This window comes from Cotesia glomerata, linkage group LG6 (genome assembly GCF_020080835.1).
Source record: "Cotesia glomerata isolate CgM1 linkage group LG6, MPM_Cglom_v2.3, whole genome shotgun sequence".
NCBI lineage: Eukaryota > Metazoa > Arthropoda > Insecta > Hymenoptera > Braconidae > Cotesia > Cotesia glomerata.
In genome coordinates, this window is record NC_058163.1 from 4,243,019 (window position 1) to 4,819,734 (window position 576,716).

The 576,716-nt window shown below is 30.1% G+C and overlaps 14 protein-coding genes, 4 long non-coding RNA genes and 1 pseudogene across 36 annotated transcripts; 11 read left to right on the forward strand and 8 right to left on the reverse strand.

The window, feature by feature from the left end:
- The first annotated feature begins 6,278 nt into the window (after positions 1-6,278).
- Positions 6,279-40,328, forward strand: LOC123267603 (carbonic anhydrase 2). 4 transcript variants are annotated; one of them, XM_044732321.1, is made up of 8 exons: positions 6,279-6,640; positions 25,577-25,777; positions 28,375-28,496; positions 28,968-29,063; positions 30,433-30,547; positions 32,164-32,253; positions 32,379-32,560; positions 40,129-40,328. In XM_044732321.1, exons 1-8 carry the CDS (start codon positions 6,613-6,615, stop codon positions 40,195-40,197), a joined length of 903 nt encoding a protein of 300 aa, XP_044588256.1. In that variant the 5' UTR covers positions 6,279-6,612; the 3' UTR covers positions 40,198-40,328. The 4 variants fall into 4 exon arrangements, with proteins under 4 accessions (XP_044588256.1, XP_044588257.1, XP_044588259.1 ...); XM_044732322.1 differs by having other exon boundaries at positions 32,382-32,560; XM_044732324.1 differs by lacking the exon at positions 32,164-32,253 and having other exon boundaries at positions 32,382-32,560.
- A 4,744-nt stretch (positions 40,329-45,072) lies between these two features.
- Positions 45,073-56,096, reverse strand: LOC123267602. 2 transcript variants are annotated; one of them, XM_044732319.1, is made up of 7 exons: positions 55,971-56,096; positions 51,007-51,143; positions 50,747-50,871; positions 50,210-50,349; positions 49,045-49,068; positions 48,576-48,820; positions 45,073-45,329 (listed from the first exon to the last, which is right to left on the reverse strand). In XM_044732319.1, exons 1-7 carry the CDS (start codon positions 55,978-55,980, stop codon positions 45,099-45,101), a joined length of 912 nt encoding a protein of 303 aa, XP_044588254.1. In that variant the 5' UTR covers positions 55,981-56,096; the 3' UTR covers positions 45,073-45,098. The 2 variants fall into 2 exon arrangements, with proteins under 2 accessions (XP_044588254.1, XP_044588255.1); XM_044732320.1 differs by lacking the exon at positions 49,045-49,068.
- A 2,303-nt stretch (positions 56,097-58,399) lies between these two features.
- Positions 58,400-78,396, forward strand: LOC123267600 (kinesin-like protein KIF21A). Of its 6 annotated transcripts, XM_044732314.1 has the most exons (11): positions 58,400-59,031; positions 61,197-61,581; positions 63,313-64,803; positions 66,386-67,380; positions 69,793-69,904; positions 69,953-70,008; positions 70,104-70,214; positions 70,532-70,806; positions 72,841-73,395; positions 77,365-77,635; positions 78,004-78,396. In XM_044732314.1, exons 1-11 carry the CDS (start codon positions 58,997-58,999, stop codon positions 78,086-78,088), a joined length of 4,371 nt encoding a protein of 1,456 aa, XP_044588249.1. In that variant the 5' UTR covers positions 58,400-58,996; the 3' UTR covers positions 78,089-78,396. The 6 variants fall into 6 exon arrangements, with proteins under 6 accessions (XP_044588249.1, XP_044588247.1, XP_044588248.1 ...); XM_044732312.1 differs by having other exon boundaries at positions 69,796-70,008; XM_044732313.1 differs by having other exon boundaries at positions 58,402-59,031; positions 69,793-70,008; positions 77,741-78,396.
- A 794-nt stretch (positions 78,397-79,190) lies between these two features.
- Positions 79,191-89,112, reverse strand: LOC123267601 (bifunctional arginine demethylase and lysyl-hydroxylase PSR). The gene is made up of 4 exons (XM_044732318.1): positions 88,728-89,112; positions 88,413-88,618; positions 85,034-85,905; positions 79,191-79,778 (listed from the first exon to the last, which is right to left on the reverse strand). The coding sequence occupies exons 1-4, from the start codon at positions 88,798-88,800 to the stop codon at positions 79,754-79,756; spliced, it is 1,176 nt and encodes a 391-aa protein (XP_044588253.1). The 5' UTR covers positions 88,801-89,112; the 3' UTR covers positions 79,191-79,753.
- Positions 89,113-110,890: 21,778 nt separating this feature from the next.
- LOC123267636 lies at positions 110,891-413,777 on the reverse strand. 4 transcript variants are annotated; one of them, XM_044732362.1, is made up of 20 exons: positions 413,512-413,777; positions 389,168-389,225; positions 380,919-380,993; positions 310,285-310,347; positions 261,210-261,468; positions 236,793-236,930; positions 206,623-206,732; positions 193,673-193,791; positions 188,300-188,606; positions 166,645-166,914; positions 130,430-130,651; positions 127,644-127,758; positions 125,170-125,417; positions 124,843-125,091; positions 122,320-123,817; positions 120,296-120,399; positions 119,814-120,206; positions 116,058-116,144; positions 114,825-114,991; positions 110,891-111,990 (listed from the first exon to the last, which is right to left on the reverse strand). In XM_044732362.1, the coding sequence occupies exons 3-20, from the start codon at positions 380,919-380,921 to the stop codon at positions 111,735-111,737; spliced, it is 4,608 nt and encodes a 1,535-aa protein (XP_044588297.1). In that variant the 5' UTR covers positions 380,922-380,993; positions 389,168-389,225; positions 413,512-413,777; the 3' UTR covers positions 110,891-111,734. The 4 variants fall into 4 exon arrangements, with proteins under 4 accessions (XP_044588297.1, XP_044588296.1, XP_044588299.1 ...); XM_044732361.1 differs by having other exon boundaries at positions 125,170-125,423; positions 413,512-413,776; XM_044732365.1 differs by lacking the exon at positions 114,825-114,991 and having other exon boundaries at positions 111,760-111,990; positions 125,170-125,423.
- LOC123267672 lies at positions 330,533-335,920 on the forward strand. The gene is made up of 3 exons (XR_006510094.1): positions 330,533-330,543; positions 331,187-331,188; positions 335,884-335,920. It is a non-coding gene; the product is annotated as an uncharacterized LOC123267672 (long non-coding RNA).
- LOC123267676 lies at positions 358,811-410,357 on the forward strand. Its single transcript, XR_006510098.1, has 3 exons — positions 358,811-359,154; positions 409,901-409,968; positions 410,045-410,357. It is a non-coding gene; the product is annotated as an uncharacterized LOC123267676 (long non-coding RNA).
- Positions 413,778-415,695: 1,918 nt separating the features above from the next.
- Positions 415,696-430,628, forward strand: LOC123267644 (atlastin). 5 transcript variants are annotated; one of them, XR_006510090.1, is made up of 8 exons: positions 418,099-418,321; positions 418,387-418,482; positions 420,132-420,406; positions 424,241-425,242; positions 427,221-427,435; positions 427,651-427,717; positions 427,845-428,114; positions 429,808-430,015. XR_006510090.1 is itself a non-coding variant. In XM_044732379.1 (7 exons), exons 1-7 carry the CDS (start codon positions 415,749-415,751, stop codon positions 429,931-429,933), a joined length of 1,845 nt encoding a protein of 614 aa, XP_044588314.1. In that variant the 5' UTR covers positions 415,716-415,748; the 3' UTR covers positions 429,934-430,628. The 5 variants fall into 5 exon arrangements, 4 of the variants coding, with proteins under 4 accessions (XP_044588316.1, XP_044588314.1, XP_044588313.1 ...); XM_044732379.1 differs by lacking the exons at positions 418,099-418,321; positions 427,845-428,114 and adding an exon at positions 415,716-415,812 and having other exon boundaries at positions 429,808-430,628; XM_044732378.1 differs by lacking the exon at positions 427,845-428,114 and having other exon boundaries at positions 429,808-430,628.
- A 118-nt stretch (positions 430,629-430,746) lies between these two features.
- LOC123267662 (peptidyl-prolyl cis-trans isomerase FKBP4-like) lies at positions 430,747-434,963 on the reverse strand. 2 transcript variants are annotated; one of them, XM_044732411.1, is made up of 2 exons: positions 434,775-434,963; positions 430,747-432,397 (listed from the first exon to the last, which is right to left on the reverse strand). In XM_044732411.1, the coding sequence occupies exon 2, from the start codon at positions 432,388-432,390 to the stop codon at positions 431,554-431,556; it is 837 nt and encodes a 278-aa protein (XP_044588346.1). In that variant the 5' UTR covers positions 432,391-432,397; positions 434,775-434,963; the 3' UTR covers positions 430,747-431,553. The 2 variants fall into 2 exon arrangements, with proteins under 2 accessions (XP_044588346.1, XP_044588347.1); XM_044732412.1 differs by having other exon boundaries at positions 434,907-434,948.
- A 187-nt stretch (positions 434,964-435,150) lies between these two features.
- Positions 435,151-441,770, reverse strand: LOC123267660 (retinol dehydrogenase 13-like). The gene is made up of 4 exons (XM_044732409.1): positions 441,571-441,770; positions 441,137-441,302; positions 439,259-439,890; positions 435,151-435,301 (listed from the first exon to the last, which is right to left on the reverse strand). Exons 1-4 carry the CDS (start codon positions 441,645-441,647, stop codon positions 435,199-435,201), a joined length of 978 nt encoding a protein of 325 aa, XP_044588344.1. The 5' UTR covers positions 441,648-441,770; the 3' UTR covers positions 435,151-435,198.
- Positions 441,771-442,332: 562 nt separating this feature from the next.
- Positions 442,333-444,882, reverse strand: LOC123267659 (luciferin sulfotransferase). The gene is made up of 5 exons (XM_044732408.1): positions 444,423-444,882; positions 444,257-444,353; positions 444,025-444,181; positions 442,875-442,995; positions 442,333-442,817 (listed from the first exon to the last, which is right to left on the reverse strand). Exons 1-5 carry the CDS (start codon positions 444,616-444,618, stop codon positions 442,381-442,383), a joined length of 1,008 nt encoding a protein of 335 aa, XP_044588343.1. The 5' UTR covers positions 444,619-444,882; the 3' UTR covers positions 442,333-442,380.
- Positions 444,883-446,921: 2,039 nt separating this feature from the next.
- Positions 446,922-461,555, reverse strand: LOC123267639 (vacuolar protein sorting-associated protein 54). Of its 2 annotated transcripts, XM_044732371.1 has the most exons (10): positions 461,429-461,536; positions 461,312-461,354; positions 458,020-458,871; positions 455,110-455,422; positions 454,785-455,039; positions 453,405-453,839; positions 451,363-451,667; positions 451,062-451,279; positions 447,502-447,718; positions 446,922-447,410 (listed from the first exon to the last, which is right to left on the reverse strand). In XM_044732371.1, exons 3-10 carry the CDS (start codon positions 458,730-458,732, stop codon positions 447,149-447,151), a joined length of 2,718 nt encoding a protein of 905 aa, XP_044588306.1. In that variant the 5' UTR covers positions 458,733-458,871; positions 461,312-461,354; positions 461,429-461,536; the 3' UTR covers positions 446,922-447,148. The 2 variants fall into 2 exon arrangements, with proteins under 2 accessions (XP_044588306.1, XP_044588305.1); XM_044732370.1 differs by lacking the exon at positions 461,312-461,354 and having other exon boundaries at positions 461,429-461,555.
- An 8,039-nt stretch (positions 461,556-469,594) lies between these two features.
- LOC123267671 lies at positions 469,595-470,276 on the reverse strand. Its single transcript, XR_006510093.1, has 2 exons — positions 470,040-470,276; positions 469,595-469,943 (listed from the first exon to the last, which is right to left on the reverse strand). It is a non-coding gene; the product is annotated as an uncharacterized LOC123267671 (long non-coding RNA).
- A 3,446-nt stretch (positions 470,277-473,722) lies between these two features.
- On the forward strand, positions 473,723-476,388 carry LOC123267656 (lipase 1-like). The gene is made up of 7 exons (XM_044732395.1): positions 473,723-473,938; positions 474,005-474,185; positions 475,075-475,186; positions 475,247-475,490; positions 475,561-475,722; positions 475,790-476,017; positions 476,115-476,388. The coding sequence occupies exons 1-7, from the start codon at positions 473,792-473,794 to the stop codon at positions 476,265-476,267; spliced, it is 1,227 nt and encodes a 408-aa protein (XP_044588330.1). The 5' UTR covers positions 473,723-473,791; the 3' UTR covers positions 476,268-476,388.
- Positions 476,389-485,919: 9,531 nt separating this feature from the next.
- LOC123267667 lies at positions 485,920-488,459 on the forward strand. Its single transcript, XM_044732416.1, has 4 exons — positions 485,920-486,411; positions 487,799-488,020; positions 488,109-488,259; positions 488,340-488,459. Exons 1-4 carry the CDS (start codon positions 486,226-486,228, stop codon positions 488,420-488,422), a joined length of 642 nt encoding a protein of 213 aa, XP_044588351.1. The 5' UTR covers positions 485,920-486,225; the 3' UTR covers positions 488,423-488,459.
- A 2,610-nt stretch (positions 488,460-491,069) lies between these two features.
- LOC123267641 (neprilysin-2-like) lies at positions 491,070-517,301 on the forward strand. The gene is made up of 7 exons (XM_044732376.1): positions 491,070-491,119; positions 506,784-506,899; positions 506,975-507,223; positions 507,302-507,504; positions 507,615-508,578; positions 511,009-511,255; positions 516,953-517,301. Exons 1-7 carry the CDS (start codon positions 491,085-491,087, stop codon positions 517,284-517,286), a joined length of 2,148 nt encoding a protein of 715 aa, XP_044588311.1. The 5' UTR covers positions 491,070-491,084; the 3' UTR covers positions 517,287-517,301.
- Positions 512,434-512,981, forward strand: LOC123267673. The gene is made up of 3 exons (XR_006510095.1): positions 512,434-512,551; positions 512,620-512,735; positions 512,811-512,981. It is a non-coding gene; the product is annotated as an uncharacterized LOC123267673 (long non-coding RNA).
- Positions 517,302-518,820: 1,519 nt separating the features above from the next.
- Positions 518,821-526,224, forward strand: LOC123267234 (annotated as a pseudogene).
- Positions 526,225-528,883: 2,659 nt separating this feature from the next.
- Positions 528,884-548,241, forward strand: LOC123267646 (neprilysin-2-like). The gene is made up of 6 exons (XM_044732382.1): positions 528,884-529,020; positions 529,120-529,307; positions 530,118-530,148; positions 546,338-547,243; positions 547,559-547,803; positions 547,900-548,241. Exons 1-6 carry the CDS (start codon positions 528,918-528,920, stop codon positions 548,230-548,232), a joined length of 1,806 nt encoding a protein of 601 aa, XP_044588317.1. The 5' UTR covers positions 528,884-528,917; the 3' UTR covers positions 548,233-548,241.
- Positions 548,242-576,716: the final 28,475 nt, after the last annotated feature.

Genomic DNA, 576,716 nt, shown 5'->3' on the forward strand with positions numbered 1-576,716 from the left:
AAAACTCATTTGAAATAATATTGTGTAATATAAAAAGAAAAATTTTCAATTTAAATTAGTAAATAACAAATTTTGAAAACAATAAAAATACACTTGTTTTTCCGGAGTTTTTTTTTATTAGTTTCTGAAGTGGCCGATAGATGTTGAAATGTCGAAAACGCGTTCACTTGTAAAGCGGTAGATTGCGTTATTAAGTTCCTATCAAAATTCAACTACGTGTAATTGTTCATGCTGATTTTATTTGATAAATGTTTACTCCGAAAAGAAATCTAATTAAAAATAATGAAATCCATACAAATTGTCCAAAAATTAGTTAATTTAAATCGCCTTTAATCATCTTGAATTTTTTTAACTTCCAGCTAAAAAAATTGAAAATTTTCAAAAATCAGGAAGTTATTGTTTTCACCCCGTTTTTCGAAAATCGAGTTTTCATCAGATCTCGACGTTTTAAGGTCCTAGGAAGCTTCCCTGACTATTCCCGCGGTGATGTCACCGTGTCTGTATGTGTTTTTTTTTTTTTTTTTTTTTTTTTTCCTTAGGGGGGGAATCCTTTTTACGGATTCTAGGCATAGCTGTTTGGCCTGGATATGTGGTGACTCGACGCGGCGTCATACTAAAACTCGACGCTGACGCCCCTACCCACTAAACCCTAAACCCCTTTCTCCTATCCTCTGATCCCCCATGGTACCGCCGTAAGGCATTTCTTCGCGGGGGGAGGAATTAGCTGCTGCTCTTCCTTCTGGTGGCTAAGATGTTATTTCTTCCTTCTAGACGCGCGCGTGTGTGTGTGTGTGTGTGTGTGTGTGTGTGTGTGTGTGTGTGTGTGTGTGTGTGTGTGTGTGTATGTAAATCTCTCATAACTTTTGAATGCATCATCCAATTCGATTGAAATAAGCGGCGTTCTAAAGAATTCTTTTGCCCTTAGAATTCTGATACTAGTTTACAGAATTTGAGTCGATGAATTTTGAGAAATCTCAAAAATAAAATTTCCAAAAATTCGTTTTTTTGAAATATCTTTTAAACGGCTGAACCGATCGATTCCAAAAACTAGTCAGCTCTTAACCTTAAACAACCACGTCGATCGCCACCAGCCCGGTCAAAATCGGTTGATTCGTTCGTGAGATATCGTTGTCGAAAAAAATTGAAAAAAATATTTTTTTTTTTATTTCTATGAAATTTTTAGTCTGACCAATTTGCGCTTAAAGATTCTTAAAAAAACTCAAAAACTTGCGTTGAATGCCGTAAACCGCGAGAAAATCGGTTAATACATTCAAAAGTTATTGCGGTTTGAAAATTCCAAAAATAGTGTTCTATGAAACTTTCATCAGCCTTTTGAGCTCGAAGAGTTCAAAAGCACAGAACAGCTATTTATTTGAGCTCGGAGAGCTCGAAATAATACAAAAACTATATTTTTGAACTCGAAGAGCTCAAAAAATAAGTGAATTGTTGAGCGCTTAGGTATGGAGGTAGCGGGAAGTTTCAGGATTGGCCTTTAGGGTCAACCGTTTTTCTAATTTTTTTTATTCTTTTGAATTAGATTTCTTAATCAGGTTAAATTTTCTCATAAGAAAAAGTTTTATAATTGATTTTCTTTGGTAAATATCACAAGTTTTTTTTATGACTGAACGGTAATCACTAAAATGAATTATCTATCGGACATTTTTTAATGCCGGCTTCGATTTTCTAAGATTTCGATGGTCAACATTTCTTATTGCTTCAAACTGGATTTGCAGTCAATTTTTCTATGGCTATAAATCTTTCTATTTCTGCTATTGGTGAAAAAAAATTTTTCAAATATATTCAGTATCCCCGCAAGATTCGCTTTTCTAAAGTTTCCATTTGTGTCTAGATTTGTCTATTTTGAGTAATTAAATTTATAAAATTTTAATTTTTTTAATTTTCTTTATTTATTTGAAAAATTTCCACGTGTTTATTGAATTTTATTAAATTTTCTCGGGTGTTAAAATTAAAAATCTTTAAACTTTAAATCTTTTAAATTTTCTCATCTCTACACGGTGAGAAATTTCCATTATTTTTTATTCTGCATGGATTTTAGATATTACAATGGTGCATATTACTAGTGAACCTTATTGACTCAGAATAAAATTTTACAATGGCCCATAGTAATTTCCGAAACAAATGAAATCAGACATAGTAAATGGTAGAAATTGAAATGTACCATAGTAAAATGAAATATGCAATAATTTAAATTTCCGAATGTACTATAGCAAAAAAAATAAGAAAACGTTTGTAAAAAATAAAAAATTTTAGAGTAAAAAATGTTTTTAGCAATCAAAAAAAATATCAAACCAAACAAGATTTTTTTTGTTTGCAATAATTTTTAAAAATATTTTTTTAAAATATAGTTTTTTTTATTTTTTTTTTTTTTATTTTTAACAATGAACGTAGGATTTATTTTGGCAATTAATTTTATTATGAATAATTATAAACACAATATATAACTTTTAAATTATTTTTTATTATTATTAGAAGTGTCGGTTGCAGGTTAACCATCAAATGTTTGTTTTCATTTTAATTTTTCACGGTAAATTATTAAATATTTTATTATTTATGAATCTTACAAATTTTCATTAACTATTCATGTGTTGATGGATTTATAAACTAATATTTATTTAAAACTTAATGTTTATTGCAATTTTCATAACACCGTTAACCACTTCTGATAGCGTCTGTAGACTTATGTTGACAAAACAAAGCAGCTCGAAAAAATGAAAGACTGACGCGCATACGTTTACTATGGGACATTTGAAAATTTCATAGTCACAATTTTAAATTTAAACCGAGTACACGTGACTAAATGTGAAACTTTTTTATAAATTTTTATTGTCGACTGAGCAACAGAAATTTTACTATGGAACTATAATGAAAAGTTTTAAGCACACTAAAAGTTTTTGTTCTGTCAGTTTACGAAAATTTTTTATATGTGTTTATGTAACAGTTGCATGGTCAAATTTACTATGGTCCCTAGTAAATATTGATTGGTACAATATGATATTCTTAAATTTTTATGGTAATATTTTGAATTGAGTCATTAAGGTTCAGTCTTATTATGTATGCATAGTAAATTTCTACAGAAATTTCTCACCGTGTATTTACTATCAATGGAACTATTGTCAAAATACAATTGAATCATCAGTAAGTTAATTATTTTTACCAATAATTCCTACAATTTACTTTAGAATAAATTTGAGATGGCAAATTCAAGAGTTGTTTGCCGCCATTTAATTTAATTATTTATTATTAAAATTTTTGTTTGAATCGATAAGTGAATTTATAAATTTTACAGGCCAAAAATATCCAAACTATTGAATTGCATGGAGTCTAAATCAGTTGTATGAATCACAATTGCGCAGTATTTGAAATCCGTCAACAAAAAACTTCATAAATAAATACCGTAATATTTAAAATCTTCACTCAGTTTGTCATACAAATATTTTTGTTTCTAAAAATACAGCATATAGAAAAATAAAAAAATGTTATTTATTTATATTTACTTTAACAAGACAATGAATTTTACTAGACAGCATTAAGTAGTCCTTATCGTTAATAAATAAAGCGATGTCATACTTGGACGTTCGTTTTATCAGAAATTAACGGCAATCAGCGAATTCGATGTTATCTCGAGTCATATATTTGCCTCACGTGCGTATCACCTAAGTTAAATAAAAGTTAATGTATTCAGAAAATTCTATATAAAGCTAAAAATGTGTAACAGAATAATTAGCAAGTCTAGATCATTAATTTTTAAATAAAAAAACAATTGCCTATTGATACGTTTAGTGACTTTGGAGTGGCCTTGAATTTTTTTGACTAATCTTTTGTTGTTTGAGCTGCGATAAGTGTTTTGCTACTGCACTCAATACATACAACAATGGTGGCGTGTATTATTCTACTGACACATGCACGCAGATAAAAGTCCCCTCTATTTTTAACGTCTGTGTGTTTATGATGCTTGGAATTGATAAATTAATTGAACATCGGGTGATCGAAATTAAGATTGAAATTTAAAAAGTTTTTTTTTAATTCTTTTTATTATGGTCGAAATATTGAAAATGTGGAAAAAGTATAAGAGTACTTTTTTGTGGGAAATTTTATTTTCTAAAAATATTATTGGGGTACTTTTTTTGCATCTTCGATATTTGAGCTAGAATTTTGATTTTTTATACTATTATTTAAAAAATAAATAGTAAATTTATTCGAGAAATTTAAATTAAAATTTTGGACAGAATTTTAAAAATTTTTCAAAAGTGTTTCCGAAATTATTCGGAAATTATTGAGAAAATTTTACCCTCTACAAAAAAAGTACTAAGATATTTTTTGTCCTATTTTTAATTTTTTAGCCAGAATTTCAATTTTTTTTATGCTATTATTTAAAAATTAAAAAGAATACTTACTCGAGGACTTTAAATTAAAATTCTGGCCAAAATATCAAAAATGCAATAGAAAGACAAGAGTAGAAAATTTTCTTGTGGAAAATAAAATTTTCCTTAAAAAAATACTGATATACTTTTTTTGTATCTTCGATATTTGAGCCATAATTTGCATTTGCTTAATGTTATTATTTAAAAAATAAATAGAATACTTATTCGAAAAATTTAAATCAAAATTCTGGCCAAAATATCAATAACTTTTTGAAAAATTTTTCCCTCTATTTTTTTTTATATTTTGGCCAAAATTAAAAATTTTTTATATTTTCTTTCACAAAACAAATTGAATATTTTTTCACAAGCTTTTAATCAAAACTCTGGCCCAAATATCAAAAATACAGTAAAAATACAAGAAACTTTATAGAAAATAAAATTTCCTATAAAAAGTACTGATATATTTTTTTTATATCTTTGATATTTTAGCCAAAATTTCAATTTTTACGTGAAGAGCAAATTTAATACACAGAAAGAAAAATTTCTTGACTGGAGAATAAAATTCTTGTCTCAAGAAAATTTTCGGGTGCCTGAAGAAAGACCGAAATTGTGCTGGCCAAAATAAAAATTCTTCTTGAAATTCTATTCTTGGTAGAAGTAATTTTTTCTTAATTCAAATTATCATAAATACTTGATACAATAAATTTTTATATTTGATCAAGATTTTTAGATACTTTAGGAAAGCAGCGCACCTACTTCAGCTAAGAAAAAAATTTTCTCACCTTGAGAAAATTTTTCTCTTGAATATTTGATACACATTTTATAATATTTTAGCGTGCAATTATACATATTGAATGAAAAAAAATGATTCAATATTATTTGATCTTCCCATTTGACATGTTAATCAATAAAAATATTAATTAAAATTTACTTCTGTCTTTATATTTAATTTTTTGGAGCAAGAGAGAAATTTTCTCAAGACAAGAAAATTTACTTCTATCAAGAACTAAATTTTTTGGAGCAAGAGGCTGAATTTTCTTAAAACCACAAGATTTTTTTGACAAATAAATTTTCTTGGATCAAGATTAGTATTTCTAAAACCAAGAGAATTAATTTTGTTGAAATGAGTGAAATTTCTTGTCAAAGAAAAATTTTTTTTTCGCTCAAGAAAATAATTAAGAAGAAAAATATTTTCTTGGCTCAAGTGAATCTTTTTTTCTGTGTATCTTTGATGTTTTAGCCAGAATTTCAATTTTTTTTAAATTATCATCACAGAGCAAATTTAATATCCTTGACCCTTTAAACAAAAATTACGGAAAAAATATCGCAGATATCACAAAATCATCTCCGTACTTTTTTTTAGAGGATGAAATTTTCTATAAAAAAATATTAAGATACTTTCTTCATATCTGTGTTATAATGTCTAATTTTTAAATTATCGCTTCAAAATAAAACATTTCCAAGATACAGTATATTCAAAAAATTATTACAATAATATTTAGCAAAAAAAAAAAACATAAAATAAATTTTAGCAATAAAAATAAATTTCTAAGCAATTTTTAACTAAAAAAAAAAAAAATTCTTACATAAACATTTATATTTATAGGAGAAATAAACTGTCAGAAGTTGATAATTTCCGATATAGATATACCTCCTTTTAAAAATACATAAACAAGTATATTTACGTCGACGCACGTGGTTGACATAATGAAAGGGAGGTTATTTAAAATTTTCGTGTACCATAGGCTGGGTAGTATGCAATATGGGTGTGCGTTGTGAATATTTATCTGTATGCATATATACAGTGTGCATGTAGTGGAGTACATATAATACATTTACAAACGACACGTCACTATAGTCACGTGATGACGCGATTTATAAAGTGTGTTAGGGACCGGCCGGTCTTACACTGTTGTCCCAGCTTTCGAACGAGCAACGTCTGTGTCGAACGTACTCTTAAATAAATTCTCGAAAAAATTCGCGATTTTTAAAAAAAGTTTTTTAATTTTTCACTAATCACAATCGTGCCTTAATTTCGCGAGTGAAATTTTTTTGGGTTCAAATTTTTGAAAATATTGGCGTGGTACAAAGCGATTAAGATTCTTACGGAGGAATAAGGAGGGACTTTTATTGTGAAAACAAGTTTAAATAAGCGGGCAAGACGACCGGGAGCAGACTATACTCGGATCTTAATTTTGCGGACCTTAATTTCCGATAGAACCCCCCCGCGATGGACAGATGGGATTACAGTCGGCATGGTATGTCAAAAAAAAATTTTTTTTTTTAATTTTGTATTTTTGAAAATTTTTTTAAATTAAAAAAATAATTATTTAAAATAGAAAATTTTAATTTGGAAATTTTTTTTTTAATTTAAAATTTGCAAAAAAAAAATTATTTATTCAATAGAAAAATAAAATATATTTGTATTAGTTGTGTTATTGTTCTTAATTCTGTTAAGTGGGAAAAAATTGGAGCGACTTCATTTAAGTAATTAAAAGTAATAAAAATGAGAAATGACTATTCTTAATTTTATTAATGTGTTTTGTTATTTGAATATTTTTATCAAAATATATTTCTATTTGAAAAAAAGAAAAGATAAATTTAAAGATATCAACCGGGTGAAGTTTTTATTTTTTAATACAAATTAATTTTTATAATCATATTAAGACTTTTTGCTGACGCTTTGAAGTATCATTTTTGTTTGGAAAAAAAATTTGATTCGTAGAATTTTTAACTTCCCGCTAAGAAAATTGAAAATTTTCAAAAATCGGGAAGTTATTGTTTTTACCCCGTTTTTCGAAAATCGAGTTTTCAACGGATGTTGACGTTTTGAGGTCCTAGGAAGCCTCCCCGAATGTTTCCGCGGTGATGTCCGTATGTGTGTGTGTGTGTGTGTGTGTCCGTATGTAAACCTCTCATAACTTTTGAACGGCTCGACCGATTTGATCGCGGTTGGTGTCATTCGAAAGGGCTTGACCAAACTTATATTTTGAATAGAATTTGGACCGATTCGAACTGGTAGATTTTGAGAAATCTTAAAAAAAACTACAAAAAAAAATTTTTTGAAATATGTTTTTTTTTTTAATTACTTTTAAATGGCTTTACTGATCGATTCCATAATCTAATCAGCTCTTAAGATAAAAAAACCACGTCGCCCACCGCAAGCCCGGTCAAAATCGGTTGATTCGTTCGTGAGTTATCGTTGTCGAAAAAAAAACCGAAAAAAGTGTTTTTTCGGATTTACTTCGAAATTACTGGCTCGATAATTTTAAACTTAACGATCCTTCATGGGGCTTTGAAAACGTCAAATGCCGCCAACCGCGTGGAAATCGGTTCATTCATTCAAAAGTTATTGCCGTTTGAATATTCAAAAAATTGTGTTTTATTAAACTGCTATTAAAGTTTTGAGCTCAGAGAGCTCAAAATGACACAAAAATTATATTTTTGAGCTCAAAGAATTCAAAAACGTAATGTGTAACTTTGAGTGCTTAAGTACAAAATGAGCGGGAAGTTGCAGGGATGGCCTCTAGGTCAACCGTCATCCTAATTTTTTTTTATTTTATTTTATTCCAAGCTACTTTTTTTTAATGCACAGAACTTCGCCGAAACAAAATAATTTTGAAAAATTTCTTCGATGCGAATCTAATAGAAAAAATTTTATGATTAAAGAAATTTTTCGGTTAATTTAAGCGCTGAGAAATTTTTCAAAATTATTTTTTTGGTTGAATTTTTTTTTTAATTTTTAAAAATTTACATTTATTATAAATGCAGAAAAACTTCGGAAAGTAAATTTTTATTTCTTTCTAAAATAAAAATGAAAAAATATTTATTTTTCATTTAAAAATTACAAAATGCGTATTTCGAGATTTAAAAAATAAATACGTAAAACTTTTTTTCTTAAGTTTGATATAAAAAATTTAAACATTTAAAAAAAATTACATTAATATTTTTAAAAGTAGCATTTTTCAATAAAATCTCTCTATAATGATTTATTTGTTAAGAAATCATAAAAATTACCAAATGTTAATTAATTTAATAAATATCAAAGCTATTGATTTTATTTAAATATAATGAAGTTGAGAATTTATTAGTTTCTATTTTTTTTACGGCAAAATTAATCAACAAGACATAAAAACAAAATAATTTTTATCAAAATTTGAATTAATGGTCCAGTTGATTGTTTTGAAAAGTATAATTAATATTCACAAACTTTACAATAAAATGAAAAAAAAACAATAATAATAATAATAATAATAATAGTATTTTAAAAATTAAAAATAAAGTTAAAATAAAAATAAAAATTATTATTAATAAACAAAAAATCTAGTTTACTTAATCAAGTTTTAAACGTTGAAGTTTTAATTCAAAATTACGGGTCAAATATTGAAGTTATGGAAAAATTATGTCAAATCTTTTATATAGAAAAATTTCATATTTTACATAAAAGGTCATGACAAATTTTACCCTTATCCTTTATCCAAAATTTGAATTTAAAGTAAAAAAAAATGGTTATAGAACTTATCCGTAGTTTTCAAAAGTTTAAAATGCTGTTTGCGGCATAAATATTGAATATATGAAAAAAAATATGAGACTTTTCTTTATAGAAAATTGAATTTTCTACAAGAAAAATTTTTCTCAATTTTAACATATCTTTTACCGTCGAATAAAAATTTTAAAAAGAAAGATCAAAATTTTCATCGTTTTATATAATTTTTAACTTTTAAAATTATTATTATTATTATTTCAATATAAATAATAAATTAATAACAATAATTATAATAATTTTAATAATAATAATTATTGATATGACATATAATATTACATTTATGATTAAATCGTTAAGTATCGATTTCAAGTCGGTTGAATGCGCTCACGAATTATATATTACATCCACATGTTATACTTAAATATATTTATGTATATATACAACAGAATACAAAAGTAATATGATCTAAATCTAAGATAAAAATAATAAGGTAATTCGTTGTTTTCATAATTACAATAAAGAAGAAATAAAAAATAACAATTACAATAAACTTTAGTGAAACGCATCAAAAGTTAATGACCCTCTAGTACAGAATGAGCGAATATAATAGAAAAACTGAAATAGCCTAGACATAAAAACATTAATATATATAAAGAGTCAATTTACATAACAGTGATTGCGTTAATTTGCTTATTGGAATAAAAAGTTACCGTCGCTGAGTTTTTATCAGACTCAAGCCAGCGTATAAGCTTCGGATTTTAGTTTTATTTAGAAATCTAACAGCGATAGAAGACACGACGGTACCAACCGGAGCAGCATTATTTTATATTATATATGAGACATGTATATATCTATACTGTAACTGGTTGAATCCATGATGTAAATGGGAATCAATACTTTTCTCTTTTGAGGTCGGTCGATGCACTTATTTTAAAAAATAATCCAGTTCTACTTTTTTATCGCTCAGATCTATCGCTATCTTTTCATAATTCACATAGTCGTCACTTTTTATTCATTGGTAATTATTTGGAAGCAAAGATTTATTTTTTTCTAAAAAAAAATTCTTTTTTTGTCAATTTAAAATTTACAAAAATAAAAACTGAATTTGGAATCAAATTGCAACATAATTTCTTAAATAGTTCAAGTAGCACCCGATAGGTGGCGAAATTTAGAAAAGCGCGTTCACTTGTAAAGCGGTATGCTGAGTAGTTAAGTTCCTTCGAAAATTTTATTTAGCTTGATAAATGGAATTACATTCGTTTTAAGAAAAAACAAATTTAATTTAAAAATTTTTTATGTTAAAATAAGTTATTCAATGTAGGGTAAATGTTCCAGTAGTTGACCGGGCACCAGTAGTTGACCGCTTTCATAAAAAAGTCCAAAAATTATTATTAACTGCATTTTTTATGACCCTGAAATTTATTTTTAACTATTGTTGAATTTATAATCATTACAATAAATAGGTATTCCAAATATTATTTAATTTTTAGAACATCGAAAATAATTCATGAAAATTTTTCACCGCATGATCTGACTAAAATCGGTCAATTACTATAGTAGAGTATCCGAGAGGCGACTACATCTTTTAGTTAACAAAAAAGTTTTTATTAGGTTAATCTTGCCAAATTAAATTCTGAAGTAGTCTTTAATAGTTTCTTAACAAATCTTTTAATAAGATTTGACAAAAACAATCAAATAAATACCAATTCAATGACCGGTCAGACACTGGAACAATAAAACACCGTTGTACCATCAATAAATGACTTCGGTCATCTATTAGAACCTGCTATTTTTCAAAATACCAGTAGTTGACCGCATGCACAGTTGTAAGTTTCTAACCTATATAAAATAAAAATATAAATATGTTTACGTTATAATTTCATGTTTACATAAGTATTGTTATTTAAAATAATTTATAATTATTAAATTGTTAGTAATAAAGAAGTATTTATGCTTATTGTTTAATATGTTTCAAATAAGATGATTGTTGAGTCAAGTTTAAATTTGTACACTGATAGAAGAATTTATTAGCTATTAATAATTTAATTTATTTAGGAGAAAAGAGTACATTTATTAATAATGAATATGTATTTATTTATATTTAACCAATATTTATTAACAGTTAATAAATCGTATTTAATAAATAATTTATAAACTGTTAATAAATATTTATTAAACCCTATGATATTAACAAACATCATTAAATATAAACAAATCCTTCTATCAGTGCAACAAGTTTAAATATGAATTTTTTTGCTGATATTAGAAATATATAGACATAAATTTATAGTAATTAATAGTTTATTTTAAATAATAGTGATTATTTAAAATAATTGCATACGTGTGCCTCAAAAAAATGTTTTGCTTTTGTCATTATTAAATCGAAGTTTAATTTACTAATCTGTTACTTTTTTATTATTATTAGTTTTGTTCTAAACTAATAGTATATTACATATCTAGGGCAGTAAAATAAGAAATGTCTCAGATCACATGTAATTGTTGTCCGAGGCGAAGCCGAGGTCAATAAACATGTGATCTGAGGCTTTCTTATTTACTGCCCGTGGTGTGTATACTATTTTTCTCCTCGACGGAGGCGGAAAGCGGCATTTTCGTTTAGCGCAGCGGGAGGAAAATTGACGCTTTCCGCCCGGAGGTGAGAAAACGAATCCATAGATTCGGTAGAATCTGGCGCCAAGTTCCGTTCAAATCTGTTGTCAACGGAGCGCCAGACTACCGACTATGTTTACTGTAAGCAGAACGGTATTTTGAGGTTGCAAAATTTTATTTAATTCTACGGTATTTTTTTTTCCTAAATTGTATATTATAACAGTAATTCATACTTTATTTTACTGTTATTAATTAATTATATTCACTTATAACAATTAATCTGCTTGAAATTACTAAATTTAATCAGCACAAACTATAGCAACGCAAAAATTTCGATCCTGACTTTTTTTCGATGGGCAAAGTGATCTGCCACAGACTAAATAATCCGAGAATGCATAGTAATCCTTCACTAGATGGGAAACTACAGTTAAAAAAAGATATTTCACAGCTTGCATCTACACTCGCCAGGGTGCACTGGAATTATTTTTACATAAATTGTAGCTTCAAGGGGATAGTTTGCTATAAAAAATGCAGCCAACGCGATAGTTAAGTTGGTACCAATTGTAAATTTTTATTATAATTACAAAAAATACTAAAATCCGAACAAAAACAGTTTCACTGTAAAAAAAATCGCGCCAAGTCCACGTTCATAAGACTATTAAGAAAAAAAAAATTTCTTTTTTTCTTTACAAAAAGATATAAAATAAAAAAATTAAAAAATCCAAGAAACCGATATGATTGTTTATGATTTTCGGAAATTAAAAAAAATTTTGTTGTTAATTTAAAAATTAAAAAAAAAGTTTTTGGAATGTACTTGGTGTGCGTCATTGTGTATTTCAATTTTTTTAAAGTCCTAATAAATAGATTTTACGAATTTCATAAAAAGTAAAATATTTTGCAACCACGCACACTAAATACGTTCCAAAATTTTTTTTTTTAATTTTTAAATTAACAACAAAATTTTTTTTAATTTCCGAAAATCATAAACAATCATATCGGTTACTTGGATTTTTTAATTTTTTTATTTTATATCTTTTTGTAAAGAAAAAAAGAAATTTTTTTTTCTTAATAGTCTTATGAACGTGGACTTGGCGCGATTTTTTTTAACGGTGAAACTGTTTTTGTTCGGATTTTGTTTACTAATAATACAAATCTAATTTAAATAAATAAGCATAAAAATATTATACTTTAAACATAAAAAACTAATTAAAATTTACAAAATAACCAATGTTTGATAATCGGTCAACTACTGGAACACTCCGGTCAATTTACTGGATCAAGCCGGTCAACTACTGGTGTTTTCATCTTACCTGCATTTAAATGTGAATTTATATATAATTTTATGAATAATTCGAATAAATTACATCACATATCAAAAACTTGAATATTTAAAGTTTAAATAAACTTAAATTTTTTTTTTTTAGCGTATAATAATTAAATTACGATCAATTGAAATGCCAAAAATCCTTAATCGGTCAACTACTGGTACATTTACCCTAATAAATTATCCTCAATTTTTTTTTATTGTAAAAAATTTCGAAAATTTGAGTTTTGTTGAACTTTATTCTTTTTAATTAATTTATGAAAAAATGTTTCTAAGTAATTTTCTTCAGGTTTCTATACAAAAGTTTTTCTCAATTGTCTGACAGTGAAAAATTAATGATACGATGTGAAGATTTGAGTGATATAATTTTTACTTCTGCCAATTGTACTTTGAAATTTTTCTTTTTTTGACACGCTTTGCAATTGTCAAGCAAAATTAAATTAAATTCAATTATTTTCGATTATTAAAAAACAATAAACTCTATAACCTTCAAGTTTTCCCTAAAGAATTATTCTGGAGGAGGATATATTTGCTTCTATTAAGAGCGGTTTATAGTTGATTTTCAAACGTGCTTTTCTCATGTATGTGATAAAATTTCGAAAAAAAAACGCTTCGCTCTTCGATAGATAATTAAATTATCTATCGAAGAGCGAAGCTTTTTTGGAAAATTTTCATTTATTTATGCATAAAATGCGTTATAAGATTCCATTTGTTGTACAAGTATGACAGAGATACTTTCGTTTGTCCAATAGAGGGCGAGAGAGAGAAAAAATGTAAACCCTTCTTAAAACATGCAAAATTTCACTATAAAAAAAATTTGTTTTGTCAATTTATCATTATCAAGAATAAAAACTGAATTTAGAATTAAGTACAATAGAATCTCTTAAATAGTTCCACTAGCGCCCGATAGGTGACGAAATGTAGATAAGCCGCTTTAATTTTTTGAAAAAATAAATTTAATTAAAAAATTTTTCATGTTAAATTAAATTATTAAATATAATATATTATTTTGATTTCTCCGCTTTTTTTATATCAAAAATTTATTAAAAAGTATAAACAAAGGTCATTTTTAATAATTAATTCTTTTCAATTCATTTTTGAAAAAATTTTTTGAAATTAATTCGTTCTGATGTCTATAAAAAAGTTTTTCTCAATTGTCTGACGATGAAAAATGATTGATTCCCCATTGAAATTTTGTTCTAAGCTTTAGATATCAGCCGATTTTATCAATATAATTTTCACTTCTGCCAAGTGTACTTTTAAATTTGTCCTTTGTGTTACGCGTTGCAATTGTCAAGCAAAATTTAGTTAAATTATTTTTCGATCGTTGAAAAATAAAAAATTCTATATCCTCCAAGTTATCTCTCATTTTAAATGGTGTGGAATATGCGCGCCTGAATTAATGCCACATACATCTATCTAATTTTCTTTTAGGATACTAAATATAAACGAATTTATTCTCACAATTTTCCTTTACATCTGTTAGCACTATTTAAAATTGAGCGTAAAGGTTTTTAAATTAAATTTATCACAAAATTTTTTTACTACCTAATTATTAAACAAATTATATTGCTTTAAACTTTTAATATGTTTTTATCATCAATAAGAATAAAAATTGAATTTAGAATCAAATTGCAACAAAATCTCTTAAATAGTTTAAGTAGCGCCCGATAGGTGGCGAAATGTAGATAAGCGCGTTCACTTGTAAAGCGGTAGGCTGAGTATTTAAGCTCCTTCAGAAATTATATTAAGCGTAATTATTGGTACCATTTTCATTTTATGAAATAATAATTTTAGTGTTAAAATTTTTTATGTTAACTTAAATTATTAGCCAAAATAAATTTTTTTTGCATGACGGGCAGAAAGCGTCAACTTTCTGCCTGCTGCGCTAAACGAAAGTGCCGCTTCCCGCCTTCGTCGTACAAAAAAATAGTATACACTCTACGTGAAGTAAATAAGAAAGCCTCTCTCGGCTTCGCCTCGGCCAACAATTACATGTGATCTGAGATATTTCTTACTTTACTTCCCTAGGTGTGTAATATACTATTCTTCGATTTTTTTTTAATATTAAAAATTTATTCAAATGATAATACATTAAAAAATTTTAATTCACGAAGTTTTTTCTTTAGCTGTCTTTATAAAAGTTTTTTTCTCAATAGTCGAATAATGAAAAATCATTTGCTATCAATGCAGAAATTCAAGTCCTGAATTTTTAAAATCTGATAATTTTTATAATGTTTTTTTGGTAAATGTCGTATTTGGAATTTTTTTCTTTTTTGTCACGCTTTGCAATTGGCAAGCAAAAGCTTAATATAAATTGGCTTTTGATTTGTGAAAAATAATAAATTCTATAATCGTCAAGTTTTTTTCTCATTTTTATTTTAAATCTGAGCGACTGTATTCTTACAATCTTCATTTGTTCCTATTTCCGAAATTTAAAATTGAGCGTAAAGATTTTTAAGTTAAATTTATCGCAAGATTTTTTACTACCTAATAATTAAAGAAATCGTATCATTTTTTATGTATAATTCCTAAATTTTCCTTCTAGAGTTTTCGTACCCTTATCTAATAAATACAAAATTTAATTTCAACAAATTTGTCACTTTTAATTTGCAAAAATCTATACAGCTAACTTAAATAAAAAATTCCCATTGAAATTTTGTTCTTTTGTCAATTTATCCTTTAATTTTCCAAACTTTTATGTCTCAATAATTTCTCATCGTAGATCCAAAAAAAGTCTCTAAATCACCTAAGTTGTTAGTTTTTTCCAACAAAATCAATGAAAAAAACTGCCCTGATGATAAAAAATTAACGACAAACAAAAAACAGTTTACCGGAAGCGGAATATTAAAAAAGGTCGTTCAAAACATCGGACATTCAAAACATCAATGAATTATTAATAAGTCGTACGATATGCGATGCATGCTTCTATTCTATTCTATTATTTGTACTGTGAGTGGTATTCCTCTTCGATTAATTATTTATCATACAATTGTTATTAATAAATGAACGTCGATTGTCCGCGTCGTTTGTTTTTTCTTACCCACATTGTATCAAACAATTAACGTTCCAAGAATGGAAGTAATCTGGTCTAAGACACCTTGAAACATCCTCAAACTCAAAAATTCATTAATATAAATTTTGAGCTCAAAAATCTAAATTATTTCAAGTAGCGCACTATAAAATATAAACTGCGATATCTTTTGAACGCGTCCTTCGATTTTGATGGCAATCGACGCAGTTCTTCAATCACTAAAAGTATATACATGGTCTTAGAACAATTTTTTGATAAATTTAATCACTGTAGTTGGTTTTCCAAAAAATTAAAAAAATTTTAACATTTTTTAAAAAATCAACTTTGATATCAAATAATTTTTGAAAGAGTAAATTTATCAAAAAATTATGAGACCTTTTTGGTAGAGGCTTTAATTTCCAACAAGAATATCTTCTAATCATACTAGTATGACAATCCGTTGATAAGTTACAAAATTTTAAACTTTGAAAAAAAAATTTTCCGGCTCAAAAATCTTTTAATTGTTTTAGAGTGCGCATTGCAGAATATTTTTAAACATATCTATTGAACGCGTCCTTTAATTTTGATATTTTTGCTACCATTCGACGTTGTTCTTTAAGCTCAAAGAGTTTATACATGGCTTTGAATTGATTCGTTAATAAGTTCAAAAGTTATTTGAAAAAAATGTAAAAGCTTGATAAAAAATTCTTTCTAAATTTAAAATCCGAATAATTTTATAATTTAAAAAAATTTTCAGTTGAAAACAGGTGTCATTAAAACCTGCGGAACAAAATAGAATGACAATTAAATAATAGTTTGACGTCATCAATTTATTTATGAATTGTTCATGATGATGAAAATTAAATCCAATAAAAAATGGATTGTTTATACGGCTGATCGCTTAAACATTTTTCAATGTCAATTCGGTTTTTCATTTTTAAAAATATTTAGTAAAATTCTGGTGTATGTTTTGAGATTGAGGACAAGCTTCAGTTGGTAACAATTAACCTTGTGTAAATAAATTACGAAGCAAATAATGACAATTGTTATAGTATATGTAGCATAATAAAAAACAAAAAAAATTATGAGTTATTGCCATTTAATGTTTAGCAAGGTGACTTAGTTATAAACAATTTAACGGCGTAACTTATCGCAAACGTAATTAATTCCGTTGCAATGAATTTTATTATCAACATTCTTATCTGCTAAAAGAATTTATGATTGAATAATAATAATAATAATAATAATAATAATTATTATGATAACAATAATCATTTTTTATTTAAAGCACGTGTGTTACTCGGCTTTATTTACTCAGTGATTCATTAGTTTTATCGAGTGCTTACGGTGATAATTAATGTGTGCAATAACGTCATTAAACTTGACGCGAAATTTGAATTTTTTTTTTGCGTCAGTCAGAATTTTTTTTATTTCTAAAAATTCAAATCAGAAAAATTTTTAAATTAATAATTTTCAATTAAATTATTTTTTATATTATTACATAAAACAATTTATTCATATTTTGGGTAAATAAGAAAAAAAATAAAACAAGTGCGTCGCGGAAGTAGCTTTAATTAAGTGGCCGGTAGATGGCGAGAGGTAGCTAAATGTGTTCACTTGCAAGGCGGTTGACCGAGCTCTTAAGTTCGAAACTTACTGAGTGTGAATAATTATAAAGATTTCGTTTTATAAATAATTAATTTTAGCTTTTCAATATTGCAAAAATAATCATAATATTGAATAATTGAATTATTACAAATAGAATTTGGTAAAAAAATTCGAGATGTAGAAAATTAAATAAATTATGAAATTATGATTGTAAATTTAAAAAAATATCTTTTTGTTTTATTAAATTTATTAAAAATGATAAAAAAGCACATTAGTAGAAAAAAAAGCATCGCTGAATTTATCAAAATTTTTTTTAAATTGATTAATTGATAATGTAGAATTCTCAAATTTTGATGGAGGGACAAACACGAAAAGATTTCATGATCATTTTTTTATCAATGCAAAAATCTTCGAATTTTGCATAAAAATTAAGATTTCAATGTTTTGTAAGATTAAATCATACCTGATAGTCATATTATACATATAAACGATACAAAAAGCATGTTGATAGATAGAAAAAAGATCGCTAAACTTATCAAAATTTTTTTTCAATCGATTAATTGCCATTTTTTCACGAAAAAGTGGTTTTAGTGACTTATAATATCAATTTTCAAATTTTATATGAAGGGACAAACACGATTACTTTTAAAAAAATGGTTTTTTTAACTCAATTTATTTTTTAATCTCCTCATCTGCCTAATAAGAAGTTAAGGATTGAAAATTGCGGCTTAAAATTGTTTTGTTTAACTATAATTAATTTTTGTTCAGCTGGCAGTTGGAGAAATTTTCTGTCCTTTGAGCAGACATAAAAAAATTTATTTGTAAATAGAGCTTAAGACAGCTGATACTGTATTCAATTATGTTTTTTGGCTGACCAAAAATAATACAGTCTTTAATTGGTCCTTTTTTATGATTCACATCGTAATAAAGAAGGCCTTTAATTCGTATGGTAAAAAATTCTATTCGCGGGAAAATTTAAACAAGTCTCAAAATTGAATTCTAATTAAAATTTCTTGTGATTTATTTACAATTAACTTATTAAAATTATTTTTTAAACATATTCTTGTAGTGTACAGTAGATAATTTTAGCTGAATATTTCCTGTAAAATTACCATTGAAAATTCGAACAACGTACTGCTTAAATTCCACTTAAATAGCAATCAACTTGCAATATAAAAAATAAAAATATCAAGACAAAGAAAGGCATGTTATAAATAATTTAACCAGAGACGTCATTAAATATTTAACCAACTCATAATACAATAGAAGACATTATACCCGTTTATTGATTTGGAGCATCAAATTTATTAACTATCCTAACGACAATAACAGATTCACTCGGTAATAACAGTAGCACGCATTTATTAATAAATAACTTCGTTAATATGAATATAATAAAAAAAATATAATACAAAAGGGAGAATCAGGATATCAAACGCAGGGGCCAGAAAAAATAAAGCGGTCGCGTTTATTAGGGTCATTTAGGTAATGTACATTGTATGTACGCCTTAATGTATATCAACTATAAGTGACGTAATTTATCACGCTATAAATAATCCAATAGTTTATTACCTTTTTGTTCTTTCGCTGGCTCATTTTTTTTTTTCATTAAAATTTCTTCAACAAAATTTGTTTTAATCTAAATAAACAACGAATAGGAAGTAATACGGCCATCGAATTGTAATTTTTCCGCGTAAAAATGGCGGCCAATGTCGCATACTTGTCCTCTGATGTTACCTTGGGGCTAACAATTAAATCTTTCCAATCTATTTTACGCTTGGTGGTTTTAATTGATAGAGGGACTAAAGTTGGGATTTAAAATAGTGAAACTTTATTAGAAATTTTTAGACTCGAAAAAAAAAAATAAACAAAAAATGGTTGATATTGTTGTTCAGGGTCATAGACACCAAACAACGGGTTTATGACTCAGTCGCGATCACGAGCGACCTTGATTGGACGATGTGGTAATTTGTCAAGATGAGAAAATTACATTACTTATTATTGCTGGGAGTAAACTGTTGCACATGACTGTCATTTACAATTGGTATTTTTAATACTATTAAATTTAATAATAATAAAAATAATAATAATAATAACAATAATACTTTAGAAAATAATCTAGCTTATTTATTCAAGTTTTAAACGTTCAAGTTTTAATGCGGAATTACGGCTTAAATATTAAAGCTACGGAAAAATCATACTAAAACTTTTTTTATAGAGAATTTAATTTTCTTTTAATAAATCTATAATTGTTATTTTATAATAATTTAATAAAATCATATGAATTTTTCATAACTTTCAAATTTTTATATATACTCATATTTGAAATAATTTGATTGACGTTACACCCACAATTTTCCTGATAAACAAGCACCCTCAGGATGATCGCTCCATTTTTAGTTAATAAAAAAAAATATTATTATTATTATTTTTATTTTATAATATTCTATTGTAAAATAATTCTAGTCTATTTTTTCCGGGATTCATTTTGCTCTATCTCTCATTTTTTCTCCAAAATTTTAATTTAAAGTTAAAAAATGAAGTTATAGAACTTATTCGTAATTTTCAAAAGTTTAAAGTATTGTTTATGTTCTAGTTAAAGTATTGTTTAGGTTCTTGTCAATTTTACCCGTGAAAAAATTTTCTGATCAGACTATATCAGGCCTGATATAAACCGTCCATATCAGGCCTGATATGGAAATTGGCCATATCAGACTATATATGCCTTGATATAAGTATATCAGACTATGTACCCACCCCGGTAAAAAAAATTATACATCATTATATTACATAATTATAAATGAAAAATGGCCCTACATAATTATGTATAATTATATATAATTATTTCCATAGGAAAAAAAAAAATCGGCGTGAGTGGGAATCGAACCGGGGACCTACCGCTTGAAAGACTAATTCACTACCCGTTTACCTAAGAGACTTACTTGGAGGACAATGTTTATTATAACTACAAGTAATGCGAATCGTATACATGATCGATTCGTAGTGAACAAAATTTTGTATCTAATTTATTAATTATTAACTGTCAATATTTATATAATAATGGTATCTATATGTAGATTTATAAAATTATCTATGTATACATGAAATCGCAAAAATGATTCTACGATATATTGTTCAGGTACTTCGTTGCTTTAAAATTTATAATTTCTTTGAAATTAAAAAAATAATCGAGATAAAATGAGAATTGAAAGCTTAAATTTTAATGGAATTATTTGTTTAGTATATGGAACTATATATTGCTGGAGGGCCTGGCTAACAATTTTTGAACTTGACAAAACTAATAATTTTTGTGAAATTAAATTTTTTTTTTAATTCCTATTATTTCATCCGAAAAATACTATATATTAAAAGATTGTTAATCATTGGAGTAACAGACTCTTAGATAGAAAAAGAAAATGTTTTATGGTAATCACAAAATACTCACTGGAGTAAAAAAAATTATGTAGAATATGCTTCTATATAATTAGATATGAATCATATATAATGATAAATAGTTTTTTTTATTCGGGTATATATGCCTTTATATGAATACATAAGACTACTTATGTGCTGATAAGGGTATGAGTATATCAGACCATATGAATCCATATTAAGTTATATCAACCCTGATCAGGGATTTTTTTTTCAAGTTTATCAAAGTATATATATATTAGCAAAGTATATATAACTTTATAAGGTTATATCAGGGCATATCAGGACCTATTAAAAAATAATGTAAAATTAGATATGAGCATATCAAGCTATATCAAGTCTGATATAGACATATCAAATTGATAAGGCTTGATCAGGCCTGATATGGCCAATTTTCATATCAGGACATCAAAAATTAAATATGGACATATCAGATCATATCAGGCCAGATATGAACATATCAAAAATTTTTATATGGCCTTATCAGCTCATATCAAGCCTGATCAGAATATTTTTTCACGGGTAATGTATCCTTTATCGTCGAATAAAAATTTTGAAAAGAAAGAAAGAAATTTTCAGCTTTCTATACATAACTGTTAACTACTGAAATTATTATTATGATTGTTATTTATTATGATAAACGTGAATAAACCGGCTGAAAATAAATTAATAGCATAAAATTTTTACTACAAACATTGCGACCGTAATACGCTCGAAATAATTTTATTTACCGAAGAGCTCGTTATTTATTTGAATCTATTTATAGAAAAGATTAAGTTTGATGACTTTGAATAGTTATTTTAGCAATTAATTTTCAGCATAGCACTTGTATAAATAAATGCAAAATTTCTTAAACTTTTAAACTAATCTCAATAATTTTCAGAAATGAAACATTGACTTACCTACTTTACACTATAAAAATAAATTTAAAAAAAAATTAGGAAGTTGATTATAAATAAATTACAAGAAATTTTATTTAGAATTCTATTTTAAGTTTTCATACGAATTGAACGCCTTTTTTCGCTCCGATATGAATCATAAAAGAAGATCAATTAAAAATTGTATTACTTTTGGTCAGCTAAAGAACATAATTGAGTATATAGTATCAGCTGTTGTAAAGCTCTATTTACGAATAAATTTTTCTATATGGCTGCTCCAAGTACAGAAAATTTTTCAAACTGCCAGCCGAACAAAAATTAATTATAATTAAACAAAACAACATTAAGGAGATCCAAATATCCTCTTAGTGTAAGGAATGTCTACACTGTAAAAAAAAAACCGGTGTGAGTCCATGCGGTGTACGGTGTTAAAAATTCCGGTGTTAAATTCAACACCGAAATCGGTGTAGCAGTAACACCGGTCGCGGTGTAAATATTTTTTTTCGGTGTTAAATCGGTGTTATAAATTTTCCGGTGTTGATAATATTTTAAGTAACACAATTTTTATAATTAAACTTTTTATGTTTAATAATTAAAGATAAATAATAAAAAAAAAGTTAATATTTAATTTAGAAAGTTTAAAATAATAAAATATAAAGTAGATAAAAGACATTTTTCGGATATTTTTGAGACAATTTTGGAACATTTTTTGGACAGTTTTAGAGTGTTTTTACAACAAATTTGAAACATTTTTAGAACAATTTTACGACAATTTTGAACGTTTTTTAAATGATTTTCATAAAGATAATTTAATTTTACACAGCTGTAGATTTTTCATGTTTAAAACATCCATTATATTATAAGAAACATCATGGTTACGATAAAAATAATTATTATATTGTTCCTAAACATTTAATATTGTAAATACTATTTAACTTGTTGTATAAAATTCATTAAATCGATTTCTGCGTAATTTTATAAATTGAAAATTCTTAAATAAATGTTACTTTTCTCATTTTGATAAATATTGAATATTAATTGTGTTTTATGGATCATGTAATATTCATACTCCGATACGGTGTAAAATTATTCTACGGTTACACCGGTATTACACCGGTTTAACACCGATATTACACCGGTTTAACACCGCAAAAAAGCACCGCTACACCGGTGTTAATACACAGGTGTTACATAGCGGTGTTAAAATGAGTCCATTTTAACACCGCTTTTTTTTACAGTGTATAAAAAAATAATACTTAGAAATACTTTTGTTATGCATCTTAAAATTAATTTTCAAATTAATTAATAACATTTTTGAGGAAATTTCCGAACAATTTACTCATTAAATAATTATTAACATTTAATTGACTAATAAAAAATATAGCACTCTGAATTACCGGTATACACTTGACAACACCGCAAGAGTTTCCTAACCTTGAAATTGATTTATGTTTACTGTCTAACTAAAATGACTAAGTCTTCTAGCATTTAAAAAACCGCTGTTACTTATGCGCCGGGTAACTGCGCAAGCGGTGTTGCCAAGTCAAATACAAGACTTTAAAGAACGGAAGTTCCTTGTGATTTTTCATAAAAAATATAAAATATCTCCGTTATACGTTCGGAAAGCTAATTTTTTATTGTTTTAATCGAAAGCCCGACCAGAAATTTAAGTTCGGCGGTGGTTCGTTTCGAATTAGGCATGCCGAATTTCAAGCTCGCGCTGAACCAGGAAGCCAAAGTTGGCCCACGTCCCGGAAGTAACGCAGTCGCGAGTTTGGGCCTAACTTGGCTTCCGACTTAGGCGGTGGTTTGGAAACCACACTTGCTGGTAACTATCCAAGCCTCATTCGGTCCGAATTTGGCTACCTAACTAGGCAGCAATTCAGAAACTAAATTCTCACGGAAGAATCCAAATTGAATCCTTTCTTTGTTTTTAGCTATTTTTATTATAAAGCAAAAATTAATAATAATGAATGCTTATTTTTTTTAATTTACTTTTTAAATTTTAAATATAAATATCGACTTTAGGACAAAATTTTTTAAATATTAAGTAAATAAAAAAAATTTTTTTTTTTTTATTTAGTATTATTTTTTTTATATTTTCGGTCATTTTTTTCGTTATTTAGGGTTTTTCTTACTATGAAGAAGTTTTTTTTGATTGGTCGATTTTATGGGTTAAGGGGGAAGGAAATGATGGAGTTAGATACATTAGTCACACACAACACTTACATTTACCTCACACTCACCTTAAAAATAATTATAATTAATAATTATTAATTATTAAAACCTTTACATGTCGAACGCGAGACTCGAACACTGTACCCGACGCACGAGAGCCTTATACCATACCGCGACGCTACGCCGATGATGAGCGACCTCTTGCCTCAAGATACTTTTAAGCCAGACACTTCAGCAAACATTCGGTTACCGTTGCAACGGTCGAGTTAGGAATTTCGATATTATACCTAAGTAAGGACTTGCCACAGACTTACCTAGTCAAGTTTCATTTTGATAGACCAAGCTTCAGAATACCTTTAGTTACTGTTCTGTAAGCTTATCTCGTATCAGTTTGGCAATTCATGGCGTATCGAACTTAGGCATTGCCACAGTTTGGCCTAAATGAGCCCGAGCTCGGAGAATCAAACTTCGGTAATCCTTTGGTTACCGTTATTTCATACCAGTTTGGCAATCCATGACATATCGAACTTAGGTATTGCCACAGGTTTGCCTAAATGGGCCCGAGCTTGGTGAATCGAACTTTGGTAAGCCTTTATGGTTGCCGTTATTTCATAACAGTTTGGCAATCCATGACATACCGAACTTAAGCATTTCCACAGTTTTGCCTAAAAAAGCTCGATCGTGGAATGCCAAGTTTCGGTAAACCTTTGGTTACCGTTATTTCATAACAGTTTGGCAACCCATGAAATGTCGAACTTAGGCATTGCCACAGGTTTTCCAAAGTGAGCTCGAACTTGGTGAACCAAACTTCGGTAAGCCTTTGGTTACTGTTATTTCATAACAGTTTGGCAATCCATGATATACCGAACTTAGGTATTTCCACAGGTTTGCCTAAGTAAGCCCGAGCTTGGTGAACCAAACTTCGGTAAGCCTTGGTTACCGTTATTTCGTACTAATTAAGCAATCCATGATATGCCGAACTTAGGCAGTGCCAAACTATTACGAGATTACATCGAATGTGGAATTCTTTTGGCATACCAATGTTCGGCTTGCCTAATTTAAAACAAATAAGATCCGAATTGGGCTAGCCTAAGTTCGGAAAGCTAACTTCGCCCCGAACTGATTTTTCGGCATGCCTCACTAAAATTCTAGTCGGGAGCTTATTATTTTTTCAATCAAATTCAATGAAAATAAAATTTTTTTTAAATCGTTAATTGCATTAAATTCTTAACCAAATACACGGCTGATGGAATCTCCATTTACCTAAATGTAAAAATTACAATTTTTAAACCTAATTATTTTATTAAATATCCTGGAAGCCTACTGTTTTTTAATTTTTTTATTAATTATTAGGCTACGTAGTTTGAATTTAAAAATTTTTAGGAAATTTTAAAAATTTTACTTCTTAGCATGGATCTCTGTAAGCTATAATTTTCAATTCGGAACTTCTCGTTATGCAGATAAAAAGATTAAAAAATAAATTGAGTTGAAAAATTAATTTTTTCAAAAGTTATCGTGTTTGTCCCTCTATAAAAATTCGAAAAATCTACACTGTAAGCCATTAAACCCACTTTTTATGTAAAAACATTTTTTTCTGCAATAATACCCTACTTTTATGTGATAATATATTGTTACCAAGAACATGAACTTGAATAACTTCTGTTGAAGGTCCCAGCACATGGGTGGAAAAATTCCCGATGGCCGCGGGTTCAAGGCAGAGTCCGGTGAACATCGAGACGGACCGTGCAGAATCCGATCACGAGGCACTGAGCAGCAAGCCGCTCCGCTGGAAATATCCGTCAACTGCTTCGAAAAAACTCGTTAATCCTGGTTATTGTTGGAGAGTTGATTGCGACGGAGATGGAACTTGTGAGTTCAAATTAATATTTTATTCAGCAATTTTACAATTTAGCTTTCATGTTTCCACTGAACCCACGACCGATGACTCAGAGTTTAAATTTTTCATAATTGGGGAAGTCTTTTTTGAGATAAAATCTTTTATTTTAAATTTCTAAGCAGTCAATCAAAAAAATTAAAAAATTAAAATAAGGTAAAGTACCCAGTAGTTGAACAGGTTTCAAAGTTAAACGTATTTGACCCTACTTTTAATATATAAAGATGTAATTATTAGTTCAAATTAGTGATTTTCATGAAAATATAAACAATTTTTAGATTGAAGCCAAAATAACAACAAAGATAATTGAATATTTATATTTTGACGTTTTTAAAATAGACTATCAAAGGAGTAGTTGTTGAACAATCAATTCTTTCAAGCCGCAGTAGTTGAACACTCCGGGAGCAGTAGTTGAACTAATAAAATATATGGCAATAGGCACACCAAAAATTTTCAACGTTTTATTGAAATATCAAAAGAATTATAATATAATTATTGATTAATATTAAAAATAATACTGTGAATATTTAATATGTTCACTTAAAAATGAGAAATATTTGTATTTAATTTTTTAATTACATTTTTTATGAATGACAAAGCAAATTTTCAATTATAAATCCAAAAAACTCAATTCAAAACGTTCAATAATTTTTAACTACACTAATTTTTAGCTATAAAACTTATTCAATTTGCAGTAATTAATACAAATCACAATGCTGATCACTAGTCTATAAACCTATTAGAGATTAGTGCTGTTAAAATTATACGGCCCCAGCTTGTTCAAGTTATGGGTACCGCTTTGAAAATTTGGAGGTATAATTAAACGCTAAAATTTAATATAAAAATTATAGTTTATGTCTTTGCAAAAAATATTTTTTATTTAGAAAAGACTATTTTATTGGGTGGTACAATTTTTTTTAGTTAAAATGATGATGTACCGTTTTTTTGCTGATAGTTCGGTTTACGGTTCAGTACCTTTTTTATGAAAAAAATAGCATCTATCGACTATTCTCGACATGTCAACTTTTAAGTTAACAAAAATATTAGCAACCTTGCAGTTACTAAGTTAACCATAAATAAATAAAATTTTGCTACATTAAATAATGACTTTTGTTAAATTTCAGTGTACTTTCTTAATTATTGACGTTTTTAAAGATATAAGCTCATCCCGATGTTACACTCATCAAGAGCTTTCATTTGAGCATCCACATGCATTTTGATATATTTTTCATATATACATATATATAGATATATAGATATATTATTTATTTGACCATGAGATCGTAATCCCTTGTGGCCATACATAAGAGAAAATTACATTTTTTTACATTGGTTTAATACATAGTATTAATTTTAGTACAAATATAGAATATAAATTTAAGTTACATTAAATTAAATTAATTTTAATCCGTTCAGATCAGAAACAACTACATAGTATCTTAATTAATCGATTCTAGACTATGAAAATAGTTGAATGCAGCGCTACGAAATTCATTAAAAGTATCAAGATTTGTAAGATTTGCTGGTAATGTGTTCCAAACGCGTATTGCTGATACTATAAATGACTTATCATAAAAAGCAAGATGGCTAGCTGGAAGCCTTAAATAATCTTGTCGTACATCTCCTCTGCGCAACATCGGTTGCAGAAAAATTAATTCATTACGGAATATCAGTTAGCCAGGTTTCCGAAATTGCAATAACATCAAAGGAATGCGTTCTAAAAAATTTTTTAAATTCGGCAAAGTGGCTATGTAGTGATTGCGCATTAAGGTGGCAAAGATGTAATTCCTTAGAAACTGTGGTAGATGTTGGCAAAACATTAGGCGACGTTGGTGGTGAGGGAGTAATTAATTGTTATTGCACTAAGTCCTGCAGCGGACCTATTCCCACTGAAGGTCTCATTATATAATATATATAAATATAATATAATATATATAAATATATGAAAAATTGATGTGGGTACTCAAATGAAAGGTCTTGATGAGTGTAACATCGGGATGAGCTTATTACTTTAAAAACCTCAATAGTTGACAAGATACAAGGTCATTTCTTAATTATGTATCTGGAAATAGAGCATTTTCGAATGCAGCCTAAATACTTATCATCATAAATCGACTATTGGTAAGAATGATTTGAAACCTGGAAAAGGCACAACTTCAGATCAAGACCCATCTAACGATACCAAATTTCACCATATAAACCCATTTTATCACATAAATACACTGGTTACAAAATTTTTTTTATTCTCTTAATGATATAGATAATTGTTTTGATTTATAATTGAAAAAACTTACAGAAATCAATTACCGTATCATTGAATAATTATAATATGTGCATATTATTCATAATAAATTTACGAATTTTGTATTACAACAATTTGAAAAGTCTGTTCAACTACTGTCCCATTTTTATAAGTGTTCAAGTACTGGGTACTTTATTTTATTAAGAAATTAAAAAATTTTTTATTTGTTTTTTTTTTATAGAAAAAAAAATTTTCATCATTTTTTCATTCATTATTTTTCATATTTTTCAGATATAATAAATATATAAAAAAAATTTTGAAATTTTTAAGTTTTAACGGGAGGACCTTTGATGGACGACGTCTACAAACTGGAGCAATATCATTGCCACTGGGGTTGCAGCGACTCTCGTGGGTCCGAGCACACCGTCGACGGGCAAGCATTTGCTGGCGAGGTAAATAAATTTTCTCTAATTTAAATAATCGACGAGTCTCTTTACTTTGAGCTCAATTACCTCAGAAACTTCTCATTACAAATCTGAAAAAAAAAAAAAAAAATAGATGAAAAAGCACAAGTCTACATTTCTTCAGCGTGTAATTTATTGAAACTCATGACATATAACATGTCGACCCGGTTTTAAATCGCGGTCATATTTTATTCAGCTAGTCACGTTTGTTTATTTAACTTTTACAATTCACACTTGAATATTTACCTCAGAGAAAGAGTTACTTCATTTTTTAAACACGGTTTTGTTTTTGTTCAAATTATTAATAGTACAAGTTGTATTTAATGAGACTGCTGCGCTATGTGGAAGTGGAAAGATAATTATCATATTATGTTCAATTACCGATCGACAACAACTGCGCTTGTATCGCAATTGTAAGTAATTAAGTTATTATGTTTTTTATTTTTTTTTTTTTTTCAGCTGCATTTGGTTCATTGGAATACTACCAAGTATAGAACATTTGATGATGCTGCTAAAGCACCTGATGGTTTGGCTGTGCTTGGTGTTTTTCTCAAGGTTAGAATAAAATTATTTTGTTAATTTTTATTCAAAAAATTATTTTAGAAAATAAATTGTGAAAGAAAAAATAATTAAGATTGTATAAATAGGTTATGGACCCAGACAAAAAAATTTTTTTAAGAATTGAATATTAAATTTTAATATTTTTACGCGGAAAGAAAATTAGAAAATTAATTATTGAAAGAAAAATTATTTAGATGGCATAAACAGGTTATGGGCCCAGACAAAAAAATTTTTTTTAAGATGTTAACATCAAATTTTAACATTTTTATGCAAAAAAAATAATTAAGAAAGTCAATTATTAAGGGATCAAATTATAGATTTAGAAAAAAAATTTTTTTTTTTCAAGAATTAAACATAAAATTTTTAAGAAATAGTGTAAGAAGTTATTTTAATGCATAAAAAAAAATTTTGGAAAATACATTATTGAAGGAAAAGTAATTAAACTTGCATAAAAAGGTTGTGGGCCCAGACAAATTTTTTTTTATAAACTTAACATTGAACTTCAAAAAAATACTTTAAGAAGCTATTTTTATGCAGAAAATAAATTATTCAAGAAAAAAAAGTAATTTTTCAAAAAACAGGTTATGGGCCCAGACAATTTTTTTTTTTCAGTGAAAAGTTGAAGTAAATGTTTTATTTTACAGTCACCAGATTTTTTAAACACTTTAAAAAATGAACTCAATTAGACAGAAAAATTGTTTAACCAAAAAAAAACATTTTAAAGTTCTTTAAAAAATTTTTGAACTAGGAAAAAAAAATTTTTATTTCGTTTAGGAATTTTTCTCTTGAATTAAATAAAATTTTCTTTTTTAATTTTTCACGGTAATAAATCTTAAAATTAACATATTTAAGTTTATGTTATAGCATATAATTTGAATAATTATAAAAATTAAAATGATAATAACTTTGAAAACTTGAATAATAATAGTTGTCTGATTTTTCATTAAAATTTTTCAACGATCAATTATTTGAATACAGCACAAGATTTTTTTAAAACAAATTTTTCTAAAAAATAAAAATGTTATATAATTATTAAAAAATTTATTTGGATTTTCGATAATAATAAATTTAACTCTCATACAAATTTATTAAAACTTTTTTTAAGCACTTGCATGACGTAAAAAAAAAGTTGATTAGATAATACATAAGGAAACACTGAATTGAATAACAAAAATAAAAATGATTACACTATTAGGTAATTTATAGTTAAGTATCGATATGATGCAAATTTATGCAAATATACACAAACATAAATAAATTAAGTAAAGTAACTGCTCAAGCGCTTAACCTATTGCGCAACGCGTAAATTTTAAACAAAATAAAGAAGAAGTTTTATTCAAAAAACATTTGTTGTTGCTTTCAGGTGGGAAAAACTCACGAAGAAATGGACAAAATCGCTCGCATGCTGCCGTACGTCTCGCACAAAGATGAAATTATTGATGTTATTGAGCCCATTGATCCCAGTAAACTTCTTCCTGGTAATTTGCATTCAATTATTGCTTCTTTAATATCAATTAACAAAATCGCTACATTTTTAAGAATTTTCTAATCCGAAAACAAGTTTAAATTTATGATATAATTATTAAAGAGCTTGATAGATCAAAATTTACATGCCTCAAGGGGTTACATGGGTTTCACGGCTTCAAAAAATCGATTTTTTATTGTCTTATTAAATCCTACGAAATCTCTTAAATATTGTCTGTGTCCTAAAGTTTAAAGTCGATCCAAGTAATAGTTTCGGAGATATAATTTTAAAAAGTTGCGCGCTCAAAGCGCTGTTTTATTGTCACTCAAAACTTTAAGGAGATCCAAGTACCCTCCTAGTGTAAAGAATGTCTATAAAAAACTAATACGTAGAAATACTTTTGTTATGCATCTTAAAATTAATTTTTAAATTAATTAATAACATTTTTGAGGAAATTTCCGAAAAATTTACTCATTAAATAATTATTAACATTTAATTGACTAATAAAAAATATAGCACTCTGAATTGCTGGTATACACTTGATAATACAAAAAGAGTTTCCTAACCGTAAAATTTATTTATGTTTACTGTCTAACTAAAATAACTAAGATCTTCTAGCATTTAAAAAACCGCGGTTACTTATGCTTAGGGTAACTGCGCAAGCGGTGTTGCCAAGTCGAATACAAGACTTTAAAGAACGGAAGTTCCTTGTGATTTTTCATAAAAAATATAAAATATCTCCGTAATACGTTCGGAAACCTTCTTTTTTTATTATTTTAATTGAAAGCTTATTATTTTTTCAATCAAATTCAATGAAAATAAATTTTTTTTTAATCGTTAATTGCATTAAATTCTTAACCAAATACACGGCTGGTGGAATCTCCATTACCTACATGTAAAAATTACAATTTTCAAACCTAATTATTTTATTAAATATCCCGGAAACCTACTGTTTTTTAATTTTTTTATTAATTATCAGTCTACGTAAATTGAATTTACAAATTTTCAGGAAGTTTTAAAAATTTTACTACTTCGCGTAGATCTCCTTCGCGTTTTTCTCAAAACTATTTTTTCAAAGACGGTTGTCAAGATTTCTCGAGAACTACTCAACCGATCTTGATGAAATTTTAGACAGATCTCCGAGATACAATTTACAAAGACTTGAACGAAAGATTTTTTTTTTCAATTACAACTATTAAAAAAAAAAAATGTCGCGAAATTTTAACCACAATTTTTATTTTTTCGTTAAAATCTCTGCCAAAAAACCGATATTTATTTATTTTTTTTTTCTTTCGTCCAAGTTCTAATTTAAAGTTTTAATTAAAGCACGAATTTTTTTTTTTACAATGGCAGAGTTTTTAATATTTTTTTTCAAAAATTTCAGTAATCCGTTATTAAATATGTATATTTAAGACAGTAAAAAGTTTAAATAAAATATTTCATTTTTTATATTAAAAAAAAAAAAATTGTTAAAAATAGGCCACTTTTTCCCGGAGGAAACCCATGTAACCCCTTAAGGCAAAAAAAATTCAGAATTGACATAATGTAAATTTAAACTTGATTTTTAAAGGTTCTAATTAAAGAAAATCAGTCATATTTTTTTAAAATACTATCTAATGTTAACAATAGTTCGCGGTGGACGTGCGGGTAGGTGTGTTAATCCGTGCATGAGGTGGGCGGACAAAATCATGCGGCAAGATAATAAGTGTGGCTTTCAAGGTTGGTGGTGGTAGCTTCTTACTAACAATTACAATGATAAATAAATATGGTTTTTATCCTGTAGCAATTGATAATGTTAATGATGGTGATAATGATAATAATTAACGAGTTAAAACATCGTTTAGCAGATGACAACGGTTATTGGACTTACTTGGGCTCACTGACAACCCCTCCGTGCAACGAAAGTGTCACCTGGGTGTTGTTCAAGAAATATATCGAGGTCTCCCATCATCAATTAAACATCTTCCGTAATCTAAGGAAATTTCCACGGGGCGAAGAGTGTCCTTGTCATGAAAACCACGGAGTGGTAAGTGGCTTTTTATAATGATAAATACGATAATGACATAATTGATTTATTTAAAATTCTCGGATTACCAATACTTTTTCATTAAAAAAAACAAAAAAAAAATTCATACCGACAACATTAGCGAAAAAATTGAGTTTTTATTATTGACTATATGAAATTATAATTAGTGAATAAAATTCCATAAATTACTGGAAATAGCTGTATAGCATAAAACATTTTCTGTTGGGAATTTTCTAAGCTACCATTTTGGATTCTTTCAATTTTTTCCTAAAAATGAATATTTTAGGAGTTACAGCCATTTTTTACAGTAACTAGATAATGATTTTTTTTTTTTAACTATATCAGCATTGATTAAGTTACTATATCTCCTAAAATATTGAAAATAGCTCTATAGTATAAGAATATTTTTTGTAGGAAATTTTTTAAACTACAATTTTTGATTCTTATAATTCTTCCTAAAACTGATATTTTAGGAGTTGTAGCCACTTTTATAGTGTCTAATTAATGATTTTTCATTTTTTACTATACACGGTAAAAAATTTTACGTCATTGCGTCAAAAAATTTTGTGTTAAAAATTTTTATGTTAAATATTTAACACTTTTTTGTATTGATTTAACAGAATAAATGTTAAATATACACTCAAAAGTGTTAAATATTTAACACAAAAATTTTTAACACTAAGTTTTTTGACGCAATGACGCAAAATTTTTTACTGTGTATCAGTACTGCTTAAGTTACTATCTCTCCTAAAATATTGAAGGTAGCTTTATAGTATCAAAATACTGTTTGTAGGAAATTTTCTGAACTGCAATTTTGGATTCTTATAATTTTTTCCTAAAATTGATTTTTAGAATTTATAGCCATTTTTAGAGTGCGTAGATAATAAACTTTTTATTTTTTACTATTTCCGTACTAGTTAAGTTGCTCCATCTCCTAAAATATTGAAGATAGCTACATAGTACAAAAACATTTTCTGTAGGAAATTTGCTAAGCTACAATTTTTGGTTCTTATAATTTTACCTAAAATTAATTTTTAGAATTTACAGCCATTTTTAGAGTGCGTAAATAATAATTTTTATTTTTTACTATTTCCGTACTAGTTAAGTTGCTCCATTTCCTAAAATATCGAAGATAGCTATGAAAAGTAAAAATATTTTTTTATAAAATTTCGTAAGCTCGATTTTCGATTCTTATAATGTTTTCTAAAATTGATTTTTCCCAAAGTTATAGCCATTTTTAAAGCGTCTAAATAATAGTTTGTTCATTTCTTCCTATATTAGCACCAATTAAATTACTATATCTCCTAAAATATTGAAGATAGCTATATAATATAAAAACATTTTTAACTTCCCGCTAAGAAAATCGGGAAGTTATTTTTTTACTCCCGTTTTACAAAAATCGAGTTTTCATCAGATCTCAACGTTTGAAGGTCACAGGAAGCTTCCCTGACTATCCCCGCGAGGTTGTCACTATGTCTGTCTGTCTGTGTGTGTGTGTGTGTTTTTTTTTTTTTATATAGAGGAGGTCAAATACATTTACGTATACCAGGACGAGATGTTTGTCCTGGGTATGTCGGACTCGGAAGTCAATATTATTGACAACAATACCGACTAAACATCCTCCTCTCTCTTTCCCCATAGATGTTACGGGGAAGACTGGATCGGGACCGCGTTAGCATTACTTCAATCCAGTCCGTGTTGCGTCTCACGACGGTTGCTCCTAGTTACTAGTCTCTTTCTGCGATTTTTTCCTTTAAAAGACGCTGCGCATAGGCTGCGACAGCTGACCAGTTATTTTCTTTTTTGATCATGCAGGTTACTAAGCTCTCAGGGGAGAGCGTGGTGCCAATAGTTTCATCAGTACTGCTTTTGTAGTCCTTCCACCGGTCACACTCAAAGAACGTGTGCTCGACGTTGTCAATTTTGTCTGGGCAGTATTTGCAGGTTGGTGTGCTGTGCAGTCCCATCTTAAAAAGATAGGCATTGAACTGCCCATGTCCCGTCAATAGCTGGGTCAAGAAAAAGTCCGTTTCTCCGTATTCCCGAGAAAGCCAGACGTTGATGTTTGGGATCAGTCGTGCCGTCCATCTGCCCGTCTCTCCCGATGTCCATCGGTCCTGCCACGCTTGTTGCGTTTCCGCCTTTATCCTCGTTCTTGCGTCCTTCATGTTTTCGTCACTGTTTTTAGCGTCATAGAGTTTCGCTATCTCAAACGCGAGTAGGTCGATGGGTGCGGCTCCCGCAATGACCAATATAGCCGCCTCGGAAACCGTTCGATAGGCGCAGGCAACCCTGAGAGCGCCTCGCCGCTGCACTGCCCCTATTTTTCGTCGGTAGGTCTTCTGTTTCAATATGTCTGCCCATATTTCTGCTCCATAAAGCAGTACCGAGTGGACTACTTCTAGAAGAGCTCTTCTCTTTTTGGTTCTTGGTCCCATAGTGTTGGTCATGATTCTTGCTAGGCTAGACACCGTCTTGCTGGCTTTCTTGCATGCACTGTCAAGGTGTTCGCAGAAAGATAGTTTCTCGTCTATCATTACCCCTAGATAGCGCAGGGCCCTTGTTGACGTCAGTGTTGTTTCTTCCATGTCCACAGCGAATGGTTTTGGGAACCATTTTTGACGTGTCAGAACAACCATCTCGGTTTTATGCTTGGCGAGTTTCAGGTGGTGTTTATCAAGCCAGGTCTCGACGGCGTCAATGGTTTTCCGGATCAGTAATTCGGCCTCTTCTACGCTGTCTACTACTATCGTGGCCGCAACGTCGTCTGCAAAGCCCGTTAGCTCTACTTGCTTTGGTAACGAGATTTCAAAAAGCTCGTCGTAGTCCGCATTCCATAGATCGGGCCCCATTATTGAGCTTTGCGGTACGCCAGCCGTTATGGCGTATTCTTGTGGGCCTTCCGTAGTTTCCGCTATTAGCTTTCTTTCGTCCAGGTAGTTGTCGACTAGTGCCAGATTCTCTGGCTCCGCGTCAAACTTGTGCTCCAGAGCATCTAAAATGTCTCTCCAATTTGCGCTGTTAAATGCGTTTTTGACATCTAGCGTGAGGAGGAGACATACTTTACGAGCTTTGAGGCTACCAGACCATGCTTGTGTTGCTGTCTTTATAACTTTCTCGATCGCTCCGACTGTCGAACGACCTTTCCGGAAGCCATGCTGGTTGGTGGCAAAACCTCCAGCACGGTCGATGTTGTTGCGAAGTCTCCCTTGTATGAGCGTCTCGAGTAGTTTTCCAGCAATGTCTAGCATACAGAGTGGTCTAAACGACGAAGGTGTTACGGGGGTTCCCTTTCCTTTGTCTAAGAGAACCAATCTCTGCCGCTTCCAGACCGCGGGGAACGTGCCAGTTGCCAAGCATGCGTTGTAGGTGTTCAGGAGTATGTCTGGGTGTTCCAGGGCTACAATCTTGATCACTGCTGCCGGGATGCCATCAGGTCCAGGTGCCTTTCCTGTTTTGAGTGACTTGGCCGCGTCTTGTAGTTCCGTAGTTGTGAAGGGTGTTCCTTCGCTGTTTTTAGCGTAGTGTTTCTTCTCCCGCGGCGGGTGTTTGGGGAAAAGCTCCGCTACAATGCTGTCCATTAAGGCAGGAGACTTCGGCGCTTCTGGTGAAGCCTTTCCAAATCGTTTGGTGACAATTTGGTAGGCTTTGTCCCAGATGTCCTTGTCGAGATCATTACAGATCTGTTTCCACAATATCGCTTTTCTTGCTTTAATGGCTCGATTTAGCGTCTTTTTGGCCTGCTTGTACTCTTTTGAATACAAGTCCTCGCTTGAGGAGCGTTTCACGGCTCTCGTTGCGCAGCGACGTAGCTTATGACATCTTTTGCGAAGTTCTGCTATGTCTGTTGACCACCAGTACGCTGGCCTGTGGAAACTCCTATTTATCAGCCGCGGCATAGAGGCGTCACATGCGGCAGCAATCTCCTTCATCATATTTAGCACTGCCTTTTCCGTCTCGCTGCAGGTATTCGGAGTCGGGTTGTTCTGAAGGATAGACCAGCTTCGTGCAAGTGAAGCTCGCAATGTCTCTGGATCAAGCCTTCTGGCATTCCACTTCCGCTTAGAAAGGTCGCGTTGTGAAACCGGAGTAGATGACAATCCAACGTTGAATGTCACAAACTGGTGGTCACTGCCACTGTATTCTTCGGATACAGTCCAGTCTTCGATCATGTTGGCAGTCCTTGGAGTCGCCAACGAAATGTCGAGGATGGACTCTTGGTACCCTGGTCTTCTAAAGGTCGTGGTGCTCCAGGTTTCAGCACTATGAGGTTGAGTCTAGCCGCGTCGTCAGCGACCTCGTTACCTCTGGTATCGGAGAAAGCAGCGCCCCACTCAGCCGATTTAGCGTTGAAGTCTCCGGCTACGATGACTTCGCCGTTGAACTTAGTGAATCCAGACAAAACCTGCTCCACTTCCGCTGTTGTTGACGGTAACGTTCTTTGTGTTCACAATCCAAATTGCTGCCGTGCCAGTTTCGTCTGCGAACCATGTTTTACCTTCGATGTTTAGATATTGCTCGCAGGTAAAGCAGACGCCGATTTTATCTTCAAAGACACGCTGGCGCAGCAGGTTTTGCGCCAAGGCACACCTATTCAGGTTGTCTTGTAGTATGCGTGTCATTTCTGCCCTCTCTTGGCTTCTGCAAGTGCTGTGCGGAATGCCCTACAAGCTCCAGTGCCAGAAATATGGCATAGACCATCCTGGGCATCTTTGTCCGGAGCACAAAGGAAGCATTTTGGCTTCTCCGTGCAGTTTACGGCCTTGTGGTTCTCTCCGCCACATTTGTAGCAGCACCTGCTTCTATTTGGTCCCGCACATTGGCGTGTTTGGTGTCCAAAACTAAGACATTTAAAACAGTGGGTTACTTTTGCAACTGGGCGTATACGACAGTTCACCCAACCGATCATTATATGGGCCTTGTCAAGGGCCTTAATTGCACTGGCCTCGTCTACTTCGCAGAAGGCTGCCCGATTTCCTCGTGGTGTGGGTTTTGTCAAATTTACCCGTTTGACCTCCAGGCTGTCAGTGAATTCACGTTTGAGTGCTTCACGGACTTCGCTCTCGGTAGAGATTTCGTCCAAGTCGAGGATCTCGATCGTTGTTGTTGGTGTTAGCGTCTTGACCGTGCCGATGTTTGCAGTGGCTGACCTTACTGCATCGGTGAAAGCCTTGCTGTCTTCGGTCTTTCGAGCCATTTCAAGGAAAATGCCTCCGTGTTTCGTCTTTTTAATAGACTTTATGTCTACGCCCGTCTCGACAGAGCTTACCTTGGCCTTGATTTCCTTTAGGATATCGGCATAAGTTTGGCCGTCTACTGGTTGGACAAGAACAGCCTTAGTTCTTGTCTTCTTTCTCCTCGGTTTCTTAGAGACACCCTTACTTGGCTGGCTTTGAGCTTTATTAGAGGAAGTCGCTGTTTCATGCTCTTTTTCCTTCTTCTTCCTATTTCGGTCCACTGTAGTCCAGACGTCCTCCCGGGCTGTCTTTTTCTGTGGTGGCTTCTCGATTATTGAAGAAGGCCTGGGCGTGGACAGCTTACTCTTCTTGTTATTGTCCTTTCCTTGCTGTGGTAATTTTTTAGGAGTGACCAAAGATGGCTGTGGTTTTTTGGTCAGACTCGGAGTTGTTGGGTCGTTGAGGCTGACATGCCTGGTGATTTGTTGGCTAACCTATATGCTGTAGTAATAGATGTAACCAATTTTCTAATCTCATGATGGAGATTCTTCTTGTCTTTTATAAACTCGGCTAACTCATCGATCTTGATGCCGAGCCTCTCCATTGGTGACTGTTGGCCTGTAACGGTCGGTACAGAGTTGATTCTTCCTCGGTAGGTTTGATTAGTGACAGGAGCAAAAGGTCCTCCGCTTTTTGGAGGAATGTTGCTCAGCTGTCCGTTCTCTGCCATCTGAGCTGATTTCGTAATCCCTGTAACCTTGCTAGCATTGCTAGACAGTAGAGCCATGAGGTCTACTCCGCTGTTCAAACGGTCGCTTGATAACGACTTCAGGCCCGTTTGCACGCCTTCCCTCGCCGGCACTGAGGTATCCCCCTCTGCACCGTAGACAATGTTTGAAATTGATCTGGCATTTTCATATCATCTTTTGCTAGGTTTTGGTCCACCCCGATTATTCTATTTCCTCGGTACCCGACGCATCTGACGTGCAGATATGCCGGGCATTCCCCTATCCGCCACCTGGGAAGGCACCCGATGCGGGACCCAGCAAGCCCGACACGAGTGTGTGTGTGTGTGTGTGTGTGTGTGTGACTATGTGACTCGCTTATAACTTTTGAACGACTGAACCGATTGGAACGTACTAAACGACGTTCTAAAGAGTTCCCTCAAACTTAGATTTCCTGTGAATTTGAACCGATTCGGACCGATAGATTTTGAGAAATTTTGAAAAATCTCAAAAAAAATGAGAAAAAAATCATTTTTGAAAGTGGTTTTTTTGGAATATCTTTTAAACGACTCTATCGATCAACTTCAAAAACTAATACGCCCTTAAACTTGAAAAACCACGCCGATCGTCGCTAATCCGGTCAAAATCGGTTGATTCGTTCGAGAGATATCGTGAACGAAAGAAAACCGAAAAAAGTGTTTTTTTGACATAACTTCGTCATTTCTTCTCGGATCGTTTTTGATGATATAGAATAATTTGAGAGCTTAAAAAACCGCGTCGATTGCCGCCAACAACGTGGAAATCGGTTGATTGGTTCGAGAGATATCCTCGATAAAATATTTGGAAACAAGTGTTTTTTTAACATAACTCCGACCTTTTTCGGAATAACTTTTAAACGGCTGCACTGATCGATTTCAAAAACTAATCAGCTATTAGCATGAAAAAATTACGTCGATCGCCGTCAAGCCGGTCAAAATTGGTCAATTCGTTCAAGAAATATCATGAACGAAAGAAAACCAAAAAAAGTGTTTTTTTGGAATTACTCCAAATTTCCTAGTTTTATCAATTCGAACTTGAAGATTCGTCATAAAACTAAAAAAATTGCGTCAAATACTGCCAACAGCGTGAAAATCGTTTGATTTATTTAAAAGTTAGTGCGGTTTGAAAATTAAAAAAATATTGTTCTATGATACTTCTATCAGACTTTTAAGCTCGAAGAGCTCAAAAACGTCATTAGTGCAGTTTTATGCACCTAGGTATGGAATTAGCGAGAAGTTGCACGGATGGCCTTCAGGGTCTACCGTTTTTCTAATTTTTTATAGGAAATTTCTTAAGCTACAATTTTGATTTCTTATTTTTCCTAAAAATTGATATTTCAGGAATTATAGCCATTTTTTACAATCACTAGAGGCCGATTTGATATTTAAAAAAAAAATCTTCTTTTGAAATAACAACAATAACAACAACTTCAATTATTGAATAATTCAGAATTGAAAAAAAAATTTTTAAATTTAACAACCAGTTGTCTTAAAAATAATTTTAATCTCAATCAAGATAATTCATCCCTGCAATATTTATTAGCACGAATTCTTACATAAGAACTTATACTCAACTCTATTTAATTTATCCCAACAAATCTCTAATTTGCATCTTTTTATAATTACAGGTAATCAATAACTTCCGTCCTCCACTTCCGCTGGGCAATCGAGTGCTTCGTGAGTGTGGAAGTTTCTAACTCTGGAACATAAATCTTCGGGAATTTGGGCACCTACTGTAATCATTAGCCATCACGGGGGGTTAGTCATAAAAGAAAATAATCATTATTTAGCCATTAATAAAAAAAAAAAAAAAAAAAAATAATATTTACATATATATACAAATTGTTACAATTATTTTATACATTTTAAATCACCGTGTGACCTTGTTTGCATATTTAATATTTTTGATGGAACTTACCGAGTGATTTTAAATAATTATTATTTGTATACTTTGTACAAGCAAGTGTGCTTACATATTGTAGTATTTTATAGCAAGCTTATCAAAAATCTAAATATATACAAATATAAATATAAATAGTTGTGTAGTATGAATTTATGGTTTGATATCACTGTGATTGATATAGAATTGTTAATAAAAATATTTATGACCATAGCTAAGATGTCTTTATTTATTGCTAAAGTGAGGGACATGTGAGGCTGCTGGATGAAGGTTGCATACGTTTTAATGTTCACCGGGGGTCGCGAAACCGGTTAGTAGGCTCCCTACCTACTCACTTTTATTATATATCTAGTATCCGCGGATTGATGCACTGCCTGGGTCACTACACTCTGACGCCTTTCACCTACCATTTATGATTATTATTATAATTATTTATGAACAATAATTTAAAAAATTTTAAAAATTAATAGTCATATGAAACGGTAAAAATAGAGAATTCAATTTTTTATAAAAAAAAAAGTCTTTTAGATTTTTTTTGTATCTTCAATATTTAAACTACAAGCAGTATTTTAAACTTTTGAAAATTACGGATTTATATAACTTCATTTTTTTACTTTGAATTCAAATTTTGGAGAATAGACAAAAAAGAATGAGAAATAGGGCAAAATTGATAAGAACCTTTCTTTTAAAAAATTCATTTTTCTATAAAAAAAGTCTCTTATATTTTTTTTTATCTTCAGTATTTAAACAGCATTTTAAACTTTTGAAGATTACAAATCTTCATCATTCGTCATCGATAATGATGCACTTGAGCTTAAGGAGAACCTGCTACCCGGCTTCACTGATGTTGACTCAAATCGTTAAAATTTGGAGTGATTTGCAGTGCTTTAAAACTAAACTTAGTCCGACACTCATCTTAAAAATTTCTTGCTTACTTTTATTGCACCTCATTTTTTCTGATTGTAAATAGCTGATTACATTTCTCAAATATTTGATTGTTTTCAGTGTTCCATTAGCGAAATTCAATTATTGTTAAAATATCCATGTAGATCTGTTTATACTCTTACATGTACTTTATACTCTTTTATTTTTGTATTTTTGCCATTCGGCCATTGCCTTGGCATTCAAATTAAATAAATAAAATTACAGATTTCTATAACTTCATTTTTTGAATTTTGAATTCAAATTTTGGATAAAGAATTAGAAACAGAGCAAAATTAATAAGAAACTTTTTTATAGAAAATTAAATTTTCTATAAAAAAAAGTCATTTCATTTTTTTTTATTTTCAATATTTTAGCGAAAATTAGCATTTTAAACTTTTGAAAATTACGGATAAGTTCTATAACTTCATTTTTTGAATTTTAAATTCAAATTTTGGATAAAGAATGAGAAATAGAGCAAAATTTTTATTTGTTGATAATGATTTTTTAAATAACTATTGTTATTATTTAATTATTCATGAATTTATTTATTCATTCATTTTGTAGACTTCTATATTCATAAATCTATAATTCTATTATTCTTAATTGTATAATTCTTAGAAATTGCGACTTACGATTTTAAATTAACGATTAAGAGCTCAAGTGCTAATTGATGATCGTTCGGTTAAAAATAGATTTGGTTATACACGTAATTTAATTATCAGAATGTTTAGTACCTGAAAGGCGTGACCGTTAATTAAATGTAAATATCATCGCGTCGTGACTATTAATCAATAGTGGAAGTTTCTTTATTTAATTTTCATTGGGTTAATTTGTAGAAAGTTTTTAGCTTCATTTTAATTCAATGCTGTTGATTATACTGAAATTCGAATTTTATGAGATTTATGAAAAAGTCATAATTAAGTGTAAGTTCAGTTAATAATTAATTAAAAATAATTATTCCAAATAAACTCCGTAAAATATTCTCGATACAATTTTTATTTCAGGACCTTAACACTTAAAACTTAAGTCTCTTATTAAAAGAAAATTTAGCGATCATGCGCCATCTGTTGGAAAAATTTGGCACTAATATTTTTTAAATTCGGACGCATTAAACCTTATATATAAATAATGTATGAAACTTTACAAAATTTTTTTTTTGGTTCAAGAATTTTTCTCTTGATTCAATTGAATTTTTTTTTCTGTGCATCCAAAATTTTTTTTTTCCCAAATCTAAAAATCTTTTTTTCAACAAAAAATTACTATAAGAAAAATATTGGTTTCTTCAGCAAAGAAATAAAATTTTTAACAAATTAATTTATTTTTTAAAAATATTAATTTTTTTTTTCAAATGCAATTTTTTCTCACTATATAATTTGTGACTTTAACAACTAACAGCAAGTTAAAATTTAACCATCGATAAATAACTAGAATTTTCTTATTACCGACAGCGTAACTGCCATTTTTTTTTAATTATAATTATAATTACTTTAATTACTGCTAAAAAAGTTATTTCAGTTACAAACACTTAATGACACTGTTTATTGCATCATTGATGAAATAATCTTTAATCACTAATCAATTAACTCTTTTTATAGAATATTTTTTTTTTTCAATTAAGTTTTGATGTTTTTTATTATTTTAATAAAAAAAAAATACTAAAAAAAGTAAATTTTTGAATTTAATGAAGAAAAAACTTTTTTAAAAATATTTTTATTTTAAACTTGGTTTGAAAATAATTATAACAATAAAAAAAAAAAATTTTTCTTTTACTAAAAACTTTAATAAAAAAGTAGAAATATAGCTTGTGAGTAATTCATATAAAAAAAAAAAAAAAGTAAATAAATAAAATTGAAATGTGAAGAAAACTATTTTTATAAAAACAAAATATAAAAATATTATCTGGGTTTCTTCTTTTTGTCATTCAACAAAACAGTAAAAGTGGGGCGTATAATTTGTGATTAAAGTCGTATAAATACTGAGCGCAAAATTGGTGCTACATCTAAAGAAATATATTTTGTAATTTGGTAAGTACTGATTCAATAAATTCATTTTAAAATATGTTTGATATTTTTTAAATTAACAAAAGTTTTTAGATTCAGCCTGCAAAAAAAATAATGAAGCTAAAATTTGCAATTATCGCCGTGATGTTTATAATTTCAATAGAATTAGCCGTAGGTCAATTCGAATTTCCAAATTGCAAAGCAACACACGTACAAGTAAAAAAATATGGAATTTAATATTTGAAGCTAATTACTTCACTTGTTTATTTTTTGCTGTTCGAATAATTAGTGTGAGGCGGACAACGAATGCTGCTCAGGTAAATGCGTTGGGTGGGCACACAACAGCGGATCGTGTGGAAATAAAGATACGAGAACGCTATATTTTCAGAAAAGATAAAAATTAATCGTATTTAGTAATTAATGATTACTAACAACCTTGCAGTCATTATGTGACTGCCGTGACTTGTGCACTACAAATAAATAAAATTTTGCTTTATTAAATAATGACTTTTGTTAAATTGCACTGTATTTTTTCAACTATTGACGTTTTTAAAGATATAAGCTCATCCTGATGTTATAGTCATCAAGAGCTTTCATTTGAGTACTCACATGCATTTTTATATATTTTTTATATTTACATATATATAATATATATAAATATATGAAAAATTGATGTGGGTACTCAAATGAAAATTCTCGATAAGTGTAACATCGGGATGAGCTTATATATAAGAAATGACCTTGTATTTTGTGAAATATTGACATTTTTAAAGATATATCTTTAAAAATGTCAATATTTCACAAAATACAAGGTAATTTCTTAATTATTGACATTTTTGAAGATCATCCTGATGTTATACTCATCAAAAGCTTTCATTTGAGTACCCACATGCATTTTGATATATTTTTCATATACACATATATGTAATATATTTATAAATATATGAAAAATTGATGTGGGTACTCAAATAAAAGGTCTCGATGAGTGTAATGTCGGGGTGAGCTTATATCTTTAAAAATGTCAATATTTCACAAAATACAAGGTCATTTCTTAATTATTGACATTTTTGAAGATCATCCTGATGTTATACTCATCAAAAGCTTTCATTTGAGTACCCACATGCATTTTTATATATTTTTTATATTTACATATGTATAATTTATATAAATATATGAAAAATTGATGTGGGTACTCAAATAAAAGGTCTCGATGAGTGTAATGTCGGGGTGAGCTTATATCTTTAAAAATGTCAATAGTTCACAAGACTGAAGACAAAATTTTTTTTGATTCTCTTAATAATATAGATTTATTTAAAAAATAATTTTTTTTTTTAATCAAGTCACTTTTTTTTTATTTAATAAAAAAAAATTTTTAATTTTTTTATGTTAGATTATTAATAAAAAAAAAAATAGAATGAAATTAAATATATTTTATTGACTCTAAAATACAACAATTTAAATTTCCAAAAAATATATATATATAAGCCACAACGGTGTTTTATAAAAAACTCTGCAAAATATCAGAAAAATATTGATTGTATATATATATCTATAATAAATGTAAATAGTTAATTAAATAATATAAGCTTAAAGCTTTTCTCTTCTTGGATAAAATTAAGATCAATATAAGAATTAATCTTAAAGATTAATATTAGTTGCAAGTGCGTGGAAGCCAAGCTTAACTTAAATAAATTTATCATCAGATATATGACTGAGATTCAATTTTTAAGCACTTAAATAAGAATTTATTTTTTTTTTGGAGTTAGTTAGTTGTTTATTGGCCAACGAGGATCTCGTATTCAGGGAACGGAATTTCCGCCCCGGCGTAGGCGATGTAGCAAACATTGTGGGAAGCCTGAACCTTCCCGATGGTGACTGTCCCTTCGTGGTTGACGCGACCGACGAACAAGGGCTCGCCGTCTTCTGTTTCGCCAGCGGGCATTGCGTTTGCGGGAATGTTTCCACCGCTTGTTGCTACCCATTGAGGCTTGCATCCACACAAAACCTGTTAGACAAATTTTTTGATTAAAAATTAATAATTACATGTTTTTTTTTTGTAATTTAGGTTTTAGGATAATAATTTTTTTAGAAACTAGATAGTAAGCATTACTTGAGTAGCTTATATCTCCTAAAATATGAAAGATAGCCCTATAGTATGAAAATATTTTTTGTAAGAAGTTTCCTAAGCTAAAATTTTGGATTCTTTTAATTATTCTAAAACTAATATTTCAGGAGTTATAGCCATTTTTATAATGCCTAATTAATAATTTTCCATTTTTTACTCCAGGGGCATTCTACGCGAAATGGTAAAATGACTAAAATTTTAAAATTTCTCTAATTCATTCTAATTTAGTCCTAATTTATTATTCAAAGTTTATATTTTATTGATTTGTAAAGAAAAATTTTTTTAATCAATAAGAAAATCGATTTTTCTCTCCTAGTAACTTTTCAGCCGTACTAACTTGTATCCGGGTCAAATGTTGTTTTAGTAGTTTTAAAAACAAATTCATTTTATGTTTGTTATTAACTAACATATTTATTATTATAGTTTTAAGAACAAATTTTTTTATGTTCGTTATTAATTAACACCTAAGTTTATCAAGATCATGTTGTCAGCATGCTAAATCCTTTATTTGTGTTTTTTAATTATCCTAAATAATTTATAGTTAAATATATAAACAATAATGTTTCTAATGTTGAAATAATATAAAAGTCTTTTTAATAAACAACTTCATGGACACATTTTGTACTTGTCCCACCAGTCACAATAAAAAAAATTAGGAAAACGGTTGACCCTGAAGGCCATCCCTGCAACTTCCCGCTAATTCCATACTTAGGCGCTTAAAATTGCACCAATGACGTTTTTGAGCTCTTCGAGCTCAAAAATACAATTTATGGGTTATTTTGAGCTCTCCGAGCTCAAAGAGATTGCTTTCCTATCCTTTAAAGCTCTTCGAGCTCAAAAGTCTGATAGAGATTTGATAAGACACTATCTTTTGAATTTTTAAACCACAATAACTTTTGAATAAATAAACCGATTTTTACGCGGTTAGAAGCATTCGACGCAGTTTTTCAAGCCTCACAAAGAATCTCAAATTTTGAATTGATCGCGCTAGGAATTTTGGAGTTATTCCGAAAAAACACTTTTTTCGGTTTTCTTTCGTTCACGATATCTCTCGAATGAATCAACCGATTTTGACCGGACTGGTGGCGATCGACGTGGTTTTTTGAGGTTAAGAGCTGATTAGTTTTTTGAATTGAACCTTTAAGCCGTTTAAAAGTTATTCCAAAAAAACCACATTTGAAAAAAAAATTTTTTTCAGTTTTTTTAAGATTTCTCAAAATCTATTGATCTGAATCGGTCCAAATAGTTTTCAAAATCTAAGTTTGGTCAAGCTCTTTCGAATGGCACCAACCGCGATGAAATCGGTCAAGCCGTTCAAAAGTTATAAGCGGTTCACATACTTTCACACACACACACACACACACACACACACACACACACACACACGCACGTACGCACGCACACACACGCACACGCACGCACGCACACACACACGCACGCACGCACGCACGCACACACACACACACACACACACACACACACACACACACACACACACACACACACACACACACACACACACACATACAGACATAGTGACAACCTCGCGGGGATAGTCAGGGAAGCTTCCTATGACCTTCAAACGTCGAGATCTGATGAAAACTCGATTTTTGCAAAACGGGGTGAAAACAATAACTTCCCGATTCTTGAAAATCTTCGATTTTCTTAGTGGGAAGTTAAAAATTAGAAAAACGGTAGACCCTGAAGGCCATCCGTGCAACTTCCCGTTAATTCCATACCTAGGTGCTTAAAATTGCACTAATGATGTTTTTGAGCTCTCCGAGCTCAAAACTACAATTGATGTGTTATTTTAAGGGGGTAGATGCTAATAGCTGATTAGTTTTTAAAATTGATCAGTGCAGCCGTTTAGTAGTTATTCCAAAAAAGGTTGAAGTTGATCGATAAAGCCGTTTAAAAGTTATTAAAAAAAAAACCACTTTCAAAAAAAATTTTTTTCTTATTTTTTTTTGAGATTTTTCAAAATTTCTCAAAATCTATCGGTCCAAATCGGTTCAAATTCACAGGAAATCTAAGTTTGAGGGAACTCTTCAGAACGCCGTTTAGTAGATTCCGATCGATTTAGTCGTTCAAAAGTTATAAGCGAGTCACATAGTCATACACACACACACATACAGACATCGCCGGGATTGGACGGAATCCCTAATATACAGTCAACGCTCTCTGTATTTGACTCACCCGTACAGGACCATTCTCTGTATTTGACTCGTCCTTGTCCATAAGATGCTGTGTAAAATCGTCAAATACAGAGGAAGAATGTGGTCAAATACAGAGAGGTCCAATATGAGAGCGTCGACTGTAGCCTTGAAAACCATCATAAAGGCAGCACCAACATTATTTCTAGACGCTTACAACGCATGCCTCAAGGAGGGGACTTTTCCTCGTAAGTGGAAACAGCAACGGTTAGTACTTTTACCTAAAGGAAAGAAACCGCCAGAAGAACCGTCATCTTACCGACCACTCTGCATGCTAGATACGGCGGGTAAGATATTTGAGCGTATCATCCATCAGCAAATAGATGCAGTAGTCGACCCACTCCTGGCAGACAACCAGTATGGATTCCGGAAAGGACGATCAACCCTGGACGCGATCAACCTGGTTGTTAATACGGCCAAAGAGGCAATCGCAGGAACTAGATGGAAGGGTGGAATGAAGAAGTACTGCCTGGTGGCTGCCTTGGACATCAAAAATGCTTTCAATTCCGCTAATTGGGACTGCGGACACATTGTGAGGTTTTTGACAAAGGGATGTTGTTAATTAGTTATTCTTATATATTATAAGATAAATTTCACTATAGTATAAGTTTCAGTCACATAATTATAACTTATAATTGGTGGAATTTCAGAGTCAAATGTCCCACTAGTCACTATGGAATGCCCCTATATCAATACTACTTAAGTTACTATAGCTCCTAAAATATTTAAAATAGCTCTATAATAGAAAAAAATTTTTAATAGGAAATTTCCTAAGTCCTAATTACAGTCTCTTATCATTTTTCGATAAAATTAATATTTCATAAGTTATATCCTTTTTTATAGTACCCAGATAATGACTATTTATTTATTTCAAAAACCCCTTCTTAATTAATAACAATAATAATAAAATTACCTGATAATCAGATTTTCCATGTTCTTCACCTCCCCAAGCAACATAACAAACCCCATGGCTGGGTTTAACTTTCCCAGGAATCATCGCGCCTTCATGATTGGCACGACCAACAAACAGCGGCTCTCCATCGTGGCCACCCTCGACAGCGCCAGGCGGCATTGAACCTCCTGCGGCATCGCACCAGCAAATACTTCCAGCTGCTACCAATTCTGCAGGTGCTGAAGGCGACACGTTCGCGTTTGGAGCTAATCATTAAATCCAATAGATTAATCAAATTATTCATTTCTTTCCAAATTTTACACTAAATTTTAAAGAACTAGTTCAACTATTTATTAAATTTCTTTAATAATTAATTAATTAATTAATTATTAATAATTAATCATGCCTATTAATTACTAAAAAATATTAGAGGGTCTAGGTTAACTATTTATCATTCATTAAAATAGCTTTTTATTATCTTATTACGTACACCCATAACCGCCGATACACCTCGCTGAAGAAATCCATTAAAAAATAATTTATTATTAATATTAATGTTACTTTTAAAAATTAATTAAAAATTTTTTAATTCCCAAAAATTTATTTTTATACCTTTACCAAAAAATAAAGAAAAAAATTAAATTGATTTAAGAGAAAAATTCTTGAACTAAGAAAAAAATTTTGAAAATTTTTATTGTAAAAAAAAAGTAAAATTTACTCAAATTAAAAAAAAAAAATTTGAAGAATTTTTCTATTTAAATCAAAGCGATTAATTTTTAATATTAGCCGACGTTCAAAAATTTTTTTTAATTAAATTAGAACTGAAAAAATATTTTTAAAAAATTGCACGTATAATTTTTAAATTTTCTACATGTGCAATTTTTCGGTAATTATTTACGAGTAAGGTCAATCCCATTTTGATTGTAACTAGGTGAAAAATTAACATTTATAAATTTTTTCTTGACTGTTTATTTTTACGGCGCATTTACACGGAAAAAATAAAAAAAGAAAAATTACATTATAAATAGTAATAACTAATAAGCATCGCTTCATATAAAAATTTAAAAAAATTGCAGTTCAAAATAACATTTTTATAAATTCAAATTTTGAATGTTAATTTTCAGAGCTTTCAATGTAGCATTTACATTTGACAATTCAATTTTTACAAAATCTGTAATTATTACTATCTGAAACTGTAAATTTTCCAATTTTTTATATGAAGCGCCACGTTACATTATATAATGTGATTTTTCTCTTTTTCTTTCTTCCGTGTATAGTAAAAAATGTCGTGAAAGGAAAAAATAAAAATTTGGATAGCTTTTTTGCCTTTAAAAGTTGGAAAAAATATTGACTTCCATATTTTAGGATAAAATTTCTATTTTATCTTTTTTTGATAAATTTTTTTTCAATACATAAAAAAATGAACAATTTAAAGAAAAAATTGATGAATTTGATAAAAAAAAAAAAAATAAATTTTCTATGACCAAACATAAGGCAAAATGGCGTTGACCCCACTTGTAAGTAATTACCATTTTGTCTTTTAATTCTTTTATAATTTTTTCGATAAAAAAATTATAAAAATTTTTAAATGTCGGCTAATTTAATTTTCATAATTTTAGTATTTTTTACGAATCTAATTAAATTAATTAACTGACCTTCAATTAACCAATCGCCACTTGCTCCCCATCCGGTGCAAACACCGAAGTGATTAATCATAGCGATCTCATGGTCATTACAGGTCATGAAAGGGGAATGTTCACCTTCCTTTCCAACACTCAGGGCTCCGTTGTTCCATCTGAAATTTTATTAATTATAAATTTTAATTAATTAAAGTAAAAAAAATTTCTTCAATATTTTGAACCGGAAAAAATTGGAATTTTTTTTTAATAAATTTTTTACCAAAAAATACTTTGAAAAATTTAATTGCTCTTTTTAAAAATTGAACGATCATAGGATGAAAATTTGATAAAAATTATTAAATTTAAACGTAAAAAGCGAAAAATAATAAATTATTAATTCAAAAAAATTATTGAATTTTTAAAGTTATATTTTTGCCGAAAAATTAATTTCAAAAAAATTTACTAATTAATTTTTCATTATTAAAATAAAATAATTTTTTTTTAATAACATCTTTGTAAATTACTGTTGTGAAAAATTGAAAGTTTTAATAAAAATTTAATTATAAAATTAACCTGATCCAAAATCCACGGAATTCATTAGCGTCCAAAATTGCAGGAGTTTCAGCTTCGGTAACGTCGGGCTTAGAGCGGTTTTTCCTTATAACCGACTTGCTGTTGCTCCAGCCTCCGATGAAAATCTTAAAAATAAAAAAATAAATATTTTCATCTTGACAACTTCATTAATATATTAATAATCAAATTATAATAATACTATTTACTTTAATTTGATTTAAAGTACATCAAATTATGATTAATTAATAAAATAAAATTACCTCAAACATAGGCTCTCCTTCAAAAGGTCCAGCCGTCAAAGCGACGTGGGCATCGTTAGGCGCTTTTATGCGAAATTGCAGTTGCTGGGAAGAAATTGGGTAGAATTTGTACTCCAATTTGTCTTCTGTACTCAATGCTGTGAATTAAAAAAAAAAACATTAGAAATTTTCTATTTTAAAAAGAAAAAAAAATTTTTGCTAAAATTTTTTTCGACTCAAAAATTTCTTTGAAATCATTTTTTTTAAATAATTAAATTAAAGTTGAAATTTAAAATCCTCATGGTGAAGAGTTAATTAAAAAAAAGAGCTTAGATATTATGGCAGTGATTTCATTTGAAATACATTCGTCAATTATATTAACATTGACACATTTACTCGAGAATTTTCGTTGCGTAATTCAAATTACAGATCGTCTTAATAAATTACTCTAATTTTCACATTGTTACGCTAATTTTTATCGCTTTATATCACTTAGTACTTGGAATTTAACAAAATTTTTAATTTTTTTTTTAAATAAAATTAATTAAAAAAAAAAAATATTATTTTTTATTTATTTCTTTTATTTAATCAAGCGAAAAAATCTTTTTGTAAAATAAAATTTTTACAACAAAAAAAAAATAATTATTAATTTTTTAAATATTTTATTCGAATAATTTTTGACAAATAAATATTTTTTTCGTTCTAAATTTAGGATTTAGCAAATAATGATAATAATAATAATAATAATAATAATAATAATAATAATAATAATAATAATAATAATAATAATAATAAAATGGAGAAATGAATGAAGAGCTAAAAGTAGTAATGAAGGAAAAATTTTTGAGTATTGAGTAAGTGAAGTAAGTGATGTATAACTAAGAAATAACAGTGACATCATCGGCTCAATGTCACTTGATTTTATTATGAACATTTGATCATCATTATTATTGTTATTATTACTACTGTAATTATTATTATCATTACTACTATAATTATTATTGTTATATTTTATCCATGGGTTAATGACAAGGTGACCTACTAAGTACTTATATTCTTTATTGATTTATTTTATAAATCAGGTTTATCTCATTATTTGATAGTTGTTATTCATCCGGCTCGAGGTTAACATATGTCAGAAGAATTTTAATCCGAATTTATAAAGGCGAGTTAAAAATTAAGTTTTACTGTAATTTTAAGAACTCTATTAAGCAATAAGTCGACTATTGATTTTTTTTTATCATTATGAAACAAGGATAATAAAATCCTGACCTAGTTTTAACTTTTACGCGTCTGGTTTTTCTAGTTTTATCGGATATTTGAATTAGTTTTTTTAAGTAATAATAATTTTTTTTTTTATTCAATTGTTATTTTAGAAGTTATAGTTATTTTTATGATAAGTATTGTTTAAGTAACAATATCTTCTAAAATATTGAAAATAGTTATATAGTATAAAAACATTTTTTGTAAAAAATTTTCTAAGCAATAATTTTGTATTCTTATTAGGATTTTTTCCTAAAATTTATATTTTAGGAGTTATAGCCATTTTTTTATTGACTAAATCACGAGTGTTCAGTTATGACTATACCAACACTATTTAAATTGCTGTAAGGTAAAAGCCCCAATATATGATCATGTACCAGTACATGATCACTCCATGTATTTGTATACCTATATTTGTGAATATAGATATACAAATACATGGAGTGATCATATACTGGTACATGATCATAGATTGGGGCTTTTACCTTATATCCTAAAATATAATAGCTACACTGAAAAAAAAAAAAATTAATTTGAATTAAGAGAAAAATTCTTGAACCAAGAAAATAATTTTTAAGAATTTCACTGTCTTGAATCAAGACGAAAAAATCTTTAATTAAGTAAAATTTACTTAAATCAAGAAAAATTTTTTAGTTGAAGAATTTTTCTACTCAAATAAAAAAAATGAAATTCTTCAAAATTATTTATTCGTTTCAAGTAAATTTTTAACTTCCCGCTAAGAAAATTGAAAATTTTCAAAAATCGGGAAGTTATTGGTTTTACCCCGTTTTTCGAAAATCGAGTTTTCATCGGATCTTGACGTTTCGAGGTCCTAGGAAGATTTCCTGACTATTTTCACGATGATGTCCGTACGTCTATATATATATATATATAGACATATATATATATATATATGTGTGTGTGTGTGTGTGTGTGTGTGTGTGTGTGTGTGTGTGTGTGTGTGTGTGTGTGTGTGTGTGTGTGTGTGTGTGTAAACCTCTCGTAACTTTTGAACAGCTTGACCGATTTCATCGCGGTTGGTGTCATTCGAAAGGGCTTCGCAAAACTTAGATTTCCTGTAAGTTGGAACCGATTCAGACCAGTAGATTTTGAGAAATTGCAAAAAAAGTGACAAAAAAAGTTGTTTTTTTTCATTTTTTTAAAATATCTCCGAATTGGCTGAACCGATCAACTTCAAAAACCAATTAGCTCTTAACCTTGAAACCCGCATCGATCGCCACATAGAGCGTCAGAATCGGTTGATGCGTTCGTGAGATATCGTGGTCGAAAAAAATCGAAAAAAGTGTTTTTTTTGTAATAACTTCGAAATTTTTTATCAAATCAATTTTTTTGTTCTAAATTTTTTATAGAGCTCAAAAAACCACATCGATTGCCGCCTACTGCGTGAAAATCGGTTGATTTATTAAAAAGTTACAGCTGTTTGAAAATTAGAAAAATCGCGTTTCATCGAATTTTGATAAGACTTTTGAGCTCGAAGAGCTCAAAAGCATAGCAAAGCTATCTGTTTGAGCTCGGAGAGCTCAAAATACCACATAAATTGTATTTTTGATCTCGAAGAGCTCAAAAATGTCATAAGTGCAATTTTAAGTGCCTAGGTATGGAATTAGCGGGAAGTTGCAGGGATGGCCTTCAGGGTCAACCGTTTTTCTAATTTTTTTTTCTATGTACAATTTTGGATTCTTATGATTTTTTTCTAAGATTGATATTTTAGAGTGTCTAAATAACATATGTTTTTTTTTTACTACTTCAGCAATAGATAAGTTACTTTATCTCCTAAAATATTGAAGATAGCTGCATAGTATGAAGATATCTTTTATAGAAAATTTCCTAATCTACAATTTTTTATTTTTATAATATTCCCCAAAAATGGATATTTTAGGAGTTATAGCCATTTTTAAATAATAAATTTTTTATTTTTCACTACATTAGCACTAATTAAGTTACTTTATCTCCTAAAATATTGAAGATAGCCCTGTAGTATAATAAAATTTTGTGAAGGAAATTTTCTAAGCTACAATTTTTGATTCTTATAATTTTTTCCTAAAACTGTTCCTAAAATATTTTAGGAGCTATAAAGTCATTTTTACAGTGTCTAGATAATAAACTTTTAATTTTTTGCTATTTCATTACTAATTAAGATGCTATATCTCCTGAAATATTGAAGATAGTCTTATAGTATGAAAACATTTTCGGTAAGAAATTTTCCAAGCTATAATTGAAATGACATCTGAGATAAAAACTATGAATTATAAGAAGAAACTAATACATAAAAAACTGAAAGAATGGATAAAAATAGATAATTAGTTAAAAAACGTGATATCAATATAATGTTTAGAATAATATTATTTATAAATATCATATAAACTATAAAATTATAAAAACTATTTTAAATAAGGTAAAACCTTGCTCCGTCAAACTTGGTAGGCTGAAACTCTTAAAGCTTGCACTGTATTATGTTTTACTATATTTACTATTTACTCTATTAATTTATTATCGATAAGAAAAATTATATAATTTAAAATGTACTCGTTCTATGCACAGGTGCTATTCGCACCTCTATAGAAATTTTTTTGTAACGAGAAATAAATAAATATAATTTGGTATTTTTATGATTTTTTTCTAAAATTGATATTTTAGAAATTATAGTTATTTTTACAATAATTAGATGATGATTTTTTATCTTTTACTATATATGACTACTTGTTTACAGTCACTATATCTCCTAAAATATTAAAACTAGCCATATAATATAAAACTATTTTCTGTAGGAAATTTTCTAATCAAAAATTGTGATCTCTTATAATTTTTCCCAAAAGTTAATATCTCAAGACCTACAGTTACTTTTATAAAGTAACTAAATAATAATTTGTCATTAAATTAAAAAATTTTCTTTTTAAATAACACTAACAATAATGTTAATACCTTTTAATTAAAAAAATCTCAAGATAAAATAACTAAAATTACATTAATTAAAATTCAACAATTGTCATTGCCAGCAATAACAGTACTAGTAATGAGAAGCGGATATAAAATTCTTTCCGCTAGCTTCTAATGCGGACTTTTTTAACTCTTTAGAATGTCGATGACCTCATAGCAATTGAAATTTTTTTTTTACTATCAAAATATCTAATTAAAAAAACAAACCATCTCTTCCTACTAAATTGTGCGTACTTAAATATTAATAAAATTAAAAAAAAAAAAAAAATACTTAGAAAATTTATAAAAAAAATTAAATTTTCAAATTTAATTCTTTTTTATTCTACAAAAAAATTTATAATAATTAATTTAAAATGAACCGAGTAAATACAGTCAAGGTTTAACTTAAGAATTTATAATTCTGTAAATATCTATCCAGCTATTTATCTATTTATATACATGACTAATTCTTAGACGCCAATACCGATACTGATAAAATAATCCCGAAAAAATTAAAAAAAAAAATGATAAAATTTATTCTTTAATTATTTAATTAAATGAATGCAATAAATTTGAGATTATTTAACCGGTAAATTTTTATAAGTGTGAGTAAATGCGTAGATGTGATTTAATGTGTATTTACGCGACATAATATTCTCTATCCGGCTAAACCGCGCCCGAAGTTATTAAATGTTGATTTATTTAATTTTTTAAATTTAAAATAAAAAGTAAATTAATTTATTGAATTTTTGTGAATAAAAGTAATTGCTCATTTAAGTACTTACAAATAGCCATGATTGCCGGTAAATATATATATAGTACGCAGTAATCACTGTAAGAATAATCGCGTCGCACCGTTACGGGTTCTGATTTCTGAATGTGCTTTGCAGAATTGCGTCTTGATTAAGTCACCGGGAGAAGTTGGGCATGCGCAAGAACGATTTTGCTGCGCAGGCGCGAATATTTAAATTGCGCATTTTTGGGAGAATTTTTGCGCATGTGCGCAAGACTGAGAATTGATCTAGTGCGGTAGTTTTTGTCTGTTTGAAAGTCGTAAATAAAGAGTTTCAAAACAATTACGATTATAAGAGGGGTTAAAAAAAAACAAAAATGTTTTTTTATAGTTTTTTTGTTTAAACTTTAGTCTTGTCTAATGTTTAGCTCAAAAAAAATATTTTTAAGGGTCGCTCGAGATTTTTAAAAATAATTTTTTATTTCGAATTCTGATAAATTAAATAATTATTTAATTTTTCAGCAAGAGATGGTGGATTGAAATTATTTAGATTTTTTTTTTAATTTTCAAAATTATCAAAATTTATTCTTTTATACTTTTTTTTTATGTTACAAAATATTTTAATTGTAAAAATTTTAATATTATGACTATTAAAAATTGAAGATTTTTAAATTATTTGATATCTTAGGAGTAAAATTTAACAAAAATTTCATTTTCATTTTTATTTTAAAAAAATTAAAGGGAGTTCTTAATTTTTTTTTTATTGATGAATAATATTTATTTGTCAGCATCAGCTATTTTAGAATATTTTTAACATTCGATTACAGAAATTTTATTATTTTAACAATAAAAAATAAACTCACATAAATACAAATATAGATTTTTACATGCAAGATAAATTAACGCATTGCTCTATTCAGTCTCATACTTTTCAAACTTAATTAATTAATTCAAAGACAAACTATCACAGGATTTTACATAAATTTTAAGGGCACACTTAAAACTATCAAGTGTTTTTTTTTTCTTTTTATATGTTCGGGTATTTTGTTATACCATTGAAAATCTTGGTATGTTATTGACTTTTTAGCAGTGTGTGTTTTTATATGATTAATATGTAGTTCGGCGCTATTTCTTGTGCGATAATTATGTCTGTCACCAGCTATAATAATATATTGAATAATAATAATAAAATCACGAAATTCGTAATTAAAAATAAAAAATTAATTAAACCTTTTCCTAATTTTAACATAAAAAATTTGTAATATTAAAAAAAAAAATTAAAATATTTTTATTTAATTCTTACAAGTACCTTTTATTGATAAATTATTTCTGTAATAATTTATTTATCAAGAAATTTATAATTTTTGCCTTGTAAATTAATTTCAGCAATATTAAAGTAATTAATTTTATTTAAAACCGAAATGATTTTTATCAAAATTTGTTTAAAAATATAATGTATATTTCAATTTTAAACTTGAGATAAATAGTTCAAAATCTTTGTGAGTAACTTCGAATTTGAAACTTTTTTTAGCTAAATAAAAATTTATATTAGTCCAAAATCTCCCTTCCGATTTGATGACATTAAAGTTACCATTTTAATTTTTTTTAACAAACAAATTTGTTACGAAAAATTATTTTTAAAGAATTGCATTTCTAATTCTTAAAAATTTCTACTTCATTTTTTTTTTCTAAATTTCTTTGCTATTATCTGTGACCAAAATTCTTAAAATTATTAAGGACGTTCATGCGGTACGCTAGAGTCAAATGAGTACTAATTTTTTTTTTATTTACCTGAAATATTTTTTAGGAATCTATTTTAAAAAATCAGTAAATATAAATTAGTCGTTGATTTTACGTCCATCTTTATTGTTTATTAAATTTAACAAATCGTCATTTCTATCCACGTAATTAGCTGTATTCAGGTGGTCGTTTTTAGTACGGTAAAAAATCAACTAAAATAATTTTAATTATACCAAGTAAAATAATAAACAATTAATTTAAACGTTCGTCAACACTATCTTTTGATGCGTTTATAAAAACTGCATAAATCAGTTAATTTTTTCAAATAATAAATATTATAATTTTAAATTAAAAAAAAACGCTGATCTGCCATAAGATTGTATGATAAAAAATCTAATTTTTAATCGTTAAAAAATTTTTTAAATAATCGATAACAAATTTTCAATTTTTTCGGAAAGATTACAATCTAAACTTTTTAAAACTAAAAAATATAATTTTATATTTACTATTAATTCTTACGCATAAACGTCCTTAAATATCTAATAAATTATTTTTCATCCCCATTTTTTAAAAAATACTTCGCAGCATTAAAAGCTTTTGCTAATTTTCTCCCACGAAAATAAAGATATAAATCTCATTATTTTACTTAAAAATAATTACCTTATTTATGAGTTTAACACCTAAACAATAAAAAATCCATTTTTTACCTAGAATTAAAAAAAAACAACATAATTAATCAAACCTGCATAATCCCCGGCTTGACAGACGATAGAAGAGGACTCTGCCTAATTACGATACGTGAGACAATAATTAGCAAATAATTAAGCATGATTCTTAGATTCTTACCGAGAACGTAGCAATCTCCCACTCCATATAAGTACACTAATGCGCAAATCCGAAAAGTGGGGGCTAAGTGAACATTTCCAAGAATTTTACACCCCTGCATCTAATAAGCGCGCTCGCCGCAAGAGGCGCTGCCCAATCGAACGTCACCAGGACGGAAAACGATCTAGACCATGGACCAATCCGGTCTCTTCGGGCGTTTTCGGGTGTTTTCGGCCAGGTGTCTTCTATTCAAGCGTTGAAAAGAGCCCAGTCGGCGGAAACGGAAGTTAGAGACAGTGGACTGTCTCGGCTCTCTCTCTCGGTCAAGTTGCTGAGCTTGTTTTAGTTTCCAGAGCACTTGAGGCTCAGTCATACGCATACGCTGTCTTCAGCTTTTATCTATTGCTTTGAGTTATTATTTTTTATTTTTTCGGTTTTTAAATCTTACCAATGCCAAAATATTCTTTTTTGTTGTTTCGTTATTTTTTTTTAATATTTTAGCTATAATTCATCATGACTGACGATTCTAGTGTAAGAGTTGCTGTGAGGTGAGTTTTCGATTGTGAATTGTTATTATTATTATTTATTATTTTTTTTTTTAATTAATTAAGATTTATTATTTATTTTTAATAAAACAATTTTTATCTTTTTTTTTTTTTAATTAAAATTTTCAGACTAATTTTTTAATTTTGAAAATTAATCAATATTAAGCTGGAAAAATTTGAAAATTTTAAGCCGAATTTTTCAATAATAAAATTATATATATTTTTTTTTCTTAAAAAAATTTTTTGTAAAATTTAGAGCAAACAAAAAATATTCTTGAAGATTAATTTATAAAATTTCTGAGTGATAAAAATATTTTTTATTTTTTAATATTTAGTAAAATTAATTAACTATTGATTCATGTTTCTTTATTATTAAATAAATTTCTAAATACTTATTAATAGAATTTTAATTGGAATTAAATATTCATTTGTCGTAGATATTTTTTAGGGCTAATGAATATTTATTAATAAACCGTTGTTTGGGCCCTTGAATAAAAAGTGACTGTCGAAATTTTATTTTAATTTTTTGTTTATAATGCTTTGAGGTGAATAGATAATTAAAAAAATTTTTTAATTGATTTTTTATAGAAAAAATAAATAATAATAAAAAATTTAGTTTTGAAAGAAAAAATTTTTAAATTAAAAAATAATTAAAAAAAACTTTAATGTCAAATGGAATTAATTAATTAATGAATATTTTTTATTCAAAATAATAAAATTTTTTCTCTTAAATAAAGTTTAGAGTTTAATTTTTTTATTAGAGCACTTAATAAATTAATTTATTTACAATTAATAAATTTAATCTTATAGTGTGTTTAAAATTTTAAACATTAATCAGTGTCCAAAATGAGAAAAAAATAAATTAAAAAAAAAATTATCGGATATCTGGTACTTTTAAAATAATCATTTATGCAGAATAAATTATGATTGAAATTAGCGACCATCTGCTATTAGAAATAATTTTATCGCAATGATAATTTAGATAAAAAAATCTTGAGTGTAAGTTTTTAAAAATCCAGATGTTAAACCCCCTGGAAAAAATTATATTTTAATTTTAAATATAAATAATATGTTTATATTATTTGATTTTTGGGTCATTCAATATTTTTTTTAATATTTTAATTTTTCTATAAATTTTTTTATGGTATTTAAAAAATACATATATTAAAAAATCCAAAAAAAATATTTCGGAGTTCAAAATAAATTTTAATTATATTTATTAAAAAAAATTTGCATAAATTTAGCTTTAAAAAAATTTTTTTTAAATAAAAAAAAATTTTTTTACTGTATTAAAAAATCCAAAAAAATATTCTGTAGTTTAAAATAAATTTTAATTACAGTTAATAAAAAATATATTAAAAAAATTGCCTCTAATTTAACTAAAAAAATTTTTTTTATGGTAAAAATACATATATAAAAAAAATCGTAAAAATTTAGCCTTAAAAATTTTTTTTAAGTATAAAAATTGTTTTATGATATTCAAAAAATACATATATTAAAAAATCAAAAAAAAATATTTCGGAGTTCAAAATAAATTTTAATTATAGTTAATAAAAAAAATTGACATAAATTTAGCTCTAGAAATTTTTTTTTTTAATTGAAAAAATTTTTTTACAGTAATTAAAAAATTTTAAAAAATATTCTGTACATTAAAACAAATTTTAATTACAGTTAATAAAAAAATTGGTTTAAATTTATTGGTTTAAATATTAACAAAATACATTTATAAAAAATTCGTAAAAATTTAGCTGTAAAAAATTTTTCTTAAATAGAAAAATGTTTTTTATACCTACTGAAAAAATAAATAAATAAAAAAATTCATTAAAAACATTTCATATTTTAAAATAAATATTTATAGATATTAATTATAATTAAAAAAAAAAATTAGCAAGAATTTATTAATACAAAATATTTTTTTTATGAATATTTAATATATTTTAAATCTTCAAAATAAATTATTTCCCTAAAAGACCTATAAAATAACATTAACTTATAAATCTAAGATGAAATAAGTAGACCATGCTCTACTAGTAAGACTTTCACTCGCGTGGGTGCAACTGCGTGGTTTCGAAAATTCATAAACTCTACAAACATTACCATAAAATAGCTAACAATGGCTCTTTAATTAAAATAAATAAATAAATATTAATCAATAAATTAAATTGCAGGATAAGGCCTCAAGTAGCTCGCGAGGTGATTGACATGTGTCGAATATGCACACAAGTGCCGGCGGGGGAGCCCCAGGTATTCTTGGGGGCCGACAAAGCCTTCACGTACGACTACGTATTCGACACAGGTGTCGAGCAGAAGAACATATACGACAATTGCGTCGCTAAATTGGTGGAAGGCGCCTTGGACGGGTACAATGCCACTGTCCTGGCCTACGGACAAACCGGCTCCGGAAAAACTTACACCATGGGCACCGGGTTCGACATCGAGATTGGTGATCATGTTGTGGGAATCATTCCCCGGGCGATCAGACATCTTTTTGATGGCATCGCTGCTAAGCAGGCTAGGGCAAGGGAGCGTGGTCACATGCCTCCGGAGTTCAAGGTGAGAGTTTATATTAGTAGAAAAAAAATTGGTAATTATTTACAAGTGGGGTCAACCCCATTTTACCCTATGTTTGGCCATAAAATTTTTTTTTTTCTTTAATCAAATTGATTAATTTTTTTTAAATGTATTTTTCAAAAAAAGATGAAATAGAAAATTTTTATAAGTATTTAAAAAAAAATATATCAAAAACATCAAAAAAAAAGATAAAATAGAAATTTTTTTTTTTTAATCAAATTGATAAATTTTTTTTTGTATTTTTCAAAAAAAAAGATAATATAGAAATTTTTTTTTAATCAAATTGATCAATTTTTTTAAATGTATTTTTCAAAATAATGATAAAATAGAAACTTTTTTTTTTAATCAAATTGATTAATTTTTTTTTTATGTATTTTTCAAAAACAAATATGTCAAAAATATCAAAAAAAAATAAAATAGAAATATTTTTTTAATGTATTTTTCAACAAAAAAATATATCAAATAAAAGATAAAATAGAAATTTTTTTTTTAATTAAATTGATCAATTTTTTTAAGTATTTAAAAAAAATATATCAAAAAAAGATAAAATAGAAATTTCATCCAAAAACATGAAAGCCATTATTATTTCTAACTTTTAAAGGCAAAAAAGTTATCGAAATCTTTATTTTTTCCTTTCACGATATTTTTAATCATAAATGCGCGGTAAAAACAAGCAGAATAAAAAAAAATTTTTTTTAATGTTCATTTTTCACTTAGTCATCCATTATGGCCCAAAATAGGGTAGACCCACCTTGTAAATAATTACCAAACATTTTTGTCAGGTATTTAATTGGTTAAAATTACGAATTTTTTAATTGCAAAATATTTTTTGAAGGAAAAATTATTTTTGAATTTTTTGAAAGAATTTTACTAAAATAATAAAAATTTATTTCTTGATATTTAATTAAATGCTTATACAAAGAAAAGATTAATTATAATTAAAATCATTATTAAAAATTATTCTATTAAAAACTTATTATAAATTAAAAACTTGAAAATGTTTTTATTATCTTGGGACATACTGATAATTAATCCAATTTAATTATGTTCAAAGAGATAAAATATATATATTTTTTTTCGATTTAACAATATAATGAAAAAAATAAAAATTGTGTACATACATATAAAAAATTAATTACGTTAATTTTAAACATTACTAATTTATGTAAGAAAATTGATGATTAGATAGACAAAATTATGAATTTAAAAAAAATGGTAATTAGGAAAAAATACTACTCAATTTTTATAAAATTTATCAACTTTAAAAATCATTATTAATTTTTGTGTGAAGATTAATAATTAGATAAAAAATAATTAATTGTCTAAAAAAATCGGTAATTAAAAAAAAAATTCTTAAATTTTTGTAAGATTTATAAATCATAAAAATATTACCAATTTTCTTTTTTAATATTAATAATTAGTTGAAAAAAAACTTTACTTTTCAAAAATTTATAAGCTAAAAAAATTACTTATCACCTAAAAAAATCTTAAATTTCGTTCTATAACCAACCAAAAATTATGAAAGTCTTTAGCAAATTTTCAATAATTTAAAAATTTTTTGTAACAAATTATAGCAAAAAAAAAATTGACATTAGAAATTTTAAAAAATCAATAATGCAATTTTTAAACAATAATTTTTTGGAACAAATTTGTTTATTAAAAAAAAAATTGTTTAGACTGCTAACTTAAATATCATCAAAAAATTTCTTCCAGGTAACAGCCCAATTCCTCGAACTCTACAATGAAAACCTGAAAGACTTGCTCGAACCCGGCGGGCCAAGCGGAGGTGCCCGAATCCACGAGGACACCTCAGGAAACATCCACCTGACCGGTGTTGAACCTCGAGTAGTAACAAGCCCGGAGCAAGCCCTGGAATACCTTCGCCTAGGCGCCCTGGCGCGAACAACGGGTCCGACTCAAATGAACACGCAATCCTCAAGATCCCACGCAATTTTCACTTTGTTCATCAAGCAGCAGCGTTGCATCCGGGTGGAAGACCCTGACGCGGACGTAGACACAAGCGACCCAATGAACGAATTCGAGACTCTTACCGCCAAGTTCCACTTCGTAGATCTCGCAGGTTCCGAGCGATTAAAGCGTACCGGCGCCACCGGAGACCGCGCTAAGGAAGGAATCTCCATAAATTGCGGACTTCTGGCTTTAGGGAACGTAATTTCTGCATTGGGGGACAAAAGCAAGAAGAGTTTGCACGTGCCTTATCGAGATTCAAAGCTGACTCGTCTCCTGCAAGATTCTCTCGGCGGGAATTCTCAAACTTGCATGATAGCTTGCATTTCTCCCAGCGACAGGGATTTTATGGAGACTCTGAGCACGCTGAAGTACGCGAACCGCGCAAGGAACATCAAGAACAAGGTGACGATCAACCAGGACAAGAGTTCGAGGACAATCGCGTCCCTGCGCCGGGAAATTCAGCAGCTTCAGCTGGAACTTCTGGAATTCAGGCAAGGAAAGCGCGTCGCTGGAGAAGATGGTGTTAATGACGCCTGGCATGAGACCCAGATGCTCAACAGCGAGATGCAGAGTCTCCGGACTCGGGTCAAAGCTTTGTCCGAGACTGTAGAAGCTTTAACAGCGAAAAACGCGCTATTGCTTGCGGAAAAAGCCGCGGGCCAATGGGTCTCTTCGGGAAATGAAGACGCATCCCAATTGGTCTTGGGTTATGTCCAAGAAATTGAAGAGTTGAGGGCCAGGTTGCTTGAAGCGGAAGCTATGTACCAGCAGCTGAAGAAAAGACAGCAAGTGGCGCCACATGCGGAGTATGGGTTTGAAGCGCCGTCCATTTTGGACACCGCGAAGAAAGCGCTGCAGCAGGATATTAATAAACTGGACGCTTTGAAGGAACAGACGGCCAGTAAGGAGGATGAAGAGGATCCTGATGGGGACAATACGGAAAATGGGCAAGAGTCTTTGAGTGAAGATGAGTCTGATGAGGAAGATAGGAAGGAGGAGGATGAAGAAATGGCTATGGGAAGGGAGTTAGAGGCGCTTACTTCGGATATTGATGTGAAGCAGAGGTTGATTCAGGAGCTGGAGATGTCTCATAAGAGGCTCATTTCTATGAAGCAGCACTATGAAGATAAGCTGGCGCAGCTGCAAGCTAGGATTAAGGACACTCAGGAGGAGAGGGATAAGGTCTTGAACTCGCTTCAGCAGCAGGCTTCGCCGCCGACTGAGAAGGTTAAGGTAGGGTTCTTGAGGTGTTTTTTAAAATGGGAATTTTAATGGTGGAATAATTTTTTAATGTAATATTTACTGTTATTTTTCAGTTTTGATTTTTGAGATAGAGAACTTGTGATTTAAGTTTTTTTTTTTTGAAACTTAAATCAAAATTATTGAGAGAATTGAATGGAGAATTTTTTTTTGGTAGTTTTTTAATTAAAAATTTCTTTTTTCTTATATATTCAAATTGATGGTTGATTGAAGTTAGCTTAGTATCAAATAACTCGAAAACATGCACTCTTGTTCTTTACGGGTTCTGGATTAGAGCGCGCAATTTGAATTCCTAGTAGAATCTAAATTCAAACACTAGTGACGTCATTTAATTAAGTAACGCCATCGCGCGGCGAAATTTAAAAATATTTATGTTAGCGTTGTCAGTTTGAAAAAAAATTTTATTAATTTCAAAATAACTATAAAATAAATTATAATCACTTGTATGCTCTAGATAATAGTTATTTTTTAGGTTAGATATTCACTTAGTTATTCTAGTAGATGGCGTTGTGTATACTGAGTATACAGAAAATACAAGTATATTACGTGATTTTCATTGGCTCTCAGTCCTAAAAGATATAATGACTTACAAACAATCATAAGTCGCTTTTTTTACACGGAAAAATGATCTAGTTTTTATGAGTAATTTATAAAAAAATCCAATTTTTTATCAGAAAAAATATTTTAAGATAAAGTAAGAGCCCTAATAGCTGTTCAGGAACCAGTACCTGCTCACTTCATGTATTTGTATATCTGCATTTGTAAATATAGATGTACAAATACATGGAGTGAGAAAGTACTGGGGCTTTTACTTTACTCCAAATTAATTTTTTTATTATTTAAACATAAATTTTTAGTGATATTAAATTAATGCAAGTTTTCTATTAAAGTAATCCCTACACTGATAAAAAAATTAACTTGACTCAAAAGCTAAAATCTTGAACCAAGAATACCATTTTGAAGAAAATGATTTTCTTGAGTCGAGAAAACAAATTTTTGAGATAAAAAAAATGTACTTAAATCAAGAATAATTTCTTGATTCAAGAATTTATCCTCTTGACTCAAGAAAATCATTATCTTCAAAATAGTATTCTTGGTTCAAGATTTTGGCTTTTGAATCAAGTTAATTTTTTTAATAGTGTAGTGTTGAGATTTTCGCCAAAAATTTATAATAACAATTCATAATGCAAGGTTTAAATTTTTGATATTGCAGCGAAAATATTGATCCTATAAAAAATTTTTTAAACAAAAGTTGTTTTAAATTTAATTTTAGAAAAGAATGTTTCCTATAATTTTTCGTGAAAACCAATATTTTCGCTGTAATTAAAAAAAAAAAAATGATTCATAATTATAGAAAAATTTGATCCTTTTATTATGAATCTTAATTTTGGAATTACAGAGAAAATATTTGTTTAAAAAAAAAATCATAAGAAAGATTTTTTTTATAAAATTAAATTTGAACAACTTTTGTTTCAAAAATTTTTATAGGACCAATATTTTCGCCGTAGTATAAAAAATTTTGGCTCTAGTAATCTTATAATATTTTTTTCTCCAGAAACTGAGAGACGAATACGAAAAGAAGCTAACATCGCTGCAGAAAGAAATGAGAATCTTGCAATCAGCAAAGAAAGAGCACGCGCGTTTGTTAAAAAATCAGACACAGAGTCAGATGCGACTGAAGAGCCTGCACAAAGAATTACAGGACATGAAGCACGCGAAGGTAGAACTTTTACGAAAAATGCGATTGGAGAGTCAGCGACACAAAGACAGCGAGCTGCGTCGGAACCGTGAGATCGCCCAGCTCAGAAAAGAAAGCCGTAAGAATGCGAACATGATCCGAACCCTTGAAGCCGACAAGCGGATGAAGGAAGTCGTCCTCCGGCGGAAGCAGGAAGAAGTCACAGCACTCAGAAAGCGCGACAGGGGACTCAGCGAGAAGGTCGCAGGGCGAACTCCCACGAAGCTTGGATCAAAAAGTCTCAAGTCCAGGTGGCAGACCCTCGAGAGGACCATCACCAAGCACACGCTAGTGAAGCAAGCCGCTGCGGAGACAGAGCGCGAGATGGAGAGACTGTTAGCAGAGAGGGAGCAGTTGGGTCATGACCTGGAACAGTTGGAGAAGAACAGAGCCGTCTTCGCGGCTGCTAATGAAGACACGAGCTACTTTGATGATGATATTGATAATGTTAAGAGCAAGATCTCCTACGTTCAGGACAGCATTGCCGAGTGCCAGAGGGACATGGTCGAAGTTGGAGATTGTGATATTGAAGGAGAACCTGGTGTTGAAGCGCTCGTCTCTTCGATTAAGAGCGTTGAAGAAGCGCAGTATCTGATGCAGAAGATGCTAGGGTTCATTGTGGATCAGAGCTGCACTGCTGCTCAGAAACAGCTCGAGTTCAGGGACATGGAGAGCAGGTTGAATCAGGTCACGCAGCAGAGTGATGTTCAGCATCAGTTGCTTGAACATGTTATGCGCGATAGAGAGCTGTTCGCTTTTAATAACGAGGGAAATTACAGCCCTTCCATATCGAGGTCTTCGTCATCAGATATGTGAGTTTTTTAATAGTTTTTTTTTTTTTATTGATAGATAGATAGATAGATATATATTTATTTGTCCTTACAGCCGAAGCTCCCTCAAGGCCATCAATAAGCAATACATTTTTTATATATATATATTAGAGTGGTCCAAAAAAAACATTTTTATTTTTTTTTTCAAGTGCTGCTGTCTCAAAAACTTTTCTTAGGTATGAAAAAAATTCTCTCCAAAGCGCAGCTTGATATCTCAATTCCTAATGAAGCTCAATGAATTGTTATTTTCCCATTTAAATAACACGTAAAAAAATTTTATTTACGTTTTCATCCGGTAAAACTACGAAAAAAATTTTTTTTTGTATTTTTCGTCAATTATCCTTCTAGGAAATTTAATTCTCTAGAAAAAAGTACTGAAGTAGTTTTTTCGTAATCTTAACGAGTAAAAAGTTATTAAGCTTTAAATACTCGCAATAAAAGAAAATTCAATCAGATATGATTTTAGAATCCATGTTGTATCACATTTTCTGTTTCAAAGTATTTGATTATGTAATTTATATTTTTTTCTTAAAAACATGGTATACAGTCTGATATCGGTAATTCAGTCTGGACCAGTGACAACAAATGATAATTTAATATATCGGTTTGTTTATTTGAACCACATGTAAAATGCACTGAAGCAGATTACCAGACTTTGTAAATACTCTAACCACTGCTTAAAAAATTTTAACTAGATAATTTACTTTTAGCACTCTCTTGCGGCCTACATGAAGATATATAGTAAATTAAATTTTTTGTTGACAATCAGTTTTTTACCCTAACCTAGCTGCATTTTAATAATTATGTCTTATAAGTCATATAAACTAAAATAAGAAAAAACCAAAAAATTAAATCAGTCTTAAAGATTATATTGGTTGTAAGTTTATTAGCAATTTCTTTATAGTTAAGCTTGTCTATTTAAATATGTGATGACTCCTGAGATTAGGCAGTTTTACGCACGAACTCTACCTGTTTATTTATCATTTTTTTTTTTAATGATTGAATTCAAAAATAAAAGAATCAATTCACGAAGACTTCTATTTACGTACTCCTGCAAAGTTCCATGATTTTTCATTCGGTCAAAAAATGTCCCAGCATCATGTTCAAAATTTAAATATTCACCTGTCCTACCTGTCCTACATGTTCTTAAATAAAAAAATTTACTTCAGTATACATCCGGAAGTACTAGCTTGCCCTCGATTCAGATTCCGTAATGAAATTCAAGTTCAATTTTGAAAAATCACTGCTCATAGGAAAAAATATCTAAATTGTAATGAGAGAAATTATTCATAATTCACAGTTAATACTTCATCTAAAGACACGTGTTAATTATATTAGAAACAGTCTAATTTGATAAATTTTGAAATCATTACATACAGTTACCAAAAAATTTTTCGAAAAGTTGCTTTGAAACTATCTTCGTTTAAATTTTCTTTTGTGCGAGTATTTAAAGCTCAACAACTTTTTACTCGTTAAGATTACGAAGAAACTACCTCAGTACTTTTTTGTAGAAAATTAAATTTCCTACAAGAATAATTGACGAAAAATACAAAAAAAAATGTATTTCATAGTTTTACCGAATGAAAACGTAAATAAAATTTTTTTACGTATTATTTAAATGGGAAAATAAAAATTCATTGAGCTTCATGAAGAATTGAGATATCAAGCTGCGCTTTGGAGAGAATTTTTTTTTATACCTTAGAGAAGCTTTTAAGATGATAGGCAAAAATCTATTTTTTTTTGGACCACTCTAGTATGTAATCTATTATTTTAACGTATTTTCATAGGTTGCAGTAGATAATTGCTATTTTTACTTAGAAAAATGGTTTAAATGACTTATAGTGTAGGTTTCTCAAATTTTTATGGAGGGACAAACAAGATAACTTTTTAAATAATAAATTTTTCAACTCAATTTATTTTTTAATCTCTTTATCTGCTTAATAGGAAGTTCCGGATTAAAAATTGTAGCTTAATAGTGTTTTGTTTATTTATAATGAATTATTGTTTAACTGGCAGTTGGAGTAATTTTCTGTCTTTTGAGCAACCATATAGAAAAATTTATTTGTAAATAGAGCTTTAAGACTGCTGATACTATTCCCAATTATGTTCTTTGGGTGACCAAAAGTAATACAGTCTTTAATTAGTCCTTTTTTATGATTCACATCGGAGCGAAAGAGGGCGTTCAATTTGTAAGAAAACAATTACTATCTGCGGGAAAATTTAAACTTTAAAATAGAATTTTAAATAAAATTTCTTGTAATTTATTTTTAATTAACTCATTAAAATTATTTTTTAAATTTATTCTGTAGTCCAGTGGACAATAATTTTCTTTTGATATAAAATTATTTTTTGGAAAATAATCAAAGTTCTACATAAAAATTAAATAATTTTTAGCAGTGAAACCTACCGAGAAACCGAGGGCAAGCGCGTAAAGGCTCGCCAACGCAAGCTCCAGCGGAACGACCTTCTTTTCGGTACCACCGACTCCAAAGATCATCAGAACCAGAACCAGAACCAGAACCAGAACCAGAACCAGAACCAGAACCAGAACCAAAACCAAAACCACAACCACCCGCTGACGCGCGTCCCCAGCGCGCCTGGAAGCCTAAAGTACGTTAAAAATTAATTAACCCTTGTAAAAACGAACTTTGAACTCACCCGTGGTCTCCTCGGTCCTCACAATAAATGTTAAATATCGAAAACAGGGGGTTGGTATTAACGCGAGGACAGCATGGCGGATCTCCAACACTCGCTAGGCGGGATAGCACCTCTCCGCGGCCATTGCGTCGGCCGCACCATGGACTGGGCGGTTCCATGTGAGTCGTCTTGTTCCGTGCATTAATTAATATGTTATTATTTATTTGTTAATTGTTACACCTTTTAAGTACATTACTTAAGCATGTCGAGCACGCTAAACCTTGTCTATAATTTTATTCACTAGACGCTGAATCAAAACTACCCTCTAGGCATGTAATTGTATAAATTTTTCTATATTATTACTGTTATTTATAATTTATATTTGTATATTTTATATTTGTTCAATAAATTACAATAATTAAAGTGATTTATTTTATTAAATGTTAGATTAATAAATAATTTTTACTAACACTTAACCTAAAATCTAACAAATTAGGGAACAGGTGGCGCAAATGGAGATTTCTTCGCCACCTGGATCGCCTACCATCTATAGGCGATTCAATAGTCGTGAAGAAAATGTCTTCTCGAGGCTAACTGCCGCTAGACAACCACTGATGACAGATCCGCAACCAAGCAAGGGTATTATATCACCGTACCCTGGGAAAGTTCAACCACGAGCGATGTTACAGTGCAGCCACGTAGCGGAAGGTCACGGTAAAGCTGTTCTGGCTATTGACGTTACACCTAATCTATTATTCAGCGGCTCGAAAGGTATTTATAAAGCGGTTTATTATTCAAGTTCAGGGAATTTATTAACTACTTTTTAACTTTTTAATTGCTAAATTTTTTTTTATTTCTATATATCCAATTTATACAATCGGGTTGAGGTTAAAAGTTCAAAAAAATTTTTTATTGCGTAATTTTAAAATTTGTGGTTGTATTAATTTTATAAAATTTTCAGGATTTCTTTTTAAATTTCAATTTTTTTCAGAATACAATTTAAATCTAGACAGATCTAATTATATTTGGTCAGATCTGATTAAATGTGATTTTATGAAGCTTAGGCAACACTAAATATGATCAGATCTGATCAAATTTAACCAAAAAACTTCAGATCTGGTCAGATTTGGCCATACAATGTTAGATCTGATCAAAAAAACTATATTTGGAGTGAATGCATAAAAAATGATCAGATCTGAACAGATTTGGCTAAATAACAGAAGATCTGATTGGATATAACATTATTTGTAGTTGATTCATCATTAAAGTAAATCAGATCTGATTGTACCTAACTACAGAATACTAGATCTGATCAGATCTAACTATTAAACGTAAGATTTGATCAAATTTGACCATAAAACGTCAGATCTGATCAAATTTGACCATTAAACACCAAATCTGACAAGATATAAACATATTTGTTTTAAATATATCATTAAATATGATCAAATCTACTTGTTTGGCCATTTAACGTCAGATTTGGTCATTTTTTATCACAAAATATCAGATCTGATCGAATATGTCATTTTTATGTCTATAAATATTGAATATTGAATATGTCAATATTTACACTGATTATATTGTTAAAAACGATAAGAATTAATCATTTCAACGCAATTAACGTCAGATCTGATCAAAATTAACTGAATAACGTCAGATTTGATAAGATTTGGCTACTCAATATCAGATCTGATGAAATATAATATTATCTGAAGTAATCGCATTATTAAAAAAGATCAGATCTGATCATTTCTGGTCAAAAACAACTACAGAATACTAGATTTAATCAGATCTAACTATTAAACGTAAGATCTGATCAAATTTTACCATAAAATGTCAGATCTGAAAAGATATAAGCATATCTGCCCTAAATATACAATTAAATATGATCAGACCTAATTGTCTGATTATTTAACGTTAGATTTTATCATTTTCGGTCACAATATCTCAGATCTGATTCAACATGACAATATTTACTCTGAATATATAGTCAAAAACGATCAGATTTGATTATATCAAGGCAGTTAATGTCAAATCTGATTAAAATTGACCAAATAACATCAGATTTGATAAGATTTGGATAATCAATATGAAATCTAATGAAATATTATAATATCTGAAGTAATTGAATTATAAAAAAAGATCAGATCTGATCATTTCTGGTCAAATAACGTCAATCTGATTGAATTTAACATTATTTGTACTCAATACATTATTTAAGTACATCAGATTTGGCTACATCTAACTACAGAATGCTAAATTTGATCAGATCTGACTATTGAACGTAAGATGTGATCAAATTTGACCATATAACATCAGATCTGACAAAATATAAGCATATCTGTCCTAAATATACCATTAAATATTATTAGATCTAATTGTTTGATCATTTAACGTCAGATTTGGCCACAAGATCTTAGATCTGATCGGATATGACAATACTTACACTCAATATGTTGTCAAAAACCATCATATTTAATCATTAATCATATTAACGCAATTCACGTCAGATCTGATCAGATTTTACCAAATAACGTCAGATTTGATAAGATTTAGCTACTAAATATCAGATCTGATGAAATATGATAATCTCTAAAGTAATCGTATTATTAAAAAGGATCAGATCCGATCATTTTTGGTCAAATCATGTCAGATCTGATCATTTTTTATCATATGATCTCTGATCTGAACAAACATAAATATATCTGTTTTAAATTTATAATTAAATATGATCAGGTCTGATTACATTTAATGTAATTTTTTTTTAACAAAAAATGTTAACTCACTATTATATTTTATTTTCAGATCGAACGGTCAAAGTATGGGACCTTGGAACGGGTTTGGAGAACATGACGTTGTCAGGTCACCCAAACAATGTAGTAGCTGTGAAATATTCACGGCTCAATAACTTACTATTCAGTGTCTCAGCGGCTTACGTCAAAGTCTGGGATTTGAGAGCTGCAAATTCGTGTGTAAAAACTCTGTTTTCTTCGGGACAGTCCCAAAATGGGTCACTGTCCCACGCAACCCCTTCAAGAACGCTGCAACTGCCAGTAGGAGAGAATGCAATCAACGATTTGGCACTTAGTCTCGATGAACATGAGCTGTATACTACTTCAAGCGACAAAGTAAAGACCTGGGACCTTCGGAAGTTGACCAACACTGGCAGATTTAATACGCCTCATAATGCTGCAGTAATGTGTCTCGCGGTGGCTAATGACGGCAGGATTATCACTGGTAGTAAAGATCATCTGATTTCGCTGATTGATAAGAACACTTCAATACAAGCAGTTAGTCTTGCTCCGCCACATTATGACGGAGTTGAGTGTCTTGCTCCTAGTGGATCAATACTTTTCTCAGGTAAGCATAATCTTTTTTTATCATATAGGATCATATATGATCATAGGTGACTTTCACATAAGTCATATATAATCGTTAAAAACAATAGAATTATCACATACGATTATATATGATCATATATTACCATCACATACAATTAAATACGATCATAAATAACATAAGTAAAACCATATAAGATCATATAATTATAAATCACATTTACATACAATCATAAATGATCCTAGATTACATATGTTCATATGAACATCAAATACGGTCATATGTGATCAAATCTGTTTCTGTATGGCCATAAAATATGATTATATGTGATTCTAGACCATATATTGTCGTATGTGACCATATGGATCATATTAGACCATATAGGTCATATATGATCATATAGATCATATATGACCATATAAATCATATAGATCATATATGATCATATAGATCATATAAATCATATAGATCATATAGATCATATATGATCATATAGATCATATATAATCATATAGATTAGGGTGGGCCAAAAAAAACTTAATTTTTTTTTCTTTAGCTACCGCGAAAATATCGTCCAAGATGACGAAAAAAAAATTCTGGTAGAGTTTGAGCTCTTAATATCAATATCTATAGGTGTCACATGGTGATTTTTGATTTCTTATTTAAATAACACGGGAATTTTTTTTGTTTTTTTTTTGGAATTTTGATGTATCTCAACGAGTTATGTGTGGTAAAAATAAATAGATATTTTTGTAGGAAATTGAACGGCCTACAAAAAAGGTCTGATATAATTTTTCGCTAAGTCAACTCGGTTAAAAGTTATTCGCAGTTAAAATTCAATTTAAAATAATATACGATGACTTTCACAATTTTTTATACTTTTTAACAATAAAACGGCTTAAAATCATAAAACAACATAGTTTTCGTGATTTTTCTCATTTTTACTTACCAAAATTATTGAGAAAAACTTATGTCATATAGCACACAATTCACATAAAAGCGTTGAAAACTGATTTCAATGTAGTCGGAAGTATTGTAAAGATTTTTGATGCGATTATATCTATTATTTATTAATTTGCTGTTACACGGAGAAAATAAAACAGCAATGATTACTATTCCGTACAAACATTAGAAAAATGCTCATAGTCAGTAGTGAGTGCTGTACGAAACACGACTGCTTAGTGCCAGAACACGACTCAGTAGTGTGCAGACAATAATCAGTATTTTTAATGTAGCGCTCTCTACTGTCCCAAACATTTTAACCTCATTTTCTTCCAAAACAGTACTGAGTACTGCACAAAATAGTAATCAGTGTTGTTTTTTTTTCTCCGTGTACCCGCTTGCTTCGCTGAGCGCTTTGTAGAATTGCATTTTTAGATCTAGACTTGAAATTTAATTGGAGTATTATTTTGATTTGCACAGATTCCAAATGGAGCATTGAAAGTTTAAGTTGAAGTCATTGCAAGTCTCATAAGTGAAGTTGAAATCTAACTAGCTGCAAATGCGAAGAATTTTTCTGTTATTCAAAATTTTTTTAGTGACATCAATTTTTTATATAAAATAAATTTAACATGTTTTTTACAAATTCTATTTAAATAATTAGCCAAATTTATTTTTTATATATCAAATGTTTGGAAAATTCATTCATTTTCATCTGTTACAAACCCGCGATCTCGCAATAAGAAAAATTTATCGGTTATGTGATCAGCAAAAATAACATGTTATTTCCATGCATGTATGTAAAATTCTTAGTCCGTTGACTGAATAACTATTATTAATATTAAGTTTTAAAAACCTTATAATGACTTTTCCCCTGCTGCCAGAGAGACGATTTTTGTAAGGAAATTTTTAGAAAATTTCATTGAAACCCAATAGACTTATCCTAAATTTCATGTCTCAAAAAGTCTTAGTTTATAAACAACAACATTTTTGCTATTCTACACATTTCTCTGAAACAGTCAGCATATGAAGTCAATTATCGCGGAATTTGTTTTTAGCTAATATCTAATTATTAAGGGGTTATACGCAGTTGCAAAGCTAAAAAAACAACATTTTTTGATGAATTTTTTCTAGACACAGTTTTTAATTATCAATTACAAGTGATGGTTATTTAAATAGAGCCTACTTTCAAGAATACAATAGCGCGTCAATCATGTAAAAATATAAATGTGCACCGCTCCTGTAGAAGATGTTCTGAACGACCTCTAAAAAAAAGGCGCTTGGCGGTGATCTCCATTTCGGTGGTTTGGATTATCTGAAATCAAAAAATATGGTGAATTCTTTTACAGGATAGATTAATGCAGGTATTGGACGAAGGAATAAGAAAAATTTTGATTTTTGACAAATGGCGTCTATTTGTAAAAAATTTTTCGTTTTTGTTGAAAAACAATTTTCCAAATTGTTAAAAAAAAAATAGTAATAATTTTTTTGAATCTTATTCCTTCGTCCAATACCTGCATTAATCTATCCTGTAAAAGAATTCACCATATTTTTTGATTTCAGATAATCCAAACCACCGAAATGGAGATCACCGCCAAGCGCCTTTTTTTTAGAGGTCGTTCAGAACATCTTCTACAGGAGCGGTGCACATTTATATTTTTACATGATTGACGCGCTATTGTATTCTTGAAAGTAGGCTCTATTTAAATGACCATCACTTGTAATTGATAATTAAAAACTGTGTCTAGAAAAAATTCATCAAAAAATGTTGTTTTTTTAGCTTTGCAACTGCGTATAACTTCTTAAGAAAAAAAAAATTCAAATCGGTTGACCCTGGAGGCCATTTCTGGAATTTTCTGTTTCTCTTGAGATTCTATCAAATTTTATTTCTGTACACAGAAAAGGAAGTAGAATTTATTGAAATCCGTATTGAGATGATCTCTACATGACCAATAAAAGACTACTACCAAATTAAGTCTGTAGGAACTATAGCTAGTAAATTTAAAATTTTCATTGTTAACACCCACCCCCGCAATCCATATTGGGAGTAGGTTATCATATAACATAAATTTTTTTCAATAAATTTGGGAAGTAAAAACGAGAAAAATCACAAAAAATATGTTGTTTTATGATTTTAAGCCGTTTTATTGTTAAAAAGTATAAAAAATTATGAAAGTCATCGTATATTATTTTAAGTTGAATTTTAACTGCGAATAACTTTTAACCGAGTTGACTTAGCGAAAAATTATATCAGACCTTTTTTGTAGGCCGTTCAATTTCCTACAAAAATATCTATTTATTTTTACCACACAATAACTCGTTAAGATAAATCAAAATTCCAAAAAAAAAAAAAAAAAATTCCCGTGTTATTTAAATGGGAAATCAAAAATCACCATGTGACACCTCTAGATATTGATATTAAGAGCTCAAACTCTACCAGAATTTTTTTTTCGTCATCTTGGACGATATTTTCGCGGTAGCTAAAGAAAAAAAAATTTAAAAGTTTTTTTTGGCCCACCTTAATATAGATCATATATGGTCATATGGATCATATATGGTCATATGGATCATATATGGTTATATGGATCATATATAGTCTTATGGATCATAATGGTCACATGAACCATATGTGACCGTATAGATCATATGTGATCATATGGTTCATATATGACCATATGGGTCACATGTGTCCGAGACTCATTTATGGGTTATATGTGACCCATATGGATCATTTATGGTCATATGGATTATATGTGACCATATGGATCATATATGGTTATATGGATCATTTAGATTATATGTGACCATATAGAACATATGTGACCATATAGATCATATGTGACTATATGGGACATATGTGACCATATAGATCATATACGACCGTGACTCATGTATGGGTCATATGTGACTAAATATGACCATATTTGTGAATCACATATGGTCAATTTGATCATCACATATGATCAGATATGGATTATCTTCTCAAAATAAAATTTCTTTTAAAACTTGACTCATTAAATATCTTCTTGAAAAATTTTTTTTTTATTTTAGGCTCTAGGGATATGTGTATAAAGCGTTGGGACTTGAGCAAAATGGAACTAGTGCAATCTATAAATAACGCCCATAAAGACTGGATCCTGGGTCTCTGTACAATAAACGCCGGTTCTGTAATGATTTCCGGCTGTCGAGGAGGAATTCTTCGGTTCTGGTCAGTATCCCGAGAATCAACGGGTGAATGCAATCTTCTTGGAGAAGTTCGGGCCCACGAATCAGCGATAAACGCGGTGGTGACCAATCAACAGCATATTTTCACCGCCAGCAAGTGAGTACTAGTTTATAGGATTGATTAATTAGACATCATCAATTTATGATCGACAATTTCTATTAGAATAGAGCTTAAAGCTATAAGATACTTTATTGATTGCAGCTCGGGAGAAATTAAGCTCTGGCGAGTCCCAGATCCTTTTCCCTTGATGTCAATGTCCACAATGTCCATCTAGCTCTTGCTGATTTGCCTGACTAATTATTTTGCTTTTTTATCATTGTTATATTCATAATCATTATCATTATCATAAGCTTATTTATTTAATTATTTGCACTCATCAATTCATTATTATTCATGCATCACTTTTTTTTCCTTTTGCATGGGATTTATTATTCCGCTGATGATCAACAACACTCGCCGATCAGTGATGGAACTATAAGACTCTGGAGCTATTTCAATAAACGTGACCAGCCACGTACCTTTCAGCGAAGCAACTCCTTAAAATGCTAACAGTTACCACCAATGGAAACTGTAACTGTCGACAGAATTAGTAATCAAGATAATAATGAGTATTTGATTTAATTACTGGCCTATATTGGGGTTAGTTCATTGCATTTATCCGTTCTGTAACGACTCGAGGATTTTTATTCTTTTATATTTATTTTATTTCTTATTTATATATATGATGTTCCTGGAACGGATCATGTTCCTGAAACGGATCATGTTCCTGGAACTAAACATTTTCTTAGAACTGATTATGTCCCTAGAACAGACCATGTTCCTAGAACTGATCATGTTCTAGGAACTGATCTTGTTCCTAATACTGAATATGTTCCTAGAACTGACCATGTTCTTGGAACTGATAATGTTCGTGGAACTGATCATGTTATTGGGACTGATCATGTTATGAACAATGATAAATGGTCATATTCCTGATCATGTTCTCAGCACTGACCATATTCCTGGCACTAATTATGTTCCCAGCACTAATCATGTTCCGAACCATGATCATGTTCCTAGCACTGATGTGGTTCTAAGCATAAATACTGTTCCAATGATCATGTTCCTAGAACTGATTATGTTCTTCGAACTGACCATGTTCCTACAACAGACCATGTTACTAGAACTGATCATGTTCTAGGAACTGATCTTGTTCCTAATACTGAATATGTTCCTAGAACTGATTTTGTTCTTATAATTGACCATGTTTCTAGAACAGAGGCTGTTCTTAGAACTGATCATGTTGTTGGACTGACAATGTTCTTGGAACTGATCATGTTTTTGGAACCGATCATGTTCCGAACAATGATCAATGGTTATATTCGTTGCACTGATCATGTTCCTAGCACTGAAAATCTTAAAAACAATGACTGTTCCTAGCACTGATCATAGTCCTAAAAATGATCATGTTCCTTGCACTGATTCCGTTCCTAGCAAAAGTACTGTTCCAATGATCATGTTTCTATTACTCATCTAATTCCTTGAACTGATCGTGTTCCAAAAAATAATAATGTCACTATCATTGATCATGTTCCTAAGCATGCTCATGTTGGATTATAATTAATTACCAACATTTATTGATTTTTTTATAAAAGTACTTTTTTTAAATTTAATTATAAAATTAATTCATGCATTTTGATGATTTAAAAAATTTTTATGGATATACAGTCCTCGAGTTGACTAGTCGCAGTAATTTATTGTACTATAGTTATTCCTAATCACTACGTAGCTATTACCAACCAATAAAATAAATAATTAGATAAATGAATGACCAAATGAAGAGATTTAAATGCAGTATTGTTTGCATTTAATTTATTTATGTATAGATTTTTTTTTTACTTTTTTATCGCAAATGGTGGGAATGCAAGAGGTCATTTAAGGTTAGATTTTAAACTAAAACTGAAGAACCGTCGCCTAAATTAGATACTGGGATTATTAAGGTTAAGTATTGTTAAGTAGATATATTGTATTATATTATATTAAATAAAATAAAATTAACAGAAGGCTGTACCGAGGTTTTAATTAAATTTTGGCAATATCTAGCTCTCATTTTATTATGAACAGATAGATTGTTCCAATAGTTATTATAATATTTATTCTCAGTACAAACAATAATAATGAATGATTAATACTGTACAGTTGAACCTTGTTGAGGGCCTCACGTACGTGACATTGTCAGGGTTGATTGTTTAATTTTCTTCTGTAAAAATAAATAAAATATTATTCATTATAAAAATTTTGTTTTGTCTTATTTATTTTTTTTTTATTGTTGGCAGAATTTTAATTTTTAATATTTGTTGAATTAAAATTAGATAAAAAATTGAATATTTTTTCCCTATCTGTGAAATTTTAACCAGAATTTTAAATTAAATTTTAAAATATCAAATTGAAGGAAAAAATTTTTTTTCCAAGTCTCGAAATTACAAAAAATTAAATTCTAACTTAAATAAGGTGAAAGCCCCCATTATTGACACTGTAAGAGTGATCATGAATATTTGAATTTTTTTATCGTATTTCAAATCAATATTGTCAACTTTTTTTTATAGGACACCTTAATCATTGTTTTTACTTACATAATTTAATTAATTAACTTTAATAGCAATAAATTTAATAATTATTATATCAACTTAAAACCAACAGGTCGAATGTATGTATTATTATTGACAGCATAAAAAATTCAAAGAGCCGATTATTGACATACCATTGGCCCCATTATTTACAGATCTTTTATTACAGTTAAATTTATATCAACAATAATCATTTTTACTAACTAATGCAAAACTATCAATAATTTTTATTATTTTAAAATTCGTTTAAGACCTAGCTTTTCTATACTTTTACCAGGTTTTTTTTTAGCAATTTTTTCTAATCTCAAATACTCTGATTCTTATAAAATCACATGATAGTATGTAAACATTAATACGTTGATATGTATGTTAAGGGGGGTTGGGTAACCTTACATCATGGCCTATGTCGTTAATTGACGCAAGTTAATTTTTGTGTCCCCATCATTGACATCCGCTATTTTAAAATTAATTTTTACTCAATATAGTATAAATAAATTATTAAATCTTTATTTAAACTATAAATAATCTAAAATAATTTTAAACAATGCAATTACATAAAAAAAAAAAAACATTGAGAAATCTGGATTTGAAAATAAGGCCTTTCTTAACAATATTGTTAAGAAATTACAAACGTATAAGCAGTTTTGGCCGACTTGAAAAAATGAAATTTTTTTGCGGTAATTAGTTTATACCTTGGAATTAAATTTTTCTATTTTTTAATTTATATAAAATTTTTTATTTATTTTTTAAAAATATATAAAATTGTCATGAAATATCAACAATTGTGATTATTAATAGATTTTAACAATGAAATAATAAAATTAAATAGTGTCAATAGTGGGGGCCTTGTCAATAATAGGGGATTTACCTTATTAAGTTTACAAAAAAAATTAGGAAAACGGTTGACCCTAAAGGCCATCCCTGCAACTTCCCGCTAATTACGTTAATACCTGGCCGCTTTTTTGAGCTCTTCGAGCTCAAAAGTACAATCTGTGTGTTGTTTTAAGCTCTCCGAGCTCAAAAAGATACCTTTTCTATGCTTTTGAGCTCTTTGAGCTCAAAAGTCTGATAGAAGTTTCATAGAACACTATTTTTTGAATGTTCATACCGCAATAACTTTTGAATGAATGAACAGATTTTTACGCGGTTGGCGGCATTCTACGTAGTTTTTTAAGCCTTATAAATAATTTTTTAAGTTTCAATTGGTCAAACTAGAAATTTCGGAGTAACTCTGAGAAAACACTTTTTTCGGTTTTCTTTCGTTCACGATATCTCTCGAACGAATCAACCGATTTTGACCGGATTGGCGGCGATCGACGTGGTTTTTTAAGGTTGAGAGCTGATTAGTTTTTGGAATCGATCGGTTGAGCCGTTTAAAAGTTATCCCAAAAAAACCACTTCAGAAAAAAATTTTTTTCCTACTTTTTTTTAGATTTCTCCAAATTTCTCAAAATCTATCGGTCCGAATCGGTTCAAATTAACAGGAAATTTAAGTTTGGCGAAGCCCTTTCAAATGGCATCAATCGCGATGAAATCGATTCAACCGTTCAAAAGTTATAAGAGGTTTACATACTTACACACACACACACACATACATACAGAAATAGTGACACCCTCGCGGGAATAGTCAGGAAAGCTTCCTAGGACCTCAAAACGTCGAGATCTGATGAAAACTCGATTTTCGAAAAACGGGGTAAAACCAATAACTTCCCGATTTTTTAAAATTTTCAATTTTCTTAGCGGGAAGTTAAAAAATCACCGAATATTTTTTTATAGAAAATACAATTCTCTCCAAAAAAGTACTAAGATATATCGCGTGCCTAAAGGTAAAAGGGCCTATAGCTAACGGTTCCGCGACATTACATCCCGCGATGTTGTATCAGCGTCATAATGTCCACGGCAAATTTGGGAATTGGGTGAATAATAGGGGTGTGCGAATATTGTTCGAATCGAATCGAATCGAATAGTACTATTCGATTCGAAATTCGAATCGAATATTCGAATAGTTCGAATATTCCGAATAATTTAAACAGTCGTTTTCTGTTGATAACCTAACTAATTTTTGTGTAAAAATTACTTTGTTTTATTTTATTTGACCAAATGAAGTCTTCATAATTATTTGATAGTAAAGTCTGCTTATTATTTGTAATAAATATTTCTTGGTGTATTTGGACCCACGCCCCGGGGCACCCCGTCATTTTGACATTTCTCCAGGAAAATTCAGTTTTTTTTTTTTTTTAAATGAGATCTACGACACGATGGATCAGACATTTAAGGAGTGTCAATATAGACTATATTTGGAAATTCTATAAGCTTTATCTCTAGCTAGGATTATATAAATTAATTTATTCTTGTCTTCACTGAATTAATTATTCTACTTGTGTGTTGATTTTATACTGTACTAAAAATTAGTACTATAAAACTGCTATATAAAATTCCTTTATTAAAAAGTTGATGTGACGATTTCATTGTTGTCGCTTTTCGCTGTTATGGCAACCACTTTGGCAACGGTTATCAAGATGAAATCAAGGTAAAATCAAGATGAGCTTACATAGTTGAAAATATCATCAGTGGACAAAATATGTCATATCTTAATTATTGTCATTTTTTAAGATATAAGCTTATCCTACAGTTAAGCTAATCGAGACGTTTCATTTGACTATGCACACGATTTTTTTCATATTTTTTATACATATGATATTTCTCATATTTGTGAAATATATAAAATATGTAAAAAATTCGTGTTGGTATTCAAATGAAAGGTCTCGATAATTGTAACTCTTAGATGAGCTTATATCATTAAAAATATTATCAGTGGACAAAATACGTCATATCTTAATTAATGACATTTTTTCAGATATAAGCTCATCCTGAAGTTACGCTCATTAAGACCTTTCATTTGAGTACCCACACGAATTTTTCTATATATTTTATACATATGATAATTCTCATATTTGTAAAATATATAAAATATATGAAAAATTCGTGTGGGTATTGTAATGAAAGGTCTCGATAAGTGTAACTCCAGGATGGGCTTATATCGTTAAAAAAAGTGTGTGAAAATATTATCGATGGACAAAATACAACGTCATTTCTTAATTATTAACATTTTTCAAGACATAAGCTCATCCTGATGTTACGCTCTTTGCAACCCTTATTTAAGTACGCTTCTGTCAAAATGTTTATTATCAACAATTCAATTAATCAATATTTTTACAAATTTTATTCATTTATATTCAACCGTTGCCATGATAATCGTTGCCAAAGTGGTTGTCATAGCAGTGAAAAGCGACAACAACGAAATCGTTTTCAATGTCTGATCCATCGTGTTGTAGATCTCATTTAAACAATAATCGAATTTTCCCGGAAAAATGTCAAAATGGTGGGGTGCACCGGGACAGGGGGTCCGAATACACCAAGAAATATTCATTACAAATAATAGGTAGACTTTACTAGCAAATAATTATGAAGACTTATTTAGTTAAATCAAATAAAACGAAGTGATTTTTTCAAAAAAATTAGTTACTTTATCAACAGAAAACGACTGTTTGAATTATTCGGAATATTCGAACTATTTGAATTATCCGAATATTCGATTCGAAATTCGAATCGAATTCGAGGCGAATAATTCGTAAGTTCACACCCCTAGTGAATAAGGATAAAGGGGGGAAGGGGGGACCTTTTTTTACTCAGTAGGAATTTTTTTTTTTCGGTAACTGAAAAAATATAATTTGGACAGCCCGGACCGGGACTCGAACCCGGATCGTTCGGTTACGCGCCAAAGGCTCTACCAGTTAAGTTATCCGAAACACTGTCCATAACTACTATTCAGTCACCTATTAAGACCTGACTTGAGTAAACACCACCGTCCATCTTACGGTAAATAAATATTAATTTGTAGTTAAATTTGTCGTATAGACAAGTCAGCGACACAATCAGGGATACAATGTCGCGGGATCAATTGTCGCGGAACCATAGCTAAGGGTTAATAGGGATTTGTGCTGAAAGGGCGTATAAAAAAATTTTTTTTTGCCATTCGGTTTGAAATTATCTGAAACGTAAAAATCTGTGAAAAAAAAGTTGGTATCCTAAAGCTGAAAGGGCGTATCTCAAGACATGCGCCTTTTCAGCTTTAAAAACAGTACAAAAGCAAAAGGGCGTATAAAAAAAATTGTAGTTTTGATACCAAATGTTAAATAATAGTTTCACAAGACAAGTTATACTAAAATAACAGCCTCATATACAAAGTTCGATATAAACAAATAGAAAATAAATCAATCAAAAACAAATTACGTAAAAATTAAGTAATAAAAAAAAATCACAATGACAGATAACATTCAAATATTTTGAAATTTCCCGCTTCAATTGCCCTGTTGAATATAACTACTGTGCCGTTTACACAACAGCTGTTTCATCATGATCAAGAATCCAGAATCCAAATTTTATAATAACTATTCCTTAAAATAAAAAGCGAGAAAATGATCACGCGTAATTTATTGTTTTTTGGATATATTTTCTTTTTTAACTTTAAAAAATTGTATAGTTGAAGTTTTACGTCGCTACTACTACAGAAAGTTTTTTTCTCACATTTTTAAACAGCGAATATGTTCTTTTGTAAACTGACCGAAAAAAAATTCTACGCCCTTTCACCTTTAGATCACCAAAATGTCGAATTCTTAAAAATAAAAGGGCGTATAATTTATGACATACGCCTTTTTACCCTGTAATTTTTTTTTTCAATTCTAAGCGTAGACTGTGTCTACTACTCGATTGGCAAAAAAAAAAAAAATATGGCAAAGGTAAAAGGGCGCATAAATTTTTATAAGCCCTTTTACCTTTAGGCACGCGATATTTTTCTCCAATCTTCAATATTTCCCCTTAAATTTACCTTTTCTTCTTCTTGTGAGCGGACAAAGATTCCTGTCCGCTGTCTTCTTCGCTATCTTCAGACTGGCTGGAGGAGCTGCTGGAGGAAGAGCTGCTGGAAGACCCACTGGAGGAGTCACTGGCAACGCCAGTGTCCTTTTCCACATCAATAGTAGTCGCGAGAGCCGCCAAGTCCGGTTCTTTTTCCGCGAGAACTTTGAGCCACTTCCTAGACAATTTCGGGCGGCCGCGAACAGTTTTGTGCCAGACGACGGGGAAGTTGGTGCGGGAGCAAAAGTTCTGGGTAATGGCTATCGTCTCGTCGAGGTTAAGTACGACGTGCCACCAGCCTCCAGGAACAAAGACGGTATCCCCGGGGCCCTGGAGGATCTCAATTGGCAGACAGTCTTGCGGCCAGGATGGAAGTTTAGTCCGGGGATAAATCACCGAGAACCAGGTTATGGCTTCGTCTCGCTGCTTGCCGCCCTCGGAGCCGGTCACTTTCAAAAGTTCCCTTGGCGTGTGTGTCGGAAAGAGACACCAGCGCTTGTGTCCGGATATCAGGGCGTTCCAGGCACTTGTTCCGAGGGGATCGATGTGGATCCCGGTTCCGGAACGCGCCGGGCCCATCACGAACCACCGGTACGGCGGGCGCCGGTGCTCCCCCGCGTACTGGAACAGGTCATCCCGGAAGTACTTGGGTATCACGTAGTCTTCCAGGAGCTTTTTCCGTCTCGGGTGTTCCCCGAACGAGCTGTCAAAAATATACAGAGGCGAGTCGTCCTCGTTGTTCCGCATGTACTGGACGTAGTACTTCATCTTCATTTTCACGCTGTACCCCTCGTTGTCTTCTCCGCATTTGAATTTTTGGTTACGGTACTTTTTGGCTAATCTCTAAAAATGTTATTTTATTTATTTAAATAAAGATTATTTTTTTAATTTGGCATTTTTTATTAAAATTATATGGAGGATAATAGATTCAAACTTTGAAATTTTATAGGTCGTTCTAGAAGCATTGCACTGAAAATTGTCAAAGAATTTTTTTGTAGGAAATTTAATGGTCTATAATTGTTTCTTATGATTTTTTGAAAAATTCAATTTTTTTAAAGTTATTTGAGGATTAAGGTAGTACTACCGGTAGTACTAACTAACGTAAGTACTAACGTAGTAGATTTCCCTATACTAAATCACGTTGGAGAAAGAGAGACAGAGATAAAATTTTGAATGTTTTTTATTAATAAATATTCTCATATTCTTGGAAACCATACTGATTGTTATTAAATATGTTCTAGATGTTATTTTCTCTCGTTGTCTTGATTTTTATAAGAATCTGAACGTCCAGTTTTGTGAAATAAAATAAAGTCTGTGATTCTCCATAAGGATCAATGGTAAAAGCAAAAATATGTAGATATAATATCTTTTTTTCAGGACTTGCCAGCCTTTCAAAAATTTTACTGCTTAATCATGATATTATAAAGTACCAATATGCCAAATTTCATTAAATTCTGACCGTCAATTCTAAAACCGGTAGTACTACCTTAAGTTTAACGAATCCTAAATTGTCAGAATTTTCTAAATTTGGCGAATTTTGAGATTTTTTTTTTTTTTTTTATTGAAGATTTAAGGTCGCTTCGACCAACGGGTTATGAGCGACCGCTATATCTATATGATTAAGTAACATACACTGATAAAAAAATTAACTTGACTCAAGAGCCAAAATCTTGAACTAAGAATACCGTTTTGAAGAAAATGATTTTCTTTAGTAAAGAGAATAAATTCTTGACTCAAGAAATTATTCTTGATTTAAGTAAATTTTTCTTGTCTTAAGAATTTATTTTCTTGACTCAAGAAAATCATTTTCTTCAAAATGGTATTCTTGGTTCAAAATTTTGGCTCTTGAGTCAAGTTAATTTTTTTATCAGTGTATTTACAATGTCATTATATAAATACTAACAGATTCTAATAATAGAATTTATAACCAATTAGATTTCTTTGATTAGTTTAGTTATTTTAAAAAATTTTTTTACTTTATTGAAATTACTAATATTATTTAGACATTCTTGAATGGATACAGGTAACTTGGACTTTCTCCTTTGATTGTTTAGACTTCTACATTCTACTCCTATTAACCAATGAAATATCGATGCTGGTTCCCTTTGACTGAACTGACATCTTGGTGGTGGTTGTTTTTCAAATAAGTGTTTATATGTAAAGTTTGTGTGTCTGATTTTGAGACGTGTTAATATGCACTGATCTTCTCTATTTATCAAATGGGGTGCTATTTGGAAGATGTTATCTCTGCTTTGAAAATTTGTAACAAATAAATTATGGCAAAAAAATGAGAAAAAAAATTAAATGAGTAAAGTATAGTCAAGTGGGACGAGCTAAGGTCCAATATAGAGAGTAAGAAATCTAAAGATGATCAGCCTTGTAAAAACCGAGGTGTTATTACAAGTAAAGATAATATTAAAAAAAAAAAATTAAATAAACATAATTAATATATTGAAATTTAAAGAAATTAAAAATGCAATTTAAAAAAAAATATTTTTTTTTAAATTCATTAATTTGTCAATTAAAATTAAAAAATATTCAAGTGAAATAATTATTAATATAGTATTAAAGTAGAAATAAAAAATAACTTTTGAAAATTGCATTTATAGTTTATCAAATTTCTTACAAATTAACATTTTCTATGACATTAAATTTAGCTGTCACTTGACAATTTTTTAATTATTTAAAAAAATTGCATTTTTAATTTTTAAAAATTTCTACATGTCAATTTTCTTTTTTAATTTTTTTTGTCACACTTGATAATTTAAAAATTTTTTTTAACAAGCAAATTTGTAAAAAAAAATTATTTTAAAAAAATTGCATTTTTATTTTTTTTTTATTTCTAAGGTAAAAGACCCATTTATTGACACTGAACTAATTATTGACACTTGCAGTTTTATTTTAATTAAATAAAACAGATTGACTCTGATAAATTAATAAATATAATTTTTGAGTTATAAATTTTAAGATATTTGGTTTTTTGAGAACAATTTATTTTTTTAATTAGAATAAAATTGCAAGTGTCAATCAATTAGGCCAGTGTCAATAACTGGGTCTATTACCTTACATGTCAATTTTTTTTTCTCATTATTTTTGCCACAATTTATTTGTGAAAAAAAATTATTAAATATCTGCTAAATTAATTTTCATTACAAAAATTCTGAAAATTGTCAAATATCTGCTAAATTAATTTCCATACAATTTTTTTATTTTTTTATAATAATTTTTTCAATAAAAAAAATCCTAAAAATTTATATATGCCAGCTAGTTTGATTTTCATTCAAGTGACTGCTAATTTTATTATAAATTCTTTATTACAAAAAAAAAAAAAAAAAAAATTAAATAAATACCTCAACAGTCCATTTGTACTGGGCCTTCCATTCCGTCTGAACACCTCGTATTATCACAGGTTTGTAAGGTTTCTCGTATAATTTAATAAATTCATCACAAGAAACTTGTGACTCATCGATGCGGTCAACATTGTCCTCGAATTTCCAAAATTCTGCTAATTTTTTGACGTACTCGTGCTGAGTCCAAGCCGCCTTGTCCGCCAGTTCTAAAAAATGACCGTATTACCCCATCAATATTACAAAACAAAAAAAAAAAAAAAATAACTTTTAAAAACACACAAAATAAATTTATAAGAGAGGTTATAAATGACTTACCTGGCCTGGCTTTTTTTTTAACTTCCTTGATGCGCTTCCGTGCTCGGTGGTCGATTTTCAGTTCTTCGGACATTTTAATTTTTAAATTATTTTATTCGTCTATTAAATCTATTAATTAAATATATTTACAAATTTAACATTTAACATGGAAAATATAAGTTGTGTCACTCTCAAATCTGCTTTAAAAAACTACTATAAGACACTTTTTAGCTAATAAATATTTTTCGACAACTTTATGGTTTATTTAGAATACTCCTCGAGTTTTTTTTATAAAAATATATTTGTTTTTATTTAAATATATGTGTAAAAAATTATATTATAAAATTAATTATTTGGGCAGTTTGTAATTGTTAGAGGCTCTAGTCTGTGTTGGCTACTGAAGTGAGGTTATATTCATTCAAATTGTTAAATATAAGCTTTGAGGTGGTAAAAGTGATAAAAGCGACATCTTTTGTTGGTAAGTTTGGCCGTCGGTAAGTTAAGGACGTATTTTATCGGATTTTTTTAATTTAAATTGCGCGCGCAAAAGCGCGCTTTAATTTAAATGTGGAATTACAGTAGAACCTCGATAAGTTAAAATCCGAACAAAAACAGTTTCACTGTAAAAAAAGTCGCGCCAAGTCCACGTTCATAAGACTATTAGGAAAAAAAAATTTTTTTTTTCTTTACAAAAAGATACAAAATAAAAAAATTAAAAAATCCAAGTAACCGATATGATTGTTTATGATATTCGGAAATTAAAAAAAATTTTATTGTAAATTTAAAAATAAAAAAAAAATTTTAGAACGTATTTAGTGTGCGTGGTTGCAAAATATTTTACTTTTAATGAAATTCGTAAAATTTATTTACTAGGACTTTAAAAAAATTGAAATACACAATGACGCACACCAAGTACGTTCTAAATTTTTTTTTTTAATTTTTAAATTTACAATAAAATTTTTTTTAATTTCCGAAAATCATAAACAATCATATCGGTTACTTGGATTTTTTAATTTTTTTATTTTGTATCTTTTTGTAAAGAAAAAAAAAAAATTTTTTTTTCCTAATCTTTAACTAACAATTATAGGCCTATCTCATTAATATCAAACCTTGCTAAAATTTTCAAAAAAATAATTTACAATAGATTATATGATTTTTGTAATAATAATAGATTAATTTGTAACAACCAATTTGGTTTTATGAGGAATAGATGTACTGATGATGCCTTGTCTATCACCTCAGATTTTATATATAAGAATATTGACAATAATAGACCAACTGTATTAGTATTTTTGGATCTTGCCAAGGCTTTTGATACAGTAAATCATACAATATTGTTAGATAAGCTTTGGAGGCGTGGTGTTAGGGGTATTCCGCACCTATTAATTAAAAATTATTTAAGAAAAAGAGAGCAGTGTGTCAAAGTCAATAACTGCATTAGTGAAACAACGCATGTAAAAGTTGGTGTACCGCAAGGAACAATTCTAGGCCCTCTATTGTTTATTTTGTATATAGATGACATTTTCTATACATTGCCGGAGAATTCTCTCGTTACTTATGCAGACGACACGGCAATTCTATGTACAGGAAATAGCTGGATTGAAATTAGTTCAATCTTGAATAATTGGCTAGAAATACTTGATGTTTGGCTACGAGATAATCAACTCTCACTAAACATAGATAAGTCGACCTATATTACATTTGGTAGTTATAAAGATAGTGTTCCCGTCAATTATACACTAAAAATAAACAATAGAGAGCTTCTTAGAGTAGAATACTGTAAATATCTGGGATTGTTTTTTGATGCTCAAATGAAATGGAATATACATGTGAATGAATTGTCCAAAAAAGTAAGATACTTTGTTTTTCTCTTTTACAAACTTTCCAAATTTGTTAACATTAATGTACTTAAAAGTGTGTACTATGGACTCTTTGAAAGTGTCATAAATTATGGGATAATTGCTTGGGGTGGTGCTTATAATAACGCCATTAAGCCTATTATAAGCATTCAAAACAATATGTTAAAATATTTCGAAGGACAGGGTGTTTTAAATATACCGCTTGATATTAAGAAAACTTTTATTGTAAAAGCCCTAATGCGGTACTATCTAGAGTGTAAAGAGCAATACAATGCTAAAGATACTAGAACTAGATTTAAGTCGATATCTCTCCCTAAAATTAATAAAAGGATTAGCGTAAAGAACGCTTACTATGTTGCAATAAAATATTTTAACCTTTTACCTAATAGTCTCAAGATATTAAAGTGTAGTAAAAAAACACTAAACTGTAGGATAAAAGATTGGATTAAGAATCTGTCATTGTAAATGTACAAAGGATTTTGTGTAATATTAACATTTCTCTAAAAATTTATGTACTTTGAATTATTATATATATTTTTTAAATATTTTGTAAAATTAGGATAATTTATCTAATGTCTAGCTCTATGTACAGATGCCTATGCATCTCTATAGACCTGTATGCTAGAAAAAATAAAATAAATAAAAAAAAATAAAAATAGTCTTATGAACGTGGACTTGGCGCGACTTTTTTACAGTGAAACTGTTTTTGTTCGGATTTTAGTATTTTTTGTAATTATAATGAAAATTTACAATTGATAACAACTTAAATCTCGTGTTGACTGCATTTTTTACTGCAAACTATCCCCTTGAAGCTACAGTTTATGTAGATGTAATTCCAGTGCACCCTGGCGGCCATAGATGCAAGCTATGAATCTCTTTTTAACTTCCCGCTAAGAAAATTGAAAATTTTCAAAAATCGGGAAGTTATTGGTTTTACCCCGTTTTTCGAAAATCGAGTTTTCATCAGATCTCGACGTTTTGAGGTCCTACACTGATAGAAGGATTTATTTATATAAAAAAAATATTTGTTAATAGTTAACAAATCATTTATTAGAGACCATTTTTTGTATCAAACAAATATTTCTTACACGGAAAAAAGTAAACTGTAATATTCACTCGGATTCCGGTTAGTTTTTATAATTTCAAACAGTAAAGCGGACATCGGGGTGGCAAAAATGTAAATATTACAGAACTTAATGTAGAAAGTATAAAAGCCACAGTTTATAATTTAATATCCAAAATAAGTGATTAGTAGTTTTCACTATAGTAAATAACGACTCTTTCATCTTTAAAAATTACAGTTTCAAACAGTAAAAAATGCCATTTCAATAAATAGTCCATATTATGAAAAGAAGGGGAACTTAGATGAAAGAGAAAGGGGTCTCACTCTGGGAGAATTTAACATTTCAAACAGTAAAAATTATACTTTCAAAATATACATTTTACCAGTCTAAGCAAGTCAATAATTACAGTTTGACTTTTAGCGTTGCGTTTAAAATTTACCATTTTACTTTGTAAATATTGACGTTGCTTGTATTAAAAATTTACTAACTTTATTTTATACTTTTTACATATCATAACATCATTTTTTAGGTACGAAATGATAAATATTAAAGTCTGAATTCTTAATTATTATACTTTAACATTTTAGACATTTACCTAGCGAATATTACTGTTTGAAATAGTATTTTCTTCCATGTAAAGAGTAAATTGTAACGTTTAAATTGTAAATATTATAATGTGAATAGTAAAATTACGATTTTACTGTTTGAAATGGTAATTTGTAGCAGTTGATCATTACTTATTATAAATCGACTGTTATTTATTACAGTTTACTTTTTTCCGTGTAGTATTTAAAATGATTTGTTTGTATTTAATAAATCAGATATTCATTTATTAAATATCAATAAATCTTTTTAAATACTAAGAAATATTTGTTAAGGACTAAAAAGTGGTCTCTAATAAATGATTTGTTAAATATTAACAAATATTTTTAACTATAAACAAATCCTTTTATCAGTGTAGGAAGCTTTCCTGACTATTCCCGCGAGGGTGTCACTATGTCTGTATGTGTGTGTGTGTGTGTGTGTGTGTGTGTGTGTGTGTGTGTGTGTGTGTGTGTGTGTGTGTGTGTGTGTGTGTACACTGATAGAAAGATTTGTTTATAGTTAAAAATATTTGTTAATATTTAGCAAATCATTTATTAGAGACCACTTTTTAGTCCTTAACAAATATTTCTTAATATTTAAAAAGATTTATTAATATTTAATAAATGAATATCAAATTGATTAAATATAAAAAAATCACTTTAAATACTAAGAAATATTTGTTTAATATTCAAAAATGATCTCTAACAAATGATTTGTTAGCTATTAACAAATATTTTTTGATATAAATAAATCCTTCTATCAGTGTAAGTATGTAAACCTCTTATAACTTTTGAACGGTTGAACCGATTTCATCGCGGTTAGTGCCATTCGAAAGGGCTTCGCCAAACTTAGATTTCCTGTTAATTTGAACCGATTCGGACCAATAAATTTTGAGAAATTTGGAGAAATCTAAAAAAAAGTAGGAAAAAAAATTTTTTCTGAAGTGGTTTTTTTGGGATAACTTTTAAACGGCTCAACCGATCGATTCCAAAAGCTAATCAGCTCTCAACCTTGAAAAACCACGTCGATCACCGCCAATCCGGTCAAAATCGGTTGATTCGTTCGAGAGATATCGTGAACGAAAGAAAACCGAAAAAAGTGTTTTTTCAGAGTTACTCCGAAATTTCTAGTTTGACCAATTGAAACTTAGAAATTATTTATAAGGCTTAAAAAACTACGTAGAATGCCGCCAACCGCGTAAAAATCGGTTCATTCATTCAAAAGTTATTGCGGTATGAACATTCAAAAAATAGTGTTCTATGAAACTTCTATCAGACTTTTGAGCTCAAAGAGCTCAAAAGCATAGAAAAGGTATCTTTTTGAGCTCGGAGAGCTTAAAATAACACACAGATTGTACTTTTGAGCTCGAAGAGCTCAAAAAAGCGGCCAGGTATTAACGGAATCAGCGGGAAGTTGCAGGGATGGCCTTTAGGGTCAACCGTTTTCTTATTTTTTTTACTGTAGTTGCGTGTCTATAGGAAGGATTACTACACATATTCATTTTATCTAGTCTGTGGCGGTCACCATTCCCCATCAAAAAAAAGTCAGGATCGAAATTTCTGGGCTTACTATAGTTTGTGCTGATAAAATTTAATAATTTTAAGTGAATTAAGTGTTATAATTGATTATAATTAATTAATATCAGTAAAATAAAGTATAAATTATTTTTATAATATATCATTTTGGAAAAAGGAGAACCATATAATTAAATAAAATTTTGCAACCTCGAAATACCGTTCTGCTTACAGTAAACACAGTCGGTAGTCTGGCGCTCCGTTTACAACGGGATTTTTGAACGGAACTTGGCGCCAGATTCTACCGAATCTGTGGATTCAAGGGAAACGTAAAAAAATTTGAGTTATCGAGTTTTTTACTTATCGAGAGTTTAAGTTAGAGAGGTTATAAGTAAAATTTTTAAATTAACGAGGTTTATCGATTGGAAACTTGAGTGTGAAAAAGATACATATAATTCAATAGAAATGACATAGATTTTTATTTATTTATATATTTCTTTGAGTAAATTCAATTTTTCAAGAAAAAGTCAGTAATTTTCTTTTGTTTCATATATTTTCAATTTTCTACATCAATTATTCTTTCAATGTTATGTAAAGAAGAGAAAATTTCGTCGTTAATGTCTTCACAACCCTCAATGAATGCTCGTAAATCGTTGATAGCTTTCTTGGCACTACCGATTGAGATTGGTGGATCTGGTGTTACATTATTCAGAAAATTTCCATTTTCTTCATCCTCAACATCGTCAGTGTTTATAACTGCGTCAATTATTTCTTGCTTCGTCAATGCCCCTGCGGTAGCAACTTCATCATCACATGTAATGTAATCGTCGAAACTTACACGGAAAAAAGTAAACTGTAATAAATAACAGTCGATTTATAATAAGTAATGATCAACTGCTAAAAATTACCATTTCAAACAGTAAAATCGTGATTTTACTATTCACTTTATAATATTTACCATTTAAACGTTACAATTTACTCTTTACATGGAAGAAAATACTATTTCAAACAGTAATATTTGCTATGTAAATGTCTAAAATATTAAAGTATAATAATTAACAATTCAGACTTTGATATTTATCATTTCGTACCTAAAAAATGATCTTATGATATGTAAAAAGTATAAAATAAAGTTAGTAAATTTCTTATACAAGCAACGTCAATATTTACAAAGTAAAATGGTAAATTTTAAACGCAACGCTAAAAGTCAAACTGTAATTATTGACTTGCTTAGACTGGTAAAATGTATATTTTAAAAGTATAATTTTTACTGTTTGAAATGTTAAATTCTCCCAGAGTGAGACTCCCTTCTCTTTTATCTGAGTTCCCCTTCTCCTCATAATATGGACTATATTGAAATGGCAATTTTTACTGTTTGAAACTGTAATTTTTTAAGATAAAAGAGTCGTTATTTACTATAGTGACGGCTACTAATCACTTATTTTGGATATTAAATTTTAAATTGTGGCTTTTATACTTTCTACATTAAGTTCTGTAATATTTATATTTTTGCCACCCCGATGTCCGCTTTACTGTTTGAAACTATAAAAATTAACCGGAATCCGAGTGAATATTACAGTTTACTTTTTTCCGTGTATTTGAGATTCCACAGGCTGGAACTCACTCGTTTATTTATTCCAAACGATATGATTATCTTCATCATCTTCAACGATTTCCTCCAATGATGAAGGGAAACCACAGGACTTAAAGCATATGTTAAAGTATTCAATTTCCGTTTCATTTTATATTTTTTGAACTCGTTTATTAATATTTCTTACGTACAACGATAAGCGATTTAGTGAAAGACTAAAGTGAAAATCAATTAAGCTTTTGGCAAAACTTTTTGTTTGCATACATACTTAATACGATGACTCAATGACGTTACTTTAAGTTATGGAGGTCACCAAAATATTATTTTAAGTTATCGAGGGAGCCAAGAAATTATTCTTGCCCCAAGAAAAATTTCTTGAGTCAAGAATTTATTCTCTTGACTCGAGAAAATCATTTTCTTCAAAATGGAATTCTTGATTCAAGAGTTTGGCTCTTGAGTCAAGTCAATTTTTTTATCAGTGTACTTTAAATAATAGAGGTTTCAAGCTGTGAAGGGAAGGGAATCAAAAAAATTTTTAAGTTACAGAGGTTTTGAACTTATCGAGGTTTGAGTTATCGAGATTCTACTGTGTATATATTTTCATGCTTACGATATATTTGACCAATCACATTGAGGTAAAGTACTCAGTACTTGAACACTTATAAAAATGGAACCAATACTTGAACAGACTTTTCGAATTGTTGTAATACAAAATCCGTATATTTATTATGAGTAATATGCGCATGTTATAATTATTCAATGATACAATAAATGATTTCGGTAAGTTTTTTCAATTATAAATCAAAACAATTATACTTTTGTTAACTTAAAAGTTAACATGTCAAGAATAGCCGATAGATGCTATTTTTTTCATGAAAAAGGTACTAAACCGTAAACCGAAAACTCAGTAAAAAAAACGGTATATCATCATTTTAAATAAATTGGCAACGGTTAAAAACTGATAAATAAAATTGGTAAAAATATTTATTAATTAAATTGTTGATAATAAACATTATGACAGTAGCGTACTCAAATGAAGGGTCGCAATGAGCGTATTATTAGGATGAGCTTATATCTTGAAAAATGTCAATAATTAAGAAATGACGTTGTATTTTGTCTATCAATGATATTTTCAACAATATAAGCTCATCCTAGAGTTACACTCATCGAGACCTTTCATTTGAATACCCACACGAATTTTTTATATATTTTACAAATATGAAAAATATCATATATATATATATATATATATATATATATATATATATAGCATATATATATATATATATATATATATATATACAGAGTGTCCCAGAAGTAACGGACGCCATTGTAGCATCTGATAAACAAAATAATTCTGAGACGAAAAGTCCTTAGCCATTTTTTAATCAAACGCATCGATAATTAATTATTAATTAAAATAACGTCCTTTTATGCGTTAGAGAGAGAGAGAGCACTAGTGTCAAGTCAAGTGCGTTCCAACGAAGACGCTTGCACGTGTTAATGTGTAAGTAAATATGTGTGACTACGTTAGCTATAGAAACTAGTTAGTCATATAGTTAGTTGTGTCTTTGTTTGGCACATACTTGACTGGACACAGGCGCTCTTTCTCTAACAAATAAAGAGACGTTATTTTTAATTAATAATTAATTATCTATGCGGTTAATTGAAAAATGGCTCAGGACTTTTCGTCTCAGAATTATTTTTTTCATCAGATGCTACAATGGCGTCCGTGACTTTTGGGACACCCTGTATATATATATATATATATATATATATATATAATATATGAAAAAAGTCGTGTGCGTACTCAAATGAAAGGTCTCAATGAGCGTAACATCAGGAGGAGCTTATGTCGTCAAAAATGGCAATAATTAAGAAATTACCTTATATTTCGTACACTGATGATATTTTTAATGATATAAGCTCATCCTGGAGTTACACTCATCGAGAGCTTTCATTTGAATACCCACACGAATTTTTTATATATTTTATATATTCCACAAATATGAGGTTGGCAATAGCCTAATCGGCTCGGTACCTGCATTTCGAAAGAGTGGGACCAGGGTTCGATTCCGGCGCGCACCAATATTTTTCAATGATTATAAACTAAGAATATGTGCGTTTCATTGCCAGCCTCTGTACCGGTCGGGTTTTCTGTGGTTTTCCCATATAGTTATGGAGGTAAAATGTCATTATAGAAATACCTCCAATCCTATTTAAGACCGTAATGCAAGTGCAGGTACTGATTATAACGCATAAGTCGGCCACAGTCGCAGCACATGTGTGTCGGGCATGAAAGAAAAAATCCCGACATGCAGGGGGGTGGGGACGAAAAAGTGGTTGAGAGTTATAATGACGGGGTTGAGAGATTATATTGCGGAGAAAAAAGTGGAGAGACAATAATTCCCCACCCTCCCTTGTAAAACACTCTACAGTGATACAAGTAAAACCATCCTCAATTATAACCTCAATTATATTCCACAAATATGAGAAATATCATACATATAAAATATATGGAAAAAATCGTGTGCATACTCAAATGAAAGTTCTCGATGAGAGTAATATCAAGATGAGTTTATAGCTTCAAAAATGGCAATAACTAAGAAATGACGTTGTATTTTGTCTACTGCTGATATTTTTAACAATATAAGCTCATCCTAGAGTTACACTCATCGAGACCTTTCATTTGAATACCCACACGAATTTTTCCACATATTTTATATATATGATATTTCTCATATTTATGGAATATATAAAATATATAAAAAAATTCGTGTAGGTACTCAAATAAAATTTTTTACTATATAAGCTCATCTTGATGTTACACTCTTCAAGACCTTTCATTTGAATACCCATATGGATTTTTTATATATTTTATATATATGATATTTCTCATATTATTGAAATATATGAAATATATATATTCATATTTATGTATAAAAAAACTCGTGTGGGTATTTAAAAGGAAAGTCTCGATGAGCGTAACATCAGGAAAAGCTTATATCTTAAAAAATGTCAAAAAAAAATTATTTGCATACTCAAATGTTTTTTTATCACTACAGATATCACCGAGTATAATCTGTAATGTTATCCGGTGTAATCTTGTTTTTTCCGTCAAGTTAAAAATAAAAATTTTCAGGTAAAATAATAATAAAGTTTACAATTAATCATTTATTCGTTATGCAATAATATCTACAATAAAAATACCACATCGTTTAAAAACAATTTTCGTTACAATTATACAGTAATTTTATATATATATTCATTTATTTATAATAATAATATCATCATTATCATCATCATCATCTTAATCATCATCATCATCATATATCAACACATATTTATATACATACACATACCGGCATTAATATATGGATTAATAAATATGTATACATATATAAATATAGCGTAGTTCGTCTTTCTATAAATAAATAATAATAAAATTAATAATAATTATCATATATATAATATATATTTTCGAAATAAGATGAAGCGTTGAACATTCACTTCGCAGTGAGAGTGAGAAAATACATTATTTTGTTTCTTTCGATTTAAATTCACATTTATTTCATACAGAGATGTTATTGTTTATTATTAATTATTATTAATATTAAAATTATCATTATCATAATTATTATTATTATCATTATCTGCATACATTGCAATAAGAGCTATCGTAGAGTTGTTTGATTTGAGAATCATAACCTACAATTACAATTATTATTCTTCTACAATTATTCTTGATCGGTAATCAATAATCGGTGAATTTAATATTAAATACAACATAAATATATCCATACATATATTTACGGTTACAATATATAGAAAATACATATAACAATTATTTAAATGACTCACAATAAATCACTTGTCAATATATATATATACTTCAATAATTAATTACATGATATTTTTATTATACACTTGTGTTTAAAGAAGATAAGGACTTTACGCTAGCTATCCAATTGATATAATTACATCTTGTACATCTATTTCACGTGCCCAAAGTTCAAAAATCCGATTATAATAATAATAATCTTTATGATTTATTTCTTCTTTAGGTTATCAAGATCTTTTGAGGAACCGGCAAGAGAAAGAAGGTTATGTTTAATATAATAATATTACTTGGCTTTTTAAATGGACTCTCTGCAAACGTCTAAAACTTTAAAGTTGGTAATTTATTTTATATTTATTTTATTTATTTATTTATTAGACTAATAAAACACATTCATTATATAAAAAGCGTTTGGACAGTGACAACAGCGCCAGTGCTTCGTTATCGAAGGCGACGATCCTTCCAATATTGACCAAGTACGTAAGTTATTAATATTACAATTAGTACTGTTTATTTATTAATATTTATTGTTTATTTTTTATTATTTATTATTTATTTATTATTATTATATGACACTTTTATTTTCAATTTTTAAAAATTCTGTTAGAATATCAAAGCAAAGATAAAAAGTTCGATCGACGCGTTGAGTTTTTCAATTTTTATCTACGAAGAAGTCATTTTTTTTTTTTTTACTTTTAAAATCGATCGATTGAGATTATCCGAATTGAGCGGAATATTGCTGTAGAATTTTTAGTAGTTTTTTATTTGATATGTTCAGATTAAATTTAGGTGATTTTTGAGGTTAATACTGACTGGGATTTTTTTGGTTTTTTTTTGTGCGCAATTTTAATTAAAAAAAAAAAAAAAAATACACTAGCCAGGAATCGAACCCTGTCCTTTCCGAGTATAAGTTTTTTTAACCGCGCTCCGCGCTACAGTAAACAGTTTGAGGGTCAACGTAGAGAAAAAATTCAAACGGTTTTAAAAAATTTGGATAAAAATGAACCAAAAAAAGCCCAGTGTATAAAAAAATCTAAAAAATTAAAGACCAGGGCTGGACATTTAACATTTGGCTCGTGCAATTTATCAGCGTGTACACATATTTGGCATAACATCGAATAATAAACATCAATTAGTTCTCTATGGTCGCTTATCATCCACATATATATTAAATATATATTTACTTGCTGCTATGGTGTACCACACAAAAATATTAACATCAATATATATTCACATGAAAAATTTATAAGTAAGAAAATATTGTCCAGCCCTTGAGAAATAAGAGAGAGAGACTATTATTAATTTATTTTTTATAAATATTAATACTTTTATTATTATTGTTGAAGTTCAATCACACGCATAATAATAATTGTTATTATTATTATAATTATTATTGTTACAATTACTTTTTTTAATGAAGCTATGGGCTAATAAAGATTCGCCACTTAAATTACAATAAATATATAGCACCGAGGTACTTTGTTTTATATATTTTGTGTATTTTCGTATTTTGATTGAGAGCTGCAGCCACAAATGTTAGTTTTGTTTAAGAGTAATTAACCAGCTATTTATTTTTATCTATAATTAGATTTTTAGATTTTAATAAATACTTTATTTGATTATTCAAAGGATAAACGATTCGTATAATAATTAATTATAAATCAATCATTTTTATACACTTTATTGCATACTACATGCGTCCGTAATTTTCTCTGGCGGATTTTTAAATTTTGTCTAATGCAAGAAGAGATTACTTCATGGCTTGTTTATTTTACAAAGAAATCAAACTAAATTATAATTAATTATTCAGATCAAAATTAGAATTTCTGCCGATTGCATTAAGGAGAGGCGATGTCGGGAATGACTATCTGCGTTTACCAAGAAGTAATTCTGCTTTCTATGAAAATTCTTTCCTCCGAATATTTTTCGCAGAAAAAAAGAAATATTTGATCGAAATAAAATTTCTTGGTTCAAATACATAAGATATTTGGATATGGCCAAATAAATATTCATTTCTGGTAAATATGTAATATATTTGAGCCATTTAGTTGCGTAAAATAAATAGTTTATTCATGGTAAAGATATGGTTTATTTGTGGTAAATAAATCATAGTTAACGAAAATAATGAGTTTTTAAAATTTATTATAACATTAAAGTCAGCTGTCACTTGATCAATTTTTAATTTTATTTAACAAATAAATTAATTCTAAAAAATTATTTTTTAAAAATTGCATTTTTAATTTTTAAAAATTTCTACATGTCAATTTTTTTTCTTATTTTTTTTTGTCATAATTTATTTATTAACAAAAGTTCTAAAAATTATTAAATATCTGCTAAATTAATTTTATTAATTTTAACCGGTGACGTTAGCCGAGTCGTCTAAGGCGCATGGCCTATAGAGAACTCGGACTAACTTACCGGCCAGGCGTGGGTTCGAATCCCAAGCTGGTCTTAGAAACCAACTTGCTTGATATTCGGCCCTTGCCGCGTAGGTTAAGATTTACACAATCCAAAAAGACCCCAACGTACCACTCCCAACAGTTAAAGTCGGCGATATGACCTCAGCAGTTAAAACCTAAATAATAATTAATAAAAAAAAAAAAAAAAAAAAAATTTATCAATTTTCAGAAATTACAATGGCTTTATATGAAAAAAAAAACAAAAGTTATTTTTTATTCTTTTAGTTGAATAATGAAATATTTTCCGTGTCTTCTATTGAATGAAAGTGTGAATTGTAGCTTAAGGATAATTTAGATTTGTTTTCGTAAAATATAATATTTTAAACACTTTACCATATAGATTAGGTATGACTTTTTCTAATCCTCAATTAATGAATAGTTATTAATTAATATTATTTATACAACTACTATTATGTATGCAAATAAATTATTTTTTGAAACGTTCAAGTTTTGTTTTCAACGTTCAAGTGACGTCATGAGAGCAGAAGTTGAGAGTTTTAGTGCCAAAGATGTCGTTGTTTTGGACAAACTTAGCATCTTTACCACAAACAAATGATATATTTCTGACAAATAATAAAATAATTCGAGTCAACTGTTATATTTACTTATACCAAATGTATATAGTTTTCATAAAGAAATATTTAAAAAAACGACTCAATTAAATTGATTTATTTGAGACAAATAATTCTTTTTTTCTGTTTAAGTTTTGCTAATAACTTCGCCCGGTTTCGGTGCGCGCACTTTGTATCGGCTATAACTCCAAAAGTAATTGATCAATTGAACTGGTTTTTTTTTTTAAACTCATCTTAGTACATTGACCTTTAGATCCTTGCAACAAATTAGGACTTAAATCCTTCACTGATAATAATAATCAAGCTTGAATGGAAATTCTGACTAAAAAATCAAAAACGGAAAAATGATATTTAAGTCAGAATTAAAATTTTAAACTTTGGAAATAACTTGCCGCAAAATCCGCCCGAGGTCGAACAAAAGGATGCTGATGCATGTAATGGATTTCTACCTTAAAGAATAGAAATATAACATATTTCTCTCTCTCTTTCTCTCAACTGATTACTTGATTAATTGTCTTTTGATTCACAGAGATCTCTTAATGTTTGATTGATGATAATTAATATTTAAAATATTAATATCAATTGGCACAAAATAGTTATTGTTTAATTTTTATTGTGCGTGAACATAAGTCGTAATTGCCTTATTATTAATTTAATTAATCAATATTATTTAAAAAATTACCCTTGATTACATTTTTACATTTGATTTTCAGACTGAAGTTCAGAGTAGAAGTTTTACTTTTATGTTTATTATAATTATGCTTTTATTATTATTAATTATTATTATTATTATAATTATTATTATTATTATTATTATTATTATTATTTGTGTATGCAGTTGAGAATTAGTGCGCTTTCAGTCATACATTTATTACATCACTCAGAACGGATTTAGATATTATACATAATACAGTAACGTTAAAACGACGGAGACTTTTTTTGTTGGTAAATTTTTTAATTTTTATTCTAATGATTGATTCATCAGACAATTGATAAAAAAAATTCTATTAGGCCATTACAAATTATATTTTTAATTGAGAAATTTTTATCTCAATTATTCAAGTATTTTTTTTTTTAATTAACAAAAATAATTAATTTTACTAACAAAAAAATTAGTTGCAAATTTTTTAAATAAAAATTAAATTTTTAGTTTTTAATTCTTTTTAAAGAATTAAAATAAAAAAAAATTTTTTTTTTTTGTTAGATTTATGTAAAAAAAATTTTTTTAAATAATTTTTAATCTTAAAATTTATTAACAATTTATTTTATATTTAAAAACCTAAACTTTCGAGAAGAGAGTAACTAAGTAACGAGAAAAATTAGCGACCATGCGCCACCTATCGGAATATTTCCAAACTATCTATTAAAAAAATTAACTGGCCAAATAAAAAAAATTTTTGAAATAAAATTAAAAAAAAACTTAAATCTCAATTATTTAAGGAATTTTTTTTAAATGTTAACAAAAATAATTAATTTTACTTTAAGAAAAAAATTAGTTGCAAATTGTTGAAATAAAAATTGAATTTTTAAATTTTTTTAAAGAATTCAAATTAAAAAAACATTTTTTTTGCTAAATTTTTGTAAAAAAAATGTTTTAAATAATTTTTAATTAAAAATTTCCTAACAATTTATGTTATATTTTTTTTAATTATATATTTTAAAACTGAACTTTCCAGTAGCGAAAAAAATTAGCGACCATGTGCCACCTATTGGAAAATTTCCAAACTATTAAAAAAAATTAAAACTGGCCAAATAAGAAAATTATTTGATAAATTTTTAAAATATAATTTATAAAAAATTTTAATCTCAATTATTAAATGATTTTTTTATAATTAACAAAAATTATTAATTTTATTCTATTAAAAAAAGTAGTTGCAAATTTTTTAAATAAAAATTGAATTAAAAAAAATTTTTTTTTCTTAAATTTTTGTAAAAAAAATTTTTTTAAATAATTTTAAATTTCAAAATTTATCAATAATTTATTATACATTTTTTTTTAATTAAAAAAAAAATAAAATACTTATATTTAAAAAATAAACTCTCTAGAAACGAGAAAAATTAACGACCATGCGCCACCTATCGGAAAATTTCCAAACTATTTTAAAAAAAATTAAAATTGGCCATATAAGAAAATTTTTTCACAAATTTTAAAAATGATAAAAAAAATCTCCGTAGTTTAACAATTAGACTACCTAGTTCTAAATATTTACATCAATTCCTTGTAGAGATAGCTATTACAGTTCGAAAGATACAGACCCGTTATAACTAAAATTCACATACACTTATCACAATCCCAATTAATAATCATAATTTTTTTTTTTATTATTTACAATTACGTCATATAATAAAAACAATAAAGAAAGCATAAACAAAGGTAGGCAGTGAAAAATAAATGGGAAAAAAAGTTAATAATCTTTGGCACGGGATAGATCAGAAATGTTTAGAGTTTTAGTCAATAACTGTTTCTTCATTTTAAAATTATTTATTTATTATTATTATTATTTAATTAAAACTTTCTTATCTACTTTTATTCATTTAAAGTCAACGATTAAGTTACCAGATACAAGGCACTTGGCTTATGTACAAGATTCTAGTCAGTGGCTCATTTAATACTCAAATTTGCTACTCAAATTTATTTGGTAGTCTACTTTTGTTTCTTCATTATATTTTTAAGTAGAAAAAAGACCCTCGTCTTTGTGAATACAATTCATAGAAGAAAATAGTAATAATATAGAATAATATATTCGATACTATTTAAATATATATATATATATATTTATTTTTATAATTATTGTAATTAGTAATATTTATATTTGGTGATTATTGTATGTTCATTTTTGAGTAATCATTTGTGGATTAAACGTCTTTTAGGGTTGATTGACTTTAGTCAGAGTATCCATTTATTATTTAAATAATTAAATAATATTAATGGATTAATTAGTCCGGTAAAATATTGATTAAATAATTAAATTGTCAGTTTTTAAATTTTAATTCAAAGGACTTGAACAGGATTGATATTGTGATCCAGTGCCAGAATTTGTCCGGTTAAGTTTCCAAAATATTTAAATATAATGTTATTAGATATCATAAAACTACTTCGAACCTATAATCACTTATTACAACTCACTCTTACATCAATATAATATTTACAATTTTACTTTATACTGTATTAATATTATTATTATTGTTGTTATTGTTATAATAATAATTATTAATAATTTAAATATCAGTATATACTAGAGAAAATGTGGCCGCAATGTGATAAATAATCGGCGTTAATACTGATTCGTTGATTAAAAGCCGCTTTTTTGGATTCTGATTGTAATTAGCCAGCACATTGCGTCCAAATAAATTTACTGAACGGATCAAGTTACATTATGCATTACAGTTTTTTTTATTAAACACAACAACTTAATTTAATAAAATAAATAGAACTAATTAATAAATGTAATGCATAATTAAGGTACTTTTAAAGAACTAAAACCAGCTGTAGTATTAAAAAAATCTATATGTAATACTAATTAGTATTGCTTATAAACATTTTTTGTTTTTGAGCGATAGTTTTTAGTGTAAGCTTAATTTTGAGCAAATTAGTTCTAAAAACACTAGTTGAGCAGTCAAATAAATAAATAATAAGCTAGCAGTGCCGGGTTTTTATAACTCTGAGAAAATGGCGGAAGCCGTCAAAATGTCGGCCTGCGCGCGCACGCTAACCTACTCGGTGTTTCTAAGGAGGTTCGAGCGAATCTAATGTAAAAAATACTTTCCAACTTTGAGCTTTGAAATTAAGGATACGTGTAAATAGATACGTAATTTATCTAATCCCAAAATTTAAAAAAAATTCACGGTTCAGTTACTTAGATATTAAATTTCAAAAATCACATTTTTTATCTCCTTATACACGGGCTCTTATGGCGGACAAACTTTAGTCGAGACTTTAATTATTTTTTTTCAATATCAACCTCCCAACTTTAAAGAATAAAAACTATACACAAGAAACTTGGATTATTGTAAAATATTAAAAAAATTTAATAATAATACATTACCGATATAATTTTTGAAATATTTAAAGTTTAATTTTATGTTTTTGACTCGTTTATTGTCAGCTATTTATTCGAATAAAGATTTGGCAACGTCGCGTCAACAGCTGAGAAAAAAGAAAAGGATAGAAATATAGTTACAGAGAGAGAAATATTTAACCCATACACTTATGCACGTCTCTGTAATGGGTATAATCAAACGCGCTGTTGCCAAATCTGTTTATTTAATCCGGCAAGCAATAAATACAAAACTCATTTTATTACTTTATTTTACACTGATAGAAGGATTTCTTAACATTTAAGAAGATTTCTTTGTATTTAAGAAATCATTTCTTAAAAAATATTTCTCTGTATTTAAGAAATATTTCTTAAATACTAAGAAATATTTCTTAAATATTAAGAAATATATTTTAAATACTAAAAAATGATGTTTAAGAAATGATTTCTTAAATACAAAGAAATCTTAAATACTAAGAAATCCTATCAGTGTATTAAATGAATAAAAATCATCAATTATTAAATTGTTCAAATTATTTAAAATTATGATAAAGAATTGTGACGAATATTGGGAAGACTGAAAGTTAAAAAAAATTTTAAATTATTTTGACGCGTAAGTTACGCTCGGTCCTCCTTAAGGAGTTTCGAGCGAATCTACTGTGAAAAAAAATTTCCAACTTTGAGCTTTGAAATTAAATATACGTATAAATAAATACGTAATTTATCTAATCCCAAAGTTTAAAAAAGATTCACCGTTTAGTTACTTAGATATTAAACTTCAAAAATCACATTTTTTATCTCCTTATACACGGGCTCTTATGGCGGACAAACTTTAGTCGAGACTTTAATTATTTTTTTTCAATATTAACCTCCCAACTTCAACGAATAAAAAACTATACACAAAAAACTTGGATTATTGTAAAATATCAAAAAAATTTAATAATAATACATTACCGATATAATTTTTGAAATATTTAAAGTTAAATTTTATGTTTTTGACTCGTTTATTGTCAGCTATTTATTCGAATAAAGATTTGGCAACGTCGCGTAAATAGCTGAGAAAAAAGAAAAGGATAGAAATATAGTTACAGAGAGAGAAATATTTAACTCATACACTCATACACGTTTCTGTAATGGGTATAATCAAACGCGCTGTTGCCAAATCTGTTTATTTAATCCGGCAAGTAATAAATACGAAAGTCATTTTATTACTTTATTTTATTAAATAAGTAAAAATCATCAATTAATAAATTGTTCAAATTATTTTAAATTAAGATAAAGAATTTTGACGAATATTGGGAAGACTGAAAGTAAAAAAAAATTTTAACATTATTTTGACTCATACGCCCGAACCTCCTTAATCTGAATTTTGAACTAAAATTTTTATTTTTTCTAACCTCAATAATTCCGGCAGCTAACCTCTCAAAAATCCAAATATTGCATGATTACAAAAGAGTATAATTTATTGCGGAAGCTACAGCTGATTGTTCTTTAGCGATTTAATGTTTTCTTCTTTTAAAAATTCTATTACTTTAATAATAGTAGTAGTTAATGTTAATATTTATTACAACGGAGTAAGAATGATGTATAGATAGACATAGATGGCGATAGATAGACAGATACAATTCAATTAATTAATAATTAATAATTAATTAATTTTGTGAATTAACATTAATTTTAAAACTTCGCTGATAGTACTTTTGTTTCTCATTTACAATATTTTGAGCACATTCCTCAGGTGTATAAACCACGCTACACTTTCTTCATCGAGTCGTGCCTTTTTTAATTTCATTTTTATAAATATTATCATTATTATTATTTTGATTTTAAATTATTCGATAGGTAAATAAATAAATTACTGAGAATACATTTAATTAAAGTGGCACAACTCTTGGTACGGGTCCGTACAAATAATACCTCATACCAGTTAATTACATCACATTTTTTTGCTTTATATATATTTATATATATTTTTTATTTTCATAAGTTATTAGTTTTGTTTTTCTGTGACGTGGAGGGACTCGTTTGTACAATCCATGCAAATCTTCGTTACTGTTTTTTTTTTTTTTTTTTTAATGTTTCATTTTAATCGTAATTTTTTACCAGCCTCCGGTAAATTATAAATTAGCACCTTAGAGACAGGGTTAGTATAAAAAAAAAAAATTACGGCCCCGAGATTCGAACCCTGTTTTTTCTCGCGCGTATTTTGCGCCTTTTTCTCGACGCCACTGTTAATAATTTAAGGGTCAGAATTTTTGAAAAATTTTTTTTTTTCTATAATCTACGAAAGCTTCGCAGTATTTTGAGCGGAAAATTTTAAGAAAATCTATTTGACAAATATTAAATAAATGAATTTTTAAAATTTAACCCTGCTAACCACAAATACAAATAATCTCAGCGCTTATAATTAGTGTAAATATCTAAGTTTAATAGTATTGTCACAACTGATATGTGCTAATTATTCACTATTGACAATATATCAACAAATCTTATTATAATAATAATCTTAGATTTAAAATTACAAGAGGCTGATAAAATAAAAAAACGATTTTTGATAAAATTTATGAGAGCGCGTGGCCGGACCGTTGATAAATTTAATATTCAAAATCTCGAGAGTAGATAGAAGAGTGAAAAAAAGTCTAGCGTGTTGTAAAATAATATTATTTAAATATTTATATTTATATATATATTATAAATATATGTATAGATATTAAATATATGATTGGCACTATAATTGTCAGATGAGTACATCCAAGATGGAAGTTTTTTAGTCTTGCCTAGACTTTTATAAGCCCTTACAATAATTATTTATTTATAAATGTAAATAATAATTATAATTAATAATAATAATGAGAATTTACAGCTCAAGGAAAGTTAGCAACAATAAATAACAGCAAAGATTACGTCTACGGTTGGCAAATCTCTTGAATAACAATTTAGAGTTTCTTTTTTAGAAACTTTATATAAAATTTATTTATAATTATAATTAATAATTAATATTAAATAAATAAACCGTATGATACACAACTTTGCTACTTCTAGCTAATAAGCCGAATTTTTACACAATAGTTTTTTTTTTCTTTTAATTGTAATAAATACAACAACCATTTGGAGAATTATAAGATACATTTATATTTATATACTTAGAGATTGTTTTTGCAAGAGCCTCGCCACGTAGAGTCGCGTAAGGTAGAAAAACTAAATAATCAATTACTTAAATAATTTTCGTATTTATATTAATATAATGTTTATAATATCGACACTGATACTTTTTTATCTAATACTCTATCTAGAAATTTATGGCTAGGTTTTTTTTACATCTATGTAGGAGTATGTACACTTTTCATTACTTTTTACATGCAATTGACAAGTTTGATATTAATAATCATTTTTTTAAGTTGGTTTTTTGATTTCGGTAAATTATTATTTTGATTTGTGGGTTTTTTGCATTGTAAATTAAATTATTTGGGTGTAAATAGCTTTTTTTGGTTTGATTATGGCAATTTGATTTTCTTTTACTCTTTGGTTGTTGACAAGATGGCGGACCGCCGTAAAAATGGCCGCCGGCGGCTTAAGTATGGAAATTAAGTTTATTTTTTTATTTTTTTTTGAGATGATATTAATATTAATGAGTTTTTTTAAATTAATTGCGTTTTTTGTAAAGATTTGATTAGTAATTATTTCAAGTGAATGTTTTGATTAATCTTGTGAGTTATTTGAGAACAAAATGGCGGTAAAAATTAAAATAACCTACAAAAGTGCAGAAAAAAATTTTTTTTTCTCAAATATTAACAAATTGTGGATAAACTTAATTTCAATTAAATAATTATTTTAAAAAATAAAATATAATTTTAGGTTCTGATAATTAAGAATTTTTGTTAATTAATTTTAAAATAGTAAAACAATAAAATAATTTTAGAAAAATTTAGCAAGAATTTTTAAAATTAAATAAAAAACAATATTGTTGAAAAAATTAATTGATTTTCATTCAATCACTTTTTTTTAAGTATGATTTTAGGTTATGATGATTAAAAATTTTCTTTTATTAATTTTGTGACTGTAAAACAGTGAATTACAATTGATAATTTTAGAAAATTAATTAAAAATTAGAAAAATTAAATAAAATGTAATTAAAAATTTTTTGATAAATTTTTTTAGTTCTTAAAAAAATTTTTTATGTAATTTAGACCAAAATGGCGTTAAAGATAAAAATTACCAATAATAATTAATACAAAAAAAAATTTTTTTTGTAAAAATCAACAAATTATTGACAAAATTAATATTAATTAAATAATTTTTTTAAAAATTAAAATATAATAATTAAAAATTTTTGTTAGTTAATTTTGAGATAGTAAAACAATAAAATAACTTTAAAATAGATAATTTTACAAATTTAGCAAGAATTATTACAATTAAATAAAAAATAATATTAATTGAAATTTTTTTCATAATTGTTGAAATTTGAGTCATTAAAAAAAATTTTTTTGATTAGCTTATATTATTTAAGAAAAAAATATTTTTTTTTCAATTTAATATTATAAAATTTTAAATTGAATTAATTTTCATAAAAAAATTAATAAGTATGTAATTTGAGGTTGTATAGTGATTAAAAATATTTTTTAAGTAACCTTGCGGCAGTAAAACAATAAAATACCCTTAAAATTATTAAAAAAAAATAAAACTTGATATTAATATCGTCAGTTTTAAATATTTTGATTATTTATAAATTAATTTTAAAATCGTATTAAAATTAAGAAAATTAAACCTAGACCCAACTAAAAAATCTGATTATTAATACCATTACCATTTCCATAATAACATTTGCCAATAATATCATGCACCCATATATTAACAACAACAAAAGAATGTAAATAAATAAATAAATAATGTAATTTAATTATATTAGTAAAACTGTCTTGAGACAATATTTGGAAACGTTTTTTTTTGTATATTATATATAATATATATATTTTTTTTTATATATATAACGGACAATAATACACTCTTTGTTACTATTTAATAAGTATTCATCATGCACGACTATATATTTATCATAGTATAGTCTGGACGTGATTTGTCTTTCGTATCTGGAAATTAATTAGTGTTTAATAATTAATAATCATCAATATATATTTTTTCATAATATAATATTAATCTTCATTGAGAATGATTATCCGTAGACTTTGATAAATTTATATTATTTGTTCGAGTCGATTTATCTCAATAAAATTCACCCTGTTAAAACACACATTGTACATGTTGCGTTATTAATTTAGACCGTCGCGTTTCATTTGATCGATGATAGTAATATCGACGTTAGGCCATGTCTTGATTGATTTTCTCGTTCCGAGGAATGTCTTTTAATTTTATTACAGTTACATTCTTCATTTTACTCAACAATTCTCCAGATTTTTTTAAATTAACGCACGTTACATACTGAGTACCTATAATTGTCTTTGAGGTTGTATTACCTTCGCTAGGGTACCAGAAGTAGGCGCATTTGTATGTTCTATGGCGGTCTTAATCTTGTGGGGTTGTGCCACAGATGGTTCGCGTTTGGATTCGTCAAGTCACTGTTCTGGAGCTTTTGGTACTCCATTATTTGAGGCGAGTTGTTGGTAATATTGTTGGCATTGTTCGATTGTGCACGAGATTGTTTAGACGTTTGTTGCGAAGCTGGCTTCTTAGAGTCCGTTAAATCTGGCGAGGGCATTGGCCGATGTGATTTCATGTGGGCACTTCTGCTTTTCACTTTGTTGAAAATTCTGCGGAAATTAATAGAGTTCTATTAGGGAAAATTTCGGTGATTTTTCATTTTTTTTAGGTTTAAGCTTGCTTACTAATTTTTGGATGACAATTATTTGTACAGAAAAAAAATTTACTTAAATCAAATAAATAATTTTAAATAACTTTATCTTTTTAATTTGAGTAGAAAAATTCTTAAACTAAAAAATTTTTTTGGTTTAAGTAAATTTTAATTAATCAAAAAATTTTTCGTCTTCATTTAAGACAGTGAAACTTTTCAAAATTATTTTCTTGGTTCAAAAATTTTTCTCTTGATTCAATTAAATTTTTTTTCTGTATGGGTATTTTTGGGAAATTTAGTTTTTTGAGCTAATTTTATGTTAAAATATTTAAAGAATTTAGTAAAATTTATTTTTTACAAAATTTCGAAAATTTAATTAATTGCTAATTTTGGTAACATAACATTTTCTATTCAAAGTATTTTATTAATATACTAAAAAGTCTATTTTTTCAATGCATTTTTACAATATTCAAGAATTTTTTTTTTTAATTTGATAAAATGAAGAAATTTTATATTAATTTCATTGTTTCTAAATTTCTGAGTTATGAAGATGTTAGAATATTTAAAAAACTTAATAAAATTCATTTATTACAAAATTTAATTAATTAATAATTTTGGTAATATACCATTTTTTGATAAAAGTATTTTATTAATGTACTAAAAATTTGAAATTTTTTTTTTTTACAATTTTATAATATTTAAAAATTTTTTTATTTAATTTAAGAAAATAGAGAAATTTTATATAAATATTGATATTAATATCATTGATTCTAAATTTTTTGATCTATTGCAATATTAAAATATTGAAAAAATTTAGTGAAATTCATTTTTTACAAAATTTGGGATATTTATTTAATTGATAATTTTGGAGATATAACATTTTTTGTTAAAAGTATTTTATTCATACATCCAAAATTTTTTTAAAGTTTCTTTTTTTAATGCATTTTTATAATATTCAAGGATTTTTTCAAATGTCTAAAAAAATGGAGAAATTTTATATCAATATTGATATTAATATCATTTTAGCAAAACAATCGAAAATTTAATTTTTGAACTGAAATATATTTAAAAAAAAATAATAACCAAATAAGTAGTGTAAAAATTTAATGGAATTTAATTTTATAAGAATTTTTGATACTAAAAACAGCCAATTTTGGTAATATAACGTTTTATATTCAAAGAGTTTAACTAAAAAATTTTTAAATTAAATATATTTTTTTTTAATTGAATTTTAATATTTTCAAAGAAAGTTTTCAAATAAATCTAAATTGGTGAAAAAATTTTATGAAAATTTTGATATTAATATCATCAAATTTCCAATCTAACTAAAAAATTTATAATTCTTTTAACCCGTTCTTGCCTTTTCGGTCATTATTTTTTTTTTATGCTAGCATAAATCTAATTCAAGTGGATGGTAATATTCCATCCTCACTATCATTTTGGGACAAATCGTCCCAAGAGAAAGTAAGTGGAGAATGACCGGGTAGCTTGTTTAATTTTTCATGGATTTTTTCAAAAGTTGCTCTTTATTCTCAGTGGCTATCCATAGTTAATACTTAAAAATTGAATCGAACAGATACTAGCATTCACCAGCTAACTAGTGTTCAAGTTCGATGGTTACCCATCGACCTAACGCTCCGGGGACTATTTGTCCCAAAATGTTAGTGAAGATGGAATATTACCATCCACTTGAATTAGATTTATACTAGCATAAAAAAAATAATGAACGAAAAGGCAAGAACGGGTTAAAAGAATTGTAATTATCACGGTCGAGAAAAATTAATAAAGTTAAAAAATTTATTTTTAAACTGGAATATATTTAAAAAATAGATGATAATAATCAAATAGTGGAAGAATTTGGTAAAATTTATTTTTTTGAAGATTTTTATGTACTAAAAAATCAAAATTTAGTTAATATATCATTTTATGTAAAAATTACTTTATAATTATATTTATAATTTTGTAAAATAAGCTTCTTTTTAATTATATTTTGATAATTCCGAAGAATTTATCTAAATTTAGCCGAAGAAAGATAGCAAAAATGTGATATTAATATCATCACTTTACCAAAGTAAGTAAAAATTTATTCTCCAAATTGAAATTTCGTTGATAAATTAATAATAATCGCTTATAAAATTGTAATTATCTATAAATAGCAATCTATACGAATAAAATATTAATTTTATTATCCAAAATGGTCATCCGAAAACAATTGAATAGTAACTTAATAAGCGGAGTTTTAATTATAATAAAAAATTGTGTTGATGACAAAAATAGGTCATGCGTAAAACAATGAAGTGATTCATGCTTCAATATGATTAATGAATAAATATATTATTGGATAAAGTTAATTAGCAAGCAAAAATCTGTGACTGTGCAGAGGAAGTAATTGCAAATTAAGCATATTAATGAAAGAGCGATAAAAAAAATGCATACGACTAATATTAATTAATTAATGTATTCGATCGGTGTCGAAGTAACATCAATGTAATTGAAATAATTATTTGCACTAAAAAAATTATTTTTTTTCAGTACAATTATATTCTACGCGCCTATTTGTAATCTGATGTTTTTAATAAAAATACTACAGAGGTCGCTCGAACCGAAGTAACTCATGCGTGAGCGGTTAAATATATATTATATATTATATGATATATATATATATATATATATATATATATATATATATATAACGACTATAACCAAATCGGAGGACAAAATGGCGGCGTTATCTGGCGAAATGGGGATAATTTAGAATTTATAATCGTAATTATTATAAACTATAAAACTTACTTCCCGCAAATCTTGCAGGGGTAGTGAAGAGGGGTGGACACGGGTAGTTGTTGCTCAGAACTAATGTGAGTTTGTGAGTTGGTGTTGACTGTAGCGTGCCCGGTATTGCCGGATACGCCGGTATGGGTGCTTCCGGCCATCGTTACTGTTACACTTCCGCTAAAGCTCTGACAACACAAAGAAAACACAAAGCCAAAATAAACAACACAAACACAAAACTAACAATCGGATAAATATACAAAAATTTCTTTTTTGTATTGGTTAAATTAAAATTGTTATTATGATAAATACTTAATTATAATGACTTTTTTTGAAGTTTTGAACGTTTTCAAAATTTTTGGCTCAAAATGTAAATTTTTGGGTTATTGTTTGTTTTTGTTAATTTAAAAAAAAAAAATCGGACAAAATTTTATTAAATTGCCAAGTGATTTGTAAAAAATTTTATTTTATAATTTTGAAATTTTATAACCTCCAATGTTTTTCAAAATTATTTTGTGAAATTATTTTTTGCCAAAAAAATTTTTTAATAAATATAATTAAAAACTTTTAAATAGTTAATTCTGACAAAATTTTTTTAAGTTAATTATTTTATATTTAATAAAATTTGAGGAAAAAAAATGATTCAAAGTTAAAAAAAAAATGGATTATATTAATTTAATGGCCATAAAAAAAAAATTTTTGACAAAATTTAATTAAATTGCTAAGTGGTTTGTAAAAAATTTTAAATTTTGTAAATTTTTAAATTTATAACCTCAGATTTTTTCAAAATTATTTTGAGAAATTATTTTTTGCTAAAAAAGATAATTGAAAATTTTAATAGTTAATTTCAATAAAAGTTTTTTAAGTAAATTATTTTATTTTTAATAAAATTTTAGGAAAAAAAATATTGAAAATTAAAAAAAATTGATTATATTAATTTAATGGCAATTTTTCACTTTTAAAACAATGAAAATTGTTTTCTTTTGAAAAAAAATTGAGGTTATAATTTTTTTTTGCTCATAATAATTAAGTATCCAAAAAATGATGAATTACTTAAATAATAATAAAAAAAATATTTTGCAGGGGGAGTTTAAGCAGAAAGAGACACAGCGTAACGACATGCGACACTTAAACGTTCACATGTAAGTACAACTTGTAATTTTGACATTATTTTTAGTATTGTATATTAGTATAATTAAATGAAAACAATAAAATTAGGGGTTAAGGGGGTGAAATTTGTTAAAAAATACTCACATCAGGGCAGTCGTAGGCTGCAAATAGCCTGAGTTCCCCTTCGCTGGTTGTCAGAGTAGCAGATGATTCTCTTTCATTCGTCTGTAGCTGAAATTTATATTTTAGGTTAGGAATATATTATATTCTTATACAAAGTATAGAATTGTTGATTAATCATTTCAATGAGCCTTTTTCCTGAAGTACGAAAAATTACTCACTAGCGGCGCTAGTAGTTCGGTAGGGACAAACATTGTCAGAGCTCCATTTAATCACATAGTAAAGTGGACTTATAAAAAAACATGTTTTTGACCGAAGACGACGTTCCGGAAGCAAAATTAAAATTTGCAACAGTAAAAGACAATAATGTTGTCACATTAAAACGTTGGCTTGCGTCCCGTAACTTAAAAGTTACCGGAAAAAAAAATTAGGAAAACGGTTGACCCTAAAGGCCATCCCTGCAACTTCCCGCTAATTCCGTTAATACCTGGCCGCTTTTTTGAGCTCTTCGAGCTCAAAAGTATAATCTGTGTGTTGTTTTAAGCTCTCCGAGCTCAAAAAGATACCTTTTCTATGCTTTTGAGCTCTTTGAGCTCAAAAGTCTGATAGAAGTTTCATAGAACACTATTTTTTGAATGTTCATACCGCAATAACTTTTGAATGAATGAATCGATTTTTACGCGGTTGGCGACATTCTACGCAGTTTTTTAAGCCTCATAAAGAATTTCTAAGTTTCAATTGGTCAAACTAGAAATTTCGGAGTAATTCTGAAAAAACACTTTTTTCGGTTTTCTTTCGTTCACGATATCTCTCGAACGAATCAACCAATTTTGACCGGATTGGCGGCGATCGACGTGGATTTTCAAGGTTAATAGCTGATTAGTTTTTGGAATCGATCGGTTGAGCCGTTTAAAAGTTATCCCAAAAAAACCACTTCAGAAAAAATTTTTTTTCCTACTTTTTTTTAGATTTCTCCAAATTTCTCAAAATCTATCGGTCCAAATCGGTTCAAATTAACAGGAAATCTAAGTTTGGCGAAGCCCTTTCGAATGGCACCAACCGCGATGAAATCGGTTCAACCGTTCAAAAGTTATAAGAGGTTTACATACTTACACACACACATACATACATACATAGTGACACTCTCGCGGGAATAGTCAGGAAAGCTTCCTAGGACCTCAAAACGTCGAGATCTGATGAAAACTCGATTTTCGAAAAACGGGGTAAAACCAATAACTTCCCGATTTTTGAAAATTTTCAATTTTCTTAGCGAAAAGTTAAAAATGAATTAATTGACAGGTTAGTATACAAACTCTAGTAAAACAACTAGCGGTAAATTCAAACTGTAACAAGAGAAATTGAAAATAATTATAAATTTAAGATTTATTTCAGAGTGAAAAATGAATGAAATATAAATGGTAATAAATAAACATTATTATATGTAATAAATGAATACGATTAAGTAACAGACAGAGGTTATATGTCATTTTAATTTATATCCAATAATAACTGCACTAATAGAAGGATTTGTTTCTAGTTAAAAATATTTGTTAATATTTAACAAATCATTTATTAGAGACCACTTTTTAATCCTTAATGAATATTTATTAGTATTTAAAAAGATTTATTAATATTCAATAAATGAATATCAGATTTATTAAATACAAACAAATCATTTTAAATACTAAGAAATATTTGTTTAATACTAAAAAGTGGTCTCTAATAAATGATTTGTTAACTATTAACAAGTATTTTTTGGTACAAATAAATCCTTCTATCAGTGTGTGAAAAAAATTTGCTATTCATTTTTTATTCATTTAATTAATTTCAAAAATAATTTTGAAAACATGTAATTGATGATTCTAAGTAATTAGTTTATCAGTTATTTAGAACTTTATAATTTCGTAATCTTTTATTGGAATCTAACCTCGTCGATATGAGGTTTTACAAATGGTATAAAAAACACATTTTTCTCTGGATAGTGATTATCCGACGTATACTTTGCAAAACTACAATGTTTTGTTAACATAGTGGTTATTAAAAAAATTTTTTTGTGTTTAAATATTATTTTTAAATAATAAAATAATATAGCGTAAATAACACTGTCTTAAATGAAAATATTTTGTCTGTCCCTACTATACTGCCTCTGCACTGCCTCTCGTGGCACGTTCGCTGTACTACTCTCAGGAAAAAGGCTCATTGAAATTAGCAGACATCTGACAATTTTTATTATAAAAAATTTGTGATTTTGGTTTTTAAAAGTTTAGTGAAAGTTATTAGGTATAAAATAAATAAAAATATTTCAATAATTTATTTGGCTAAGCAATTTTAAAATTAAAAATTATTTGAATTTAAATTTTAGCGGGAGAGTGACGTAGTATTATATCCGGTGCGCAACGCTATCTTAGAGCGAATTAAAAAAATATTCTTGTTTATGGTATCTTTTATTTATTTATTGAATAAATAAATAAGGTAAAAGCCCCTATTACTGACAGAGCCATAATTTATAGCTAAATTTGTCATTAAAGACAAATTTGGGAACTGGGAAAATAAAGGATAAAGGGGGGAGGAGGGACCTTACTCAGTAGGAATTTTTCGGTAACCGAAAAAATAATTCAGACAGCCCAGACCGGGACTCGAACCCAGATCATTTGGTTACGCGCCAAAGGCTCTACCAGTTAAGCTATCCGAGACATTGTCCGTAACTACCATTCCGTCACCTAATAAATTTTAATTTATTGTTGCCTACCCCCACTATTGACACCCTATTTAATTTTATTATTTCATTATTAAAATATGTTAATAATCACAATTGTTGATATTTCATGACAATTTTATATATTTTTAAAATTAAAAAATAAAAAAATTCAATTCCAAGGTATAAACTAATTACGGCAAAAAAATTTCATTTTTTCAAGTAGGCCAAAACTGCTTATACGTTTGTAATTTCTTAACAATATTGTTAAGAAAGGCCTTATTTCCAAATCCAGATTTCTCAATGTTTTTTTTATGTAATTGCATTGTTTAAAATTATTTTACATTATTTCTAGTCTAAATAATCATATAATCATTTATTTATACTTTATCGAGTTAAAATTAATTTAAAAATAGCGGATGTCAATGATAGGGACACAAAAATTAACTTGCGTCAACTAACGACATAGGCCATAATGTAAGGTAACCCAACCCCCTCAACATACATATCAACGTATTAATGTTTACATACTGTCATGTGATTTTATAAGAATCAAAGTATTTGAGACTAGAAAAAATTGCTAAAAAAAATCTGGTAAAAAATATAGAAAAGCTAGGTCTTAAATGAATTTTAAAATAATAAAAAATCTTGATAGTTTTGCATTAGTTAGTAAAAATGATTATTGTTAATATAAATTTAACTGTAATAAAAGACCTGTAAATAATAGGGTCAATGGCATGTCAATAATCGGCTCTTTGAATTTTTTGCGCTGTCGATAATACACACATTCGACCTGTTGGTTTTAAGTTGATATAATAATTATTAAATTTATTGCTATTAAAGTTAATTAATGAAATTATATAAGTAAAAACAATGATTAAGGTGTCCTATAAAAAAAAGTTGACAATATTGATTTGATACGCGAAAAAAAAATTCAAATATTCATGATCACTCTTATAGTGTCAATAATGGGGGCTATTACCTTAAATAAATAAAAATTTTATAATTAAAAATTTATTTTTCAAATAAAATAAAAAAAATTGTAAAATGTCTGCAAATTTAAATATAATAATAAAAATACTAACGAGTGTTCGATGAAGAATAGACTTTTCTTCACTGAAATCCATCGAATGGACAGAAGCGATGGCATCCCTGAGCTCTTTAGTATCTTTAGTGTCTTTACAGTGCTTATCAGATTTAACGGGGTTCTTTGGTCTGCCATGGCGGGCTTTAACTCGCCGGTACTCGTCCGGACATAGTTTTTTCCAGAGGTAGTAGAATTGTGTGCACTGTTTCGCGGACTTTGTACATATATCTCTGGCGATCCCGGAAAAGTCTTTGTGGTACTCTAGCAATCCTTGATAGAACGCTTCCATTTCCTGGGACGTCCAGCGGTCGGATTCGCGGCACTCGTAGCTTAGCAGCGGGTGCTGGACCGGTAGTGCTGGAGTCGGTCTCATTAATTTCAGCATCGCCTCCTAGAAGGTCAAAAATTATTAATTTTTTTTTTCATCTTTTCCGTTCTTGATGAAATATTGGAGTCGGAAGGGAAAAAATAATAACTTACGTGGATATTTCCTTTGCACATGTGCAGAAGATGCAGCGCGTACTCTTTGTTTCTACCACCTCCAGGTACACTAGCGCAGCAGGCGAATTGTAGATACATCTCCACTGTAAAATTAATTTTTTTTTATTAAAATCCAGAAATTCTATGAAAATTTTTAAAAAATTTTATTAGAGACAATTTTTTTTTTGTTTATTATTTTGCAAATATATTCTAAGCTAAAAATTGAAAAAAATAATTTTGTAAAAATTTCTGAAAAGAATAAGTGATAATTTTTTTGTCAGAATTAATTTTTTCATAGAGGTTAGTTTTTTTTATTTTTAAATTTTATAAAAAAGGATAATTTTTTTTTGTCTAATTACCAATTTTTTTCTAATTTTATAATATTTTTCTGTCAATTCATTTTTTTTTTCTACATTTTTAAGTATAATTGCAAAAAATATCAAAATGTCTAATACAGGCAATTGAAAACAAAATGGCTGTTGTTTTTTTAAAATGGCCGCCTTGGCGGGATTTTTAAAAATTAAAAATTTTAATTTCACTGAAACTAAGGAGTGATTTTTTTCAATCAAGTATTTTTTTTTTTTTACGTATAATTTCTTCATTAATACAAAAATTTCATAAATATGTTATGACAGAAGTTTTATTTTTAAAATTTAATTTTAGTTAAATACTTAAAACAATAATAAGATTTAAAAAATAATGTTTTTTTGAACCAAATAGTGTTTTTCCAGTGTAAAATTGCAAAAAAATCTAAATATCGAATTAATACAGTTTTAAATCAAAATGGCTAGTTGCTTATAAAATGGCCGCCGTGGCGGGATTTTTAGAAATGAAGTAATGAAATTGCGCAGAAATTAAGATCACATTTTTCTTGGATTAAATAATTTTTTTTAGTATATGATTACAAAAAAATCTGGAAAACGATTGACCCTAAACTTATGACGTTTCTGAGCTCTTCGAGCTCAAAAATACAATTTGTGTGTTATTTTGAGCTCTCCGAGCTCAAAGAAATAGCTTTTGTATGCTTTTGTAGGCTGATAGAAGTTTAATAAAACAATATTTTTTGAATTTTCAAACTGCAATAATTTCTAAATGAATGAATCGATTTTCACGTGGTTGGCAGTATTCTACGCACTTTTTCAGAATCTATGATATACTTTTGAACACAAACTGATCGAACCGAAAATCTTAGAGAAATTTGAAAAATTCACTTTTTCCGAATTTTTTCGACAACGATAACTCACGAACCAATCAACCAATTTTCACGTTCTTGGTGGCAATCGACGTGATTTTTTAAGCTTAAAAGCTGATTAGTTTTTGAAATTGATCGGTAAAGCCATTTAGAAGTTATTCCAAGAAAACGATTTTTTGAAAATTCTATTTTTGAGATTTCTCAAAATCTAGCGAACCGAATCAATTCAAATTTTCACGAAATTAAATGGCAATGATACTCTTTGGATCGCTACCTATTTCGATACGATCGGCAGAGCCGTTCAAAAGTTATAAGAGGTTTACATACATACATACACACACACACACACACACAAACATACATACAGCCGCACGGACACCATCGCGAGGATAGTCAGGGAAGCTTCCTAGGACCTCAAAACGTCGAGATCTGATGAAAACTCGATTTTCGAAAAACGGGGTAAAAAAAATAACTTCCCGATTTTGAAAATTTTCAATTTTCTTAGCGGAAAGTTAAAAACATCAAAATATCTAATCAATACTTTTAAATCAAAATGGCGGGTGTCATATAAAATGGCCGGGCGGGATTTTTGAAAATCAAATATTTAAATTGCGGAGAAATTAAGATCACATTTTTCTTGAATTAAATATTTTTTTTTAGTTTATAATTATAAAGAAAACATCAAAATATCTAATTAATGCATTTTTAAATCAAAATGGATGGTTGCTTATAAAATGGCCGCCGTGGCGGGCTTTTTAAAAATCAAAAATTCGAATCAACTTGTAAAACTTTTTTCAGTGAACTACTAAAATAATCAACCTTAAAAACTTACATTCATTATCAGTAAGCCCATTAATTATGCCAGGATCCCACAAAAGATGATCAGTTTCCCTTCCACCACGACCTCTCTCCTCACAACTAATAGCCGGAATGGCAGCCTGGTACCTGGTTCCAATATTAATCCTTGGAGGGGGACAATCGTTGCTCTGGGACTCATCAGAACTAATCTCCGACTCCTTTTCATACTGATGGAGCCTGGCATAGAGCCCAGAGCCAGGTCTCGAGGGATTGAGTATCGGCGGAGGGGTGTAAGAACTATCCCAGTGCCGATCACAAGCACGCCTTAGTCTCGACGGATACAGGTTCTGGGGGTAGCTATCAACCCTGGGTCTCTTCCTGCTTTGCCTCATTGGACTGTTAGCAGAAACATTTCCAGGACTGAGAAAGATATCATCATCTAGCTCTTCTTTAATCTGTTCAATAGGAATTGGTAGGTTCGCCCCAGGAGCTGGTGAGCCTCTTTGGAGCTTGAGCTTCGCGTGGTTGATGCTCGTCGCCTGGATGAGGAACTTGGCAGGATTTATCGCCTGGACATTGCCCTGGAACTGATTCGTCGAAGCTGATACGCTTCCAGGTTCTACCTTGGGTGTCAGCCGGATTTCCTTTCTGAAGGTCAGAGCAGGACTAGCCTGGACCAGGACGTTGGTTTTCTGGAGTCCGGATGTCTGGATGAGCTTGTACTCTCCGTTGTTGTCAACGACGATGCCCGCTAGGCTTCCGTTCCCCAAGCCGAAGTCCACCAGGTTCTGGTTGGTGATCAGCTTGTACGACTGGAACTCGAATTGCTTCCTCCTGGCGGCCCCGAAGTCTTTGGGACTGGAGGACAGCAAAGGGTCTTCGGAGTTGGGCATCATCTGGTTCTGGAGCGCGTGAGGCGACACCGGGAACCCCGAGGAAGAAAAGGTGACTGGTCCTGGAGAAGAAACGGAAGAAGGAGGCAAGGAAGACAACGGCGAGGGAGCTGGAGTTGCTGATAGTGGACTTGGCAATGGAGAATTGGGATTTGGGGAAGAACTGTAGAGATCCGACCCGCCGCTTCCCTGCCCGTTGTCAGCCTCAGTTTCTTCTGGGAGGACGGCGTTCAATGCTTCTTCCACTGCAGCAGCTGATGATAAGGTCGTTGTGTAGAAGGCTGCTGATAAGGGAGAAGACACTGGTCTGACTGCCTCCGGATCGTCTTCTGGGCTCAGCAGTGGAAGAGTTCCTGACAGGAGGCCTTCCTGGCTGGAGGGCGGGGTTGGGTAAGTGAAGCTTGGGCTGTCATGGCGGGTCAGAGGCGAAGGCAAGGGCGATTGAGTTGGTAGAGTGTGTGGACTCTCGGTGTACTGAGTTCCGTAGGTGCTGAATTCGGCTAGTGAGTCGGGAAGGGGTGAGTTGACGAGAGCTTGCAGATCTGGGTTTACCGTGTGCTGGCTGGTGAAGCGGTCTTCCAGGGTGATGTCTTGGAGTTGGTCTGTTTGTTGATCTTGTAAGAGACTAGATGCCTGGAACTAAATTAGTTGTTTTAGGGGATTATTATCACCATAATCATCATTTCAGTAATCATAATCATCATGGTCAATGATAATTATCATGATCATCATGGTCAATGATAATTATCATGATCATCATGGTCAATGATAATTATCATGATCATCATGGTCAATGATAATTATCATGATCATGATTAATTATCATTATCATCGTGGCCAATAACTATACTCATAATTTTCAACGATCACTATTATCATTTTCATGATCATCAATGATTAAAATAATCATTATGATCTGCATTACCATGATGATCACCAGTAATCAGCATGATCATTATCATGATCAATCATCAGGACCAATTATCATGATCATGGTCAATCATTATGATTATGATTAAGCATTATTATCATGATGAATCATGACTATAACCAATTTCATGATCATGGTAAATCATCATGTATATGACCAATTATCATGATCATGATCAATCATCATGACCATGATCAAGCATTATTGTCATGAAGAATCGATATGGTTATAATCAATCATTATGATCTTAACCAATCATCATGATCATTGATTATGACCAATTATAATTATCATGATCATTGATTATGACCAATTATAATTATCATGATCATTGATTATGACCAATTATGAGGATCGTGATCAATTATCATGATTATGATCAATCATCATGATTATGTTCGATCACAATACCTAATTATGATGATCATGATCAATCATCATGACCAATTATGATGAACATGATCAATCATCATGTTATTGACCAATCATCATGACCAGTTATCATGATCATAATCAAGCATTATTATCATGATGAATCATCATGGTCAATCATCATGATTATGAATAATGACCAATTATCATAATCATGTTTAATCATCATGATTATGAATTATGATCAATCATCATGATTATTGTCGAGCATAACGACCAATTATCATGATCATGATGATTATTGAAGTCAATCATGATCATCATTATCAGTTCAGTGTTAATAAAAAAATTAATTTTTTACCTGTATTGAGTCCAACTGACTCGCCTGCAGAAGAACCGAATCAGGAACAGCAGTGACTTGCTGGAAGACTTCATCCTGAAGACTTGGACTAAAGTATCCTCCATCCTCTGAATAATTAGCTATAGTAAAACCTTCAGAAACCTGTTGGTTTTGTTGGGACTGGTTGCTAGGCAAGTTTGACTGGTAGGTCAGTTGGACCCGCTGCCCTGGGTCCGAAGTCGCTCTCTTTACTGTCATCTTTGTTGTGCTCTGAATAATGCAATTTAAAAAATAAATCAATACTCCGACAAAATAAGTTATCAGAGGAAATCTATCAAACAAACTTACCTTAAGAATCATATCAGCAAGTGCTTGGGCCTGTGCCTGAGTCTGGGCTTCTTGAAGTTGTTTCTGGACAGTAGTGTGTCCGACAGTGATATTGGGCTGTCTGAAATGCTCGCTATCAGAAAGACGCCTTATTTTCTCGCCAGTGACCAGCGGAGGTGGAGCAGGCACGGCGAAATTGGTCTTGCCGATCATGTGATTAGAGACATCGACGTTGTTGAAAACGGCGTTTCTCGCAAGACCGTTGGCCTCTGTTGCTAAAAGATAGCTCCAATTAGCGACTTTATGGCAATTAGTTGGAAACTTAACTCGGTAGTTATCAATCATTATAACTAAACTGGAAACTGAAAATTGGGCTGAATATGAAGTGAAAGGAGCAATGAGATGGAACAAGTCGATGAATTCAAACAAAAGATACCGTTTTTTGCCCATCCCCATCTTCATCGAACGAATTTTATGAGCCGTCTTTATTATTACTCGCTGTCGGGTTTTTGTTTTCGCTACGTTAAGACGAAATAGACGGGAATTAAAAAGGAATGCCTGAAGCTGAAGCTCCAGCTACAGCTTCAAGAGGGGAACGGATGGAACGGTTCGTTAATAATTGCAACTAGACTTTATCCTACTAATGACGGAATGAGGGGCTTTATTCAGGCTCCCTTCTTTGAATTGTTAAATAAATTTTACAGTGAGATAATTTTTACCGAGGAACGAGAAAGTAGTCAGCCGTCAAACTAACCGATTACGGAATTCAATTCCTCTGGCTGTTCTGTTGCTAAAGTGTGAGGCTACGTTTTTGCAAATTGCCAATCATCGATTGTGGTGAGGTTGTCTATACCAAGCTCTAAAGAATCGATATCCAACGTCAACAAGAGATGCTTGTTTGTTTTGGTCGTTACATGGTTGACGTTCCAGTTTTCTTTACTGAAAGCTAACGAATTAACGAAACTGAACAAACAGTTTTTATTTCCCGGAATAAAATGCGGGGATGTCATTTTGCTTACGATAAAATTCACGTAGGGTGTAAAAAAGAAAAAAAATATGGAAATTTTTTTGTATTTTTTTCATGGAAAAATAACTGTTAAGTTGGAAAAATTTTATAAATTTTTCTATGGATATTTTCTCAGTGTCAATATAGGAAAAATTTATATAAACTTTTACTATACCATTACAATTTCTTTTGTGCATACAAAAATTAAATAGCTAAAAATTTTCCATTTTTTAATGAACAAAATATTTTGTATATTTTAGTACCATGTGAATTTTTTCGATGCTAACACAAAAATTTTTCTATATTAACATACGAAATTTTTCCGTGTCAAAATAAAACTTTTTTTTTATCCTTACAAAGGAATTTTTTTTATTGAGAGAAAAAAAAATTACAAAAATTTTTATGTTAGCATAGTAAAAATTTCTATGTAATTATGAGAATTTAAACTATGTCCAAGTGAAAATTTCTCATGGCAAAAATATCGAAGCGTAAAATTTTTTTGAGTGCCAAAGTATTAATTTTTCTTATTTTGACATGGAAAAAATTATTACGTCAATATAGAAAAAATTGTTATGTTAACATATGGAAAATTTATACAGTTCATAGTCAAAATGTATTTGTAATTATGGAATTTTTAACTATGTTTAAATAAGAATTTTTCCATTTTTATTTTTATAAGAAAAATTTTCTATACTCTTAAAGTGGTTCCAATTCTGTATCTATAAATTATAGGTGTTTTTCCGATGCTTTCATGGAAAAAATATCCATGTTAACACGGTATAAATTTTTATTTTAATTTTTTATAGTCGAAAATTTTAATATTCACGGTAAAAATTGCAATATATGAATTTTCTCTCTGCAAAATTATTCTATTTTCTCCATGCAGTGAATCAAAAATTTATCTATATTATTAAGAGAATAAAAAAAAATTTGTCTCCAGGATAGTCATATGATAAAATCGGATTTTTTAGTTAAATTTAGTGTCATTGCAAAGGTCTTGATTTGTATTTGTGCCTTTTCAAGGTTTCATATAATTCTCACCGATAATCAATTTATGATGATAAGTATTTAGGCTGCATTCGAAAATGCTCTGTCTCTAGATATATAATTAAGAAATGACCTTGTATCTTGTGAAATATTGACATTTTTAAAGATATAAGCTCACCCCGACATTATACTCATCAAGACCTTTCATTTGAGTACCCACATCAATTTTTCATATATTTATATATATTAGCTATATGTATACATGAAAAATATATCAAAATGCATGTGGGTACTCAAATGAAAGCTCTTGATGAGAGTAAAATCAAAATGAACTTATATCTTTAAAAAACTCAATATTTAAGAAATTACAGTGCAATTTTTAACAAAAGTCATTATTTATTAAAGCAAAATTTTATTTATTTATATCTCAAAAGTCACGGCAGTCACGTAGTGACTGCAAGGTTGCTAGTTATATATAATTTCGTATCTAAAAATTTCTTACCAGTAGTCCTTTTCTGTATGATCTTCTCCTCAATGAGCGCCCGGACATTGACCGAAGCCGTCTGAAGCGGAGGTCCAGGAGCTTCCTTCTTCTCGTTCTTTTTGTTTTCGCCATCCTGAAAACAATAAATCGTTGAGCAATCCCCGAATTGACAGATAAGATCCGTAAATTATCGCACATGCGTAATTATAATCACTGAGAGAGCTAATAGGGGCATTTCATTATCCCTGATATGGAATCTCTGACATTTCTAGAGACTCAGGGTCAGATTAAGCAACCTTTGCTCGAGAGTCATTATCTTGAAGTGGTACCAACCCCCCGACTATCGATCACTGGTTTGTCCAGCCTCCAACTTGGACACATCACGTTCCAAATAGATCCCGTCTTTGACATGGTCATACATCTGCGGATTCATGAATATTGAACGGACACTAATGCGTTGATTGGGAAATCCCAGTAGCTCGATCTAAATTTCAATGCCGGAGTTCGCGGATTTATCTACTGGAACGTAGTTTAATTGTATGCGTTATCAATGATGCCTCGGAATCAGAACAGAAATCGTTTGCCCGGAAAAAATAATATCGACGAAGAGTACACAGAAACATCTCTGCAGAGCCGTCAGATTGGATCAGCATAATGGGAAAAGCTTGAGACAATGTTTGCTCACTCTTTTTGCTCCCCTTGCTCAGAGGGTGTACGCTTTTCAGGATTGCTGCTCCGAGAACGAAAGAACTTGTTAATGGGTTCATTTCGATTCGATCATCGCCTTATCTTTCTATCTTCCGAACCCGGTCTTAGTCCTTCCCTTCCATCTCTTGTCTTTATCTCTACAACTTTTATCCGAGGCCTTTATCTACGCTATTTCCGAGCCTATTCCGGCTAACTACCATCCTCTATTTAATAAAAGAAAACTTTTAGGGCCGATTCAGATAACCGTTGATGTTTTTAATCAGTTTTGCCATTTTTTAGGGATAACAGGTTATGGGCCCAGTTCCAGGATTTTTTTAATTTAAGATTTGGAGGGTTTAAAATCGAATTTTTTTATTATTATAATTTAGTTCGAGGCGGAATTAGAATGGGAAAAGATTTTGGGGTATTAGAAAAAAAATATAAAATAGAAAGAGTTAAATTTTATGAGAAATATGAAAAAATTGTGATATAAAAATTTAAAATTATTTCCGAAATTTTTGGATAAAATTTTAAAAGGATTGAATAAAACCAGAAATTAAAAAAGTTTAAATTTTGAATTATTGTAATTTTTAAACAAAGAAACCGATTTGAATGATTTTGAAATTTGACTTTAAGAACCACTTGAAGAATAACTAGGTCAAGTTTAATTGAGAGCCGTAAATAATTGTGAGACCTAAGCTGTTTACAAGCGAAATTTTTCAGAAATAAGGATAAATACACTTAAATCCACTAATTTAATAGATTTCATAGAAATCTAACTATTGCATTGGTCCTCATGACGGAACTTTTGAAAAATTTTGCTATGTATCAAATTAGCTCGTCAAGTGGATTCAGAAAATACATATGGTTCAAAAGTTTATATATGTATATACGATATTACCGGCTCTGTATCATCTATAACTTCCTTAATTCTGAACGGATTTCAATGAAACGTAACATACTTATTTTTTGGACGATTTCTGAGGTTAAGTTCTAAGATGATCTAAATCTGTCGATTGGTTTAGAAATGACAGCAATTCAAAAAATTTTTTGAATCGAAAAAATTTTCACTTTTACCGTATTTCCGTGCAATAACAATTGAACGCGATATCCTATTGAATTTCTGTAAATTACATCTGAAAGCTTATTAAATAAACTTTAATTTGCATATCACACCATCAGTCTCGGCCAAAAATTACTGACTCTCTATGACTATTTAATGGAATTTCATTTTTGCATTCATTTTGGAAATGATAATTTTAATAATTGTTGGATTCAGTATGAAATCTACTTCCATTTCGGCTATCGAATGGTCTTTCTTTTATGTTATTAATAATTAAAAAATCCAGGGAGTGAAATTATTATTTTTTTTTACAGAATCACAGTAAAAATGGCAATTTATTACAAAATTTCAAAATGCGTATCTAGAGATTCGAAAATTTTGCACTTAAAACTTATTTCAGCTCAATAAAAGTTTATTTTAAGGACGTTTCGAGAAAAAAACGGGTTTCTTAGAATTTTTTTTAAATTAAATATCAATCATACTTTTCTTAGGATTGTTTTAAAAAACTGAGAATTATTTATTGAAGATATAACAAGTATTTTTAATAAAAAATAACATAAATGAGCGGTATTTATTTTTTTATAAAAAATGTTTGAAGTTAGTGACTTTTGATATTTTACGTGAGTGGAAGTAAGTGAGTGATAGTCTGTAAAGAGAGGCAGCGCTAGTGCGTGAGAAAGAAACCAATACCCATAACCTATTGGTGTCTATTTCTTTTCTAGGAACGTCCTTATTGTAAAATAAATGTTTTTCGAATTAAAATCTAGGTTGACTTCGTATTCCTTTGTTCCAAATTAAGTCTAAAAGTTCTTATTTTCATTTAGTATTTTTTTCGAGAAAAATAACTCTTTCAATACAACTTACGTAAAAATAAGCTTTTTCTCTAATTGCAACTCTTTATCAAATATTTATTTATCATTTAAAAAAAAAAAAAAAAAACTGGACTCGAAGCTTGTGATGTTTAATATTTTCCAAGCAGACCTTTATTTCCTCAATTTATAAAAGAGCAAAAAGTTCCAGGACTTTAATTAACTGCAAAATTAATTACATCTACCTTTTTGAAGTATCCGCCGTGAAGTCTCATGTGACCATTGAGAGCGGGAATATTTTTGAACTGCCTTCTGCAAAGACTGCATTCGACGAGTTTCGATTCAGTTTTTCCTGGAGTTCCTGGTGAGGCGGAACTTGCTGGAGAGGGGCTAGCTTTTCCAGGAGCATTTGGATTTGGTGAATTTGCCTGTGGACTGTGTGATACCTGGTTCTGGGTTTGCTGTTGCTGTAAAAATAAAAATAAAAATAATTATAATAATAACAAATGCAATTAATGAAAGTAACTTGAATTTAATGAAGCTCCGTAGCGCTAATAAGAGACAGGGCTTCATCTCGTCAAAGAGAAGCAATTCCTCTTTCGTGATAATTCTCAACATCGGTCTCGGCATTCCGAGAAATTACCTTACAAGTAAAACCATAGAGGAGCTGGAATTTCCTTTAGAGCTTTCCTTACATACAACTCGAGCTATAACTCAGTCACCCTCGCTCGAACAAAATGACGCAGCCTCGAGAACGAGATCAAGAATACGAGGAATTTATGTTCGAGAAACATAATAGTATTGTAAATTTGGGAGACGTTAATTAACGAATACCTGAATCGGGTTTGGTATTGCAGAGGAAAACTCAAGGTCGCACTACACTAAAAAAAAAATATTTTTCTTCATAGAATATTAAGTATTTTTACTGTAAGATAACTGGTAATATCCCGACAGAAATACCAATTATAATACCCAAAAAATTTCTCCAACAGCCAGCCGAAAAAAAATTAATTACAATTAAACAAAACAATATTAAGCTACAATTTTCAATACGCAATTTTCAATAAGACAAATAAAGAGATTAAAAAATAAATTGAGTTTAAAAATTTATTTTTTAAAAAGTTTTCGTGTTTGTCCCTCCATTAAAATTTGAAAATCTGTATTATAAGCCATTAAAATTACTTTTTTACGAAGAGATAGCAATTATCTACTGTAAACTATGAAAAATAAAATGTAAAAAACTTTTTAATGAGGTAATTACAAATAAATTAGACTGTATTACCTTTGGCCAGCCAATAAACACACTCAAGTACAGTATTAGCTGTCTAAAGCTCTATTAACAAATAAATTTCTCTATATGGCTGCTCAAAGCACTAAATTTCTCCAACTGCCAGCCGAAAATAATTAATTACAATTAAATAAAACAATATTAAGCTGCAATTTTCGATACACAACTTTCTATAAGACAAATAAAGAGATTAAAAAATAAATTGAGTTTAAAAATTTATTTTTTAAAAAGTTTTCGTGTTTGTCCCTCCATTAAAATTTGAAAATCTGCACTATAAGCCATTAAAATCACTTTCAAGGAAAGATAACAGGTTTCTACGGTAAACTAAAAAAATAAATTGAAAAATACTTTTAATGAGGTAATTACAAATAAATTACTAGAAATTTTATTTATAATTTACTTTTCAAACTTGTTTAAATTTTCCCGCGAAAAGTGTTTTTTTTTTCATACGAATAAAACGCCCTCTTTCGTTCCTCTTTTTACAAATAAATTTCTCTATATGGTTGCTCAAAGTACTAAATTTCTCTAACTACCAACCAAACAAATATCAATTTTAATTAAACAAAACAAAATTAAGCTGCAAATTTCAATCCTCAACTTCCTTTCAGGCAGATGAAGAGATTGAAAAATAAATTTAGTAGAAAAATTGATTTTTTCAAAAGTTATCGTATTTGTCCCTTAGTAAATACCCAAAAATATACAGCGCAAGCCATTAAAACCATTTTCTTACATTTTTTATGAGATAACTTTTGAATTTACTGACCTAAGACCATGTATACACTTTTTGGGAGTGAGAAACTGCATCAAATACCGTCAAGAAGATCAAAATCAAAAAACTCTTTCAAAAGATATCGCAGTTTATAAGTTATAATGCACTCTCTGAAACAATTTGAAGATTTTTTATCTTAAAAATCAACTATATGCTAAATTTTCCAGTGATTTGAGCTTGAAAATTCCAAAAAACTTCAGGTGGTCTGGATCAACTATTTTTCCGAAATTTTCTTAAATACATCGAAAATATTTTTGGAAATTTCAATTTTCCATTAAATTAACACGAAAAATTTTCTTTTCAAACTTTGAAATTTTGTAACTCATTAACGGACTGTCATACTAGTACAACCTGGAAACATACTCTTATAGAGAACTGAAAGCTCTGAATAATTTTTGAAGTATTTCACTTTTTTGGTAAATTTACCGAATTTTTTTTGCTGAATTTTGCTTTAAATTGACTTTTATGAAGTTTTTTTCTTCTAAAAGTTTCTTAATCAGATTACACTGGTAGTCTTGTCAAAAAACTTTGTTTTAGATATTTTCTATCAATATAAAAATTCTCAAGAGCTTTTCAAGTTAAAAAATCAATTTTTTTTTAAGATTTCCAAATTAACAAAAATTTTTTTTACTTCGCAAAATTTAACAGCTTCCTTAAAAGTTCAAAAAAAGGAAATAAATCACAAAGAGCTCCAGAATGAATGAATATTTTTGAAAAAGAAGGTGATAGTTGATAGCTCTGAACTTTGATCTAAATAATAATAACCTGAATAATAACAATAATAACAATGATGATGATCACCAAGTTCTGTGTATTCTCGAGAGGTTAAGTCGTGGATAAGGCACCTGTCGGAGCTGGTTAGATCTACATACACCAGGATATCTCGAGTATAATTTGGACAACTAAAGCCAAGTGGTAATTTTGCAGTTGACAATCCCACCGAGACGGGAATAATAACACTAGTCCAACCGGACGGTTGGCAGGTGGCAAAAGGCGTATATTTATGCTCTGCTCTCTACTGCAACAACTACATCGACAACTACCACCATTGTTGGGGTTCAAGCTCGTGTTGGTGAAGTAGTTGGGAATTCTCCCCCTTCTGCCGCCTGCCTGCGAACAAATAACTTCAGACGCCAGTGAACTGGCAACTGAGATGGGGAATAAGAAACCTGGGGTGAGTTTCTTGTTCTCGCTATCCATTTTACCGAGAATATCTCCAGGTGGATTTCCCATTGGATCGAGAACTTTGCGCCTAGACATCAACTAACTAGATTACTTCAGACAGATGAGAAAATTTCTGTTGCCATGACTATTGTTTATTATCTGAGAGATGTAGGAGAGCCAATTCACGCTTGGGACGTCCGCCTTTTCTTTGTTCTTCAGCTATTGATTTTTTTTTACTAAAATTATTTCCAATTTTTGTAATAGTTTCTTATCTAGACTGATTCGTGGAGTTTTCAGCACACTGTGCTACTTTCAGAGATGTACACAGAGAGAAAAATACAGAAATCATTACTATAATTATAATGAAATGTTTTCCTTTACCATTTTAGGAGGGATTACTTAAATTATGGGAATTGTACTCATAATTTTTGGGAAATGTTACTATAATTATGGGGATGGTTCCTATAATTATAGGAACGATACCTATAATTATAACTGTAATATCGGCATGATTCCTATAATATATAGGAATGGTTCCCATAATATATAGGAATAGTTTCTATAATATTATAGAAACCATTCCTATAATATTATAGGAACCATTCCCATAATATTATAGTGATGACGTCTAATAATATTGAGATATTTCTTATTACAACTCAAGTTATCTGTGACTTCGATGATCACTTTGAAGCATTTGAAATTATTAGTAATTTCGATAATCAACAGACTCGATAGAGTCTGGCGCCAAGTTCCGTTCTCAAGCCAGACTACCGAGTGTGTATATACCGTAAGCAGAACGGTTTTTTGAGGTTACAAATTTTTTTTCAAATTTATTTTGATTTTTTTTTTATATGATATTTTATAATAGTAGTTCATGCTTTTTATTACGCTTATTACTTGATTATTATCAATTATCTTTATAATTTCTATTTAAAATTATTAAAAATAATCAGCACAAACTATAGCGACCCAGATTTTTAGATTTTAACTTTTTTCTTATGTAAAAAGCGGACGGCCAGAGACCAAATAATATAAGAATGCATGCTAATCTTATAATAGATGGGAAACTACAGTGAAAAAAATATATTTGACAGCTTGCAATTACACACGCCAGGCGGCGCAAGAATAACTTTTACATGAACTATAGCTTAAAGGGCATAGTTTGCCACCGGAAATGTATTAAATTAAAATTGTCGATTTTTATTATAATTACAAAAAATACTGAAATCCGAGCAAAAACAGTTTCACTGTAAAAAAATCGCGCCAAGTCCACGTTCATAAGACTATTAAGAAAAAAAATTTTATTTCTTTACAAAAAGATATAAAATAAAAAATTAAAAAATCCAAGATACCGATATGGTTGTATATGATTTTCGGAAATTAAAAAAAATTTTTTTGTAAATTTAAAAATTAAAAGAAACCAATTTTGGAACGTACTTGGTGTGCATGATTGTGTACTTTAATTTTTTTTTAAAAGTCCTAGTAGATAGATTTTAGGAATTTCATAAAAAGTGAAATATTTTGTAACCACGCACACTAAATACGTTCCAAAATTGTTTCTTTTAATTTTTAAATTTACAAAAAAATTTTTTTTAATTTCCGAAAATCATATACAACCATATCGGTATCTTGGATTTTTTAATTTTTTATTTTATATCTTTTTGTAAAGAAATAAAATTTTTTTTTCTTAATAGTCTTATGAACGTGGACTTGGCGCGATTTTTTTACAGTGAAACTGTTTTTGCTCGGTTTTACTTGCTTCCCAATAACATCATTTAAAATAAGTAAAATAAGTAATATTGTTCATATAAACAATAAAAGTTATATACGCAATAGTAACTGAGTTGGAATAAACAATTTAAGATTGAGTGCACACGTGAATAGAATTATGAAAAAGAAATTTTTTCACTCTAATGAAAGATCAATTTTTATTTACAAAAAAAAATTTATTAGCAAAAAAATATATAATGATTACTTTATATTTTTGAAGTAATTGCTTCATTATTATGAACATAAATATTTTTCTATTATTATTTGCGTCATTCCCATAATATTATAGGAACAATTCCTTTAATAGTATAGGAACCATTCCTTTAATAATATAGGGACCATTCCTATAATATTATAGGAACCAGTCCCATAATCTATTGAAGCTATTCCATTATTGTATAGGAACGTTTCCAATAAACTATGGGTATGGTTCCCATAATGAGCATAGGATTGATACCTATAATGATCATTTTATTTTAGGAACCATTCCCATAATTTTTGGAAAGGTTCCTCTAAATTTTTTGGAAAGGTCCTATAAATTTCTCTCCGTGTAAACTTTTTTTAGAGTTTTGTAGGACCTGGGTGTTTTTCTTTGAATTGTCCTACTTTCGGCCAGATAGTTGGAAAAAAAGATTAGCTTTTTTAAAGATCCAGGTTACATTTTTTTGAGGAAAATATATTATTTACCCGAAACGTACAAAGATATTAACTTTTAAAATGATAGTGAATTTTAGATTCGCGTATGTGAAAATAGAGGCTAAATTTTTGGCGACGGTGCATAAGCAAGTGCTTTAGTTCATTCAATCCACTCAATACCATCTCTAACGCTTTTAGATTTTTCATTGTATACTGATGGGTGATTGATATAAATTATCGGAAAAATTATTATTTATTAATTATAACGGGATATAATTACACGTTATTAAAAAACAAGTATCAAATTATTTTACGGTAAATAAATTATTTAAATGGAATTTTTTTTAAACAGAGGAAAATTTTTTGTACACATTATTAATTTGAATTTCGTTACAATTATAACAATATTCATTTAAAAGCCTACAAGCTAAATATTAATTATAATAATTATTATCATTATTGTAATGTATAATAATTGTATAATCAGTGAAATTATTATTAGTCATTTTTTTTTGTACGTCAGATAAAGCTTTTTTCGTGATGGATTTTATTTTTTAGCGTATTTAAAAATTCAAACATTTTTATGTTTTATCATTTTACTAATCATTATAGATTAAGGTTAAACTCGGTTAGACTGTCTCGTGTATAAATATAACCAGTAAAACCAAAACGTTGCCAAATAACAGACGAGTTACTATCAGCCGATTCGTATGAGTCAAACACACTTTTGTATTTAATTATTTTCATTATAATTTCTTCTATTTCAACGATAGATGCCTTGCATACTAGTTATCTTTAAATTCTTATTTTTAATTTCTTTTTTAACCTAATTCGTCGAAGGTTAGATCCTACAATCTATTTTACTCAACTAGAGCGGCCGGAGATCCTTATTAAAATCTTCCGAAATGTTACACCTCCTGGGCCATCATCGACTAGTTATTGTAAATTTTTACAAGAAATTCATCAAAGTATCCGCAATATTTGATAAAATTCTCCCTTCAAAAACTAATTGGCTCAACTAAAGCAAACGAAGCTTGTTAAAATTTCCAAAAATGTCACACCTCCTCTGGTGATCTTTGTCTAGTTATTGAAAATATTTACCCGAAATTCATCAAAGTCTCCCAAAAAATTCCTAAAATTTTTACTTTAAAAATGATTTGGTTCAACTCGAGTGAAAGAAATTTCTCATAGAGACCCACATATACCATTTCTTTTCAGGTTCGAACGAATAATTAATGACCTATTGGTATTCCATTGATTCGCAAGAGCTTTCTACTCATTATATCCCAATGTATAACCAAAATGACGATTCTCATGATAACAAACATGTTCTAAAAGTTACAACTCAACAATTTGCCGTAAAATAGCGCAAAATTCATCTACTAATGTCAAACAAAAAGCCTTGACTGATATTGATGGAAAATATGTTGATGCGTAGGAGCGAGATGATGAAATTCCTTAAATCCTTGTACCATAAAATTCAATTAGTTATATCGGAGTTCATATGTAATAATAAAGATTCTTTTTAGGTACAAACGAATAATTAGGAACCTATTAGTGTCCCAATGATTCGCAAAAGTTTTTTTCCTGTTTCATCGAAAACGCGAGGCTAAAAAAGGGAAATAAAGCGGGCTAGAGGGAACTAACATCCTCCGGTTTGCAAAACTGGAACGGGGACTGGCTAATGTAACAAAGGAAAAGCATTGGGGGTGGTGAGCGACGAAACGTAATTACGAGGCTCCCATCCCCTTATATTTTCGAGGAAGGTATACATCCACCATCCACCATCCGCTATATCTACAGGGTTGGTTGTACCTAGCTCGTGAGCACCCGTGCAGTCGTGGCGGAGGGTGAGAGTGGTGGAGGCGAAAAAATAACCGGTTTCTGTTCTCGTTCCGGACTACCCCGAGCGTGTTTTGAGCTCTTTCCGGACGTTTTATGACAGAGTTACCGCCCTACGGGTAAAGCATCCTCGACTAGTGTCGTTACTGCACCGTTAAAAATTATTACGTCCTCTTCCTTTTATTTCGGAAAAACGAAGAACGTAAATGTGAAAAATAGTTTGCAAACCGCGAGTAAATTATTTAGTGATCAATAGTGACTTTTCCTCGACTGGAACTCTCGCTTTCGGGATTTACCGTGAGAGAACACAGAGAACGATTTCCTGCACCTGTGGCCACGCCACACCAATAATTTATCCCCCGTAGCCAGCTTTCAACTAGACTCGAGCTTTCTCACACCTCCCCGTGCCGACCCGAAACGTTCCTACGGCAATTGCCAGTTAATACTCTCTTTTATTGCACGCGATTTTCAGAATTTTCTTACTGAGGCTATTTTGGGAACTCTGTCTTGTGATAGAAGATTGTCTGCAAAAATCGATCTTGTAATGGAGAAAATCGAAGATGAAATGGAAATTTCAGTTTTTTTTTAATAGGGAAAATTTTTGGGAAAATTCTAGGAAAAAATTGAATTTACATTTTTATGAATTAAATAGGAAAAAATTACTTCCACTAAGAATAGAATTTCAAGAAAAATTTTTATTTCGGGCAACACAACTTCAGTCTTCCATCAGGCACCTGAAAATTTTCTTGAGCCAAGAATTTTGTTCTCCAGTCAAGAAATTTTTCTTTCTGTGTAAGATTTTTCTTTGACACATTAGAGGTTTACACTCACATACACACACGCCGACAGATATCCTCGTAGGAATATTAAGAACTAGTTCCTAGGACCTTAAAAATGTGAAGATCAGATTAGAACTTGATTTTTGAAAACTGGCATGGAACCAATGACTCCCCGATTTTTTTTTTTTTTAATCGTTCATTTGTAAAGCGAGAACTTAAAAATTTAAAAAAAGTAATCGTAGACGTGAAAAAAGATTTATTACCATGCACAATGACGATAAAAATTACTGGAAGAAAAGTTAGAAAAAAAAATTTTTTTTTGTTTTTTTAATTAAAAAATTTTTTTTTCTTTTAAATTGTAGTAAATGACGTTAAAATATATTTTAGGAAGCTGAAAGAGCTTTTTGGAAAAAAAAAATTTTCTTACGAAATTTTGGGGGTACCCCATTTTGCCACCCCTACCCCATTTTGCCCCCCCCTCCTCCCCTACATTAAAAAAAGTAAATTTAAGATGTGAAAAAATGGTTAAATTTACACAAATAAAATGTAAATTTATCCTGAAAAAATTTGTAAACTTTACATTTTTAGAAATATAAATTTTGCATTAAAAAATGCAAATTTATAATGTGGAACAACTGTTAAGTTTACATGAAAAAATGTAAATTTAGCATCAGAAAATTTTAAAATTTTAGAAATGTAAATTTTTCATTAAAAAAAGTAAAGTTATGATGTGGAAAAGCTGTTAAGTTTACATGAAAAAAGTATAAATTTAGCATCTAAAATTCGTAAATTTAAAAAATGAGAATTTCACATTATAAAAAATGTAAATTTATAATGTGGAAAAACTGTTAAATTTATATGAAAAAAGTGTTAATTTAGAATTCCAAAATTCGTAAATTTTACGCTATAAAAAAATGTCAATTTATAATGTGGAAAAACTGTAGAGTTTAAATTAAAAAAATGTAAATTTAGCATTAGAAAATTTGCAAATTTAAAAAATGTAAATTTTACTTTCTAAAAAATGTAAATTTATAATGTGGAACAATTGTTAAGGTTGCATAAAAAATATGTAAATTTAGCATTAGAAAATTTGTAAATTTTAGAAATATAAATTTTACATTATAAAAAATGTAAACTTATAATGTAAAAAAACTGTTAAGTTTACATGAAAAAAATGTAAATTTAACTTTAGAAAATTTATAAATTTTACATAAAAAAGTAAAGTTATGATGTAAGAAAACTGTTGAATTTACACGAAAAAAATGTAAATTGATCATTAGAAAATTTATAAATTTTTCATGTTTAGAATTATAAATTTTACATTAAAAAATGTAAATTTATAATGTGAATAAACTGTTAAATTTACACAGAAAAAATGTAAATGTAGCATTTATTAATAAAATTTACATTGGAAAATTTCATAAAAAAAAAAAAATTTGTTTATCTTAAAAGCTCTAAAAATATTAAACAATATAGCTTAACGTAAATTTCCGCTAATTGTAAGAAAAAAAAAATTTTTTTCTTATTTCAAAAATTTTTCTGTCAAAATTACATTGATTAATTATGTAATTTTTACATGTTTACGCCTGTAAATTAAATAGTTTTTGTTTGTAAATATAACATCATTTAAAAATGTAAATTTTGTATCAACATTTAGTTAATTTTATTCCATAAAAAATCAATTAATATAATTCTATATTTATTTAAGACTAAATTAATAAGTTTAATTTGTGTTAAAGAGTCTTACGAGTCTTACCGAAAAGGTTTAGTCTCTATTTAGTTTTGGAGACCGGCTCATCCTGAGTAAACCGCGATTTCCATTAAACTTCTTGGCTCGGGAGTAATTAAAGGAAGACACTGAGTTAGAGATCGAAGATTTGCTCAGAGTTTCTCCAGTTATTCATAGTTTCTGATCGAACATAAACGATATTCCTAAGAGAAACATCTGACAAATAATCAGTGACTGAGTAAATTTCTCAAATTAGTGTCCTGTCTGTTAATTTAAGTAATTAAAATATTACTTATTTGGATCTATGCAACAAAGTTTTGCGTTCTGACAATTCCGACGCAGGAATTCGTGCGGAAATGTGTGTTTTATATCATATAGAACAAACTAAATAGAGAATGGAGAATAGAGAATTGGTAACCGCGAGTCCTTAATTCGTATCAAAGCAATTCAGTCTCCGATGAGCAAGTCGAGCGAACGACTCGAAGACAATGCAATTATTCGCAATTACCGCGTTCGTCCACGATCTCCAGGGAATTATCCCATTCTGTTTCCATTACTCGTACCCGCATCGTGTACTCCATCAGTCGATACACGAGTCTTCACTTCCAACTAGTCATTTTCGTCTATTCTACGAATTAATGGATATCGCTTGATTTGCATTATTTTAAGCCCCCTTCCTTTCTATCATGCAGATAAAACCCCAGACTTTTTAACTTCTCGCTTTAAAAGAGAATAACTTTAAAAAGTAGGAAGTTATTTTGGTCCGATTTAGAAAATAAAAGTTTTAATCAGATCTCCAGGTTTTGAGATCCTAGCAAGTTATTCCGACTATTCTCGGCTGGACGTCCGGCCGTGTGTGTAAATAAAGTTTAGTCGTAGGATATCTTTAGAAGAAATCAAACCGATCAAGATGAGCGACAAGGCCTTCGAAAGTGTTAATTGAGACTTCGATCTGATTAGATTTTAGTTAATTGTACTTTGCTCGAGATAAATATATGGAAAATAAACAAAACAACAACAATATACAATTGTTTTTTAACTTTTGTTCTAAATAACTTTATAAATATTTGACTAATCAACTCTAGACAGACACTTTTTTAGACTTGAAAAACTAAGACGAATGTCTTGAGTAAGTCTAAATCCGAACAAAAACAGTTTCACTGTAAAAAAATCGCACCAAGTCCACGTTCATAAGACTATTAAGAAAAAAAAAATTTGTTTTTTTCTTTACAAAAATATATAAAATAAAAAAATTAAAAAATCCAAGTAACCGATATGATTGTTTATGATTTTCGGAAATTAAAAAAAATTTTGTTATAAATTTAAAAATTAAGAAAAAAGTTTGGAACGTATTTAGTGTGCGCGGTTGCAAAATTAAAAAATTGAAATACACAATGACGCACACCAAGTACGTTCCAAAATTTTTCTTAATTTTAAATTTATAACAAAATTTTTTTAATTTCCGAAAATCATAAACAATCATATCGGTTACTTGATAATTTTTTATTTTATATATATTTTGTAAAGAAAACAAATTTTTTTTTCTTAATAGTCTTATGAACGTGGATTTGCGCGATTTTACAGTGAAACTGTTTTTGTTCGGATTTTAAGATTTTTTGTAATTATAATAAAAATTTACAATTGGTACCAACTTAATTAAATCTCGCGTTGGTTGCATTTTTTATAGCAAACTATCCCCTTGAAACTACAGTTTATGTAAAAATAATTCCAGCGCACCCTGGCGGGCGTAGATGCAAGCTGTGAAATATCTATTTTTAACTGTAGTTTCCCATCTAATGAAGGATTACTATGCATTCTCGAATTATTTAGTCTGTGGCAGATCACTTTGCCCATCGAAAAAAAAGTCAGGATCGAAATTTTTGCGTTGCTATAGTTTGTGCTGATTAAATTTAATAATTTCAAGTAGATTAATTGTTATAAGTGAATATAATTAATTAATAACAGTCAAATAAAGTATGAATTACTGTTATAATATACAATTTAGGAAAAAAAAGTACCGTAGAATTAAACAAAATTTTGCAACCTCAAAATACCGTTCTGCTTACAGTAAACACAGTCGGTAGTCTGGCGCTCCGTTTACAGCAGATTTGAACGGAACTTGGCGCCAGATTCTACCGAATCTGTGGATCGAACGAAAAGTTCAAAAATTCTAGCCATTTTTAAGTTATACTTCTTTAGGCGCGTTATGAAAAAATGATGAGTGAATTTTTATGATGCGCGCGCAGCACCGTCACACGAAAATCTACATGTTGAAGTTGGTCACAGAATAGAATTAAAAGTATATATTTTTTTAAATGACTAGGTTAACTCATATACAGGCTAGTTGCAAAGTATCTAACGAAACGTTGTTATTTCCAAATTCGATAGAAATACCATTTAATATGAAATATATTATTCATATTAATAATCAATTCTAAAAAATGGTCAATTAAATATTTTAGTTTTTATTTAACTAGATAATAATTTTTTTTTAATTAATATTTTTTCAAAAATAATAATAATTTCATGAATTAAAATATTTGAACTAAAATATAAATATTGTAGTACCTTTATAATATTATATTTAGGTATCTTTTCATTGAGTTCATAATTTTTTAATACAGACTTAATCATTTTGTTTACCGAATATAGTAATTCTATCCATATTTTTTTAAATTTATATTATAGACCATTTTAATAATTTGCCGGAATTGTTGGAAGCAAAATCTAGTTTCGTACTACAATATTTGTTTTTTAATTCATGTAATTAATATTATTTTTGAATAAATATTAATTAAAAAGATATTATCACTAGGTTAAATAATAAATAATGAACTATTTTATAAGAAACATATATTTTAAATAAATAATTAATGATACTACAGTTAGCCCACGTTTTTAATTTTTTGATTTTATTTTTAATAATTAAATTAGAACAAAAAAATATTTTTTAAAAATTGCACTTACAGTTTTTGAAGTTTTTTTACAAGTGAAAAATTTTTTTTTGTTTTTTTGAAATCATTTTTTCAATAAAAAAAATTCTAAAAATTTTATGTCAGTTAACTTCATTTTCATAATAATTAAATATTTTATAATTATCGATTGTAAATTATTGATACTTTGCAGCTCCAAAATTAGTTGATTTAGAAAAATCTTAAATAATATTGAATTAAATTCATATGATAATTAATGATTTTATATTTATACGGTATAGCTAAATTTTTACTATAATAAAACCTATTTTTTTTCTTTAAAATTTTTTTTATTATGTGCCAAAGAAGTATAACTTCTAACGCGTGTACATAAGTACACACACCATTTATTTTAATTTCTAAATAATCCTTTTTTTTTGAGATAATTTTTGAATTATTCGAGACATCAACTCAAGAGCTTATAAACTATTTTGTACTTCAAAAATAGCATTAAATGCCGCCAAGCGAATTAAAATTGAACGTTCTAAAGTTATAGCCATTTAAAAATTTCTAAGTAATCGTTTTTTTGGTCTAACTTTTGATTTTTTTGTTTAAAAATCAAATTTTCTCGAAGAAATTGAAAAGTTCCAGAAATTTTCTGCAAGTCAACCGCCTTCGAAATTTTTTCAGAAAAATTGCAAAATAAATTGACCAATAGTGAATAATTGAATGTCCAATTTCATAAAACCAAAAATTTGACTAATTGTCAATTGACTAATTAATCGAGCGATCAATTGTTATAGCTATTTAAAAATTTCTATGTAATCATTTTTTTTATTTAACTTTTGAATTTTTTTCTCAAAAATATTTTTATTAAAATTATTAACTTAAATCAAATTAAACTATATATTATATAAATTAATTAAGTAATTTTTGTTTCATTGATAAATTAAATATGACAATTTTTTAATTTTGTTGAACAAAAAAATTTGTTCTGAAAAATTGTATTTTTAACTTTTTTAAATTTTTACGTCAATTTATTTTTCCATTTTTTTTGCTATAATTTATTAATCACAAACATTCTAAAAATAATCAAACATCTGCTAAATTATTTATAACTTTAATTCATTAATTAGTTATTAAAGACAACTTGATTATCTTTTAATTTTATTTAACAAAAAAATTTGTTCCAAAAAATTGTATTTTAAATTTTTTTTAAATTTCTACATGTCAATTTTTTTTTTTTTTAATTATTTTGCATAATGTTTAAGTCAGCCGAAGTTTTTGATTTTTTTTTTCATTTATTAAATTGGAAATAAAAAATAATTTTCAGAAATAAGACTTAAAATTTTTCAAGTTTTTTACAAAAGAAATTTTTTCTCTTTTTTTTTTTATATCACTTTTGAATGTTTTGCTCAAATATCAACCAATTTTTTTCTTTAAACTAACTCTCCATTATATTTTTACTTTGTACACAATAAACAACGATACTATAATGAGCAATTGTCCTTAACCAAAAAACTTCCTTAAACTCTTTAAAATCCAAGAATTTGTCCCGCGGTCCATCTATTGATCGAGTTGCCCCAGTCTTACGTCCCCAGATAAAACCCGTTGATTCACACCGGAAGGCAGCCTCTAAAAAGCTCGTAGGTCCTCGTTTTGACATGAAATTTTTTATTCCTCCCATAATTGTAATGCAGAAACCCAGTACACGGAGCTTTCATTATAATTTTTTCCTCCCATGCCTCGTTCTCCTCTTGCCCCTCATCCCGGTTCATTGACAAAAGAAGAAATTACGAGATAGAGAAAAATAGCTCGAGGCGGGTTGATAAGAAAATGTACGAGCGGGTTCCTCGGTATTAGATTAAATAAAGCATTCATGCACACACCGAATAAAAATACAACGGTAGTTTCTTGCGTCATCCGAGGTAGGAAGAGAGTAAAAAGTTTTGAACATAAATAAAAAAACATCAGTTAGTCATCCCCACTCCACTTCCTTTCCGTCTCTTCGAAATCACCCCCTCTCTTCCTGACCCGCCATCTTGTCTTCATTTCTGAGCATCGTTTATTCCGTTTCTGTTTTATATTGATACAGGATCAACAATGTATCTCATGTCTTATTCCCAGGACTACTCCTTTGTTTCATCATCGAGGATCGCTAAAAGAAATAATATCAAGGCCGGATGTTTTCTCAGTTTCACAACACGCCAATGTAAACTTTTCTCTCTCTTTTCTTTGTCTCCTAAGCTTTCTTCTAGAAAACGAAGACCTTGGGCGATTGAACGGGAATAAAATAAAACTTTATCTTGCTTGTCTTTCATTTTAACAATTTTTCGAAGTTACACCCTCACCCCCCTTAAGAGTAGGGGGATTCCTGTTTTCTAGTTATCTAAAATCGTAACTAAGCTCGGAATAGAGCCATCGGTTTTATTTTAAACTCTTTGTTTCCATTCACTGGACAGCGTACAATCTTCCGAGTTTTAAGTCTCAGGCTACGAGGACATTAAATGCTCAACCGAAGCTCTTTTCACGCCGGTAACCCAAGTGGTTAATGTAATAGCGACATTATCTCCAGGTGCCGCTTTCCGAGCGTTAGATTTTAGATTTTACACCTCCTGGTACTTACTTTGCTTATAAAACTTTTGTTTCAGTGGATTTTTGGTTGATTGTCATTGTTATTGTTGTGGTTTCGAGATTTATGGGCGGTTTGAGTGTTAACAAAATGGCGGCTTTAGTTGGGAGATATTGTTTTAGGTTATTGGTAACTTTTAAGTATCACTATAAATATTTATGGGTTAGTTCTGGAGATTAGAAGACTATAAAGAGATAAAATGATAGAGAATGCGGAGTTTTGATGGAAAATTTGAGAAAGTTAGTGTTGTTGACAAAATAGAGAAAAGTTACATGAAATGGCGGAAATAGAGAACTTGCATTAATTTTATTTAAAATATGCAAATATTTTCGCTGTAATTTCAGAATTAAAATTTATAATAAAAGGTTCAAGTTTTTTGATAATTATGAAACTTATTTTTGAAATTACAGCGAAAATATTGTTTTTTTTTTTTTTTAAAAAAAAACATTCTTTTTTTTAATTAAATTTACAACTTTTATTTAAAAATTTTTTTATAGGTTTAATATTTTCGCTGTAATAACAAAAATTTTTAACAATTCATTATGAATTGTTATTATAAATTTTTAGCAAAAATCTTAAGATTGACACTAGAGATTACTTTAATACAGAACTTGTATAAATTTAATATCACTAAAAATTTATGTTTAGATAATAGAAAAATTTATCAGGACTTAAAATTTTTGTTCTGATAAAAAATTGGATTTTAAAAAAAATTAATCATAAAACATCGATAATTTTTCCGTGTAAAAAAACTAATTATTAGTTGTAACGTCATTATATCTTTCGAGGCCGAGAGCCAATGAAAATCACGTTATACACTTGTATTTTCAGTATACACATCGCTACCTTAAATAACAACTAAGTGAACACCTAACCTAAAGAATAACTATTATTTAGGACATACAAGTAATTATTATTTATTTTATAGTTATTTTGAAATTAATAGACATTAAAATTTAAATATGTGTGATGAAGGATTAATTATAACCTATATTTACTAAAATGGCTGTAAAATTTTTTTTCAAACTTACAATGACAATGTATTTTTAAATTTCACCGTGGGATGGCGTTACTCAACTAAATGATGTCACTAGCGTTTGAATTTAGATTCTAAAAAAGTTTTAATTCAAAAATTACCCGAAAAACCAATTGTTAAATTGGTCAGTCAGCTCAAAAGTCAAATTAAATTTTTGTATCAGAAAGGACCTGAATTTCTGCCTTTTTACAGTTTTTTAATAGCATATCTTTTCTATAAGTTTATTTCATGAAATTAGTTTATTAAAAAATTGGTTATTTTTTCTATAATATCACTCTTATTTTTAAAATTTATTTAAAAATTACCCGAAAAAACCAATTGTTAAAAAATTGTCCTTTTAATTCTCTCAATAACTTCAATTAAACTTACAAAAAAAATTGAATCACAGAAAATGCTCTCTATTATGCACGGAAAGAAGAAAAAGAGAAAAATTACATTATATAATGTAAAATGGCGCTTCATATAAAAAAACTTGAAAAACTACAGTTTTAGATTGTAATTATTACAGATTTTGTAAGAATTACATTGTAAAATGTAAATATTACATTGAAAGCTCTAAAAATTAACATTCAAAGTTTGAATTTATAAAAATGTTATTTCGAACTGCAATTTTTCTAGTTTTTTATATAAAGCGAGGTTTTTTATAAACGCTTATTACTATTTAAAATATAATTTTTTTTTTTTTTTTTTTTTTTTCCGTATGTGTTAAATGGATACTTTTAGTTGAATTTAATTTTTTTTTTGAATCAGAAAGGACCTGAATTTCTGTCTTTTTACAGTTTTTTAATAGCATGTCCTTCCTGTATTTCATGAAATTAGTCTATTAAAAAATAGGTAATTTTTATTTTTAAAATTTATTTAAAAACTACTCAAGCTATGAATATTATAAAATAAAAAAAAAATATTTTTTTTTTTACGAGTACCCTTGAATAAAATGTAATTTTTTTCAGACGAGCCTATATAACAAGTTATTATCTAGCACAGGTAAAATTACATCGGCATTGCCGTCAGGTTGGTCGTCTACCGTTGACGGACATTTAGGGCTCCCGGGACGACAATATAACGACGCAAATCTCGTGCGGCTTGTTGCGATAAACGTATCACGTCGTGCCGGATACTGATGGGAACGAGTGACGAACGACAAACGGAAATTGCTGTATGGGTGTGTCGCTCGATAATAATTAATAGGGTCCGCATATTGACGAGCTCTGAAACCTACTGCTAAATTTTCCAATCAAGATACTAAACAAAATCTATAACTATATCTCAACCGAAGATTTATCTGGCAGCCACCACTCGACAGCCCGATGTCCGAGTAATTCATCTAGGTGTAATTGTCAGTTTTTAAGACCCTCGACGGTTAGTATCAAGTGCGAAGGAACAAGGAACAGGAACAACGCCGTTAGCTCACCCGGGACATAAATTCACCAGCACATGGCGCCCAGCTTATGAACAATAACGCTCATACGACTTGCTCCACGCTCGCCGGCCGAGTACTCAGTAATTACAGCGCCCCATAAACATTCGGTTCACGGCTCAATCTCGTCCAAGAGCACCCGAGCGAGTTTGAAAAGGGGTTAGAGCTGGTGGCTGCTGGTTGCTGGTTGCTGGTTGCTAGTTGCTGGCAAAAGGCGGCCACCCTCCGCCGCCTCGAATGAAAATGTCAACCACCCACCAACGAAATGTGTCCGGAGCAGAACCAGAACCATCAAACCAACACCCGCAGTCTTTTTGTGTAATCTAATAATCGATATCTCATGCTGATGAATTATCAGACCAGACTCATTCTCTTAACCAATATCAGTCTTCAGACCGCTCCAGATGCCGTCGACGTGTCACTTTAAGTGGATTCTATTTTAGGTTTCTGTCTGTTCAGAAATTACCGAAATTTAAAGTTATATGCACGGAAAGAAAATTGTACGAAAACATCGTAATTTTTAGAATAGGACATTGTAGTGCCGGACCAGAACTCGAACATTATAATTTATACGATGAATCATCGTAAATTTCTATCACTCAAATTAAAAAGAAGTTTAGGTCACCGAAAAAATAATTCTGTGTCACCGAGGAATCAAACCCAGTGTCCTCTCCGCCACAAGCCCAAGGTTTATACCTTTACTCTATCGGAGGGAATATCAAAACTTTCTGCTCAATCACATAATAAGACCCTCCATACAGTAGTTGGTCATCTTTCGGTGGTGGCGTCGCAAACTACTAGACTCTGTCTCTCTTTTAATAAAACATATAGTATGCGTCCTTATTCACTTGCTCTTACGGAAAAAAATTTACAAAATAACATCGTAATTTTCAATAATTCAAATTGTATTCTGTAGACGGCAGCATCGTAAAAATCAAGATACTGAAAGTCTAGTCCTGGATTATGATGTTACTATTGTAATTTTTCATAGGATTTTTTTTCCCGTGTGCGTCTACACGGAGAAAAACAAGATTGAACTGGTTTCCATGTCAGATGGAACCTAGTTCCATCCATAGTGAAAAAATGTACATATGGCAACTACTTCTAAATAGTTTGTAGTAGGGACAATCTACATAGTTATCATCTGTACATTTTTTCACCATAGATAGAACTAGGTTCCATCCGACATGGAAACCAGTTAAATCTTGTTTTTTCCGTGTAAAATTACACTGAAACAAAATATTCTTGACTGAAGTGTAAATTTCCTTGGCTTGAGAAAATATTAAGAAAGATTGAAAATTTCTTGAATAAACTCAAAGTTTCTTGAGCCAGGGAAATTTCTTTTTGCTTCAAAATAACTTTTGTTTTCCTTAAAATTTCTGAAAAAGTTTTTTTTCTGTGTACAAATTCACGATTTTGGCTACATTGAGTACTTTAAGTGGACGCTATTTCTAAACTTATTCATCGACTTTGATAATTTACTAAGATTTATTAAAATCATTATAGAATTGTGGGTGGAATCACCCTCAAAAGTCGCGTTGTTTCACAGTACCTAAAATGGTTAAAAATGACCATCAACCTCCTGAATATCACTAAAAATTATTATAAAATAAGTTCCGTAGGTAAAATCAAACCTATTGTTATCAGCTTCAAGGTATTTTATTCAGAAATAAGCTATTTTTTATCAATCAAAAGTTATCTGCGTCAAAAGTCATGAAATTACCGATTTTGACTATTTTTCAAACTTTAAGTGGACACTATTTGTAAATTAACCTACCGATTCTGTTCATTTTCGAACTCATCTAAGGTGCTTGTCTTAGAAACTAGTATACCAAGTTTCGTCAAGTTCTAGCAAGAATTGTGGGTAGTATCACATCTACAAGTGCCGTTGTGTTTCACAATACCTAAAACTGATGCAAAATGACTATCAAACTTCTGAAATCCGCTAAAAATGATTATAAAGTAAGAATTCCGCAAGTAAAATCGACTTTCATGTCATCAGCTTGAACCTAATGTCTTCAAAAATGAACTACCTGATCTCAATCGAAAGTTATCTACGCCAAAAGTCATGAAATTACTGATTTCAACTATTTTCAAAATTCTGAGTAAGTGCCATTTTTAAATTAACCCACTGATTCTGATCATCTTTAAACTTATCCAAGGTGCTTGTTTTAGGAACTAGTATACCAAGTTTCGTCAAGTTCTAGCAAGAATTGTGGGTGATATCACATCTACAAGTGCCGTTATGTATCACCATACCTAAAACTGATGCAAAATGACTATCAAACTTCTGAAATTCGCTGAAAATTATTATAAAGTAAGAATTCCGCAAGTAAAATCAACTTTCATGTCATCAGCTAGAATATAATGTCTTCAAAAATGAGCTACCTGATCTCAATCGAAAGTTATTTACGCCAAAAGTCATGAAATTACCGATTTCAACTATTTTTAAAATTTTAAGTAGGTGCCATTTTTAAACTAACCCACTAATTTCGCTCATCTTCTTATTCATCAAAGGTATTCATCTGAAGAATAACTTTCATCAAGTTCCTTCAAAAATTATGAGCGCTATATTGACTCAGAACCGCTTTATACAACAAACATCCATAGATTTTTGAACCAATGCTATTTCTAAGCCTTATTGCACGCCTCATAGCGCGAAGCGCGTGAGGTTGTGCTTTATACTCGACTCGTCAAGTTCAAGCAATTTTGTGATCCTTAAATGCCTCTATCACAAAAATACTACACTTATACAATGATATGAGTAGATATACACCGAAAAAACACTTAAATTAAACCATCTTTTACTTCCTGAAATCATTTTAAGTTGCTATTTTGAAAAAAAAAAAACGTTTTGAAAAAAATTTTACGTGGACGTCCGGATGTCACCCCATTTTGGATGTACCAACGATTACTCCCGAACAAATTGATATTTCAAGATCGGACCTTTTTTTATTAGTTTAAGAATTCGATGAACTGGGTCCGTATTTCATATCAGTGGCCTAGTTTACGTATTTTTTTTTTAATTGAATTTTTATTAAAATTCACTACGATACAACCGTACAAAGCCAAACGAACTTTTCTTATTTGTCACGTGAAAACTATGGCGCCACTTGATCAAGCTAGATTTTTTTAGACTGCGTGCGCATATGACAAGAAAAAAGGGCGCCGATGTTTAAAAAAAAAATAAAAAATACTCTGTAAGAAATTACTTAATTATAATTTTTTTTTTTTTTAATCAATTACACAATTAATTGTTTTCTTAAAAAATGAATGAGCGTTATGAGGCGTGTACTTTTGGATTTTCCAAACTTTTTGACAATATAAGAGATATCACAAAATTCTAAATTAATTCCAACATTAGGACCGATGCAATTGATGAAATTCTTTAAAATCTATCTAAAAACACAAATTATCCATAATTAACACACTAAAGCTACTTGAATTAGGAATAAAGAGCGTAGAAAATAGAACATTGTAAAAATCAATACCCAGTACTAAAATTTATCATCTCTCACAGCTGAAATCTCGAATTTTAGAAATCTGGATTTCTGAACTAATGCTATTTCTCAGCCTTATTAGACTAATTAACAAAAATCAAAAAATTTTTCTTAATTTTACCATAATCCCCAATGCAACTCTAAAAACCTAAACTTTCTTCACTCCTCCCTCAAAAGTTTCAAAACTTAAATCATCACCCGCGACGATACAGTAATTGCTTTTCTGCGTTCTACCACTTGAGTTACTCTCTTTGATCTAACTCGTATATAATTCCCAAGTTTCTCAACAATACCAACATACCATCCATGCATCAAACTCCCCCTCAAACGAGTTCACGCGATCGAACATCTCACTTAATAATCGCGAGTCATAAATCCGGTCGAGACACAAAGCGACAGGTCTCACTGCAAACTAATTGCTCCGTCCAAGCAGAGTGAGAGCTGTACTTATCTCTTCCGATAAGACTCCATCAGAATTAGAGAATTAGAACCGTCCCCTTGAAACGAGCCGTCGTTTCATCAACCAGCCGACATTGAAGAGTCATGTAGCTTTTGATGTGATAAGAAGTGCTCTAATAAATTACTTGGCTGATTTACCTGGAGAGATAGCCGGTACAGGTAATCCTGGTGATACGGGTAGCCATTCTGGTTGTACTGGTGCTCCTGCTGTTGATAGTAACTGTTCTGCTGCTGGTAGTAGTAGTAGTCTTGATTTTGATACCAATTGTAATCACCCATCACACTGGAGCTCTGATCAGCTCATCGCGATAACTAAAATCACCTGGAGTGTCTAAAGTGAGGGCAAAAAGGGTCAGCTGAAATTCCGAACAGAATCCACCCTTTTCAGCAACGCACTAATTTTACGGGATTATGGAGGTGAAACGAATTAAATGTCGCGGTGGACCGATATTAAACGTTTGTCGTTAATTTCGCGTGGGAATTGACCGCTTGGAAAGCGACCCGGTTTATTGCCGATAAAAATTCCGCACTGGGACTGCAAGAAATTAATCGCTATTAGTGGTCACTGATACAGATTATAACTGATATAGATACTAAATATGATGATGATGAGAGCGTATTGCACTGATGAAGACTTTCAAGCGACTAACTTCTGCAAATTCGCCGCTGGTGGTCAAGACGGTCTTCAGCATCCAGGAGGGGGTCTCAACCGGTTTCGAGAATTGATGCGTTAGATTAAGGGCGCGACCCCCTGTGAATTCCGGAGTCACTTCCTGTTTTCTTCGAGAGGTAGTGGTAAGGCAAAACTTGTTTTTTATGGAGAAGTTAGAGGTGAGAGAGCCTCTTTGATGGTGATGCTGACGGACCACACTTTGTCGAGGCTCCGGATTTTTTCCAGGATCAAGTAATTTAATTTCCGGGGATTTTAGGTACCTCAGCAGTGTTTTTGGGTCTTTTTGCGACGGCTGATGAGGTGGCGTCGGCGGTTGGTACGCCAGACCGCAAGGGATAGCGGGAGCGTGATGATCCGATTGAAGGCCAGTTTTACCTACAACTTCGGGTTTTCCCACTGGAAAATCGCCGATCGTTAAAATATCGGTTCTCAGCTCGGAAATTTGTTTAACGAAGGATTTTATGGATAAAACTGATAGATTTTTTGACAATTAGTCAAATTTTTGGTTCTATGAGTTTGTACATGACATTATCGATATTATTAAGAGAATAAGAAAAATTTGGTGTCCAGGGTAGTCATATAATAAAATTGGTTTTTTTTTTTTGTAAAATTTAGTGTTATTGTAAAGGTCTTGATTTGAATTTGTGCCTTTTCAAGGTTTCATATCATTCTTACCGATAGTCACTTTATTATGATAAGTATTGCGGCTGCATTCGAAAATGCTCTATCTCTAGATACATAATTAAGAAATGACTTTGTATCTTGTGAAATATTGACATTTTTCAAGATATAAGCTCACCCCGACATTACACTCATCGAGACCTTTCATTTGAGTACTCACACTCTCTAAACATGAATTAGTGAAAATTCACTGGAATAATTGAATATTGACTAATTCTGAGTGCCAATTGCACCACTTTGAAACCAAAGTGGTTCGATTGGAACTTAGAAAAAGTGAATATTCACTTATTCCAGTGAATTTTCACTAATTCATGTTTAGAGAGCATCAATTTTTCATATATTTATATATCTATACTAATAAATGGACAGCCGGATCTTTTGTCCGGTTATACTGCGAAAACTACTGAATCGAACGGAATAATACTTATACCATAAGATGCAGCGTGTTTCGAAGAAGGTTTTAGTATATGATATAATGGTGATTACTTATCCGGAATCTATATTTTTTTGACTTAGAAATAATGAATTTTTATTATGACTCAATTTATTCTGTTCGATTGTCATTTGTTTAAAATAAATTTTTTAATTCTATTGGTTATGTTTATATATTAGGCAGATTTCTTCACTTATGAGACATGCAATTTCTTTAACTGAAACTTTCAATGCTCATTACAAATTTTTTTTTTTTCATATCAATTATTATTCATTTTTGTGAGAAAAACACGGGAATGTTATAATGATTGCACATTGAAAGTTACAATGAATATTAGCTAGAATTATTACATGGATAAAAGGTGCATGCCAATTTGATAGAATTGGGAATCTGTGCAAGTCAAAACAATAATTAAATTTCAAGTCTAGATTTAAAAATACAATTCTATAAAGCGCCCAGCAGAGCGGGCGAGTAACAGCTAGTATTATATATATGTATAAATGAAAAATATATTCAAAAATGCATGTGGGTACTTAAATGAAAGGTTTCGATGAGTGTGACATCAAAATGAGTTTATATCTTAAAAAATGTTAATAATTAAAAAATGACATTGTATCTTGTCAACTAATAATATTTTTAAAAATAGAGGCTCACTCCGATATTACACTCATCGAGACCTTTCATTTGAGTACCCACATCAATTTTTCATATATTTATAGATATTTTTATATTTCACAAATACCATATATATAAAATATATAAAAAATGCCATGTGGGTACTTAAATGAAAGGTTTCGATGAGTGTAACATCGAAATGAGTTTATATCTTTAAAATTGTTAATAATCAAGAAATGATATTGTATCTTGTCAACTAATGACATTTTTAGAGATACAAGCTCACCCCGACATTACACTCATCGAGACCTTTCATTTGAGTACCCACATCAATTTTTCATATATTTATATAATATATATATTAATATATATGAAAAATATATCAAAATGCATGTGGGTACTCGAATGAAAGCTCTTGATGAATGTAACATCGGGATGAGCTTATTTCTTTAAAAACGTCAATATTCAAGAAATTACAGTGCAATTTAACAAAATTCATTACCTAATAAAGCAAAATTTTATTTATTTATAATTCACAAGTCACGGCAGTCACATTGTGACTGCAAGGGTTGTTAGTTCATTGTTGGTCAATTTATTTTGCAATTTTTTTGAAAAAATTTGGGAAAGTATTCATTTTCAAAAGAAAGTTAAAAAGGCACCTGAACAGAGAAAAAAGAGGAGGCAGGGTCCGAGGGGTGGATTCCTCAGATACTAACACAAGTAACACTATGTGCTGTTACTGCCTTGAGGTTGATGGTATCGAATCAATCTAGCCAACCGCCGTCTAGGTGAAGGAATACTCTTGAAAGTCAATACTGGTATCCGATTTCCAGGATCTCGTTGTTCAAAGTACACGAAGCTCGTAGGAAGAAACTAATTGGCAGGTAGCTGTTCAGTAACACGAATAAAAGCGGAATGAACACACACGAAAACTGCTGAGGAATAAAAGACCGATTGAATTGTGAGATTCTTCAGACTGTTCCGACAAAAGCTTCTAACCGGCTTTTATACCGGCTACGCCATCCAGATCATCGATTTTATCTTTTAATACTTTAATGCCGCCCATTAAACGGCAACCCATTAATCACTAGATGATTCTAAAGTTCAGGTATTCAAAGCTTTTTACCGTTATAATGACCCAAAGCAAGAGGATCGACTTTGCTAGGGTATTTTCATCAAAGTGAGATTTCTAGAGTTCAATTTCAGCTGCAAGAGATCATAAATTTTAGTACGGGTATTGATTTTTACAACGTTCTATTTTCTGCGCTCTTTATTCCTAATTCAAGTAGCTTTTTTGTGTTAATTATGGATAATTTCTGTTTTTAGATAGGTTTTAAAGAATTTTATTAATTGCATTGGTCCTCATGTTAGAATTAATTTAGAATTTTGTAATATCTATTCAATTGTTGGACAAGGCTTGGAAATAGAATTGGTTCAAAAATCTATGAATGTTTGCTGTATAAAGCGGTTGCTGAGTCAAGATAGCGCTCACAATTCTTAAAGAAACTTGGTGAAGGTTATTCTTTAGATGATTACATTTGACGAGTGCGTAGATTAGCAAAATTAATGGGTTAGTTTAAAAATGGCACCCACTTAAAGTTTTGAAAACAGTTGAAATCGGTAATTTCATGACTTTCGGCGTAGATAACTTTCAATTGAGATCAGGTAGCTCATTTTTAAAGACATTAGGTTTAAGCTGATGACATAAAACTTGATTTTCCTTGCAAAATTCTTACTTTGTAATAATTTTTAGCGAATTTCAGAAGTGTGATAGTCATTTTGCATCAGTTTTACGTATTGTGAAACACAACGGCACTTATAGATGTGACACCACCCACAATTCTTGCTAGAACTTGACGAAACTTGGTATACTAATTCATAAGACGAGCACATTGGTCGAGTTCGAAGATGAACAGAATTGGTTGGTTAATTTACAAATGGCGCCCACTTAAAGTTTTGAAAATAGTTGAAATAGGTAATTTCATGACTTCTGGCGCAGATATCTTCTGATTGAGATCAGGTAGCTCATTTTTGAAGATATTAGGTTCTAGTTGATGACATGAAAGTTGATTTTACTTGCGGAGTTCTTACTTTATAATAATTTTCAGCGAATTTCAGAAGTTTGATAGTCATTTTGCATCAGTTTTAGGTATTGTGAAACATAACGGCACTTGTAGATGTGATATCACCCACAATTCTTGCTAGAACTTGACAAAACTTGGTATACTAGTTCCTAAGACAAGCACCTTAAATGAGTTCGAAGATGAACAGAATTGGTTGGTTAATTTACAAATGGCGCCCACTTAAAGTTTTGAAAATAGTTGAAATAGGTAATTTCATGACTTCTGGCGCAGATATCTTTTGATTGAGATCAGGTAGCTCATTTTTGAAGATATTAGGTTCTAGTTGATGACATGAAAGTTGATTTTACTTGCGGAGTTCTTACTTTATAATAATTTTCAGCGAATTTCAGAAGTTTGATAGTCATTTTGCATCAGTTTTAGGTATTGTGAAACATAACGGCACTTGTAGATGTGATATCACCCACAATTCTTGCTAGAACTTGACGAAAATTGGTATACTAGTTCCTAAGACGAGCATTTTGGATGAGTTGAAAGATGAACAGAATCACTGGGTTAATTTAAAAATGGCACTGACTTAAAATTTTGAAAATAGTTGAAATCAGTAATTTCATGACTTTCGGCGTAGATAACTTTCAATTGAGATCAGGTAGCTCATTTTTAAAGACATTAGGTTCAAGCTGATGACATAAAAGTTGATTCTCCTTGCGAAATTCTTACTTTGTAATAATTTTCAGCGAATTTCAGAAGTTTGATAGTCATTTTGCATCAGTTTTAGGTATTGTGAAACACAACGGCACTTGTAGATGTGACACCACCCACAATTCTGGCTAGAACTTGACAAAACTTGGTATACTAGTTCCTAAGACAAGCACCTTAAATGAGTTCGAAGATGAACAGAATTGGTGGGTTAATTTACAAATGGCGCCCACTTAAAGTTTTAAAAATAGTCAAAATCGGTAATTTCATGACTTTTGACGCAGATTACTTTAGATTGATAAAAAATAGCTTATTTCCGAAAAAATCCCTTTAAAGCTGATAATAATAGGTTCGATTTTATCTAAGGAACTTATTTTATAATAACTTTTAGCGATATTCAGAAATTTACTGTTCATTTATCCATTTTAGATGCCATGAAACAACGCGACTTTTGAGGATGATTCCACCTATAATTCTATAACTATTTTGATAAAACTTAGTATATTTATTCTTTGGACAGTTACCTTTGATGAGTTCGAAGATGAGCGTAGTCGAAGTCCATAAAATTTTTGAACCGAATCTTTTCTTCCTATTCCTCAATTTCTGCGCATAAGTTATGAAAGTCTAACGGTTTTGTTGACCTTAGTCCCTTTAAAAAAATCAAAATATCCTTCCCTAGAAGTAGGAAGAGGAAGCATTTACTTAAATAACAAGAATTAGAGAGTTAGCAGCTGGTGTAACGTCCACCAAACAAAGACTCGCAAACTTCAGCTTGATCATTGCCGGAAATCTTCGTCCAGTAATGCGACTATATCCCGATTCGCTGGGGGTCCGCCGGTCTTTTTAAATCCGAGGGAAGTTTTACAGGTTTACTGTGAGAAGATACGTTGGCACTTAGCGGCTAGTCTATGAATGAAACCTGTTTCGGACCCCTGCGAAGGGGTCGCCCTTGCCTTTTTTCCCCCTTGATTCACGGTAGGATCAAATAAAACCACTCGTTGAAAGGTTTTAATATTCTGTTCTTCAAATTAGTTTTAATAGTGATTGACGAGAAATAAAAAAGCGCTTAGATTCAAAAATTTTTTAATTATTATAACTGACGGAAGAGAATTAGAAAAAAATTCAAGATATGTAATTATTTTAATCTATTACAAATCACTATCAAAAATCCAATTTTATTTTTTTCAACTATTAATATAGTTTAAATTCAGACCATTAATTAAAAATTTAAAAGAAAAATTTTTATTTTTGTCATAATTTTACACTAAATTAAAAAATAATGAAAAAATTTGAATTGCTTCTATTAAAAATAGGCTTTTTAATTTAAAAATTATCACAAAATTTTTTTTTATATATGTATATATACGATATAACCGGCTCTGTCTCTTCTACAACTCCTTTAATTCTGAACGGATTTCAATGAAACGTTTCATACTCATGTTTTGGACGATTTTTGAAGTTAAGTTCTAAGATGAGCCAAATCTGTCGATCAGTTTAGAAATGACAACAATTCAAAAATTTTTTTAAATCGCAAAAATTTTCAGTTTTACCGTATTTGCATACTTATATATTTTTTTTAATTTAATAGTTTAGGAATGACAGAAATTTGAATTCTTCAAAATCCTTAAAAATTGGCACTTTTACTATTTTTGTGCGAAATGACTAATGAATAAGATAATTTGTAAAATTTTTGTAAATTGCATCTGCAAGCTTATTAAATAAACTTTAATTTGCATACTTATTTATTTTTCTAAATTAAATAATTTAGGAATAACATCAATTCAAAAATTTTTGAAAATCGCAAAAATTTTCACTTTTACCGTATTTTCGTGCAATAACAATTGAACGCGATGATATCTTATCGAATTTCTGAAAATTGCATCTGAAAGCTTATTAAGTAAGCTTTAATTTGCATACTTATATATTTTTTTAAATTAAATAGTTTAGGAATGACAGAAATTTGAATTCTTCGAAATCCTTAAAAATTGGCACTTTTAATGTTTCTGTGCGAAATGACTAATGAATAAGATAATTTGTAAAATTTTTGTAAATTGCATCTGCAAGCTTATTAAATAAACTTAAATTTGCATACCTCACCATTAGTCTAAGCCAAAAATTACTTACTCTATTTGTCTTTTTAATGGAATTTCACTTTTGCATTCATTTTGCAAATGATTATATTAGTACACGGAGAGAAAAATGTGGAAATCATTCCTATAATTTTAATGAAATATTTCCTATACCATTTTAGGAGCGGTTACTTAAATTATTGGAATTATACCCATAAGTTTTGGGAAATGTTACTATAATTATGGGAATGGTTCCTATAATTATAGGAACGATACCTATAATTATAACTGTAATATCGACATGATTACTATAATATATAGGAATGGTTCCTATTATATATAGGAATAGTTTCCACAATATTATAGGAACCATTCCTATAATATTATGGGAACTATTTCTATAATATTATAGTGATGATGCCTAATAATGTTGGAGTAATTTTTTTTTCACACAACTGTGGTATATAATTATTTTTAACTGAATATATTTTTTCTTGATTAAATGATTCTTTTTTTATAATATATAAATTGATAAAAAAGTTATCAATAACAATATTTAGCAAAAAAATATATAATAATTACTTTATATTTTTGAAGTGATTGCTTTATTATTATGAAAATAAATATTTTCTATTATTATGTGCGTCATTCTCATAATATTATAGGAATCATTCCTTTAATAGCATAGGAACCATTTCTATAATATTATAGGAACCATTCCCATAATTTTTGGAAAGATTTCTATAAATTTCTCCGTGTAGTTGTTGGATTCACTATAAAATCTACTTTTATTTCGGCTACCGAATGGTCTTTTTTGTCACTTTTTACACGTAAAATATAGTGTGTAAAAATCTATAATTCGCTAATTGCGTCAAAGGGTAATACACACTTGATGTGTGTTAAAATAACATTTAATTTTATAAGTATATTCTTAGTGAAGGAATAAAATTAACTGACAAAGTTATTCTTCGGAGGCTAGATAAGGAGAAACCCATGCATATTAATGGGATCCACCGAGCGAAAGTGGAAGGGTGAGTTTTGATCTTTTTCTCCTTTAGAAAGGGGAGCTCGTTCCTGATGCGGGAGGTGTAACGGAATTTATCGGGTGATTAATTGTAAAATTAATAAACTAGAAGATTATCTATTGCGGCAGGTAAAGTTATCAAGAAAGAGAACAGTTATATATATGTTTTAGTGCCAGACTCGTCGTATTAGGTTGCCAAGTTTTCATACATATTAATGAGGAATCGATCGATTTCAGCTCGGCGCTCGTTTGCTCGGTTCTTACTAGAGTCTGTTTAGGCATCGGCGTATCGGCACATAAGCTCTTCGTGTGGGCCTCCGGTGGTTATTATGTCATTAGCTTAATGAAGTTACAGGATGAACGAGCACACAAGACCGAATATATACTAGCTAGCCCACTTGGTGTGTTTTCCTCCGTTCTAGGACACGCAGACACTCTAGAGTACTCCGCGAATGATGCTCACCCATTGTTGTTCTTGTCGTTGCATTACATCGCCTTTTAATCCCGAATTTCCCATCTTCCATTAAGTGTTTGTCGTTAATGCAAAGCTAAATTACGGGGGAAAAATTTAATTGAAACGATCGCTATCGGGTTCACTGTTTTTGATATTGATGAGCTTTATTTTAAAAATTATTACACAGAAAAAAGGTTCACTTGAGCCAAGAAAATATTTTTCTTCCTAATTATTTTCTTGAACGAAAAAAAAATTTTTTTTTGATACAAGAAATTTCACTTATTTCAACAAAATTAATTCTCTTGCTTTAAAAAAGACGTATCTTGATCCAAGAAAATTTAATTGTCAAGAAAATCTTCTTGGTTTGAGAAAATTCAGCCTATTGCTCCAAAAAATTTAGTTCTTGATAGAAGTAAATTTTCTTGTTTTGAGAAAATTTCTCTCTTGCTCTAAAAAATTAAATATAAAGATAGAAGTAAATTTTCATTAATATTTTTATTGATTAACATGTCAAATGGGAAGATCAAATAATATTGAATCATTTTTTTTCATTCAATATGTATAATTGTACGCTAAAATAATATAAAATGGGTATCAAATATTCAAGAGAAAAATTTTCTCAAGGTGAGAAAATTTTTTTCTCAACTGAAGTAGGTGGCGCTGCTTCCCTAAAGTATCTAAAAATCTTGATCGAATATAAAAATTTATTGTATCAAGTATTTATAATAATTTGAAATAAAAAAAAATTACTTTCACCAAGAATAGAATTTAAAGAAAAATTTTTACTTCGGTCAACACAACTTCGGTCTTCCTTCAGGCACCCGAAAATTTTCTTGAGCCAAGAATTTTGTTCTCCAGTCAAGAAATTTTTTTCTGTGTAATTTTATAAACTTGTTAAACAAACATTGACATTGTTGGTCAAATTATCTCAATAAAAAATAGAGATTTTTAAATAAAATAATAAAGTTTTATTGTGATCAAGGTAAAATTGAAATGCCAGCGGTAATTATTATCAAGTATTGAAATTATTAGATATTTGAAATAGTTAATAAACAATAGCTACACTTTAACTGTTTTAAATTTTACAAATAACTCTAATAATATTTTTGGTAAAAATAAAATTATTTATATTTTAATTAGTTTTATTTAATGAAAGAGTTGTTAATAAACGGTTATTATTTTTGACAGACTTGATTGTAAAATGATAAATATTTCGAGTGTTCAAGAGTATGTAATTATCTCGAGTTTAAAACTTTTTAAATAATAACAGAAATTTCATAACTAAATAAAGAGTCAATTGCTGGTATTAATTTAAATGTAATAATTCCACCAGTTGTTATTGATTATTTATTTAGTTTAGAGAGTATAATGTTGCAATCTTTTGTCTCCATAAACTCTTTAGTACATTATTAAATAATGAATTTTTAATTTTAAACAAATTCATTTTTCTATATAGTTGCTCAAAAGACAGAAAATTTATTCAACTTGCAGACGAACAAAAATTAATTATAATTAAACAAAAAAATATTAAGTTACAATTTTCAATCGGTAACTTTCCATTAGACAGATGAAGAGATTTAAAAATAAATTGAGTTGAAAAATTTATTTTTTAAAAAGTTATAGTGTTTGTCTCTTTATAAAAATTTGAAAAACTTACGCTATAAGCCATTAAAACCACTTTTTTATAAATAGAAACAATTAATCGACTTAAGGAAATAATTAACCCACTTAAGAAAAAGTTTTATGATTTAGAGATAATAATAGAGCATGCAATACTTGTTTTTAATAAACAATTATAAGTTTTAATCTCAATTTTCAATTTTTTTTTTTTTTTTTTTTTTTTTTTTTCAATAAAATCAATTAATATCCTGGAAATTCCCTAAAGTTTTCGAGCAAAAGGAACACGGTTAGTTTCTAAAGGATTTCATCCTCAGATTAGTTTTTTTTCGATCCTTTGAGCGATATTCCGAGGATTAAAGAAATTGCAAAAACTAGCGTTTCATGAGTAATTAAGCGGGATTTAATTGATGCGGTGCTTGAACCAGGTGGACCGACAGAAAGTTTGAACCATAACTTAATCATTTTTTGCATAGTCTCCACGATAGGAGGAATAGAAAGAAAACAAGAAAGTAAGCAAAAAGAAGAAATAATAAAAGAGCATTAATTCAACTAATAAGAGCGGGCAGATGTAGAACGAGCGCGATTCAGCATCCGAGAAAACTAATCAACCCTGATGAAAGCTTGGACATGAAAGGTCTCAGACTTAAAGGCCTTTAGCTTTTCGCTCCCTCTTTTGCCGAGCTTTCTCAGTGCGATTGCAATTTCTTATTTCTCGGAGAATGCCTTTCTGCCCTTCTTCCTCTCTCCCTTACCCCCGTCCATTCGCTGAACCCTTTCTCCCATTATTTTAAGAGATTAACGTCGTGAATTGTCGCTTGAGTTAGAGTTACAATCGAGATTGATCAACACTGGCTACTGCTTAGTGTTTAGTTAAAGGAAATGTCTATTAATTTGTGTTATTTTTGGCAAAAAGACGTATAAATGTATAAGAATTGAAATAACTTTCTAAATTATTCACGTATATAATAGAAGAAAATATTGAACAGTCAATTGTAATGTATAAGAAAAAAATTTGCTTTAGAACTTGTAATTTTAAAATAAACTCTCTAGTTAGGAGAAGATTTAGCGATCGTGCGCCACCTGTTGGAAATTTTCAACACCAGATTTGATCAAAAATATAATGTAAGAAAATATAGAAAAGTATCATTAATTTTTAATAGTATTTATGTGAAAAATAATTTTCAACTTTGAGCTTTGAAATTAAGTATACGTATAAATAAATATGTCATTTATCTAATCCCAAAATTTTAAAAAGATTCATCGTTTAGTTACTTAGATATTAAATTTCAAAAATCACATTTTTTATCTCCTTATACACGGACTCTTATGGCGGACAAACTTTAGTCGAGACTTTAATTATTTTTTTCAATATTAACCTCCCAACTTTAACAAATAAAAAACTATACACAAGAAACTTGGTTTATTGTAAAATATAAAAAAAATTTAATAATAATATATTATCGATTAAATTTTTGAAATTTTTAAAGTTCAATTTTATGTTTTTAACTCGTTTATCGTCAGCTATTTATTCGAATAAAGATTTGGCAACGTCGCGTCAACAGCTGAGAAAAAAGAAAAGGATAGAAAAATAGTTACAGAGAGAGAAATATTTAACTCATACACTCATGAACGTCTCTGTAATGGGTATAATCAAACGCGCTGTTGCCGAATCTGTTTATTTAATCTGGCAAGTAATAAATACGAAAGTCATTTTATTACTTTATTTTATTTAATAAGTAAAAATTCATCGATTATTAAATTATTCAAATTATTTTAAATTAAGATAAAGAATTTTGACGAATATTGGGAAGACTGAAAGTGAAAAAAAATTTTAACATTATTTCGACCCATAAATTATGCTCGAACCTCCTGAAGGAGATCCAAGTACCCTCCTCGTGTAAAGAATGTCTATAAAAAAATAATTCGTAGAAATAATTTTGTTATGCATTTTAAAATTAATTTTTAAATTAATTAATAACATTTTTGAGGAAATTTTCGAAAAATTCACTCATTAAATAATTATTAACATTTAATTGACTAATAAAAAATATAGTTTAATAAATTTTAATTCAGTCCTAATTTATTATTAAAAGTTTATATTTTACTAATTTGTAAAAAAAATTTTTTTTAATCAATTAGAAAATCGATTTTTCTCTCCTCGTTACTTTTCAGCCATACTAACTTGTATCCGGTTCAAATGTTGTTTTAATAGTTTTAAGAAAAAATTTTTTTATGTTCGTTATTAATTAACACCTAACTTTATCAAGATCGTGTTGTCAGTATGCTAAATCCTTTATTTGTGTTTTTTAATTATCCTAAATAATTGATAGTTAAATATATAAACAATAATGTTTCTAAGGTTGAAATAATATAAAAGTCTTTTTAATAAACAACTTCATATACACATTTTGTACTTGTCCCACCAGTCATAAATGCCTGTCCCACCAGTCACAATAAAAAAAACTTTTTTAATTGTTTCTACGTAGGTAATCAGTCTAATTATTCATAATATTGAATGTTTATAGGATAAATTTTGTATTGAGAGGGAAGTATTTTTTAAAAGTTTAGTGGTCGAACTGAAATTGGACTTTAATTATACCGCGGTAAGAGAGAAGGATTTTTTAATGTCCCACCAATCTCACTCAGTAAAATGATAATTACGAGAAACTTAAAAAGTAATGGAGGTTTTTGACAAAGGGATGTTGTTAATTAGTTATTCTTCTATATTATAAGATAAATTTTACTATAGTAGAAGTTTCAGTCACATAATTATAGCTTATAATTGATGGAATTCCAGAGTCAAATGTCCCACCAGTCACTACACAGAAAGAAAAACTTCTTGATTGGAGAGCAAAATTCTTGACTCAAGAAAATTTTCGGGTGCCTGAAGGAAGACCGAAGTTGTGTTAGTCGAAGGAAAAATTTTTCTTGAAATTCTATTCTTGGTGGAAGTCATTTTTTCTTAATTCAAATTATCATAAATACTTGATACAATAAATTTTTATATTTGATCAAGGTTTTTGGATACTTTAGGGAAGCAGCGCCACCTATTTCAGCTGAGAAAAAAATTTTCTCACCTTGAGAAAATTTTTCTCTTGAATATTTGATTCCTATTTTATATTATTTTAGCGTACAATTATACATATTGAATGAAAAAAAAAGATTCAATATTATTTGATCTTCCCCTTTGACATGTTAATCAATAAAAATTTACTTCTATCTTTATATTTAATTTTTTAGAGCAAGAGAGAAATTTTCTCAAGACAAGAAAATTTACTTCTATCAAGAACTAAATTTTTTGGAGCAAAAGGCTGAATTTTCTCAAAACAACAAGATTTTCTTGACTTAAATAAATTTTCTTGGATCAAGATACGTATTTCTTAAAACAAAAGGATTAATTTTGTTGGAATAAGTGAAATTTCTTGTGTCAAAAAAAAATTTTTTTTTCGCTCAAGTAAATCATTAGGAAGAAAAATATTTTCTTGGTTCAAGTGAATCTTTTTTTTCTGTGAAGGAATCGAATCGATTGAAATGAGCAACACGGCTTTTGAAAATGTTAATTGAGACTTCGATCTGATTAGATTTTATTCAAAAAATACTGTTTTATTAAACTTCTATTAGACTTATGAGCTCGAAGAGCTCAAAAGCTTAAAACGGCTAATTCTTTGAGAAATAACATAAAAATTCTATTTTTGAGCTCGAAGAGCTCAAAAACGTCATAAGTGCAATTTTAAGTGCTTAGATATGGAATTAGCAGGAAGTTGCAGGGATGGTCTTTAGGGTCAACCGTTTTCCAGATTTTTTCAATCAAATTCAATGAAAATAAAATTTTTTTAAAATTGTTAATTGCATTAAATTCTTAATCAAGTACACGGTTAATGGAATCTCCATTTACCTACATGTAAAAATTACAATTTTCAAACCTAATTATTTAATTAAATATCCCGGAAACCTATTATTTTTTAGTTTTTTCATTAATTATTAGGCTACTTAGATTGAAATTACAAATTTTCAGGAAGTTTTAAAAAGTTGACTACTTTGCGTGGATTTCCTTAAGTTTACTTTATTTTAATTTAGGAATTTTGGTAAGATTGAAAGCAAGTTTTGGTAGAGTTAAAATAGCTATTGCTTTTTTAAAAATACATATTTTTCAATTTACGCCTATTATAACTCACCTGTGCTTGACTCCAGACCTTAGGCTTGGGACTGGAACTAGCGCTAGCATTTCCGCCGGCAGAATTGACACCGGTGGCAGAATTGTTGGCAGCTGTAACAACCTTAGCCGGCTTAACACTCTTGGAAGTTTGCGTAACAGATGAAGATGCTGGCGAGCTACTCAGTGGTTGTTGTGAATTTGAGGGCTGCTGCTGTTGAGTTTGCTGCATTATTTGCTGGATCAGCTCGATCTGTTGCTTCGTTAGCCCGTCGTTGTTCGAGGATGAATTCTGGAATAAACAATCACAAAGTTTCTGGAGAATTAATCTGAAAGTTTCAACGAACTGGTAGTTTGTTCTGTCTGTAAATAATTATTTTGTGCATCATCAGTTAATGGTTGATGTTACACTCCGCCGGCGAAAGCGAGATAAAATGAATTTTAGTAGAGCTCTAAATTAGATTTGTTAATTATCGATGTCGGAAAATGGTATTCGCGGTGGTGGAACTGGTTGAGTAGGTTCATACCTTATTAAACCTTCATTTTGTAACTCTCTAACTATAATTTTATGGTGAAAACAATGTTCGGTGGATGTGGATTCCATTAATTTATTATACTCAAACCGCTAAAGTTACAATGAATGATACTGGTGAATATTGCTCGTTAATTCTCTCATTAACTTACTTTCCAATTATAATTACTTTTTTTACTTCATTTAATTTATTCAACTGCTACTATCAAACTACTACTATAATTTTAAATTATTAAACGAAAAATTTTCATTCAATATATTTCTGGAGTTACAATTATAATTAGGGATATAATTACTGGGTATTATTAAAATGCTATTATGTTGATAGCTATTGTGTCGAATTGTGGAAGTCAACCTCTTTATGAAAATATTTGTTGTTAATCTGTTTTTGGGTTTAATGTGTTATTATTTATCGAATATTAATTTTATTGACACTTATTTTCGATACTGTATTGATGGCAAAATATATATTGAAATTTAATAGTTACATTTTGAAAATTTATAAAGGATACAACAAATAATTAGTTAATTTTTAGTTGAATTAGTAGCTTTTATTAATTAGAAAGAAAAATTTCAAAAATTTTTAATATTTTGATAAAAAAAATCATTAATATTAATTGAGAAAATCAATAATTAATTTAAAATTAATAAATTATTAATTATTATAAATAAATTATTAATAATTTTTGGAAACAACTACAAGAAAATGTTCAATTTTTTAATAATCTATATTATTAAGAGAATAAGAATATTTTTTCCAGGATAGTCATATGATAAAATCGGTTTTTTTTAGTGAAATTTAGTGTCATTGCAAAGGTTTTGACTTGAATTTGTGCCTTTTCAAGGTTTTATATAATTATCACCGATGGTTAATTTATTATGATAAGTATTTAGGCGGCATTCGAAAATACTCCATCTCTAGATACATTAAGAAGTACTCTTGTATCTCGTAAACTATTGACATTTTTAAAGATATGTTCATCCTGATGTTACACTCATCGAGACCTTTCATTTGAGTATCCTCATCAACTTTTTGTATGTTTCATATAATTCATAAATCTATATATATATAGGAGATCCCATTTTTGAACTCATTCATCACGAAATCTCAGAAACTATTAGGTCGATTGACTTGAAATTTGGTAGGAATATTCCTTTTGCCGAGTAGAGGTCAGCTAAGAACGGATTTTACGAAATTCCACCCACAAGGGGTCTTGCGGGGGAGTTAACAATAGAAAATTCCCATTTTTTTAATTAATTTATGTGTGTAGTCATTTGTTTTTTGTTTCCGTCAATAAAACAAAAGACGATTGTTTTTTCGTCATTCTTTTTTTTTCTAGCTTATAAAGAAGTCGGAAAAATGTATAACATCAACTCTACGCTTTCAATGCTTCTCTATCCACACCATCCCACGCATCCACCCACGCACTCCCACACATCCACCCACGCATCCATTTATGTACTCCTACGCATCCACCCACGCACTCTAACGCATCCACTCACGCACTCTAACGCATCCACTCACGCACTCCTACGCATCCATCCATGCACTCACTCACATCTATATATATATATATATATATATATATATATATAAGATTTCCACGTATATAGTCACTCATCACGATATCTCTGGAACCATAAGACCTAGAGACTTGAAATTTGGTAGGAATATTCTTTTTACCGAGTAAAAGTCAGCTAAGAACGGATTTAACGAAATTCCACCCACAAAGGGGGTTGCGGGGGCGTTAACAATCAAAAATTCCCATTTTTAAACTATAGCTCCTATCGACTCCAAATTTAGTAAGAATCTTCTGTAAGAGATCTAGAAATAATCTATGAACGAACTTTACGATATTACACCCCACAGAGGGTTGCGGGGGTGGGTATTAACAATGAAAATTTTTAATTTTCAAGCTATAGCTCCTACAGACTCCAAATTTGGTAGGAATTTTCTATAAGTAATGTAAAAATAATTTATGAACGAATTTTATGATATCCCACCCCACAGAGGGTAGCGGAGGTGGGTATTAACAATGAAAATTTGTAATTTTCAAGCTATAGCTCCTACAGATTCCAAATTTTATAGGAAATTTCTGTACGTGATGTAAAAATAATTTATGAACGAATTTTACGATATCCTACCCCAAAGAGGATTGCGGGGGCGTTAAAAATAAAAAATTCCCGTTTTCAAACTATAGCTCCAATAGACTCCAAACTGGGTAGGAATTTTCTGTAAGAGATGTAGAAATAATATAGGAACGAATTTTACGATAGCTCACCCCACAGGGGTTTGCGGGGGTGGGTATTTACAATTAAAATTTTTAATTTCAAAGCTATAGCTCCTATAGACTTCAAATTTGATAGGAGTCTTCTATATGTGATATAGAAATGATCTAAGAACGGATTTTACAACGAATCACCTCCAATAAGGATCGCGGGAGTGGGTGTTGACAATAAAAAATGTTCATTTCCAAAATATAGCTTCTGAAAACTCTAAATTTGGTAGAAATCTTTTATTTCTCCTGTAGACATCATCTCAAAATGGATTTCAATAAAGTTTACTTCCGATAGGAAGTAGAATAATGACTGTATTATAGCCAACGAACACAATTAAGTTTAGTATCATCAGCTGTCTTAGCGCTCTATTTACAAATAAATTTCTCTATATGGTTGCTCAAAGCACTAAATATGTCCAACTGCCAGCCGAGCAAATATTAATTATAATTAAACAAAACAAAATTAAGCTGCAATAATCAATCCGTAACTTCCTTTGAGGCGGATGAAGCGATTGAAAAATAATTTGAGTTGAAAAAAATTTTTTTTTCAAAGTTATCGTGTTTGTCCCTTCATAAAAATTAAAAAAATCTACACTATAAGCTATTAAAACCACTTTTTTATTAAAAAATAGTAATTATCTATTATAAACTATAAAAATAAGTTGAAAAATACTTTTAATGAGGTAATTACTAGTAAATTACAAAAAATTCAATTTATAATTCAATTTTTAAGCTTGTTTAAATTTTTCCTGCAGATAGAATTTGTTTTCATACAAATTGAACGCCCTCTTTCGTTCCAAAATGAATTATAAAAAAGGACCAATTAAAGACTGTATTACATTTTGTTAGCCAAAGAATACGATTGATGGTAATATCAGCTCTTTTAAAGCTCTATTTACAAATAAATTTCTCTACACGGAAAAAAGTAAACTGTAATAAATAACAGTCGATTTATAATAAGTCATGATCAACTGATCAAAATTACCATTTCAAACAGTAAAATCGTGATTTTACTATTCACTATATAATATTTACCATTTAAACGTTACAATTTACTCTTTACATGGAAAAAAATACTATTTCAAACAGTAATAATCGCTATGTAAATGTCTAAAATTTTAAAGTATAATAATTAAGAATTCAGACTTTAATATTTATCATTTCGTACCTAAAAAATGATTTGCGACTAAACATTTTTAATTAATTTATTTATTTACACTGACTGCAAAAAGTTAAACATGGTTAAGGTCATATTGTGCAAATAAAAATGTAAACAACCGAAATAAAGCGTTGCCAAATCACAGATAGGTTACTAACAGCTGATTTACAAGAGTCAAATTAATTTTTGTATTTAACTATTTTTTTTTTTTAATTTTTAAAATTTCAACGATTAATGCCTCATATTCTATTTATTTTCTAATTTTAGAAATTTTCATGGGTTTTTTATTTTAATTTATCGAATATTGACTACTACAGTTGTTGTGACAACTGGAGCGAAAGAACTTCCTTAATAATAAATTAGGACTAAATTAGAATGAATTAGAGAAATTTTTAAATTTTAGTCATTTTCCCATTTTGCATGCACGGAAAAAAGTAAACTGTAATAAATAACAGTCGATTTATAATAAGTAATGATCAACTCCTAAAAATTACCATTTCTAACAGTAAAATCTTGATTTTACTATTCACTTTATAATATTTACCATTTCAACGTTACAATTTACTCTTTATATGGAAGAAAATACTATTTCAAATAGTAATATTTGCTATGTAAATGTCTAAAATGTTAAAGTATAATAATTAAGAATTCAGACTTTGATATTTATCATTTTGTACCTAAAAAATGATCTTATGATATGTAAAAAGTATAAAATAAAGTAAGTAAATTTCTAATACAAGCAACGTCAATATTTACAAAGTAAAATGCTAAATTTTAAACGCAACGCTAAAAATCAAACTGTAATTATTGACTTGCTTGGACTGGTAAAATGTATATTTTAAAAGTAAAATTTTTACTGTTTCAAATGTTAAATTCTCCCAGAGTAAGACCCCCTTCTCTTTCATCTGAGTTCCCCTTCTCCTCATAATATCGACTATATAATGAAATGGCAATTTTTACTGTTTGAAACTGTAATTTTTTAAGATGAAACAGTCGTTATTTACTATAGTGACAGCTACCAATCACTTATTTTGGATATTAAATTATAAATTGTAGCTTTTATACTCTCTACATTAAGTTCTGTAATATTTATATTTTTTCCACCCCGATGTCCGCTTTACTGTTTGAAACTATAAAAATTAACCGGAATCCGAGTGAATATTACAGTTTACTTTTTTCCGTGTATATGGTTGCTCAAAGCACTAAATTTTTCCGACTGCCGGCCAAATAAATATTAATTATAATTAAACAAAACAATGTTAATCTGCAATTTTCAATCCTTCATTTTCCATTAGGCAGATGAAAAGATTAAAAAATCAATTGAATTGAAAAATTTATTTTTTCAAAAGCTATTCCGTTAATCTTTTCATAAAAATTTTAAAAATCTACGCCATAAGCCATTAAAACCACTTTGTATGTAAAAGTGGCTATTAATCGATTGAAAAAATTTTTGATGGGTTCAGCAATGATTTTTTTTTATTCATATCTGCAATATGATGATTTAATGCATCTATTTCAAACGTTAATAGCCCGTCCCTTCGCGCCCGCGCTTAAGGCCTGCAATATTGAGTGGGTAATAATAACAGCTCTAGCAATAACGAAATTACCAGAGTTCACATTATCCGAAATTTAGATAGTTAATCCCTTATATATTTGTTAATTAGCATTTATAAATTAATTAAAATCCCTGATACAAGGTGAGAGGCTCTTATGAACTAGAATGAAATTAATTAAGTTAGTTTTGAGGGAGAAGAGTTAAGAAGGAAGAACAAAGGTTAAAAAAAGTGAAAAGTTTAATAGACGAAGGCTCGGCAGAGGGTATAGGTGAACTTTTTACTTTTACTCCCTTACTGGGTGTTGGTCCATAGTTCTAAGGAGCGCTCTCATACTTTTAATTCGCTTAGGCGCGACTCTAGCTCTTAGGGATGGCGACGGAGGAGCTTATTACGGAGGCCAGGTGTCGAGATCTCTCGACTTATTTTTTTCCCGCATATTTCCGAGGAGCACGTCAATTTTCATTTTAAACTTTCCGTCCCTTTTTCACTTTGGAGCCGCGTGTCTTCCCTTTGTATAATGTTACCCTCCTGGTGCCGTCAGACCTTCACCACCGATAAGAACTAAGAAGCTTCCCGTAGGTACGTTTCACAATAACTTTTTTCTTCATTCCATCTTCGCCCTCTGTACTACTTTCTACGCTCCACATCTCCGTTATCTTTTTTTTTTTGTTATTTTATTTAATGTTTTTTTATATATTTTTCCTTTTTTTATTCTCACTTTGCCCTCCGATTCACTTTCGTCCATTTTCACTCAACGCCTAGTACCGCTGAGCAGTTGGCTTTTCACTTTAACTGCAAGCAAAATGCGTTTTCCATTCACTAAAAAATACTCTGAGTGCTTTTGACATTCGTATTTCTCCAGGGAAAACGAGTGACACAAAAAATTACCTTTTTTTTCATTTTACTCTTTTTTTTTAGATTTTATTCCAATCTTTTTTTTTTTTACCCTCACAGCGCTCGCTATACTACTTTTTTTCGGTAACTTTTTAATTCAATTGTTATGAAACTGGACACTGCGTGTGTGAAAAAAAATTTAATCAGAATCACATTTTTTTTTTGCTTTATCTAAATCGCTAGTTGTTTTTTTTTTTTTGTTCTTTCGACTAACCATTTTTTAAACTAATCCGTTTTTCACAATTTTTTAATATAGTTTACAGAATATGACAGAAAAATTTTCTTTTCGATTTAAAGTGGCTCAAACAAAATTTTTTGCATTAAGCATCAACGTAATGTCTTTAGAATACTCTAAAATAACTCTAGAACATCAAAATTAAGCAAAAAATTGGTAAATTTACCAAAAAAGTGAAAAACTTCAAAAATTCTTGTAAGCTTATTTTAGACATCAAACAACTTTCAAAGGAGTTAATTTATCAAAAAATTACAAGATAGCTTTTTTGTAGAGCCTTCAATTTTCTACAAGAGTATGTCCAGGTTGTACTAGTATGACAGTCCGTTAATGAGTTACAAAATTCCAAAGTTTGAAAAGAAAATTGTTTGTGTTAATTTAGTAGAAAATTGAAATTTCCAAAAATATTTTCGATGTATTTAAAAAAATTTTAGAAAAATAGTTGATTCAGACCACCTGAAGTTTTTTGGAATTTTCAAGCTCAAAACGCTGGAAGATTTACCAAATAGTTGATTTTTAAGATAAAAAATCTTCAAATTGGTTCAGAGAGCGCATTATAATTTATAAACTGAGATATCTTTTGAAAGAGTTCTTTGATTTTGATCTTCTTGACGATATTTAACGCAGTTTCTCACGCCCAACAAGTGTATACATGGTATTAGGTCAGTAAATTCAAAAGTTATCTCATAAAAAATGCAACAAAATAGTTTTAATGGCTTGCGCTGTATTTTTTTGGGTATTTATCAAGGGACAAACACGATAACTTTTAAAAAAATCAATTTTTCTACTAAATTTATTTTTTGATCTTTTCATCTGCCTCAAAGGAAGTTTCGGATTGAAATTTGCAGCTTAATATTGTTTTGTTGAATTATAAATAATATTTATTTGGCTGGCAGTTGGTGAAATTTAGTGCTTTGAAGCCCAAAAAGTATATATATGGTCTTAGGTCAATAAATTCAAAAGTTATCTCATTAAAAATGTATCAAAATGGTTGTAATGGTTTGCGCTGTATATTTTTGGATATTTATCAAGGGACAAACACGATAACTTTTGAAAAAATCAATTTTTCTACTAAATTTATTTCTGAATCTCTTCATCTAGCCTCAAAAGAAGTTACGGATTAAAATTTACAGCTTAATTTTATTTTTCTTTAATTATAATTAATATTTGTTCCCTGGCAGTTGGAGAAATTTAGTGCTTTGAAACTCAAAAAGTGTATACTTGCACAAAAAGAAAAATTTCTTGACTGAAGAACAAAATTCTTAGCTCAAGAAAATTTTCGGGTGCCTGAAGGAAGACCGAAGTTGTGTCGAAGTAAAAATTTTTCTTGAAGTTCTATTCTTGGTGAAAGTAATTTTTTCTTAATTAAAATTATCATAAATACTTGTTACAATAAATTTTTATATTTGATCAAAATTTTTAGATATTTTAGGGAAGCAGCGCCATCTACTTCAGCTGAGAAAAAAATTTTCTCACCTTGAGAAAATTTTTCTCGAGAATATTTGATACCCATTTTATATTATTTTAGCGTACAATTATACATATTGAATGAAAAAAAATGATTCAATATTATTTGATCTTTCCATTTGATATGTTAATCAATAAAAATATTAATGAAAATTTACTTCTATCGAGATATTTATTTTTTTGGAGCAAGAGACAAATTTTCTCAAGACAAGAAAATTTACTTCTATCAAGAGCTAAATTTTTTGGAGCAAGAGGCTGAATTTTCTCAAAACAATAAGATTTTCTTGGCTTAAATAAATTTTCTTGGATCCAGATACGTATCTCTTGAAGCAAGAGAGTTAATTTTGTTGGAGTAAGTGAAATTTCTTGTGTCAAAAAAAAATTTTTTTTCGCTCAAGAAAATAATTAGGAAGAAAAATATTTTCTTGGCTCAAGTGAATCATTTTTTGTGTGTGGTTTCTATTTCAAACGCTATCTTAAAAAAAACCAAAAAAAAAAACATCGATTTTTTACATATATCTTTAAAACTTTCCGATTTACTCCAAATTTTAATCAATTCGTTCCAAGAGTTCAAATTCCTTTTTGAAGTCTCAAAAATTTGCTGTCTTCCACAAATTTCTTTTTTTTCAAACGACTTTCCAAATTTTGATAATTTTCAACTTTAAAAAGTAGAAAAGAAACAAGTTATCTAGAAAATATCACGCTTTGTCAGAAAAACGAGAATCTAGCCCTCCTCTAGGGTGAACTTCCCTATAGCAGTTACCTAGGAGTGTTGTCTGTTGGCGTCTTGTTCAATTGTAGTGATCTAAATTGCCCAAATTAGGCTACAAGGCGTATCTGAAATAGTTTGAACTCAGGTAGGAGCGAGGATTGTATTGTCTGAGGGTAACAGGCTCCATCTAATTGCAATATCGAACTACCCTTATAGTAAGCGTTTCGTATCTCAAAGCGAATGATTTAGCAATTATTGTTATTATCATATTCTCTTTGCTGTAAGTTATTATTCTGGAATATTGCGAGCTCCCTTCATCGCTATCTCCCCTATTGTGAATGCTAAAATGACATTGAAAGTTTTTAAAATTTGTTAGCAATTTATATAATTCATAAAAAAATTTTTCTCGCATGGAGAATTTTTAGACGGAGAGATTCATATTCGCTTTCAATTCAAACATTCATCCGGCTTCCAATTATTTCGCTTGAAAATTTTGCACTTTCATTCTCGCTATTTCCAGGCAGTCCGACGTCTCTTATTTCGCGTATCCTTGTCAATTATCGCGTCGACATAAAATAAAGATGTCAAGCGTATAAAACAAGAATAAAAATGATAAAAAGTTTCAGGAATAAAATAACGAAAAAAAAAAGGTAATATTATGTCCATTTGTTGCGAGCATGGATGGGATTTTATTCCTTTCTATTGTACACGCTTCTATAACTATAACTATAACTAGTCCACTCTCGGTGGACAAGAGAAAATCCCGGGAAGTGAGACGGAAAGATGGAAAATATAAAACATCATCATATCCAATGGAAATGGTCACTGCGAGATTGCTAAATCGAACAGGGAACTTGTCTATAACGCTCAAATAGAACCACGGTCTTGGACCCCTTCCATCTCTAACACAGACTCCGCATTTCTCGTAACGAACTTTCATACCACCATCGAATTCACCCTCCGGCGGCGCTTTATTAACCCCGAACGCCGAGAAATTCCCGGCTAGCTATGAAATTCAGAGAAACAACTTTTGTTTTTTAATCATTTTTTTTTTAACAAGCGATGCCTGCAAATAGGATCCAAATTCACTTGTGTGGATTTTTACATTTGATGAAAAAATAAACTCGGATGGAATTCTCGATTTTGGCTATACTGGATACTTTATATATGTGCTGTTTTTAAAGTAATCCTTCGATTTTGCTCATCTTCAAACTCATCCAAGGTAACTGTCCAAAGAATAAGTATACTAAGTTTTATCAAGATAATTATAAAATTGTGGGTGGAATCACCCCGAAAAGTCACGTTGTTTCACAGTACCTAAAGTGGTTAAAAGTGTCCATCAACCTGCTGAATATCGCTAAAAATTATTATTAAATAAGTTTCGTAGGTGAAATCAAACCTATTGTTATCAGCTTCAAGGTAATTTTTTCTGAAATAAGCTATTTTTTCTCAATCAAAAGTTATTTACGACATAAGTCATGAAATTACCGATTTTGACTATTTTCAAAACTTTAAGTGGGTGCCATTTTTAAATTAACCCACTGATTCTGATCATCTTTAAACTTATCCAAGGTGCTTGCCTTAGGAACGAGTATACCAAGTTTTTTTAAGTTCTAGCAAGAATTGTGGGTTGTATCACATCTACAAGTACCGTTGTGTTTCACAATACCTAAAACTGATGCAAAATAACTATCGAACTTCTGAAACTCGCTAAAAATGATTATAAAGTAAGAATTCCGCAAGTGAAATCAACTTCCATGTCATCAGCTTGAACCTAATATCTTCAAAAACAAGGTACCTTATCTTAATCGATAGTTATTTACGCCAAAAGTCATGAAATTACCGACTTTGACTATTTTTAAAACATTAAGTGGGCGCCATTTGTAAATTAACCCACCAATTCTGTTCATCTTCGTACTCATCTAAGGTGCTCGTCTTAGGAATTAGTATACCAAGTTTCGTCAAGTTCTAGCAAGAATTGTGGGTGGTATCACATCTACAAGTGCCGTTGTGTTTCACAATACCTAAAACTGATGCAAAATGACTATCAAACTTCTGAAACTCGCTAAAAATTATTATAAAGTAAGAATTACGCAAGTAAAATCAACTTTAATGTCATCAACTTGAACCTAATGTCTTCAAAACTGAGCTTTCGATCTCAATCGAAAATTATCTGCGCCAAAAGTCATGAAATTACCGATTTAAACTATTTCCAAACCTTTACGTGGGTGCCATTTTTGAACTAACCCACTAATTTCGCTTATCTTCGCATTCATCAAAGATAATCATCTGAAGAATACCTTCATTAAGTTCCTTCAAAAATTGTGAGCGCTATCTTGACTCAGGAACCGCTTTATATACCCAAAATCCATAAATTTTTGAACCAATGCTATTTCCAAGCCTTACCCGACAATTCAATAGATAATACAAAATTCTAAGTTAATTCTATCATAAGGACCAATGCAAGAATTGCCGTTCATGAACTACCAGCGAAACCGATACCTTACTCCATTAATGCTGACAAAAAAGCTCATATATACATTTGAGAGCCAATGGAATATATTCAGCGAAGTAGGAGATCGATAAATCGCGAACGTGAAAGGGCCACGCTTGAATGCACTTTTCAGAGGGCATAGTGGACAATGGGAACGAGGCTCGAACGGCCTAGTACCATAGCTTGGAGTGTCCCATACTCCTGCAGCGGAGCGGACGACGGGTGTATTTTATGCGAACGAATGGGATCGAACCAGCGATGCCATCTCTCATGCGACATACACACATTCAATGTTCCGTGTCCGTTTTATGTCCAGTTACTATATTTGCGAACACCAGCGACGCAGAAACGGCGGTGATGGTGGTAGTGCTGGTGCTGATGCTGGTGCTGGTAGTAGTTGTTCGGAGAGCATGAGCAGTAAGCCGTTTATAGAATGGCACCGGTGGATGTTGTTATTGCTGGTGTGTAGCGCATTCAGATTCAGATCTCTAATTAGCTGTATATCAAATGAACGCGTTGAATCGAGTGGTAGGTGCGAGACGATGCTGTGTGTGAGCATCCAATCGTTTACGTTAGATTGCTTCTCTCTCGTTTAAACCTACTCGATGATGCACTTTCGAAATGCCATTTGTGTGCTTTCTATTCTCATCCTACCGATTCCTGCACCCAATATATTTTATGTATATATCGAAGACATATATCACCATTTATAGCGTTCAGCTTCAATGAATTCGCCACTCATAACCAGATATTTTTACTCTGTGATTAACGAGCCTGTTTTTGGATTATCAACCAAAGGATAATAAGCCTGGGATTTATTAATCCAGTTTTTTTTTCTTTTTTTTTGATAAAATTATCTTTGACTAGCTTATACTATTTTAATTAGTTTCATTTTTAACGCGTAAAGGTGCAAAAAGAGAACAAAGACAGAAGAAGGAATATAACAATAGACAGAGTCAGCTACAGAAAGAAGGAACTCAACAATAGAAGGAACAACAGAACCAAAAAAATCAACAACAACAATAAGAAAAACAGTATACTAAACGTGAAAAAGAAAATTAATGAAAATTTTCTAGAAAATAATATTTATTTTTAGTATAATCTAAATTATTAAGAGAATAAGAAAAATTTTGTTTCTAAGATCGTCATATGATAAAATCGGGTTTTTCAGTGAAATTTAGTATCACTGCAAAGGTATTAACTTGAATTTGTACCTTTTCAAGGTTTTATATCATTCTCACCGATAGTCAATTTATTATGTATTTAGACTCCATTCGAAAATACTCTATCTCTAGATATATAATTAAGATATGACCTCGTATCTTGTGAAATATCTGCATTTTTAAAGATATAAGCTCACCCCGACATTACACTCATCGATACCTTTCATTTGAGTACCAACATCAATTTTTTCATATCTATACTAATAAATGGAGAGCTGATTTTTTTGTCCGGTTATACTGCGAAAACTACTGAACCGATCGGAATAATACTTATACTATAAAATGCAGCGTGTTTCGGAGAAGGTTTTAGTATATGATATGGTGGTGATTACTTATCCGGAACCTATATTTTTTTGACTTAGAAATAATTAATTTTTATTGTAACTAAATTTATTCTATTCGATTGTCATTTGTTTAAAATAAATTTTTTAATTCTACTGATTATGTTTATATTCTAGGCAGATTTCTTCACTTATGAGACTTGCAATTTCTTTAACTGAAACTTTCAATGCTCATTACAATTTTTTTTTTTCATATCAATTATTATTCATTTTTGTAAGAAAAACACGGGAATGTTATAATGATTGTACATTGAAAGTTACAATGAATATTAGCTAGAATAATTACATGAATAAAAGGTACATACCAATTCGATAGAATTGGGAATCTGTGCAAGTTAAAACAATACTCTAATTAAATTTCAAGTCTAGATCTAAAAATGCAATTCTATAAAGCGCCCAGCGGAGCGGGCGAGTAACAGCTAGTATTTATATCTACACTGAAAAAAAATTAGGAAAACGGTTGACCCTGAAGGCCATCCTTGCAACTTCCCGCTAATTCCATACTTAGGCGCTTAAAATTGCACCAATGACGTTTTTGAGCTCTTCGAGCTCAAAAATACAATGCATGGGTTATTTTGAGCTCTCCAAGCTCAAAGAGATTGCTTTCCTATGCTTTTGAGATCTTCGAGCTCAAAAGTCTGATAAGGATTTGATGACACTAATTTTGAATTTTTAAACCGCAATAACTTTTGAATTAATAAACCGATTTTCACGCAGTTGGCATCATTCGACGCAGTTTTTCTTTCTATCACGGTATCTCTCGAACGAATCAACCGATTTTGACCGGACTGATGGCGATTGACGTGGTTTTTTGAGTTTAAGAGCTGGTTAGTTTTTGGAATTGAACCATCAAGCCGTTTAAAAGTTATTCCAAAAAAACCACATTTGAAAAAATTTTTTTTTTCAGTTTTTTGAAGATTTCTCAAAATTTATTAAACTGAATTTGTTCAAATAGTTTTCAAAATCTAAGTTTGGCCAAGTCCTTTCAAATGGCACCAACCGCGATGAAATCGGTCAAGCCGTTCAAAGGTTATAAGCGGTTCACATACTTTCACACAGACACACACACACATACATACAGACACCGTGACAACCTCGCGGGGATAGTCAGGGAAGCTTCGTGTGACCTTCAAACGTCGAGATTTGATGAAAACTCGGTTTTTGCAAAACGGGGTGAAAACAATAACTTCCCGATTTTTGAAAATCTTCGATTTTCGTAGCGGGAAGTTAAAAGTTTTCTACGCTTCACTATCCGTTGTATCGTGAATGGCATATCGTAACGTGCGTATAGTGACAGTAGTGATACTGTATCCTGAAGCGTAGAAAACTTTTTTTTCAGTGTATGTATAAGGATGATTCTCTGTAAGGATGTTTTTTGCTGTCCCAAGCATTTTTTTATTAGAAAAATTGTTATTTTGTTACTAAAAAAAATTTATCACGAAAGTAAAAAAACATTTATATTTGGAGCATTGAAAACTAAAATGAAATAAATTTTGGTTTTTGTGCTATAAATTCGTAAACCACCGAAAAAACAGTCCCCTGGGCTGTCCCTTTCCCAAAATTGAAACTTTAAGATTAAATTTTAAATTATTCGTCCATAATATATAATTTTGTCCATAATGTTTATAAACAATTAATTAACTAACAATCTTCTTCAATAAAAAGTACCGAAAATTAATTTGTTTCATTAAATTCATTAAACCAAAGTTTGTCCCAGGCGTTTTAAGAACAGTCCCCTGCCAGAAGTTCAAAGTAAAAAAAAAATCCAGCGTGCTATTTTAAGTTTTGTAAGGTTTATAAGAATCTAACTAGCCTTGAGTTAATAACTATAGGGCTGTTAGCGCTTTATCGCTATTTTATTTAGTGTCAAAACACCGTTTGTGCTGGAAACATGTGTCTGGACCACCAGATACTCAGTCCCCTGGCAACTATTTTTATTTATAAAATTGGATCCATAAGTCTTAATATTATTCTAATTAATGTAAATATTTATTGAGAACTTGAAAAGTCGAATGCATTGAAATAGTTTGCTTAATTTTTCTCAATTTGATAAAAAAAAAACAGTCCCCTGACAAACAGTCCCCTGTCATGTTATATGGCAAAAGATACACAAATATCAAAAAAACAAAAATTAAATTGGCTGGTTATTTATTATCATTAAGCTGATAGTTTTGTAGCCCTTGTTAATTTTTTTTCTAATAAAATCAAAAATAATTGGGACGGATAATTGTACAGTTTTTAGACGTCCTTACAGAGAATCACCCATAGATGAAAAATATATAAAAGTTAATGTGGGTACTCAAATGAAAGCTCTTGATGAGAGTAACATCGGGATGAGCTTATATCTTTGAAAACATCAATAGTTAAGAAAATACAGTGCAATTTAATAAAATTAATTATTTAATAAAACGAAATTTTATTTATTTATAGTTTACAAGTCACAGCAGTCACATAGTAACTGCAAGGTTACTAGTTAGTCCTTAAATATATAAAAGTCATAGAACAAAACTAATTTATTTTTATAACTTCATTAAATTGATCATGAATTGTACATAATTACAAAATTTTCCGGTATTCGGATGAAAAGCATTCGGAAAATGACCGAATGGTGAAAAAAGGTTGAGGTTGAGGTCTAGGGAGCCGTAAGTAGTTGAGAAAAGAAAAAGTTGGTGTGATTAATTTATTTTTCTGATGGTAACTTGGCGAGAGTGGTGTAAAGTTTTAATTTAACGCTCACGCGGGGAAACTTTTCAAATTAGCGCCAAGCCAGTTAGCTCCGTTCTGATTCCAAGGATTTCCCCCTACTTTTTAATATCAAATAATTAATTGTAATAATTACGGGAATAATAATCAATCTCGAGTGTCAAGCATCCCATATTTGCTAATGTAGACAAACATGGGGCGCGTCCGAGGGATTATTCGATCCGCCGAAAAATGTATACACTCGGGATTATTTTCGACAGCTGAGTACACTAGAAAATCCATTTTCCGCGTGTAAACGAGCTTCAACAAGCTCCATCCCATACATTATTGGTAACGCAATGAATTCTCCGCTAGCGCAAACAACTGTTGTTGTATTATCATTATTTTTGGTGTTATTCGGCTCCAATTAATACCCTTAACTCTTTTTATCCTTTGCCGAGCTGAATTTTACGTAAATTGGTAGATGGTTAGTTAGTTATTCGCCATATGTAAAATCGGTTCAGCGCAAACGAACCATTAATACATTATCCACATCGATACAAACCGTAAATAAGGTTCGACAGTGGTTGATTTATAACGATCCTGGGATCTTTTCCGAGACTGGTTCTCTTTATTTTGGTGGAATTAACCTTATTATGTGAGTTTCCGTGATTTAGAAGCTTGAATTATTGAAACTGTTTTTTTATAGACCTCAATAATTCACATGTATCTGAGTTTAACAGAAACAATGAAAAAATATTTTTCCTCCCAGAATAAGAAGTATTATTGAACGAGTGTCCTTACAGTCAAAATACGTATTCTAAAATAATAATTATCTACAGTAAACTACAAAAACAAAGTTAAAAAATAATTTTAATAAGTTAATTACAAATAAATTACAAGAATTTGCATTTATCCCGTGAAAAAAAAATATGAAAAAAATATATGTCGAAATACATAAAAAATATATTTTAAATATATTAAAAATCTATAAAAAATATATAAATATATATAAATTATTTATAGTAAATATATTTTTAATAAATAACTTTTGGCCAATTTTTATATATATTTTTTATATTTTTAGCTATGTATATTTCATGTATTTTAAGATATATCTTAAATATATCTAAAATATATTTAAAATATATATGAAAATCGGTCAAAAGTTAGTTATTAAGAATATATTTACAATACATATTTTTTATATATTTATATATTTTTAGTAGATTTCATAGAAATCTAACTATTGCATTGGTCCTCATGACGGAACTTTTGAAAAATTTTGCTATATTTCGACTCAGCTCATCAAGCGGATCCAGAAAATGCATATCGTTCAAAAGTTTATATATATATATATATATATATATATATATATATATATATATATATATATATATATATATAAATATATATATTAGGGTGTGCCAAAATGTAACTTCCGTGGAGAACCTTTTAAAATTGGAATTTTGAGTTCCGCTTTTAACAGGGGCTGCGTTTGGGCGTTTCCTGAGATATTTTGGTGTGAGACGATGTATTTGATTTTCATAGAATTTTTTAACAGGAGATTTAATTGGGTACTTCCGGTCAAATTTTGAATTTTCACCGGAAATGCCCAAATTAAGCTTCTGTTAAAAAATTCTATGAAAATCAAATACATCGTCTCACACCAAAATATCTCAGGAAATGCCCAAACGCAGCCCCTGTTAAAAGCGGAACTCAAAATTCCAATTTTAAAAGGTTCTCCACGGAAGTTACATTTTGGCACACCCTAATATCTATATATATATATACGATATAATCGGCATTGTCTCTTCTCTAACTTTCGTAATTCTATACGGATCTCAATAAAACGTAACATACTTATTCGTAGAACAATTTCCGAGGTTAAATTCTAAGATGAGCCAAATCTGTCGATTAGTTTAAAAATGAGAGCAATTCAAAAATTTTCAAAAATCGCAAAAAATTTTCACTTTTACCTTATTTCCGTGCAGTAACAATGGAACGCGACATCTTATCAGATTTCTGTAAATTGCATTTGAAAACTTATTTAATAAGCTTCAATTCGTGTACTTATTTATTTCTCCAAATTAAATATTTTAGGAATAATAGCAATTCACAAATTTTCAAAAATCGCAAAAATTTTCACTTTTACCGTATTTTCGTGCAATTACAATTGAACGCGATATCTTATCAAAATTCTATAAATGGCATCTGAAAGCTATTAAATAAGCTTTAATTTGTGTATCTTACTATCAGTCTAGGCCAAAAATCACCTTCTTTCTCAGACAGATTTAATGAAATTTTACTTTTGCATTCGTTTTGACGTCATTGTTGTTTAATTAAACAGAAATTTATTTTTTTTTTTTTTTCGTATGCAACCCTAGTAGTATTTTTATTATTCATCATGAAATCTACTTCCATTTCGGCTGCCAAATGGCCTTTTTTATATTTATAAATATATTAGTATCAGTTGTTTTAAAGCTCTATTTATAAATAAATTTTTCTATATGGCTGCTTAAAGCACTAAATTTCTCCAACTGCCAGCTGAATAAAAATTAATTATAATTTAAAGAATCAATATTAAGCTGCGATTTTTAATCCGTAACTCTACATAAGGCAGATGAAGAGATTAAAAAATAAATTGAGTTGAAAAATTGATTTTTTCAAAAGTTATCGTGTTTGTCTCTCTATAAAAATTTAAAAAATCTAAACTATGAGCTATTAAAACCACTTTTCTATTAAAAAATAGTAATTATCTACGATTAACTAAAAGAATAATTTAAGAAATAATTTAACAAGTTAATTACAAGAAAATTTCTCCAACTTCCAGCCGAAAAAAATTCGATTATACTTGAAAGAAATAATGTTAAGCGAAAATTTTCAATCCGTCACTTCTCGTAAGGAAGATGAAGAGATTTAATAATAAATCAAGATGAAAAATTTATTTTTACAAAAGTTATCGTGTTTGACTCTCCATAAAATTTTTAAAAATCTGCACTATAAGCCATTCAAACGACTTTTTTTTTTTATGTAAAAATAGCAATTATCTACTGTAAACTATAAAGATAAGTTAAAAAATAATTTTAATAAGTTAATTACAAATAAATTACATGAATTAGCATTTACAATTCAATTTCAAAGCTTATTTAAATTTTCCCGTGGATAGTATTTGTTTTTATACAAATTGAACGACTTCTTCCTTTCCCATGTGAATCATAAGGACTAATTAAAGACTGTATTACCTTAGGTCATTCTAAGAACACAATTGAATATAGTATCAATTGTTTTGAAGCTCTATTTATAAATAAATTTTTCTCTATGGCTGCTTAAAGCATTAAATTTTTCCAACTGCCAGCCGAACAAAAATTAATTATAATTAAACAAAACAATATTAAGCTGCAATTTTCAATCCTTTATTTCCCATAAAGCAGATGAAGAAATTAAAAAATAAATTGAGTCGAAAAATTTATTTTTTCAAAAGTTATTGTGTTTGTCCCTCCATAAAAATTAAAAAAATCTACACTATAAGCCATTAAAACCATTTTTTTTATAAATTGAACAAAAAATACCTTACTGAGACACAACCCGTCTTAAATCGAGCTCAGCAATCTAATTTTCCAATTCCTAATACCAGAACTATGAAATACTATGAAATATTGGTGATTAATGACGTGGCAAAGGGTCGGCTGGTGGGATGCTCAAGGATAACGAGAGGTTTTTCATCCGGAAAAAAGCTCAGGAGCCAGGTGTGACTATGGTTAAAGTTGGATCGTTGGATTGGTTTTCAGAATGCTCCTAAGATTATCCCTCCTCAGGAACATTCAGCGTCCCGTCCTTCACCCTTACTTTCCTCCCTCCTCCCTTAGGGTCCTCTTCCTTTTCCCCGTCCTTCCCTTGTGCTAACTCTATCCCTAGCTCCTATCTAGCCCCGTCGGTGGTTCTCCGGCCTCATTTCATCCCGTCTGCGCTCCTACCCTATCTCAGTACTATGTACTATATACATCGACTATATATATTGACTCCCGCTCCATCTATTTCTTTTTATCATCCTCACCAAAGGTCACGTGCGCGTTTTACTCTTGCTTCCGCGCGCGTAAAAGACCTCTGAGACTTATATTGAATCACGATAAATCTCTCCAAGCCATTCCAATATAAATTCCACCCAGAAATCAATTTTTATAAACCCTGATAGAAAAAAATACGTGCTTTACTAATATTTTCTTTGCTCCAGTCATATTCGCTACCGCTCCAAACTAACTAGTTGAATTTTATGGTATAAGGATTTGAGGAATTTCATCATCTCGCTTCTACGGTTCATCAACATATTTTCCATCAACATCAGTCAAGTCTTTTTGCTCGGCATTAGTAGATGAATTTTGCGCTATTTTACGGCAAATTGTTGAGTTGTAACTTTTAGAACATGTTTATTATCATGAGACTCGTCATTTTGATTATGCATTGGGATATAATGAGAAGAAAGCTCTTGCGAATCATTGGAATACCAATAGGTCATTAATTATTCGTTCGAACCTGGAAAGAAAGGGCACATGTAGGTCCCTATGAGAAATTTCTTTCACTTGAGTTGAACCAATTCATTTTTAAAGGGAAAATTTTATTAATTTTTAGAAAGGCTTTGATGAATTTCTGGTAAATATTTCCAATAACTAGATAAAGATCACCAGATGAGGTGTGACATTTCTGGAAATTTTAACAAGCTTCTTTTGCTTCAGTTGAGCCAATTAGTTTTTTAAGGGAGTATTTTATCAAATATTGTGGATACTTTGATGAATTTCTTGTAAAAATTTACAATAACTAGTCGATGATGGTCCGGGAGGTGTAACATTTCGAAAGATTTTAATAAGGATCTCCGGCCGCTCTAGTTGAGTAAAATAGATTGTAGGATCTAACCCTCGACGAATTAGGTTTAAAAAGAGATTAAAAATAAGAATTTAAAGATAACTAGTATGCAAGGCACCAATCGTTGAAATAGAATAAATTATAATGAAAATAATTAAACACAAAAGTGTGTTTGACTCATACGAATCGGCTGATAGTAACTCGTCTGTTATTTGGCAACGTTGTGGTTTTACTGGTTATATTTATACACGAGACAGTCTAACTAAGTTTAACCTTAATCTATAATGATTAGTAAAATAATAAAACATAAAAATATTTGAATTTCTAAATACGTTGAAAAATAAAATCCATCACAAAAAAAGCTTTAATCTGACATACAAAAAAATGACTAACAATAATTTCACTGATTATACAATTATTATACATTACAATAATGATAATGATTATTATATTTAATATTAAGCTTGTAGACTTTTAAATGAATATTGTTATAATTATAACGAAATTCAAATTAATAATGTGTACAAAAAATTTTCCACTGATTAAAAAAATTTCCATTTAATTAATTTATTTACCGTAAGATAATTTGATACTTGTTTTTTAATAACGTGTAATTATATCCCGTTATAATTAATAAATAATAATTTTTCCAATAATTTATATTAATCACCCATCAGTATACAATGAAAAATCTAAAAGCGTAGAGTTGGTATTGAGTGGATCGAATGATCGAAAGAACTTGCTTATGCAGCGTCGCCAAAAATTTAGCCTCTATTTTCACATACGCGAATCTAAAATCACTATCATTTTAAAAGTTAATATCTTTGTACCTTCCGGGTAAATAATATATTTTCCTCAAAAAAATGTGACCTAGATCCTTAAAAAAAGAAAAATACCTTATATTTAGCCATATTATAGCCATATTAAAGCAAATTTTAAGGGAGTTGGGAAAGAACGGATAGGGGAAAGGGGGGGACCTACTCAGTGGGAATTTTTCCGTAATTGAAAAAATAATCAGACAGCCCAGACTGGGAATCGAACCCAGATCTCTCGGTTACGCGCCAAGGGCTCTACCAGTTAAGCTATCCGAGACAAGTACTGACTACTTTATTCAGTCACGTATATAAGACCCACCGAGCAAACAACGCCACCGTCCATCTTACGGTAAAGAAAAATACCCAGGTCCTATAAAACTCTATGTCGAAACCACAGTGTGATCAAAACAATAAGACTAAAAAAGACCAACCTTGTGCAGCTGAGTCTGTCCAGCAGGTTCACTAGCCAGAAGCTGCTTGAGGGCGGTGTGTCCATGGCCATTCTGGGTGGTAGGAGCTCCTGGTGTGCTCGGTGTGCTGGGGTTACTGCCCGGGGTGTTGGGAGTGTGGGGCCCTGTTGTTGGACTGCTCGGACTGACGCTTTCATTAACCTTGCTGCCAGCATGATGATTCTCGGTGTGCCGACGGAGGCTCCGTGCATCGCAGTAGGATTTTCCGCACCCTTCAGCTTTGCACTCAAACGGCTTTTTGTTTCTGTGTGTCAGCATGTGCCCGTTTCTGTAATCACAAAGCACAAATTATCTTTGTGTGTGATAAAACATTCCTAATTATGATAATAGCGGACACTTAAAGCAAAGCTGGAGTCCGATGTGAAGCCTAAAGCTCTTCTGGGGTAATTATGATTGTGATTCAAATTCAAAAGAACGGCAATCAGTATCGAGAATCTATTCAAGAGAGGTAAACTGTTCCGGTATCTCCAGAGACATCTAAAAGCCTCGGGCGCACCAGTCTCATCTCAGATGGAACCAATACTACCCATCCCAATACTGAGGGTGGGCTGGAGCCGTTATCTGAGCGAATGTGCTTTTAACTCGCTCTTAGGGGAGCCCAAGAGGACTCTGGATCCGATTGAAGGGGTTAATAATAAATGTAAGATCATGGGCGGCAAAGTATTTTTCCGGCGGGTTCATGCGTGTAAATTGGGTCAGAGAGCAACAAGTAGGCAGAGCTTCTGCCCCTCCCAGTTTGCTTTATAAGAACCAAGTTACCTCGGTTATTGCATTAATTTCCCAGCAGAATTGCTAAGACGAGACCCTCTTCGTAATTTCGTTCGAGGATTAACTTGAGATACCAATGACAGTCTCCGTAATTATAGTGCTCTGATAATTTCCTTAACCGCTTCCGGATCTTTCGAGACATCTTTAGATGTTAAGAAAGATTGATAAAGGCCAAAAAAAAAGTATATTTTTCCTCCCAGAGTACAAAGTCAGAGTGAATATTGTTACAGTAAAGGGACATATTCTCAATCCGAGGAAACTGTTATAATCTCTACTAATAACGCTGCACGGAAAGAAATTTTTTGTAAAATTTAGCGTTAAATTCATTGTAATCGTGGGACATAATGCGGCCTTTTTATTTATTATCATTTTTGTAATAAAAATTACAAAACATTCATTTATTTTAGGATATACTACATAAAATTTACCAAAAATCTAATAAAATTTACAAATTATTAGATCGTGCCATTTGTCCCACGATTACCGTGAATTTAACGGTAATTTTTAAAGAAAATTTATTTCACTAGTCTAATAATAATTTGATTTTTCTCCAATAACAAATTTTTTCACAGAAATGAGTATTGTTTTTTCTTGATATCTCAAAAATTTTTTCTTGATATATAATTATACATAATTATATATGATTAGGTATGATTATATTTGGTCATTTTTTTTATATATAATTATATATAACCAATTTATATATAAATATATATAATTATATATAAATATTTTTTCTCGGGTATATTTATGGGGATGCACAAATCTTTATATAAGGTATAATTAAAAATTGACAATTGCGTACTGAATATAAAATTAGGTTACTAAATTTTTTAAAATTAAATTTTTATGCTGCCTGATCAATATTTGGTTTTTATATCTTAATTTAAAAATTTGAAATTTTCTAAAAAAACTTGTATTGACTGTATAAACATGAATAGTTTTTGAATTCACTGTAAGATGGTGTTGCGCAACCGGATATAATACGACGTCACTTTCCCGCTAAAATTCAAATTCAAATAGTTTTTAATTTAAAAACTACTGCATATATTTATGTGGATGCGCAAATTTTTGTTTAAAGTGTAATTCAAAATTGATAATTACTAAATGAATACAAAATTAAATTACTAAAATTTTTGTAACTAAAAGTTTTAATATTGCCTGGTCAATAATTGGTTTTTTCATCCAAGTCAATTTATTAGATGAAATTTTAATAGTCTGTTTTTTAAAATTTGCCCGTCAAGTAATTTGAAATTGTTATTGTAAAATCACTATAATTTATAAAATTAATTGCAAACCTACCTAAGCTGTGAGTATTATACAATAGAAAAGAAAAATACTTTTTTTACAGTATAAAGTAACTATTTTCCTGAGAAATTAAGATTCCTAAATGTTGGAGATTGTTTAAAGATAACAAGCAATTTTATAGTGTGCTTCTTGATGCCCCAAGTCAATATTTAGCCTAAAATTCTTAATTTTTCTATCAGACCGGATCAAAAATTTGATATGGACATTGGACATATCAAAGCATATAAAATATTTCACAGGTAAATTATATCACCAACACTATCGACAGAAGGTATGAGAGTCCTTGATCCCCCGGAAAGTACATCCGAGGACAGCTCAAGGTAAATTCAAAGGTTGAGCCGGAAAAGAAGAGAGTTTTATAGCTGATAGGACTCCCTCCGGCTAATCCGAGGCATTCCTGCCATGGAAATGGGTTTAATTTGTAGAAGCTAAATTGCTCGACTTTTTAGCGCGTACGGTTGATACAGGAGAGCATTAACCTTTTACAATTCCTTAGGAAGGTTTCAAAGGACAGAGTTTATTTTCTTGAAGCTAATTAGCAAAGAGCTTATTGATTTCTGAAGAAGGAGCAATAGGTAGGTCATAAATCGGTACGTGATATTGATCGATCGGTCTCTGATAAAGTTTGTCCAGTAAGTGTATCGACATTGTTCCTAGATGCAGCATCAGCTGATGTGTTGTTAGAATGTCTTGCGAGATAGCTTTATACTCTTGAGTTGAGCAAAGGAAGTAAATAAAAAAGGAGGATTGAAATAAGAAAAATGCTGTCCAAGCAGGATAAACTGGAATTGTGAAAGCGTAGTGCACCCGGTGGACACAACCGGGTGGAAGGAGGATTTAGAGATTCGTCTTTGAAGAAAAATACTACATAGAGCTAACTTCAGCCACTGTCTATCGATTTTCCTTTATTTCCTTTTCCCATTCGCTCAAGAATTGAATCCTCTGTTGAGCCACGGTCTCTTGCATTTGCCACCTGCTGTTTCCTCTTTGGCTTATCCTTCCCCTTTCGTCTGCCCTCTCAATCATATCACGGTCAACTTGTCAAACTTTAATAAAATTATTTATATAATTAAGAGAATAAGGAAAATTTTCGTTTCCGGCGTATTTATATCATCAAATTAGTTATTTAAATTAAATTTAGCATCATTGGAAAGGTCTTGACCTGAATTTGTGTCGTTTCAATGTTTTATATGATTTTCAGCAATAGTTAATTTATTATGATAAGTTTTCGAAGTAGTTATAAATGGCTCAGAATTTTGCGATAAATAAAATTTGTTTATTTATTTTGTTCTATACATGTCAATTTAATTATATGTCAAAAATTAATTTATATCCTGACCAGAAATTTAAGTTCGGCGGTGGTTCGTTTCGAATTAGGCATGCCGAATTCCAAGCTCGCGCCGAACCAGGAAGCCAAAGTTGGTCCACGTTCCGGAAGTAACGCAGTCGCGAGTTTGGGTCTAACTTGGCTTCCGACTTAGGCGGTGGTTTGGAAACCACACTTGCTGGTGATTATCCAAGCCTCATTCGGTCCAAATTTGGCTACTTAACTAGGCATCAATTCAGAAACTAAATTCGCTATTTTTATATGCTATTTTTTTCATTAAAAAGGTACTAAATCGTAAACCGAACAATCAGTAAAAAAAAAAGGTGTATCATCATTGTCAGTAAAAAAAATTGTACCACCCAATGAAATAGTCTTTTCTAAATAATACATGTTTTTTGCAAAGACATGAACTATAATTTTTATATCAAATTTTAGCGGCTAACTATACCTCCAAATTTTCAAAGCGGTACCCAGAATTTGAACAAGCTGGAGCCGTATAACATTAACAGCACTCTAATCTCTAATAGATTTATAGACTAGTGATCAGCATTGTGATTTGTATTAATTACTGCAAATTAAATAAGTTTTATAGCTGAAAATTAGTGTAGTTAAAAATTATTGAACGTTTTGAATTGAGTTTTTTTTTATTTATAATTGAAAATTTGCTTTGTCATTCATAAAAAATGTAATTAAAAAATTAAATACAAATATTTCTCATTTTTAAATGAACACATTAAATATTCATTGTATTATTTTTAATATTAATCAATAATATGTTATAATTCTTTTGATATTTCAATGAAACGTTGAAAATTTTTGGTGTGCCTATTGCCATATATTTTATTAGTTCAACTACTGCTCCCGGAGTGTTCAACTACTGCGGCTTGAAAGAATTGATTGTTCAACAACTACTCCTTTGATAGTCTATCTTAAAAACGTTGTCAAAATATAAATATTCAATTATCTTTGTTGTTATTTTGGCTTCAATCTAAAAATTGTTTATATTTTCATGAAAATCACTAATTTGAACTAATAATTACATCTTTATATATTTAAAGTATAGTCAAATACGTTTGACCTTGAAACCTGTTCGACTACTCGGTACTTTACCTTATTATCCAAGTGGTTCTTAAAGTCAAGTTTCAAAATTATTCAAATCGATTATTTTGTTTAAAAACTACAATTAAAAATTAATTGTTTTTAACTATAAAATTAAATATTAACAATATTTTTTTTTCCGTGTACTATTATTTTTAAAGGAATTTTTATAGTTCAATTTATTATTATCAGAAAGGTCTTGATAAGAATTATTGCCTTTTAGTTCTATATATTTTTCAGAAGTCAATTTTTTAAATCAAATTTTTGATGGAGTTTTTAATAGGTTATTGGTTCTATAAATTTGTTCCGTCACATTTATCCATTAAATTATTTGTAATTGATCCTCTGATAGCACTATTATTTTCAAAATTTATTTCAAAAGTCCCTAAACTATGTTTATACAGTAAAAAATTTTTCGTCATTGTGTAAAGTCTAAAAATGTTTGTGTAGAATTTAACATTTTAATGTGTAGAATTTAACAGTTTAGTATGTTGATTCAACACAATAGAGTGTTGATTCAACACAGATTGTGTAAAAAAAGTCATCAACACAAATTTTTGTGTTAAATTTGACGAAAAATTTTTTACTGTGTAGCATCATAAGTATCAAAAAATCATTAAACCAAAATTTTCTTATTTATAATCCATAAATCTCGGCAGTCGCAAAGCGACTGCAGTTTGCTAGTTATTGAAAACAGAATTCTAAAATCCGATGGGAGTTTTTGGAGTCTAGGAAATGAAAGAGGAGCTAGTCCTCTTTTGAGGAAGGTACCCACACAAATTCTGTCGGAGCAGCATGCAGTAATTATAGAGAGAAGTTAAAGATAAACTCACAAGTGGTCTTGGCGCTTGAATGCTTTCCCGCACATTGTACAGACGTATTTCCGCTCGTCGCTGTGCGTCAGCTTGTGCTTCGTCAAAGCCGAGGCGTTGTTGAACACTTTGCCGCATACCTGTAACAGAAAGAGACACCATCATGTTACCATTTAATATCCTGTGTAGATCTAACACAAATTATCTTATTCTCCAACAACAATACACATCACCGTGCTCTTTGAGTTACACGCCCCCCCCCTCCCTTTGAAAACTGCCAGTGCAAACGGACCCGAATCGAAATTAATTTCCAATACACCTGCGTCGTCTAGAAATGGGAAAATCCACGAACGTAGCTCCATTATCGGAAAAGTCTCTTCAGTTTTGTCCAGAGTATTTCCATTCGGAATGTCGGCACTCGAAATCGAAATCGAAATCGATTTTGTCGTTGAGTGTCACGTTAGCACCTTTTGGATTCCGGGTTGAAGAACTGCAATTTTCTCAATCACAGTCTCGGAAGGTAGAAAGCTTGGAAAAAAAAGTTCATCATTTGATTTAGTTTTTTTATAATCGTCTTTATTCCGTTGAGGATTAAGCAACTGGAGTTTAGTATCTGTAATAGTATAACCAGAAAAGGGAAACTGGTAAAGATGAGCCGGAGTAGATGACAGAGGAAGAGAGTTAGAGGTTCCAGTCAAAGTATAAGCCGAGAAACTTGATGCAACCAACAGAAGCTCTTTGGAAGTAGATGTGGATGTTACAGCGCACGCGGGAGTAAAGCTATCTCAGTTTCGGGTCGTCTCTCTTTTAAGCAGAAAATCTAATTTGCGTAGCTTAACTCGTAAGGAGCTCCAGATGCACAAACGTTGACGCACTGGGGTTTCAATTTACGAGAGACAAGATGAGGTGGTGAAGGGAACCCCAGTATCTACACCCCCGCCTCGTCTTACTCTCCCTGCTGGAACTGTCATGGTTTTGCTAGCAAAAGCCGGATCGTCGAGTCCTTTTGCTATCCTACTCGATGTATTCATCCTCTTGGCAACTGCTGGTGGGTTGATCCTCAGTTGAGAGCTAAATAAACATCATTACTCGAGCCCGAGCACTTCTCATCACTCTCAGAACTTGAGACTCTGCTCCAGAATCTTGGAATAAGACTTAAGCCTTTCCAATGTACACCAACATTCAATGAATACCTGATTTTATCTGATCGATCCTTCGTTAAGAGCGGTTGATAGTTGATTTTCAAACGTGTTTTTCTCATGTATGTGATAAAATTTCGAAAAAAAACGCTTCGCTCTTCGATAGATAATTAAATTATTTATCGAAGAGCGAAGCGCTTTTTTGGAAAATTTTCATTTATTTATGCATAAAATGCGTTTTAAGATTCCATTTGTTGTACAAGTATGACAGAGATACTTTCATTTGTCCAATAGAGGGCGAGAGAGAGAAAAAATGTAAACCCTTCTTAACAGAAATAACAGCAATTGATTTGAATCTTTTATTTGAGAAACCCCATAAGGGGCATTCCACACGGAAAAAAGTAAACTGTAATATTCACTCGGATTCCGGTTAATTTTTATAGTTTCAAACAGTAAAGCGGACATCGAGGTGGCAAAAATATGAATATTACAGAACGTACTGTAGAAAGTATAAAAGCCACAATTTATAATTTGATATCCAAAATAATTGATTAGTAGCTGTGACTATAGTAAATAACGACTCTTGCATCTTAAAAAATTACAGTTTCAAACAGTAAAAATTGCCATTTCAATATATAGTCGATATTATGAGGAGAAAGGGAACTCAGATGAAAGAGAAGGGGGTCTCACTCTGGGAGAATTTTACATTTGAAACAGTAAAAATTATACTTTTAAAATATAAATTTTACCAGTCTAAGCAAGTCAATAATTACAGTTTGATTTTTAGCGTTGCGTTTAAAATTTAGTAAGTACTTTGTAAATATTGACGTTGCTTGTATTAGAAATTTACTAACTTTATTTTATACTTTTTACCTATCATAAGATCATTTTTTAGGTACGAAATAATAAATATCAAAGTCTGAATTATTAATTATTATACTTTAACATTTTAGACATTTACACAGCGAATATTACTATTTGAAATAGTATTTTCTTCCATGTAAAGGGTAAATTGTAACGTTGAAATGGTAAATATTATAAAGTGAATAGTAAAATCAAGATTTTACTGTTTGAAATGGTAATTTTTAGCAGTTGATCATTACTTATTATAAATCGACTGTTATTTATTACAGTTTACTTTTTTCCGTGCATGCAAAATGGGAAAATGACTAAAATTTAAAAATTTCTCTAATTCATTCTAATTTAGTCCTAATTTATTATTAAGGAAGTTCTTTCGCTCCAGTTGTCACAACAACTGTAGTAGTCAATATTCGAGAAATTAAAATAAAAAACCCATGAAAATTTCTAAAATTAAAAAATAAATAGAACATGAGGCATTAATCGTTGAAATTTTAAAAATTAAAAAAAAAAAAATAGTTAAATACAAAAATTAATTTGACTCTTGTAAATCAGCTGTTAGTAACCTATCCGTGATTTGGCAACGCTTTATTTCGGTTGTTTACATTTTTATTTGCACAATATAACCTTAACCATGTTTAACTTTTTGCAGTCAGTGTAAATAAATAAATTAATTAAAAATGTTTAGTCACAAAACCATAACATTCTAATGTCTCGTGGCAGGAATGCTATTATTTTTTAATTATTGTTTAATTTTTCAATTATGAAATATGGAAATTTGTTAACAATAAATTAACTAATAAGTATGTATGAAAAATATAAGCGCGTTAAAGTTTAGTTTGAATTTATTGAATGGTCTGAAGCTCGCGCGCTACACAACGTTGCCAAATGTTCTGACACCATTTTAATGTAGGTTACTTAAAAATTTTCTGTGATTTTATAATTATAATTTCTCCATAAGTTCCACGGCAACCTATATATTTTATTGCAAAAAATGAAACCTGAATATTTCGAAAACCATATTTTGAATTTTTTTTCACCCCATCTAATCAGTGGTTAATGCCATAATTCAAGAAAGTTGTTAAGGTTTGACTTTCTGGTAAAACTTTGGAAAAATACTAACATTCTTAGAAATTTTTTTTTCAAAAATTTGTATGGTGAAGAATAAATTAAACTCCACTAGTAGATATATCTAATATTTTTTACTTAACATTGATGGCGAAAGGACTTCCTTAAAAGTTTATATTTTACTAATTTGTAAAGAAAATTTTTTTTAATCAATAAGAAAATCGATTTTTCTCTCCTAGTAACTTTTCAGCGATTACTAACTTGTATCCGGATTAAATGTTGTTTTAATAGTTTTAAGAACAAATTCATTTTATGTTTGTTATTAACTAACATATTTATTATTATAGTTTTAAGAACAAATTTTTTTATGTTCGTTATTAATTAAAAGCTAAGTTTATCAAGATCGTGTTGTCATCATGCTAAATCCTTTATTTGTGTTTTTTAATTAGTTTTTTCTTAATTATCCTAAATAATTTATAGTTAAATATATAAACAATAATGTTTCTAAGGTTGAAATAATATAAAAGTCTTTTTAATAAACAACTTGATGTAGACATTTTGTACTTGTCCCACTACTCACAAATGCCTGTCCCACCAGTCACAATAAAAAAAATTTTTTTGATTGTTTCTACGTAGGTAATCAGTCTAATTCTTCATAATATTGAATGTTTGTAGGATAAATTTTGTATTGAGAGGGAAGTATTTTTTAAAAGTTTAGTGGTCGAACTGAAATTGGACTTTAAGTATACCTTTGGTAAGAGAGAAGGATTTTTCGATGTCCCACCAGTCACACTCAGTCAAATGATAATTACGAGAATCTTAAAAAGTAATGGAGGTTTTTGACAAAGGGATGTTGTTAATTAGTTATTCTTCTATATTATAAGATAAATTTTACTATAGTATAGGTTTCAGTCACATAATTATAGCTTATAATTGATGGAATTCCAGAGTAAAATGTTCCACCAGTCACTATGGAATGCTCCATAAGTCATATTTTTTTCGAAATCGGGTTTATTGCATTTTTTGGTTCTTTGAATTTCTCCTCACTTATACCAACACCAAAAAATATCAAATCCGTGTTCAAGACCTAACCAATCGGTCGATATAAATCTCGTTTAGTTGAGAAACCCCATAAGTCAGTGACTTATAGAGTTTTTCGAATAAACATTCAATTTCAAAATTCCAAAAGTAAATTTCTTGTTTTTTTTTTTTTCAAAAAAACTTCTTTTGAGAAGAAAAATTCAGTTCAATGCAAAATACTAAAATTTTAATCATTTTCGCAGTATGGGTTTAAAAAAATTAAATTAAATTATTGTTTTATTGTTTGATGTAATTTCACTGACTTTAATTTTAAAACGATTGATTATTAGATAATTAAAAACTAAATTTACTGTTAAATACTTGAATTTTAATGAGTTTTACTATATTCGCTTAATTGATTAAAATTAAAAATATGTTGCTTTACTGTTGTCTCTGATTTAACTGATTTAAATTCTAAAATTAATGATAATCAAATAAAAATATATTATATTTACTGTTAAATACTTTGATTTCAATAATTTTTGCAATTTTAGTTTTATAAAGTTAGATTGTGATAAATAAAAATGTTGTTTTATTGTTGACTCTCAGTTCACTAATTTTAAATTAAAAATAGATGATTTATTATAATTTCCATTAATTGTAGTTCCAATAAATATTTATTTTTTATTTATATACGGATTTCTAGTGTACAGGCGTAATAACGCCCTTTTACACCCTAAGCCTTATCATTCTGCTTAGTTAACTCTGCCTTATCATTGCGGCTGTGGACCGACTTATGCCTTCTGTACCGCATTTGCCCTGATCCTCATCACTCGGCTATTGGAACAGTAACATGGGAAAACCACAGAGAAAACCCATGTTAGTACAGTCGGAGCAGGGTTAAGTCTACAGTGATTGATAAGAAACTCTTCTTTATCGACCACTGGAGCATTAGGCCCCTCTCCTGGTATGCAGAGATCCCTCGCGCTAGCCAACGCTGACTAGAGTGGTCACCCATTTAAGTTGTTACTTAAAATGTGTGATCGCCCAAGTCAGACATGTGCCGCCCGGCTATCTCTGCCACTTCCAGAGGCTGGCAACGTAACGTAAGTTCCAATAAATATTTTGTACTTTATTTTATAAATATAATAAATGATTCACGGAGAAAAATTAATATATTAATGATTTTATTACTATTTTATTCGTTTTGGTGAGAAACCCCATAAATCAATCAACTTCAAATCGTTATTATGAATAGTAATAATTAACAATTAAATTTTTTCATGCTCGAATATTTTTTCGGGATACTAACATTATTATTATTCATCATTGGTTCATGATGTTAATGCAAACTTAACCGAAAAAAATGTTTTCTGCTTCTCCTGAAAAATTTAGTATTGCACGCCTCATAGCGCGAAGCGCGTGAGGTTGTGCTTTATACTCGACTCGTCAAGATCAAGTAATTTCGTGATCTTTAAATGCCTTTATCACAACCATATTACACTTAAACAATGATATAAGTAGATGTATACCAAAAAAACACTTAAATTAAACCATCTTTTACTTTCTAAAATCATTTCATGTTGCTATTTTGAAAAAAAAAAAAAACGTTTTGAAAAAAATTTTACGTGGACGTCCGGATGTCACCCCATTTTGGATGTAACAACGATTACTCTCGAACAAATTGATATTTCAAAACCGGACCTTTTTTATTAGTTTAAGAATTCGATTAACTGGGTCCGTATTTCATATCAGTGGCCTAGTTTACGTATTTTTTTTTAAATTGAATTTATATTAAAATTCACTACGATACAACCGTACAACGCCAAACGAACTTTTCTTATTCGTCATGTGAAAACTATGGCGCCACTTGATCAAGCTAGATTTTTAGGTAGATTTCATCGAAATCAATCTTTTGCATTGGTCCTCATGTCGGAATTTACTCGGAATTTTTTCGTAACATCTCTTAACTAGTCGAAGAAAGGTAAAAAATAACGTTAGTTGAAAAATTTATATATGTATGTATGTATATATGTATGTATGTATGTATATATATATATATATATATATATATATATATATATATATACATATATATATTGAGACACTGCAAAATGTCCCGATTTTATCAGCCTGGCGAACTACCATCCGAAATTTCCGTTACCGACACTAGCTAAATTAATGTGTAGCCCCCGTGACGTCACAAGACGATACGAGGAGGAGAAAATCAGCTACGAGCCTCAAAACCTGAGCATTGATCGACACTTCGATCTATCCCCCGGTGTCAACCACCACGTTTGATATTTCTTAGTCAATTTACTACTATACCACTATTAGGTGATTACTCACCAAAATTTATAAAACTTATTACTAAAACCTACTAAAATTCTATTAATAGTTTAATACTAATTATCAGAAATATTTTATATTACTTCTATTAATTTTATTATTTTTGCATTAGGTGATTATTCACCACAATTATTACTATTGTTCAATTATTCATAACATTAAGTTTAATTATTCTATCCCTATAAATATTTTGTTAAATTACGTTACCGAAATACCACAAGTTTATATTAAAAGTGCTTATTTTGTGTAATAAAGTTAAGTTTATTGTTATCACCGCTATACACTATTACTAAACTACCACTATTCACCTATCTATTTACTACGACTATCTATATTCAACCAGCAAGAGGGTCAATCAAGGACGAAGGGTCATCGTTACGGAAGCCGGGTTGGCTCATTGGTGACTGGTAGACTAGTGGCACCACACACGGGCACTTCCAACATGTGCACCCATGCACGCGTGAACATGTGTTCGTGTGCGGGATAAATGCAGATTTCTACCTTATCCTGGAATGGTCATTAAGCTACGTATACTTTTCATCTCTGTCTTTGAATTGTCAAATTCTGTGAGCAGCGTTACTTTATGCATTAAGGTTAGGTGTAGCTGAAGTTTTGTTTACAGCGAAATGAGAAAGTAATAAAAGAATTTCAAAGTAAAAATTAGAAATGAGTTTCGTTAAAATTAAAAATGAAAATGTTCATCACAGGTAATTTTACGGTAACATTTTAATTTTTAATTTTAACGAAACTCATTTCTAATTTTTACTTTGAAATTCTTTTATTACTTTCTCATTTCGATACAAACAAAACTTCAGCTACGCCTAACCTTAATGCGCAAAGTAACGCTGCTCACAGAATTTGACAATTAAAAGACAGAGATGAAAAGTATACGTAGCTTAATAACCATTCCAGGATAAGGTAGAAATCTGCATTTATCCCACACACGGACACATGTGCACGCGTGCACGTGTTGGAAGTGCCCGTGTGCGGTGCCACTAGTCTACCAGTCACCAATGAGCCAACCCGGCTTCCGTGTATCGTTGCAGTTAAAATTTGTAAGTAACTAAGACAAGTTAACTGGCACGCGGGAGAACTTTTGTCTAAGTTAATAAAATCATTCAAAGACAAAGACATTCATTGGTTCACGGGAGCGGAATATCCCAGAGCAGCGAATCTCAATTTTTAGAAGTTTAGGCGATTATTTTCTTATCCGCGAGGTCTAATTGCCTAAATAATTAAATTTTTAAATTAAGCAAAAACTTAGTGTTTCAATGTATATATATATAACGTATATGTAATATAACGCGGGATGTTGCCGCGATAGTGTCTACAATTCTTGACGGATCTAGATGAAATTTATTACACTGTAACGTCCACGTTTTCAAATAAAATAATCTAATTAATCCCCAGCTCGAAATTTGCTCGCCGGAGTCCAGGGTCTTAAACGGGGATCACATTATAAATAATAAAATATAAACAAAACACTTCATTTTAAATAAATCAAAGAAAAAGTAAACCTCTTTATTGGCCTGATCATGTTAATAAACGATATAAACAATATAAGCAAATTAAACAATATAAGCAATATACACTAATACAATAGAAACTTTCTATCCAAACATACACGACGGTATTCACGGTTCAAACTCAAAAACGCGGTCTACAAAAATACTAACTAGTTTCCCAATAACACCCCCCCCCCTCAGGGCGACTAGTCGTCATCCCTGAGGGTCCTAAACTCTACCCTGAGAGCAAGTGGAGAGTATCCTCCTCGCTCCCACCTACACGGCTTATGATCACCTACCGTACATCAGCTGAAGGCCTCGGCACGGGGAGTCGCACTTTCATCCGGTCGGTCTCCGATATTTACCTGGGCCTTGTTCAGACTCCAGGTAGAGTATCATCCTCTAGAATTACTTGGTGAAGAGTATTCACTCGAGTAATTCTCCCGAGAAAGAATTGTTTGTCAAAATTATTTTCAAAACGAAACTTATTTTTGAATCATCACTACAAATGAAACATCTTCGCCATCTATCGAGGCTCGCGCAAGCTCAACGATCGTCAAAATAATTCTAAGTTTTTATTCTACAAATATTTTTTTACAAAATTATTTTCTATTTTAATCGCCTTTTCTTTCATTATCCATCCATTCGTTTCGTCAAATTCACAATTCTTTATTATTTTAATCGTAATTTCTTTCATTCTCTATCCATTCATCGATTTCCCATACTAAATCTTGCTTGGGACTTATAAAATTTTCGCTTACCTAAATTATTTCTCACAAAATAATAATCGTCATGTCTTTCATTATATATCCATTCGTCGCTTTCCTATACTAAATCTTGTTCGGAACTTAGAATAATTTTCCCAGTCTTTTAATTTCTTTTACAATTAATTTCTTTTGCTCGCTTAATTCGCTCGGCTTCATAATAATTTCTCACACGCTTCATTTCTTAATTTAATCATACCTTCAGTAACAATAATATAATATTATTAACTAAATAAATACAATAATTAAATAATAATCGCCACACTAATAACAATAATTGTTTCTATTAATTTTTAAGTAATTAATAAAAATAAAACTAAAATACTCAAATACAAAAAGTAAAATCTTGGTCATAACACATATTCTTTGGATAATAACCTTGAAATTTTCAGAAAATGTGTAGTACAACCGACTTATGAATGTTATTCTGTCGAGAATTCTCAATAGATCCTTATGAAATTTAGTATATAGATTCTTAGGGCAATTAGCTTGCATGAGCCCTAAAATCAGCGAAATACCTCGATTAGTTCAGAAATAGTAGCTCTTTAAAATGATCAAAATAGTAAAAATTACGTTTTTGACGACTTCATTTATGTATAACTTTTAATCGCAAAAAAATAGCTGATTTTTGATAAATTTATGTGAAAGCTTATGAAATTCCTTCTAATTTGAGGTATAAAACGTTAAATTTTTGACATTTATTAGTTATTTTATCGAAATTAAAAGTTCAATTGAACCATTTTCAGGCAATGTGTAATACAACCTACTTATATATATATGTTAAAATAAATTTCATTCCATGTCAAATGAAAGTTATTGAGACAAGATGATGATTCACTCTATGAAATCTACCTTCCATTTCGGGTGTGGCCGAATGGCGTCTTTTTTTAGACTGCGTGCGCATATGACAAGAAAAAAGGGCGCCGATATTTAAAAAAAAAATAAAAAATACTCTGTAAGAAATTACTTAATTATAATTTTTTTTTTCTTTAATCAATTACACAATTAATTTTTTTCTTAAAAAATGCATGAGCGTTATGAGCACTTTTGGATTTTCCAAACCTTTTTTGACTAATGGGGTTTCTCAAATAAACGATTCATTTATAATTCCAGGTGATTTTTAAATCTTCGTGTTCCGAAGTTATGGTCCGTAGCTATGGATGATTGATTTGCTCTTTGATAGCAACTTGCTTCGAAGATATCGAATAATTAAACAAGAGAAACGGTGGTGTACGTCAAAGCGCTGTTCGATCAATTAATTAACTTAACGAGCTGCTCGTCGCCGTGCTCCAAGCGACACTGAAACACTAACAGAGATTAGATGAGCAGATAGATGCGTCGGCATATCTAGTTTAGCTCCGCTCGAGTCGAACCCATCATATTGACAAAGGAGGTTGATTTGAATCAAAGCTGCTTGCGATAGTAATCGATTTACAATGTAATCATGTGTTCGTTCGCTTGGGAAAGGGAATATTCAATTCTATTGTGCTCCGAGGCAAGACTAAGAACGAGGCCTTATTACAGTCTTCTCTTTTTTCACCACAATTATGATTACCATCATCATCGTAATCTGCTCTATCAATATGAGCCATAATGAGGTATTGACAAAGTTGTTTGTTAGCGTGTCCCAAGAGTTTAATCCACTTGTACTTTGATACATCGCCGTAGCTTGTCAACAAGTCGTCCAGGACGTCATTTAATTACGTGACGAGGCTAAGGATGCTTCCTTACAAGTCCGAGGGTTTCTCAGATCCACGTTAGAGAAGCTTCTTAGATCTTGAGTGAGGTTCAGTGTCTATAGGTATATCTAACCTCACAACTGGCAAGCTGTAACACACCCGAGACCAGTTAGTGGGTTCTAAACATCGTTGAGGCAACATAGTTCCCTTCCCGACGACATTAGGGATGTCGTGTTCGCTCAACGCTCAAGGGGTCTTGCCCTGAATATTAAACGACACACGTGTCTGGTTCCCAAGGTCCATCCTTAGTTCAAGCCAGAACATTGTTTGCAACCAGGAATAACCTAGACTCCTTAAACAATATCGTCATTTTCATTCCAGCATCATCTTCGATTGCTTCTGGCGCTTCACTAGGAAGCAGAAGGCAAATGAATCGTTTATTTGAGAAACCCTACAAGTCATATTTTTTTCGAAATCGGGTATATTGCATTTTTCGGTTCTTTGAATTTCCCCTCACTTATACCAGCACCAAAAAAAAGTTTGGAAAATCCAAAAGTGCACGCCTCATAAAGCTCATTCATTTTTTAAGAAAACAATTAATTGTGTAATTGATTAAAAAAAAAAAAAAATTATAATTAAGTAATTTCTTACAGAGTATTTTTTATTTTTTTTTTTAAACATCGGCGCCCTTTTTTCTTGTCATATGCGCACGCAGTCAAAAAAAAAATCTAGCTTGATCAAGTGGCGCCATAGTTTTCACGTGACAAATAAGAAAAGTTCGTTTGGCTTTGTACGGTTGTATCGTAGTGAATTTTAATAAAAATTCAATTTAAAAAAAAATACGTAAACTTGGCCACTGATATGAAATACGGACCCAGTTCATCGAATTCTTAAACTAATAAAAAAGGTCCGGTTTTGAAATATCAATTTGTTCGGGAGTAATCGTTGTTACATCCAAAATGGGGTGACATCCGGACGTCCACGTAAAATTTTTTTCAAAACGTTTTTTTTTTTTTCAAAATAGCAACTTAAAATGATTTTAGAAAGTAAAAGATGGTTTAATTTAAGTGTTTTTTTCGGTGTACATCTACTTATATCATTGTATAAGTGTAGTATGCTTGTGATAGAGGCATTTAAAGATCACAAAATTGCTTAAACTTGACGAGTCGAGTATAAAGCACAACCTCACGCGCTTCGCGCTATGAGGAGTGCAATATTAAATCCGTATTCAAGATCTAACCAATCGGTCGATATAAATCTCGTTTAGTTGAGAAACCCCAAAAGTCAGTGACTTATGGGGTTTTTCGAATAAACATTCAATTTCAAAATTCCAAAAATAAATTTCTTTTTTTTTTCAAAAAAAAATTCTTTTGAAAAAAAAAAATTTAGTTTAATGCAAAATATTTAAATTTTAATAATTTTCGCAGTATGGGTTTAAAAAAATTAAATTGAATTATTGTTTTATTGTTCGAAGTAATTTCATTGACTTTAATTTTAAAATGATTGATTATTAGATAATTAGAAACTAAATTTACTGTTAAATACTTGAATTTTAATAAGTTTTACAATATTCTCTTGATGGATTAAAAGTAAAAATATATTGTTTTATTGTTGACTCTGATTTAACTGATTTAAATTCTGAAATTAATAATAACCAAATAAAAATTTATTATATTTACTGTTAAATACTTTGATTTCAATAATTTTTGCAATTTTAGTTTTATAAAGTTAGATTATGATAAATTAAAATGTTGTTTTATTGTTGACTCTCAGTTCACTAATATGAAATTAAAAATAGATGATTTATTATAATTTTCGTTAATTGTAGTTCCAATAAATATTTTGTACTTTATTTCATAAATATAATAAATGATTCACGGAGAAAAATTAATATATCAATGATTTTGTTACTATTTTATTCGTTTTGGTGAGAAAGCCTATAAGTCAATCAACTTCAAATCATTATTATGAATAGTAGTAATTGACAATTAAATTTTTTCATGCTCGAATATTTTTTCAGGATACTAACATTATTATTATTCATCATTGGATCATGATGTTAATGCAAACTTAACCGAAAAAAATGTTTTTTGCTTCTCCTGAAAAATTTAGTATTTTTGACTTATGGGGTTTCTCAAATAAACGATTCAAATCAGTGGACAAATAGATGAAAAAGTATGAAAAGCCATTCCTATTTTTGACGCCATTCGCACAGCATGGGAAGTTCTATTTTATCAGCATCGTTAATTGCACTGGTGCCCAGTATACAGTCGATAAAAGCTGCACTCGGCTCTGTTGGAAATGTATGCTCGCTTTGTGTGTGTAAGAGAGGGGAGCAAGCACTGTAATGTACTTGACGCATCTACGTCTGCGTGCTCGGCCAACTGGGTCATTCTTGTTAGCGTTCATTTCCACTATCCTGATGCTGCTCCAGGCTTTAGACTCCATAAGCATTAGGATGTGCTAAATTCTACTTTTGCTGATTCTCGGAACGAGAATTTATTATTTTTATCACTGGGATGTTAACGGGGAAGGAGAGGGAGCTCTTTGATTTTTTTTTGGGTGAGAATATTAATGAAAGAAACTTACCTGACACTGCTGGGGTCCCTGGCGGTTTGGAGACGAAGGTTTAGGTCTTGGTTTCTTGACTCCAAGTTTTCCGGGGTCACCCGTGCCTGGTCTCGACTCTTCGCTGCTTCCTAAAATCATTTTTAAAGAAAAGTTTTGTTAGAGAAGAAAATTTTTTTGTCAATATTTTATTTGATGAAAAATTGGAAATGGATGGTCTTAAAAAGTATAAAGTTATTTAGGTCCGATTTTAAAAATAAGAGTTTTAATCAGATCTCCAGGTTTTAAGATCGAAGAAGTTATTCCGATTATTCCCGGCTGAACGTCCGGCTGTATGAGTGTAGGTAAATAAAATCTAGTCGTAGGATATTTTAAGAAGGAATCGAACCGATTGAGATGAGCGATACGGCCTTCGAAAGTGTCAATTGAGACTTCGATCTGATTAGATCTTAGTCAATCGTACAATGCCCGAAAAAAAGATATGAAAAACAAATAAAACACCAACAATATATAATTATATGCTAATTTTTGTTCTAAATAACTTTATAAATATTTGACTAATCAACTCCGGACAGAAACACTTTTTGGACTTGAAAAACTAAGACGAATGCCTCGAGCAAGTCTAAATCAAACGATTAGTTCAAAAATTCTAGCCATTTTTTAATTTCTAAATAATTCTTTTTAACTTTCCGCTAAGAAAATTGAAAATTTTCAAAAATCGGGAAGTCACTGTTTTCACCCCGTTTTCTGAAAATCGAGTTTTCATCAGATCTTGACGTTTTGAGGTCCTAGGAAGCTTCCCTGACTATTCCCGCGATGGTGTCTGTATGTCTGTATGTATGTATGTATGTATGGATGTGATTTTATTCAAAATCACATCCATACAACCATAATCACAGAGATTATATTCAAACTTAGATTTTGAATATAATTTAGACCGATTCGGACAGGTAGATTTTGAGAAATCGCAAAAAAACTAAAAAAAAATTTTTTTTCAAAAGTGGTTTTTTTTTGGAATAATTTTTAAACGGCTTTACCGATCAATTTCAAAAACTAATCAGCTCTCAACTTAAAAAAACCAAGTCGATCGCCACCAGTCCGGTTAAAATCGGTTGATTCGTTCGTGAGTTATCGTTAACGAAAGAAAACCGAAAAAAGTGTTTTTTTTGGAATTACTCCGAAGTTTTTCGTTCTATCAATTTAAACTTGAAAATTCTTCATGAAGCTTAAAAAACTGCGTCGAATGCCACCAACCGCGTGAAAATCGGTTCATTCATTCAAAAGTTATTGCGATTTGAAAATTCAAAAAATAGTGTTTTATCAAATTCCTATCAAACTTTTGAGCTCGAAGAGCTCAAAAGCATACAAAAGCTATTTTTTTGAGCTCGGAGAGCTCAAAATAAAACACAAATTGTATTTATGAGCTCGAAGAGCTCAAAAACGTCATAAGTGCAATTTCAAGCGTTTAGGTATAGAATTGGCGGGAAGTTGCAGGGATGGCCTTCAGGGTCAACCGTTTTCCTAATTTTTTTGAGATAACTTTTAAATTTTTTGATCCATCGACTTAAAGAAGTTCTTTCCCAGCCTATACACGGAGAGAAAAATGTGGAAATCATTACTATAATTTTAAAATGAAATGTTTTCCTATATCATTTTAAGAGCGATTACTTAGATTATGGGAATTATACCCATAATTTTTGGGAAATGTTACTATAATTATGGGAATGGTTCCTATAATTATAGGAACGATACCTATAATTATAACTGTAATATCGGCATGAATTCCCATAATATATAGGAATCGTTCCCATAATATAGAGGAATAATTTCTATAATATTACAGGAACCATTCCTATAATATTATAGGAACCATTCTCATAATATTATAGTGATGATGCCTAAAATATTGAAATAATTTTTTTTTCACACAACTGTGGTATATAATCAATTATTTTTTAACAATGAATTTCCATATCTATTTTGCTCTTCTAATTGTATAGTGAGAAAATATCCCTTTTATTAGAAAATCTTAAGAATTGCTACAATATTTTTTAATATTATCTAACACAATAATAACTGAGTTGAAATAAACAATTTAAGATTAAGTACACACGTGAATAAAAATTATGAAAAAGAAATTTTTTCACTCTAGTGAAAAATCAATTTTTATTTACAAAAAAAAATTTATTAGCAAAAAAATATATAATAATTACTTTATATTTTTGAAGTGATTGCTTCATTATTATGAAAATAAACATTTTTCTATTATTATGTGCGTCATTCCCATAATATTATAGGAACCATTCCTTTAATAGTATAGGGACCATTCCTATAATATTATAGAAACCATTCCCATAAAAAATTGAAGCTATTCCATTATTGTATAAGAACGTTTCCAATAAACTATGGGTATGGTTCCCCTAATGTGCATAGGATTGATACCTATAATGATCATTTTATTGTAGGAACCATGCCCATAATTTTTGGAAAGGTTTCTATAAATTTCTCTCCGTGTAGTTTATACTACTGCTGTCTTTTTCATTCGCTAATTCGCCTCTCTTACGGGCTGTTGCTCACTTACTTCCACGCATGACTTTATTTGATTACTTTGCTAGTTTATCAATGATTTCTCAAAAACTATGTGGTAGGAAATTCCGAATTTTTCAGGGTAATTATACATGTATTAATCTAAGCAATATTAGTTTTTCGTGAAATTCTTAAAATTTCTTCAATACAAAAATAATAAAACTTCGCGGTTTTCTCTCTCTTTTCCCATACCGCCTGTACAAAAATGTCATTTTAAATTGAAATTATCTTCGGTTAGACGTGGTAAACCATCTCCAAATTATAACAACATCTTCATTATGGATTTAATTACTTATATTATAAATTTGGAAGGTTTCTTGAAATTTTGCTCGCATGACCCAACTACCTTAAGAGCGTATAAACATTTTTTGTAATTAAAAAATTGCATTGAATGCCGCGGAGCAAATAAAAATTGAACATTAAAAAGTTATAGATATTTAAAAATTTCTGAATGATCATTTTTTTGATATAACTTTCAAATTTTTTGCACAAAAATCAACCATACTTTTCCCGAAAAAAATTATGGAAAGCAAATAAAACACTAACAAAATACATTTGTCTTGTAACTTTTGTTCTAAATAACTTTATAAATATTTAACTAATCAACTCCAGACTGAGACACATTTTAAACTTGAAAAACTAAGAGGAATACTTTAAGTGAGTCTAAATCGAACGACAAGTTAAAAAATTCTAGCCATTTTTTATTTTTTAAATAATTCTATTTGTACTTGAAAAATTGCGTTAAATGCCACCGACCAATTCAAAACTGAACATTTAAAATTTATATTCATTTGAAAAATTTCTAAATAATCAATTTTTTAATATAATTTTTTATTTTATTAGCTCATAAATCAATCAATTAAAAAATTATTTCAAAAAATGTGAAAAGTTATAGGAATGGCTTGCATGTCGATCGTTTTGAGATTTTTTAATAAACAAAAAATGGGTATTTTCACAGAATAAAGCTTAGTTTCTGATTGGCTGGTCATCGTTGGGTAAATTAATAATTAATATTCTATTGAAAAATAATAAAACTTCAAAGGATTCCTGCTAGCAGGAATTTAATATAGCTTTATTAAATTATTGAAAAATCCGTGAATTATATTGATGTAATTAAATATTGTTTAATTTACTGTTTGTAAACTTTATTAAATTAAAATTATAAAGCATTCAAATATTTCATGGAATTATTTTCAGGTATTCCAATCATCCCTTTGATTTTGATTCCATGTCGGTTGAATAGTTGTTCAATAGAATGCGGGGAAAATTCGATGTATATTTTTTATAACCCTGGTGCTTTTTATTCTACGATGGAAAAATAACTCCAGATTTTTAATAAATTCTCTACTTCAGTCCATTTATAATTTAAACAAAAAAATACACTCGTAAACATCTGTTAAAAAAATATCGTGCTTTTTCAGTTGAATTAAAATTAAAAAATTGATTTTTATTTTTTTTGTGAACATCCATCGAAAAATATGTTTATACTGTAAAATTAAACGGGTATATGATGATAAAATAAATGGATACGGTTTTGCATCACCGAAAAAATAAAAATCAGTAATGAAATAAATAAAAAAACATATGACTGAATGAGTCCCAGGTGTTACGCGACTGACTGCGATTTACCCTGACAAAGACGAACGATATAAGCTCCCAACTATGTACAGAATAGAAAAAGCAAAAAATATAATAAATTTATCCCGTTGAATTTATTTTTCGACTTATCACAAGTCGGGCATTTTGTTACCGGATTCAACTTTCTATGACTGACACTGGGATTATTTTACTACTTTTCAAAGGAAACTTTAGGTAAGGAATGAAAATCGCTACTGTTAGTTTTGAAAGATCCGTCAGTGTGTTGACGATATCTGCAGAAAAATCTGAAAAGCGGTTGACCTGCAGAAGATACTTAACTTTCCGCTTTCTTCGAAAAAATCTTCCGATTAGTATATTTTCGGAAAAACAATTCTAATGTTATGGAAATAAAATAAAAAAAAAAAAAAAAAAAAAAAAAAAAAATTATACACTGATAGAAGGATTTATTTATTTGTATCAAAAAATATTTGTTAATAGTAAACAAAGTTTGTATTTAATAAATCTGATATTCATTTATTAAATATTAATAAATCTTTTTAAATACTAAGAAATATTTGTTAAGGACTAAAAAGTGGTCTCTAATAAATGATTTGTTTAATATTAACAAGTATTTTTAACTATAAACAAATCCTTCTATTACACCGGTCAATGTATAATGTAATGAAGCGCTTCATATAAATAACTGAAAAAATTACAGTTTCATGCCATTTGTAAAGATTTTGTAAGAATTGCATTATAAAATCTAAATATTACATTTAAAGCGATTAACCTTCAAAAATTGTATTTTAAATTTAAAGCGATACTACACAGTAAAAAATTTTGCGTCAAAAAACTTAATGTTACAAAAATTTTTGTGTTAAATATTTAACACTTTTATGTGTAAATTTAACATTTTTTTAGTTAAATCAACACGAAATAGTGTTAAATATTTAACATAAAAATTTTTTGACGTAATGACAAAATTTTTTACTGTGTAATTAGTATTTACAATTTAATCTACCCCTTCTTTTTTTTTCCATGTATAACTTTTTGACGCTCGATTTTGATTTGCTTGACGGGATTCGACTTATTTTAGAAATACAAAATTTCATGTTAAAACGAGGATCAACAAGCTCTTTAGAGAGTGCCTTCCAGTGTAAATCAACGGATTTTATCTGTGGAGATAAGACTGGGGCAATCCGATCAATAGGAGGACGGCGGGACAAATTCTTGGATTTTAAAGAGTCCAAACTTTTGGTTATGGAAAATTGATTTCTTAACTATAATTATTTATTGTGTATACAAAGAAAAAATATGTGTAGAGCTAGTTTGAAGAAAACAAATTGATTAATTTTTTTAACAAAAAATTTAAAAGTTATCTCAAAAGAAGAATGATTTAAAAATTAAAAAATGGATGTTAAATAAATAAATTTGTATAAATTTATTAAAAAAATAAATAAAATAACTTCGAAACGCTCGATTTTGAATTGGTTGGTGGCATTTAACGCAATTTTTTAAGTATAAATAGGATTATTTAAAAAATAAAAAATAGCTAGAATTATTTAACTTGTCGTTCGATTTAGACTCGCTTAAGGCATTTGACTTAGTTTTTCAAGTCCAAAAAAGTGACTCATTCTGGAGTTGATAAGCTAAATATTCATAAAGTTATTTAGAACAAAAGTTAAAAAACAATTGTATTTTGTTGGTGTTTTATTTGCTTTCTATAATTTTTTTTGGGAAAAGTATAATTGATTTTTGAGCTAAAATTCGAAAGTTATATATATATATATATATATATATATATATATATATATATATATATATATATATATATATATATATATATATAAACGATGAATATAAAAACGATGCTCCGCAGCATTCAATGCAATTTTTAAGTACAAAAAATGTTTATACGCTCTCAAGTCGATGAATCGAAGAATTTAAAACTTATCTCAAAAAAAGGATTATTTAGAAATTAAATAATGGTTAGAATTTTTGAATTTGTCCTTTGATTTAGACTCCCAAGCGTCACATAAAAAACTGTTGACTTTTTGGTAAATTTTATTTAACAAGAAGTTAAAAATTAATAATTGTCAACTTAAATTCAACAAAATATTACCAAAAAAATTTTTGTGCCGCTTAGGCTTGCTCGAGGCATTCGTCTTAGTTTTTCAAGTTCAAAAAAGTGTCCCAGTCTGGAGTTGATTAGTCAAATATTTATAAAGTTATTTCGAACAAAAGTTAAAAAACAATTGTATTTTGTTGGTGTTTTATTTGTTTTTCATATCTTTTTCTCGGCCAAAGTACGATTGACTTTAAAATCTAATCAGATCGAAGTCTCAATTAACACCTTCGAAGGCTGTGTCGCTCATCTCGATCGGTTCGATTTCTTCTAAAGATATCCTACGACTAAATTTTATTTACCTATACTCATACGGCCGGGCGTCCAGCCGGGAATAGTCGGAACAACTTTCTAAGATCTCCAAATGTGGAGATCTGATTTAAATTCTTATTTTTAAGATTGGACCTAAATAACTTACTATTTTTTAAGATTATTCATTTTCATAGTGAGAAAATAAAATAAGTCAAGTAAAAATGAGAAATAAAAATATTCATGGAAATTTTGATTTGTTTGCGAAACATTTAATGCTGACAGAATTAATACGTTTTAAAGTTTAAAATCTGAAAAGTTCTGACTGTCAATAGCAGCAGTAAATAACTTCGGTAAGAGAAATAAAATAAAGATTAAAAGAAATGAAACTATAATTTATAGACAAAGTTATTTAAACAGAGCTGTAATTTACTTTCAGAGTATGATTTATTAATTTTTTATTAACTTTCATTTAAATTCACTGCGGGAAATAAATTAATCTCGGACAAATAATTTATTTTTCTTAAGTTCTGTTGCTTTTTACTCGAGAACATCTCAGCGACTTTTTTTTTGTCATGATTTGTGAGAAAAATTAATTAAAACTCCAGATTCTGAGATACAAATGTTGTATTTTGATGGCCATGTTGGTTTAAGCGTGAAAAAAGCTCAGAGTTGTGTGATAAAAGTTGACTCGTGAAATATCGATTTTCATACCTCACGCTTGATGAAACTATAATGCGAAAATAGAAGTTTAAACGTGTAGAGGAACCGAAAAAATATAATTAAATTTTTTTTTCCAATCGATTCATTGTTGTTTCAACATAAAAAGTAGCTTTGATAATATATTGTGAATTTTACAAGCATTTATTGCGAGACAAACACGATAACTTTTAAAAAAATAAATTTTTCAACTCAATTTATTCTTTAATCTCTTCATCTGCTTTATGGAAAGTTACGAATTGAAAATTGTAGCTTAATATTGATTCATTCAATTATAATTAATTTTTGTTCCGCTGACAGTTAGTAAATTTTATGTCCTTTGAGCGGCCGTATAGAGAAACTTATTTGTAAATAAAGCTTTAAGACAGCTGATACTATACTCAATTGTTTTCTTTGGCTGAACAAAAGTAATACAGTCTTTAATTAGTCCTCATGATTCACTTCGGAACCACGAATGACGTTCAATTCTTAGGAAAACAAATACTATCCGCAGGAAAATTTAAACACGCTTTGAAATTAAATTATAAATAGAATTTCTAGTAATTTATTCATTATTAACTCATTAAAATTATTTTTTAACTTATTCTTACAGAGAAAGAAAAGTTTCTTGACTGGAGAACAAAATTCTTGACTCAAGAAAATTTTCGGGTGTCTGAAGGAAGACCGAAGTTGTGTTGGCCGAAGTAAAAATTTTTCTTTAAATTCTATTCTTGGTGGAAGTAATTTATTCTTAATTCAAATTATCATAAATACTTGATACAATAAATTTTTATATTTGATCAAGATTTTCAGATATTTTAAGAAAGCAGCGCCACCTACTTCAGCTGAGAAAAAAATTTTCTCACCTTAAGAAAATTTTTCTCTTGAATATTTGAAACCCATTTTATATTATTTTAGCGTGCAATTATACATATTGAATGGAAAAAAATGATGAAATATTATTTGATCTTCCCATTTGACATGTTAATCAATAAAAATATTAATGAAAATTTACTTCTATCGAGATATTTAATTTTTTGGAGCAAGAGAGAAACTTTTTCTAGACAAGAAAATTTACTTCTATCAAGAACTAAATTTTTTAGAGCAAGAGGCTAAATTTTCTCAAAACAATAAGATTTTCTTGACTTAAATAAATTTTCTTGGATCAAGATACGTATTTCTTAAAGCAAGAGAATTAATTTTGTTGGAATAAGTGAAATTTCTTGGGTTAAAAAATTTTTTTTTTCGCTCAAGAAAATAATTCGGACGAAAAATATTTTCTTGGCTCAAGCGAACTTTTTTTTCTGTGTTGGCTTAAGAATATTTCTCGGGTGCCTGAAGAAAGACCGAAGTTGTGTTGGCCGAAGTAAAAATTTTTCTTTAAATTATATTCTTGGTGGAAGTCATTTATTCTTAATTCAAATTATCATAAATGCTTGATACAATAAATTTTTATATTTGATCAAGATTTTTAGATACTTTAAGGAAGTAGCGCCACCTACTTCAGCTGAGAAAAAAATTTTCTCACCTTGAGAAAATTTTTCTCTTGAATATTTGATACCCAATTTATATTATTTAAGCGTTCAATTATATATATTGAATGAAAAAAAATGATTCAATATTATTTGATATTCCTATTTGACATGTTAACCAATAAAAATATTAATAAAAATTTACTTCTATCTTTATATTTAATTTTTTGGAGCAAGAGAGAAATTTTCTCAAGACAAGAAAATTTACTTCTATCAAGAACTAAATTTTTTGGAGCAAGAGGCTGAATTTTCTCAAAACAACAAGATTTTTTTGGCTTAAATAAATTTTTTTGGATCAAGATACGTATTTCTTAAAGCAAGAGAATTAATTTTGTTGGAATAAGTGAAATTTCTTGGGTAAAAAACAAAATGTTTTTTTCGCTCAAGAAAATAATTAGGCAGAAAAATATTCTCTTGGCTCAAGTAAACCCTTTTTTCTGTGTATATTTAACAGTAGATTGCCATTAAAAAAGTGGTTTGATTGGCTTATAGTGTAGATTTTCAAATTTTTATGAAGGGACAAACACAATAACTTTTGAAAAAATACATTTTTCAACTCAATATATTTTTTAATCTCTTCATCTGCCTATTAGGAAGTGAAGTATTGAAAATTGCTGCTTAACATTGATACGTTTAATTATAATTAATTTTCATTTTACTTCAACTTTCACAGCTTTATTGTGTTCTTTGGCTGACCAAGCGTAATATAATCTTTAAATGGTTCTTTTTTATGATTCACATCGAAACGAAAAAGTGCGTTTAATTCGTATAAAGACAAATTCTATCTGCAGGAAAATTTAAACAAGCTTTAAAATTGAATTTTAAATAAAATTTCTTGTGATTTATTTCTAATCTTGTTTTTAAAATTATTTTTGTAGTGAGTAGATAATCATTTTTTATCAAAATTTGATATAAAATTATTAAAAAATTGAAAATAATATTTAAGTTATTAGTAAATACTTTTTTTGATATTAAAACAAATCAAATTCTATTAAAACGCCACACCTCTTCACTCAGTTGAATGCTTGTCCCGAGGACAAAAAATAAGAAGCATCGTGCCTAGGAAATTGATTTTCCATCTGGTTGTCATCAGCGTCTCAACGTCGGATGTCATGAGATTTTTCCAATTTTTCACCGGTCGATCAACTATTTCCGTCCCCCTTTTTCCTATTATTTATTTTCAGTTTTTGAGCCTGATGGGTGAATTCCATCCGACATTCTCAGCGCATATCTCGGGTGTATAGGAGCGATTTCTCCGAGTAGAACCACTACGTCGAGCTGAAGACTCGATCCAGGAGTGACACCCACGACAACTTCTTAATTAAACCATTATGCGTTATGACTCGTGGGTTTATTGTCGGCATCTCGGTGTAGTTGGAATAATACGACATCTACGAGTGAAGGTTTAAGATGAAGAAGAGAATGAGCTACAGTTTTGATGAGCGCGATCCCCAGGCCCCTGAAGACAGTCTAGGGGCACCTCACACTCGACCCGGGATGTAAATTCGCGATAATGGAACTGGATCCACCTTAACAACCCCTAACTCGGGTTTATGACTTAATAACTCCGGTTATCGGCGAATTTACTCTCGAATCTCACACCAGTAGCGAGAAAGTCCAGACAGTCAAAAGCAATGGCAATATCTGAGGGTTTTTTACCGATATTACGGACGGGTATGTCCATAAGTCACCCTGCGGATTTAGGGTGGCATTCGGTGCATACGCGACCACCAAATTCCATTATCGGGGCTGCCGATAAATATTATAAATTGCTACGCCACCCGGTCATTTTTGTGTACCTTCGATTATACATTTTTTCTGGCATTCCGGGTGTTGATCCGCTTCTGCTGTTTATCTTGTTAGTCTGCTGAACCTTTATTTATTAACAAATGAAGCTCTAATTACTTAATAGAGGCGATATTTTCATGGTAATGTTGGTTTTAACTTGATGATACTATGATTTTAGTGAATAAATTCAAGTTTTGTGGCATCGATTTTTAGATTTAGTGTTTGATAAAACTATAATGCAAAAATATAATTGAAAACAGGTTAGGGATCCAAAAATATTGGTTCCAAGCTTATTAGCGATGGTAGAAGAATGACTAGTGACATTAGCAATAGATGAGTGTCTAAGGATTGCTCCATGAAATTTAGATAAGATTACCTATCTTAAGAATGCCATTTGATACAGAAATTCAGATGTTTGGGAATTTTCAAGAAAATTGGTAAAATTTGAGTTTTAATACTTTTTTAGATGATAGTAAGTCTCAGAATGGGTTGAAGTATAAAATTAATTATTTTTTTCCTCTATAATTTATTAAAATTTTTATAATTTGAAGGTTTATGCGCTATAGTTTGGAAAAACTCATCAATAATACTTTGATTTTAATGAAAAAATTCAAGTTTTGTGGCATCGATTTTTAGATTGAGTGTTTGATAAAACTATAATGAAAAAATATAATTGAAAACAGGTTAGAGACCCAAAAATACTGGTTGCAAGCTTATCAGCGATGGTTGAAAAATGACTAAGGATATTAGCAATTGATGAGTGTGCAAGGATTGCTGCATAAAATTTAGATTAGATTACCTAGCTTAAGATGTCATTCGATACCAAAATTCAGACGTTCATAAATTTTCAAAAAAAATTGGTAAAATTTGAGTTTTGTTACTTTTATAGATGATAATAAGCCTCAGAATGGATTAAAGTAAAAACTTTTAATAGAGTTTTATGCACTATTCTCGATGAATAGCAACATATAATCCCACGTTATCTTATTAATGGTTGATAACACTTTTTCGAGTTAATTACTCTGTCTTAATGATCGAGCTTGATCCATATAATGCACCGAAACACTATCAAATCAGCTTTCCCATCTCTGAACATTAAAACATGATAGTCTTGACAAAATATCTTGGGTCGGCAAAAGCGAGTAAACACACAAGTTATCTTGCCAGAAATGAGATATCCTTGCGGATCCGGATGATTGTGTTAACGTCAAAGACACGCACGAGCATTATATAATCTCACCGCTATAAGATCGCAACATAACAGTGAACATGACGACGAAGTCAATGCAATTTCACGAACTCGGGTAACAAGACCGTGTCGAGCATAAAGACCAACCAGAAATTCATAACCCGCCAAAATTAATAAAGATTTAATCTCTAGATCCTGCTTTTCTTATCCAGATCTTTAATTCGCATTTCAACTCTACTCAGAATAGTTACTCCGAATTAATCTAAATCTATCTTCACAGTCTCGTCACGTTATCTGATTAATATATTAAACTCGGTGCAATTTAATGTTCTCCAGTCTTTCTCTCATATATATGATGCGCAGACACTTACACAACAGTTATATTGTACTTTTTTTATTTAAACGAATTAAATTTATTGATGCACCGTTGAGCATGCATTTGAGATCGAGCACTGTGAAAAATCCGATTGATCACGCCTCGATCAACGTTTTTTTCTCTCATGCTGTACTAAACCCATCGCGGATTTATTTCTGACTGACTGCTTATTTTATATGCTAGTTTAAACATTTTTTAATATTTTTTCTACCGTGGATTAATAGACGAAACATTTTTTACATTTTTTTCAAGATTTTTCAAAACCCGCAATCCATCGACCGAACGGTCCTTCAATCCAAGTAATTTAATCCAGTTTTTTTGGAGCAATCTTCGAACAATCATCAATAGCTAATGTATCTGGGTGATTCTCTGTAAGGACGTCTTAAATCTGTACAAAATTGTCCGAGCAAATTATTTTTGATTTTATTAGAAAAATAATTAACAAGGATTGCAAAACTATCAGCTTAATTAATGATAATAAATACACAGCCAATTGAATTTTTTTTTTTTCGATATTTGTGTATCTTTTGCCATATAACATGACAGGGAACTGTTTGCCAGGGGACTGTTTTTTTTTATCAAATTGAGAAAAATCAAGCAAATTATTTCAATGCATTCAACTTTTCAAGTTCTCAATTAATATTTACATTAATTAGAATAATATTAAGACTTATGGATCCAATTTTATAAATAAAAATAGTTGCCAGGGGACTGAGTATCTCGCGGCCCAGACACATGTTTCCAGCACAAACGGTGTTTTGACACTAAATAAAATGGCGATAAAGCGCTAACAGCCCTATGGTTATTAACTCAAAGCTAGTTAGATCCTTATAAACCTTACAGAACATGAAATAGCAGGCTGGATTTTTTTTGGCTTTCAACTTCTGGCAGGGGACTGTTCTTAAAACGCCTGGAACAAACTTTGGTTTAATGAATTTAATGAAACAAATTAACTTTCGGTACTTTTTATTGAAGAAGATTGTTAGTTAACTAATTAAGTTTATAAACATTATGGACAAAATTATATATTATGGACGGATAACTTAAAATTTAATCTTAAAGTATCAATTTTTGGAAAGGGACAGCCCAGGGGACTGTTATTTCGGTGGTTTACGAATTTATAGCAAAAATTTTTTTTAGTAACAAAATAACAATTTTTTTAATAATAAAAATCATCTAAAAAAAGTAACAAAACTTAAATTTTATCATTTTTTTTAAATTTCCAAAATGTGAATTTTGGTATTAAATGGCATCTCAAGCTAGTTAATCTAATCTTAATTTTATGCACCAATCCTTAGACACTTATTAATTACTAATGTTCCTAGTCTTTCTTCAATCATCACTGATAAGCTTGCAACCAATATTTTTTGGTTCCTAATTTCTTTTCACTTATATTTTTGCGTTATAATTTCATCAAGCATAAAGTATGAAAATTGACGTTATCAGAGCTTAGCTTGATAAAATTTTGAATTTTTTCCCATTTTAAGGCTTATTATCATCCAAAAAAGTAACATGATTTAAATTTTGTGTTGTTTTTCCTACACATGATATAAAATTAATTTTCTTTCCAGATCAACAATACTTCTCTTGAACCACTGAGTATCTTTCAATTTCCAGACCTTCTTCTGCTCCCCCTTCTCATCTCCAACCAATCACTCACATGCCCATTTGCCAGCACAGCAGGCATATTAACCAAAAAATGAGGGGAATAATTCACTGAGACTATCTATTTTCAATGACACTCAAAGCGAATATTATATTTCTTCCTTTCGGCAACTTGTCGACAATCCCGGTCTTTTCTCAAGCCCTCTCCTCTCCCCTATAACTCTTTGGATTTTATAGATGGATTACAGAAGTTTACGCTCTACGAAGCTCGGGAGATAGGATTTTTATGGCCCCCTCATCTTCTCCTTTTCCGTCCTCGCTCTGCCTTACTCCGATCGATTTTCCGCAGGTCAGCAGCAAGACAATCATCTGGCTGATAAAATTCTTGTTTGCTGTTCCGCCAAGCTATTTCTCGCACTCGCCAAAATTAATCATTCCGTCTCCAGGACTTCGGATCAACTTTGTCCAACAAATAGTTGAGATCTCGTTGATACAACGCCTAGCAGACGCTAATTCAAATACTCGATGACGTCAACAAGTGATTACTCGATTCTGACTTACAATATGATTATTATTATAATGATCGGTGTAAACGCTTCACTCACAAGTATTTTGTTCAAGTGGGGAGATATCAAGGTAAGAGCTAGGACACTCATCTTGAGAGATTGTTAGCATAGGAATAGCATAGTTCTTCTCGAGTAGAGTAGACCATCGTTGGGTCAGCCGCTCGTGCAAGTGGCGTTGATATATGGAGTGTCTTTCTACCAGCAAGACATTAATATATATATATATATATATATATATATATATATATATATATATATATATATATATATATATATATAGTGATCTATATATCAGTAAGTATATAGATATAGAGGTATATAGTGACGACGGGGCGTCGAGAGAATAAATAGTTGCTTTCCGCGAGTGGAATTGAAAGCGGGATGTTTTTATGTCTATTGAGATTAAATTTTTAGTCAATTGATAAGTCGACCTACTTCCGCGATTCCTGACTTTGATGGACGCTTGGTATCAGTGTTAGGTAGTAATAGTATTTTTAATTTCACGCTTTGGAAATGGATAATTTTTAAAAGTACACGGAAAGAACGAGATAGTACTGGATATCGTCCCAAATTATACTTAGTGATATTTGTGGTGACAAAAAATTTCAGATTGTAGCTAAAAAAATCCAGATTATACTACGTTATATCTAGATTATACTCATTGTAATCTGGATTATACTAGCTACTATCTAAAAATTTTTTTCACTCAGTATAATCTGGGATGATATCCAGTGTCATCTTGTTCTTTCCGTGTAGTAAGTTGTTTTGGTTCGATTTTGAGAATAAGAATTTCATCAATGGAAAAATTCATTAATCCATTAAAATTGTATTATAAATGAAAAACTTCAATAAGCCATTAACATTTCATGATTGACAGAAAGTTTAATTAGTCTACTAAAATTCAATCACTAATAGAATGTTCTATTAATCCATTAGTCTAAGTTATATTATCAATGGAATATTTTATCAGTTACTGTGAATTTAAAAAAAATCCATTGATCTATTGAAATTCTATTATTAAAAATTAAATCACATTGATCCATTGAAATTCCATTAGTAATGGAAAATTTTATCAATCTACTGAAATTTAACTAAAAGTGGGCCATTCTATTAATCTAATTAAATTCGATTATTCATTGAATATTTCGAGTCCATTAAAATTCTATTATTAATGGAAGAATTCACTAAAACGATGAAAATCTACTTTTAATAAAAACATCTAATGGAAAAATCCATTTACCCAATGAAATTGTATTATAAACGAAAAACTTCAATAATCCATTAATAATCTATTCAATATTCCATTAATCTACTGAAATTCAATTAATAATGGAACATTCGATTAAAATTCCACTAGCAACGAAAAAAAATCCGTTGATCTATTAAAATTATACTATGTATCGAAAGTGTTAGTAATCTACTAATATTCTATTACTAATGGAATGTTCTATTAATCAATCTAAGTTCTATTACTAATGGACCATTGAATCAGTTATTGTAAATTCTTACAAAATTCCATTTATCCATTGAAATTTCATTAGTAGTGGAAAATTTTATCAGTCTACTAAAATTTGACTAAAAGTGGAATATTCTATTAATCTAATTAAATTCTATTATTAATTAATTGTTTTATGAGTCCATTAAAATTCTATTATTAATAGAAAAATTTACTAAAACGATTAAAATCTACTTTTAATAAAAACGTCTATAAATCTAATATAATTCAATACATTTATTGAAATTCCATTAATCCACAACAATTCTATTATTAATGGAAAAAATCCATAATTTTTCCATTGATACAATTTCAATTCTCGATTCCGAAAACATTGTAACCAAATATTTTAATTAGTCTATTAAAAATCATATCTTAAAAAAAGAAATTATTCTGAAAGAATGATTCGACCCATTGAAAGCATTCAATTTCCTTTTAATCTTTGAAGGGACTAAAAATAGCTTTTTAACCGGGAGTATTCATTGTACAACCTTGAATACTTTTTCTTTTTCTAAAATGTATAAATAAATAAGTATTATAGTCGTAATAAAGGGACGCAGGTGCAAAATGCGAATGGGAAGTAGTATTTATACCGTTGCCGGGTCGCTTATGTCGATTTGCTCGGTCGTTCGGGTAAACTCCTGGGGCTCTTATCGTCTGAGTGCGAACGTGCCGGCGCATTACATACCAACTGTGTCTCGCACAACAGAATATGTCCAAGGGAGAAAAACAAACGGGTAAACATTGTACGTCAAAGCAAAAATGAAAACCGATCGATACACCATAGACGGCTCATCTTTTACTGACAGACCACCCATCGATCCATAAACAACCTACCGTATTACATATCCGTCAAAGGGCCAGTCAGAGATCGAATTAAAACCTTCCCCTAGCTCTACTTATTTAACCGTATGATACTACAGGGTATAATCCATATTTATTATATGACTTATACTAATCTCTTAGTCTCTTAGTCTATCACTCCGAATACTTTTCAATGATTGTTAATTCTAATTACAAAATACAGTTCATCTGCATTATCTTGGAAAAAAATTTTTTTTTTATTTTTAAATTAAAAATTTTTTTTAAAAATGTTCTAATTGATTTTTGATCTAAAAAATTCAAAAGTGACATCAAAAAAATGATTATCTAGAAATTTTTAAATAGCTGTAACTTTTTAACGTTCGATTTTGATTTTTTTAGCGGCATTTAACGCAATTTTTTTAGTACAAAAATAGTTTATAAGCTCTTGAGTCGATGTCTCGAAAAATTTAAAAGTTATCTCAAAAAAAGGATTGTTGAAAAATTAAATAATGACTAGAACTTTTGAACTTGTCGTTCGATTTAGGCTTGCGAAAGGCTTTCGACTTAGTTTTTCAAGTCCACAAAAGTGTCTCTGTCTGAAGTTGATGTCTGAGTTCTATTAATAATAGAAATTTAATCAATCAATAGATTTTGCTATTATTGATCAATTTTAAATAAATTTTTGGATTTTTTTATTAATAATGGAATTTAATAGACGAAAAAACAAACTAATGGTAGTATTCAGTATAATAACGAATTATAAAATGATAACAAAATTTTAATGGATTAATAGAATTTTCCATAAATAATCGACTTTTAATAGATTAATGGAACGTCCCATCAGTAATGGAATTTCAATAGACTAATTAAACTTTCTGTCAATCGTAAAATATTAATGGATTATTGAAGTTTTTGGTTTTAATAGAATTTTAATGGATTAGCGGATTTTGCCATTAATAATGGAATTTTAATGGGCTCATGGAACATTCCAGTAATTTTTAAATTCTAATAAGTTAATGGAGCATACTATTAATAATAGAAATCCAATGGACAAATAGAATTTTCTATCATTAATATAAATTTAATGGATCAATGGATTTTGCTATTGATTAATTTTAAATAAATTAATAGAATCTTCTATTAATAATGGAATTTAATAGACTTGAAAAAACAATTCAATAGTAGAATTTCAGTATAATAACAAATTATAAATTGATAACAAAATTTTAATGGATTAATAATGGGCTTTTAATAGATTAATAGAACGTTCCACCAACAATGGAATTTCAGTAGAATAATTAAACTTTCTGTCAATCATAAAATGTTAATGTAGTATTGGCGTTTTTTGTTTATCATAAATTTTTAATGGACTTTGCCATTGATAATGGAATTTTAATGGATTTATAGAACATTCCATTAATTTTAAAGTATCAACGAGTTAATGGAGCATACTATTAATAGTAGAATTCCAATTGACAAATTGAATTTTCTATTAATAATAGAAATTTGGTGGATCAATAAATTTTGCTATCAATCATGAATTTTGAATAGATTAATAGATTTTTCTATTAATAATAGGATTTAATAGACTTGAAAAAACAATCCAAACATAGTATTTAGTATAATAATAAATTATATATTGATAGCAAAATTTTATTGAATTATTAGAATTTTTCATTAATAATGGACTTTCAATGAACTAATGGAATTTTTTAATTTTTCAGGAAGCAGTGAATTTTTTCCATCAATTCTTAGCTCGAAAAAACCAACCACCATTTTTACGATAAAATGAATAATATATCATCGTTTTAGTTAAATTCTTATACATTTAACATGAAGAGCGGAATGTTTTTCATTAAAACAAAAGGAAAGTAAAGGGGAAAAATAAATAAAGATAGAGGAACTAGCAAGAGCGATTGCATTAATGTTTTGTTCTTTATGTTATTTTTAGCAAAGTAGAGACCACAATTTATTATTTCTGTCTCCTGTAGGGCTTACAAGACACACCTGGATAACGATACTTAGCTTTTTTTAAAAAGATTTACGACATTATATAATTTAACTGTGTCGCTGTGTGCTTTCTTGATCTTCTTTACCCAGTAAATAAATTAGATAAAATGAAATTTAAAAGAAATGTTAAATTGTAATCATAAAATAAAAATAAAAATAATTATTATGATAAACATAATAATAATAATAATAATAATAATAAAAGTGAGGACAATAACAACAGTAATGCTTAGCAACCGGTATACAAAATGAGATGTTTTATATTTTTTTTGTGTTTTATTTTTTTATAGTTACAGCAGAAACTCAAGGTATATAGATGCTTAAAGCAGTCGAATGCTCATTGTTCCAGCAAAAACTGTATAATTCCCTTTCTCGGTGTTTCCTGGGCAGTAATAACGAATGAGCGGGCGAACAAGGAGAGAACGGTAGTAACTGCGAGAACAGAGCACTGGAGCATTCGCTTTCATCTGTTGCCTCAAAGTCGCGTTCACTTTTTATTTGCTCGACTCACCGTGCCAACCTTCGTGAAAAGCTCGGGAAGAACATCACGCAAAATAAAAAAATTAAAAATGTCTACATTCAACAAAATTATATCCTATCTGTGTCAGCTCCGGTTTTTATTAACTAACTTCGATTGCTCAAGCTTTAGTTTTTTTTTTTTTTTTTTTTTTTTGGAACTAAAATTCACGGGATGAAATTTTTTATGTAAATTAAATCGTGAGACATTCTGTAATTTTTGACCTAATTACATTTTTTTTTAATAATTATTTACATACATAATGGAAGAAAATATTGAACAGTCAATTGTAATCTATAAGGAAAAAATTTGCTTTGAAACTTATAATTTTAAAATAAACTCTCTAGTAAGAAGAAGATTTAGCGATCGTGCGCCATCTGTTGGAAATTTTTAACACTAGATTTGATCATGAATATAATGTAAGAAAATATAGAAAAGTACCATTAATTTTTACAAGTATTAATGTGAAAAATAATTTCCAACTTTGAGCTTTGAAATTAAGTATACGTATAAATAAATACGTAATTTATCTAATCCCAAAATTTTAAAAAGATCCACCGTTTAGTTACTTAGATATTAAATTTCAAAAATTGCATTTTTTATCTTCTTATACAAGGGCTCTTATGGCGGACAAACTTTAGTCGAGACTTTAATTATTTTTTTCAATATTAACCTCCCAACTTAAACGAATAAAAAACTATACACAAGAAGCTTGGATTATTGTAAAATATAAAAAAAATTTAATAATAATACACTATCGATATAATTTTTGAAATATTTAAAGTTAAATTTTATGTTTTTAACTCGTTTATCGTCAGCTATTTATTCGAATAAAGATTTGGCAACGTCGCGTCAACAGCTGAGAAAAAAAAAGGATAGAAATATAGTTACAGAGAGAGAAATAATTAACTCATACACTCATGCACGTCTCTGTAATGGGTATAATCAAACGCGCTGTTGCCAAATCTGTTTATTTAATTCGGCAAGTAATAAATACGAAAATCATTTTATTACTTTATTTTATTAAATATTTTTTTTTATTTTTTATTTTTTTATTTTAACCCCGCTTTTCAGACTTCTGTCTCGATGGGGGTCCGGCCGAGACCGGAAGGGGACTCCAGGCTGATCGGTACATTAAGTTTGGCAGAATAAGTTTGGCGGTATTACCTACTTTTTCAGCCTGGAGAGTAATGCGGCGATGGGCCGACTTTGGGGAAACTGCACGCATTTGCTTGTGCCCCACCGGTAGCACAGGGCTTGGGGAAACCATCGAAAAACCCAAACCTGTACAGCCCGGCGTGAGTTACGAGCACCGATGTTCACTGAAAATTAAATTTCAGCTCACACCGGGATTCGAACCCACGCCTCACCAGTCCCAAGCAAGCATGACAAGCGTTATACCGCTTAGCCATGGGACTGGCTTTATTTTATTAAATAAGTAAAAATCATCAATTATTAAATAGTTCAAATTATTTTAAATTAAGATAAATAATTTTGACTCATAAGTTACGCTCGAACCTCTTTGAGGTTAAAAATAACAAACATGAAAAATTAAGATTAACAATTGTTTTTTAAAAAAGTGTAGTACAATAAAGTTACTTTATATACCGACTTTAAGGCGGCGCTGCAATTGCTCTTGATTTATGAGCTGTATAAAAAATTACACATTTTGATAATCAGTTGTTGCTAAATTTAAGTTAATTCTAATAAAAATTTTATTTAACTACATGGAAAAAATGAAACCCGACTGGAATTTTGTATCATCACAATTAAATTTCATGCTATTAGTTGGTCTGAAACTCAAAAATAAATTAAACATTCAATCTTATCAAACTAAAATCTTTCAAAAAATATAAAACCTATACAATTAATAATAACATACTAGCAACTTTGCAGTCATTATATGACTGCCAAGACTTGTGAACAATAAATAAATAAAATTTTGCTTTATTAAATAATGACTTTTGTTAAATTGCACTGTACTTTCTTAACTATTGAAGTTTTTAAAGATATAAGCTCATCCCGATGTTACACTCATCAAGAGCTTTTATATGAGTACCCACATGCATTTTGATATATTTTTCATATATACATCTATATAATATAAATAATAAATATATAAAAATTGATGTGGGTACTCAAATGAAACGTCTCGATAAGTATAATGTCGGGGTGAGCTTATATTTTTAAAAATGTCGATAGTTCACAAGATTATACAAGGTCATTTCTTAATTAAAATTTATGTACATATATGTAATACATATTTTACAGATATAAGCTCTTCCCGATGTTACACTCATCGAGACCTTTCATTTAAGTACCCACATGCATTTTTGATATATTTTTCATAAATATATCAAAAATTGTTGATTTCAGAAAATTTTTCTTGATTTAAGGAAATTTTACTTAATTCATGAATTTTTCGTCTTGATTCAAGACAATTACCCTTTTCAAAATTATATTCTTGGTTCAAAAATTTTTCTCTCGAATCAAGTTAATTTTTTTATCTGTTTAATGATACTAAATTTCACTAAAAAAACCGATTTTATCATATTACTATTCTGGAGACAAAATTATTCTTATTCTTTTAATAATATAGATTAATAATTAATAAATCCAATAATATTCTGCGTGCGATAATTCGCATTAAATTTTTTAATTTTAAACTTATAAAAAGTATTGTTATTAATCAACGTTAAAGCAGCGCCCTAGATAATAATCCAGTCCAGTAATTTTTTCCCCGAATTTAAAAGTAAATTTCTTCCCCGTGTAGGTCGCCAAGAGGGTTTCTCGGTGAAACACGTCTCGAAATCGCTTGAATATCTATTCAGTCGTAAAAGGGAGTGAGAATTATTCGTATAGGAGCAATTGTAGGATGTGCCCGAGGGATCCGTACCAGTACTGGGATGCTGATGTTCTCCCATCACGTGGGAAGCGCTCGACACATAGACATGTAGGATAAACCATCGAGCTATCCAGACATATAGACATGTCGACTTGGTACATGTTCATGTGAAGTAGGTATAATCGGCGACGGCGAATGTTACCATAGAAATTTAATCCACGGGCATTGGAACGGGATAACGCTTACCGATTAGGACGCCGTAGTAGTTGCAGTTGTAGTTGTAGTTGTGAGGGTAGCTGTAGTTGTAGCCGAGTGAGAATGGGCAAATAAAAATGTCGGAATGGCAATTTACTCGTCGACGTTCCCAAAGCTCGTAACCATGCGGTTTAAACGGTATATACCTGTTTTTTACCGGCATTAGGCAACACCCCCTAGGTTCCACGGTAACCTAATGGGAAATCATTTTCCCCAGCCACTCTCATCGGCAACCCTTCCCCCTAAGGATCAATGCAACTAAATCCTGTCATTTTCGAGCTACGATTTATAGATATAAATATTTTGATTTATTTATTTATGGAAATATTGTTAGAAGCCTGGATTCGTAAGCAGTTTAATTAGCGATGTAAATTTATCGTTAATTGCAAGTCGCGTGATTGGACGGTAAGCTGTTACTTGCGCTGAGATACGTTGAAGGACTGGTGATTATCGTAACGCGAGTAATAGCGGAACATGCATAAAGTTTATTAGTTTGGTTGTCACCTGGTGCGAGGTAATAATAGTAAGGAGTAAGACTGTTAAATCTTTACACTGATAGAAGCATTTCTTAGCATTTAAGAAGATTTCTTTGTATTTAAAAAATATTTCTTAGTATTTAAGAAATATTTCTTTGTATTTAAGAAATATTTCTTAGTATTTATATTTCTTAATATTTAAGGAATATTTCTTTGTGTTTAAGAAATATTTTTTAAATATTAAAAAATGATGTTTAAGAAATGATTTCTTAAATAAAAAGAAATCTTTTTAAATAGTAAGAAATCCTTCTATCAGTGTAGAGAAAAAATTCATGGGAATTATTATTGTTATGTAAATTCTGGTATTAATAGAGAATTCTATTGATTCATTGAAATTGAGTTATTAATAGAAAATTTCATGAGTCTATTAATTTCTCATTATTGAAAAAAACTCCGTTGATCTATTAAAATTCTACTATTGATAAAAATTCTATTAATATATTGAAATTCTATTATGAATAGAAAATTTTATTGATTTATTGAAATTGTGTTACTAATAGAAAATTCCATAAGTATTAATTTCTTATTATTGACGAAAATTCCATTGATCTATTAAAATTCTATTATTGATAAAAAATTCTATTGATCTATTGAAATTCTATAACTAATAGAAAATTCTATCGATCTAGTAAAATCGTGTTACTAATAGAAAATTCCATAAGTATTAATTTCTTATTATTGACGAAAATTCCATTGATCTATTAAAATTCTATTATTGATAAAAAATTCTATTGATCTATTGAAATTCTATAACTAATAGAAAATTCTATCGATCTAGTAAAATCGTGTTACTAATAGAAAATTCCATAAGTATTAATTTCTTATTATTGACGAAAATTCCATTGATCTATTAAAATTCTATTATTGATAAAAAATTCTATTGATCTATTGAAATTCTATAACTAATAGAAAATTCTATCGATCTAGTAAAATCGTGTTACTAATAGAAAATTCCATAAGTATTAATTTCTTATTATTGACAAAAATTCCATTGATCTATTAAAATTCTATTATTGATAAAAAATTCTATTGATCTATTGAAATTCTATAACTAATAGAAAATTCTATCGATCTAGTAAAATCGTGTTACTAATAGAAAATTCCATAAGTATTAATTTCTTATTATTGACGAAAATTCCATTGATCTATTAAAATTCTATTATTAATCAAAAATTCTATTGATCTATTGAAATTCTATAACTAATAGAAAATTCTATCGATCTAGTAAAATCGTGTTATTAATAGAAAATTCCCTAAGTATTAATTTCTTATTATTGACGAAAATTCCATTGATCTATTAAAATTCTATTATTGATAAAAAATTCTATTGATCCATTGAAATTCTATAACTAATAGAAAATTCTATCGATCTAGTAAAATCGTGTTGCTAATAGAAAATTTAATAAGTATTAATTTCTCATTATTGACAAAAATTCCATTGATCTGTTGAAATTCTATTATTAATAAAAAATTCCATTGATCTATTGAAATTCTCTTGTTTATAGAAAATTTTATTGATTCATTGAAATTGTGTTATTATTAGAAAATTCAATAAGTATTAATTTCTCATTATTGACGAAAATTCCATTGATCTATTGAAATTCTATTATTAATAGAAAATTCAACCAATTCAATGAAATCGTGTTACTAATAGAAAATTTCATAAATATTCATTTCTCATTATTGACAGAAAATTCCATTGATCTATTGAAATTCTATAATTAATAGAAAATTTTATCGATCCAGTAAAATCGTGTTGCTAATAGAAAATTTAATAAGTATTAATTTCTCATTATTGACAAAAATTCCATTGATCTGTTGAAATTCTATTATTAATAAAAAATTCCATTGATCTATTGAAATTCTCTTGTTTATAGAAAATTTTATTGATCCATTGAAATTGTGTTACTAATAAAAAATTCTATAAGTCTATTAATTTCTCATTATTGAAGAAAATTCCATTAATCTATTAAAATTTTATTATTAATAAAAAATTCCATTGATCTATTGAAATTCTATTATTAATAGAAAATTCCATGAGTATTCATTTCTCAATGTTAAAAAAAATTCTATTAATCTACTAAAATACTACTATTGATAAAAAATTCCATTGATCCATTGAAATTCTTTAATTAATAGAAAATTCAATTGGACTATTGAAATTCTACTGTTACTGGGAAATTATATGAGTCCAGTAAAGTTCCATTATTAATAGAAAATTCCATTGATCCATTGAAATTATGTACTTGATGGAAAATTCCATTACTCTATTAAGCCATAAGTCTTTCAGTCCATTATAATTTAATTTTTTAATTGAATGTTCCATTAGTCTACCATTAATAGAAAATTCTATGGATCAATTAAAATTCTAAAATTAATAGAAAGTTATAGTTGTCTATTAGATTCCAATATTCATGGTAAATTTCAATAGTCCATTCCAATTATATTATTGGAATATTTTATTACAATTCTATTAGTAATTCTATTAATAGAAACTTTAATTGAATAGTTTAAATTTTATTAATGACAAAGCATTCCATTAATCCATTATTCATAGAAAATTCCATTGTTCCATTAGAATTCTGTAATTAGCAGAAATTTCGATTAGTCTCTTAAAATTTTATCATTAATAGAAAATTCTATCACAAAAAAAATTGCATCAAATCATTGAAAGATTCTATTATTAATAGAAAATTCCATTGTTTCATTAGAATTCCATTATAAATAGAAACATTCATAACTTTTATAGAATTGTGATTATCACAAGAATTTTTTTTATATTATGATGATAAGAAGGGGTAGGTAAATCGAAATGCCTACACCAACAATTTAGAGGAGAAGGCGTGGGAGGATGATTGAAATGATGACACGGATGAACAAATCGACACGTCGCGGCTCAATTACTGCCATGAACGAACCTGTAAAGAGAACAAGTCACGAGACAGTGCATCGATTGTAATAAGAGCGCCAAAGGGAATCGGTGAAACGCGATCGCGTGATCGACATACTGATCTATCGTTGTTGCCAACTCATCATCACGTGCTATCGATAACTTCCATTCAGTATAGTGTTATATATTGTATAGTGTACAGTGTATACATTACATAAAGTTGTGCTTCCACTCCTATTACTTTCTCCATGAACTCAAACTCGAAACGGAGGAAAAACGAACAAGGACAAAAATTTTCTTTGAAAATTCTCATAAAAATTATTGTTTTTAATCTATATTATTAAGAGAATAAGAATAATTTTGTTTCCAGGATAGTCATATGATAGAATCGATTTTTTTAGTGAAATTTAGTGCCATAGCAAAGTGCAGAGTGTTAAAATTTGTGTGTTGAATATTACACTCTAGTGTATAGAATTTAACATTCTAGTGTGTTAAATCATTAAACCAACACATGAGAGTGTTAAATTCCACACACTAGAGTGTAATATTCAACATACAAATTTTAACACTCTGCACGATGACGAAAAATTTTTTACTGAGTATAAGCTCATCCCGACATTACACTCATCGAAATCTTTCATTTGAGTACCCACATCAATTTTTCATATATTTATATATATTATATATATATGTATATATGAAAAATATGTCAAAATGCATGTGAGTACTCAATTGAAAGCTCTTGATAAGTATAACATCTAGATGACCTTATATCTTTAAAAACGTCAATAGTTAAGAAAGTACAGTGCAATTTAACAAAAGTCATTATTTAATAAAGCAAAGTAATGCTTTGCAAAGTTGCTAGTAATTATTAAAAATAATTAACCAAAACAATATTGAGCTGCAATTTTCAATTCTTAACTTCCTATAAAGTAGATGAAGATATAAAAAAATAAATTTAGTTGAAAAATGTATTTTTTTAAAAGTTATCGTGTTTGTCCCTCCATAAACAAATCTAGGTTAGAAGTAATTAAAACTACTTTTTTTATGTAAAAATAGCAATTGCGGAATAAAATTGAGACTTAGCAGACCACTTGAAAAAGCTGGACCACTCCGCCCGAGATTGAGTCTAACGCTAAAGAACAAAACCTAACATCCGAGTAAGGACACAAGGATATTGCATTCTTGACTCAAAGCAATTACCGGGGTGTTATCGTCACCTTCCACTTAAGTCTCAGAATCAATAGACACTAAAAACACACTCATCTCCTTTTCCCGTCTGGCATCTATTTTTGTAAAACTTTTCCACCGTAGCATCCCTCCCGGAGAAGAATCCCAAGTCCTATCGCTGGCGTAGGCAAAGGCTCTTCCAACCTCGTCGGCTCTAATGCCGGCTATTCAGCCGCTACAATGCGATCTAGTAATACGATTTTCCGTACTTGTACAGCTCCTTCTCTCCGTCTCTTTTCATCTGTCTATTCTATCCTCTCCTGCTGCTTCTCCACAGAGTGTGTACTAGTTGTACTACCAACACACCAACAATTCGTGTCTGACGAATGCCTAGGACACCTGCGCAGTGGGATTCCACGTATGGCTTCCTTGTGTTCTCTGGAGGATTCACCCTCAAGCGAACCTTTTTGCTCCATCCCCCAATACTACGCCACTGTACTACACACTAGATCCTGATCATTCTTTGGCTTTAGAATTCGCCTTTTCTGGAGAAATCAATTAGATAAATAGCCATTGACCTCAACAGGGTGCCTTAAGCCTTTTCACAAAGTCCTTTTTCCAACCCTAATGTTGAATCAGTCAGGTTAACTTTCAAAGGTGTCAGAAGTTTGGTGCTAATTAAAAGTTTAGTAGTAAGTCTCAATTTTATTTTACGAGTGATAATTTTATATCAAAAAGGGTATGGATGGCTTATAGTGTAGAATTTTTTAATTTTTATGAAGAGACAAACACGATAACTTTTTTAAAAATCAATTTTTCAACTCAATTTATTTTTTAATCTCTTCATCTGCCTAAAGGGAAGTTAAGGATTGAAAATTGTAGCTTAATATTGTTTTGTTTAATTATAATTATTGTTCGGCTGGCAATTGGAGAAATTTTCTGTCCTTTAAACAGCCATATAGAAAAATTTATTTGCAAATAGAGCTTTAAGACAGCTGATACTATCCTCAATTGTGTTCTTTTGCTGCCAAAAGATAATGCAGTCGTTAAGTGGTCCTTTTTTATGATAGAAGGTGTTCAATCAGTATGAAAAATGCTTTCGGCGGGAAAATTTAAACAAGCTTAAAAATTGAATTATAAACTAAATTTCTTGTAATTTATTAGGAATTACCTTATTAAAAATGTTTTTTAACTTATTTTTATAGTTTAGAGTAGATAATTACTATTTTGTGATAAAAAAAAAGGTTTTAATGGCTTATAGCGTAGATTTTTAAAATTATTATGGAGGGACAAGCACGATAACTTTTTTTAAAATTAATTTTTCAACTCAATTTATTTTTTAATCTCTTCATCTGCCTAAAGGGAAGTTAAGCATTGAAAATTGCAGCTTAATATTGTTTTGTTTAATTATAATTAATTTTTATCTGACTTGCAGTTGGAGAAATTTTCTGTCCTTTGAGCAGCAATATAAAAAAAATTTATTTGTATATAAATAGAACTTTAAGACAGCTGATACTATACTAAATAGTGTTCCTTGGCTAACCAAAAGTAATACCGTCTTTAATTGGTCTTTTTTTATGATTCCCATTGGAACGAAAGAGAGCGTTCAATTCGTATGAAAACAAATACTACCTGCGGGAAAATTTAAAATTGAATTAATTTTGCATGCCTCAAGCGCAATCGCGCGAAGGCATAGTTCTATTGGGGCCTAAAAATCAAATTTTCTTTCGTTAAGAAAAATTGTATTTTTAACCCATAATTCTCGTACAAATGTTCAAAAAAATACACTGGTGGCAAGAAGAACGATTAACAAACTAATGAAAAACACTGCTTCGTAAATTAATTATCAATTTCAGTGAAAAAAACCTGTTTTTAAAAACTTAGAGTGGAAGAATCGTCAAAATATTGTCGTGTAGTCAAGATAACTAAAAATATATACAAATTTAGGACTCATTTTTTTTTTTAGCCCTGTCATTAAACTTTAATGAAGAATCCTATTCAATATCAAAGCTTGATATTACTTCGTTCAGTTGTAATTAAAAAATTTTGATTGGCATTCACACCGAGTTTTCCTATTTTGGTCGTCCATATGTTTATTTTTTTAGTAAACAGAGTTTTCACAGTGACTCTGCGACCAAGACAACGTATGTATGCGTATCGACTTGTAAGTAATTATTCAATTAAGAAATTAAAAATAAATAAACAAATATTAATTAATTTTTTTTGAGCGCTTGAAGCATTCACATTTGGTTTTACCTAATTTTTTTAAATTTATTCTTGTAGTAGATAGTGAATAATTACTGTTTATTGTCGTTTGATAAAAAATTATTAAAAAGTTGAAAATAGTATTTTTAATTCTTAAAACCAGGAAGTCAAAAAGCGATTAGCTCCAACCTACTATCTCTGAAACGAGAACTGTTGAGTAAGTTTGCTTTGGTCGTTGATCGATCCAGCGGCCTAAGTGTAGGGTGACGATAACACGCCGGTAATTGCTTTGACTCAAGAATGCAATATCCTCGTGTCCTTACACGAATGTCACTTTTTTGTCTTCATCTCATCAGCCCTGTCTCAATTCTCGAGGAGTTTCTACTCTAGCACAGGCTTTGTCACAAAAATTCTGCAGAAAAATGTCAGAAAATTATCACAAGGTGAAAAAATTCCAAGGGACTTCCACAACCATTTCCAACATCGTTTGATCATCACAAAGAGTCGCAATCAATGTTTTTAATTGTTTTCGACTCACCCAACACTTGGAATCTTTCGGAGCGGTAGGTCTATGTTGGAGCCACGGGATAAATTCAATCGATTTACTTTTATCCTTATCATTTGAATCCACCCACGTTGAGTTTAATCCTCGCCTATGTATAGACATAGATATTGAAAGTTGAAATAGTAGGTTAAATGCTTGAGTTGCAAAATCCCTGGCCATAAGATTCTGATAGACTGGAATAAGCATTGACGATGGGATTCGGGAGATTTAGTAAGAACTGAGGGAATCGGAAAACAATTCCACTGAATTCAGTGGAAGTTCTCGTGACTGAAAGTAATATTGGATAAAAGTGTGTTCATCTGTGTTGGAGAGTTAGTCTGTAAGCTCGTGTGAGTATAAACTGACAGGAGTCGCGTTGAAATGGTATAAAACGTGTACGTTTTTGGCATGGACAGTGATCTCCTGGCTAACGTATTTTATATACTTTTTATAGTGTCTCTTTTTATCCCCTACAAGACACAAGTTTACCGAGTTGAGCGCATCTCTACAAACAACTGACAAAGAAATGTCTGACTGACATATATAGAGGAGAATGGGACAATAGGAGAAAATAAAGTATGAGCTGTGTTGTTTGAGGTGAAAAAAATATAAGTCAAAAGAACTTACCCATGTCGTTGTCACCGGGCACCCCCAGGCTGTCGCTATTGTCGTTGATAAAGGCTTCCGCCGTTGACGTGAATGTCTGAGGTGATAGGGTCAGGTCCGGTCCACTCTCGCTGTCGAATAGCTCCAAATTGCTGTTTCCTTAAATTTAAACACCGTTTGTTTATTTATTGAGCTGGATATCTCACCTGACGGTTCTTTTATTTGTTATAGGAAAAATTATACTGCACAGAAAGAAAAATTCCTTGATTGGAGAACAAAATTCTTGGCTCAAGAAAATTTTCGAGTGCCTGAAGGAAGACCGAAGTTGTGTTGGCCGAAATAAAAATTCTTCTTTAAATTCTATTCTTAGTATAAGTAATTTTTTCTTAATTCAAATTATTATAAATACTTGATACAATAAATTTTTATATTTGATCAAGATTTTTAGATACTTTAGAGAAGCAGCGCCACCTACTTCAGCTGAGAAAAAAATTTTCTCACCTTGAGAAAATTTTTCTCTTGAATATTTGATACCCAATTTATATTATTTTAGCGTGCAATTATACATATTGAATGAAAAAAATGATGAAATATTATTTGATCTTCCCATTTGACATGTTAATCAATAAAAATTTATTTTTATCTTTATATTTAATTTTTTGAAGCAAGAGAGAAATTTTCTCAAGACAAGAAAATTTAATGGCCGATTGTGATCGTTGTTTGTGCTGAACAAAGTAACAAGGGTACTGCAAATACTGCGAGATAATTATTATGGTACTTTGTGTGATAGAAATTTTTTTGCAATAAGTATATTCAAAATTGCTGATTGCTTGAATTTAAAAACAGTTTATTGAGCTGGATTTCTCACCTGAGGTTCTTTTATTTGTTAGAGGAAAAACTATACTGGGTCCTGGGGAGAAAGATGGTTGGGAGGAAAGGTGGTAGATCCTAGGGTGCCACTTAGATAGAATTCAAGGAAAAATTGTGTTATGGTTCTAAGTCATATATAGACAGTTCAAAGCTATAAATCGAAGCTTGAAAACGGACACGTTCGAGGCTTCATTAGACAGAAACGGCTTGTTCGACGAAAATTTTTAATCAAACCTTCTGTAGAGCATTCAATTTACTTTGGAAATATAGGTTGATCAAATTTTCCCGCTAGATTGTTTCGAAGTTTCAAGGAGAAAATGGACTTGGAAAAAGAAAATCAAAAATTTCGATGATCGATCTTTTGATATTAATATTAAAGACTCAAACTTTTACAATAATTTTTTTACTCTGAATAACAGTTTTAGTATATTTTTGAAAAAAGAAAAAAAGATTTTTATGGTCCAGTTTGATTGACATGAAAGAATGTTTTGTAATTTTATTGTTTTTCAAAAGTTTACTGAAAGTTATCACGACAAAATAAATAAAAAATATTTTAATAATTTATTTGGCTAAGTAATTTTAAAATTAAAAATTATTTTTTAAATTTAAATTTAAGCGGCAGTGACATAGTATTACATCCCGTGTGCAATGCCATCTTACAGCGAGTTTTAAAAAGATTCATGTTTATATTGTCGTTTAAAATAATAAAATAAACGGGTATTTCATAGTATAGGTTATATTTTATGTGAAGTAAGTTATTAAATGTTAAAAAAATTTGTAACGAAGAATAAAAAATTATTTGTGAAAAATAATAATAATTAAAAAGCGCGCAGATGACTACTGGCGATATTAAACAAAATACTTGACCAAACCCGTTAAATTATAAATATTGTTTTATAAAGCCTTTATCAGATACACTTAAAATTAATTCGAGATTATTTTGTATTGATTAAAAAAAATAATTATCTTTTTTATTATTTAACAATATTAATTTTTTAGGTTAAATTCTACTGTTTTATGATATGTGATCTAAATATAGCAAATAAAAGTATAGCTTAATTTTTATTGGCTCTCAGCTTTGACGGCCATAGTGATGTCACAACTAATAATGTTTATACACCAAAATTTATTTAATTTTTTTTATTTTACAAAAATTAATGCAGGATTTTCTACCCTAACGTCCAGGTCAAGAAATGCATAGCCGTCCGATAACTAAAAGAGTTTTAAATTTATCGGGTTAAAAAAAAAAAGATCTCCAATGTAGCCAATGGAGAACTTAGTACCTCTAACTATAGACGTCTAAAAGAGGCGAGGGGTCGGGATCGCCGGCAGGCGGGTCTTATACCCTCGTCCCGAGTTTATTCAGCGCGCGAACCCGAGATATTAATTTTCCCGATGTATATGGATGAGTCCGGACTAGGCCAACGGCGTCGTCGAGGGAGTCTACAACGTAGTTACGTTTCGTGAACGTCGAAGTAAAAAGGGACAGATATACCGAATGGGCAGATATACCTTATAAGGGTCGAGTTCCCCAGCCACCATTCCTATTCGGCTAGTTAAATTGATATCGATCGTCGACTAGAGAATATCGTTAGCCTTATCTCCATTCCGCCACGCAAATAACATTTTAAAACGTAACATTCTTATACGTTGTTCCCCCTTTAGCCTTCCCCTAACCCTAACCCTTATATTAAATTTATACTCGGGTGGATTACACCGTAAAAGTTTATCATCCAACATCTATAGGATCTGGAAAGTTGTTTGTGGCTAATCAACTTCTGGGGAGGAGAAAACTCAACACTTGTTGTTTTTATGTTTAGATTTTTTTAGGACATTCAGCTGTAAGTATACTTTATTAAAGTACCAAAAGAATTACCAGAGTTAACCTTATACACGGATGTTCATTCAGGTACAAGGAGCTGCTTGGAGAGTAGCTGACGATATGCAAATTATACGACGTCCGTAGTATCTTTTGTATCGTAGTTTCCTGGGAGTGGCATTATGAAACTTAAGCCGTAGAGCACAAGTGTCGCGTTACGAGTCCGACCTCATCCTCTTGGTACTTGGTACTTGTCTTCCTTACTTTTTATTCTTCGAAGCTGTTTTATCCGTTGCGACCATAAGCTCAAGCACCTTTACTTAGCAGCGATACTTGTCTTGGGAAATTTTCTTTTCAGTCGAACCAACTTTCAATGTCAATTGGACTTGAATATTTGTCTGTTTATACTCGGGATAAAATGAGAATATAAAATATCTGATAGGTGCATATTTGGTCTGATAAGATCTTATAGGTTATTTTTTCTGTATTTAAAAATGTTTCAATATAAGCTAAGAGTATGTGATAGGCAAATTAGCGATATTAGGTTAATCTTAGATACATCCAAAATATCGTGCTTTATATGGCTTACAATATCAATATTAAGCTTTAAATTGCTGGATATGTCAATATTTACCATGATATGGTTTAATATATCAATATTATGCTTCGTATCACTTGATATCTTAATATTGAGTAGCTCGATATGGCTTGACATGTTCTTATGAAGCTTGATATGTCCATATAAAACTTGATAAGTCCACATGGAGCTTAACATGACATGATATGTCCGTATAGAGCTTGATGGATCCATATTAAGCTTGATATGGCTCAATATGTCAATATTAAGCTTGGTGTATTTAAATAAAGCTTGATATGGCTTGTCTTGTCAAGGTTGAGCTCAATAAAACTTGGCATGTCCTTATAAAGCTTGATAAGTCCATAGTAAGCTCAACATAACATACTATGTTCGTACAAAACTTGATATCGCTTATCCTGCCAATGTTAAGTTCGATATGGCTTGACATGTCTTTATAAAGCTTAATAAGTCCATAGTACTCTCAACATGACATATTACGTCCTTATAAAGCTTGGTATTGCTTATTCTGTAAATGTAAGCTTGATATGGCTTGACATGTCCTTATAAAGCTTGATATGTTCACTTTAAGCTTAACATGGCTTGATATGTCCCTGGCATGTTTAACGTGACTAGACATGTCTGTATAAAGCTTAATGAACCCATTTTAAGCTTGATATAACTTGATATGTCTGTATAAGGCTCGATATGGCTTTTCATGTCAAGATTGAGCTTAATAAAACTTGACATGCCCTTATAAAGCTTGATAAGTTCATAGTAAGCTCAACATAGCATACTATGTCCGTACATAGCTTGATATCGCTTATCCTGTCAATGTTAAGCTCGATATGGTTTGACATGTCCTTATAAAGCTTAATAAGTCCATAGTACTCTCAACATGACATATTACGTCCTTATAAAGCTTGGTATTGCTTATTCTGTAAATGAAAGCTTGATATGGCTTGACATGTCCTTATAAAACTTGATATGACTTTACATGTCCTTACAAAGCTTGATATGTTCACTTTAAGCTTATCATGGCTTGATATGTCCCTGGCATGTTTAATATGACTAGACATATCAGTATAAAGCTTGATAGATCCATTTTAAACTAGATCTGTCTGTATAAGCCTCGATATGGCTTGTCATGTCAATATTAAGCTTCATATGGGTTGACATGTCCATAAAAAGCTTTAAATTCTCATATCAAGCTTGATGAGCCCTTATTAAGCTTGCTATGTTTTAATATGTCAATACTGAGCTTGATATGGCTTGAAATGTTCATATCAAGCTTTATATGGCTTGATGTGTCAATATTAGGCTTTTATGATTTAATATGCCAGAATTAAGTTCGACATGACTTAAAAGCTGCGTGTATAATTTTTGTATGACCTAATATAAAAATTTCTTTTATTAAGCTCGATCAAAAACTTTTCAACAGTTATCTCCAAAAATCTAAAATATCTATGTGTAATCTAAGTATAATTATGATATAATAAACAATGTATTTACTAAATCAAGTGCGCACAGTAGATCAGTTGGAATTAGGGTGAGCGAGAATATCACCGATTAATTTAATACTCCTTTAGGAAGTAGCGTCAACGTGCCTCGCACATTACCAAACAAGATAATCCAATCGCTCCGGCATGCTCGGTTATCAATTCTCAGGCGTAGTAATCATGGCATTGTAATTAATGTGCCCCAATTAAGGTGATCAGGAGTTCCATACCAGTGGAAATACCGAGATTGCTCACTGATGCCTGGAAGCCAAATCTAATGTTACTTTTTTGATAATTTCGTCCTTCCAATATCTTGCTTTTTCATCTTGTTCGTCGTGGAAGTTAGAAACTTTGAAAAGGGGCAGCATATTTCCATGTTACGTCCCGAGCCAATTTTCGTAATCGCGGAACCGTGAAATGCATTCGAATCGTGACGCTTCCGACATGTTGACATATCGATGGCAACCCAACCGTGCGTGAGGTTGCCTCTGCCTTGTTCCTCGAATTAATACTTTGTCTCTTTGTAGTTCTATACCATAAGACATTATAGTTTGGTAATGTATTCAATTCATTCGAATTCATGCCCCGAAAGCACTTGGCATAACCATCAACCAGAGTATTACCCAGTATCAGAAGCTTAGAAATGACCACATGCATGCTAAACACCGACTATAAAACGGAGTAATGTCACCATCGACGTTACTATCATCCGCAAAATGAAAGATCGAGGACAAGTGGTTCACTGTTAACTGTTCAGAGAAGCTCAGAGGAAGTTATCAAAGAAAATGTTCTGTTTATACTTATTATTCTATCCATCAATTTGATTAGCTCCCACTCAGCTCGGAAAACAACCAGCTTTTATTTTATCTCAGTGTTTTAAATTTCATTTTCCCAGAGTAAGTACCGCCCACCTCTTTTGCTTATCCGACGGCTTTTAATCAACCCTCAGTACCACGGTAATTGCTTAATACCTCGCCGAGCTTTGTTCCCACCAGCCTCGTCAGGGTACGAGGGGGCTAATTCGAATTTAAAATTCCGGACTGTGCTTTGCGTCCCGGCCCCATACCAGGATCCTACCGGCGTCATCAGGATTGCTCTGTCGCTTCTCATACTCCTGGCTCATATGTGTTGGGATGGCCCTCCAGTTACTGCTGCTTTATTCATGCCTTGTTCGTACTATCACAAAGAGCTGCATCATAATTCTTCAGCCATTATCATACGCGGCGACTCTCGATCGTGTAAAGAGGGGAGAGTGTTTGCTCCTTGATTCGATCATGATAACAAGAATACATGGAAAAAAAATTTTTTTTTTATTACAGGAATTAAGGGACATTCTGCCATTTTTTATTTAATCTATATTATTAAGAGAATTAGAATAATTTTGCGTCCAGGATAGTCATGGGATAAATCGGTTTTTTATAGTGAAATTTAGTGTCATTGCAAAGCTCTTGATTTAAATTCGTGCCTTTTCAAGGTCTCATATCATTCTCACCGATAGTCAATTTATTATGATAAGTATTGAGGCTGCATTCGAAAATGCTCTATCTCTAGATACATGATTAAGAAATGACCTTGTATCTTGTGTAATATTGATATTTTTAAAGATATAAGCTCACCCTGATGTTGCACTCATCAAGACCTTTCATTTGAGTACCCACATCAACTTTTCATATATTTTTATATATTACATATATGTATATATAAAAAATATATCAAAATGCATGTGGGTACTCAAATGAAAGCTCTTGATGAGTGTAACATCGGGATGAGCTTATATCTTTAAAAACTTCAATAGTTAAGAAAGTCCAGAGCAATTTAACAAAAGTCACTATTTAATAAAGCAAAATTTTATTTATTTATAGTTCACAAGTCTCGGCAGTCACATAGTGACTGCGAGGTTGCTTGTTACAATTATTTTAATAATTATGCATGCAATAAAATAAAATATTGAAAAGTACCGATAATTTTTAGTATATTATTAACTTAAATAATAACAAGCTGTAATAATTAAAAAGATTAATCATTAATTTTTGTTATTTTGAGATCTTCATGTATGAGAAATTTTAAATTGCCATTTATAAGGAAAAATTAGGTTGGTAGTTGGATGAAAAATTGCTTTTTGCTTTAAAACTTATAATTAAAAAATGAACTCTCTAGTAAGAAGAAGCTTAAGTCATCATGCGCCACCTATCGGAAATTTTTTACACCAGATTTAATAATAAGTAAAATAAAATAAAATATAGACAATTACTATTGATTTTTTTTTTTAATAGATTGAAAATTAGATAAATTTTGTTTGTAAAAATGTACTTTAATGACATTAGTATTTTTTTTTTTTTTTTTTTAGCTATTATTAACTTCCCGCTAAGAAAATCGAAGATTTTCAAAAATTGGGAAGTTATTGTTTTCACCCCGTTTTGCAAAAATCGAGTTTTCATCAGATCTCGACGTTTAAAGATCACTGGAAGCTTCCCTGACTATCCCCGCGAGGTTGTCACGGTGTCTGTATGTGTGTGTGTGTGTGTGTGTGTGTGTGTGTGTGTGTGTGTGTGTGTGTGTGTGTGTGTGTGTGTGTGTGTGTGTGAAAGTATGTGAACCGCTTATAACTTTTGAACGGCTTGACCGATTTCATCGCGGTTGGTGCCATTCGAAAGGACTTAACTAAACTTAGATTTTGAAAACTATTTGGACCGATTCAGATCAATAGATTTTGAGAAATCTTCAAAAAACTGAAAAAAAAAATTTTTTTCAAATGTGGTTTTTTTGGAATAACTTTTAAACGGCTTAATGGTTCAATTCCAAAAACTAATCAGCTCTTAACCTCAAAAAACTACGTCGATCATTACCAGTCCGGTCAAAATCGGTTGATTCGTTCGAGAGATATCGTGAACGAAAGAAAACCGAAAAAAGTTTTTTTTCGGAATAACTCCGAAATTTCTTGCGCGATCAATTCAAAATTTAAGATTCTTTGTGAGGCTTGAAAAACTGCGTCGAATGCTGCCAACCGTGTGAAAATCGGTTTATTCATTCAAAAGTTATTGAGGTTTAAAAATTCAAAAAATAGTGTCTTATCAAATCTCTATCAGACTTTTGAGCTCGAAGAGCTCAAAAGCATAGGAAAGCAATTTCTTTGAGCTCGGAGAGCTCAAAATAACCCTTAAATTGTATTTTTAAGCTCGAAGAGCTTAAAAACGTCATTGGTGCAATTTTAAGCGCCTAAGTATAGAATTAGCGGGAAGTTGCAGGGATGGCATTCAGGGTCAACCGTTTTTCTAATTTTTTTATTTATATTTTTCAGTAAAATATCTTTGATAAATAAATTAAATCTAAATTAATTAAACATTCAATTTTATCAAATTAAAATTTTTTTCAAAATATAAAGCCTATAAAATTAATAATAATATTCCATCGTAAAAATTTATGAAAAATGATTTTAATCGGAACATATTTGAGATGGGAATTTTTATAATTTTTTACAATATAAATTATTATCAACAGAATTTATTAAAAGAGCTCGTAGAAATAAAAAAAAAAAAATTAGGAAAACGGTAGACCTTGAAGGCCATCCCTTCAACTTCTCACCAATTCTGTACCTAAACGCTTGAAATTGCACTTATGATGTTTTAGAGCTCTTCGAGCTCATAAATACAATTTGTGTATTATTTTGAGCTCTCCGAGCTCAAAAAATAGCTTTTGTATGCTTATGAGGTCTTCGGGCTCAAAAGTTTGTTAGAAGTTTGATAAAACACTATTTTTTGAATTTTCAAATCGCAATAACTTTTGAATGAATGAATCAATTTTCACACTGTTGATGGCATTCGACGCAGTTTTTTAAGCTTCATGAAAAATCTTTAAGTTTATATTGATAGAGCGGAAAACTTCGGAGTAATTCCGAAAAAAAACTTTTTTCGATTTTCTTTCGTCAACGATAACTCACGAACGAATCAACTGATTTTGACCGGACTGGCGGCAATCAACGTGGTTTTTTGATGTTAAGAGCTGATTAGTTTTTTAATCTGATCAGTAAAGCCGTTTAAAAGTTATTCCAAAAAAACCACTTTTGAAAAAAATTTTTTTTGTAGTTTTTTGCGATTTCTCCAAGTCTACCGGTCCTAATCGTTCTAAAGTATATACAAAATCTAAGTTTGGCCAAGTCCTTTCGAATGTTACCAACCGCGATCAAATCAGTCAAGCCGTTCATAAATTATAAGAGGTTTACATACATCCACACACACACACACACACACACACACACATATACATACAGACATACAGACACCATCGCGGGAATAGTCAGGGAAGCTTCCTAAGACCTCGAAACGTCGAGATTTGATGAAAACTCGATTTTCGTAAAACGGGGTGAAAACAATAACTTCCCGCTTTTAGAAAATCTTTGATTTTCTTAGCGGAAAGTTAAAAATATTGATGCAATTTTTTGTAAATAAAAATTTCTATTCAATGAAAAAATGAATAATCCACTTGAAGAAATTTTTTTCAATTTATTTCAGAGTAAATTTCACTTCTGATGCACTCAATCAATCAATAATCATGCACCCCACAAATTTTTCATATTGTATGGCTACAAACCCTCAAAAAAGGGTAAAATTTTAAAAACAAAAATTTAAAGTAAATAGTAGCTTAAAGCAATTAGCTAACAAGCAAATGGAACTGAGTACGTTCAATATTGAAGTAGGACTAGAATTCATCGGAAGTGAATTCAGGTATTTCATCATGTAGCCGAAAGCTCAATATTGACTTGACACGAGTAATATTAAACTGCTATACACATCGATATCTACATTCGGAAACTCAACTCCAACACTAGAATCCATTTGCGGATTACGGGTGACATCGATAAGTCGCTCCGACTGGAGGTTTTGGTGATCGGTCGTTGTCATTGTAGTTGTTGAGTCGAGTCATTGACAATTCCACGGACTCGGCCTGGAGGTTCCGGAGGCCGGCTCCAGTAAATTCAGATCCGACGACAGTCCATTTCGTGTCCAGTCAAACGAAACTCAATGGTCAATGCAAGTACTTGGTAATCAGACGGCGAACTCGTTCGCGCGTGACGTCCATTGTCGTCCGAAATGCTCTACGGCGGAGACCTACATCCTTTTGCTCTCAAAAGTCAATTGCTGTTTTATGCCAGTCGACCTCTTTGGTACGGCAATGACTGGCCTCACCCTCAACCTCACTTTCATGTGAAACAACACAATTTCTTCAAAGGAAGAACTTGAATTTCCCTTTAAAGGATCAAACTCTAAAGAGCATCACTATCTTATCCCCGGGTTAGATTTTCCATAAAAGCTTTATCGTCGGTCATTCTTTTATGGTATGCTGGAAAACCCCCGATTCTTCTTTGGCGACCGCTACAAAGGCACACTCAAGGTGAGGCTTAACTCAAGAAGCTTTAGGGTCGGAGTCATAGTTAGAGTCATTGCTTTTGGCTGAGCTTCTGGGTGGAAGCAAATTTTTTAGAAAAATGACCGAATTGACAGGAATTGTAAGACATTCTGCAAGTCCTGATCTAATTACAATTTTTTTAACAATTAGCCACAAAATATTACAGATATAATGGATAAAAAAAATGTAGTAAGTCAATTGTCATTTATTATAAGAAGAAAATTGAGATAGTTAGGATTAAAAACTGATTTTTTTGCTTTAAAACTTATAATTTGAAAATTAACTGTCTAGTAAGGAGAAGATTTGGCGATCATGCGCCATCTGTCGGAGATATTTTAAACTAAATCATAAGTAAAATGTAGAAAAATGTAGACTGAAAAAAAAATTTAACTTTAATCAAGATGAAAATTCTTGAACCAAGAAAATAATTTTGAAGAGTTTCATTGTCTTAAATCAAGACAAAAAATTATTGACTCACGTAAAATTTACTTAAGCCATAAAAAATTTCTTAGTTTGAATCTTCCTATTCAAATCAAGAAGATAAAGTTCTTCAAAATTATTAACTTGATTCGAGCAAATTTTTTTTTCTGTGTAGAAAAGTACTATCATTTTTACTGTAAGTAGTGGATTAAAAATAACAAACGTGAAGAATTAAAATTAATAACTTTTTTTTTAAATTACAGTAACATGAAATATCTTTACTGAAATTACTAAAAAATTAATCAGGCCCGACAGTATAAATTAATTAAAGTACCAGAACTATCCACTGACTTTGAGGCAGCGCTGTAATCGCTCTTGACTACCAGCTGTATAAAAAATTACACATTTTGATGATTAGTTGTTGCTTAATTACAGCTAATTCTATAAAACTTTTATACAATTATCATTAAAATTCAATTCTATCCAATTAGTCAAATATTAATAGTAAAAATGTACTTTAATGACCTTCATTATTTTTTTTATTACTAGCTATTATTCTATACATATTTTTAAGTTAAATAACATAAAAAAATAAATTAAATCTCAAAAATTAGTTAAACATTTAATCTTATCAAACTAAAATCTCTAAAATATAAAACCTATAAAATTAATAATAATTCTTAATAACTTGAACAGACACCACAAAAGCTTTCAGCTTCACTAATATTCAAGTTCGATAGATCCTCATCGAAATTGTGTAAAGAGAGAATATGTCTCTCGACTAATAACGAAGATGGAATGTCCATCCGTTGGCTTGAATTCAGATTTACTGGTCACTTGACCGCTAGGCGATAAAACTTGAATTTATATATACAATTCGGTCGAAAAAATAATAATTGACAATTGAGGAGCTGATTTTCGAAAGGGTATCTTTTCATATTTAAAAAAACCAGTTTTCTGAACTTTTAAGTACTAATTACTTCGAGAATTATAAAGATTTATAAATGAAAATCGAATTGCGACCTCATAATCGATAGCACTTTATAGCTAAATTAAAAAAGTTTAATACAAATATTTATAACTGAAGATAACCAATTTTTTTGTCTCGATTTATCAAAAATGAAAAGATACCCTTTTGAAAATCAGCTCTTTAATTAATAATAATATTCAATTGATCCGTCCAAAAATAATTCTGAATGTAGTAATCTGCATTAAGTTGCCTATTTTCGTCGGATAAATTTTGCTTAGAAACTTTAATAAATATCTTTTCTAATAAAGGATAAATCAACTCCTTAGATTACATTTCAGTCCTATAATTTTGATCATTCATCTATCAGTAAATTCTAAACAAAATATCTTTCCGTAAAGCTTCTGGCACAACGTCCAGGCTACTAGTTTAATGACGTGAAGGGAATTCCCTCTACCCCGTTTATCTTGGCAATATAACGATAATCCATAAGTAAATATCAGGCAGGATGACAGGAAGGACATCTCACCTGTTTTGTGTCGGCTGTTGCTCTAGGAGAGCCTGAGGGATCTTCTGTTTGGTAAATATCATTTTCGTTGTCCTACGAGAGCACACTGGTGGTGTTGCTAAACATCGGGTGTTGCTCTATGCATTATACACTTGTGGATTCGGGAAATAATTACTGGAGTATACACAGGGAGCTTGCTGGAAGATACGCCCTGAAGTTATTGTAAAAACTATCAGGCTTACGTCTATCCTGGAGATATTTTTCTCAGGACAAATCCTCCGGGCGAGGTTTACGGCAGCTCGTTATTTCTGGATTAAACTTATCTGGAGGTACTTTTGTCTGACGTTGCACCGATGTCGATGCTCCACGGCAATTTCCAGGAAATCCCCAGCCCATTAAGAAGCTTTTTGCTCCTTTATTTGTTGCGCAACATAATCGAATATCGAATTTCCTGTTTTTTGCAAAGTTTATTTTGTAAAACGCTAAGGATTTTCGTAATAAATATTTCGGAATTCTCGACGGCCATCACCAATCAGAGAAACTTTATCAGAGTCTTAGCGCTATCTGTTAGTGCAACTGGTTCGCAGTACTGGGAATCGGCTTAGCCAGGAACTTACCCAACAAGCTAGAGGCTGAGTAACTAACCGACTTACAGGTTTCGACTTTAATTGTTCTTTAATCTTATTTATTATCTTGCAAACTAACTTGTATTGCATTTAACCAATTATTATTATTGTTCGGATTATAACAATACCAGACTTGAATAGTAATGTAAATTAAGCTTCCAGGACTTGCTGAAGCCGCTTTCTGTAAAGAAATTTAAGTGGCTAAGAATTTCTATGACTACTTGAGAAAATTTTCATCAGTTTCAATGTAGTTCCGGAAAAATACAAAAAATTTAATGCAAATTACCCTACATGAAAGTGGATTCTTATTGGACGTATTATCAATATCATTATTAATTTTATTAGCTTTATATTTTGGAAATGATTTTAGTTTGATTAAATGTTCAATTAATTTTTGAGACTTAATTTATTTTTTAAGGTTATTTTACTTGGAAATATATATAGAATAATAGCTTATGGTAAAAAAAAAAAGAATGAATATCATTAAAGTACATTTTTATAAATAATATTTAACTAATTGCATAAAATTTCATTATAATGATAGTTGAATGAAAGTTTTGCTGGAATTATTTGTAATTGAGCAACAACTGATCACAAAAATGTGTAATTTTTTATACAGTTGATAAGTCGAAAGTGATTACAATGCCGCCTCAAAGTGGATGGATAATCCCGGCACTTAGATTAATTTCAACTATCAAATCTGGTTAATTTTTAAGAAATTTGATTTTACTCTAAGTTTTAAAAAAATAATTATTAATCTTAATTTTTTACGTTTATTATTTTTAACCCACTCCAGAAAAAATTAACAGTAAGGTAAAAGCCCCAATATATGATCATGTACCAGTATATGATCACTCCATGTATTTGTATACCTATATTTGTGAATATGGATATACAAATACATGGAGTGATCATATACTGGTACATGATCATATATTGGGGCTTTTACCTTACTTGTCTATATTTTTTTTCATTTTAATTATTATCAAATCTAATATAAAACAATTCCGACAGGTGGCGCATGGTGACTTAATCTTCTCCTTACTGGAGAGTTCATTTTTTAATTATAAGTTCTAAAGCAAAAATCAATTTTTCGAATTTAAAAATACACAGAAAGAAAAATTTCTTGACTGGAGAACGAAATTCTTAGCTCAAGACAATTTTCGGCTGCCTAATGGAAGACTTAAGTTGTGTTGGCCAAAGTAAAAATTTTTCTTGAAATTCTATTCTTGGTGGAAGTTATTTTTTCTTAATTCAAATTATCATAAATACTTGATACAATAAATTTTTATATTCGATCAAGATGTTTAGATACTTTAGGGAAGCAGCGCCACCTACTTCAGCTGAGAAAAAAATTTTCTCACCTTGAGAATATTTTTCTCTTGAATATTTGATATGCATTTTATATTATTTTAGCGCGCAATTATACATATTGGAAGAAAAAAAATGATTCAATATTATTCAATATTTTTTGGAGCAAGAGAGAAATTTTCTCAAGACAAGAAAATTTACTTCTATCAAGAACTAAATTTTTTTGAGCAAGAGGCTGAATTTTCTCAAAACAATAAGATTTTCTTAACTTAAACAAATTTTCTTGGATCAAGATACGTATTTCTTAAATCAAGAGAATTAATTTTGTTGGAATAATTTAAATTTCTTGTGTCAAAAAAAAAATTTTTTTTCGCTTAAGAAAATAATTAGGAAGAAAAATATTTTCTTGGCTTTTTTTTGTGTATCAATCTTAATTTTTTACGTTGATTATTTTTAACCCACTTCAGAAAAAATTAATAGTACTTATCTTCATTTTCTTCCATTTTATTTATTATCAAATCTAGTGTAAAAAAATTCCGACAGGTGGCGCCTGATGACTTAATCTTCTCTTTACTAGAGAGTTCATTTTTTAATTATAAGTTTTTAAGCAAAAATCAATTTTTTGACTTTAAAAATATTAGTATTTATTTTTCCAATTCTTTTCTTATTGATATATGATAAAAAATTGCAATAAAAATCTATTTTTACCGTCAGACTTGATCATATATTACCAAATCAACTTATATTAGAAACTATTATTATTATCCTAGAAATGGAAGTAAAAGTCGTTGGCATTCCCATAAAAATATCAGTTTCAGATTAAGAATAATATGTTATCGTAACAAAAGGTGCGGAAAACGAATGGAGCAAAGTAGTGAGTGGGAAGCGCATCGTACTATGAAAATTTATTCTCCGTAGATCAGAGACTAGTGGGGAGGCCAAAGGGTGTGTAGTTGGCATAAAGTCAAACGGCATTAATAATTTACGTAGTTTTCGTCTGTGGTCGCAACACACACCCACCCACCCGCACATTCATATACATATAGCCGAACTAAAACCGCACCCCTTCGCTCCAACTCTTCTAGTCACAATAATTTCTCTCGTTGCGATATGCACCGAGTGAACCCGATTGTGCATACTTGAATGTTGGTAGTAGTGTTGCCGATTTTCGATTTTCTCATCATGTACACACAGATTTTTAGTCTACCTCGGCCTCTACCCCCGAGAGTGTTAACCGAAATCCCGCGCCAAGCTCCCACATACAGAATGTATGAATTGAAGCCCCTGGATACCCACCCGCCACCGGCGTTCGGAAAACACGAGGATTTATAGCGAGCTAGAGGGCCAACGGTGCATTTCGTTAATTATTTCCCGACCTACGTGCACCGTTTCTCCTGTTGTAGCTCCCTCATTTCGCTTCCCGTTATACACAAACGACCTATATATTTATCCCGAATCAAATCTGCCTGCCAGATATTTATCTCCGTCCCCGAAAGAATACCCGTCAATGTGGATTCTATCCGGCTAAAATAATTGGTAATTTTATCTTCCTTTGAAGTGTCAGTTAGTTATTGTTTTCCGTGAAAAAATTTTCTTATTAAGAACATGTAGGACAGAGAATATTCAAATTTTGGACAAAATACTGAGACGCTTTTTGACCAAGTAATTTTTTAATAAAAAATCATTAAACTTGGCAGGAGTATGTTAATAATACTCTTTCGTATATTGATTCTTTTATTTTTAAATTTAATCATTGAAAAAAAATAACAAAATGATAAATAAATAGGTAGAGTTCGCGCGTAAAACTGCCTTATCTCCGGGCCCATCACATATTCAAGTAAATAAACTTTACTATAAGGAAATTACTAATAAACTTACAACCAATATAATCTTCGAGATTGATTTATTTTTTTGGTTAATCTTTACTTTAGTTTAGATTACTTATAAGACAGAATTATTGAAATGCAGCTAGGTTTGGATAGAAAACTAATTATCAACAAAAAATTTCATTTACTATAGTAAATAAACTATAGTTTAATTTTTTTGAACAGTGTTTGGAGTATTGACAGTCAGCCTGATAACCTTCAGTACATTTTTATGTGTTTCAAATAAACAATCCGATATATTCAATTGGAATTTTTATCACTAGTCCAGACTGAATTACCGACAACAGACTATACTACATGCTCTTAAGCCATATGTAATCCATATATATATAGCGATAAAAAGTATTTTTTTCCGTGCATAAAAGATGGTTTTAATGGCTTAATTTCGATTTTTTTAATTTTTATAGTGGGACAAACATGATAACTTTTGAAAAAATAAATTGTTCAGCTCTATTTATTTTTTAATATCTTTATTTGCCTTAAGGGAAGTCAAGAATTGAAAATTGCAACTTAATATTGTTTTGTTTAATTATAATTAATTTTTGTTCGGCTGGCTGTTGGAGAAATTTTGTTCTTTAAGCAGCCATAGAAAAAAATTTATTTGTAAACAGAGCTTTAAGACAACTGATACTATACTCAATTGCGTTTAATTGGTCTTTTTTTATGATTCTCTTCGGAACGAAAGAGGCTGTTCAATTCGTATGAAACCAGATACTATCCACGGGAAAATTTAAACAAACTTACAATTGAATTGTAAATGCAATTTCTTGTTAATTATTTGTAATTAACTTATTAAAATTATTTTTTAACTTATTCTTATAGTTTACAGTAAATAATTGCTATTTTTTCATTAAAAAAACAGTGGTTTTTATTGCCTATAGTGTAGGTTTTTCAAATTTTTATGGAGGGACAAACACGATAACTTTTGAAAAATTCTATTTTTCAACCCAATTTATTTTTTAACCCCCTCATCTGCTTTAAGGGAAGTTACGGATTGAAAATTGCTGCTTAATATTTTTTTGTTGAATTATAATTAATTTTTGTTTGGAAAAATTTTCTGTCCTATGAGCAGCTATATAGAAAAATTTGTTTGTAAATAGAGCGTTAGGACAGCTGATACTAAACTCAATTGTATTTTTTGGCTGACCAAAGGTAATATCGAGGATTTTCAAACGCAACCACGTATCTCGATTTTTGAAGATGAAAGGGTTCTACTGAAAAATTAATAATTAATTATAAACGCGTTACTGAAAAAAAAAAAAAAAAAATATAAACCAGATTAATAATAAATACGATAGTATTTTTAGAAAATACAAGTGATAAATATTGTTCTTAGATGAATATTAATTTTTTATAAGCCATTTTTTACTTCATCTCTAAAATTGTCATTTTGGAGATACGAGGTTGCGTTAGAAAACCATCGATATAGTCTTTAATTGGTCCTTTTTTTTTTTTTTTTTATTCACTTCAGAACAAAAGATAGCGTTCTATTCGTATGAAAATCAATACATCCGCGGGAAAATTTAAACAAGTTTTAAAATTGAGTTGTAAATAAAATTTTTTGTAATTGATTTGTTATTAACTTGTTAAAATTATTTTTTTAATTAATTCTTATAGTTTAGAGTAAATAAGTGCTATTTTTACATGAAAAAAGTAGTTTCAATGGTTTATAGTGTAGATTTTCAAATTTTTATGGAGAGACAAACACGATAACTTTTGAAAAAATAAATTTTTTAACTCAATTTATTTTTTAGTCTCTTCATCTGCCTATAGGGAAGTTAGGCATTGAAAATTGCAACTTAATATTGTTTTGCTTAAATATAATTAATTTTTTCTCACCTCCGGGCGGAAAGCGTCAATTTTCCTCCCGCTGCGCTAAACGAAAATGCCGCTTTTCGCCTCCGTCGAGGAGAAAAATAGTATACACACGACGGGCAGTAAATAAGAAAGCCTCAGATCACATGTTTATTGACCTCGGCTTCGACTCGGACAACAATTACATGTGATCTGAGACATTTCTTATTTTACTGCCCTAGATGTGTAATATACTATTATTTGGCTGGCGGAGAAATTTTCTCTATTTTGAGCAGCTAAATAAGAAACTTATTCATAAATAGAGCTTTAAAACAGCTAATATTATACTCAATTGTATTCTTTAGATGACCAAAAGTAATACAGTCCTTAATTAGTCTTTTTTTATGATTCACATCGGAACAAGAGAGTACGTTCAATTCGTATGAAAACAAATACTATCCCCGGGAAAGTTTAAACAAGCTTTAAAATTGAATTATTATTTTTTTTTTTTTTATTAGTTATTATTTAGAGTCGGTTTTAACTGCTGTGGTCATATCATCGACTTTAACTGTTGGGAGTGGTACGTTGGGGTCTTTTTGGGTTGTGTAAATCTTAACTTACGCGGCAAGGGCCGAATATCAACCAAGTTGGTTTCTAAGACCAGCTTGGGATTCGAACCCACGCCTGGCCGGTAAGTTAGTCCGGGTCCTCTATAGGCCGTGCACCTTAGACGACTCAGCTAACGTCACCGGTTTAAAATTGAATTGTAAATAAAATTTCTTGTAATTAACTTATTAAAATGATTTTTTCAATTTATTTTTGTACTATATAGTAGATAATTATTTTTTTTTCTTGTAAAGTTTGATGTAAAATTAAAAAAAATAAAAATAAGATTAGTTATTAGTGAAAACGTTGGGAATTTTTTACCGCATTGGATTACATATGGATAATTTTAATGTCAAGCCATATCAGAAACTCTCTTAACGATATTTTTCTTTTGCAGAATCTGTAAAATTAATTTATATCTTCTATTTCCAGCGAATCCCTTGAAAGAGGGAAGCCGACAATAATTTTCTGGTTTTACGGGCAGTTTCGTTAGCAGCTTCGAAGCATCTTCTAGGAATAGGGAGGTCAAGGCTTGAAAAAACAGAGGAGAGTAAGAACAGAGGAGTTGATCCTTGTGTAGTTGGATCAGAGTTAAAATTGAATCGGGTTTAACGAAGCAGAAGCAACCTTAGGAAGAAGAGAAGGAGCGCAGAGAAGCTTGATTTTTTTCAGGTTGAACTTTATTTATTTTTCTTTTTTCACAAAGTTGGCTTTCCTTATTTCTTTGTCGTACAGGAGCTAACATAACATACCATGCCATACCGACGGCACACGTTCCTCGACAGCCATTCACGTTCGTACTTTCTTCTGGGGAACTTGTGCACGTACACTTCCCCTGACTACGTGTCCTTTAACTGAGTCTTAAATACGTGACGCCAGGATAATGGGGAAGATTTCACAGCCGAGATCCACCGTAAACCGTACGTACCAACTACCAACAGTGTGCTACCCTACCAGCGGCTCGGCAACTCTCTCAGCTTTCACGTGAATTCGATTCTCCCAAGAGTTACTTTAACTTTTACTGACAATCTTTGACTGTCACGAGAAATACAAAAATGTCATTTTATGTCTGAGTGGTAAAGTAGTCAACAGACTTGCCCGAAAGATTTTGTAATAAAAAAATTTTTTTCTTTAATTAAATTCATAGGAAAAATTACCCTAGATCATAATTTATTAGTTACAGTACTTATTGAAGTTAATAGAAATTAAATTTACCAGACGAAAAAAAAAATTTATTGTTATCGGATACATAGAATTATTATCTAACATATTATCGATAGAACATTATCATTAATTTGCTAGGTTTTATATTTAACAAAAAATTTTAGTTTAAGAAAATTAAATTTTTAACTAATTTTTGTGATTTAATTTATTTTTTAAGGTTATTTCACTTAAAAATATGTATAGAATAATAGGTAATAGTAAAACAAATAACGAATATCATGGAAGTACATTTTTACAAACAAAATTTAACTTACTGCATAAAATTCAATTATAACTGATGATCAAAATGTGTAATTTTTTATACGGCTGAAACTTAAATCAATTTTTCCTTTATTGTATTTATAATCAAATCTAGTGTTAAAAATCTCCAACAGGTGGCGTACGATTGCTGAATTTTCTCCCTACAAGAGACTTAATTTTTAAAATATGTTTCAAAGCAAAAATCAGTTTTGAATCAAATCATGTAATTTGTTGTACAACTGATAAGTCGAAAGTGATTGTGGCGCCGCCTCAAAGTTTGTGGATAGTTCTGGTACTTATTGTCAAACCTAGTTAATTTTTTAGTAATTTGACTTTACTGTAATTTTAAAAGAAAATAATTATTAATCTTAATTTTTTACGTTTATTATTTTTAACCCACTTCAGAAAAAATAATAGTATTTGTTCATATTTTCTTTCATTTTATTTATTATGGAATTTAATGTCAAAAATTTCCGACAAGTGGCGCATGATGACTTAATCTTCTCCTTACTAGAGAGTTCATTTTTTAATAATGTTTTAATGCAAAAGTCAATTTCTTATTTAACTACCAACCCAATTTTTCCTTATACAACATGGCAATTTAAAATTTCCATACATGAAAATCTCAAAATAACAAAAATTAATGATGAATCTTCTTAATTATTACTGCTTGTTATTTTTTAAGTTAATAATACAATATTCATAGTATTTTTCAATATTTTATTTCATTGCATGCATAATTATTAAAATAATTGTAACTAGCAACCTTGCAGTCACTCTGTGACTGCCGTTACTTGTGAACTATAAAAGAATAAAATTTTGCTTTATTAAATAATGAATTTTATTAAATTTTACTGTATTTTTTTAAATATTAACGTTTTTAAATATATAAGTTCATCCCGATGTTACACTTATCAAGAGCTTTTATTTAAGTACCCACATACATTTTGATATATTTTTCATATATACATATATATAATATATATAAATATATGAAAAATTGATGTGGGTACTCAAATGAAAACTCTTGATGAGTGTAACATCGAGGTGAGCTTATATCTTTAAAAATTTCAATAGTACACAAGGTCATTTCTTAATTGTGCATCTAGAGATATAGCATTTTTGAATGCGGCCTAAATACTATCAACCCAATTTTTTCCTCATTTATGACAATTTAAAATTTCTCATCCATGAAAATCTAAAAATAACAAAAATTAATAATTAATCTTCTTAATTATTCCAATTTGTTATTTTTTAATAAAATAAAACACAAAAAATTGATATTATTTCTCAATATTTTATTTTAAGAGATGCATAATTATCAAAAGATTTGTAATTAGATCAAGAATTATCAAAATGTCCCACAATTCCTGTAATTGCTACGTCAATATCCCCGTACATGATTATTATTCGAAAAAACTTTTAAATCACCAGCGCCTGCTTACTTCTTTTTATTAGTTCCCATAATACAACTTGTTGTTCTTTTTCTTATTATATTTCTCTGCTTACTCCCTAGCATCCTCTTCTTTTTGCTATCCGGTACGTCTAAATCGAGACTGTGATTGTTTTCTTGACTGCAGAAACGCCTCGATTTTACGTTCCCATTCCTTTTCGAGCAGTTTAAGTTTTTTCCGGTCCCTTTTCCAGCTCGAGCCCCTGAGCGTCCAACTTATAACGAGAATAGCTCTTGGAGAATAAAACTTTTCGCTAACTTTCGCATATTCCTTTCGGCGGGAGCGTACTCGTGTGTAAGCGTCGTACCGGCTCGCTGGTACAATTTTTCCCATTTCCTGTAAATTTTTTCAGGAAGCGAAGCTTTTTTCTCCAACCTAAGTGTTATCGACTCTGACTCTGGACTGCAAATGTCCGCCCGGCTCTCATGTAATTTTTAAGTATTGAGAATCGATGCATTTGCATGTTAAATTTAACAAAGCCACCCGTATCATAATTTGTCGAGTTAAAATGATGGGAAGAATAGCAAACAGGGCGCCTCTTTCCGCTTTATTTTTCCCACATATTCACTTGGAAAAGCTGCCGGGGATAATGTGCATCGAGTTACTATCTCTTCTCTCTGGTGATGCCGGTCTTTTGTGAATACTAACGATGCCGCGGCTTCTATTAAATAATAATAACAGTAATAACGACGATAATACGATGGTAGTACGTATGTTATATGTGGTGTATTTTGTTGGTACGTGTACGCTGATCCCTCTCATAATTGGAAAATTTCAATGACCGAGCGTCATGGTTATTCAAAAATTCATCCTCAGTGAATTTGAATGCATTGAATTTAATACGTTCCCGCGTTTGACAGATTTCAATTTATAAATTCGCGAGCTATTTGCCTATCCGAGCTATGAAATTTCAATCTCTGGAAAATTAAAGTTCTTTACAGGAAACTTTTCCCCGGGGTGGATAATTTGGGGACGTGAAATAGCTTGTTTTTGAGCTATACTGAAAAAAAAAAAAAATATGATCGCTCCCAAAATAAAAAAATAGTTGTAAAAATAACTTAGTTAAAAATATATTACAAAAAAATGGATTTTATTTGTAATTCAATTTTAAAGCTCGTTTAAATTTTCGCGCGGATAGTATTGATTTTCATACGCCCTCTTTCGTTCCCATGTGAATCATAAAAAGAACCAATTAAAGACTGTATTACCTTTGGTCAGCCAAAGAACACAATTGAATATAGTATTAGCTGTCTTAAAGCTCTATTTACAAATGAATTTTTCTATATGGCTGCTCAAAGGACAGAAAATTTCTCCAACTGCCAGCCGAATAAAAATTAATTACAATTAAACAAAACAATATTAAGCTACAATTTTCAATCCGTAACTTCCATTAAAGCAGATGCGGGGGTTAAAAAATAAATTGAGTTAAAAAATTAAATTTTTTAAAAGTTATCGTGCTTGTCCCTCCATACAAATTTGAAAAATCTACACTATAAGCCATTAAAACAACTTCTTTATGTAAAAATAGCAATTATTTACTATAAACTATAAAAATCAATCAAGAAAATAGTTTTAGTAACTTAATAACAAATTAGTTACAAAAAATTTTATTTACAACTCAATTTTAAAGCATGTTTAAATTTTCCCACGGATAGTATTGATTTTCATATGAATTAAACGCCTTCTTTAGTCCCGATGTGAATCATAAAAAAGGACTAATTAGAAACTGTACTTTTGGTCAGCCAAATAACTTAATTAAGTTATCTTTATAGTATGAGCTATCTTGAAGCTCTATTTATTTAACAAAATTTAATTATAATTAAACAAAACAATATCAAGCTGCAATTTTCAATTCTTAACTTCCCTTTAGGCAAATGAAGAGATTAAAAAATAAATTGAGATGAAACAATTATTTTTTCAAAAGTTATCGTGTTTGTCCCTCCGTAAAAATTTTCAAATCTACACTATAAGCCATTAAAATTACTTTTTTATGTAAAAATAGCAATTATTTATTCTAAATTATCAGAATGAATTAAAAAAATAATTTCAATAAGTTAATAACAAATCAATAACAAGAAATTGCTTTTACAATTCAATTTTAAAGCTTGTTTAAATTTTCCCGCGGATAGTCTTTATTTTTATACGAATTGAATGCCCTCTTTCGTTTCGATGGGAATCATAAAAAAAGACTAATTAAAGTTTGTATTACCTTTGGTCAGCCAAATAACACAATTGAGTATAGTATCAGCTGCCTTAAAAGCTCTATTTACAAATCAATTTTTCTATATAGCTGCTCAAAGGACAGAAAATTTCCCCAACTACCAGCCGAATAAAAATTAATTATAATTAAACAAAACAATATTACGCTTCAATTTTCAATCCTTAATTTCCCATTAGAGATATAAGAAGATGAAAAAAAAGTTTGGAAAATCCAAAAGTGCACGCCTCATAACGCTCATTCATTTTTTAAGAAAAAAATTAATTGTGTAATTGATTAAACAAAAAAAAAAACAATTATAACTAAGTAATTTCTTACAGAGTATTTTTTATTTTTTTTTTTTAAATATCGGCGTCCTTTTTTCTTGTCACATGCGCACGCAGTCTAAAAAAATCTAGCTTGATCAAGTGGCGCCATAGTTTTCACGTGACAAATCAGAAAAGTTTGTTTGGCTTTGTACGGTTGTATCGTAGTGAATTTTAATAAAAATTCAATTAAAAAAAAAAATACGTAAACTTGGCCACTGATATGAAATACGGACCTAGTTCATCGAATTCTTAAACTAATAATAAAGGTCCGGTCTTGAAATATCAATTTGTTCGGGAGTAATCGTTGGTACATCCAAAATGGGGTGACATCCGGACGTCCACGTAAAATTTTTTTCAAAACGTTTTTTTTTTTTTTCAAAATAGCAACATGAAATGATTTTAGAAAGTAAAAAATGGTTTAATTTAAGTGTTTTTTCGGTGTACATCTACTTATATCATTGTATAAGTGTAATATGGTTGTGATAGAGGCATTTAAAGATCACAAAATTGCTTGACCTTGACGAGTCGAGTATAAAGCACAACCTCACGCGCTTCGCGCTATGAGGCGTGCAATAAATTGAGATGAGAAATTCATTTTTTCAAAAGTTATCGTGTTTGTCTCTCTATAAAAATTAAAAAATCCGTATTATAAGCTATTAAAACCATTTTTTTTGCGCAAAAATATATTTTTCTTTTCATTAAAGGACTTACCTGTAGTGGCCGAACCTAGCCTAAGAACAGCGTCGCCTTGAAGAGAAATAGATAGTGTAGCCGTGTCTTCAAGCCTCGCCAGGACCTCTTCAGGTATGTCTTCCGGTTCGCGGAGGCGGAGGGTGACTTCACCTCCGCCTCCGCCACCTTGACCGGCAGTCCCTCCAGGACTCGTCGAGGCCGAGTACATGAAAACTGACCCGTAGCCATGCAACGACTGCAAGGGCAATCTTACACCTCCTACTTCTCCGACCGGGCCCTGGAAATAAATAAAACACAGAAAAATTAAAATTTTTAATTAAAACCATAAAAAGGAGAAGTATTAAAAATACAGAAAATGTTATATTTTACGATGATAAGCGCCGTTATTTATTGATCGAGTAATACAACATGTTTATTTAATAACGGACGTAGGAGAGACCGAAAATAGCGTAATGATACTGCCGGACCAGGGATGCAAGTGGATGTTTGTAAATGCATTTGGATAGGTAATGTAAACGGCGAGCGCAGAAGGGAGCCATTATTTACGTAAATTGATTCGTCGAGCTGAGTATTTCCTCGTCACACACCGTATTTACAGACATCAGGCTAGCTAGCTGACTGGGTGGTTCCAGCTTTGGTTCTGCGAGTCCTGGAAAGGGCTGCTGGATAGACTGGATTCGTCGCTCGCCGCACCAGTCGGGAATGAGAGTAATTTATTTTAATGGTCATTTTCGTAATGGTCCTTTGAATATTGCACACGACCACACTCAATTGTCGGTACTGGGCCAAAAGTAAATTTTATTCGTATGCCAATGTGTTTATTTTAATTTCATCGCTGGCCGTTGAAAAATTTATGGTGAATCCTGACGTGGTCTGATAAGTTAAGCTCTCGAAAATCATGAAAAAAAGTCTCTAATAGAAAACGCATTAATTTTATATCACTAAAAATTTATGATTAAATGATAGAAAAATTTATTCGGAGTACATTCTTTTAATGTCACTTGACCCAAGAAAATATTTTTCTTCCTAATTATTTTCTTGAGCGAAAAAAAAATTTATTTTGATAAAAAATTTCACTGATTCCAACAAAATTAATTCTCTTGCTTTAAGAAATACGTATCTTGATCCAAGAAAATTTTTTTAAGTCAAGAAAATCTTGTTGTTTTGAGAAAATTCAGCCTCTTGCTACAAAAAATTTAGTTCTTGATAGAAGTAAATTTTCTTGTCTTGAGAAAATTTCACTCTTGCTCCAAAAAATTAAATATCTCGATAGAAGTAAATTTTCATTAATATTTTTATTGATTAATATGTCAAATGAGAAGATCAAATAATATTGAATCATTTTTTTTCATTCAATATGTATAATTGCACGCTAAAATAATATAAAATGGGTATCAAATATTCAAGAGAAAAATTTTCTCAATGTGAGAAAATTTTTTTCTCAGCTGAAGTAGGTGGCGCTGTTTCCCTGAAGTATCTAAAAATCTTGATCAAATATAAAAATTTATTGTATCAAGTATTTATGATAATTTGAATTAAAAGAAAAAATGACTTCTACCAAGAATAGAATTTCAAGAAAAATTTTTACTTCGGCCAACACAACTTCGGTCTTCCTTTAAGCACCCGAAAATTTTCTTGAGCCAAGAATTTTGTTTTCTAGTTAAGAAATTTTTCTTTCTGCGCACAGAAAAAAAAGTTCACTTGAGCCAAGAAAATATTTTCTTCCTAATTATTTTCTTAAGTGAAAGAAAAAAATTTTTTTTGACACAAGAAATTTCACTTATTCCAACAAAATTAATTCTCTTACTTTAAGAAATACGTATCTTGATCCAAGAAAATTTATTTAAGTCAAAAAAATCTTCTTGTTTTGAGAAAATTCAGCTTCTTGCTCCAAAAAATTAAATAGCTCGATAGAAGTAAATTTTCATTAATATTTTTATTGATTAACATGTCAAATGGGAAGATCAAATCGATGTTCTAATTAGCAAATTGTCTAACTCTATTTTAGAAAATCTTCCATTTGTTCGAAAAAACAATTAGTAAAAAATTTATTATCACTTTAAAAAACCATTTAATATCTAATAGAGCTATAATATTTTAGTTTGAATCATTCAAATAATTTATAATTGGACTATTGCTACATCAAAATGTTAAAAAATCACCTTCTGCAAAATAAGAAGTCAGACCAATTGCTAATTAGACCATCGAAATAATATTGAATCATTTTTTTTCATTCAATGTGTATAATTGCACGCTAAAATAATATAAAATAGGTATCAAATATTCAAGAGAAAAATTTTCTCAAGGTGAGAAAATTTTTTTCTCAGCTGAAATAGGTGGCGCTGCTTCCCTAAAGTATCCAAAAACCTTGATCAAATATAAAAATTTATTGTATCAAGTATTTATGATAATTTGAATTAAGAAAAAATGACTTCCACCAAGAATAAAATTTTAAGAAAAAATTTTACTTCAGCCAACACAACTTTAATATAAATTTAATATAAAAAATTATATTTTTTTTATTAGTCATATCATGCCAGGTATGGACTGACATAATTTCTTCCTCATAATTCTTTCCAATTGAAGTTTTCAAATAAATCAAAAGAGCAACTTTGAGACTCCTAGTATCAGAACAATTGAAGGTCACAACAAAAGTATCCTCGAATTGTTATATCTTGTGTACTTCCTGTTGTTTGTCGTTTCAGCCGTAGCCCGGACGAAAGTTCCTCGCCACTATAGAAATATTCGGCGCCAGTAAAAAGTGAGCTTAGCTGTCACACCGATCGTATTTTACAGTAAACTTTATTATCCAGAGTCAGTGATTCAATGTGGTGGTCTTTTCCGTCAAAGGAAGCGTCGTAAAACGAAATGACATCTTATTGCACATTACGCTAACGTAAATATAGAAGACGTAATGACGAGGATGATAATGATAGCGATGTTGGATGAAGGGGACGCAATAAAAATAAGTAATTTATTGATTGTCGGTAGGATATGAATAGAGTAAATAAGTAGTGCATTTCCTTGAAATCTTGCTCGTAAAAATAAGCAACTTCCTCTCTCTCATGAGACCTTTCGTCTTCTCGGGTTACATCGTGTTTATGGTATCCTCTGGGACGATCCTCCTGGATAGAAGCTCAAAACACGATATTCGATAAAGAGGAGGAACGAGAAATAGCAGACGAGCTACTGCTACTGGTATGGTGGTTCTTCTCTGTGTCACGTTCGTAAATCGATCGTTCCACTTACGACGTTTACTCCGAGTCAACCCACGTCCCTCAGATCCAACAAAATTACTCGGGGAATTTATAGTCATAAAATAAAACGAGACATAAATATATATGTTTAAATAGACATCTTTCCCTATAACTATGCGACATCCATGATGATAATACTCTTCAATCGATAGTTCTTCCTCTTCCTATTCTTCTTTCTTCTTTCTCTGTTCTGGGTTTGAATAGATGGGCTTTAAAGGCTAGGGCTTCTTATTTTGAGAGGACGATTAGGGAATGGCGCCCAGTAGTCATTTGAATTTCAGAACTGTTTGACAATAATTGCTACTATTAAGATTGAGAGCATTGATGATATGAGGTACAGATAGAAGCCATCGGAAAAATAGTTGGTATAAATTTACAAAAATTTCTGATGACAGACTTTTTAAAATCTGTATTATAAAGAAAATAAGCAAAAATTTGTGGTCAGGGTATTTATATAATAAAATGGGTTTTTATGTTAAATTTGATTTCTTGACCTGGATTTGTGCCTTTACATGGTTTTATATCATTTTCATCAATAGTCAATTTATGATGATAAGTATTTAGACTGCATTCAAAACTGCTCTATCTTTAGATACATAATTAAGAAATGACCTTGCATCTTATGATCTATTGATATTTTTTAAGATATAAGCTCATCCCGAAGTTACACTTATCGAGACCTTTCATTTAAGTACCCACATCAATTTTTCATATATTTTATATATTTATATATTTCATAAATACCGTATATATAAAATATATAAAAAATGCCATATGGGTACTTAAATGAAAGGTCTCGATGAGTGGAACATTGAAATGAGTTTATATCCTAAAAAATGTCAATAATTAAGAAATTACATTGTATCTTGTCAACTAATGACATTTTTAAAGATATAAGCTCATCCCGATATTACACTCATCAAGACCTTTCATTTGAGTACCCACATCAATTTTTCATATATTTATGTATATTGTAAATATGTATATATGAAAAATATATCAAAATATATATGGGTACTCAAATAAAAGCTCTTGATGAGCGTAAAATCGGGATGAGCTTATATTTTTAAAATAGGTCAATAGTTAAAAAAGTACAGTGCAATTTAACAAAAGTCATTTAATAGAGCAAAATTTTATTTATCTATAGTTCACAAGTCACATAGTGACTGCAAGGTTGCTAGTTAATATTGAAGGTTCAAATTTTTACAAAGAAGTTTTCTTTCGTCATCTTGAATAACATTTTCAGTTAATTTTCGAAAAAAAACCTTATATGACAATATAGATTTTTCTGACATACAAAAATTTGCCATAAATGAGCATATATGGTCATCTATAGGTAGATATGGCTTGACATATCCTTATGTGATTTGATAAATCCATATATAGTTTTTTTTAAGCGTATATATTCATAAATAATTAAAAATATGTTCTGGTATTGCCTAAAATGTCCGTATATGATTTTTTAATATGGAAATTAGTCATATTGGGCCACATCTGGCTTTATATGTCCATATGACTTAAAAAACTCATCCATATGACTTAATAAACTCATATATAATTTTTTGATAAATGTTAGTATTTAAAATATCCAATAGGTGGCGCATTGTCGCTAAATCGTCTTACTATAAAAGAGTTTAGATTGAGGAGCTAAGTATTAAAATAAAAAAAATTATTTGACTCTTTTGAGATGCTTATTCGACATTAATTTCTACTAAAATGTACTACATAATAAAAAAATTATTTTGAAGAGCTTTTTTAGCTTGAGTAAATTTTACATGAAATCTCTATTAAATTTTCCAATAAAAGATGGCCGTTGAGTGATATGAAACAAAGCTACAATTAAGCGGAGCGATAGTTGTTAAAGAAAACACTTGTTTCCAATAGAATTCATCTGGCATAAGACAAAGATGAGGACAGAGACATAGCAGATAGAAGCTCGTCAATAAAAACAAACCAGGAATGTTTGAAAACAGGTGAAACAGGATAAAAAAAGCGACTCGCTCTCAGGGGAAGCTCGCGACGCCTGTAAACAATGTATTCTGCAGGATTTGTGTGGTCAGGCGTATACGTCGACTCGGCTGTGTTTTTAAACAATAATTCATCACCGGACATTCCGCTTCGGTCATCCCGGCTGACTATATCTCCCATTTTTCTGTATCCGATCGTGGATCGTCGATGTATTTTTTATTCCTATAGCAAAAAATGCTTTATTGCTACAGACCGATCCATTGGACGAGTTCTCGGGTTCGTCTTATGAAAGCTCGCCGTTAAACTGGACCGGTGTTTTATTGCTTCTATTTCATCTCAGCTCCGCAGTCGAGCGGCAAAAAGGAATTAAATTTTTTGAGAAATAGAAAATGAAACAGTGTAATTGCTCTGCAGAAGGCAGTAATGGAATCTTTTGCTGCTAATAATGCTGGTAATTGTTAGATTTTTATCTAATAACCAATTTTTTCACAAAAATAAGTATTGTTTTTTCTCATTGAGAAATTTTACAAAAATTGTACTAAATCATCAACCGAACACTCAGTAAAAAAAACTGTAAATCATGTTTTTAAGTAAAAAAAATTGTATTATCCAATGGAATAGTCTTTGCTAAATAATACATATTTTTTTGCAAAGACATAAACTATAATTATTATATTAAATTTTAGCGTCTAACTATACCTCCAAATTTTTAAAGCGGTACGCAGAACTTGAACAAGCTGGGGCCGTATAATTTTAACAGAACTCTAATCTCTAATAGGTTTATAGACTAGTGATCAGCATTGTGATTTGTATTAATTACTGAAAATTAAATAAGTTTTATAGCTAAAAATTAGAGTAGTTAAAAATAATTGAACGTTTTGGATTGAGTCTTTTTGATTTATAATTGAGAATTTGCTTTGTCATTCATAAAAAATGTAATTAAAAAATTAAATACAGATATTTCTTATTTTTAAATGGACATATTAAATATTCATAGTATTATTTTTAATATTAATCAATAATATGTTATAATTCTTTTGATATTTTAATTAAACGTTGAAAATTTTTGGTGTGCCTATTGCCATATATTTTATTAGTTCAACTACTGCTACCGGACTGTTCAACTACTGCGGCTTGTCAGAATTGATTGTTCAACTACTACTCCTTTCATAGTCTATCTTAAAAACGTTATCAAAATATAATTATTCAATTATCATTGTTATTTTGGGCTTCAATAAATACAAATATAAATAATGCTGTGAAGCGGGAAAGAATAGGAGTTACGGTAATTATTACGTGAAGCGTTCCACATTCACGTAACAGGATATTGGTAGGAAAGGATTGAGAAAGGAATGTGGAGAGGATCATCTTAATGTGAGTTTATAGAATATGCGAGAAAAAATTATTAGATAGCTCGGACTGGGATCCGAACCCAGAACCTTCCGAAGACATGTCGGCTACTCTACCAATTGTTTATATTTTCATGAAAATCACTAATTTGAACTCACAATTACATCTTTATGTATTAAAAGTAAGGCCAAATCCGTTTTACTTTGAAACCTGTTCAACTACTGGGTACTTTACCTTAGCAAACATTTTTATCTTGCTAATTTTGAAAAAAAATTTTTTATAAAATTGTAATTTTTTTTTTTTTAAATTGAATAAAAAATATCAAATTTTTATTTCTTCTGCCAACACTAGACAAAAGGTCAAGTATAAAGTTAGCGTGTTTTAATTAGCAAAAAAGATGTAAATGTTAAACATGAAACGCGAAGTGTAATACGTAAAATGTGGACTATAAAAGGCAAAACGTAAAATGTAAAATAGACGAGAATGTAAAGAAGACGAAGAAGAGAAAAAGGTTGTTGTAACAGTAACAGGTAAAAAATGTTGAGCGTTTTAACGTGTAAACGTTGGGTAGGTCGTCTTGATATATCGAGTGTTTCACCAGTGCAGTGTATTGCATTGTTTTCACGAGCTTGGTGCATATTATTCTTGAAAGCCTGGGAGTCATTAAAGCGAATGTTTCGGAATAACGAAATAGCCTCTACTCTGAACACCCTCTACAAAATGTTACGGACGGGCGTAACGGTCTACGCCACAAGCGAACCATAAATTTTCAACGAGACAACCAACGCACGACGAGCTTTTCCTTTTTTTTTTAGATAAATAAAATTACTAAAACTAAACCGGGTAAAAAGAACCCACCTGAATAAAAATAATAAAAATGAAAATAAAATAACAAACAAAGAGCACAACTGAGAAAGACACAGCCACAGAGAAATGCAAATGTGTCACCATCTGTCGCTTACACACTTTGCGGAGCTAACTGATTCTTCGAGGGCATTTTTTCCCTTCCGAGGGATAACTAGGCCACCGGAGACCTAGTAACATTACTATGTTTACATTTTACATTTTATTTTATTTACCAATGCTTTTTGTGGCCGATTGTGATCGTTGTTTGTGCTGAACAAAGTAACAAGGTTACTGCAAATACTGCAAGATTATTATTATGCCATTTAGTGAGATAAGAATGTTTTTGCAATAAGTATATTCAAAATTACTGATTGCTTGAATTTAAATACAATTTATTGAGTCGGATTTCTCACCTGAGGTTCTTTTATTTGTTATAGGAAAAACTATACTGGGTCCTGGGGAGAAAGATGGTTGGGAGGAAAGGTGGTAGATCCTAAGGCGCTACTTGGATAGAATTCAGGGAAAAATTGTGTTATGGTACTGTCATATATAGACAGTTCAAACTTATGAATCGAAGCTTGGAAACTGACACGTTCGAAGCTTCATTAGACAGAAACGGCTTATCTGACGAAAATTTTTAATCAAACCTTCTGTAGAGCATTCAATTTACTTTGGAAATATAGGTTGATCAAATTTTCCCGCTAGATTGTTTCAAAGTTTCAAGGAGAAAATGGACTTGGAAAAAGAAAATCAAAAATTTCGATAATCGATCTTTTGATATTAATATTAAAGACTCAAACTTTTACAATAATTTTTTTACTCTGAATAACAGTTTTAGTATATTTTTGAAAAAAGAAAAAAAGATTTTTATGGTCCAGTTTGATTTTCATGAAAAAATGTTTTGTAATTTTATTGTTTTTCAAAAGTTTAGTGAAAGTTATCACGACAAAATAGATAAAAAATATTTTAATAATTTATTTGGCTAAGTAATTTAAAATTAAAAACTTTTTTTAATTTAAATTCAAGCGGCAGTGACGTAATATTACATCCGGTGCGCAACGCCATCTTACAGCGAGTTTTAAAAAGATTCATGTTTATATTGTCGTCTAAAATGAAAAAATAAACGGATATTTTATAGTATAAGTTATATTTTATGTGAAATAAGTTATTAAATGTAAAAAAAAATTTGTTCCGGATAAAAAATTATTTGTGAAAAATAATAATAATTAAAAAGCGCGCAGATGGCTACTGGCGATATTAAACAAAATATTTGACCAAGCCCGTTAAATTATAAGTATTGTTTTGTAAAGTCTTTATCAGATACACTCAAAATTTATTCGAGATTATTTTACATTGATTGAAAAAATAATTACCGTTTGTATTATTTAACAATATAAATTTTTTAGGTTAAATTCGACTGTTTCGTGATATGTGATCTAAATATAGCAAAAAAGAGTATAGCGTAATTTTTATTGGCTCTCAGGTTTGACGGCCGTAATGACGCCACAACCAATCATGTTTATACACCAAAATTTATTTTATTTTTTAAAATTAATTTAAGGTAGTTTGGGTGCCAAATGACTTCAACTTGACCCCATATTTTTTTATATTCATTCGAAAGATTATGATTTAATACATCTATAGAAAAAAACAGATTTTTGTACCACACCGTTTAAGAGATATAATTAATTAAAGTTTTGCAAAAATATACGATCTCTGAGTGTCTATGTTCAATAATTCCGGAAATGGAGGATTTATAAGAAATCGGCTTACTTGACCCCATAAAAAAAAACTTTCTAATAGATAGAACAATGTTTCATACATATTCTATCAAAATTTGATAACGATTTGCCACGTAGTTTTAATTTAATTGATTTTTTAATATCAAAAATTGGTTTCTATCTTTGTTGTTTGTCGAAGACAATATTCCCCCATCTTTATCAGGGGAAAAATGCCGACTTCTCGGTGCGCGGCAAATTTGAAATTGAAATATAATCATAAAGTTTTTTTGCATTAAAATAAATTGTTATTAAACATACATTAAAAGTTCACGTAAATTATAGCAGATTTAAGATATTGAAGTGATATTTGCAAATTTAAACAATAAATGAACACCGTGAGCAACTGTTTTAAGTACCGACCTTACATAACCTATAACAGTAGTTATTGTTTTGTGACAGCCCAGTACTTGTCAGTTGATATTTTAATAGTTATATTATTATAATTATTTAACCATAATTATGAATTGAATTTATTTAACTAAATTCTGATTAGAAATAATTTTATATTTTATGCTATTTTTCGAGTGATCACTTGCAAAAAAGAAAAAAAAAATTTCTATTAATTTGACTTCGGATTGCGACGGCCAAACTACCTTAAAAAAAAATAAAATTGTTTTAAAAAATTCAGTATATATTTTATCTGCTAAAAAACAAATGAAAGCTCTCTATTATTCCTAAAAATATTTTCCCAAAGAACGAGCATTAGCAAATCTTTAGGGGATAAAGCCCATCAATCTTCGGTTGTTATTGTTTTTAACCCAATCGGCTTAACTGATTCACGCCTCGAGATGTATTGATCTAAAGTGTTATCACACTAGCATCCATACACGGGATTATTGTGATTCGAATGAATTTCCAATGCACCCGGGTGTAAAATCTTCCCAGCAATCAGTTAGAAAGCTCCCTATCCCTCTTCAGCGACCCAGTAGGTCACATTTTCAATTTTTATCAATTAAACAAAATCCGTCAGTGCTCTGATATTCAAAAGCGAGCTGAAATATTGAATTTTACAGAAAGCATTCTGTAATAAACGTTGATCAATTTGAAATTAAATAAAGCGTACGTTTGTAAATAATTGATTTCCCGATGAAGCGAGTGTCCATAATGCAGCGGAGATAAACATACATATACGTCCGTTTATTTATAATGTTCAGTAATATTTAATACGTAATATTAATTCTATAAATTATAAAGCCATGGAGCAGGAGCTGGAGCTGGAGCTTTTTACCCAAACCACGCTCCCTAAGCACCCGAGGTATATTTTCGTTTATTATTTTTCTCTCATCCTCCGACTGGGAACTCTAATAGTTTACTATTAGCTTCAGATATTATCAAAGGCAATGCCATAAAAACCTATATCAATAAAATTTGTCATCCGCTTTCTTCTTTGTACACTAAAAAATATATATAAAAGAAAAAAAAAAAAGAAATGAAGATAAAACTAAATAGAGGAAGAGTGCTTTAAAAATACTCTTTTGTGCATATATTGATCATGTCCCGTTCCCGTCGGCTCTATCAACCATTTATTAAATATTTTTATAATTCAAACCGAGCTTTTGTTGAATTAATATTTCACGACAATGCCTGCTTTCAAAGACTAATCACAAGCTCGGCAATGCATCGAATTAAACGCTTTTAAATATATGTATCGAGAGTGCTGGCTGTCTTATTTAATATTTCTGCAAAAGCTTAATCCTTCGTTAAAATTGAAGGAAAAGCATCAACAATTGGTGGTAAAATAGTTGCTAAATTTGTGAGCGAGAGGAATTAAGGTCGGAAAGAGGCTCTGGACTCGAGTGGCAAATATTAGTACGAAAACTGGCGCTGGTAGGGTTCCCATCAAAAGCTGCTTAAGCGCCCTCCTCTTAATGCTTTCACCAAAGCTTGGAGAACAAGAACGAACCCGGCAATACCGTAATTCCACTCGGACCGACGTTAACGTCCTTGCTCGGGTTTTAAGTCCCGATCTAAGGGTGGTCATACGTTCCCAGTTTTAGAACATGTGATATCGTTGCTTTTTGAAAGGTCGAGGGTCAATCGATATAGTGGAATTATAACTGGCTTGATCATAGGTAATATTTGGACGGAATTGCAAGTGAAAGCACCTATATAGTGTGTCGCTAGAGATTTAGCGATTGGAAAGAGCTTAGGGATCAATTTAGACCCAGTTTTATGTCGCTGTAAGGATTGGTGGGGATAGTGATGGAATTTAAGAATTTTGATGGTCAAAGCTGAAGAAATTGATTGGGCTTAAGGATTTTAAGGTGTTTTTTGGGAATAGGATCAATGATTTGGTTAAATGAACAAGTTGAAGCATATATAGAGTGTTTGGCTGATGATTTGGCAATTGAAGGAGATTAAGAGGTCAATTTATAAATAATTTTGGATAATTTTGAAGACTAGTGTAGATTGTGTTGTTAGAATTGACAATATTTAATGCTAAAAGTGGAAAAATTTATTTTGCAGAAAATTTTAAGGTCTTTTCAAAGAAGAGAATCAATAATTTGGTGAAATTAGCATATTGGAGCAATAATATAATGTTTGGATGACGTTTTATCAATTAAAAAAGGTTCAGAGAACAATTTTGACGTGGTCCTCGAAGACATGGAAAATTGGTGTGAATTTTGTTATTGGAATTTAAGAATTTAGGTGATGAAAGTTGAAGAAATTGATTAAAATTAAGGATTTTAACGTGTCTTTTGGGAATAGGGTCAATGATTTGGTTGAATTAAAAATTGGAAGCATATATAGAGTGTTTGGGTAATCGTTTGGCGATTGGAAAGGATCAAGAGGTCAATTTATAACTAATTTTAGATAGTTTTGAAGACTAGTGGAGATTGTGTTGTTAGAATTGATGTTATTTAATGCTAAAAGTGAAAGAAATTGATTTTGCAGAAAATTTTAAGGTCTTCTTAAGGAAGAAAGTCAACTATTTGGTAAAATTAGCTGATTGGAGCAATAGTATAATGTTTGGGTGATGTTTTATCAGTTAAAAAGGTTTTAAAGATCAATTTTGACGTGGTCCTAGACGACTTGGAAAATTAGTGTGAATTTCGCTACTGGAATTGAAGAATTTCAATGGTAAAAGTTGAAGAAATCAACTGGTAATAAGAATTTTGAGGTGTTTTTTGGAAAAAAGATCAATGATTTGGTGAAATTAGCAAGTTGAAGCATTATAATGATGTTTGACTGAAGATTCCTGGATTAAAAAGGGCTTGTGAATGAATTTGGAGCTAGTTATAGGTGATTTCAAAGAATAATGTGGATTTTGTTGTTAGAATTCAAAAATTTCAATGTTAAGAGTGCAAAAAATTGGTTTTGCGACAAAATTTTAAGGTATTTTTTGAAATTATGATCAAGAATTTGGTAAATTTAGTAATTTAAAGCATCAATACAGTGTTTGATTAAAGATTCGTTGATTAGAAATTGCTTAAAGATCAATTTTGACTTAATTCTAGGTGATTTTGAGGAATAGTGTGAATTGTATGCGTAAAATTGACAAATTTTAAAGTTCAAAGTCTAAAAAAATTCGTTTTGCAACAGAATTCTAAGGTATATCTTAAGACTAAGATCAATTATCTAGTTAAAGTAGAAAATGAGAGCAAGATTGCAAAAATATGGTGTCAATTTGAGAATATAGCTGATATATATATCAAAAGTATAGTGACAAGTAACCAAAGCGAGAAAATATAAAGGTTGAATCCTTATCCCTCCCCTTGGCGGGCTTAAAAATAACGTCAATTTCTTATGTATGTACAGCGACGCAGAATAAAAATCCCCTAAGGGACTACAGGTTAGGATATGTCTCCCTGAAAATGGGCTGCCAGTGATAGGATAACAGCGGGAATGGTAAAGGAGACGCTATAATAGTAGGTTTGACGTAAAAAATCTCGGGAAAAACTTTTGAGATAACAATTTAAAGAGAAATACGAGGTGGTATCGATTGAGCGACAGGAAAGTGAGTGGAGGATAAAAATTTGTTTCTGACAACCCTCGAAAAACTTTTTACACATTATGTATATATCCGTGCTGTAGCAATACATTTATTCTAATATTATCAGAAATAGATACTCCTATATATTCCCGCCAATAAATGTACGCACACACGCACACAGACATTTGGTTATTTATTCACGGAAAACTTGGTGGGAAGAAAGAAATTTTATCGGCGAATATTTTGATGCGAGACTCTGGAATCTCGAATATTCGATTTAGTAACCTATACATATTTAGTTTCCTTTTTTTTTTTCATGTACCCAAAGTTTATGGGATATTTCCCTCGCGGCGCTGCAAGTACCCTCGTCCAGGAACGTGAACAAAAAAAGTAAATTCCAATTCCACCAATTGGTAGCCGGTTTCAGTGAACTATAAACATCTAGTAGGATGTAGGTATGTGTGGGTGCAGATATGAGACTTTGTTCCTTAGAGTAGCAATAAAAATTCGCGTTACGTTGCCAACAATGTGCCCGTAGTTGTGCGGAACGAGAATTGCCGAGTTAAACACAAGTGCCAGAGCGATGAATTTATAGCTAAAGTCCACGCTAATATTTATCTTTTTTACCAGACCGGTTATATTTTTAAGACAGCCATCCCATCTCCTTTGCACTTTAGCTAGAAGAAAAATGAAAACGTCAAGCGATGACGGCCGTGACGAAACATAACTTTTTCATTTCCTACCAACTTCCGTCTTATATTTTTATCCATAGAACCATGCTGGTATATGTACGTATACATTCATACACTTGCACAAGTTTGAGTTGACGGTAAAAGTTGGTGTTACAAGCGCCAGAAGAACCGGCAAAGCTTTGGCTCCATTTTATTCTCAGTGAACCGTCATCCTCTGCCCGCTACGTCACGTAACCTACGAATATCTTTTGTACGTGAGGTTCGTGCATAAACACCAAGAAAGGCTCCGGAACTGGCGGTTCCTTAGGATGTTCATTGATTGAAAGCTTCAGGAAGTTAGAATTCGCAGCCACAGGACCGAAGAAACTATTGGAAAACCCACTGTAGCATCAGTCACATCAGTCATCCTGATAAAGGATCACTAGAGAACATTTAGTGGTAAGTTGATTACCTGGAGCACCAGTCGAGTAAACAAAGTAGGTTAGGCATCACCCGGAATTGAAAGAATAAGTCGGTGATGGAGAAAACGTGAAAAAACTGAGTAGCATCGGTTGGCAGCCAGCCAATCGTCGGCTCCTGGCACTGAAAGTTAATTTGCGTAATGGTGTGTGTTCAAATTCTCTCCCTTCCGTGTTGTTGACTGATTCAGAAGTGATGGAATGAGAAGTGGTGATAAAATATGCGGGCATGCCATGTGGTTCCTTCGTTGGGACATTAGGTGGGAATTGATAATTGATATCTTCAATCATTGATATTGCCGGAAGAGATAGCCATTTTCGTTTTGAGATTTAATAACTCGATAGAGGGGAGGGCTGATAAAACGAGCGGGATTATCGGTTGAGTAAACGCTATTTAATGGCCGACAGATTATCAGTAAGAGGAACGTCCAGGTGCAGGGTCGAGCTTTGTGAATCTGTCGGGTGATAAAAAATGGGGGTTGTGTAAATAGTAGTGTGACTCATTGTTGGGATTTTGAGGATCCTATCGAATCAGCCTAGATTCCCACATGATACTATAGAATTTGCAGATGGTTTCCTGGAATTTCATGTAGGAATCCAGCAAGAAAATTTAAATAATAATATATAGTTTTATTTAATTATCCTGCCATAGGCCAGAAAAAAAAACTAGGTACATCAAGGACGCTAACCACGGACTTGGCGCTTGTTAGTTTTCCGCACCACCCAGTAGTCCAAGATCTTTAATTGATACTAGCAAACTTGCAGTCACTATGTGACTGCCGTGACTTGTGAATTGTAAATAAATAAAATTTTGTTTTATTAAAAATAATGACTTTTGTTAAATTGCACTGCACTTTTTTAACTATTGATGTTTTAAAAGATATAAGCTCATCCCGATGTTACACTCATCAAGAGCTTTCATTTGAGTACCCACATGCATTTTTGATATATTTTTCATACATACATGTATATAATATATATAAATATATGAAAAATTGATGTGGGTATTCAAATGAAAGGTCTCGATAAGTGTAACATCGGGATGAGCTTATATCTTTAAAAATAACAATAAGTGACAAGATACAAGGTCATTACTAAATAATGACTTTTGTTAAATTGCACTGTACTTTCTTAACCATTGACATTTTTAAAGATATAAGCTCATCCCAATGTTACACTCATCAAGAGCTTTCATTCGAGTACCCACATTCATTTTGATATATTTTTCATATATACATATATATAATATATATAAATATATGAAAAATTGTTGTGGGTACTTAAATGAAAGGTCTTGATAAGTGTAACATCGGGATGAGCTTATATCTTTAAAAATGTCAATAGTACGCAAGATACAAGGTCATTTCGTAGTTTTGTATCTAGAGATAGAGCATTTTCAAATGCAGTATAAATACTTATCGGGGCGAATGATATAAAGCTTTGAAAAGGCACAATTATTGACATTTTTTAAGATTTTTATATATTTTATATAGGGGAGAAGGGGGTCAATTGAACCAAAAAAAGTTTAGTAATTTTTTACTATTCGAATTAAAACTAAATAATAACTTTTTTTTTCTTGGAATGATAGTTTATTAAGTCTACTATCATTATCAATACATAAATTAGTTAATAAACAACGTGAATTTTTAAAAATTATTAATTTATCCAAACGCGTCGAATGGTTCAATTGACCCCCGCTCGGGGGGCAATTGAACCACTGCTCGGGGTCAATTGAACCAATGACATTTATAACTCAAACCCGAACTTTTAATAAATAACATATTAATTGTTACTTTCTAATATTACTGTTGCACATTTTTAATACACATATATTATATTTAATAAATTAAAAATCGATTTAAAAATAATTTTAATTACAAATTGAGTTTATCAAATTGTTAGGTTATTTCCCTGAGTATTTTTCACGTCGAGTCAAGATGCGCGCGCATGTCCCATGCTTCTCCGTATGGTTCAATCGTCCCCGGACTGCTGGTTCAATTGATCCCATATAATTTTAAAACAATTAATAGTAAATAATAAATAAATAAACCATTCTATCACTATAAACAAAGTTGAGGATTATAAAATATAAGTATATACAACTACTATAATTCAAATTTTATCAATTAATTCAAAAATTTAAATATTATTAAACAATTTGTCACCAGCCGAAAAGAAAGTTTGCATGCCTAAAAATAAGAAAATCTCAATTTTTCAAAATTTATCGATCGCAATGATTTCAAATTTTGATCATATCCAAGTTTAACATATTAGAATCTAATTCTAAGAGCATGAAGCGTTTTTTCAATTTTTTCGATTTTTTAAGTCGAGTGGTTCAATTGCCCCGTGGTTCATTTGACCCCCTTCTCCCCTATATATGGTATTTGTGAAATATATAAAAATATAAAATACAGTGCAATCTTGATAAAACGAAACTCAAAGGAAATAGAAATTATTCGTTGTATCGAGTAATTCGTAATAATGAGGTTTGTTATATAGAGGTTAGATTAAACTCGATTCGTTATAACGAGGTAAGAAAATTTCCACCAATGAATAACAACTCATTCAAATCAAAACACAGAATTATTTATTTGAAAACATTTAAATCAGTTTAAGGTCAAAATAGACATAGAATGAACAAAATAGACATAATAAACATCGAATGTATTAAAGAAAACATAACATGATTGAAGAATAATGGTATTAGCTTAATGATATTGGCTTAATCTTTATTTTTCGTTTCTTTACTCGAAAAAAAGTGTTAGTAATTATATCCAAAGCACAATCGAACTCTTTAAAGGATTTAACTACACCGTCAGATAAACCACTTTTTTTTGAAAAATACATATTTAATTACATCTAGAGCGTTGCGTTCATCTTTTATCGTAAAATCATTTTGATTTATTTTATTCTCTTCTTCCTCTTCGACAGTGATCAAACAGCAATGACTGATTTATGAAGAATTAAACGTGTCATTCATAAACACTCGATAAGACATTAGTTATTGTGGAATTAAGAGAGGATAATTTGTAGAATACGTTATGTAGAGGCTAAAGGCTGGAAAATTCGTTATATAAAGGTCAATAATAGTTTCTATCTATATTTTGCAAAAATTAAACTTTCGATATAGTAAAGCTGTTAAAAAAATATATTCGTAATATAAAGGTATATTTTACATAGACTCTTATGGGCAGTTCTAGGGGATTTTGAAAAATTCGTTAAATAGAGGAATTCGCTATATTGCATGCAGAAAAAAATTTTGTTAAAATAATCTAAGATGTGTTCTGGTAACAAATGCATTTGTTAACATAGGGATAACAAACTATATGTTAAAATAACAAAATTTAGGTTATAGCAAGTTATTGGCTGCGTTCAGATTTACTAAGTTTTGAGCAGGGCTGACTTTATCTACCAAAAAAATTAATTTTAGACACACTTAAATAAATATACCTTGCATTGTTTTATTATAGATTTAAAAAAAAAAATAATATAGTTATTTTAAGTTGTTGCTACAAGATATGCTCAGATCTGCTAAGAACTTAGTAAACTTGAACGCAGCCATTGATATGTTATAACAACAAAACAATTTGGTTACTATAGTAAAATCTTTAAGTAGATTCGACAAAATAATTTAATTAATATAACAAATTTTTTTGTTGAAACAGCAAAATTATTCTATTAAAATGACAAATAAATTTGTTACAGTAAATTTTATAAGAATCCATAATTTAAAAGTATGCTATAATCAGCGATATCTGATTTGGAAAATATTTTAGCAATAAATTAGTTTTGTTATTGCAATGAAATGATTTCGTTAGGAAAACAAATTGATTTTGTGATTTAACAGACTGGTTTGTTAGTACAACTTGAAAAATTTTGTTAATGCTACTAATGGATTTGTTACTATAACTACACTTATTTGTTACCAGAACATATTTTTCAGTTATCCCGTCTTTTGTTATTTCAACAAAATTGTTTTTGTGAGTGTGAGGTTTATTATATTGAGGTTACACTGTGTATGAAAAATTGATGTAGGCACTCAAATGAAAGCTCTTGATGAGTGTAACATCGGGATGAGCTTAAATCTTTAAGAATGTCAATAGTTCACAAGATACAAGGTCATTTCTTAACTATGTATCTAGAGATAGAGCATTTTGAAATACAGCCTAAATACTTATCATCATAAATTGAGTATTGGTGAGACTGATATGAAACCATGAAAAGGCAAAACTCCAGGTCAAGACCTTTCCAACGATACCAAATTTAACCATAAAACCCTTTATTTTATGATATAAATACACTGGCCACAAAATTTTGCTTATTCTCTTAATAATATAGATAATATACTAAAATGACACTCAAGTATCGCTTATCAAAAAACATCCATGAGGAAGTATGGGTTCATTCAAGAGATATGGAATCCATAAGATTCAATGTAAGAATGTATGGATTTATATGGGAATCCATGTGTCCCACAGTTTATTATGTGGATTTCCCATAAGATTATCCATGAACCCATGCGTTCCCTTGAGGATTTCCATATAGTAATCCATGTACCCATACTTTCCCATATAGATTTCCACATGGGAATCCATGTGCTATTTCATGTATAAATTTCTATATAAATCCATGCATTTTTACATTGAATTTTAGGGATTCCTACCTGAATCCATACTTTCCTATATAGATTCCCATATAAATCTACATGGATTTTTTAATGGGGCCATCACCAGTCTAACAGTCCCAATTCTAAAGCTTTCTTTTCTGCTCATCCAAATAAACAAAGTCACCAAAATTACCATTTATAGTGATTCAGCAATCAGGTTTTCCCGGTTCGAAACAAAAACATCTATATCTTGGTGGTTGTCGCGGCTTTGTTGCGGGTTGGTCGGAGACGTATTCCATCCTCAATTCGATTGATGTATTGAATCCGGAGATACAGGAGCAAGGACCCAGTATAGGTATAGTCTAGACGGGATTCCAGACGTCAGAGAAGCGAGAGTAAAATAGGAAAAGTCCTGTAAGGGTAAAATGCAAATTCTTGTTTACCCTCGACTTGGAACTCAAAGAAGTCTGGGTGACGGATGTCGAATCGATCGGCGTCTAGGGGATGTAGGGTAGAAGAAAACGAGGGAAGGGGTGAACTCGTTTCTAATCGACAACACTGGCTGCGATTACGTTTATCTGTTGAAGAAAGAAAAAGTTATCATCTGGCGTTGCAATCTGTCAGAATTATCCGGGTAGTCAATGGTGATCTTTGTTATTTTTATAGTCCACCGAAACGTCAACTCTCTCCTTTCGGAAATACACATGGTCCGACCTCGAACAAAGTATACAATACTAGTGCATTCATTTTGTTCTTTGTTGTTTTTGCTTAACCTGTTTGTTTTGTACGCCTCGGGTTTTTGTTTCTGGGCACTGGTAATGCAGAAAACAAAAGCTTTTCTATTCGCACGGAACAGTGAGTATAAATCGAGAGGAGGAGGATAGAGAACGATGTTACACCCCCAGTGTGTCCGCCCACTTTTAGATACAACTTACAACCGTTATCTCAACCCCGATTGTGAAGAATCTCAGAGCTGGATCCAACTCGCTCAGCTTCACTCTCCACTCGAGTTTATTTTTTTATAATTTCAACAAAACTAAAACCACACTTTTTTACTCTTTCCCTAGATTCTAAGCTCCTTCCTCCCTTGAGCTGCCCTAGTAGGTTTTGCCGAGGCAGCAGTTACCTTCAAGAACCCGCATATCCAACGCATACACCTTTTTCTTATTCTTCTTTTCACCCAGTAGTTAAAACCCATTCCCTTTCTTCATTTTTTTGTTTCAAATCTCCAGCTCTTTTCTTCATTTCTTCCTCAGTCTTTCACTCAAACTCTTGCTCTAACTTTACCCCGGAATGTTAACGACTTTGGCAATATACTACCGGGTACTCTTGACGTTCAAACTTTCCTTCTGTTCCGTTTAGAGATCGTTAATTTTTATTACTCTTGTATATACTCAACCGTAACTACTCTTTTAAATTTTTATTTTCCCTATTCCATCACTCCAACTCTTGTTCTCGATGTTATTGTTCTTATTGTTGCTATTGTTGCTTCTACCATTCTTACAATTCTTCCTGCTATTGCTATTCTTGTTATATACATTCACATTTTCCTCCTACTGACACTGTATTGTCGTCCAAGTGCTAAATCACAAGTGTTACCAGAGATGCTACCACCAATTTTCCGTCTGAGGTCGCTAGGCATTATCCTATCAAAAAAATCGACATAGGTTTGTATGGGAATCCACATAAGAAAGAACTAATTCATATAGGAATCTGTAGAATTCAATGTAGGAATGCATGGATTTATATAGAAATTCATAAGTGAAATGGTACATGGATTCCCGTAAAGAAATCCATATAGGAAAGTGTGGGTACATGGATAATCTTATGGAAAATCTACATAATAAACTATGAGACACATGGATTCCCATATAAATCCATACATTCCTGCATTAAATGTTATGGATTCCATATCTCCTGTATGAACCAATACTTTCTCAGGTAGATTTCCATACAAACCTGCATGGATGTTTTTGATAGGCTATATTTGAGTGTTATGGGTGATTCTCAAGCATGGGTGATTCTCTGTAAGGATGTTTTTTTCTGCCCCAGGAATTTTTTTATTAGAAAAATTGTTATTTTGTTACTAAAAAGAATTTATTACGAAAGTAAAAAAACATTTCTATTTGGAGCATTGAAAACTAAAATGAAATAAATTTTGGTTTTTTTGCTATAAATTCGTAAACCACCGAAATAACAGTCCCTTGGGCTGTCCCTTTCCCGAAATTGAAACTTTAATATTAAATTTTAAGTTATTCGTCCATAATATATTATTTTGTCCACAATGTTTATAAACTTAATTAGTTAACTAACAATCTTCTTCAATAAAAAATACCGAAATTTAATTTGTTTCATTAAATTCATTAAACTATTTGTTTATATGTGCTATTTTATGTTCTGTAAGGTTTATAAGGACCTAACTAGCCTTGAGTTAATAACCATAGGGCTGTTAGCGCTTTATCGCCATTTTATTTAGTGTCAAAACACCGTTTGTGCTGGAAACATGTGTCTGGGCCGCGAGATACTCAGTCCCCTGGCAACTATTTTTATTTATAAAATTGGATCCATAAGTCTTAATATTGTTCTAATTAATGTAAATATTCATTGAGAACTTGAAAAGTTGAATGCATTGTAATAGTTTGCTTGATTTTTCTCAATTTGATAAAAAAAACAGTCCCCTGGCAAACAGTCCCCTGTCATATTATAGGGCAAAAGATACACAAATATCGAAAAAACAAAAATTAAATTGGCTGTTTATTTATTATCTTTAAGCTGATAGTTTTGTAGCCCTTGTTAATTTTTTTTCTAATAAAATCAAAAATAATTTGGTCGGACAATTTTGTACAGATTGAAGACGTCCTTACAGAGAATCACCCATAAAATATCAATTAAAGAAAAGATCTTGGACAATTGGGTGGTGCGGAAGATTAACAAACGCAAAGTTTGCGATTTGCGTCCTCGATATACCTAATTATATAAAACTCCATGTTATTATTTTAATTTTTTTACTGAATTCTTGCACGAAATTACAGGAAAGTTCTATAGAAGAGCATATGGATTTTTTTGATAGGAAGAAATTTATAGCTCGAAACAAAAGACAACATTTTAGTGTGAATTGGGGAACATAACCGAGAATGCATCATACATCAGACTGAGAAGATTAGGTGGGTCTGTCACTCGCATGAATTCCACGTCAAACGATTCTCGAGTATTTCACTAGCTTTCTCTGTACTTGGAGTTGTAAAACGCGACATACCTCCGTCCCTTCCAGCTTTGGAAAACTTATCCTTTCATTCCGTGCATCTTGACTAGCATCGAGAAATTCCGTTCGACGTACTAACATATAGACTCGCAAGTAGCTGCAAAGGAAAATATTCGGAATTCTGTCAAGAGCTGAAGCACTTTCGTCAACTCGAATTTTATACCGACATATTTCGGTCCTTGAAAATGAATCTGAGATATGCGAAGCAATGACACTCCAATGCAGCTGTTGTGCTCGATAGATCGACCTCAACGCTGTTCGACGTACTTCTTTATTTTGGCATCGACAAAAAAAAAGGAAAAAACGTGAGATGGGGATTCTCCGTTCGTACGTGGAATACGGAAAATGGGAAATGAAAAATAAAATTATTGGATATTTAAAATAAAATGCATGATATGCTATATAGTAACTATAACTCTAACTCAAAGTTTGTGAGGGAATAAGTATCAAGAAATAAGCTATCAAATGGGTAAAAGATTCAAGATAGATCGGCTTTGCATAATGCAACGTTCTGATTTATGAAATGAGAGATTCTAACTCACCATTTTACTTTATTTTCTCTCTGGTAACCATCAAATGGAAGCTTTAATTCAAGATGGAAGATCTCAAGAATATAAGGAACACCACGGAGATAACTCTGAAAATTGTCTTCCCGAAATTAGCTGCCCCAACTCGGATGTGTTAATAAAACCGGGATCTACTTTAAAAAAAATAGTAAAATAGTGAATCTTGGAGCATTAATGCTCTGCTGTGGTAAGAGATAAAAGGTTATAGGAAAAAAAATTTTAAATAGAGAATAATAACAAAAGTAAGCTTTGTTTCAGTATTCAAGAACCGTACCAGACTTTATCTTTTCGCGCGATTTGACAAAAAACATCGAGTGCACGTGGCACGTTTGCTAAACAAAAGCTTCTACGTGTTTCGCGTTGTCTATTCCTTTGTGACCTGGGACTTAAAACTTAAATAATTTCCCGCAAGTAAACAATTATTGCAACGTTTAGCTTCTCGTCCAGAGAATCCACTTTAAACCAGGTTAGAATACCAAGACACCACGGATACGTCCCCAATTCCCAATTGTGGCGCCCAATGTCTGTCAACCCTCCTCAGTTTTATCAAGCCACGACCACGATCAAGGTTCTAAGTCGAGAATTGATCAAGCCAAGAAATAATGGAGGGCTGATAAGCCATTCGTTTAAACTTTGAAATTTGGTAGTTTCTCAGTCTGCAAGAAGAAGCAGCGATATCGCACCAGAGGGAGCTGAACTCATTGCAGTTTCGTACCAAAAAAGGGGTAGAAGCTTATACGCGGGTTAAATAAATTCAGTGTACGTGGACGGAATTCGCGGGGTTGGCCCGCGGCCGGATGATTTAACTAGTTTGGTAAGAAGGTTGAAAGGGCTCTACACCTTCCTTTAAATCAAGTGCCTTATACAACTAGTACGTTCTCCAAGTTCTGGCGTACTTTCGATCCAGTCTAGCCAAGTGCAGAGAATAACTTTTGGAGCATGCTGGATTCCTGAAAGCTATATAATAAGAATCGGTACTCCGTATGCCGCAGTGAACATGCACAGACGTTCATGCCAGGAATCCGGAGCAGCTACGAGAAATACCGAATAGTTGTTAGCTGTTGTCCAAAAGCTAAACAGATTTCCGATCTGACCTAATCAACGATCAATCATCAACTTTACGATTAAGCTTGCTCTTGTGGACGTTAATGAAGAAAAAAGCCACGCGAGCGAAAGGTTAAATTATTAATGATTCAGCAAAACAAGGTCTTTCTGGGATTTGGTATCCGTCTTTCGTTCCGTTTCTCGCCCCAGAGGGTTCTCGGGTGTTCACGTCCCTCAGTGGCCATTCGTCAAATATCACGCTGGTGGGATTTCTTAGGGAACTCGATCCATCTTTTTGGTAGATGGCGAAAGATCGATCCTCCTCACGAAACGTTTTCTTCAACCTTTTATTATTCTCATTGCTCCTTCACAAGACTATTTTTCTCTCTGTCACTTTTCTCAACTCTTCTCTTTTTCATACTTAGAAAAATATATCCCGGTTGTACACTGACGGGTGCATTTTCCCGGTGAATTTCAACGACGATATCTCTTGTCTCGGGGGAGGAACCAGAACCGTCAAATTTATTCACGTCACGTTATAATACAAATTCGTTCGGGGTCACGCTTATCGTCTGCTATTTCTTTTCAAGATAAAGATACGATCATTGTTATTTTTTATCACTATTACATCACCAGTTATTCAATTAATTAATTTATCAATACTGTAATTCCAGTCTGACGCAACTGATATTAAAGTCCGGCAAGGAAATAATTGAGGACTGAAGATTTATGTCAATATCAAGTACGGGTGCTTTCACGATGACTAATGACCAAGACCAAACAAAGGATTTCTCAAATGCCCGGAAATTAAATTCACATCAATGATCCCTTACTGCCTGAGTTGACTTCAACCCTCCAACATCCTCCAGATTCAGAATCGAAGGAATTATATTGAATGCATTGATCACTTTTTGTTTGGTTTTAATTTTATGCAGTTTTCTGTACCTAATTTCCATATCTAGCATTAAAACCTGCCATGTCTGTTGTTTAATATTAGTTCGTTAACATTTATAAGGGTGATTCTCTGTAAGGACGTCTTAAATCTGTACAAAATTGTCCGACCAAATTATTTTTGATTTCATCAGAAAAAAAATTAACAAGGGCTACAAAACTATCAGCTTAATGATAATAAATAAACAGCCAATTTAATTTTTGTTTTTTCGATATTTATGTATCTTTTGCCCTATAACATGACAGGGGACTGTTTGCCAGGGGACTGTTTTTTTTATCAAATATTTACATTAATTAGAATAATATTAAGACTTATGGATCCAATTTTATAAATAAAAATAGTTGCCAGGGGACTGAGTATCTCGTGGCCCAAACACATGTTTCCTGCACAAAGGGTGTTGTGACACTAAATAAAATGGCGATAAAGCGCCAACAGCCCTATGGTTATTAACTCAAGGCTAGTCAGGTCCTTATAAACCTTACAGAACATAAAATAGCACGCTGGATTTTTTTTTGGCTTTGAACTTCTGGCAGAGGACTGTTCTTAAAACGCCTGGGACAAACTTTGGTTTAATGAATTTAATGAAACAAATTAAATTTCGGTATTTTTTATTGAAGAAGATTGTTAGTTAACTAATTAACTTTATAAACATTGTGGACAAAATGATATATTATGGACGAATAACTTAAAATTTAATATTAAAGTTTCAATTTCGGGAAAGGGACAGCCCAGGGGACTGTTATTTCGGTGGTTTACGAATTTATAACAAAAAAACCAAAATTTATTTTATTTTAGTTTTCAATGCTCCAAATAGAAATGTTTTTTTACTTTCGTAATAAATTTTTTTTAGTAACGAAATAACAATTTTTATAATAAAAAAATTCCTGGGGCAGAAAAAAACATCCTTACAGAGAATCACCCATAAGCAGATGTCTTGTGCTGTTGGTCAACTGTGGCTCAAGAACCTGATAAACATGCTTTAAGCTCTAGTGGATCATCTTTTGACGATCTGAAAGATGGAAAAGCATTTCAAGCAAATGATGGATTCTTGTATTGGGCTGATCATTATTTAAAGCTGTCAAGTGCAGTTGTGTCGCAGCAAACAATTAAAGCGAAGAAGCAATTAAAATATCATGATGCAATGACAACAAGTAAGACTGTGCCAAGAATTGAGTCATTGAGTCTATTCATTTTCTTTGAGTCTATTCACTCATTGGAGCTTTTATTTCAATGTGAGGAGTAAAAAATGTTGCGTCGAGAGAATTTGTAAGCATATATATGTATATTTATACATGTAGGTTGGTAATGTTATGACGAATGTGAAAAGCACTCGATTCTTTATGCCATCCGCGACAGAGTGCCAAGAAGCAGAAGAAAAATAAAAGCAAAAGACGCTGGTAAAAAAGAATTGGAAACAAGTACGAGAGGAAAAAGTGTCGTAGCCTAAGGAGTCAAGAGGATCGGGGGAATAATTTCAAATGTATGAGATTTTGTGAGAGCTTCAGCTCTTGCTTGGGTTCTACTGAAGCTAGATGCTGAAAAATCGCGAGAATCGAGAAACTGTACATTTTGTGGTGAAAAGTACCCTGTGTTGGAGGTGCCTTCGGGAATACGCAAATGTCCAATGTTCTCATCTCGTTTTCGATGTAAAATAGTATCTCAAAAGTCTATATTCAAGAGGGACTATAGCTTTACGTTTTTGTCACCATTTCTATTTCAATGGATTTTGTTTTATTACCATGTTGGACGTCTTAAACTAAACCGTCTCGAGTTTAAAATACAGATATATAGAGATACTAACTCATATATTGAAGTAAAGAGCGTGGGTGCTCGAAGCAGGAACAGGAGCTAGAGCGGGAGCCAGTTGTGCAGTGGGTGGCTCTCGTTGCCAGGATTATTGAATTTCCTGTCATCTACAGAAGAAATACGGTCTATTTACTTTGGCAGAGAATAAAGGGACGCTCTAAGTCGGTGGAAGGAAATCAAAGAACCTTCGCTAGGAAACTTTTTACGCGACACCTTTTTCATCACAATCAGAATCTTTAATTAAGACTTTGCTGCCTTAACTCTGTTTATGTTTTACGTCTAGTGATTGGAACCAAGACAGTGTTTTTTTTCTCTGTCATTCAAGTTTTTGTTCATAACTGAGAAACTATTGCTCTAATTGAAAATTTGTACTAAATCTTGTAACCATCAAAAAAATATTCATTGTCTTTTTATTCAATATTGATAGTTTTGAAGATATTATCGAAAAACCACTAGCTCAAATCTTTTTTAAAATCAGAAACGAACAAAATTGGCTTAAAGTAGTTTGGTCATCGCAATCCGAGGTCAAATTAGTAGAAATTTTTTTTTCTTTTTTGCAAGCGATCACTCTAAAAATAGCATAAAATATGAAATTATTTCTAATCAGAATTTAATTGAATAAATTCAATTCATAATTATGGTTAAATAATTTTAATAATATAACGAATAAAATATCAACTGACAAGTACTAGGCTGGCACAAAACAATAACAATTGTTATAGGTTATGTAAGGTCGGTACTTAAAACAGTTGCTTACGGTGTTCATTTATTGTTTAAATTTGCAAATATCACTTCAATATGTTAAATCTGCTATAATTTACGTGAAATTTTAATGTATGTTTAATAACAATTTATTTTAATGCAAAAAAACTTTATGATTATATTTCAATTCCAAATTTGCCGCGCACCAAGAAGTCGGCATTTTCCCCCTGATAAAGATGGGGGAGTAATGTCTCCGACAAACAACCAAAGTAGAAACCAATTTTTGATGTTAAAAAATTAATTAAATTAAAACTATGTGGCAAATCGTTATCAAATTTTGATAGAATATGCATGAAACATTGTTCTATCTATTGGAAAGTTTTTTTTATGGGGTCAAGTTAGCCGATTTTTTATAAATCCTCCATTTTCGGAGTTATTGAATAAGGACACTCATAAGAGATCGTGTATTTTTGCAAAACTTTAATTAATTATATCTCTTAAACGGTGTGAACTTGTAAAATAAACAATCAGCCAACGATATGGGGAGCAAAATTCAAATCCTGACCTCCAACAATATCATCGAATGTGGTTAAATAAACTTTGGGATATTTTCTTAATAGGATTGGACTTTAGCGTTTTACAAAATCAAACACTGAGAGCTTGGATCACTAAATTGGGTAGTATTTATAGAAGAAGCGACTGTTATCTGTTAATTAAATGATAAAGTAGTGGTTTAGATGATTTAAACGGAAAACGAGAATCCAGGATTAATATTAATAATAATGAAATAGTGCGTTTTGGATGGCAGACAGTTTTAGAAAAGGGCATGGTAGTTTATCTGTGAGTTTAAATTTGAATTTAAATTCGGAAACGTCGAAAAATAGAGATCGTGGCACGAGCGGGTAACCGTGACACAGCCGAGGACGACCCGGTGCTGCATAAAATCATAAAGTATGCAAAATCCAAATGCAAATGCTCCCCTAGGTATGCATGAAAATGGGGAAAACGTATGAAATATTGGATATGAAATATGCGAACCACCAAAACTAACGCTTTCTAGAGTATACTGCTTTCCAGACGGATATTTTTGTTATACAAAAATATATTATTTAAAAACGCTATTGTTGAAACAATGGACGCAATAATGGAAAATTCATAAATTTTTAACACGCTCCATCCCAATTCAAGTTTCCTTTTCTGGAAATCGATAGTTTTCGTTAAAATTACAGTGAAAAAAAAAAATATCAGTATCAACAATGAAAAAGTTTTACCTAAGCTTGGACTCATTAATTTATGAATAGTAATGAATGCAGGAGCAGTTTTTAAATAAATACAACAAAAAGTAACAAAATAATTAACCTTGAGAATAAATTAGCACCGAAATCGAGAATATTGAAACAGAAACAAAGGATTTAATATGCATTGTAGATTGTAGAGAGTTGATGGCAGAGGAAAGCACCCGGTATTGATTGAAATTAATAATTAAGTATCGCTGATGGCTATTATTGGAATTACTGGTGTTGCTGTGATGAAAGAGCAATACATTTGCAATGTATATAATTATATATTGAACGTGTCGGAGAAGTAGGATAGTAATTGATGGGGAGCGTTAACGTCACCCCTTTTACAATGGGAGGCATTGTTAGCTAAATTCCGGACACGCGGTGACGACCGGACGAGCGGAACGAGTCGAGGGTGACTTATCTCGTCAGACCATCATGCGCAGCCGTGCGTCTCCGATACCGAATTAGAAATCCTCGTTCCGAGAGATTTACTGTGAAAATGACGAATAGAACTCACCGGCAACCAAACTATATCTTTTAGATTTATAAGTGGAACACTTTATTTTCGTCCACTCTATTCATTTTTACGCTTTTACCCCAATTTAACGCACTGGTCACTGTGATTTTGATTTTTGGGTCTTCTAATGACCTTTAAAGGCTGTGCGTAAGCTTGGGATGTTGCTTGCACTCTTTTGGAATGAAGTGAGTGATTTAGAAGTTGCAAAAGTGATTAGAAGCCATGAAGTGGCTTCAGAATCGGAATTCGGATTTTTTCATCAAATGATGCTTAGCAAACTGCCATTTTCTTGCACAGAATCTTTGAAAAGCAATCTTACATTCTGGAAAATGATGCCAGAATACCAGAAATTTAGGTATGTTCAACTTAAGAAGAGTTTAAAACGCAAGCAATGCTCATTTAAGGTAGTTTGGGTGCCAAATGACTTCAACTTGACCCCATATTTTTTTATATTCATTCGAAGGATTATGATTTAATACATCTACAGAAAAAAAATCAGATTTTTTTACCACACCGTTTAAGAGATATAATTAATTAAAGTTTCGCAAAAATACACGATCTCTTATGAGTGTCCTTGTTCAATAACTCCGGAAATGGAGGATTTATAAAAAATCGGCTAACTTGACCCCATAAAAAAAACTTTCTAATAGATAGAACAATGTTTCATACATATTCTATCAAAATTTGCTAACGATTTGCCACGTAGTTTTAATTTAATTAATTTTTTAATATCAAAAATTGGTTTCTACCTTTGTTGTTTGTCGGAGACATTACTCCCTCATTTTTATCAGGGAAAAAATGGCGACTTCTCGGTGCGCGGCAAATTTGAAATTGAAATATAATCATAAAGTTTTTCTGCATTAAAATAAATTGTTATTAAACATACATTAAAAGTTCACGTAAATTGTAGCAGATTTAACATATTGAAGTGATATTTGCAAATTTAAACAGTAAATGAACACCATGAGCAACTATTTTAAGTACCGACCTTACATAACCTATAACAATTGTTATTGTTTTGTGCCAGCCTAGTACTTGTCAGTTGATATTTTATTAGTTATATTATTATAATTATTCAACCATAATTATGAATTGAATTTATTTAATTAAATTCTGATTAGAAATAATTTTATAATTTATGCTATTTTTCGAGTGATCACTTGCGAAAAAGAAAAAAAAAATATCTATCAATTTGACCTCGGATCGCGACGACCAAACTACCTTAAAAGAATTTAAAGATTTTGCAATTGTATTGTTGAGGAAATGGTAGATTAGCACAATTTTTTAGCTTTGAAGAGTTCAATAATGTTAGAATAACATACTCTATTCATTATTTTAGGTCCTCGGCCCATAACAATGATAAAAATCCTCTTTGTCGATCAGATTAAAGCTAAATTCGTAGATTTTCTTCAATCTTCGCCAATAACCCTACAATTTAGTTCTGAAGATTAAAATTTTTGGAAAATGATCTTAGATTCTGGTAAATAATGTTAGAATACTAAAAAATTGGATGTGTTTAATTTCAGACTACTTATAAGGGAAATCAATGCTAATCTAAGAAAATTCGAGGGTTTAGAAGTTATATTTTGAAGCGATTGGTAGATTAGCACAATTTTCTAAGTCTAACAGGTTCGGGGATGTTAGAAGAATACTTTCTGTTCATTAGTTAAAGTATGCGGTCCATAATGGTGATAGAAATTCTCTTCCTCTATTTCGAAGACGCGAAAATCGTAAAATTTGATCATTTGCAGCGATTTGATCTCAGATTTTTAGAGTTTCTGTTGAATATTGATCGGAAACTAGAGCACCGGAGCAGAGACTAAGTGTGTCGGAAGAAGAGTGTCTGACGATTGAAACAACTGACTACTGTGGAGAATGGAACAAAGTGGAAAAGAATAAAAACAAACTGCAGAAGATTGTAAATAGTTATTTGAGAAAAAATGGGGTTTTAATTTGGTGATTTAAAATATTCGGAGCTTACACAGCGATAGGAAACGTGACGCAACGTCGTGTGTAGTGAAGGCTGGCTCGGTTGTTCATGACGCGTGGAAATTTCCGACGTTTTTCATCAGTCAGCTTGCGAACGTGACGTGTGTTCACCACACTGGTAGGTAGAACCGTTGTTCCATGAAAAAACACATTGCATAATGTTATTTTGGAAACGCGTGTTTAAACGCACTGGCGCAGCCGTTGGGAGTCAAAAGTCTCTTCTTGTCCAACAGCCCGTGATTCCATGTTTTCCGACCACAATAAAAATCACATTACGATTCACTAGTTATTTTCGATGCAAACTATGTACAGCAAAATTTGTGTCAAATAACAATAAAACACTTTTACCAAAAACAAGAGCTTGAGAGCTTTTATTTTATTTTATTTTATAAATTCCAACATCAAACGTGAAATGTTAAAATCGGCGATTGACGATACGAAAAAAAAACGTAAAGAGCGAGTGAGTGAGTGAGAGGGCGGGGTTGGTTTACGTTGCCAGTTTTTACGAGCTTCAGCAAAGGGGCTCAGGTTACAGCGCTTGAAAATAAAATAAAATAAAAAAGCATAAAAAGAACGGATACGAAACGGAGGGCATAAAAAGGGAGAAGGGAGGACCAAATGATCGTTAACTCGGAACATAGGGTAAAGCTACAGGGAGGTGCTGAAGGGAAGAGGGTACCGAGCTGCGGAGTCATCTCCCCTCCGTTGAAGAGCGGTATCGCAAACGGGACACATTTCAAGTGAAAAACCCAGGGATGAAAAAAAAAGGATTTTTATTCGGTAATCGGGCAAAATTATGGAGGGGAAAAAAGAGTTGATGAATGAGGAGTGACATGTGGATTAGTGGTTGAATTATTAGTTTGTACAAGAGTTATTATGAAAAAAAAGTCATATATGAACTTTTTTAAACGACCAGAAATAATCTATACTTAAATTGATCACGTATCATCGATATTATCAATATTTCACCCATGACCATGTATGCTTCATGCATGATCACATATGATTCATACATGTCTCATATGATCACATAAGACCATGCTTCATATATGACCATTTCTGCTGCACATATCAACATGTATGTTTCGTCCATGCCACAAATGATCATTCATACTTTGAACATGTTACATATCAACACATATGAGCATATATGATCATTTATGCTTCGAGTATGTTACATACGATCACATGTGCTTCATATATGACTATTTCTGCTTAAAATATTAACATACACGCTTCATAAGTGTTACATATGATCATTAATGCTTCAAACATGTCATATATGATCACAGATGACCAAGTATGCTTCAAATATGCTCACACATGATAGCATATGCATGAAACATGACCACTTATGCTTCATAGATGTTACATAGGATCAAAGATGACTATCGATGCTTCAGACAAGACCATCAATGCTTCAAATGTGATCAAACATGATAATCCATGTTTAACACATGTCACATATGGTCACGGATGACCAACTATGCTTCACACATGATCACATATTCTTCACACACGTCAAAAATGATCATAGATGACCATATATGTTTCATATATGATCATGTCGGCTCCAGACATGGCAATATGTATAGATATATGTTTCACATATCATATTACCATATCAAAGTATGTAGGATTATGATTCACACATATGATCATTTATGCTTCGAGCATGTCACATATGATCACATGTGCTTCATGCAGACTATTTCTGCCTAAAATATTGATATACACGCTTTATAAATGTTACATATGATCATTCAAGCTTCAAACATGTCATATATGATCACAGATGACCAAGTATGCTTCAAACATGCTCAATCATGACAGCAAATGCATGAAACATGACCACTCATGCTTCACCCATGTTATATAGAATCAAAGATGACCATTGATGCTTCAGACATGACCATCAATGCTTCAAATGTGATCAGACATGATAATCCATGTTTAACACTTGTCACATATGGTCACGGATAACCAATTATGCTTCACACATGATCACATATTCTTCACACACATAAAAAATGATCATAGATGACCATCTATGCTTCATATGTGATCATGTCTGCTACAGACATGGCAATATGTTTCACATATCATATTACCTTATAAAAGTATGTAGAATTATGATTCATCTGATAACATTGAGCAAATGGTTGAGAACAATTGGTATAAAAGGTAATGATGGATTTCTATGAGCAATTAGTCGAGTAGGGATGAGGGTTAATTACGAACGCGGAGGCATTGAGTGAAAAAATCCGTCATCACCTGGTGGTCGAGATTGATTTCCTAGCGGGTAGTAGCTGGTAGTTCTGGTGTGGTGGTATTGCGGGCAATGGGCTTCGTTGAGTCATTACGAGGCGAGAGGATTTTTTTCTCTGCATCGGGGTTTATTTCCGTCGAGAGACAAATGGAGGCTGAAAGTAGAGCCAACGGTGTATTGGAAAGGAAGGGGAGCTTGGGAGACAAGGAAGGGAGAAAATAGCGAGAGTAACTCGGCTCGGTGGATTCTCGAGTCGGTATCGGTTTAATATAAAACGATTTTACGAGCCCGAATGAAAAGGCCATTAGTCGCTGTCGATGGAACTGCGCTGCGGGCTAAAAGAAAGAGACTGTGGAAAAATGAAAGACGATGAATATAAAGGGATGGCTCGCGAATCCTCGATTTATTACGAGCGAGTAAGCATCTGCTTGAGTGGAGTCGAGATCGACATCATCGCCGAGAATTATTTCAGTCTTCCGCGTTTTATCGTTTTGATAACGCTCTGATTGATTTTTAATCACAAGTGTTTATCTATTGCGATTGCTTCAAGTTTCTTCTGTGAAGGACTATCTAAATCCAATTTTGTTCTATCGCTTCTCCGGACAATAAAAGTTACGACCTAACCTAGGATGCCTCGTTTCTGATATTTCCGCCCAACGGTTACGTCAAATCATCAATAAATTCCCAGTTTATCACTTTTTCTCGTTTAATTTCATCAAGAATTATCGAACAGATCACTTTTTGGGTTTGGATTGATTCATCATCAAGATTCTACGATTTTTTTAATGTAATTGAATGATTAATTGATTGTATCTTGGAAACCATCAATCTTATCAAAAATTTGTTTCAAATTTTGAGCTCAACAAAAAAGTATTCACTGTATTTTTTTCTAAAAACCCTAGTTTTAAAGATATCGGAGAAAATAAAAAAAATCATAGCGTAACAACAATGAACCAGATTTTTAAAATTATAGACAGAAAAAAAGGTTCACTTAAGCCAAAAAAATATTTTTTTTTCCTAATCATTTTCTTGAGCGAAAAAAAATTTTTTTTGACACAAGAAATTCCACTTATTCCAACAAAATTAATTCTCTTGCTTTAAGAAATACGTATCTTGATCCAAGAAAATTTATTTAAGTCAAGAAAAACTTCTTTTTTTGAGAAAATTCAGTCTCTTGCTCCAAAAAATTTAGTTCTTGATAGAAGTAAATTTTCTTGTCGTGAGAAAATTTCTCTCTTGCTCCAATAAATTAAATATGTCGATAGAAGTAAATTTTCATCAATATTTTTATTGATTAACATGTCAAATGGGAAAATTAAATAATATTGAATCATTTTTTTTCATTCAATATGTATAACTGCACGCTAAAATAATATAGACTGGGTATCAAATATTCAAGAGAAAATTTTCTCAAGGTGAGAAAATTTTTTCTCAGCTGAAGTAGGTGGCGTTGCTTCCCTAAAATATCTAAAAATCTTGATCAATATAAAAATCTATTGTATCAAGTATTTATGATAATTTTAATTAAGAAAAAATGACTTCCACCAAGAATAGAATTTCAAGAAAAATTTTTACTTCGGCCAACACAACTTCGATCCTCCTGTAGGCACTCGAAAGTTTTGTTGAGCCAAGAATTTTGTTCTCCAGTCAAGAAATTTTTCTTTCTGTACACATAAAAAAAGATTCACTTTAGCCAAGAAAATATTTTTCTTCTTAATTATTTTCTTGAGCGAAAAAAAAATTTTTTTTTTGCTCGACGGGCAGAAAGCGTCAACTTTCGGCCCGCTGCGCTAAACGAAGTTGCCCCTTTCTGCCTTCGTCGAGCAAAAAAATAGTATACACTCCACGGGAAGTAAAGTAAGAAAGCCTCAGATCACATGTTTGTTGACCTCGGCTTCGCCTCGGCCAACAATTACATGTGATCTGAGACATTTCTTACTTTACTTCCCTAGGTGTGTAATATACTATTTGACACAAGAAATTTCACTTATTCCAACAAAATTAACTCTCTTGCTTTACGAAATACGTATCTTGATCCAAGAAAATTTATTTAAGTCAAGAAAATTTTGTTGTTTTGAGAAAATTCAGCCTCATGCTCCAAAAAATTTAGTTCTTGATAAAAGTAAATTTTTTTGTCTTGAAAAAATTTCTCTCTTCCTCAAAAAAATTAAATATCTCGATAGGAGTAAATTTTCATTAATATTTTCATTGATTAACATGTCAAATGGGAAGATCAAATAATATTGAATCATTTTTTTTCATTCAATATATATAATTGAACGCTTAAATAATATAAAATGGGTATCAAATATTCAAGAGAAAAATTTTCTCAAGGTGAGAAAATTTTTTTCTCAGCTGAAGTAGGTGGCGCTGCTTCCCTAAAGTATCTAAAAATCTTGATCAAATATAAAAATTTATTGTATCAAGTATTTATGATAATTTAAATTAAGAAAAAATTATTTCCACCAAGAATAGAATTTCAAGAAAAATTTTTACTTCGGCCAACACAACTTCGGTCTTCCTTTAGGCACCCGAAAATTTTCTTGAGCCTAGAATTTTGTTCTCCAGTCAAGAAATTTTTCTTTCTATGTATGAATAATTAATTGATCACCATTGCTCTAATGAAAAATTTGTCAAAATAAATTTTGTTGCAAATTGTATGCTCTGTAAAAAAACATTTCTAGTATTTTGTCGTAAACCGAATATATTCTGAGATATAAAACATAGAGAATGTAAAAATATAAGGAAGAAATTTTGAACACTATGAATATAAATCTGGTCGAATTAAGAAATTTCCTAAAAATATCTTGGATCTTTATAATAACACGGGTATCGCGATGAATTATGAGCTGGGCTATGAGAATACGAGAAATGTCTTAAGTTTCTCAATTTATCTGACCTGAAAGAATAAGAACGGTGATCGCAATCCACTGGATCCTTCCTCAATATTTCGTATCACTTGTTTTATCTCTTATCTATCAGACACTCGATTTCGCAGTTTCCATAAAATATTGAGTAATCCACTATACACTATTTTAGCGATAAAAAGCTCGCTGACATCCGAAATGCGACAAAAGACTTTTCCTCGAAAATAAAATAACGAGGTCTTTTTAGTCTTTTCTTCGGCACAGGAGACTCAAGATTCAAATGGAATTGGGCCAATGGCATGCCAACGAAACGCCGAAGAGACATCTCAACTCCTCTTCATATCCCGGGTTAAATTTCCACGATATTTTATTTTAAAAATAATAAATTGTTACAGTTATTAGAATTTATCCTCGCAGATGAAAGCTCTACTATTTTTTAGCCTATTAATCTTCCTTTAAATGCAATAGAAATTTTCCTGGACATTTATTAGATAAATATTCCTGATTTTTATTATCATTCTCTTTAGAGTCTACTTTGTCTTAATTTTACTCCTCTCAACTCATATCGATTACATTTTTATTCCCTATAAAATGAGCTCTTCAAATTTTTGCTCGCTCTTGATGACCTACTTTGATAAACAAATACCGTAAACAAGCAAATAGATCATTATACTGTTGACAATTTACTGATACTCAACATTTGCTTTGACATAAATAAACATTTTATTTATTGCTTAGCTGAATTACAAGTACTTTAGCATATAAAAACCTTTTTTTAACAAATTCTCATTAAAAGTTTTCACAAAAGTTCGGTTTATTATTGTAACTTTTAAATTGTTACCTTTAAGAGAATATACAATGAATACTTTTTTTATAGATCATACCATTTCCAATTAATTATTTTTTATCAACTTTTGAATCAGAGCGATAGTTTTCAAGATATCATTAATTAATCATTAACGGAGAAAATTAAATAATAGCAGTTACTACCTACTTATGGTGAAAATTTTTACCATCAACCCGATAGTAATGAATACTATCTAGATGATTGTAGAAATCATATTTATAATAATTGTTACAATCTTGTATGTTAACTAGAGTTAATTACTATTATCATTCTAAATGGTTATATTTATAATTTATGATGGTAACAGTTACCATCAGGAATAATAACAGAGACTATCTAAGGTAGTAAGTAGAATTTAAACATCAGCGTTTAAAAATCACGGTCAAAAACGTAAATATATACGGAAAGAAAAATATAGATATTATTCCTGTAAATTTATGGGATTATTTCTTATACTGACTATAGAAACGATTATTATGATTATGGGAATGATTCCTATAATATTAGGAAGTGTTCTTAGAATTTATAAGATCTTTTCCAATAAATATAGAAATAGTTCTCATACAAATTATGGGAGTGCTTCCTATATTTACAAGAATTTCCATAATTTATAGAAATCGTGACTTGTAAACTATAAATAAATAAATTTTGCTTTATTAAATAATGAATTTTGTTAAATTGCACTGCACTTTCTTAAATATTGAAGTTTTAAAAGATATAAGCTCATCCCGATGTTACACTCATCAAGAGCTTTCATTTGAGTACCCACATGCATTTTGATATATTTTTCATATATACATATATATAATATATATAAATATATGAAAAATTCATGTGGGTACTTAAATGAAAGGTCTCGATGAGTGTAACATCGGGATGAGCTTATATCTTTAAAAATGTCAATAGTACGCAAGATACAAGGTCATTTCGTCGTTTTGTATCTAGAGATAGAGCATTTTCAAATGCAGTATAAATACTTATCGGTGAGAATGATATAAAGCTTTGAAAAGGCACAAATTCCAGTCAAGACCTTTGCAGTGACACTAAAAATTAAAAGTTTCCATGCTATTATGAAAATCATTCCAATATTATCATGGAAACTATTTCTATAGCAGTATAGGAAAAATTTTTATACGATTATGAGAACTATTCCCAAAATTACCTATAATTTTCTATAGGAAAAGTACCTATAATTTTCTCTGTGTGTACTGGAGAATTATTGAATTTTCGATCAATTTTCTCATAGAATTCAATAATATTTACTATCTTTGATAGTAAATATTATCATCTTGATAGTAAATATTACCATCCTGATAGTAACTGCTATCATCCTGATTGTAATTAGTACTAAAAAAAGTGGTAGCTGTTATCATAAAAAAATAATAACACTAACCATCTTTGCATTGAAAAATGTTGTAATCATTTTAGCTGATTGGAGTTACAAATTTAGTATAATAAACCCAATCATTTAATTTTCTCCGTGAATAATTTCAAAATTCCGTTCATTTTCATATCTTTGAAACTATTGTTTTTAGAAAAAAATACAATGAATACTTTTTTGTAGTGCACAAAATTTTAAATTAATTTTACTTGAATAAATTTTCAATAAAATCAACATTTTTTGAATTATAATCAATTAACTATCACTACAAATTAAGAAAGGTTGTTCAAAATGAAACGAAACTTGAGAATAATTTTTCCATTTTATAAATATGTTACTCTATTCGAGTAGCAGTACTGGATGGCCTTTTAAAGAAAGTAAATAATTAAGAGGTAGAATAAAAAAATGTAGATAATAGGACAAAAGAACAGGGAAATGACCATCGAATTACGAGATCCATTTTATCTCGGCATTATTGTGTCCGGATCCTTTGAATAATTTAAGAATTAAGACGGAACTTTAGTAAAAGACTTTGGGCTGGGAGACGAGCAAAAGAATATAATGCCCGATATATAATAAAGAGTTTAAAAAATAATAAAGAAAGAATTGAAGAAAGAATAAAACACTGGGAATAGCTTTAAATGCTGAAGCTTACGGCATTCTAAAAGTTTTACCGACTTTGTCGTTCTATTCGCGCAAAAGCTCCATTAATCCCAGAGCTTTCGACTTTGGGAATTCATTTGCAAAACAAAGCCATTAACTATGCAAGGAAATCGTTGAAATCGAATCGACGATACTTTAAAAGCGCTTCTGAAACTCAATGCTATTGAGTTGTTACTACTGTCAAATAGTCTTAGCAACTTTTACCAGATTCGCTCCATTCTCTTCGACGATCACTTCCTAGATTATTATTCCCATGTTTTTAATTTTTATTCAAAATAACTCACTCGAAGAAGCCTCTCGATTTACGCATTTAAGTGGGGTAAGGTAGAAGCCCGTAAATTATCGGATGCTTGTGCTTCTGCTGCAGCAACTTTTTAACTAGTAGATAGAAGATACCGAGCACAAAGAGAAGAGTATGAAGAGGTACAAAATCTTTAGAAGGAGCAGAGACGCATCATGAAACTTGATGCTGCTCTCCGAGCTTTGGGGCTTCAAATATTTAACGAGTTTACACTCTCTCACCCTCGACCCGTAATAACCTCTTCTGAAAGCTAAATATTACGCAAAAATAAAAAAATCTTTTAAATGTCCTAAGGTTTATTTAGTTTTTTAATTACACCTTATCTGGTGTTGGTTTAAACTCAAGGTATCTCGGTGGGTATTTCTATGAATTAAAAATTGTTCAAATAATTTTTGTTGCAAGATTTATGATCTGTAAAAAAGTATTCCTTGCATTTTTTTTTAATATCAATAGTTTTGAAGATATCGACAAAAAGTGAATGGTTTATGTAAAATAATAAAGAACCTAATTTTTAAAGTTATCTTTGTAGTTTTGAGAAAATTCAGCTTATTGCTCCAAAAAATTTAGTTCTTGATAGAAGTAAATTTTCTTGTCTTGAGAAAATTTCTCTCTTGCTCCAAAAAATTAATATCTCGATAGAAGTAAATTTTAATCCGAACAAAAACAGTTTCACTGTAAAAAAAATCGCGCCAAGTCCACGTTCATAAGACTATTAAGAAAAAAAAAATTTTTTTTTTTCTTTACAAAAAGATATAAAATAGAAAAATTAAAAAATCCAAGTAACCGATATGATTGTATATGATTTTCGGAAATTAAAAAAAATTTTGTTGTAAATTTAAAAATTAAGAAAAAAAGTTTGGAACGTATTTAGTGTGCGTGGTTGCAAAATATTTTACTTTTCATGAAATTCGTAAAATCTATTTACTAGGACTTTTAAAAATTGAAATACACAATGCCGCACGCCAAGTACGTTCTAAAATTTTTTTTAATTTTTAAATTTACAATAAAATTTTTTAATTTCCGAAAATCAAAACAATCATATCGGTTACTTGGAATTTTTAATTTTTCTATTTTTTATCTTTTGTAAGGAAAAAGAAATTTTTCTTGATAGTCTTATGAACGTGGACTTGGCGCGATTTTTACAGTGAAACTGTTTTGTTCGATTTCAGTATTTTTGTAATTATAATAAAAATTTGCAATTGGTACCAACTTAAATCTCAAGTTGGCTGCATTTTTATAGCAAACTATCCCCTTGAAGCTACAGTTTATGTAAAAATAATTACAGCGCACCCTGGCGGGTGTAGATGCAAGCTGTGAAATGTATTTTTAACTGTAGTTTCCCATCTATTGGAGGATTACCATGCATTGTCGAATTACTTAGTCTGTGGCATGTCACTTTTTACATCGAAAAAAAGTCAGGATCGAAATTTTTGAGCTTGCTATAGTTTGTGCTGATAAAATTTAATAATTTCAAGTAGATTAATTGTTATAATTGAATATAATTAATTGGTATCAGTAAAATAAAGTATGAATTACTGTTATAATATAAAATTTAGGAACAAGAAGTACCGTAGAATTAAATAAAATTTTGCAACCTCGAAATACCGTTCTGCTTACAGTAAACACACTCGGTAGTCTGGCGCTCCGTTTACAACGGATTTGAACGGAACTTGGCGCCAGATTCTACCGAATCTGTGGATTAATATTTTTATTGATTAACATGTCAAATGAGAAGATCAAATAATATTGAATCATTTTTTTCATTCAATATGTATAATTGCACGCTAAAATAATATAAAATGGGCATTGAATATTCAAGAGAAAAATTTTCTCAAGGTGAGAAAATTTTTTTCTCAGCTGAAGTAGGTGGCGTTGCTTTCCTAAAATATCTAAAAATCTCGATCAAATATAAAAATTAATTTTATCAAGTATTTATAATAATTTGAATCAAGAAACAATGACTTCTACCAAGAATAGAATTTCAAGAAAAATTTTTACTTCGGCCAACACAACTTCAGTCTTTCTTCAGGCATCCGAAAATTTTCTTGAGCCACGAATTTTGTTCTCCAGTCAAGAAATTTTTCTTTCTGTGTAGAAGGATTTAGTAATAAAATTTTTTATTATACCCATCAATATTATTTGTTACAGTTTAATAAATGATTTCTTCACACGGAAAAAAGAAAACTCGAAAAATTACAGTATAAAATGTAAAATCGGTCCCGTCGTAATTAAAATTAGAAAAATTACAGTTTGAAATAACATTTTTCTAAATTCAATTTTTTAATTTAATATTGAGAGCTCTCAGTGTAAATATTACATTCTACAATATAATTCTTATAAAATCTGTAATAATTATAATCTGAAACTGTAATTTTTCCATCACGAAGCGCCACGTTGCATTATATACTGTAATTTTTCGAGTTTTCTTTTTTTCGTGCAGATAAACAAAGCCTTATTACATCGAAATAAATATTTATTTCCACCAAATAATATTTAGTAACAGGTACTAAATATTTCTTTGGTAAGTATTGTCGGTAGATGGATATGCTTTAATTTCAATGTTTATATGATACATAACCAATTCATTGACTTAGATTATTTTATTCAGCTCGATTTTGGGAGATTTATCAAACTTTTGAAAACATACATACTCCCAATAAATGACTTCTATTTATGTTTTTTCTCAGTTGAGTTTAGTTTACATTTTTCAATTTGTCTATTATTGGCATGTTAAAAACTTGTTTAATTTTAAATTTTATAAATGTCTCAAACAAAAAAATATAATTTAATGAAATTCTTTTCTTTATAATACCTTCTATTTTTACTTAAAATTATTTATTTTTATTATTTTAATATATTTAAAGTTAAAAAGCTAGGTTACACGCTAAAATTAGTTAAAAAATTAATTTCTTTGATACCAATAAATGATTTATTGAGTACCAATAAAAATTTGTTAAATACTGCTAAATATTTATTTGGTGGAACTAAATGGGCTTTAATAAATGATTTAGTACCTATTACTAAATATTTGATAATGAAAGGTTTGTTACTAAATCTTATTAAATAGAACTAAATCCTTCTATCAGTGTATTCTTTGTGTTTTTCTCTAAATTTGATACTTTTGAAGATATCATAAGATGAATCAAATTTTTAAACAGTTAATTGTTCATATCTTAGAAACAATTGGTCTGATTAAAAAATATTTCGACTAAAATTTATAGCAAATTTAATGATCTATAAAAAAGTACTCGTTGCATTTTTCTTTAAAATTGATAGTTTCAATGTAACCGACTAAAAATAAAAATACAAAGGCATAATAATAATTTCCGAGAATCGTAAAAATTAGAACAAAGGAAAATGTTTGCACAACCTGAAAGCGAAATAAATGAAATAAGAGTAAGTATTCATAAATTGGCTGTTGATTTAAATGAAAAAATAATACCGGATGAAAGATTAACGAGACAAACGTTTTTAATGGTTGAGTTAATGGTGACATGTTTGCTAAAGTTATGTGCCTATGACGACATGTCGACAGTGTGTTAATGTTAATACAAGAGCAGGAGTTGATACACGGATGTGTGATGTGCGGTTATATTTATCGACGTTTGAGAATTGGAGATGGTTAAAGATGGAAGGAATCACATAGGCGTCAGCGGCTGTGTCGAGACGTCGTGAAAGATGCAGCTGAGTACGAAAGTTGAGACTAAAAGCGCCCAAGAGAACCGAGTTTAAATAAAGCCCGCATATGTGGGTCAGTCGGTGGTGGCAAGGTATTACGCAAGCATCCAAGTCCATCCTAGTACATCTCAGACAACAAGATATACTTGTAAAACTCCGCCGACAAAACTTTTCTCGGTTAACATCATCATCAAATTATTCTTCCATTATTTAACTTTAACTTTTAGTTTTTATTTTACCCGAACTCCTGCGGACTTTTAATGCTTCTGCTTTATTCATTTACTATTTTATTTTCTCTACTTCGTGTTCTAAGTACCCCGCAGTTTTTATAATATGTTATGGTTAATATTTATGTCAGTTTTATTATCAACTCAGATTAAAACCAGATCATTCTTTAATTACTACATATTTTGGACTAAGACTTATTATTTTTCGCCGATAACTCAAAAACTATTGAGTTAAGGAAAAAATTATTCACGAAAAGAAAATTGAAGGAATTTTCACTATTTTACTATTGTAATTTTTATTAAATAAAATAGTAACGGTGGACTATACTTCTCATTTAATAATTTTTACGATCTACTATTGTAAATTTTATCCAACAAACAAGACCAGCAAGAGACTTAAAAAAAGTTTGGAAAATCCAAAAGTGCACGCCTCATAACGCTCATTTATTTTTTAAGAAAAAATAAATTGTGTAACTGATAAAAAAAAAGAAAATTATAATTAAGTAATTTCTTACAGAGTACTTTTTTTTTTTTAAATATCAGCGCCCTTTTTTCTTGTTATATGCGTACGCAGTCTAAAAAAATCTAGCTTTATCAAGTGGCGCCATAGTTTTCACGTGACAAATAAGAAAAATTCGTTTGTCTTTGTACGGTTATATCGTAATCAATTTTAATAAAAATTCAATTTAAAAAAAAAAATACGTAAACTAGGCTACTGATATGAAATACGGACCCAGTTCATCGCATTCGTAAACTAATAAAAAAGGTCCGGTCTTGAAATATCAATTTGTTCGGGAGTAATCATTGGTACATCCAAAATGGGGTGACATCCGGACGTCCGCGTAAAATTTTTTTCAAAACGTTTTTTTTTTCAAAATAGCTACATGAAATGATTTTAGAAAGTAAAAGATGGTTTGATTTAAGTGATTTCTCCGTGTACATCTACTTATATTATTGTATAAGTGTAATATGGTTGTGATAGAAACATTTAAAGATCACAAAATTGCTTGACTTTGACGAGTCGAGTATATAGCGCTTCGCGCTATGAGGCGTGCAAAAGTTGAATACAATAGAGCAAATTATACAAGATGTGTTAGTTAACTTTACAATTCAACTATTGTAAAAATTGACAGGAGAAATCACTGGAGGTTATATCTCTGGAGGAGAAATCACTGGAGGGAAAGAGATAGGAGGTTGGACTAATTGGTACCTTCGCAGTAGCCGAAAAAAGAATTCGGAATTTTCGCCCTATCCGGGAATCGAACCCAGAACTCTAAGTTACTAGCCAGAGACTCTCCCTCTATGCTATCCGAAGTAAACTACTATTAATGACCTTCAGTATTTACATAAACTCGGAGTCTAGCACTGTGCATGGCCATCACTCACACTAATTGAAAAACATTCCAATTCAACTATTATAAAATTTGATATACTTCTATTGGAAAGATACAGAGGCAGCAGTGGAAATTTTAATCTCTTACTTTTTACAATAGGCATATCGTATTTTTTCTAATCGAATTTAATACAATAATTATTGGGTGAAATTACAGTAGTAAGTTGTAAAATTTCATGAATAAATAGTTAATTTTTTTCTTCAATATTTGACCGTTATTAGTAATGAAGGTATAGTTCAGCTTTACAATAGTTGTACCGTAAATTTTCTCAGATATTTTTTTCCGTGTACACGGAAAAAAGTAAACTGTAAAATTCACCAGGATTCCGGTTAATTTTTATAGTTTCAAACAGTACAGCGGAAATCGAGGTGGCACAAATGTAAATATTACACAGTAAAAAATTTTTCGTCATTGTGTAGAGTGTTAAAATTTGTGAGTTGAATATTACACTTTAGTGTGTGGAATTTATGACTTTCATGTGTTGATTTAATGATGTAACACACTAGAATGTTAAATTTTACACACTAGAGTGTAATATTCAACACACAAATTTTAACACTCTACACAATGACGAAAAATTTTTTACTGTGTACAGAACTTAATGTAGAAAGTGTAAAAGTCTAAAAGTGTAAAAGTGTAAAAGTTTCAAACAGTAAAAATTGCCGTTTCAATTTATAGTCTATACTATGTGGAGAAGGGGAAGGTTTCACACTCGGAGAATTTAACATTTGAAACAGTATAAATTCTACTCTTGAAATATATATATTTTACCAGTCCAAGTTAGTCAATAATTATAGTTCGATTTTTAGCGTTGCGTTTCAAATTTACTATTTTACTTTGTAAATATTGACGTTGCTTGTATTGGAAATTTAGTAACTGTGGTTTATATTTTTTACATATCATGCGATCATTTTTTAGGTACGAAATGATAAATATCAAAGTCAAAATTCTTAATTATTATACTTTAACATTTTCGACTTTCACATAGCAAATATTATTGTTTGAAATAGTATTTTCTTCCATGTAAATAATAAATTGTAGCATTTAAATGATAAATATTATAAATTGATTGTGAAAATCACGATTTTTCTCTATGAAATGATAATTTTTACCAGTTGATCATTACTTATTCTTATTATAAATCGACTATTATTTATTACAGTTTACCTTTTTCCGTGTAGAAGACTTTTTCTATATAGCAAGAAATTCGCTACAAAATTTATTGAACCAATTTTTGATCGGAGCAATTGTTTCAAAGATATGACCAATTAAGCATTTATATAAATTTAAAAATGTGGTCTTTTATTATAGTTTCAATTTCATATTTTTTAAAATAACTTAAAAACTATCAACATTAGAAAAAAATGTTAAGACTTTTTTTGTAGAGCAGAAAATTTGCTACAATATTTGTGCAAAAATTTTTTAATCAGAGCAATAGTTTAAAAGATATGATCAACAGAATATTTAAGTAAGTTCAAAAATTTAATCTATCATTATACTTTTAATTTTATGTTTTTTGAAAGTAACTCAAAAAATAATTTTTAACTTCCCGCTAAGAAAATTGAAAATTTTCAAAAATCGGGAAGTTATTGGTTTTACCCCGTTTTTTGAAAATCGAGTTTTCATCAGATCTTGACGTTTTGAGGTCCTAGGAAGCTTTCCTGACTATTCCCGCGAGGGTGTCACTATGTCTGTGTGTGTGTGTGTGTGTGTGTGTGTGTGTGTGTGTGTGTGTGTGTGTGTGTGTGTGTGTGTGTGTGTGTGTGTGTGTGTGTGTGTGTGTGTGTGTGTGTGTGTGTGTGTGTGTGTGTGTGTGTGTGTGTGTGTGTGTGTGTGTGTGTGTGTGTGTGTGTGTGTGTGTGTGTGTGTGTGTGTGTGTGTGTGTGTGTGTGTGTGTGTGTGTGTGTGTGTGTGTGTGTGTGTGTGTGTGTGTGTGTGTGTGTGTGTGTGTGTGTGTGTGTGTGTGTGTGTGTGTGTGTGTGTGTGTGTGTGTGTGTGTGTGTGTGTGTGTGTGTGTGTGTGTGTGTGTGTGTGTGTGTGTGTGTGTGTGTGTGTGTGTGTGTGTGTGTGTGTGTGTGTGTGTGTGTGTGTGTGTGTGTGTGTGTGTGTGTGTGTGTGTGTGTGTGTGTGTGTGTGTGTGTGTGTGTGTGTGTGTGTGTGTGTGTGTGTGTGTGTGTGTGTGTGTGTGTGTGTGTGTGTGTGTGTGTGTGTGTGTGTGTGTGTGTGTGTGTGTGTGTGTGTGTGTGTGTGTGTGTGTGTGTGTGTGTGTGTGTGTGTGTGTGTGTATGTAAACCTCTTATAACTTTTGAACGGTTGAACCGATTTCATCGCGGTCGGTGCTATTCGAAAGGGCTTTGCCAAACTTAAATTTCCTGTTAATTTGAACCTATTTGGACTGATAGATTTTGAGAAATTTGGAGAAATCTAAAAAAAAATAGGAAAAAAAATTTTTTCTGAAGTGGTTTTTTTGGGATAACTTTTAAACGGCTCAACTGATCGATTCTAAAAACAAATTAGCTCTTAACCTCGAAAAACCACGTCGATTGCCGCCAATCCGGTCGAAATCGGTTGATTCGTTCGAGAGATATCGTGAACGAAAGAAAACGGAAAAAAGTGTTTTTTTGGAGTTACTCCGAGATTTCTAGTTCGACCAATTGAAACTTAGAAATTCTTTATGAGTCTTATAAAACTGCGTAGAATGCTGCCAACCGCGTCAAAATCGGTTCATTCATTCTAAAGTTATTGCGGTTTGAAAATTTAAAAATTGTGTTCTATAAAACCTCTATCATAATTTTGAGCTCAAAGAGCTCAAAACATGGAAAAGGTATCTTTTGAGCTGGGAGAGCTCAAAACAACACACAGATTGTATTTTTGAGCTCGGAAAAAGCGCCCAGGTATTAACGGAATTAGCGGGAAGTTGCAGGGATGACCTTTAGGGTCAACCGTTTTTCTAATTTTTAACTTCCCGCTACGAAATTCGAAGATTTTCAAAAATCGGGAAGTTATTGTTTTTACCCCGTTTTGCAAAAACCGAGTTTTCATCAGATCTCGACGTTTGAAGGTCACAGGAAGCTTCCCTGACTATCCCCGCGAGGTTGTCACGGCGTCTGTATGTATGTATGTATGTATGTGTGTGTGTGTGTGTGTGTGTGTGTGTGTGTGTGTGTGTGTGTGTGTGTGTGTGTGTGTGTGTGTGTGTGTGTGTGTGTGTGTGTGTGTGTGTGTGTGTGTGTGTGTGTGTGCGTGCGTGCGTGCGTGCGTGTGTGTGTGTGTGTGTGTGTGTGTGTGTGTGTGTGTGTGTGTGTGTGTGTGAAAGTATGTGAACCGCTTATAACTTTTGAACGGCTTGACCGATTTCATCGCGGTTGCTGCCATTCAAAAGGGCTTGACCAACCTTAGATTTTGAAAACTATTTGGACCGAGTCAGATTAATAGATTTTGAGAAATCTTCAAAAACTGAAAAAAATTTTTTAAATGTGGTTTTTGGAATAACTTTTAAACAGCTTAATAGTTCAATTCCAAAACTAATCAGCTCTTAACCTCAAAAACCACGTCGATCGCCACCAGTCCGGTCAAAATCGGTTGATTCGTTCGAGAGATATCGTGAACGAAAAAACCGAAAAGTGTTTTTCGGAATAACTCCAAAATTCCTAGCGCGATCAATTCAAAATTTGAGATTCTTTGTGAGGCTTAAAAAACTGCGTCGAATGTTTCTAACCGCGTAAAAATCGGTTTATTCATTCAAAAGTTATTGTGGTTTAAAAATTCAAAAAATAGTGTCTTATCAAATCTCTATCAGACTTTTGAGCTCGAAGAGCTCAAAAACGCCATTGGTGCAGTTTTAAGCGCCTAAGTATGGAATTAGCGGGAAGTTGCAGGGATGGCCTTTAGGGTCAACCGTTTTCCTAATTTTTTTTTGAAAAATTCAAAGAAACTTTTTTTTGTAGACTAGAGAATTTGCACTAACAAAACCCGTTTTAAAGCTCGATATCTCTGATACCCGAACAGTAACCATCAATTGAAAATTTTTCCACCCCCGAAAGCTCTGAAAAGCCCAACGGGATTTAAGAACAAAATAAAAAACGAGCTTACGAAAAGTTTAACGTGTTTATTCCCAAAGATTGTAGCAATCGGATAAAGCTTGAGAAAAAAAATGAGTACCGATCGATGTGTGAATTATCGAGGGTTGTTTCTGCGTGAAATGGTGTTTCGTGACCCGACCCTTGACCTTACGTGACCACCGAGATTCTGATTGGTCACGGTGAAAAAAGTCTCGAAAATCTCCAGTGGTTTCTAAAGAACGCAAACAGTTTATTTATATACTAAAATATTTTAGCCCTCAGTGAATTGAGTCGTCTAATATTTCATCGAATTTGTACTCGATGAAATAACGCTTAAATAAATAATTTATTTTTACGATTATTATTACTGTTTTTATAAATTCAATACTTACGGAATTAATGGCTGTCATGCTGCCAAGACGAGCAGGAGCTGTATCCACTAGCCCGCTGTCACTCTGCAATGAAATAAAAATAAATATTATTTATTTTGTTAATTTTAATTATAATTTTTGTAAACAGCTGCTACGTCAATTTTATTTAATTAACTCAATACTTTTATTAACAAGTTCGCTTTACAATTTCATCATGATTTGCGAACTGAGTGAAAATTGAGTTAAAATTAGTTAGAAAATTTTCTACATGTTACACCTCCCACTGGAAAATAGTCAACAGATAAAACTTCCCGCTTTGAAAATGAATGATTGAAGTTATTCTTTTTTTGGCGCGTTTGAATGAAAGTGAAATTTGTGAGCTGCGCCCGCATTATGTCCCAAAAAAGCGACATAGTATCCACAAAGTATCCAACGAAACGTTGTTATTTTCAAGTTCGATAGAAATACGATTTAATATGAAATATATTATTCATATTAATAATCAATTCTAAAAAATGGTCAACTAAATATTTTAGTTTTTATTTAACTTGGTAATAATTTCTTTTAAATTCATATTTTTTTAAAAATAATAATAATTTCGTGAATTAAAATATTTGAACTAAAATATAAATATTGTAGTACCTATTATATTTAGATATTTTTTTTTTTGAGTTCATAATTTTTTAATATAGACTTAACCATTTTGTTTGTCGAATCTAGTATTTCTATCCATATTTTTTTAAATTTATATTATAAACCATTTTAACAATTTTCCGGAATTTTATTGGAAACAAAATCTAGTTTTTTACTACAATATTTGTGAGTCTATTAATTCATGTAATTAATATTATTTTTGAAAAAATATTAATTAAAAAGATCTTATCAATACGTTAAATAATAAATAAAGAAATGAAATAAAGAAACATATATTTTAACTTAATAATTAAAATATTTTATAATTATCAATTATAAACTATTGATACTTTGCAACTCTAAAATTAGTTGATTCACAAAAATCTTAAATATTATTGAAATAAATTTATATAATAATTGATGATGTTATATTTATACGGTATAGCTAAATTTTTACTGTAATTAAACCTTTTTGATTGTTTTTAATATTTTTCTTCTATCATTTTTTGATTTTTTTTCTTCAAAATTTTTTTTCTTGTGCTAAAGAATTATAACTTCTGACTCGTGTATATAAGTACACACACTATTTTTTTTTTTTTTTTTTAAGTAAGAAGTTATTTCGATTCGATTTCAAGAATAAAATTTAATTAACCAATTTAAAATCGAGCGTTTAAAATTTATAGTGATTTAAAAATTTCTAAATAATTGTCTCTAAAATTTTTTTAGTAGCAAAAATTAAATTGTCACTAATAAATCGAAAAAATACATAAAGTGACAACAGTTACAATTAAAATTACGGATAATAAAAAAAAAATAATCGGATTAAAATAATAACTGAAAATTAAATAGCAAGTGATTGTTTGACTGAGGACAAAGCTCGGAGCTTTCTCTGAATTATCAATCGCAGAATTATCTGAAGTTTCAGTCAGATTGTTAATTAAAATTGCACGAGTAAAATGTTCTTATAGGATAAAGCGGTGAGCGGGTTCGTCAAATTAAACCATTAATTATTAGAGACTTCACCGCACGGCACAGGTGGTCTCGGATCGAACTGTCGGATGGTGGTATAGATAAAAATTTGAAATAAAAAACCTGATCCTCTTATATCTATATATAATATCTATTATGTCTGACAATTTATTTATCGGTAGGTGAACTACTAGTTGAATAAATGAAAAAAGTAATGCCGCAAGAAATCCATTAGTGAGGAGGTATTTAATTTTCTCAGTTTTAGGATATATATTACTTCAAGTATTAATGGTATAGTATTAGGTTCTTTTTCATCGTCTATTAAAATTCTATTAATAATAGATAGATCTATTAATAATAACGAAAAATTGTATTGTTAGTTATTACAAAATTTTAGAAATTACAAAATCAAGGAAAATCGCTCTTGATCATCAATACAGGATTTTCACAAAAATGTCAATAATCCATTGAAATTCTATTAGACTATTGAAATTCCATTATTGATGGAAAAATTCTATCAATTATAGAAAATGATACTAATTAATGAGCATAGCATTTTTTTATGAAAATTCTAATCTATTAAAATTCTATTAATCCATTAAAATTCTATTATTAGTAGACTATTCTATTAATATTGGAAAATGTGACTAGTTGATCAATATGACATTTTTAACAAATTTGTAAATGATCTATTAAAGGTCTATTAGTTCTTTATTATTTGAAACATCCTATCCATTAAAATTCTATTATTAATAGAAAATTCGATTATTAATAAAAAATTCTGTTATTAATAGAAAATTTCATTTTTATAGAAAATGATATTTGACAAACATAACTTTTTTTTAGGAAAATTCTAATCTACTAAAATTTCATTAATCCATTAAAATTCCATTATTAATGGAAAATTTAATAGATACAAAAAAAAGTTACTAAATGATAAAAATCAAATTATTTATATAAATTTTAATCCTTTTTGAAATTCTCTCAATCCATTAAAATTCTATCGTTGATAGAAAATTCTGTTTTTAATAGAAAATAATACTTGACTCACATAACTCATTTTTAGGAAAATTCTGATCTACTAAAATTCCATTTATCGATAAAAATTCCATTATTAATGGAAAATCAAATAAATATAAAAAAATGTTACTAATTGATAAAAATCAAATTATTTATATAAATTTGAACCCTTTTTCAAATCGTCTCAATCCATTAAAATTTCATTTTATATAGAAAATGATACTCGATTAAAATAATTTTTTTTTTAATGAAAATTCTAATCTATTAAAATTCTATTAATCCATTAAAATTCCATTATTAATAAACTATTCTATTGATATTGAAAAATGAGACTAATAGATCGATATGACATTTTTAACAAATTTTTCAATTATCTATTAAAAGTATATATTCGTTAAGTATATTATTAGTTTATCATCATTCCAAGCATTCTATCCATTAAAATTCTATTATTGATAGAAAATTCTATTATTAATAAAAAATTCTGTTATTTATAGAAAATTTCATTTTTTATAGAAAAAGATACTTGACCAACATAAATTTTTTTTCAGGAAAATTCTAATCTACTAAAATTCCATTAATCCATTAAAATTCTATTGTTAATAGAAAATTCTGTTTTTAATAGAAAATTTTATTTTTTATAGAAAATAATACTCGACTAACAAAACTTGTTTTAAGAAAAATTCTCATCTACTAAAATTCTATAAATCCATCAAAATTCCATTATTAATGAAAAATTGAATAAACAAAAAAAAATGTCACTATAAATAAAAATAAAATTTTTAATAAAAATCTCAACTTTTTATTGAAATTTTCTCAATCGATTAAAAAAACTCGATAATTTTTCAAACAAAGGAAAAAAAGCTCAGCTAGTAGTTTCGGTCTGTAGCTGCCATAGTTGACTGTGTAAATAAAATAGCTGTTGAAATGTAGACATGTTACAAGCATCTTTCCACACTAACGATCCCAATAAATAATTAGCGATACAATGTAGTCCTCGGAATAATAAAGCCGGCGTACTAAAGCTCAAGCTCAAACTCTCAAGCTCTATATTCCAGCATACTTTTAATTTACAAGTGCACTGAGGAAATAATATTACAAGATTTTAGTTGGGAATGTATCAGCAAAAAAGTTAGCTCTTGAGCTCGAGACTGCTAGAGTAAATCATTAGGATGCTGCAAGAACGAGAGAGCATAGAAATGATATTAAACTTGACAAGACAAAGAAACCTCTTATTTCTTACTTCTTACTGCTTGCTTCTTATTCTTATTTTCTTTACTATTCCCGTTTTACCAGCATCTACTTCTACGAGATATTAACTATTTCGATCTCTCTAAATTAGACTAAACTTTAACACTCACAAAGGCTGTGTAGCGCAATGGTCAATAAAATTTTCATTTAACGACAGACCGCTTGCCAGAGAATCCATCTTGTAGTAAAACGAGGCATTAGTTAACTAAAGACCACTATAAACTAGTCTATGTTCTATATATGTTTTCCTTGTTTCACTTTTCGTTGTGCTTGCAGTTGTAATTGTGCATGTGATTTTCAAGGAAACAAATCTATGCCTGTCTTTTGTTATAATGTACATTTTTAATAATTTAAAATTATGGCTGATCTCATCAAAAATTTTTTTTAAATGATTAATTGCGATTTTAACATAAAAAGTATTTATAATAGCTTTTAATGCAGATTTTTCAAATTTTTCAAATTTTCTTAGAGGGACAAACACGATAACTTTTGAAAAAATAAATTTTTCAACTCAATTTATTTTTTAATCACCTCATCTGCCTTAAAGGAAAATACGGATTGAAAATTGCAGCTTAATGTTGTTTTGTTCCATTATAATTAATTTTTGTTCGGCTGGCAGTTGGAGAAATTTTATTTCCTTTGAGCAGTCATATAGAAAAATTTATTTGTAAATAGAGCTTCAAGACAGCTGATACTGTACTGTAAATAAAATTTTTTATAATTTATTTGTAATTAAGTTATTAAAATTATTTTTTTAATTCATGCTTATAGTTTAAAGCGAATAATTGCTATTTTTACGTAAAAAAGGGGTTTTAATGCACAGAAAAAAAGATTCACTTGAGCCCAGAAAATATTTTTCTTCCTAGTTATTTTCTTGAGCGAAAAAAAAAATGTTTTTTTGACACAAGAAATTTCGCTTATTCCAACAAAATTAACTCTCTTGCTTTAAGAAATACGTATCTTGATTCAAGAAAAATTATTTAAATCAAGAACATCTTGTTGTTTTGTGAAAATTCAGCCTCTTGCTTCAAAAAATTTAGTTCTTGATAAAAGTAAATTTTTTTGTCTTGAGAAAATTTCTCTCTTGCTCCAAAAAATTAAATATAAAGATAGAAGTAAATTTTTATTGACTAACATGTCAAATGGGAAGATCAAATAATATTGAATCATTTTTTTTCATTCAATATGTATAATTGCACGCTAAAATAATATAAAATGGGTGTCAAATATTCAAGAGAAAAATTTTCTCACGGTGAGATAATTTTTTTCTCAGCTGAAGTAGGTGGCGCTGCTTCCCTAAAGTATCTAAAAATCTTGATCAAATATAAAAATTTATTGTATCAAGTATTTATGATAATTTAAATTACGAAAAAATTACTTCCACCAAGAATAGAATTTCAAGAAAAATTTTTACGTCGGCCAATACAACTTCGGTCTTCCTTTAAGCACCCGAAAATTTTCTGGAGCCAAGAATTTTGTTCTCCAGTGAAGTAATTTTTCCTTCTGTATGGCTTGTAGTGTAGATTTTTCAAATTTTTTTAGAGGGACAAACACGATAACTTTTGAAAAAATAAATTTTTCAACTCAATTTATTTTTTAATCCCCTCATCTATCTTAAAGGAAGTTACGGATGAATAATTGCAGCTTAATATTGTTTTGTTTAATTATAAATAATTTTTATTCAGCTGGCGGAGAAATTTTCTGTTTTTGAGTAACCATATAGAAAAATTTATTTGTAAATAGAGCTTTAAAACAGCTGATACTATGCTCATTGTATTTTCTGGCTGAACAAAAGTAAGGTAAAAGCCCCAATTATTGACGCTATAAGAGACGAAGTTATGATTTCATTTTTTTTAAGCAATCAAATACAAATATCGTTGAATTTTGTTTGTGGTAATGTCTTAAGTAATGTTTTAACCAATCAATTTCTTTTTTTAAAATGATAATCAGTAATATTTACTAATTAATTTTAAATAATTAAATAGATGATCTGGATATACCAATTATTGACGGGTTAAAAAACTGATTGATCTAAATATTGACGTACCGTAACCCCAATTATTGACGCCCCTACTGTGCATGCATTGAATCATTTGGTTATATTCTTGTTTATCAAAACTTAATATAAAGTAATCAATATTATTAAAGTTAATTAATAATAATTTCCATGAATGATTAATTATTATTAAAAATATAACAATTTATTCAAAAACTTATTTAACACCAAAACACGCCGAGTTATTCGACAGTTAAAAGCCTTGAATATAATTGCGTAACGTATTTTATACTTAAAAAAAAGGCGTCATAGCGCTGTCGACTGGCTGTCAATATGGGATTCACCATGAAAATTATGAACTAGTTATTGACTCCCATTATTTAAATATTATAAAACATACAATTAATTTCGATTATTTAATTTTATAAATATTTCATATATTGTTAATTAAAAAAAAAAATAGACCATATAATTACATGAAAAAATTAATTTAAACTCGGCAGTTAAAAAAAATCTTTTTGTAACCAAAGTTGTTAAGAAAATAGACGCTCGTAAGCTGATTTGATGAACTGGTGCTAACTTTATTTTTTTTCAATAATTAATATTTAATATTTTGAACTGAAAGTGATTTTTTTCAATTTTTTAATTAATTAGAATTTAATAAAAATTTATTTGATCGTTATTCTTATTACAGATAATTTTATATATTTAAAAATAATTTAGGGTGTCAATATTTAGACCCCCGTCAATAATTGGGGCTTTTACCTTAATACAGTCTTTAATTGATCTTTTTTCATGATTCACATCGGAACAGAAAAGTGTTTTCAATTCGTATGAAAACTAATACTACCCGCGGAAAAAATTTAAACAAGCTTTGAAATTTAATTGTAAATAAAATAAATTCTAATTTATTCATTTTATTCATAATTAACCTAAATTGTTTTTTATTAACGTTTGATAAAAATATTAAAAAATTGAAAATAGTTTTAAAGTTAACACTATATTTAAATTCTACTTTGATCAATTTATTTATGACAGCGCTTTAGGCACGCACTGTATTTACCAAACTTTTCCCATTATTATTATAACTATTCATTAATAACAAAATGTTAATGAATGCTGATTATTCAGTTATATTTCAAAAAGAATCCCATTTTAAAATCTAAATTCAAAACTTTTTATTCAAACTTGATAATACCAAGTTGTTTGAGAGCTTTTACAGCCATCACAAATATACGAGTACAAATTGCGGTAATGTCGAATGGGAAACGTTCTTGGTTAGTCGGAATACGAAATACATACCAGGTATAAAGGATACCTCGCTACATCTACATATATATATATATATATATATATATATATATATATATATATATATATATATATATATATATATATATATACATATTCCTATATGTAGATACAAAATGAGGGAACGAGAAAGATGGGCGATTTAGCCGCGGGCGTACGTCGTAAAGCGAATTATGACTCTCACGTAATTTACGGTCTGGATAGATATAACTACTCGGTCCCTCGTGGATATACGCCGCACCTGTATCAGGTATCTCATACATATATCATCACATACATACGAACAAACTTTAGAGAAAAAATCAATGTGATGTTGTATTGTCGTTCCGAGCATGCAAGTGAGGGGGTGTCACGTTCTTGTGATTTGTTCCAATCGTGACTTTGCTAAAGAACGGCCTTTGTACGTTTCCTTGGTCCACACTTACACATCTATGACCAGTAGAATCTTAATTTTAAACTAGGAAACTGACGTCCTGCAATGACACTGTAGATCGTCAGTAGAAATTTACTGTTAATTTCGTTTTAAAAATTATTTTACTGTATCATAATTATTTTACTGTATCATAATCTAGGGCAATGTTTTATCATTTATTTTTAACAGCAATACTAATTAAAGTTTATTGAAGTAAAATTTACCGGACAAAAAATTAAAAAATTTATGCAGCTTACCGCACACAGAAATATTATTGGACACATTAATTTTGAAGGTTTTATATTTTGGAAAAGATTTTAGATTTGCTTTATTATGCCAAAGCCTAATGGCCGAATGGCAAACATAAAAAATACAGACATAATTAAGGGTACATCATATTTACATACAAAAATACTGAAAAGTATACAATTTGAGTGATAATAAACAATATTGACTAGTATCATTATTATTAATCTTAATAGTATTTGCTATAGTAACTTTAATTTTATATAATCTATTCTAAATTTAAAAATGAATAAGATGAAAAGAAAAAAAAAACATCATCTAAATTTAACCAATTTGCTAAACAGCTTAATAAAATTTAGTAAGTAACATTAAAGTTTAAATAAATGAGTGTTGTTAAATGTCCAGATTGAATAAGGGGTCATACATCTTATTGTAAAAAATCTCCAAGTTCACAGATTTTAGTTTAATAAGATTGAATATTTAATTAATTTTTGAGACTTAATTTATTTTTAAGGTTATTTTACTTGAAAATATATACAGAATAATAGCTAATTGTGAAAAAAACAATGAATTTCATTAAAGTACATATTTACAAATAATATTTAACTAATTGGATAAAATTGAATTATAATGATAATTGTATAAAAGTGTTGTTAGAATTGATAGTAATTGAGCAAAAACTGATCACCGAAACGAGTAATTTTTTGCACCAAGACTTATTTATCTTTCGCCGATAACTCGAAAACCATTGAGTTAAAGAAAAAATGATAAAACCTTTTCTATTGAGCAGAAAATTTGCTACAAAATTTATAAAAGCAATTTTTGATCAGAGCAATTGTTTTAAAGATATGAGTAATTAAGCATTTTATATAAACTCAAAAATTTGGTCCTTTATTATAGTTTCAATTTCATGTTTATTTGAAAATAACTAAAAAACTATTAATTTTATAAACAAATGTCATGACTTTTTTTGTAGAGCAGAAAATTTGCTAAAATGTTTGTTTGAAAAATTTTTTATCACAGCAGTAGTTCGAAAGATATGATCAATAGAATATTCAAGTAAGTTCAAAAATTGAATCCATCATTATTCTTTCAATTTTATGTTTTTCGGAAATAACTCAATAACTATAAATTTTTTATTAATTGTATAAAAGTGTTGTTACAATTAATTGTAATTGAGCAATAACTAATCACCAAAATGTGTAATTTTCTATACAGCTGAGAAGTTGAGAGCGATTGCAGTGCCGCCCTAAAGACGGTGGATAATTCTGGTACTTAGATCAATTTTTACTGGTAAGTCTGATTAATTATTTAGTAACTTTAATAAGAACATTAGCTTTTACTGTAATCTTTTAAAGAATAATTAATAATTTCAATTTTTTACCTTTATTATTTTCAACCTTAATAATACATTAAAAATTAATGGCAGCTTTCTATATTTTTTTCCATTTACTTCCTCGGTAATTTTAAAAGTATATTTCTTGCCATGTAGGTACCATTAGTACTATCACCACCCTCTATCCCTCCTGAGTACGAAAAATAAATGAGTGTAAAAAAGTACGTCGACTTGTAAATGTTTAAAGTTTGATCCAAAGTTTCCAACACAGATGCGCTGATATACATCAGCTTCTCGAAATATAAGAACAGAACAAGAACAAGAAGTAGCTGAAAAAAATATGAGAATTGCTTCAGGGACAAGTTGTCGTAGAGGACGCTGAGAACGGGCTACCGCGTGTTGAACACTTGCCAAATCGGTTATGCTCGAATAAATTTTCGTGTCAAACTCAAAGACGAAAACTACCATCAACTATTCTTTTGAATATCTTGATAATTAATGTCTGCAATGGGCCAATAATGAATAACGACTGATGAATGCAGTGACCATTGGTAGCGAGCTGGAGGGTCAGGTTCCAGCTCCGTCCAGTGTAATAATATTATTTCCGAGCGAAGAAACTTTAAAAGTAGAGTTTCTCTGGTCGAGTATAGCGGTTTGGTTTCTGGGAGCAACCACCATGCAGTGATCGATATTTCCTCCGGCTCTGGCTCTGGCTTAGCATCCACTCGGTCCAGTCGAGTCCAGTTTAGTTGAGAATACACCGAGTAGAATCCCAAACCATCCATGGATCTTTCATAGGGAGCTTGCGCAACTCAAGCCTCTTTGTGATGTAGATCATCAGAGTACTGCTGGTTGGTCCTACTGCTACTGCTACTGCTTAAACTTTTGAGACCGTGGCTTTCCGTTAACGATGTCGAGTTGTCCACAGTAAATTCAACAAAACTTGGATCAATATTCACGCAAACAACTTCTGCTTTTAAATATCCTCTACTATTGCTGCTCTAATAATATATGTAATTAGGGGAGTAAAGAAAATCTTTCCTACTGTTTATTTAGATGATAAAATAAGTTTTTAGTTAGATTTAGTATAATTGGAAGGTCTTGACCTCAATTTGTGCTTTTTAAAGGTTTCATTTGCATTTTAGCGATGGTTGATTTATTACGATTAATTTTCAGAGGAATTTTAGATAGATTATAATTTCAAGCACGATTAAATTTATTTATTTATTTATCTTTGTGCCGTTGTATATCATATACAGTAGCGCTCAAAAGTATTTTGACAAATATATTTAATGGTTGAATTAAAAATAAATATGAAACACAATAATGATTTATTTATTTTTTTAACAGCTTTTGAATAATCTACACAATAGTGTCAAAGTGATCCTTGCTTGTAACAAAAGAAAGTTTAATTTTTTAAATATTAGGAAAATGGTTGCTCAAAAGTATTTGAAAAAAACTGATGTATAATGTTGTCAAAATACTTCTGAGCGCTAATGTAATTAATAATTTTGTCTCCGGTGCATTTATATGATAAAATAAGTTTTGTAAATTAAATTTAGTATCATTGGAAAGGTCTTGTGTGTGTGTGTGTGTGTGTGTGTGTGTGTGTGTGTGTGTGTGTGTGTGTGTGTGTGTGTGTGTGTGTGTGTGTGTGTGTGTGTGTGTGGTCTTGACCTGAATTTGTGCCTTTTCTATGTTTCATATGCTTTTCAGCAATAGTTAATTTATTGTAATAAGTTTTCGAAGTAGTTATAAATAGATTAGAATTTCGCGATAAACAAAATTTGTTTATTTATTTATTTTGTTTTGTACAAGTCAATGTGGTTATATGTCAAAAATTAATTTATCTAATTAAGAGACTAAGAAAAAGTTTTTAACTGGTATATATTTATCGTGAATTAGGTTTGATATTTTTTCAGCGATAGTCATTTATGATTTGAATAATTGAGAGGGTAAGAAAAATCTTGTGACGAGCATATTATTATTTTTAAAGTAATTTTTATAGTTTAATTTGGTATCATCAGAAAGGTCTTGATAAGAATTAGTTCCTTTTGGTTGTGTATATTTTTTAGTAGTCAATATTTTATATCCAGTTTTTGAAGGAGTTTTTATTAGTTTGTTGGTTCTATAAACTTATTTTGTCACGATTGTTTATTAAATTATTTGTGATTCATCCTGGGATTTCACTATTATTTTTAATATTTATTCAAAAAGTTTCAAATGCTTCTTAGCAATAACTAATTCATTATGATTAATTTTCGGAGTAGTTATAAATAGATTCGAATTTCGTGATAAACAAAATTTGTTTGTTTATTTATTTTGTTTTGTACATGTCAATGTGGTTATGTGTCAAAAAATTAATTTATATTATAAAGAAACTAAGAAAAATTTTTTAACGGGTGTATCTTTATCGTAAATTGGGTTTGATATTTTTTCAGCGATAGTAATTTATGATTTAAATATTTGAGAGGGTAAGAAAAATTCTGTGACGAGCATATTATTATTTTTAAAGTAATTTTTATAGTTTTATTTGGTATCATCAGAAAGGTCTTGATAAGAATTAGTGCCTTTTGGTTCTATAAATTTTTTCCGTCAGATTTGTCCATTAAATTATCGGTAATTGATCCTGTGATAGCTCTATTATTTTTAAAATTCATTTAAAAAGATTAAAAAGTACCCAAACTATGTATAGTGTCATACATATCAAAAAATCATCTAGCCAAAATTTTCTTATTCATAATCCGGAAATCTCAGTAGTCGCATAGTAACTGCTGGTTGCTAATAGTTTAGATGATTATAATAATAAGGAAAATTTTGCGACGAACAAATAAAAACTAAATAATGAAAAAGAATTCGAGGCGAAATTATTTATAGAATGATGATAAAAGTAATCTCTCCATTCGTATTTGATATATCAGCCGTTAATTAGACGATGGATTCGGTCGAGGCTGAAATTCATTACTTGTCATCCGGATGACAATGAGACACGTCCAAGTTTCTCGTATTCTGTATAACGGTGTGCTGAGTAGAACGTTATTAACGTCGCGTCTCAGTTTCTCACTTATTATACTACAGTGTACCCCAGATAGCAGTTTCCTTCCGGATATCATTTCACTTCACTCTCACGTCGACGATTCATCCCCTATCCCCTTCATATTCACCACATGTGCCGACAATTCTCTTTAATAATAAATTAACATTTCGCTCCATGTTTCCGTCGTCTACCCAGCGGAAGAAGTAGACTCTTGGTATTACGAATGTCAAAGAATGCTATTGCTAACGTATCAACTATTCACTCTTCACTGTTTACTCTATAAATCATGGATCATGTATCATGATATTGGAGAGTACGGTTGATAGTGATTGATTGTCCATTGTTGGGGTGCCGATGTAAGAACGAGTTTCTCGTTTGGTATTGAAAGACTCTTTGTTGGAATTGAAAAATGTGAAATGGGTTGATCCTAAAGGACCACCTGGAACCTGAAAACGCTCGAAAATTTTCCAATTAGATGATATTTGAGAATTGCTTCAGAAAGCGCATTGGAGACATATTTATAAACTGCGATATCTTTTGAATGCGTCTTTCGATTTTGATCTTCTTGAAGGCATTCGACGCAGTTTTTCAACCACTAAAAGTGTATACATGGTCTTAGAACAGTTGGTTTATAAATTTGATCACTATAGCAGATTTTCTCCAAGAAATTGAAAAATATCAACATTTCTTGAAAGTTCAACTTTGATGTCAAATAATTTTTGAAAGAGTAGGTTTATCAAAAAATAAATAGAGACTTTTTTTTGTAGAGCCTTTAATTCCCTGCAAGAGCATGTTCCGATCGTACTAGGTTGACAATCTGTTAATAAGTTACAGAATTCTAAAGTTTGAAAAAAAAATTTCTGTGTTAATCAAAAGGAAAATAAAAATTTCCAACAATATTTTCGATATATTTGAGTAAAAATTGGAAAAGTGGTTAGCCTTATAGACCTTCTGTACTTTTCCAAAGTTTTTGAGCTTAAAACGCTCGAAAATTCTCCAATTAGACGATTTTTCAGCTCAAAAATCTTTTAATTGTTTCAGAAAGCGCACTATAGAATAAAAACTGCGATATTTTTTGAACGGATACTTCGATTTTGATCTTCTTGACGGCAATCGACGCAGTTTTTCAATCGCTAAAAGTGCATACATGGTCTCAGAACAATTGATTGATAAATTGGATCATTATAGTAGATTTTCCAAAGAAAGTGAAAAAATCTCAACATTTTTTGAAAATTTAACTTTGATGTCAAATAATCGTTAAAGAAGTAGAGTTATCAAAAAATTACTAGACCTTTTTTGTACAGCCATCAATTCTCTATAAAAGTTTGTGCTAGTTGTATGGCAATCCGTCCATAAGTTACAAAGCTCTAAAATTCAGAACAAAATTTTCCGTGTTAATTAAATGGAAAATTTAAATTTCTAACAAATTTTTGATAAATTTGAGAAAAAATTGGAAAAGTGCTTGACTCTGCAGATCTTCTGTAATTTTTCATAGTTTTTGAGCTCAAAAAGCTCGAAAATTTATCAATTAGATGATTTTTCAGCTCAAAAATCTGAGAATTGTTTCAAAGAACGCATTGCAGAATATTTATAAATTGCAATATCTTTTGATTTTGATTTTTTTTTAATCGAATTAAACCCAATAACTTCCCAAAACGGAAAGTTACAATCGTGCGATAATACTTTAGAAAATCCTTAGCACACCTTTGAGTTGACAAATCACAATGCTCTCAATAAAGTTTAATCCATAGAAGCACTAATTAACCTAATTATCGATACACCAATAACTGCTTAAACTTTATCGAAAGTTAGGAGCTATTACTATCGGCGGAAAAGTAACTTGGGATTTAATTAACTGAATTAATTAACCTCCCGGGTTAGGTGTATTAACACAAAGTTATAAATCGAATGGTTATTCTAATGCGATACATAAAGCGACAACTGGGAGGAATTTCCACCCTCCGGAAATGGCCGCCTTTCGACAGGAGTAATAGTAAAGTTAAAGCATTGTCCGAAGTTTACCAGTGACCTGAATGGCTGAAAGGAGCAATGCCATGTATTATTAACAAGGACTAAAAGCCTGAGTCGCTCGAAAAAAGCGCTTTCGTCCCCTCCTTTGCATTCGTCTGAACACCGAGGTGGAAAAGGGTTGGAAGCACTATCGGAAACGGATGCTCCTGCAGGCGCCACCGGAAGTGACCTCGTAATTCTCGTTCTCGGTCCAACCATCAGCCTGAATTATAGGGACGCCCTGTAAACCTTTTGTCCGCTTTTCCTGTCACCGGCAATTCTACTGTCTTTTATGCTCCATTATTTACAGTCTTTGTCTACCAAAAAGTTTATGGCTCTCTTTCTCTGTTTCTCCAACGAGGGTAGCTCCTACTTATCTAAAGAATACTTTGGATCATCTGGAATATTTAATTTACTTTAAAAGCCTCTAGGGAGTTTACCTGCTAACTCCCATACCAGCAATTCCCTCTTCCTCTTCTCCTCTTGCTCCTGGTCTGGTGATTGCATTTAATTACATACGACTCGTGTAAAGCTCCCCAACTTCTGAATATAATACGTTCTGACCTTCCGCAGCCATTGTAACTTGTAACCGCCGTTAGTTTGTTGCTGATGCACTCTAGTGGGTTCATTTAGGTGAGACTGGATTCAGATGAAGGAAGATGTCCTCAGCGATCCATCCGACACTTTGTAACTAAGTACATAGACCACTGAAACCATCAAACGCTAGGTTGAGAATCAATACTGTGCGTCCGTAGTTGATAACCTTTTGTTAAGTATTCTTTCAGAATGATCCAAACTTCTAAAGAAATTAATTCAAAGTGATGCATTTCATAATAAGTAAAAAATTCAGAAAAATTGTCACCGAATTTAATATCATTTTTTATCCAGATGATGATGTTGATGACATCAATCTGTATTTAGACTGTAATGGATTTGATAATAGAGGTACACATTACTACCAATGAAAGATCAATCAAATTATTGTCTGGATGATATTTTCCGGTGAAATAGATCGCAGATTCAATCTTCTGCTTTATAATTATGCACACAGATTATTAAGATCATTTAATGCGAGGTTACAAACAAATACCATGCACCTATTTCTGATTTCAATTCATTGAGAACTTTTTCCAAACAATACAAATTTTGAAGAACTTATTTCCAAGTGATGCATTTCCTAATTAGCAACAAATTCAGAAAAATTGTTACCAAATTTGATGTAATTTTTGATCCAGAAAATGATGATGATGACGTCGAATTGTAATAGAGCTTCTGTAATGGATTTGATGACGAGCGTTCACGTTACTACCGATGGAAGATCAATTAAATTATTGTCTGTATGATATTTCCCGGTGAAATAGATGAGAGATGGATGTTGTATGGAATCTAGTCCAGAGGTTGAATGTATTAAGCTCACCGATGCGTTAGGTCTGGCTGCGTATACCTGCTATTTGATATTACTTAAATTTTATGATTCGCATCAGCAATGCCTGTCAGAAATTTGGAATTCATTTGTGTGTCAGGGTTTGCTAACGCACACAAGCAGATGAAAGCATGTCGTTAATAGAAAACAGAGAGCGTAATTAATTTATGAGGATTTACCGTAGATTATGAAACATTAAATCAGAATAAATATTATGATATTGTAGTGACGCAGATGGGGAGATTGATGCTACATGCGTATAATTAATTAAATAATGAATATAATTAGCGGGGTTATAATAAAATAAGTGGAATAATGTGATAAAATAGGAAATTAGATGATGGAGTATAATGTATGGGCCAAGGAGAAGAGGGAGACTAGTAATCGTCGAATCCCCGGTCTACGGGTGAATAAGTTACTGCGAGGGACAGGCATTAATTTTGGTGAGTTGGCACTGGATGCTCGTGTGGCCTGTGGCCTCACGTCCGATTTCTCTCCAGAGGCTGCCCACTTCTAACGTATAGCCTTTGTCTTCTGAGGAATCGATTCACCCGAGGATATTGTCTCTTAAGGCAACACCGCATTTGTCTCCAGTCTGCCAGTCCTCCTTAAATCCTTTTATGGCAATTAAGCCATTTTATCGAGTTCCTGATAAATTTACCACGTTTATAGCTTCGTCTGATAGTTTAAAATGTCCAATGTATGATTTTTGTTATTTTTAAACTTATAAAGGCATCAGAAAATTTATTAGAAGTTCAAGTTGCTGAATATTGATTATTTGTTTCTAAAAATTGCGTCAAATTTTTAAATTGGTCCACCTGCTTTTATTAACGAAAAATCAAACTCTCTTAAAGTTCATCGCACCATGCCATACGTGGACGATGATTTACATAACCGTGGTTAAAATACCAACGGGAAGAGTAGAGTATTTTTAATATCCACGCTAGCGGCTCCAAAAATAGGTTCTCCGTCATTGTCATGTCTCGTGAACACCGCTCCGACCGAATCAAAGAAAGATTAACCAACTGATGACACCGGGGCCAACGAGGTTAGCAGGTGGGCGTATTACTCTCACTGACATTTTTTTCAGTTCTTACGTAATTCCAAGTTGAGTGAAATTTATCAGATTCCAGAAAAATAAAAGTTTAATGCAGATTATCACCCAGAATAGAATTATTATTGGACAGATCAATGGAATATTATTATTAATTTTATTATAAGCATCGAATGTATAAAACGATGCTGATGAATTAAGTTTCCGGAGAATGTTTATGCTATTTAGTAGCAATCCCGAGTCAGAATAATGAACCTACATAAGCCTACATGAACCTACATGAGCCTACAGGACAATTTTTAATTGTTTCGATCGATATTTTTATCTTTAATTGTTTCGATTGATCAATATAACCTCGCAAAATACACTTATAACAATATTAAATAGTACAATACAAATAAATTTAAATAGTAACTAAAAATTTATTGATAAAAAAACTTAAAAATTCAATTTATAAATTGAATAATATCAATCACAACAATTGAAAATTATTCTGTAGGCTCATGTAGGTTCATGTAGGCTCATATAGGTTCATTATTCTGACTCGGGATACTATCTAACTAAACATAAGAAACTAAAAATTTTAATTAAGGTTGCACGGACAGTACCCCGTAAGTCATAACAGAATCTAAATTTTTTTTTTCATTAAAATTAAAAATTTGAATACGGAAATTCATTAATATAACTTAACTGTTATCTGACATTATTATTAATTAAAATAATTTAATAATTTAATTAACAAAAACAATAAATAGTCAACGTTTGACTCAAGTATTTTTTCACAAAACTCGGACCTGACAACACCGCGCTTAACAGCTGTTTATATTTATCTAGCTGTGTACTGTTGAGTTGAAAAACATAACCCATAAAAATACACAAGAATTATTAAAATTCAAAATTTGCGCGTATTATTATGTACAACGTTGCCACACTGCGCTCAATCACGTGGTTTATTTATTTTTAAATATGTCGGCCTGAAATTTTCGTGAATTTCTCATCTTTTGCATTAAAATATCTTAAAAAGCCATAGTCAGAAAATTTTCATTTTATTTTTAACGTATTCTACGAAAGTTGATTGACTGAAATATAAGTTTTTTTGTTTTTTAATCTTCTTATCAGGTAGTCACATAAATCGATATATGTGCAATCCGCCAACAGTCTCTATAGGCTACATGTTAAATTTCAATTTTTCAATAATTTATTAAAGGATAACCCTTCGTCAGATCTATTCCAAAAAATTAATTTGAACGTATCAGATAGCAATTCATAACATATCAAAAAATTAGCTTTTGATCTTTACAAGTGCAGTAGTGTCCGAACAACCTTAAATATTAAAATTATTCAGTAAAATAGTTAAATTTATTTGTTGCCGTAAAATGTTTAAATATTATTAATTTTATAGGTTTTATATTTTGGATTTTAGTTTGATAAGATTGAATGTTTAATTTATTTTTTAAGGTTATTTTACTTGAAGATTGATATTGAATAATAACTGATAGTAAAAAAAATAACGAATGTCATTAAAGAACATTTTTACGAATAATATTTAACTAATTGAATAAAATTTAATTATAATGATAATTGTATAAAAGTATTGTTGGAATTAACTGTGATTTAGCAACAACTGATCGCAAAAATGTGTAATTTTTTATACAGCTGATAAGTTGAGAGCGATTGCAGTGCCGCCTTGAAAACGGTGGATATTTCCGGTACTTAGATCAATTTTTACTATAAATTCCGGTTAATTTTAGCAAAAATATTTGATTTTACTGTAAGTTTTTTAAAAACAATTTATAATCTTAATTCTTTACGTTTATTATTTCAAACCTTGATAATAATTAAAAATTAATGGTACTTTTCTATATTTTTTTCCATTGTGTGTCTAATTATTAAAAGAACTATAACTAGATCAGGGTTTGCAGAACGTCCCACGAATCCTGTCATTCTCACGTAATTTTCAAAGAAATTTTCTTTCTGTATCCATCTAACAATACGGAACTTAGCAGAAGCACAAGTACAAGTTGGGTTTTTCATCCAAGTAGCAGGAGAGATAAAGCTCTCGGTACTTGAAAAGCGTCTTAAGGGTTGCCTGGGCGACGACGTTGGATGGGTGGGCGGCGTTCGCATCACGAACCTCCCTTCGCTTTTCTTTCAGCAAACGAGTTAAGCAACATCGTCCCAGATAAATAGAGACACAACAAAGTTGCTGCGTAAAAGCTCCAGTGAGATCATTCTGCAGGCGAATCATTGTCGTTGTTATTGATAAACTCGTAAGATGTTTTCCAGAGAAGGCTCAACCGAGTGGATTTTTCTCTAAATGGGAAATAATCTTTCCGGGAAATGACATCGAACCTGATGGGCTAGCATTTTTCAGTCTTTCTTCATGAACCTCCTGGAAATTTCTTCCGGTATCGGAGTCCCGAGAGATTCATTTCCGGGTGCGCGTACCCGCCGGCTGGTGCCTTACTTTCATCTCTTTTTTTCTTTTCTTCTCTCTTTCTTCTTCCTTGAGTTTTCCTCGCACCGCTGCTCGCAGCCTTACGGAGAACCGTGCCCGGCGTTTTAATATTCGCCGGGAAGGAATCACCGCCCTGTTCGCTGGATTCGACAATATTGTGCTCGCGCTAGATACGACACCCTCCTTGTAAGCTTTCTTCACGAAAAATCTACTCCTCTCCATAAATTCTAAAGAATCTCTAAATCATTTTTATACAAGTATCCACTCTTAAACTTTTTTATCCAATATACTATTTTTTTTTTTACTGATAAATAATTCACTTTTATTTTATTTGCATTTGTTGAGCTCACAGAAACGTTTTTCGCTTATAATAAATATTTTGAATATTAATATTCACGGAGTAAGTACTCTTAGCTTATATATTTAAAAAAAAACTTTTTTTAACGTAAAGATGAGTTCAAAAATATTTATAAAATTTTATCAATTTTACTATATTTTTAAGACTTAACAATCCCTATTTTTAACACACAGGATGGTTATATTTATAATAATAATGATGCCTAGTATGTACGGAAAATGATAAAAAACGGTAAAAGCTCGAGAGCAGAGAATGCGAATTAAAAGTTGATATGAGGCGCGACAATTCATCTTCGTCGCTGAATTTTCCGAGCTTTCTGACGTTATTAATGGGCATGGGGAGATTCAGAGGTAGTAGGAATTTTTCTCAGTTGAGGCTGACACTATTTATTTTAATGACTCTGGCAAATTTTTCCTACTATAAGAATTGAATATTTTCGAAATTATTGGTATGGGTTCAATTTAATAGGCAAAACGTATTTTTACGTTTTCTTTTTAATTACATTTTAATTTATCAACCAATCTACCTAAAACTATGTATTTACTTGTTAGAATTAAAAAAGTGCGTTAAAAACCGACAAAAATATCAAAATTGAAGAATGCGTTCAAAAGTTATCGAATTTTATAAATATACTTCAGTACACTCTCTGAAACATTTTTCAGATTTTTGAGCTGAGAAATCATCTAATTGATCATTTTTGAGCATTTAGAGCTCAAAAACTGTAAAAAGTTACAGGAGGTCTGCAAAATTAACCACTCTTTCGATCGTTTCTAAAATATATCGAAAATATTGTTGGAAATTCCAATTTTTTATCAGGTCTAGAATCTTTTAAGCTCCAAAAAGTTGTTCTGAGTATATGAGATGTTTCAAAGATATTTCAAAAGTGAATCGACAGAATGTTTTTACTTTTTTTTGAGATAACTTTTGAATTTATCGACCAATCTACCTAAGACCATGTGTACACTTTTTGGGATTGAAAAACTGCATTGAAATTTCAGATTTTTATACTGAAAAAGCATCTAATTGATAAATTTTCAAGCTTTTTAGAATCGAAAACTGGGGAAAGTTAAAAAAGGTTGGCAAAGTCAACCACTTTTCCGGTTTTTTCTCAAATATAACAAAAATATTGTTAGAAATTTCAATCTTCCATTGATTAACACGGAAAATTCTTTTTCAACCTTTAGAATTCTGAAACTTATCAACAAGATGTCATATATTAGTAAAACCAGGACATATTCTTGTAGAGAATTAAAGGCTCTACAAAAAATGTATTAATTTTTTGATAAATCTATTTTTTCAAAGATTATTTGACATCAAAGTTGAATTTTTAAGAAATGTTGAGATTTTTTGAAAAATCTACAACAGTGATCAATCAACCAATTGTTCTAAGACCATGTATACACTTTTAGTGGTTCAAAAATTGCGTCGAATACTGTCATGAAAATGAAAATCGAAAGAAGCGTTCAAAAGATACCAAAGTTCATAAATATTTTTTAATTTCCAAATTTCAGAGTTCAAAAATTACAAAAAGCATCATTAGGTCTTAAGATCAACCCTTCAGATCTTCCTAGTATTTTAATCGGCGATTGAACAAGCTTTGAAACCGGAAAGTTAATCAAACCATCAACGAGCGTCAAAAATAACAAACCAGCGTATTATTAACTCGTAAAAACAGTTTAGTTCCTCGCACACATCACTTGTATTACCACATCTATAATATACAACACATAACACGCTTAGCAAAACAGAGTGAAGAAAATAAAGAAAGTAGTCTAGTAATTCGAGCTGGAACAGAGTCTATTTGTTTAAAGATGACTCAGAGTTTCATGTCGTAACACATGTGTTACTCCTATCCGGCAAAAGCGCTCCGAGATCAAAGAAAGCTCCGGCTATTGATCACGCAAATGAAAATAATTTTTTCCTCAACTGTAATTGCGGGTTAGCATGAGTGTTTAAATAATTTAGAGCTGGATAAGACGCCGAAATTTATAAACTAGCAAGGCTTAGTCTTTACTCTGCTTCGGAGGGAAAAGAGGACCGAGTGAAAGAGTACTTACTCTCAGGAGTATTTATACAGAGACTGGAGTGTCGCCAAAAAGCTCGATCCGACCCTATCTATCGTCAAAACACTGCACGAGCTTTCACTCTTAGTCACCCCTCGCCCGCTCTTTCTCCGGTAAGAGTGCTTGACACCGACTCTGCCTACACCTCCAGGGATATTCCATATCCTATCCCCAGTGGCGCCTCCTCACCTCTAGACTCTTGCTTTAAACTCCAGAGCTCCGTCTTTGTCTTACTGATTCTGAACTAGTGAGCCTGGTTTGTTTGTCAAGCACTCGGAGAACCCACCAGAGCCCGAATTCAAGAGTCTGTGGGTAATGGCCAGGGTCACGGTATCTTGCGTTTGACCATTCCGCAGCCGGGTTCGCCTCCCCGTCTTTCAGTCCAATTGCTGAATTACTGAGTGTGTTTGTCGGTTGGTAATTAATCAGTTTTTATTAATTATCGGGGTTTTTTTATTATTAATTATTTAATTAAAGGTAATATTTGTAATTCTGTAATGGTTACTACCAATAAAAAAAGCTACTAGGCTGCCAACTAGAAACACTTAAGGTTATAAAAACTCAAACAAAAAAAGAAGATTTTTAAAATAAATATACAGACTTGTTATTAAATTTTTTTATTAAATTATATACGAGAGAGTTTGTTGAGATAATATATTACAGCATTACATGTATTAAAATAAAAGAATAAACAATAACAACTAGTGGAATTATTATATTTAAATTAATACCAGCAATTGACCCTTTATTTAATTATAAAATATCTATTTTTAGTTAAAAAGTTTCAATCTCGAGGTAATTACATACTCTTGAACACTCGAAATATTTATCATTTTACAATCGAGTCCGTCGAAAAATAATTATCATTTATTAACAATTCTTTTATTTAAAAAAACTAATTGAAATGGAAGGTAAAAGTACCTATTATTGGCAGGGCCCCGACTATTGACACCCTATTTAATTTTATTATTTCATTAATAAACCTGTTAATAATCACAATTGTAAATATTTCATGATAATCTTACATATTTTTAAAATTAAAAAATAGTAAAATTTAATTCCAAGGTATAAACTATTTACCACAAAAAATTTCATTTTTTCAAGTAGGCCAAAACTGCTTATACGTTTGTAATTTCTTAACAATATTGTTGAGAAAGACCTTATTTTCAAATCCAGATTTCTCAATGGTTTTTTTATGTTATTGTACTGTTTAAAATTATTTTAGATTATTTATAGTCTAAATAACCATATAATCATTTATTTATACTTTATCAAGTTAAAATTAATTTTAAAATAGCGGATGTCAATGATGGGGACACAAAAATTAACTTGCGTCAACTAACGACATAGGCCATAATGTAAGGTAACCCAATCCCCTCAACATACATATCAACGTATTATTGTTTACATACTGTCATGTGATTTTATAAGAATCAAAGTATTTGAGACTGGAAAAAATTTCTAAAAGAAAACCTGGTAAAAATATAGAAAAGCTATGTCTTAAACGAATTTTAAAATAATAAAAATTATTGATTATTGTTAATATAAATTATTGATTATTGTTAATATAAATTTAATTGTAATAAAAGACCTGTCTATAATAGGGTCAATGGTATGTCAATAATCGGCTCCTTGAATTTTTTGCGCTGTCAATAATACATACATTCGACCCGTTGGTTTTGTTGATATAATAATTATTAAATTTATTGCTATTACAGTTAATTAATTAAATTCTATAAGTAAAAACAATGATTAAGATATCCTATGAAAAAAAAGTTGATAATATTGATTTGAAACACGATAAATAAATTTAAATATTCATAATCACTCTTATAGTGTTAATAATGGGGGCTTTTCCTTAAATAATTTTGTTTTCACCAAAAATAAAACTGTTAAAGTGTGGCTATTGTTTACCAATTATTTCAAATATCTAATAGTTTGATAATTTTAATACTTAATGATAATTCCGCTGGCATCTCAATTGTACTATAATCAAAAATCCACTCTTTTAGGGATTAGAAACTTTATTATCATAAAATTTCTACTTTTAATTACAATTACAATGAATGGTAATCCCAATATTTGCTAAAAAAGTTGATAAAATTAACAATTTGTAAAATAAAAGCTGTCAACTGTCAGTATCCAAAACAGTAAAATTATCGAGCAACAGTGACCTTTTTAGTCTTGCTGATAAAGCCTTAAAACAGCGTAAAAGTGCATTTGAAATTGGCAGAGTAAACGGCAGGCTTGTTAGCAAAGTGACGAAAGGGTAGTTGGTCCTCGTACCCAGTGATTCTTTAATTAATTCCAGAAGTGGTAATTGGAGGGAAATGAGGATTAAAAGTCCTTGGACTGGCAGTACAAGAGAAAGTAGCAAGCAGGACGAGGCCGAGAGAGCTTGAAGCTTAAAGCTTGGAGATCTTGCTCCGAAGCAAAAGTGAGTTGGAAGTATAAGCTTCCTCGGAAAGAGCTCGCACTAGTTTCTAAGGTAAATTGGCAATTTAACAAATTTACAAAGTTTCGGAGACAGGAAAGTGGAGCTCACACTGCAGCATGGGACACTAAGCAAAGGGATAATATATTTAGTCGACGAATAGGATGAAACCTGAATTTTATGAAATTAATCAAGGGACATTTTCATCAGCTTTTTTGGGGTATTTAAATTCCGTGCTCGATAAATGGAAATCGAGGGGAGATGCTCGCGAGACTACGTAGAACACGGACCGACATAGAACAGAGAGAGTGTGTGCATGTGTATGTACATAGTACGTTTCAATCGCGCCAATTGTCGTTAATTTCAGTCGCGGTTGTGCCGTGGTTACATCCCACTCTGTTGAGCCATCAGCTCTCGTTCGTATCCTCTGGTCTGGTGTCCTCGATAGGATGGTCCCCGCCTACCGATCGCTCGGTTGCACCCTCATTCATGGGTCGAGCGTCCGCGTTTCCAGCCTTATAATTTGTCGGTGGGAAACAAAGGCTTTCTCTAATCCACCGCACCCGATTCAACCACCCGGATCATTCTCTAATTAGTCAAACGTTGGCTGTCGATCTCTCGCATACCAATCAAATGCGTCTGACAATTCCAATAAACCCCCGGATATTTAATGCCGCTCGCTGAGAACTGCTACCTGCATCACTTACAACCAAGACACTCAACAAGGAACAAATGGTTGACTGTGTTACGTGCTAGTGGGGAATTTTGACTTTCTGATCTGGAAAATTGAGCATTTTCTTAGGTTGGGGAGATATTAGGTTAGATCTGATTTTGGAAAATTGAGTTATCAGATCTAGAATCTTTTAAGCTCCAAAAAGTTGTTCTGAGCATATGAGATGTTTCAAAGATATTTCAAAAATGAATCGACAAAATTTTTTACTTTTTTTTTTAGATAATTTTTGAATTTATCAACCAATCTATCTAAGACCATGTATACACTTTTTGGGATTGAAAAACTGCATTGAAATTTTAAATTTTTGTGCCGAAAAATCATCTAATTGGTAAATTTTCGAGCTTCCTAAAATCAAAAACTGTGAAAAGTTGAAAAAGGTCTGCAAGATCAACCACTTTTCCGGTTTTTTCTCAAATATATCAAAAATATTAATAGAAATTTTTTTTAAACTTAAGAATTTTGTAACTTATTAACAAGATGTCATACTAGTAGAACCAGGACATACTCTTGTAAAGAATTGAAGGCTCTACAAAAAATGTCTCCGGTAATTTTTTGATAAATCTACTCTTTCAAAGATTGTTTGAGATCAAAGTTGAGCTTTCAAAAAATGTTGATATGTTTTCACTTCTTTGGAAAATCTACTACAGTGATCAAATTTATTAACCAATTGTTCTGTAAGCATGTATACACTTTTAGTGGTTGAAAAACTGCGTCAAATACCGTCAAGAAGATCAAAATCAAAGGACGCACGCAGAAAAAAATTTTTCTTTATTCACGGCCGAGAGCACGTACTTGCTACTTCTGTTGGGAATCAGAAAGACCGAAATTTATGCTTTGGTAGGGGCGCGCATGCGCGCTGCTCTAGTGCGCTGGAAGAAACTAGTTGTGCACTGAATTGATGTACGAGGCAGCGGAAAAAAAGTATTCACCAGAGCTGACGCGGTTTATTGTGCACTCAGGCCTAACCTTAAAATTGCTTTTGTGGGTTCTTATGTCGTTGTGTGTTGAAATTTATAATCTAAAAAATTATATCGAGTGAAAAATAATAAAAATTTTAAAAAATGAATGCGTTATCATCATCAAAAGGAAATTTTAAGGAATTTCGATACGGAAGCTAATCTAATTATAAGAACAGATACGTTACCTAAAAAGTCTGCAGATAAATATTTACACAGAAAGAAAGGTTCACTTGAACCAAGAAAATATTTTTCTTCCTAATTATTTTCTTGACACAAGAAATTTCACTTATCCCAACAAAATTAAGTTCTTGACAGAAGTAAATTTTCTTGTCTTGAGAAAATTTTTCTTTTGCCCCAAAAAATTAAATATCTTAATAATAAATTTTCATTAATATTTTTATTGACGAACATGTCAAATGGGAAGATCAAATAATATTGAATCCTTTTTTTTTCATTCATTATTAATAATTTGTATAATTCTTATAGTTCATGTACTGGTAATAGTTGTGATGAAAAAGAAAATATGCAATAATTAATTAAAAATAGTTGACAAATTACTCGAAATAATTAAAATTCTGATAAAATTAATGATTTTAATGTATTTGAGTAATCAAAAATTAATAAAAATAAGACTATTCAATTGAATTAATTTAATTTTAAAAAGTTACTATTATTTTTGTCTATTTAGATGAAGTCGATGCCCGCCCCCGACCAGCCGCACTCGCTTCGCTCGTGCCGCAAATGTCGGGCGGGCATCGACAACATACTAAGAACATTTAACTGTAACGTTAATTGATTTGTAAGTCAGCGTACTTTCGGCCGAAAATAAAGAAAAATAGTATACACCACACGGGCAGAAAGTTTGAGAGCCCTGAACTGCGCGCCATGATGCCCTCGGCTTCGCCTCGGGCATCATGGCGCACAGTGCAGGAATCTCAAACTTTCTGCCATTGTAGCATAATATACTATTGTTAAAATAACCTAAGATATGTTGTAGTAACAAATGAATTTGTTAACATAGTGATAACAAATTATATGTTAAAATAATAAAATTTAGAATATAACAAGTTATTGATATGTAATAACAACAAAACAGTTTTGTTACTATAGCAAAATCTCTAAACTGATTCAACAAAATGCTTTAGTTGGTATAACAAATTTTTTTGTTGAAACAGCAAAATTATTCTATTAAAATAACAAAGAAAATTTGTTGGAGTAACAGAGATAATTTGTTGAAGTAATAAAGAGAATTTGTAATAATAACAATAAGAATTTGTTAGAATAACAAATAAAATTGCTACAGTAAATTTTATAAGAATACATTTAAAAATATGCTATAATAAGCTACAGCTGATTTGGAAAATGTTTTGGTAACAAATTAGTTTTGTTATTGCAACAAAATCACTTTATAACAGCAACAAAATCATTTTGTTGCAGTAACATAATCATTTTGTGACAGCATCAAAATGATTTTCTTCGAGCAACAAATTCATTTTGTAATTTAACAAACTGGTTTGTTAGTGTAACATTAAATATTTTGTTAATGCAACTAATGGATTTGTTGCTATAACTACACTCATTTGTTACCACAGCATATTTTTCAATTATCCCGTCTTTTATTTATAAATATTGCAATTTAGAAATTTGTCTTCAATACGCTCTCTGAAACAACTTTCAAGAAATGTTGAGAATTTTTTTAATTTTTTAATAAATCTACTACAGTGAACAAATTTATCAATTAATTGTTCTAAGAACACAGTGAAGCATTCTACCATGCAAAACACCATCCACAATTTCTTTTCTCTATCTCCAACAAAAAACCCAGCATGAAATGACAACCTGGTCGTCCATCGATGCAAAAATCACCGACGTACAATTTTAATTCCAAACTGCAGCTTGGAGCCGTCACTCAACCCGTCACATCATTGTGTATCCAGCGTAAAGTCACCACGGCTCGTCGGGTCCACTGACGAGTCCGAAACTTTTCACCAAAATGCGTTTAAAACTTGGAGACTTGCTGCCAGCATCAGAACATTCCACCCGTGCGTTTTGTCCGGTATTTTTTTCCCAACGACACACATCACATGTTGTTTTTTTTTTTTTTGTGGTTGGCTCCGGCAAAGCGCCAACTAATTAGAAAAATCTTTTTGCTTTTTCTTAGCGCTGGTCTCTGAAGCATTTATCTCGAGTGACCTCTTCCGCGACCGCGGACTGATCGGGGTGGCCCCCAAGGGAACCGCTCAGAATTTCTTAATTGAAATCGTTCCCGATCCCGGAGAAACTTTGATAAGTCCCCAGTCGATGATTTAAATTAAAAGTCGGCTCATGTCATTCGTGGTCGCGGTCTTATATAACTTTACTCTTTTGGATGATACGGAGGAATATATGTATCTACATATATCTATATATGTGTATGTGTGTATGGATTGGGAAAAGAGGAAACTTTAGTCTTTCCCCAAGGTGTTCTCCATTTCTCTTTGGAGTTCTCGTTCATCCCTCAGGCTCTGTACGCCTTATTCTGAAACCTCTATCTCGGTGCAGTTTCATGGTTTCCATTCGTAACTAAACTTCTTATTCGTTCTTACCATCCATTACATTTAAACTCTGAGTGAACAAACTTTTGATAAAATGCTCGAAAACGATTACTCAACTATAACTTTTAATACGAGCAAGAAGACAGCTAAACATTAAAACATAGACGTGCGTGTTAGTTTTAGTGTAAGCACTGCACATTGCTGTCAGGTATTTATAGAGCGTGGGTGTTATGTGGATGAGAGTCTGCATAAAATTCAAGGACATAAATTAACATGTGTACTCATCTGGTGCACTTACAGACCTCTAGAGACTCTGGGAATGCTAGAAATGTTCGACACTGATGATACCTTGCCGATTATGTTAGTGTCCATTTAATCAATCGGGGTCTGGGGAAATTTGACTATTTAAGATATTGACAGTTGATAGCCTTTAATTTATAAATTATTAAAGTAATTTGATCATCGCAATCCGAGGTCAAATTAATAGATATTTTTTTTTTCTCTTTTGCAAGTGGTCACTCGAAAAATAGCATAAAATATAAAATTATTTCTAGTCAGAATTTAATTGAATAAATTCAATTCATAATTATGGTTAAATAAATTATATAACTATTGAAATATCAACTGACAAGTACTGGGCTGTCACAAAAAAATAACTGTTATAGGTTATGTAAGGTCGGTACTTAAAACAGTTGCTCACGGAGTTCATTTATTGTTTAAATTTGCAAATATCACTTCAATATATTAAATCTGCTATAATTTACGTGAACTTTTAACGTATGTTTAATAACAATTTATTTTAATGCAAAAAAACTTTATGATTATATTTCAATTTCAAATTTACCGCGCACCGAGAAGTCGGCATTTTTCCCCTGATAAAGATAGGGGAGTAATGTCTCCGACAAACAACAAAGATAGAAGCGAAGTTTTGATATTAAAAAATTAATTAAATTAAAACTATGTGGTAAATCGTTATCAAATTTTGATAGAACATGTATGATACATTGGTCTATCTATTGGACAATTTTTTTTATGGGGTCAAGTTGGCCGATTGTTTATAAATCCTCCATTTCCGGAGTTATTGAACGAGGACACTCATAAGATGTGTATTTTTGCAAAACTTTAATTAATTATATCTCTTAAACGGTGTGGTAAAAAAATCTGATTTTTTTTCTATAGATGTATTAAATCATAATCTTTCGAATGAATATAAAAAAATATGGGGTCAAGTTGAACTCATTAGGCACCCAAACTATCTTAATTTTATCAACTTTTTCAGCAAGCATTGGGATTGTCGGTCAATGTGATTGCAATAAAAAATAGAGATTTTTAAATAAAATAATAAAGTTTGTAATCCCCTAAAGAATAGATTTTTGATCAAGGTACACGGAAAGAAAATTGAAGGAATTTTTACTATTTTACTATCGTAATTTTTATTAAATAAAATAGTAACGGTGGACTATACTTCTTATTTATTAATTTTTACGATCTACTATTGTAAATTTTATCCAACAAACAAGAATAGCAAGAAACATAAAAAGTCGAATACTATAGAGCCAATTATACAAGATGTGTTAGTAAACTTTACAATTCAACTATTGTAAAAATTGACGGTTTTTTTAAAAGAAATTTTAGGGAGGGAGAGAGATAGGAAGTTGGACTAATTGGTACCTTTGCAGTAACCGAAAAAAGAATTTGAAATTCTGGTCCTATCCGGGAATCGAACCCAGAACTCTTAGTTGGTAGCCAGAGACTCTCTCTACGCTATTCGAGGTAAACTACTATCAATATCCTTCAGCATTTACATAAACTTGGAGTCTAGCGCTGTGCACGGCCATCACTCACACTAATTGAAAAACATTCCAATTCAATTATTGTAAAATTTGTTTTACTTCTATTGGAAAGATACAGAGGCAGCACTGGAAATTTTAATCTTTTACTTTCTACAATAGTAATATCGTATTTTTTCTAATCGAATTTAATACAATAATTATTGGGTGAAATTACGATAGTGAGTTGTAAAATTTCGTGAATAAATAGTAATTTTCTTCTAAAATATTCGACAGTTAATAGTAATAAAGGTAAAGTCCAGCGTTACAATAGTTGTATCGTAAATTTTCTCAAAAATTTTTTTCCGTATATAATTGAGATGCCAGCGGTAATTATCATCAAGTATTAAAATTATTAAATCATTAGATATTTAAAATAGTTAGTAAACAATAGCTACACTTTAACTGTTTTAAATCTTACAAATAACTTTAATAATATTTTTGGTAAAAATAAAATTATTTATATTTTAATTAGCTTTATTAAATAAAAGAGTTGTATACAAATGATTATTATTTTTCGACAGAATCGATTGTAAAATGATAAATATTTTGAGTGTTTAAGAGTATATGTAATTACCTCGAGTTTGAAACTTTTTAAATAATAACAGAGATTTTATAATTAAATAACGGATCAATTGCTGGTATTAATTTAAATATAATAATTCCATCAGTTGTTATTGTTTATTCATTTAATTTAATAAATGTAATGTTGTAATCTAGTATCTCAACAAACTCTCTCGTATATAATTTAATAATAAAAATTTAATAACAAATCTGTATATTTATTTTAAAAATCTACTTTTTTTGTTTGAGTTTTTGTAACTTTAAGTATTTCTGGTTGACAGCATAGTAGCTTTTATCATTGGAAGTAACCATCACATAATTACAAATATTACCTTTCATTGAATAATTATTAATAAGGCTCAAAAGATTCAGTAAATAAATGAAAATTTCTATTACTTTGTTCTACAATGGCTGCCTTGGATCAATGGACTAATTAGCGATGGGTTATACATTTATAAATTGATAGCTTGTTACTTTGTTGGAATGAATGGGTTACTTTACATGGCCTAATTATTTCAAAATCAAATGAAACACAATGCGTAGAAGGTAATTGAAGCATGATAGTATCGATGTCATGGCGAAACTAAAAACTTGTTTTGCTCCGCCGAATTTTTGGTAAAAAACACAATAGACAGGAGATAGCCAAAGGGAAAATTGTTATCGGTGGATGGAATAGTATTGCGTATAATTCCATTTGATCACGAGTAGAGGGAACTCGGATCGAGCGGGTAGGGCTTACATTACTGTACTATATGATACTATACAATATTATACTATACTATTCTATACCCGAAGGCTTTACCTTCGGCTCGTATATCCCCGCATTATCCTATATACTAACTGTGTACCAGCGGCATTAAGCTCCCGTGCTTTTATCGTCACCGTAATTTCGACGGTGAGTATACATGCGAGGATTACGCGTCAAACTTGTCACGTGATTTGAATTTTGAATATTTCAAAGCCGGAAAGAGGAACATTAATTAGTAGAAAACGTAAAAGGTCACGGTTAGAAATTTTTAACTTCCTGCTAAGAAAATCGAAGATTTTCAAAAATCGGGAAGTTATTTTTTTCACCCCGTTTTGCAAAAATCGAGTTTTCATCAGATCTCGACGTTTGAAGGTCACAGGAAGCTTTCCTGACTATCTCCGTGAGTTTGTCACTATGTCTGTATGCATGTATGTGTGTGTGTGTGTGAGTGTGTGTGTGTGACTATGTGACTCGCTTATAACTTTTGAACGACTGAACCGATCGGAACGTACTAAATGGCGTTCTAAAGAGTTCCCTCAAACTTAGATTTCCTGAGAATTTGAAGCGATTCGGACCGATAGATTTTGAGAAATATTGAAAAATCTCAAAAAAAATAAGAAAAAATCATTTTTGAAAGTGGTTTTTTTGGAATATCTTTTAAACGGCTCTATCAATCAACTTCAAAAACTAATCTTCCCTTAAGCTTGAAAAACCACGCCGATCGTCGCTAATCCGGTCAAAATCGGTTGATTCGTTCGAGAGATATCGTGAATGAAAGAAAACCGAAAAAAGTATTTTTTTGATATAACTTCGTCATTTCTTCTCGAATCGTTTTTGATGAATAATTTCAGAGCTTAAAAAACCGCGTCGATCGCCGCCAAAAACGTGGAAATCGGTTGATTGGTTCGAGAGATATCTTCGATAAAATATTTGGAAACAAGTGTTTTTTTAACATAATTCCGACATTTTTTGGAATAACTTTTAAACAGCTGCACTGATCGATTTCAAAAACTAATCAGTTATTAGCATGAAAAAATTACGTTGATCGCCGTCAAGCCGGTCAAAATTGGTCAATTCGTTCAAGAAATATCATGAACGAAAGAAAACCAAAAAAGTGTTTTTTTGGAATTACTCCAAATTTTCTAGTTTTATCAATTCAAACTTGAAGATTCTTCATGAAACTAAATAAATTGCGTCAAATACTGCCAACCGCGTGAAAATCGGTTGATTCATTTAAAAGTTAGTGTGGTTTGAAAATTTAAAAAACATTGTTCTATGATACTTCTATCAGACTTTTGAGCTCGAAGAGCTCAAAATAACACATAAATTGTATTTTTGAGCTCGAAGAGCTCAAAAACGTCATTAGTGCAGTTTTATGCACCTAGGTATGGAATTAGCGGGAAGTTGCACGGATGGCATTAAGGGTCTACCGTTTTTATAATGTTTTTATATGGCCTAACGTGACTTAATATCGCTGCTTCTTATATCAGACTATATTTGACAAAAATTAGCAACCTGAAAAAAAATATTCATTTCTCCCAAAATACAAAATTATAGAACAATTATTTTACGGAAAAAAATGTATTTTTATTGTAAGTAAACTGAAAGAATACTTACAAAAAAACCAAATTTAATACCCAAGACTAATACTACATACTATTAAGGAGGTTCAAGCGAATCTAATGTGAAAAATAATTTTCAACTTTGAGCTTTGAAATAAAGTATATGTATAATTTAGTCATTTATCTAATCCCAAAATTTTAAAAAGATTCACTGTTTAGATACTTAGATATTAAATTTCAAAAATCACATTTTTTATCTTCTTATACACGGGCTCTTATGGCGGACAAACTTTGGTCTAGACTTTAATTATTTTTTTCAATATTAACCTCCCAACTTTAACGAATAAAAAACTATACACAAAAAACTTAGGTCATTGTAAAATATAAAAAAAAAATAAATAATAATACATTACTGATATAATTTTTGAAATATTTAAAGTTATATTTTATGTTTTTAACTCGTTTATTGTCAGCTATTTATTCGAATAACGATTTGACAACGTCGCGTCAACAGCTGAGAAAAAAGAAAAGGATAGAAATATAGTTACAGAGAGAGAAATATTTAACACATACACTCATGCACGTCTCTGTAATGAGTAGAATCAAACACGCTGTTGCCAAATCTGTTTACTTAATCCGGTAAGTAATAAATACGATTCATTTTATTACTTTATTTCTTAAAATAAGTAAAAATCATTAATTATTGAATTGTTTGAATTATTTCAAATTAAGATAAAGAATTTTGACAAATATCGGGTGACTGAAAGTAAAAAAAAATTGAAACATTATTTTGACTCATAAGTTATGCTCGAATCTCCTTAATACCAGACTAAAAGTAAGAGTCAAGCCATGATTTTCCTCATTTTTACCTTCTGTTGGTACTTGTTATTTCAAGAGCACCTGTTTGTTTACAAATTGTTAAACGTTAAACAAAAGGAGTCGTTACAGGGTTGTCAAAGTTTTGGTTAATATTTATCAATTAATATCTGGAATTGTTTTAAGTTAATTGATGAAAAAATAAAATACAGGGTGATTGTTCCAAGATATATTTGTATCGATTGTCGTCAGGTTAAGTTTACTATATTTTAATTTAGGTATTTCGGTATGAGTGAAAGCAAATTTTAGTAGAGTAAAAATAGGTATTGCTGTAGAGATTAAACTTTGATATTTTTCCCACCATAATACCACTTTCTTTACTGGAGAAAAAAACTTAGAAGGAAAGATAATTTTGTATCGATTAGTTTAGGAACAGTTCAAAATTTCATACTTTCCCCCATTCTTTTTCAAATAATTATTGAACATAATAATTAATTAAATTTTTGTAAGATTTATGTAAAAACTCGTCATGTATGAGAGCTTAAATAAAAATTTTCTAAACTTCTAATAAAATTTTGCTTTCACTTTTGCTGCTAAAAAGTCTTTATATATTATCAAACTTAACTTTGTTATATTAAGAAGATTTAGCGATCATGCACCACCTGTCGGAGTTTTTTAACACTACCTTGCATCAAAAAATAATAAATAACCTGATATGATCGATTTAAATTAGGTCATATCAAGAAATTTTTGACAAAGACGATAATCAGAGCAAAAAAAATGAAATGAGGAATATGAAGCTTGTCTCCTTGAGCGATAACGAGCTTTGAAGAAAAAAGTAAAAGATGTTTGGAAGCCAGGCGCTCAAAGGCGGGTTGACGCTATTAGTCCTTTAGAGTCGCTTCTATTCCTGGATAGGATTCCGGTACTAAACTACCCCCCGGTATCTTCGTCAGCTCCTGGTGGCCCTCCCCTCGAGCGAGCTTTAATCCCGGTGCCTGATTATAATCTCGTCAACGAGTTATGCCGTCTTCTCTTTGCCTCTCACCCACTTGAGCCTCGCTTATCCGTGAAACACTCCGCGAACTCTCAACTTCTCTTGTAGTCCTCCACTCATCTACTCCACAACGACACTATGGTCATAACCTCCTCGTTTAATTCCATCCTTCATCAACTGAGACAAGTAATTACTTAAACACAGTCATGATAATAATAATAATCCAGAGTGATAACAAAAATAAATAGAAAAAGTCGCCGAATGCAAATGCAGAGCAGTTTTATTCTGCATTTTGGGTTTCTCTGGGAATTTAGTTTCAGTTAAGCTCGCCGCTAATAAAAAATAGATTACACAGTCGTTTTTTATTGTCACTACTCGGGACACACTTATAGGCGGCACAGCCTCTGCTCGTAATTACAACAGCCTTCCGGTTCCGCGGTTTCTCCAATGCTATCTAATGTGGATTCTCTACTGTGGCGTTTATACTAAGCGGCACCTGCACCTGACAACCGTCGAATTCTCCGCGTAGTTTGTCTTGGGGCCAGCCGGAACTAAGCAGATTAATTCTAGTGCTGAGAAATAAAATTTCTTCAGAATTTATGGAAAAATACTTTTTAAAGTTTATGGAAGCTAAATTTACCCGATGAAAAATAAATAAATTTTATTCAGATTTTCGCATATAGAATTATTATTGGACATGTTTTCAATGGAATATTATTATTAATTTTAAAGGTTTTATATTTTAAAATAGATTTTAGTTTAATAAGATTGAATGTTTAGTAAAATTTTGAGATTTAATTTATTTTTAAAGTTATTTTACTTGAAAATATGTATGGGTGATTCTCTGTAAGGACGTCTTAAATCTGTACAAAATTGTCCGACCAAATTATTTTTGATTTTATTAGAAAAAATATTAACAAGGGTTACAAAACTATTAGCTAAGTGATAATAAATAAACAGCCAATTTAATTTTTGTTTTTCCGATATTTGTGTATCTTTTGCCATATAACATGACAGGTGACTGTTTGCCAGGGGACTGTTTTTTTTTATCAAATTGAGAAAAATCAAGCAAACTATTTCAATGCATTCAACTTTTCAAATTCTCAATGAATATTTACATTAATTAGAATAATATTAAGACTTATGGATCCAATTTTATAAATAAAAATAGTTGCCAAAGGACTGAGTATCTCGTGGCCCAGACACATGTTTCCAGCACAAACGGTGTTTTGACACTAAATAAAATGGCGATAAAGCGCTAACAGCCCTATCGTTATTAACTCAAGGCTAGCCAGGTCCATATAAACCTTACAGATCATAAAATAGCACGCTGGATTTTTTTTTTGGCTTTGAACTTTTGGTAGGGGACTGTTCTTAAAACGCCTGGGACAAACTTTGGTTTAATGAATTTAATGAAACAAATTAATTTTCTGTACTTTTTATTGAAGAAGATTATTAGTTAACTAATTAAGTTTATAAACATTATGGACAAAATTATATATTATGAACGAATAACTTAAAATTTAATTTTAAAGTTTCAATTTTGGGAAAGGGGCAGCCCAGGGGACTGTTATTTCGGTGGTTTATGAATTTATAGCAAAGAAACCAAAATTTATTTCATTTTAGTTTTCAATGCTCCAAATAGAAATGTTTTTTTACTTTCGTAATAAATTTTTTTTAATAACAAAATAACAATTTTTCTAATAAAAAAATGCCTAATTGTAATTGAGCAACGACTGATCACCAAAATGTGTAATTTTTTTATACAGCTGATAAATCAAGAGCAATTGCAGGGCCGCCTTAAATTCGGTGGGTATTTCCGGTACTTAGATTAATTTTTACTGTCAAGTCCAGTTAATTTTTTAGTAATTTTGGTTATAACATTTGATTTTACTGTAATTTTTTAAAAAGTAGTTATTAATCTCAATATTTCACGTTCATTATTTTTAGCATTAGTACTAAACTAAAAATTAATGGCAGTTTTCTATATTTTTTTCCATTATATTTGTGAATAATTATTATAAAAATTGTATTTAGGAAATGCTTTATAGTTCAAAAATTGGCCTGCGATTTCTAATTAGATAACATTTTGAATTCATCAACGGAAAGTTAAAAAGTTATTGCTCAGATAATTAAGAAGTGAATTTATTTAAGGCGTTGCAAAACGAAATGGTTGGCATAGTTGAGAGCTCAGGCCGGAGGGCTGGGAGTAAACGGCATGTGGAGTTTCGTACGCAGAATGCAAACGTGCACCCGACGCAATTAACGTCCCGGGGTTAATTAATGGGAACTCGCGTGCAAGAGAATAAACGTCGGATTGGAACTGCGACGAATTTCCAAAAGCTTTTGTCTACAACCGGATTAAATCTCGAGTCGCTGATTCAGCCGAGAGCTTTTTCGAATGATGGAGGTTAGAAAACCTAGTGATTAGTTCAATATACGGAACAATTAAGCTAGACTGAAAAATCTCTCTATTTTGGATTTTTTAAAGACTATAAAAAGTTTTTTTATATAAGTTTGAATTTATAAAGCGCTATTTATAATTTATAACTACGATATCTATCGAATGCGTTCAACAATAAGTTGATAAATTTGATCACTGTAGTTGATTTTTAAAGAAAGTAAAAAAATCTTCAACATTTCTTGAAAGTTCAACTTTGATGTCAAATAATCTTTGAAAAAGTTGATTTATCAAAAAAATAAAGGGAAACCTTTTTCTAGAGCCTTTAATTCTTTATAAGAATATGTCCTAGTTGTACTAGTATGACAATTCGTTCATAAATTACAAAATTCTAAAGTTTGGAAAAAAAATTTTTTGAGTCAATCAGATGGAAAACTTAAAATTTTGAGAATATTTTTGATATATTTGAGAAAAAATCAAAAAAGTGGTTCACTTTGCAGACCCTCTGTAACTTTTTAAAGTTTTTGAGCTTAGAACGCTTAAAAATTAACCACTTAGATGGTTTTTTAGCTCAAAAATCTAAGAATTGTTTTAGAAAGCGTACTGAAGTATATTTTTAAACTTCGATAACTTTTGAGCGCATCGTTCAATTTTGATCTTCTTCACGGTATTCTACGCAGTTTTTCAACCACTAAAAGTGTATACATGGTTTTAGAACAATTAGTTGATAAATTTGATCACTGTAGTAGATTTTTGCATAAAGTGAAAAAATTTTCAACGTTTCTTGAAAGTTTAACTTTAATTTCAAATAATTTTCGAAAGAATAGATTTATCAAAAAATTATTAGAGAGTTTTTTTGTAGAACCTTTAATTCTCTACAATAATATGTCCCAATTGTAGTAATATGACTGTCCGTTCATAAATTACAAAATTCTAAAGCTTAAAAAAAATGTTTTCAAGTTAATCAGATGAAAAATTAAAATTTCCGACAATATTTTTGATATATTTGAGAAAAATTCGAAAAAATGGTTGACCTTGCAGACTTTCTGTACTTTTCCAAAGTTTTTGAGCTCAAAACGCTCAAAAAGTTACCAATGAGATGATTTCTCAGCTTAAAAATATGAAAATTACTTCAGAGATTGCACTGCAGAATATTTTTAAATTTCGGTAACTTTTGAACACACCATTCGATTTTGATCTTTTTGTCGGCTTTCAACGCACTTTTTAACTCCTAACAAGTGAATACATGGTTTTAGGTAGTTTGGTTGATAAATTAAAATGTTATTTTAAAAGAACATTTTTATAAACTCTCAATTTCCCAATGCTAAAATTAAAAAGATAATAACCAATAAATCACACCGATTTATCATCAATAAACAATTAATTAAACAGGACAATGAATTAAAACATCGAAACGCAATTTAAAAATAATAATTGAGATAATTAAAAATATATGGAGATAGGTGAATTATTGTCTGATAGAGAATTAGCAAGTAAATGAGTATTATTATGCGAAACACATCCACCGGGACGGATAGTAAATGACAAAAGTACACAGAGCGTATGTACACACACTCGGAGGACCTCCACCTGCATCAACATCTACATTTGCATCTGCATAAATTAATAATCATCAATTGAATATTTTCAACCTCTATAATAATTATTTTTCGGTTTTTTTTACAAAAATTATCTACTATTTTCCAGAAATTATTCACAGCATTAAATTTCGAAATTTTGTCAATCGAGTGACTAGTGATCGGTTTAATAAATGAACAGCGGCGCGTGACACCTCCCCTCGCCTTTTTTATCCCGCTGCACCCCGTGAAGCATGTGTGGGCTGTATGTGTTGCGTATCGGATGCGGAGACAAAATGAAAAGGGGAGGTGGAGCAAATTTGAGCGTTTCCCGGATCGATATATCGTTCGGGCGTATCGCGCGTGGAATTACGTTAATTGGACGTTGTCGATTGCCGTGCGAGACAGTTTTCTATATTGGTAGGAATATATGTATGTGTATACATATAAATGGATGGGGTACATCGAGTACGACAAGTGTAGGGTGTACAGTACTCCACCCACCCTCGACTGTATCGGATTCAAGTGGTGCCTACTAGACGAGCTACCCTTCTTTCATTCCACCGGAGTACGAACTAACGGGAACGGAGGATAGGGATAAAAATAGGGAAAGGGGGCCTATCAGATACTCGATATATCGATTTTAAACTCGTTATGTAGACAACACATTATGCTTTGACAAATAAACAAATTTATATAAGTATTGGAGAGAAGGAATAATTATTTGATGAAAAAAAATATTTTTTCTTCTAAATTTTTTTCTCTAGTAAGGAAAATTGTATTCTTGAGGGAAAAATACCGAAGTTTAACCTTTACAGCAATATCTATTTTTACTCTACTAAAACTTTCACTTTATTTTTTTTGGCTCTGATTATCGTTTTTGTCAAAAATTTCTTGATATGACTCGATTTAAATCGATCATATCAAGTTATTTTTTATTTTTTGATGTAAAGTAGTGTTGAAAAACTCCGACAGGTGGTGCATGATCGCTGAATCTTCTTAATATAACAAAGTCAAGCTTGATAATATATAAAAGCTACTTATCAACTAAAATGGAAGCAAAATTTGATTAAAAGTTTAGAAAATTTTTATTTGAGTTCTCATACATGGCGAGTTTTTACACAAATCTTACAGAAATTTAATAAATTATTGCGTTCAATAGTTGTTTGAAAAAGAAGTGGGGAAAGCATGAAATTTTGAACTGTTCCTAAACTAACCGAAACAATAGTATCTTTCTTTCTAAAATTTTTTTTTCCAGTGAAGAAAATGGTATTTTCGTGTGGAAAAAATACTAAAGTCTACTTTCTACAGCAATACCTATTTTTATTCTACTAAAACTTGCTTTCACTCTTATAAAAATACCTAAATTAAAATATAGTAAATATAACCTCACTAAATACAATTGATATAAATATATTCTTGATATGACCTGATGTAAATCGATAGATATGGATCATATCAGGTTATTTATCATTTTTTGATCTAAGATAGTGTTGAAAAACTCCGACAGGTGGTGCATGATCGCTGAATCTTCTTAACATAACAAAGTTAAGTTTGATAATATATAAAGGTTTTTTAGCAGCAAAAATGGAAGCAAAATTTGATTAGAAGTTTAGAAAATTTTTATTTGAGCTCTCATACATGGCGAGTTTTTACATAAATCTTACAGAAATTTAACAAGTTATTGTGTTCAATAGTTATTTGAAAAAGAAGCGGGATAGAAATTTTGAACTGTTCCTAAACTAACCTATACAAAAGTGTCTTTCCTTCTAAATTTTTTTCTCCAGTAAAGAAAGGAGTATATTTGTGGGAAAAATACCAAAGCTTAATTTCTATAGCAATACCTATTTTTACTCTACTAAAACTTGCTTTCACTCATACCAAATTATCTAGATTAAAATATAGCAAACTTAACCTGACGAGAATTGATACAAATATATCTTCGAACAATCACCCTCTGTTTTATTTTTTTATTAGTTTACTTGAAACAATTCCAGATATTAATTGATAAATATTAACCAACACTTTGATAACTGCGTAGAGACAAATTTTGTTTAATAATTTGTAGACAAACAGATGCTCTTTAGATTATAATTACTTACAGAAGGTAAAAATGAGGAAAATGATGAGTTGGCTATTAATTTTGGAGCAGTATTAATAGCATGGAGTATTAGTCTTGATTATAAATGTAGTTGTCATGGTACAATATTGTCAAAAACTTCGAGATTATACGCGCTGCAATAGTATATTACACATCTAGGGCAGTAAAATAAGAAATGTCTCAGATCACATGTAATTGTTGTCCGAGGCGAAGCCGAGGTCAATAAACATGTGATCTGAGGCTTTATTAGTTACTGCTCGTGGTGTGTATACTATTTTTCTCCTCGACGGAGGCGGAAAGCGGCATTTTCGTTTAGCGCAGCGGGACGAAAGTTGACGCTTTCCGCCCGGAGGGGAGAAAAAGTATATGAGCTTGTAGCTAAGTAATCCATAATTTTTACGCAAGACTGTACTCGTGAAGACGCAACCCATACAATTGTTTCTGTCCGATTCCGTAGATATATACTTTTTCATAAATTGCTGAACTTTAATCCGTTATTTATAAATAATTAGACGGTCGAAAATTTTTTTTTTTTTTTAACTCACAACAAATACATTAAAAGACTGTAAGTTTTTTTAAAGTTTCTGACATTTTATTTTAAAACTGAGAAACTGGTACAGAACTGTGGAGAGCGTATGCAATTAATGTTAAATATCCAATTTTTAATTTAATTCATCTCGGGTTATAGGTGGTCAATCGACTTCAAATTTTTAGACTAATTGTATCATCATGTCCTTAATAAGTATACAAAAATTTATAATTTTCTAACGGTATGCCTTAACCACGGCATCTACCTCAAAGTTTGTATTTCTATGAGGATTCCCTGGTTAAGAATACTGATTGAAAAGAATTGAGAAACGGTCACGCCATGCAAACTATAGATCTATACATACAAACAAAAGAATTGAAATTATTGAAAAGAATTTGAATTTCATCATTTTTAATTCTTTTTAATTAATGTTTTTAAACAGGGTCATACCAATTTATTTTCAGTAAAAATACTCGCTTAATAATACTTTATATTTTAGGCAGAAAAATACTTTTTTTTTTTTTTTTTCAGTGTATATTTTAATTTTTGACCATTATAAATTTGGACCATGTCCAAGAACTTTCTTTGTATTAATACATACCATACAACTCCAATTGAACTTATTCTATTGTTATTATTGATGTAATTAATAATGAAAAGGGACTTTGTCGATAGATCAAAGAAAGTAAATAGTCTTAGGGCGATTCATGTTCATCTACATCACGCTCGATCGAGACCTTTGAGCAGTTTTATTTTGTGCTATCTGGATTCTTGTTTAATATAAAGCTTTGTGCTAAGGTACCAAGTAATAATAAAAAGGAATTTAGTAATGTTCATTTTCCACGATTTATTACGTCTAATTAATATTATTATTATTATTATTATTACCATCATCATAGAATACTTTGACCAGTTTTGCAAATTCTACATCCAACAGTAGAGTATTTCTCAAAGATACTTTCACTTTGATAAATCAATTTAATCAACCAATTAAAATTGACTTTTTCAAATTAAAACATCTATAATCTCGACCTTCTTTAGCTGTTTTCTAATTATTCAAAAAAGTATAAATAAAAAGACCATTTGGCAGCTGAAATGGAAGGAGATTTCATAGGGAATCCAACAACTACTAAAATAATCATTTCCAAAATGATTGCAAGAGTAGAATTCCATTAAATAAACAAAGAGAGTAAGTAATTTTTGGCCTAGCCTGATGATGAGGTATGCAAATTAAAGTTTATTTAATAAGATTTCAAAGGCAATTTACAAAAATTTTACTAGTTATCGCATTCATTAGTTATTTCGCAAAGAAATAGTAAAAGTGCTAATTTTTAAGGATTTTGAAGAATTCAAATTTCTGTCACTCCTAAACTATTTAATTTAAAAAAATATATAAGTATGCAAATTAAAGCTTACTCAATAAGACTTCAGATGCAATTTACAGAAATTTGATAGGATATTGCGTTCAATTATTATTGCACGAAAAAACGGTAAAAGTGAAAATTTTTGCAATTTTGAAAAATTTTTGAATTTTTGTCGTTGCTAAACTATTTAATTTAGAAAAATAAATAAGTATGCAAATTAAAGCTTATTAAATAAGCTTTGATATGCAATTTACAGAAATTAAATATAATATCGCATTTAATTGTTATTGCACGGCAATACGGTAAGTGAAAATTTTTGCGATTTAAAAAAATTTTTGAATTGCTGTCATTTCTAAACTAATCGACAGATCGGCACATCTTAGAACTTAACCTCAGAAATCGTCCAAAAAAAGAGTGTATTACGTTTCATTTAAATCCGTTCAGAATTAAGGGAGTTATAGAGGAGACAGAGCCGGTAATATCGTATATATACATAAACTTTTGAACCATTCACAGAAAGAAAAATTTCTTGACTGGAGAACAAAATTCTTGGCTCAAGAAAATTTTCCGGTGCCTGAAGAAAGACCGAAGTTGTGTTGGCCGAACTAAAAATTTTTCTTTAAATTCTATTCTTGGTGGAAGTCATTTTTTCTTAATTCAAATTATCATAAATACTTGATAGAATAAATTTTTATATTTGATCAAGATTTTCAGATACTTTTGGGAAGCAAAGCCACCTACTTCAGCTGAAAAAAAAATTTTTCTCACCTTGAGAAAATTTTTCTCTTTAATATTTGATACCCAATTTATATTATTTTAGCGTGCAATTATACATACTGAATGAAAAAAAATGATTTAATATTATTTGATCTTCCCATTTGAGATGTTAATCAATAAAAATATTAATAAAAATTTACTTTTATCAAGATATTTAATTTTTTGGAGCAAGAGAGAAATTTTCTCAAGACAAGAAAATTTGCTCTACCAAGAACAAAATTTTTTGAAGCAAGAGGCTGAATTTTCTCAAAAAAAGATTTTCTTGACTTAAATAAATTGTCTTGGATCAAGATACGTACTTTTTAAAGCAAAAGAATTAATTTTGTTGGAATAAGTGAAATTTCTTGTGTCAAAAAAAAAATTTTTTTTTCGCTCAAGCAAATAATTAGGAAGAAAAATATTTTCTTGTCTAAAGTGAACCTTTTTTTCTGTGTGGATTTTTTTAATCCGCTTGATGAGCTGAGTCAATTTACAGCAAAATGTTTCAAAAGTTCCATCATAAGGACCAATGCAATAGTTAGATTTTTATAAAATCTACTAAAAATCACTGCCCCAACCTCCCCCACCCCTTTTCTTTAGACTATCATACTCCAAAGCACCCCAAACTGTAACCATAATGAAGCCATCAATAAAAATACAGAACCCCGAGATTATAAAGTTATTTTTCATAGGTTACTTCTCGGTGCAAGTTCTTTCGTCTTGTCTCGTTAATATTGACGAAAAGTTTTATTGGAAAGACATCTGTCGTCCGACATCGAGTTTTCTCTCCTGGTTCTATATATAAATTCCGCTATATATACACTTAACTCGCATCGCATCGCATCGGTTATTTCTTCTTCTCTTTCGCTCTCTCTTTCTCTCTCTTCATCAGCTCAGGGGTCTTTCTCTCAGTTACTCTCGTTTTATCCCAGACGTAGACGATCGTTTCCGCTCTCTCAATCACGTCTGAATACTCGGTACTTCGCGTAGTCTCACAGAATATGCAACGACCAACCGAGCTCAAGCCCGAATAAATAAGTTTTCTAACGAAGTACACACCCCGCAAGCTACGTGAAGCCGTGCTACCGCTTCGGGCTCCATTCGTTATGTATATAATATATATATACATCAATAATATGTAATACTTAATAATCATAACTCACGTACTTCTTATAAGTTATAACTTCAACATATTTAAATTATTTTACTCTTATTCTATTTACTCTTACGCATTTACCTTTCGAATTTATAATTTGCGTTAAAAATGCTCTTACCTTAAACTTTATTACTTTTCATGTCAGGTTACTTTATTTGAATAAGCAGACAAGTTGTTACCGAAAAATATTTAATGACTCTGTTTTATGATATATTAAAAAAAAAAAATTTCACAATTGGTTGACTTTTGAATGAAAAATTTAAAAGTTATTTAAAAAAAAAAAAAAAAAAAAAAACGATTATTTAGAAATTTTTAACGCACGATTTTGATTTGCTTGACGACATTTGACGCAATTCTTTAAGTACAAAAATAGTTAATGAACTTTTGAGTCAATGAATCGAACAATTTAAAAATTATCTCAAAAAATGTAATTTTTGCGACAAAAAACTGTAACAAAAAATTGGAAAAAAAAATTGATTGTAGATTTTAAAAATATAATTTTTTAGAATACATTTCCTCGTCAATAAATAAAATTAAAAAATGATCAAATTAATATTGATGACACATTTAATTTATCAATGAAAAAAAATTAATTTATTTATTTATATACAAACATAGATTAATTTGAAGTTAATATTTGAAAAAAAATTTTTTTGAGCCAAAATTCAAAAGTTATATCAAGAAATGATTATTTAGAAAGTTTTTAATGATTATAAATTTTTAACGCTCGATTTTGATTTGCTCCGGGACGTTCGATCCAATTTTTTTAGTTCAAAAATTTTTTATAAGCTCTTTAATTGATGAATCGAAGAATTCAAATGTTATCGCAAAAAAATGATTATTTAGAAATTAAAAAATGTCTAGAATTTTTGAACTTGTCATTCAACTGAGACTTGCCTAAAGCATTCGACTTAGTTTTGTAAGTCTAAGAAATTTTCTAGCGTATCAAGCTAGCAGCGGTAAGACCCATCTTGGACGGATATTATTATTGATTTTTCGGGATCTAAACAAACAACAATATTCTAAATGGAGCAACTATTTAGCAACAAATTTAGCACTACAAATAAATTTTGTTGCTTGAATAATAAGTCAATGTATGATGGACGAGTCCATGCTAACTTGATAGCTCTAAAATTTTCTCTGTCGATTAGTCGAATATTTATAAAGTTATTTGAAACAAAAGTGAAAAATAAATTGTATTTTGTTGGTGTTTTATTTGTTTTTCATATCTTTTTCTCGAGCAAATTACGATTGACTTTAACATCTAATTAAATCGAAGTCTCAATTGACACTTTAGAACACCCTGTCGCTGATCTTGATCGATTCGATTCCTATTCTAAAGATATCTAAAAGTATACTAAAGATATCCTACGACTAAATTTTATTTACATACACACACACGGCCGGACGTCCAACTGGGAATAGTCAGACCGGCTTCCTAAGATCTCAAAACCTGGAGATCTGATTAAAACTCTAATTCTTAAAATCGGACTGAAATAATTTTCTACTTTTTAAAATTATTTATTTTCAAAGCGGGATGTTAAAAAAAAATAATATAATTGTACACTAAAAAGAATTGAGAATCTCTTCATCTTTGTCAAGTTGTTTCACTAACGAGATAAACTCCTGGGGTCGTTATAAGAGTACATATATATGTATACATATATATAAAGACAATTTTTTCCCAAAATGCTCTAGAACGACAATTTATTGCGCTTAGAATTATTTTTAAACCATTTTAATGTAACACTTGAAAAAAAAAAAAAAAAATAAAAAACTTTCTTAATAGCATCTTGTCGAAATTTGTCCAAATGGCACGTGTAAAGTACTTGTTAGCAAAATTTATGTGTCACCACACGTTAGTATTTTATTTTAAAAATACTCCCGGAAACAATAAAAAAAATATGCCTTGATGTTGAAATGTGAGATATTTAATAGGTATTTTTTGAGAAAATATTAATGTTTGGAATATATGAAGAGTTTGTTGTGGCGCCTGTATGCATTTTATTTATTTAATGCGTAAAAAAATTTTGTTATTGGAAAATGGACAGAAAAAAAAAATAAGTGATTCAAGTATATATTTTTTTCAAAATTTTAGTGTTGTTTCAAAATATTTACATTAATTAATTAGAGAAAATTAAAATTTTTTGATAAATTGGAAAAATCTACATTTATTAGATACCCACAAAAAATTTTCAAAAATAAAATATAATTTTAATTCTATTTTTCTATCCATAAAAAAATTGTATAAATTTTTTTTTTTTTTTTTTTTTAATAATTTGTCGAATTTTAAATTATAATTTTGTAACTAAAGAAAAAAAATTATTTTAATTAATAAATGTCAAAAATAAAATTTTCTTTGTCTTAAATTTAGATTATATTTTGCTACTTATCAAAAATGTTACTTTGAAAATAAATTAAAAAAATTAATTCACTTTCATCATCATTTTTATTCAATAATAAAAATATTTTTCTTTTAAAATTTAACCGAAGTTAAAACTAAATAAATTTAAAAATAAAATAACAAAAATCATTTCCGATACAAGGAGACTAAATTTCAATAAAAATTACCTAAATTAAGTGCTGCCGATGTTATTAAAAATATACATAAAATGTCTATTTCAGACACATTAACTGATGTTTTTTTTTCTTAACGACACTTTTTACTTAGTCGCGTGTATGTCAATTACCATCCGTCGACTCGCGTCAAAAATATATATCTATTTTTTTTTTGTACAACCTGTGTCAAAAAAATTTGACAAATTTATATTTGTAACACATGGGTGTCAAACTTTGCACTTAAAAAGGTTTGATAAACTTATAATTTTAGAATAAACTTTAAATTTTTTATAAAAAAATTTCATTTGAAATACAAAAAAAATCTTCTGACAAGAAAAATTTCGTCCGTTTTTTTTTTTTTCACTATCAAAACAATGAAAAAATAAAAATTACCTTAAGATGAAGAAAGAAGAGGATCTCTTCATTTTCCCGTAGCGCACTAATTTTTTCGAAGTTGGCTCACACGCTCAAATTATAATGATAATACTGACGTAAACAGCGAAGCTAAAGCTTCCCAATTACTCAAATAACAACTTCAATAATCATGAATTTAAATATTAATATTAATTTTATTTTAAATATTACTAGTAAGTATTGAACACGTCGTTGGCACACGACGGAATTGATATGTCGAATTCACACGCGCTCACCATATCATACGTCTTATCACTTAAATTTATTATCATTAATAACTATATATTAATATTATAATTGTAACAATAAATAATTATTAAATATTATTTAAATATATTTGGTTGATTAATACTCGTAGTTGCAATTCACTTCAACAAAACAAGACAGAGGACTAGATTTTATTTTTTATTCTTAAGTTTAAAAAATTAACACTTGTCATTAAGACGCATTCCTTTTTGTTTTTGTTTTTATTTTTATTGTTATTATCTTTTTTTTTTTTTTTCACCACTTTTTTATTAATAAACTTTTTCACTTTATTTGTCCTAAGATTTTATTATTATTATTATTATTATTAGTTTGCAACAACATTTAAAAATTTTTTTTTGATTAGACACGTCTTTAATAATTATTTTAAAATATTTATTTGCAAGAGCTAAAACTTTCACAAATTGAAGACATTTTTAATAAAAAAACAGTCAATTTAATAATTATTAAAATTTTTAAGACGAAGCATTATTCCAGAGGCGTTGAGAAAAAAAAAAGAAAAAAAAATATAAAACTATGAATGACAATGATGTGCGAACGAAAAAAAATATTAATAATAAATTCACAGCGCGTAACCGTCGAGACAAAGCACTGACGGGGTTGGGCGTCAGATCCGTCAGCAGGTAGGGGCCACGCGATCGACGCCGCCTGAAGCGCGCACGATGCGTCAAGGCCGTGACATGCACCGTTTGTAACGCGCGGACGAATGAACGGAGAACGAAGAACGAAGCTGAGTAGCAGAGGAGCCAGATACTATGCTACGGAAACGCGAAAAACGGGAGATAGAGAGTGAGACACCGCGCACGCGTCTACCGGCTCCTCGTCGTGGCGTTCGCCAACGACTGGAAGAGGAAATACCGTCAGGGTTGCTTTAAACCACCGGGCGAACGATATAGAGAGGGCGCTAGATGCTGAGTATTGCCACTATTTAAGATTCACTATCCACGATCCACTGACCGTCAGTACTCTCATGGCAACCTGTTAATCACTGGATATTCACGTGCTGAGAAAATCGGGGTGAGTTTTTTGGAAGATATAGAAGTTATTATAGAGATATTATAGAGGTATTAAGGGATGGGGATATTATGAGAATACTTATAAAAAAATGATTAAAATAGTAAAAAAAAAGAATTTTTTAAGAGTAGAATCATGATGAAAAGGATATTGATATTGATATTCATGATATTTCATAATTAAAAGGATAATGATGATATTTATCATAAAAATTATATTGATGATATTCATCATGAAAACGATAATAGTGATATTTATCATGATAATGATGATAATGACATTCATCATGAATATGATAATGGTGACATTTATCATGAATATGATAATGGTGATATTTATCATGAATATGATAATGGTGATATTCATCATGAACATGACAATGATAATGTTCATCCTGAAAATGATGATGGTGATGTTTTTAAGATATCATAAAAATGTCTATAATGCTATTCATCATGAAAATGGTAATAGTCATATTCATTATGGAAATTATGATAGTAATATTCATCATGATCATGATGACAGTAATATTCATCATGATCATGATGATATTCATCAATATCATGATAATGATTATAATCATTATTAACATGATGTAATGTAATAATAATAATTGTATTCATCATAAAAATCATGATATTGATATTCATAATGGCCATGATAATGATGATATTCATCATGAATATGATAATAATGGTATTCATCATGAATTTGATAATGGCGATATTTATCATGAATATGATAATGGTGATATTCATCATGAACATGACAATGATGATATTCATCCTGATTATGATGATAGTGATGTTTTTAAGATATCATAAAAATGTCTATAACGATATTCGTTATGAAAATGGTAATAGTGATATTCATTATCAAAATGATGATAATGATACTCATCATAGATATGGTGATAGTGATATTCATCATAAACATGATAATGATGATATTTATCATGAACATGATAATGGTGATATTAATTATGAAAATTATAGTGATGATATTCGTCATCATAATGATATTGATATCGATATTCATGATATTCATAGTAATATTCGTGGTATTTATTATGACATTCATAATTATATTGATATTCTTCATGATAATGATATTTATATCGATATTCATAACTATATTCACGATTTCCATAATTTCATGAATGATATCGATCACAACAGTCATAAAGATATTGATTATCATCAAGATAATTAGAATAATAGAGATATTAATCTTGATAGCCATGATATTGATATTCATCATAATAGTAATAATGACATTATGTAAATATTTGAAACAATATTTATGATATTCATAATGTTATTCATGATATCGATTATAAAATTTATAAAAATATTGATATTGATGATAAGCATACTAATATACATGATATAAATCATTAAAATACAAAAGCCATCAATAATGATCGATAAGTATTCATGATTTTAATAACAAAACTATCATCATCAATAATAAAGACGTTATCATCTCTTGGAAAGATGTTGATATACACATCGATAATAATAACAATAATCCCACTGATAATTATAATAACAACATCGATATTACCGATATAATTATGATGATGAAGATACGAACAATACCCAGGATGATAATAAAAATAATGATAATGAAAATAATAATAATAATAATGATGATAAAGATATCGATAATGGTCGTATTTAAATCGAGATACAGAGTGAACTATAAATGTTGCAACAAACAAAGAGAGTATGTAGATATAGAATACAGTGTTGTTGTATATGGTAACAGAAGAGCGAGAGTTGCTGCGAGTTGCGAGTTGCGCGTTATCGACCCATTCACTGATGCTGTATTCTATACCACCACACGAGTATACAAGTATAAAACCCGTTGGGATCGCACGCAGCCTCCGCGGTACATCTATAACTCTTAAAGTTGCCCTCCAGTAACTACATACATCCCGTTCCTACTTCCAACTACGCTTTTCCATATATTTTTCCAATCGGCTTTTTCTGAGCCACATTTTCAACTCTGCACCAATAATGAATCTCGATGAAATCATCATTATAATTATTTATGAATAATGTTAATGGATCTGATCTTTTATAGATTAGATCCACAACATTGGAGGTCATCATTCTAAACCTTATGTTTTTTTAATCAAATTAGATCCAAGATCAGAGTCAGGATAATGATCTTTGACATCCTGAATCTCATCATCATTCAGTACTTGAATCGGATCCAGAATATCATAAATCATTATCCTGAATGATAATTTATTAATGACATTCAGAATGATGATCTTTGATATCCATAATGATGATCTTTGACATCCTGAATCTGATCAATATAAGATGAGATGGAAAATCGTCTTAAAACTGATCATTTATTGATCAAATCTGATGTAGAATGTCAAAGATCATCATTTTAAGTCTGATGTCTTATTGATCAGATCAAGGATGATGATCTTTGACATCCTACATCAGATTTGATCAATGAATGGTCAGATCCAGGATTTCCAAGACTATCTTCCAGAACTAGATCTTCTATTCATTAGATCCAAAGTGTCGAAAATCATTCTAATCTCATTATTGATCGATCGAATAAGGTCTAGGATGTCGAAGATCAGCATCCTGCAAAAATTGTTATCATAGCCGGAAATTATGTCCAAAGACAATGACGCTCCTCCACCCCACTGATGGTGATGATAGTAATCCAGATATTGGTGCTGTTAGTGGTTCCACATAGGGATTTGGTGGTAGTGGTCGCGACTGCGCTCGCTCTCACCGTCGGACATTAAGCTCCAAATGTAAAATATCTTTGCTAAAGCTGTAAAGAGTGACGAGGATGATACTAACAAGCGCAGGCTTCTATCTCCATCAAGGATGTTTTACCATTTGGGATTTACCCACGCGCATTGTTCCCAATGTTCGCTAAAACGCACAGCTACTCTTCCCTTTCCGTCGGTTTCATCGCCAATCCTTTATATCACCCACATACACACTCACACATGATCATATGAAACATGTAATTCAGCAATGTCCACAAAAGCAAATAATGATCGGAATAGGCTACGAAATTCTCGGGTTTGATCTACCCTCATTACATTTTACAGAGATTCAAGCAGCATAGCATCACCGAACTCAAATTAAGTGGAAGCTCTAATTAAATTTGTTCAATCGCGGATTCCCACATGCACAAAGTTAAGCTCGGGTTTTAATTATACATTTATTAGTATTCCTCCAGCGCTGGATATTATCATCATCATCAACATCAACATCATAATTATTCCAATTAATCAGTTGTAATGAATTTTTAAAAGTTTATTCTCGAGCTATCAGTTATCACTCATTAGAGCCGGGAACGTGTCAAAGTGATTCAATGGAATGGAGAGAGGTGAAAAATTCTGAAGCTTTTGGGCGCTGGTGTGTGGGATGGTAAGCGAAAGCCGAAGTGATATTGACACAAGCTTTGGTTTAATTTCTCCATCGGCAAACAGTGTTTCCATCCCGACATCCCTTTCTGCACCCCTTTCACTTCTCATCCGGGACTTCCGCAGCTCTTCTATTAACTCTTTCTCTCTTCCCTACAGCATTTCTCTCATCTTCACCCGCAAACTCTCCTCCGTCCGATGCCAAAGTACGTTAGCTCGAACATCACCCCTCATTCGCACACTCGCCGCATTTATGTTATAATTTTCACCCTTATACGGTTATCGACGGTTCAATCTCACTTTTACCAGTGCACCGTGTTATTATTAATTTAATAATATCATCTCGGGATTTTGTTTTATAGTAGTCAAAACATTTGCTGTTTTCTCGCCAGAGGATTCTACATCCGGATGCATCCACTTCGGACGAATTATGCATGCAGGATATAATAAGCTCCGTTCTGGAGATATCGCCGAATTATGACCGCCCTAATGGCCTGCTGTTTGATTTATGCTGGGGAAATTCTCTGTTATATCTTCTATCCTTCCAGGAGAGGAATTGTAGCGTGCGAAATGGAGATTTGGATTGTATTTTCTGTGAAATTTCGCTCACAGTTTGAGAAATTGACGCTTAACTCGAAATTGCTTGATTCAAAAAGTCAGAAATTAAGGCAAGAAATTCTTGACCAGCTGCTGAATGATATTTTGGACTATTCTTGGATTCATTTCCTTTCCAACAAATTGTTACCATTAACATATCATTGCAACAGAACCATAAAAATGTATTCTACTTCCCTAGTACAATTAATAATTTCCCAAAAAATTTGGTCTGTTCCGACAAAAAACGCAAAATATCACTAGTTTGGTTTATCTTTTCTCCGTGTACCTTGTATAAGTCACCCAAGGAGTTTTATTAGTTTGTAGCAGTTGCAGATTCGACGGGAGAGTTAGATTGTAATTTCCGATGGGGTGTATTGCGATAAGGAGTCGAGGTTTATGGGAAATACTAAAATATTCTGGACATCTCTTTCATACAAAATAAATTTCATGTGTTCATATGCGTCCACATATGTCTATATGTGTGGGAGGGTGGGCGTATACTCGAGCGGGTTTTCCGCACGACGAAACGTTGAAATAACACGTTAACGTACGAGTGCTTCCATATCACTTTACCCTCCATGTATGACTAGCTCTCGATGTATTTATTTGTGCACTGCGACAGTACAACAATATTAATATACGTTTGACAAATAAACGGAAGCCAGAAAAATAAAACAAACGGTGATTTAATATTTCGCTGGAGTCAATATCGAGTAAACAGGAGCCAAATATTTTATTTCAATGTTTTGTATTAAGCACAAGACAATTGTTGAACAATTACGGGAGGAAAAAAAGTAACTGACAGGCGGGTGAGCGAATGAATGAAAAACAAGTAGTTGCGGTTGGTTCTGGTTATAAAACTTTTTAGTTGAGAGAAGAACAAAGTTTGTGTAAGTGGCTTCTAAATTTAGTGGCAGAAGCCTCAGCACGTTCACTACTTGTGTATTCTTATATTTTGCCTGAAGCAGTCCGGCTTCTTCTTCTTCTTCTTCTTCTTCTTCTTTCTCCAAAAGTTCCTCAGCTCTTATTTAAAACTATTTCGTTATTATCATTCAAAGTCCATCTTCGGGCCCGTAGGCGTCCGTTTAAACTTCTGGTGGGTGAATTTTCACTGGGAAATATTGAACCTCCCGGGAATTAGCATCCCGACGAATCACATTCACAACGCATAACATCCAGACACATATCAAATAAACACGACACATGTGAATTCTCTATTGTTTACATTACATTGAAAAATCATAACACTCCCCCGTCTAGGGACCTCGATACGGATTATAAAAGATGCCACCGGTAAAATAACAAAATAGCTTGCGTTTTTTATTATTATTGTCATTTTCTTAGCGAAATCCGCCGAGTAATACGTTTTTGAACTGCCAACGGATTCCACCCTCCGCTCCGGCTGTAGATTCTCGGGAAAAAGAATATCAACCAACCGAATCGTTAAATTTTATAGCGTCACGGGCGTTTTACAGGCGCTCTGTAGGCAGCTGGTATTTATCATTTTTATTCAGCTTCTGAGCTTTTACGATTTTTATGCAATGGTTATTGCGGCTAGTTGTTGTTTGGAACAAATGCACGCAGGAATATTTGCGAATAGGACTCTGCAGATTCGCTGGAATTTTCAGCTATTTTCAAGCTCAAAATGCTTGGCAATTTATCAATTTGTTGATTTCGAGCACAAAAATCTATAAACTGTTTTAATAAACACATTACAGGATAAATATAAACTGGCATATCTTTTGAACACGACGTTCGATTTTGATCTTTTTGATTGCATTCGACGCAGTTTTTCAACCATTAAAAATGTATATATAGTCTTAGAACAATTGGTTGATAAATTTGATCACTGTAGAAGATTTTGCAAAGAAGTGAAAAAATCTCATTTCTTGTAAGTTCAACTTTGATGTCAAATGATCTTTGAAAGGGTAGTTTTATCAAAAACTATTCGAGACCTTTTTTGTACAACCATAAATTCTCTATAACAGTATGTCACTATAACCATCCGTTCATAAGTTACAAAATTCTAGTTTCAAAAAAAAATTTTCCGAGTAAATCAGATGAGAAATTGAAATTTCCGACATTATTTTTCATATATTTAAGAAAAAATCGGAAGTGGTTGATCTTGCAGACCTTTTTCAACTTTTCTCAGTTTTTGAGCTCAAAACACTCGAAAGTTTACCAATTATACGATTTTTCAGCTCAAAAATCTGAGAATTGTTTTAGAAAGCTCATTGCAGAATATTTATTTTTGAACGCATTCTTCGAGCTTGATTTTCTTGACGGCATTGAAAACAGTTTTTTCCCAAAAACTATACATGATCTTGGATATGATAGTTGATAACTTCAAAAGATATCTAATAAAAACGTAAAAAATCTCGATTTTCTAAACCCATCCCAATAACTTATCAATTTATATCTAATTAATAATTTATACTCATCAATAATTAAATTCAATATTAATAACATGACTACTCTAAAAACTATTACCAGTACGGAAACAATATAAATATTTACAGAGATTCCTCGATCCCTTAGGAATTTAATAATCGAAAAATCTGATGCATTCTTCCTGCTTGAGAAAATACGCGACTTCTGGATGCTGGATGATACAATGTAGCCTATAGATTTCTGTTTGTCATTACCTGAATGTGGGTTAACTCTTCCCGAGATTTTTACCCTTAATCCTCCATCCATCCCCTACCTCGATCAATCGTCTGTTTTAATTGCTCGGGATTTAAGGTTACACAGATACCTTTTTTTACATTTTGCAGCTAATAACGACATAACCGATGACGGAGAGGATTCCTCTGTCGCTCCAGTAGTAGCAGCAGCAATAGTAGTAGTATTAGTAGTAGTAGTAGTAGTAGTAGTAGTAGTAGTAGTAGTAGCGGATGAGAAGATATAGGTTCATTCGTTGAACAACGAGAAGGTGGAGCATCCGACTTGAATTCTATGGAAAATAAGAAGAATGCGTCCAGACAGCATTTCGGGAATACTTGCGCTCACTACAACTACTAGACGAACAACAACCAGCTTTCATCGGACTCTCCTCATACAACTGACTGTAATTGCTCGTTCCGGATTTAGCAGCAATGACGATGATGCGCTTGAAATATCCGCTTCCTACTTTTCCGTCCTTTATCCTTTATTCTTCCTTCCGCTTTCTTCTGTATAACATTCCTCGAGCTGGATGGTGGTCCTCTTTCTACCAACGTTTCCTAATCTTTTAGGAATCCATTGTCCACACCATCCATTGGTTAAATGCGACTTACAACTTATGGGTTTAATCGGATGACTTTAGTAGCAGCCATGGCAAAATACGAACGGAAAATAATTATATTTCTTTTTTTAGAAAATAATAAGAATGACAATTTTCCAAGTAAGGACTCAAAAGCTCATGATTTAAACTTCTAATTAAACGGAAAAAAAATTAAGCGGTAAAGATTATTTAGCAGAAAATGAATATTTCTAAAATAAAACAACTGTAGACATTAAATTCAAAGTTTGAATTTAGTAATACCAAAAAAGTAAAGTTAGTCGTGGAGCGTTTAATGGTAAAACACCACCGACAACTTAGTATTATATAGAGATGTTAAGTTTAGAGCCGGAGCTTGGAGGTCCGAGAGCTGAATAAACCGTTCATGTATCATTCATGCTCTGCAACGACACTACCATGTCTTGAGCTTTTCCGTAGGTTTTATGCATTTTCTTATGCAAGCTACACGTAAATTTAGGTGAGAATCTCTGATGCCATTTTTCAACCGAGACACTTATTCACGATACTAAATTCGTCGTGCTCTAAAGGGAGCTCTGAAGGAGCAGAACAGAAAAAATAAAATAAAAAGAAATAAAAATTGGTCGTTTTAAAATAATTTCTGGTATGAATACGAGTATCAAAGCCAGTCGTAATTCACTGGCTAGTCTTATTGTCGTAGTGTCAGTGAAATCAATGGACTCGCTAGGATTCGAGTCACGTATATTCCGGAGCGGTCGAAATATATCGGCGTGTACGCGAATAAGCCATTTAATCGACAGCTACCAGCTTTTCCGAGGGACCTAAATTATGGATTTGATAAAAAAAACTTTCATCAGTTTCATTTATTCTTTGTTTTATTACTATAATTATTTTTTAGCGAATGGCATATTATATATAATGAGAAAATAAGACTTATTCATTAGTGCCGTTTAAAATACACGGAAAGAAAATTGAAGGAATTTTTAATATTTTACTATCGTATTTTTTATTAAATAAAATAGTAACGGTGGACTAAACTTCTTATTCATTAATTTTTACGATCTACTATTGTAAATTGTATCCAACAGGACTAGCAAGAGATTTAAAAAGTCAAATACTATAGAGCAAATTATACAAGATGTGTTAGTTAACTTTACTATTCAACTATTGTAAAAATTGACAGTCGGTTTTTTTAAAAGAAATTTTAGGGAGGGAGACAGATAGGAAGTTGGACTAATTGGTACCTTTGCAGTAACCGAAAAAAGAATTCGGAAGTTTCTACCTATCCGGGAATCGAACCCTGAACTCTTAGTTGGTAGCCAGAGACTCTCCCTCTACGCTATCCGAGGTAAACTACTATTGATATCCTTCAGCATTTACATAAACTCGGAGTCTAGCGCTGTTGTTCCGTCGTACGATTAGTTTTATTAGAAAAATTTAAATTAATTAAATAATTTTATATTTTTTATTGTATAGTCAAAAATTATTATTTAAATTAGTAAATAATATAAATAATATATTTTATTTTAAATTCAAACCCGTATTCTAAAGTATTTTATGTTATCTAGAAAAAGGTTCATTCAGTTGTTCAACTTTATATATGAGTGTAAATTTCCCAGCCTATGTATTGCAATAGCAGTCTAGACAATTTTTTTGCTTTTTTTATATTTTAGTTATTTTCTAGCTTTAGAATAGAAAATGAATTTTTAATGGTAATTTTTGGGGTATTTTTCTAAATAGTTTTTAATCTGCTTATGGTCATAAATTTGATACCTGGGTTATATTACTCTGGGTTTTTACTTTTAGTAAATTTTGTATTTTTAATCTTTTAATTGCCAACTACGTTTAGAAATATATTGTAAATCTATCGCCCATCCAGGTAAAAACCATAACATCCGTATTCCCTTTCCTGCTTATTTTTCCAAACTGCATAGCTTGCAATTATCCCGCCTCCAAATTACTTCCTGGTCAACTATTCGTTGCCAAATATTCCTACTCCTAATTTTTCCTGCTTGTAATTGTAACGCCTAGTTCTTACTCTCCTTGTAACAATTTTTTTATTTTCTCTAAGTTAGTTATTCTCACACACCTTGTAGCGCACAGTCACATTTCTTTGCTTTAAAATAAATTGAAGTTAAATTGAACCTCATTGGTTTTTTTCCTTGGCGCAATCTAATTGTAAAATTGCCCACATACCTTGTGAATTAAATATTTAATTCACAAACAAACTCAATTAATTATTCGGTATAAAATATAATTATTAATTTTATACGTAACCGCATAAATTACTCGCGATAAACTAATCGCGAGTCAAAACAGCTGTGCACGGCCATCACTCACACTAATTAAAAAACATTCGAATTCAACTATTGTAAAATTTGTTATACTTCTATTGGAAAGATACAAAGGCAGCACTGGAAATTTTAATCTCTTACTTTTTACAATAGTAACATCGTATTTTTTCTAATCGAAGTTAATACAATAATTATTTGGTGAAATTACGATAGTAAGTTGTAAAATTTCGTGAATAAATAGGAAATTTTCTTCTAAAATATTTGACAATTAATAGTAATGAAAATATAGTCCAGATTCACAATAGTTGCATTGTAAATTTTCCCAGAAATTTTTTTCCGTATATAATAACTTTTGATACATATTTGTATTTATCTACACAATTTTTTATTAATAGTTATTTTCGATACATACGCGCAAAGGTAGGGATTTTGACGGCTTGAAGTGACGTCACAAGTTTGAGGCTATGGGCGCATTATTATGAAGACCGAGGTATTTATCCGGACGAGCGTAGCGAGTCCGAATATAGTACGAGGTCTTGATGAGAATGTATCCATAGCTTCAAACGTATGCCTTGACTTCAAGTTTATCAGGGTCCTTATTTTTGAGCACAAAGTATCGAACATAATTTTTTGTCATATCAATTACGGAAGTTTGATTTGAGAGAACAATCAAGAATGTTCAATTACTGTTTATTTTATTAAAAGGCACAAAAATTATGTCACACGAGATTAAATAGCGATGGATTAAACGCACGTATATGTTGAAGTTGTTTACAAGATTCAACTGTCGATAAGATTCTTTTTGCGATTTTTACTTCACCCAGTGGACGTTTGTCAAATCAAAAAATAATTCGGCTCATCTATAACGTATTTTAGCGTAGTCGTGCAGAAATGTAGAGACAGATAAAGAGAGAGAAGTTACTTTTCCATACTAGTGTGAGGTAAATTAACTAAACTGTAGATTGCCAGAAATAGTATTCTTTGCGCCCTTTGTGTGTTGCTTGAAAATCCAACTTTCGCGGTTGATATGTCAAAAAATACTTTTCGTATTAACCAACCAATCTCTCTAAAACCATGTATACACTTTTTGGGATTAAAAAACTACGTCGAATGCCGTCAAGAAGATCAAAATCAAACGACGCGTTCAAAAGGTCGCAGTTTATATAAATATTCTGTAAAATGCTCTCTGAAACAATTCTCATATTTTTGAGCTATTTGATAAATTTTCAAATTTTTTCAAAGAGAAATTGTCTCGCTTCACTAGGAGTTGTGCAAATTAATAAGAAAATTGGTGACCTAAAATCCGACGATTACCGGGAGTGGAAAAGTTTTTCAGTCCATTATTATAATTATTATTACTACTATTATTATTGTTGTTATTATTAGAGTAACATTGTACTTGTAGGAGATAAAAATCATCTAGTTTACTTACCCAACGAATATCTCGCATGAAAATACTTTTACTAGCCTCGAGCAAGCCCGTCGTATACGTCATAAAGCACTGAATTATTTTCCACGGCTCTCGGCCAGAAATTTACGAGACGAACTTTTGCACAGCGTACACTCGTGTGGGTTCTATACACTCACATGGACATAAATAACTGCAAAGGTGGTCGTAGTGAGCAACCGAGTTAGACTCTCAGGTGGTTTTCACCAGCGACGTCAAGAGACGTTGCCAGTTGCCAGAGTGCATGCCTTTTTTCACCCTCTCTATTTGGGCCACGCACTCTGACTCTCTGACTCTCTGACTTCGGCTCGCTTTGGCTGAGAGCTAAGTCTAAACAGCTCTAGAAATTAAGGGCTGAAATGTGTAAGCCGTTAATTTATTTCGTCTTTTAACTTAAAACCATCATCATCTTCATCTGCTTCCTCTTTTGCACTCAGCTTTTCATACAATTATCGGTTTCTTTTTCTTTTCTACAATTATCACTGTCATTATTTTCTCCATCTTTATTAATCAAAAATAATAGTGGAAAGTTTTTACAATAAAGTAAAGAAACTAAATATTGACCAAGCAGCAGAACAACTTGATTTTAAAAAATCTAGTAATTTAATTTTATATTCAGTATGTAATTATCAATTTTTAATTATACTTTAAATAGAAATTTGCGGATCCACATAAATATATGCAGTAATTTTAAAATTAAAAATTATTTGAATTTGAATTTTAGCGGGAGAGTGACGTAGTATTATATCTGGTTGCGCAACGCCATCTTACAGTGAATTCAGAAACTATTCATGTTTATACTGTCAATGCAAGTTTTTTAGAAAATTTTTAATTTTTAAATTAAGATATAAAAACCAAATATTGATCAGGCAGCATAAAAACTTGATTTTTAAAAATCTAGTAATTTAATTTTATGTTCAGTATGTAATTATCAATTTTTAATTATACTTTAAATAAAAATTCGCGCATCCACATAAATATATGCAGTTGTTATGATAAAAAAACAAGTTTGTGTACAAATGTCAGAAATTTGTGGAAATTAGTTATTAGAATTTAACCTTGCCGTGTTTACTGAGTACATATATCATCAATTTATATAAAATTAAATACTTCATAATCAATAAATAAGTATGTGACAAAACAATTTAATATCGAAGATTAATTATCAATTATTTTTTTTTAAAAATGCATGTTAATAATTGAAATAATACGCTGGTCAAAAATTGGTGTTGTAAATTATCCAATGTACCTAATATTAGTGTTGCTTCGGCCATTGATTCAAATATGAGTACTGAAGATAATATTGTATCAGAATACAGAATAACTAACAATGATACTGAAGTTATTAACATGTCGGTAAATAGATTAGCTATTGTCCAAACTATTATGGATTTAAAATAAAAGTTATTTACAAATTTAGTAAGCATAATACTACTGGTCAGTATTTGGAACATATGAAGTCAATATTTAGTAAGTAATGGTCAATATTCGTAGCAATCGGCTGTAACATTAATTATTACAATTAAATGTTTATTTATATGTATTTTATAAACAAAAGTATTTTAGTTTGTAAATTAAAACTTCAAAAAAAGAAAGACACTCGTTTCAGCTGATGAACTCTTCCAATAAATTTACAAATAATGTATTTATGTCCATTTTATCTAAATTGGTCAACATTTAGAGCCTTTACTCTTTATAATTATAATTATAATTATAATTTTTAATATTAGCGAAAAATTTGTAATTCTTTAGAATCAGTGAAAAATTTTTTTAAAAATAAATTCGAAAAATTGATTTAAAATTGAATTTTTTAATAAAATTTTCTATAAAACTTTGGATTTAATTAATAATTATATTTAATTCTATAAATTAAAAATTTTTAATATTTTTTTTAAGATACGAATAAAAAATTCAATTAAATTTTTTATAAAAAATACTACTGATCATTATTTACAATGTAGGCGGTCAGTATTTATTAAGTAAAGTTCAATATTAATAGCAATCATCTGTAATGTTAATTATTACATTTAAATGTTAATTATTATGTATTTAAAAAAAAAAAATATTATAGTTTGTAAATTAAAACTTTAAAAAAAGGAAAATGCTCGTTCCAGCTGATAAACTCTTTCAATAACTTTACAAATAATGTATTCATGTTCTTTTTATATAAATTGTTCAATATTTGAAGTCTTTACCTTATTTTTTTTTTTTTAATCTATTCTTATGATCTTTATTTTTATTTTTTGAATGAAAATGATAATGAGAAAATAATTCCCTTAAAAATTGAACAATTCTAGAATCCATACTCAAATAATAATAATTTTGAGCTTCAATCATGAGCCGTCCATTTAAAAAAGAGAAACATGATAATTAACGAAGCTCATACGAAGCTTTGAGCCCGGAGGGATATTAAAAAGTTTGTTTACGCGAGGCAGCCCGGTTATTAAACTTGAATCATCGAAGCGGCTTATGTAAATTACTCATTATGTGGTGGCGTTCTGTTTCCACAATTTTATTACTGGGACTAGCAGGCGCGAGGGAAAACCGTTTTAATTGGAATGTAAATTGTACTAATGTTTTTTTCTTTGGCTTTGGTTGCTTTTCACCAAGATAAATTCACCTCCACAGTATCAGAGAAAGACTCTGATCAATTTATGATTTGAATAAAACCCAAAAGGTCCAAGAGTTAGTTTTTCACCTCAGGCAGGCAAGGAAGAAGAAGAGAAGTGAGAGGGTGGGTGCTTAGCAAGATCGAAGCAGAAAGTTTCGGCAGATCGATGGTAGATAGAGCATTCGGAATGGAGTTTGCACTTTGTGGGACTCTCCAAGAGATTTACAGTCTACTCGTGAACGGACGTATCTACTTGAAGAGGTTAGGCAATGTTACGCCATTCCGGTCCCTACTGGATATCCAACTCTCCTGGAAGCACCACTCCGAACATTCCGGTAGAACTCATGTTCAACAATCCAGCCATAATCGTCAAGGCATCAAGATAATAATAGATTCCAATTTCGCTTCGAGCCATTACAAATATTGTTTCCAGGAAAAACATTTTTAATGTGTCTTGATGTAAGGTAAAAGTCTCTATTATTGACAGGGCCCCCGCTATTGACACTCTATTTAATTTTATTATTTCATTATTAAAATCTGTTAATAACCACTATTGTTGATATTTTATGACAATTTTACATATTTTTAAAATTAAAAAACAGTAAAATTTAATTCCAAGGTCTAAACTATTTACCGCAAAAAGATTTCATTTTTTCAAGTAGACCAAAACTGCTTATACGTTTGTAATTTCTTAACAATATTGTTGAGAAAGACCTTATTGCACGACTCATGATGCGAAGCATCAGAGAGTGCTTTACGATCGAAAAATTTTTTTCGCCTCATTTTAGCAACTATTTTTAGTATTATAACCTTGTTAGTTCACGGAATCAAGATATTTTGCATACTATTGTCGAGATAATTTAATGGAGATTAATTCCATACTTTCTAAAAATTCATTTACTGCAACAGAAACGGAAAAAAACATCATAATAGGTCAAAAAATTTTCCTGTCCCTCATGTATGAAACCCCGGAAACACTGTAACTTGTGAAAAAATCAATTATTTGAGTTAAATTTTTTTTTTTTTAAATTCTAATCGACGATTGTAGGTCACTGAATGCGAATGGTTAATTAATTCAGTGTCGTTTAATTACAATTAATAAAAAACGAAAACTACAAGACTGTATATCTATATATATCCATGTAAAATTAACATGGATGGTGATATATCTATATCTATAGATATTATGTACATTTTATTCCACCAGGGGCGCTTGTGCAGTACCTTCCTACTACAGCTGTTTTTTCAGCAATTAATTTTGAACGACTTAAGTTTTTTTTTTTTTTTTTTTATATTTCATAATTAAATGAGCATTATGAGTCGTGCACTTTTGGATTTTCCAAACTTTTTTAAAATCCAGATATCTCAATGTTTTTTTTTTTTTACGTAATTGCATTGTTTAAAATTATTTTAGATTATTTATAGTCTAAATAACCATATAATCATTTATTTATACTTTATCAAGTTAAAATTAATTTTAAAATGTCGGATGTCAATGATGGGGACACAAAACTTATCTTGAGTCAACTAACGACATAGGCCATAATGTAAGGTAACCCAACCCCCTTAACATACATATCAACGTATTAATGTTTACATACTGTCATGTAATTTTATAAGAATCAAAGTATTTGAGACTAGAAAAAATTGCTAAAATAAACCTGGTAAAAAATATAGAAAAGCTACACGGAAAAAATGAAACCCGACCGGACTCAGTCATGTGCTGCACTAGACTCATTTGGGTGCGCACACGACTCAGTCTGGTGTAAACTAATTTTTCTTCCATTTTTTCTTGCACACGACTGAGTCTGGTGCCGAAAACGAACCAGTCGGGTTTCATTTTTTCCGTGTAGGTCTTAAACGAATTTTAAAATAATAAAAATTATTGATAGTTTTGCGTTAGTTAGTAAAAATGATTATTGTTAATATAAATTTAACTGTAATAAAAGATCTGTCTATAATAGGGTCAATAGTATGTCAGTTATCGGCTCTTTGAATTTTTTGCGCTGTCAATAATACATACATTCGACCTGTTGGTTTTAAGTTGATATAATAATTATTAAATTTATTGCTATTAAAGTTAATTAGTCAAAACAATGATTAAGGTGTCCTATAAAAAAAATTTGACAATATTGATTTGAAACACGATAAAAAAATTCAAATATTCATAATTTCTCTTATAGTATCAATAATGAGGACTTTTGTTTCTTAAGTTATCCTTTCATAGTAAACTCTTTTGTAAAGAGAAGATTGAGCAACCATGCGCCATCTGTCGGAAACTCTCAACACTAATTTTGATGAAAAAATTCTATATAGGCATATTAGAAAGTTTCTAACGGATATTACAATTTGCCCTCTACCAATCCAGAATATGAATCCGTATACAAGTTAACTCTCCGTCAATTATTAATTTTAAAGAGCGTGCGGATAAGGGCTTGACTGACTGAGAGCACTCGTGTCGTGTATTTGTTAGTTTTAGGGCGGATGAAAGAAAACGAGGGAGTTAAGGGAGTCAAGTAGGAAAAAGTAAGAGAAGACGAAAGTAAAAAATTTATTTGCCGTCCTAGTTTGCTCTGGTTGGCATCGCACGGCGAAAGCTCTTCAGTAAATCCAGCTTAAACCGGCTGTACAAACGTTGACCTATATTACAATAACTACGAAAGCTCATGGGCTCAAAACGGCAGTCCTAGGACGCTGCCTCTACCTCCATTAACGACTAACTCAACATCCTAGTACACGTGTGTAAGAAATAACTTTCAAATACAATTATACCGTTAACATTTTTATTCTTCCATCCTCGGAAAATCACTTTACTGAATTTATCACTGCCTTTAAAATACCCAAGAAGATATTTTCTTTAAGATTTACCGTAAGAATCCGGATCTAAATACAATTATTTTAATCGTAATTCACACATAGAATGATAAAAATATATAAAATTGCCAGAAATTTTTAATTATTATTAGAATTAAAAATGATAAACGTGAAAGCTTAAGATTAATAATTATTTTTAAAAAAAATTACAAAATAATCAAATGTTTTCACTAAAAATAATAAAAAATTAGCCGGCTTTGACAGTAAAAATTAATCTAAGTACCGGAATTATCCACCGTCTTTGAGGCGGCGTTGCAATCGCTCTCGACTTATAAGCTGTATAAAAAATTACACATTTTGGTGAAATTTGTAGTTTTTGAGTTATTTCGAAAAAACATGAAATTGAAAGGAAAATGATGGACTCAATTTTTGAATTTACTTCAATATTCTATTGATAATATCTTTTGAATTATTGCTTTGATCAAAAAATTTTTCAAACAGATGTTGTAGCGAAAGTCTCTTGCCATTTCTTTCTAAAGTTGATAGTTTTTGAGTTATTTTCAAAAAACATGAAATTGAAACTATAATAAAGGACCAAATTTTTGAATTTAAACGAATGCTGAATTGGTCATATCTTTGAAAAAATTGCTCCGATCAAAAATTTTTTTTCAATGATCAGTTATTGTTCAATTACAATGAATTCTAACCAAACTTTTATGCAATTATCATTATAGTTAAATTTTATCCAATTAGTTAAATACTATTTGTAAAAATGTACTTTAATGACATTCGTTTTTTTCCTATTAGCTATTATTTTATATATATTTTCAAGTGAAATAACCTTAAAAAATAAATTAAATCTAAAAAATTAATGAAATAATCAATCTTATAAAACTAAAATCTTTTCCAAAATATAAAACATAAAATTAATAATAACTAGCATCTTTGCTGTCACTATGTGACGTGTGAATTATAAATAAATAAAATTTTGTTTTATTAAATGATGATTTTCGTTGAATTGCACTGTATTTTTTTAACCGTTGAAGTTTTTAAAGATATAAACCCATCCCGATGTTACACTCATCAAGAGCTTTCATTTGAGTACCCACATGCATTTTGATAAATTTTTCATATATACATATGTATAATATATATAAATATATGAAAAAATGATGTGGGTACTTAAATGAAAGGTTTTGATGAGTGTAACATCAGGATGAACTTATATGTTTAAAAATGTCAATAGTTCACAATATACAAGGTCATTCCTTAATTATTGATATTTTTAAAGATGTAAGCTCATCCCGATGTTACACTCATCAAGAGCTTTCATTTGAGTACCCACATGCATTTTCATATATTTTTCATATATACATATATATACATATATATAATATATATAAATATATGAAAAAATGATGTGGGTACTTAAATGAAAGGTCTTGATGAGTGTAACATCGGGATGAGCTTAGATATTTAAAAATGTCAATAGTTCACAAAATACAAGGTCATTCCTTAATTACGTATCTAGAAATAGAGCATTTTTGAATGCAGCCTAAATACTTATCATCATAAATTGACTATCGGTGAGAATGATATGAACCCATGAAAAGGCACAACTCCAGGTCAAGACTTTTCTAAGAATATCAAATTTAACCATAAAAACCCATTTTTCATATAACCTGCATTGAAAATGTGAGTTTCAATGCCTGTTGAGCCAACCGAAACTAGACAATTTCAGACCAATGCGACTGTGCCGGGCAGATATCAATTATTTCTTCCCGGCGGACAGAAAATGACGATTTTCTGTCCGCGAGGTGAAGTTGCAGCTTTATTTTCAATCCTATCAATTGTTTGTTTATTTTATACCTTTATAATTGTCATTCTAACCGTTAACTGTACTGACATATTATAATTCTGTTACTAAGCATAAATAAGAATGATAAAAGAAAACTTGTCAATTTACGAATAATGTTTGGTAAAAAATGAACTATTACTTTCTATTTTATTATAAGTTTCATAATAAAATAGTATTTTCGCTGTTCGTCTGAAACTATCTAGTTCTGGTTGGCTCCAGACATTGAAACTAGCATTTTTAATGCAACTTATATGAAAAATATAATGTGTGACGCGGGATGAAACACGATTTCGGGCCGAGTGATGCCAGCCCTCGCTTCGCTCGGGCAGGCAACTTCACTGGTCTGAAATCGTTTTGTTTCATCCCTAGTTTTGCTTATTCTCTTAATAATATAGATAATTTTGTGTGTGGTAATCTGCATTAAATTTTTCCATTTTTCGTCCAGTAAATTTAACTTCTATAACCTTTAAAAAGTATCGCTGTTCCTAATGAATAAAAGAAATATCCTAGATTATAATCGTCCGATAATTTTTCTCAAATTTTTTTCCTTGTAACCACGAATTCCCGTGGTCTGCATTTACGAAAAATCTCCAATTATTGATGAGGTTGGTAAGAAACGAAAGGGTGCAGGGAGTTTTTCTTCTACGTTTCAAAATAAAGAAAACAGTCGGCCGTTTTTGTGCGAGAATCGGGTCAGACGATCGACAAACCAACGGTTTAACGGATTCCGTCGGTAGATTCAAGAACCACCGGGTTAATGTTTCCAGCTATGAACCTTTTCCTTTTCCTTTTCCCTTTCTCCAGCATTTTGTTTTATTTATTTCTTTCTAGTTCTTTATCTTTTAGCCTCCTTTTTCACCATATTTTTTTTTTTTTTTTTTCCTTACAATCCTTGTTCCTCCTTTTTCACTCCGCTTCGGTCTCTTTTCGGGCGCGCACTTAGTTTCGCCGCGCTTTCGCTACCGAGTTCTTAGACCCGTAAATCCTTTAAGTGTCTCCGCCTCGCTTTCAGACCGGTACACTCGCTTCTTCAACCTTATACGCTGCTTCAGATCTGTATCTATATATCTATACATAGACCAAGAAAGAAGCCCCTTATTCCCTCCTGGCGCCCCCCACCTTCCACCCTCCAAAGCACTACGATTTTTCTCAGTCCCCGCTCATCTATATTTTCTATTCCCTACTTAGGAGATTAAACTGATAGTCATCTGGCGATGGGACAATCTTAGAACAACATCGTCGATAATGTAACACAAGCTTTAAATGAATTACTTAAATAATTACCGGGATATAAATAAACAACAACAATAAAACATTTGTATTATTTATTTGTGGTAATATTTATGGCATTCGATTTTTGGAGGACTGCCAAGTAGATTTATAAGCGTTTACCGAGCAAGTGCCAAGTATTTTAGTATTCGATAACATCATGGAAAGTGTTGGTTTTCCAGAAAAATAATAAACCATACGCGGCATTGTGCTAGCTATGGATGTGATTCAAATATCACTTCAATGCCATCCCTTCGTTACATAACAGCCCCCCACGCGTTATTGTCAACGCTCACAAAGCAAACTCTTCGCTCTTTACTCTTTTCACGCTTATTCCATTCTTATATCATCCCTATAATATATTTTGTACACAGCTCGGAAATATATCAAAAGCTTTTACATCATGCCCAAATTTACGGACATACTTTCGATGAATTATTCTGCTATTCTGATAAGTATAAGAAATTTCCTTAGGATACTTCCATCTTTTTTGCAGAAATAAATAAAAATCATTTGCCGATGGAAGAATTAGCTTCTACTCTAGAAAAAAATATCCTTTCTCCTAAATTTTTTTCTCTAGTAAAGAAAATGGTATTCTGACGGAGAAAATATCAAAGTTTAATCCCTACAGCAATACCTATTTTTACTCTTTTAGAACTTGCTTTCACTCACACTAAAATCCCATCATAAAATTGAGATGAGATATATGTGAAGCCAATTTATTCGTAATGTGATTGGTCAAATATATCATAAATCATAAGCATGAAAATATATAGAAACTTTATATTCAGATGCGCGCTTGCGCGCGCATGTTCAATTCTAATACCTAAAGTAAAATAAAGGAATCTCACGACAAATTACATAAATATATCTTCAGACAATCACTCTCGATTTTATTTCTTTATTAATCAACTTAAGACAATTCCAGAAGGTAAAATTGAGGAAAATTATGGTTTTACTATTACTTTTAGTGTGGTATTAATAGCATGGAGTAAGTCTTGGCTATAAAATTTGATATTTTTGTAAGTATTATTCCAGTTTTCTTCTTCACAAAGAAAACTGAAGGAATTTGAACTATTTTCCTATCGTAATTTTTATTAAATAAAATAATAACGGTGGACTATACTTCTCATTCATTAATTTTTACGATCTACTATTGTAAATTTTATCCAACAAACAAGACTAGCAAGAGACTTAAAAAGTCGAATACTATAGAGCAAATTATACAAGATGTGTTAGTAAACTTTACAATCCAAATATTGTAAAAGTTGACAGTCGGTTTTTTTAAAAGAAATTTTAAGGAGGGAGAGAGATAGGAGGTTGGACTAATTGGTACCATTGCAGTAACCAAACAAAGAATGAGGAATTTTCGTCCTATCCGGGAATCGAACTCAGAACTCTTAGTTGGTAGCAAGAGACTCTCCCTTTACGCTATCCGAGGTAAACTGCTATTGATGTCATTCAGCATTTACATAAACTCAGAGTCTAGCGCTGTGCACAGCCATCACTCACACTAATTGAAAAACATTCTAATTCAACTATTGTAAAATTTGTTATACTTCTATTGAAGAGATACAGAGGCAGCAATGGAAATTTTAATGTCTCACTTTTTACAATAGTAATATCGTATTTTTTCTAATCAAATTTAATACAATAATTATTTGGTGAAATTACGATAATAAGTTGTAAAATTTCGCAAATAAATAGTAAATTTTCTTCTAAAATATTTGACAATTAATAGTAATGAAAGTATAGTCCAGCTTTACAATAGTTGTATCGTAAATTTTACCAAAAAAATTTTTTCCGTGTACAATAATAATCTAGATTTTTCTGTAAAAATACTTGTAATCTGATAGGAATTAAAACTTTTTTTTCAGTATAACACATAATTTATTAAAAATGGAGAAAATTTCAATGTTTTTTCTCCCCAGACGTTCCAAATAAGTCTCTAACGACAAGATATAAGAATTTGCGACAGGTAATTGGTATTTCTTCACTCAACCATTTTGTTGACTGAAGGGTTTCCGGAATAAGAGACGGCATAATCCGTCGGATACAGATGGAGGTCTGAGTTCATTTCCAACAAACCCTCGTACGAGCTCTGAAAGAAATGTCCCGAAAGTGCGATTATGACGAGTCGGTGAATTACGAAAAGAATACCAAGAAAACGTTAGCTAAAACGTTCGAGACAAAGTCAGTGGAGATTAGGCTAAAAGACAGGACTTACCATCGTCGACGTGTAGCGCTGGGAAGACTTCCACAGTATCCATTGTCGTCAGGTGATCGTCTATTGATTGTGGTTCTGCAATACAGAATAGCCGTAATGAGTAAAGACAATGAGACTGAAGAATGATAAATTAGCAATTAAAAAAGTGATTTGCAGGGACGCACCACCATTCTGGTTTTTTATTCGAAATATCGAGGAGCTGACAGCCATAAAATGTTACGACTTGGTTTGTGTTATTTTTCCGCGGATCATGACACCGGAGCGTTACGTCGTTGGTTTATAGCTTTTCTACAGTGCACTCTCTGTTTTATACTGTACTCTATAGCAGAGCTCATTTCTATGGAAGTGACAAAACTCCCACACTTTTCGCTCTTTACTATTACATTAAACATATAAAAGACGTGAAAAGATCGATTTGTTGTTTAATGTCAGCATAAAATATGTAAGAGTAATGTAATACCCACGTCAAGGTGATGAGCGATGACTCACAGGGTTGCAGTGTACATTTATATTAAAACAACCCGTCTTAGAATCTTCCAGACGATGGCGCTAAGATGGTGCAAAGGACATTATTGGCAGCATGGAATCCCATCGAATACGCCATCAGAATTAGAGCAAGTTAACTTTAGAGCTCTCCCAAAACTTGATACCTTAACTCAGCCAATCAAACTTTCAGTTCCGGTAATCTCAACACCAAATACCCCGTTTTCACGTTACAGGTCATACGCTATATCAACAGAAAGATACTAGAGTAGTTCTGCAGGAAGCCCAATGAGCTTCGAGTGACTGTGCAGCCTTTCGACGAGTTTCCAGCAGGCTAATCCTTGAGACACTCTGGAAATCCAACAGCAAGACGCAAATGTTTGTGTTTGAATAAGCTTGGACGGTATCTTAAATGGAGACTTAAACCCATAAATATTGTCATCTTCCTCGGTAATTTATTTGTAATTTCATAACCTTACATTAAAATTAGTCTGTATATTAAAAGTTTGTGTAAAGAAGGTAGGCAGTGATGATGTCGCGTTGTCGCGTACGGTTAATAAAATCGTCTGAGACCTAATTGGCGGTCTGCCAGCCACCAAGGTCGAGGTGTGAGTGAGCGAGTGAGTGTGCTAGGGATCCACAATGGCTCACTAAAGCAGAAGAAGATCGAGATAGAGATGGACAGTGGGTTTTTGGTAAAAGATGCATCAACCATCGCTGAGTATATAATGTGTTAGCATATAGAGTACAGAGCATAGATGAAGCTCCAAGTTAGTACACGTTTTGTCGAGGCAACCACCGCCCATGCCCATCCACTACCAGCGGGTCTTTGCCTCGTGGCGCATCCGCATTCAGTAACATGCATATGCAAATTTATTCGTGCGGCACATCAGTACCCAGTTCTAGCTAGTCCTGCTACAACCAGGAGATATAGAATAAATACACAAGTACACTCTCGCAGATACTAATACCAGGAAGGAGAGAATGTGTGTGTTCGTTCCTTTATAGAGGGCTGTATGGGTGTGCTTTAGTCGCTGGCAGAGAGGGTCATAAATTAAATGATGTAAATGCTCTGTCCACCCGCCGTCTGAACCGAGACAACCCTCCGATCTCCACGCCCTCCCTTTCTATATATTTGACTAACTCTCCCCCACGTGCTCTCTGGTATCTGCTATCTTCCGTCGTTACTGTCTTTCTTCTTTCTACTTGTTTCTATTCGCCGCAAACGACCACCTGACCAATTATGATTGTCCACCAAATTATCCTTTAGGTTTTCAGAAGACCAGTTTTTCCATGTTTGATGGTATTGTAATTTAATCGTTGTCTCTTGGGTCTGCGATTGAATTAAGTGAGCCAATAAGGCGAGTTTCTAAGGCTTCAGTATGATTCTGAGACATCAATGAAACTAGATTTGATTGTTTTGATAGGAATAACTTTGTTTCCGCTAAATGATTAGTTTTACAGCATCAACAAAGTTGCTAGAGATCTAATAGGGTTGCTTATAAAGCTTCGATTAGGATTGTACTATAGCATTTCAATAATTCCAAATCCTAAAGCTTCAATAGAACAAAATTTGATGGATTTAATAAGACTAGTTTTGTAGTCACAGAACTTAAAAAATTTTGTAGACTAAATTTAAAAAATTCAATAGTTCAGTATCCTAAAGCTTGATAGGAATATATCTGATGGTTTTGATAGTCCTAGTTATGAGGTATTATCTAATGGTTAGTCTTGAAGCTTCAATAAGATTAAATATGTAGCTCTTATAGGACTAAATACTGAAGTTTCAACAGAACTAAATTCCAAAGCTTTGAAAGGTAGATTTGATGAGTTTATGTAGTTGCAATAGAACTAGTCTTAACGCTACAATAAGGCTGTTCTTGAAGATCCAAAAAAATTCTGATACTTTTCGAACAAGACTAGGTTCAAAAACTTCAATGAAACTAAGTTTCTCAAGCTTGATAGGACCAGATCCCACAAAAAACAGTTTCACTATAAACCATCGCGCCAAGTATACGTTCAACTATTGTTACAAACCTTGATAATTCAATTTTTACAAAAAAATTTTAAATCGAATAAAAAAAAACTTATACAAAAAATTTTTGTAGATAAAAAAAACGCAAAAGACATGTTATGCAAATTGATACGAGTGGTATAAATTATAATGCACACCAAGTACATTAAATTTTTTTCCTTAACATTTAATGTCTTTAGCGTTTTTTTTTTATCTACAAAATTTTTTGTACTTGGTTTTTTTTATTCGATTTGATAGTTTTTTGTAAAAATTGAATTATCAAGGTTTGTAACAATAGTTGAACGTGTACTTGGCGCGACGGTATACAGTGAAACTGTTTTTTATGGGATATCTCTTTTTTTTGTTAAGAATATATTAAGTGACATAATCAAATGTACTTCTTCTATTCATGTTCAGCTAATTCATTATTCATGAATAATTTAATTACAAACGAAATTATGACAATATTTTTACTTTAAATGACGCGCGTGACTGAACAATGTGACTTCTAAAATACAGTGGTAATGGTTTTGTGGCTCCACCTACTGTCGTATATTGAAATTCTAAACTAAAGACCAACTACTTATGGGCGCTAAGTTCAGTATTTAGTATACTAGCTACTTAAGATGGTAGAATAACAAGGTTAAGTAGTGCCAACTTTGAAATAAGAAAATTCGCCCTAAATTTGTAAAATCTCTCGTAGAATCGAAAACAGGCGCAAGCAAAAATTTTCAAACTCGCGATATGTTTAATAATTGTTAAGACCCAATAATTTTTTGTAATATATGTATAATTGGTAAAAAGAAACTTATTAACAATGGTGTAAAGTGTTAGTGTCTTAGCAATAATAAAAAAATATAGAGCTAAATATGTAAGGAGGTTATGTTGACATATAATTAGAGAATAGAGACACGTTGTCTCACGTCATATGTTGGACGTGTACTTGGCGCGAGACACTATCGTGTCTTCGGATCTGATGTTTTTGATCAGACTAGTTTTGAAGTAGCAAAAAAACGAGTCTTAACACTATAAGGCTGTTCTTGAAGTTCCACTGGTAGTAGGTATTCTTTTTGTAGGTCCAAGTCTGAAGCTTCAATAGGATTATTTTTTGACTAAACATTTATTTTCAACTGCAACAGGATTAGTGTTGTTACACTTATCTACCCAATATTCAAACAACATGTTTGCAGCTTTACAACCACAGGCTTTCACTTTGTCTTCTGACAAAGCTGTGAATTATAAGTCATGTACCCTTGAACACAGCACCAATCGTAAGAGTAACTTGAGAGGATCGTCGCCGTCGGAGCCGGAAATAAAGGGTGGCAAAATCGATAGTGTGTATATTTTTATCAAGCATAAACCACGGATAATAGTAATAAATATCTCGTTCGGATTTAACAGTGTCCGAGTTCCATCCGTCGACAAAGGGGGAGAAAGAGTTGGGAGCATGTATTCGATGGGGTCATGGAAATTCCGGACACGATCCCGACCCTAGTTCTGGACATCTCTCTTTCGTTATCGCGCGCTTTTGCTCGATATTCACTGGGGGTTGGGGCAACCCTGTAGCTTGTGTGTGAGTGTGTGTGTGTGTGTGTGAGCCGGTAGATGTGGGGATGGAAAAACCGAGTTCGGGATCTGGTGTACTCTTGGTTTATGCTATATACTGGGCAGTTGTATAGCGAACGCATATAACCAATGAAAATGTATCGACCATAAATTACGTCTGTCGAACACGCGGGCTACGCTAACGGCAAACTCCCACTGGCCGCTAGTGTCCATCCGAGGATAATATCAACTTGACCCCGTTTTCTCGTCAAGTACATATCAAGTGTATCATGGTAGATGTCCACCTGAAATGGTTACTAAATTTACTGGTAACCATTTTTACTTCACTAAATTATACACTCAATAAAAAGTATTTCTTCTCCAGTAAAAAAGCTGGTATTATGGTACGAAAAATAGCAAAGTTTGATTCCCGCAGCAATATCTATTTTTACTCTACCAAAACTTGCATTCACTCTTACCAAAATACCTAAATTGAAATAGAGGAAAGTTAACTTCACGACAGTTGACACAAATATATCTTCGAACAATCACCCTCAATTTTATTTTTTTATCAATCAACTTCAAACAATTCCAGATATTAATTGATAAATATTAACCAACACTTTGATAACTGTGCAGAAACACATTTCGTTTAACGTTTAACAATTTGTATACAGAAGACTGCTCTTTAGATAACAATTACTAACAAGAGGTAAAAATGAGGAAAATTATGTCTTGACTATTACTTTTGGTGTAGTATTAATAGCATGGAGTATTTTTCGTGGGTATAAAATTTGCTATTTCTATTAATATTATTCCAGTTTTCTTACAATAAGAATACATATTTTTTCTGTAAAAATTGTCGCTCAATACCTTGTATTCTCGAAGAGAAATTTTTTAATCTCCATCTACTTTAAAGAAAGTTGCGTATTGAAAATGATAGTTTAATATTGTTTTGTTTAATTATAATTAATTTTTTTCGGCTGACTGTAGGAATAATTTTGGGCTTAAAGTTGGTATTTCTGTGCAAATTATTCCAGTTTCCTTATAATAAAAATACTGGCTCAACAATACTTTGTATTGATTTATAAATTTTTTTTCAAGCGGTTTTTGACCAGTTTAACTCCAAACAATAGTTATCGTTACAGTTCATGGTAGTTATTTATTTTAAAAAAGTTTTTCCAGTAAATAATGTTTTCGTTTTCTCGAAATTTCCCTTGAGTCGTGAAGCTCCTCGGACAAAGCGAGAGTGCCAAGAGATAACTTTTAAAGAAAATGTAAAATCCCGAGTTGAGTAGAATGCTATCCAATAGAGCAAGTACGAAAATAAAAAAACAACGAACTGGTAAGTTCATTCCAATGTAAAAGAGGTTTAAAAGGAAAAGAACCCGCCATTGCAGCAACGTGATACTTACTTGATCGAAGGAACTTTAGAAACTTATTGGCTTGGTATTTAGAATAATTCTGCAAACCCAAGTATAGAAGGGGTTAAATTAATGCTCTGAACCGAGAAATGCAAAATAATCCAGTTTAGGATGAAAAATGAGTTAGCTGTCTTTGCGGCATTATTTTCCCTTGTAAAACGGGAAATCGATTGGATATTGCCGAGCGACGTATTCGCCAGGGAAATTCCGAGCAGTAGATTCGCTGACGTAAGCGGAACAAACCCTTTTTTATCTTCCTTTATCTGGTGGATGTGCAGAATGACGGACAGCCAGTGGCCCATCAGTTACTCAAAGGAGAACCTGCTTACCGAGCGAATTCTCACTATTCTCTTGACCCTAAATCCAAGATTCGGTGACCAACCGCAACAATAATCGATGATTCAATTTTTGAATTCATTTAGTATTTATGATCGGCCACAAAATGGCAGATAAATTATATATTACAGCGTTGGGGCAAAAAGTGGTGAATAAGTAGCGGACATTTGAAAGAAGAGCAAGGATAAAACACTGGGGTTGCCGCAATTAAATATGCAAAGTACCCCCGACCAAATGGAAGAGCAGAGCGGCAACATCTGGGTGGAAATCCTCCAGTTTCTCTCAACCCTTACTCTTCATCAGACAGATGCCTTCAATCCCGGTTCTTCTTTGCTAAGTGTCGACCTAATCAAACTCTTATTAATGATGCAAACTGCCATTATTCTTCGAAAAATTCTTGAAAGCACCTTTTTTTCACTTTTTAATCTCTACAGTGAGACAAGTATGCAACCATGCGCCACTCATCGGATTTTCTTGGAACTATTTGCTGAAAAAACTATAAATGGTCATAAAAGTTGAACTTTTGGTCAAAAATAGTTTTTAAACGGAGGATTCAAAGTTGCTGAGACGATTAAACACCGAATGGGAGGATCCTCGAATGATTGGCTACAAGGGACACTCTGTCGAAAACTGTTCGCCGATTCTGTTGACTCTCAAACAAACTGGCCTCTATTGACCGGGTTACTGAAAATACATCGACTGTTTAGTGCTCTGAGAATAAGACTAGAAAGAAGAGAAGAAAACCAATGACAATGGGTAATTATTATAAACCAGATAATTAAAAAGTATCGTTGATGTTAATTTCAAGCACCTGTCGTCGGTGAATTATTTAAGCGCGTTGCTCGGCGATTATTCAACTGCCCGGAATTTAAATTCACTAAATCACATTCACCTGTCTTCAACGCACTATATCCGTCTTGTGCTTCAGAGATTTCTCGTTAGCGTCTAGACTTAACTCAGTCGTTAGCTGCTTAGTGGGTTCTAAAATAAAAAGGTCGAGAGTTTTGGACCTGGTGCTATCACTGTTAGTGATTTAGGCCAGCCGTAGACACAACACTCACATTAAGCTCCAGCTTTGTAAAACCGTTGAATGTTGAGCATAAATGATGATATACACGTTTAACGTATGGCTGGGAGGGCTGGAGAGTATTTGCCAGGAAGTTGATCCCCCTGGTGGTGATGGGTGTGTTGTGTATTCCAGTAGGTTATATTATATCTATCCTTGGTGGATTGTTGCGGCAAGAGGGAGCCGAGAACCCGCGAATTGTACCAGCAGAAAGACCTTCGGCGTCTCTTTCTGGTCTCCTTCCTTCAAATTGTTTTGCCTGAGGCGAGGCACCGTGGTTTGAATATTGAAATACTCGGTTTTTCTTCACTAGCACTGTAGATGTTGCTGGTAATACTCCGGTCTGTGCCATATTTTCCTGGTAGTTGGTAAGGGGTAAAGTTACAACATCTGCATGAGAAATCCATTGCGATAATCTGGTTAAATACAAATTTCTCTGATGCATATCGTGCAGATACATAAAATCAAGTACCCAGAGAGACTAGATTACACTCTAGGGACACACTAAAACTTTTGTACTCGAGAAAACCTGTGTACCGATTTTTTTTTTTTTTTTTTTTTTTGTTTAAACAACATTTGTTGGCAACGGGAATTTGAAAGAGTACAACGGAACGCTAAAATACTTATTTATATGTGATACCCGCCTTGTGCTTCAGCTTTTTTAAAAATAGAGAAAAGAGCCTTCGATTCACACATATTATTATTACAGAGATGGTAATCTCGGTGGCGTTAAATTTATTCATAGCATCCGCTAATCTTATTATGGAATTTTATACCTCACAAGCACCCCTGGCTCAGGGAATAAAATGTATCTGCTTCACGTTTAATTAAATAACTGTCTCAACTCTTTATTTGTTAATTAACTACCAGAGGTACACTCAAAAAAACTACTTGGTTCAAAAAAATATATCTATGAAATTTGACTCTTGCTTTTGATTATTAGTTCCCAATTTTGAAATATTGTGTCGCTTAAAAAGAGTCAAAAATTCCTACAATGGTTGGTCCTGCAATTCTTTTATTATTTTAGGAGCTACAACGCTTGAAAATTTAATAATTAGATCGTTATTTAGCTCAAAATTCTTCAAATTGTTTCAGAGAGCGCATTGCAGAATATTTATAAACTGCAATATTTTTTTAACGCATCGTTCAATCTTGATCTTCTTGACGGCATTCCATGCAGATTTTAAATTTATGAAATTGTATAGATGGTTTTATGTTGACTGGTTTTTATGTTGACTAGATGGTTTTATGTTGATTGGTTCATAACTTTAACAGTTATTTCAAGAAAACGTAAAAAAATGTTTTCCTGTTTTTTCCAAAATCTCGTTTCCTACCATGAAAACTGTCGAAAGAATAAAATAAATTAAAAAAGTAAACTTACAAAGTGGCTGAAGGTGTGACGGTGCATTAGGATCTGTATCTGAACAGTCGACAGATGCCTGCAACAGAAATTTAGGTGTAAAGCAAGCAATACGTCTGGATTACGAGCGTGTTGATGTATATTTATACGAATTTTAATACAAATCCGTAAAGCACAAGCAATACGGTTTGACAATAAATAAAGATGGAAAAAGAGAGCTATAAAAATAAATCAATAAAATTCCGTTTCGTTTTTTAACCGATAAATATTGCGTTGACGAATATAATACAAAAGAAAGAGCAAGAGAAAACGGAAGGGGCTTAGTAGCGAAAGCAAATCGAATGGTCTGTGCCATAAAAATAGTGGATTTTCGAAATGTCATAGTACGCCTGCGGGAATTCGTGTTTTCGTCGTATCTCGATGATAGTACTAGCGAAAGCTCGTGTATTGAGGCTGCTCATAGAAAGGAACCAGAGAAGAGAAAGAGGAGGAAAAGAGGGTTGAGGTAGGTGGAAGAGGGTGGAAGAGGAACAAAGTGCGTTCCCAATTTTGCTACAAAGCGCTTCAAGCAATTCAAGTGACGGTGGTAGCACACTGCGCGTCGTTTCACCCGTTTCTCGATTGCTATTCCTCCCTCACTCCTCCACTTTCGTCTCATCCAATTCATATAGACGTCGTATTTATATTATACGCTGGCTTGGCGGAATTTCACAGTGAATGTCAATTCAGCGAAACTGGACTCGAGCAAATACAGAACACATAATTATCTAAATTTATGTGCTACGGTTTTTATTTATATTTCGAAGATAAATATTCCGGATGTTCCTATTGCGTTCAAACTATCAAATTAATCCTGTAGCTTTCAGTGATGCAATCTTGTAACTACGATTACTAGAGTTGCTTCTAAATTAATCCTCCAGATACCACAGAGGTAGTTTTGATAACTTTTGTAGCTGCCGCTAAATTAGAACACTTGGTGCTAATTAGTTTCAGTTTTGACGCTACCTATTAGTTTACAATTCTTTTATCCTTGTAACTACAATAGAATCAGGTCGACTGTTTAATTCTATAGCATAAATAGGATTAATGCCCTACTTTCTGGTTTGTAGTTGCAATAAAAGTTGTTTATAGAACTACCGTTGCGAAATAGTAGTTGTGCACCTACAATAGAACTATTTTTATCAATATTACAAATTCCGGTAGTTTTAACCTTACCGCAGTAGAATCAGTCTCCAAACTACAATAGGACTGCTAAAGCAACTACAATCTACATTGCTTCTACAAAAGTAGTCTTCCAATTATCGTCATTAGTGTAGTTGTAGCGAGTAGTTGCTTCATAGGTTCTAATTCTGTAACCTAAGCTACAATTAGTCGTGTAGCTTTAATGTATCCATTTGTAGACGCAACGGTAGTTTGTGAAACTACATCTTCAACATGCACTTTCTAATTTTTAGTTTTTTAACGAGGTAGTTTTGCAACTACAATAAAACTACTTCTATCATTATAATAGACTCATTCATAAAGCTCTGGTAGTTTTAGCCTTTCTCCAATAAAATCACAACTAAAACTACAATATGATCTCTAGGAATTGGGTAGTTGTAAAAGTCAGTAGTTTCTCAAGCCCAACCCAGTAGCTATATTCCACCAAATTATTTCTGCAATCATAGATCACATCTTAATCAGAGGAAATTTTTTGCAAGCTATCAAATTCGTGAGGTCCCAGGAGATAGCCGTCTACTTGAGAAGCGGGTGGAAAGCTAGCAAGAAAGTTAGATCGGGACAGAATCGTACAAGTAAATAACAAGGAGCAGAGACATGGACAGACTACTAGACTGTTACTCGGAGGTGTGCGTCGCCGGGAGGCGGACGAGTAAGACGGGGCCACGGGGTTGTAATTAAAACCGGTCGGTATTTACTCGGGGGTAATGAAGGGGCAAACACACAGTTTGTCTCCGTTAGCTGTATCCACGGTCTGACCTGCCCGACCTACCTACTTTATCCAGCACCTCGATCCCAGCATCCCCATCGCCCACGGTGTATGTACAGTAAATAGCTGACTCCCACGGATACACCAGAGACGTCGAGCTTATACCAAGTACACCTGCTTCCGGCTAACTACCGCCTGACTATCAACTAACATTTCAAACTCATACACGCCACCCATCACCCATCGCCTATCTTGTTTTATCCACTCCGCCGCTCTGCAAATACTCCCTTGTTATAATTGTTGTTGTCTTCCCAAACATTTTTCCCGAACAAAACAACATAATATTGGATCCTTGTTGAAATTTTACTTTTCCACCTCGAATTCAGAAATTTTCAAGAGCCAATTTCGCCATTCGGCCTTGTTCTCTTTCTTCCCTTAGTTTTCGTCTGGCTCGAATCCTTAGTTCTTATATTCCTCGGGTTTTTTTTACTCCTTACTCTTTTTGCTTTGCCGAGCTCGAGTCCGAGGAAAAACTACGGAGCTAAGTCAAGGGGTACTCGGTGACTAGGGATTTATCGTTAAAACTTTTCCGTCTTGAGTAGAGAAAATGTTCGAGTGCCGCGAGCTCTGTGACCTTTTCGAACGTATTTCGTTTGCGTAAATCTCATTTCTAATCTTCAGCCTGTCTTATTTTTATGAGACAAACTTTTCACGATGGGTGATATTCTTTAATTTTTTATAAATCATCACCAAGGCTGTTTGGTAATCAGTTTAGGTTAATGTTGAGAACATTTGCGCTAAAAAAAAGTTTTTTCTTTTCAAAGTATTTGTTATATACTTAGCGGAAAAATTAAGGAAGTAAAAAAATTTCACAATTTTTCAGTGAGGAATTTTTTTATCATTTAAACAAAAATTTTTAGTGATATTAAATGAATGCAAGTTCTCTATAATAATTAACCCAAAACCTTGTTGATAAAAATAGATATTCGTTGTTTCATTTTATGCTTTTAATTGTGAAAAATTTACCTTCGGCTTCGGAGTGCGGTGGAATGTCATTGTTTTATACAGTACTTGAAGTTGGAAGTAGAAATATTTTTCTCCGTCCATCCAGCTGCCACTTGAACCCGGTAAAAAGTTAAAAACAACAATATTTTTCTCAAGAGTACATTCAAACGCAATGTTGTCTGTTAAGAGCGATAAGAATATTGTCGGATAAAGAATCGGTAATAGTTTTGTCCGTAAAAAAGCAATAAAAAAAGACTGACCACTCAAGACAATACACCGTCTGGGTTTATCACGGTTTTTCAACTTCATTTTTCTCCCGAAACTTTTTCTCTAGCTTTCTCCCTTACGCGACATTTGTTACTTTTTTCAGGCGGCATCTAGCGAGCCTTTTTCTGAGCTTACATAATTCTCGGGAATAATTATTTGTTTTTAGCGGGAATTGAATAAATTTGATATGTCTCGGGTTATACAGAATGGTAAGCGAAAACGACAGGGAACAATTGGACGTAAGCCATCGTCTTGAGCGACAGCGCAGATGTGGCAAAAATATTCACAATTACGTGTCCGTTCGCTTGCTCACTCGCTCACTCGACAACCCGTGAATAATAGACGCTTTTCCTTGCCTCTTGCTCGTCGTGTAAATCGTGACAATTCCCTCCTTCTTATTCTTCATCATCATCATCATCATCATCATCATCTTGCTCCTATTATTCTTATTCTTGTTCTTCTTTTTATAAATCTTCTTCATCTTGGACTCCTTCCGTATGATGCCCCGAAATCGCAACTACTCTTGACGTTCCGGGAAATTCGAACCGGCCTATACCGACAAATTGGCACAAGGTTTTTCGACGCCATTTTTCATCTCATTTTTCAATTTTAGCTTACGTTCAACCGAGAACTCGTTTTTTAGAGTATGCGGAAGAATCTAACAAGCCATTAATCTCACTGGGTAATTATCCATCACTTTGTGTCGATTCGGTTCTTGGTAGAATTTATAGAAATCACTAAATATAGGACGTGCTTACTATTAACACACTGAAAAGAAAAAGAAGGTTTTCTTCCCAGAATACAAAGTATTAAAAGTATTTTTACAGAAAAAATGCATATTGTTACTACAAGGAAACTAATATAATCCTTATATAAATACTAACTTTAATACCTAAAATATTTCTCCAACATTATTTGCTGGAAAAACTTTTTTAAAATAAATAATTACCATGAACTGTAACGAAAGTAACGATAACTATTGTTTGAAGTTAAAACTGGTCAAAAACCGCTTGAAAAAAAATTTATAAATCAATACAAAGTATTGTTGAGCCAGTATTTTTATCATAAGGAAACTGGAATAATCTGCACAGAAATACCAATTTTAAGCCCAAAATTTCTCCAACAGCAAGCCGAAAAAATTTAATTATAACTGAAAAAAAACAATATTAAGCTATAATTGTCAATACACAACTTTCTTTGAGGTAGATGAAGAGATTAAAGAATAAATTGAGTTAAAAAATTTATTTTTTCAAAAGTTATCGTGTTTGTCCCTTGATAAATATTCAAAAATATACAGCATAAACCATGAAAACCATTTTTTTTATGCACTAAGCAAATAGTATTTTCTCTTCGAGAATACAAGGTATTGAGCGACAATTTTTACAGAAAAAATATGTATTCTTATTGTAAGAAAACTGGAATAATATTAACAGAAATACCAAATTTTATACCCACGAAAAATACTCCATGTTATTAATACTACACCAAAAGTAATAATCAAGACATAATTTTCCTCATTTTTAACTTTTGTTAGTGATTGTTATCTAAAGAGCACACAGTAAAAAATTTTTCGTTAAATTTAACACAAAAATTTGTGTTGATGATTTTTTTTACACAATTTGTGTTGAATCAACACTCTATTGTGTTGAATCAACATACTAAAATGTTAAATTCTACACACTAAAATGTTAAATTCTACACAAACATTTTTACACTTTACACAATGACGAAAATTTTTTTACTGTGCAGTTTTTTGTTTACCAATTGTTAAACATTAAACAAAATGTGTCTCTACACAGTTATCAAAGCGTTGGTTAATATTTATCAATTGATATCTGGAATTGTTTTAAGTTAATTGATAAAAAAATAAAATAAAGAATGTATCAATTGTCGTCATGTTAAGATTCCTTTATTTTAATTAAGGTATTTTGGTGAGAGTGAAAGCAAAGTTTTAGTAGAGTAAAAATAGGTATTGCTGTAGAGAACTAAACTTTAGTATTTTTCCCAGAAAAATACCACTTCTTTTACTAGGAAAAAAAATACTTTTTTTCATTGTGATAGCTCATCGAAATTCTTCCAGTGTTCGCCTCTTTTTTTCTGTCACCCTCCAGTTGGGAGAGGAAGACATCAACAACTTTAACCGACACACGTAAATTATCTCAGGCTCTGAATAATAACCCAGTATTTGAATTTTGGATTTAGAGTTAAGAGTTGTTTTTTATGGATTATAATTTAAGATTTTAGAGTCCTGAAAATCATTGATCTACTATTAACAAAATAAATGGTAATGTCCCTATTTTTTACGAGAATTTAAATTGTTTTCCGTTTCGCTCTTGCCATTTCTATAGCACTAAGATGAGGATAAATTAACATGAAAATCTTTAAAGCAGTCTAGAAATTACAAACACGATAAATAAGTTTCTAACCTTCTATCTCTTGCTAAAACCGGTGTTTTCGCTGCATGCCAACAACCAATTCGAGTAATGCAAAAAATAGTGCCTACGTAAATAAAAGCAGGTATGGATGCAGAAAAATCTGGAGAGGTGAATCAAACTCCCATTTAAAACCCAGATGCTGGAACTTTCGGACGTGGGGAGATTGCTAACGCGGAGTTTATAAAATATTTAGTCTGAGAAAACTTTCGGATTAATTTAATAGAGTTTGTTTTTGATATTCAATTGAAAAAAAATTCGAAGCGGTTCTCCAGCTTCGTCGCAATGTCGATTAATGATAATTAAAATTATAATGCGTTATTATGAATGTTCGAGGTTGAATTCGAGGGAAAATATCACAATGATAGAAGGATTTAGTACCGAGTACTAAACTAATTTAGTAACAAAATTTTTATTCATTTATTTGAGAGAAACAAATATTTTGTGCCCATAAATATTATTTGTTACAATTTAATAAATAATTTCTTTATATGAACAAAGCCTTATTACATGGAAATAAATATTTATTTCCACCAAATAATATTTAGTAACAGGTACTAAATATTTATTTGGTAAGTATTGTCGATAGATGGCCATGCTTCAATTCCAATGTTTATGTAATACATAACCTATTCACTGACTTAGATTAGTTTATTCAGCTCGATTTTAGGAGATTTATCAAACCTTTGAAAACACACATACTCCCAATAAATGACTTCTATTTATGTCTTTTCTCAGTGGAGTTTAGTTTACATTTTTCAATTTGTCTATTATTGATATGTTAAAAACTTGCTTAATTTTAAATTCTATAAATGTCTCAAACAAAAAAATATAATTTAATGAAATTTTTTTCTTTATAATACATTATACTTTTACTTAAAATTATTTATTTTAATTTATTTTAAGTTAAAAAATTAGGTTACACGCTGAAATTAGTTAAAAAATTAATTTCTTTGATATTAATGAACAATTTATTAAGTATCAATAAGTAATTTGTTAAATTATACTAAATATTTATTTGGTAGAACTAAATAAGCTTTTATAAATCGACGTTCTAATTAGCAAATTGTCTAACTTCATTTTAGAAAATCTTTTATTTGTACAAAAAAAAACTATTAGTTCAAAATTTATTATTACTTTAAAAAACCATTTAATATTATTAATATCTAATAGAGATATAATACTTAGGTTTGAATCATTCAAATAATTTATAATTGGATTATTACTACATCAAAATGTAAAAAAATTACCCTTTAAAAAAATAAGAAGTTAGACAAATTGCTAATTAGACCGTCGAAATGATTTAGTACCTATTACTAAATATTTGGTACACAGACAGAAAAATTTTTTGACTGGAGAACAATATTCTTGGCTCAAGAAAATTTTCGGGTGTCTGAAGGAAGACCGAAGTTGTGTTGATCGAAATAAAAATTTTTCTTGAAATTTTATTCTTGGTGGAAATAATTTTTTCTTCATTCAAATTGTTATAAATACTTGATACGATAAATTTTTATATTTGATCAAGATTTTTAGATACTTTAGAGAAGCAGCACCACCTACTTCAACGGAGAAAAAAATTTTCTCACCTTGAGAAAATTTTTCTCTTGAATATTTGATACCCATTTTATATTATTTTAGCGTGGAATTATACATATTGAATGACAAAAAAATGATTCAACATAATTTGATTTTCCCATTTGACATGTTAATCAATAAAAATATCAATGAAAATTTACTTCTATCTTTATATTTATTTTTTTGTAGCAAGAGAAATTTTCTCAAGACAAGAAAATTTACTCTATCAAGAACTAAATTTTTTGGAGCAAGAGGCTGAATTGTCTCAAAACAACAAGATTTTCTTGACTTAGATAAATTTTCTTGGATCAAGATACATATTACTTAAAGCAAGAGAATTAAAGTTGTTGGAATAAGTGAAATTTCTTGTGTCAAAAAAAAATTTTTTTTCGCTCAAGAAAATAATTAGGAAAAAAAATATTTTCTTGGTTCAAATGAACCTTTTTTTCTGAGTATTATTGATATTTTAAAAACTTGTTTAATTTTTAATTGTTTTCCTTACAATACCTTATATTTTTACTTAAAATTATTTATTTTAATTATTTTAAGTTAAAAAGTTAGGTTACACGCTAAATTAGTTAAATTAGTAAAATTAGTTAAAAAATTAATTTCTTTGATACTAAAGAACAATTTATTAAGTATCAATAAATGATTTGTTAAATACTACTAAATATTTATTTGATGGAAGTAAATGAGCTTTAATAAATGATTTAGTACCTATTACTAAATATTTTGTAATGAAGAGTTTGTTACTAAATCATTTAGTATCTGTTACTAAATTTTATCAAATAGAACTAAATCCTTCTATTAGTGTACGCAGAAAAAAATTTTGTTAAGATAATCTAAGATATGTTGTGGTAACAAATAAATTTGTTAAGATAGAGATAACAAATTATAAGTTAAAATAACAAAATTTAGGTTATAACAAGATATTGATGTGTTACAACAACAAAACAGTTTCATTACTATAGCAAAATCTTTAAGTTGATTCGACAAAATACTTTAGTTAGTACACGGAGAAAAATTAATTTTTCTGCCCTCCAGGCGGAAAGTGGCAACTTTCGGCCCGCTGCGCTAAACGAAATTGCCGCTTTCCGCCTCTGTCGGACAGAAAAATAGTATACAAACCTATGGCAGGAAAATAATAAATATCTCAGATCACATATATGTCGACCTCGGCTTCGCCTCGGGCAACATATATGTGTTCTGAGACATTTCTCATTTTCTTGCCACAGGTGTGTAATAAACTAATATTACCGACTATACAAAAATAGTAACTCCTACTATCTAAAATGGTAATAAAATAAATTAGTAACAAAATAATAGATGGTATCATTGACGATTGTAATAGTTACTATTAATAATGGTAACGATTACTATTGAAAATAATAATTGTAATTATTATAAATTACAACTGTTACAATCAAAGATGGTAACTGTAACCATCTCAGATTGTAAAAATTCTGAAAGAAAAAATAATATAAATTTATTTAATTAAATCGTTTATTTACATCCATATTTTAGCTAATGTACATTTTTTTCTTTGAAATATTAAAATATTTTAAATTCCTTTCAAAATTTTTTTTTGAAAATTTGATTTTTTTTTTGAAAGTTTAATTTGAATTTTATTGAAAATTTTGATTTTTTTGGAAATTTCAAATTCTTTTTGAAAAATTTGGCGTTGAAACTTGTTTTAGACAAATAAAAATTTATAAATATAATTTCAATCCGAATTTAATCCCGATTTTTTGTACACTACACTGCACTACAGCTGCTTTTAGTTTATTCAGAAATGCATCTACGGTAACGCAGATTCTTAATTTTTTAAATATTTTTTACTAGCTTAAATAGTAGTTATTATTATTACTGATGGTAACTGCAACCATCAGGTTATATTAGGAATTACGATTTTAATAATAGTAGTAACTAATTAAAATAATAACAGTTATTATTACTGATTACCATAATAGTAGTAGTTACCATCAGGATGGTAAATACGACAATTCAGATCGTTTATTTAACTATTTAAATAATATTTACTACTATCGAATTCAGTTAATAAATTTTAACATAACTAGATAATATAAACTCTACTATAAAATTTTCTCCGTGTATAGCAAATTTTTTTGTTGAAACAGCAAAATTATTCTATTAAAATAACAAAGAGAATTTGTTGAAGTAACAAAGACGATTTGTTAAAGTAATAAAAAGAATACATAATTTAAAAATATGCTATAATGAGCTATAGCTGATTTGGAAAATATTTTAGCAACAAATTAGTTTTGTTATTGCAACAAAATCATTTTGTAACAGCAACAAAGTGATTTTGTGACAGTAACAAAATGATTTCGTTAGGACAACAAATTGATTTTGTAAATTAGCAAATTGGTTTGTTAGTACAGCTTGAAACATCTTGTTAATGCAACTAATAGATTTGTTACTGTAACTACACTCATTTATCACCAGAACAAATTTTTTAGTTATCCCGTCTTTTGTTATTCGAACAAAATCGTTTTATGCGTGTGCAGAGATACGGAAAAATCGTAAGAAACCTTTTTTGTAGAGATGATTTCCTACAAATTTTGTTAGAACTTTTTTTTGTATCTCTAAAAGCTTCTTCGCGATGTAACATTACACGGAAAAAAGTAAACTGTAATAAATAAGAGTCGATTTATAATAAGTAATGATCAACTGCTAAAAATTACCATTTCAAACAGTAAAATCGTGATTTTACTATTCACTTTATAATATTTACCATTTAAACGTTACAATTTACTCTTAACATGGAAGAAAATACTATTTCAAACAATAATATTCGCTATGTAAATGTCTAAAATGTTAAAGTATAATAATTAAGTATTCAGACTTTGATATTTATCATTTCGTACCTAAAAAATGATTTTATGATATGTAAAAAGTATAAAATAAAGTTAGTAAATTTCTAATACAAGCAACGTCAATAATTTACAAAGTAAAATGATAAATTTTAAACGCAACGCTAAAAATCAAACTGTAATTTTTGACTTGCTTGGACTAGTAAAATGTATATTTTAAAAGTATAATTTTTACTGTTTCAAATGTTAAATTCTCCCAGAGTGAGACCCCCTTCTCTTTCATCTGAGCTCCCCTTCTCCTCATAATATGGACTATATATTGAAATGGCAATTTTTACTGTTTGAAACTGTAATTTTTTAAGATGAAAGAGTCGTTATTTACTATAGTGACAGCTACTAATCACTTATTTTGGATATTAAATTATAAATTGTGGCTTTTATACTTTCTACATTAATGTAATATCAAAAATAAAAAGAGTATACGCCAAAAACGTAGGCCATCAGGTAGTATTTAAGTCTAGCTGTAAGATACGATATCTGGAGTGTATGAGTGCAAGAGAGAAAGAATGAGAACGAGAGTATGTACTAAGGTACGTAGGTATGATTTTTGAGAGATGTCAGAGTAAGTACGAGGAGTGGGAAAAGGGGATGAGTGCTGAGGGTCAGTTGACCTGTGTGTGAAAGTTAGTTCTATACGAGCATTTGACAGACATGCCATTTTTCTTGTAAGACATTGTTCTAAATAAACTTACAATCATTTTAGATTCGACTAGTCATCACTTCTAGAAATAAGAACCTTATCCCTAGTTATCCATCTACAGGGGATATCACATTAAGTTCTGTAATATTTATATTTTTGCCACCCCGATGTCCGCTTTACTGTTTGAAACTATAAAAATTAACCGGAATCCGAGTGAATATTACAGTTTACTTTTTTCCGTGTAAAAATTACCTTTTTACACAACCGCGGATAATAACCACAACAACCCAAAAACATCAGCAATATTAACGAGTTTTGCGTTAAATTCGGTAGAGTTTTTCGAGCCGGGATTAAACTTCGGTCCCCAACGTAAACCGAAGATAGAGGTAAGGTGTCCGTTGGGGCGGTTTGTATCTGGTTTGGGTATAAATGCACCTGGTTGCTGGTTGCCGAATTAAAAAGTTTGGCCTGATAAATTATTAGCATGGTGCCGTGGAAATTTGTCGCAGAAACAGCAACATTAATGCCTGCGCTAGTGACTAAACTGTCGTTTCTCCAGCAGGCAAGCTGTCTGTCCAGCTGTCTGTTGCCTGCCGCGCTTGGCAGTTACCGACCGCTACTACTTATACGTGTCTGACACCCTGCTTAGTTGTACCACTAACAATGCCGAGGTGCTTATTGGATATATAAATACAAATATTTATCTTCCGTTTATTAAACGCGCTCCTTTTTAATTAATTACACTCAGTTAGCTTCTTCTTACAGATCCCACCATTGTCGCAATCAATTAATGGAACAGAATTCAAGTTTTGCGTGATTAAACTTTTATATTTCAGTTCCAAGTTTCCATTTAATAATTCAAGATTTTTTTTATCAGGCAGTGAACATCACAAATTTCCAAATTTTGGCTAAAATATCCCAGATACGAAAAAAATATCTCAGTATTTTTTTTAGAGCTTAAAATTTCCTATAAAATAGTACTCGTAAGTTTTTTTTTTTTTTTTTTTTTTTGTATTTTTGATCTCTAAGCCAGAATTTTGGTTCTAAGTTCCCAAATAAAAAATCAAATTATTTTACTAGGCTGTGAGTATTATAAAAATCAAAATTCTGACTCAGAGATCAAAAATATAGCTAGATTTCTTGTTTGAATATTGTCAAAAACACTATTTAAAAAATAAGCATTGTAATATATAAAAGTTATTTGACGATAATGTTAAAAAGTATTTTTTTTTAATTTTCCCTACTACAAAATAAATTGAAAAAAGTATCAAAAGGCGACGAATAATAGCTCAAATTGAAGATAATTATGTGAATTTTAAAATAAACTTGATAGATTTAAGCTATTTTTTACGGCTTAAAAATTATTTGAAGGAAAAAGGCTGAAATATGTTCATTAAAAAATTTTTGAAAATTTTTAAATTCAAGGAATTAATTAAAAAAATCATCAAAACTAGACAAATTATAGTTTAAATTGAAGGTAATTAAATGAAGTTTAAGATAAATTTGATAGATTTTATCGATCTTTTACATCTGGAAAATTATTTTCACAAAATATACAAAATTCAAAATTTTTTGAAAAGGAAAAAAATTTTCAAACACCCACAACTCGTAAACTAACCGGCCGATTTTGCTCATATTCAAATTTGATCTTGGTATTGATCCACAGAATGAGCCCACAAAATTTCATAAAGATCGGTTGAAAACTGTGAGCGCAATTCTGCTGACATGGCGCGTTATAACACATATTTATAGATGAACTTTTGAACCAATGCCATTTTTCGACATTACTGGATGAAATGAAACATATTATGACAAAATTTTCTTAAAATTCACGACATGAAACCGGCTACAATAGATAGATTTCTAAAGAAATCTACCTAAAAACTATATCAGTAGTTTTTTGTAGAACTTGAAGAGTCTAGATGTTTATTTCGAATTTTTAATATTGTACCCAGAATTAGACTTTTTGAACGGACAAAGAATTTAATTAAAACCACAGATTTTCCATAAATTCACGGCTTTCTTTGAACTATCTATCACAAAATGCATGCTTGAGGCTCATAATATCCAGAATATCCAAAGTTCCGGCTATATTTTACTATATTTTCCCTTTGCAAATGAAATATTGTAAACAGACATGAATAAATATAAAACATTTGAAAGCAAACCCTGTGGGCATTATCCATCGACATGGATAGGTAATAATATCTCTTGGCATAAAATCTGCAGTGGAACATGAACCACGTATAGATCGTTAGCAATGTCGCGGCATGGACACGATTGTTATAGGTAAACGCGTTTGGTTTACGCGCTCATCGAATGCATAATATCACCGGAACCGAGAGGAACATCCATCCTATCCCGGTGATGCTGAACCACGACATGCCGTATATATAACTGGTAAATACTGAACATCTACATCTACTGGTTTCGATGGCTGAATAACGTAACGCATCGATGTATACTCAATGTCACTTGTACGGTTGAACGATAGGCTACCTCATGTATGAATCTGCTACCTCATGTATGAATCCTGAAGTTTATTCATATTTAAACTCCGCTTATTATACTGACAAAAAAAGTATTTTTCCCCATAGAATACAAAGTTAGAGCAAGTATTCTTACAGAAAAAATACATATTTTTACTGTAACGAAACTGGTATAGTACCTACAAAAATTCCATCTTTAATGTCCAAAAAATTTCTCTAAACAGCCGAAAAAAATTAATTCCAATTAAACAGAACAATATTGAGCTGCAATTTTTAATATGCAACTTTCTTTGAGGTAGATGAGGAGATTAAAAAATAAATTGAGTTAAAAAATATATTTTTTCAAAAGTTATCGTGTTTGTCTCTTGATAAATACCCAAAAATACACGGAAAAAAGCTAAATTACATGATAAATAGTAACAAACGTCGCTTCATATAAAAAACTAGAAAAATTGCAGTTTGAAATAACATTTTTATAAATTCAAACATTGAATGTTATTTTTCAGAGCTTTCAACGTAATATTTACATTTTACAATGTAATTCTTACAAAATCTGTAATAATTACAATCTGAAACTGTAATTTTTCCAGTTTTTTATATGAAGCGCTATGTTACATTGTATAATGTAATTTTTCTCTTTTTCTTTTTCCCGTGTACACTGCAAAAAATCCGAAGTGAATCGGGAGTGAATTTCACTCCCATCACTCGGAGTTCCGGAGTGAAGTAATTAATCACTACGCGTAGGGAGTGAATCCGGAGTTTTTATTTGCGGAGTGATTTCGAATTTCACTCCAAAAAACATCCGCATTCGGAGTTTTTAAAATAAATAAAATAAGGATGAATTTTCGTTCTACAAAAAAAATCTCAAAATTAATCTTTATATATATATTTTCTTCTGTGCGTGTGTTTGTCACTGAACTCTTCCTAAACGGCTGGACCGATTTTAATGAAATTTTTTGTCTGTCTTCCGGTGGATTCTAGAATGGTTTAGATTCACAATTTAGTCCACGAGAAAATGTTTATTTAATAGATTTTTTATTTATAAATTTCTGTTGATCTTGACTACCCACATACACTTCATATATTTTATAAATATCATATATATAAGATATATAAAAAAATTCATGTGGGTATTCAAATGAAAGGTCTCGATGAGTAAAAAATCATAATGGACTTATTTTTATGAAAATGTTAATAATTAACGAATGATAATGTATTTTGTTAACTAATGATGTTTTTAACGATATAAGCTCATTCCGATGTTACACTCATCAAGAGCTTTCATTTGAGTACCCACATGCATTTGTGATATATATTCTTCATATATACATATATATGATATATATAAATATATAAAATATATGAAAAATTGATGTGGGTACTCAAATGAAAGGTCTTGATGAGTGTAACATCGGGATGAGCTTATATCTTTAAAAATATCATTAGTTGACAAGATACAATGTCATTTCTTAATTAATGAAGTTTTGAAAGATATAAGCTCATCCCGATGTTACACTCATCGAGTTCTTTCATTTGAGTACCCACATAACATTTTTTATATATTTTATATATATGTTATTTGTGAAATATATAAATATATAAAATATATCAAAAATGCATGTGGGTACTCAAATGAAAGCTCTTGATGAGTATAAAATCAGAATGGGCTTATATTTACGAAAATGTTAATTATTGAAAAATGCCCGTTGCATATTGTTAACTAATGATGTTTTTAACTATACAAGCTCATTTCTAAAATTTCTAAATTTAAGACGTGTGTACATGACGACATCTGTCGGGTCCGCTAGTATATATATATTCATAAATATAGGTATACAAATACATGGAGTGATCATATACTGGTACATGATCATCTATTGGGGCTTTTACCTTAATGATCATTAGAAATAAATTTATCAAAAGTAAAAAAACTAAAATAGAGAGTGATTGTTCGAAGATATATTTGTGTCAATTATCTTGATATTAGGTTTACTTTATATTAATTTAAGTATTTTGATAAGAGTGAAAATAGGTATTGCTTTAAGGATTAAAACTTAGATATTTTTCCTACAAAAATACAATTTTTTTACTGAAGAAAAAAAATTTATAAAGAAGAATACTTATTTTTCAGTGTACATAAATAATTGTTTTTTCCTGTTAACGCAAAACACGCGATCCTGGTGGTTTGAAAAACAATTTTTTTTTTAAAGACTAGACGGTTAACTTTTTCCAACTTTGAGGAATCGAGTCGGAAATTGACTCGAGAAAAATATCATCGAGGTTAAGAAAACTCGATAACATTTTTATTATTTTTCTTTTCTTCCCGTTAGCGTTCTGTTCCACTGTCTGCCGCAGCTCTCTCGCTTCCGGCCAGGAAATTGATTTATACCTGGCATACTGCGATTTGTATTTTAAAAGTATCGCTAAAATGTATACGCGTTATTCTGGACACGTTTTTTTTCATTTTTACTCCTAAATTAAAAACCTCACAATGTGAATTCAACTGTTGTTATTACTATTATTATTATTAATTGTTGAGCCCTGTCCCTTTTTTATTAACACGATTACGTTATGTGACGTCAGCAATTCCACGTATCACATATTCTGAAATCAATTGGAAAGCTTGTAACGTGCTGGAAAGAGAATTGTGCCAATATAACATGAGTTAGAGCACTAGTCCTGTATATCAATTCAACTCTGATCTACACATTTGGTTAAGCGACACAGATGTATTTTCTCTCCAACAGACTCGTCGTATCCATTTATCCGTCAGTCTGTCACTTTTTCGAAAACTCGCTTTGAATTCTTATAGGTAATTATAATTGAAATTCTGGTTAAAATATCAAAAATACAAAAAAAAAGTGTCTTAGTCATTTTTTGTAGAGCTTAAAATTTTCTATAAAATAATATTGAGATGTTTTATTCGAAGTTTTGATTTTTTGGCCTCAATATTATTTTAAATTCCTATGAAAAATTTTAAACTTTCTTTTGAAAGGCTGTGAGCATTACAAAAATTAAAATTTGGGGTCAAATATCAAAGATACAAAGTATCTCAGTACTTTTTTGTAGAAAATTTTGTGCACTGATGAAAGGATTCAGTACGGAGTACTAAACTGATTTAGTAACAAAATTATTATTAATTTATTTGGGCGAGAAAAAAATAATTTGTACCTATCAATTTATTTGTTACAGTTTAATAAATAATTTCTTTATATGAACAAAGCCTTATTACACGGAAATCAATATTTATTTCCACCAAATAATATTTAGTAACAGATACTAAATATTTATTTGGTAAATATTGTCGGTAGATGGCTATGCTTTAATTCCAATGTTCATGTGATCCATAACCTATTCACTGACTTAATTTTATTAAGCTTGATTTTGGGAGATTTATCAAACCTTTGAAAACACACATACTCCCAATCAATGACTTCTATTTATGTCTTTTTAACTTCCCGCTAAAAAAAATTGAAAATTTTTTGAAATTCGGGAAGTTATTGGTTTTACCCCGTTTTTCGAAAATCGAGTTTTCATCAGATCTCGACGTTTTAAGGTCACAGGAAGCGTCCCTGACTATTCCCGCGATGGTGTGTGTGCGGCTGTGTGTGTGTGTGTGTGTGTGTGTGTGTGTGTGTGTGTGTGTGTGTGTGTGTGTGTGTGTGTGTGTGTGTGTGTGTGTGTGTGTGTGTGTGTGTGTGTGTGTGTGTGTGTGTGTGTGTGTGTGTGTGTGAACCTCTTATAACTTTTGAACGGCTCGGCCGATCGGATCGAAATAGGTGGCGATCTATAGAGTATCATTGCCATTAGCGGGAAGTTGCAGGGATGGCCTTTAGGGTCAACCGTTTTCCAGATTTTTTCAGTGGAGTTTAGTTTACATTTTTCAATTAGTCTATTATTGATATATTAAAAACTTGTTTAATTTTTAATTTTATAAATGTCTCAAACAAAAAAATATAATTTAATGAGATTCTTTTCTTTATAATACCTTATATTTTTACTTAAAATTATTTATTTTAATTATTCTGATTAATTTTAAGCTAAAAAAGTAGGTTACACGCTTAAATTAGTTAAAAAATTAATTTCTTTGATACCAATAAACGATTTATTGAGTACCAATAAATAATTTGTTAAATACTACTAAATATTTATTTGGTGGAACTAAATGGGCTTTTATAAATGATTTAGTACCTATTACTAAATATTTGGTAATGAAAGGTTTGTTACTAAATGATTTAGTATCTGTTATTCAATCTTATTAAATATGCTCTAAAATAAAGTACTAAGATATTTTTTTCATATCTATGATATTTCAACTAGAGTTTTGATTTTATTAATTCAATAACCTTAAAAAAAAATTTAAGTTCAAAAATGTAAACTTGGAACTAAAATTCTGGCTAAAATATAAAAAAAAATCTCACCCTGAAAAAAAAGTAAGTCCTATCGTAATACGTTTAAGTGTATGGCTTATACCCATGTTAAATGCGCCATCTGTATAAGTCATATGCTTAAACGTATTGCGATAGGACAAACTTTTTTTTCAATGCAACACTTTTTTGTAGGGAATTTTGAACTCAATAAAAAAAGTACTGAGATATTTTTTTCATAGCTATGATATTTCAGCCAAATTTTTTAATTTTTGTAGTAATCACAGATAAGTTTCAAAAAAATTGAATAAATGCCTTTTTATATAACTAAAAAAATTTTTATGATGACAACAAAGTAAAATTTTATTTACAACATAAATGAAACCCTAATGTTTAACTCTGTAAATAGAGCGTGAAAAATTCTGGTACGCGTTATAATTATATCTCAAGTAAATTAGAAAAAAAAAACACAATGCTAGACATTAAATAATGTTGAAGAACAAAACAAACATACAACTTTTAATAGATAGAATTGTACAATAAGATTTAGATGTGTGAGAGAGCAGAAAGTAAACTCTTAGCAGAATTGGCTGAGCTCCAAACCTCAAATTCGTTTTACCTTTTTCTACGGTAACTATATGTATTCATTCTTACTCAACTTTTTGGATACATATTCCTCGACTACCAATTATGGTACACTGATAGATTAATATCTATCAGTGTAAAAAAATCGGATGTTTATCAACAAAATATAAATTTTTTAATTAACGTAACTCGAAATTGTTGAACCGGTAGATAAACAGCCCGGAGAAGTTTGCGTTATTGAAAAGCACCAGGATTCCGCCTGGGGGTAATCCACCGTTTGTAACGCCGTTAGTGATAACGGAATCAGATCTTTCAACCAAATATTACAAGCTTCGGTCAATCCGTCAGATTCTAAAAGGTCGCTCCGCTAATTACGAATTACTAATTAGGAATTAGGAATTGTGGAAGCAGAATTAGAGATTTTGGCTCCCGGCTGTTTAATATTAATAAAATGCAAGAATATGCTAGATTTTAAGATATAAAATAAGTTATCTAAGGCATACATTATTTTAAAATGCCATAAAACAGGCCCGGAGTACGTGTAAACAGAAAAAGAGGTGTACATAGAGTTGTACGGTGCTTTATATGCAACAAGATGGTAAAAACGTGTATGGAGATACATAAATTAAATGTTTACATATAATTTTCAGAATAAATACAGATTGTGCTATAAATTTATCATTTTTAGTAGTTATGTTTATGTTTATGTTTATACAGGAATGCCTACAAATAGAGTTTGTGCAATATTTGATGGGTTGTACATCGAATTAATGGGAAATGGGCTTCAGACCAACATTGTGCGTCAATACCTGATTTCCATTAGCGTACACTGAAAAAAAAGTATTTTTCTTCCTAAATATTTTTTTCCTGTAAAAAAAAAGGTATTCTTGTGGGAAAAATACTGAAGTTCAATTCCCACAGCAATACCTATTTTAACTCTACCAAAACTTTACTTTCACTCATACTAAAATACATACACTAAAAAAAAAAAAATTCTTGAATGAAGGGTAAATTTTCTTGGCTCAAGAAAATATGAAGGAAGATTGAAAATGTCATGAATGAAGTCAAAGTTTCTTGAGCCAAGATAATTTCTTCTTGCTCCGAAATAACTTTTGTCTTCTTTAAAATTTTCTTGGTGCAAGAAGTTTTTTTTTTTCTGTGTAAATTAAAATATAGTAAACTTAATCTCACGACAATTTACACAAATATATCTTCGAAAAATCACCCTCTATTTTATTTTTTTATCTATTGACTTAAAACAATTCCAAATATTAATTGATAAAAATTAACCAACTCTTAAATAACTTTGTACAGACAAATTTTGTTTAACATTTAACAATTTGTAAACAAAAAGCTGCTCGTTAGATAACAATTATCAATAGAACGTAAAATAAGGAAAATTATGGGTTGACTATTACTTTTGGTGTAGTTTTAATAGCATGGAGTATAAAACACACATCTTTCAAAATACCAAATTTTACTATATCCTACTTCGAGAATTCCTACATTGTAACAGTGATCAAGCTTTGGGAAGAATTACCAAGTAATAGGGTAGAAGTACCGTTTGTGGCCACTGTACCGTTTATGGTCATTTATTGTTCGAATAAACGATAGAAATTAATTTATATTAATAAACCATTACAAACTCAATTTGTTTTAATATAAATTTTTTAAAACTCAACAAAAATATGGTTGTAATATTATAATTTTTTATAAATTAATTCAAATGTTAACTGGCCAAAAACGGTGCTAAGGTGACCAAAAACGATACTTCTACCCTATTGTGAATTCTAGTAGTTAAGAAGTCTTCAAAAGTAAGTTTGATTATTTCTTAAATTTATATAATTAGTTTGGACTTTCATTCTGCTCAAGGTTGAGCCTCTTTATTACTGTCTTAATATTATTAGTTGAATCAGAACGAATCAAATCCAATCGAATCAAGTCAGCTCTATCACATTGTATTCCTTTGTTTATATTTTTACTTTTTTACGTTATCTTTTATTACTTTATTGCATCTTAAATATTTACCGTATCATTGAAAGCAATAATCTACTTCTATGATCATATTATGTACTCACCTTTATAACCTTATATATTTATCCGTATGTAATCAATCTGTAATTGAAATTGCTATTTGGCCTGTGCCTTGACATGAAATAAACAAAATCTAAATGTAAGATTACTCGCTTAATACTATTTAATGTGGAAGGACAAATACTATCTACTCAGTACATGAAATAAATAATTTTAATGGCTCATGGTGTGGATTTTTTAAATTTTTATGGAGGGATAAACACGATAACTTTTGAAAAAATAAATTTTTCAACTCAATTTATTTTTTAATCTCCTATCTACCTTAAAGGAAGTTGCGTATTGAAAATTATAGCTCAATATTGTTCTGTTTAATTGGAATTAATTTTTTTCGGCTGGCTGTTGGAGAAATTTTTGCTAATTTATAATACGAAATTACTATTATTTTTCTTCTAACCTCTAATTTTTCATTAATGTATTATTTTTTTTTTTTAATTATAGTAATAAAAATAGAAAAATTATTTTTTTTTGTCAACGAAAAGGTACCAGACCTAGAAACTGCCATTCGGAGCAAAACCAGAAAGAGATGAAAGACGGAAGAGATGTAAAGGTAAAATCCGGAGGAAAGTGAATCCTTTCCAAGACTCTTCTTCTTCTTTCTTATCATCTCCTTTTTCTTGGCGCAGGTTCTACGCCGACTAACACGCTCACAAGGATTACGGAAGTTTCTTCGCCGGCATCAGCTGAGTAAAGGCTTAAAGTCTCTTCTCTCCTTGTACAAACTCACCCCGTGTCAACTCGGCGTAGGAAGTTATTATATAAAGAAACTTAGGTATGAATTTTTTAGCAGCAACAATAACATTATTTTTAATTTTATTGGCGATTCCAATCATCGATAATGCGATCGCGACCGGTATTAAATTCTGGGGCACGTGTGTAAGATTTCGTATGCCAACTGCATGATGGGAAACATAAACCTCATACGGAATTAACCATAATGGACAAACTGCACCCGAGATGTCAACATGCACTCATCGTGTTCCTGCATAATTTATAATGCGCGGATATATTCGCCTCTGATGACGAATTGAGGTGACTGCTGCATATTTACGGATTAAATGAGAGGGGATTTGGAGCATCGCATGAGGCTACACCGAATATGCTGTATATAGTAGGTTAGATTTGTTAGGTATTATGTCTGATTTGTAAAAATACTTAAACGGTGTTTTCTGTCTGAAAGTGATAATTTTATTACAAGTTAAATTATCTGATTGCGGAAAAATTGGTCATTTTTTTAAAAGTTGCAGAAAGTTTTTTAACTTCCCGCTAAGAAAATTGAAAATTTTCAAAAATCGGGAAGTTATTGGTTTTACACCGGTTTTCGAAAATCGAGTTCTCATCATATCTCGACGTTTTGAGGTCCTAAGAAGCTTCCCCGAATGTTTCCGCGATGATGTCCGTATGTCTGTATGTATGTGCACGCGCGCGCGCGCGCGCGTGTGTGTGTGTGTGTGTGTGTGTGTGTGTGTGTGTGTGACCCTCTTATAACTTTTGAACGGCTTGACCGATTTCTTCGCGGTTGGCGCCATTCGAAAGGGCTTGACCAAACTTAGATTTTGAATATATTTTGGACCGATTCAAACCGGTAAATTTTGAGAAATCTCAAAAAAACTACAAAAAAAATTTTCTTGAAATGTGGTTTTTTTTTCAATAACTTTTAAACGGCTCTACCGATCGATTCCAAAAACTAATCAGCTCTTAACATCAAAAAACCACGTCGATCGCCGTCAGCCCGGTCGAAATCGGTTGATTCGTTCGTGAGTTATCGTTGTCGAAAGAAAACCAAAAAAAGTGTTTTTTCGGAATTAATCCAAAATTCCTAGATTGATCAATTCATATTCAAAGATTCTTCATGAGGCTTCGGAAACTGCGTCGAATGCTGCCAACCGCGTGAAAATCGGTTCATTCATTCAAAAGTTATTGCAGTTTGAAAATTCAAAAAGTTGTGTTTTATTAAGCTGCTATGAGAGTTTTGAGCTCGAAGAGCTCAAAATGACACAAGTATCATATTTTGAGCTTGAAGAGCTCAAAAACGTAATGTGTAATTTTGAGCGCTTAAGTACAAAGTGAGCGGGAAGTTGCAGGGATGGCCTTGAGGGTCAACCGTCGTCCTAATTTTTTCTTTTTAGAAAAATTAAAATTTTGGCGGAAATATCAAAGATACGAAAAATACATTTCAGTATTTTTTTGTAGAGCTTAAATTCTCTATAAAAAAAGTATTGAGATGTTTTATTCGAATTTTTGATTTTTTGGCCACAATATTATTTTAAATTCCTATAATAAATTTTAAACTTTTTTTTGAAAGGCTGTAAGCATTACAAAAATTTGAATTTTGGGTCTAATATCTAAGATACGAAAAAAATATCGCCGTACTTTTTTGTAGGAAATTTTGTGCTCTAAAAAAAAGGTACTGAAATATTTTTTTCATATCCATGATATTTCAACAAGAGTTTTGATTTTATTAATTTAATAACGTTAAAAAAAAAATTTAAGTTTAAAAATGGAAACTTGGAACTAAAATTCTGGCTAAAATATTAAAAATAGAAAAAAAAAACATCTCAGCCCCTTCTTGTAGGGAATTTTGTGCTCTATAAAATTACTGAGATATTTTTTTCGTAGCTATAATATTTCAGCCAAATTTTTTGATTTTCGTAGTCATCACAGATAAATTTCAAAAAAATTGTATAAATGCCTTTTTAGATAACTACAAAAACTTTTATTATGGAACAAAGTAAAATTTTATTTACAAAAAAAGTGAATTCCTAATATTTAACCCTGTAAATAGAGTATAAAATAAAAAAAAAAAAAAAAAAACACTTTTAAAAAAAAGCATTTTAATGTTTTTTTTTTTTTAACGGAAAAAAGAAAAATAGAAAAATTACATTATATAATGTAACGTAGCGCTCCGTAATGAAAACTGGAAAAATTCCAGTTTCAGATTGTAATTATTACGGATTTTATAAGAATTATATTGTAGAATGTAATATTTACATTAAAAGCTCCGAAAATTAACATTCAAAGTTTGAATTTAGAAAAATGTTATTTCGAACTATAATTTTTCTATTTTTGAATACGACGGGACACTTATTACTATTTATAATGTAATTTTTCGAGTTTTCTTTTTCCCATATTGTATCTATAGTATTTCAATTAGAATTCTAAATTTTTTATGTAAAAAATTAGATATATCCTTCTATTGTACTTCAAAAATTAAACTTGATTTTTCGAAAAAATCTAATTAAAAAAAAAATATTATAAAAATTTTTTCTTGCTTTGAAAATATTTTTCTGCTCAATTCAAAACAAAAAAAATCTATTAGAATAATTTTTTTGAATCAAAAAAATTTTTTTTTCAAATAAATTAATTTTTCTATCAGCCTAAAAAAAAACTTCAGTTTTATTTAAAAAAAAAAAAAAAAAATACGTATCCAGCAAAAATACAAGAATAAAAATTCGATATTGAGTAAAACAATCTAATTTTCATTAAAATTTCTCCAGCGAGCCGTAAAATCCCAACAAAGACAATCGCATTGAAACAAAACAACTAATAAATAAAACCCTTTGTTGTAACTCACGTCGTTGCGTTATTGTTAAACTTCCAGCATACTTCCGATTAGAATCTCGGTGATAAAATAAAATAAATATGTAACTATAAATTTTGTGTGCTATAAGAGCTAATTGCGCCTCAAACTTCATACCCGGAAGCGGTAAAACATAAAATAAAAAAAGTTTAATTAATTAGCGAAAATTGCGAAATACATTAAAAATAAATCTCAATTAATTACAATAATAAACAAACCTTGAATTTTACAGAGCGCAGTTGGAATAAAAATTCTCAAAGGAAAAATAAATGTTTTTTTTTTTACCGGAAAAAAAAATAAATTCAAATTTGGCATACATTCTTTTTATTAACTATCAGTGTCTCTGTTCCTCTTTAGGGATTTCCCGCGTATTTTTACGTCAGTCTAATGTCCCCGACAATTACCTATCAACATCAACATCAACAAAGTAAGAATCAAACTGCGGTCAGGGGTTAGTTTGTCACTGATTACTTGAGTTAAGTTTATTATGATAATCAAACGTGAGTTACTTACCGATATTGTTGAAATAATTTATCCCGAAGACACTGTCATTGTTGTTTTTGTTCTATTCCACCGGATTTAAATAATCGAGGGAAAAAAATAAAAACAACTTAACGCAAAACATCGCACGCGACACGGTACACCCGATACACTGCGCACACAGCATCCACATTTTAACATTTTTACTTTCCACCATAGAGAATTTAGCGATACTAGCGACAAAAAGTTCGCGACAGCCAACCACCGAACTATTAAAAGCTCTTGTTTGATTAACGCGGGAATATTTTTTATATATTGTTTTATGATACTGAAGTTAGCCGACAACTGTCAATTTTTTTATGGAAATTAATTTAGCAGACATTTATTAATTTTAAAAATTTTTTAACAAATAAATTATAGCAAAAAAAAATGGACATGTAGAAATTTTGATAAATTCAAAATGCAATTTTTTAAAAATAATTTTTTTGAACAAATTTGTTTGTTAAAAAAAATTTAAAAATTATCAAGTGACTGCTAACTTTAATGCCATAATTTTTTTAAGTCAATTACAATTAAAAAAATCCTTCTAAAAAATTTTACTAATAATTTTATGAAAATTAATTTAGTAGATATTTAATAATCTTAAGAATTTTTCTAATAAATAAATTAGTGCATAAAAAAAATAAGAAAGAAAATTGACATTTAGAAAATTTAATAAATTAAAAATACAATTTTTTAAATAATACTGGTCAGCTATTTGATGATTTTTATGATTTTTTTCGAGAAATCAATTATTATAATAAAAATATTTTAAAAAATTCCACTTGTAAATGTCGAAAAAATTTATTGTTACCTTTTTTTAAATGTTTTTTTTTTTTTTTTTTTTTTTTAGTAGTAATTTATTTGTTGTAAAAATCCAATTGACAATCTTCAGCTAACATCAGCTTCATTTTTTTAAAAATAATTTTTCAGAAAAAATTTTTTGTTAAATAAAATGAAAAAATGGTCAAGTGACAGCTAACTTTAATATCATAATAATTTTTTTTTAGTTTATGACATTAAAGTTAACAGTCACTTGATAATTTTTTAATTTTATTTAATAAATAAATCTTTTCTGAAAAATTATTATTAAAAATTTGTATTTATAATTTTTTTAAATTTCTACGTCTTTTTTTCTCTAATTTATTCTTTAAAAAAAATTCTAAAAATTATTAAATAACTGCTAAATTAATTCTCATTTTTAATTTTCACGTGTGGAATTTTTTTATTAAATTTTTTATAATACTAAAGTTAGCCGACAGTCTTGATTTTTTAATTATTATATTTAAACTAAATAATATTTTTAAAAAATTGCATTTATAGTTTTTCAAGTTTTTTACAAATGAAAATTTTTTTTTATTTTTTTTAATAACTTTTTCAAAATAAAAACTTCTAAAAATTCTTAGATATCAGCTAACTTAATCAGCTATAAAATTAAAAAAAAATTGTGTCTGTCAGCTTCAGTAAAAAAAGTTTTTTTTTGTTCTTATAATAAATTTATTTATTCTTTAAATTTAATATTTTATCATAATAATTTTATGTTTTCAATTTTTATGTCCACAATTTTTCATAAAAATAATTTTTTTAATTTCATTATTAATGAAAATTAATTTAGCAGATACTCAATAATTTTAAGAATTTTTGTAACAATTAACGCAAAAAAAATTAGAAAAAAAAATTGACAAGTAGAAATTTTAAAAATTTAAAAATGCATTTTTAAAAAAATAATTTTTTAGAACAAATTTATTTGTTAAAAAAAATTAAAAAATGGTTAATTAACTTAAGTGACAGCTAACTTTAATTTCACTATTATTATTATTTCACTAAATAAATTTCTTTAAAATTGTCTAATTAATTTAAATATTTATTATTTAAAGTTTAAAAATTAATATAAAATAAATTTATAAATTTTATATAAAAATTACAATAGACAATTAGTAATTTATAAAATTAAATTTAAAAAACTACCCCAAAATTTTAAATCCATAATTATTTTTATTTTAAATCTTTAAAATAAAATTTAAAATTCAAATTTCCCGCGAAAACTAAATTTTTAAAAAAATCAATCAAACTACTTTATTATTCTGATAAAAACTTATAAAATAATAATAAATAGTAATTACAAACATTTACAACAAGTAATTACGCAGTTAAACATAAACGGAAATGATGAAAGTTAATTTATCTCCGAAGCGCCGCCAGTGTATCTCCAGCGTAACTTATTTTTCAAAATGGCGAATGTCAGACAACAACGACGTAAACAAGAGGAAAATTTTAGTACGGATTTATATTCTGGTAAGCTTTTTTAATATTAATTTACACTAATTAACAATTATAATACTTTTAATTAAATAATTGCGCTATTTTTTTGCTATTTTTTCCAACCGTTTTTTGTTTTTAACTGATGCGAATTTTTTTTTTTTTCTTACACATGTACTTTTCAGTACTTTACATATGTATTTATCTCATCAGTTTCGATTTATGAGCAATTTTATAAGAGTATTTATAATCGTGAAAAATAATAACCAACAATTGTATCGCAATGAGTTAAAAATGCCGAGTAATGTCGTGACCGATTTTTATTTTATAAATTATTCATTTTCAGATGTTTTTTTTTTTATTTTCTAGAAAGTTATAATCATAACCAACAGTATCATAATTATTATCATTCTTATTATTTTTATTTTTATTCTTTAAACTATTTTTATTTTTCATAGTTTATTGATAATTATTGATTATTTATGTCAATTAAGTGTGTCAAAAAATAAGTATGGTGATGAGCGAGCGAAGCGCCACGTAAGATTCGAGATGTAATAACAGATTTTGAATAAAAAAACAGTTGAATGAATGTTCATCATCGACTATAATAATAACGATGGTGATAAAATGTTACTTTTATGTTTTCACACAGCTATTCCGTCGAACGGTTAAATTTTGACTAATTAACCCCTTGAATTATTCATGCACGTGAATGGCCAATCAATTGCGAGCCTTTAATTACTGGGACTAAATAAATACAAAGGAATTTTATTGGCAAATATTTTAATTAAAGTTCTTCTTTTTGTTTTTTATTTTTTGCAAGTCTTTAATTGTTTAATTAGAAAATTTCGTTTATTTTTATTTATTTGAAAAATTTTTAATTTAGCTGTTAGATTATTTATTAATTTTTTATAAAAGTTTCCAAACTTTTTAATTTTTTAAAAAAATTTTTTTATTTGTAGCTTAGCAATTATTTATTATTTTATAAAAACAATTTCAGTTTTTTCATTCTTTATTTTTAATTTAAAGCTGTAAAAATTTAATAACAAAAATTTTCTAGTTTTTTAATCAAAAAATTTATTAACTTTCATGATTAAAGTTTTTTTTTTCATTTAAAAATTTATAAAATAATCTATAATTTTATTTTTGTTCAAAATTTTATTAAATTTTGATAAATGAAAATTTTTTTAAATTATTTTTATAAATTTTAAACGAAAAAAAAAAATAATTAAGGTAAAAGATTCAGTTATTGACACTGGCCTAGTTATTGACACTTACAATTTTATTTTAATTAAAAAAAAGAAATCAACTCTAATAAATTAATAAATATAATTTTTGAATTACAAATTTTAAGATAATTAATTTTTTGAGCACATTTTATTTTTTTTTATTGGAATAAAATTGCAAGTGTCAGACAACTAGGTCAGTGTCAATAACTGGGTCTTTTACTTTAAATACAATTTTTAAATCTTTGAGTATAAAATAATTTTTAAGTATTTTTTTAGCTTAACTTACAAAGGAAATTTATTGGCAAATATTTTAATTAAAGTTCTTCTGTTTGTTTTTTTTTTTAAATTTTCAATTGTTTAATTAGAAAATTTTATTTATTTTTATTTACTTTAAAAATTTTTAATTTAGCTATTAGATTATTTATTAATTTTTTTTAAAAGTTTTCAAACTTTTTAGTCTTCTAACAGAAATTTTTTTTATTTTCAGTTTTACAATTATTTATTATTTTATAAAAATAATTTCAATTTTTTGATTTTTATTTTTAATTTAAAGCTATAAAAATTTAATAACAAAAATTTTATAGTTTTTTAATTAAAAAATTTATCAACTTTTGTGATTAAATTTTTTTTTCATTTAAAAATATATAATTTTATTTTTATTTAAAATTTTATTAAATTTTGATAAATTAAAATTTTTTTAATTATTTTTATAAATTTTAAACGAAAAAAAAAAATAATTGAATACAATTTAAAAATCTTTGAGTATAAAATAATTTTTTTTTTAATATTTATAAAAAAGAAAAACAAAAAAATTTTTAATAAGAATAATTTTAATAAAAAGTATGACAATAAAATTAATTAAAAAAAGATTTAACAATAAAATCCACGGAAAAGTAGCTGTTATTTTCCTAGTAATTAAAATACACGTGTACAGTCAGGAATAAATAATGTAATAAAGTTGTAATAATAAGTACAAGCCGTTGAATAATTCCGTAAAACACAAGGTCGATTTGCAAGTATGCCAATTTAGTTTTAGATTAATATAACTGCAGAGTGAACCAGCGTCTGGTATTCGGGATGCTAAAGTTAGTATACCGCGTTAACTTGTCTCTGATCGTCGCTGATTGAGCAACAGTTTATCTTATGGCAATGAAGTAATAATTTAATGACAATTTTATTTTATTAATTAACATTAACAATAATCTTGACAATGAGTGAAAGTGTAAGCAAGCGTAGTATCAGTAGTAATAATAAAAATGCCAGTCGTCCAATTTCACGTCGTAGACTTCCAGATGGTTTTGGAATGGTAGCGCGTGGTAATTTTACAAACAATAAATAACCTTTGTTATTAATTACTGGTATTTATAAATTTTATTTACAGCTACTAAACCCCCGGTGACTTATCGTCTTGACGAAAATGTTAATCGTTTATCCTTATCTTCACACAAGATAAGTGATGGGGGTGTAGGTAAATTCGGTGAGTTTTATATCTCTGCGTTTAGTTTCATTACTTCGTTTTTTTTTTGTTTTCTTAAGTTTTAACTTGCTCAGGTTACTGTGTGTGAATAACTTTTTAGTGTTTTAATTATTTTATTGGGATTAAAGAACAAGTTCTCTAATTTTATGTCAGTAATTTACTTTAATATTGTTTTGTTTTATTTTTATTTTATAAATTGTTGTAAAAAATTGATTCAACTTTGGGATAATTATTAAAATTTTTCAAATTTGAATTTTTATTTTATATTAATCAATTTTAAAAATTTACAAAATTGATAATTGGACTGTTTTTGGTCAAACTAAAGTTAACTGACATTAGAAATTTTTTTATAATAATAAAATTATTATAAAAAAAATTTCACCTGTGAAAATTAAAAAAAAAAAATCATTAGTGGAAATTTTTTAAAGCATTTTTTTATTGTAATTGATTTATTAGAAAAATTAAAAAAAATTGACAGTTGTCAGGAAACTTCAAAATTAGTTAGCTGTCAAACAAATATTGTTTTTGATTTTTATCTTTTAAATTGTTGTAAAAAGTTAATTCAATTTTGAGGTATTTATTTAAAATTTTCAAATTTGAATTATTAATTTTTAACTAACTCAAAAAATTAAAAAATTTAATATTAACTTGTCTTTTTTTGATCAAACTGAAGTTAGCAGACAAAAAAATATTTTGTAAGCTTTTTACTTAATAAATATTTATAAAAAATTATCAAATTTATAATTAACAAAATTTTTTTAAATAATTTAATTAATTTCAGAATATTTTTCAATTTTTTTACTCAAAAATCTTGAAATTAATAACATAAACCTTTTTTTGATAAAAGTAAAAGTATCAGTTGACATTTTTAGGTTATTTTTTTTTTACCCTGAAGTTGACAGACTAAAAATTTTTTTATAATTTTATAGCATTAAAATTATTATGAAAAAAAAATTTAATAAAAAAATTCCACCTGTGAAAATTAAAAAAAAATAACGAGAAAATTTTAGAAAGCATTTTTATTATTAAAATTGATTTATTATAAAATTTAAAATTGACAGTTCTTAGTTAACTTCAGTATTATTATTTTCTCCATAAATGACATTTGAAATTTTCAAAATAATTAAAATCCATGACATTAAAGTTAGCTGTCACTTGAAAATTTTTTAATTTTATTTAACAAAAAGATTTTTTCTAAAAAATTGCATATTTTATTTTTAAAAATTTTAAAATATCAATTTTTTTTTCTAATTATTTTTTACCATAATTTACCTGTTAAAAAATTCTAAAAATTATCAAATTTCCGCTAAATTAACTTTCATTTAAAATCATTAAAAAAAGTGTTTTTAAAAATAAAAAATAGTTATTGTTTACTAAAAAAAAAGTGCGTGATAAAATTTCCAAAACATAAGTTAGCTTGCATGACTTGTGACATATGTAACAATGTTTTTCTCGGACTGTCATGTATGAGTGAATAAATTAAAATTTATGCGGATCATGCCTCAGAAAATCTAATACGTAATCCCGGACGTTGATAATTACAATCCTAGTGCTCGTCACAGTCTAGCCTCTAGTAGTCTATAGAACTAGTTTAAGCAAGATGGAGGTTTTTGCTTAAAAATAAATAATGAGATTACCTTTTTTTTTAGATGACAAAAAAACGGAGAGGATAGAGGAGCTGCCGTCATCCGTGAGATCCAAGCCGATGGATGACGTAAAAAAGAGCGAAGACGGCGGGCGACCTGTCCAAGTTGTGCTGGCGCATCCTGATCACACATTCGAGCTTGACGAAGATGCACTCGCTGAAATTCTTCTCAAGGATGACATCAAAGACCGCAGTGTTGTGGTCGTCTCTGTTGCTGGGGCTTTTCGCAAAGGAAAAAGTTTCCTTCTTGATTTTTTTCTTCGTTACATGAACCATCAAGTAATTTTTTTGGAAATTATTCTATTTTTTTTTTTCTTCAATCTCTGACTTAACTTTGCTAAATTAAAAAAATTTTTTTGCTCGACGGGCAGAAAGCGTCAACTTTCGGCCCGCTGCGCTAAACGAAGTTGCCCCTTTCTGCCTTCGTCGAGCAAAAAAATAGTATACACTCCACAGGAAGTAAATAAGAAAGCCTCAGATCACATGTAATTGTTGGCCGAGGCGAAGCCGAGGTCAATAAACATGTGATCTGAGGCTTTCTTATTTACTTCTCTAGGTATGTAATATACTATTTTATTGAAATTTAATTTATGATAATGAATTTAACAGACATTTAAAAAAATTTTAGATTTTTATAATAATCTAATCATAATAAAAAAAATTCCAAAGTAAAAATTAAAAAAAAATTAAGAATTAAAAATTTAAAAAATCTAAGAATTAAAAATTTTAAAAAAGTGCAAATTTTTTTTAATATTTTTTTTTATGATTATTAGTTTAGAAAAATTTTTAGAAATGCTAAATGTCTCCTAAATTCAGTGTAATTTTAAAATAATTAGTTTAATGATGAAATTTGAAGGACTTTTAATTTATAACTATAAGTTGATAACAATCACTAAAAATTTTGAATATGCAGCGGATAAATTTATTTTAATTTTAGCAAAGTTGAGTTATAAAAGTTCAAGGTTGTTTAATTTACTTGAAATATAGTGTTAATACCTAATAATAGTTTCTAGTTATATTAGAGAAAAAAATAAATTTGAATAATTTATTAACAGTGGCTCTTTATGCCAGGCTGTCAACACTTGATCATTTTTTATTAAAAATTAATTTTAAGTGACTTTAAAAAAGAAAATTTAATTATAATTTTTTCATGATAGAAATTTCAAAATTTTACTGTAAATTTTTATCAATTAGAGTAAAGGCGCTGAATATTGACCAGTTTAGATAAAATGAACATAAATAGATTATTTGGGAATTTATTTAAAAAATTATGGGCTAAAACGAGTGTTATGCTTTTTTTATAGTTTTAACACAAACTATAATACTTTTATCTATAAAATACATAGTAATAAACATTTGATTGTAATAATTAATTTTACAGCTGATTGCTACAAATATTGACCATTACTTACTAAATATTGACCGCCTACGTTTTAAATACTGACCAGTAATATTTTTTATAAAAAATTTAATTGAATTTTTTATTGATATTTAAAAAAAAATATTAGAAATTTTTAATTTATAAAATTAAATATAATTAATAATTATTAATTATTAATCAAATCCAAAGTTTTATAGACAATTTCATTAAAAAATTCAATTTTAATTTAAATTTTAAATAAATTCTTCAAAATTATTTTTCACTCATATTAAAAAAATGTAAATTTTTTTCTAATATTAAAAATTGTAATTAAAATAGGATAAAGGCTCCAAATATTGACCAGTTTAGATAAAATAATCATAAATAGATTATTTGTAAATTTATTGAAAGAATTTATAAGTTAAAACGAGTGTTATGTCTTTTTTATAGTTTTAACTTACTAACTAAAATACTTTGGTTTATAAAATACATAATAGTAAACATTTAATTATAATAATTAACGTTACAGTTGATTGCTCCGAACATTGACCATTACTTACTAAATATTGACCGCATACGTTCCAAATACTGACCAGTAATATTATGCTTACTAAATTTGTAAATAACGTTTATTTTAAATCTATAATAGTTTAGACATTAGGTAATCTATTTATTGACATGTTAATAATTTCAGTATTGTTATCAGTTCTGTATTCTGATACAATATTATCTTCAGTACTCATATTTAAATCAATGGTTGAAACCATACTAATATTGGGTACATTGGATAATTTACAACACCAATTGTTAACTAAAGTATTATTTCAATTAAAATGCTTTTTCTAACATAAATAATTGATAATTAATCTTGGATATTAAATTGTTTTGACAAATACTTATTTATTGATTATGAAGTATTAAATTTTATATAAATTGGTGATAAATGTACTTAGTAAACACGTCAAGGTTAAGTTCTAATGACTAATTTTCACAAATTTTTGACATTTGTTCACAAACTTGTTTTTTTATTATAACAACTACATATATTGATATGGATAAGCAAATTTTTATTTAAAGTATAATTAAAAATTGATAATTACGTAACAAATATAAAATTAAATTGCTAGATTTTTAAAAATCAAGTTTTTATGCTGCCTGGTCAATATTTGGATTTTATATGTTAATTTAAAAATTTTAAATTTTTTACAAAACTTGCATTGACAGTATGAACATGAATAGTTTTTGAATTGACTGTAAGATGGCGTTGCGCAACCGGATATAGTACTACGTGACTCCCGCCAAAATTCAAATTCAAATAATTTTTAATTTCAAAATTAACATAAATAAATTATTAAAACATTATTTCTTCATTTCGTCTTAATAACTTTGATTAAAATAAAAATTAGTAAAGTTATAAAAAATAAAACATTTTTAATTATATTTGTTTTAGGCTGTGTACAAAGTAATGAGTGAAACAGCATCTTTATTCAGTGATAATATAGATAGAAATAATATATATAAATTATTAACAACCGAAGAATACTTACGGGTTAAGAATAAGCTCAATGATATAATATCAACAATATTACATACTGAATATAAAATTAAATTCTTAGATTTTTAAAAATCAAATTGTTATGCTGCCCGGTCAATATTTAGTTCCTTTACCCTATCTCAAAAATTTTTTTTCTTCTATATACATTAGCGTGTGCCAAAATTCAACTTCCGTGATGGACCTCTTAAAATTGGAATTTTAAGTTCCGTTTTTAACAAGAGTTGTGTCTGGGAATTTCCTGACATATTTTGAGCGTAAGGGATTTATTTAATTTTTTTATAATTTTTTAACAGGAGTTTTGTTTGGCCAAATTTTGAAATTTTGAAATTTCAGCAAAAATGCCTAAACAAAATTCCTATTAAGGTAGTTCCAGCGTGGTATCGTATAGTCAGTGCATTTACTGTGGACAAAAATCTGGAAGCCTCGGCACACAGACGTTCGCACATACAATTACATATTGTTAGTTCCAGTGATCTGACAACGTTGCTCTTGAAAACCGTGAAAGATTTGAATTTCCCGCTTTTTATTCTACATTATTTCAGGGAGCGTTGCGCACGGCGTTGCCAAATTACTATAAATAGTTAAATGAGCAGTTTAGAAATGGATCGAAAATTATTTTTTTAAATTATAATTAGGAATGTAAATTGCGCACTTCGCGCGCCTTAATTTTTCAACCAATAAGGAATCGGGGACCATATTTTTGCAATAATTTGATACTAAGTTAACTTCACACTTATTTTTATTTCATCTATTTTAATTTAGAGGATATCTCGATAAGAAAACGGTGAGGTGCTACTTTTATTTTTTTAACTTATTCCAAAAATATTTTTCAACACTCTCCTACTTTTTTTTCCAATTCTGTCGAGAGAATTTTTTAATATAATAAAAAAATAGTTGGAGAGACCGGACATTTTACATACTTTAAATGGGACATGACCGTCAAAAGGAAGCTATTCTGAACCCATGAAAGAAATTTCAACCGATCCGGTCGAAAAGTGGTTTCACGCTGGAACTACCTTAAAAAATTCGATGATAATCAAATAAATCCCTTACGCTCAAAATTTGTCAGTAAATGCCCAAACACAACTCTTTTTAAAAGCGGAACTCAAATTTTCAATTTTAAGAGGTCCATCACGAAAGTTGAATTTTGGCACACCCTAAAATGTACATAATAATTAATAACCAAATATAATTCCAGTATGGTGACAATAAATCTCCAAGTTCGTGGATTGGCGATGACAATGAGCCTCTCAGTGGATTTTCCTGGCGCGGAGGTTCTGAGCGAGACACAACCGGAATTTTAATGTGGTCAAAAGTGTTCCCAGGAACAATGCCAAACGGTGAGAAAGTCGCGATCATCCTGATGGACACCCAGGGGGCGTTCGACAGCCAATCGACAGTACGAGACTGCGCGACAGTATTTGCCCTGAGCACGATGCTGTCCTCAGTCCAGATCTTCAACCTGTCGCAGAACATCCAGGAAGACGACCTCCAGCATCTCCAACTGTTCACCGAGTACGGACGACTAGCCCTGGAGAAATCAGGGAATACTCCGTTCCAGAAGCTCGAGTTCCTAGTCCGGGACTGGAGCTACCCCTACGAGGCCGATTACGGATCCGAGGGTGGCCAGAAAATCCTCCAGAGACGACTGGAAATCTCCGACCGCCAACACCCGGAGCTCCAGAGTCTGAGAAAGCACATAAAGTCCTGCTTCTCGGACATCTCCTGCTTTCTGATGCCCCACCCAGGTCTGAAAATTGCTACCAACCCCAAGTTCGACGGCAGACTGGTGGAGATTGAGTCCGACTTCAAGCACCAGCTCAAGGAACTTATTCCCTCGCTGCTTGCGCCGGAGAATTTGGTCACCAAGAAAATAAACGGACAGACTGTTCGGGCCAGGGATTTGCTCGAGTACTTTAAGAGTTATATAAGAATCTACAAGGGCGATGAACTTCCGGAACCGAAAAGCATGCTGGTAGCGACTGCCGAGGCTAATAATCTCTCTGCTGTAGCAGATGCCAAGGACCTCTATCTTCAGATGATGGAATGTGTATGCGGTGGCACTAAACCGTTCTTGGCTACTGCGCATCTCGAGTCTGAGCACCAGAGGTGCGTTGACAAGGCGCTACATTTGTTTTCTAATAAACGGAAGATGGGGGGAGATGAGTTCAGTCAAACTTACATGGAGAAACTTGTTAAGGTAATTATTTATTTTTTATGATACTGAAATAAGCCTCTAGGATTTTTTTAAAGAAATAAATTAATATAAAAAATTAAACTTTTATATTTCGACGTTCTAATAAGCAAATTGTCTAATTCCATTTTAGAGAATCTTCTATTTGTACGAAAAAAACAATTAGTTAAAAATTTATTATCACTTTAAAAAACCATTTAATATCATTATTATCTAATAGAAATATAATATTTAGGTTTGAATCATTCAAATAATTTATAATTTGATTATGGCTACATCAAAATGTTAAAAAATCACCCTCTAAAAAATAAGGAGTTGGACAAATTGCTAATTAGACCATCGATTTGTCAAAAAGTTATTTTTGTAATTTTTTTTTTTTTAATTTTTTCTTAATAGAAATTTACTTGCAAAAAATTTTAGTTTTATTGTTTTTGGAGGTTTATTTATAATACTGAAATTAACATCTAAAAATTTTTTTTTTTTGATAAATAATTTAATTATTGTGAAAAAAATTTCACTTGGAAAAATTAAAAAAAAATTTTTAGGATCATGACTTGCAACTTTTAAAATTGCTACATCTGAGAAATGGTAATTCTTAGGAAAAGAAGTATAAGCACAATTTTGATAGATAATTGAATGATTTACAATTTTTATCATAAAACTGACTGCTTAGCTAAAAAAATGTAAAAAACACATATTTGCAAAATTCACCTTGAATTAAATTTTTTTTTTCTACAATTTTATTAGCTTTAAGTTTTTATTTTGACTGAAATATTAACAAAAAATTAATCTTCATTTTTAAATTACTCCAATTAATTAGAGAAAAAAAAACTATTAATTGCATTGACTTTTTTCAGTTAAATTTTTTTTTTAATTCTGCCATATTTTTTAAGTAGGTATGAAAAATTTAAGGTAAATATTTACAAGTTGAGTCAACCATTTCAATTTTCATTTTTTCGAACAAAATTTCTATTTGATTTTATTGATATTTAATTTTTTGAAAAACACATAAACAAATGAACAATTGAATAGAAAAAAAGAAAAGTTGATTATCACAATTTTAACAAATTTTCAAAAAAATTTATAAATTTTTTAGAAAATTATGATATTCAACTTTTTCTTTTAATTGTTCGTTTTTTTATGTACTTTAAAAAATATATATATCAAAAACATCAAAAAAAGATAAAATAGAAATTTTATCCAAACACATGAGAGCCAAAATTTTTTCCAACTTTTGAAGGCAAAAAAGCTATCGAAATCTTTATTTTTTTCTTCCACGATATTTTTTATCATAAATGCGCCGTAAAAACAAGCAGAGTAAAAATAAATTAAAAAATATTAATTTTTCACCTAGATATGGCCAAAAATAGGATGGACCCCACTTGTAAATAATTACTAAAATTTCACTTGAAAAAATAAAAAAAAAATGTTTATGATCATAACTTTTGCAAATTTTAAAATTGCTATAACTAAAAAATGGTAATTCTTAGGAGAAAAATTATGAGTACGATTTTGATAGATATTTAAATGATCTACAATTTTTCTGAGCTATTTTTATCATAAAACTGACTGTTTAGCTAAAGACTGTAAAAAAACACATATTTGCAAAATTCACCTTGAATAAAATCTTTTTTCAAATTTTTTTAACTTGGAATTTTTATTGTGACTGAAATATTAAAACAAAATTAATTTTATTTTTTAAATTACTTACTCCAATTAATTAAAAAAAAAAAATTTAATTAATTTTAACCCCCAGGTTTTTTAAAGCATCTTAAAAACTATTAATTGCATTGACTTTTTCCATTTCAATTTTTCTTTTTAATACTGACATATTTTTTGAGCAAAAATTAAAAATTTGAAGTAAAAACCTTTTTAATAATTTCTAATAATATTTCCTTAAATTTACTTTATCAATTAACAATATATTTTTTATTTAAAAAAATTCTAAACTTCTCTACAATTTACGAATTGATTTTTTTTTCAGGATATGGACGACGCTTTCCTTCAATTTAAAGCCCACAATGAAAGTAAAAATATTTTCAAAGCAGCCCGTACGCCAGCCGTATTTTTTGCCATTGCCGTAACGATGTACATTTGCTCCGGAGTATTTGGACTCGTTGGACTTTATACGCTTGCTAATATTTGTAATCTCATTATGGGAATTGGGTTGTTAACTCTCGTATTATGGGCGTATATCAGGTAATTACAAAATTATTTATAAATTCCTTGTCCTGGATGCTTTTTAAAAAATTAGTGCCTTTAATTTTCTCGTTCACAAAAAAAGTTTTAATATAAAACATAACTTTTTAATTAAATTAATTTAAAAAATAAATTTTATAATTAATTCTTCGAAAGTTGACCGCGATAGTCAGCTAATAAAAAAAAATTACATTAATAATTAACAATAATTACAGATATAGCGGCGAGCTTCGTGAAATAGGAACGCAAATCGACGAATTAGCGAGCGGAATCTGGGAAAACGTAAGCATTCAAAATAAAATTATATTCTGCATGATTCCGATAATTAAATCTCTAATTATAGACTGTAATAATTAATACTCGATACTAATCACTAAATAATACCTGATTAATTATTTATTTCCAACAGGCCTGGCTATGCGCTCATCTAATCCACCAATTACGTTATTTAGTCCTCTCATTTTTTTTAACACTCGCAGCCGTTCCAACTTACACGATCGTTTATACTCACTTTCATAAACACGGTTATATCTGATCTCACGCAATCCTTTAGACCCTATTTTTAATTACCGTCATCATTATTTTATCATTAATACAGTTACAATTACATTAATCTTTTTTTTTTTTTTTATTATACCTTTACTTTATTTGATTACCCACGAGTGCTTTGGATCTCAAGGTAATTTAGGTTGCTTGTATAGTAGTCTTAGACTATTTAACAATATTAATATTTCATGTGACAAATGCCAAAAAGGCGTGAAAAAATTTTTATAGGCCCTTTTAGCATTTTTCACCTATTTATTTTATCTTTTAAGGTCTGATGTCAAAAAAACTCAAAATTTTCACTTAATTTCAAGATAGTTATTCGAATTGATTGATTTTCCCAGTTTGGGACTAAAGAAACAACAAAATGGCGTCTGTGATAAAGAAAATGGCCTCCTGCGCGCGCATGTCTAATTATGAGGTTAATTTGATATAAATTTATAAATAAATTACTTTACTAGTCAAAAGTTAACTTTTTAATCTATCTAATTAAGAGAATAAAGAAAATTTTGTCTTCGGGGTATTTAAAATGATAAAATTAGTTTTTATTTAATTAAATGGAAAGATGGAGACCTGAATTTGGGCTTTTCCAATTTTTTATATACTATTCTAAAATAGGTCATTTATCATAAATTTTTTAAGTAGTTATTAAGAAATTCGACCTAGCAACCTTGCAGTCACTATGTGACTGCCGTGACTTGTGATCTATAAATAAATAAAATTTTGCTTTATTAAATAATGACTTTTGTTGAATTGCACCGTACTTTCTTAACTATTGACGTTTTTAAAGATATAAGCTCATCCTGATGTTACACTCATCAAGAGCTTTCATTTGAGTACCCACATGCATTTTGATATATTTTTCATATATACATATATATAATATATATAAATATATGAAAAATTGATGTGGGTACTCAAATGAAAGGTCTTGATGAGTGTAACATCAGGATGAGCTTATATCTTTAAAAATGTCAATAATTCATAAGATATAAGGCCAATTCTTAATTATGTATCTAGAGATAGAGCATTATACTTTCTTAAATAATGAGGTTTTTAAATATATAAGCTCATCCCGATGTTACACTCATTAAAAGCTTTTATTTGAGTACCCACATGCATTTTCATATATTTTTCATATATACATATATATATAATATATGTAAATATATGAAAAATTGATGTGGGTATTCAAATGAAAGGTTTCGATTAATGTAATTTCGGGGTGAGCTTATATCTTTAAAAATTTCATTAGTTGACTAGATACAATGTCATTCCTTAATTATTGACATTTTTCAAGATGTAAGCTCATCCCAATGTTACACTCATAAAGAGCTTTCATTCGAGTATCCACATACATTTCTTTATATATTTTTCATATATACATATATATATAATTATAAATATATGAAAAATTGATGTGGGTACTCAAATGAAAGATCTCGATGAGTGTAACATCAGGATGAGCTTATATCTTTAAAAATGTCAATAATTCACCAGATACAAGGTCATTTCTTAATTATGTATCTAGAGATAGAGCATTTTCAAATACAGCCTAAATACTTATCATCATCAATTGATTATTGGTAAAAATGATATAAAACCTTGAAAAGGCACAAATCCAAGTCAAGATCTTTACAATGTGTTTAAATTTCATTTAAAAAACCAACTTTATCACATGACTATCCTGGAGACAAAATTTTTCTTATTCTCTTAATAATATAGATTAATTAAATTTGATTTAAAAAGAAAATTTTGAATTTTTTTTAATCAGACCTTTTAAATAAATTAATCATTTAAAATAATTGTAATTAATAATTTATTTGTAGATAATGAAACCAGTTTATCAACAATTTGTCGAGAAATCTGTGCATGTTGCGGTTCAACACGCAGCTAACTCAGCAAACTCAACACTTGCCAACGCAGCAATTAACGGAAAATATAAAGTACCGTAATTAATAAAAAGAAAATTAAAAAAAAAAAATAATAAAAAACATTTTATATTATTAAATTATCGGTTTTAAGGTAACCTAAAATCGTGCTTGAAGGTTAACAATAAATTCAAGCGAGATTATGGGTAGAATTGTTGTTAATCTGATGCTAGACAATTCTAATACATTCTAATATAATCTATTATTTAAAAAATTATGTTGAGTGAATGTATGTACAGTATTTACAGATTATAACAGTGTTGTATGTTGAAGGATCAACAATAAACAAGTAAAAATTTTATTGTTGACAGTAGGGTCTTTAATGCACGATTAAATGTTTTTATACATAATCAGAGAGTTTAACTAAATAATATCTATTGTAATGTCGATGTTTTAAAGTTAATGTAGATATATATATTTATGATATGATTATTGATAATATAAGCTGTCATTATTGTTTCAAGTTTATTGTATATAATTAACTTAAATACGTAGACATGTCAAGCACTTTTGTTTTTAATCTGCCATACTAGCGTAATTATAAATTAATAATTGGCTGAATTGATAACATTTTTAACGATAATCATAATATTAATTAATAAAACAATGTTTGTTTATTTATTTTTTAAATAAATTAATAATTAAGCTCTCTGCGATTATTTTTATTCAAAGGTAATGCGCGTGTAATTATGGGTAGAATAAATGCGCATATTTTTGTATATTATCTGTGTTTCATTAAAATTTATTAACCTAATTGTTTATGTTTTAATGGTTACTTAGTATCTATTATTAGTTTTTTTTTAATCCGCTAGTAAATTTAACATTTTTTTATTTAAAAATTAATTCATTAAAAGAAAATCATTTTTATTTTATTTTTTGTAAATTAAAATTACATTTTTAAATTTACCGCCAAACTGAACTGCCTTCAACACTGTTCAAGATGGCCGCCAGTAATTACTGTCGTATTTAGACTTATTTTGGCGATTGTAATAAAACTATCAACAGTATAAACGTAATTTTTTTTATAAATCTGTATTTTAGGCCCAAAAATCGATTAGAAAAAAAATTACATTGATAAATTTTATTATAAAGAAGATATAGTAGTTATTAGTGAATCATAGAGGTTGACAATTGGTTCATTAAAATTTATTAACCTAATTTTTTTTATGTTTTCATGGTTACTTAGTATCTATTAGTATTTTTTTTATTTAATCCGCCAGTAAATTTTACATTTTTTTTTTAATTAATTAATTTAAAGAAAATCATTTTTATTTTATTTTTTATAAAATTTAAATTACATTTTTAAATTTGCCGCCAAACTGTCTTCAACACTGTTGAAGATGCTGCCAGTTATTGCTGCCGTATTTAGACTTATTTTGGCAATTATAATAAAACTATATGTAGTATAAACGTAATTTTTCTCTATAAACCTGTATTTTAGGCCCAAAAATCGATTAGAAAAAGAATTACATTGATAAATTTTGTTTTAAAGAAGATATAATTGTTACTAGTGAATCATAGAGTGAATTATAGGTTAACAGTTTGTTCTAACAGAATCCCTTGAATTTCTTCGTTGAAAAAAAAAACAAAATTAAATAAAAAAAAAATTACAAAAAATGAAATCTAATTCAACAACCAAAATTTTCAAATTTTAAACATTTTCTTCAACAAATTATCACTTTTTTTGGTAGCTTCCTCCCAAAGTTTGCTATAAGTCACCATTTTCTTCCAAACTAACCCATTGCTAGGCTCAATATGTGCTGCCCTCTGAAAGTCAAACAACGCACTTTCAATATTTTTAACCCCCGCAAAAGCACATCCTCGTCGATACATCGCCCTGACGTTGTTCTTATCTCTTGCCAGAACTTTAGAACAAAGTGAAATAGCATGTTCAAAGTTCTCATGCTTCAACTGACACATCGCCATGTTGTTGTACAAACTGGTCCTCAGTCTATCAATTTTCCGTTCCAACTCCAGGGGGAGCTGTAGGTCCGAAATCGGTTCCAAGGTGATGATCAAGCTGACGGCTTTACTGAAGCAAACAAACGCGTCCTTAACTCTATTTTCCTGCATCAGCTTCAAGCCGCGTTCCTTATACTGCGCTGCGACGATAAACTTTTCTTCCGGCGTCCAGTCCCAGATCGGCTTGAATTTCTCATGGTTGACTAAAGTAATTTTCAGTTCCACTGCTAGGGGGCAGGGTAGGTTTATTCTTACCAGAGAGGTTTCGCCTTCGCCCATCCATCTTACGGCGCGTTCTATTTGCCGATCAACCTCGGAATCTGCTTTACCAATCACCAGAATTTTTTCTCCAGGTTCTAGGAGGCTAGAGTTCAGTTCCACATTTAAGTGTTCTGGGATTTTTATATCTGAGATTTTTAAATGGCAAATTGATTTTTCTTCGGGTTTATTTGTTATGCTTCCGTGGGTCAGTACTTCTTTCTCAACTATTTTGTCTGATGAAATGTAATTGGTCTTCATTTTTAACCTAAAAAAAAAATTAATTAATTTTTAAAAAATTCTAGAATTTGATTTGTGCGCGCTTAGATATGGGTGATTTTCTCTGTAAGGACGTCTTAAATCTGTACAAAATTGTCCGACCAAATTATTTTTGATTTTATTCGAAAAAAAATTAGGAAGGGCTACAAAACTATCAGCTTAATCATAATAAATAAACAGTTGATTGAATTTTTGCTTTTTCGATATTTGTGTATTATCTTTTGCCATATAACATGACAGGGGACTGTTTTTTTTTTTATCAAATTGAGAAAAATCAAGCAAACTATTTCAATGCATTCAACTTTTCAAGTTCTCAATTAATGTTTACATAAATTAGAATAATATTAAGACTTATGGATCCAATTTTATAAATAAATTATAAATAAAAATAGTTGGCAGGGGACTGAATTTTGAAGTGGCCCAGACACATATTTCCAGCACAAACGGTGCTTTGACACTAAATAAAATGGCGATAAAGCACTAACAGCCCTATGATTATTAACTCAAGGCTAGATAGGTCCTTATAAACCTTACAAAAGCTAAAATAACACGCTGGATTTTTTTTTTACACGCTTTATATTAGCTTCACTTGTATGTCAGTTTGTCAGTATGTCAGTAACTCTCCGTGGGTAATCTGCGCGCCTGCGGCCTTCCTTGGTTCTGGTAGCCGTTTCTCAGGCTCGCTCTCCGAAATCGAACTCTGATTCCCCGTATTTATAATATTTATAAATAATTATTTTTTTTATTAGCTTCACTTGTATGTCAGTATGTCAGTATGTCAGTATGTAACTCTCCGTGGGTAATTTGCGCGCCTGAATATTTTTGATAGTCAACAAATAATAGTTTAAAAAAACTAAAAAATCACGCTTTTATAAATAAACCAAACTAAAAAGTAAAAAATAAATAATAGTTTAAAACTAAAACACGCTTTTTATAGAAAACCAAACTAAAAATAGAAAATAAATTTAAATTAAGAATAGTGTTAAAAATTTCAATAAACATAAATTAATAATAGTGTAAATAAAAAAAATGTATTTTATTTTAATAAAAGTGTGGAGTGATTTTTAAGATATAATTAAAATGATAATCACTTTACTCATATCTGTCAATAAAATATTTATAACTATTGACACCATGCACCTCACGCTTCTTTTAAAATAAAATACATTTTTTTTATTTACACTATTATTAATTTATATTTATTGAAATTTTTAACACTATTCTTAATTTAAATTTATTTTCTATTTTTTAGTTTGGTTTTCTATAAAAAGCGTGTTTTTAGTTTTTTTAAACTATTATTTATTGGCTTTGAACTTCTGGCAGGGGACTGTTCTTAAAATGCCTGGGACAAACTTTGGTTTAATGAATTTAATGAAACAAATTAATTTTCGGTACTTTTTATTGAAGAAGATTGTTAGTTAACTAATTAAGTTTATAAACATTACGGACCAAATTATATATTATGGACGAATAACTCAAAATTTAATCTTAAAGTTTCAATTTTGGAAATGGGACCGCCCAGAGGACTGTTATTTCGGTGGTTTACGAATTTATAGCAAAAAAAACAAAATTTATTTGATTTTAGTTTTCAATGCTTCAAATAGAAATGTTTTTTTACTTTCGTAATAAATTTTTTTTAGTAACAAAATAACAATTTTTCTAATAAAAAAATGCCTGGGACAGCAAAAAACATCCTTACAGAGAATCACCTATATAGAGCTTGCATATATTTTCATCTTTATGATATATTTGACCAATTATGTTATGAATAGTTTGCAACACATATTTTTCATCTTAATTTTATTATAGGAAGATATAGGAAAAAAAAATTTTTGCTTTTTTTTTAGATTAGACAAATCAATATTTTTTTCTCCAATAATAAAAATTAATAACATAAAAAAGAGTCGTTTTAGTCAATAAAATAATTACATGTATTTTTTAAAGTATAAAACACTTGTTATAAATTTATAAAAATTAATTTAACAGATATTTGATAATTTTAAGAATTTTTTTAACAAATAAATTATGGCAATAATAATTAGAAAAAAAATTGACATCTAGAAATTTTAATAAATGATAAATGCAATTTTTTAAGAGTAATTTTTTGGGACAAATTTTTTTGTTAAAAAAAAATTAAAAAATCATGAAGTGACAGCTAAATTTAATGAAAAAAACAAAACGTCTGTCAAACGTTTGTTTATTTTTAATTATAATTATTTTTTAAAATAAATTGTACAAAATAAAATTTTTTAAAAAATTAATTTAACTCTAATAATATAAATGTAAATATCAAAAGTTGACAATAATTAAAAAAAATTAACTACACTAAAAAATCACAAATAACATATAACCTAAAAATTTCTTACCACTGTCAAAAAACTAAACCAACTATAAGTAACTTTTTTTAATTTTGTATGTAAAAAAAAATCAATTTAAATTTTAACAAACACTTGATTTAATATTTATAATTTATATCAATTTTTAAATTGTTGTTTTACTTTCAGCAAGTGCAAGATCACCAATCGTTGCTCGTTCATTTTCATGAGTGTAAATATACTTACACATAGAAAGTAGAGAACACAAACATATATAAATATGTTTTTATACATACATAATTTTACTGTCGTGTATTTTAAGGATGGGGGTGTAAAGTAAACTATTAACTGAAAAGAATTGATATTAATAATTTATAAATAATAAAGAATTATAAATAGTTTATTATACACATTAATTATTTTAAAATTAAATATTTACATAAAATCTATTTTAAATAAAATACTCGATTTTATTTTATAATTTACACCACTTGGTACTGGTAACCCAAAGCCACTCAGCTAATTTAGTGTTTTTAACTTCTTCTGTTTCATCTTCTTCTTTGATAATATCGAATTGACTGAAAAAAATAAATATTATTTAGAATTTAATAACAATAATAATGATTTTTTATATGTGACATGAAAATTTCTATTTAAAATAAAATACTAATGGATAAATGGATTCTTGATAATAATCCTATCATTAACATAATATCGAGAAATTTATCTAATTTTCCAATAATGGAATAATAAAATTTTCTACTTTAATACTTCTTCTGACTCTAACCAAAACAAATTTATCTACAAAAATGAATTCTTACATCCTGATATATATAAATTTGTACAGAAGATAAAAACTAAAGCCAAACTATCAAAAATTAAATACGTCTGGACTGACCGTAACAATGTCTATGCAAAGAAGGATGATGATTCACCTAAGTTTCATATCAACACTGAAGATGACCTTGAAAAACTTTTATAGCAACAAATTGATCAGCCTATTGTAACCAGTACATCAATAAACATCTTAAGTCTCAATATAAACAGTTATTTAGCACATCTAGCACAATTTGAAGCTCTTGAATGAAGCTGCAATTAAACTTACAACTGATGGGGAAGCAGTAGCTGATCGGGCTAAAGAAGTTGGCCTTGAAATAAATTTTTCAAAAACTAAGGTTATGATTCTTGGAAGTAACAGAAGACTCAAGCTCTTAGACAACTGTGATCTTCCTCCAATTATTATAGATGGAAATGTTATACCCTATTTATTAATTTTATCAACCGTGATTTATTATAATTCTTCTAACCCGTTATCACCTATTCGGTCATTTTTATGCTAGTATAAATCTAATTTCAAGTGGATGGAAATTTCCATCTTCACTAACGATTTGAGACAATTCGTCTTCGGATAGTTAGGTCGATGGGTAACCATCGAACTTGAACACTAGTTAGCTGGTGAATGCTAGTATCTGTTCGACTATATGTTAAGTATTAACGATGGAAAGCTACTGAGAATAAAGGGCAACTTTTTGAAAAAAATCCATGAAAAATTAACCAAGCCAGGAATCGAACCTGGATCTCCCCGATTACATGTCAGGATGCTTTTACCAGTTAAGCTACCGGGTCATTCTCCATGATTACCCATCGACCTAACTATCCGAAGACGAATTGTCTCAAATCGTTAGTGAAGATGGAAATTTCCATCCACTTGAAATTAGATTTATACTAGCATAAAAATGACCGAATAGGTGATAACGGGTTAGAAGAATTATAATAAATCACGGTTGATAAAATTAATAAAAAGTTTAAAAATATAAAAGCGCCTAGAAAATGGAAACAGAAGTACTACAGTTTATATCGTAGTATGGAGTTTAAAGGGAGGAGGTAGCATAGTATTGACAACTACTGAGAGTTAAGTGTATACTGAGAGAAAGTAAGTGGAGAATGACCCGGTAGCTTAACTGGTAAAAGCATCCTGACATGTAATCGGGGAGATCCAGGTTCGATTCCTGGCTTGGTTAATTTTTCATGGATTTTTTTCAAAAAGTTGCCCTTTATTCTCAGTAGCTTTCCATCGTTAATACTTAACATATAGTCGAACAGATACTAGCATTCACCAGCTAACTAGTGTTCAAGTTCGATGGTTACCCATCGACCTAACTATCCGAAGACGAATTGTCTCAAATCGTTAGTGAAGATGAAAATTTCCATCCACTTGAAATTAGATTTATACTAGCATAAAAATGACCGAATAGGTGATAACGGGTTAGAAGAATTGTAATACCCTATGTTAATACAACCAAGCATTTGGGAATTCATCTAACCAGAAATCTTTCTTGGGATGCCCATGTTGCCCATACTACTCGTAAAGTCTACGCTACGTTAAATTGCCTGAAATATAGGAGAAATATTCTCTCTACGTCCACTCGCAAGCTCTTAGTCATGTCCACTATCATCCCAATTATTAAATATTGTTCATTAGTCTTTCTTGATTCACCAAAAAAGTTAGACTACAAACTGCAGCGTCTCGTGAATAAAACTATCAGATTCATATTCAATCTTAGACGTGATGAACATATCACTCCTTACAGGCATAAATTAAATTGGCTCACAATTAAATCCAAAAGACTTTACGCTTTAGCTTGATTTATGTTCAAGCTTCTAAACTCGGGTGAACCCAAGTTCCTTAGGAGTCTTTTTATAGAAGAACCATCTGATATCAGAAGATCTGACAGAATTGCAGCGAAATTTAATAACATTCTTTTCAAAATGCCAAATTTCTCGACTACAATCTACGAGCATTCATTTGTAATCTCTGCAATTCGAATCTGGAAAGAGCTACCCACTGAAGTCATAGAATCACTCAGCCTAGACTCCTTCAAAAATAAAGCTTTTGAATTTTTTGTGAAACTAGAACGAGAAAATGTACTATAAATGTCAAACAGGCCATTTAAAAATTTAAAATCAAAAATTTACATTCTAAATTACTAAAGCATCTAATATGTTACCATTGAAAAAATTAGCTTTCAAATATTGCTCATTGATTCTATTGTTGTTCTCATTCTTATAAATAGTACAGTACTATTAAATTTTGCAACTATGTTATTAAATCATTCAAAATTATTAACTTCCTTAAAATATGATGATGTTAGTCTTATATATTTAATATTGTTATACGTGTACCTTATTATAAAAATTATGTATATTATTGTCATTCGGCTAGTTTGCCTTGACATAAAAATTGAATAAATAAATAAATATTAATAATGGAACTTTAAGGGATCACTAAAATTTTCTCACAATAAAATTTCAATAGATTAATAGAATTTTCTATTAATTATAGAATTCCAATGGATAAATAGAATTTTTTTTTATATTACTAATAGAATTTCAATGAATCAAAGAAATTTTATAATAATGGAGTTTTCTATTAATGATAGAATTTTAATGAAATTTTCTATTAATAATGAAATTTTAATGGATCAATAGAATTTTCTATTAATCATACAATTCTGATGAATGAATGAAACGGTCTATTATAACTATAATTTTAGTAAATCAAAGAAATTTTATAATAATGGAGTTTTCTATTAATAATAGAACTTTAATGGTTCAATAGGATTTTCTCACAATCAAATTTCAAAGTATTAATAGAATTTTCTATTAATAATAGAATTCTAATGGATTAATGGAATTTTCTATTATTCATAAAATTTTAATGAATTAAAGAAATCTTGTAATAATAAAGTTCTCTATTAATAGTAGAATTTCAATGGATTAATTAAATTTTCTATTAATAATAGAATTTTAATCGATTAATAGAATTTTCTATTAAAAATATAATTTTAATTGATCAATAGAATTTTCTCACAGTGAAATTTAAATAGATTAATAGAATTCTCTATCACTAAAAGAATTCTAATAGATTAATGGAATTTTCTATTAATAATGGAATTTTAATGGATCAATAGAATTTTCTATTAAAAATAAAATTTTGATTGATCAATAGAATTTTCTCACAGAGGATTAATCTATTTCAATAGATTAATAGAATTGTCTATTAATAATAGAATTCCAATGGATTAATGAAATTTTGTTTTATTAATAGAATTTTAATGAATCAAAGAAATCTTGTAATAATGGAGTTTTCTATTAATAATAAAATTTCAATGGATTAATTAAATTTTCTATTCATAATGGAATTTTAATGGATCAATAGAATTTTCTATTAATAATAGAATTCCAATGGATTAATGGAATTTTCTATTAATAATGGAATTTCGATGGATCAATAGAATTATCTGACAATGGAATTTCAATAGATTAATAGAAGTTTCTATTAATAATAAAATTCTAATGGATTAATGGAATATTCTATTATTAATAAAATTTGAATTAATAAAAGAAATTTTATAATGGAGTTTCCTATTAAAAATATAATTTTAATGACTTAATAGAATTTTCTATTAGTAATAGAATTTCAATAGACCAATCGAATTTTCTGTCTATAATAAAATTTATATAGCAATAATAACCTCAAATAAACTCCAGATAATTTCTGAAGTTCAGGATTCAAAGCAGCATTTAAAACAGCCTGAGCTCCCTGTTTCGGAGTCTTGATAAACAGCCAAAAGAAAGGTTTTATAATCAAAGACGCTACAGTGCTCTTAGTGAAGCTCATGTGTCGCATAATTTCAGTGTCCACCAGTCCAGGATGCACCGAGTTGACGGCAACCTCTGTACCAGCCAACTTCTTAGCCAGTTCTTTGGCAAATAACACATTAGCGAGCTTGCTTTGAGAGTATGCGTCTCCAGCGTCATAACTTTGCTCGCTATTCAGGTCCTCAATCTTGATCTTTCCTCGTCTATGGGCCACACTAGCGACCACAACCACCCTCGAAGGCGCCGAGGACTTAAGCTTGTCCAGGAGTAAATTAGTCAACAGAAAGTGGCCCATGTGGTTCACTCCCAGCTGAGTTTCAATACCGTCCTTGGTGACACTCTTCGGACATCTCATCACTCCAGCGTTGTTTATCAGAATGTCCAGTCGGTCGTGCTCTTGGTTAAAGGCTTTTACAAACTCTCTGATGCTTGATTGCGACGCTAAATCACACAGTCGGCAGTAAATGAACTTGTTCTTTGTTTCCAGCACGATTTCTTTCCTGGTCTGGAATTAATTTTCATTAATTAAATTTCAATGATGCAATTATAAAAATGAAATTTTTTAAGAAAATTGAAATCAATTTAGTAGATGATAATTTTAGAATTTATTTAATAAATAAATTATGGCAAAAAAAATTGAGATGTAAAAATTTGTAAAAATGAAAATTAAATTAGCCGAATTTTGAAAAGTTTTATAATTTATTTTATTGAAAAATAATTTTTAAAAAACTAAAAGAAAAAATTTCTTATGTAAAAAATTTTAAAAATTATACTTGAAATTTTTTTTAAGTATTTTTTAGTTATAATTTTACTAACAAAAACATTAAAAATTGTTGAACTTTCTAATTTTAGTATCATAAATGAAAAATGCAATTTATTTGTTAAAAAAAATTAAAAAATGGTCAAATGACTGCTAACTTAAATGAAATTAAAGTCAACTGACACTTGACAATTTTTTAAAATAAATTTAATACGAAAAAATCATTTTTTAAACTGAATTCATAATTTTTGCAAACTATGAAAAAAATTTTTCTCTACAATAATTTGAAATTTACAAATTTCTGAAAATTGCCATGTCTGTAAATATTAGTATAAAAAAATTTTGAGACATTTCACAGAATTTTAACAATAATAATAAATGGTACTTTTTAGCAGACATTTAAAAATTTTTTGATTTTTTCATTAACAAAATTAGAACTGAAAAAAAAAAATGGAATTCACGATTTTTTTAATTTCTACAATTACATTGTTTTTTTAATTTTTCTATATAATAATTAAAATTTCGAAAAATTATCAGAGGTCTTTTAATGTTGACATCATAACTTTTTTTTCAATTTGAAAGTTTAATAATTAAGAATTTTTTAGAAGTATTTTTACAACAAAACGTTGAATTTTTTTTTTTTTCATTAAATTGAAACTAAAAAAATATTTAAAAAAAATTGCACTTATAGCTTTTTAAATCTACATATGAAATTTTTCTTTTTAGTTTTTTTCAATAAAAAATATCTTAAAAATTATCAGATGGTTAATTTCATTTTCTTGAATAATAAAAATAAAATTTTTTGTCTAGCTTAGCTCTTAAATGAATAAAATATCTAAAAAAATTGAACATTTTATATTTAAAGAAATTTATTTGAATTTTTTTCAAATTAAACTTTGGTGATAAGAAATCCGATTTTTTTTTTTTTAGAAAAACTTTTTAGAAAAGCAAAAATAATAAATTAAAAATAATACTTACTAATAAAAATTACCTTTTCACATTTACCTAGATCTCGACATGCCATAACAATTTTAGCCTCTCGCTTTGCCAAATCACGAGTCACTTCTTTACCAATTCCAGTGTTAGCTCCTGTAACAATCACAACTTTATCCGTCAATTTTTCTGTACCTTCATAAGTTCTCCCGCCAAGCTTGTCCCTAAAAAGAAAATGTAATTATTAACAATAAATTTAATCAATTACTATACAATAATAACAAAAATTAAATTAGCCGATGTCTAAAAATTAAAAAAATTTTTTTAGCTGCAAAAATTTAAAAGAAAAAATTTGACATGTAGAAAATTTGAAAAATTCTAAGTTCAATTTTTGTAAAAATATTTTTTTATTGATTAGAAAAGTAAAAAATTGTCAAATGTCTGCTAATTTTATAATTATCAATAATCATAAAAATAAAAATAAAAACTTACTTGATTATGTAAAGAGTGCCGACTAAAGTGCAAACCGCACTACCAAATACAGCTGACTTGGGTAATTTAATTCCCATATTGACAAAATTTTTATTTATATTTTTAATTAATAATAATTATTTAAAAATTTATGTTTTTATTATTGAAGAATAAACGTCAACTCTTTACTTGGAGTCACGTGGACTACTAGCGGTTTTTAGGTTAGGATTTTGTAATAAAACTGGCAACAGATGTCATGCGTTATGACTGAGAATATTTTTAAAATTTCAATAAAAACTTAAGAAAGATTTATTTTTAATTATTAATTGTGACATTAAATTTAGCTGTCACTTCAGAATTTTTGAATTTCATTTAAGAAAAAAATTGTTTTTAAAAAAATTGAATTTCTAATTTTTTTTAATTTCTACATGGTAATTTTTTTTCAATATTTTATTTGTTACAAAAATTCTTAAATAGATAATTAATAAATAATTTTAATTATTAAATATCTGCTAAATTAATTTCTATTAAATTATTTGGAAAATTTATTGTTTTGTAACATTCAAAAAAAAAAAATTATTTATAAAACTAAAAAATTTTGAAATTTAAATTAAAGTTTTTTTAATCAAGTCCTACCAAATGTCAAAATTCAAAAAAAAATAATTTTACTTACAAAAAATTAATTAAAAAATAAAAATTTTTTAATAATTACATTAAATAAAATACAAAAAAATCTTAATTTTAAAAAAACTTATACTTATTTATAATAAAATTTAATAAACATATTTATTTTCTTAAAATTACATAAAAAAGTTGGCACTTTTGAAAAACTCATTCATCTCCATAATCAAACTCAAGCCCAGTATTTTTAAAATTTTTTTCCGCCCAAAGATCAAATTTCCTGGTCAACTCTTCATTCATATGATTTCTCCAATCCCCGATTTTTCCTTTCCGAATAAATTTATCTGTTCCATTATTATTTTCACATTTTTCACCATTTCCATTGGATGTTTCTTCAATTTTATTCCCATTCGCCAAAACCGCTTCTAGATTAATGGCGGGATTGGCGGCCATTTTAGAAAACTCCAAGTGACTTGCAAGCGCTTTAACCTGTTCTTCAGTCAGTGATTTGCCCAAAAAATCAGCTGTTTTGTGTATCGCGGTAATTTGGTCTCGCTTCATTTCTTCGTAAGTGAGGAAGAGAATGTTTTCTTCATTCCGGCGGTTCCAGAATGAGAGAACGTGCTGCCAAAATGGATTCATTGGAGCTAAAAAATTTTTTGTAAGTACTTGAACAATTAATATCATTATTAATTATATATTACCAGTGTTATTAACAAATAATTCAGCTAGTTCTTCAAATGTTCCATTGTAATCATGAATTAATTTTAAATAATGGAACAAACTGACGCAAGTGTCTTTTGGGTTTCTTGTCACGTATATAACCTATAAAAAAAAAAAAAAAAAAAAAAACACTTATTAATCCCTTGTTACTATTATAATTCGCGCTACTAATGCCAAAAGGGCGTATCTCATCATTTACGCCCTTTTGGCTCTGCAGAGTCAATATGGCGTATAAAAAAAATTTTTTTTACTCCAACTAACCTAAAAATGTTTATAACATTTAGATCTCTAAGAAAAATGAATAAAAAAATTTTTTTGTATACGCCTTATTGGCTCTAAGACAAAAAAATTCTAAAGCCAAAAGGGTGTAGCATTTTTTTTTTAATCATAATTAATTATTAGCCTTAAAAAAAATATGTATTTGATAATATGTATTTGATTAAAAAAAAAACTAAAACTAACTCCATTATCATTATCTTTTGCTTCTGAAAGTAAAAAATAATAAATATATATTGCTTGCAAATCTAAACTTTGAAAAAATACTCAAATCTGATATGATTTTGTAATTCGTACAATTAAACATAACTCATTATACATTATCAGTGGAGACATGATTGTTGTGTCAATAGAAATGAAAGTTTTGTAATCGAGTCAAATACATTTTCTTCAAATAGAATGTTACTGTTATTTTTTTTTTTTTTTTTTTTTTTTTTAATTCAAATTCATATTCTTTTTAAATAAAATGAGTTGAAAAGTCATTATTTTTACTGCTGTTATAACTTTTTTTTTTTTCAGGCTAATAATTAATTATGATTAAAAAAAACTGATACGCCCTTTTGGCTTAAATTTTTTTTGTCTTAGAGCCAAAAGGGCGTATACAAAAAATATACAATTTATTCACTTTTCTTACAGATCTGAATGTTATAAACATTTTTAGGTTGGTTGGAAGAAAAAAATTTTTTATACGCCCTTTTGGCATTAGTAAAGCGATATAGATGTCATTTTTTTTGAGCTTCTAAATGTAAAATTTTTCTTTCTATAATTTATTTGTCAAAAAAATTCTAAAAATTATGAAATTTCAATATTATTTAAAATTAATAAATTATTTAAAAATATTAATTAAATTTATACTTTTGGTTTTTTAGATTTTATCTGCTGAGGCAATAATTCCCATGGTAAGTGCGTTTTTACATAACGCGGTCTAGCTGCTTTCTCAACATTCTCTACGGAATTTCCGAACTGAGAAAAAAAATCTACGTATTTTCCCGTTACCATCAACGCCGATGATCTGTAAGTAAAAATATAAAGTATTAAAACAATAATTATAATTTATAAAAAAAATATATATGAATTATCTTCTTACTCTAATAAAGGATTCCGAATTAACAAAGGAACTTTAGCTTTTTCAAAATCAAGGTCATTTCCGATGCACCAAACCATTTCTTGGGCCCAATGACTTCCTGTAAAAAATTTATTATCATTATTGTAATTATTTATATAATTACAAATTAATTAATCAAATACTCAACCTGTTCGTGGATAAGATACCATCCAAACGTCATCTGGATAGATCTCCATGTCACGAATCTTCTTCCCCAGGGTAACATACTGAGGCGGTAATAAACAATTACCAGGTTCAACGCGCAAAAAACTTGTTTGCACCCCAAACATGCGGTCCAGCGTTGCGCCGACTTTGCCTTCAACAGTTGTGAATTTCAACTCCATTTGAGAAATATAGTTTTTATTTTCTCGATAACCCGAGCGATGTTCACCGTGCAATTGCTTAGGATGCAACTGCACCAAGTTGATCTTTTGCTAAGAGAAAAAAAATTATATGCACTTGAAAACGAGTTTTACTCGATTTCTCGGTGTTAGTTTTTTTGTTTTTATTATCATTACTTTCCCTGATGAAAATATGTGAAGAGAAAGTTGCATGAAAGTAACAGTCTAATGGCTGCATTTAAAGAGATCCAAGTACCCTCTTAGTGTAAAGAATATCTATGAAAAAATAACTCGTAGAAATACTTTAGATAGGCATCTTGAAATTAATTTTCGAAATTAATTAATAACATTTTTGAGGAAATTTCCGAAAAATTTAGTCATTAAATAATTATTATCATTTAATTGACTAATAAAAAATATAGCACTCTGAATTACCGGTATACACTTGACAACACCGCAAGAGTTCCCTAACCTTAAAATTTATTTATGTTTACTGTCTAACTAAAATGACTAAGATCTTCTAGCATTTAAAAAACCGCGGTCACTTATACGCCGGGTAACTGCGCAAGCGGTGTTGCCAAGTCAAATAGAAGACTTTAAAGAACGAAAGTTCCTTGTAATTTTTCATAAAAAATATAAAATATCTCCGTAATACGTTCGGAAATCTACTTTTTTTATTTTTCTAATCGAAAGCTTATTATTTTTTCAATTAAATTCAATGAAAATAAAATTTTTTTTAAATCGTTAATTGCATTAAATTCTTAACCACCTACACGGCTGGTGGAATCTCCATTTACCTACATGTAAAAATTACAATTTTTAAAGCTAATTATTTCTTTAAATATCCCGGAAATTTACTGTTTTTGAATTTTTTTATTAATTATTAGGCTACGTAGATTGAATTTACAAATTTTCAGGAGGTTTTAAGAATTTGACTACTTTGCGTGGATCTCCTTAAGGAGATCCAAGTATCTTCCTAGTGTAAAGAATATCTATAAAAAAATAATTAATAGAAATACTTTTGTTATGCATCTTAAAATTATTTTTTAAATTAATTAATAACATTTTTGAGGAAATTTCCGAAAAATTTACTCATTAAATAATTATTATCATTTAATTGACTAATAAAAAATATAGCACTCTGAATTACCGGCATACACTTGACAACACCGCAAGAGTTCCCTAACCTTAAAATTTATTTATGTTGACTGTCTAACTAAAATGACTAGGATCTTCTAGCATTTAAAAAACCGCGGTCACTTTTGCTTTGGGTAACTGCGCAAGCGGTGTTGCCAAGTCAAATACAAGACTCTAAAGACCGGAAGTTCCTTGTGATTTTTCATAAAAAATATAAAATATCTCCGTAATACGTTCGGAAACCTGCTTTTTTTATTATTCTAATCGAAAGCTTATTATTTTTTCAATTAAATTCAATGCAAATAAAATTTTTTTGAAATCGTTAATTGCATTAAATTCTTAACCAAATACACGGCTGGTGGAATCTCCATTTACCTACATGTAAAAATTACAATTTTCAAACCTAATTATTTGATTAAATATCCCGGAAACCTACTGTTTTTGAATTTTTTTATTAATTATTAGGCTACGTAGATTGAATTTACAAACTTTCAGGAAGTTTTAAAAATTTGACTACTTCGCGTGGATCTCCTTTAGGCGAGCCGTACATTATTTTAAGTACATAATTTTGCACGCCTCCTAGCGCGAAGCACGTGAGGTTTTTTGTTTTTTTTTTTTTTGTGCTTTATACCCTGTTTAAAATTTCCAATAGGATCCCATCAAAAGCGACAAAAGCCACTTAGAAACCCATAAATTTTATTGGTTTCTAAGTGGCTTTTGTCGCTTTTGATGGGATCTTATTGGAGATTTTCAACAGGGTACTCGACTCGTCAAAGTCAAGCAATTTTGTGATCTTTAAATGCCTCTATCACAACCATATTGCACTTATACAATAATATAAGTAGATGTACACCGAGAAAACACTTAAATTAAACCATATTTCATTTTCTAAAATCATTTCATGTTGCTATTAAAAAAAAAAAAACGTTTTGAAAAAAATTTTACGTGGACGTCCTGATATGACAAGAAAAACAGACGCTGATATTTAAAAAAAAAAATAAAAAATACTCTGTAATAATTTACTTAGTTATAGTTTTTTTTTTTTTTTTTTTTTAATTAATTACAAAATTTATTTTTTTCTTAAAAAATGAATGAGCGTTATGAGGCGTGCACTTTTAGATTTTCCGAACTTTTTCGTAGAATACTAAGCTAGTAATAAAACACAAAAATAAATTCAATCAGGCATTTAATTAATAAATACGTTGATAACAAATAACGCGATATTGTCAATACCCCGTTAAATTGTACACATGAAAATTTACATTATACAGTACAAATAAATAATTAAAAACGTGGAATAAAAAAGTTGTAAAGTCTTCATCTTCATAGTGAATCAAGTTCCACGGTAATGTTGGTGCATGGCATCCAGGAGGCAGTAAATAACACGCTCTGCATGTTATCTGGTCCAAATGTCTGCCATCCAATCGTCGCTTAGCTCGTCGTAAGGCAGGACCTTAAGGTTTCTTAGTGCCTCAAGATAAAAGGTCAGCTCAGAAATCACGACCCCGTGTTGGGGCCCGCCGTTATTTACAATGTTCATTTTGAATAATTGTTCCCGTAGTTTCTCCTTAAAGGAGCTGTTTACCGTCCGGTAGAGCGACTGGACGTCAGCTGCTGGCAATATTCCGGAAACTGCTTCGTGTAATTTCACTAGGTGTCTGCAATTGATATCAAAAATAAATATCACAAATAAATTCGTCTCAGAACTTTAACCTCAAATGTTTTTTTTAGTAAAATTATATCAAGTACCTGGAAATATTGCGGAATGACTGTGAGGGGACTGGAGGACGCGCGTCCCAGATAGATATCTGTCCACCTACTAAATTGTCAACAATCGTCAAGATCTTGCCCTCTATTTCTCTAATGTGCGCGCGCACATCACGTTCCACGCTATCCAGCAGCGCCACCCCACCTGTTCCTCCGACAGTTCCTCCTAAACCTGGCCCGCGGGTAGAATTTGCTAATTCTGAAAAATTCAAAGATATTGATTGTTGATCTCTCCATCAATTATACAAATAGAAAATTATACTGAATGTAACAGACGTCTAACAATTTTTATAACAATTAAATTTGATAAAAATAATTTTACACAGAAAGAAAAATTTCTCGACTGGAATCGAAGTTGTGTTGGCCGAAGTAAAAATTTTTCTTGAAATTCTACTCTTGGTGGAAGTAATTTTTTCTTAATTCAAATTATCATAAATACTTGATACAATAAATTTTTATTCTTGATCAAGATTTTTAGATACTTTAGGGAAGCAGCGTCACCTACTTCAGCTGAGAAAAAAATTTTCTCACCTTGTGAAAATTTTTCGCTTGAATATTTGACACCCATTTTATATTATTTTAGCGTGCAATTATACATATTGAATGAAAAAAAAATGATTCAATATTATTTAATCTTCCCATTTAACATGCTAATCAATAGAAATATTAATGAAAATTTACTTCTATCAAGAACTAAATTTTTCAGAGCAAGAGGCTGAATTTTTTCAAAACAACAAAATTTTCTTGGCTTAAATAAATTTTCTTGGATCAAGATACGTATTTCTTAAAGCAAGAGAATTAATTTTGTTGGAACAAGTGAAATTTCTTGTGTCAACAAAAAGTTTTGTTTCGCTCAAGAAAATAATTAGGAAGAAAAATATTTTCTTGACTCAAGTGAACCTTTTTTTCTGTGTGCATGCAGAAATTTAGAAAAATTATTTATTCTAGAATTTTACAAATATCCATTTTTATAACCATTTTGTTATAAAAATTCAAAGAATTTTTAAATGTCTGCTAATTTCATTATCATTAATAGAGAACTTACATGTTCTGTGATTCAATTTTTTTTTTGAAAATTATAGAAAAAATTAAGGAGGTTCGAGTGTAACTTACACGGAAAGAAAATTGAAGGAGTTTTTACTATTTTACTATTGTAATTTTTACTAAATAAAATAGTAACGGTGGAATATACTTCTCATTTAGTAATTTTTACGATCTAGTATTGTAAATTTTATCCAGCAAATAAGACTAGCAAGAGTCTTAAAAAGTCGAATACTATAGAGCAAATTATACAATATGTGTTTGTGAACTTTACAATTCAACTATTGTAAAAATTCACAGTTGGTTTTTTTAAAAGAAATATTAGGGAGGGAGAGAGATAGAAGGTTGGACTAATTGGTACCTGTACAGTAATCGAAAAAAGAAACCGACATTTTCGTACTATCTGGGAATCGAACCCAGAACTCTGTGTTGGCAGCCAGAGACTCTCCCTCTACGCTATCCGAGGTAAACTAAGACCCATATCCTTTAACATTTACATAAACTCGGAGTCTAGCGCTGTGCACGGCCATCACTCACACTAATTGAGAAACATTCCAATTCAACTATTGTAAAATTTGCTATAGTTCTATTGGAAAGATACAGAGGCAGCACTGGAAATTTTCATCTCTTACTTTTTACAATAGTAATATCGTATTTTATCATGAATAAATAGTATTTCTTCTTCTAAAATATTTGACAATTAATAGTAATAAAAGTATAGTCCAGCTTTACAATAGTTGTATCGTTAATTTTCCCAGAAATTTTTTCCCGTGTATGAGTCAAAATAATGTTTAAATTTTTTTTTATTTCAGTCTTCCCCTTATTCATCGAAATTCTTTATCTTAATTTAAAATAATTTGAACAATTTAATAATTGATGAATTTTGCTTATTCAATAAAATAAAGTAATAAATTAACTTTCGTATTTATTACTTGCCGGATTAAATAAACAGATTTGACAACAGCGCGTTTGATTATACCTATTACAGAGACGTGGATGAGTGTGTGAGTAAAATATTTCTCTCTGTAACTATATTTCTATCCTTTTCTTTTTAACTTCCCGCTAAGAAAATCGAAGATTTTCAAAAATCGGGAAGTTATTGTTTTCATCCCGTTTTGCAAAAATCGAGTTTTCATCAGATCTCGACGTTTGAAGGTCACAGGAAGCTTCCCTGACTATCCCCGCGAGGTTGTCACGGTGTCTGTATGTATGTGTGTATGTGTGTGTGTGTGTGTGTGTGTGTGTGTGTGTGTGTGTGTGTGTGTGTGTGTGTGTGTGAAAATATGTGAACCGCTTTTAACTTTTGAACGGCTTGACCGATTTCATCGCGGTTGGTGCCATTCGAAAGGGCTTGATCAAACTTAGATTTTGAAAACTATTTGGACTGATTCAGATCAATATATTTCGAGAAATCGTAAAAAAACTGAAAAAAAAAATTTTTTCAAATGTGGTTTTTTTGGAATAACTTTTAAATGGCTTAAAGGTTCAATTCCAAAAACTAATTAGCTCTTAACCTCAAAAAACCACGTCGATCGCCACCAGTCCGGTCAAAATCGGTTGATTCGTTCGAGAGATATCGTGAACGAAAGAAAACTGAAAAAAGTGTTTTTTCGGAATAACTCCAAAATTCCTAGCGCGATCAATTCAAAATTTGAGATTCTTTCTGAGGCTTAAAAAACTGCGTCGAATGCTTCTAACCGCGTAAAAATCGGTTTATTCATTCAAAAGTTATTGCGGTTTAAAAATTCAAAAAATAGTGTCTTATCAAATCTCTATCAGACTTTTGAGCTCGAAGAGCTTTAAAGCATAGGAAAGCAATCTCTTTGAGCTCGGAGAGCTCAAAATAACCCATAAATTGTATTTTTGAGCTCGAAGAGCTCAAAAACGTCATTGGTGCAATTTTAAGCGCCTAAGTATGGAATTAGCGGGAAGTTGCAGGGATGGCCTTCAGGGTCAACCGTTTTCCTAATTTTTTTTCAGCTGTTGACGCGACGTTGCCAAATCTTTATTCGAATAAATAGCTGACGATAAATGAGTCAAAAACATAAAATTAAACTTTAAATATTTCAAAAATTATATCAGTTATGTATTATTATTAAATTTTTTTTATATTTTACAATAATCCAAGTTTCTTGTGTATAGTTTTTTATTCGTTAAAGTTGGGAGGTTAATATTAAAAAAAATAATTAAAGCCTCGACTAAAGTTTGTCCGCCATAAGAGCCCGTGTATAATGAGATAAAAAAATGTGATTTTTGAAATTTAATATCTAAATAACTAAACGGTGAATCTTTTTAAAATTTTGGGATCAGATAAATTACGTATTTATTTGTACGTATACTTAATTTCAAAGCTCAAAGTTGAAAATTATTTTCTACATTAGATTCGCTCGAACTTCCTTAAGATACTCCGAATAAATTTATCTATTATAAAAACAAAATTTTCAGTGATATTAAATTAATGCAAGTTCTCTATTACTATTACTATATTAAAAACAACTTACCTTGGAAATGTGACTTAACAAATGGCATACACCACAATAAAAGCTTCAAGCTACGACTGGCAAGCACTAAAATGGTGCTGGTAATAGTCTTCAATCCCGCGGCTTGCATCGCACCAGCGCCTAGCACCAATTGGCAACACCGCGAATTGTAATGACGAAGTAACTCTGCTAAATAACGTCCTATACTTCCAGACAAGACTTGCAATTCAGTAGCTATACTATTGAAAAAAAAAAAAAATATTTTATTAATTCAAAATAATCAAGTTAATTATATAATAAAATAAAATTTATGATAACTTACCAACAATACTCATCAATCATTTGTACAAGCATAATAACAGAACTAACAACAGCAAATTGTTCATTATCGATAGTTAAAAAATTTTTTACATCACTAAGTCCACTAGGACAATCGTTAATATTATTACTATTAATTTTTACAGACAATAATTCTTTGGGAAATTTTTTAAACTGATGAACGCGATCTATTAATATCTGAAAGTCTCGTGGAATATCAGCCTGCTTCCACATTTCGGTATCTAGGAGTTGACTAAGTTTTTGTTTCCTTTCATTATGGAACCTCTGTACAAATTTACTGGCATGTATCTACAAAGAACATAAATATTACTTATATCATCTATATTATTAAGAGAATAAGAAAAATTTTGTGTCCAGGATAGTTATAAGATAAAACCAGTTTTTTTAGTTAAATTTAGTGTCATTGCAAAGGTCTTGACTTGAATTTGTGCATTTTCAAGGTTTCATATCATTCGCACCGATAGTCAATTTATTATGATAAGTATTTAAGGAAAAGTACCCAGTAGTTAAACAGATTTCAAAGTAAAACGTATTTGACCTTACTTTTAATAGATAAAGATGTAATTATTAGTTCAAATTAGTGATTTTCATGAAAATATAAACAATTTTGAATTGATTGAAGCGCAAAATAACAAAGATAATTGAATATTTATATTTTGACGTTTTTAAGATAGACTATGAAAGAAGTAGTAGTTGAACAATCAATTCTGACAAGCCGCAATAGTTGAACACTCCGGGAGCAGTAGTTGAACTAATAAAATATATGACAATAGGCACACCAAAAATTTTCAACGTTTTCTTGAAATATCAAAAGAATTATAACATATTATTGATTAATATTAAAAATAATACTGTGAATATTTAATATGTTCATTTAAAAATGAGAAATATTTGTATTTAATTTTTTAATTACATTTTTTATGAATGAGAAAGCAAATTTTCAATTATAAATTAAAAAAACTCAATTCAAAACGTTCAATAATTTTTAACTATACTAATTTTTAGCTATTAAACTTATTTAATTCAAAGTAATTAATACAAATCACAATGCTGATCACTAGTTTATAAACCTGTTAGAAATTAGAGGGCTGTTAAAATTATACGGCCCCAGCTTGTTCAAGTTCTGGGTACCGCTTTGAAAATTTTGAGGTATAGTTAGATGCTAAAATTTAATATAAAAATCATAGTTTATGTCTGCAAAAAATATGTATAACAGTCAACGCTCTTTGTATTTGACTCGCCCGTACAGGACCATTCTCTGTATTTGACTCGTCCTTGTCCATAAGAGCTGTGTAAAATCGTCAAATACAGAGGAAGAATGTGGTCAAATACAGAGAGCGGTCAAATACAGAGAGGTCCAATACAGAGAGCGTCGACTGTATTTAGAAAAGACTATTCATTGGGTGGTACAATTTTTATTACTTAAAATGATGATAGACTGTTTTTTTTACTAATTGTTCGGTTTACTGTATCATTAAATAACTACAACATGCGCATATTATTCATAATAAATATACGGATTTTGTATTACAACAATTCGAAGTCTGTTTAAGTACTGGTCCTATTTTTATAAGTGTTCAAGTAATGGGTACTTTACCTTAGGTTGCATTTGAAAATTCTCTATCTCTAGATACATAATTAAGAAATGACTTCGTATTTTATGAATTATTGAAATTTTTAAAGATATAAGTTCACCCCGACATTACACTAATCGAGACCTTTCATTTGAGTACCTACATCAATTTTTAATATATTTATATATTTTATATATATGTATATATGAAAAATATATGAAAATGCATGTGGGTACTCAAATGAAAGCTCTTGATGAGTGTAACATCAGGATGAGCTTATATCTTTAAAAACATCAATATTCATGAAAGTACAGTGCAATTTAACAAAAGTCATTATTTAATAAAGCAAAATTTAAATTATTTATAGTTAACAAGTCACGGCAGTCACATAGTGACTGCAAGGTTGCTAGTTTCATTATTATCAACTTTAAAGCTTTATAAAAATACTCACTTTAAAGGCAGAACGAAGCGCAGTACACTGTTTACCGCATATCAATTCACAGGTGTCGGTAAATTCGTCTATGATACTCGCCAGTTGGCAAACCTGAGCGACAGTGGCGCCACGGTCACTCAGCCATGAATTGTCATCTTTGAGTATCGAAATTGCCTCTTTGTCGCTGTTGAACTTATTGTTGCTATTAACTACAGTAGCTTCTTTGTTAGACTCATTTATATTCTTCTCTCGGTCATTATTTGCCGACACCGAAGGTGAAAGTAGTTGACTCGCCAGTCGTTCATGACAATAATCACATATTGTTGATAACATATCATTAAGCTTATTCTTAACCCGTAAGTATTCCTCGGTTATTAATAATTTATCTATATTATTTCTATCTACATTATCACTGGATAAAGATGCTGTTTCACTCATTACTTCGTACACAGCCTAAAACAAATATAATTAAAAAGGTTTTATTTTTTATAACTTTACTAATTTTCTTTTTATTTTAATCAAAGTTATTAAGACGAAATAAAGAAATAATATTTCAATAATTTATTTTGGGTATCTTTTACTTTTTTATTGTTTTAATCGAAAGCTTATTATTTTTTCAATCAAATTCAATGAAAATAAAATTTTTTTTTAATCGTTAATTGCATTAAATTCTTAACCAAATTAAAATTTTAGTAAAAATTACAATTTTAAAACCTAATTATTTAATTAAATATCCCGGAAACCTACTGTTTTTTAATTTTTTTATTAATTATTAGGCTACGTAGATTGAATTTACAAATTTTCAGGAGGTTTTAAGAATTTGACTACTTTGCGTGGATCTCCTTAAGGAGATCCAATTACCTTCCTAGTGTAAAGAATATCTATAAAAAAATAATACGTTGAAATACTTTTGTTATGCATCTTAAAATTAATTTTTAAATTAATTAACAACAAATACAAGACTTTACAAAACGGAAGTTCCTTGCGATTTTTCATAAAAAATATAAAATATCTCCGTAATACGTTCGGAAATCTACTTTTTTTATTTTTCTAATCGAAAGCTTATTATTTTTTCAATTAAATTCAATGAAAATAAAATTTTAAATCGTTAATTGCATTAAATTCTTAACCACCTACACGGCTGGTGGAATCTCCATTTACCTACATGTAAAAATTACAATTTTAAAACCTAATTATTTAATTAAATATCCCAGAAACCTACTGTTTTTTAATTTTTTTATTAATTATTACGCTACGAAGATTGAATTTAAAAATTTTCAGGAAGTATTAAAAATTTGATTACTTCACGTGGATCTCCTTAAAAGTCCTCCAAATTTTATGATTAAACTCATAACATTACTTCTCTACTAACTCTACCTTATTAATAAAAGCAATTACCTTAATCCGCATCAACAAACTAGTCAAAGATTGAATAGTACTCGATAATAAGGTCAACCGTTCAGTCAACGACAAACCAGTGACCTCTAGCGCAGCAGCTTGTTGATCACTACAACAATCACTGGCAGCTAGTGCTTCAATAATACGTTGCTTGGTCACAGCACGGATTGTCGTAATGCTTTCTTCCTTGTAAGTATCAATGAATTGAAAGTGCTTCTGTCTCAGCAGTCCCGATATTATTGACACCAATTTATCCTGTCAATAAAATATTCAGTAAATTAATCAATAATCACTGATTAAATGACAATTGATCTTTAACACTTACAGCATCCAGAACAGAATAGTCAGCGATGAGTGGTCGGTTCAGATCGGCAGTCGAGTACCTTTGGAACTCGGTGAAAAGCATCTTGTCGACCAGCTTCTCCATTTCAGTCAACTGGGAACTCAAGTGTCGGAAGCTCTGAATACCGTTGAGTTCCTGGTGCAGGATTTCTTGGGTCGTTGATATTAGGTCAAGTGCTGCGACGTAATCGGGCGTCGAAAGAAGCAACTGGATCATTGGCTGGCTCTGATGAACAGTCGCTATAAGTTTTAGTTTTTCGTAAACCTGAAGTCTATTTGATCGCGCTCTTTCTAGCCTGAAATATTTAAAAAACTAGTCAATAATTTTTTTTTTTTTTTATAAAAATAAATTGCTGCTTTTTTTTTTTATTTAAAAAAATTCATTTATAATTTTTTATCAAATAAATTATAGCAAAAAAAATTTATTTTGAAAAAAATTTGTTTATTTAGAAGTTTTAAAAAATTATACATATAATTTTTTAGGCCTAGTTTATTTTTCAAAATAAAATTAAAAAATTTTCAAACTAATTTCAGTGTCATTATGAAATCTTTTTATTTAATTTTTTCTATGATCTATATGATTAATAGAATTAATTTTGTTGCTTGAATAATCACCGAGATACTGATGGTCAATGCTGGACGACGAGTCAATGTCAGCTTTACAGACGTTTTGTACTGAGATTTTTTTTTTTATTTATTCAATAACTATCTTAATAATTAAAGTAATTAATTGCGTTATTCAGACTACATTATTTGCTTTAGGCAATAAAAATTTTAAGAGCCAAAATCTACTTTGTATAATTAATAATTAAATTTTTTGAATTGTTAATTTTGATTAATTGATTTAATAAATTAATGTAGACTATGATTGATTTCGATTATTTTATTGTTACTGGCAAAAATTTCTTCTAAGATAAAGTACCCAGTACTTGAACACTTATAAAAATGGGACCAGTATTTGAACAGACATTTCGAACTATTGTAATACAAAATCCGTACATTTTTTATGACTAATATGCGCATGTTATAATTATTCAATGATACGGTAATTGATTTCTGTAAGTTTTTTCAATTATAAATCAAAACAATTATATTTTTGTTAACTTAAAAGTTGACATGTCGAGAATAGCCGATAGATGCTATTTTTTTCATGAAGAAGGTACTAAACCGTAAACTGAACAATCAGTAAAAAAAAAAAAGGTACATCATCATTTTAAACAACAAAAATTGTACCACCCAATGAAATAGTCTTTTCTAAATGATACATATTTTTTGCAAAGAAATAAACTATAATTTTTATATTAAATTTTAGCGTCTAACTATACCTCCAAATTTTCAAAGCGGTACCCAGAACTTGAACAAGCTGGGACCGTATAATTTTAACAGCACTCTAATCTCTAATAGTTTTATAGACTAGTGATCAGCATTGTGATTTGTATTAATTACTGCAAATTAAATAAGTTTTATAGCTAAAAATTAGTGTAGTTAAAAATTATTGAACGTTTTAAATTGAGTTTTTTTTTTTTATTTATAATTGAAAATTTGCTTTGTCATTCATAAAAAATGAAATTAAAAAATTGAATACAAATATTTCTCATTTTTAAATGAACATATTAAATATTCACAGTATTATTTTTTTTGCTCGACGGGCAGAAAGCGTCAACTATCGGCCCGCTGCGCTAAACGAAAGTGCCGCTTTCTGCCTTCGTCGAGCAAAAAAATAGTATACACTCCACGGGAAGTAAATAAGAAAGCCTCAGATCACATGTTTGTCAACCTCGGCTTCGCCTCGGCCGACAATTACATGTGATCTGAGACATTTCTTACTTTACTTCCCTAGGTGTGTAATATACTATTAATATTAATCAATAATCTATACTAATAAATGGAGAGCCGGTTTTTTTGTTCGGTTATACTGCGAAAATTACTGAACCGATCGGAATAATACTTATACCATAAGATGCAGCGTGTTTCGGAGAAGGTTTTAGTATATGATATGGTAGTGATTACTTATCCGGAACCTATATTTTTTTGACTTAAAAATAATGAATTTTTATTTTAACTAAATTTATTCTATTCGATTGTCATTTGTTTAAAATAAATTTTTTAATTCTCTTGGTTATGTTTATATACTAGGCAAATTTCTTCACTTATGAGACCTGCAATTTCTTTAACTGAAACTTTCAATGCTCATTATAATTTTTTTTTTTTTATTAATTATAATTCATTTTTGTAAGAAAGACACGGGAATGTTATAATGATTGCACATTAAAAATTACAATGAATATTAGCTAGAATAATTACATGGATGAAAGGTGCATGCCAATTCGGTAGAATTGGGAAGCTGTGCAAGTCAAAACAATACTCTAATTAAATTTCAAGTCTAGATCTAAAAATGCAATTCTATAAAGCGCCCAGCGGAGCGGACGAGTAACAGCTAGTATGTTATAATTCTTTTGATATTTCAATAAAACGTTGAAAACTTTTGGTGTGCCTATTGCCATATATTTTATTAGTTCAACTACTGCTCCCGGAGTGTTCAACTACTGCGGCTTGTCAGAATTGATTGTTCATACTTCTCCTTTCATAATCTATCTTAAAAACGTTTTCAAAATATAAATATTCAATTATCTTTATTATTTTGCACTTCAATCAATTCAAAATTGTTTATATTTTCATGAAAGTCACTAATTTGAACTAATAATTACATCTTTATATCTTAAAAGTAGGGTCAAATACGTTTTACTGTGAAACCTGTTCAACTACTGGGTACTTTACCTTAGTATCATAAATATCAAAAAATCATTAAGCCAAAATTTTCTTATTCATAATCTATAAATCTCGACAGTCTTATAGAGACTGCAGATTGCTAGTAATTTAATAATGTACCAACCTCAAAAGATTCAAAGAATCAACAACAAAATTCTTATTAATGTCTTTGATATTCCTCCTCAAAGCCTTGCAGATATTGATAGTCTGCGTGAGCTGCTCCATCAAGACATCATGGGACGTCATCGCCTGGAAGAAAGCCTGAGACTTGCTGGCGACCTGCTCAGCGATCCTCACTTCAACGATGTCCAGGTAGTGGCTGAACTTCTCCTGGTAGCACCTGACCTGAAGCATGACATCATTGGTAGAAACTTCGGTCTTCGCTAGCAAGCCGTCTTTAGTGAAGGGAAAGACACTCTCAAAAGTGTCGCGACTAGACAGTTCCAAATTGGGGTTCCTAAAAATACTGGGAATGCTCGAGAAGTCAAACTCCTCCCTCTCCTGACACGAGGTCGACGAGCTCGAGTTAATCGAGGTCTGGGACCTGGTGGAGTGTCGCCGGTACCTCCTGCCGATTTTTTTCAAGTACCCGTCGAAGTAGTTGATAGTGACATCTGGAGGAAGGTACTGGCTCTTGGGGATGTTGACGTGCTCTGTGAATCCGTCGCCCCAGGTCTTGGTCAGGAAGTTCCCCTGCTTCCCTTTTTTTGGGTCGTTCAAGACTGCCGGGAGGTTAGCTGCCGCGGAATATACTGTCCACGTTGGCTTTGACATCCCCGTTATCTGCGCGTAGTTTCCCGATGGTGATACTCCGTTCTTCAGGGCACTCTGCTGCATCACCGCGTGCTTTCCTGCGTGGGCTATGTAATCGCTGTCCGATACTCCCTCCAGTGGCAGGCTCGAACACACTGAGTTGTAGCCATAGTGGCAGACGAACGAGCCACCTTCTTTTGAACAGTGGGAGTCTCGCAAGTGTCTGAAATAATTATTTCATTTTTTTTTTTATTGATTTAATTTATGGGTAATTGGAAAAAATTTTTAAGTTATGAAAAATTCATATTATCACATTAAAATTATTATAAAATAAGAATTATAATATCCACCCCCACTATTTTCCTGAAAAACAAGCATCCCTAGAATTATCGCTCCATTTTTTGTAACAAAAAAAAATATCATTATGATTATTATTATTAATAAAGATAGACAGTTGTTATTTTTAAGCCTGTTATTTAAAAAGATTTAATTTTTTACTCAGTGTAATTTTTTTCGGTAAATGAAAAAATAATTCAGACTGCCCAGTCTAGGACACGATCCTGGATCTTTTGGCCAGGCACGAAATGCTCTACTAGTTAAGCTATCCGAGACACCGTCCGTAACAGTACCGGTCTGGGCTCTCCGAATTATTTTTTCATTTACCGAAAAAAGTTATATTGAGTAAAAAATTACATCTTTACACATTTTTTAACAAAAATTTTGGAAATAAAATTTTGATTGTTTTTTGATTGAGAAAAAAAATTTTGGATAAAATTTATATTTTATTTTTTTTTTATGTTTTTGATATATTTTTTTTTAAAGTACATAAAAGAAACGAGCAATTAAAAAAAAAAAAAGTTGAATATCACAATTTTCTAAAAAATTTATAAATTTTTTTTTTTAATTTGTTAACATTGTGATAATCAACTTTTTTTGTTCATTTTTTCATGTATTTATTAAAAAAAAAATATATATTAATAAAATCAAATAGAAATTTCATTAAAAAAAAAGAAAATTAAAATGGTTGACCCCATTTGTAAATAATTACTAAATATTTTTGTAAAATTTATTGGTAGTTTTTTTAACTTTTTATGTGTAAAATTTTTTTATTGCAATTTATTTGTTGATATGAAGTATATCAAATTAAAGATAATAAGCGATGTCTTAACTATAAAAATATTTTGAAATTTTTTTAGTAAAATTTTTAGTTAATAAAAATACAAAAACCACATTTGCTAAAAATTGCAAATACGTTTCCAATTTTTTTATTTATACTCAAAAGACACCTGATTATTTTTTTCAATAAATAAATTAAGATAAAAAAAATTTATAAATTTTTTCAATAAAATCGTGTTTTTAAAAAAAGTTATAAATTATTACTGCACAAATGAACAAATTTACATGTTCGTACTAAATTTACACATCTGTCAAAACATACTTCTGATAAAAATTATACTTATCAAGAATCTCAAATATTCTACAATTTTTTTAAACATACTCTAGCTAATCTAAAAACTCTTAATATTTTTCTAAATTTCTTCATTAAATAAATAAAAGAAAATTTCACATCCAGAAATTTTTCAAAAATTATAAAATAACTTTTTACAATTTATTTTCCAAACAAACTTCTGTCAAATTTTTCAATTCTAAAAAAATAATTATTTTAAAAAATTTAACAGCTTGAAAATTTCTACACGTGAATTTAAAAAAATATGACAATAAATTTAGCAAATATTTGATAATTTAAAAATTTTTGTAACAAATAAATTATGGCAAAAAAAATAGAAAAAAATTGACATGCAGAAATTAAAAAAAAATAAAATATTCTTAAAATATTTTTTTTTTCCCTCAAATTCCTCAAGTACAGTCATGTAATTTTTTATTCATTATCCCTTCGTCTCAGTTTAAAAATATATTTTTTCATACTTTAAAAAATATTAGATGATTGCAAGGATCATTAAACTTTTAATGTTTTGAGAATATTTTATTTATTTTAACTATCGTCCAATATTTTGAAAAATCTTAAAAAAATATAAATTGTAGGTCAATGTTAGAGTAATGCGTGCAAAAAAAATCTTAGGTGTACCATTCGATTTTGGCATAAAAAAAATTTTTTTTAAATATAATCGCATTTTTACCGATGACCAACTAACCCGATTATCGAGCGAATTTTTCTAGGAATACTAATTAGTGATATCTTAAAACCCATAAACACTTTTTTTAATATTATCAAGTAGATTCGGAGAATAATGAATTTGAAAAAAAAACTTTTATTTTTTACTCAAAAACGTGTGGTATTTTAGAGTTGAAACTCGGCTGAAATGTTGTCCACAGTTTAAGGTATTTCAGGAAAAAAATTAGCCCGATTGCAATGGGGGCATTTTACCCCGGCTTGTCTGGCAAGGGACTTTATTTGTTAAAGAAAATTAAAAAATTGTCAAGCGACAGCTAAATATAATGCCATTAAAAAAATGTCAGGTGTCACTTTCATTATCAAAAAAATAGCCAGATGTCTTGTAATTTAAGTATTATTTTTTGCACATATCCTTGTCAACATAGACAAAGTTTTCTGATCTTGTCTCATATTTATTTTGTATAAAAAAAAAGTTTAGATAAGCAATAGGATGTTTAATTATGGATCACTCTGCAAATCGGAGTACAACCTTGATAATTAATTATCTGGCGAAGAAACCCGCTTCGATGCACCTGACAAATTTTATATTAATATAAATTAATAATAAAATTTATATTAATGATAATAATAATAAAAATAAACTCACTTGACAAAATCAGCAGTTTTCTTAAAAACGAGGTTAGGACAATACTCGCAGGAGAGGGCTGGACTGTTGGTGTTGTTGTTAAGCTGCTCGGCGGAGATCTTCACCAGCTTGGCCATCGCTCAGAGGAAAGTCGGGTCCGGTGGGATCCAGGAATGCATCGTGCTCACAGATTAAAATGTGTCATATTTCAGCGGACTAACTGAGGCGAGGAATTTTTAATTATCGATAACATACTTGTAACTTATGTTTTATACTTTGTACCTGATAAGTGATAAGTTGTAGAAATAAGGTGGAATTATGATTCTGAGATGGGGTAGAGATGTCATGTGGCGATGACGTCATGAACCGGTTAGTTTGGAGATATTCCGCCAGATGTTAGCTGACTGTCGTTTCTGAAAAGGAAGAATGTGAGTTATAAAGGAAACTATGATAATGGCTGCTAGCAAAATAAATTTCTTTGTTCATGAAATTAGTAATCATTTAATGTTTGTTAAACTAGAATTTAATTTGCGCGCCTCATATTTATTTTCTTGATATATTTATGAATATATTTCTTGATATATTCAGTGAATGAAACTAACTAAAGTATACATACAATAAATTATATGCTCATGACATATTATTGTGTCGTTTATGTATATTATAATTACTTTCAGCCAATCACGTTACGAATAGTTTGCAACACATATATTTTCATATATTTCATCTTAATTTTATTATAGGATATAGGATTATTATAGGATTATAGGATTATTATTATAGGATTACAAAAAATACTAAAATCCGAATAAAAACAGTTTCACTGTAAAAAAATCGCGCCAAGTCCACGTTCATAAGACTATTAAGAAAAAAAAATTTGTTTTTTTCTTTACAAAAATATATAAAATTAAAAAATTAAAAAATCCAAGTAACCGATATGATTGTTTATGATTTTCGGAAATTAAAAAAAATTTTGTTATAAATTTAAAAATTAAGAAAAAAATTTTGGAACGTACTTGGTGTGCGTCATAGTGTATTTCAATTTTTTTAAATTTTGCAACCGCGTACACTAAATACGTTCCAAACTTTTTTTTTAATTTTTAAATTTGTAACAAAATTTTTTTTAATTTCCGAAAATCATAAACAATCATATCGGTTACTTGGATTTTTTAATTTTTTTATTTTATATATTTTTGTAAAGAAAAAAACAAATTTTTTTTTCTTAATAGTCTTATGAACGTGGACTTGGTGCGATTTTTTTACAGTGAAACTGTTTTTGTTCGGATTTACAATAACAATCAGAAATAATGTGCTGAGAATATCAATTTTTTTTTCGTTCTTTTGAGTACTTGTTTACTTACAAATTTCTGCATATTAATGTTTCTCAATCTCAAATTTCAAATCATTTCCATGTTAATAAGACGATAAGTGGCGTCGACAACTTTAAGTAAAGTAAAACAAAAATCACAGTTCTAAAAATTTCACGATCTTTTAAGATCAGTACAAGGTATTATACAAAAAAAAATTGAGCCAAAATTTTAATATAGATCGTCATTTTTGACGATTTTCAAAAATTCAAAATTTAACAAATTTAGCATTTTTCAAAACATTTTTTTTTTTTTTCAATAGCCCCAAGTGTCCCCTTTCAAACAAACGAAAGGCAATTCCTGTATCTATATTTGCATTCGAGATATAACAAAAACAAAATTGAAAAACTGGAAAAATCGCGCAATTTTGAATTTGCATATCTTTTGAAAAAAATTTTTTTATTTTTTTCCTTTGACAGAAGTTCGTTGTATGATAAAAGAAAACTTCTGACCAAAATTTATCCAAATCGAAAGGGGTCGATTCCAACTATTGGTCGATTTGACATGAATTGACCCAACTATATTTTACTATCAAGTCGCAACAACAGTAGGGGACGGACGGGCAAGACGGAGAGGGCGGGTAAAATGAATAATCATTTTAAATCGCTGGTCGGTCGATAGAAACATTTTAGACAGCAATCTATCAATCTATTATGTAACTACACTTACCGTTATCGATAAAGCATTGGTTTTGCATACTTGTGGGAATTTTTTTTATAAATATTGAAATTTAGGAAAAAAAAAAAATTTTAAATCGTAAGTATACAGTACTTAGTTTAATGTTGTTAAGGACGATGCAGATTTGATTTTTTTTCTTCATATTCAGGACGCGGTTGATATTTTTGCGACGATTGTTTTGATTGAAATGTATTTTCCAATCAGTATTCGTTTTACGCGACCTGAGTATTCATTTTGCCCGCCCTGGTAGGGCAAAACGGATAATGTTGACTTTTTTAATTTCGAAGAAGAATTTCTTTGTTATTATTTTTACTTTACTTTAATTATAAACTTCAATTACCCAAAAAATTATTAGCCAAAGTTAAGAATGGATATGATTGTAATATATATTTGTTATTTCATTTTCAAATTAACATATCCGTTTTGCCCGTCCTTCCCCTAGTAATCCTGTTGCTACAACAGGATTTTTTCCTGTCGTTGCAACCTGGCTGCCTCCTGTTGCTGCAAAAGGATTTTTTCCTGTTGCTACAACATGACTGCCTCCTGTTGCAGCAACAATAAATTTTTTTCCGTGCAGAATCCAAACGTAGATTTTATAACTTCCCAGATCATCTAGAAATTTCTAGATCATTTTAGAATTTTCTAGAACATTCTCATTTAATCAGAATCTAAACGTAGATTTTAGATCTTACCGGATCTTTCTAGAAATTTCTAGATCATTCTAGACATTTCTGAATCATTCGAAAATTTTCTAGAACATTCTCATTCGATCAGAATCTAAACGTAGATTTTAGATTTTACTAGATCTTTCTAAAAATTTCTAGATAATTTTAGAATTTTCTCGAACATTTTCGACGGATTCGAACATTGGTATACGGGTGATTCTCTGTAAGGACGTCCTAAATCTGTACAAAATTGTCCGACCAAATTATTTTTGATTTTATTAGAAAAAAAATTAACAAGGGCTACAAAACTATCAGCTTGATTATAATAAATAAACAGCCGAATTAATTTTTACTTTTTCGATATTTGTGTATCTTTTGCCATATATAACATGACAGGGGACTGATTACCAGGGGACTGATTTTTTTTATCAAATTGAGAAAAATCAAGCAAACTATTTCAATGCATCCAATTTTTCAAGTTCTCAATTAATGTTTACATTAATTAGAATAATATTAAGAGTTGTGGATTTAATTTTATAAATAAATTATAAATAAAAATAGCTGCCAGGGGACTGAGTTTTGAAGTGGCCCAGACACATATTTCCAGCACAAACGGTGCTTTGACACTAAATAAAATGATGATAAAGCGCTAACAGCCTTATGGTTATTAACTCAAGGCTAGTTAGATTCTTATAAACCTTACAAAAGGTAAAATAACACGCTGGATTTTTTTTTTGGCTTTGAACTTCTGGCAGGGAACTGATCTTAAAATGCCTGGGACAAACTTTGGTTTAATGAATTTAATGAAACAAATTAATTTTCGGTACTTTTTATTGAAGAAGATTGTTAGTTAACTAATTAAGATTATAAACATTATGGACCACATTATATATTATTGACGAATAACTTGAAATTAAATCTTAAAGTTTTAATTTTGGGAATGGGACAGCCCAGGGGACTGACGTTTATGTGGTTTACGACCTTATCGCAAAAAAACCAAAATTTATTTCATTTTAGTTTTCAATGCTCCAAATAGAAATGTTTTTTTACTTTCGAAATAAATTTTGTTTAGTAACAAAATAACAATTTTTCTTATAAAAAAATGCCTGGGACAGCAAAAAACATCCTTACAGAGAAATCCTTACGGAGTGTATTTATCACCCATACATATTAAAGCTTTCTAGATCATTCCAGAAATTTTTAGAACAATCTAGACCATTTTAGACCAATGATAGTCTCACATTTTTAAAGTTAAAATCTTTCAACCCCCGTATCTTTTAAGTATACCCTTATAATTATCGACTTGCAACCATCATCGTGCACGATGGGAACCTTGTACCTATTGCCACATACAAACACTTTTCGTTTGCGATGCGTAGTTTTTGCTGCAAAGTGAAATATCGGGGCACACACCTCCAATTTTATATATATACTAGCTGTTACTTGCCCGCTCCGCTGAGCGCTTTATAGAATTGCATTTTTAGATCTAGACTTGAAATTTAATTAGAGTATTGTTTTGACTTGCACAGATTCCAAATTCTGTCGAATTGAAATGCACCTTTTATCCATGTATTTATTCTAGCTAATATTCATTGTAACTTTCAATGTGCAATCATTATAACATTCCCGTGTCTTTCTTACAAAAATGAATAATAATTGATATGAAAAAAAAAAAATTTGTAATGAGCATTGAAAGTTTCAGTTAAAGAAATTGCAGGTCTCACAAGTGAAGTAATCTTCCTAGTATATAAACATAATCAATAGAATTAAAAAATTTATTTTAAACAAATGACAATCGAATAGAATAAATTTAGTTACCATAAAAATTCATTATTTCTAAGTCAAAAAAATTTATGTTCCAGATAAGTAATCACTAATATATCATATACTGAAATTTTTTCCGAAACACGCTGCATCTTATGGTATTAGTATTATTCCGATCGGTTCAGTAGTTTTCGCAGTTTAAGGGGTTATACGCAGTTGCAAAGCTAAAAAAACAACATTTTTTTATGAATTTTTTCTAGACACAGTTTTTAATTATCAATTACAAGTGATGGTTATTTAAATAGAGCCTACTTTCAACAATACAATAAAGCATCAATCATGTAAAAATATAAATGTGCACCGCTCCTGTAGAAGATGTTCTGAACGACCTCTAAAAAAAAGGCGTTTGGCGGTGATCTCCATTTCGTTGGTTTGGATTATCTGAAATCAAAAAATATGGTGAATTCTTTTACAGAATAGATTAATGCAGGTATTGGACGAAGGAATAAGATTAAAAAAAATTATTACTATTTTTTTTTTAACAATTTGGAAAATTGTTTTTCAACAAAAACGAAAAATTTTTTACAAATAGACGCCATTTTGTCAAAAATCAAAATTTTTATTATTCCTTCGTCCAATACCTGCATTAATCTATCCTGTAAAAGAATTCACCATATTTGATTTCAGATAATCAAACCACCGAAATGGAGATCACCGCCAAGCGCCAGAGGTCGTTCAGAACATCTTCTACAGGAGCGGTGCACATTTACATGATTGACGCGCTATTGTATTCTTGAAAGTAGGCTCTATTTAAATGACCATCACTGTAATTGATAATTAAAAACTGTGTCTAGAAAAATTCATAAAAAATGTTGTTTGCTTTGCAACTGCGTATAACCACCGACAAAAACCGGAGATCCATTTATTAGTATAGATAAAGATATACTTACATTTTTTAAGTTAAAAAGTGAGCATGGAATTGAAATTCAATAACTTCTGCTTATTGAAGTGTTGCAGTACACTACTAGGTGATTTGAGCAATCGTTATTGAAATTATATTTTTAGATCATAAATTTTTAATATTTTTTAGACACGAAAAGAATATTTATCTGCAATCCGTAATCATAAGAAGTGAATCATAGTAGATTAAAATTAATGCATTTTAAAATCACATTCATGACAATGTAGATTAATTTTTATTGAATACATTTATTTAAATTTATGAATTGGAAAAGTAATTTTTTTAGGAATGTCTTGTATTTATTTTCTTATTCTTTTAAAAAATTAGAAATTCCTTCAACGATTGACACTTCATTTTTATTCATAATCTGTATTTTTTTTGTTTTTAATTATAAGATTTCTTTAAAATCCTAAAAATATTTCAGAGTGGCATTATGAAAAATACGCTAAAATAAAAAAAAATTTTTATGTTCAAGCTATCAGTCAGTTATAGAGTATTAGATAACTCAGGGGGAATTTATTAACTTTGTTTATAACTTCCATGCTCACGAAAAGTTGTAAAATTTTTCACCAAGCTTAACTAAAGAAAAATGATTCATTTTTTTATTACTATCGATAAATATTAATCGAAAAATAAAGAGACTTTTCTCTTTTTTTTTTTTCGTAACAGGCCAAATTTTTTTTAAGTAATATATTAGATGGTATATTCTTGATAAGCTTTTTATAATAAAAAGAAATTAATTATGCATTAAAAATCTCTTTTTCTCCAATCATTTTAAAAATCTTGTGCCATGTTTGGAAAATCCATTGTAAAATTATGTAACAGAATTATTTGATGGTTTATCTCACAAGATGATAGAAATAAAATCTGATTTTATGAAAAGCGTTTGTTATAAAAATATTTTTTTTAAAATCTACTTCAATAATTGATCAATTGATTAAATATTATTGCGCGCTTTTTTTATTGTAAAAACGTCATTTCCCGATATATCATTTTACACCGATAGAAGGATTTATTGACTATTAATAATTTAATTTATTTGAAGACAATTATTTAATTTATTAAATTTTAATAAATATTTTTTAACATTCAATAAATATTTATTTAGAAAGAAAGTATATTTCTTAATAGTTAATAAGTATTTATTAATAGTTAACAAATATTTATTAACAGTTAATAAATATTTTTTTGAATGAATTTGTTTCACTTGCAATGTCATATGATATGAAGATTGCTTATAAACACAAATCATCTTCATAAATTATTTGCATTAATTATATTACATTATAATAACGTTTATTGTAAAATACCAAATTCTATCACATCTCATAATTATCTTTTATATTTTTAAATATTAAAAAGGTTAATTTATTTAGTGAATTGAATTATTATCATGTATCCCAGCTATAAGATCGTAAAAGTGTCAAAAGAAAATTGCTGTTTTTGCTTTTTATTTTATACAAATATTTATTAACAGATAATAAATCGCGTTACTAGAACCGTAAGGGCGTATCTCAAAATATATTGTACTTAATAAATTACTCATTAACTGTTAGTAAATATTTGTTAACCCTTAACAAATATTTATTAACATTTAATGAATCGTATTTAATGAATAATTTATTAACTGTTAATAAATATTTATAAAATCCTATGATATTAAAAAATCATTTATTAATATTTAATAACGCTTATTAAATATAAAAAAATCTTTCTATCATTGTATAGTCACAAAAAATCGCTGTGTATACCCGACTTTTGTTATGCATGTAGGAGCAATTGTTTAAAAAAAGGAATGTTTCATTGTTAACGTCCCCGCAACACCCCTTATGGGTACAATTTCGTAAAATCCGTTCTTATCTAATCTCTACTCGGCAAAAGGAATATTCCTACCAAATTTCAAGTTTGAGCGCTCTTCTGTCAAAATGTTTATATTATGGACAATTATTCAATTAATCAATATTTTTACAAATTTAATTCATTAATGTTTAACCGTTGCCAAAGTAGTTACTATAGCAACGAAAAGCGACAACAATGAAAACGTCACATCAACTTTTTAATAGAGGATTATTATGATTATTATTTTTGTTTTTATTATTCGAGTGCAAAGTTTTAAAAATCCAAATTTAATATCAAATATAATAATAAATATTTGTTTATGGACTCTAACCAGATCACGGGATGATACGTACATCTCTGACGGACTCGGTGGCTATAAAAAGTATGGAGAGTTTCCTACTAGCAATAGAACTGGAATGAAGAAAAAATCTGTACGGACAAACTCTGCTTCGGGGCGCAATTTGACATCACAGAAAGATTTGCTTAATTTTAAAATCGACAATTTTGTTAATTTAACGTTGACAGTATTTATTTAAATGAATCAAAATTTTATAAATATATTTAGTTACTTGTAAAGAAAAAAGAAAAAAAAAACTGACTGATTACTAATTTACAACTAAACACAATTAAGCTTTTTATTTTAGTCATTTGAGATTTATTTTTTTAAAGCTTTTAAATCACAAAAGTGAATTTTTGATAATTTCAAATGATTTGAGAATAAAATTTTTTTTAGTAGATTTCATGAAAACCAATATGAAATTTATAAAGCAAATCAATTTTTCTAAGTTTTTAAATCAACGACGCTCTAATAATTGTTATATTTATTTTTTGAGTTTTAATAGTAAGGTTCTAAATGAATTTATATTAAATTAATAGCAAGATTAATATAGATTATCTACAAGTCTCTTTATTAACCACAACAGATATTTTCAGAAAAAAGCACACTTGTTTAAAGGATTCATGTTCGATCCAACGGGACAGTTGAAATCTTTTGAAAACTCTATGCTGTTTGAAAGCGGTCCAATCACTCGTTTATCATTAGGAGCATAAAGTTCCTTGTCGTCTAAATTCGATAATATCGATTTTGATTGACACCATTTATTAGCGAATGATATCCAGAATAATTGATTGGGTGTGTACGACAGTCCGGGTAAATTTGGCTCATGACCGTTTTGAGCGACCCAATCTTGGTAGGCCAAGTAAGCTATTTATATTCCAATATTATCGGCAATATTTTCAGCTAAGTAATTTGTAGCGTTGAGCTGCAAATTAAATGAATTATAACATGAGCATCACTATAAAGATGCATCGAATTTTTGTAAAGTTAAAGTATCTTGATGACTGATTGTATATCATACCTTAATTTTATTTACGGTAAAATAGTTTTGATATTGATTGATCATACAAGTCTCCTGCTTTTGATATTCATCATTCGATGAATTACTCCATTTAAATTTTAACGCAGTCTTTTTCAATAGTCTACTTTCACTATCTACGGTATGACTTAATTCATGACCGATGATTTCACCAATTACACCATAATTCAAGTAATTGAAAAAGTTAACATCAAAAAAGTTATTCCTGAGTAATTCAACTGAAACATCTAAAAATAATATTTATTTTTCATTTATCAAAAGTGAATGCTTTCTCTATTATCTTAAATTTCCCTGATAAAAAAAAAAGTATTGAGACAAAGAAAAAAGTATTAAAAAGTATTGGTTTTCTAGTAAATCCAATACTTTTTTCTTTGTCTCAATACTTTTTTTTATTCAGGGTTGTTTATTAAATTTCTTTAGAGGAAAAAAAAAAAATAGGAATTGTTTACACTCCGTATTAAAAAAAAAAATTAGGAAAACGGTTGACCCTGAAGGCCATCCCTGCAACTTCCCGCTAATTCCATACTTAGGCGCATAAAATTGCACCAATGGCGTTTTTGAGCTCTTCGAGCTCAAAAATACAATTTATGGGTTATTTTGAGCTCTCCAAGCTCAAAGAGATTGTTTTCCTATGCTTTTGAGCTCTTTGAGCTCAAAAGTCTGATAGGGATTTGATGACACTATGTGACACACACACACACACACACACACACACACACACACACATACAGACGCCGTGACAACCTCGCGGGAATAGTCAGGGAAGCTTCCTGTGACCTTCAAACGTCGAGATTTGATGAAAACTCGATTTTTGCAAAACGGGGTGAAACCAATAACTTCCCGATTTTTGAAAATCTTCGATTTTCGTAGCGGGAAGTTAAAAAGAATATACCGCTGTACACTTATTAAGAAGGATACTTTGTTTTTTAGAATGAGCATTATCTGAATTGCTACCAAATGTAGTTGACAAATTCAAAGTAAATAATAAAGGATTTTCTCTCATGGATTTGGTTTGGAGTATAGACGCTAATTCATTTGTTTATAATTACGTAGTTGATCTTATTAGAAAATATGAATAATAATCTATAATAAATCACTCGAATTTAAGGTAGTTAGATCTTCTAGCATTTAAAAAACCGCGGTTACAGTTGACTCTGTCTAAAGGTTCCACGGATACGCTCGCTAAAGGTTCCAGGATATTCCCCTACTCTTGAGTACTGTAACCAATCAGAGTTAATAATTTAAGCGCGCGTTTTGAATGCCCATAAAGGCTAATGTTTTCTATTGCGCACCCATTACGCGCAATGTTCAGAGAGGGGAGAGAGAACCTTTAGACAATGGTCCTGTCCTGCCGTGGAACCTTTAGACAGAGTCGACTGTACTTATGCGCCGGGTAACTGCGCAAGCAGTGTTGCCAAGTCAAATACAAGACTTTAAAAAAAGCCATTCGGCAGCCGAAATGGAAGTAGATTTTTCAAATAAAGAAAACTGATTTTTATTAAAATAATATAATAACACTAATAATGTATAACTTAATTTATGAATTAAAAACAAAATTCAATAATAAATTTAAAACTATTTAGAACAAATTTTGGAAAAAAAATTAACTTTTGAAGAAAAAGTTTCTCAAAGAATTGCAAAGATTATAAGATTTGAATTATAAATGACCAAATTTTAAATAACTGCTTAGGAACAACAATTTGCAAATCAATCAGATGTTTGAAACCGGATAAAGTTTTAATTGAAGAAAACAATACATAGAACTAATCTGTGACATATTTACTGACGAATTACCTGAAAACATTACACGAAAGACTAATCATTATCGTAATTATTGAATTTACATCATGATTAAGCTATGATGCAGACAATAATTCTAAAACGGCTGCAATAGTAAAACTGTTTCATTAAACGAACTCTAAAAGGAGTAATATTGAGGCTATTACCACTTCTGAGTAGTGAAAATCAAAGCTTATAAAAAGAGCTTTACGATGCATTTTACCGAGTTTTGATATCTTGTCTTGATCAGTAATTATATCAAGTTGAAGTAGTAAAAACATCAATTTTTACGATTTTCAAAATTTCAAAATCCTGTCATTTCCAAATTACTCGCCCGATTAAGCTCATCTTCGAACTTAACCTTGGTCTTCTTGATCGATAGATAAAGCATGTTGAGTTTGAAAAGAATCGGTTATAAATTGAAAACACTATCGTGCTGACAAGCCGCGTTATATCGTATATATATAAACTTTTGAACTATATACATTTTCTGACTCAGCTCGACAAACTGAGTCAGAAAACGACTAAATTTTTTCAAAGTTGCGCCATGAGGACGGCTGCAATAGTTAGATTTTTATAAAATCTACTAAAAACATCAATTTTTACGATTTTCAAAATTTCAAAATCCTGTCATTTCCAAATTACTCGCCCGATTAAGCTCATCTTCGAACTTAACCTTGGTCTTGATCGATAGATAAAGCATGCCGAGTTTGAGAAGAATCGGTCATAAATTGAAAACGCTATCGTGCTGACAAGCCGCGTTATATCGTATAAATATATATATATATATAGCATATATATATATATATATATATATATATATATATATATATATATATATAAATACATACATATATAAACTTTTGAACTATATATATTTTCTGACTCAGCTCGACAAACTAAGTCAGAAAATGGCTAAATTTTTTAAAAGTTGCGCCATGAGGACGGCTGCAATAGTTAGATTTTTACAAAATCTACTAAAAAACGGAAATTCCTTGTGATTTTTCATAAAAAATATAAAATATCTCCGTAATACGTTCAGAAACCTACTTTTTTTATTGTTTTACTCGAAAGTTTATTATTTTTTCAATCAAATTCAATAAAAATAAAATTTTTTTTAAATCGTTAATTGCATCAAATTCTTAACCAAATACACGGCTGATGGAATCTCCATTTACTGACAAGTAAAAATTACAATTTTCAAACCTAATTATTCGATTAAATACTCCAGAAACCTAATGTTTTTTTAATTTTTTTATTAATTATTAGGCTACGTTGATTAAATTTACAAATTTTCAGGAAGATTTAAAAATTTTACTGCTTCGCATGGATCTTCTTAAATTGTAATAAAAATTTTCGATTGTATTGTATTGATCATAACCTCAACTACTACTATACACGTGAAACAAAAAGCGCGATGAGGTCACTCTTGCGCCTGCGCAAATAAAATGATTATACTTGAAACAAAGTTTTGATTATTTGACTTCATTCAGCGTAATAAACTCAAAATAACTTCACAGATCCCGTATTTCTGAATAAACTATCACTTAAGCAATTACATCAAAAAATAAGTTTCTTCATTAACTGTTAGGTTTTATGAAGAATATTGTTCGATACAATACTTCATAAGAAATTAGCGAACTCAATTTCGTTGTAAATGCGTTATTGCCTCAATTTTTCATCAAATCTGCTGATAAACAATTTACGAAATTTTTAATGAAAATTTAGAGTTTTTATTTTAATATATCCATTAGCAAATGAAGAAATTTGTTGGCGTTTCGTAGCACTTATTAATTTTCTGATCTGCAGATATTGATCTAATGATAAATCACAAACTTTTACATCATAATAAAATCATGCGGAATACTTGGTTACGTCAAATTTACAAAAAAAGATCATGATATTTATAACACTCATATAAAACTTTTAATCAAGGTCATGCGTTTAATGCATGAATGCTTTGCGATAATACGCTTACTTACTTTGGAACCGTTGCCCAATACTGTCAGGTGATAAGAAAAATGATTATTCTTTTGCATTTCACAATATTTTCCACGCTGTTAGCTTTTTCAAAAAGTGACATTTTCAAGTCATGGACAGTGGTAATTATTTCTTTTACTCAATATCTAAAATTATTTTTTATTAGTAAAAACTAAACTGATTTTTAGTATCAATTGTTAGAACGTGATGGATACCAAGCAGAAACTCATACTGTCATTACCGAAGATGGGTACATTTTGAGTGTACACCGGATTCCTGGAAGAGAAAATTCAACACCTGTGTTATTATCGCACGGACTGTTGATGAACTCGGCTATCTGGCTTATACCGGGCAAAGGAAAATCTTTAGGTAATATCAATCACTTTAGGATATTCGTTTAATTACTATTCATAATTTCATATTTCTTGGAATGAGAGATCTAATCACTCCGATCGATAAAATTTTTACTTGGTTCAAGACTATATTATCTTCGATCGATACAAGTGAATTCTTTATTCAAAAACGTTTCTCTTTAATAAAGAATAATTTATTTCCTTTCAAGAGTTATTGATTGTTGATTTAAGAAAAAATTTTTTTATTTATAATCTTATAAGTTTACGTTAGAAAAAAACTTTCAAGTAAAAAAATTTGTATTTCTTTATAAGCCGAAAAATGTTTATTAATACAGAGAATAGCAAAAATATAGATATTAATATGCTTCAAACTAGTAAAATATTATCTTAATTCAAGAGTCGCGCTATTTTTGGAACACGTTGGTAATATCTTGAACCAATGTTACCGTCTATCTTAATCCAAGAGAAAGAAATTCTTTGGCGAAGTTATATAGGGTAGAAGTACCGTTTTTGGCGACCTTAGCACCGTTTTTGGCCAGTTAAAATTTGGATTAATTTATAACAATTATAATATTATAACCATATTTTTGATGAGTTTTAAAACGTTTGTATTAAAACGAATTGAGTTTGTAATGGTTTATTAATATAAATTCATTTCTATCGATTATTTGAACAATAAATGGCCATAAACGGTACAGTGGCCACAAACGGTACTTCGACCCTATATCTTATTTTAAAACAACCAAATTTCTTGATTTAAGAACTAATTTCTTAAGTTAAGAGAATTACTTAAAATTAGAATGACATTTTGAAGAAAAAGTTTTTCTTGAATCAAGTCATTTTTTTATCAGTGTATGAATTTGTAAAGACTCTTAACATTTATAACCAACAAAACAATTATTTAGCGTATCTGTTGGCCGATCGAGGTTATGACGTCTGGATGAGCAATGTTAGAGGAAATGATTACACATCACACGTCAATTTGACATCTGATACTTATGAATTTTGGGATTTTAGGTAAAATTTTATTTTTTTTTAACTTCAATTGACCTGAGAATAAAGAATAAAATATTTCAGTTTCCATGAAATGGGTATTTACGATTTTCCCGCTACGATTAATTATATTTCAAATATAACAAATGACAAAGTTATTATGGTCGGACATTCTCTGGGTACCACCATCAGCTTCGTAATGGAGTCCGAGCGCCCTGAAATGGCCGACAAAGTGAAACTAATAATATCTCTCGGACCAGGCATTCTCTTCGAAAATCAGAACTACAATTCTAGAATTTTTTTCATGTTCGTAGAATTTTTTGGAAAGGTAATAAATACATTAGTTTCGCCAAAATTAAACAAATTATTAACAGATCTTCTGTCTGAACCTTTTCCAGATTTTACGAAAGTCAAACATATTTACTTCTACGAGAAGTCTACAATCTCCTTTATTAAAAATTATTCACACCTTGCTGTGCGAATTAAGTGAAGAAGAAAGTCTTTTCTGTCAAAAAATATATTTTTCTGTTTTAGGACCTGAACTTAATCAGTTCAATAATGTGGGTATTGTTTTCTTCTTCAATTATTTAAAGTAAAGATTAATTAGTTGTATTTAAATTTTTCCAGACTCTTTTAGCCCCAATTTTAGAAAACGTTCCATCTTTTTCTTCATCGAAGATTTTACTTCATCTCTTGCAAGGGTTATACTGGAAACGGCTTGCACAATACGACTACGGCGAGAAGAAAAATTTAGAAATTTACAATTCAACCGAATCACCTGCTTATAATTTAACAAGAGTTACTTCTCCAATTGCTTTGATAGTTTCTGATGATGATTTATATGCAATTTCTGAGGTGAAATTCAACATTGTCCAATTATTTATTATTATTATACTTTTAACAAAAAAATATACAGATGTATACTTATTAAAAAGGATACTTTGTTTTTTAGGATGTACGAGCATTGTCTGAATTGTTACCAAATGTAGTCGACAAATACAAGGTGAATTACAAAGGATTTACTCACATGGATTTCATTTGGGGAATAGACGCTAATTCATTGGTTTATGATCATGTGATTGATCTTATTAGAAAATTTACATAAAAATATAATAAATTACTTGTAATAGAAATTTTTACCATAGATGGCAAACAGAATATTTTGATATTCCAATGGCTTGGAAATTAGCAGAAATCTGACAATTTTATTACAATTTAATCATAAAAAAAAAGTATTTTAAAAAATTTGCACTTTTATTGCTTTTTTTAATTTCTAGAAGGGAAATTTCTTTTATTAAAGGTTTTTCATGATAATCCAGTTAATAAAAATTAAAAAAATTGACAGATGTATGTTTTCAAAAGTATATTTAATATTAAAAAGTATTGAAAATATTCAGAAGTTTTTTTTAAATTTCTTTTTTTAAGATTTTTATAAAATATTAAAAAAAAATATATATTTTAATCTCTTGTCAAAAAATCATTAAAATTAAAAAAACTATTTTTTTTTAAACAATAGGTATTAACTTCTGAATTAGAAAAAAAATTTTAAGTGCTTAAAAAATGCTTAACAGCCGATCCCCTCTTTTTCTCGCGTCGCACTCACTGCGAGAAACGGTACTATCCTTGTTGCACTCATAATTATAAAGCAATTGCAGTTTTATGTTTTTCTTTAAAAAAAATGCTCTGCTACGAAATAGATCATTTAAAAATCTATTACGTAGCGGAACTTTTTTTTCACATTTCTTCTTTATCTATACTGTTAAAAATTTCTATAGTATTTTTACTAAAAATATGTAGGAAGTAATTCTGCACCACGATATAGTAATTATAATACTCAGTTTTGTAAATTTACTCCACTATTTATTCCAACTCAATTTAGGAAAATTACGAAACAGTTTCTGTAATTTACTAAACATCTATCGGCAATTTGTTTAACAATATTACAATACAGATACTGTAATTTTACAAAAAAAATTCTATTAAAAATGTTTTGTAAATTTAGTACCCCGAAAAAAAATATTTATATATATATATAAGTAGTTGTTAGTTGAAATAATAAAAAAAAAAAAATTTGATTTAATATTTATTTTTGATTTAATTCACGATATAATTTCACAATCGAAATTTAAATATCACAAAGGAAATTACTAAATTTTCAATGACTCCATTGTAATTTCTATTACAACTTTGTTTTGTGATTTTACAAAAATTTCTAGTAAACCAAATTACAAACAATGTTTGTAAATCTCAAAGTTTTTTAATGAAATTCGACGAACAGTTCCGTAAAATTGCAATACAAGTAAGATTTTTACATGAAGATCGTAAAATTACAACATATCCTACACAGAAAGAAAAATTTCTTGACTGGAGAACAAAATTCTTGGCTCAAGAAAATTTTCGGGTGCCTGAAAAAAGACCGAAGTTGTGTTGGCCGAAGTAAAAATTTATCTTGAAATTCTATTCTTGGTGGAAGTCATTTTTTCTTGATTCAAATTATCATAAATACTTGATACAATTAATTTTTATATTTGATCAAGATTTTTAGATACTTTAGGGAAGCAGCGCCACCTACTTTCCCTGGCGGTTTCATGCTTACGGTAAATCCGCGGTGACTTCATAGTGAAAAGATGGTCGATTCACGGTTGTTTCACGTGACGGCTATTTCACTATCTAGTTAGGGATGTAGTACGGTGAAATTACTGTCGAATTCTGTTGCGTCACTAACTAGGGATGGTAAATAAATGTTGACTTATCAGCAGTTCTATGGTGAAAAGACCGTTCCTAATTCGTGGAACCTTAGCATTTCTGTTGTCAGTATGGCATGCTTTTACTGCGGAAAAATGATTTTTTCAAAGTGAACACCTCATAAACTCATAGCGATATCATTGTGGACCTACTACGGTTCGACGATCGTTTGACCGTCAACTCACTGTAAAATCACCTTCTTTTCACCGTATATACTCGTTCGTTTTCTTCCGGACAAATGATGTAAATGCTGTTCAATTATTATTTTATAAACAGTGTAGAGTGCTGAACTCTATTGATATTTCACATTAAATTTAGTTATTTGTAGTTAATTTGCAGAATAAAAAAATTTTTTAAATACCCTCACGGTTTTGGAAATGCCGTAAAGATTCGGTATTTATACGATATAAATGCTGTATTTTTACCGTAATACTTCAGTTATTTTAGCCAGTTTTTTTGTCGAATTATTATGAAAAAATTACGAAATAAATTCAGAATATTTATGGCAATACAATAGAAAAATTACGGTATATTTACAGCATTTAAACCGTAAATATACCGCATATTTACTGTATATCTGCGGCATTATTGCAGCAAAAAACTGGAAAAGAAGATCCCTACTTTCTATTACCGGCAAAATACCAAAAATATGCTGCTTTACTACTATTATTCAATAGCTTGAAATTTTTTTTTATAATATTATAAATTATCGTGAATTATTTTCAAGAGGTTGATAAACTAATTTCTCGATTGTTATTATTATTAATAATTTTTTTTAGTCTAGACTGGGATTCGAACTCAGATCATTTAGTTACGCGCCGAAGGCTCTACCAGTTGAGCTATCAGAGACACTATCCATATCTAATTACTCAGTCACCTAATAAGACTCACCGAGTAATAAACACAGCCGTCCATCTTACGGTAGAAAGCATTATATCTTTAATTATATCAGTATAAACGCGGCAAAATTATAGTATATCTTTGGTATTTTTACCGTAGAAATACGATTTTATTATTTTAAAATTATAGTTATATTATAGTTAATACATCGATTTTTTACGGTAAAAGTTCTAGAGTTTTACAGTAATTTTATAGTATTATTTCTGAACTTTGCAGCAAAAGTACGGTAGAAATGCTGCATAACTATAGTAAAAAAACTGGCCAAAATGACCACAGAAATACCGTATTATTTCAGAATTATAACGGTAAATTTACAGTAAACGCATTAATACCGAAAATTTACGGTATTTCAAAAACCGCGAGGGTAAACGCTTTAAAAAATTTCATTTACAAATTAATATTTTTTCGCTCGATTAAAAAAAATAACACGTCACTTATCACGGTGATATTAAATTCAAAAGAATCCATGGATATCATAAATGCAAGGCCACAGTTTATTTCAAATAACTGTTCAGAAATATATTTAAAAAATGTCAGCGTTAAAAGCTGAAATAAGATAATAACTTACAGAGTGAGGAAAAAAATATTTATTTTTTAACACTATTCGACAGTTAATAAATTTAATAATTACATCAATATTTATATGACAAACACAAATGAAGGAAAGCTTATGAAATAAAAAATTTTAATTATATGTTTTTTTACTGAATCAGGATATTTCAAGATACAATGAAAAACGTCCTTAATTATAATGGTATAAGGTAAAAGACCTAATACCGGAACGAGACCCAATACCAGAACGATTTGACAATTATTATTTTATATTTTATCTCGTACTCAATCAAATTAAACAAACTTTTCTTTATTAGAAACCTCAATCTTTTTTTTTACACAATAAAATATGAATTAAACTTTAAATTATATTTGAAATATTGAAAAAAAATGTTAATGATGTCAATAGTCTGAGATTTCTGACTTATCAAGGTCTCTTAATGGTTTTGCTAAGAAATCACTCGATGATCTTAAGCTCATAGAAACCTAATGGAAATACTTTTCACTAAAATTTTTTTTTTATGTATTAATAAAAATACTAAGGATTCGATGCAATTAATTGATAATACAAAAAAGACCCTATTGTTATTTAAAATTTACTGTTCGTCTATTGGTACACCCGAAATGAGCTAATACCCAGTATCGGAACAGTCAGTCATATTGATATTATTTATTGACATTTACGATATACTGTGTTGATTGTTTACATCAAGCACAACAACAAAAGTTTTTGTGAAATAACATTTAATACAGAAAGTAATTTTATTATAAAAATTGCTTCAAATATTCGTAAATTTTAACTTGAAGAACAAAAGCAAATTTCTGTTTTGAAATTTTCTTTTTTACTTAAGTGTCGTCAAGTATAACCTCGAATCGTTTATTTTTTTTTTTTTTTTGATTTTTAGTGAAAATTTATTTGATTTTTTAATATTAAATAATCATTGTTAGTTTCACTATCCATACATGTCATTTGAGTTCTGGATTAACTGCTTAATTTTTTATAGGTAGTAGTAGCATGCCGAAAGTTAAGTCGAAGATAACATTTTATAAATTAGTTTTATAAATTCAGAAAAATTCACATAAAGTATTATGATTTGTTAATTAATTTTTTAATTAATTCAGCTTACGAAAAGCGGACTCTTTAGATTAAAAAAATTAGGAAAACGGTTGACCCTGAAGGCCATCCCTGCAACTTCCCGCTAATTCCATACTTAGGCGCTTAAAATTGCACCAATGACGTTTATGAGCTCTTCGAGCTCAAAAATACAATTTATGGGTTATTTTGAGCTCTCCGAGCTCAAAGAGATTGCTTTTCTATGCTTTAAAGCACTTCGAGCTCAAAAGTCTGATAGAGATTTGATAAGACACTATTTCTTGAATTTTTAAACCGCAATAACTTTTGAATGAATAAACCGATTTTTACGCGGTTAGAAGCATTCGACGCAGTTTTTCAAGACTCACAAAGAATCTCAAATTTTGAATTGATTGCGCTAGAAATTTCAGAGTTAGTCCGAAAAAACACTTTTTTCGGTTTTCTTTCGTTCACGATATCTCTCGAACGAATCAAGCGATTTTGACCGGACTGGTGGTGATCGACGTGGTTTTTTGAGGTTAAAAGCTGATTAGTTTTTGGAATTGAACCATCAAGCCGTTTAAAAGTTATTCCAAAAAAACTACATTTGAAAAAAATTTTTTTTTCAGTTTTTTGAAGATTTCTCAAAATCTATTGATCTGAATCGTTCCAAATAGTTTTCAAAATCTAAGTTTGGTCAAGCCCTTTCGAATGGCACCAACCGCGATGAAATCGGTCAAGCCGTTCAAAAGTTATAAGCGGTTCACATACTTTCACACACACACACACACACACACACACACACACACACACACACACACACACACACACACACACACATACACACACACACACACACACACACACATTCAAGTGCTGGCACTTCGGGCATCATGGATCTCAGTGCAAAAGTAGCGTAGACCGATCCAAGCTTTGCATCAGGTGCGGACAAGAAGGGCACAAAATCGCGGACTGTAAAAACCCAGCCAAATGTGCACTATGCGCTGAAAATCCAAGTGCAAAGGACTCCGCCCACTGTGCCGGCAATCACAAATGCCCGGTATTCCAAGAGGCGCTTCAGAGGATGACAAACCAAAGAACATGAAGATACTACAGCTCAACCTCAACCATTGTGAGGCTGCGCAAGACCTGCTCATGCAGACTGTGCGCGATCATGAGCTAGACTTAGTACTAATAGCAGAGCCATACAGGCACCTGAGTACCCAACCATGGGAAACCGACTGCACCACAAAAGCTGTCATATGGTCCTGCGGCAAGCTCCCCTTCCAGAGTATCGTTAACAATGGCAGCGCCGGCTTTGTAGCAGCATCGGTAGATGGCATCCGTTTTTACAGCTGCTACGCACCACCTAGCCTCACTATTGTTGAATTCATGGATTTTCTGGATCGACTGACGGAGGACGCGAAGCAGTACTACCCAGTGGCAATAGCTGGGGACTTCAACGCCTGGGCAGTGGATTGGGGCAGCAAACACACCAACGCTCGGGGTAAAGAACTACTAGAAGCTTTTTCTACGTTAGACGTAGTGTTGTTGAACAGTGGCGATGCACCGACGTACACTAAAGGCGACGCAAGTTCTATTGTGGATCTTACTTTTGTCAGCAGCAGCCTCATCAGAGGAAACTACGACTGGAAAGTGATGGAGACCTACACGGCCAGCGATCACAACGCGATTCTCTGGGAAGTATCAAAGGACCCGAATCCTAGAAGACCGGCTAAGAAACTTGACATCGTTGGGTGGAAGCTGAAATCCTTTGACCCAAGTGCACTAGCAGCTGCCCTAAATAGTGAACCGCTTACTACTGGATCTGCAGAAGAAATGACCAAGGAGTTGATAAAGAGAGTGTCCCAGGCTTGCGACACCTGCATGCCCCGTAAACGGGGCATGAACCAAAGACCTTCGGTGCACTGGTGGAACGACCACATCAGCTTCCTACGGAAAGAGTGTTTCAAGAAAAGAAGAATATCTCAGCGTGGTTATCGGCGGCATGACTCAGCGGAACTAGTCGCAGAATACAAGAAAGCTCGTCGAGACTTAAACAAAGCCGTCAAGGATAGCAAGAAGAACTGCTGGAAAGAGCTAATCAACGAGGTGGACAAAGACTTGTGGGGCAGACCTTACAAGGTAGTCATGGCAAACTTGAAATACCAGCCAATGCCGTCTCCTACGTGTCCTCAACTCCTACAGAAGATCGTGACTGCACTGTTTCCACGACAGCGCGTTTTCAACTACCTGTTGACACAAGACGAACTGAATGATATCCCACCTGTGACGAAAGAAGAACTGATGGAAGCTTGTAACCGCGTCGGGAATAATAAAGCGCCGGGATTGGACGGAATCCCTAATATTGCCTTGAAAACATCTATTAAAGCAGCGCCAGCGTTATTCCTCGATGTCTACAACATCTGCTTGAAGGAAGGGATTTTTCCTCGGAAGTGGAAACAACAACGGCTGGTACTACTTCCTAAAGGAAAAAGCCACCGGAAGAACCGTCATCTTATCGTCCACTCTGCATGTTGGATACAGCCGGTAAGATACTCGAACGTATAATCCACCAAAGGATAGAAGCAGTTGTCGATCCACTATTAGCAGACAATCAGTACGGATTTCGAAAAGGACGATCAACCCTGGACGCAATCAACCTGGTTGTCGGTATAGCCAAAGACGCAATCGCCGGTACCAGATGGAAGGGTGGAACGAAGAAATATTGTCTGGTGGCAACCCTAGACATCAAAAATGCCTTCAACTCCGCCAACTGGGATCGCATCATGCAAGCTCTTCAAGAGATGAACGTACCAGGATATCTACGAAGGATAGTCGCTAGCTACTTCACGAATAGAGTCCTTAGATATGACACGAAGAATGGTCCAAAGGAGTATGATGTTACTGGAGGCGTCCCGCAGGGTTCTGTTCTCGGTCCACTTCTCTGGAATATCATGTACAACGGATTGCTGAGACTGAAACTACCAAGAAATGTCAAACTGGTAGCGTACGCGGACGACGTAGCCGTAGTAATCGTCGCCAAGCATATTGATGAGATAAATCATATGTTCACGATCACCTTTGAGCGAATTAACCAGTGGATGGACACAGTAAACCCACAACTGGCTAAACAGAAGACCGAGGCTGTACTTATCACTAGCAGAAAAGTGGTGGAAACGATCAATTTAAACGTCGGAGACCAAGAAATCACATCCCAACCATTCATTCGATATCTGGGAGTGATGCTCGATTCCCGACTTAACTTCAAACAACAAGTTAAACACGTGACCGCCAAAGCATCAGCAGTAGTGGCTAACCTAGTACGATTGATGCCCAACATCGGTGGCCCGAAGCAGACAAGGAGGTTATTGCTATCATCAGTAGTTACATCGGTCCTCACGTATGGGATATCCATTTGGTCCGACGCACTTGAGACCCAAGAATCATGGAGGAAAGCATGTCCGGTTTACCGACTGAGCGCGCTAAGAGTAGCCAGCGCCTTCCGAACAATATCAGAGGAAGCAGTGTGCGTCATTTCTGGAACTCTGCCGCTTAGAGTCTTAGCTAAAGAAAGACGGGCCCTTTACCATCGAAAGAGGTCAACTACACTGAGCGCTGAAGAACTAAGAACAGAAGAACGGCAGCACAGCATCTCGCGATGGCAACTTGAGTGGGACGCCGCAGCAAAAGGAAGATGGACACACCGCCTCATACCAAAGATCGACGTTTGGCTGAGCCGAAACCATGGTGAAGTCAACTATTACCTAACGCAGATGTTGTCAGGACATGGGTGCTTTCGAGAGTATCTGCACCGCTTTAAGCACGACGATTCTCCGGAGTGCCCGTCTTGTCCAGGGGTTATTGAGGACGCAAGGCACGTTTTCTTTGTGTGTCCACGTTTCGATCCTCAGCGTGAGGAGTTAGAGAGGATCCTGAACTGGAGAATCCAACCAGAGACAATAGTAGATGCAATGTTGTCGAATCAAACTGCTTGGAACGCTACAAGCACTTTTGCCACAGAAGTGCTTACAGAGCTGCGTTCCATTGAAAGAAAAAGAGCAAATGACAGAAACTAGAAGGAAGGAAAAATAACACCTTAGCCACCAGAAGGAATAGCGGTAGCTGGATCCTCCCCTCACGAAGTAATGCCTGACGGCGGTTTCCATGAGGGATTAGAGGAAAGAAGAAAAGGGGTTTAGGGTTTAGTGGGTAGGGGCGTTAGGGTCGAGTTTTAGTATGACACTGCGTCGAGTCGCCACATATCCAGGCCAAACAACTATGCCTGGAATCCGTAAAGGGATTCCCCCCCCTAAGAGAGAAAAAAAAAAAAAAAAAAAAAAAAAAAACACACACACACACACACACACACACACACACACATACAGACACCGTGACAACCTCGCGGGGATAGTCAGGGAAGCTTCCTGTAACCTTCAAACGTCGAGATCTGATGAAAACTCGATTTTTGCAAAACGGGGTGAAAACAATAACTTCCCGATTTTTGAAAATCTTCGATTTTCTTAGCGGGAAGTTAAAAATTAGTTTTATTTATCGTTCCGGTATTGGGTCAACCATATTCCGGTATTGGGACTAGGCATTTAAGGTGTTCCAATACTGGGTCTTTTAGACTTTTTCAAAAAACATGTTTTTTTTAATATTAAATTCGACAAAATTTTTATCTTGAATATTTGATACCCATTTTATATTATTTTAGCGTGCAATTAAACATATTGAATGAAAAAAAATGATGAAATATTATTTGATCTTCCCATTTGACATGTTAATCAATAAAAATATTAATGAAAATTTACTTCTATCGAGATATTTAATTTTTTAGAGCAAGAAAGAAATTTTCTCAAGACAAGAAAATTTACTTCTATTAAGAACTAAATTTTTTGGAGCAAGAAGCTGAATTTTCTCAAAACAGGAAGATTTTCTTGAATTAAATAAATTTTCTTACATCAAGATACGTACTTCTTAAAGCAAGAGAATTAATTTTGTTGGAATAAGTGAAATTTCTTGTGGCAATAAAAATTTTTTTTTCGCTCAAGAAAATAATTAGGAAGAAAAATATTTTCTTGGCTCAAAAGAACCTTTTTTTCTGTGTACTAAGTTTCCTGACATCTTTTGAAAAATTACTAGAATTGTTTTATAATTTAAATTATTCGCAGTGGTAAACATCGATTTGTACTTTTACCCAACCTTTGTTTTGTAAAATGATTATAATTTTACAAATATTTTTAACAGTGATATAGGAAAGAAATACATAGCTGCAATCGTAAGGACCGGCTGTTATCTTAATTATTATTAGATTATTTACATTATCGGATACTCAATATATATTGATATACAATACTGACATATAAAATAAATACTAGGAACGAAGAATGTTTGGGCTACATTGTATAAGAAACAAAAAAAGGTTTGTACCCCCGAACCGCTGCCGTCAGTCATTGAGAATTTCAACGCGTTAGTTCAAACTCTCGTCATAAAAAATATCTAGCTAAGACTACGAACTACTTTTATACTGAGTGATTAAATATAAAAACATTAAGTTGCTTTAAAAATCGACTTCACGAATCCTAACGTTAAATATCACACACATATCAGTAGTACGTGCTTTTTCACTGCGAAGAAACCAAACATTAAATCATTCAATTCTACGTATTAGGAAGCAAGTTATCCTAGCACCATTATATTAGTGTTTTATGGTGGAGCTCAGAGTGGAAGTCAATAAGTAGAAAACTATTGATTAATCAAAGAAAAAAACTATTTTTTATATTCAATTAAAATGGAAGTTATTAATATAAATAATAACGAAGGATCATCAGCAGAAGATGTTGAATATCCATGTATTTGTGCGTGTATTTTATACGGTTTCGTGTTGATTATACAGTGTTTTTTAATATTGTTAAAATTTTTAGTAGAAAGTATGTATTATATACTTTGCTTCTTTGCGATTATTTTTGGAGGACTTGTAAGTTGAAATTTATTTTTGTTATTAAAATTTTTTTTTTAAATCTGTTGATATTTTTATTAAAAAAATTATTTTTTTGAATTTTTATTAAAAAAATTGCTTTTTAACTTTTATTAGAAATTCTTTAAGTAATTTTTATTAAAAAATTGTTTTTAAAGAATTAAAAAAAATTCTTTTTTAATTTTTACTAGAAATTTTTTTTTATAATTTTTATTAAAAAACTTTTTTTTAATTATTTAAAAAAAATTGTTAGATCTATTATAATTTAATGATATTATATATAATCACATAATATTAGAGTACCGAAAATTTCCGGACAACCTTCTTGTTTACTTTTTAATCTAAATATAATACATAAATAAATTTACTTAATCTATAAAAAAATGCTATTTTATTTTACAAAGAGTGTACGATCGTGTCATTGACTTTCTTCTTGATTTATTTTACTTTTAATAATCGTTTCAATAAATTTTCATCTTGTTCGGAAACTTTCTGTCGGTACTGTAATATTATATGATTATATAATATATATAATATCATTAAATTATAATAGATCTAACAATTTTTTTTAAATAATTGAAAAAAAATTTTTTAATAAAAATTATAAAAAAAATTTTTTAGTAAAAATTAAAAAAGAATTATTTTAAATACTTTAAAAACAATTTTTGCAATAAAATTTAATTATATCTTTTCACATATGTGCATAGCACATTCCACCCCAAATCGTACAGTTTAAAAAATTTTTCAGTATTTATCAAAAAACTCCTTCAGATAAATTTTGAAATTTTTTTCATCAATTGCTCAAAAGATATCGAATTTTGAAAAAAAAAAAAACCCCTTTTTTTGGGGGGTTTTGCTCATAACTTTTACAAAAATGGTCCAAATTTTCGATTTTTGAAAAAAAATTTTTTTTTTACTTATTATTAATTCTCATTTTTGTTACTATATATTCTTATTGTAACTATTTTCAAGAACTTTTCATAATTTTACGCAGATAAAGGGTTTTTCAAATTATTAATTAGACACTAAGTTTGTTTATAACCTAGGTAATGAAAAAACTCATTCAATTTCGCAATTTTTCAAGTTTTACAGGTACGATTTTTATTCAAAGTAAAAAATTCTTCTTCCACTGCAGCTGTAATTTTCTATTTTTATGATAGAGCTCCACAACAATTTTAAAATTGAAAAAAATTTGTGAACTTTTATTATCACGAAAATGATTTCATTTAGATTAAAATTTTGTAATTTTTGAAATCAAAAAGAAAATTTTTTAAACTGTACGATTTGGTCTGGAATATCCTATATACAATCAGATCTGATAATTTTTCTCCAGATTATAACTTAAATTTCAGTTTGTAAAAAATTATAATTTCATTTCTTCTTTTAGGCAATATATTTCTTCGTTATCAAGAAGCTATTAGCGCCTACTGAAGTAAACTACTCAGTACATCTTTTCCGACGGAAAAGAGAAAGTACGCTAAATTCTTCTGAATTGCAACCTGCCGACATTTATGATTATAATATTTACAGTGCAGAAGTAATAACATTAATCGTAATTGTAACGATTAAATACGTTTTAACAGGCTTGATATTTTGGTATTCAAAGAAGGTAACTATTTTTTTTTAAAAAGACTTTTAAAACCATTTTGCATTCTGAAATTTATGAAATTGATAAATGATAATTATCTTCGTTCTAGGGAAACTATAAACTGATTTTGCCGTACTTGATGTTTCTCATCGTAGTAATAAATGTCTTGCTAATTTTCTTCCTGTTCTTGACGATTCAAAATTTTAAACTTTCTAAGCTAGCTGGATTTTCGGTACTGGCATTTGGATTGTTTATTATTGGTACGGACAGAACTATTTAATAATTAATTTATTATGAAAATTTTTTTTACTATTTTTAATATAACTAAAATTTTTTTTAGGAAACGGAGTGTACTTTTGGATAGCCATGTACCGACGGTACCAAAATTTAAAAGATCAAGAGTACTTGCTACCTATCATATGATTTTTTTTTTATTTTTTATATTTTAATTTTTTTTTCTAGAGATTTTTATATTGCTATAAATATTTAATTAAGAAAAATAGTATTGGCTAAAAATCAGTTTTATAGGGGAGGGGGGGGGGGGGCAAAATGGGGTAGGGGTGGCAAAATGGGGTACCCCCAAAATTTCGTAAAAAAATTTTTTTTTTCCAAAAAGCTCTTTTAGCTTTCTAAAATATATTTTAACGTCATTTCCTACAATTTCAGAGGAAAAAAATTTTTTTAATTAAAAAACATGAAAAAATTTTTTTTTCTAATTTTTTTTGCATACAGTAAGAAAATTTTCGTCAAATTTAACACAAATATTTGTGTTACTGACTGTTTTTACACAAACTAATGTTAATTCTACATTTTAGAGTGTTAACTCAATACATGAGAATGTAAAATTCTACACACTAGAGTGTAATTTGCTACACAAAAATTTTTACACTTTACACATTGACGAAAAATTTTTTACTGTACAGTAATTTTTATCGTCATTGTGCATCTTAATAATTTTTTTTTCACATCTAAGATTTTTTTTTTCTAAATTTTTAAGTTCTCACTTTACAAATGAATAATTAAAAAAAAAAAAAATCGGGAAGTCATTGGTTTCATGCCAGTTTTCAAAAATCAAGTTCTAATCTGATCTCCAGATATTTTTAAGGTCTTAGGAAGTAGCTCTTAATATCCCTACGAGGATTTCTATCAGGGTGTGTGTGTGTGTGTGTATGTGTGTGTGTGTGTGTGTGTGTGTGTAAACACTTAACAGTCTCATAACTTTTGAGCAACTCCACTAATTTGAACGACAATCGCGTCATTCGATAAGGTTCAGCGAAACTTAGACTTACTCATAAATTTAAAATAACTTTTTTCTTTTAATAGCTTTTAAACAGATGTAACGATCAATTCTAAAATTCCAAAATCTAAACAGTTCTTTAATTTAAAAAACGACGTTGACTGCTGCAAACCGCATCAAAATCGGGTGATGTGTTGAAGAGAAATCGTACATTAATTATTTTAAAAAAGTATGTTTATTCACGAAGTTATTCTCGAATTATTTTTGATGACATAATTTAACTATGAATGCTCAGAAAACTGAGTCAGAGGCAAGATTATTCAACTTGAAAAAATTTTCCTGAATCCCTAAACCAAGAAAGAGAGTGCAAAAAAATTACGAATCTTTTTTCATGCTATTATTTTGAATTGCGTGAGAACTATGAGTCTAAAAATTTTTTTACCGAGAGTTCCAAAAACTAGAATTTTCTCAAGAGAGCTCTTTTTTTTTATCTTGATATTATTTTTACTCAAGCGAAACCCGTCAAAAATTATTACAAAGTTTTAAAATTTTTTTTACTACCTCAATTCCTGTTAGGAGTATATTGCTTCAACTAACAATGTCTCTTTTTTGGGTGATTTGTTCCTCTCTTTGGGTTCTTTCGTAGAGTTATCGATAAGAAAATGTTATTTTTTTAAGAAGGGTTTACATTTTTTCTCTCTCTCGTCCTCTATTAGACAAACGAAAGTATCTCTGTCATACTTGTACAGCAAATGGAATCTTAAAACGCATTTTATGCATAAATAAATGAAAATTTTCCAAAAAAGCGCTTCGCTCTTCAATAGATAATTTAATTATCTATCGAAGAGCGAAGCGTTTTTTTTCGAAATTTTATCACATACATGAGAAAAACACGTTTGAAAATCAACTATAAACCGCTCTTAACGATATTTCATTATCGGATGAGGAAATTTTTTTTTTCACTTTTTCAGGGAGTACCCCATTTTGTCCGCAAAAAAAAAATTTTTTTTTCTACGGCAACTTGAAATTTGATTATTTTTCTTTAATTACGACTGAAGACGAGAAAAATCAGCGTATTTAAGTCCTTAAAATCATAACAATTTCTTAAGTACCCCATTTTGCCCCCCCCCTAATATATTAAAAATTTTTAATACTTTTTTAAAAACAATTTAAATTAAAAAAAACTTCTTTCTAATTTTTAGCTTAATAATTACTAAATTAAAAAAAACTAAAATTTAAAATTCTCAATAAGCGTATAAATAAATTTATTGTTATTTTATTAATAAGTAAAAAATAATCTGACTTGAGTGTAATTATTTTCTGTCGTTCGCCTAGCAACGCGGGCCTAAACAGCTAGTATAATATATTTAATGAGTAATAATATTGAAATATAATACTAAAACCATATACGGAGCAAACATAAAATAAATTCTAGGAACAGGAGATGTTTGGGTGACTCTGTTTACATCATACAGTGTAAGAATCAAGGGAGCTATTCATTACAAATTACATCGCAGTACTGATCCAAACTTTTTTTTCAAGTGAATTATTTCTCTCTATATCTTTATCGAAAAATATCTTGAATTATTCCACATCAGCAGTAGGTGCTTTTTATCCGACTACTGTCAGTTTTAGATAGCAACTCGTTAGTTACTGTACTCACAGTGAAATTAAAGTGAAAAATATCACTATTATTTAGTGAAAAAAATAATATTCTAATTACATTTTATTGTTATATTTCGAATTGAGTTTTTATAGAAAGCATGAATATGAATATTCAAGAACCTCGAGAAGAAAATGCATCTGAAGCAAACCCTATTAAAAAATCCAGTAATCTCAATTGGAAGTATGGTATATCATTTTTATTCGTATTCGGTGTGGCGGTAAGTGAATAATTATTCATAATTTTGATATTGTTGCATAAATATTTTAACTTTTACATCATCTTAATTTTGCGGCACGGAATAATCTAGTTCAATAATTTTAGAGGATAGAAAAATCTGCGCCTCCTGATTATTGCACGCTTATTAATACAGTTTCTATTATTTCATCCCCAAAATACTATAGATTAAAATATTATTAATCCTTGGATTATGAGACTCTTAGATAAAAAAAGAGAATGTTTTATAGTAACCACGAAATAGCCGATTGATTAAAAAAATCATATAGGATTATATATCATTTAGATATAATTTATATAATCATATATAATGTTTTTTGTTATTTTTGTTCAATTATATATAATTCCATACAATTATGCACAATCGTGGTTATTAATTTGCGTATGTTTTTAATATTACTGGAAAATAGCTATTTGTAAACTAGAACGTTTATTAACTCTAAGTTTGGAAATCAGTTGATAGTGTCATTTGTGAAATTAGTCGCAAATAAAAAATGATATTAATGAAATTAGCGAAATGGAAATTTCACCAAATATCAATTCAATCATTTATAAAACAGCGAAAAACAAAAATCTGTGGCTATCTGAATTTATCCAATTCTTACTGCAGAAACTTATAAAATTAGCCAATTGTAAACTTTGTGAATTGTAAAATTAGCCGTTTCTAAATCTCTCGTAATTCTTAAACGGATCAACGAATCAAAAAACGATTTGAGGCACCTAAAAGGATTTCCATAAATTTAGTTTTTCTGAAAATTAGAGCAGATTCGACCGACCCATTCAAAAGTTATAAGAATTTTAAAAACGGCTAATTTTACAATTCGTAAAGTTTACAATCGGCTAAGTTTATAAGTTTCTGCCGTAAAGAATTGGCTATAAATTCACGTAGCCACAGATTTTTGTTTTTCGCTTATTTATAAATGACTGAATTTATATTTGGTGAAGTTTCCATTTTGCTAATTTCATTAATATCATTTTTTATTTACGACTTATTTTACAAATGATATTGTCAACTAATTTTTAAATTAATAGTTTATAAATGTTCGAGTTTACAAATGGCTATTTTCCAATAAAGTTAAAAACATATTTAAATTAATGACCACGATTGTATAATTTTATGTGTAACCATACATAATTTCATGTAATTGTAAATATTAATGTTTGTAATTTTTGTATAATTATATAGAATTATACATAATTCTATGTAATTATTCACAAATTAAAAACATCATTATATACAATTATATAATTATATTCAAATCTATGTAGTAATCTATTTCTTTCGTTTTATATTTTATTCAAGTTATAACTATACTCTTTACAATATTCGGATGAAGTTAATTAAATCTCACAATAAATAATTAATCCCGTAGAATATAGTTATCAGAAAACAATACAATAGATAAAGTTCGTGTATAAATAATAGTCAATATAGTACTTCGCGATTACAATAGTACGATGCGTGAAATAAAGGAAAATAGGATGTGCTTTATCTATTGTATTGTTTTCTGATAACTATATTCTACGGGATTGATTATTTATTGTGAGATTTAATTAACTTCATCCGAATATTGTAAAGAGTATAGTTATAACTTGAATAAATTATAAAACGAAAGAAATAGATTACTACAGAATCAGAAGTGGGATACACTATCGTGCTCACATAGTGAATAGTGTAGTGAATAGTGCGGTGAACAGTGATTTTTAATAAATTTAAAATCATGAGTCGTGACCGAAGATCAAGGCGGGACCGTGATCATGAGAGTGATCGTCACCGGAAAGATCGGCACAGATCTCGATCACCGCATCGCCACCGGGAATCACCACCTCGGCAGAGGGGTGCTTCCAATAGTCGATTGAATCCAACTGTACCAAACAATCGACAAACTGACAGTGAAGCCAGCAGCAGCAGGAGTAGCGAGTTCCTGATGATTGAGAAACTCACAGAGGTCCTCTCAGGCTTTGCACAGTCAGCACGTACACCAAGACCTAGCGGTGGCAGTTTTACCAACGAGAAGGCGATTCCGGAGTTTGATCCCAAGGAAACCAGCCTATCTGCTGCGGAGTGGATTGCCAAGGTCAGCGCACACGCTAGTCTTTATGGATGGGACGAGCGGACAACCCTTTATATGGCGGCATGCAGGCTTAAAGGTAACGCAAAACTTTGGTATACAGAATTGCATGATTCGCAGTTAACGTGGGGGGCATTCTCTTCTTTAATTGCCGAGCAGTTTCCGGGTGAGTCGAATTACAGTAAATTATTTAAAGAAGCCGCGAACTTCGAATGCGCCGTAGGTCATGATCTTGTTGCGTACTCTTTCCTTAAAATAGGAAAATTGAAGAAATTAAAACTTGAAATACCGGAGAATAAATTAGTTTCATGTGTAGTTGGGGGAATTCAAGACGATTCGATCCGCACTACTTTAATGACTCATAAATTCCAAACTATCGCGGAATTGAATGAGCGTCTCGCGAATTACGAAACTACGCATAAATCAAGAGATAAGAGTAAAGACGCGAAAAAGTCACACGTGCGAGAGTCCAGTAAAGTCAAAACTCGGGAAGACAAATCGAAAAACGTCTGTTACGGTTGCGGTAAACCTGGTCACCAACGTCACAACTGCCCAGAAGCAGATAATATTAATAAGCCAAGTAATTTGAAATCGGCAAAGCCAGCGGAACAACTATGAAGATTCGACTAACAACCGACGCACCTGTTCATTCAGCACCACGACGATTATCTTACGACGAGCGTAACAAAGTTAAAGACTTAGTTAAGGAATTATTGGATGGGGAAATTATTCGGGAAAGCCATTCGCCTTATGCAAGTCCGATAGTAGTTCGTCACAAGTCCGGAGGAGATATCCGCATGTGTATCGATTTTCGAGGAGTAAATACGGTCACTGTCGTCGATCCTCATCCTATGCCTCACATAGATGACCAGATCGATCGATTAAGCGGAGTTTCATATTATATAACACTCGATTTAAAATCCGGATTTTATCAAATTCCTATGGACAAAGATTCTATCAAAGTGACTGCATTTGTAACCCCAGACGGTCATTACGAATTTCTACGCATGCCGTTTGGCTTAAAAAAATGCACCCGCTGTTTTCCAAAGAGCCATAAACACTGCTCTCGGAGAATTGAGATTCACAATAGCCTTAGTGTATGTCGACGACATTCTGGTTATAGGCTCAAGCATAGAAGAGGCTTTCAAAAACCTAAGGCTTGTTTTGAAAGCGCTCAGGAACTACAACTTCACGCTTAATTTAGAGAAGTGTAAGTTCTTTCAAATAAAGATCGACTATTTGGGCCGGGAAGTATCCAGGGATGGAGTTCGTCCAGGCGCTCATAAAGTCGAAGCCGTTAAAAACGCAGAAATCCCTAAAGACGTGAAAGGAGTGCGTTCATTCCTAGGCCTTGCGGGATACTTCCGGAAATTTATTAAACACTTCGCCCAAAAAGTCTCGCCACTAACAGATTTGTTGAAGAAAAACAGTCCTTGGGTTTGGACTGAAAAACATACTGGAGTAATAAACGAAGTAAAAGAAATATTAACAACAAGACCCGTTCTTGCTATCTATGACCCGACCCTTGAAACTGAGGTTCATACAGACGCCAGTTCAATAGGTCTTGGAGCCATGCTCATGCAAAAGCATGGGAACGAAAAGAAAGTTGTCTCTTACTATAGTCGTAAAACAACCCCGATAGAACAAAAATATCATTCATATGACTTGGAAACTCTTGCGGTCGTTGCAGCCCTCAAAACCTTTCGCGTATACCTGATAGGGATAAACTTCACTGTAGTTACTGACTGCAGTGCCGTGCGGGCGACCGCTGTAAAAAAGGATATACAACCACGTGTTGCCAGATGGTGGGTATATTTACAAGACTATAATTTCGACATTGTGTATCGACCGGGCGTTCAAGGAGCGCATGTTGATTATTTAAGTCGGTATCCCATTGAATGCTTAGCTATTGATGTCACTCCCAGCGAGTGGATCAAAGTTGCTCAAATGCAAGATCCCGACACTGAGACAATCATGAAGATCCTGGAGTCTGGAGATAGTCAAGCGAGTACAAAACATTATTTTGAAATTTATGACCTTAGGAACGGAGTAGTTTTCCGAAGAACCGAGAATGGTAATAGATGGTTAGTACCACGAGCTTCTCGTTTCCACGTCGTGAAAATATGTCATGACGATCAGGGACACCTCGGAATTGATAAGACTCTCGAGAAACTGCGCGAACATTATTGGTTTAAAGGCATGAAGAGATTTGTTTCAAAATACGTTACTGCATGCTTACAATGTCTGTATTATAAGTCTACCTCTGGCCGTAAGCCTGGCATGTTACACCCCATAGAGAAGGTTGCCCTCCCTTTCCACACGATTCACATTGATCATGTGGGTCCGTTTGTCAAAAGTAAACGAGGCTATACCCAGATACTAACTATAGTTGACGGGTTTACTAAATTTTGTATTCTGGAGCCAGTGAAGGACGTTAAAGCTAAGTGGGTCATTCGAGCACTGACACAACTCTTTTCACTTTTTGGAGTTCCTACTAGGATCATCAGTGATAGAGGCACGAGTTTTACGTCACAACTGTTTGCTGCTTTTTGTAGAGAATACAATATCAAGCACGTTCTCAATGCAGTCGCAACACCAAGGGCGAACGGACAGTGTGAGCGTATGAATCGGACGATGCTGAATTCATTAGCAACTTCCAGTGCAGGGGCAGACGAAGACCAATGGGATAAATTTGTAAAGATAGTCCAGAGTGGTATCAATAGTGTTACTAATCGGACTACACAAAAAACCCCAGCTCAACTTTTACTTGGTTACAGGCCCCGCAGTATGGCAGATTCTGTCCTTTTAGGTTCAATTCAAAGCTCGTTGGACGCCCTGGATCTCAAGGAGATGCGAGAACAGGCGAAAGCAGCTACGGAAGTTGAACAGGAAAAGCAGAAGGCCAGGTTTGATGCCAAGCGGTCCAAACCACCACAGTATGCTGTCGGCGACATCGTTGTGGTTGCTACCAATCCGGTCGCGACTGGACAGAGCAACAAACTAGTCGCCAAGTCTAAGGGTCCTTTCAAGGTTACTGCAGTGCTGCCCAATGACCGGTATGAGGTCCAAGACTTGCGGGAGCTGCAGAAATCCAGGGGACAAAAGACTGTCGTAGCGGTTGATAGGATGAAAAGATGGATATCCTTCAACGCACTGGAATAAATTAAGGTGAGATTATGATTCCTAATCAATGTTTGTAGTTTATAGATCTCAGAAACGTGTCTTTGGGTCGTGTAATGGACCAAAGAAGGGTGACCAGAACAACAGCGAGTGCTCTGGCGTTGAGGATCCATGATGGGTCTCCGGGATGCTCGACGGTGAGCTGACTCCCAGGGACAAGCAACGAGTTGCGTCGTCCGGATTCAGTAACCGTGCTGGTCTTTCTGAGAACTCCGAGCCACTGGGTCAATTGGACAAGGCAGTGGATGCTCGATCTCACCTACTGCCAAGGCAAGAGCTTCTGGAGCCTGTCAGCTTGCTACTGACGGGAGGAACCTTGGAAGTTCTTGGCCAGTCTGGCATGACTAGTTTCCGCCAAGTCGGGGGCTTCTAGAGCCCATCAGCTTGTCACTGATGGGAGGAACCATGGAAGTTCTCGGCCAGTCAGGCACGACTAATTTCGCCAAGTCTGGGATCTTTAGAGCTCGTCAGCTTGTCACTGACGGGAGAGACTATGGAGGTTCCAGGCCAGTCAGGCGTGGACTGTTTTGTTAAGTCAGTCGTTCTCTTGGTTCCTGGCCCCTGGTCAAGGCAGGTTCGGAGGACACTGGCCTAGGTTGGACCAGTTGGCCGCTAGTTAGAGTGTCATGCTGGACTTCAGTCAAGAGTCTTCAGGGACGTACCCTCTAGCGCTAGGCCCAGACAACTCAGTATGTGTATACCTAACTGAGGTCTCATCCTGAACAGGCATCCGTGGACTATACCGTTTTGGTAAACGGGTTTCACGGGGTAAGGCCCTGGAATGGTTGAGAATCCTATTTTTCCTATCCCTAGGCGCCACCTGGTTGCTATCGCGGGTCGATTCATACTCTTGGGAAGAGCTGATCACTCTGACTAGAGGAGTGTGGGTTGAGCGGCGATAGTCACCTTCTTGTAGTTTTAATACCCTGATCGGGTCATTAATAAGGATTTGTTTGGATGAATTTTTCAGATCCAGGTAGTCAAAGCCGAGGACGGTTTGTGTGGTCAGGAGAGGCCGAATGTGGGAGTACTTTTCCACTCTCGGAAATTTTGCGTCAACCACCGTACTCTTTGGGCCATAAAATCCCTTCCCCGGCATTCAAGGGGCTCATGACGTCACGGGACCCCAAGACCAACGCTAAGTGTTAGCAAAGGCTAACACCCTCAAGAGTCAAGGGGCATGAGGCAGATTTTCCTCAGCCACTGAGATATACACACCTACGGTCTAGGACACATCCTATTTTCCTTTATTTCACGCATCGTATTATTGTAATCGCGAAGTACTATATTGACATTATTATTTATACACGAACTTTATCTATTGTATTGTTTTCTGATAACTATATTCTACGGGATTGATTATTTATTGTGAGATTTAATTAACTTCATCCGAATATTGTAAAGAGTATAGTTATAACTTGAATAAATTATAAAACGAAAGAAATAGATTACTACATATATAATTATATATGAATCATATATAATTATATATAGTTTTTTTACCCGGGATGATATCCATATCTTACCATTTTTTTTTTTATACTTGTATCGCTTTAGTTTTGTATTTAATAAGGGAACTCATTACATATATAGAAAGAAAATAAATACATAAATAAGTACTGATTCTTACAGATAAGTATCAGATGGTTTGTCGAGTCCATTCTGACAAATGGAATTCCAATAGATTATTCAATTATATACAGTGCACAAGTAATAACATTGATTGTGATTATAATGATTGAATACATCTTGACAGGCTTGGTATTTTGGTACACGGAGAAAAAAGTATTGCTACACGGAAAAAAGTAAACTGTAATATTCACTCGAATTCCGGTTAGTTTTTATAATTTCAAACAGTAAAGCGGACATCGGGGTGGCAAAAATGTAAATATTACAGAACTTAATGTAGAAAGTATAAAAGCCACAGTTTATAATTTAATATCCAAAATAAGTGATTAGTAGTTTTCACTATAGTAAATAACGACTCTTTCATCTTTAAAAATTACAGTTTCAAACAGTAAAAAATGCCATTTCAATAAATAGTCCATATTATGAAGAGAAGGGGAACTTAGATGAAAGAGAAAGGGGTCTCACTCTGGGAGAATTTAACATTTCAAACAGTAAAAATTATACTTTCAAAATATACATTTTACCAGTCTAAGCAAGTCAATAATTACAGTTTGACTTTTAGCGTTGCGTTTAAAATTTACCATTTTACTTTGTAAATATTGACGTTGTTTGTATTAAAAATTTACTAACTTTATTTTATACTTTTTACATATCATAACATCATTTTTTAGGTACGAAATGATAAATATTAAAGTCTGAATTCTTAATTATTATACTTTAACATTTTAGACATTTACCTAGCTAATATTACTGTTTGAAATAGTATTTTCTTCCATGTAAAGAGTAAATTGTAACGTTTAAATTGTAAATATTACAATGTGAATAGTAAAATTACGATTTTACTGTTTGAAATGGTAATTTTTAGCAGTTGATCATTACTTATTATAAATCGACTGTTATTTATTACAGTTTACTTTTTTCCGTGTATTTTTCACGATACAGTATAATGATGATCACGATCCTCGTATGACTATACTTTAGATGTGCATATGCCCGATCTAGTGGATCGTGATTATCACGATCCACATGGATTCGGATATCGAGTGTCTATATTGCTATGGTTTATAGATAATTAAGTTGTCTTTAATTAAATGTTAATTATATTTTACTGCAGATTATTGTTTTTTTAGTTTTTTGGTATATTATTGTTATTAACATAAATAAAAATTCCTATTGTAGCTGGTTTAATGGAACTCAGCGATTTATGCACGGGGTCTACGGGCGAAGCCTCGGTGGGGTCCAGAGGCGAAGCCCCGGCGGGGGGTTGGGGGGGGGGGTGGAGCCCCCACCTCAAAAATACTTATTTTAAATTATATTATATTATTTTATAATTTTTATATTTTCGTTGGAAAAAACAAAATACAATTATTTTTCTTATCAACAGTTCGAAAAGTTTATTAGAAAATCACATTTTCTATTTAAATAACATTATTAACTTTATCATTATTTTAAATTATATAATTTTTTATCGCTGGATTTCGCTGCGACCAAATTGTTTGTTATATCTTGGGCTTCAGCTTGAATGTAGTCAGTACCCTCTTCGTCATTGTCACTCATCGCTGACGTTTCAGATGAGCTCATCTTAGTTTTTTTAATTGTTTTATAAGGGCTGTGAAATTGAGTCGTGATTTTTTACCACTTTTTCATACATTGTTTATTAAAAAAAAATTAGTTTAAACAAAAATATTGCTTTTGATTGAGGTTCATATTCAAGGTAATTGTGTAAAGAAAATTATAAGCCATATTCAAGATGATTGGTTTAAAACTCTTTGAGCTAGACTGCACACAGTTTTGAAAAAACTCGTTTCGAAAAAAACGCGTTTGAAAAAAAAGTGACAGAAAAATTTAATGTAAAATATTATTAAAGTAATTACTAAATCGCTTATAACTTTTGAACGAATAGAAATTTTGACTTGAAATTTTCAATCTATAATAATAATAATAATAATAATGGAGGTTTTACTTGTATCACCTGGGCAGTGTTTTACAAGGGAGGGTGGGGTATTATTTCTCACTTCCCTTTGTTACACAACACACTTTTTTCCCAGCTCTACTTTGTATTTACTTCCATCATTATTATCACTTCATTATACTCACTACTTCTTTTGACCCCACCCCCCTGCATGTCGGGATTTTTTCATTCCCAACACACACTTCTTAATGCGGCTGTGGACCGACTTGTGTCTTCTGTACCGCATTCACCCTGGTCCTTACCACTCGGCTATTGGAACAGAAACATGGGGAAACCACAGAGAAAACCCATGTTAGTACAGTCGGAGCTGGGTTAAGTCTACAGTGATTGATAAGAAATTCTTCTTTATCGACCACTGGAGCATTAGGCCCCTATCCTAGTGTGCAGAGATCCCTCGCGCTAGCCAACGCTGACTAGAGTGATCACTCATTCAAGTTGTTGCTTAAATGGGTGATCACCCAAGTCAGACGTGTGCCGCCCGGCTATCTCTGCCACATCCAGAGGCTGGCAACATTAACGCACATATTTTTATTTATAATCACTGAAAAATATTGGTGCGTGTCGGGATCGAACCCGGGTCCCACTCTTTCGAAAAGCGGGCACCGAACCGACCAGGCTATTGCCAGCCTCTGAAATTTTCAATCTATATTTTTGAATAGTTTTACAAGTAATTTATAAAAAAAAAAATTGAATTTTTTAAGCCTGTACACGTGTATTTCCCCCCTTAATAATTAAAAAAAAATATATATTTTTTATATTCAATTAAAATGGAAGTTATTAATACAAATAATAACGAAGAATCATCAGCCGAAGATGTCGAATATTCATGTATATGTGCGTGTATTTTATACTGTTTCATTTTTATTACTCAGTGTTTTTTGGTGTTGTTAAAATTATTAGTAGTATATATATTATACTTACTTTGCGCCTTTGCAATTCTTTTAGGAGGACATGTAAGTTAAAATTTATTTTTGTAATACAATTTTTTTTTTAATTTATAATAGAATTTTTTTCAATAATTTTCATTATGATATTAAAGTTAGCCGTCACTTGACCATTTTTTTATTTTTTTTAACAAACAAATTTGTTCCAAAAAATTATTTTCTAAAAATTGCATTTTTAATTTTTTTCAGTTTCTACACGTCAATTTTTTTTCATAATTTATTTGTTACAAAAATTCTTAAAATTATCAAATATCTGCTAAATTAATTTTTATTTCGATGTATATATTTGCTTTGTGTGCGTGGGCGGAGCTAAAATTCTAATACTCTTGCATTGACAGTATGAGTGTATTCATAGTGTATTCATGCATATCGCCAGTGCCACCAAAAAGGGGACGGGCGTTTTTGGGGTCTCATGGCATTGCACGTAAACACAATATTTCCTTACTTTCAAAGTATTATATATATGCCCTGTTATTAAATAAAATAAATGTGAAAGTTGCAGGCATTCAATAAATTTAAAAAAAATTAATAAACAGTTAATTTTTTACACAAAAGATTCTGTAAAAAACTGCTCATTAACATTTTTAGAATTTATTTTTGTGCAATTTTTCGTGATTTTATTACTACCATTAAATTTATATTAATACAAATAATTAAAAAAAATCACTTTTTTGCAATTTACACATTGATATGTTTAATTTAAAACAATTATTAATTTAATAAATTGTTTATTAAAACAATTATTAATTTAAAACAATTATTCTTATTATTTTTCAAATGTAATTTTTGCTCAGAAATTTTAATCAAATATTTGTCTTTATAAACAATAAAAAAATAACTTTTGCGTTTGTTAACATTAATATCATAATTATTGATTTTCAGAAGTTATTAGGGAGCCAACAAAGTCACCAATAGAATTACTTCAGTGGCACGCAGGGAAATTTATTATTGACATTCGGGAAAATTGCAAAATTTCACAAATTGCTGTAGCTAATGTTATTGATGGTGTTACTTCTTTATTAGAATTATATTCATCCATTATAATTGTAAGTAATAATTTAATTAATCAGCTGGTAGTAATTCACAATAACATATTTTTACCAAAAAATTATTTTTTTTTATAATTGCAGGATGAATTAGAAAGAATGAAAGATCCAGAAACAAACACTAAATTTTGAAGGTGTCAAAGATTTATTGAGAGATCAATATCCATCGACAATTCTTTTTTCTTCAGTTAAGGAAGTACGAGCACCAAGGCAACTTTTGATAAAAGGCTTGATTTTTTTTTTAATATGAAGTTTAAATATGTCTAAACAAATTCCGAAAATTTGAAGGAGATTGCCCGATCATTTAAATAAATAATTAACTTTAAAGTTGAGCAATTTAACATTGGTCTTATGGAGTAACCCCCAAACATTGATACATTTCTGTATTTTTTTCGTAAAACTGTCGGTGAATATTTTTAAAAAACTTATGAATGATAGTAAATATATTAGTGATAAATTTAATTTTAAAAAATGTACACTTGCCCGACTAATTAAAGTGTATTAATTAAAAGAAAAATAAATGCCGCCATTAGCCAATGTTAAATGTATATCTATATATTGAGAAAAATCATATTGTTACTGCTCTCCCGTTACCGCGCTAGAGTCGATACCTATCCCCACCCTGCCTAGCGCTCGTACTTCCTTAAAACAAAAATTTCAGTGAATAAGTTTTTAATTGAAGAATTAAAAATGGTGCCAGCTGAAAAGAAATGTATCTCACAAAGTTTAGTATGGAAAAAGAAAAAAGGATCATTAAATCGACAAGTTGAGTTACGTGAAGTTGACCACGATGCTTATATTGTTCCTTTCATTGATAATTTGAAGAACCTTATGATGAACGACGACGTCAGAGAAAATATCAATAATCCAATAGTACATGAAAATGGTGTATATCGCACCGTACTGGATGGAAAATTTTATCGAGAAAATGATTTTTTTTGTAATAATCCAAAAGATCTAGCAGTAGTTTTATATTATGATGATTTAGGAGTCGCCAACCCATTAGCATCTAGTTCAAGAACGCAAAAGTTGTCTATGTTTTATTGGACTCTTGCAGATATTAAACCTGAGTTACGCTCTTCAAACAATGCTATTCAATTACTAGCCATTGTAAAAACTAGTTGTTTGAAAGAAGCTGGTGCTTTACAAAAAATTTTAGAGCCTTTTATTAATGATATTAAAATTTTACAAACACAAGGAATTGACATTTCTATAAACAGCGTTACAACTAATTATAAAGGATCTCTTTTATACTTTTCTGTATAAATACACACCTGCATCTGCATTGATTGGTGGCTTTAAAGAATCAGTATCAGCGCATCGTCCATGTCGAACTTGCATGATAACAAAAGACGAATTAAAACTAAATTTTAAGGAGAGTGATTTTATTTTAAGAAATATTAATTCACACGAAGAACATTTAAATGCGATTACTGATAATACTACTAAAGCAGCTAAAAATTTCTGGCAACTATTTTATGGAGTCAATTCAAGAAGTCCTCTGGCAGATATTCCAAACTTTGACATCACGATGTGCCTACCACAAGACTGTATGCACGTTTTAAATGAAGGAGTGGTTGAATTAACGTGTCGGTTATTTTTGTATCATTGTATTGTAGTGAAAGGATTATTTACTGTAAAACAGTTTAATGAAAAAATAAGTTCATTTGACTTTCGCCATTTTAATAAAGATGAGCCGGCAATAATAAAAAATAACGATCTTAATGAAGACAAAAGCTTGCGCCAAAGTGCAGCTCAGATATTTGTGTTAGCTCACACATTACCATTTTTAATTGGTGAATGGATTTATGATACGGAAGATCAAGATGTCATCGATCGACTCGACTGTTTTACTTTATTGCTGCAAATCATGAACTTGTGTCTTGCTTATGAATTAACAGATAGTTCTGTTGATTCTTTATCTCGGATGATTGAAACTTTTAAAATGTTTCAACTTATTATATCCTGATAGATGTATTCCTAAACTTTACTTTTTAGAGCATATTGCATATTATATAAGATTATTTGGACCTGCTCGACAGCAGTGGTGCTTTCGATTTGAAGCAGCTCATGCTTATTTTAAAGGACTTGTGGCAATTATACGTAATTTTAAAAATATGCCGGCTACTATGAGCTATCGTTATCAAGCTCGCATTTGTACTCGACTTTTCTCCGGACCCGGACAATCATCAAAAATATTTTTATATGACGATGATTATATTACTCCTGGTCCAACTGTACCTGTAGTAAACTTACCATATGCTCATTTGTTTGATGGATTAATTAATAATACAGAAAGCGACACATGTAATATCATGAGATCTACAAAAATAATTATTCACGGCACAAGTTATTGCTTTAAAAGCATAATTTTATTTGAGTGTGATGAAGAATCAATGTCTGTATTTGCAGAAATTGATGACATTTGCATACTAAACGGCAAAATTTTGCTTGTAGTAACTCTCCTTGAAACAATTTTTTATGACTGTCGAGTTAATGGTTATTCATACCAAAAAACTCAAAATCGACAACAAAAAATAGTTAATATTGAAGATTTAATTTTTCCGCATCCTGTCACATCTTTCAAACTCAATAATCAACAATACATTCCTTTAATTAATCATGAACGGTGTGAATTTATCGGTTAAAATAGGGTAAAAATATCCATGTATTATAGAACTTATAATCTTTTTTTTTAATCATCTTCCAAAACAATTACACATCTACAAACTTATATATTTATATTGAACTTATGTGTAAAGTATACCTATGTATATACACCATTTGAATTTTCAATGATATATTTTACATTTATGTGAAGTATTCTGTTTAATAAGTGTTTTACAATAAAAATGTTTTACAGATAACCGTTTTTTTTTTTTCTAGAAACGTTTTATTTGCTAATACCTGATTAGTTTCAAAACGTTTGACTGTATACTAAACGTTTTACAAATTAAAAATGTTTTATTATAAAGCAGTTTGAAGTGTATTTATTGGTAAAACAGGTGAAATGTTTTAAAACTAAATACCAAAGTGTTTAAGATAATTTTATTAATCAATTAAAACGTTTTAATACAAAACATTTAGATTTAAAAAACACCTCAGTGTTTTACTTTAAAACATGAAATAAAACACTTGAGTTTGCAGTGTAACCAGGAGTTCCAACGGCGAATTTAAAGGGAAGTCGATAACAAATACTGAACTCACAGTCGTCCTTTATAAATTTTATAGTTGATGTGGATTTGAGTTGTCTGATCGGTAGGTCCTGGATTGATTTCTCCTCCTTCTGTCGTGATGTAGATCGATGTAGTGGAGGAAGTTCAGGATCTTAATTTAGAATGAAGTAAAGCTCGAAGTTCTGGTTTTTATAGTTTATTCAATTATTTGCCCTATGGGCGAGACGCACTCAATGTACACTATTTCACTTATAACTATACACTTAAAATTATGTTTTAACAGTTTAGAATGTTTATTAAATGAGTTCGTGAACAGAGTAACGACTCCGGCAGATACTTAGATCCGCCGTTAATTAACTAATAGATCGAACGGTTATAATTTAGAGAAGGATATCACTACGGACCACGGGGCCCTCGATACTGCTCGAAAAGCACACTTGTCGTTGTTCGTAGAAGATAGAAATTAAAATCGGATTGAGATGAATTTAGATTTTTGTATACGCGACCGAGTGCTGTATACTGCCTTATACGTAACGCGGTATAAGGACCCACACGGGTTCTACGAGGATACCTTCCCTCGTATTCTTTGATAAAAGACTGAACATTTGATCCGTGGTGTTTGGTGGTTTTATACACCCGGATCGTGATTTTCGGAAGGGAGTTGAATTTTGTTATTGGTCTAAAATAGCAAATTTGACAGAATGTGGACAGTGTGCTCATTTCTTAATCGAGGTGGTGTCCGAGTGATTACCGAAATTTATAAAGTGCAAGCGTTGCACTTTTCGTCGACAGGGGAGAGACCCTGCGTGTTATATGAGGCAACGCCGGATATAACAACTATATATATATATATATATATATATATATATATATATATATATATATATATATATATATATATAAACTTTTGAACCATATGCACTTTCCGACTCAGCTCGACGAGTATAGTCGAAATATAGCAAAATTTTTTTAAAGTTCCGTCATGAGGACCAATGCAACAGTTAGATTTCTATAAAATCTACTAAAAAGTTTCACTTCTATTGTGACCTTATATCTGTGAGGCTCACTCGTTTTTTTAATTATAATTTTTATTGATTTAGCAAATCGAAAATTGTCAAATGTCCGCTAATTTTAGTATCATTTATATTAACGTTTTATAAAAACATGTGCTGATTATTTTTTTATATTTTGGAACATTGAAAATTGTTAATTAAGTTCTAAAATATTTCAACAATTTTTTGTCCTTTCTTCCTTCTATGTGACAAAAATTTTAATCAAAAAATAAAAAATGTCAATAAATTTATTTTATAAAAATTAATCTATATTTTCATTAATGTAATTCCCACTTCCATTCATTTTAATCTACTAACGATTCCCTTAATTACAAATTATTTCTGATGATGATAGCATTGTTCAGTAATCTACGTGGCTAAAAAGAATTTACAAGTTATAAAAGACAATTTATTATATAAAAGTGTTCAATAATACTTTAACAAGTAAAAGTTATCAAAATTTTGTTCCAAGCTCACATTTTAACTCCAAAATATGTAAAAATATATTTTATAAAATAATTATATTTGAAACCAAATGAATTTTTTACAGATTCTAATAAATAAAATTACTTATAGGAGGTTCACTTTGCTTGCCGTGATTTTCTTCATGGTAGCAGCTGCTGAGAGTTCAAATAATAAAACAAATGACCCAACCAGAAACCAGAATTCTTTGATAAAAAATATGGAATATGGTTAGTGTTTCTTTGAATACGTGCCATTAAATTTTTTAAACATATGGGTAGTATTAAATCGAATATTCTGCCTAGGATTGTACATGCTGCAAAATATGAACACGAGCGTCGATCCTTGTGACAATTTTTACGAATTTGTTTGTGGTAATTTTGACGATCCGAATTCTTCTGCTAAAAGTAATAGATATTATGATAAAGCAGATGATGACATGTCTTCGAGGATGAAACATTTGATAACTGATTCCCATCGGTCATTTGAATTTGAACCTTTTAAATTTATAAGTGATTTTTATTACTCTTGCGAAAATATTAACAATTACCACCGTAAGTATTAAATTAATAATTGATATTTTATAATGTTTTTTCGGTTATAAAATAATTAAAATACTTTTTTGGTTTAAGGATACATTGATGAAGATGACACAGATTTATTAAATGAAATAATATCAAAATTGGGCGGATGGCCAGTTATTGAAGGAAATGAGTGGAATGAAACTGATTTTAATTGGGAAGATTATGTTGAAAGAGCGATAAGTATTGGCCCCATCGTTGATGATTTTTATCACTTAAACATAGATTTGAAAGAAAGAGTTGTAAAATTCACAGTAAGTAAAATTAAATGTATTTTATAATAAAGTAACTATAAAAAATTGGCAGATATCTTCAAGAATTATTCAATATAATTATTATACTATTAATTTTTGTTTGCTAACAGTTAGATCTACCCGTGATGAGAGATTCAGAAAGTGATATATCAAACAACAAATTATCAAATGCTTACTTTAAATTCATGTCTGATGTCGCAATATTCCTGGGGGCTAATAAAAACCAAACCAAAGAGCTTGAATTATCATTAGAATTCGAGCGAGATATTCATAAACTCCATTACAGCAAAGTTCATGGTGAAGATAATAATGAGCCGCTGGAGATGTCAGTGAAAGAAATGATAGAGGAATGGCCTAGTATAGACTGGATAAAATCTTTAAGTTCTGACACAAAACCGTACTATAATTTTACAAATGAAACGAATGTTCATATAGAGTTTCCAAATTTCATTACTAACTTTGAGAAATTGTTAAAAAAAACGCCTAAAAGAGTTCAAGCCAATTACTTGATTTGGAATTTCATCCAGTTTGCAATTCCATACATAAATTCAAAAACGCTTTGGGACCATAGTCAAACTTATAAAAAAATTAGATATTCTAACCCAACTAATATTCCTCAATTCGATTGCGAGAAACTTGTTGAAGCTGATTTGAATCCTCTTTTGCAAGCTTATTATATTCGAGAGTATCCAGTTGATGAGCATACTAAAAGTGAGGTTGAAGCAATTTATTCAAATGTAAAGAAAAAATTGATTGAAATTATAAATTCTTCAAAATGGCTTGATAACAACACTAAAATTCAAACTATCGATAAAGTAGCCTCTATTAAAACGGTTATTGGTTATCCAGATGAATTACTGGACGATGATGAATTGAAAAATTACTTTAAAGGTCTTGAGATTACTCGAGATAATTTTTATAAAAATTATCTCAATGCGAAATTTTTTGAAAAAAAAAAAATAGACTTTTGGCAATTCAACAAAGTAAGTTCTGTTAAAACTGGTCTTGATTTATTTACATTTATGTACGATTCAATCAACAATGCCATATATGATGAATTCGATAATTTCTTAAGTAAGTATTTGAAATAATGTTATAATTTGATGCATTATTGTACCTACAATAATGTTTCAGAAAATTTATTATTTCTTAAGTAATCCAGAAAAACATCTAACAATTTTTGAAATTTCTATAGCAAATCAATTATGGTAAAAAAAATCTGGAAAACGGTTGACCGTAAAGGCCATCCCTACAACTTCCCCTGATTCAGAAAGATGATTTGAAATGATTACCTTCATGTTAATTGTATATCCGATGCATTTAAATCATTTCAAATCATTTTAAATTATTTCAAATTACATTTCTTAATCAGGGTCCCGCTAAATTCAATTTTCAAACGCATGCGATTTTGTTGCTAACTGCGATGTTTTTGAGCTCTTCGATCTCAAAAACCGAAGGACAAAATTCAACCGCAAGACAATTCAACCGCAATACAATTCAACCGCAAGACAATTCAACCGCAAGACAATTCAACCGCAAGACAATTCAACCGCAAAACAATTCCACCGCAAGACAATTCAACCGATGAAAGTTTAACTGCAGTTTTCCTGATAAATTGATCACAAAATCCATGATAAAAGGGCACAATAATCATTTTTTTTTTTTAAATAATGCGAAAAAAACTTTATAATTGTGATTACTAGTATTATTATTATTACATATCTTGAAATACAACAAAAACAGGATTTCTAACCATTTTTTATGTATCAAAAAACGAAATAACGAATATACAGTAATGTTATCATGGTTTTTGTGTGTGTGTTTATTCGACATTAGACCAACACAAATGCGGGTAATCGTTTTGCGCCCTTTTAACATGATTTCTGTGTGTGTTTACTCAGTAATAGGCCATTACAAACGCAGGTAATCGTGTTGCGCCCTTTTAACATGGTTTTTGTGTGTGTTTATTCGACATTAGACTAACACAAATGCGGGTAATCGTGTTGCGCCCTATTAACATGGTTTTTGTGTGTGTTTACTCAGTAATAGGCCATTACAAACGCGGGTAATCGTGTGGCGCCCTTTTAACATGGTTTTTGTGAGTGTTTATTCGACATTAGACCAACACAAACGCGGGTAATCGGGTTTCGCCCTTTTAACATGGTTTTTGTGTGTGTTTATTCGATATTAGACCAACACAGAAGCTTGTTACCGTGTTAGGCTCTTTTATCATGGATTTTGTGATCAATCTATCAGGAAAACTGCAGTTAAACTGTCATCGGTTGAATTGTCTCGCGGTTGAATTGTCCTTCGGTTGAATTGTCTTGCGGTTGAATTGTCCTTCGGTTGAAAAGTCGTCGGTTGAAATGTCGCGGTTGAAATGTTGTCGGTTAACTAGTCACGGCACCGCCAATTCCATACCTAAACGCTTGAAATTGCACTTATGACGTTTCTGAGCTCTTCGAGCTCAAAAATGCAATTTGTGTGTTATTTTGAGCTCTCCGAGCTCAAAGAAATAGCTTTTGTATGCTTTTGAGCTCTTCGAGCTCAAAAATCTGATAGCAGTTTAATAAAACAGTATTTTTTGAATTTTCAAACTGCAATAATTTCTGAATGAATGAATCGATTTTCACGCGGTTAGCAGTATTCCACGCAGTTTTTTAGAGTCTATGATATACTTTTGAACACAAACTGATCGAACTGAAAATCTTAGAGAAATTTGAAAAATTCACTTTTTTCGACAACGATAACTCACGAACCAATGAACCAATTTTTACGTTCTTGGTGGCGATCGACGTGATTTTTTAAGCTCTAATTATTATTTTATGTTGTCAAAAACGATTCAAAAAGAAATCTCGAAGTTATGTGAAATAAACACTTTTTTCGAAATTTTTCGTTTTTGATAACTTTCGAACGAATCAACCGATTTTGATGGGACTGATGGCAGTCGACGTGGTTTTTCAAGCTGAAGAGCTGATTAGTTTTTGAAATTGATCGGTAAAGCCGTTTAGAAGTTATTCCAAAAAAACGATTTTTTGAAAATTTTATTTTTGAGATTTCTCAAAATCTAGCGAACTGAATCGATCCAAATTTTCACGAAATTTAATGGCAATGATACTCTTTGGATCGCCATCTATTTCGATCCGATCGGCCGAGCCGTTCAAAAGTTATAAGAGTTTTACATACATACACACATACACACACACACACACACATACACATACACGCATATACATGCATACATACATACATACATACATACATACATACATACAGCCGCACGGACACCATCGCGGGAATAGTCAGGGAAGCTTCCTGTGACCTTAAAACGTCGATATCTGATGGAAACTCTCCAATCCGATCCGATTTTCGCAAAACGGGGTAAAACCAATAACTTCCCAATTTTTTTAAATTTTTAATTTTCTTAGCGGGAAGTTAAAAATCTTCAAATATTTGAGAAATCATTTAATTTGGTTATATAAATAAATACAATTTAATTTTCAGGTGTGTCAGTTGAATTACTCAGGAATTACTTTTTTGATGTTGGACATTTCAATTACTTGAATTATGGAGTAATCGGTGAAATTATCGGTCATGAATTAAGTCGTGCCGTAGATAGCGGAAATAGATTCTGGAAAAATACTGGACTAAAAAATGAATGGAGTGATTTACCTAATGATGAATATCAAATGCAGGAGACTTGTATGATCAATCAATATAAAATAAACTATCTAACAGAAAATGAAATTGAAGTATGATTCACAATCAGTCAATGAGATACTTTAACGATATGAAAATTCGATGTATTTTTATAGTGACGCTCATGTTATAATTAATTAATTTTTGCAGCACTACGTAAAATACTTAGGTGAACATTTTGCCAATAATATTGGAATAAAAATAGCTTACTCGGCCTACCAAGATTGGGTCGCTCAAAACGGTCATGAGCCAAACTTACCTGGACTGTCGTACACACCCAATCAATTATACTGGATATCATTCGCTAATCAATGGTGTCAATCAAAATCAGCATTATTAAATTGGAACTACGACGACAATTATGCTCCTAACGATAAACGAGTGATTGGAGCTGTGTCAAACAGCATTGAGTTTTCAAAAGATTTCAATTGTCCCGTTGGATCGAACATGAATCCTTTAAACAAGTGTACTTTCTTCTGAAATTATTAAATGTTTCAGTACATAATAAAATAAAATCTTTTATTATTCAAATAATTATTTATTTATTTATTTCCTTTGAACAGACCTAACAGCTCATAGAGCCAGTACCAGGGTCACTTATTACAACGCAAAAATTCAGCAAGTCGGCATGGTATAAATATTAGTATAAAGATAACGTAATTGGATTTAAAATTATTAATTTAAATATTAATTTAAAATAAAAGTATAATAAAATTCATGAATTCTTACCAGAAAAAAAAATCATAAGTACTTGTTTTTAGGAACTAAGACAAGGGCGGATACAAAGCTGCAATGATGCTTGGTAAGAGTGGATGATTGTATCTCAAGAATTATATTAATTTTTTTTTAAATATGAGCAATATTATCTTCTTATATTTTGAAACATTTGAAATTGTTTATTGTTCTAAAATATTTCAAGAACTTTTTGAACGAATACGGACATCATCGCGGAAACATTCAAGAAAGCTTCCTAGGACCTCAAAACGTCAACATTCGATAAAAACTCGATTTTCAAAAAACGGGGTAAAACCAATAACTTCCCAACTTTTAAAAATTTTAAATTTTTTTAGCGGGAAGTTAAAAAAAATGTCAACAAAATTATTTGTTAAAAATTAATCTATAATTTCATTAATGTAATTCCCACTTCCATTCATTTTAATCTACTAATGATTCGCCTAATTACAAATTATTTCTGATGATGATAGCATTGTTCAGTAAATTATCTACGTGGCAAAAAGGAATTTAAAAATTATAGAAGACAATTTATTATTTAAAAGTGTTTTATAATACTTTAATAAGCAAAAGTTATCAAAATTCTGTTCTAAGCTCACTTTTTAACTTACAAAATGTAAGTAATTATTATATTTGAAACAAAATGAATTTTTTACAAATTCTAATAAATAAAATTACTTATAGGAGGTTCACTTTTCTTGCCATGATTTTCTTCACGGTAGCAGCTGCTGAGAGTTCAAATAATAAAACAAATGACCCAACCAGAAACCAGAATTCTTTAATAAAAAATTTGGAATATGGTAAGTGTTTCTTTGAATATTTACCATTAAATTTTTTAAACATATGGATAATATTAAATTGAATATTCTGACTAGAATTGTACATGCTACAAAATATGAACACGAGCGTCGATCCTTGTGACAATTTTTACGAATTTGTTTGTGGTAATTTTGATGATCCAAATTCTTCTGCTAAAATTAATAGATATTATGATAAACATAAAGATGACATGGCTTCGAGGATGAAACATTTATTAACTAATTCTCGTCAATCGTTTAAATTTGAACCTTTCAAATTTATAAATGATTTTTATCACTCTTGCGAAAATATTAACAATTAACACCGTAAGTATTAAATTAATAATTGACATTTTAATAGTACATTAAGATACGAGTCGCTTCAGATTTAAATATAAAAATTAATTAAGGAAAAGCAAAAATAGTATATCGTGCATAGCAGGACCGCAAGCTCCATTGGGGTCCAAGAAAAAAGCCCCGATTGGGGGGAGGGGGGGGGGGCATTCCAAATAAATAAAATTTAGAATGCTAAAATAAATAATTGCTTAAAAATAGTCTAATAGTATATATATTGTGCGGCCATTCGCTTGAGTGGATAATCGACAACGTCACACGAGTTGCACATACTATTTTTTATTACAAATGCGGCGATATATGTGGGCCCAAAATTGGGGTCCAGGGGCGAAGCCCCGGCGCGGGGTTGGGGGGGGGGCGGAGCGTATCCACACGGAATGAAATACTTTGCGGATATCCCTATGTCGCTACAGGGCATTGCTATAAGTCCTATGAGTATAGGATTATCTACTATACTGTATGGTACCAGAATTTTTGCGTCTATTAAACGGGCGCATAGTAGGTTTGACGTGACAGCAGTGCCCCCAGTCCCAAAAATCAAATAAAAAGTTAAAAAAAAGAAACAAATATATATCAAATAATAATTCCAAAGTGATTAGTATTAATTAACAAAAAATAAATTCACACATTGAAACAATCAATACATAAAATTAAATAACATTAAATTTAGCTGTCACTTTATAATTTTTTAATTTTCTTTAACAAACAAATTTGTTCCAAAAAATTCTTCATAAAAAATTGCATTAAAGCTATATTCTTCGCCTTTTCTTTTATCTCATTAAGAACAAAATCATTATAATCATCGTCTAAATCACTGTAATCACTGTCCATATTTATTACGGAATAAGATTTTTGTTAAATTAAATAACGTTCAGAAAATATTTCACACCAGAATAATGTTTACGACTGAGCGAAATCGTTAATAAAAAACATTTGAGAATCATTAATTGAGATTTTAGCATACTTCAGACTGAATCATAACCGACAAAAAGATGTAATTTTAATCATTAATTATTATTTATTTTGTATTTTTTCGGGGCTTTGAATGTTTTTAAATATATTTTTTCGTTTTTTTTTGCGGTGAAAGTCAAATTTTTAGAGCAGAAATGTATGAATTGATCGTAAATATGAGCCCGTATCCTAAAAAATTCCTCTCTACTCGTTTCATAATTGTTTATTTAAGTGAATAGTTGAGCGAGTCCTAAATACGAATTTAGGATACGCAGTGCTATAAAATTAATTATTAAATATATAAGTGCATCATCATTATTATTCACATGTATCATTAAGAATTATTAAAGCTAATGATTGCACTATTTATTTTGGATTGTCAACAGTTGAATCCACCACAAACAAAATTTTTAAACGAAGAATCATTAATTGCCTACCGTGATTTCATGATTAATGTCGCCATATTCGTGGGGGCTGATAGAGATCGAGCCGAAGATCTTGTATTTTCATTAAAGTTAGAGAATGATATTCGAACAATTTACTATAACATCAAAGCAGTTGATGAACACAATAAGCCGCTGGAGATGACAGTGAAAGAAATGTTAGAGAAATGGCCAAGTATAGACTGGATTAAATTTTTAAATTCTATAATACAGCCCCGTACGTTAAATTTACAAATGAAACAAACGTTCATGTACTTTATCCAAATTTCATTACTTACTTTGAGAAATTGTTGAATGATACACCTAAAATAGTTCAAGCCAATTACGCCATTTGAAATGTTATCGAGTTCTCCATTCCGTACTTAAATTCCAAAACGCTTTGGAACTATCGTCAAACTTATTTGAAAATTAAGGATCCATCTCATTCAACTGAAAATGACAAATTTAATTGCAGTGCACTCATTAAAACTGAATTGGGAATGCTTCTGAATGCTTATTATCTTCGAGAGTATCCAGTTGATGAGCGTACAAGAAGTGAAGTTCATGCGATTTATTCAAATGTGAAGAATAAATTTATTGAAATTGTTAATTCTTCGAAATGGATGGATAATAACGCTAAAATTGAAACAATTATGAAAAAATAACCTCGCTGAAAACGGTAATTGGTTATCCAGATGAATTACTGAACGATGAAGAGTTAAAAAATTACTTTAAGGGTCTTGAAAATACTCCGGATAATTTTTTGAAAAATTATCTCAATGCGAATTTGTTCAAAAGGAAAAAGGAATTATTTGCAACGTTCAACGATGCAAGTTCCGTTAAAACTGATATGGATTTATTTACATTTATATACTATTTACCTTACACTGCCGTCTATGACAGATATAATGTCATAAGTAAGTATTTGATTTACTGTTTTAATCTGATGCATTATTGCTCAATAATGCTTTAGAGAATTTATCATTTCTTTAATAGTCTAGAAAAATACTGACATTTTTTGAAATTTTTATAACAAAACTATTATGGTAAAATAAAATTTGAAAATTCATTTTTTTTTTAATTTTTAACTTCCCGCTAAGAAAATCAATGATTTTCGAAAATTGGGTTATTGTTTTTACCCCGATTTTCGAAAATCGATTTTTCACCAGATCTCGACGGTTCGAGGTCCTACACGGAAAAAAAGAGTAAACTGGATTACAGTCCAGATTATATTTAGTGACATCTATAGTGAAAAAAAAATTTTCAGATAGTAGCTAGTATAATCCAAATTATACTGAGTGATATCTGGATTATACTCATTGTAATCTCCAATTTTCCCCAGTGAAATATCAGATTATACCGCATAAGATTCTACTGAATATAATTCAAGATTGTGTATCCTGTAAAATTTGGATTATACTCAGTAGAATCAAAACATATTGTTACATAGCACAAAATATAAATGTTCACACACTAATTAATGCTCCGATTATATTTTTTTAATGTTCATTACACTGATGATTGACTATAATTCACAAATTGTAAATAGCACTTCACGCGCAAGAGTATAATCCAAATTCTACAGGATACAATCTCGGATTATACCCAGAGAATCTTGCGCAGTATAATCTGAGATTTTACTGAAGAAAAGGGGAGATTACAATGAGTATAATCCAGATATCACTCAGCATAATTTGAATTATACTAGCTACTATCTGAAATTTTTTGTCACTACAGATGTCACTGAGTATAATTTGGAATGTTATCCAGTGTAATTTTGTTCTTTTCGTGTAGCTCAAATATTTTGAAAAAAGTTTTTTATTAAATACAAACTAGACATTTGAGCTTGAAGAGCTCAAAAACGTCGTAACGAATTAAATTCGGAGCTGTTTGCATTTAAATTTAGCAGGAAAATGCAGAGATAGTCGGTAGGGTCAACCGTTTTACTAATTTTTTTTTTTTATTTCTGCGTATGAAATTTTTTAACTAAATTTTTTTCATAAATATTTTATTGTTATAAAAATTAAAAAAATTTGAAGATATTTTTTGATTTCAGTATCATGGTTTGTTTTTAATCTAATAAATACGTCGTGAAAACGATTCCTGTTTTTTTTTCTGAATAAATTTGATAAAAAATCTTTAAATATTTGAGAAAGCATTTAATTTTATTATATAAATAAATACAATTTAATTTTCAGGTGTGCCAGTTGAATTACTCAGGAATGACTTTTTTGATGTTGGACGTTTCAATTACTTGAATTATGGAGTAATCGGCGATATCATCGGTCATGAATTAAGTCATACTGTAGATAACGACGAGAGAGATAAAAAAAATAGGTTAAAATATAAATGGAGTGATTTATCTAATGATGAATATCAAAAGCAGGCGACTTGCATGCTCGATCAATATGAAAAATATTTTACAATAAATAAAATTGATCAAACTTCGATGTATTTTTACAGTAGCAATTACTTCATAAATTTACTTTCGCGGCATAAAGATTCAAAATACTTAAGTGAAAATATCGCGGATAATATTGGAACAAAAGTTGCTTACTTGGCCTACCAAGATTGGATCACTAAAAATGGTCATGAGCCAAATTTACCCGGACTATCGTACACACCCAATCAATTGTACTGGATATCATTCGCTAATCAATGGTGTAAATCAAAATCATTATTATTGAAATGGAAAGACAACGCCATTCATGCTCCTAACGATAAACAAGTGATTGGATCTCTTTCAAACAGCATTGAGTTTTCGAAAGATTTAAATTGTCCTGTTGGATCTAACATAAATCCTTTAAATAAGTGTATTTTCTTCTGAAAACATTTATTGCGGTTAATAAAGATATTTTTAGATAATCTACACTGAAAAAAAAATTAACTTGAATTAAGAGAAAAATTTTTGAACTACACAGAGAGAAAAGAATAGATCGTATTTCTATGTAGAATGGTAACCATTACTATGTTACATAGTAACGAAAATTTTTCTGAGAATTCTGTGTAAATTTGCTGATAAAAGTCTTAGAAATTGTGATAAGATATGAACAACCACCCATTCGTTGCGGAATTGAATTCTCAACATAATGATATTGTTTTTTTATTTTTTTGAGAAAAATTTCAATTTGTTATTAACAAAAAACATAAATAAAATAAAAAATCTCAGTTTTGCGTAAATAACTCAATAACTATAGGTGATATTGAAAATCGGAAAAAATACCCTTAAAGAGGAGGGAATTTCTGAAAATAGTCTCGACTCCCGGGGCTCTAGCTTGAAAAACAATAATTTTTATTTAATATTGAAAATAGGGTTCCGCGCGACTTTTGTCACAATGCCGCGCCGATGATAAAATACGACGGCAATCGCGCAGAACCCTATCTTCAACATTAAATAAAAATTGTTGTTTTTCAAGCTAGAGTTCCAAGAGTCGAAACTTTTTTCAGAAATTTCCTCCTCATTAAGAATCTTTTTTCCGAATTTCGATATCACCTATAGTTATTGAGTTATTTACGGAAAAGTGAGATTTTTTATTTTGTTTATGTTTTTTATTAATAACAAATTGAAATTTTTATCAAAAAAATAAAAAAACAATATCATTATGTTGAAAATTCAATTCCGCAACGAATGGGTGGTTGTTCATATCTTATCACAATTTCTAAGACTTTTATCAGAAAATTTACACAGAATTCTCAGAAAAATTTTCGTTACTATGTAGCATAGTAATGGTTACCATTCTACATAGGAATAAGATCTATTCTTTTCTCTCCGTGCAAGAAAATAATTTTGAAGAGTTTCATTGTCTTGAATCAAGATGAAAAATTCTTAAAAAAGTAAAATTTATTCAAACCAAAAAAAATTTCTTAGTTTAAGAACTTTTTTATTCAAATCAAGAAATTTGAAATTCTTCAAAATTATTTATTTGATTCAAGTAAATTTTTCTTTCTGTGTATATTAATCTTGCTATATTATAAAATATTTTAATACTAAATTAAATAAAATCTGTTATTTTTCAAATCATAATATTAATTTTTTACTGAAATTTGTTAAGACCACCTTATTATATTTTGGAACATTTGTAAGAAATTTTTGTCCATTCTTCTCTCTTTTTCACAAAAATTTTCATTAAGCATTTCATTTTATAAAAAATATTCTAATAAATTGTATTTGATAAAAAATAAATCTATATTTTCATAATGGAATTCCCAACATCATTAATTTTAATCTACCAACGATTCCCCTAATTGACAATTTTTTATCATAATGATAGCGTTGGAAATTTCCAATGTGTCTAAATGAAATTTAAAAATGATAAGAAGACAATTTATAATATAAAAGTGTTCTATAATACTTTAATAAGCAAAAGTTATCAAAATTCTGGTTTAAGCTCACTTTTTCACTTCAAAATATGTAAATATATAATTTATAATATTATAATATTTGAAACTAAATAAATTTTTTATAAATTCTAATAAATAAAATTATTTATAGGGGGTTCACTTTGCTTGTAGTGATTTTTTTCACATTAGCGGCTGCTGAGAGTTCAAATAATAAAACAAATATCCCAATTAGAAACCAGAATTCTTTGATAAAAAATATGGAATAAGGTAAGTGTTTCTTTGAATATTTACCATTCAATTTTTTAAACATATGGAACATAATAAATTGGACATTTTGCCTAGGATTGTACCTACTGCAAAATATGAACACGAGCGTCGATCCTTGTGACAATTTTTACGAATTTGCTTGTGGTAATTTTGATAATCCGAATTCTTCTGCTAAAAGTAATAGATATTATGATAAAACAGATGATGACATGTCTTCGAGGATGAAACATTTGATAACTGATTTCCATCGATCATTTGAATTTGAATCTTTTAAATTTATAAGTGATTTTTATTACTCTTGCGAAAATATTAACAATTACCACCGTAAGTATTAAATTAATAATTGATATTTTATAATGTTTTTTCGGTTATAAAATAATTAAAATACTATTTTGGTTTAAGGATACACTAATGAAGATGATACAGAATTCTTAAATGAAATAATATCAAAATTAGGCGGATGGTCGGTCCTTGAAGGAGATAAGTGGAATGCAACTGATTTTAATCGGATAAAGATGGTCGAAGAAGCGATGAATATTGGTCACATCCGTATCAATTTTTATAAACTTGTTATAGTCCAAGATGACGGCGTTGTAAAATTCTTAGTAAGCCATTTTAATCTATTGAAATAATTTCAATAAATTTGATTTTTAATAAAGCTGAGAAATTTTTGAGCCAAAAAATTTTTAGTTATTTAAAGAAATTTCCGCTTAAAAACTTTTCTACTTTATTTAAGATTTTAATTTTCTTCTTTGGTGATTCTCTTGGTTTAAGATTTTCTCCTTAATTTTTTAGTTAGTGTATCCTAAAAACTCATTAAGGAGGTTTGAGCGTAACTTTTGGGTCAAAATAATGTTTAAATTTTTTTTTACTTTCAGTCTTCCCAATACTCCTCAAAATTCTTTATCTTATTTTAAAATAATTTGGACAATTTAATAATTGATGATTTTTACTTATTTAATAAAATAAAGTATTAAAATGACTTTCGTATTTATTACTTGCCGAATTTAATAAACAGATTAGGCAACAGCGCGTTTGATTATACCCATTACAGAGACGTACATGAGTGTATGAGTTAAATATTTCTCTCTCTGTAACTATATTTCTATCCTTTTCTTTTTTTTCAGCTATTGACGCGACGTTACCAAATCTTTATTCGAATAAATAGCTGACGATAAATGAGTCAAAAACATAAAATTAAACTTTAAATATTTCAAAAATTATATCGGTTATGTATTATTATTAAATTTTTTTTATATTTTACAATAATCCAAGTTTCTTGTGTATAGTTTTTTATTCGTTAAAGTTGGGAGGTTAATATTAAAAAAAATAATGAAAGCCTCGACTAAAGTTTGTCCGCCATAAGAGCCCGTGTATAAGGAGATAAAAAATGTGATTTTTGAAATTTAATAACTAAGTAACTAAACGGAGAATCTTTTTAAAATTTTGAGATTAGATAAATGACGTATTTATTTATACGTATATTTAATTTCAAATCTCAAAGTTGGAAATTATTTTTCACATTAGATTCACTCGAACCTTCCTAAAAATAATTGCACTATTTTGATTTTTTAACAGTTGGCTCCACCAAAAAAGAACTTTTCAGAAGAAGAAAAATCAAATGAACAATTTTCAAATGCTTACCTTGACTTCATGTCTGATGTCGCGATATTCCTCGGGGCTAATAAAGACCAAGCCGAAGAGCTTAAATTTTCATTAAAGTTCGAGCATGATATTCTAAAAATTTACAATGAAAGCAAAGGAGAGGATGGAGATAATAGTGAGCCGCTGGAAATGTCAGTGAAAGAAATGATAGAAAAATCGCCGAGTATAGATTGGATTTAAATTTTAAAATCTATAACAAAGCCGTACTATTATTTTACAAATGAAACAACTGTTCATGTACTTTATCCAAGTTTCATCACTAACTTTGAGAAATTGATGAATGATACGCCTAATAGAGTCCTAGCAAATTACGCGATTTGGAATGTCATCGAGTCTGTGATTCCGTACTTAAATTCCAAAACGCTTTGGGACTATCGTCAGACTTATATGGCAATTAAAGATTCAACTGAAGAGCCCCAATTTGATTGTATGGCATTTGTTGAAACTGAGTTGGGAATGCTTCTGCATGCTTATTATCTTCGAGAGTATCTAGTTGATGAGCGTACAAGAAGTGAAGTTCATACGATTTATTCAAATGTGAAGAATAAATTTATTGGAATTGTAAATTCTTCAAAATGGCTCGATAGCAACGCTAAAATTGAAACTATTGATAAAATGATCTCTATTAAAGCGGTCATTGGCTATCCAGATGAATTACTTAACTATGATGAATTAAAAAATTACTTTGAGGGTCTTGAGATTACTCGGGATAATTTTTATAAAAATTATCTCAATGCGAAAATTTTCAGAGTGAAAGAAAAAATGTTTGCATATTTCAACAATTCAAGTTTTGTTAAAACTGGGATTGATTTATTTACATATATGTACGATTTACCCAACAACGGGATATATAAAGGATATAGTAATCTTATGTATTTTCAGAGGAGTTTTTTTATGATACTGAAATCAGCAAGCTATTTTAATTTTTTTTAACAAAACAATTATGATGAAAAAAAATATTTTTGACAATAGGGACCGAGCGTCTAGACTGTCACGCCAACTGATGATAGAAATTGTAAGCTAATGGGCAAAAATTTTAAACTCCAACATGTGATTTAATGTTGATTTATTTTTTATTTAAATAAATTAATAAATTGTTCGAAATTTTTTCAACTATAGAGTTTTCATATATCACGACATATATAAATACATCAAGTTGGAACCGTCAAATTGACAAACTTGTGAAATTTTATTATTTTTTGCTCAGTACTAGTGGTACTCCAGAGAAAAATGACAGGCACATGAAGTGTTTAGAGGCGGAATTGAACTTTGGAGGCTATGTTTACATGGCTATTTGACTTGATAATGCTGAATTTCTTTTATCACATTTAATATACATGGCCTAAAGTTTTTTTTTAATCTTCTGAATTATTTTTGCTTCAAATACGACCGATTAATACTTGTCAAAAAGCATATTTTATTATTTTTAACTTCCCGCTAAGAAAATAGAAGATTTTCAAAAATCGGGAAGTTATTGTTTTCACCCCGTTTTGCGAAAATCGAGTTTTCATCAGATCTCGACGTTTTAAGGTCATTGGTAAGTGTCACGGCGCTACGCGCTCTGGTGGTTAAAAATATAACTACTGCTAGGGTGACAGCTATGACTTAATTACCTAGAGTTATGTGGTTTTTATTTACTATCGCAAACAATTGAAATGTTTTTATCATTAAATCAAGTTCTTGACTTAATTAAGGCTACTCCTAAGTCTCGTAATTTTGTAGAAGGAGAGAAAATAATTAATGCAGGACATTTAATCTACAATAGGTTGGAAAATCAAAACAATGATCAATACGATATTTTGTCGTATTGTATACAATCATCAGCTTTTCGAGATAAACCCCATGAAATAAAAACAGTTATACAAAAAAATAGTCAAATTGTTTCATCAAAGTGTAGCTGTACAGCTGGACTTAGTGAAAGATGTAAACACATCACAGCGGTGTTATTATATTGTACTCGGTAAGTGTAAATTTTAATGACATTGAATATAGTTTACCTTTTTCATTGTTTTTCTTTTAAAACAATGAAATATTATAAAATACATATATAAATCGTAAAAAAAATATTCGTAAAATTGCAGATTATTTTTGTATTTTGAAAAAATTAAAAATCTTTGTCTGCTGATTTAGAGTGTATTCTTTGCATAAATTTTTTAGCTAATAAAAGAAATTTTAATTTAAAATTTACTTGCATGTACTTATCAAATTATATTTTTCATTTATAGTCATGATATATCACAGATGAAGATTTCATCATGTACAGACAACAAATGTCTTTGGAATGCTCCACAAAAAGCTTGCTTGGAACAGTATGATGCCAATCCATTATCTCATCATAAATGTTATCAGACCAAGGAGAATGAAAAAGAGTTTTCGGATGATGTACGGAAGACAATTAAAGAATTAATCTTTTCCAAGGATTTAGAATCTACGTTATCAGTACATGTGTATGGCATAAATATTTTTAATGAACAATTAATGATCTATAATTCTATTCATGGGATAAAGTAAATAAAAAAAATCATTCTTAATCTTATCAATTTTTTTTACGTTTTAACGTTAATTTTAATATTTTTTTCCGCAATGATTTTCATAATATTTCACGTATTTACTTTATCTACTGCTTAGTTTAATTTTATATTTTTAATAATTAATTATGATTAGGGTAGAAGTACCGTTTGTGGCCACTGTACCGTTCATGGCCATGTATTGTTCAAATAAACGATAGAAATGAATTTATATTAATAAACCATTACAAACTCAATTTATTTTAATATAAATTTTTTAAAACTCAAAAAAATATGTTTATAATATTATAATTGTTTATAAATTAATTCAAATGTTAACTGGCCAAAAACGGTGCCAAGGTGGCCAAAAATGATACTTCTACCCTATGATTCATTTCTATAAGTAATATTTTAATTTTACATTTAATTATATATAGAAATGGAAGACATGACCCAGTAAAACCATCAACTGATCCTTTACCACCTGATTACCTTCTATTCACTGAAAATCTTTTCAAACATCAGTCATCCTTAAAAATCCTAACTGAACTATCCAAAGAATCATTTAAATTATCAGATTGTTGTTTTAGTAAAGTAAATAATTTATTTGATAAAGATCCTTACTATATTTGTATTGAAAGTAAAAAATTTGTGAGTGTGTGGGAAAATCAACGAAGATATCGAATCACTGGTTCAAGATACTATGCTTTATATACATATAATAAAAATCGTAAGGCCGATTGGGAAGCAAAATCTTCTAAATATTTTAATTATGATAATGATAAATATAATAAATATAATAAAGAGCAGACCACCATGTGCTCAGTAACATTGACTCCAATTTTCAAAACTCGTTCCCACATTTGCCTACAATCTAGTTTTTCATCTTCACCAAAATAATTTTGGATTTTAACGAAAAACCGATTAGTTTTTGGAAAATGATGAAAACGAACGTCTGGATTTTGGGCTGCATTACTTGAACATCCATAAATACAACAGTATTTTCTACTTTTTGTTTTTTTTGGAGAAAATCTAACTCCACAATTATTTAATAAATCAGAGGCCATAGTTAAGTGTTAATTTTCACTGATGTACACTATTTTTATTATTAATAAACGAAAGATAAATAAACAAAATTTAATAGCATAAAAATTTGCCTTATTCTTGTGTATGGCTAACTACCAGCTGTCACCCTAGCGCTAGTTTATAATGTGACCACCAGTCAGCGCACCATGTCCGGTGACACATACCAATAGGAAGCTTCCCTGACCACCCCCGCGATGTTGTCACTATGTCTGTATGTATACATATATGTGTTTGTGTGTGTGTGTGCGTGTTCGTGTGTGTGTGTGTGTGTGTGTGTGTGTGTGTGTGTGTGTGTGTGTGTGTGTGTGTGTGTGTGACTATGTGACTCGCTTATAACTTTTGAACGACTCAACCGATCCGAATCTACTAAACGGCGTTCTAAAGAGTTCCTTCAAACTTAGATTTCCTGTGAATTTGAACCGATAGATTTTGAGAAATTTTAAAAAATCTCAAAAAAATGAAAAAAAAATTTTTTTTGAAAGTGGTTTTTTTGGAATAACTTTTAAACGGCTTTATCGATCAACTTCAAAAACTAATCCGCCTTTAAGCATGAAAAAATTACGTCGATCGCCATCAAGCCGGTCAAAATTGGTCAATTCGTTCAAGAGATATCATGAACGAAAGAAAACCGAAAAAAGTGTTTTTTTGGAATTACCCCAAATTTCCTAGTTTTATCAATTCAAACTTGAAGATTCTTCATAAAACTAAAAAAATTGCGTCAAATGCTGTCAACCACGTGAAAATCGGTTAATTCATTCAAAAGTTAGTGCGGTTTGAAAATTAAAAAAATATTGTTCTACGAAACTTCTATCAGACTTTTGAGCTCGAAGAGCTCAAAAGCATAGAAAAGCTATCTTTTTAAGCTCGAAGAGCTTGAAATAACACATAAATTGTATTTTTGAGCTAGGAGAGCTCAAAAACATCATTAGTGCAGTTTTATGCACCTAGGTATGGAATTAGCGGGAAGTTGCACGTATGGCCTTCAGGGTCTATCGTTTTTCTAATTTTTTTTCTATTCCCTGATAGCCACCTTACCTATAACTTACATAAACAATTTAAAGATCTGGTAGATTTTTTAAAATTAAGTTTTTATGCTGCCTGGTCAATGTTTGGTTCTTTTACTCTATTTTTCTCCAAAATCAAGCAATAATTTTGTTAAACAAAAAAGATATTATTTTCAGTTGTTTCAGTTGAATTACTCAGGAATTACTTCTTTGATGTTGGACGTTTCAATTATTTGAATTATGGAGGAATCGGTGAAATCATCGGTCATGAATTAAGTCATGCCGTAGATAGTGGAAGTAGACTTTTGAAAAAGACTGCGTTAAAATTTAAATGGAGTAATTTATCGAATGATGAATATCAAAAGCAGGAAACTTGCATGATCAATCAATATCAAAACTATTTTACCGTAAATAAAATTAAGGTATGATATACAATCAGTCAACAAGATACTTTAACTTTACAAAAATTCGATGCATTTTTATAGTAACGCTCATGTTATAATTCATTTATTTTCGCAACTCAACGCTACAAAATACTGAGCTGAAAATATTGCCGAAAATATTGGAGTAAAAATAGCTTATTTAGCCTACAAGATTGGGTCGCTCAAAACGGTCATGAGCCAAATTTATCTGGACTGTCGTACACACCCAATCAATTATTCTGGATATCATTCGCTAATCAATACTGTCAATCAAAATCGATACTATCGAATTTAGACGACAAGAACTTTCATGCTCCTAATGATAAACGAGTGATTGGACCGCTTTCAAACAGCATTGAGTTTTCGAAAGATTTCAATTGTCCCGTTAGATCGAACATGAATCCTTCAAACAAGTGTACTTTTTTTTAATTTATCAAATATTTTAGTGTCAAATAAAAAAAAAATTCGTTATTATCTAAATCATTGTATTAATAAAAATTAAATTAGCTGACTTCGGAAAAGTTTTATAATTTTTTTATTACAAAAAAAGTTTTTTAAATTAAAAAAAAAAATTTATTTATAGAAAATTTGAAAAATTCGAAGTGCAATTTTTTAAAAATATTTTTTTATTTCTAATTTTTATTGATTTAAAAAATTAAAAATTGTCAAATGTCTGCTATATTCATCATTTATATGAACTTTTTATAGAAACATGTGCTGATTATCTTTTTATATTTTGAAACATTTAAAATTGTTTACGAAGTTTTTAAATTTTTCAAGAACTCTTTGTCCGTTCTTCTTTCTATTTGACAAAAATTTTGGATATCATTTCCTAATTAATATTGTCAACTAAAATCATTATTATCGAAATGGAACTACTTCGACGTTCATGCTCCTAATGATTAACCCGTGATTGGACCGCTTTCAAACAGCATTAAGTTATCGAAAGATTTCAATTGTCCGTTGGATCGAATATGAATCCTTTAAACAAGTGTATTTTTTTCTGAAAACATCTATTGTGGTTAATGAAAATACTTGTAGATAATCTATATTAATCTTGCTATTAATTTATTATAAAATTATTTACAACCTTACTATTAAAATTCAAAAAGTAAATATAATAATTATTAGATCGTCGTTGATTTAAAAACTTAGAAAAATTGATTTGCTTTATAAATTTCATATTGGTTTTCATGAAATCTACTAAAAAAAATTTTATTCTCAAATCATTTGAAATTATCAAAAATTCACTTTAGTGATTTGAAACTTTAAAAAAATAAATCTCAAATGACTAAAATAAAAAGCTTAATTGTGTTTAGTTGTAAATTAGTAATCAGTCAGTTTTTTTTTTTTTTTTTTTTTTTTACAAGTAACTCAATATATTTATAAAATTTTAATTCATTTAAATAAAAACTGTCTACGTTAAATCCACAAAATTTTCGATTTTAAAATGACACACGATTTTTAAATTGATTGAAAAAAAGAGATTTTTTTATGCATAATTTCTTTTTATTATGAAAAGCTTATCAAGAATATATCATCTTATATATTATTTTAAAAAAATTTGACTTTTTGCAAAAAAACAAAAAAGTCTCTTTATTTTTCGATTAATATTTATCGATAGCAATGAAAAAATAAGTCATCTTTTTTTAGTTAAGCTTGGCGAAAAATTTTACAATTTTTCGTGAACATGGAAGTTATAAACAGAGTTAATAAATTCCCCTTGAGTTATCTAATAGTCTATAACTGACTGATAAGGTAAAAGACCTCATTAGTGGCACCTTTAACCCCTATTAGTGGCAATTTTCGACGTTCTAATTAGAAAATTGTCTAACTTCATTTTAGAAAAAATTCTCGTACTTCTATTTGTACGAAAAAACAATTAGTTGGAAATTCATTATCAATTTAAAAAACAATTTAATATCTAATAGAGATATAATATTTTGATTTGGATCATTCAAATAATTTATAATTAGATTATTGGTGCATTAAAATGTTAAAAATTCACCCTCCGAAAAATGAGGAGTTAGACCAATTGCTAATTAGACCGTCGTTTTTTTTTCAATGAAAAAATGTTTTACTTGGAATAAAAATTAAAAATTTTTTTGATCTAAAGATCTTAAAGATTAGAAATAATATATTCATGATTGAAATTAATGATTTCATTAATTGAATAAGTACCAAAATCAATTCAAGTGTCAGTAATGGGGTCCCCGCCACTAATAGGGGAATCTTTTACCCTAGCTTGAATATAAAAATTTTTTTTTATTTTAGCGTATTTCTCATAATGCCACTTTGATAAATTTTTAGAATATTAAAGAAATCTTATAATAAAAAAAAAAAAAAAAATACAAAGTATGAATAAAAATGAAGTGTCAATCATCGAAAAAATTTTTTATTTTTTAAAAGAATAAGAAAATAAATAACAGACAATCCTAAAAAAATTACTTTTTCAATAAAAAAATTTGAATAAATGTACTCAATGAAAATTAATCTACATTTTCATGAATGTGATTTTAAAATGCATTAATTTTAATCTACTATAATTCACTTTTCCTGATTACGGTACTGTAAAAAAATATTCTTTTTGTGTCTAAGAGATATTAAAAAACTTTAAAATAAAAATTAATGACTTAAAAATACAATATAGATAACGATTGTTCAAATCACCTGGTAGTCTACTACAACACTTCAATAAGAAGAAGTTATTGAAATTCAATTCCATGCTCACTTTTTAACTCAAAAAATGTAATTATATATTTTATAAAATAATTATATTTGAAACCAAATAAATTTTTTACAAATTCTAATAAATAAAATTATTTATAGGGGGTTCACTTTGCTTGCCGTGATTTTTTTCACAGTAGTGACTGCTGAAAGTTCAAATAATAAAACAAATGATTCAACCAGAAACCATATTTCTTTGATAAAAAATATGGAATATGATAAGTGTTTCTTTGAATTTTGACCATTCAATTTTTTAAACATATGGGAAGTATTAAATCGAATATTCTGCCTAGGATTGTACATGCTGCAAAATATGAACCTGAGCGTCGATCCTTGTGACAATTTTTACGAATTTGCTTGTGGTAATTTTGATGATCCGAATTCTTCGGCTAAACGTAATAGATATTACGGTAAAGGGAATGATGTCATTGCTTCGAGGATGGAAAGTTTGATAACTGATTCCCGTCGATCGTTTAAATTTGAACCTTTCAAATTTATAAGTAATTTTTATTACTCTTGCAAAAATATTAACAATTACCATCGTAAGTATTAAATTAATGATTATTAATTGACATTTTAAAATGTTTTTTGGTAATAATATAATGAAATTGCTTTTTTGGTTGAAGGATACATTCATGAAGATGATACAGAGTTCTTAAATGAAATAATATCAAAATTAGGCGGATGGCCAGTCCTTGAAGGAGATAAGTGGAATAAAACTGATTTTAACTGGGATAAGTATATCGAAAAAGCGATGAGTATTGGCCTCATCGGCAATGACTTTTATTGCTTAGATATAGATTGGATAGATGGAGTTGCAAAATTCACAGTAAGTAATATTTATCTATTTTGTCATAAAATAACTACACAGAAAAAAAAATATCTTGGCTGGAGAACAAAATTCTTGGCTCAAGAAAATTTTCAGATGCCTGAAGGAAGACCGAAGTTGTGTTGGCCAAAGTAAAAATTTTTCTTGAAATTCTATTCTTGGTGGAAGTAATTTTTTCTTAATTCAAATTATCATAAATACTTGACATAATAAATTTTTATATTTGATCAAGATTTTTAGATACTTTAGGGAAGCAGCGCGACCTACTTCAGCTGAGACAAAAATTTTCTCACTTTGAGAAAATTTTTATCTTGAATATTTGATACCCATTTTATATTATTATAGCGTGCAATTATACAAATTGAATGAAACAAAAATGATTCAATATTATTTGATATTCCTATTTGACATGTTAACCAATAAAAAGATTAATAAAAATTTACTATCAAGATATTTAATTTTTTGGAGCAAGAGAAAAATTTTCTCAAGACAAGAAAATTTAATTCTATCAAGAACTAAATTTTTTGGAGCAAGAGGTTGAATTTTCTCAAAACAACAAAATTTTCTTGACTTGAATAAATTTTCTTGGACCAAGATACGTATTTCTTAAAGCAAGAGAATTAATTTTGCTGGAATAAATGAAATTTCTTGTGTAGAAAAAAAAATTTTTTTTTCGCGCAAGAAATTAATTAGGAAGAAAAATATTTTCTTGGCTCAAGTGAACCTTTTTTTCTGTGTATAAGCAATTGACAGGTATCTTCAGAATTATTCAACATAATTATTGTACTATTCATTTTTATTTGCTAACAGGTACATCCACAGATGGCAGATCTTTCAGAAAGTGATCTATCAGACAACGAATTATCAAATGCTTACTTTAACTTCATGTTTGATGTCGCAATATTCCTGGGGGCTGATGAAAACCAAATTAAAGAGCTTGAATTATCATTAGAAATCGAGTATGATATTTATAAACTTTATTACAGCGAGGTTCATGGTAGAAATGATAGTGAGCCGCTGGAGATGTCAGCGAAACGAATGATAGAGAAATGGCCCAGTATAGACTGGATAAAATCTTTAAGTTCTGACACAAAGCTGTACTATTATTTTACAAATGAAACTAATGTTCATATATAATTTCCAAATTTTATCACTCACTTTGAGAAATTGTTAAATAAAACGCCTAAAAGGGTTCAAGCCAATTACTTGATTTGGAATTTGATCCAGTTTGCGATTCCGTACATAAATTCTAAAACGCTTTGGGACTATAGTCAAACTTATGAAAAAATTAGATATTCTTATCCAACTAAAATTCGCCAATTTGATTGCATGAAACTTGTTAAACGTAATTTGAATCCTCTTCTGCAGGCTTATTATATTCGAGAGTATCCAGTTGATGAGCGTACTAAAAGTGAGGTTTATGCGATTTATTCGAATGTGAAGAATAAATTGATTGAAATTATATATTCTTCACAATGGCGCGATAACAACTCTAAAATTGAAACCATTAATAGAGTAGCCTCTATTAAAACGGTTATTGGTTATCCAGATGAATTACTGAATGATGATGAATTGAAAAATTACTTTGAGGGTCTTGAGATCACTCGGGATAATTGGTTTAAAAATTATCTCAACGCGAATTTGTTTGATAAAAAAATAATAAGCGTTCGATCATTCAAACAAGTAAGTTCTGTTAAACCTGGTATTGATTTATTTACATTCATGTATGATGACTCCAACAACGCTGGATATGATCGATTCAATAATTTAGTAGGTATGTATTTGAAATAATGTTATAATCTGATGCATTATTGTACAATAAAATTTCAGAAAATTTGTCATTTCTTAAGTAGTCGAGAAAAATATCTGACAATTTTTGAAATTTCTATAAAAAATCAATTATTGTAAAAAAAATATTTTTTTTATTTCTGCATGTGCAATTTTTATCAAAATTTTTTGCATAATAATTTTATTGTTATAAATTAGAAAATTTCTTAAATATTTGTTAATTGTTAGAATCACGATATTTTTTTTTTTTTAAATACGGAGTGTAAACAATTCCTATTTTTTTTTTTTCCTCTGAAGAAATTTAATAAACAACCCTGAATAAAAAAAAGTATTGAGACAAAGAAAAAAGTATTGAAAAGTATTGGATTGACTAGAAAACCAATACTTTTTAATACTTTTTTTTTTGTCTCAATACTTTTTTTTTATCAGGGAAATTTAAGATATTAGAGAAAGCATTCACTTTTGTTAAATGAAAAATAAATATTATTTTTAGATGTTTCAGTTGAATTACTTAGGAATAACTTTTTTGATGTTGACTTTTTCAATTACTTGAATTATGGAGTAATCGGTGAAATCATCGGTCATGAATTAAGTCATGCCGTAGATAGCGGAACTAGATTTTTGGAAAAGAGTGGGTTAAAATATAAATGGAGTAATTCATCGAATGATGAATATCAAAAGCAGAAGACTTGTATGATCAATCAATATCAAAACTATTTTACCGTAAATAAAATTAAGGTATGATATACAATCAGTCAACAAGATACTTTAACTTTACAAAAATTCGATGCATTTTTATAGTAATGCTCATGTTATAATTCATTTATTTTGCAGCTCAACGCTACAAAACACTTAGTTGAAAATATTGCCGATAATATTGGAATAAAAATGGCTTACTTGGCCTACTAAGATTGGGTCGCTCAAAACGGTCATGAGCCAAATTTACCCGGACTGTCGTACACACCCAATCAATTATTCTGGATATCATTCGCTAATCAATGGTGTCAATCAAAATCGAATTTAGACGACAAGGAACTTCATGCTCCTAATGATAAACAAGTGATTAAACCGCTTTCAAACAGCATAGAGTTTTCAAAAGATTTCAACTGTCCCGTTAGATCGAACATGAATCTTTTAAACAAGTGTGCTTTTTTCTTAAAATATCTGTTGTGGTTAATAAAGATACTTGTAGATAATCTATATTAATCTTGCTATTAATTTATTATACAATTATTTACAACCTTACTATTAAAACTCAAAAAATAAATATAACAATTATTAGAGCGTCATTGATTTAAAAACTTAGAAAAATTGATTTGCTATATAAATTTCATATTTGTTTTCATGAAATCGACAAAAAAAAAATTTTTTTCTCAAATCATTTGAAATTATCAAAAATTCACTTTAATGATTTAAAAACTTTAAAAAAATAAATCTCAAATGACTAAAATAAAAAGCTAAATTGTGTTTAGTTGTAAATTAGTAATCAGTAAGTTTTTTTTTTCTCTTTTCTTTACAAGTAACTAAATATATTTATAAAATTTTGATTCATTTAAATAAATACTGTCTACGTTAAATCAACAAAATTGTCGATTTTGAAATTAAATCTTTCTGTGATGTCGAATTGCACCTCGAAGCAGAGTTTGTCCGTACAGATTTTTTCTTCATTCCAGTTCTATTGCTAGTAGGAAACTCTTCATACTTTTTATAGCCACCGAGTCCGTCAGAGATGTACGTATCATCCCGTGATCTGGTTAGAGTCCATAAACAAATATTTATTATTATATTTGATATTAAATTTGGATTTTTAAAACTTTGCACTCGAATAATAAAAACAAAAATAATAATCATAATAATCCTCTATTAAAAAGTTGATGTGACGTTTTCATTGTTGTCGCTTTTCGTTGCTAAAGTAACTACTTTGGCAACGGTTAAATATTAATGAATTAAATTTGTAAAAATATCGATTAATTGAATAATTGTTCATAATATAAAGATTTTGACAGAAGAGCGCTCAGACTTGAAATTTGGTAGGAATATTCCTTTTGCCGATTAGAGATCAGATAAGAACGGATTTTACGAAATTCTACCCATAAGGGGCGTTGCGGGGACGTTAACAATGAAACATTCCTTTTTTTACACGCTTTTTATTAGCTTCACTTGTATGTCAGTATGTCAGTGTGTCAGTACAGTCAACGCTCTCTGTATTTGACTCACCCGTACAGGACCATTCTCTGTATTTGACTCGTCCTTGTCCATAAGAGCTTTGTAAAATCGTCAAATACAGAGGAAGAATGCGGTCAAATACAGAGAGCGGTCAAATACAGAGAGGTCCAATACAGAGAGCGTCGACTGTATGTCAGTATGTAACTCTCCGTGGGTAATTTGCGCGCCTGAATATCTTTGATAATCAACAAATAATAGTTTAAAAAAAACTAAAAAATCACGCTTTTATAAATAAACCAAACTAAAAAGTAAAAAATAAATAATAGTTTAAAAAAACTAAAAACACGCTTTTTATAGAAAACCAAACTAAAAAATAGAAAATAAATTTTAATAAATTTAAATTAAGAATAGTGTTAAAAATTTCAATAAATATAAATTAATAATAGTGTAAATAAAAAAAATGTATTTTATTTTAAAAAAAGCGTAGGGTGCTTTTTAAGATATTATCAAAATGATAATCACTCTACTCATATCTGTCAATAAAATATTTATAACTATTGACACCATGCACCCCACACTTTTTTTAAAATAAAATACATTTTATTTATTTACACTATTATTAATTTATATTTATTGAAATTTTTAACACTTTTCTTAATTTAAATTTATTAAAATTTATTTTCTATTTTTTAGTTTGGTTTTCTATAAAAAGCGTGTTTTTAGTTTTTTTAAACTATTATTTATTAAACAATTGCTCCTACATGCATAACAAAAGTCGGGTATACACAGCGATTTTTTGTGACTATACAATGATAGAAAGATTTTTTTATATTTAATAAGCGTTATTAAATATTAATAAATGATTTTTTAATATCATAGGATTTAATAAATATTTATTAACAGTTAATAAATTATTCATTAAATACGATTCATTAAATGTTAATAAATATTTGTTAAGGGTTAACAAATATTTACTAACAGTTAATAAGTACAATATATTTTGAGATACGCCCTTATGGTTCAAGTAACGCGAATTATTATCTGTTAACAAATATTTGTATAAAATAAAAAGCAAAAACAGCAATTTTCTTTTGACACTTTTTATGATCCTATAGCTGGGATACATGATAATAATTCAATTCACTAAATAAATTAACCTTTGTAGTATTTAAAAATATAAAAGATAATTATGAGCTGTGATAGAATTTGGTATTTTACAATAAACGTTATTATAATGTAATATAATTAATGCAAATAATTTATGAAGATGATTTGTGTTTATAAGCAATCTTCATATCATATGACATAGCAAATGAAACAAATTCATTCAACAAAATATTTATTAACTGTTAATAAATATTTGTTAACTATTAATAAATACTTATTAACTATTAAGAAATGTACTTTCTTCCTAAATAAATATTTATTGAATGTTAAAAAATATTTATTAACCCGTGTAAAAAAAAAAGTTCCGGAAACATTCCTCAGAAAAGTTCCGATTATGAGACGATCCGGAACTTTTGCGGAACTTCTCCGGAACTCTTTAGAAACAGTATTAAAAAAAAATTTTCACTTATAAACTTTGGAGTAACTGAAAATTTGAAATTTTAAAAATTTTTGAGGAACTTCTCCGGAACTTTTGCGGAACTTTTTCGGAACTCTTTGGAAACGACATTAAAAAAGTTTACTTTAAAATTTTTAAGTAACAAAAATTTGAAATTCTTAGAATTTTTGAGGAACTTCTCCGGAACTTTTACGGAACTTTTTGGAAACAACGTTAAAAAAGTTTACTTACAAACTTTTAAGTAACCAAAAATTTGAAATTCTTAAAATTTTTTAGGAACTTCTCCGGAACTTTGGCGAAACTTTTCCGCAACTCTGTAGAAACAGTATTGAAAAATTTACGTATAAACTATTGAGTAACCAAAAATTTGAAATTCTTAAAATTTTTTAGGAACTTCTCAGGAACTTTTGCGGAACTTTATCGGAACTCTTAAGAAACAACATTTAAAAAGTTTACTTACAAATTTTTGAGTAACCAAAAATTTTTAATTCTTAAAATTTTTAAGGAACTTCTTCGGAACTTTTCCGGAACTTTTGCGGAACTCTTTAAAAACAATAATAAAAAAATTTACTTACAAATTTTTAAGTAACAAAAATTTAAAATTCTTAACACTTTTGAGGAACTTTTTTAATACTGTTTTTATGAGTTCCGCAAAAGTTCCGGAAAAGTTCCAAAGAAGTTCCTTAAAAATTTTAAGAATATCAAATTTTTGGTAACTTAAAAGTTTGTAAGTAAACTTTTTTAACGTTGTTTTCAAAGAGTTCCGAAAAAGTTCCGCAAAAGTTCTGGAGAGGTTCCTCAAAAATTTTTAAAATTTCAAATTTTTAGTTACTCAAAAGTTTATAAGTGAAAATTTTTTCTTAATACTGTTTCTAAAGAGTTCCGGAGAAGTTCCGGAAAAGTTCCTCAAAAGTTCCGGATCGTCTCATAATCGGAACTTTTCTGAGGAATGTTTCCGGAACTTTTTTTTTACACGGGAAAATTTAATAAATTAAATAATTGTCTTCAAATAAATTAAATTATTAATAGTTAATAAATCCTTTTATCGGTGTAAAATGATCTTTCGGGAAATGACGTTTTTACAATCAAAAGAGCGCGCAATAACATTTAATCGATTGATCAATTATTGAAGTAGATTTAAAAAAAAAATATTTTTATAACAAACGCTTTTCATAAAATCAGATTTTATTTCTATCATCTTGTGAGATAAACCATCAAATAATTCTGTTACATAATTTTACAATGGATTTTCCAAACACGAAACAAGATTTTTAAAATGATTGGAGAAAAAGAGATTTTTAATTCATAATTAATTTCTTTTTATTATAAAAAGCTTATCAAGAATATACCATCTAATATATTACTTAAAAAAAATTTGGCCTGTTACGAAAAAAAAAAAAGTGCGTGCGTACAAAGTACACATGTCAGAAGTGAAACTTCTTTGGCGAACTAATTTATCAGTGTTGTCTATATTTTTACAAATCTAAAACTTTATATTTCCGAGACTTGAAGGAAGGGAAAAAGGAAGATATGTTAGGAATTTAATTGTCATTAAAATATTAAAAGTGTTGAAAATTAATATAAATTATAAATTTAGTTTTTTTAATTTATTTATTCAATATTTACACTATTCGACGCGATTTCTATAGGTATTATTGTGACTAAAGCATTATGATACGTAAAATATGCAATATAAGTTCGTGTTTTAACATTATCTAAATATCTTGTAAAAATAGCATCTATTGTCGTTCCTGAGATTGTAGTTGGTGTGTTTGGATTATTATTTAGCTGTAGACTAAATTTTTCTTCTAGAAAGTTAATTAATAGTTTGGAATTATCAACTGCAAAATTAATGTTAAAGTCACCACCCAAAACGAGTGGTATTTTATTATTCTCATTACCCAGAATAGCAGCACCTCCCTTGCTGTATGGAAGTAATTGGTAATGCAAGAAACTAATTATATCTTCAATTTTTTGATTAATTGATATGTATTGTGACATGAGAAAATTTTCTAAAATTTGAAATTCCGAGTTTTACAATTATTAGGTTGGCTAAGCTGAGGAAAAGCAGAGATTCGACGCGCCTGTGTCGCCCCAAGCAGCCTCCCGATCAGAATGACCAGCTCGAGGTAAAAATTAGTAAAAGAAAACGCGCTGAATTTAAATTAAAAATTCAAATAAAAAGAATACCGGAATGAGTGTGAACTATTGTTGAATGCATGAGTGAGTGAGACTAGACTATAGCGATCAGACGACCCGCGAATTTCTACGAGCCATCGACGATCAACGTGACATCTGGCCGCGAGGATAGAACGACGAGAAAATTTGAACGGACCAATGACGACGGAGAGCGACCAACAACAAGTATGCGAGGCGCCATCTGAACACGAGGCTGATCACTAATCGAAGTATCGACCAATCATCGATCGCAACGGAATACTGGACGCATCCCGGAATACAACGGCCGGCTAGAAGAAGCTGTGAGCTGATTGGATGCGAGTTTTTGGAACGAACCGAAAAAAGAAAGAGCATGGGTTGCCGAGGAGGCAGCCATATTAGCAATGAATTCTGATCTGGACGCCGTGACTGTGGCATCGTGCCGTTCTATTTTGATTATTTTTGCTGTTGAGTTTTTTTATAAATTTGTCGCTGACGTGAGTACGATTGTGTACATTATTGTGAAATATTTCGCTGAATTGTTTTGGACACTACGACCCCGGACACGCCATCGCCGAGATATCGACGCTCTTCCGTCAGTTTTGCCGCCAACTTCGTCTACTTGGTCAGCATCGCCCGAGACGTCTACGGTAGCTGCAGGGTAAGTCTGGTCGCTGTCTTTATTAGCCCCAGGGTGTCATCACCGCGAATTTCGTCGTGTTAAAATAATTTGTTTATAATTCGAGTTGCACGGAATTAAAGAAATTCCGTGCGGTATTTTTGAAGCTTAGTGACGACACTCTGCGGCACGGTACCGTTGAGTCACGTGTTTGTGTGTGTGGAATTTTTGGTCGGGATTATAAGTACTGTTTACCTACCTCGAGCTTCAAATACCCGACAAAGCGGCTTAGTAAAGTGCTTTGTAAAATAAGTTGACGAATTCGAATACTTCGCATAATTTGTTTTTTTTTTTTGTCATTGTTGAACCATTTGACGATTTGAATTCTTTTGGATAATTTTGAGATCTTTATTAGGTTTTTGCGATTGAAATTATTGGTTGAATTTTGCGATTGAAATTATTATATTTTTTTTTAATAGAAAAAAAAAGAGAGAAGACTTCGTAGATAAATTTTGCTGTTGTGATTTTTGATAAAGATTTGCGATTGAGATTTTGTTATTAAATTTGGCAATTGAAATTTTTGATAAAATTTTGCGATTGAAATTTTTAATAAAATTTTGCGATTGGAATAATTATTTCCTTTAAAAAATTTTTTGAATAAATTTGGCGAGTTGAATTAATTATTTGTTTTGACAATTTGAATAAATTTTGCGAATTGAATTAATTATTTGTTTTGACAATTTGAATAAATTTTGCGAGATGCAGTAATTATTTGTTTTGAAATTTTGAATAAATTTTGCGAATTGAATTAATTATTTGTTTTGAAATTTTGAATAAATTTTGCGAATTGAATTAAGTATTTGTTTTGACAATTCGAATAAATTCTGCGAATTGAATTAATTATTTGTTTTGAAATTTTGAATAAATTTTGCGAGTTGAATTATTTATTCGTTTCGAAATTTGTTGAAGCATTTTGGCGAACCGACATTTTATTTATTTTGTTTGAAAGAAAGGGCTTTGTAATTTTTATTTTTGGTTACTCGAATTTCTTTCTAGAATTTGGTTTATTTTGAAATGTCGAATCATTGCGTTAGCACTAGTCTTGCGTTAGAATTATTTTTGCGTTAAATAATTTTTGTTATTAATGCGACATTGCCGACAGTATATATTTGTTGTTGAATAAACCGTTGTTGGATTAGAATTGCACGCCTCAATTATTTTTTTTAATTGTTGTTGCTCTGATTAACCGATCCTATCGTCCCATTTCGATTTCTTTGTTCGTCGATTGCCGTGATTCGATTTTTGAATCTCTTCAACACCGACCCGCCGCCCACGAAGATCCACCGCGAGATCGACCTGTGGAACATTGAGTTCCTGGCGCCCAACCAAATCTACGAACCAGGTAAGCCAATTTTTTTGGGTGACCTGATCCGGCCCTGTCGACGCCAGTGCCGGAAAAGGCATCACAGTATACAGCAGCGAAAATTATTTTTCTTCCATGAAGAGTTTGACATTCCATCATGCAAATGTCACCAATTGATGTTGATGCTAATTGTTGTGACGATGAATTAATTGCTGTCATTTCAACGTTTGGCGTAACAATAAATTTAACTCACTGTTTATACACTGCATAAGTGCTAATAATATTGTAAATAGATGAAAAATCTGCGTTTACTGCAAATGACGTTATGCGACAGATTTGCCATCTAAAGTTCTAATAATTAACTAGTAAACGAATACACAAACCAATATAGCATGTATTATTTCTCAATATCCCTTATTCTCTCTCTCGTTCAATCTTTCTCACTATAGCTCTCTCCCACCTCTCGCTCCATGGCACTGTGCGTGATACGACAATCGCTCTATCTCACTTTTTCTCTCGATCTTTCTCACTTGCTTGCTCCCTACTCTCACTCCATCGCTAGTTGCTTCATGCTACGTTCGCCTGTCTTACTCTCTCTCGATCGGTCTCGATCGCTCTCTCTCTCTTTTTCGACACTTCCGTTGCATACTGCGTGACGTTACATTTGTAAAAATTTTACCCTCATGCGCCTAAAGAAGTTTCACTTAAAAAAAAAAGAGAAAAGTCTCTTTATTTTTTGATTAATATTTATCGATAGTAATAAAAAAATGAATCATGTAAGCAACGCTATTCTTATTGCCGAGGCTGAAGGCTGTCGAGTATCGTGAGGCCCGAGATCTGTGACGTAAGGTCTTACCCCCAGCCAGTGACAAGACTCGCCCCCACTCAACGAGGGTTGAGAGGACTACGAGAGAGATTGTTAGGGGCATTCCGACGCCGACCTTCATGAGGACCTCACGCGATCGGTCCTAGTACAACGTCACCCAGTCATTGTCATCCCTTAATTATATTGGCTTCCATTAGCTGTCTCATTCCGTAGTCATTGTCGAGTTATTACTTGTAGATGTATAAATAAATATGAGTGGTATACAAAATATAAACCTCGAGTCTTACGATCATTTTTTTGTAGTTAAGCTTGGTGAAAAATTTTACAACTTTTCGTGAGCATGGAAGTTATAAACAAAGTTAATAAATTCCCCCTGAGTTATCTAATACTCTATAACTGACTGATAGCTTGAACATAAAAATTTTTTTTTATTTTAGCGTATTTTTCATAATGCCACTCTGAAAAATTTTTAGGATTTTAAAGAAATCTTATAATTAAAAACAAAAAAAATACAGATTATGAATAAAAATGAAGTGTCAATCGTTGAAGGAATTTCTAATTTTTTAAAAGAATAAGAAAATAAATACAAGACATTCCTAAAAAAATTACTTTTCCAATTCATAAATTTAAATAAATGTATTCAATAAAAATTAATCTACATTGTCATGAATGTGATTTTAAAATGCATTAATTTTAATCTACTATGATTCACTTCTTATGATTACGGATTGCAGATAAATATTCTTTTCGTGTCTAAAAAATATTAAAAATTTATGATCTAAAAATATAATTTCAATAACGATTGCTCAAATCACCTAGTAGTGTACTGCAACACTTCAATAAGCAGAAGTTATTGAATTTCAATTCCATGCTCACTTTTTAACTTAAAAAATGTAAGTATATCTTTATCTATACTAATAAATGGAGCGCCGGTTTTTTTGTCCGGTTAAGGGGTTATACGCAGTTGCAAAGCTAAAAAAACAACATTTTTTTATGAATTTTTTCTAGACACAGTTTTTAATTATCAATTACAAGTGATGGTCATTTAAATAGAGCCTACTTTCAAGAATACAATAGCGCGTCAATCATGTAAAAATATAAATGTGCACCGCTCCTGTAGAAGATGTTCTGAACGACCTCTAAAAAAAAGGCGCTTGGCGGTGATCTCCATTTCGGTGGTTTGGATTATCTGAAATCAAAAAATATGGTGAATTCTTTTACAGGATAGATTAATGCAGGTATTGGACGAAGGAATAATAAAAATTTTGATTTTTGACAAAATGGCGTCTATTTGTAAAAAATTTTTCGTTTTTGTTGAAAAACAATTTTCCAAATTGTTAAAAAAAAAATAGTAATAATTTTTTTGAATCTTATTCCTTCGTTCAATACCTGCATTAATCTATTCTGTAAAAGAATTCACCATATTTTTTGATTTCAGATAATCCAAACCACCGAAATGGAGATCACCGCCAAGCGCCTCTTTTTTAGAGGTCGTTCAGACCATCTTCTACAGGAGCGGTGCAGATTTATATTTTTTCATGATTGAAGCGCTATTGTATTCTTGAAATTAGGCTCTACTTAAATAACCATCACTTGTCATTGATAATTAATAACTGTGTCTAGAAAAAATTCATAAAAAAATGTTGTTTTTTTAGCTTTGCAACTGCGTATAACCCCTTAAACTACGAAAACTACTGAACCGATCGGAATAATACTAATACCATTAGATGCAGCGTGTTTCGGAGAAAATTTCAGTATATGATATATTAGTGATTACTTATCTGGAACATAAATTTTTTTGACTTAGAAATAATGAATTTTTATGGTAACTAAATTTATTCTATTCGATTGTCATTTGTTTAAAATAAATTTTTTAATTCTATTGATTATGTTTATATACTAGGAAAATTACTTCACTTATGAGACCTGCAATTTCTTTAACTGAAACTTTCAATGCTCATTAAAATTTTTTTTTTTTCATATCAATTATTATTCATTTTTGTAAGAAAGACACGGGAATGTTACAATGATTGCACATTGAAAGTTACAATGAATATTAGCTAGAATAAATACATGGATAAAAGGTGCATTTCAATTCGACAGAATTTGGAATCTGTACAAGTCAAAACAATACTCTAATTAAATTTCAAGTCTAGATCTAAAATTGCAATTCTATAAAGCGCTCAGCGGAGCGGGCAAGTAACAGCTAGTATATATATAAAATTGGAGGTGTGTACCCCGATATTTCACTTTGCAGCAAAAACTACACATCGCAGACGAAAAGTGTTTGTATGTGGCAATAGGTACAAGGTTCCCATCGTGCAGTATGATGGTTGCAAGTTGATAATTATAAGGGTATACTTAAAAGATACGGGGGTTGAAAGATTTTAAATTAAAAATGTGAGACTATCATTGGTCTAAAATGGTCTAGATTGTTCTAAAAATTTCTGGAATGATCTAGAAAGCTATAATATGTATGGGTGATTCTCTGTAAGGATGTTTTTTGCTGTCCCAGGCATTTTTTTATAAGAAAAATTGTTATTTTGTTACTAAACAAAATTTATTACGAAAGTAAAAAAACATTTCTATTTGGAGCATTGAAAACAAAAATGAAATAAATTTTGGTTTTTTTGCTATAAATTCGTAAACCACTGAAATGTCAGTCCCCTGGGCTGTCCCATTCCCAAAATTAAAACTTTAAGATTTAATTTCAAGTTATTCGTCAATAATATATAATGTGGTCCATAATGTTTATAATCTTAATTAGTTAACTAACAATCTTTTTCAATAAAAAGTACCGAAAATTAATTTGTTTCATTAAATTCATTAAACCAAAGTTTGTCCCAGGCATTTTAAGATCAGTTCCCTGCCAGAAGTTCAAAGCCAAAAAAAAAATCCAGCGTGTTATTTTACCTTTTGTAAGGTTTATAAGAATCTAACTAGCCTTGAGTTAATAACCATAAGGCTGTTAGCGCTTTATCATCATTTTATTTAGTGTCAAAGCACCGTTTGTGCTGGAAATATGTGTCTGGGCCACTTCAAAACTCAGTCCCCTGGCAGCTATTTTTATTTATAATTTATTTATAAAATTAAATCCATAACTCTTAATATTATTCTAATTAATGTAAACATTAATTGAGAACTTGAAAAGTTGAATGCATTGAAATAGTTTGCTTGATTTTTCTCAATTTGATAAAAAAAATCAGTCCCCTGGCAATCAGTCCCCTGTCATGTTATATGTGGTAAAAGATACACAAATATCGCAAAAGTAAAAATTAATTCGGCTGTTTATTTATTATAATTAAGCTGATAGTTTTGTTAGCCCTTGTTAATTTTTTTTTTAATAAAATCAAAAATAATTTGGTCGGACAATTTTGTACAGATTTAGGACGTCCTTACAGAGAATCACCCGTATACCAATGTTCGAATCCGTCGAAAATGTTCGAGAAAATTCTAAAATTATCTAGAAATTTTTAGAAAGATCTAGTAAAATCTAAAATCTACGTTTAGATTCTGATCGAATGAGAATGTTCTAGAAAATTTTCGAATGATTCAGAAATGTCTAGAATGATATAGAAATTTCTAGATGATCTGGGAAGTTATAAAATCTACGTTTGGATTCTGCACGGAAAAAAATTTATTGTTGCTGTAACAGGAGGCAGTCATGTTGTAGCAACAGGAAAAAATCCTGTTGCAGCAACAGGAGGCAGCCAGGTTGCAACGACAGGAAAAAATCCTGTTGTAGCATCAGGATTACTACTGTTGTTGCGACTTGATAGTAAAATATAGTTGGGTCAATTCTTGTCAAATCGACAAATAGTTGGAATCGATCCCTTTCGATTTGGATAAATTTTGGTCAGAAGTTTTCTTTTATCATACAACGAACTTCTGTCAAAGGAAAAAAATAAAAAAATTTTTTTCAAAAGATATGCAAATTCAAAATTGCGCGATTTTTCCAGTTTTTCAATTTTGTTTTTGTTATATCTCGAATGCTAATATAGATACAGGAATGGCCTTTTGTTTGTTTGAAAGAGGATACTTGGGGCTATTGAATAAAAAAATATTTTGAAAAATGCCAAATTTGTTAAATTTTGAATTTTTGAAAATCGTCAAAAATGACGATCTATATTAAAATTTTGGCTCAATTTTTTTTTGTATAATACTTTGTACTAATCTTAAAAGAACGTGAAATTTTTAGAACCGTGATTTTTGTTTTACTTTACTTAAAGTTGTCGACGCTACTTATCGTCTTATTAACATGGAAATGATTTGAAATTTGAGATTGAGAAACATTAATATGCAGAAATTTGTAAGTAAACAAGTACTCAAAAGAACGAAAAAAAATTGATATTCTCACCACATTATTTCTGATTGTTATTGTAAATTAACATCTGTTTGAGTTTTTTGACGTTAAAAACTGTTATTAAAGTAAAAAAACGGACAAAATATGTCATGCGTTAAAAATTATCTAATATTTCCACGTCGTGCATTTAACTTTTTAATGCTCAAAATTACAATACTATGTATCTGCATAACTTTACATCATTTAGAAGTTGCGAAGAACAAAAGAAAATTTTTTTTTTTAAATTGAAAAATTCATATTTAAAAAAAAAAACGCAGTTCTAAAAATTTCAGGATCTTTTAAGATCAGAACAAGGTATTATACAAAAAAAAATTGAGCCACAATTTTAATATAGATCGTCATTTTTGACGATTTTCAAAAATTCAAAATTTAACAAATTTGGTATTTTTCAAAACACTTTTTTTTAATAGCCCCAAGTGTCCCCTTTCAAAAAAACGAAAGGCCATCCCTGTATCTATAATAGCGTTCGAGATATAATAAAAACAAAATTGAAAAACTGGAAAAATCGCGCAATTTTGAATTTGCATATCTTTTGAAAAAAATTTTTTTATTTTTTTCCTTTAACAGAAGTTCGTTGTATGATAAAAGAAAACTTTTGACCAAAATTTATCCAAATCGATAGAGGTCGATTCCAACTATTGGTCGATTTGACATGAATTGACCCAACTATATTATACTATCAAGTCGCAACAACAGTAGTAATCCTGTTACTACAACAGGATTTTTCCTGTTGTTGCAACATGGCTGTCTCCTGTTGCAGCTGCAGGAAAATTCCATTGCTGCAACAGGATGTTTTCTTGTTGCTGCAACATGACTGCCTCCTGTTGCAGCAACAATAAATTTTTTTCCGTGTGATCGAATGAGATTGTTATAGAAAATTCTCGAATGATCCAGAAATTTCTGAAAAGAAGTGGTAGGATCTAAAATCTACGTTTAAATTCTGATCGAATGAGAATGTTCTAGAAAATTCTAGAATGATCGGGAAGTTCTAAAATCTACGTTTAGATTCTGATTGAATGAGAGTGATTTGAAAAATTCTAGAATGCCCTAGAATAATTCCGAATAAATTAGAAAGCTACAAAATGTATGTCAATATTCTTATCGATCGAAAATATGTCAGATTGTTCTAGAAATTTTTAAAACATCTTAAAAAATTGAAATATTATCAAATAACTGTTCTATTAAAAATAATCCAGCGAAGCGTTCGATACGGCTCGTATTTTATAAAATAATTATATTTGAAACCAAATAAATTTTTTACAAATTCTAATAAATAAAATTATTTATAGGGGGTTCACTTTGCTTGCTGTGATTTTTTTCACAGTAGCGACTGCTGAGAGTTCAAATAATAAAACAAATGATCCAACCAGAAACCATAATTCTTTAATAAAAAATAAGGGATATGGTAAGTGTTTCTTTGAATATTTACCATTAAATTTTTTAAACATATGGGAAGTATTAAATCGAATATTCTGCCTAGGATTGTACATGCTGCAAAATATGAACCTGAGCGTCGATCCTTGTGACAATTTTTACGAATTCGCTTGTGGTAATTTTGATGATCTGAATTCTTCGTCTAAACGTAATAGATATACTGATAAAGCAGATGATGACATGATTTTAAGGATGAGAAGATTGATAACTGATTCCCGTCGATCGTTTAAATTTAAACCTTTTAAATTTATAAGTGATTTTTATTACTCTTGCGAAAATATTAACAATTACCATAGTAAGTATTAAATTAATGATTATTCATTGACATTTTAAAATGTTTTTTTAGTAATGATATAATGAAATTGCTTTCTTGGTTGAAGGATACATCTATGAAGATGATACAGAGTTCTTAAATGAAATAATATCAAAATTAGGCGGATGGCCAGTCCTTGAAGGGAATAAGTGGAATGAAACTGATTTCTATTGGGAAAAGTATATCGAAAAAGCGACAAGTATTGGTCTCACCAATAATAATTTTTATAAGTTAGGTATAAATTGGATCGATGGAGTTGTAAAATTCACAGTAAGTAATATTTATCTATTTTGTTATAAAATAACTATAAACAATTGGCAAGTTTTTTCAAGAATTATTCAATTTATTTATTGAACTATTCATTTTTGTTTGCTAACAGGTATATCCACATGTAACAGATTCTTCAAAAATTGATCTATCTGACGACAAAGTATCAGATGCTTACTTTAAATTCGTGTCTGATGTCGCAATATTCCTGGGGGCTGATAAAAACCAAACCAAAGAGCTTAACTTATCATTAGAGTTCGGGCATGATATTTATAAATATTATCAGAACAAAAGCCATTTTATAGATAATAATAAGCTTCTGGAGATGTCAGTGAAAGAAATGATAGAGAAATGGCCCAGTATAGACTGGATAAAATCTTTAAGTTCTGACACAAAGCCGTACTATTATTTTACAAATGAAACAAATGTTCATATAGAATTTCCAAATTTTATCACTCACTTTGAGAAATTGTTAAATAAAACGCCTAAAAGGGTTCAAGCCAATTACTTGATTTTGAATTTGATCCAGTTTGCGATTCCGTACATAAATTCTAAAACGCTTTGGGACTATAGTCAACCTTATGGAAAAATTATATATTGTGATCAGATTGAAATTCGCCAATTTGATTGCATGGAACTTGTTAAACGTGATTTGATTATTCTTCTGCGGGCTTATTATATTCGAGAGTATCCAGTTGATGAGCGTACTAAAAGTGAGGTTTATGCGATTTATTCTAATGTAAAGAATAAATTGATTGAAATTATAAATTCTTCACAATGGCTCGATAACAACTCTAAAATTGAAACCATTAATAGAGTAGCCTCTATTAAAACGGTTATTGGTTATCCAGATGAATTACTGAATAATGATGAATTAAAAAATTACTTTGAGGGTCTTGAGATTACTCGGGATGATTTTTTTAAAAATTATCTCAATGTGAATTTGTTTGATAAGAAGTTAATGAACGTTCAATCATTCAAACTAGTAAGTTCTGTTAAACTTGGTATTGATTCATTTACATTCATGTATGATGACTTCAACAACGCTAGATATTATAACCTCAATAATTTCTTAGGTATGTATTTAAAATAATGTTATAATCTGATGCATTATTGTGCAATAAAACTTCAGAAAATTTATCATTTCTTAAGTAGTCTAGAAAAATATCTGACAATTTTTGAAATTTCTATAAAAAATCAATTATGGTAAAAAAATATTTTTTTATCAAAATTTTTTTCATAATAATTTTATTGTTATAAATTAGAAAATTTCTTAAATATTTGTTAATTTTTTTAATTTTTTTTTTCCTCTGAAGAAATTTAATAAACAAATTTAAGATATTGGAGAAAGCATTCACTTTTGATAAATGAAAAATAAATATTATTTTTAGATGTTTCAGTTGAATTTCTCAGGAATAACTTTTTTGATGTTGACTTTTTCAATTACTTGAATTATGGAGTAATCGGTGAAATCATCGGTCATGAATTAAGTCATGCCGTAGATAGCGGAACTAGATTTTTGGAAAAGAGTGGGTTAAAATATAAATGGAGTAATTCATCGAATGATGAATATCAAAAGCAGAAGACTTGTTTGATCAATCAATATCAAAACTATTTTACCGTAAATAAAATTAAGGTATGATATACAATCAGTCAACAAGATACTTTAACTTTACAAAAATTCGATGCATTTTTATAGTGATGTTCATGTTATAATTTATTTATTTTGCAGCTCAACGCTACAAAACACTTAGTTGAAAATATTGCCGATAATATTGGAATAAAAATAACTTACTTGGCCTACCAAGATTGGGTCACTCAAAACGGTCATGAGCCAAATTTACCCGGACTGTCGTACACACCCAATCAATTATTCTGGATATCATTCGCTAATAAATATTGTCAATCAAAATCGATATTATCGAATTTAGACGACAAGAATCTTCATGCTCCTCATGATAAACGAGTGATTGGGCCGCTTTCAAACAGCATAGAGTTTTCAAGAGATTTCAACTGTCCCGTTGGATCGAACATGAATCCTTTAAACAAGTGTGCTTTTTTCTGAAATCATCTGTTGTGGTTAATAAAGATACTTGTAGATAATCTATATTAATCTTGCTATTAATTTATCATAAAATTATTTACAACCTTACTATTAAAACTCAAAAAATAAATATAACAATTATTAGAGCGTCGTTGATTTAAAAACTTAGAAAAATTGATTTGCTTTATAAATTTCATATTGGTTTTCATGAAATCTACTAAAAAAAATTTTATTCTCAAATCATTTGAAATTATCAAAAATTCACTTTAGTGATTTGAAACTTTAAAAAAATAAATCTCAAATGACTAAAATAAAAAGCTTAATTGTGTTTAGTTGTAAATTAGTAATCAGTCAGTTTTTTTTTCTTTTTTCTTTACAAGTAACTAAATATATTTATAAAATTTTGATTCATTTAAATAAATACTGTCTACGTTAAATTAACAAAATTGTCGATTTTAAAATTAAGCAAATCTTTCTGTGATGTCGAATTGCGCCCCAAAGCAGAGTTTGTCCGTACAGATTTTTTCTTCATTCCAGTTCTATTGCTAGTAGGAAACTCTTCATATTTTTTATAGCCACCGAGTCCGTCAGAGATGTACGTATCATCCCGTGATCTGGTTAGAGTCCATAAACAAATATTCATTATTATATTTGATATTAAATTTGGAGTTTCAAAACTTTGCACTCGAATAATAAAAACAAAAATAATAATCATAATAATCCTCTATTAAAAAGTTGATGTGACGTTTTCATTGTTGTCGCTTCTCGTTGCTATAGTAACTACTTTGGCAACGGTTAAACATTAATGAATTAAATTTGTAAAAATATTGATTAATTGAATAATTGTCCATAATATAAACATTTTGACAGAAGAGCGCTCAGACTTGAAATTTGGTAGGAATATTCCTTTTGCCGAGTAGAGATCAGATAAGAACGGATTTTACGAAATTCTTCCCATAAGGGGTGTTGCGGGGACGTTAACAATGAAACATTCCTTTTTTTAAACAATTGCTCCTACATGCATAACAAAAGTCAGGTATACACAGCGATTTTTTGTGACTATACAATGATAGAAAGATTTCTTTATATTTAATAAGCGTTATTAAATATTAATAAATGATTTTTTAATATCATAGGATTTAATAAATATTTATTCACAGTTCATAAATTATTCATTAAATACGATTCATTAAATGTCAATAAATATTTGTTAAGGGTTAACAAATATTTACTAACAGTTAATAAGTAATTTATTAAGTAAAATATATTTTGAGATACGCCCGTATGGTTCTAGTAACGCGATTTATTATCTGTTAACAAATATTTGTATAAAATGAAAAGCAAAAATAGCAATTTTCGTTTGACACTTTTTATGATCCTATAGCTGGGATACATGATAATAATTCAATTCACTAAATAAATTAACCTTTTTAGTATTTAAAAATATAAAAGATAATTATGAGTTGTAATAGAATTTGGTATTTTACAATAAACGTTATTATAATGTAATATAATTAATGCAAATAATTTATGAAGATGATTTGTTTGGGGGCGCCACTGAGCATCAACAGTGAACAGACGTGTCTCGGATCGCTCCGATATTTTGATCTTTTTAAAAGTTAAATTTTGTATAATCAATCATAAAAAAAGTGTGTAATTTGTACTCCAACAAGTGCTCTAAAGTTTGGAAAAAATTATCTCAATTCCTGTGAATTTTGTATTCAGTGGACTGTTTTTTTTTTTTTTTTGTGATAAGGTAAAAGCCCCAATAGATGATCATGTACCAGTATATGATCACTCCATGTATTTCTATACCTATATTTATGAATATAGATATACAAATACATGGAGTGATCATATACTGGTACGTGATCATCTATTGGGGCTTTTACCTTACTGTATTAGTCCTTTGCCTTGCTTTGCTACGATCAACTGGGGTGGCCACGCCTGCGTAGATGAATTCTAGTGACATCTCTCGGTCAAATTTTGACCTCACACAAACCGAGTCGTTAATAGCTAAACTTCGACTAATTTTAAATTCTGACAGCACACCAGTGATCCCAGCGGTCCCACCAAAAAGATAAAAAGGACGTTCAACTACACAGCAGCTTCTGGCAATAGCTGCCACCACCTGTACATCAATAACGAAATACATAATCGATCCTAAAAGAAAAAGAGAAGACAGCAAAGATTCTCCTCCTGAGGAAAGGGATCAACCGCAGAAGATCTTAAAGAAAGTAGACCCGGCGGAGACGTCGAGAATTCCTGAAGCTATGAGCACCGTTGACACTGGGTTGGAATTAATACTACAAGAAATAAAAATCCTGCGGGCTGATCAAGAAACCAAACATAAAGAACTCACTGATAAAATGAACCAGAAAGTACAAGATGATCAGGAAGCTTTTGAGAATATTCAGAAGAAACTGTCTGACTTAAACGGAGAATTAACGGGAGTCATGGCCGATCTCGGTAAACGTATTGAAGAGCTTGAGAAAAATACTGTGAAAAAAAGTGAACTCAAAGAACTAATAGCTGCAAAGACACCCAGAGTCGTTAATGAAACAATAATAAAACTCACTAACAGAATTGATTTTTTAGAAAAAGAAAACAAGAAAACAAAAATCTCGATAGCTGGTCTTTCTCTTTCCTTAAATGATCACTCGGAGGAGGTCAAACTCTTCCTAAATAAAAAAAATTCGGTATCATCATCCCTAGAATCATACTAACTGAGTTTTCAAAGAGACTTATAGTCGATTTGTTTGATATTAATCTGAAGAATATTATACTTAAGAACAAAAAAAGCAAACTGGAAGGCACGAACATCTTTATTGAGCCGGATAAAACAGCCAGGGAAAGAGAAATTGACTGGAATATCAGGACGTTCGCTAAACAACTAAGAAACGACGGCAAAAAGTTTACAAGGAAAGGAAATAAAAGAGTGGTAGATAATTTAGTATACTCCTGGAACTCCGAGACTAACAAGATGACCCCGCAGCCAGTCGATACTCGCTCAAGCTCTAACAACAGGGAACGAGTTACTGACGAACAAAATAAACAAAAAAACTAATAAATTCATCCGTGGGAATATCTACAACAATTAAAATTACATTTTGGAATTTACATGGCTTTAATAACCTAGAGCCTAGCTCATTAATTGGTGAATCGGATATCATTGCAGCGTGCGAAACCTGGGTTACTCATCCCTATACCCCTGGATTCCTGGAAAAGTACAATATTTATTGGTTGGAAGCATTGAGAGAGCACACGGTTGGCAGAGCAAGCGGTGGATTACTAACGGCAATAAGCTCTCAATATAATTCTACAATAATTGAAACTTCACCGTGGTGGATCTTCAATGAAGTACTATTAGGCTCATACTTAGTTATTCTTGGTTCAGTATACTTCCGTAAATGCATTGACCTCCAGTTTATACTTGATATGTTGCAGGGCACTATTGATAATATGAAGGCATCTCGCACGTTCGACCTTTTTATCATCGGCGGAGATTTGAATGCAAAAGTGGGACTGTTAAACCCTTGGCCAGCTGACCTTTTCACAGGTTCCCAATTGCTCGACACATTCAGTACCACTGACAATTCTAACTGTGAAAGAGGCCGCAGGATTATTGAATTCATGGTGGAAAACGACTTTGTACTCCTGAATGGGAGGACAATCAGTGATTTCCCAGCTCAGCCCACATACGACAACCTTAGCACATCGATCATTGATTTAGTCTGGACCGATATCTCATCTCTGCACCTGATAAACGACATGGAAGTTATAATGGAACCATCTTTGTCTGATTACCATCCAGTTTTCCTTAGCATACCAATAGAAACTCTACATATTAAAGAAGTAAACAAGAATACAGCACATTTTACCAAGATCAAATGGACTGAAAACGCTGCCACCCTATTCTACGACCAGCTCCTAAGTTTCCAGGTACCACCAGACCTGACAAACCTCTCAACTGATAATCTTCAATGTCTTCTTCATGACCACATGTATTCTGCTGCTATTAAAGCTAATTTGGTAAAAAACTATGGTACTACAGCCAATAGTTGGACACTAAGAAATCCTTGGTTTGATTCCAACTGCAGAGTGGCAAAAAGTGAGTTTCAAAAAGCTCTCAGAAAACTTAAAAAAGACAAAAACAGCAACATTATCAGAGCAGAAGTCATCTGCAAAAAAAAACAATTATCGGGAAGTGTGTAAAGTAAAGAAAAAAGCTCATATTGATAGTATAAAAGCTGCTTTTGCCAACGTCAATGCGCCGGCGGACTTCTGGGCTGCTGTTAGAAAATTTAACTTCAAGCACAGCTCAATCCAAGACATTTCAATCGACATATGGAACCAATTCTACGCTAACATCTTTAAGCCAAGGATTACTGGGTCCTATTTATCGGCTTGCAATGCCAATGACATTTTAGATGCGTAAATCCAAATACCGGAGCTTAACTCCATACTTAACAAGCTGAAAACTGGTAAAGCTGCTGGCCCTGATTTATTAACAAATGAGCTCTTTAAAAATCTGTCGGCGCAGCACAAAGATCTACTTATTACCCTCTTCAACAAAGTGCTTTACGAGGAACGCGTACCGAAAGATTGGGCGAAGCTTTGGCTGACGATGATTCACAAGAAAGGCGATAAAACCGACCCAAATAACTACCGTGGGATTGCTCTAGTCAATATAATTACTAAAATCTTCACGAACATTTTGAAAAAGCGGCTGGTTCTTTGGGCGGACAAAGAAAAGATTCTACCTGACTCGCAGATGGGCTTTAGAAAGGGTCGTAGTTGCACAGACGATATTTTCACTCTCCTCAGTGCCATCCAAATTCAATTCCGACACAATGATGGAAGAGAAATTTACGGAATTTTTGTCGATTTTCAAAGAGCTTTCGATTCTGTCCCTCATGGGTGACTCTGGCAAAAGCTACAAGCCCTAAATTTAAGCTCCAAGGTTATCAACACAATTAAGTCACTATACGATCAGGCGTCTATGCAGGTCAGAACCAAAGAAGGCCTTTTAAATGATTTTGAAGTTAGTGGAGGTGTTTTACAAGGAGAATCTCTAAGTCCAGACCTGTTTCTCCTGTACCTGCACGATTTCGAGCAATTTTTCCGCTCGAAAGGACTCTATGGCCTAAATATCAACGGAGTGGTCGACATTCTCATGCTCCTGTACGCAGACGACACCGTGATCTTCGCACATTCACACATAGATCTCCAGCGAAAGCTGAGAGCTCTTGAAGAATATTGTGACTTGAACAAGTTAACAGTCAACAAAACAAAAACGAAAATTCTTGTTTTCAAAGCTGCAGGAAGAATCCGGGATTGCCCAAATTGCTACAGGACATACAAGCATTCCTGCCTAGAACTAGTTAAAAGCTATACATATCTTGGAGTCGAGGTATCCACTTCAACCAGATGCTTAACTGCCCTTCACGCTGCTACCAGCAAGTCGAAAAGTGCTTCAGGTGTGACAATCGCATTGCTCGCTAAGGCCAAATGTGACTCGTGGAATGCTCATGTCAAGATATACGACAGCATGGTTTCGTCTGTATTTTTATACGCCATTCCAGCCTGGGGACTCTGGTACAGGAACTCACTGGAAACAGCTCAAACTTATTTTTTTAAGATGTTTCAACTTCCCAGAAATACACCTGATTGGGCGGTACGCCTTGAATTTGGACTCGAACCAGTAGCACTGAAAGCGATGACATGTACCTGGAGTTGGATAATCAAAACTCTTAAATCTGAGGAGAATTGTCTGCACAAAATGTGTTTATTACGCCTCTTCAAACTGGCAAAAAACATTACGTCTACCTCTCCGTTCAACTGGGCCACTCAGCTTAGAGCTTTCCTGACAGAATGCGATGCCTCCGAGCTGCTTGAATCTACTGACCCACTATTATGGGAAGCCAAAACGGACTTGATTCTCAAACGATACCAAATCATCTTACTCGAAAATGACATGAGTGCAGGAAAAAGCTCGAATTCTCTTGAGTTCTCGTTGAAACAGCCTGACCAGCGAGTTCCTGCCCGATACCTACTGATGAGAATTCCATTTAGCAGCAAAAGATTAATAGCACAATTGAGACTGTCCAATATATACAACAGCTTCCTAATCTCAAACAAGCACCTATCAAGATTTGGTCGGAACCCCACTTGCCAATTATGCAACTTAAAAGCCCCGGACACCATAGAGCACCGACTGACTACTTGTCCACACTTTGCTAGTCCTAGGACCCAGTATTTACAAGACCTACTGCATGGCAATGTGCAAATTCCGGACATTCTCTCTTCATTGGACTTGAAAACCACATATGCAATCATCAATTTTCTATCAAAGTCACTACATCAAAGAGCATGGGCTCTACTTCTCTTACTACTTTATCAATGATAACCATTTTTTTTTTAATTTATTCCCACGGATGACAAAGGAAAAAAAAAAAAAAAAAAAAAAGTTTTTGAGGTTTAGATAAATTTTTATATTATTTAATTTTATTTTTATTTTTTGCTTGTTACTATCTAGTCAGAACTCTACTTATTATAACTTTTTACGTCTTTAAATGGGAAAATTTCTATATCTATTATTTTGTATTGTATTATCTATATTACATTGTACTATTTGTATCCGAAATTTTATATTATATACCCCCTTCCAAAAACATTCCTGTATATGGTTAACGCAATAAACTATAATAAAAAAAAAAAAAAAATTAACAGTTAATAAATTATTCATTAAATACGATTCATTAAATGTTAATAAATATTTGTTAAAGGTTAACAAATATTTACTAACAGTTAATAAGTACAATATATTTTGAGATACGCCCTTATGGTTCTAGTAACGCGATTTATTATCTGTTAACAAATATTTGTATAAAATGAAAAGCAAAAATAGCAATTTTCGTTTGACACTTTTTATGATCTTATAGCTGGGATACATGATAATAATTCAATTCGATACATAAATTAACCTTTTTAATATTTAAAAATATAAAAGATAATTATGAGATGTGATAGAATTTGGTATTTTCCAATAAACGTTATTATAATGTAATATAATTAATGCAAATAATTTATGAAGATGATTTGTGTTTATAAGCAATCTTCATATCATATGACATTGCAAGTGAAACAAATTCATTCAACAAAATATTTATTAACTGTTAATAAATATTTGTTAACTATTAATAAATACTTATTAACTATTAAGAAATGAACTTTCTTCCCAAATAAATATTTATTGAATGTTAAAAAATATTTATTAAAATTTAATAAATTAAATAATTGTCTTCAAATAAATTAAATTATTAATAGTTAATAAATCCTTCTATCGGTGTAAAATGATATTTCGGGAAATGACGTTTTTACAATCAAAACAGTGCGCAATAATATTTAATCAATTGATCAATGATTGAAGTAGATTTAAAACAAAATATTTTTATAACAAACGCTTTTCATAAAATCAGATTTTATTTCTATCATCGTGTGAGATAAACCATCAAATAATTCTGTTACATAATTTTACAATGGATTTTCCAAATATGGCACAAGATTTTTAAAATGATTGGAGAAAAAGAGATTTTTAATGCATAATTAATTTCTTTTTATTATAAAAAGCTTATCAAGAATATACCATCTAATATATTACTTAAAAAAAATTTGGCCTGTTACGAAAAAAAAAAAAAGAGAAAAGTCTCTTTATTTTTCGATTAATATTTATCGATAGTAATAAAAAAATGAATCATTTTTTTTTAGTTAAGCTTGGTGAAAAATTTTACAACTTTTCGTGAGCATGGAAGTTATAAACAAAGGTAATAAATTCCCCCTGAGTTATCTAATACTCTATAACTGACTGATAGCTTGAACATAAAAACTTTTTTTTATTTTAGCGTATTTTTCATAATGCCACTCTGAAAAATTTTTAGGATTTTAAAGAAATCTTATAATTAAAAACAAAAAAAATACAGAATATGAATAAAAATGAAGTGTCAATCGTTGAAGGAATTTCTAATTTTTTAAAAGAATAAGAAAATAAATACAAGACATTCCTAAAAAAATTACTTTTCCAATTAATAAATTTAAATAAATGTATTCAATAAAAATTAATCTACATTGTCATGAATGTGATTTTAAAATGCATTAATTTTAATCTACTATGATTCACTTCTTATGATTACAGATTGCAGATAAATATTCTTTTCGTGTCTAAAAAATATTAAAAATTTATGATCTAAAAATATAATTTCAATAACGATTGCTCAAATCACCTAGTAGTGTACTGCAACACTTTAATAAGCAGAAGTTATTGAATTTCAATTCCATGCTCACTTTTTAACTTAAAAAATGTAAGTATATCTTTATCTATACTAATAAATGGAGCGCCGGTTTTTTTGTCCGGTTAAGGGGTTATACGCAGCTGCAAAGCTAAAAAAACAACATTTTTTTATGAATTTTTTCTAGACACAGTTTTTAATTATCAATTACAAGTGATGGTTATTTAAATAGAGCCTACTTTCAAGAATACAATAGCGCGTCAATCATGTAAAAATATAAATGTGCACCGCTCCTGTAGAAGATGTTCTGAACGACCTCTAAAAAAAAGGCGCTTGGCGGTGATCTCCATTTCGGTGATTTGGATTATCTGAAATCAAAAAATATGGTGAATTCTTTTACAGGATAGATTAATGCAGGTATTGGACGAAGGAATAAGAAAAATTTTGATTTTTGACAAAATGGCGTCTATTTGAAAAAAATTTTTCGTTTTTGTTGAAAAACAATTTTCCAAATTGTTAAAAAAAAAATAGTAATAATTTTTTTGAATCTTATTCCTTCGTCCAATACCTGCATTAATCTATCCTGTAGAAGAATTCACCATATTTTTTGATTTCAGATAATCCAAACCACCGAAATGGAGATCACCGCCAAGCGCCTTTTTTTTAGAGGTCGTTCAGACCATCTTCTACAGGAGCGGTGCAGATTTATATTTTTTCATGATTGACGCGCTATTGTATTCTTGAAATTAGGCTCTACTTAAATAACCATCACTTGTCATTGATAATTAAAAACTGTGACTAGAAAAAATTCATAAAAAAATGTTGTTTTTTTAGCTTTGCAACTGCGTATAACCCCTTAAACCACGAAAACTACTGAACCGATCGGAATAATACTAATACCATTAGATGCAGCGTGTTTCGGAGAAAATTTCAGTATATGATATATTAGTGATAACTTATCTGGAACATAAATTTTTTTGACTTAGAAATAATGAATTTTTATGGTAACTAAATTTATTCTATTCGATTGTCATTTGTTTAAAATAAATTTTTTAATTCTATTGATTATGTTTATATACTAGGAAAATTACTTCACTTATGAGACCTGCAATTTCTTTAACTGAAACTTTCAATGCTCATTACAAATTTTTTTTTTTTCATATCAATTATTATTCATTTTTGTAAGAAAGACACGGGAATGATATAATGATTGCACATTAAAAGTTACAATGAATATTAGCTAGAATAAATACATGGATAAAAGGTGCATTTCAATTCGACAGAATTTGGAATCTGTACAAGTCAAAACAATACTCTAATTAAATTTCAAGTCTAGATCTAAAAATGCAATTCTATAAAGCGCTCAGCGGAGCGGGCAAGTAACAGCTAGTATATATATAAAATTGGAGGTGTGTACCCCGATATTTCACTTTGCAGCAAAAACTACGCATCGCAAACGAAAAGTGTTTATATGTGGCAATAGGTACAAGGTTCCCATCGTGCAGTATGATGGTTGCAAGTTGATAATTATAAGGGTATACTTAAAAGATACGGGAGTTGAAAGATTTTAAATTAAAAATGTGAGACTATCATTGGTCTAAAATGGTCTAGATTGTTCTAAAAATTTCTAGAATGATCTAGAAAGCTATAATATGTATGGGTGATTCTCTGTAAGGATGTTTTTTGCTGTCCCAGGCATTTTTTTATAAGAAAAATTGTTATTTTGTTACTAAACAAAATTTATTACGAAAGTAAAAAAACATTTCTATTTGGAGCATTAAAAACAAAAATGAAATAAATTTTGGTTTTTTTGCTATAAATTCGTAAACCACTGAAATGTCAGTCCCCTGGGCTGTCCCATTCCCAAAATTAAAACTTTAAGATTTAATTTCAAGTTATTCGTCAATAATAAATAATTTGGTCCATAATGTCTATAATCTCAATTAGTTAACTAACAATCTTCTTCAATAAAAAGTACTGAAAATTAATTTGTTTCATTAAATTCATTAAACCAAAGTTTGTCCCAGGCATTTTAAGATCAGTCCCCTGCCAGAAGTTCAAAGCCAAAAAAAAATTCCAGCGTGTTATTTTACTTTTTGTAAGGTTTATAAGAATCTAACTAGCCTTGAGTTAATAACCATAAGGCTATTAGCGCTTTATCATCATTTTATTTAGTGTCAAAGCACCGTTTGTGCTGGAAATATGTGTCTGGGCCACTTCAAAACTCAGTCCCCTCGCAGCTATTTTCATCTATAATTTATTTATAAAATTAAATCCATAACTCTTAATATTATTCTAATTAATGTAAACATTAATTGAGAACTTGAAAAATTGGATGCATTGAAATAGTTTGCTTGATTTTTCTCAATTCGATAAAAAAATCAGTCCCCTGGCAATTAGTCCCCTGTCATGTTATAAATGGCAAAAGATACACAAATATCGAAAAAGTAAAAATTAATTCGGCTGTTTATTTATTATAATTAAGCTGATAGTTTTGTTAGCCCTTGTTAATTTTTTTTCTAATAAAATCAAAAATAATTTGGTCGGACAATTTTGTACAGATTTAGGACGTCCTTACAGAGAATCACCCGTATACCAATGTTCGAATCCGTCGAAAATGTTCGAGTAAATTATAAAATTATCTAGAAATTTTTAAAAAGATCTAGTAAAATCTAAAATCTACGTTTAGATTCTGATCGAATGAGAATGTTCTAGAAAATTTTCGAATGATTCAGACATGTCTAGAATGATATAGAAATTTCTAGATGATCTGGGAAGTTATAAAATCTACGTTTGGGTTCTGCACGGAAAAAAATTTATTGTTGCTGTAACAGGAGGCAGTCATGTTGTAGCAACAGGAAAAAATCCTGTTGCAGCAACAGGAAAAAATCCTGTTGCAGCAACAGGAGGCAGCCAGGTTGCAACGACAGAAAAAAATCCTGTTGTAGCAACAGGATTACTACTGTTGTTGCGACTTGATAGTAAAATATAGTTGGGTCAATTCTTGTCAAATCGACAAATAGTTGGAATCGATCCCTTTCGATTTGGATAAATTTTGGTCAGAAGTTTTCTTTTATCATACAACGAACTTCTGTCAAAGGAAAAAAAATAAAAAATTTTTTTTCAAAATATATGCAAATTCAAAATTACGCGATTTTTCCAGTTTTTCAATTTTGTTTTTGTTATATCTCGAATGCTAATATAGATACAGAAATGGCCTTTTGTTTGTTTGAAAGAGGATACTTGGGGCTATTGAATAAAAAAATGTTTTGAAAAATGCCAAATTTGTTAAATTTTGAATTTTTGAAAATCGTCAAAAATGACGATCTATATTAAAATTTTGGCTCAATTTTTTTTTGTATAATACCTTGTACTAATCTTAAAAGAACGTGAAATTTTTAGAACCGTGATTTTTGTTTTACTTTACTTTAAGTTGTCGACGCTACTTATCGTCTTATTAACATGGAAATGATTTGAAATTTGAGATTGAGAAACATTAATATGCAGAAATTTGTAAGTAAACAAGTACTCAAAAGAACGAAAAAAAATTGATATTCTCACCACATTATTTCTGATTGTTATTGTAAATTAACATCTGTTTGAGTTATTTGACGTTAAAAACTGTTATTAAAGTAAAAAAACGGACAAAATATGTCATGCGTTAAAAATTATCTAATATTTCCACGTCGTGCATTTAACTTTTTAATGCTCAAAATTACAATACTATGTATCTGCATAACTTTACATCATTTAGAAGTTGCGAAGAACAAAAGAAAATTTTTTTTTTGAAATTGAAAAATTCATATTTAAAAAAAAAAACACAGTTCTAAAAATTTCAGGATCTTTTAAGATCAGAACAAGGTATTATACAAAAAAAAATTGAGCCACAATTTTAATATAGATCGTCATTTTTGACGATTTTCAAAAATTCAAAATTTAACAAATTTGGCATTTTTCAAAACATTTTTTTTTCAATAGCCCCAAGTGTCCCCTTTCAAACAAACGAAAGGAAATTCCTGTATCTATAATAGCGTTCGAGATATAACAAAAACAAAATTGAAAAAAACTGGAAAAATCGCGCAATTTTGAATTTGCATATCTTTTGAAAACAATTTTTTTATTTTTTCCCTTTGACAGAAGTTTTTTGTATGATAAAAGAAAACTTTTGACCAAAATTTATCCAAATCGATAGAGGTCGATTCCAACTATTGGTCGATTTGACATGAATTGACCCAACTATATTTCACTATCAAGTCGCAACAACAGTAGTAATCCTGTTGCTACAATAGGATTTTTTCCTGTTGTTGCAACATGGCTGCCTCCTGTTGCAGCTGCAGAAAAATTCCATTGCTGCAACAGGATGTTTTCTTGTTGCTGCAACATGACTGCCTCCTGTTGCAGCAACAATAAATTTTTTTCCATGTGATCGAATGAGATTGTTATAGAAAATTCTCGAATGATCCAGAAATTTCTAAAAAGAAGTGGTAGGATATAAAATCTACGTTTAAATTCTGATCGAATGAGAATGTTCTAGAAAATTCTAGAATGATCGGGAAGTTCTAAAATCTACGTTTAGATTCTGATTGAATGAGAGTGATTTAAAAAATTCTAGAATGTTCTAGAATAATTCCGAATAAATTAGAAAGCTACAAAATGTATGTCAATATACTTATCGATCGAAAATATGTCAGATTGTTCTAGAAATTTTTAAAACATCTTAAAAAATTGAAATATTATCAAATAACTGTTCTATTAAAAATAATCCAGCGAAGCGGTCGATACGGCTCGTATTTTATAAAATAATTATATTTGAAACCAAATAAATTTTTTACAAAATCTAATAAATAAAATTATTTATAGGGGGTTGACTTTGCTTGCCGTGATTTTTTTCACAGTAGCGACTGCTGAGAGTTCAAATAATAAAACAAATGATCCAACCAGAAACCATAATTCTTTAATAAAAAATAAGGGATATGGTAAGTGTTTCTTTGAATATTTACCATTAAATTTTTTGAACATATGGATAGTATTAAATTGAATATTCTGCCTAGGATTGTACATGCTGCAAAATATGAACCTGAGCGTCGATCCTTGTGACAATTTTTACGAATTCGCTTGTGGTAATTTTGATGATCTGAATTCTTCGTCTAAACGTAATAGATATACTGATAAAGCAGATGATGACATGATTTCGAGGATGGAAAGTTTGATAACTGATTCCCGTCGATCGTTTAAATTTAAACCTTTTAAATTTATAAGTGATTTTTATTACTCTTGCGAAAATATTAACAATTACCATCGTAAGTATTAAATTAATGATTATTCATTGACATTTTAAAATGTTTTTTTAGTAATAATATAATGAAAATGCTTTCTTGGTTTAAGGATACATTTATGAAGATGATACAGAGTTCTTAAATGAAATAATATCAAAATTAGGCGGATGGCCAGTCCTTGAAGGGAATAAGTGGAATGAAACTGATTTTTATTGGGAAAAGTATATCGAAAAAGCGACAAGTATTGGTCTCACCAATAATGATTTTTATAAGTTAGGTATAGATTGGATCGATGGAGTTGTAAAATTCACAGTAAGTAATATTTATCTATTTTGTTATAAAATAACTATAAACAATTGGCAAGTTCTTTCAAGAATTATTCAATTTATTTATTGTACTATTCATTTTTGTTTGCTAACAGGTATATCCACATGTAACAGATTCTTCAAAAATTGATCTATCTGACGACAAAGTATCAGATGCTTACTTTAAATTCGTGTCTGATGTCGCAATATTCCTGGGGGCTGATAAAAACCAAACCAAAGAGCTTAACTTATCATTAGAGTTCGGGCATGATATTTATAAATATTATCAGAACAAAAGCCATTTTATAGATAATAATAAGCTTCTGGAGATGTCAGTGAAAGAAATGATAGAGAAATGGCCCAGTATAGACTGGATAAAATCTTTAAGTTCTGACACAAAGCCGTACTATTATTTTACAAATGAAACAAATGTTCATATAGAATTTCCAAATTTTATCACTCACTTTGAGAAATTGTTAAATAAAACGCCTAAAAGGGTTCAAGCCAATTACTTGATTTTGAATTTGATCCAGTTTGCGATTCCGTACATAAATTCTAAAACGCTTTGGGACTATAGTCAACCTTATGGAAAAATTATATATTGTGATCAGATTGAAATTCGCCAATTTGATTGCATGGAACTTGTTAAACGTGATTTGATTATTCTTCTGCGGGCTTATTATATTCGAGAGTATCCAGTTGATGAGCGTACTAAAAGTGAGGTTTATGCGATTTATTCTAATGTAAAGAATAAATTGATTGAAATTATAAATTCTTCACAATGGCTCGATAACAACTCTAAAATTGAAACCATTAATAGAGTAGCCTCTATTAAAACGGTTATTGGTTATCCAGATGAATTACTGAATAATGATGAATTAAAAATTACTTCGAGGGTCTTGAGATTACTCGGGATAATTTTTTTAAAAATTATCTCAATGTGAATTTGTTTGATAAGAAGTTAATGAACGTTCGATCATTCAAACGAGTAAGTTCTGTTAAACTTGGTATTGATTTATTTACATTCATGTATGATGACTTCAACAACGCTAGATATAATAAACTCAATAATTTCATAGGTATGTATTTAAAATAATGTTATAATCTGATGCATTATTGTTCAATAAAACTTCAGAAAATTTATCATTTCTTAAGTAGTCTAGAAAAATATCTGAAAATTTTTGAAATTTCTATAAAAAATCAATTATGGTAAAAAAATATTTTTTTATCATAATTTTTTTCATAATAATTTTATTGTTATAAATTCGAAAATTTCTTAAATATTTGTTAATTGTTTTAATTTTTTTTTCCTCTGAAGAAATTTAATAAACAAATTTAAGATATTAGAGAAAGCATTCACTTTTGATAAATGAAAAATAAATATTATTTTTAGATGTTTCAGTTGAATTACTCAGGAATAACTTTTTTGATGTTGACTTTTTCAATTACTTGAATTATGGAGTAATCGGTGAAATCATCGGTCAAGAATTAAGTCATGCCGTAGATAGCGGAACTAGATTTTTGGAAAAGACTGGGTTAAAATGTAAATGGAGTAATTCATTGAATGATGAATATCAAAAGCAGGAGACTTGTATGATCAATCGATATCAAAACTATTTTACCGTAAATAAAATTAAGCTATGATATACAATCAGTCAACAAGATACTTTAACTTTACAAAAATTCGATGCATTTTTATAGTGATGCTCATGTTATAATTCATTTATTTTGCAGCTCAACGCTACAAATTACTTAGTTGAAAATATTGCCAATAATATTGGAATAAAAATGTCTTACTTGGCCTACCAAGATTGGGTCGCTCAAAACGGTCATGAGCCAAATTTACCCGGACTGTCGTACACACCCAATCAATTATTCTGGATATCATTCGCTAATAAATTTTGTCAATCAACATCGATATCTTCGATTTTAGCCCACGAGAACTCTCATGCTCCTGATGATAAACGAGTGATTGGGCCGCTTTCAAACAGCATAGAGTTTTCAAAAGATTTCAACTGTCCCGTTGGATCGAACATGAATCCTTTAAACAAGTGTGCTTTTTTCTGAAAACATCTGTTGTGGTTAATAAAGATACTTGTAGATAATCTACATTAATCTTGCTATTAATTTATTATAAAATTTTTTTCAACCTTACTATTAAAACTCAAAAAATAAATATAATAATTATTAGAGCGACATTGATTAAAAAACTTAGAAAAATTGATTTGCTTTATAAATTTCATATTTGTTTTCATGAAATCTACAAAAAAAAAATTTTCTTCTCAAATCATTTGAAATTATCAAAAATTCACTTTAGTGATTTAAAACTTTGAAAAAATAAATCTCAAATGACTAAAATAAAAAGCTTAATTGTGTTTAGTTGTAAATTAGTAATCAGTCAGTTTTTTTTTTCTCTTTTCTTTACAAGTAACTAAATATATTTATAAAATTTTGATTCATTTAAATAAATACTGTCAACGTTAAATCAACAAAATTGTCGATTTTAAAATTAAGCAAATCTTTCTGTGATGTCGAATTGCGCCCCGAAGCAGAGTTTGTCCGTACAGATTTTTTCTTCATTTCAGTTCTATTGCCAGTAGGAAACTCTTCATACTTTTTATAGCCACCGAGTCCGTCAGAGATGTACGTATCATCCCGTGATCTGGTTAGAGTCCATAAACAAATATTCATTATTATATTTGATATTAAATTTGGAGTTTTAAAACTTTGCACTCGAATAATAAAAACAAAAATAATAATCATAATAATCCTCTATTAAAAAATTGATGTGACGTTTTCGTTGTTGTCGCTTTTCGTTGCTATAGTAACTACTTTGGCAACGGTTAAATATTAATGAATTAAATTTGTAAAAATATTGATTAATTGAATAATTGTCCATAATATAAACATTTTGACAGAAGAGCGCTCAGACTTGAAATTTGGTGGGAATATTCCTTTTGCCGAGTAGAGATCAGATAAGAACGGATTCATTAAATGTTAATAAATATCTGTTAAGGGTTAACAAATATTTACTAACAGTTAATAAGTAATTTATTAAGTACAATATATTTTGAGATACGCCCTTATGGTTCTAGTAACGAGATTTATTATCTGTTAACAAATATTTGTATAAAATGAAAAGCAAAAATAGAAATTTTCTTTTGACACTTTTTATGATCCTATAGCTGGGATACATGATAATAATTTAATTCACTCAATAAATTAACCTTTTTAGTATTTAAAAATATAAAAGATAATTATGAGCTGTGATAGAATTTGGTATTTCACAATAAACGTTATTATAATGTAATATAATTAATGCAAATAATTTATGAAGATGATTTGTGTTTATAAGCAATCTTCATATCATATGACATTGCAAATGAAACAAATTCATTCAACAAAATATTTATCAACTGTTAATAAATATTTGTTAACTATTAATAAATACTTATTAACTATTAAGAAATGGACTTTCTTCCTAAATAAATATTTATTGAATGTTAAAAAATATTTATTAACCCGTGTAAAAAAAAAAGTTCCGGAAACATTCCTCAGAAAAGTTCCGATTATGAGACGATCCGGAACTTTTGCGGAACTTCTCCGGAACTCTTTAGAAACAGTTTAAAAAAAAAATTTTCACTTATAAACTTTGGAGTAACTATAAATTTGAAATTTCAAAAATTTTTGAGGAACTTCTCTGGAACTTTTGCGGAACTTTTTCGGAACTCTTTGGAAACGACATTAAAAAAGTTTATTTTCAAATTTTTAAGTAACAAAAATTTGAAATTCTTAGAATTTTTGAGGAACTTCTCCGGAACTTTTTGGAAACAACGTTAAAAAAGTTTACTTACAAACTTTTAAGTAACCAAAAATTTGAAATTCTTAAAATTTTTTAGGAACTTCTCCGGAACTTTGGCGAAACTTTTCCGCAACTCTGTAGAAACAGTATTGAAAAATTTACGTATAAACTATTGAGTAACCAAAAATTTGAAATTCTTAAAATTTTTTAGGAACTTCTCAGGAACTTTTGCGGAACTTTATCGGAACTCTTAAGAAACAACATTTAAAAAGTTTACTTACAAATTTTTGAGTAACCAAAAATTTAAAATTCTTAAAATTTTTGAGGAACTTTTCCGGAACTTTTGCGGAACTTTTTCGAAACTCTGTAAAAACAACATTAAAAAAGTTTACTTACAAATTTTTGAGTAACCAAAAATTTTTAATTCTTAAAATTTTTAAGGAACTTCTTCGGAACTTTTCCGGAACTTTTGCGGAACTCTTTAAAAACAATAATAAAAAAATTTACATACAAATTTTTAAGTAACAAAAATTTGAAATTCTTAACATTTTTAAGGAACTTCTTCGGAACTTTTCCGGAACTTTTGCGGAACTCTTTAGAAACAGTATTAAAAAAATTTTCTTTCAAATTTTTGAGTAACTAAAAATTTGAAATTCTTAAAATTTTTGAGGAACTTCTCCGGAACTTTTGCGGAACTTTTCCGGAACTCTTTAAAAACAATAATAAAAAAATTTACTTACAAATTTTTAAGTAACAAAAATTTAAAATTCTTAACATTTTTGAGGAACTTTTTTAATACTGTTTTTAAAGAGTTCCGCAAAAGTTCCGGAAAAGTTCCAAAGAAGTTCCTTAAAAATTTTAAGAATATCAAATTTTTGGTAACTTAAAAGTTTGTAAGTAAACTTTTTTAACGTTGTTTTCAAAGAGTTCCGAAAAAGTTCCGCAAAAGTTCCGGAGAGGTTCCTCAAAAATTTTTAAAATTTCAAATTTTTAGTTACTCAAAAGTTTATAAGTGAAAATTTTTTCTTAATACTGTTTCTAAAGAGTTCCGGAGAAGTTCCGGAAAAGTTCCTCAAAAGTTCCGGATCGTCTCATAATCGGAACTTTTCTGAGGAATGTTTCCGGAACTTTTTTTTTACACGGGAAAATTTAATAAATTAAATAATTGTCTTCAAATAAATTAAATTATTAATAGTTAATAAATCCTTCTATCGGTGTAAAATGATCTTTCGGGAAATGACGTTTTTACAATCAAAAGAGCGCGCAATAACATTTAATCGATTGATCAATTATTAAAGTAGATTTAAAAAAAATATATTTTTATAACAAACGCTTTTCATAAAATCAGATTTTATTTCTATCATCTTGTGAGATAAACCATCAAATAATTCTGTTACATAATTTTACAATGGATTTTCCAAACACGAAACAAGATTTTTAAAATGATTGGAGAAAAAGAGATTTTTAATTCATAATTAATTTCTTTTTATTATAAAAAGCTTATCAAGAATATACCATCTAATATATTACGTATAATAAAAAAATGAATCATGTAAGCAACGCTATTCTTATTGCCGAGGCTGAAGGCTGTCGAGTATCGTGAGGCCCGAGATCTGTGACGTAAGGTCTTACCCCCAGCCAGTGACAAGACTCGCCCCCACTCAACGAGGGTTGAGAGGACTACGAGAAAGATTGTTAGGGGCATTCCGACGCCGACCTTCATGAGGACCTCACGCGATCGGTCCTAGTACAACGTCACCCAGTCATTGTCATCCCTTAATTATATTGGCTTCCATTAGCTGTCTCATTCCGTAGTCATTGTCGGGTTATTACTTGTAGATGTATAAATAAATATGAGTGGTATACAAAATATAAACCTCGAGTCTTACGATCATTTTTTTGTAGTTAAGCTTGGTGAAAAATTTTACAACTTTTCGTGAGCATGGAAGTTATAAACAAAGTTAATAAATTCCCCCTGAGTTATCTAATACTCTATAACTGACTGATAGCTTGAACATAAAAATTTTTTTTTATTTTAGCTTATTTTTCATAATGCCACTCTGAAAAATTTTTAGAATATTAAAGAAATCTTGTAATTAAAAACAAAAAAATACAGAATATGAATAAAAATGAAGTGTCAATCGTTGAAGGAATTTCTAATTTTTTAAAAGAATAAGAAAATAAATACAAGACATTCCTAAAAAAATTACTTTTCCAATTAATAAATTTAAATAAATGTATTCAATAAAAATTTATCTACATTGTCATGAATGTGATTTTAAAATGCATTAATTTTAATCTACTATGATTCACTTCTTATGATTACGGATTGCAGATAAATATTCTTTTCGTGTCTAAAAAATATTAAAAATTTATGATCTAAAAATATAATTTCAATAACGATTGCTCAAATCACCTAGTAGTGTACTGCAATACTTCAATAAGCAGAAGTTATTGAATTTCAATTCCATGCTCACTTTTTAACTTAAAAAATGTAAGTATATCTTTATCTATACTAATAAATGGAGCGCCGGTTTTTTTTGTCCGGTTATACTGCGAAAACTACCGAACTGATCGGAATAATACTAACCCGAGAAAAAATGTTTCTATATAATTATATATAATTGTATATAATCATAAATGATTATATATGGAATCACATATATAATTATATAAAATTATATATGATCATACATAATTATATATAATCATACATGATTATCTATGGAATTGTATATGAGGTTATATATAATCATATATAATTATATATGATTATATATGGAGCAATATACAACCATGCACGATTATATATAGTTCCATATACAATTATATATAAGTATATAGAATTATATATAATCATACATGATTATATATGGAATTGTATATGAGGTTATATATAATCATATATAATTATATATGACTATATATGGAGCAATATACAACCATGCACGATTATATATAGTTCCATATACAATTATATATAAGTATATAGAATTATATATAATCATACATGATTATATATGGAATTGTATATGAGGTTATATATAATCATATATAATTATATATGGAGCAATATACAACCATGCACGATTATATATAGTTCCATATACAATTATATATAAGTATATAGAATTATATATAATCATACATGATTATACATGGAATTGTATATGAGGTTATATATATGTAAGCAACGCTATTCTTATTGCCGAGGCTGACGGCTGTCGAGTATCGTGAGGCCCGAGATCTGTGACGTAAGGCCGTACCCCCAGCCCGTGACAAGACTCGCCCCCACTCAACGAGGGTTGAGAGGACTACGAGAGAGATTGTTAGGGGCATTCCGACGCCACCCTTCATGAGGACCTCACGCGATGGGTCCTAGTACAACGTCCTCCAGTCATTGTCATCCCTTAATTATATTGGCTTTTATTAGATGTCTTATTCCGTAGTCATTGTCGGGTTATTACTTGTAGATGTATAAATAAATATGAGTGGTATACAAAATATAAACCTCGAGTCTTACAGATCAGAAGTGGGATTGGAAATCCGTGTTCCGTGGAAAGTGTGGTGTATTAATGTTATAATAAGTTATAATATATTAATTATAATTGAGAAGTTATTGTTAGTGCAAATATTGTGGTTTCGCATCAGTTTCAAGGTCAATAGGTTGAGTGCTGGGTCAACTCTACTCAATCCTCAAATTTGGCTACTTCGTAGTTAGATCACCCAAGGTCATGTTACTACATTTTCGAAAATTGCAACTTCTCTGAAAAATTAAAGTAGTTAAGAATATCCATAGCTGCGGTCGAGATAGGCTTTGTAGAGGAGTCGTACTTGCAGAAAGAACCAGGACTAAAGCATCTGGAGAAGGTGGGATTATGAAGAAGCAGAACAACTCAATGGTGATCTGTTTTGCAACTGAAATTGCATTCTCAGCGAGTTCACCAGAAATCGGGTGCAGATAATGGATGATGAGTTCAACGCAAAAGAAGTTACTGGATTCAACGTCAGAGTGACATCAACAACGGATGGTTACGATAAAATAGTTCATCAGCAAATGAGGAATCAGGGCCTTAAGCTGGTCAACTCATCATCGCTCATTTGGTAATACGACACTGAGTGTCATGGTTATAATGAACGATAAATTTGGTAATGTAGAAGTTAAAAGTAATTAATTATGATACAACTTGAGTTGGTATATTAAGAGGTATAATCAAGTAGGCTTAGTAATGCTTGCTCGATAATAAATAAAGTGTTATTGCAAGTAGTAATTGTAATAGCATGAAGAAATAGTAAATTAATAAATAATGAAGCAGAACTCCGAATTATGCATACCGGATGTAGCATTGATATACTTGCGCGATCAAGTAGTGAGTACTCGCTATGCGGTTCCAAAGAATGTTGTCGCGGTTATAAGTAACTATACATTTTCAAAATAAATAAGCAGTAGTCTTAATCAGAATCACAATATAATTCAGTAACGCCTTGATTTTTAATCGTTACAATTGGATATTAGTTAGCTATAAGAGAGTATAATGATTGATTTTATTAATGTGGAGTTATTGCAAATTGCAAAGATTAACAATTCGGAAAACGAACTTATTATTAGGTATAGTTAGTATATATACTCAAATCTGATTGAAAAATAATGAATAAGCATGTTAATAATATATATAAAATATATGACACCAAGTTTGAAGAAATTATCTTTGGCAAAACTATAAAATAGAACCCGGCGGTCACATATATTTTGTGAACAATACACAAAGGAGAAAGTAGAAACTAGTAAATAGTTATAACGTAGAAATTCGAAATGCCTAAATAACACATGTTGGTATAAAAGTGTTTCTAGTTAAAGTCTTTGAAAAGTTCAAAATATCCTTTTCGTTAGTCGTTGAAAATAAATATTACGTGTGTTGCAAGTAACTCAATAAGTAAAATTCATTGTTGGTAGAAAAATTATGTTGAGTCGAGTTTAAGAAAATTTTAAAAACATATCAACACAAAACAGATGGTTTCAAGGACATAGTATTAGAATTACTATACGAGGAAACCTCGGGTTTAGTTTTCTCACAGCCGAGTCTTTATCTCGCAAGAAACCCTTGTTTTATTACCTTATTGTAAATACTAAAAAGTTGAGTGGCAACCATGTGTCGGTTACGGGCTAAGTAAACTCATCGGTATAATGCACAAAGGACGAAGTAGTTCTACAATAGATTGTAAAAAATTATTGTATAGTGTATTATTGAAATGCTCCTTAGCATTGATTTTAAGCTAGTTAAAACAAAAGATAATTATCTAATTTCACCAACCTTACGTTAGTATGATAGCACTATCATTTGAGTTAGAAAAATCAGATAGTTTTGTAAGAGATGTTATTTAACAAATTTTAACATCCCGTAATAATATCGAATTGGCTAGACATTTTTTAACAAGATGTAAATAAAATAGTTAAGCGTTTGATATCGTAAAGTAGAATTGTCAGTTATAAATTGACAAAGTATATAGTTGATGGATGAAAGTTAAAGATAAATAATTAATAATATTAATGACTAGCAGTCTACCCCGGCTTCGCAGGGTATTTAACAATAATTTGAAAATATAATATAGCCTATGTCATCCGGGGATAGTGTAGCTTCCCAACGGTGAAAGAATTTTGCAAATCGGTTCAGTAGTTCCGGAGTCCATTCAATGCAAACAAACAATCAACTCTTTCCCCTTTATAATATTAGTATAGATTATTGAAGTCGATTATTGTGAATGCTAGGTCATTAATTGATGTACTAATTGCATACTAGAAAGATGAAGAATTAGATGAGCGATTAAATAATTCAGCACTATATTCTAAATTCATATCGGAATTTTTGCGAAGAGTTATCACTGAGCATTGTTAATTAATATCGTATTAATTAGTATCGTACAATACTCGGATGAAGTTTGCAAATTTAAATTGTAATCGAAATTATCATTTTTAAAATCACCATGTGATATCGGACTACTACGAAATTATTAAATGCCCTGCCGACAGAACAAGATTTTAAGATCTTAAAGTAATAGAAACGTCGGTCAACAAGATCGATATTTACGTAATTGCAAAATAGTTTGGTTTGAATCTGTACAGTAGCGCAGTTACTGTCCCTTAAACAATAGTAGTCTTGTTTAAGACTGCGGGTTAATTTTACGACAAGTAATAGTCAGGTAGTAAAGTCAGGTCAACTGGACCTCAAAAAAAAAAAGGGGTCGTGGATACTGGTTAGAGTATATTGTCACATCAGCTATAAGGTATCGGTTGTTAGAATTGCTATGGTTTAACATTGAGTACGTTGAGTATCTTAAAGTAAGGGGAATCAGCTATACGTCCTTCTTGGATGTTGAGTGAACGAAATGTGGTTTCTCGTACCTGTATAAAATATGATTGAAATTCAAGCTGGAATTTCAGCGATAGAATATGTGAGCATAGTAACCATTAAAAATTAAATAAAATAATTATTAAGTTATTGTAATTAAGGCTTGATGAAGATGAGATTTATATATCGTCGAGAGCATTACATCTGTCTCTAGCTAAAATGTTAATTCATGTCTTCAAAGTTTCTGACTAGGCTTCGAAGGTGGTCCTGACGAGTGCTGAAGTATCAACTCGTCTGGGATACGTCTGTTGCTCGAGTAACCGTTGTACAGATATTACCAAGTCAGTATGGACGGCAGCGATAGCTGTTGAAGATCTTTCAACAATTGACGATAGTGCATGAGATGCACGAACGTGTGCATCGAGTACGTCATGAACCGTCATTATGATTGTAGACGGAAGACCAGGAATCTTGAAGGGATTTCAGTGGTAAGACGTTACATCGTCGACACTCTTAATCTGTTCTAGGTAAAAAGCTGAGTTGGACTATCACGTTGGCCGTTCAACTCTTGACAGTGTAAAGTTAAGCGGTTGCAGCAACAATCGGCACTTATTAGTGCGAACCTGGAGGAGTTGGTGAACAGCTGGAGTGATCCTGAGTTCCGTAGCAGCTAGGATACTTCATTAGTGCACCGAGTATGAGCTAACTCATTACAAATGGAGGCCAGATGGAGGAGTATTTGCATCCTAATGCTGGCTAGGGAGTCATCGTCCTAGTAGTTGCGTCGAGAGACTGCAAGATTAGGGAATCAATCAAGAGCCGTATGGCAGTAGCTTCTCCGCACTACTAGTGGTTTAATTTGAGAAAGCCGATATGAGTCGTGTGATCGTTGAACGATCGGGCGATCAGTGATGACCGGGCGACGACTCCAACGTCATGGTGGTTACGTCGAGAAACTGCGAAGATCTTAATCGATCAAGCGCCGGTTGGCGGTGGTTTCTCCGTACTGCTAGTGGTTTTAGTGATATCTGTCACGAAGCATGCAGTCGTTATTGAGTACTAACGACGTAAATGGGTTAAGCTTGAAATTGTACGCATGAAAATTGAATGGAATGTTAAAATTTAGAGCTGCAGACAAGCTATATGGCGAATAGTGATTCGTATCCGGTGGACGGCTGAGTCAGATACGAAGTCACTGGTGCCAATTGGTCGGCTCTAAAATTTAAGCATGTATGACTGGATCAGCGGTATAGACACATGCCCTGAGTCCAGTAGGTAGAGAATGCACATGATTATTGTCTAATTGTAATGTGTTGTTGATTTTTTATAAAAACGAGAACGGCTTTGATCTTACAATAGGAATGGCTGCATGACATTGCATGATATCTTATATTTTTCAAATGCTCGAAAATAGTGATATAGCAGGCAAAGTGACATGGTCACTCGAACGAGCAGCTGACCACTAGTCGCGAGGACGCGAGCATCATCAGGACAGCCGACTGTAAGCAACGCTATTCTTATTGCCGAGGCTGACGGCTGTCGAGTATCGTGAGGCCCGAGATCTGTGACGTAAGGCCGTACCCCCAGCCCGTGACAAGACTCGCCCCCACTCAACAAGGGTTGAGAGGACTACGAGAGAGATTGTTAGGGGCATTCCGACGCCACCCTTCATGAGGACCTCACGCGATGGGTCCTAGTACAACGTCCTCCAGTCATTGTCATCCCTTAATTATATTGGCTTTTATTAGATGTCTCATTCCGTAGTCATTGTCGGGTTATTACTTGTAGATGTATAAATAAATATGAGTGGTATACAAAATATAAACCTCGAGTCTTACATATAATCATATATAATTATATATGACTATATATGGAGCAATATACAGCCATGCAAGATTGTATATAGTCCCATATATAATTATATATAAGTATATATAATTATATATGCTTATATATAATTAACAGACATAAAAATTTTTTCTTTGAAAAAAAATTTTTTTTTGGTAATCACAAAAAGTGTAAAATGATGTTTATAATTACGTTTAAATAATTCTGAAATACAAAATTTGTCACATTTCCTATGAGATGTTTTGGTCTGCTCTGATACTACCTAATAGTAAAATCATTATTTATTTTATTATTTAAATAAGTGTTATATTATAATTAAATTCGGTAAAATAATTAAATTATGAATAATGACTATCTAAATATATATTAAAATCAATTTTTATATTCCATTTATGATAAACTCATATGATACATTATGTAGATCATAGAATCATTATCATCTAAGACAGCAGCACAGCAGACAGACACTTCAAGACGCCCGGAGATCACCAAAGTTAAGCAGCATTGAGCAGGGTTAATAGTTGGATGGGTGACCGCTGGTGTTATAGCTATAAAATTATATCTAGATATTTTTTTTTGCATTTTAATTGGTTACACAGAATTGCGTAGGACCATATTAAATATTCTATCCATAAAATTAACCCAATAATTAATTAGATGTAATAAATATATAATTAAATATTATTATATATAATTATATATAGTTATATATAATTAGATATGATTATATTTGGCCATTTTTCATATATAATCATATATAACCAATTTATATATAAATATATATAATTATATATAAATATTTTTTCTCGGGAATACCATGAGATGCAGCGTGTTTCGGAGAAAATTTCAGTATATGATATATTAGTGATTACTTATCTGGAACATAAATTTTTTTGACTTAGAAATAATGAATTTTTATGGTAACTAAATTTATTCTATTCGATTGTCGTTTGTTTTAAATAAATTTTTTAATTCTATTGATTATGTTTATATACTAGGAAGATTACTTCACTTATGAGACCTGCAATTTCTTTAATTGAAACTTTCATACTCATTACAAATTTTTTTTTTTTCATATCAATTATTATTCATTTTTGTAAGAAAGACACGGGAATGTTATAATGATTGAACATTGAAAGTTACAATGAATATGAGCTAGAATAAATACATGGATAAAAGGTGCATTTCAATTCGACAGAATTTGGAATTTGTGCAAGTCAAAACAATACTCTAAATAAATTTCAAGTCTAGATCTAAAAATGCAATTCTATAAAGCGCTCAGCGGAGCAGGCAAGTAACAGCTAGTATATATATGAAATTGGAGGTGTGTGCCCCGATATTTCACTTTGCAGCAAAAACTACGCATCGCAAACGAAAAGTGTTTGTATGTGGCAATAGGTACAAGGTTCCCATCGTGCACTATGATGGTTGCAAGTTGATAATTATAAGGTTATACTTAAAAGATACGGGGGTTGAAAGATGTTAACTTTAAAAATGTGAGACTAGCATTGGTCTAAAATGGTCTAAATTGTTCTAAAAATTTCTGGAATGATCTAGAAAGCTTTAATATGTATGAGTGATTCTCTGTAAGGATGTTTTTTGCTGTCGCAGGCATTTTTTGATAAATAAATTGTTATTTTGTTATTAAACAAAATTTATTACGATAGTAAAAAAACATTTCTATTTGGAGCATTAAAAACAAAAATGAAATAAATTTTGGTTTTTTTGCTATAAATTCGTAAACCACCGAAATGTCAGTCCCCTGGGCTGTCCCATTCCCGAAATCAAAACTTTAAGATTTAATTTCAAGTTATTCGTCAATAATATATAATTTGGTCCATAATGTTTATAATCTTAATTAGTTAACTAACAATCTTCTTCAATAAAAAGTACTGAAAATTAATTTTTTTCATTAAATTCATTAAACCAAAGTTTGTCCCAGGCATTTTAAGATCAGTCCCCTGCCAGAAGTTCAAAGCCAAAAAAAAAAATCCAGCGTGTTATTTTACCTTTTGTAAGGTTTATAAGAATCTAACTAGCCTTGAGTTAATAACCATAAGGCTGTTAGCGCTTTATCATCATTTTATTTAGTGTCAAAGCACCGTTTGTGCTGGAAATATGTGTCTGGGCCACTTCAAAACTCAGTCCCCTGGCAGCTATTTTTATTTATTATTTATTTATAAAATTAAATCTATAACTCTTAATATTATATAAATTAATGTAAACATTAATTGAGAACTTGAAAAGTTAAATGCATTGAAATAATTTGCTTGATTTTTCTCAATTCGATAATAAAAATCAGTCCCCTGTCATGTTATATATGGCAAAAGATACACAAATATCGAAAAAGTAAAAATTAATTCGGCTGTTTATTTATTATAATTAAGCTGATAGTTTTGTTAGCCCTTGTTAATTTTTTTTCTAATAAAATCAAAAATAATTTGGTCGGACAATTTTGTACAGATTTAGGACGTCCTTACAGAGAATCACCCGTATACCAATGTTCGAATCCGTCGAAAATGTTCGAGAAAATTCTAAAATTATCTAGAAATTTTTTGAAAGATCTAGTAAAATCTAAAATCTACGTTTAGATTCTGATCGAATGAGAATGTTCTAGAAAATTTTCGAATGATTCAGAA

Excerpts from the sequence above, each read along its gene's own strand:
- LOC123267660 (XM_044732409.1), bottom strand. The coding sequence starts at position 441,647 with ATGGGAATTAAATTACCCAAGTCAGCTGTATTTGGTAGTGCGGTTTGC. Across the intron at positions 441,303-441,570 it reads GGCACTCTTTACATAATCAA|GGACAAGCTTGGCGGGAGAA; the intron begins GTAAGTTTTTAT and ends TTTTCTTTTTAG. Across the intron at positions 435,302-439,258 it reads TTATCTGGAGTTTATTTGAG|TCAATTCGATATTATCAAAG; the intron begins GTTATTATTGCT and ends TATTTTTTTCAG.
- LOC123267659 (XM_044732408.1), bottom strand. The coding sequence starts at position 444,618 with ATGGAGTTGAAATTCACAACTGTTGAAGGCAAAGTCGGCGCAACGCTG. Across the intron at positions 444,182-444,256 it reads ATTCGGAATCCTTTATTAGA|ATCATCGGCGTTGATGGTAA; the intron begins GTAAGAAGATAA and ends TTTTACTTACAG. Across the intron at positions 442,818-442,874 it reads ATTATTTGTTAATAACACTG|CTCCAATGAATCCATTTTGG; the intron begins GTAATATATAAT and ends AAAATTTTTTAG.
- LOC123267602 (XM_044732319.1), bottom strand. Across the intron at positions 50,350-50,746 it reads TTCCGTGGATTTTGGATCAG|ATGGAACAACGGAGCCCTGA; the intron begins GTTAATTTTATA and ends ATAAAATTTCAG. Across the intron at positions 45,330-48,575 it reads ATGGAAAATCTGATTATCAG|GTTTTGTGTGGATGCAAGCC; the intron begins GTAATTTTATTA and ends TTTGTCTAACAG.
- LOC123267641 (XM_044732376.1), top strand. The coding sequence starts at position 491,085 with ATGGTATATCATTTTTATTCGTATTCGGTGTGGCG. Across the intron at positions 506,900-506,974 it reads GATAAAAAATATGGAATATG|GATTGTACATGCTGCAAAAT; the intron begins GTTAGTGTTTCT and ends TATTCTGCCTAG. Across the intron at positions 507,505-507,614 it reads AAAGAGTTGTAAAATTCACA|TTAGATCTACCCGTGATGAG; the intron begins GTAAGTAAAATT and ends GTTTGCTAACAG.
- LOC123267656 (XM_044732395.1), top strand. The coding sequence starts at position 473,792 with ATGCTTTGCGATAATACGCTTACTTACTTTGGAACCGTTGCCCAATAC. Across the intron at positions 474,186-475,074 it reads GGGCAAAGGAAAATCTTTAG|CGTATCTGTTGGCCGATCGA; the intron begins GTAATATCAATC and ends ACAATTATTTAG. Across the intron at positions 475,723-475,789 it reads AACTTAATCAGTTCAATAAT|ACTCTTTTAGCCCCAATTTT; the intron begins GTGGGTATTGTT and ends AAATTTTTCCAG.
- LOC123267644 (XM_044732378.1), top strand. The coding sequence starts at position 418,216 with ATGAGTGAAAGTGTAAGCAAGCGTAGTATCAGTAGTAATAATAAAAAT. Across the intron at positions 420,407-424,240 it reads TTCGTTACATGAACCATCAA|TATGGTGACAATAAATCTCC; the intron begins GTAATTTTTTTG and ends ATATAATTCCAG. Across the intron at positions 425,243-427,220 it reads ACATGGAGAAACTTGTTAAG|GATATGGACGACGCTTTCCT; the intron begins GTAATTATTTAT and ends TTTTTTTTTCAG.
- LOC123267639 (XM_044732370.1), bottom strand. The coding sequence starts at position 461,544 with ATGGCCAAGCTGGTGAAGATCTCCGCCGAGCAGCTTAACAACAACACC. Across the intron at positions 455,040-455,109 it reads ACTATTCTGTTCTGGATGCT|GATAAATTGGTGTCAATAAT; the intron begins GTAAGTGTTAAA and ends TTTTATTGACAG. Across the intron at positions 447,719-451,061 it reads TGTTAAGTCACATTTCCAAG|AATTAGCAAATTCTACCCGC; the intron begins GTAAGTTGTTTT and ends TGAATTTTTCAG.
- LOC123267662 (XM_044732411.1), bottom strand. The coding sequence starts at position 432,390 with ATGAAGACCAATTACATTTCATCAGACAAAATAGTTGAGAAAGAAGTA.
- LOC123267646 (XM_044732382.1), top strand. The coding sequence starts at position 528,918 with ATGGAAAGTTTGATAACTGATTCCCGTCGATCGTTTAAATTTGAACCT. Across the intron at positions 529,021-529,119 it reads AAATATTAACAATTACCATC|ATGATACAGAGTTCTTAAAT; the intron begins GTAAGTATTAAA and ends ACATTCATGAAG. Across the intron at positions 529,308-530,117 it reads ATGGAGTTGCAAAATTCACA|GTACATCCACAGATGGCAGA; the intron begins GTAAGTAATATT and ends ATTTGCTAACAG.
- LOC123267667 (XM_044732416.1), top strand. The coding sequence starts at position 486,226 with ATGGAAGTTATTAATATAAATAATAACGAAGGATCATCAGCAGAAGAT. Across the intron at positions 486,412-487,798 it reads CGATTATTTTTGGAGGACTT|GCAATATATTTCTTCGTTAT; the intron begins GTAAGTTGAAAT and ends TTCTTCTTTTAG. Across the intron at positions 488,021-488,108 it reads TATTTTGGTATTCAAAGAAG|GGAAACTATAAACTGATTTT; the intron begins GTAACTATTTTT and ends TCTTCGTTCTAG.
- LOC123267603 (XM_044732321.1), top strand. The coding sequence starts at position 6,613 with ATGGACAGATGGGATTACAGTCGGCATG. Across the intron at positions 29,064-30,432 it reads TGCTTGGTGTTTTTCTCAAG|GTGGGAAAAACTCACGAAGA; the intron begins GTTAGAATAAAA and ends TGTTGCTTTCAG. Across the intron at positions 32,561-40,128 it reads GTCATGAAAACCACGGAGTG|GTAATCAATAACTTCCGTCC; the intron begins GTAAGTGGCTTT and ends TTATAATTACAG.
- LOC123267636 (XM_044732361.1), bottom strand. Across the intron at positions 261,469-310,284 it reads GCATGACAGCCATTAATTCC|GGCCCGGTCGGAGAAGTAGG; the intron begins GTAAGTATTGAA and ends ATTTATTTCCAG. Across the intron at positions 123,818-124,842 it reads GTCAGTTGGACTCAATACAG|TTCCAGGCATCTAGTCTCTT; the intron begins GTAAAAAATTAA and ends CAACTAATTTAG.
- LOC123267600 (XM_044732311.1), top strand. The coding sequence starts at position 58,997 with ATGACTGACGATTCTAGTGTAAGAGTTGCTGTGAG. Across the intron at positions 59,032-61,196 it reads AGTGTAAGAGTTGCTGTGAG|GATAAGGCCTCAAGTAGCTC; the intron begins GTGAGTTTTCGA and ends ATTAAATTGCAG. Across the intron at positions 64,804-66,385 it reads CGCCGACTGAGAAGGTTAAG|AAACTGAGAGACGAATACGA; the intron begins GTAGGGTTCTTG and ends TTTTTTCTCCAG.
- LOC123267601 (XM_044732318.1), bottom strand. The coding sequence starts at position 88,800 with ATGTCCGAAGAACTGAAAATCGACCACCGAGCACGGAAGCGCATCAAG. Across the intron at positions 85,906-88,412 it reads AGTACAAATGGACTGTTGAG|AGATTAGCCAAAAAGTACCG; the intron begins GTATTTATTTAA and ends TAACATTTTTAG. Across the intron at positions 79,779-85,033 it reads GCTCACAAGAAGAAGAAAAG|AAGAAAATTAAACAATCAAC; the intron begins GTAAATTTAAGG and ends TTATTTTTACAG.